This window comes from Trachypithecus francoisi, unplaced genomic scaffold (genome assembly GCF_009764315.1).
Source record: "Trachypithecus francoisi isolate TF-2019V2 unplaced genomic scaffold, Tfra_2.0 Lachesis_group0, whole genome shotgun sequence".
In the NCBI taxonomy this organism is placed as follows: domain Eukaryota; kingdom Metazoa; phylum Chordata; class Mammalia; order Primates; family Cercopithecidae; genus Trachypithecus; species Trachypithecus francoisi.
The window spans coordinates 194,536,628-195,020,430 of NW_022681453.1; the positions used below are offsets into that span (position 1 = coordinate 194,536,628).

General features: G+C 41.9%; 8 protein-coding genes, 2 long non-coding RNA genes and 1 pseudogene across 55 annotated transcripts; 7 read left to right on the top strand and 4 right to left on the bottom strand.

Annotated features, from left to right (window-relative positions):
- The first annotated feature begins 7,341 nt into the window (after positions 1 to 7,341).
- DLG1 (discs large MAGUK scaffold protein 1) lies at positions 7,342 to 285,486 on the top strand. 28 transcript variants are annotated; one of them, XM_033213126.1, is made up of 27 exons: positions 7,342 to 7,561; positions 8,744 to 8,793; positions 9,485 to 9,616; positions 19,978 to 20,144; positions 120,257 to 120,421; positions 159,373 to 159,471; positions 170,695 to 170,748; positions 182,318 to 182,368; positions 184,837 to 184,961; positions 186,630 to 186,799; positions 188,340 to 188,476; positions 194,421 to 194,565; positions 205,337 to 205,457; positions 208,878 to 209,034; positions 219,484 to 219,586; positions 237,471 to 237,585; positions 243,021 to 243,197; positions 247,991 to 248,057; positions 252,970 to 253,069; positions 261,101 to 261,142; positions 262,138 to 262,173; positions 263,913 to 263,963; positions 264,844 to 264,945; positions 265,203 to 265,375; positions 269,303 to 269,412; positions 276,036 to 276,127; positions 283,660 to 285,486. In XM_033213126.1, the coding sequence occupies exons 2-27, from the start codon at positions 8,775 to 8,777 to the stop codon at positions 283,764 to 283,766; spliced, it is 2,817 nt and encodes a 938-aa protein (XP_033069017.1). In that variant the 5' UTR covers positions 7,342 to 7,561; positions 8,744 to 8,774; the 3' UTR covers positions 283,767 to 285,486. The 28 variants fall into 28 exon arrangements, with proteins under 28 accessions (XP_033069017.1, XP_033069021.1, XP_033069032.1 ...); XM_033213124.1 differs by lacking the exon at positions 7,342 to 7,561 and adding an exon at positions 7,869 to 8,307; XM_033213127.1 differs by lacking the exon at positions 7,342 to 7,561 and adding an exon at positions 7,869 to 8,307 and having other exon boundaries at positions 252,973 to 253,069.
- LOC117084444 (nucleolar and spindle-associated protein 1-like) lies at positions 115,898 to 118,005 on the top strand. The gene is given in 3 exon segments (XM_033213153.1): positions 115,898 to 116,128; positions 116,131 to 116,559; positions 116,562 to 118,005. Coding segments are annotated over 3 exon segments (1,224 nt in total). The 5' UTR covers positions 115,898 to 115,917; the 3' UTR covers positions 117,146 to 118,005.
- A 10,281-nt stretch (positions 285,487 to 295,767) lies between the features above and the next one.
- MELTF (melanotransferrin) lies at positions 295,768 to 323,460 on the top strand. Of its 2 annotated transcripts, XM_033213154.1 has the most exons (17): positions 295,768 to 297,175; positions 298,830 to 298,984; positions 299,971 to 300,070; positions 302,262 to 302,444; positions 303,603 to 303,759; positions 305,238 to 305,305; positions 308,866 to 309,053; positions 309,803 to 309,983; positions 310,648 to 310,799; positions 315,248 to 315,367; positions 315,668 to 315,764; positions 316,957 to 317,151; positions 317,804 to 317,960; positions 318,045 to 318,112; positions 320,004 to 320,191; positions 322,587 to 322,785; positions 323,240 to 323,460. In XM_033213154.1, the coding sequence occupies exons 1-17, from the start codon at positions 297,127 to 297,129 to the stop codon at positions 323,317 to 323,319; spliced, it is 2,337 nt and encodes a 778-aa protein (XP_033069045.1). In that variant the 5' UTR covers positions 295,768 to 297,126; the 3' UTR covers positions 323,320 to 323,460. The 2 variants fall into 2 exon arrangements, with proteins under 2 accessions (XP_033069045.1, XP_033069046.1); XM_033213155.1 differs by lacking the exon at positions 315,248 to 315,367 and having other exon boundaries at positions 295,775 to 297,175.
- LOC117084446 (collagen alpha-1(I) chain-like) lies at positions 321,960 to 325,425 on the bottom strand. Of its 3 annotated transcripts, none has more exons than XR_004437459.1 (3): positions 323,538 to 325,425; positions 322,716 to 323,062; positions 321,960 to 322,589 (listed from the first exon to the last, which is right to left on the bottom strand). XR_004437459.1 is itself a non-coding variant. In XM_033213156.1 (2 exons), exons 1-2 carry the CDS (start codon positions 324,063 to 324,065, stop codon positions 322,766 to 322,768), a joined length of 825 nt encoding a protein of 274 aa, XP_033069047.1. In that variant the 5' UTR covers positions 324,066 to 325,424; the 3' UTR covers positions 321,960 to 322,765. The 3 variants fall into 3 exon arrangements, 1 of the variants encoding a protein (XP_033069047.1); XR_004437460.1 differs by having other exon boundaries at positions 321,964 to 322,204; XM_033213156.1 differs by having other exon boundaries at positions 321,960 to 323,062; positions 323,538 to 325,424.
- Positions 325,426 to 332,459: 7,034 nt separating this feature from the next.
- Positions 332,460 to 337,547, top strand: LOC117084447 (annotated as a pseudogene).
- Positions 337,548 to 347,929: 10,382 nt separating this feature from the next.
- Positions 347,930 to 348,909, bottom strand: LOC117084450. The gene is made up of 2 exons (XR_004437462.1): positions 348,668 to 348,909; positions 347,930 to 348,266 (listed from the first exon to the last, which is right to left on the bottom strand). It is a non-coding gene; the product is annotated as an uncharacterized LOC117084450 (long non-coding RNA).
- Positions 348,910 to 349,447: 538 nt separating this feature from the next.
- On the top strand, positions 349,448 to 374,076 carry PIGZ (phosphatidylinositol glycan anchor biosynthesis class Z). Its single transcript, XM_033213157.1, has 3 exons — positions 349,448 to 350,115; positions 365,877 to 366,087; positions 371,733 to 374,076. The coding sequence occupies exons 1-3, from the start codon at positions 349,654 to 349,656 to the stop codon at positions 373,259 to 373,261; spliced, it is 2,202 nt and encodes a 733-aa protein (XP_033069048.1). The 5' UTR covers positions 349,448 to 349,653; the 3' UTR covers positions 373,262 to 374,076.
- On the top strand, positions 350,125 to 356,587 carry LOC117084449. Its single transcript, XR_004437461.1, has 3 exons — positions 350,125 to 353,901; positions 354,085 to 354,089; positions 356,554 to 356,587. It is a non-coding gene; the product is annotated as an uncharacterized LOC117084449 (long non-coding RNA).
- Positions 374,077 to 375,783: 1,707 nt separating the features above from the next.
- On the bottom strand, positions 375,784 to 376,711 carry NCBP2AS2 (NCBP2 antisense 2 (head to head)). The gene has a single exon (XM_033213182.1). It carries the CDS (start codon positions 376,614 to 376,616, stop codon positions 376,317 to 376,319), a length of 300 nt encoding a protein of 99 aa, XP_033069073.1. The 5' UTR covers positions 376,617 to 376,711; the 3' UTR covers positions 375,784 to 376,316.
- A 52-nt stretch (positions 376,712 to 376,763) lies between these two features.
- Positions 376,764 to 429,333, top strand: NCBP2 (nuclear cap binding protein subunit 2). 14 transcript variants are annotated; one of them, XM_033213175.1, is made up of 5 exons: positions 376,764 to 376,988; positions 379,562 to 379,743; positions 381,667 to 381,805; positions 382,224 to 382,291; positions 429,202 to 429,310. In XM_033213175.1, exons 2-5 carry the CDS (start codon positions 379,694 to 379,696, stop codon positions 429,293 to 429,295), a joined length of 351 nt encoding a protein of 116 aa, XP_033069066.1. In that variant the 5' UTR covers positions 376,764 to 376,988; positions 379,562 to 379,693; the 3' UTR covers positions 429,296 to 429,310. The 14 variants fall into 14 exon arrangements, with proteins under 14 accessions (XP_033069066.1, XP_033069072.1, XP_033069058.1 ...); XM_033213167.1 differs by having other exon boundaries at positions 376,767 to 376,932; XM_033213172.1 differs by lacking the exon at positions 429,202 to 429,310 and adding an exon at positions 404,030 to 404,054 and having other exon boundaries at positions 376,767 to 376,932.
- On the bottom strand, positions 382,830 to 473,915 carry SENP5 (SUMO specific peptidase 5). 3 transcript variants are annotated; one of them, XM_033213159.1, is made up of 11 exons: positions 473,695 to 473,882; positions 452,723 to 454,266; positions 427,898 to 428,003; positions 427,610 to 427,748; positions 427,260 to 427,307; positions 424,520 to 424,597; positions 396,604 to 396,741; positions 391,582 to 391,665; positions 389,775 to 389,825; positions 388,517 to 388,668; positions 382,830 to 384,694 (listed from the first exon to the last, which is right to left on the bottom strand). In XM_033213159.1, exons 2-10 carry the CDS (start codon positions 454,233 to 454,235, stop codon positions 388,558 to 388,560), a joined length of 2,268 nt encoding a protein of 755 aa, XP_033069050.1. In that variant the 5' UTR covers positions 454,236 to 454,266; positions 473,695 to 473,882; the 3' UTR covers positions 382,830 to 384,694; positions 388,517 to 388,557. The 3 variants fall into 3 exon arrangements, with proteins under 3 accessions (XP_033069050.1, XP_033069049.1, XP_033069051.1); XM_033213158.1 differs by lacking the exon at positions 382,830 to 384,694 and having other exon boundaries at positions 384,764 to 388,668; XM_033213160.1 differs by lacking the exons at positions 382,830 to 384,694; positions 391,582 to 391,665 and having other exon boundaries at positions 384,764 to 388,668; positions 473,695 to 473,915.
- Positions 473,916 to 483,803: the final 9,888 nt, after the last annotated feature.

The window sequence follows — 483,803 nt, forward strand, 5'->3', positions numbered from 1 at the left end:
CACCTAGGCTGGAGTGCAGTGGTACGATCTCGGCTCACTGCAATCTTCGCCTCCTGAGTTCATATGATTCTCCTGCATCAGCCTCCTGAGTAGCTGGGATTACAGGTGGGCACCACCATGCCTGGCTAATTTTTGTATTTTTAATAGAGACGGGGTTTCACCAAGTTGGTAAGGCTGGTCTCGAACTCCTGACCTCAAGCAATCTACCCACCTCGGCCTCCCAAAGTGCTAGGATTACAGGTGTGAGCCACCGTGCCCAGCCACTCTTCTTTTTATTAAGGATGGAGGAACAAGTTTCTCTTTGTTCTAATATTTTCGGAGTGTTTTTCCAAGAGAAAAAAAGAATAGAGATACAGCTTTATTCTGCTCTTTTGAACCCAAGCTTCTCCAAATTATTGTGGTAGCATTTCTTATCAAATATTTGCTTCTCTCTTATTGTTAAATCGCTTTATTCATCTTCATTAGTAATTGGTAATACCCCCATCCCTTTTAAATTATTGACTTATTGTCTCCTACTCCCTTTGAGCTTGGCTTTGTTTATTCATGTGGTAATTTGCAAGTTGAAATGATATCCAACTTGGGAAAATTTTGCAGGATTTTTAAAAGCATATTTGGAAAAGTTTCTTTGTTTTAATCACAAATATTTAATCTCAGTTGATAAAATTGTCTTGGGAAGAAATTAATTTAATCTAAGGAAAATTTAAATAGAAAGCAAGATTTAAATGATTCATTATCATTACCATTCTTGTGAGTGTAAAATAGAAAAAAATAATAAAGGAATTTAGGGTTCTACAACATGAGGAATAGGAAAATAACAGCCCCAGTGAGGGTCACTTCTCAAAAATGAAAGACTGGCACACAAGTCTTTGTTTTGGAAGGCTGTGGCAGTTTTCCATCCTAAATGAGATTGGTCACTGGACACAATCCACATATAATTATGAAGACTCTTCTGGCTTCTCCACTTACCAGAATTCTATCCAGGTCACATCTCGGAAATGGAATACAAATGACTTCCTAACATTCCAATAGCATTTCTTCAAATTCCAATGAAGTTTCCAAGTTGATGTTCTCTCCCTACATAAGGACAATCTGACTGAGGGGTCCTGGCCAAAGCCTTCTGTGAACAGACAACGGTAATTCTCTTGGCAGGGGGTGGGGTGAAGAGGCTGTTTCAGGTAAGGAGATTTTAGTAGCATCCTGAGGATTTCCATATGGAATCCTATGGTTCTGTCAACACCACAAGTTCTTCAAAAGCAGAAAAGCAAATTTGGTTAAACTTAGAAGCATACCTCTAGAAAAGATGACTAATTTCTCCTTACCCCCAGCCCCTTCTCTCTAAAATAAAGATGGATTGTTCTGGAAATGTCAGTAGCTTTCTGCCATCAGGGAAAAGTCCTCTGATAATTGTGTGCTGATGCTGTCTGGGAGCTCTTCTGGAGCTTACTTCACACGCTTCTCAAACATGGGGATGGGAGTTGATGGGATCTAAGGGCACTTCCAGTTTGGATGTCCCGTGCATCTAGAAAACCTCTTTCATACTCAAGGACATGAAATGAAGGAGGGAAGGAAACTACAGGGTATTTTAAATATATACCTTTGCATTAAAAAAAAAAAAAAACCCTCCAAAACAAAAAATCAACTCGTTTAGTCATAACATATCACCAGGGGTGGATACGTATTTCTTCAAGGTCCTATTTCCATTAAAACTATGTGCATTGTTAAAAGCATTCAAATATATGACAAGTATACTGTATAACAGACTAGCCCATTACTTGTGCCTTATTTTATCTGAATCTTGCTCAGCCTCTTTTCTCTTTCACTTAGTCTCTTTCTATCTCTCTCTGTCTCTCTCTCTCACACATATACACCATTCTGCGCCCAGTTTTTTTGTTTTGTTTTAATTTAAAAAAGGAGCCAAGTGGAGAAAAAGCAGTATAGATTAATTGAAGAAACAGTGAACTAATGTTCAGCCCAGCTGCAGCCAGCTGTGGTGTCCTAAACTAAGTTATCTCAGTTTCTTCTTTCTCTGTGCCCTTCTTTGCAAAGTGGAAGATCATAACTAATGAGTTTATCTTATAGGTTGCTGTGGACCTACAGTGAGTTAAATCTGTCTTTGAACACTGTATGAGGGGCTATACCACTGTCAGGATAGACCAGTTTACATGGGAGGCAGTTATTAGTCCTATACTGATTTAGTAATCCATTATACCATAATCCAGGAATTTTAGGGTGGCCCTTCCATTAAAAAGCATTAGTTCAGTGCATAACTACCTGTCATGGAGATGGCCAACTGTCCACATTTTAAAGGGAATTGGTTTAAACGTGTAGTCTTTATTCTGTTAAGAATTATCTATGAGAAAGAGATCAGTCTTGGTACCACTAAAACTGGGTAGAATGAATTCTTGATGTAGACTAAAGGGTGCTAATAGCATTTCAGTATTCAGCAGGGACTGAGGTTTCAACAGCTTAGAACTGTGGTCTCAGAGGTCACCTAGTTTAACCTTGTGTCCTGGATATCCATCACCCTCTAACACAGAATCCTTGCTGACTTCATTCAGCACCTTCTTGATAAAAACAAAACAAAACAAAACAAAAACAAAAACAAAAACAAAAAAACCTTCCACTACCTTAAGGCAGCTCTTTGGAATTCTGGACAGTTTCTGACAACTCATGTTAAGAAAGAACTTCCTGTGTTTGTCCATTGGTTGAATTTTCATCCATTGACTGTACTTGCCCACTGGGCACACAGAATAAGCCTGTTTGACGACTGAAGCTCCCTGGAGACTGCTCTTTTTCCAATGAAATGTCCCTAGATTCTACAATTGTTTCCTGATTGCTGTGGTTACTCTCTCCTTTCCAGATGCTGGTTTGTTTAGATTCCTTTAAAAGTGTGCTGCTAAGCAATGCCCCCTAGGCTATCATGGAGGTCTGACCAATATGGCCACTTTTGTCATACTTGACACTGTTCCTCTTCTTGCAGCCTAAGCTGGCATAAGCTTTTTTTTTGACAGCATTAAATCCTTTCCTTTTAGTGATTGCCTTGGCACAGGCAGCATGCTGCTACTCTGCTGGAGTGAAAGCAAAAGATGCAGTAGAGTCTGGCAGGACCTGGGCACCTTTATAGATTTACAGGCTGGGGCCTGGATGGAGGAGAAGACAAAAACAGAGATGTGAAGCTGCAAAGGTGGCTTGGGCAGGATGTCTGGGAAGCGAAGGGCTGGAACTTAGAGACAGTATCTTTGACATTGACTCTCTGACATTTCATAAAAGAATAGGAAATCTAGCCTTTCCCTGTGGTCATTTGACTCCTAAGCCTTTTAAAATCTTCAAAAGGCGGCCGGGCGCGGTGGCTCAAGCCTGTAATCCCAGCACTTTGAGAGGCCGAGGCGGGCGGATCATGAGGTCAGGAGATCGAGACCATCCTGGCTAACACAGTGAAACCCCGTCTCTACTAAAAAATACCAAAAAAACTAGCCGGGCGAGGTGGCGGGCGCCTGTATGTAGTCCCAGCTACTCGGGAGGCTGAGGCAGGAGAATGGCGTAAACCCGGGAGGCGGAGTTTGCAGTGAGCTGAGGTCCGGCCACTGCACTCCAGCCTGGGCGGCAGAGCGAGACTCCGTCTCAAAAAAAAAAAAAATCTTCAAAAGGCAAGTTAACTTGGAGCTGGAAAGTGAACAGCTTTACCCGCTAGTATTTTGTTGAAGTAACTTCTTCTATTCATCTATCTATCTATCGATAGACAGACAAACAGAGAGGATAAATAGATGGATGGATGGATAGATAGATAGATAGATAGATAGATAGATAGATAGAGTGTGTGTGTGTGTATATATATATATTCAATGAGGAAGCTGGAAAATTAGATCCAATATTGTGTCCTATTCAATGGCAGCTGCTCACTGCACAAAGTAAGGAAGACTTTGAGGAAATAAAAGTTGCTTAGAAAAATCCAGACATTGAGGCCGGGTGTGGTGGCTCACGCCTGTAATCCCAGCCTTTGGGAGGCCAAGGCGGGCGGATCACGAGGTCAGGAGTTTGAGACCAGCTTGGTCAACATGGTGAAACCCCATCCCTACTAAAATACGAAACATTAGCCAGGCATGGTGGCGGCGCCTGCAATTCCAGCTACTCAGGAGGCTGAGGTAGGAGAACTGCTTGAACCTGGGAGGCAGAGGTTGCAGTGAGCCGAGATTATGGCACTGCAGTCCAGCCTGGGCAACACAGTGAGACTCCATCTAAAAAAAAAAAAAAAAAAAAAAAAAGAAAAGAAAAATCCAGATGTCATTGCTTTGTACATTGTGATGATGTGGTAGCCAGCTCAAAGAAGATGGCCTCCAGTGAGTCTTACTTTCTGGTAATCATATCCTTGAGGCTGATCTAAGTAACTGATAGGATATTATGGAAATGATGGAGTGTGCTATGGTCTGAATGTTTCTGTCCTTCTTAAATTAATATGTTTAAATATTCACCTTCAAAGTTATCATATTAAGAGATGAGGCCTTTGGGAGGTGATCAGGTCTTGAAAGTGGAGCTTTCTAAATGGGATTAGAGCCTTTATAAAAGATGCCTGATAGAGCTTGTTAGTCCCTTACACCATGGGAAGATGCAGCAAGAAAGCTCCATTCATGAGGAATGAGGCTCTTACCAGACACTGAATCTCTTGGTGTTTGTTTGTTCGGTTTTTTTTTAGACAGAGTCTTGCTCTGTCACCCAGACTGGAGTGCAGTGGCGTGATCTCAGCTCACTGCAACCTCCGCCTCCCGGGTTCGAGCAATTCTCTGCCTCATCCTCCTGAATAGCTGATTATAGGCACCTGCCACCATGCCCGGCTAATTTTTTTTTTATTTTTAGAAGAGATGGGGTTTCATGATCTTGGCCAGGCTGGTCTTGAACTCCTGACCTTGTGATCCACCCACCTCGACCTCCCAAAGTGCTGGGATTACAGGCATGAACCACCACACCTGGCCAGTTTTTTCTTTTTTTTTAACTTTTTATTCTCATTACCGTTAGATCACATCTGATGGTGTTTTGATCTTGGACTTCTTAGCCTCTAGAACTGTGAGTAATACATTTCTGTCATTTATAAATCACCCAGTCTAAGGTATTTTGTTATAGCAGCCCAAACAGACTATGACAGAGTGTCACTTTTGAGACTAAGTGATGAAAGACACTGTGACTTATTCTGTCTTGCCCTCTTGAAACACTTGGTCTGTTGGACACCAGCCCCTACGTCATGAAGACACTCAAGCAGCCCTATAGAAAGGTCTTCATGGTGAGAAACTGAAGCCTCCTCCCAATAGCCAGCATCCACTTGCTAGCTGTGTGAATGATCCAAGTTGAAAGAGCCTCCCTTAGTCCCACTGAAGCCTTCCGATGACTGCAGCCCTGGTAGGTTTCTTGACTGCAACATCATAACGCCCTGAGCCAGAACCACCCAACTATACTGCTCCTGAATTCCTGGCATGCAGAAACTGAGATAATACGTATCGCTGTTTAAGTTACTAAGCGAATACGTTTTAAACTCTTAAGGTTTGAGGAATTTTTTAATCCAGCAATAAGTAACTAATAAAGATGGGTAGAAAGGAGGAATGAAGAGTGAAGAACCTTCATTCATTGCTCATATATGTTCATTTGCTAGGCACTTGCTACCGGCACCTTAGGCTAGTGGGTAGAACAAGTGCTAGGTTCACTGCTGCTTTTGCACACTGCTGACAACCAAACAGGGCTGTCGCATGGAATGACAAGAAAAAAGGACATGTCCTCTTTCCTCCTCTTCCTCCTTTTTGCTTTTAGGGGAAGACTAGGATGACATTGAGAACTCACACAAATTTTGTTTTTGACTCCTCAGTGTCCCCTGGGAAAACATGCATTGGCCTTTGTGCACTTGCTACGAGGCTGTGTATCCTTGAGAGCAGGACTTGGATCTTATTTATTTCTATCCCCGTTTCCTAGCAAGTGAACATATATGAACAATAAATGTCGTCAAGGGAGAGGGCAAATTTCCGTCCCTCTTTCTCCTGAATTCTGAAGCGATTCCATTCTTAGAACGGTTTCTTATTGCAACCATTCCATTCACAGTCCATCAACGAAGTCCTGAGAGTATCATGCATGCCATGAGCCATTTTCACTATTAAATAACTTCCATTGCTCTGCTAAGTTCCTGGCTTTTAGGACACCCCTGCTTTCAGGACCGCTTGACCCTTCTATCCCATTTTCTCTATGCAATGTTCCTTTAACTGTTGTTCAAGATCCCAGGATGCTTGATCCGGGAAAGCACAGAGGTCTGCTGCCAACATACCAACATACCTCTCTGTCAAGTTGTCCAAAATCACAATAGAAAGAGCCCTGGACTAGAGCTAGAGACCTAGTGGGGCTGCTCTGTTACGGATTAGCTTCTATGTCCTTGGACAAGTTGCTTCCCTTTTCTGGACCTCCGTTCCTTGTCCTAGATAGGTTCTAAAGTCGGTGGGTCCTTACAATAAGTTAGTATTCTAAGGTGCAATCCAAAATTCAACCAGTGGTCAGTATACCTGTGAGTAGCTTTAAGGTTACAATACGAGGTTCCTCGGCCTTCCCTTTAGTGGCCAATGGATACGGCCTCAGAGGCCGTCAGGCTTACTGGGAAGAGCCTTCCGGTTTTGAAAGACAGGATCTCCGGGTTTCCAGTTCTGTCACTCACCCGGGTAACTTTGGGCAAATTCTCTCCGGACCTCCGAATAGGGAGGTCCTTGTCACCTAGAGGAGGTTCGAAGACCTGGGCAGTGACTTGGAGAGCTTCCCGATATTCCCCTTCTATAACCTGGGTGGCTCAGCCCGGGAGCGGGATCCCAGCCGGCCCGTGGTTCCGCTCGCAGGTGCGCTCGAAACTTAAACCTGCAGCGCTGGCCGAGGGCAGCTCAGCTTCGGAGGGCGCGACTCCAGGTGAGTTCTTAAAGGGACCGTCAGAGTTTGGGTAACACCTGCGATGCTGACCGGGCTGGGACGCAGGCTTGGGGGAATGAATGAATGAATGAATGAATGAACGAACGAACGAACGAACAAACCTCTCTCCCCACCCTTAAGTATACCATACTTGGAATTTATCACTTAGGCTTAAAAATCTTGTAGTATAACCCTCAAACTCTTGCCAAATTAACCCGTGTCTCTCTTTTACATGTCCGTCTTTAACGAACCCCCTCCCGCCAAGCCTATTACTAAGGGACGAATAGTAACTTAACAACCAGCCTGGAGCGGAAGGCAATGCAGAGTTGGCACCCCTCCCCGAACTCCTCCCTCTCCCTCTCCCTCTCCCAGGCCCCGCCCTCCCCGCCCCCTGGGAGGTGCAGTTGGCTCCTCCTTAAGGCGGCTTTTCCCCGGTGGGGATCTGCCCCTGGGGTCGCCAGGCGCTCTCTCCGCAGCGGAGTTGGAAACGGCACGTGTTGAATGAGGTTAAGGGGTGTCTCGGAATGTGCGCCTTGGATCTGGTGTAGGCGAGGTCACGCCTCTCTTCAGACAGCCCGAGCCTTCCCGGCCTGGCCCATTTAGCTCGGAACTGCGGGACACGCCGGTGGGCTAGGGCAAGGTAAAGGCGGGCTCCTCCAGGGCCACCCCGGGCCACCTGTGGAGTCCGTGTGTTAACTCCTTTGTTCTCAGAGCCACTTCAGCGGCCGCCCTTTTAAGCGAGGAGGTTCCCTTAGGATGCTCCCCGGGTCCCGCTTCCGTTCCCCAGCCCTCTGCGGACCCGCCTCCCCCTTCCAACCTGAAGGTAGCAGCGCGGGGAGCCCGGGGCTCGGCGCGAGCCGCCTCCTCACTTCCCATTGGCTGAGAGCGCCGGGAAGGCGGTCACGTGGGAGCGCGGCAGGCCAGCTCGGGGGCCGCCATCTTGGCGGAAAGTTTAGGGGGAGAGCGGTTGGGGACGCGGAAGGAGGCGAGGTTCCGGGGGTGGGGCGGGCAGGCGGCAACTGGGCGAGCGGGCCGGTGGGCCGCGGCGAGCGGGGAGGCGGCGCGACCTAGAAGGAGGAAGAGGCCGCGGGGGTGCGGCGGCCCGAGGGAGCTCCTCCCCCGTCCCTTCACCCCCTCCGCTCGGCTCCTCGGGCCCCGGGCGGGGCGGGGGTACGTGGAGCGGGGCCGGGCCGGGGAACTGCTCCGAGTCTGGCCGGAGCGCACCCCAGTTCCGAGCGCACGCCGCTCGCGGGAACTTTGTGGCGGCGCCGCAGGTGTGGGGGCCCGCGGAGGTGTGCATGCGGGGCGCGAGGGCGTCGCGGAGAGCGGCCGCTGCCCTGTCCGGCCCCCGCTGGAGCAGCCCGGAGGTAGCGAGCAAGGAGAAAGGCAAGCGAGAGGAGGGGGCCCGGGCAGGGCGGGCGGCCAGTCCCGCCGGTTCCCTCTCAGCGCTCTGCGGCCGCTGCTGGCTCTGGGGCCAAGGGTCGGAGCGCTTCACCCGCCCGTCCCCAGTAGCAGGTGGGGAGCGTGGATACTTGTGCGGGGAAGAGGCGGCCTCAGGACTAGGCTCTTTGGGGAGGGGGACGCTTTCGAGGAGAGTTTGAAAACGGACTTCTGTCTGTTCTTAATTTGGAGGGGTACCCACTCCAAGGAAAAGCTTTCCACATTGACAGACAACTGCGTTTTGAGACTCTTTCTTTGACTTGGTAAAACTTTGGAACGTGGGGTTTTCAAATAGGGCTGCGAGGGTTTTCTATTTCGATAGGGGGAAATGCTAGTTTAACATAATTCTATCCTTTTTCCTTTCTATTGTGTGTTTTTAAAGGTGTGTGCCCTCTTCCTGATTCTGGAGAAAAATGCCGGTCCGGAAGCAAGGTGAGAGTTTATTCCGTAACTCTGTTGATGTCACTTGCTTTTTCCATGTGTCAGTTTTTTGATTGCTGTTTTAGAATAGTTTGTGTAACTGATGAGACCGCATGGTCCTGGCTTTATTGGTTAGGGAATGTAAGTCTCACATCATTTCAGAAGATGGAAACACGAAAATGTTTGTTAAACTTTCTTAACATTTCTCTAGTGATTAAGAGAGGCAATTAACTCCCCCCAAAGATGTCCTTAAAAACTCTGAATTGGTGTTTTAGTATTTCACTTCATCATTCTTACTATTCTGTGAGCAACTGTGGGATACTAAGAATTTGTATTTTGAAATGTTAAAAATTTGGATTTTAATGACAAATTGTAGATTATCTGCTTTTGCATATCAGGTAATCTGAAACTGTTGCTAATACTTTGATCTTTTACTTTGGCAAACTACCAGTACATATTTATTCCAAACTGCTCACTCTCCTCCGTTTTCTAATGTGATATATGTTTAAATTTTTCTTGTCTTTAATTTTTTATTTTTTTATTTTTTGGTCATTCTAAGGAATATGTGTACATGAACACAGTGACATTAGTTGACCTGAAGGATTTGGGGAACTGTTTAGGTGTCATGCAGAATTATTTGCACTAGTGTGTGATACTTTTTTTGTAAATAGAGTTTTAATCAGGCTCTGATTTTTCTTCTCAGATACCCAGAGAGCATTGCACCTTTTGGAAGAATATCGTTCAAAACTAAGCCAAACTGAAGACAGACAGCTCAGAAGTTCCATAGAACGGGTTATTAACATATTTCAGAGCAACCTCTTTCAGGCTTTAATAGGTGGGAATTAAAACTTTGTAACTATTATGCCAGCTAGGCTTTATGCTCCTCTTGATTCAGTTATTTTAAACTTAAGAAAATGATGTACTTAATTCTCTGTGAGGCATTCGGTAACTTGAACATCTTCAGTGCGTGTGTATTTTTCATAGGCCAGTATCCTTTCCTAACATACCTAGTAACCAAAAAACTTTCAGTATTATTTCAGTGGCTTTTGAGAACATTGCTTCACATCTTCATAGCATTAACTGTTAAAAGATGTTGCAAAAATGTTTCAGGACCTAAAAGGTATGAGTGAGTTCCTGTTAGCTTGCTTCTGTATTTGACTTGTATGTCTCTGAAGTCATTGAAAGTGTGTGAAGGATTCTGCTGTGTGTGAGAACATTCAGTCCCTTAATATAGACTTCTGTTTAAACTTGGCATTCATGGAATCAGAATTTTACACCTGGAAAATGATCTTAGAGGTGATCTTGTCTAATAACCGTATTTTACAGGCAAGAAAATGGAAAGTTCTATTCTTAATTGTAACTTAATTTGAAGTGGTGCATTGTTTGAAAGGAGAATTGGACAAATAATCAAGAGTCCTGAGTGCTTTTGCCACTAATTGAGTGATATTATAAAAGTCATATCATCTTTTCTACGCCACCATATTAGCTGTAGAATGTAGCTGGTGAAATGGCAAAATGGGTTTAAAGCCTTTTTTAAGTGGATAAATCATTTTTAAAAGCATCATCTAATACTTTGTGTGTAATCTCCCATGTATAAAACAAGGTGACTTGTCTGGCTCTTTTGTCCAGGTACCTCAAAAAGCTTGCAAACTACTGAACTAGAAAGTTTGTCTCTTCCAATTCTAAGAATGAAGTTTTGTTTTGTTTTGTTTTGTTTTTAGTTATCAACTATATAGCATTTTAACGTAAGAAGACATATACTTAATTGTATTACATTTATTTTTTCAGTAACTTCCAGGCATATATGGCCTTACATCTGTCTGTTGATAGAGTAGTTGTTGGTGTGATTTGAAGACTACCTTCAAGTCAGTGTGTCCTGTCAAATATATTATTGGTAAATGGATGCTCTCTACTGTTTTAGAGTGAAAGATTTTCGTAAAGACCACTTTATGCACCTGAACAATTTTTTAAAATTTAACATTTTAGTAGACTTTTAAAAACATAAGAATACAGAGCACAGTGTAAGGAACTGCCTTTTAACTGTTACCTAGCTCCTGAAATTATTAACATTTTGCCATTTTTGTCTACATTGATGGACATTTTTTACACGTTTGAATTTCTGAGGTTCAAGGTCGAAATGGATGATCAAATTGGATTCCTCTGGAAAAACAGCAAAAAGCATTTTTTAGTTGTTTGTTTTCTAAATCAACACTGAACCTAGTAATTCGGTGCGGTTACTGTTGCGGAAAAACATACATGTTTTTATATCCAGTATATATATATATATATAGAGAGAGAGAGAGAGAGAGATATGGATAGATAGATAGACTGCAGACTTTTCTTTGTGTGAAGGCAGCAACTTAAGAAAATTAAATCGTTAGTGAAATAACAGAATCTACATTTATATTTCTGTCTAGATTGGGGATGGATTTGCTATATTCAGACATTTTTGACCTATTCTGCCTTGCCTGTTTTGAATGTGTGTATTTGATAGAGGTTTTTTTTTTTTTTTTTTTTTTTTGAGATGAGTCTTGCTCTGTCGCCCAGGCAGTAGTGCAGTGGCGCAATCTCTGTTCTCTGCAAGCTCCACCTCCTGGGTTCATGCCATTCTCCTGCCTCAGCCCCCCGAGTAGCTGGGACCATAGGCGCCCACCACCACGTCTGGCTAATTTTTTTTTTTTTTGTATTTTTAGTAGAGGTGGGGTTTCACTGTATTAGCCAGGATGGTCTCGATCTGACCTTGTGATCCACCTGCCTCGGCCTCCCAAAGTGCTGGGATTATAGGCGTGAGCCACCGCATCTAGCCTAAAATTAGCTTTCTAATTATTAAGTTTATATTTGTGAATCTTCTGCATAATTTCATTGGTTGTGAATTTACTTTGACATTAAGATTTACTCATATTTAATCTTTTATAGGATGTGGTACTATATCAGATTTTGGTGTAAGAAAAGTAATATATTTTAGGAGGTTTGAAATAGATACATTTAATAGAGGTTCTGTGTGTTTCCGTTCTATAATCATTGTTGATACTACTGAATTATAAATGCATTCTCTTGTGTTTCCTGAGTAGCTTTTAATACTTAGTCTGAAAATGTTTAGTCTGATAAGATTTTCTTTGTATTTTGCAACTCTACTATTGTTTTGAAACAGTGTCATAAATGTACTGTAAGTTTGTAAATTGCCCTAAGCTAAGCCAGTGCATTGTGTCCATAATGTTTGCAGAAAAATCCTACTCAGAAGACAGAGTGCCACTTACTGAAAGATTTTTTCTCTCAGTAAGTGGCACTCTGTCTTCTGAGTTGGTACCTGTGGACCATTGGGTTAAAGGAGAACAGGGGTCTTGACAGCCTGAGCTGTTTGAAAGTCATGTAGTGCTTAGATTTTTGACTTCCTTGGTTTGAAAGTCACTTGATTAGGCCGTAGTGAGTTATCTAGTTATCTGTTTGGGGTGCTGAGTGTCTTTGAATTTGCAATCTGCATTGATCATTTATTGATTGATTCTTTGAACTGGTAGTTTATATTGACTTTTCATTCATTTTAAAAAGTTTTTGGTGTTTCCCCCTGTAGTTCATATATAGATTAGGTTCGTGTACTTTTGGATTATTCGGAGGGACAAGCATGTACATTCTGTATTATATTTGTTCTAAAATACCAGTTTTTAAATATTTCAATATCTGGTATGTGTCATTTTTAATTGACAGTGTTTTTGTGTTCTGACACATGAAATAGTGCATTTTATAATTGATACTCGCAATTTAAATATAGAAATCATTGTTCTAGTGTTGATAGATTCTTGGTAGTATCTTTGAAGGATGGCTTAAAGATTTAAAAATTACTGAAAACAGAGAAGTTTTTATTAACTTTTGAGTTTCAGCTGATATATTGTTTCTTTAGAGCTGAATATTGAAAGTTATATCTTAAAAGTCCATGAACTGTACATTTGTTTAAAATGTACTCCCAAAACATACCTGCTGATTATTTTTGTATAAAGGAAGATAAAGTCTGCTTAATTTCATTCCATGATTTAGGTGAGAACAATTTGAAAACTTGCTTTTGTATTCCAATTTTTTGTACTTAAGTTTGAAAATTTTGTGAGTAGACAGGGTATGGTTTGATTATAATCAGAGCCCAGGTGTTCAGGTCCCTAGTGGTTTCATTCATGATTCTAAGGTGTCTGGGATCTGAGGTGACACTGGTAGTCCCTAGAGACTTCATACCAGTCTAAACCCCTGCAGTTATTTCTTATGGGATCAGAGAACTCATCTGCTTTCCATGTGCACGAGAAAAATCAGTGTCCAAGATTAGGCTGGCTTTAGAGACTTGAGTAAGTTGCGTCATGTGATATGCATATTTTATCTGCAATAAATAAGCTTATATTAACGCAGTGTTTTATTTCTGCAGATACTTCAAAATGAAAGTGGATTATGTAATAATACTGTCCATTTATGAGTTTTTTAGTTACCAGTTCATTTGTTGCTACTCTATTAAACTCTAATAGTTTCATTAGCCCTTATAAAAGGACCTTGCCCTATCTTTATTAGTGGATACTAGGTTTCAAAATATGACCCCTTTACCATCTTAACCATCTTTAAATGTACAGTTCAGGAGCATGAAATGTATTCATATTGTTGTGAAACAAGTCTTCAGAACTTTTTCGTCTTGCAAAACTGAAATCCTATACCGATTAAACAACTGCTCCCCTTTCCTCTCACTCCCTAGCCCCTTGTGGTCACCGTGCTACTTTCTGTTTCAGTGAATTTGATCATGTTAGAAACCTCATAGAAGTATTTGTCTTTTTACGACTGGCTTATTTCACTTAGTGTAGAGTCGGCAAGGTTCATTCATGTTGCAGCTGTTGACAGGATTTTCTTCCTTTTTGAGGCTGAATAATATTCTGTTGTGTGTATATACCGCATTTTATCCAGCCATCCATTGATGGACAGTTGGGTTACTTCCTCCTCCTGGCTGTTGTAAATAATGCTGTTAGGAATATGAGTGTGCAATTATTTCTTCAAGACCCTGCTTTCAGTTCTTTTGGATATTTGCCCAGAAGTAGGATTGTGGGATCAAATGGCAGTTATATTTTTAATTTTTTGAGGACCCACCATAATGTTTTCCATAGTGATTGTACCATTTTACAGTCTCACCAACAGTACACAGGTTTCCAGTTTCTCTACATCCTTGCCAATGCTTCATTTCTTTCTTTTCTTTTTTTGATAATAGCCATCCTAATAAGTGTGAGTATGTGACTCCTCTTCAAGTGTATGTAAAACATAATAACTAACATTTATTGAGCACTTTCTGTGTGCTAATAGAAGTATATCATTTAGTCATTGTAATCCTATGAGGTGTACATTCACCTGTTTGAGATATTTGTACTGTTTTATAGATTGGAAAACTGAAGCACTGAGAAATGACCAATCTTGCCCTTGAACCCTCAGATAGTAAATTGTGGAGCCAGAAATTGAACTCAACTAATCTGAATCCGTAGATACTTCTCACCGTCAGCCATTAGGATCTTCTTTATCTTTGTTTTTCAGAACCAAGCATTTTAATCTGATAAAGAATACTAAATGACAAGCATGATCTTTAGGGTTAGTAGTCTTTAAATGATTGTCACTCGGAAGGAAAATATTTATAATGGTGAAATGATGTTGATGATGATGGGGTTCACACATTTTCAAAGAAGTGTGTTTAGTAATGAGGGTTTGAAGTCTTCCAGCAATAGTGGCAAAATGTCAATATTTCTTAGATTTCTTTTGCTTTGTTTTGGTCCCACTGTTACATTTTAGTCTCTTGTTAACTGTGTGTGTGTGTGCGCGCGCGCGCACACACGCACTCGTAACTTTGCAGACTAGATTTGAGTGAGGAAAACAGGATATGGATCACATCGTTGGCTAAAACTTTATGAAATTGGAGGAGAATTTTATTAACTTTTCACTTGGTTTTATTTTAATTAGATTAAGTTATTTCTTTGCTGATAGTTTGCTTACTATTATTCTGAAGCAGTGTTTTGATTATGTTGAATCTGGTTGAATTCTCTTTAGAACCTTGGAATCAGAGTTGTAAAAGCATCTAAATACTTCTTCTAAGCCGTTTCCTCTCTGTAGGATCATATTTTTCCTCAGTACAGAATTCACACTTGGACCAGATACTATTGTTAATTGTCGTGTCTCTTTACTCTGCTTAGGGCACATTTTCACAGCTTTTCTTTGTCTTTTGTGAGACTGACTTTTTTTTTTTTTTTTGGAGACAGGGTCTTGCTCTGCCACCCAGGCTGGAGTGCAGTGGTGGCTCTCTGCAACCTCTGCTTCCCAGGCTCAAGCCGTCCTCCTGCCTCAGCCTCTTGAGTAGCTGGGACTGCAGATGTGAGCCACCACGCCTGGCTGTTTTTTTGTAGAGACGGGTGTTGCCCAGGCTGGTCTTGAACTCCTGAGCTCAAAGCAATCTGCCTGCCTCAGCCTCCCAAAGTTCTGGGATTACAGGCGTGAGCCACTGCGCCCAGCTGAGATGGATGATTTTGAAAAACGCAGTTCCTTCCACTCTTATTTTTTTAATATAATTTTCTCATTTTGGTTGGTCTGATGTTTGCTTGTGATTAGATTCGGGTTATATACCTGGCTTAGGATTCTGCACATCCAGAGGTATACAGAATCATCTGCTCTTCATTGATGATACTGATTTTGATTACCTAGTTGGGTGTTGTCTGAATTCTCTATCCTATATGATTGTTTTTTACCCCTTGTGGCTTATAGGCAATTTGCGAGGGAGACACTTTAACACCATGTGCATATCCTACTCCTTAGCGAAATTTCCACCCATATTTAGCATCCATTGATGATTCTTATGTGCACCAGTTTATAATATGGTTGTTGAAAAATAAGGTTTCTAACAGTAACACTCCTTTAGGTTTACCAGTTAACACTTTGCATTTTATTCTAATCAAGGGCCTTCCTTCTTCATGTGTATCTTTCATGAATTTGCAGATACCTGTTTTTTTCAATGGCTTATCATTTATGACCATCCTTAATGATATTTGTGCTCTGAGTGATCCAGTGGGGGCCCTTTCAAGCTTGCGTCCTTGTGGCATGCCCTCATCGTTTTTTGGAGCACTTCCTTAATTTTTGGCATAACAAGATGTTCCAGGTTTATCTTGTACCTTTCCTGCCCCAGCCCTGGAATCAGCCATTTCTCTGAGAAGCTCTGATTCCTTTTAGTACACACCTTGTTTTACGGAATATACTTGTGAGTACTGTATGATTGTTAGTCTAATAGTATCTAAAGTGTTGAAATAATTTATTTTTGCCTACTAGCTTGATATCTTTCCTTTTTTTAGTGTGTGAAACAATAACACAAACTTTTAAATTTTATAGGATATTCTTTCTTCTGAGGATCAAAAATGACTTTTTAAATGAACATTGATTTAGAAGAAAGTATTTGTGTTTGGCCGGGCGCGGTGGTTCACGCCTGTAATCCCAGCACTTTGGGAGGCCGAGACGGGTGGATCACGAGGTCAGGAGATCGAGACCATCCTGGCTAACATGGTGAAACCCCGTCTCAACTAAAAAAAAAAAACAAAAACAAAAACAAAAAAAGAAAGTATTTGTGCTTGAGTAGATTTGACGATTGTAGTATATCTTAGCATGTCATCCACCCTTCATTGATAACACTAATTTTGATTACTCAACTGGGTATTGTGTGACTGATCATACTTGCTTTTTTAGTCAATGAACTGATAGAATTTTTTTCCTCTGAAATGGTAGGGTTATATTTCAGTGTTCTTCAGCTTTCTAGTTGCCTTTCCTGCAACCCTACAAAATAAATTTATTATAACAATGATGCATGTTCTATATAAAACATTTGAGATCAGATTATTATATGTAAAATACCATAAACAAGAAAATCCTCACACCAGAGGTTACTTCCTACTTCACCCATGGGATGAATATCCTAGAGGGTTATTGTATGTATGTGTGGGTGTGTGTGTATACACACATATACCTACCTTCATTTTACAAAACAAACTTCCTAAGTAAAACAGCTCTTTCCTACGTGAGAATTTATATTTAAAATCAGCGTGTAAGGTGAAAAATCTCATCTAGTTAAAATTATCCCTGAAAATCCTTCAGAAATTTAACACTATCTCTTGTTAATTACAGCACAATTTTTTTTTCCTCTAGTGGAAAGGAGTGATGTCTTCACTTGAGCCCTAGATGAAGCCATTGGCTTGTTTGACTTCTGGTACTAAAAACACATAATTATAGAATCACACTCAGCACAGTGAGATATAGCATGATGCTCACATTTTGAGAGGCACCTGAAAACTTAGATTACCTGAAGGAAGAATCTCCTTCCTTTTCATTTCTTTATTTGTGGCTGTCACTTAACGGGTAGACAGAGTTGCCCTTTTTTGTGGGGGAGGTATACTGCAGTTGTATTTGTATAAGTGTGAATAGTATGATTTCTGTGACTGTTTTTATCCTCCAAAGTTTATCCACAAATGTCTTTCCATGTCAGTGGATTTGTACCATTATATGTATGTATGTATGTATTATATGTATGTATGTATGTATTATATGTATGTATGTATGTATTATATGTATGTATGTATGTATTATATGTATGTATGTATGTATTATATGTATGTATGTATGTATTATATGTATGTATGTATTATATGTATGTATGTATGTATTATTATTATTTTTTCAGACGGAGTTTTGCTCTTGTTGCCCAAGCTGGAGTGCAATGGTGTGATCTCGGCTCACCACAACCTCCACCTCCTAGGTTCAAGCGATTCTCCTGCCTTAGCCTCCTGAATAGCTGGGATTACAGGCATGTGTCACCACGCCCGGCTAATTTTGTATTTTTAATAGAGACAGGGTTTCTTTACGTTGGTCAGGCTGGTCTCGAACTCCTGACCTCAGGTGATCCATCCGCCTCAGCCTCTTGAGGTGCTGGGATTACATACATGAACCACTTCGCTCGGCCAGATTTGTACCATTTTAAATGACTGTTTATATAGATTTTCTTCTTTTCTCCTCTTCTTTTTCTTTTTCTTTTTGAGATGGAGTCTTGATCTGTCACCAGGCTGGAGTGCAGTGGCACAATCTCGGCTCACTGCAACCTCTGCCTCCTGGGTTCAAGTGATTCTCCTGCCTCAGCCTCCTGAGTAACTGGGATTACAGGCGTGTGCCACCATGCCCAGCTAGTTTTTACATTTTTAGTTGAGACGGAGTTTCACCATATTGGCCAGGATGGTCTCAATCTCTTGACCTCATGATCTGCCTGCCTCAGGCTCCCAAAGTGCTGGGATTACAGGTGTGAGCCACCGCACCTGGCCTATATAGAGTTTCTGTAGTTTTTTAATGATTTCCTGTCGCCCAGGCTGGAGTGCACTGGCGAGATCTCTGCTCACTGCAAGCTCCACCTCCCAGGTTCACACCATTCACCTGCCTCAGCCTCACGAGTAGCTGGGTGGGACTACAGGCGCCCGCCACCACGCCTGGCTAATTTTTTGTGTTTTTAGTAGAGATGGGGCTTCACTGTGTTAGCCAGGATGGTTTCGATCTCCTGATCGTGGATCTCGGGATCCACCCGCCACCTGCCTCAGCCTCCCAAAATGCTGGGATTATAGGCGTGAGCCGTCGCGCCCATCCCGAGGGATGTGACTTTTGAAGCATTGTTTTGCTGTAGTTGGATTTTGTTTTACATAGTGTGATGTAGGTGTGTGCATGTATGTATCGTGTGTTGTGTGTGTGTGTGCGTATGTGTGTATATAGTATCCTTAACACCCCTGTGAGGTAGGTTGATATTATCCTCACTGTACAAGCATTAGTTTTTACCAGCCCTTTACTTGGAAAGTTTTGCAGTTCCACTGGTTATTAAAACTGAAAGGGGGCTGGGTGCAGTGGCTCAGGCTTGTAATCCCAGCACTTTGGGAGCCTGAGGCAGGCAGATCACCTGAGGTCAGGAGTTCGAGAACAGCCTGGCCAACATGGTGAAACCCTGTCTCTACTAAAAATACAAAAATTAGCCAGACATGGTGGGACGTGCCTGTAGTCCCAGCTACTCGGGAGGCTGAGACAGGAGAATGGCGTGAACCCGGGAGGCGGAGCTTGCAGTGAGCCAAGATCACACCACTGCACTCCAGCCTGGGCGACAGAGCGAGACTCTGTCTCAAAAAAAAAAAAAAAAAACCAGAAACACACACACACACACACACACACAACTGAAAAGGGAGTTAAGTTTGTCTCTATTTTGTGAAGTTTGTTTTTTAAAAGGACTAAATGCTTTCAAAATAATGAGAAGAAGTATAAGTTATTCTGTCTAAATGTTGTTTACAGTTATTATGTTCCCTTCCCTTTAAAAAAAATCCAAAATTATACAAGTTGGTGAATAAGGAACTGAGTGTGGTGAATCTAAGTATTATATAACTGCTACTTACAGCTTTGGAATAGCGTGAATAATTAGTGTTAATGTATTAAGTTCTTATAATTCTAGCTGTTTGCAAAGTCATCTGATCTTTTAAAAATCCTGGGCCATTATAAATAAATTTATCATGTATTTTAGAGTTTTGTCATGACGTTTACTGTTTCTAAAGAATAAAATATTTAATTTACTGCTGTAACATATTCAGACTGGAGGATATCCGAAAGCCCTTCTGGTTCTTTGATTTTAATTTCCTCCTTTTTTGGCTTTGGCTAGAAGGGCAATTAAAACCACTTGAGGGATTTACATTCCCAGCTTAAATATTGGTGGCGAACAGTAATAACTCATATCTGTGGAATTCACAATAATGATATTAGCTGCCGTCTGTTAGGAGCCTATTTGGTGCTATAGTGGTAAGCATTTTATATATATTATACTCAATCCTTGAAACAGTTCACAGTGGTAAGAGGCAAGTTACCAGAGGTTGAGTAGTTTGCCTGAACTTGTAGCTGGTTGGTGATGGAGTTGGGATTTGAACCAAGCACTGACTTTAAAGTGTAAAAAGCCTATGAATTTTATGCTGTGCCCTGCAGGTTCTGATATGATTGTGATGTAATGAAATAATATTCACTGTTTAAGTACATTATATGATGGGAATTAATTTATCAATCGAGTAAAAATTGTGCTTTTGAGTTATGTTAAAGCATTGCGTAATTTAGTTAGAAAATATAAATACTTACGAATTTTTATTTTCCTTCTTCTAGATATTCAAGAATTTTATGAAGTGACCTTACTGGATAATCCAAAATGTATAGATCGTTCTAAGCTGTCTGAACCAATTCAGCCTGTGAATACTTGGGAAATTTCCAGCCTCCCAAGCTCTACTGTGACTTCAGAAACACTGCCCAGCAGCCTTAGCCCTAGTGTGGAGGTAAGATGAAAAATTTGTTCTGAAGCTGTTTTTTAGTGATAATTTATTTGTACTACTATGTTTCTTCATTTTATTAAAATAATATTTCATACAAGTAGATTTTTTTGTGGAAGTATTATTTATAATAAAGAGAATGAGGTTGAAATATTTTTGAAAAGCAAAGCTCAGATTCTCTGTTGCCCCTGTTTTAAAATGTTATGAATGTTTGAGGTCTGAAATACTTGATTTAGACTATTAAAAAGTTCTTTGCATGGTAGACCTCAACAAGGCTTCATCTGTGTGGTAATTAAAATGGAAATGGTACTTTGAAAAATGGTACTTTGAAGAGATGGTTTTGCTCTGGTATTTTCCTAGAAACAGGACATAGTTCTGTGGTCTGGGCTGCTAAGTTGTACCCATTTATCTCAAGGAATCTCTGTTTATTGCCTTGAAGGATGGCATTCAAACTCACTACAGACTGAAGAGTAAACCTGAGCATCAGCCTTGGTTTCTGCATTTTCTGCAGTTAAAACTATTTCTTTGAGTATTCATAGTCTTAGTAATATTTGTTTTTGTGTGTTTTACTGTTGCCCAGTTGGATATGGTATAGTGGAGGTATGAAGCATTTTGTAATGAAGATTCTGCCCAGGAAGCATCAGTCATTTGAAAGTGGTTATCTGTCTGAATTTGAATCTAGTCCTTTCTAGTTAGTGTAAGATAGTGGCAGTGCCTGGAAAATGCAGTGTTTCTGTTTGGTGAGTAATCAGTCAGCGAAAAGTGGTGGTAGGCCGCAGCCAGATAGCTAGCACTTTGGTAAAGAAGTTAGATGGTTTCTCAGTTTTAAGTAACATAGAACTATAGAATGTTAGAGCAGGAAGATCAGAGCACATCTGACCCCTTGTCTTCATTTTAAAGATGAGGAAACTGAGATCCAGAATAAAACGACTTAACCCACTTTATTTAGCTAGTTTGGGCAATTCTACCTTTGATTTCAGGCCTCTTAACACCCACCTCACAGTTCTCTTTGTTAATCCTAGACCTTGTATGTTTCTCTTTGATTAGAGAGTGTACTGTTTATTGTGTATATCCTTATTTTCTTTATACTTTTTTTCCCATCGCTTTTTCCAGGATAATTTCCATTTCCATGGGTTAATACATCACTTGCTTTTATAATAGTTCATTTCTGAGGTCTGTTGCAAATAGATTTTTAAATCAGTCTTCAATCAGTTATTGCTATGGTTTGAATGTGTCCCCTCCAAAATTCAGGTGTTGCCAGTGTGAAAATAATGAGAGGTAGGCCTGTAGGAGGTGATTAGGCAGTGAGGACTCCTCCATCCTTCATGGGATTAAGGCCCTTATAAAAGAGGCTCCACAGCCTGGGCACGGTGGCTCATGCCTATAATCCCAGCACTTTGGGAGGCCGAGGCGGGTGGATTGCTTGAGGTCAGGAGTTTGAGACCAGCCTGGCCAACATGGTGAAACCCCGTGTCATGTCTAAAATACAAAAATTAGCTGAGCATGGTGTCATGCGCCTGTAATCCCAGCTACCAGGGAGGCTGAGGCAGGAGAATTGCTTGAACCCAGGAGGTGGAGGTTGCAGTGAGCTGAGATCGTACCACTGCACACCAGCCTGGGCGACAGAGCGAGACTCCCTGTCAAAAAAAAAAAAAAAGAACCTCCACAGAAAGTTTAGCATTTTAGCTTACCTTTTTGCTTTCTGCCATGTTGAGATGCAACAAGAAGGCCCTTACCAGATCAAATGCCTGGATCTTGGACTTCCCAGCCTCCAGAATTGTGAGAAATTATTTTTTGTTTTTCATAAATTACCCAGTCTCAGGTATGCAGCTGTAGCAACACAAAATGGATTAAGACAGTTATTTCACATTTATTGTCTTAGTTCTCGGTTAGAAAATTGCTTATGTAAAAAACATGTTAAACTTTAAGAGAATTGACTTATTTAATTGTTTACTAGTGTTTTTTATTGTTTGATTTACGATACCTTTGATTATAAAGCCCAGAATTCTTATACTCGATTTACTTATTTTTATAGGAGATTGTTTAAGTGATGGTTGAATCAGTGTAACCATTGACAGTAAATATTTGACATTATTGGTGGGAATGTAAATTACTACAGCTATTATGGAAAACAGTATGCAGGTTTCTCAAAAAAACTAAAAATAGAACTGCCCACCAGCAATCCCAACAGTGGGTATCTGTCCAGAAGAAAGGATATCAGAATAGCAAAGGGATACCTGCACCCCTATGTTTATTGCAGCACTATTTACAGTGGCTGAGATATGGAATCAATCTAAATATCCATCAACAGATGAATGGATAAAGTGTGATACACACACATATGTATATGTACACACACATAAACACACACAGTGGATTACTATTCAGCCATAAAAAGAATGAAATCCTGTCATTTTCAGCAACATGGATGGAACTGGAGGTCATTATGTGAAATTAAGTAAGCCAGGCACAGAAAGATAAATATCACGTGTTCTCATGTGGGAGCTAAAAATGTTGGTCTCATGGAGGTAAAGAGTAGAATGATAGTTACCAGAGACTGGGAAGGGTGGGAGAGGGAAAAGATGAAGAGAGGATGGTTAATGAGTTCAAAAATAGTTAGAGGGAATACATTCTACTGTTCAGTAGCACAGTAGGGTGACTATAGTTAACAATTTATTGTATATTTCAGAATGGTTTAGAAGATTTGAAATGTCCCCAACACAAAGAAATGATAAATGTTTGAGACGATGAATATTCTAAATACCCTGATTTGACCGTTACACATTGTATGCATGATCAAAATATCACATGTACCCTGTAAATACATACAATTATATATCAATAATAATATTTTTAACTGTAAATATTCATTAAGATGGAATAAGTGGACAGTTTTGTAAGCTTAAAGTTTTTTTCCATATAGATTTCATTCAGGAAGATCAGTAGTGCATTGAATTTCATCAGCAGTGACATTGGTAACACTTCAATTTTTATAAAATGACGAGGCACTCATGTCTAGAATGCTATTTGCAGCTCTGGTTTCTACACCTCCTGAAAGATATGAACATGATAAAGCACCTCAAATGAATAGGAGAATAAGAACTTTCATATTGTGAGTGTCAGATCTTACTGGTTTGGAAAGTAGATGAGAAGAGAATATGGTCACAGAGTGTTGTTTAGTGCATGGCACATGGAAAATGCTGTAGTAATGTTGGAAATCTGTTCCTATTCATGAATAGACTTTAAGGGAAACATTGGGATATGTCCATCAAGTCCTAGATTTTTAAAAAGTAGCAAAAAACTATATCAAACTTGAGTGAGCAAGGTCAATTAGTAGGAAGTACCGTCTTACAGAGATGGCAGAAAATCCTGACAAATGTTTGTCTGAAAATGTAAATAGTTTTGAAACACACTGATGGATGATACTTATAATGGTTTTTTAAAAAAACCAGGAATGTTTGGGGATTTAATTCCTACTTTTTGAGGGTGCTATGATAGAAGGTAAGCATATTCCTGTTCACCCATCCATTCATGCTTCATTTGGAAAACTTGGCTAAGTGATCATTTGATCCTTTGTTTCATTTGCTACTTTAGACTCTTGAGGCATGACGTTTAGGACTAAAAAGGGACTTAGGGAATCCACTTACTCGAAACAAATAACTTAAAACTTAAAGTTTTTTGTACTGTAACTTGAAAAATTTGAAAATCATAAAACCTTTTTGTCTTAAACAGAATTTAGGTTATACTTGTGTACTGATTCTTGGATATAATAATCTTTTCCAACAAAATTGCGTGCAACATGCCTCTTTGACTTCATGTTTGCTTTTGCAGAACTAAAAGAGGGTTATTTTTGCTAAAAGTATTTAGGATTACTCAATTTCCACAAAGGCTTGACTGTTATTCTCTTTTTTTTTTTTTTTTGAGACGGAGTCTCGCTCTGTCGCCCAGGCTGGAGTGCAGTGGCCGGATCTCAGCTCACTGCAAGCTCCGCCTCCCGGGTTCACGCCATTCTCCTGCCTCAGCCTCCCGGGTAGCTGGGACTACAGGCGCCCGCCACCTCGCCCGGCTAGTTTTTTGTATTTTTTTTAGTAGAGACGGGGTTTCACCGTGTTAGCCAGGATGGTCTCGATCTCCTGACCTGGTGATCCGCCCGTCTCGGCCTCCCAAAGTGCTGGGATTACAGGCTTGAGCCACTGTGCCTGGCCTGTTATTCTCTTAAAATGCAAATCTTCATCTTTAAAGCATCTATCAAGTTTTCTTTGTCTTTCTTTTTTTTTTTTTTTTTAATAACAGTTAACTGATCTAACTCTTGCCAGGTCATTTTCAGTTACTTTGTGACCTTATAACTTTGTTTCTTCTGTATTTTCTGAAGTAGTAAATTTAAAGTGACAGGATTAGTATCCCAGTTTCTTTTAAAATTTTTTTTGTGTGTGTATATTATCTTTTACTTTGAGCATATGTCTAGTGAGATGTTTGGAATAATGTTTGTTTAATATTTAATGATTGTTTCAGAGTGATAGGGATTTTTTTCTTCTTTGCACTTTTCTATATTACTTTTTTTGTTTTTTTAGAAACTGTGTCTCACTCTGTTGCCCAGGCTGGAGTGCAGTGGTGCGATCATAGCTCACTGTATCCTCAAACTTCTGGGTTCCAGGGATCATCCTGCCTCAGCCTACTGAGTAGCTCGGCCTACATGTGTGCACCACCACACCCAGCTAAAATTATTTCCTTTTTTTTTTCTGGAGACAGAGTCTTTCTCTGCCACCCAGGCTAGAGTACAATGGGATCTTGGCTCACTGCAACTTCCACCTCCCGGGTTCAGGTGATTCTTCCACCTCAGCCTCCTGAGTAGCTGGGATTACAGGCACCCACCATCACGCCTGGCTAATTTTTGTATTTTTGTAGAGATGGGGTTTCACCATGTTGTTGGCCAGGCTGGTCTTGAACTTCCTGACCTCAGGTGATATGCCTGCCTTGGCCTCCCAAAGTGCTGAGTCATCACGCCCAACCCTAAAACCATTTCTTTAAACGGTTTTTTGAAGACTGGTCTCAATGTATTGCCTAGGCTAGTCTCAGACTCCTGGTGGTGGTCTCCAGCAGTCCTGCCACCTCAGCCTCCAGAGTAGCTGGGATTACAGGTGTAAGGCACCACACCCAGCTCTCCCTATTGATTTTTAAAAATAACATGTCATTTTTATAAGAACAATTCTATTCTAAAATAAGAGTGAATTACTTTTAGAGATTAAAATGAAGGATATATGGCTTTCGAAAAAAGCAAGATTAAAGAGTAGGAGGAATCGCCTGATTTAATGGGATGCTTCAGTAGAAAAGGGTTGATTTATAAGGAAGGATAGGTGACTCTCTTAAAAAGATGAAACCGGCCGGGCGCGGTGGCTCAAGCCTGTAATCCCAGCACTTTGGGAGGCCGAGACGGGCGGATCACTAGGTCAGGAGATCGAGACCATCCTGGCTAACACAGTGAAACCCCGTCTCTACTAAAAAATACAAAAAAAAACTAGCCAGGCGAGGTGGCGGGCGCCTGTAGTCCCAGCTACTCGGGAGGCTGAGGCAGGAGAATGGCGTAAACCCAGGAGGCGGAGCTTGCAGTGAGCTGAGATCCGGCCACTGCACTCCAGCCTGGGCGACAGAGGAGACTCCGTCTCAAAAAAAAAAAAAAAAAAAAAAAGATGAAACCAGGCGTGGTGGTTCACTTTTCTGTAATCCTAGCACTTTTGGAGGCCCTGGCAGGCGAATCACCTGAGGTCAGGAGTTCAAGACCAGCCTGGGCAACATGGCGAAACTCTGTCTTTACTAAAAATACAAAAATTAGCCAGGTGTGGTGGTTCGTGCCTGTGGTCCCAGCTACTTGGGAGGCAGAGGCATGAGAATCGCTTGAACCCAGGAAGTGGAGGTAGACAAGGAACCCGGGTAGCCAGAATCGTACCACTGTACTCCAGCTGGGTGACAGAGTGAGACTCCCTCTCAAAAAAAAAAAAGCCAGATGAAAGAGAAGGAGGAATTGCCTGATTTAATGGGACATTTCAGTAGAAAAGGATGTACCCTACGCCTAACATCACAATACATTTTAACTAGCTCAGAGATTCAAAGGTTAAAAAAAAAAAAAGAAACCATTAAAGTAAGATTTTGGGGCTGGGCCCAGTGGCTCATACCTGTAATTCCAGCACTTTGGGAGGCCAAGGTGGGCAGATCACTTAAGCTCAGAAGTTTGAAACCAACCTGGGCAACATGGCGAAACTCCATCTCTACAAAAAATACAAAAATAGTGGCTCCCTCCTGTGGTCCCAGCTACTCAGAAGGCTGAGGTGGGAAGATCGCTTGAGTCCTGGAGGTTAAGGCTGGAGTGAGCCAAGATCACACCACCCCACTCGAGCCTGGGCGACAGAGTGAGACCTTTCATGCTTTGTTATGGCTGTCTCCAAACAAAAAAAAAAGTTTAAAATTAAAAAAAAAATAAAAATTTTGAATTTTAATAGGGAAGGCTTTTCTAACCATGACCAAAAAACACCACAAAAATTAAAAGGTTAAGGATGCTGCTAACTTTATAGAATTTCTTTGTGAACTTTGACTTCAAATTTTGATTGTAGAACTTCTGTATCTTGAAAGATACAATACGAAGATAAATGATATACTAGGATGAAAATTTGCCACATATATGAAAAAGGACTAATCTTAATTTCCAGTCCTTACAACCTAAGAAACCTCTTACAGATACTGAGAAAAAGGCCTGTGTTCAATAAGAAACTGACTCAACAATGTGAGTATTGTAGTTTGGAGAAAAGGAAATATATGTGGGCCAATAATCCTATGAAGAAATACTCAACCACACTTAAAAATGCAAATTACATTGACAGCAAGGATATTTTTAACAAATTTGATTGTCAGAGATTAGATAAATAGGAGGAAACAGAAACTCCTATACAGTTAGTAAAAGGGAGAATGCAGTAGTGCAACTAATTTGAAAGACAACTTGATAGTATATATTCGTATCCTTTGATTCAGCATATGCTACAGATTTACTCACAAGTTATTGAAGGTATTTGTACAGGGATGCTCATTGCAGCCTTATATTAGTAAAAACCGACAGGGAATATGAAAGATTATCAGTAAGAAATCGGATAAACACATTATGGTAGAGCCATTTAATGCAAGATAAAGTAGCAGGCAAAATATATTCTGTATATCCACTACGTGTTATTAAATGAGTGAAAGCAGGTTACATATCAGGAGGCACACTATGACTTAGTATAAAAAGAAAAGAAAACCGTGAGGTTAGGCATGTCTGGAAGAATATACACATAGTCTGCTTTCAATAGTATTCTTTTAAAATTGATAAATAATTATACATATTTATATGGTGCATGTGATATTTTGATACATGCATACCATGTGTAATGATCAAATCAGGGTAACTGGGATATCCATCATCTCAAGCGTTTATCATTTCTTTGTGTTGAGAATATTCCACATTTTCTCTTGTAGCTATTTTGAAATATACAATAAATTGTTGTTACCTGTAGTCACCTACTGTGCTATTGAACACTTCTAATTGTGTTTGTGTTTTTGTACCTATTAACCAACCTGTCTTCATCCCCTCCTTCACTCTACCCTTCTCAGCCTCTGATAAACTACCGTTCTACTCTCCAACTCCATGAGGTCAGCTTTTAACTTCCATATGTGAGTGGCAACATGTGATATTTGCCTTTCTTTGCCTGGCTTATTTCTCATAAGATACCCTTCAGGCTCATCCATGATGCTGCAGATGACGGGACTTCATGCTTTGTTATGGCTGAATAATATTCTGTTGTCTATATACGCTACATTTTATTTATTCGTCTGTTGATGGACACTTAGGCTAATTCCATATTGTGGCAGTTGTGAGTAGTGGTGCGATAAACATGGGCATGTAGAGATCTCTTTGATATACTGGTTTCTTTTCTTTTGGGTATATACCTTGCAGTGAGAGTGCTGGATTAAATGGTGGTTGAGAAATGACCATGCTGTTTTCCATAATAGCTGTACTAATTTATATTCCCATCAACAGTGTACCAGAGCGTCCCTTTCTCTACATTTGTAGCCAGCATCTGTTATTTGTGGTCTTTTTGATAATAGCCATTTTAACTGAGGGAAGAGAATATCTTTTTTTTCTTTTTGAGGCAGAGTCTTGCTCTGTCGCCCAGGCTGGAGTGCAGTGGTGTGGTCTCAGCCCACTGCAGCCTCCACCTCTCAGGTTCAAGCGATTCTCCTGCCTCAGCCTCCTGATAGCTGGGACTACAGGTGTGCTCCGCCATGCCCGGCTAATTTTTTAAGTATTTTTAGTAGAGACAGGGTTTCACTACGCTGGCTTGTCTGGTCTCGAAGTCCTGACCTCGTGATCCGCCCGCCTCGGCCTCCCAAAGTGTTGGGATTACAGGCGTGAGCCACCGTGCCCAGCTTATTATGGTTTTGATTTCCATTTCCCTGAATATTAGTAATGTTGAACATTTTTTCATACACCATTTAACCATTTGTATGTCTTTTGAGAAATGTGTAATCAGATCATTTATACATTTCAAAATCAGATACTTGCTTTTTTGTTGCTCCTTATATATTCTGGTTATGAATCCTTGTCAGATAAATTGCAAATATTTTCTCCCATTCTGTGAGTTGTTTCATCACTCTGTTGGTTATTTCCTTTGCTGTACAGGATCTTTTTAGCTTCATGTTATCTCATTTACCTATTTTTGCTTTTGTTGCCTGTGCTTTTGAAGTCTTACCTAAAAAATCTTTGCCCTGACCAAACGTCCTGAAGCATTTCCCCATTGTTTTCCTGTCATATTGTATCGTATCCTATCGTTTCGTATCATATTGATCGTATCTTTTCAGGTCTTAGATTTAAGTCTTTAATCTATTTTGATTTGTTTCTATGTTTTCATATTGTGAGTGATGGGAGTCTATATTCATTCTACATATGGATATCCAGTTTTTCCCAGCACCATTTATCAAAGAGACTATCCTTTTCCCATTGTATATTTTTGGCTTCTTTTTCAAAAATGAGTTGGCTTTAAATGTGTGGATTTATTTCTGCATTCTCTGTTCTGTTCCACTGGTCTGCATGTGTGTGTTTAGATCAGTACCATGCTTACTGGGTAACTGTAGCTTTGTAGTAGGTCAGGTAATGTGATGCCTCCAGTTTTATTATTTCTGCTCAGGATTGTTCTGGGTATTCAGGGTGTTTTATGATTGTATATGAATTTTAGCCTTGTTTTTTCTGTTTCTATGAAGAATGTCATTGGTATTTTATTAGAGATTGTATTGAATCTGTATATTGCTTTGGGTAGTATGGATATTCTAACAATATTAGTTTTTCCAATCTGTGAACATGGGATATCTTTCCATTTTTTGGGGGTCCTCTTCAGTTTGTCTTAGCAGTGTTCTATAGTTTTCATTGCTGAGATCTTTTACTACTTTGGTTAAATGTATTCCTAGGGTTTTTTTTGTGTGTGTGTGGCTATTATAAATGTGATTGTTTTCTTGATGTCTTTTTTAGATTGATGTTGGTCTATAGAAATACTACTGATTTTTTTTGTATGTTGATTTTTGCATACAGCTTTTTAGAAGTTGTGCCTGTTATTTACAAGTCCCCCTTTTCAGTCCTTCAGTGTTTATCTTATTGGGAGGAGGGTTTGCTGACTGAATGGTGTTAAGGGATACTTTTCTCTTTCTCTGACTTTGTGTTTTAATATTTTAAAATAAGCCATCTGCTTTAATTTGAGTAGAGTTTTAGGAGGCAGTAGAGTTAAAAGTATATATTCAGCCGAATGCGGTGGCTCACGCTTGTAATCCCAGCACTTTAGGAGGCTGAGGCGGGCGGATCACTTGAGGTCAGGAGTTCAAGACCAGCCTGACCAACATGGTGAAACCCCGTCTCTACTAAAAATATAAACAATTAGCCGGTTGTTGTGGCGGGCACCTGTAATCCCAGCTACTTGGGAGGCTGAGGCAGTATGCGTGGAGGCAGAGGTTGCAGTGAGCGGAGATTGCATCACTGTCTTCCAGCCTGGGTGACAGAGTAAGACCCTGTCTCAAAAAAAATTAAATAAATAAAATAAATTAAAAATATATATACACACACATATTTATATATTCAGTGTACCAAGTTTAATCTGAAGTTCTCTAAACATTAACAAAAAATTTACTGAAATACTGTACAATATTCTTACATAAAGGTACACAAATCATAAAGGAATAGGTTGATTAATTACTGCATTGTGAATATACCAGGTCAAGAAAAAGAGCATGGAATGACTGCTAACAGGTTCTGGAATTAGGTAGTGATGATAGTTGTACAAGTCTATGAAAATATCAAAAATCACTGAATTGTACACTTCAAAATTTGGTGAATTTTATAGCATGTCCATTTTATCTCAGTTTAAAAGAAAAATACCAGCACCCCAGAAGTCTTTCTTGTACTCTCCCTATTCACTGCCTGTCCCCTCTTCCTCAGAGGACCATCCCAGAGTCCAACATCATAGATTAGTTTTGTGTTCTTTTAAATTGCACATAAACAGAATTACACAGTGTATATACCCCTTGTGTGTAGCTTTTTTTCTTTTCTTTGGCATTTCATCTGTGTAGTTAAAATTTTTTCATCCTTACTGTTGTGTGATATTCCATTGTATGATATACCAGAATATACGTACACATTCGGATATCGATGGTCACGTGGGTTGTTTCCCGTTGTGGTTAGTGTTGCATTGAACATTCTTTTACGTTCAGGTCTGCTGTAACACAACAGATACTTTCCTGAAAATCACCACACTATGAAAAACGGCACAATGAAAACCACAGGCGTTATTTGAAAAATGAGGGTGGGGCCAAACACTTAAAACTTTGTGAGTGACATATTAAAAGAGATTAAAACCTATTAAAAATGACCGCATAGTTTTACACTTTTTTTTTTTTTTCCCCTTAGAGGAGGTCTTGCTTTGTTCTTCACGTTAGTGTGAGGTGGTGTGATCATAGCTGACTGCACCCTTGAACTAATGGGCTCAAGCTACCCTGTGCCTCAGCCTCCCAAGTAGCTGAGATAGTAGGCGTGAGCCACTGTGCCCAGTTTATGCATGTTAAATGGTGAATAGATATGTGAATACTACAGTCAGTACGGCATTTTACCTTGGAAAAAAAAACTCAGCTTTGATTATAGGAGTGTGTTGCAAAGAGTTGCAGCTTGTGAGCTCCCGTGACATGCTAGCTGGGGGAGTTACCTGAAATTGGATGAAAAGTTATAGCACCAGTTGTAGATGAGTGTGGATCATAAAACTCCCATAAACTAAAGTAGCTGGTAGATGTCTGAGGTGTGTGTATTTTGTGTGTTCTTATGTGGCTCATACAGTCTGGGCGCAGTGTTTCGCCGTCACCTGGTCTTTCTCACAGACAAGATTGTACCTAAGCAAACATGAAGTTTATTTTGCGTTCATAGTGTTCCCTAATACATCAATCCTAGTAGAACAAGTGTGTGTTTTCAAAATGAGTTATAGCAGAACTGACTGTAATTTTTTAGGGGCACCTATATACTCATTTTTGTTGCATATATACCCAAGCATGGAAATTGAATGTGTATGTTTAGTTTTAGTACTTAATGCCAACATTTTTGCAAAATGATTATGCCTGTTTTCATAATTTTGACCAGCATGTGCAATATTTATTTGCTTCACATCTTTGCCAACCCTAGTTAATAATTTTAACCATTCCAGCAGGTATGTTAGATGTACTTTATATTGTTTTATTTGCATTTTCCCTGTCATTAACAAGATTAATAAGCACCTTTTCATATGTTTGTTATTCATTTTGCTTTTCTTGTGAAGTGTCTGTTCAAGTTTCTCGTTTACTTTTTTTTTTTTTTAAGACAGAGTCTTGCTCTGTCGCCCAGGCTGGAGTGCAGAGGCGCCATCTTGGCTCACTGAAAGCTCTGCCTCCTGGGTTCGTGCCATTCTCCTACCTCAGCCTCCAGAGTAGCTGGGACTACAGGCGCCAGCCACCACGCCCGGCTAATTTTTTTATATTTTAGTAGAGACGGGGTTTCACCGTGTTTAACCAGGATGGTCTCTATCTCCTGACTTTGTGATCCACTGCCTCGGCTTCCCAAAGTGTTGGGATTACAGGTGTGAGCCATCGCGCCCGGGCCTCTTGTTTACTTTTTAATCTGTCTTTTGTCTTATTGATTTGCAGGAATTCTTTATCTGCATATGATTCCTTTGTTAAATATATATATTGTAAAATATTTCCTCCCATTCTGAGAAATTATTTTCCTTGTGATATCTTTAAAAGATGAAGATTTCTGGCCGGGCGCGGTGGCTCAAGCCTGTAATCCCAGCACTTTGGGAGGCCGAGACGGGCGGATCACGAGGTCAGGAGATCGAGACCATCCTGGCTAATACGGTGAAACCCCGTCTCTACTAAAAAATACAAAAAACTAGCCGGGCGAGGTGGCGGGCGCCTGTAGTCCCAGCTACTCGGGAGGCTGAGGCAGGAGAATGGCGTAAACCCGGGAGGCGGAGCTTGCAGTGAGCTGAGATCCGGCCACTGCACTCCAGCCTGGGCGACAGAGCGAGACTCCGTCTCAAAAAAAAAAAAAAAGATGAAGATTTCTTAAAGTTAAAATAACCCAGTTTATGGTTAATATGCTTTGTGCCTACTGAAGTGTTTTCCAACTCTAAGGTCTTTAAGCTACTCTAGTATATTTGTCAGAAAGCTTGCATTTTGCTTTTTCACCCTCACCTCTGTAATCGATGCTGCAATTTGTAAAATTTCACCCAAATCAGCATTTCAGTCCATCTCCATCCTTGTCATTTAATCTAAACCACCCTCATTTTTTGACTAGGTTATTGGAATAGCCCCTTTAATTGCCCTATCTGCATTCACTCTTGCCTCTTTCAAATGTATCACTGCTTTGCCTCCATGTGACATTATCTTTTATTTATTAATTTTTTTTGAGACAGAGTCTCTGTTGCCCAGGCTGGAGTGCAGTGGTGCGATCTCTGCTCGCTGCAACCTCCGCCTACTGGGTTCAAGTGATTCTCCTGCCTCAGCCTCCTGAGTAACTGGGATTACAGGCACGCCCTACCACACCTGGCTAATTTTTCTATTTTTAGTAGAGATGAGGTTTCACCATGTTGGACAGGCTGGTCTCAAACTCCTGACCTCAAGTGATTCATCTGCCTCGGCCTCCCAAAGTGCTGGGATTATAGGCCTGAGCCACCACTCCTGGCCCATGTAATGTTATGTTCATAAAATGCAAATTATGTCATTACTCTTTAGTGGGTTTCCATTTCTCTCAGATTGAAGTAGGAAATTCCTAGTGAGATCCCCAATTCCTAAATTATTTCACCACTGCCTGTTTTTTCCACTGTCTTCTTTTATAACTTTTTTTTTTTTCTTGACTACTGTTTCCTCTTGCCTCAGGGTCTCCACATAATGTTCTTTCTGCATAGAAGTCTGTTTCTACTTCTTTTGTCAATTCCTCATTTTTAGCATCTCAGTTTAAATGTCAGTTCATCCAGCCATTCATTTTTTTCAGCAAATACATATTGAGCACCTGGTATGTACCATGCAGTGAACAAGGCACTTAAACAAAGCAAGCATTTCTGTCCTCATGGAGCTTACATTCTAATGGGGAAGCCGGCAATAAACAATAAATTAGTAGATTATCTGGTATATTAGAAGGGGAGAAGTGATGTAGGAGAGAAAAAAAACAGATAAAGGGGGCTCAGGAATGCCAGATTGTGGGGATACTTTGCAATTTTAAATAGGTTATTCACTGTAGACTTCAATGAGAGGTAACATTTGTGTGAAGCGCTGAGAGATGCTGCGGCTTTCTGAGGGATAGCCCGTGCAGAGACTCAGGAAGGAGTGAGGCTGGAATAGATGAGAAATAGCTAAATGGCCAGTATGACTGGAGCAGAGTGAGTAAGGGAAGGTGCAGTGCGAGCTGAGGTCAGTGGGTAAGACAGGTGCAGAGCAGGTGAAACTATTGCAGGATTTTGGAGCAGAAGGGGAATGTTATTTGACTTAATAAAAGGATCACTCAGGCTATTGTGTTGAAAATACAGTAGGGAAAAGGGTAGAAGTAAGGGACCTATTGGGAGGCTGTTTTAGTAATCCAGTTAAGGATGAATGTTGGCTTATCAACCAAAATGGTGACAGTGGAGGTGCTAAATGACTGAATTATGGATATTTTGAATGCAGAGCATGAGGATTTGAGGACAGATTGGAAACAGGTTATGAAAATAAGACCTGAGTCAAAAAATCACTACAAGAGAATCAAGGATCACTGCAAGGCCACTTTCTGATGGAAACCTTCCTTTACCTCTCAGATTCAGTCAGAGTATTTGTTGTAGCACTTTGTACCTCTGCTTAATTATATTCATCACTGTTGTAGTTAAATATTATGTATTATTTTGTGTGTATTTGGATCTCCACTAGACTGTAACTTCCCTAAGGCCAGGAACTATCTTATTCTTCTTTTTTTATTTTTTATTTTTTTATTTTTTGGAGACAGGGTCTTGCTCTAGCGCTCAGGCTGGAGTGCAGTGGTGCCATCTTAGCTCACTGCAGTCTCTGCCTCCTGGGCTCAAGCAATCCTCCTGCCTCAGCGTCTTGAGTAGCTGAGACTACAGGCACATGCTAGCATACCCGGATAATTTTTGTATTTTTTTATAGAGATGGGGTCTCACTATATTGCCCAGGCTGGTCTTGAACTGAGCTCAAGCAATCCACTCACCTTGGCCTCCCAAAGGGCTGGATTATAGGTGTGAGCCACCACACCTGCTCAACTGTCTTTCTTATTCACTGAAATATGTATAATACTTGCAGTAGTTCTGTAAATATTTTTTGAATGAAGTGAGAGCTGTGGTTCTTCCTGTAATTAAAGAATGGGCCAAAGGTGATTATGTTTCTTCTAAGTTTTTATTATACAGAATTTTAAAGATACAGTAAAATTGAGAGAGTAATATAACAAACATCCATATAGATTCAATAGTTGCTAACATTTTGTCATATTTGCTTTTCCTGTATGTGTGTATTCTTTGGAACTATTTGAAAATCAGTTGTAGACATCATGCACTTTATAAAGCTTCAGCACACATCTCCTAAGAGTGAGGATAGTTAGATATTCTTCTGTGTAATCTTAGTACCATTACCACATCTGAGAAAATTAGCAATAATTGTTCAATTTTCTCTCCAGTCTCTATTCAAAATTGTCCCCAATCTATTTTATGGGACTTTAAAAAAATCAGATTAATCAGTACACATACCATTTATGCATTTGATTGTTAGGTGTCTGTTTTTAACTGGGTTTTCCTAAAAGCAACACCTGAGGCAGAGGGCTTAGGTGCTACTAATTTATTTAGAGTTCATTCCTAGAGAGCAGAAGTGAGAGAAAGGGGGAAGATATTATAGGAAGGGGAAAAACTAATACAAGGGTGCTTCCTGCCACTAAGTGTGACTGATTTTTGTATCCTTGGTATCGCATCCCTGAGAAGCCATGTATACTGCATGTTAGGACTCTGCAAAGAAAGAGAAAGAATTTATCTACTGGCTTCTAGTGGGCGGCAGTTCCCCCACACTTTAGGGTTGTGGATTTGTCAGTGTAGGTGATAGTAGTGTCCAGTGTTGTGGTTATCAGGAAAGCGCCGAGGGAGGAGGGAGAGAGGGGGACATGTGGACTGGGGGCCACAGGCACAAAGTGTTGCTGAGGCTGCTGAGGATGAAAGATAAGTGTGAAGATGTGGGGGCGACTGTTGGGATGGGTTGGGAGTACACATACCACATCTGGTGCAGTGTCTCTAGTCTCCTGTCATCTAGTAGAATAGTCTTCCTTATCTTCTTTTCCCTCGCTTTAAATGACATTACCTTTTTGAAGAGACCGTGCCGGTTGTTTTACACACTGTCACACATTCTTTACTTGTCTAATTTGTTTCCTCATGTTATGTAACTCATTCCACTAAGTCTTGTATTTCTGGTAAGAGGAAGTTAGGTGTCAAGGTTGATTAGACTCGCTTTTGGTAAGCAGACTTCATAGTGATACGCAGTGTTGTGTTTCGTATTGCATCATCAGGAAGCACACAGTTTTGGGTTGTTGCACTTGTGGTGTCGAGTTGGATTGCTTAAAGGTGGGGACCTCCAGATCTTCCACAGGAAAGGTACGTTTTTCTTGTTGATACTATGAAGTGTGTATGGGGTTGTACTTTGGCACCTTGTAGTGAGTCAGTTTCCACCCATTGCTGATCATTGCCAAATCACTACATTGAAGGTTTGACAATGTGATTTTTCTCCCCAATTTTATCATTCCATTTGTATTTATTAGTTGACATTCTTCTATAACACTCTTTTTCTTCATCAACTAGGGATGAACTTCTGTTCCTTCTAAAAAGACAGGCTAAAGTTGACATTACTTTCTTTTAATGATCAGTTATTTGAGTAGTTTCTGTGATAATCCCCTCCCGAGATTGCAGAGTTCCCCCTTTTTCTTGATCTCTCTCTTGACAGAGTTATCACCGTATACTGAGAAACTTTTATTTACGAAATGTTTACATACATTTAAGTTGGGATGCTCCTACTACTTCATATTTGACCGGATGAATCACTTGAAGGGGTATCTGTGTTTTCTTTGGATATTCTCTGCTAGTCAAGCATGGCCTTGCCTTCCAACAATTTTCCCAAGTTTAGTTTGAGTTTTCACAGCCCCTGAACTGGAATCCACACAAACGATGGTTCCATTTTTCTATTCCTAGGGGTAGCTTTTTCTTTGAGGTGTTACTTTTGAGAGGTAAGAAAGTGGACAGGCAGGTGACACATTCTTCCAGCTTTAGCCTTTTGCCCCAGAACTGGTAAAATAAAATTTGAGAAATACTGCATGAGAAGAAAGCACATATTGTATTGATTTTAAAATATTAATATTGTAAAATATTAATACAATATTTTGCATTAATATTTTAAAATGAATACATTTTGTCTTCCTTTCTTAGACTCATGTGTTCCACAGGAATGGATTAAAATAATAACCATATCATTTTTCTTTTTTTTTTTTTTTTTTTTTTTTTTTTTGAGGCGGAGTCTCGCTCTGTTGCCCGGACTGGAGTGCAGTGGCCGGATCTCAGCTCACTGCAAGCTCCGCCTCCCGGGTTTACGCCATTCTCCTGCCTCAGCCTCCCGAGTAGCTGGGACTACAGGCGCCCGCCATCTCGCCCGGCTAGTTTTTGTATTTTTAGTAGAGACGGGGTTTCACCGTGTTAGCCAGGATGGTCTCGATCTCCTGACCTCGCGATCCGCCCGTCTCGGCCTCCCAAAGTGCTGGGATTACAGGCACCATATCATTTTTCAAATAGCGTAGTTTTAAAAGGCACATCACATACGTTGCAGTAATTTGGGATGTCAGAGGAGCATGAATTCGTTCTTGCTATAGCCTCCTAACATACATGCGGTGAGCCAGATTTTGGTTCTTAATACGTGGAGCTTATGCTGTGTTTACTTTAGAATTTATCAAACTGTCATTCAGGGATGTTGGTACTGCCCAACCTTGTGGTATTACCCTATAGAAAAACTGATTAGAATTCGGAACTTCAGGCTTCAAGATGGATGTTTCTGTTTTTGTTTAATAACTTTCTTGGTGGTTGTACTTACTATGTAGACAAAGGAAAATATTGCAATAAAGTTAAAATAAGGAGAGAAAGAACTAATTTTAATAGAGATAGAAATGTAATAGGCAAGTTTATTTTTTTAAAAAAGCTGTAGAAATACAGTAATATGTGGTATGATGATGTGTTGGCCAGTCACAGACCATGTGGAGTAGGATCCCTTCAGGTTATAATCCAGCTGAGAGGTGTGTGTCTCCTAGTGAGTTCATCACTGTCCTAGCATTGTCGTCCAGCGTGTGTCAGGTGTTTGTGGTGATGCTGGTGTAAAAAACCTGTTCTGCCAGTCATGTAAAAGCATAGCATGTATAATTAGGTACAGTACATAATACTTGATAAATACTAACAATTATGTTATGTACTATACTTTTAATAGTTGTTTTATAGAGTGTGCTTCTACTTATTTTAGAAAAAAGTTAACTGTAAAACGGCCTCAGGCAGGTACTTCTGGAGGTATTCCAGAAGAAGACATTTATTACTGAAGAAAGAAAAACATGTTTCTGTAAATTTAGTATAGATCAGCCTGGACAGCATAGGGAGACCCCATCCCTACCAAAAAAAAAAAAAAAAAAGGTGTGGTTGGTGGCTCATGCCTGTAGTCCCAGCTACTTGGGAGTATGAAGTGGGAGAACTGCTTGAGCCCAGGAGGTCAAGGCTGCAGTGAGCTTTGATCAGTCCACTGCTTTTCCAGCCTGGGCAACAGAGGAAGACCCTGTCTCCAAAAAAAGAAATGTTATAAGAGAAGGTGAACAACTGTCATATTATGCCAAAAAAAAAAAAAGAAAGCTGTTAATCTAGGAGAAAGCTCAGCAAAACATTACACAGTTACTGAGAAAATAAAAGTCTGTGTGAAAGCTTAAGTACGTCACATTGGTTAGATCTATGTGTTCCAAGAAGACACCCCCAATTAGTTTTGAATTACGTGTTTTGATTATGTGACACTTGCAGTAACTCATCATTTAAATAATCTTGATTGCTCTATATCTGTATCTGCGCTTATGACTATTTTTAGTGTTAGAACAGTGATATCTCATGTGCTCCTAAACCTCCTCCCCACTCCTGTTTTTTGGATTTCCAAAGTGATGTGTGTTTATTGCAAAATGTCCTAACTTTATATGTTTTCAGTTATGTGAAAGTTGTATCAGAGAACAAATACTAACAGCTTCTGTTATGCTCTTAATCCCTTTTTCTTTTAGAATCTCATTCTTTTTCATTATGGAATATCTATAACCTCTTTCTCTGTCTTGGGCCTCTGTTCCCCTCTTTATTTTATCCTGTAAATATGTTCAAAGATTCCATTAGAAAAACAGACAAAAAGAAAAAAGTACTTCTCAGTAGGACCCTAAGTAATAATAAACATGTAGGATTAGCTGAACAAATACATACAAATGGTTAAAAGAGGTTATCTCGGGAAAATAATACAAAAAAGACTTTCAACATTATTCATCTGTCTTTATAAGTGTGTTTAAGGTGTGCCTGAATTATCTGTGTAGTTAGATAATTTTTTTTAAGGTAAATAAATGGAAGAAGAGAACAGTTAATGTGGAGAAGGAGGGTCAGAAGCTAGGTTACAGAATATTGGGAATGAGAAGAAAAGAAAGAAGAAAAGGCAAACTACGTTTTCAAGAAGGTTAGCTAAGAAGAGAAGGAATGCTATAGGGTCTTACGAAGAAGTGCTTTTTTCTCCTGGTCTTTCTCCTAATGGCATCTTTGAACATATTATATTTATAAGATAAAGAAGGGAACAGAGGCCCAAGATAGAAAAAGAGATTCTAGACATTGTATGAAGGGAGAATGAGATTTCAAAAGAGAAAAGGATCAAGGGCATAACAGAAGCTGTTCGCATACGTTATCTGATTTTTTGGTGGCATTTGCTACTGTCTACTCTCTGCTTTGGAAAATTTTTTATCTTCTTGGCAACTGTTTGCCCTGTTGGTTTTCCTTCATTTTGTGGGTTTTTTTTTTTTTTTTTAAGATTTTAATCATGGAGAAACTGTAGTGAATATTATAAATATCCATGTATTTACTAGTACCTTAAGAAGATAAAATACTGTAAGTATAGTTGAAATATCTTGTGTTTTCCACTGTAATGACGTTCCCCTGCCTTGTTCCCCAGAATTAACCTTTGTCTTGAATTTGGTGCTTGTCACTCACATGTACTGTTTATCGTTACAGTTTTCTTTACCTTTCTTGTGCTTGGGATTCATTGAGTTTCTTGGATCTGTGGGTTTATAGTTTTTACCTACTTTAGACGTTTTTCACCAATTATTTCTACAAATATTTTTTCTCTTCCCTCTCCTTTGCTTTCAGGGATTCCAATTACATGTATATTGGTTTGATTGACTTTGTCTACAGTTCACTGATATGATTAATCTTTTTTCAGTCTTTTTCATTGGTATATTAAATTTTAGACAATTTCCGTTACTAAGTCTTCAAGTTCATTAATCTTCTGAAGTATCTAGTCTAGTGTTAAGTCTCAGTCAGTTTTTCATTTCAGACAGTTTATCCCTAGAAGCTTGATTTAGTTTCTCTTCTCTTCTCCTCTCCCTGTCCCTCTTTTTGGAGACAAGGTCTCACAGCATCCTCAGCCTCCTGGGTTCGAGCAGTCCTGCTGCCTCAGTCTCCCAAGTACCTGGGGCTACACATGTTTACCACCAGACTGGGTCTCAGTAGTTCATTTTTGTCTCATTAACACACTCAGGCTTTTCTCTATCTTCATAAACATAAGGGACAGAGTTAAAGTAACTTTTAAAATGTTTTTGTCTGCTGATTTGTATTATGTGTCATTTCTGGGTCAGTTTTTATTGATTGATTTTTTTCCCCCTCTTCTCTGGGTTGTGTTCCCTTGCTTCTTTACGTGCTTGGCAATTTTGATGAATTTGGCAGAAGGGTCCCAAGTGCAGGAGCTTCTATCCTGGTTAAAGTTGGAGTTCTCAGTCTTCCCGGCATGCCTTTGCCAACCCAAAAGCACATCCCGTCTTGTTAAGAGTTTTTATAGAGCTTGCTCTCCAGCCCCCCAACGCCTGCCCCTCCGGAGGCTGGTGGGTGGAGCTGAAAGTCCCACCCCTCCGATCCTGTGTTCTTTCCTTATCCTGAGGCTTTCTAGGGGTCTCACTTTAAGTGACCTCATTAGCATTAGCTGTTATCCAAAGGGCTTGTCATGAATAAAAAAAGACCTTCCCATTACTAGGAATTTCCAAGAGTTTTAGGCACTCTGACAGAAACAAAGACGGAATATATTTCATATTATACCACAATAGATATATAGCTGTAGCTGGCATTTATTGAGCACTGTTGCCCTATTTATTGCCACTATTGACTTAACATGTCAGCATTATTCTAAGTGCCCTGTGTATATTATTTAATCCTCACATAACAGCCCCATTAGATAAAGTAAGGTAAGGTCCCATTGGGCCTGTCTCAAGCATATCCTGCTAGGCTTTAAATAAAAGGCTGTGATCTGATACATACTAATAATAGTAATAACAACATTGATAATGCTTACTATTTGATAGGTTCTACCAAATGGTATATATGTTTTAACTCCTTTTCATAACCCTTACAGTGAAATGTGGTTTAGTCTGTAAGTTGTTGGTGCATTCCCTGTGTATTTGAAATGTTAGGAGGAGGAATAGGGTATAAGAGGCAAGTAGGAACAGTTCAGTTGTTTGAACTTGAGGTCATTCATAGTATCTGTAAACTATGAGGAACCTTTGTGGACAAAAATTGCAAATAATGCTCTTCCTTACTATGCATTGAAAATTTTTTAGAAAATTTTTTGGATTTTAAAGTTTTTTTACAGACAGGGGTCTCGCTCTGTTGTCCAGGCTGGAGTGCAGAGATGCAATTACAGCCTCACTGCATCCTCAAACTCCTGGGCTCAAGCCATTGTCCAGTTTCAGCCTCCCAAGTAGCTAGGACTATAAGCACAGGCCACCACATGTAGCTAACCATACTATGGCATTTGTGTAGGGGAGTGTGGCTGGAAGCTTATGATACTGAAGGCCAGTTGCATATCCCTCTGCCATGTCCCCTGTCTGTTAGCCTGTCTAGCTCCAGTCCTAATGATCTTGGAGACAGGACATGAATTCACGAAGTTAGTTGACTTAAAAATGAAGACTTCTTGAGTTTGAAAGGTTACATAGTTATAACTGTCTTTTTGTGGTGGTTTTTTTGGTGTGTGGGGGATCAGTGAAATGGATTTAGTAAGGCAATAAAGTTAAAATTTGCCTTTGTTGGTAAAATGTTATTTATTCACTTTTTTAGCAAAGAAAAAAAAGGCAAGATTTAGAGATAATATTTTAAATTACTGTGTTTTGTTTTTCCTGCTCCCCTTCTCAAAAAAACCACATGGAATATTCCATTCATTACTGCTCGAGAAAGTCATTACTTTGCAGGCTGCAGTTGCTGAAATGGTTTAGTGGAAGAAATGTTTGCTTGCATTATTTTTAGTGAGTTTTTTTTTTGGTAGTTGTCATTTGAGTATCCAAACTGTAGCTAACAAGGAGAAGCAGATTTAAATTTATATCAGGGAAACCTCTTCGTGGAGCATTTCATCAGATGACTTCCTGTCAACCTCATATCTTGAAAAGAGGGATTAATGAAACAGCCTCTGAAGAAGCAGTGGGCTCTTGTGGAATAAACCCTGACATCTTCCACAGTGTTTTTGGGATAGTTTCAAGTTCTCCAGATACAGATTACATAAAGGAGATTGTAGGGCACGTGACAGGCGCTGGTTCCTTGTGTTTTAGGTAGTAGAAAAACTGCTGTCTCTAAGAATGGATCCTGCAGAGATAGAGTTACAGTTATAACTTTTTCATTGATGATTTTATCTCACAACTTTATTTTTATTTACATTTTTTGTTCAACTAGGCAACTTAAAATAGTTTTGCTTTATGTATAAAATATTGTAATGGTAGAGTAATGGATTGCCTGTGCATTGTCACCACAAAGGTAAGATATAATATGCTTTTCTGGATTTCATTGTTAGTGACAGATGTGAGAGACCCTTTGTTCAGTATATTTTAAAAATAAGGTGTAACCATTGTCATACATTTGAAAATAGATATGTGAATCCCTGTGATGCTTAGTTTATAGCCTTTAGAAAAGACAATCTTTTGAAATGAGTTTTAGATAGCTAAAATGTGTTACACAGATATTTTTTTCCCTGAGATTTTCAGGAAGCCTTTCTCCCAACAGCAAAGGTCTGTAAAGCCTTGATTATATTTAAATCTTCTAAATATATTCTCAGAGTTATTCTCCTCCTCTTTATTTTGTGTCCCAACATGCCATGCTAGTTGAAAGTATAACTCATCTTGAGAACATTTTCTGGACTCTTCCATCTATTATAATTATAGTTAATTTTTTGTATTTTTAAGAAGAGGAAAATAGTCAGGTGCTGATTGTGTTGCCTTTAGGAAGATGTTGATTTGGGTTTAAAATGATTAGACTTGTGCAGGCACTCTTTCAGAGTACTTGTTTTGAAGTCTGTTTTGCTCATTGTCTTCAGAGTGCAGCATGCTTCACTTAATCTCTAAGTTTGGCTTCTTTTATTTTTGAGCACCAGTTTGCAGACATTGTGTGATGGTGTTATTATACATTCAGTGTGCTTACATTTAAAATGTATCCATTGGTTTTTAAAATATAGAATAATTTACCTTTTTTATTTCTATGCACTTAACAATGTCTCATAGTGATTGCTAGACACACTTGTTGAGATTTTAAAATTATGTTCAGTAATAAAAGAGAGTAGGTAAATTTGTAAATTCTAAAAGTAGGCTATTACTCTTCCTGTATAGTGAATTATTTTTCATAAGAGGAAAAACAGGAAAATTGATGGAAATTAGTTTTCTTTTCTTGTTGCTCACAGAGTTCTAGTTCGAACAGTAGTTTCTGATCGGATACAGACATGCCCATTGTCTGTTTCCATCCCGTTTATAAGGAGATGTCTTCTCTGTGCCTCTAGGTAATTGTCTTGTTGAAATATTCTTACTGAATGTTTAAAGGGCACAAAAGCCTGGAAAACAGGGTTGTTGCTGCTTTTTCCCTCTCTAAATTTTTTTCATGGTTGTCTGTGTTGGTTCTCCCCTGTGATTTACCTTTCATCATTTCATTCACTTTGGTTTTATTTCCAATATTATGGCAAGGTTATTTGAAATGATCTATCTCCTCTCTCTGCTCCATCTTCCTTGATAGACTTAGAATTTTTTTGCACTGACCCTTTTTTAGCAAAAGAGGGTCTATTTTGCTTAAAAAAATTAGATGTAATCATTATCCTAAAGTACTTATAAATTTTTATTATGTAACTGTTAAAGCAAAAATAGAGAAGGATGTAGGTTGGAAATTAGAAGCCTAAAACATTGTTTGTAGTTGCTTTTGAAAAAGCTAAATTAAAATAATTTATTCTGTTATTAGAAATAAACCCTTTGAACATATTTAACCAATGGTTCTAGCAGGAAGAGCCAAATTCTTGATTTTCTTTTCAACTAAAGGCTGCAGTATGTACCCCATCCCTTGTTCTTCTCTCCCTTTTCTGGTCTTACAGAGCTTTGTGGTTTTATATATGCTTTAAAAGTCTGACAGTGTAGTTGATGTAATTTTATCATGTTAATACTAAAACACCTTTCCAAGTGAAATTTTTTTCATCATCCGCCTCCCCTCTCTCCCACTTGTGTAGGCACGGTGAACTAGGTAGGCACGCTGCATCATTGCTACCATGGATACCCTTAAGTACAGGCATGTGGGTTGAGCTAAAGCAATGATGATTAGTTTTTTGGTTGTTCCCCCCCCCCCCGCCCTTAACTATATGTTCTTCACAATGAAGACTCTTATTTTAAAACGTTTGCAAATGACAAGGTTGTGAGATGTGATGACTAAATCATCACTGCTACTGAACTGCCAAGTCTTGGTCTCCATTTACTAATTTAAGACTGTCATAAATAGCTCTACATTCCTTTTCTGATTAATATGTTTTAAACCCAAGTGTAATGTTTGTTTTGTTTTGCCTTTTAGTGAAAATGAAAATGTACTTCTCTTTGAATTTAAAAAAAAAAATACTCTTCTAGATTTAGATATTTTGTAGGACAAAAAGATGCTAGTGAGCATTTCTACCATGGCAGCATTTCTGATTATTGTTCGTACACTTATATACGTTGTTATGTACTTTAATCAGCTTGGATACATTATTTTGTGCTTTTCCACATAGTGTCTAAGAGAGATTTATTTTTGTGTTTGTAAGTTCTTGTGTTCTTAGCTAGCTGCTTTGCAAACATGTCTGTTGAGGTGGAGTTAATATTGTTAGAGGCCAGGCAGAGAAGTGTCATTTTTGTCAGGCTTGTAATCACTGTAGGAAAATTAACTCAGAGCATAAAAGGCCCAACAAGAGTGATTTAGGATTATTGTTATATATGGTATATTTTCTTATGTTAGCAATAAAGCACTCTGCTTAAACTGCAGCTGAGGGCATTCGTGTTCTTTAGCATGGAGGATTCCCAGCTGTCAAGTAACTTCTGAGAGTTGCATAACTTTAGTACCAGAATTTCTTGTAGTAGGATCATATCTTTCTCCATCTTTTGTTATACTGCTTGCGGATCAGCTAAACAGAAAAGGGATGTTCTCTATCTCTCTTCATTTTAGGGTTGTTTAGCAGTTTAGGTAGCAGGAGAAAAACCTGAAAAGAAAAAAATTTTTCGTGTATGTCCTTAATTAAGAAAAGAGAAAATAAACATTCGTATTTCAGGAGATTCTCTTACACTCAGTGCCAGTTGTTAAATATTTTTATTATTGAACTTATTTTCCAAAATCATGGAGTCCATGTTAAGTGCCATTAGGGCAGTGTTTGAGGTATGTACAGTCTTGAGCATCTCTCCCAATTAAGGAATTGGCAATCCATATGTTTTAGAAACCGCAGACCAGGTTTTCATTATTTTTGTTAACATAACTTTTTTTAGGTCTTGTGAGGTGTTTCCTTCTGCTTTGAGTTTGAGATCTTTCCCACCCCAGACAGGGTCTTGCTCTGTCACCCAGGCTGGAGTGCAGTGGCGTGATCTTGGCTCACTGCAGCTTCCGCTTCCTGGGCTCAAGTAATCCTCCTACTTCAGCCTCCAAGATGCTTTGAGATCTTTAGGCATAATAGTTTCCTCTCTTTGGAAGCTTTTTAGGCCAAATCTTACCCTTCAGATTCCAGTTTATAGACTGCTTCCTCAGGGAAGCCCTTCTTGATTCCCCGTTAAGTTAGGGTCCTCTGCTTCTGCAAGTGTGTACTTTCTCTCTCCTTCATGCCGCACAGCGTGCCACTTATTTGTGCGATCCTTCAGTAATGTATGTGTCTCTCATTGGCCCGTAAGTGTTAGAAAAAAGTAAAGCTTTTGTTCTCCATGATATCTCTGGTGACTGACCACATGCCTGATACATAGTAGATACTTAGTAAGTTCGCTAATTGTTGAAAGAATGAAGCTTTGGAGCAGATGGTAGAAACTTACGGATTAAAAAGTATTTTAGTTTTTAATGCATTTAAAGTCCCATTTTGAATATAGTTATAGATTGACATCCTGGAATATCATCACTAAAATTTATCTATTATTCTGTATTTATAATGCATTCAAACGGATCGAGAAAGTGGCTTATCTTATTGTTTTTCCATGTATTTCCTAGTTTATGGTCGAAAGGAAGTATGTCATCATGTCTTGACACATAAATATTTGACTGATATTTGACCGATATTTAACTTAAATATTTGGTTGATTTGTTGGCTTTGTTGTATATTTGTTTCTGGCTTATATGGGAGACTCAGAATCCTTTTTCATTTTATCGGGTGTGCTTCTGTCTGTAGACTCAACTTTAGCACTGTCCAGTAGAACTTCATACAGTGATGGAAACTGATGGAAATGTCTATCTTTGCTGTCCTGTCCACTGGCACTTGAAACGGAGTGGCTAGTTTGACAGAGAAGCTGAATTTTAACTTTAATTAATTTAAATAGACTTAAGTTATTAGTCTATAACAGCCATTCCCACACACCAGCTAACTCTTCACTTATATTTTAAACAGTTTTTGAGTAGATAATAAACTCACATAATTTAAAAATCAAAACTGTCATATGAAAGTTTGTATCGATATGCCTCACTTCTGTATCTTCCCCCCAACTCCTATAGGAAACTATTCTTTGTTAGTTTCTATTTATCTTTCTAGTATTTATACAAATACAAGTAAATAAGAATGCTTTTATTTCTGTCTTTCCTTACACAATAAATAGTGTGTTTTATATAATATTTTGCCTCTTGGTGGCTTTACTTGCAGTATCCTGAAGGTCTCTCCATTTTAATACATAGAGCTTTTCCTCATCCATTTTTACAGAAATATATTTGATCATATGGATGTACCATAGTTTATTAACCATTTTAAATAAATGACCTGGCTGAGCACAGTGGCTCAGGCTTGTAATCCTAGCACTTTGGGAGGCTGAGGCAGGCAGATCACCTGAGGTTAGGAGTTTGAGACTAGCCTGGCCAACATGATGAAACCTTGTCTCCACTAAAAATAGAAAAACTAGCCGGGCGTGGTGGCGCATGCCTGTAATCCCAGCTACTCAGGAGGCTGAGGCACAAGAATCACTTGAACCCAGGAGGCAGAAGTTGCAGCCAGCCAAGATCACGCCACTGCGCTCCAGCCTGGGTGACAGTGAGACTCTGTCTCCAAATAAATAAATAACTGACTGACCTTTAACAACCAGTTCTACTGGAAAAAGATGAAAGTTAGATCCATACCTAATACTGTATATCAGGGAAAAAAAGCTCAAAATGTTGGAAAGATATATGCTGTGGTGTGAGTGATGGTGTCCTCTCCAAAGTTCATGTTGAAACTTAATCCCCAGTGCGACGGGGTTGAGATGTTGTGGCTGTGGAGAGGTGATTCAGTCACGAGTAGGATTAGTACCCTTATGAAAAGGGCTTGAGGCAGAAGGGAGGGCTCTTTTACCCTTTGCTGTGTGAGGAAATAAGTGTTCTTCTCTGGAGAGTGCAGCAACAAAGTGCCATTTTGGAAGCAGAAGCAGCCCTCGCCAGATGCTAGTCTTGCCCATGTCTTGGTCTTGGTCTTCGCTGCCTCCAGAAACCTGATAAATAAATTGTTATTGTTTATAAATTACCTAGTCTGTGGTATTTTGTTATAGTAGCACAAATAGACTAAGACAATATAAATGTATTTTTGCTGGACAGTAAATTTCTTTCTCATCTTTTACGCTTATAAGCTACTTCAGTGAACAGCTTTGTATGTATGCCATTTTATATTTTTGCAGGCATATCTATATGATATGGGATTACTGGTTCACGGAGTATCTGCAGATGTAATTTTGTTACCTGTTGTCAGATTCCCCTCCATAGGAGTTGTGCCATTTTGTATTTCCACTGGCCGTGTTTGAGAACCTTTCCCTGCAACTTTATCGACAGAATGTGTTTTCAAATTTTATGTTTTTGCCAATTTGCTTAATGAGAAATGGCATATAAGTATAGTTTTAATTTTCATTTCTTTGACATATTTAAACATGGTTTATTATATATTTTTTTCTGTTGAGATGTTGGTCTTTTTCATCTCAGTTTCTAGGAGCTCAGTATCTGTCAGGGAGATGAGCTTTTGTCTCTGATGTCAGTTGCAGTTTTTTTAATCCCACACTTTGTCATTTTTTAATTTATGGTGTTATCAGTGCTTTCTTCTCTTCTCTTCCCCTCTTCCTTCTCTCCCCTCTCATCTTCTTCTCCCCTCTTTTTTCTTTCCCCTCTTGGCTAGCTTCTGCATTTGGGTCATAGTAAGACCTTACACATTCCAGAATTAAAAAGAAGTCACCCAGGTTTTCTTTTGGTTACTTTATGTAGGATTTCACTTTTAAATCTCTGGACCATTTTCAGTTTATCCTGATGCATATTGTTAGTTGTGTAACCAGTGTAATATTTTTCCAGATAGGTACCCATTGTTCCAATGTCTTTTTTTTTTTTTCTTTTTTGAGACGGAGTTCCGCTCTGTCACCCAGGCTGGAGTGCAGTGGCGCCATCTCTGCTCACTGCAAGCTCCACCTCCCAGGTTCACGCCATTCTCCTGCCTCAGCCTCTTGAGTAGCTGGAATTACAGGTGCCACCACCACCACGCCCGGCTAATTTTTTGTACTTTTAGTAAAGATGGGGTTTCACCGTGTTAGCCAGGATGGTCTCGATCTCCTGACCCTGTGATCCACCCACCTCGGCCTCCCAAAGTGCTGAGATTACAGGCGTGAGCCACGACGCCCGGCCCCAATGTCATTTTATTAAGAAGTCTGTATTTATTTTCCTCCTCTGAATTGAGATGCTACCTTTTGACAAATAATAAGTTCTGTTGTGTATTTGGGTATATTTCTGGATATTTGATTCTGTGTTTCACTAGTCTGTCTGTTCATGAACCAGATTGACAGTTCTTTACTTACTGAAGCTTTATATAGTATACTTTAACATCTAATAGGGTTATCCTCTATCATTGCTTCTTTGTCTTAGAGCTTTTCTTAAAAAAAACAAACAAGATTATTGTTTATTTTTCTGTACACACTTTAGAATCAATTTATCTAGTCCAAGAAAAAAGCATTTGGGTTTTAGGGACACCCTCTAAATTTAAAGCAGTACACAATAAGGAATGTTTCCACCCAGTAGAGCGAGGCAGGAGAGCTGGGTAAGTTTATCTCATACACCTTCCCTGCTGCTAGTGTGAATCACCACTGGAGGCTAGGCAGTAGTCTTCTCGATTCCCTATCCTGGGAGGCAGGGTTTTAAATTATTTCCCGTGGTCCTTACCAGTGGGTTTTTGTTAATAGGAGAAGGTAAGAGAGAGGAATCAAATACTTATTTTAACTGATTTCGTTAGTTTTCCTAGCCCTTTACTCCATGACTAACCGTTGTCTGAGTCAGACCTACCTTTTACTAAATCAGATGGGTTTATTTCTGATGCCAACTCTGGTTGATGTTGGATGCCCAGAGATCTGTGTTAAGAATTCCGATAGCAGGTTACAGGAAAGGGTGTACTGTGATCCATTAGTAGTCTTTGCCATGGCTGAGATTGGAGATAGGCAGGAGACTTGACAGAAGATGGGAGCATTTGTATTTAATATATTTTGAAAATCCTTAGCATATCATTGAATGTTTTCCTATAGCTTTTATAATGACTTCTTGATTTGAATATTTAATCAGTTAACATTTGGATTATTTATATTTTTTCCTCTTAAAATGATATGCTGGATGCTTAATCTCTAGGTATAACCATGATTCTTTAGGTGAGGAATCTCTAATATTAAAGATGTAAAAATTTCTAATATTTTGATAAATACTGTGAAAATGTCCACAAGTCAATCACCTTCAGACTATTTTTCCAGTTAAAACATCTTACTTTATATTAAATATATATATATATTATATATATATATATTTTTAGATGGAGTCTTGCTCTGTCACCCAGGCTGGAGTGCAGTGGCGCGATCTCAGCTCATTGCAAGCTCTGCCTTCTGGGTTCACGCCATTCTCCTGCCTCAGCCTCCCGAGTAGCTGGGACCATAGGTGCCCACCACTGCGTCTGGCTAATTTTTTGTATTTTTAGTAGAGGCAGGGTTTCACCATGTTAGCCAGGATGGTCTCGATCTCCCGATCTCGTGATTCGCCCGCCTCAGCCTCCCAAAGTGCTGGAATTACAGGCGTGAGCCACTGTGCCCGGCCTAAATATATTTTAATTAAATTGTCTCTCTATTGCTGTTTAGAAAGGGCTTATTATAGCTCCTAGCCTTATCCACAGTGATTGGGTTTCTTTGAAATTTCCATAGTATATTGTTTTATTATTTTTTTTGTCTTGTTACTGAATCTTGCTCTGTCGCCCAGGCTGGAGTGCAATGGTGTGATCTCAGCTCAGTGCAACCTCCGCCTCCCGGGTTCAAGCGATTCTCCTGCCTCAGCCTCCTGAGTAGCTGGTATTACAGGCATCCGCCACCATGCCCGGCTCATTTTTGTATTATTGCTAGACACCAGGTTTCACTATGTTGGCCAGGCTGGTCTTGAACTCCTGACCTCAGGTGATCTGCCCGCCTTGGCCTGCCACAGTGTTGGGAATACAGGTGTGAGCCACTGCACCTGGCCTGTTGTTTGAATCCTAACTATTGTACCTTTTTCTTAATTTTTATTATCCTGTCAATGTTCATCTGGTGTTCACCTCACTGGGGACCTGCTGAGTTGAAATATTAGGGGTTGCTTTCAAGTGCTACCCTGTTTTTTGCTCACCCTTGTGCAGTCAGACAGAGGATAACTGAGGCTTTCATTTTCCATAGTTTGTCACTCACTTTTTAAATTCCCCGTATTGTGATTTCTGTGGCATTCACTCAACTGAAGTTGTTCCACTTAGAATGAGCAGAATAAAGAATAATAGGCAAAAGCTCAGGCTCTGGAGATTGTCGAGGTTCTCGTCCCAATACTTGCTTGGGACTAGTTGCTTTCTATTTCAAAACTAATAATAAAAGTAGATTATAGAGCTGTGCTAATTCCTGGTCTTCTGAGACAGTTCCCTGAAACTTGGGTTGACTAAAGTTTATGACTGTAATAGCTATGCTATTTATTTTGGTGATTAGACGGATTGCTTAATATTCCTTCTGAAGCCTTCATCTCTAACGTGGGGGAAAATAATAGTATCTATATACAGCCTTGTTAAAGATTACTTGAGCTAATAATGCCTGTCAAGTATGTGAAACGATGACCAACACATAGTAAGACTCACTAATTGTTAGCAGATCTTTTTAATAATTTTTATTAAATAGTAAAATATAGCTTCCTGGCTGTATGGCACAGTCTTTTCTGAATGTCTTACTCTTTTCTCTCTTTTAGAGTTCTTCTTCTTTGCCTCCTATGACTAGTGTTATAGTTTTCTTTATTAGAGGTGTGGGTGGTTTTACGTTCAGGTGTTTCATTAAGGCGAGCTGGAGATAGGAATAAAAGGATTATGAAAGAGGAGGAGCTTGAAAGATGCTTTTTCCCACACCTGTTTCTGCTTTATCAGCCTCTTTTTGCTGCCTTTATTTTAGATTTTAGAGTGATGCTTTGCCTTGTCTTCTGAAACAGTTCTCTGAATCTGGAGTTGCCAAAAGTTCATGATTCTTTTGGTGATTCTTTATATAGGTAAAGAAAATATGAGCCCATAAGTGGGGGTGTTTGTCATTCCAGCTGGTGCCCAGCCAATCATTGTTTTAACTCTATAACTGATAGAATCTTAGGGATTAAGTCACCAGAGAACTGTTGAATTGTTTTGGTTTATCAGTTTGGGAATTATGAATACAAAATTTGACTCCTTTGGGTAAAACAGCTATCTTTTGTTTAAATATTCATATTTATATTAGGGCGATTTTACTTGTAGGTTGTATTAAAATTGTGTGTTAGAAGCTTTGAAAGGGGTATTAAGTATTTTAAAAGAAAGTCTCAGTGCAGATATTTCAGGCTTTTTAGATTTCTTTAAGACTTCCAATTTTTTAAGTTTAATTTTAATAGTGAATAGGAATGCTGCCCTCTACTGTTGGCTGATTGTTTGACTGCCATGTAAAAATGTTCAGTAACCTGTGATAGAATTTTTTAGTGTATATCATATTACTACGTTGCAGTATAATTATGTAAACCGTTTTCCTTATAATTTAGTTATTAAGTTATAATCAGGTGTTTCCTAATAATGCTAACTACTATTAAATATATTCATTGCCATTTTGGCTTTTAGAAAAACTTGAGTTCTGGAGAAACTTTCCTTTAGTCTTAGCTCCTCATTTATATATGGTGAGGTTTTAGTACTTCCTAGATTGATCCCTTATGGTTATGTGACTCAAAAAGTTTGTATTGATAACTTGTAACCAAACTGTAGGTAAAGATACATTTTTCTAAAATAATTATTTTTAGTTTATGCTATGTAAAATGTCTGAATTTTTGAAACTTATGTTTTACATGCAAAAAAATTTGGAATTTAAGTCACTTAAAAGTCTTTGCATGTTTATTAAAGTGAGGCACTGCTTTTTTTTTTTTTTTTTGGAGACGGAGTTTTGCTCTTGTTGCCCAGGCTGGAGTGCAATGGCACGATCTCAGTTCACTGCAACCTCCACCTCCCAGGTTCAAGCAAATCTCCTGCCTCAGCCTCCCTAGTAGCTGGGATTACAGGCATGTGCCACCATGCCCAGCTAATTTTGTATTTTTAGTAGAGACACCGTTTCTCCATGTTGGTCAGGCTGGTCTCGAACTCCCGACCTCAGGTAAGCCGTCAGCCTCGGCCTCCCAGAGTGCTGGGATTATAGGCATGTGCCACCATGCCTGGCTAATTTTGTATTTTTAGTAGAGACAGGGTTTCTCCATGTTGGTCAGGCTGGTCTCAAACTCCCGACCTCAGGTGAGCCGCCCGCCTCGGCCTCCCAGAGTGCTGGGATTACAGGCATGAGCCACTATGCCTGGCGAGGCACTGCTTTAAACAGTGGTACTGTTGAGCAAATTTTAACCTCTGATTCATGTTTTTTGCTGTGAGTGGATGGATTAGAAGAGGTGGTTTTAAAGATTCCTTTTAGCTTTGCTTTGCTGAGTACCTACTGTATATGAAGTACTCTAGAAGATGAACACGGAAAACAAAGACTGTTGTAGTTCTTCCTTTAGATCAGGAGTTGTCAAACTATGGCCAGTGGGGCCAGATAGGGCCACACTCACTCATTTACTTACCTTGTATGGCTGCTTTAGTGCTACAGTGGCAGAATAGGGGAGTTGCAGCAGTGACCATGTGGCCTGCAAAGCTGAAAATACTTACTTTTTAGCCTTTTACAGACAATGTTTGCTAATCCCTACCCTAGATGAACTTTTGATCTAGTGCAGAAGATATATCTAAAAAAAATCATTTTAAACAGTGTTTATAGGACACATAAACAGAATGCCAAATAAAGCTAGCATGTAATTAAAGAAAATGTGCTTTCTTTATTAGCACCATTCTTCCTGTTCAGTAGTATCTTAACATCTAATAATTCCCAAAGATTCTTGTTTATTGGCCATTTGCAGATATTGTACCTCACAGCCGGTTATTTTAATCATCATCATCATTTTTTCTGTGTGAAGTGCACAAATCTAAGTATGCAGCTTGATGCCTTTTTATAACTGTAATCACTGTCCATATAAAGACACAAAACATTTCCAGGACTCCAGAAAGACCCCCTTTAGCTCTTTCCAAGACAGTCCACCCTCCGCAGAGATAATCTTTTTTTTTTTTTTTAAACTCACATCACTGTAGATTAGGTTTGAACTTCATATAAATGTGATCATTCAGTATATATGATTAACTGTGCCTTCTTTTACTCAGCATCTGTGTTACTGTGCCTGCTGGTAGCTTGTTCCTTTTTGTTGCTGTGTAATATTCCATTGTGGGAATTTGAATTGTTTCTACTTTTGGGTTGTTACGAAGAAAGCTGCATAAAACATTTTGTACAAGTCCTTTTGTGTACCTATCCGCTAATTTCTCTCAAATATATACCTGGGAGGTAGGATTTTTAATTCATATTGTAGAGCCCTTACCAGAAAGTTTTTGTTTAATAGGACAAAGTGGGAGGCAGGAATTAATGACACACTTTCAGTTTATAAGTTCACCTAGTCCTCCGCTTCATTACAAAATGGTGGCTTTACATTTCTTCCTAAGCACTGGGATGAAGGCAACCTACGTTTTGACCAAATCAAACAGGGTTTGTTTCCTGTGCCACCTCTTATTGATGTTGGTGTCTAGAGGTCTTTGCTAAGAATTTTGATAACAAGTTGAAAGTGCTGTGATCATCTAGTAGTCTTTGCCATGGTTGAGGGATTAGAGATGTGTGTGGGAGGCATGTGACCGAAGAATGGGATCATTTTTATTTAATATATCTTAAAAATTCTTACATATGGAATATAGTACATTTAAAATTACCTCATTGCTCAAAAAGGTCCTAGACTTTTCTTCCCCCCCGAGGCGGAGTCTCGCTCTTGTCACCCAGGCTGGAATGCAGTGGTGTGATCTTGGCTCACCGCAACCTCTACCTCCCGGGTTCAAGTGATTCTCCTGCCTCAGCCTCCCGAGTTGCTGGGATTACAAGCATGTGCCACCACGACCGGTTTATTTTTATTTTTATTTTTTTGTATTTTTAGTAGAGGTGGGGTTTCACCACATTGGCCAGGCTGTCTTGAACTCCTAACCTCAGGAGGTGATCCACCAACCTCTCAAAATGCTGGGATTACAGGCGTGAGCCACTGCGCTTAGCCTTTGAATAGGGCTTAGATTTCTTAATTTCATTCATTGTATTTTTAACTTTTAGAATGTCCGTTTGCTCTTTTTAGAGTTTCTATTTCTCTTAAATTTTATATTGCATCTAATTTGTACATCTTTTCCTATGTATTTAAAAATTGCCATTTTAAAGTTCTTTTCTGCTATAATAGTTCTAACATCTGTGGTTCTGCTGTGTGGGTTTCCTTTTGATTGTTTTCCTCTTTTTCATGTTATCCTGCTTCTTTACGTGTCTTACATTTTTTATTGTGCTCTAAATAACATATAGAAGAACCGTTGAAGGCGAACCAGTGTTCTTTCCTTTTCAGGAAGCTGCAGTGAGGCTAATAAATTAGTAGTTGAATTTGTTCTGGGTTAGGTTGCTGCTTTAGTTACTTTCACCTTGCTTCTGTTTTCAGATATCATAAGGGTGAGAGATCAGTTTTGTGTCTGTCTTAGGTTCTTCACACTAGCAGGACTTCGGGACCTATGAACTCTGAGACTGCAGACATGTTTCATTGCTTTTGTAGCCCCGTTCTCAGCCTGCTGCACTGCGGTAACCCCAGTAAATGCCACACGAAGGCAGTCTAATGTGTGGGGGACAAATAACTCTCCATTTTAGGATCCTCCAGATTCTAACTTGTCATGCCAGCCCACGTTGTTAACGGCTCCACTCCCTATACCATCAAAGTTACTCAGTCTGTGTCAGGTCCATTCCTTTGCCCACCTGAGTCTAGGCTTGTCAGATATACTATTTAGGTAAGTGTTTGCCTTCTTACGAAAGGCTTCTTTCTTTCGGGTTTAGATTCTTTAATTCGTGTGCAGAAATTTCCATTTCCTTTTTTTTTTTAATTAAACCTTTTATTTTGGGTTAATTGTAGATCCATGTGTGTTTGTGAAAACATAATAATGCAGAAATCACATGTACCTTTAACCTGGTTTCCTCTACTAGTAACTCTAGCACAGTACCACTAACCAGGATACTGATGTTAGTAGAGTCAAACTACAGAACATTTCCGTCACCACGAAGATCACTCCTGAGGCTTTTTTCTAGCCACACCCACTTTCCTCTCACCCCATCCCCTTCTTAACTCAAGCAACCACTAATCTGTTCTCTATTTCCGTTATTTTGTCATTTCAGCAATTTTATATGAATGGAATAATAAATATATAAACTTTCAGGATTAACTTTTTTACGGAGCATAATTTTCCAGAGATTGCCAGGGAGTGGAATTGATGGGCTTAACATTATGATAGTCGCATGTTTGTCTGTTTTCTTAAACTGAGAAATCACTTTCCAGAGTCGCTGTACGATTGTCCATTTCCAGCAGCATGCGTGAGTGATGAGTTTCTCCACATCCTTGCCAGCATTTGGTGCTGCCTCATTTTATTTTAGTCATTGTCCTCGATGGGTAGCCACATTTCCCTGATGACAAATGATATTGGACATCTCTTCATGTGCTTATTGCCATCTGTGTGTATCTTTTTTGGTGAAATGTCTCTTCGTGGTCTTTCGCCCGTATTTGATTTGGGTTGTTTGTTCTTTTTACTACTGAGTTTTGAGAATTCCTTTTGTGATCTATTGTAGTATACTAGTCCTTAGCCAGGTATATCATTTCCAGATATTTTCTCCCAGTATGTGTCTTGTCTTTTCATCCTTTCTTTAAGGATCTTTCATGGAACAAAACCTTTTAATTTTGATCATGCCCAATTTATCAAGTTAGGTGACAAATCTGATAACTCTTTGCCTAGCTCTAGATTTTGAAACTTTTCTCCTATTTTTTCTGATTAAGTTCATAATCCATTTTGGGTTAGTTTTTCTTTATTGTGGTAAATATACATAACATACAATTTATTATGGTAACCATTTTTACACGACTGACATGCTGCCCACTGACGATTTTTCTAACCATTTTTAAGTGTATAGTAAAATGGTATTAAATACATTTGTGAGATGCAGCCACTACCACTATCCATCTACAGACTATTCATCTTGCAAAACTGAAATTCCATAGTCATCAGACAATAACTCCTCATTCCCTCGGCCGTCATTCTACTTTGTTTCTGTGATTTTAACTGCCGTAAGTACCACATATAAGTGAAGTCAGACAGGATTTGTCTTCTTGTGACTGGCTTGGTTCACTCAGCATCATGTCCTCAAGTTTCAGCCATGTTATAGTATATGTCAGAATTTCCTACCCTTTTAAAGCTGAATAATATTCTATTGTATGTCTATACCACATTTTTCGTATTCATTATTTCATTAATGGACATGTGGTTTCCATATTTTAGCTATTGTGAATAATATTGCTATGAACACAGCATAATCTCTTTGAGACCCTGCTTTTAAAATCCAAAGTAAAAGCAGCAAAAGAAGAGCTTTATAAAGTAGAAAAAAAATGGGTAGAAGCATCTTTAAATCTCCTCCCTTTCATGTTCCTTTTATGCCTACCTCCAGCTTGTCTTGATGATAGACCTGTACTTAAACCATCCACCACCTCTAATAAGGAGAGACAACTAGCACACTAGTCATAAAAGGCAAGGAACAAGAACTATAAAAGAGGGAAAAGAGAAAGAATGATTCAGAAAAGACTGTTCTGTACAGCCAGGAAGCTACATATTTTACTGTTTCATAAAAATTATTAAAAAGATCTTCTGATAATTAGTGAATCTTACCATGTGCTAGTCATCGTTTCCCACACTTGACAGGTCTGTTGAGAAATGTCTGTTCAGATCATTTGCCCATTTTAAATTTGTCCATTTTAAAATTTGATGATTTGTTTTTTTGCTATTAAGTTGTTTAAGCTGTTAATATATCCTGGTTATTAATCCCTTGTCAGATGGGTAGTTTGCAAATATTTTCTCCCATTCTGTGGGTTTTCTCTTCATTTTATTGATTGTGATTTTTTTGCTGCACAGAAACTTTTTAGCTTGATGTAATCCCATTTGTCTATTTTAGCTTTGGTTGCCTGTGGTTTTGAGGTCTTACCTCGAAAAATCATTCATTCATTCATTCATTCATTCATTATGCATATGGGTATCCAGTGTTCCCGGCACTATTTATTTATTTATTTATTTATTGAGATGGAGTCTCGCTCTGTCACCCAGGCTGGAGTGCAGTGGCCAGATCTCAGCTCACTGCAAGCTCCGCCTCCCGGGTTCACGCCATTCTCCCGCCTCAGCCTCCCGAGTAGCTGGGACTACAGGCGCCCGCAACCACGCCCGGCTAGTTTTTTGTATTTTTTTTTTGTAGAGACGGGGTTTCACCGTGTTAGCCAGGATGGTCTCGATCTCCTGACCTCATGATCCGCCCGCCTCGGCGTCCTAAAGTGCTGGAATTACAGGCTTGAGCCACCGCGCCCGGCCCCAGCAGCGTTTATTAAAGAGACTGTCCTTTCCGCATTATATGTTCTTGGCATCTTTGTTGAAGATGAGTTGGCATAAATTTATACCTGGATTCTTTTTTTCTGTTCTATGTGTCTGTTTTTATTCCAGTACCATGCTTATTTGGTTACTGTAGCTTTGTAGTAAATTTGAAGTCAGAGTAGCATGATGCCTCCGACTTTGTTCTTTGCCTTGGCCATTTGGGGTCTTTTGTGGTTCCATAAAATTTTTAGGATTTTTTTTTTTCTATTTCTGTGAAGAATGTCATTGATAATTTAATAGGCATTGCATTGAGTCTGTATTTTATTTGTTTGTTTGTTTGTTTTTGTGGAGACTGGGTTTTGCCATATTGTCCAGGCTGTAGTCAAGCAATCGACCCACCTCGGCCTCCCAAATGCTGGGGTTATAGGCATGAGCCACCATGCCTGTCCCTGAATCTGTAGATTACTTTGTTTAGTATTGTTATTTTTATAGTATTCTTCCAGTTCATGAGCATGGAATAGCTTTCCATTTTGGCGGTCCTATTCAATTTCTTTCTTTTTGGTTGTTTTTTTGAGAGAGTCTTGCTCTGTTGCCCAGGCTGGAGTGCAGTGGTGTGATCTTGGCTCACTGCAACCTTTACCTCCCAGGTTCTCCTCCCACAGCCTCCTGAGATTACAGGCACCCACCACTGCACCTGGCTAATTCTTGTATTTTTAGTAGAGACAGGGTTTCACTATGTTGTCCAGGCTGGTCTTGGTCTCCTGACTTCAAGGGATCTGCCCACCTCGGCCTCCCAAAGTGCTGGGATTACACGCATGAGTTCGTTTTCTTTAGTTAGTGTTTTATAGTTTTCCTTGTATAGATGTTTAACTTCTTTGGTTCAGTTGATTCCCATACAGTTTATGTTCTTTGGAGCTATTATAAATGTGATTGCTTTTTAAATTTTCTTTCTTTCTTTTTTTTTGAGACGGAGTCTCGCCCTGCTGCCCAGGCTGGAGTGCTGTGGCCGGATCTCAGCTCACTGCAAGCTCCGCCTCCCGGGTTCACGCCATTCTCCTGCCTCAGCCTCCCGAGTAGCTGGGACTACAGGCGCCCGCCACCTCGCCCGGCTAATTTTTTTTTTGTATTTTTTAGTAGAGACGGGGTTTCACGTGTTAGCCAGGATGGTCTCAATCTCCTGACCTCGTGATCCGCCCGTCTCGGCCTCCCAAAGTGCTGGGATTACAGGCTTGAGCCACCGCGCCCGGCCTTGTTTTTTTTTGAGACAGAGTCTCACTCTTTTGCCAGCGCTGGAGTGCAGTGGCACAATCTCGGCTCACTGCAACGTCTGCCTCCCAGGTTCAGCCAATTCTCCTGCCTCAGCCTCCCAAGTAGCTGGGATTACAGGCGCCCGCCATCATGCCCAGTTAATTTTTTTGTATTTTTAGTAGAGCTGGGGTTTCACCATGTTGACCAGGCTGGTCTCAAGAACTCCTGACCTCGTGATTCACCTGCCTCGGCCTCCCAAAGTGCTGGAATTACAGGCATGAACCATTGTGCCTGATGCTTTTAAAAATTCTTTTTCAGATTGTTCACTGTTGTATATAATGCTATTGATTTTTCATGTTGATTTTGGATCCTGCAACTTTACTAAGCATATGTATCAGTTCTTGCTGTGTTTTTGGTGAAGTCTTTAGGTTTTTCTAGGTATGAGATCATGCGATCTGTAAACAAGGCTAATTTGACTTCTTCCTTGTCAATTTTGGTGCCCTTTCTTTCTTTTACTTCATTTTTCTGGCTAGGACTTCCAGTACTGTATGAAATCGGTGAAAGTAGGCATTTTTGTCTTGATCCAGATCTTCAAGGAAAGACCTTCAATTTTCTCCCATTCAGTATGTTAGCTGTGGGTTTCTTATATATGGCCCTTTTAATTTTGAGCTGTGTTTCATCTGTAACAGTTTGTTACGGGTTTTTATCACAAAGGTATATTGAATTTTATCAAATGCTTTTTTGGCATCTATTGAAATAGTCATGGTTTTTGTTTTCGGTTCTGTTAATGTGATGTATCATGTTTATTGGTTTGTGTATGTCACCCCATCCTTGCATTCCTGAGATGAATCCCACTTGATTATGATGAGTGATCCTTTTAATATGTTGTTGAATCTGGTTTGCTAGTATTTTGTTGAGGATTTTGCATCTGTGTTCATAATCAGTGGTATTGGCCTGTAGTTTTCTTTTTTTGTTGTGTCCGTGTCTAGTTTTGGAATCACAGTGATGCTGGCCTTGTAGAATGAGTTCCAAAACATTCAATTTTTTTTTTTTTTTTAAAGAGTTTGAGTAGAACTGGTAGAACTTAGTAGTGAAGCCATTAGGTCCTGGACTTTTCTTTGGTGGGAGACTTAATTTTTTGTTTTACGTTTAAAAATTTTAATATTTAGTGGAATGGGAGACTTTATTATGGCTTCAGTCTTGTTACTTGTTATCAGCTTATTGAGGTTTTCTTCATGGTTCATTCTTGAAAGTTATTATGTATCCAAGTATTTATCCATTTCTTCTAGTTTTTAAATTTGTTGGCATATAGTTGTTCATAATATTCTCTAATTTTTTTTTTTATTTCTGTGGTCTCAGTTATGTTTTCTTTTTCATTTCTGATTTTATTTATTTGAGACATCTTTTTTTTAGCCTAGCTAAAAGGTAGTTGATATTATCTTTTCAAAAAACCAACTTTTTGTTTTGTTGATTATCTGTATTTTGTTTTTATTCTCAATTTTATTTATTACTGTGATCTTTATTATTTCTTTTATTCTACCAATTTTAGATTTGGTTTGTTCTTTTCTGGTTCCTTCAGGTGCATTGTTATTTCTTTGAAGTCTTTCTGATTTTTTTATTTTTGGGGACAGAGTCTTGCTCTGTAGCCTAGACCAGAGTGCAGTGGAGTGATCATACCTCACTCTTGTCTTGAACTCCTGTGTACAAGTGTTAGAAACAAACAGTTTCTCTTCAAAGGGTTTCACTCTCCTTGTCCTTTGTTCTATTATGTAAGTAATCTTTCCTGCCTTTAACACGTCCAGGCATGCCTCCATCCACCAAGCTTGTAGTCGACCCATGCCGCCTTACTTTAAGTTGTTAGGTACAGACAATAAACTTCCCGGTTCTTTGTCCTATTCTAAATGCTAAATCTAGTCAATCGGGATCAGTTTAGATTGTGTGGTCTGACCCCAAATAACAAGGGGAGGAAACAGAAACAGGAATGGCATTAGGAATAAAAACCCCTGCTTTCCTTTGTTCATTGTACTCTTGTGATCATAACTGATGCAGTCAGCACCCTTCTGAAATTTGCCCTGCTGAGAAGTCTTTTGTTTGAGTGCTCATTTTCTTTGCCACTCTGAGCTTTTCTAACAAATTTGGGGGCTCGTCTGGGATCCCATTCTTCTCTGGGGAAAGGTCTCCGATCATCTCTCATGAGGAGATGTGTCCCGCTGCCTTGTTGTGGTGGCCTCGGGGGTAAGAGATCGAGACCTACCCGGCGTGACGAATAAACCCGGGAAGAAAAGTCTTACAAGTAGATACCGCGGCAACCAGGTAACTCTGTGCACAGATCAAGGTTAGAAAAGCCGTGGGGGCAGTGAAGTATTTCCTTGGTGGTCGGGATCAAAGTAAGAAAAGCCATGGGGGTGGTGAAGTATATCTTGGTCAGAACACACCAAGGTAACAAAAGCCACAGGGACAGTAAAGTATTCCTAGTGGTCAGGTTATCTTGGAGGTTGAAAGCACGTGAATGAGATTCAAGCACATTAAGTGTGGAGCGAGTGAGTCCAATCTGCGGTTCTGTGGTCACCTCATACGGCTTATGATGGCAGCCCTCCTATAAAGGAGTCCGAGTCAAAGACTTATCCTGAACCTGGCAATGCTAAGAGGGACCTAACGTCCCTCTGGAGAAGTAGCCATAGAGGACGAAGCAAAAGGAGAAGAGTGCAAGGGACCTCCAGTAGGTGGGGTTAAGCCTCTGGGGAGAGGGAAGGCAAGAAACCTCTAATATGAAGGATTGAGCCTCACACCAAACCTCCAGGATGGGGAATATCACAAGTAAGACAAGAAAAATATAAAGCGAATAACATTCCCCTTAATAGTCCCTTAGGTCTCATGTTAAAATACTGGAAAGATAATGAGAGGACTAAACATAAGAGAAAGCAACAAGTGATAAAATACTGTTGTTTCATTTGGACTGAAGAACCCATCCTTGAGCCCTCAGTTTTCTGGCCAGGTGGTCAAATGAGGATTAGATTTATCAACTTTTAGTAATGCATGTCAATGACAAGAGTCCCATCTCCCAGGAGAAAATAGATTATGCCCTGCGTTGGCAGCAGGGACCTGTCCTCCTTTACCCCCTGAAGCCTATAGGGACAAGCCAGAAACCAACTCCTCTGAAAGAAGTAAGATGTCTACCCCTGGACAGCCCACTAACATCTGGGACCCACTAGACCACCTGCCTCTGCCAAATCCCCCACCCCAAGACAGTGCACAGGAATCTCCTTACTCAGTTCCTCCCCCATATAATCCTGAATCAATGTCCTCTGCCCTCCCTAACCACACGCCTGAGTCTATGTCTCCCCCAGGAAGGCTCCAGCGTGAGATAAAACAGCGCAAAAAAGATATTCAGAACTTCCCTTTCCCTCCACCTCTAAGAAATCAGCCCCATCTCTGTTTCCCTTAAGGGAAGTGTCCCTTGGAGAAGGAGGCGTCGGCTTTGTTAACGGTCCCTTAACTAGTTCAGAAGTCCAAAGTTTGAAAGAGGAACTCAAATCATTATTTTTAAATGACCCTTATGGGGTAGCAGATCAAATTGATCAATTCTTAGGGCCACAGCTGTATACTTGGGCTGAGTGAATGTCCATCCTGGGCATCCTCTTCAGGGGAAGAAAGAAGCATGATCCATAGGGCCACTATAATAGTCTGGGAACATGAACATCCTCCTGGCCAAAACATTCCTGCGGCAGACCAAAAATTTCCAGCCCAAGACCCTCAACGGGACAGTAACAATACAGGTCACCCAAGAAAAGCCTGACCCTCTTCTGTGGGCTTCTGATGAAATCTACCAGGTTGAGGAGCTAAAACACCTACTCATCACTACTCCTGTCTTAACCTTGCCATCCCTAGAAAAATCATTTCACCTTTTCATGAACGCAAACAAGAGGGTAACTTTTGGGGTGCTTACTCAAGAACATGGGGGCCACCGACAGCCTGTGGCCTTTCTTTCAAAAGTTTTAGACCCAGTAACCTGTGGGTGGCCCAAATGTATTCAGTCTATTGCGGCTACCACCTTAACTGAAGAAAGCAGGAAGCCAACTTTCAGGGGAAACTTGATGGTGAGCACACCCTATCAGGTTAGGACAATCTTAAAAAGCAGGAAGATGGCCCACCAACTCAAGAATTTTAAAGTATGAAGCTGCCTTACTAAAGAGAGATGACTTAACTAACCACTGACAATTCACTCAACCCACCAGGTTTCCTGACCGAGAACCCAAGCCTAAAAGGGCCTAAGCGTAAGTGCTTACATTTAATTAATTATCACACAGAGGTCAGGCCTGATTTAAGGGAGACCCCTTTCAAAACAAGACAACACTTATTCATAGACGGCTCCTCCCATATAATTGAAGGAAAAAAACATAATGGGTATTCGGTGGTTGATGGGGAAGCTCTCACAGAAGTTGAGTCAGAAGGACTGCCCAATAATTGGTCTGCTCAAACGTAAATTGTTTGCATTAAATCAAGCCTTAGAACATTTACGAAATCAAGAAGGAACTATTTATACTAATTCCAAGTATGCCTTTAGGGTAGCCCATACCTTTAGAAAAATTTGGGCTAAGCGAGGTTTCATCAGTAGCAAGCGCCAAGACCTTGTTCATGAAGAATTAATCGGCCGGGCGCGGTGGCTCAAGCCTGTAATCCCAGCACTTTGGGAGGCCGAGACGGGCGGATCACGAGGTCAGGAGATCGAGACCATCCTGGCTAACATGGTGAAACCCCGTCTCTACTAAAAATACAAAAAACTAGCCGGGCGAGGTGGCGGGCGCCTGTAGTCCCAGCTACTCGGGAGGCTGAGGCAGGAGAATGGCGTGAACCCGGGAGGCGGAGCTTGCAGTGAGCCGAGATTGCGCCACTGCACTCCAGTCTGGGCGACAGAGCGAGACTCCGCCTCAAAAAAAAAAAAAAAAAAAAGAAGAATTAATCACCCAGGTATTGGATAACCTTCATTTGCCAAAAAAAAAAAAAAAAAGCTATTGTCCATGTCCCAGGACATCAAAAAAATCTCTTTTAAAAGACGAGAGAATAACCTCGCAGACCAAAGAGCAAACAAACTGCCATTTCCTCCGAAACGCCCATTTTCCACCCCTAACTCCTTGTCTTTCTCCCCCAACTGCCATTCTCATCTTCACTCCTGCTGAAACGGAGAAATTAATAAAAATAGGAGCCAAAGAAAACTCAGAAGGGAAATGGGTGTCACCAGACCAAAGAGAAATGCTAACCAAATCTCTCATGAGGGAGATTTTGTCTCAGCTACATCAAGAAACCCACTGGGGACCTCAGGCTGTGTGTGATGCAGTTCTTAAAGTCTGTGGATGTATAGGAATTTATACTGTAGCAAAACAGGTTACAGATAATTGTCTAATATGTAAGAAAACTAATAAGCAAACCCTAAGAAAACCATCCCTTGGAGGAAGAAACGAAGAGTAAGGCCATTTCTAAGTATCCAAATTGATTATACCAAAATGCCCCCAATAGGCCACCTAAAGTATCTACTGGTGATGGTACATCACCTTACTCAATGGGTAAGTGCGATTTCTTTTTCAAGTGCAACCACCAACAATGTAGTTAAGACACTCATAGAAAATGTTATACCCAAGTTTGGATTAATAGAAAACATTGATTCAGATAATGGAACCCATTTCACTGCACATAACAATATAAAGCTAGCCCAGATATTAGAAATAAAGCGGGAATACCATACCCCCTGGCACCCACCTTCATCAGGAAGAGTAGAAAGAATGAACCAAACCCTAAAAAGCCATCTAACCAAATTAGTTTTTTTTTTTTTTTTTTTTTGAGACAGAGTCTGGCTCTGTCGCCCAGGCTGGAGTGCAGTGGCCGGATCTCAGCTCACTGCAAGCTCCACCTCCCGGGTTTATGCCATTCTCCTGCCTCAGCCTCCCGAGTAGCTGGGACTACAGGCGCCTGCCACCTCGCCCGGCTAGTTTTTTGTATTTTTCAGTAGAGACGGGGTTTCACTGTGTTAGCCAGGATGGTCTCGATCTCCTGACCTCGTGATCCGCCCGTCTCGGCCTCAAATTAGTTTTAAAAAGTCGATTACCATGGACCAAGTACCTTCCTATTGCCTTCTTAAAGGTCCGAACTGACCCTCAGAAAGAAGTTGGCTTATCTCCTTGTGAAATACTGTATAGCCTGCCTTACTCACACTTCACTGTTGACGTTCCTGCATTTGAAACTAAAGGTCAGTTTCTCAAGAGCTGTATACTTGGTCTATCTTCCACTTTCTCTTCCCTCAAAGCTAAAGGCTTTTTAGTACAGATGCCATCCTTGGAGTTCCCAGCACATCAGCATCAGCTTGGGGATCATGTTCTCATCAGAAGCTGGAAAGAAGGAAAACTCAAACCAGCTTGGGAAGGACCCTGTCTTGTGCTTCTAACCACTGAGACTGCAGTCCAAACAACAACAAAAAAGGTAGACCCATCATACCCCAGGCAAACAAGCATCGTCATCTTCAAAGTCATGCGCTATTGTTCTGAGACCAATTCCTACCAAGCTAAAGATAAAAAAAAAGCTAACCCTCTTATAGTGCCTTTTTTTCTTTCCTCTCTCTACTGTCAGACAGCTATCCTTTCCTCACCCAGTAACAAAACCAAAGTGGCCATCATAAAGGTAAAAGATCTGAAACAAACCCTAGTCATTGAAACAGGGTACCGAGATGCAAATGCCTTGCTGAAATGGATTAAATATTCTGTCCGCACTCTAAACAAAAGCAATTGCTATGCATGTTCGCACAGCAGACCAAAGGCCTAGATTGTCCCCTTTCCCCTCGAATGGTCCTCCAGTCGATCAGGCATGAACTGTATGGTAGTTCTCTTCCAGTACCCCACATCCTGGGGTAATAAGCCAAGCTCTCTCTCTGCTATTCCCTCAAGTCCAGCACCCTGCGGGTCAGCCCCCAAGGGCCATCCAGCTTCCATTTCCCGATGCCAATTTTACCTCATGTCTCTCACAACACGGGGAAAACTTGGCATTTCTTGGAGACCTTAAAGGGATGCAGTGAGCTTAAGCCCTTCCAGGAGCTTACCAATTAGTCTCCTCTTATTCATCTCTAAGCAAATATATGGTGCTATTATGGTGGACTATTACTGGATACTCTGCCAAGTAACTGGAGTGGCACTTGCGCTCAAATCCAATTGGATATCCCTTTCACTTCAGCATTTCATCAACCAGAAAAGATAAAACATTGTAAAACGAGATGTCGCTCGTGGGTCCTTTGACTCTCATGTTTATATAGACATCATTGAAGTCCCACGAGGGGTACCAAACGAATTTAAAGCCCAAAATCAGATAGCTGCAGGGTTTGAGTCTCTGTTATTCTGGTGGTCAACAATAAATAAAAATGTAGATTGGATAAATTATATCTACTATAACCAACAACGATTTGTCAGTTATACTAGGAATGCCATTAAAAGAATAGCTCAACAATTAGGGCCTATTAGCCAAATGGCCTGGGAAAATAGGATGGCACTAGGTATGATACTAGCAAGAAAAAGGTGGAGTCTGTGTCATGATAGGAACCCAGTGTTGTACCTTCGTCTCTATTAGTTCAAAGACTTATTAGGACTTATTAGAAGGGGAGACTTATTAGAACAGTCCTCATTTCTTTTCCACCCTATTTTAACAAACTTTCACTTCTAGACAATGAGGAACAGCAAAGTCATGTTAGATAAGTTTGAAGAAGAAAGTGTATAAATTCAAGAGGGGAAAATTGTTAGGAGCAAACAGTTTCTCTTCAAAGGGTCTCACCCCCCTTGCCCTTTGTTCTATTATATAAGTAGTCTTTCCTGCCTTTAACACGCCCAGGCATGCCTCCATCCACCAAGCTTGTAGCCGACCCATGCCGCCTTACTTAAAGTTGTTAGGTTCAAACAATAAATTTCCTGGTTCTTTTTCCTATTCTAAGCGCTAAATCTAGTCAGTGGGGATCAGTTTAGATTGTGTGGTCCTAAAAAACTAGCCGGGCGAGGCCGGGCGCGGTGGCTCAAGCCTGTAATCCCAGCAGTTTGGGAGGCCGAGATGGGCGGATCACGAGCTCAGGAGATCGAGACCATCCTGGCTAACACGGTGAAACCCCGTCTCTACTAAAAAATACAAAAATCTAGCCGGGCGAGGTGGCGGGCGCCTGTAGTCCCAGCTACTCAGGAGGCTGAGGCAGGAGAATAGCGGGAACCCGGGAGGCGGAGCTTGCAGTGAGCTGAGATCCGGCCACTGCACTCCAGCCTGGGCGACAGAGCGAGACTCCGTCTCAAATAAATAAATAAATAAATAAATAAAAATAAAATAAAAAAATAAAAAAACTAGCTGGGCGAGGTGGCGGGCGCCTGTAGTCCCAGCTACTTGGGAGGCTGAGGCAGGAGAATGGCGTAAATCCGGGAGGCAGAGCTTGCAGTGAGCTGAGATCGTGCCACTGCACTCCAGCCTGGGCGACAGAGTGAGACTCCGCCTCAAAAAAAAAAAAAAAGATTGTGTGGTCCTACCCCAATTAACGGGGGGAGGACAAATAAACAGGAACAGCGTTAGGAATAAAAACCCCTGCTTTCCTTTGTTCAGTGTGCTCTTGCTATCGTAACTGATGCAGGCAGCACCCTTCTGAAATTTGCCTTGCTGAGAAGCCTTTTGTTTGAGTGCTCATTTTCTTTGCAACTCTGAGCTCTTATTTCTAACACAAGGCATCCTCTTGCCTAATTCTTCAAGGAGCTGGGACTACAGCCCTGTCCAGACTCCAGGATCTTGAACTCCTGGTCTCAAGCAGTCCTCCTGCTGTGACCTCCCAGAGTGCTGAGATTATAGACATGAATCATCATGCCCAGCCTGTTTCTACTTTCTTGATGCAGGTGTTTATTGCTATAAACCTCCTGCTTAATATTGCTTTTGCTGTATTCCATAGATTTGGTATGTTATGTTTCCATTTTCATTTGTTTCAAGTTTTAAAGTTTTCTTCTGAATTTCTTCTTGGACCCATTGGTTGTTCAGGAGCATGTTGTCTAATTTCCATACGTTTTTGAAGTTCTTGAGATTCTTTTTATTGATATGTATTTTCTTTTTGTGGTCAGAAAAGATATTTGATATGATTTCTGTTTTTTTAATTTGTTCAGACTCATTTTATGGCCTATGATAATGGCCCATTCTGGACCATGTTTTATGTGCTGATAAAAAGAATGTGTATTCTCTAACAGTTGGGTGGAATGTTCTATAAATGTCAGTTAGGCCTGTTAGGTCTAGTTTGTAGTTTAACTCCAGTGTTTCTTTGTTTATTTTCTGTCTGGGTTATCTGTCCATTTCTGAGAGTGAGGTGTTAAAGTCTCCTACTATTATTGTATTGCAGTCTATCCCCTTGGATGTATTAATTTTTTTATATATACTTGGGAGCTCTGATGGGTGAATAGTTATAATTGTTATATCCTCTTGCTGAATTGACTGACTCCTTTATCATCAAATAGTGACCTTCTTTGTCTTTTTTTACAGTCTTTGATTTGTAGTCCACTTTATCTGATACAAGCGTAGTCACTCCTGAGCTTTTTTGGTTTCCAGTTACATGAAATACCTTTTTCCACCCTTTACCTTCAGTGTATCTGTATCTTAATAGGTGAAGTGGGTTTCTTGTGGACAGCATGTAATTGGGTCTTGTTTCATTCTTTGCCTTTTAACTGGGGAACCGAGTTCATTTACCTTCAGTGGTATTATTGATAAGTAAAGTCTACTGCCATTTTGTTTCTTGTTTTCTGATTGCTTTGTAATTCTTCCTTTCTTGTGGTTAAGAGATTTTCTCTGGTGGTATGTTTTAATGTGTTGCTTTTTATTTTTAGTGAATATGTCACAGGTTTTTGCATTGTGGTTACCATGAGGCTTACAAAAAAATAACAAATTATTTTAAAGAGTTGACAACTTATCTTAGATCACAAAAGAAGAGAAACAAAGGAAAATTTGAAAGAACTTCCACACGTTAACTTCATCCCTCCCTCTAAGAATTCATTACAGGCTTTTAATTGTCTCAATTTATCTATTTTTATATTATCCGCCACTTAACAGGTTGTTGTAACTGTTACTGTTTTTGATAGATTTATCTTTTGGGCTTTATATAGTACTAGAGTCATGAGTGGATTGCATACCACAATTACAATAGTAAAGTATTTTGGGTATTTTCTGTATACATAATTTCACCAGTGGGTTTTATACGTTCAGATGTTCCTGTAGTTTTATTTTTCATGGTAGTGTTTTTTTTTTCTTTCAGATTGAGTGATTCCTTTTAGCTTTTTTTTGTAATATGAGTCTTTTGGTGGTGAATTCTCTCAGCTTTTGTTTGTGTGGGAGTCTTTATCTCTCCTTCATATGTGAAGGGTAATTGTGCTGGATAATGATATTCCTGGATGGTAGTTTTGGTTTTTTTCTTTGAGCACATTAAAAATGTTGTTCTTGTCCCTTCCTGGCCTGTATGGTTTCCATTGAGAAGTCTGTTGTCATACAAAGTACAGCTTCTTTATATCTTATTTGTTTCTTTTCTGTTGCTGCTTTTAGGATCCTCTCTTTGTCCTTGACTTTTCAAATTTGATTATTACATGCCTTGGGTAATCTTATTTGGGTCAAATGTGTTTTCTGACCTTCCTGTACCAGGATATTTACATTTACGTTGCATTGTGGGAAGTTTTCTATTATTTCTTTGAATAAGCTTTCTACCTCATGCTTTTGCTCAGCTTTCTTTGAACACTAGTAATTCTTACATTTGTTTTTTTGAGGTAATTTTCTGTATCTTATAGGCAATCTTTGTTGCTTTTCATTCTTTTTTCTCCTGTGTGTGTTTTCATAGCCTGTCTCTGAGCTTACTGCTTGTTTACTCTGCTTGATCCTCTCTGATGTCAAGAGCCTCTAATGAATCTTTCAGTTCAGCAAGTGTTTTTATCAGTTCCAAGATTTCTGTTTGATTTTTTTTCTTTTCTTTTTCTTTTTGTTTTAATTTTTTTTTTTTTTTTTTTGGTGTCATGACTTGGATAAAAATTACTTCAATCTCTTTTTAAAATTTATCTGATAAATTTCTGAATTGCATTTCTGTGTTATCTTGGAGATCACTGAGTTTTCTTAAAAATACTATTTTGAATATAGGTCAGAGAACTCATAGATCACTATCTCATTAGTGTCAGTTCCTTGCTTTGTCCATTTGGGGAGATCATGGGTACCTGTTCTCTGTTGTTTCTTGTGGATGTTTTATTCATCCTTCTCTGTCTGGCTTGTTTTGGTTTTTATTGGATATATTTGCTTAGAGGTTCTTTACTGTTAGGTTGCTGCCTCCTTTTTAGCTCTCTAGTTGCCTTAAGCCCAGGTTCACCTAGTTCTAATAAAGAACCAGAGCACTGTTCTTCCCGAATGAGGGAGATTCCAAAGGGGATGTCCCAGTAGTGTGGGAATGCTGGGTAGGGGTTCCTGCCCAGGGGACCTGTACAGCAAAACCTTCTACAGATGGTGTTGATGAACATCTAATGAACATCTACTCTGATTTGGTGTCTTGTTTGGCTGAGTTACAGAGTAGAATTTCCAGAGCTGGAAATGGTAGTCTTGCCTCCCTTCTTTGTTTCTGCCTATCTGCAGGAATATTTTTCCCTTCTGGCATTTGAGATGCATCCTGTGGGCTGAGATAAGGGACAGTCTCCTGCCAGAGAACATTAGTTGATGGGGAAGCATGAGCTCTACCTCATTCTCACTTTTTCCAGTGTAGAAACAGTGAGTTGTGGGAAATTTTTTTGCTCATTAGGTGCTGGCCAAAATGAGGGGGGAGGGACATCATGGATGTGGAAGTCCAATTCTTTTACCATCTGCTAGAATTTTTTTTTTTTTTTTTAACTTTTCTGTGGCCCCTGAACTGTGTCATCTTCATATTTGAGTTCTGGGATATTCCTGGCAATAACATTGGCTGTGTATATTTGTTTTTGGTTTTCTGTGAGAGGAGTGAAGCCAGCTTCCTTCTGTGCTGACATTTTGGAACTGGAAATCCTCTTAATTTTTGTATGTTGAATTGTTCTGTATTCCAGGAATAAATCCCAATCCCACTGGGTTATGGTGTGTAATCCTTTTAATATGCTGTCAAATCTGATTTGCTAGTATTTTATTGAGGATTTTTGTATCTGTTCATGAAGGATATTGGTCTGTAGTTTTCTTTTTTAGTACTATCTTTTTGTAGCCTTGGTATTTGGGTAGTGCTGGCCTAGTAAAATGAGTTTAGGAGTATTCCGTCCTCCTTAATGTTTTGGAAAAGTTTGAGAAGGATTGGCGTTAATTTTTCTTTAAATGGTTGGCAGAATTCATCAGTGAAGCCTTCAGGTCCAGGTCTTTTCTTTGTTGAAAGATTTTTGATTACTTATTCAGTCTCTCTACTAATTATAGGTCTATTTAGATTTTCTCTTTCTTCATGGTTTAGTCTTGATAGGTTTTGTGTTTCTAGGAGTTTTCCGTTTCATTTAGGTTATCTAGTTTGTTGGCATTTACTTGCTCATAGGACTATTTCTCTAGAATTGACTGAAATGTTCTTTTATTTCTGATTTTAGTAATTGGAATCTTCTTTCTCTCAATTCCACATAGCTAAAGGTTTGTGTTTTTGTTTATCTATTTAAAGAAACAACTTTTGGTTTCATTAATTTTTCCTACTGTTTCTCTGCTCTCTATTTTGTGTATCTCTGCCCTCATCTTTATTATTTTTTCCTCCCGCTAACCTTGTGTTTAGTTTGTTCTTGTTTTACTAGTTTCTTAAGTTTTAAACTAGGTTCTTGATTTGAGATCTTTCTTGTTTTGTAATGTAAGCATTTAGAGCTATACATTTACTCCTTAGCACTGCTTTCACTGTATACCTTAAATTTTGTTATGTTGTGTTTTTGTTTTCATTCATATGTATTTTCTAATTTCCTTTTTGATTTCTTCTTTGATTGATTGCTGTGTAAGCGTGTGTGGTTTAATTTCCACAAATTGGTGAATTTTCCAGTTTTCCTTCTATGACTGATTTCTGACTTCATCCAGTTGTAGTTGGAGATGATAGTTCATGTGCTGTATCGATCTTTTCAAATGGATTGACATTCTGTATGGTGTCTCACCTTAGAGACACCATAGGATCCCTTAGGCTGTATTCACTTTTCACTTAAATCTTTTTCCTCTGTTGTTCAGATTGAGTATTTAGTGTTAGTTATTGTATTTTCGGTTCTGTCATTTCCATATAGTTCTTTGTGTCTTGTATTTCTTTGCTTAGACTTTCTATTTCTTTGCTGTGAGTTTTTATTATTTCATTTGTTTCATGTGTATTTGTAATTGTTCATTACTTTTTTATGTGACGCCTACTTTCAACTCTGTTAGGTAAGTCTAACATCTGTGGTGTCTTGATGTTGGCATCTCTTGATTGTCTTTTTATATTCAGTTTGAGATATTCCTGGGTCTCAGTGATTTTCAGTGGAAACTTGGACATTTTTTTGTATTATGAGACTCTAGATCTTATTTAAACCCTGTGTTTTGGCTCATTTTCTCTGACAGTGAAAGGTGGGGCACTGCTTCCTTACTGCTTAGTGGAGGTAAAAGTCCGGGTTTCTCACACTGCTTCCTTCCACACCTAAGAGAGAATACTCCTCACGCCTGTTGGGACAGAGTGTTAGTTCTAGTTCCCCATGTGGTCTCCACTAACCCTGCATGGAGGAGAAGCTTTTGTTACCAGTGGGTTTGGATGAAAGTCCAAGCTTCCCACGTATCTGCTTTTGGAATTAAGGCAGTACTAACTTCATAAAATCAGTTGAGAACTGCTGGGTGCCGGTGGGAGTTCCAGCTCCCCATGAGTTCTCCATTAATGCTAGCTAGGAGAAGTTGGAATGCCTCATTACTGCTCCTCATGTGAGAGTATGCAGAAGTAGGGTTGTGCGCCTTGTTACTGCTGGATAACGGGGAAAATCCCGACTCCTGACTATACCTCTTCTAACATTCCCTCTACCCCCAGCCAGTGGATTCTCTTTACTACTGGATGGGGACAGAAGTCCCCAGTTCCTTACTTGGCCTTCTCTGACCCAGTCCCAGTTGGGGAAGATGGTTGGGACACCTTGTTACAGCCTCATGAGAGTGGAATTCTAGGCTACCTACTGGTCTTTGCTGGTGTTTTTTTCTGTGTGACAGTTTTTTTCTGTGGTATTTAGCTGGAGTAGAGCAGTTGTCATCTAAAAGTTGTATCTTGCTAGGCTGCCCCTTTCTGGTCCTATGGCAACAAAAGCCTGAAAGAGCAGACTTTTACTGGTGTCTCTCTGGCACAAGGTATGTCTGTACCCATTGGCATTTCTGGGTTGCTCATTTCTTCACCTGAAAGCCTGGGATAGTCTGAGGTAAAAAAGAAAACTCAGGGACTGACCACCATGTCTTCCTTAGGTTTCTACGTTCCTAGCTAGTCTGCTACCTTCTTTTCACCTTTCAGTCTTCTTTTTGTTTTATATATAATGACCAAAGATTTTAGTTGTATGTAGCATGTGGCATAGGAAAGTGTCTGCTCTCTCTTTCAAGTGGAAGCCCTCATTGTCTTTAAAAGATATGCTTATCTTTTTTTTTCTAGTCGTTATGATATACAAGCCATTGTCTAAGTGACCTTCCACATTCTCATCTGAGCGGGAGCTCCCAGATGCCAGTTATTGTGGGTTGTTTTTGTTTTTTGCAGTCTTAAATTTTAGTCAATTAAATGGCTGCCTGTTCTCCAGTATATAAATTAAATAACCTTTCCTAATTCGTAGTTCCGTAGTAACAAAATTCATTATGGAAAGCAAATGATGTTTGTTAACAGCTAAAGTATACTTAGCATTTGTTGATCTGCTTCCTGGTACGATTTTTCTCCCCTTCTGATTATAGATTGTCTACACCTCTGTTACTTAGTAAAACTGTGAAAATCAACTTTTCTTGACTTTGGTTCTGCAGCTGTAACTTTCCCCTGCCCCCCTTTAGGGACAGTCCACCTTTGAGACTAGGACTAGTGCTAGTGGAGACAGAGTTAATAGGATTGGGCATTGAGTTCCATAAACACTGAGCTGAGTAGTTTGGACTTTTATCCCATAGGCAGTGTAGGGCCAGCCACATGATCATTTTGAACAATAGTTCAAATAAAGTTTTTAATATTCACACAGTGTTTACCATTTTTGATGGTCTTTATTTTATCTTGTAGATCAGCTGATATTTTTTTTTTCAGCATGAAGAACTTCTTTAACATGTCTTGAAATGCATTTCTTCTGGTGATGAATTCTCTCAGCTGTAGTTTAACTGAAAGAAGTATTTTTATTTTGTCTTTTTTTTATTTTTGAGACAGGATCTCACTCTGTTGCCCAGGATGGAGTGCAGTGGTGCCATCTCGGCTCACTGGAACCTTTGCCTCCCAGGCTTAAGTGATCCTCCCGCTTCAGCCTCCCAAGTAGCTGGGAGTATAGGCATGCCCCACCACGCCCAGCTGATTTTTGTACTTTATGTAGAGATGGGATTTCGCCATGTTGCTCAGGCCACTCTTGAACTCTTGGTCTCAAGCGATCTGCCTACCTCGGCCTCCCAGCGTACTGGGATTACAGGCATGAACCACCATGACTAGCCTGCCTTTATTTTTGAATGATATTTTTGATGAAAAATATTCTGGGTTGACAGGTTTTTTTTCCCCAACATGTTTAAATCCTCATTCCATTTGGTCTGTTTTTATTGGTTTCATTTCTGTCATGATGTTCATGTTTTCCTTTAAGTCCTTGAGCATACTTAAGTTTTATAAGAGAGTTTTTAAGTTTCTGTCTGCTAATCCTGTCACTTTGCATTTCTAAGTGTATTCTTATGAACTGGCTTTCTTCCTGTGATGGCTCACAGTTCTCTGCTTCTTTGCATGTCTGGTAATTTTTCATTGGATCCCAGACATTGTGAATTTAATTGAGTGTTCCTAAGTACTGTTTTCTCTGGAAAATACTGTTGTTTGTTTTGGAAGCCAATTAAGTCATTTGCTGTTGGGGAAAATTCACCCCGATATTTCACATGGGTTCTTTTCTATTTCCCTAAGCGTCAGCTGGTCTGAGAAATAAAGGGAAAGAGTACAAAAGAGAGCGATTTTAAAGCTGGATGTCCGGGACGGACATCATAGGTTGGCAGGTTCGGTGATGCTCCCTGAGCCGTAAAACCAGCAAGTTTTTATTAGCAATTTTCAAAAGGGGAGGGAATGTACGAATAGGGTGTGGGTCACAGAGATCACATGCTTCACAAGGTAATAAAATATCACAAAGCAAGTGGAGGCAGGGCGAGATCACAGGACCACAGGACGGGGTGAATGAAGTTTCGGCAGGCATTGTCATTGATAACATCTTATCAGGAGACAGGATTTGAGAGCAGACAACAGTCTGACCAAAGTTTATTAGGCAGGAAAATTCCTCGTCCTAATAAGCCTGGGAGCGCTACAGGAGACCAGGGCTTATTTCATCCCTTTGTCTTTGACCGTAAAAGACAGCTGCCCCCAGAGTGGCCATTTTAGAGGCCTACCCTCGGCTCATTCTCTTTCTCAGAGATGTTCCTTGCTGAGAAAAAGAATTCAGCGATATTCCTCCTATTTGCTTTTGAAAGAAGAGAACTATGGCTCTGTTCCCCCGGCTCACTGGCAGTCAGGGTTTAAGGTTAGCTCCTTTGTTCCCTGAACATTGATGTTATCCTGTTCTTTTTTCAAGGTGCCCAGATTTCATGTTGTTCAAACACACATGCTCTACAAACAATTTGTGCCGTTAACACAGTCATCACAGGGTCCTGAGGCAACATACATCCTCAGCTTACGAGGATGACGGGATTAAGAGATTAAAGTAAAGACAGGCATAGGAAATCACAAGGGTATTGATTGGGGAAGTGATAAGTGTCCATGAAATCTTCACAATTTATGTTCAGAGATTGCAGTAAAGACAGGTGTCAGAAATTATAAAAGTATTAATATGGGGAACTAATAAATGTCCATGAAATCTTCACAATTCATGTTCTTCTGCCATGGCTTCAGCCGGTCCCTCCGTTCGGGGTCCCTGACTTCCTGCAGCAATTTGCAGGTAAGGTCAATTGGTTCAAGACTTTAAAGCTTTTTAGAAGTTGGATCTCAAGTAGCCTTTTCTTTAAGGCCAGCTTAGCCTTAATACTAAGGCTTGACTGTCTAGGAGTGTCCACTGATTGCTCCAAGTGTTTATTGAGGCCCCTCTGCTCTGTATAAGTTTGAACACCCCTCAGCTTACTGTGAGCTCTGAAGCTTGTTCATAAGTCCCTTACAGTTTTTATTTGCCTGGCCTTGTTGAATTGTATGTCTTTCATGTGTTGATTAATATTCAGACTGAAGTCTCAAGGGGACTCCCTGTTTGAATTCTGGAGCTCTTTTTCTGCTTAGCCTTCTTACCAGTATTCTGCCTTGCGCATTGCAATGCTTCAGTCTCCTTGAACACTGGTCTTGGTTTTTGTCAGCCCCATAAGATGGCTGTGTTTGCTTGAGTTTCTCCATCATGTGCCAAGTTCCAAAAAAATGGCCTCCAGTCAGGAAGCCAGGAAGCTAGTAGAGCTCACTTTGTTTTCCTTCTCTCAGGTATCATAGTCCTGTACTGCTTGTTGTCCAGTGCTGAAAACTGTTGTGGCATGTATTTTTTTCTAGTTTTCTAGTTGTTTTAAGGCAAAAGGTCAAGTTCTGTACCAGTTAACTTCTTCGTACCTGACGTAGAAGTTTTTCGTATTTTGTTTATTTAGATCCTGTGTAATTTCACAATAGATTTAAGATGGTTACTCTGGAATAGAAACTACTACTTGAGTAGTTTCCTTAAAAAATGTAACTTTTGACTTGACTTTTTGGGACGAAGGAGATATAATGTAATTTCATTGTAGAGTTTAGAAATACACAAAAATGAACCTAAGTCTCTTGTAAACTCAGACTCCGTATCTTATCTCTATGACACTTGGCTGTGTTCTAGTCGTTTTTCTGTGATCATATATAGCCCCTTTTATACATAATTGTGGGCATAAACAGACATACAACCCTTTTTCTTTGTTCCCCCAGTTTGTAATTTGTTTTTGTTTGTTTGTTTTGCTAAAAGGCAAAATTTTAGTCCAAGGTTAGTTGTTCATGTTGTTACATGTTCTTTAAAACTATGCTTGTCTATCTGTATTATAATGGCAGTTTAAGATTTCACCACAGGAATATATCATTTATTCAGAGAATGTGAGATTGATTAGACATTTTTATTCTTTCCAAAAGTAAGATCTCCAGTCAGTTAAAACTCTGCTCCCAGATTCATCCATTATACTTTTTGGGAATGTTTTGTTCTTGTTTTATCCATTTCCTCCTCCCTGAGAAAAGCATTCTGTGTTAAAATTTTACACTCAATTTGGTTTGAGAACTGTGCTTTGCTTTTCTTAATTGGATCATCTGGGGCTGTAAGCCTCTCTGTGTATTAGAACCAGATAGGGAGCTCATTAAAAATAAAGATTGTTAGGCTTAAATTAGACTAAATATCTGGGAATCTTCTTTGGATATCTCACCATTTGGGAACCACTATTCAAAACCTTATCTCTTGTATTCTGGGTTTCCTTGAAGACCTGTGTGTTGATTGGCTTAGTAGGACATAAGATGAGACTCACTGGCGCTCAGCCACAGCCTCTGTGTGTTCTTCTGTTTGGTTTTTTGGGGACTTCCACCTAAAATACTGTGTCAAAGAAGATTTATGCTAAAAGCAAATGTGTTTACCATGGATATTGTTTATCAGAGCTCTGCTTCCAATGTATAATGGATGGATTTCTTTCATTTCCTTGAGCATAAAGAAGCCTGAAGCAAACTGTGTGAGATAGGAGTCATGGCTTGTTGAAGCTTACGTAAAACCTTTAAGGCCGGGCGCGGGGGCTCACACCTGTAATCCCAGCACTCTGGGAGGCTGAGGTGGGCAGATCACTTCAGGTCAGGGGTTCAAGACCAGCCTGGCCAATATGGTGAAACCCCATCTCTACTAAAAATAGAAAAATTAGCCAGGCATAGTGGCTCACACTTGTAATCCCAGCACTTTGGAAGGCCAGAGTGGGTAGATCACCTGAGGTTGGGGGTTTGAGACCAGCCTGGCCAACGTGGTGAAACCCCGTCTCTACTAAAAATACAAAAAAGCTGGGCGTCGTGGTGGGTGCCTATAATCCCAGCTACCCAGGAGGCTGAGGCAGGAGAATCGCTTGAACCCGCGGGGCGGAGGTTGCAGTGAGCTGAGATCCTACCACTGCACACCAGCCTGGGCGGTGGAGCTAGACTGTGTCTCAAAAAAAGAATTTTAAGTTTTTAAGAAACCTTTCAATAGAAGTAGTTGAAAAATGATAGTTGCTACTTTTACTTGGTAGTTCTTCTAATCCATGAATATGGACCATCTATTTAAATCATCTTTAATTTCTATAAATAATGCGTTATAACTTACAGTGTATGAGTATTATACTTTTATTACCTTTATTACTAATTATGCTTTTAAATGTTTTTGTGCATGGAATTATTTTCTTAATTTTGTTTTCCGATTATTCATTGTATGTAATCATAATTTTTTTATTTTACTCTTGTATCCTGCAGTTTTCTGTCGATTCCTTAGGATTTTGTACATATTTTTTACTTCTTCCTTCCCAGTCAGTATGCTTTTTATTTTTCTTGCCTGGTTACACTGGTTAGAATGTCCAGTACAGTTTTGAATAGGAATAATGAGAGTGTAAATCCTTTCCTTGTTTCTGGTCTTAAGGAGAAAGCATTATCTTTCACCATTAATTATGGTGTTAAATGTAGGTTTTTTGTAGGTGCCCCTTATCATGAATAGTTGTTGGATTTTGTCATGTGCTTTTGCTACATCTATGGAGATACTTAGTAGTTCTCAAATTGATGATTCATTTGGCACAGAGAAGCTTTTCATGGTGGGTTTTTTTTTTTGTTGTTCCGCCAGATAGATGGTAATTTTAGGATCAGCTGTGCATCGCATATCATGTAGCCTTAAATGAGAACCATGGCAGATAATTTAATATCATTTGTTGAACAAATATTCATGAAGTGTCTGCAGGATGCATTTCTAACAAGTTCATTTATTTCTGATGAATGCTAAAGATTTGGAGCTAGTAGGTTAAAGGTTAGAGTTTCAGATCCATAACAAAGTTTTGTTTCCTCCATGAATTTATTTCTTTAATGGTTTTAAATATTTAAGCATAGAGCTATAAACCTAATACTGAGCCCAGTTCTAGCTTTTTCTAAAATAATAGTTTGCTTTTTGTTACCATGAGCAGTATCATTAGCATGACTCTTCTTGCACTTTTTTTTTTTTTTTAAGAGACAAGGTCTCTGTCATCCATGCTGGAGTACAGTGGTGTAATCATAGCTCACTGCAGCCAGAACTCCTGTGCTCAGCTGTCTTCCTACCTCAGCCTCCCAAAGTGCTGGGATTACAGGTGTGAGCCACCATGCTTAGTCTTCTTTCACATTTTTGTCACCCATTACTATGACAAAACAATGCTACTCAGAGTAGACTGGCAATCCAGATAGCTTTGTTTTTTGTGCTCAAATTTATGTGGTTGAGATTATACCAGGTTTCCTTTTACAACAGATTTATAAATAATTCACAAAACAAATTATTTACATTAATTTGTTGGTGTTCCTCTGATTCTTATGCTCTCCATTGTGACCATGTACATTACGGTTTCATGGTATGGTTTGTATCATACATGTTTGCCCCATTATTGAAATTGTATGTGGTCAGTTTAATTTGTTCATTTCTTAAGTTGGCTGTCTTCAGCCGTGAAGCAGCTGAAATTCTATGGTTAATTGAAATCAGTCAAGGTAGTGCAGTTTAATCAAGAGTGAATGTTGATTGCCTTTGATTTGACATTAATTTTAATTTTCATTCAACATTTTATTTGGCAGAGTAGCATTTTAGTGGTTTTTGGTTTTTTTTTTTGGTTTTTGGTTTTTTTTTGGTTTTTGGTTTTGTTTTTTTTTTTTTTGACAGGGTCTGGTTCTCTTCTCCAGGCTGGAATACAGTGGTGCAATCTTGCCTCACTGCAACCTTTACCTCCCGGACTCAAGCCAACTTTCACCTCAGCCTCCCGAGTAGCTGGGACTACGGGCACCTGCCACCATGCCTGGCTAAATTTTGTATTTTTTGTAGAGACAGGGCTTCGCTCTGTTGCCCAAGCTGGGTCTCGAACTCCTGAGCTTAAGTGATCCGCCCACTCGGCTTCCCAAAGTGTTGGGATTACAGGTGTAAGTCCACACCCGGCTGTATGTTAGTATTCTTACTCACAGCAAAATGTAATCAGTTTTATGGTATTTTTGCTAAATCAACTTCGTTAGCTGACTTATAACAGAAATGTCCACATTATTATGGGCTGTTCTTTGCCAGACAAATCGATGGCATTTCTTAGCAGATGTTACTATCGTTTTATTCTTGTTTTTTGGCAAGTGTGAAAATTAAATTCAGATATTCTTTAAGATGTATACTTCTGGTCTTGAGATGTAACATCACTTTGTGATCTTACCTAAGTCCTCTGCTCTGTGGGAATTAGAACTGTTTATATAAAGATGCTATTACCCACTTTGGTATGAAACTCAAATATTTATCAATAGATTTACCATGATGTTTTGAAAGTCAGTGGGATTTGGGACAGGGACATGTCAAAATCATCTAGGAATTAAAAAAAAAAAAAAAGCACAACACTGCTCATTTAAGGACCACTGGTCTACAAGTTTAGCTTCTTATGGACTTAAAAAATTTGTTATCTTACCCTTGTTTTATGATAATAACTTAATAACTCAACGTTTGTTTGATAATGAGTTAATATATAATCGAAAAATTTCATGACTAAATAGTTTGATGTTTTTCCTATACCATTTGATCTCTAGTTAATGTGACAGGTGACGGAGTTTTGTTGGATGTTGCTCTTGCGTTTTAACCTCTTTATAAGATTTCAGTTGACAGTGAAATCTTAAACATGGAACAGTGATACGTAATATAGGTAGTATTTATTACCATATATTTACTTATAAATTCATATGTACAACATTTGTTTATTATATAAATCTAAACAGGTAGTTTTGAGTAATGCAAACGTTTTGATATTATTAATCTTAGCATCTTTTTTTCCTCTAATTTTGTTATACAGTATTGAGAAAAACCCAATTTAAACAGATTAGTAATCGATAACTGTTAAAGCTCACGTTATAGCCTTAAATTGTCATTCTAGCAGGTAGAAAGAATAGTAAGGACTTTGGACTTGACTCACCAAATGTCTTACCTTGACTTGCATTTATTCATGGTTGAAAATGAGCTTTGTAGTCAGACGTGGTTCCCATTTCCGCCAGCTGTGACACCATGGATAAATTATGTGACTCCTCCAAGCCCTGAGTTTCTCTCATTTATCAAATGGACGTTATAATACTTGTTACCTCGAAGAGGTAAATCAGATTTGGATTAAATCAGGTAATGACATGTGTTAAAGTATATCCAAATAATCATATTTGAATTAAGTAAGGCGATCCGCTTGTTAAGGTATGATGTTCTCAGGCAGATGTAGACTGACTGAGTCACAGGTTGTATTCCACTCACTTGTTAGTGAGAGAAATAGTAAGATGTTAAACCTGCCCAGAGTGCGATTGCGTATCTCCGTATTTACAGGCAATGTTAATAGAAGATTGCTGAGTTAAATAATAAACTGATTAATATCCAACGAGGTCAGGAATTTAATCTTTGTGGTTATCTGGGCAAAAATTATTTGCTTCTCTATTGAATAAAAAGCTGCAAGTTAACAGATATAACTTCACTGTCTAGGACTTTTTTTAAGAGACAGGCTCTCACTGTCACCCGGGCTGGAGTACAGTGGCTCGATCATAGCTCAAGCAGTGGCTCAAGGGCTCACATGATCTTTCCACCTCAGCCTCCCAAGTATTTATTTCTGTGTTTTTTAGAGATGGACTCTTGCTCTGTTGACTAGGCTGGTCTCGAACTTCTGGCCTCAAGCAGTCCTCCCACTTTGACCTCCCAAAGTGCTGGGACGGGACTTTTAGTAAATAGTGTGTTACAGTGTACATTCCCCTAAATTAGAATTTCTCAACTTAGGCATCCTTGATTTTGGGGCTAGATTGTTCTTTGTTGTGGAAAGCTGTCCAGTATGTTATAAAATGTTTAGTAGCATCCCTGACTTCTGCCCACCAGATGCCCATAGACTCTGTTCCTCGACTGGGCAGCAGACATTGCCAGGTGTCCCTGGGCGCACACAGTTGTTCCATGTTGAAAACCATTGCCCTGGATAAGCTTGAACAACCTTTGTCTCTATACAACACTGAATGTACTACCAATTTTTTTGCCTCTTTTTCCAAGCTTTTGATCATTTTTCTGATACATGAAAGCACTCTGCACAATGCCTAGTAGTAGATAATTATTAAGTGACAATTGCTGCTGTTTTAATTATTTATTATTATTACTTATATATTGTTTCTTAGGTAGTTTGATAGGTATTATTTGGCTGAATATATCTGGGATGTTGATTTGTTAGATAACGTCGTTAAAAAGCAAAACAGCCTAAGACACTTTAGTGCAAATCTGTCAGATCCGCTCAGAGTTTCAAAATAGTCAAAATTAGTCATTTTTCCTGATAAGTCCCAAAATCAAATTCATGTTTTTTATACTCTCTTCTGCAGTTTTAGCTATGGTAAATTTTGACCCAATATGTATACATTGAATTCATTCATTCAGTTTACTGAAAAATCAGACAAGAAACACTGGTTAATTCCTAATAATCGTTAAAATGATCATAGCACAATATTACTGTAGTGGAATATATTACATGTTTATTGTGTAACCACCTGAATAAGGCACACTGTCTTAAGAGCAGAGGCTACGTAGACATGCTTGAACTTTGCCTGACTTTTTGTTGTGTTGGACATGTGCCAAATAATGTGCTTGCTTATATAGTTTTAGGTGAGCAGACATGTCTACGCAGAACTGAATTTTGTTAAGACTAGGCGTGTACAACCTACATGATCAATGAGACAGATCCCCCACATGCACCAAAATTGGAGAGGTTGTATTTTGAGATTTACACAAAATGAGTTTACTTGGTAGTATGGGCAAATCAGTTGTTGTAGATAAATACCAGTATTAAAACTTGTTACACATTTGTGCTTCCGGGTTTTTAAAATTAAAATTTGTAAATTTGAAAATGAAAGTTTTAAAATGAAAGAACGTTGATGACGCCCCTGAGGCACTGCAGTGAAAAAGGCTGAGAACCGCAGCTTAACAACTAACTATGGCTCTGACCTAGTAAATGTATTTTTAAATATAAATGCTTCTTAGGAGCACAGTTCACTTTTTCTTGTCCTTGTTACAGTTGACATTTGACTTTTCATTTCAGTTTCACAAGTCATGTGATTTGCAGTTTATTTACCTGTCAGGGTAATTAGATTGGAGAACCAGCTATTTCCTTTACTGTTTTAGAAATGTAACCTAGTTTTCTACTCTCTCTCCCCTTATACAGTTACATAAGTAGGAATGGAACAGAAGAGCGAATTGTGTAGGAAATTGGAATTAAAAGTGTTCTTGAGCAGGTTTGGAATTAGAGTAATAGCTGGTGATAAGGGAATTTTTGTCTTTTGGCACACACTTTCTGGTGTATAGCAAAATATAGTATACCTTTCCACAAAACAGCTTTTGCTTACTAAGCAATTAGAGACTTGAATTGATAATTTTAGTTTTGTAAAATTGTTCTGTGTGTGTGTGTGTGTGTGTGTGATGGGGTCTCACTCTGTCGCCCAGGCTGGAGTGCAGTGGTGCAATCTCGGCTCACTGCAACCTCCATCTCCCGGGTTCAAGCGATTCTCCTGCCTCAGTCTCCCAAGTAGCTGGGACTACAGGCGCGCACTACCACACCTGGCTAATTTTCTTGTGTTTTTACTAGAGATAGAGCTTCACCACATTGGCCAAGCTCGTCTGGAACTCCTGATCTCAGGTGATCCACCCGCCTCCTCCTACCAAAGTGCTGGGATTACAGGCAGTTTTGTAAAATTTGACGGTCTTCATTAGCAATTACATTTCTTAACTGCAATATAAATATAGTACTTAGAACAACCCAAATAATAGTGGAGGAAAGAAAAGATAATTACATAGATGAAGCAGTAAATATTCCTTTGAGTGTTATTTAGCATTTTGCTGGCATTTGTTAATTCAACTTTTGAGTTTCAATAAATATTGTCCATTTAAATTATAGTGAAGGTAGTGCGTAAGATACAACATTTGCAAGATTTTAAATATACTATAAGAATGACCTTTTGACAGTATTTTATTTGTTGTTTTGGATGTAATTAGGTAATGATAACTTTTCTGTCAATGGGTTGATATAAAAAGCCAAAGCACAGAAAATAATATTTGAAAGTGTGGATGAATCAGTGATATGTCAGTGAATTAAATTGCTTGACTTTCCGCTTTTAAACTTTTCATATGGTATAGATATACATCAAAATCAGTTCAGTAATGTTTTTCCAGATTTTAAGTTATTTTGATGTATTAGAAAATATTGAACTTTTTTTACTTCCAAGTTTCTTTTGTAATTATTCTACTTAACTTTGCCAGGTGATTGATTTTTGTTGTTGTTACTTGAATTGTTTGTAGAGAGGAATCAAACTACAAAATACGACAATTGATTGAGGTGCTGTTTTTACCATTAAAACTATTTTAAATCAGACTAGAATGTTTAGTGGTGTAGTAAGAAAGCATCACATGTGACAAGCTCTGGGCTCCTCTCTTCCTGAACCATGGAATGAATCCCTTGCTGCAACGTCTTGCCCCTCCCCCAAAGCAGCCGCATGTATTTGAACATAGTGGCTCTGCTCGAATTGTCTTATCCTCATGGAGGAGATGGCAGAGCTTGTACCGCAGCAGGTGCAGCTTCTGTGGTGAATCTGATGCTGGATTAAATTGCAAGGATATTAGCAAGGCCCTGACAAAGTGGTGCTAGATGAGCACTTTCATTCTGGGAATTTGACTATAATTTTATTGAAGCAGTTTTATTATGCAGGAAAAAGAAACAGCATCTTAATTCCAATCATAGTATGCCGACCTGATCTCTGCTGTGGGGGTGGAAACAATGAAGAATGCAACATTTTAATACAATTTTTTTAAAAAGAATGCTTTGGATCTAGATTAAATGTTTAAGATAGTCAGCAGACAACATGCACCAAGGCATTTTTCTGGAATTTCAGTCTTGGATCGATTTAAGTGCTCAGGGTCTGAAAAAATGTCTCCTAGCATCAAAAACTTGGATTGCTTTTCTCCGATGTTATGCCACTGTAAAGTAGCATGCTCCAGCAGCACAATATCCTTAATGTTTGGATGTAAGGTGGGTTTGAATAATACTTCCTTAAAAAGCTTGGGTTTAAAATCCAATAGTATTTCAGCAAAGAAATATAATTTAGATGGTTTGATTGACTTTAATTCATGTAATAGATTTCCTGTCCTTTGTGTGTCATGAGTAAAGAATTGGTCTGTGCACAGTTAAGGTATAGTAGAAACGGATCTGATTTTTATGAAAGCTGCATGTAAGATGTCATTCTCCATGAATGAGGATTAATTATTGACTTGGTTTTTCTGTGTTGCTACTGTGGAGAATTAAGTATGCAGGAAACACCATTGATATGCAGGACTGGAGATGGTTTCTGACATCACTTTGATGGAAGAAATTGCTTGTGGCAGGTTTAATATTTAAACTAATGCCATAGACTTTGGTTTTGAAACTAAATTGTGTTGCTGTTTCGATTGTATAGAGGAAAGAAAGCTTTTAAACAAAATAAACACCAAAAGAACCATGACTTTACTACTCATTTCCTATAAATGAGACTGGTTAATTTAGTCATGTGTTCTATGTAAATAAAATGAAAGTAAAGTTTGCCTTAAAGATAAATTTCTGGTTGTTCTTTTATAAAATATTAAATGGAACAAAGAATGGGTGCATTTTTACCTGATTTCTGCAATCAAAAACAACATATGCTGAGGTGGGCGGATCACGAGGTCAGGCGATCAAGACCATCCTGGCTAACATGGTGACACCCCGTCTCTACTAAAAAACACAAAAAAATTAGCTGGGCGTGGTGGCGGGCGCCTGTAGTTGCAGCTACTCGGGAGGCTGAGGCAGAAGAATGGCGTGAACCCGGGAGGCGGAGCTTGCAGTGAGCCCAGATCGTACCACTGTACTCCAGCCTGTCGACAGAGCCAGACTCCGTCTCAACAACAACAAAAAACAGCATATGGTTTAAAGCTATTTGTAGGAAGAGAGCCCTCTAATGTAGGATTTGGGGGAATAATTACTTACTTTGAAGTATTGTTTTGGATGAAGCTTTTTTTTCTTTTTTAGTTTTTGTAGGACTGAAACTTCTCAGTTGCTGATGTGAAGAGGTCTCAGATTGCTAGCTGATTAAATTAGGCCGAAAGGTTTTTACCCCTTTATTAAAGAATAGATTGCTTTTCTGGTCACTCAAGCATTTTTCCCTCTTCACTTTAAATTCTTTGTTGTGTCAGAGAATTCTTATTTTCCTACTGAGATTTCAGAAGTTTTCTGAAATAGGAAATGGAAATGATTGCACAAGAAAAAGTATGCTGCTGATAGAAACAGATTTTTAACAATTTTAACATCATACTGGTCGTTAAACTATGAGCCAGTGTAAAATTCATATGCATTGTTTAAATAGCTAAGGCTACATTTTTTTCCCCCGAGTGTTAATTAAGCCTACTTTTTCATGTGGCATGTACAACAGAGTGTTTTAGGAAAAGGAATTTAAAATTTTTAAGGAATATTTTTGTAAAACTAATCACTGTAAAAAAAAAAATGTTCCTCGTTATATGTAGGTAAATTAAACATCTTATTAGGTATATAAAATGTTTGAAAATGCTACTCTTATTACAAAAGGTTTTCAGAAGTAACATGCCCTTGCTCATGACTAGTCTGATAGTCTCGGTGAACTCCTCCCCTACCCTCCACTCCTTTAAACTACTTCAGAGGCTGTTAAATTCATTGCACACCACCACTTGAGGTTCTTGGTTGCCCTCTGGTGGGAAAACGAAGAAAATATTTTATTAGAAATGTCATATACTTGGTAATTAAAGATAGTTAAAAGGTCATCTAAGTTATGTTTACAATTTAGGAAATCATTAGATACTTTAATTTGGGAAATAAAAAGAAGTGGGTTATTTTGGGGCTTAACCATTTGTGGATAGAATTTTTAAAAATTGTTTTCCAAAATGTTTGAATTTTATGACAGGTAGTATTGACAAGAGACATGTAGAAATATAGTTTCTAAGACTACAGCATCCTAGTTGCATTTTTCATTAGTGTATTTTGATAGATACAAAATCTATTAAAGCTTTGTGGTGAAACTGACAGTAAATTAATTAAAATTTTTAATATGTGATTAAAGAAGAATACCCATTTGGGGGAATTGTACCAGAATTATCCCACAACTTTTAGTTAAAACGTTTCAGAAATAGCTTGAGACAATAAGGGTAAACAAATCTTTCTTATAAGCTAATAGCAATATTGCATGTGCAAAAAGTTTATTTTCTAATAGTACTTCTAATGTCAATTAATAACTGTTTACTTCCTTAATTTGTAGGCAAACAGCAAGTAATCTTACTATATAATTTCCAAATCACATTTAAAACTAAGCTGAATATATTCCTTTGTGGCTATGAGCTTTTGAAAAGGGATAAAAGCACCACCTTGTTTGTTGGAAGTTAAATATCTTTTTAAAAAGTCAGGTTTCTATGTTGTTAGAGTTTACCTCTTAACCATTCTATTCTTTATGAGATATTTATCCAAGAAGGTTACAGTAATAGATTATCATGAAGAAGCAATATGTTTGCTATAGAATCTTGGAAGTCTCCACGTGTGTCAGAGTGAGAGTGTGCACGCGTGTGTGTAATTGGAGCGTCATCACCAAAACATGAGTTAATTTCTAGCGTCAGTCTTTGTGGAAAGAAGCCTGTTTAATCTCTCATGTCTCGCGTTAGAACTCAGAGAAAGGACCTTGGGGAATGTAAGGAGAATGCAGAGGACATTCAGGTTCTTAATGTAGAGACTATGAAGCTGTTTAGGAGGCAGTTCTTTGGGGGTGGATGTGAACAGAAATCAGCAAACTCATAGTGCCTCTGAAGGTATGCCAGCTCTTTAATGTAGAATTAGCTATTTCAAAATAGTAGGCATAGTAAGACCGGAGCCTAGGGTCCCTAGGAGGAAATGAGGTGTGTGACGATCAGAAACTTATATTTTGTGAAGCTAGTTAAAGTTGTTTGTTTTCTTGTAGTATCAAGCGCTTGAAAGTTCTTGCCTTTACTAACTGCCCTAAGAGAAGCCATCAAAATGCTTTTTGTAATAAAGCATTAAAGTATGTTTGGTGACAGCAGTAATTGAAGTGAGAGAATCCCAGAACAAAGGCAAAACACCCAGTGTAAAGTCAGAGGGTTTTTTTTTTTTTTTTTTTTGGAGTCTTCTCTCTGCAGGGAAATAGTGTAAGGTGTTAAAACCTTGGCAATTCTATTTTATTAGAAAAGGTACTGTTCCCACTTAGCTGTGATGCTTGGCCAGGGATACAAGTAGCTTCAGGGACTTGTTCATGACTCCTTGCTGTGTTGCTTCATATTCTTAATGATTTGTTTTTTGCTGTTAAACGAGAATTGGGTGGAAAACGAGAAGACGAATCTTACAATTACATCATTTGCCCCACTTCCCACCCCACTTCTCCCTGGGTGAAAAAGTGTTACAGCATCGATTTGAACAGTATGGCCCATTTGCTTCACTTAGTTCACTCATGCGTCACGTTGTGTTTGCAAATAGTAAATACTCAACTAACAGTGACTTTAAACAAATGGGCCCTTATTTTTTCCTCATTATAGTCAGCTTGGAAATATGCAGCTGCTACAGCTGCGGACATCTTTTTCTCTTGGCCTTTGCTTCATTGAAAGATGTCTGTTGCAGCTCTAGTTATAAAGACAGGAAGAAGAGGTGGAAAGGGGAAAGGAGTGTGGTTTATAAAGCTAGTAGATGTCTGCATATATTTCATGGATTAAAACTGTCACACGGACTCTCCTAGTAGTAAGGGAGAGTTGGAAACCTAACTACAGTCAGCCCTTCGTATCCATGGCTTCTGCATCTGGATTCAACCAACTGTGAATCAGAATTCGGGGGAAAAAATTGTTTGTACTGAACATATACAGACATTTTTTCGTGTCATTTTTCCCTGAGCAATACATTATAACAGTGATTTACATAGCATTAACATTGTACTAGGCAATGTAAGTACTCTAGAGATGACTTAAAGTATATGGGAGGATGTACATAGGTTATGTGTGAATACTGCACACACCACTTTATGTCAGGGGACTTGAGCATCTTCAGATTTTGGTCTCTTTGGGAGGTCCTGGAACCTGTCCCCTACAGATACCAAAGGATGACTGTGCAGTATTTAGCTTTTATAGCCTCTATATTAGACAGAAGCAAGGAAAACAGATTGTAGTGTTGTGTTGGGCCAAGCAATCTCCAGTGTCTGACCTAATGCATACACACAGTATTTTTACTGAAGTCTGATTAATTTTAGAGCTTGTCAAGTAATGTGTCTGTTTAGCTGAAATAAAGCAGAAAAGTCCAATTGTGGCTCTGTCTTCACACATCTAGTTGGTAAAATGTCTACATAAAGGTTGAAACGTAGCTTTATTGAGTATTTGCTTCCTGTTATTTTTTATTTATTTATTTATTTTGAGATGGAGTCTCACTCTGTCACCCAGGCTGGAGTGCAGTGGCACGGCCTCGGCTCAGCTCGGCTCACTGCAACCTCCACCTCCCAGGTTCAAGCGATTCTCCCACGTCAGCCTCCTGAAGCTGGGATTACAGGCGCTCGCCACCACACCCAGCTCATTTTTTGTATTTTTGGTAGAGATGGGGTTTTATCACGTTGGCCAGGCTGCTCTCAAACTCCTGACCTTGGGTGATCCGCCCGCCTTGGTCTCCCAGAGTGCTGGGATTACAGGCATGAGCCACCACGCCTGGACCCTGTTAATGTTTCTTAATCCTTCTCACTTCTTTGTTCAGAAGCAAAAGTAAACATTGCAAAAAAGCTGCCATTACACTGAAGTATAAGGAGTATGTCCCCTTACCTTTAGGTATGTGGTATGTAAGGTTTCCTTGAAACAGTTCACTGAGCGCTAATAGGTAACTTAAGATATCCTTATTTAAGAATCCTGTTTTCAAAATAGCTTTCAAATTGAAAAATACTGTGTAATAAATAGTGACCAATAGCAGTTTGCTTGTTAGAATTGGATTAGAATAATTGTTAACAGTAATTAAGGTTAAATGCCTTTCGATGTTAAAAGCACAGTCCTCCTCTAGTATCTTCCTTCTTCTAAGATGAAATGTACTTTCTCATGTCTGTGCTACGAGACCTTTACATTGAGCCAATATCTTTAGGGTACTCTTCTACTTTATAGTCCCTTGTTACTGACTTCATGGTTTCTCCAAAGGAAAAACAGTATTCTTCAGTGACTGTGGGACTCTAGCTAGTTCCTCAGTCGTTCAGGATGGTGTATTAAACTCCTTTCTTTCTCTGCTGGATAGGGGGATACAGAGAAAAAGCCCAAAAACTCCTTTCTTAAAGTGAATGAATTAAATAATTTTTTCATGTATTGGTAAATTGTTTCTATTAGCATTTGCTGTTAGCAGTGGCCCCATATGTCTGTAGCTAGAAATAGTTGATTATTGTTCTCCTATATCCATTTAGAACTATACTGTGATATATATTATTAGACTTTTCTTTGGAAATCTACTAGTACATTACATTTTGGAGTGTAATTTTTCTTATCTTCCTTTAAGAATGTACTTATTTTTGAAATTTTCTTTTTCACACTTTGTATACTTATAAAATTTTCTTTTTATAAATGAAAGTCATAGTGCATTTTAAAAGAACATTTTGTTTTAAAACAAATACCACTTGGTTTAAATATATAACATTGAAGCAGTGAAATAATTTCAGGAAGTTAAAATAGGGTATGTGTCTTTCTAATTTTTACAAAGAAGATTATTTAATTTATTCATTGATTCACTCAGTAATTAAGCATCTATGCACTGGGTACATAGCAGTAAACAAAGGAAGTTTGCTCTTACGGAATTTATGTACTAATCATGTTACCAGTGTGACTTTTCTGTTACTAATTTAGAAATTCTGTCAGTGGAGATGCTGGAATAAAACTTTAGAGTACTAAATTCTACAGTGTACATAGTAATGTATTTTAAAGCTCCGTATTAGTTGGCTAGGGCTGCCATAACAAAAACTGCAGATTAGTTGGTTGACTTAAACAAGTTTAAGTTCTCAGTGTTCTGGAGGCTGAAAGTCCAAGCTCAAAGCGCTGGGGAGATTTCCCGAGGCCTTTCTTCTGTGCATGGTGAGATTTCCCCTGAGGCCTTTGCCCTTAGCTTGCAGATGGCCACCTTCTTACTGCCTCTTCACATGGCCTTTCCTCTGTGCATGCATATCCCCACTGTGTCTCTCAGTCTGTCCAAATTTCCTTCTTTTCTAAGGAAACCAGTCAGATTGGACTACCACACCCTAATGGCCACATCTTAATCACCTTTTTGAAGTCCTTGTCTTCAAATAAAGTTACATTCTGAGGTGCTGGAAGTTAGGACTTCAGTATATGAATTTTGATGGGGAGGATGGGGGACATAATTCAGCCAGGGCTTATTAATAAAGGAAGAGCCAGGGCTTCTAAGTTGACAAGCATGTGAAAGAGGTTTTGAATCTTGGCTTTGATGATATATCACATTTTTGTAAAACATTTTATTTATAAAGTTCACTGAGCATTCGTAAATTAGGTTTGAACAAATCCTATCAAGGGAGATTGCCAAGGGTGCTGTAGTTTAAGAATATTCAATTTTTAAATTACTTGAATTTTCAGATTAAGAAAGTCATTGTAGCCTCTGCTTCTCAATTTGGCCACCCTGTGTCTATTTGCTACTACCAGAGAGGAAATATCTTGAGCATGTGTTTAAGAATAGAAGTTAGGTAAGAAGACAGTGAATGTTTTGTAATCCGAGTTTTGATTTCCTTCCCTTCCCTTTCTTTCCTTCCTTCCTCCTTCCTTCCTTCCTTCCTTCTTCCTTCCTTCCTCCTTTCCTCCCTCCCTCCCTCCCTCCTTCCCTCCCTCCCTCCCTCCCTCCCTCCCTTCCCCCCCACCCCCGCCTTTTTTTTTTTTTTGAGTCCGAGTTTCACTCTTATTGCCCAGGTTGGAGTGCAGTGGCACGATCTTGGCTCACCATAACGTCTGCTTCCTGGGTTCAAGCAATTCTCCTGCCTCAGTCTTCCTGAGTAGCTGGGATTACAGGCATGCACCACCACACCTGGCTAATTTTGTATTTTTAGTAGAGACAGGTTTCTCCATGTTGGTCAGGCTGGACTCGAACTCCTGGCCTCAGGTGATCCGCCTGCCTCAGCCTCCCAAAGTGCTGGGATTACAGGTATGAGCCACTGTGCCCGGCCGAGTTTTAATTTCAAAACGCATTTGTGTGTGTTTGATGACTGCCTGTGTTTGAATTAATATAGGTCTAAGGTATGTTGTGTTAATTGGGCTTTTTATGGGTTGTCTTTAGGAACTTAGTCATAATTTACATTCTTATTTTAAATTGTTCCAAACAATCAAAGTACTAATTTTTGGAATATAGTGTATCCATCAATTGGGAATTGTCTCCATGAAAACATCTTAGACAGCAGAAGTTGTCGTTCCTGATTGCTTACTAGTCTTGCAGAAGTAGAAAATAATAACTTTTGTTTGACAGTACGTTTTAAGGAGTGAAGCAGTTGACTGTGTTTTTCTGGACTTACGGTCCAAGAGTGGGTTTGTTCTGACAGTACAGCTGTGTTTTTTAAGAAAATGAATCTCTTTTAAGCTATCTTTGACACTTGCTGGAGATAAAGTACATAAAAAAGAAATCTTCCCTTGAAGTTCATAGCCATTAAGAGATGTGATACACAAACCACTGGGAACTCCTGGCAGAAGCTTTTTTTTAGGCTTCCTCAGTTGCTTTTAGAGAAAAGAGCAATCCATATTTGACATATTTCACAAATTTGAAATGTAAATTATGATGATTATAAATTTCATCATGCTCTTTTCATCGTTTTTGTAAGTGTTGGATATTTGCTATACAGACTGCCACAAACATTTCTCTTAGCTGACAGTAACTTAATCCACAGTATCTAGAAGATTGTTCATCATTCTTTGTCACTTTTTATCTTTCATTGCTATTCTTTTTATTTTTAAATATTTGAAGTTGTTTGTAAATAACAGAGGAATAAAGGAGTAATGAAAAACCTTTGTTAGAAATTTTAATTAGAATCTAAACATAGCAAACCCAATTTTTAAAATCAGCATTACTGGGATATAATTCACATACAATAAACTGCACATATTTAAAAAGTATAGCTTCTTTAAGTGTTGACATCTGTGTACACCTGTGAAACCATCACTATAATCAAGATAGTAAATGTGTCCATTACCTGAAAAAATGTTCCCAAGCTGCTTTTCAATCCCTCCTTCCTGTCCTTCCCTGTTCTCTTCTCTCCCAGACAACCACTGGGTTGATTTTTGTCAGTATAGTTTGCATTTCTAGAGTTTTATATAAATGGAGCCATAAAATATGTTCTATGTTTAAGTCTGGCTCCTTTCAAATTATTTTGAGATTCATCTGTGTGTTTGCCTGTATCAGTATTTCATTCCTTTTAGTTGTTGAGTATTCCATTGAAAGTTTATAACACATTTGTTTGTGAAGCTGTTTGTACCCAAAATGTGCACTGTCCTTTGAATGTAAGTAACCACTCATCAGCTGACCCACATGAATGTGAAATGGATATCCATTTTCTACATACTGATTCCAAATTGTAATAGGTTTTGTTTTTTCACTTGAAATCAAAATATACTTTACAGACTTTGATGGTTCATAATCTTGAAGTAGGGAGGACATTCATTGTTCTTGATCCATAATTGGAAAGCATTTCGTTTTCTGATTAATCAGCAGCAGTTAGAATAATCAGTCCAGTGAATTTTTTATTTTCGTATCATGTTTCCTTTCATCCACCTTTGTGTACCTATCTACCTTCAACAGTTGTCAACTTACAGACAAATTATGGTGTATCACTATAAAAAATGAGAGAATGCTCTCATATATTCTTAGGATACTGGGATGGTCCAAGTTCTTGTCACAAAAAAATTGCATGATTAAGTCCTGTTTAATGACTAAGTGGATGAAAATCCTACATTTCCTTTAAACCTGAGTTGTTCACTCAGCTATTCTTGAATTTGAGAAAATTCATTTAGAATTTTGTCATGTGAAAACTTGTCTCCGATTTTACTTCTACAAATTCACCGTTGCCATTGATCTACAGTGTTGCTGTCTTTATTTTCATTCATATTTTCATCAGCTAATAGTTGTAAAATGTCTCTCCTTGTCAGTTTTCTTCTCTTTGCCATTAATGGTGGTGTGTAGGAAAAAAGTTAACCTAAACTACGATTTTGGGAGGATTCCTACTACTAGCTGATCAAGTTGCTTACTGTGCCTAAACTGTACAAAATATTATTTATGCTGAATACCTCCTTTTGGGCGTCTGGAATTTTGTCATGTGCTGGGTGCCTATGTGACCAGCCCACTAACCCTGGGTCCTGAGTCTCTAACAGTCTTTCTTGGTAGACGGCATTTCACCTGTATTGTCACAACTTGTTGCTGGATGAATTCAGGAAATCTTAGTGACTCCACTGGGAGGAGATTCTGGTAAGTGGCTCCCAGTTTCCCCCAGGCTTTGCCCCGTGTGCCTTTTTTCTTTGCCGATTTTTGCTTTGTAGCTTTTCATCGTAATAAATCATATCTGTGAATATGACTCTCTCTCCTAAGTCCTACGAGCAAATCATTGAATCTGGGAGTAATCTTGGGAATCTTTCAACACAGGCAAAAATCTAAAATTTTTGAATTCTGAACTGTGTTCAGCGAAAGCTTAAGAAAAAAAAAGGAGAAACTTACCAAGTTGGTATCTGAAGGATGATGGAATAGTGATGATTTATTTCCAGATAGAATGAACTTTATTCATATGTAAAAAAGTAAATTTTCTCTTTGTTATATGAAAGATCTTAAGAAAGAGTAACAATATTGGAAAAGCAATCGTTAAAATATTTAGAATTGCTTTTAATTGCCACCCCCCTCACCCCATACAAAATACTAGAATTGGGTTCAGTGAACCCTAGTGGTATACAAAAGTTTGACAAATTATGGTTTCTTGGTCATTTGCATGGTATTTAAAATTTGCTTTTATTAAATATTGAGTAGATACAAACTAATAGGTATAAAATATATGTAGGTATAAAGAATTGCTATGTAACATTAAAAATAATAAAAAAATAATACCTATTCCCTCAGAAGTCCCCTGTTTGCTCTCCTCAGATGCTTTGCCGTTCCTTCCCAACTCAATAATAATTCCGAATTCTGTATTTGGTATTCCTTGCCTTTTTAAAAAAATTCCTAAACAATAAATTGTTGATTTTATATATTTGTGAACCACTGGGTAATGCTGAATATAGTTGTTAGAGGGTTTTGTTTTTTGTTTTTGAGACAGGGTCTTTCTCTGTCGCCCAGGCTGGAGTGCAGTGGCGCCATCTCAGCTCACTGCAAGCTCCGCTTTCTGGGTTCACGCCATTCTCCTGCCTCAGCCTCCCCAGTAGCTGGGACTACAGGCGCCGCCGCCACGCTCGGCTAATTTTTTGTGTTTTTTAATAGAGAGGGGGTTTCACCGTGGTCTCAATCTCCTGACCTCGTGATCCGCCTGCCTCGGCCTCCCAAAGTGCTGGGATTACAGGCGTGAGCCACCGCGCCCCGCCAGTTCTTAGAGATTTTATGGCTTGTGGCTTTTTGGTTCAGCACATTAGGATATGTTCATTTTTTATTTTTCTTTTCTTTTGTCTTTCGTAACTCTGTTAACTGACCGTTATGTTATCTTCTGATGAATAGAATCAGTTGGTAATTTTAATGTCAAATTACCAGTGTTTTCTGTTTAGGTTTACACATTTCTTGTCTTGTTTTGACTGTCCTTACATAGCCAGAAGTCCTAATCTCCTGTGTAGCATTGTCTTCTAAAAGTTTTATCTTTAGATCTTTTCACACTGAGATCTCAAATCTGCCTGAAATTTTTGTTTTGGTGTGATATAGGAGTCACATTTCATTGTTTTCTAATGGATACCCAGTTGTCCCAGTCCCGTTTATTGACAAATTCTTTCCATTTTCCCCATGATACACAATGTCCTTAATCCCCACATTTGAGTCTGTTTCTGAACTCTTACTTATGTTCCACTCATCAGTGTGTCTAACCCTGTGCCAATACACATTATCTTAATTACTAAAGCTTTAGAATAATACCGGTTTTAATTGTTGGTTTATAGGTACATAATTTTATATTTTGTATACAAATAGTAATATTTGTAAATAACGTTTGCTGCTATCAAAAAAATAAAATTCCTTAGTGAAAGGTTATATGTATTTAATATTTTGATAGTGTTAAATTGCTGGCAAAAAGTTATTTTCATTTATGTTTTTACCTGTGTTAGAGTTTCTGTTTTCCCACACCTTCATCAAAACTAGGTATTGGGCATTTGTGGTTTTGTGGATCTGCCCAGATAAAAGTGATGGATCATTGTTTCAGTGTGCATTTCTTCATGAGTGGGAGGATGGACATCTTTTCATTGTTTATTGAGTATTCATAATTCTTTATACAATGAACTGCCAGTCTGTGTGTCTTGCTCATTTTTCTTTTTTCATTTTTTAAAAATGGATTGATAAGACTTTATTATAAATTTCAAAACTGGCCCTTTTGTAACGTACTTGAGCTCTCCCTCCTCCTACCCTCCCCCAAACTGATTGGCATTTTCTTTTTAAATTGGTGTTACAAATGTGTTCAAACTTTAAATTAGTCTTTTTTGTTTCTGGATATCATTTCTTTTTTTTTTTTTTTTTTTTTTTTTTGAGACGGAGTCTCACTCTGTCGCCCAGGTTGGAGTGCAGTGGTGTAATCTCAGCTCACTATAAGCTCCGCCTCCCAGGTTCTTGCCACTCTCCTGTCTCAGCCTCCCGAGTAGCTGGGACCACAGGCGCCGCCACCTCGCCCGGCTAGCTTTTGTGGTTTTAGTAGAGACGGGGTTTCACCGTGTTAGCCTGGATGGTCTCAATCTCCTGACCTCGTGATCGCCCGCCTTGGCCTCCCAAAGTGCTGGGATTACAGGCGTGAGCCACCGCACCTGGCCCTGAATATCATTTCTTACTTAGACTTCACCATTCCAGCGGTAGGAACAAGTTTACTCATGTTTTGTTTAAGTGTTAGGGTCAGTTCTTTATATTTAGGTCTGTGATCTAATAGGTAATTTTTTTTAAGTTACGCCATAAGAATCCTAATATTTTTTTCCCAAATGGCCATTTACCAAATGCTATTTATTCAATAATCCATCATTCCCCTACTGATTTAAAGTATTATTCTTACCACAGCTATTACATTTGCATATTTATTTGGTTGTATCGTAGGCTCTGTGTTCTGTTCAACGCTTTGTTTCTTTTCGTTTGTGCTGCTATCAAACTTTTAATTATTGAGAACTTCTGGTGCTTCTCTGTGAGAGAACTGGATAGAGCCAGTTGCCTCTCATGACTTAATTCAGAATTTTCTTAACTTCTCATATGCTAGTTTTTTCAGATTATAATTACTAGTACCCTGCCACATACTCTGACTGACCCAAATAAACCTGTATTGATATTTTGATTGCAAAAACATTATTATAGATTATTTTCTTGGAAAATTCAAACTTAAAATAACGAGACTTTATCCAAGAATAACTAAGTAGTGTCGCTTTATTCACTTCAGTAGCATTTTGAATTTTCTTCATAGAGATTGGCCCTTTACATTTAATTCAGGGTCTCGTTTTTGTTGTTGTTGCTCTTGGAAATGGGATCTTTTCTAACAGATTTACAGATATGTACTATTTTATTTAATCATTTTTACTGAAGTAGAATTTACATTCATTAAGCTGTGTGTGTAAAGCATACAGTGTGATTAGTTTTGACAGCTGCAAACCCCTGTGAAACCACTTCCATAGGTGAGATACAGAATATTTTCAAAAAAGATTGTTTGCGCTCCTTTGTATTCATTCAACTCTCCACTCTCCACCAGGTACCACTAATCTGCCTTTCTCACCATAAATTATTTTATATTTTTAAAAATTTTCTATAAATGGATTCATACAGTAAGACTCTGTAGTGTCTTTAAAAAAAAAAAACTCAGAATAATGCTTTTGAGATTCATTGAGGTTGTTGTTTGTGTCAGCAATTTTCTTCTTATTGAAGAGGTATATTCCAGTGTCTGAATATAAACCACTTTGTTTATTCCTGTCTGTTGATGAACATTTAGATTGTTAACAGCTTTTGGCTATTTTGAATGAAGGTGTTAGGGATCTTCATGTGCAAGTTTTTGTTTGGACATCTATTTTTATTTCTCTTTGATAATTGTCTTGAGGTTGTTTTCATATCCTAGGTATAGGAATGGTTATTTTCACATTTGGGCAGTGGATAGCCAGTCACTCCACATTTTCACCAGTGCTTGTCTTTGTCTCCTCTTTCTCCCCAAATTTAGCCATTTTAGTGGATATGCAGTGGTTTAGTGGGTATTGTGGCTTTGTTTACCTTTCTTTGATAACTTGTGATGTTGAGTATCGTTTCATGCTTTACATGAAATCTTCTTTAGTGAAGTGTTTTGGATTGAATTGTATCTCCCACAAAAAAGATATGTTGGAGTCCTAGCCTCTAATATCTCAGAATATGACCTTATTTGGAGATGAGGTCTTGACAGAGATAGATTAAAATGAGGTTATTGGGGTGGCCTATTCCAGTATAACTGGTGTGCTTATACAAAGGAGGCATTGGTCAAAATGAGGTTATTGGGGTGGCCTATTCCAGTATAACTGGTGTGCTTATACAAAGGAGGCATGTGGTCAAAATGAGGTTATTGGGGTGGCCTATTCCAGTATAACTGGTGTGCTTATACAAAGGAGGCATGTGGTCAAAATGAGGTTATTGGGGTGGCTATTCCAGTATAACTGGTGTGCTTATACAAAGGAGGCATTTGGTCAAAGAGACATGACACAGCAAGAATACCATGTGAAGATGAAGGCAGAGATCAGAGTGATGCATCTGTAAGCCAAGGAATACCGAAGACTGCCGGCTGCTAGAAGTTAGGAAGAGAGGCATGGAACAGGTTCCTCACAGCCGTTAGCAGAAACCAATTCTGCTTACACCTTGGTCTCAGACTTGGACCCCCAGGACTGAGACAATAAGCTTCTGTTGTTTAAGCCACTCAGTTTGTCATACTTTGCTGCAGCAGCTCTAGAAAGCTAATGCATTAAGCTTTGTTTAAATTTGTTCCCCATTTAAAAGAACTGGATTGTTTGTATTATTGTTGAATTGTAAAAGATCTTTCTATATTCAGATATGAGTCCTTTATCAGATACTTTTATTGCACATATGTTATTTTATTCTGTAGCTTGCGTTTTACTTCTCTTAGTGGTGACTTTCAAAGAACAGAAGTTCTAATAAAGCCCACTTTGTCAAAAACTTTCATCATTGTGCTTTTTGTGTTTTATATAGTAAATCTTTTCCTACTCTTAATTTGCAGACAGATTTTCTTGTATTTTCTTCTAGAAGTTTTATAGTTTTAGGTTTTACTTTTAAGTCTGTGTTGCATTTCATATTAAATTTTGTGTCTGTTGTGAGATAAAGGTTGATGTTAATTTTTTTCTACGTAGATATCCAGTTGCTCTAGCACTGTGTTGAAAAACTTTTTCATCCTTCCTTGAATTAGCTATGCACTTTGTCAAAAATCAGCCATTCACACCATATGTGTGTGAATTTTATTTCTGAACTCTTTATTCAGTTTCGTTGATATGCGTGTTCTCCATTTGACCGACACCAAACTGACATCGGGTAATGTAGGTTGCATGTCCTCCAACTTCGTTCTTTTTAAAATTTGGTTCAGCCCTTCTAGGTTGCTTGCATTTCAGCATTTTAGAATCACTTTATTATCTTCTTCAAAATTGTGCTGTAATTATTATTGGGATTGCATTGAATCTATAGATTATTTGAAGAAAATGAACTTCCTAATAATATTGAGTCTTCCAAACCACAAATATACGATGTCTTTAGATCTGAATTTCTTTGAGCGATGTTCTATAATTTGCAGTGAAGACATCTTGTACATCTTTTGTTAAATTAATTCTTAAGTATTTTATCTTTTTTGGAGTTGGTGCAAATGGAACTCATACAAAGTTTTGGCTTCCAATTATTCACTATTGGTGTAAAAAACATAATTTGATTGATTAACTTGTATCCTGCAATCTTACTAAAGTCAACTGTTGTTTTAGTAGTCTTGGAAACTCCTTGGGGTTTTCAGTGTGAACAGTCATGTCATTTGCAAATAGGGGCAGTTGTACTTAATCTTTACTGGCTGTTACGCTTTTGCTTTCTTTAGCCTGCCTTCCAGCCACAGTTAGGGCCTCCAGCATAGTGTTGAAAACAAGTGAGGCAAGTAAGCATCCTTTCCTCCATCTTAAAGTTCAACATATCACCATTGCATACGTTAGCGGTAGGGTTTTTGTTTGTTTTTTAAAACTTTTAGGTTCAGGCGTACATGTGAAGCTTTGTTACATAGGTGAACAGATTATTACATCACCCAAGTATTAAGCCCACTATCCAGTAATTATCTTTTCTGCTCCTCTCCCTCCTCCCACTCTCCACCATCTAGTAGACCCCAGTGTCTATCGTTCTCTTGTGTTCATCGGTTCTCATCATTTAGTTCCCATTTAAAAGTGAGAACATTCAGTATTTGGTTTTCTGTTCCTGTGTTAGTTTGCTAAGGATAATAGCCTCTAGCGCCATCCATGTTCCCGCGAAAGACATGATCTTGTTCTTTTTCATGGCTGTACGGTATCCCATGGTGTATATGTACCACGTTTTTTTTTTAGCCAGTCTGTCATTGATGTCCATGTCTTTGCTGTTGTGAGTAGTGCTGCAGTGAAAGTTTGTGCACATGTGTCTTTGTGCTAGAATGATTTATATTCCTCTAGGTGTATGACCAGTAATGGGATTGCTGGGTCAAATGGTAGTTCTGCTTTTAGCTCTTTGAGGAATCACCATACTACTTTCTACAATGGTTGAACCCATTTATACTCCCAACAACAGTATATAAGTGTTCCCTTTTCTCCATAACCTCACCAGTATCTGTTTTTTGACTTTTTAATAACCATTCTGACAGGTGTGAGATGGTATCTCATTGTGGGTTTGATTTGCATTTATTTAGTTCTATTTATGTGATGAATCACATTTATTGATTGGCATTTGTTGAACCAGCCTTGCATCCCCGAATGAAGCCTACTTGATTGTGGTGGATTAGCTTTTTAATGTGCTGCAGGATTCAGTTTTTAAGTATTTTGTTGAGGATTTTTGCATCAATGTTCATCAAGGATATTGGCCTGAAGTTTTCTTTATTTGTTGTCTCTCTGCCAGGTTTTGGTATAGGATGATGCTGGCCTCATAGTGAGTTGGAGAGGAGTTCAGCCTCTTCAGTTTTTTTGGAATAGTTTCAGTAGAAATGGTACCAGCTCCTCTTTGTACATCTGTTAGCTGTAAGGTTTTCATAAATGCCCTTTATCAGATTGAGATTGTTCCTCTGGATTTTTAGTTTGCTGAGAGTTTTATGAATTGGTATTCAATTGGATCAGATATTTTATATGTCTGTTGAAATAATCATATAATTTTTCTCCTTCGTTCTGTTAAATATAGAGAATTACATTTATTTATTTTTTGGATGTTAAATTAACCTTGCCTTCTTGAAATCATATTTGGTCATGATGTATTATCCTTTACAGCATCCTTTTCATATTCAATTTGCTATATTTTAAACAGGATTCTTGCATTTATGTTCATAAGGGATATTTGTGTCATTTTCTTTTTTTGTAATGTCTTTGTCAGGTTTTGGTATTAAGGTTATGCTGATCTCATAGTTGGGAGATGTTCACTCTATTTATTGAAAGAACTGTGTAAAATTGATATTGCTTCTTTCTTAAACACTTGGTAGAATTTAGTGTATTTGGGCCTGGAGTTTTCTCAGTGGGAAGAATTTTGGTAACAGATTGAATTTCTTTAATATATATTAAAGTATCTTTATATTTCTTATAAAGACATATATATATAAATTTGGGAGGCCACTCAGATTTACTGTTTTATATTGTGTCAGAATATGGTGTGTGGTAAGATGTGTTTTTTGGGGAATTTCTTGATTTCATCTAACCTATTGGATTAGTTTGCCTAAAGTTTTTTATAATTATTTTTTATTATCTTTATAAGATCTATAGGGGTTTTTTTTTTAGCGATAACCTCTCTTGCATTTTTTATTATTGGTAATTTTATTGGTAATTATATTCTGTATTTCCTTGATCTATCTAGAATAGGGTTTATCTATTTTTATGATTATTTGGCTTTGTTAATATACTCAATTCTTTGTTTTCTGTTTCATTGATTTCTGCCTTTTATTATTTCCTTCCTTCTCTTCCCCTCAGGTTTACTTAGTCTTTTTTTTTTTGTAGCTTCTCAAGGTGGATCCTTAGGTCAGTGATTTTAAACTTCCATTTTTAATATAAGCAGTTAAAGCTACAGATTTCCTTTTAAGTACTTGTAAAGTTTGTTAGTAGTTCAGAACCCTCAGGTTCAGTAATTTCCTAGAAGAACTCACAGAACTCACGGAAAGCTGTTATACTCACAGTTATGGTTTATCACTTGAAAGGATACGGATTAAAATCAGCCGTGGGAGAGACACAAGGGACAGAGTCCAGAAAATTTCCGAATGAGGAGTTTCCAGTTGTCCTCTCTGGAGTCATGGATGATGTTAACCCTCCTGGCAACAATGTGTGACGATAAGCACTGAGTATTCCAACCAGGGAAATTCATTTGGGACATTCCAAGGGTTTGGAAGGATTTAAAAACAAGATTAGATTCTTTACTACCGAGTCCTGTTGAGCTTCGTTATTCTTCCGTCCTGGATCGTTTCTGATTCCCTTCTGGAGTTCTTTGAATCAGGAGATTTTTAGAAGTATGTGTTTAATATTCAAATATTAGGAATTTTACTAGATATCTTGTTGTTTTTCAGTTAATTCCATTGTGGTTAGAGAATGGATTGTTTGCGATTTCAATCCTTTTAAATTTGTGACTTGTTTTGTGGCCTAGCATATGGTCTGTATTAGCAAATGTACCATATTCACAGAAGGTGATGTATTTTCTTCAGTTGTTAAGTGCTGTTTATCATAAATATTAATTAGGTCAAGACAGTTGATAGTTTGTTCAGTTTGTCTGTCTTATATTTGTATAGTCCTATCAGTTGCTAATCAAGGAGTTTAAATCTCTTACTAAAATTGTAGAATTGTCTATTTCTCCCTTTAATTTCCGTTGGTTTTGCTTGTGTATTTTAAGGCCCTGTTATTAGTACACACATTTATGGTTCTTATAACTTCCTGGTGAAATAAATTTTTAGCTTTTTGAAATCTCTCTTTTTCTTTAGATAACTCTATCTTGAAGTCTGTTTTACCATATGTTAATATAGGCACTTCAGCTTTCTTATGCTTACAGTTTATATACCTTTTTTTTGCATTCATATGCTTTCACTCTTCCTTTATTTACAAAGTATATCACTCCCTTTGCATGAAGTAAGATTCATGCCCAGATTCTCAACATCATTTAGTGGTGGCCCAAGTCATATGTTTGTCTTTTAAATATGAGAAATCTGATTCTGGACTTGTTTTTACCACTTAACATTATATGCTGGAGCTTTTTCTGTTTCCATACCTGAAGACCTTTCTCATCATTTTATGGCTTATGATATTCTCTTATTTGAATAAGAATGATTTATTTGACAAGTTCATTGTTACTAGATATAGTGATGGATGTTTTTAATTATTTGTTTTACAAACAATACTACAATAAATAACTGCCTACACACATCGATTGTAAACATGGCAATATTTCTATAGGATACATTTCTAAAAGTAGAATTATCAGGTCAGAGGTTATATGTATTCATAATTTTGATAGAAGTTGTTAAATTGTCCTTTTATAGAGGTAGTACCATTGTACACTCCACAGATTCGTATAAAAGTTCCTGTTTTTCCCATGTCCTCATCATTATATAGTATGTTATCAGACTTGGATATTTGACAATCTGATAATGTGAGAAGTAGTACATCACTGTGGCTTTAATTTACATTTATCCTCTCGGGAGTAGTAGATAAACGTATTTTTGTATATGTAAGAATTACTTGATTTTTTTTCTCTAAATTGTTTGCTTATTCTTGTTCCATGCATTACAGAGAGCGCTGGAGGGTTTTACATCTTTTTCTTAGGGACTAGTAGTCTTTAAATGTGTTTGTGAAATTAGTCCTTTGGATTTAAGTTACAAATTTTTTTTTCCTAGTTTTTAACGTTTTGACTTCTAGCCAAATTTATCAGTCTTTTTTTAATGGCTTCTCAGTATTATGTTACAGCTATATAGGTCTTTGTTATAAAAGAATTTGTTTAGAAGAATCTTGTGTTATAGTCTCATTTAAAAAAATCTTTAGGATATTTTTTCTTGTAGCTACCCATTTTCCCCCTTGCTATTTATTGAATAATCTTTTAACCAATGATATTGGTTGAAGATATAAACTTTATTAAAAAATAATACCAAAGTTCTATTAATATACCGATTTTCATCTTTGTTTCACTAATCTTTCTGTTCTTGTACCAGCAATACCTTGTATTAATCAAGGTTTTATAATAGATTTTAAAATTTGTTGAAGATTGTGCACACTTATTCCTTATCTGTAGACTTTCTCTTTTTCTTCTTGTTTTTTTGCAGTAACTTTAGTTACCTTTTCTAATTTCTGCATAAATATTTGAGTAAATGAATAAATTTTCTGTTGGCCTTTTTGTTGGGATTATGTTAAAGATAAAAGTATAGATAAACTTAGGAAGGAGATGATATCTTTGACTTGATTCTTTCTGCCAAGAACGTGGCCTGTCTTCTTTCCATTTGGTAAAGGTGGACATTTGGATACTTCAGTTTTATTCCTGGGCATTTTATCTGTTTTTGTTTCTATTTCAGATATGGCCTTCTATTTCCTTCTATCATCTGATTGATTGTTATTAGTTTAAATCAGAGACCAGCCATCTTTGCTGTAAAGGACCAGATAATAAATACTTTAGGCTCTGTGGGCCGTCTGCTTCCCAGCTCCACCACCGTATTACAGAGGCAGCTAGAAAGCAGCCACAAGTCATACATGAAGTGTGAATGAGCGTGGCTGTGTTCCACGAAAACTTCCTTTACAAAAATAGGTAGCAGGTCATATTTGAAAGTAGTCCAACAAAATTTCCAGTATACTTAGTTAAATGAAGGCAGTCGATACCTATATATTCATTTTCTGCCTGGATACCTAACTGAAATCTTTTATTTATTGTTGGTATATTGTTCTTTATTTTTACTTATTTATTTATTACATTTCCCTTGGATTTTCTAGATTTACCATCAGGTCAGTGGTAATTTTATTCTTTTCCTTCTAATTTTTTTTTATCTCATAGTTTTTTTTCTTATATCTCCTGAAAAGTGTTAGCAGTAGTTATAATGATATGCTTATTTCCGACTTTAATGCGAATGATGTGTTTCCCCATTAGTCAGATTAATCGTTGACTTTTTGGGTGAATAGAAGGAAACTATAAATCAAGGCTCATGGTTGTAATCCCACCACTTTGGGAGGCTGAGGCAGGTGGATCGCTTTGAGCTCAAGAGTTCGAGACCAGCCCGGGCAATGTGGTGAAATCCTGTCTCCAAAAAAAATACAAAAATTAGCTGGGTGTGGTGGCTCGTGCCTGTGGTCCCAGCTACTTGGGAGGCTGAGGCTGGAGGATTGCTTGAGCCTGGGAAGGGGAGGTTGCAGTGAGCCGAGATTACGCCACTGCACTCCAGCCTGGGTGACAGAGTGAGATCCTGTCTCAAAAGAAAAAGAAAATATCTTACATAATTAAGAATTATTTTTAAAATCAAGAGTATATACTGATTTTTTAAAATGCCATCTTAAAAGAATCCGTAGAAATCATTTGACCCTTTACATCATAGATTTCTCTGTTTACTTTTCAGTAGCATACTGATAGTCAGAATGATGCTCTCCCTGCCCGCCTGTCTGCCCCGCAAAGATGTCTGTGCCCTGTAGATAGCCCCTTGAGCGTGTGAATACACGGCAAAAGGAAATTAAGGCCACAAATGGAAATAAGATTTTTAATAAACTGATTTTAAGATAGGGAGATTATCCTAAATTGTTTGGGTGGACCCAAAGTTTCCTTGGAAGAAGGAATTGGAAAACAGAATCCAGGAGTTGACAGCATAAGAAGGACCTGGCCTGACATTGTTGGCTTTGAAGATGGAGGAAGCGGGCCCCCTGCCAAGCAATCTATATAGACAGTCCCCAGAAACTGGAAAAGGCAGGAAAAGAGATTCTCCTTTAGAGCCTCTGACACCCAGTGAAACACATTTTGGACTTCTCAACTACAGAACTATACAAATTTTGGTTGTTTTAAGCCACTATGTTTGGTAACTTACTATAGCAGCCATAGAAAAGTTTTGTTCTCAGTTTTAGTGCGTATATTTCACCATTAATTGTAGTGTCGGTTTCAGTTTGATTTATAGTAGGAAACTGTCCAGTTGTACTATTTTACTCCAAGAGGTGGTAGTGGTTGTTTTTAATCATAATGGCTGTTTTTGTTTGTTGATTATTTGGTATTCATTAATTTTTTTTCCTTTTGACTTGTTAATGAGGTCAGTTACATGAAATGCTTTTTTGATATTTACCTATTCTGACATGTTTGGAATATAGTCTACTTGGTTTGTAATATTTTGATGTTCTGAGCTCTTTTGTTAATGTTTTGTTTTGGAACTTTGTATTTACATTCATAAGTGAGATTGGTTTCTAGTTTTTTTGTCCTTTCTGAGGAATTATTTTTTTAGAATGTTGTCCTTTCTCATGATTATTGTTTCAAGGCTTTATTTCATTCTGTCATGGCCAGTTTTGGAAATTTATATATTCCTATAAAATTGTAACAACACAATTTTGTTTGTATTGTATTTTGCTTCCCCCCTCCTCCCCTACCCTTTCCCTAATCCAGGCTTGATTTCTGGGGGAAGGAGTAAGTCCCAATATTGGTAAGGTATACCATTTTTCACATGTATAGCTTTATCATATGAAGGTTGAACACATTTTTATTTTGTATATTTTGGCATGTTCAAGATGGTTTGGTATGTGGAAATCTTATCTTGGTATATGACATTTCCTTCCTTAAAAAGCTTGAATTAGTAATTCTGTTCTTCTTGGCCCTTAACCTTTTGGGAATTGCTGTCAGTGATTTCAGGGGTTTTTAATACTTTTTTATTCCAGGCAAGTGAAGGAATAGTCATCTCCCTGTATCCACAGGGGATTGGATCCAGGATAATACCGCCTGCTGCCCATGGATACCAAAATCAGTGGCTGCTGATGCCCAAGTCCTTGATACATAAAAGACGTAGTATTTGCATATAACCTGTGCACATCCTCCTGTATTTTAAATCATCTCTAAATTACTTATAATACCTAATTCTACGTAAATGCTACATAAATAGTTGTTACACTGTGTTCTTTATTTGTATTATTTTTGTTGTATTTTTTTTTCCCTCAAATGTTTTCCATCTGCAGTTGTTTGAATCTGTAGATATGGAACTCACAGATACGGAGAGCCGACTGTAGTTGGGAGAAATTGTTTAACCACAGGCAATAGTTTAATTGTACCTAAAATATTCATTCCAGCTCCCAGAAAACAAACCATCTAACATCAATTATTATAGGATTCTTCTGTTTCTATTCCTGCAGCTTCATATTAAACCATTGGGTCAAGAATAAAAACAATAGTGTTTCCTATGCATTTCTGTATGGTAGTTAGCTCATTTGAAATGTGTAAGTAGAAAAATGAAGTCAGTGTAATGTGGAAATCACATTGATTCACATGATTTTTCCTATACATGGGAGCAGACTGAGCCGTGGGAATAAGATTATAATCTTTAGCTGGAGAATAGAAAAGCTCTTGGCTCTTGAGCTACCTGTGAGCAAGGTGTTCTTTGTACTCTCTTTAAGTAAGTTAAAGACAAGCACGTACACCGGGGCTTTCTGCCACAGAGATTCATTCCTAACCCAGTATGACTCTTTGCAGATGATAGATGTCATTGTCTTCCTTACCCTAAAAGTATATGTATGGTTTGGGCACCCACCAGCCCTATTTTATTATAGTGTTGTCAGTTTGTGCACTTTTACTGCTTGCTGTGGCTCTTGCCTGCCTGAGCAATACAATTTAATGACTGCTCTTTTTCCCTGACAGAGGCCATTTATTTTAACCTTGAAACCAAGAGTATAGTTTTGCTCTTGAAAGGATAAATTTTTTAATTGTTAAAGATTGCAAAAGTGAAAGTAAAGTCAGTGTCTTTGATGTATTTTATTGATCCTAAAATATATTTTTCTCTACTTTTAACCTGTCTCAAATTTGGAGTTATTTGCAATTGATGTACTTCACAATTTATTTGGCAGTGTTTTTTTTTTTTCCTTTTTTATTTTTGGGGGGCTAAATATAATTACTGGGGCATCTTATAATTGATGATGTGTACTGGATTCGTGGAATACGGTATTTGCTAGTTAGATAAATTTTAGAATTTAAAGTATCCTGGTTCTGACTTTGAGAAAACCTAGTCTTCGAATGGAGATACTGTAATCTTTCGATTTGGGAACTGTTTTTGAAAGTTCATGACACAGACTATGACAAAGTTTTCTAAGTATTTTACAAGATGGAGATGTTACAAATTTTATCTTATTTTATTTTGAGACAGGGTCTTACTCTGTTGCCTAGGCTGGAGGGCAGTGGTGTGATCATGGCTCACTGCAGCCTCAACCTCCTGGGCTCAAGCAATTCTCCTACCTCGGCCTCCCCAGTAGCTGAAACTACAAGCACACGTCACTACTTCCAGCTAATTTTTAAAATTTTTTGTAGGGGCAGAGTCTCAAAAGTGGTCCTGAACTCCTGGGCTCAAGTGATCCTCTTGTGTCAGCCTTCCAAAGTGTTGGGATTACAGGTGTGAGCCACCATCCCAGGCCTAAAATTAACATTTCTATACACAAAATATACATTTTTCCTTCCGCGTCACTGTCACTTTTACGACAAATCTAGCAGTGGTTAGACTGGATCATTCTCTGACAGGGACAGCATTCCTCCCTACCCCCCAGACTTATTTAAAGTAATTTCCCCAAATCCCTTTGAGAAACTGGCTAAAGTTGTGAACATTTCTTCAGAAATAATGCTCACATCTCCTTACAATTCTTTTACAATTTTCTAGTTTGCAGTTTTAGGCAGTTACGCTTCTTGTTTTTGAGAAGTGTTGAGTAAGATGATACTGCCTTGATTGCCACTTTAAGAATGCTTCTGTTTCACCATCAAATATGATTGCTGGTAGATGCTTTAAAAGTTTATTTGTATTTCTGTATTGCTAAGAGTTTTTCTTCTCCTAAAATCAGGATTGGGTTTAAAATTTTGAGATTCTTAGGTGGTGGTTCTTAGAGCATTTATTGAGATGATCATGCGAATTTTGTTCATTGATCTTTTCATATGTTAAAATACATGAATACATGACTATCTTAAAATTGAGCCATCCTTATTGTTGGGATACATTTCACATCATAGTGTTGGATTCAGTTTGCTTTTTTTTCCTTTCAAAACATTTGAATTCATATTCAAAGTGAGAGTCTCTTGTGTTTTCAGGTTCTATAATCTGGTTGAGAAATTTGGAAGGTTTTTGTCTTCTTCAGGAAGGCAGCAATCAGTGTTTCCTTGGTAGATGTGAAGTGCAGATATAATACATTTACAATTATCGTTATCATTCGTTTTGTAATTCTGCTTATCTTACATTTATTATGGTTTTCATGCATTTGGTTTATTTGTATATAATCATGGGGTAAAAGTGCAGTTTTGCTACATTAATAAACTGCATTGTGGTGAAATCAGGGCCCCCAGAGCATCCATCACTAAAGCAGTGCACATGGTACCCACCAGACTGCCTCCTGTCATCCACCCCTCCCACCCCTCCACCCCTGCAAGTCCGCGTTGTCCATCATTCCACACTCTGCGTCCATGTGTACGCATTATTGAGCTCCCGCTTACAAGTGAGAGCATGCAGTATTTGTCTTTCTGTGTCTGAGTAATTTCACTGAAGTGTTTTGGCTGTTTGGGCTCTTTTTTGGTTCCATATGAACTTTAGGATTTTTTTTTTTTCTACTTCTGTGAAAAATGATATTGGTATTTTACTGGGGATTACATTGAACCTCTAGATTACTTTGGGCAGTGTGGTCATTTTAACTTTATTCATTCTTCTGATCCATGAGCATGGGGTGTTTTTCCATTTGTTTGTGTCATCTGCCTTGTATTTCATCATTGTTTTGTAGTTTTCCTTGTAGAGATCTTTTGCCTCCTTGGTTGAATGTATTCCTAGGTATTTTATTATTTTATTTTATTTTGTAGTTATCGTAAATGGGATTGCCTTCTTGATTGGGTCTTTGGCCAGATCATTATTGGTGGATAGGAACACTACTGATTTCTGTACCAACTCAGAGTTTTTTTGGTGGAGTCTTTAGAGTTTTTTAGATATAAGATCATATCATCAGCAAACAGGAATAATTTGACTTCTTCCTCTTTTCTAATTTGGATGCCTTTTATTTTTTCCTCTTGCCTAATTGCTGTGGCAAGTCTTCCAGTATTGCGTTGAGTAAGAGTGGTGAGAGTGGCTATTGTGGTATTGTTCCAGTTCTTAGAGGGAATGCTTTTAACTTTTCGCCACTAACTGTAATGTTGACTGTGGATGTGTTATATATGGTCTTTTTTATGTTGAGATACGTTTCTTCAAAACCTAGTTTGTTGTGGACTTTTTATTATGAAAGGAGGCTGAATTTTATTGAATGTTTTTTCTGAGTCTGTTGAGATGAGTCTATTGAGATAAGGCTTTTGACCTTATTACTGTTTCTGTAATGTATCACATTTATTGATTTGTGTATGTTGAACTATCCTTGCCTCCCCAGGATAAATCCCACCGGATCATGGGGTATTATATTTTTGATGGTGCTGTTGGATTCGATTTGCTAGTATTTTCTTTAGACTTTTCCATTAGTGGTTCATTATGTTCATATGTTCATTAGTGGTATTGGCCTGTAGTTGTATTATTTTGCTGTGTCCTTTGTGGTTTTGGTAACAAGGTAATACTGGCCTCCATTCCTCAACACATGTTAATCCTCATCTGTTTCAGGAATTCACATTAAGCCTCACTGTACCTTTATGTTAATGTGTTACTGTTTTCCTGAAACGAAGTGTGTTGGCGTGCATGGAACAATATGTAGTATCAAACATTTCTTTTAAATTTACGACTGAAATAGTAAGTGTTTGAAGGGTAGATAGGGAGATATGTGCACACTAATAATAATTGTATTTGTTCAACTGTTTGGTATTGATTGAAGAACTTTGTACTAAATATTTTATTAAATACTTAGTTTTTGGCCTTAATTTTAGTTATTTTGGGTTTTCTAATAGATCAAGAATCTGCATCATTTCCATAATCAGAAAATTGTTTCTAAAGAAAGATATCTGGAAATTATCTAACAGCAGTGAAGTAGTAATTTAGTCACATTCCTATACATACGTCATAGTAGTGAGTAAGTAAATGATATTGCTGATACTGTTAACCAAGATTAAGGGCAGCGTAAAGTTTTATGTCAAAAATAGTGGCCTGAAAATTGTAAACAAGGATGGGAAAATGTGTTTGGAATGTTCTTACTATAATCATTTAAAAATATGTTTCCTCCTTCATCCCTAACCCTCATCACCACTTTGTAATTCTTTTTAGTCTAAGTGTTAGGTAAGTTAGACTTGGACCATCCTTAGGGAGGCATTAGTTTTCTACATTCTACTTTATTGGCAAACTGGTTTTATATGAAGTTTTCAGTGTTACAAAAAATTGGAAATAGATTGAGATAAACCTTTAGATAACAAGAAATAGAGATGAATATTGCTGTGTAATGTAATGATGTCCTTGAAAGCTACTTGGAAGTGCTTTCTCAATTAATAATTGTAAGGAACCCAAGGTTTCTCTTTTTTGAATAATTACAGGTTAAGCATCCTTTATCCAAAGTGCTTGGGACCAGAAGTGTTTTGGATTGTGGAATTTTTCAGATTTGGGGATATTTGCATATACATAATGAGATATGTTGGGGATGGGACCTAGATCTAAACATGAAATTTGTTTCATGTATACATTATACACGTAGCCTGAAGGACTTCATATACACTATTTTTGTGCATGAAACAGTGTTGTGACTGCAACCCATCACATGAGGTCAGATGGGGAATTTTTCACTTGTGATATGTTGGTGCTCAAAAAGTTTTGAAAATTGGAGCATTTCGGATTTTGGATTTTTGGATTAGGGACGCTCAACCTGTAATAGAGAATAGACTTTAGATTTGGTAACTGTTTTTATAAAAGGTTTTCTTAAAGGGACAAGTATAAGGGAACTCAGAAACTTTAAGAGATTCCCATTGGCTAGAGATATGTCAATTTCAGGTTCAGAGAAGATTTTTTCAATAGATTTTATCATCAGATATGTGTAATCCATCAATTTATCGTGATAATTTTTATAATAATTCAAAGATACTCATATACTGTAAAATTTACTCTTTTAAAGTATACAGTTATGTGTGCAGGGTTGTGCACCTGCCACCACTAACTAATTTCAGAAGGTTTTCATCATCCCAGAAAGAAATTCCACATCCATTAGCAGTTGATAGCGTTTCTCCCTCTTGAGTGAAATTGCTGGGTCTTAAGATACTTCATGTAACTTTTTGAGGAACCGTCAAACTGTTTTCCAGAGGGAATGTGCCGTTTTACATTCCCATCAGTAATGTACGAGAGTTCCCATTTTTCCACATTCTTGACAACACCTGTGGGTCTTTTTTTTATTATGGTCCTCATGTTGGATGTGAAGTAGTATCTCATTATGGATTTGATTTGCATTTATGTAATGACTAATGATGTTAAACATCCTTCCATGTGCTTATTGGCTATTCGTATATCTTCTTTGGGAAAATGTTTAAATCTTTTGCCCATTTTTAAATTGACTTGTCTTGTGGTTGAGCTGTAAGTTGTCTTCTGGACACTAGACCCTTATCAAATATATTATTTGTAGTATTTTTCTCCTCATTCTTTGGGTTTTTTTTTTTTTTTTTTTTTGAGACTGAGTCTCGCTGTGTCACCCAGGCTGGAGTACAGTGGCCCGGTCTTAACTCACTGCAACCTCTGCCTGCCGGCTTCAAACGATTCTCCTGCCTCAGCCTCCTGAGTCGTTGGGACTACAGGCGCCCGCCACCACACCTGGCTGATTTTTGTATTTGAAGTAGAGATGGGGTTTGACTATATTGGCCAGGCTAGTCTCGAACTCCTGACCTCGTGATCTGCCCACCTCAGCCCCCGAAGGGCTGGGATTACAGGCGTGAGCCACCACACCTGGCAGCTGTGGGTTGTCTTTTCACTTTCTTGATAGTGGCTTTTGATGAACAAAAGTTTTTTTTTTTGATGAGTTCAATTCATGTTTTTTCTTTGGTTGCTGATGCTTTGGATGTCATATCTAAGATACCATTTCCTAATCCTGAGGTCACAAAGATTTACACTTATGGTTTTCTAACTGTAGCTCATACTTAATTTTAGTTAATTTTGTGTTAATTTTTGTATATAGTGTAAGAAAAGGGTCTAATTTCATGGTTTTGCATCCAGTTGTCCCAATATCATTTGTTAAAAAAAAAAAAAAAGATTGTTTCTCTCTTGGCACACATGTCCAAAATCAATTGACTATAAATGTAAGAATCTATTTCTGGACTCTTCAATTCCATTGATCTATATATCTATATTTATTCCAGTACCGTAGTCTTGATTAATGTAGCTTTGTAGTAAGTTTCAAAATCAGGAGGTGTGAGCCCTGTACTTTGTTGTTCATTTTCAAGATTATTTTGGCTATTCTGCATTCCTCGCAATTCCTTGTGGATATCAGGATCAGCTTGTCAGTTTCTGTGGGGGAAAAGTGCCTGATGGAATTTTGACAGAGATTGCATTGAATGCTATATAGAAACTAATTGATCACCTTAGGAGATGGCAGGGAGCCAGTTTTTCAAATATGTCTTGGAAACTAGTAAATAAGGGTATTTTTCCTGTTTCACCTGTGTGAATCATACCAACGGATAACCACATCGTAGGTGAAGTGTCTCTTTATACATGTATTCCATTGCATTGGTGAAAAATAAATAGCGAATTAGTTTGTCAAAATTTTTGCAAATCCCAGTGAATGAATTAGTTTAGGCATTGAATATCAAGAGCTGCTAACTTTACAAAAAGAGAGACAAGCATATGCTTTCTGGTAAAATAACACACCACCACCTGTAGTCTCACCAAAAGGACTGAACGTGAGACTAATCAATTCGTTGTGTCCAGCTGCTAATTTGCAGGAAATAAGGAAGCAAAAGGACTACATTGAAGAACCCCATGATTTTGCAGTCATTTTACTGGAACCTCTTTAGGTCAAATGCCTTGAGTTTTTCCGTAATTATAGGAAATAAAAAAGGATCAAGAGGGAAGTTATAGATTAAAAGCTACTTAAAAGACATAATTTTAAAATTATTTCCTTTTCAGAATGAAGCTTTTTTTAATTTTAATTCCTTTCACGTCCCTCCAAATTACATACGTACATTCATAGACGTGGATATACACATATACATATATAATGATACATACGTACACTGTTGCTTTAAAATGTTTAAACAGGGCGCCAGGGATTTGAACCTCGCTTATGAGGTTTGGTGATCCATCTTCTGAGTATCGCCGGGATTTTGAATCGCGATGATCATCCAAGAGGAGCTGGACTCCCTCAAATACAGTGACCTGCAGAACTTAGCCAAGAGTCTGGGTCTCCGGGCCAACCTGCGGGCAAACAAGTTGTTAAAAGCCTTGAAAGGCCACGTTAAACATGAGGCAAGAAAAGAAAATGAGAATCAGGATGAAAGTCAAACTTCTGCATCCTCTTGTGATGAAACTGAGATACAGATGAGCAACCGGAACAAGCTGAGAGAGAGCCAACTGGCCATGTCACCAAAACAAGGAGAAGGCGCAGGACTGTCCGTGTGGACCCTGACTCGCAGAATCATGAAAAGCAGGAAAACCAGGATCTCAGAGCTACTGCAAATGTTCCTTCTCCACCAGATGAGCACCAAGGAGCTGAGAATGCTATTTCCTCAGGTAAACGTAACAAAGATTCAAAGGTACCTTCAAAAAGAAAGAAATCTGTCTACACAGATGAGTCATCCAAACCTGGAAAAAATAAAAGAACTGCAATCACTACTCCTACTCCAAACTTTAAGAAGCTTCATGAAGCTCATTTTAAGGAAATGGAGTCCATCGATCAATATACTGAGAGAAAAAAGAAACATTTTGAAGAACACAATTCCATGAATGATCTGAAGCAGCATCCCATCAATAAGGGAGGGTCAGGACTCCAGTACCTCCAAGAGGAAGACTCTCTGTGGCTTCTACTCCCATCGGCCAACGACACTCGCAAGGCCGGTCTTGTGGCCCTGCAAGTCGGAGTACCTTGGGTCTGAAGGGGTCACTCAAGCGCTCTGCTATCTCTGCAGCTAAAACAGGTGTCAGGTTTTCAGCTGCTACTAAAGATAATGAGCATAAGCATTCACTAACCAAGACTCCAGCCAGAAAGTCTGCACATGTGACCGTGTCTGGGGGCACCCCAAAAGTTATTACCCCATTCAGGTTGACAACTGAGGCAACACAGACTCCAGTCTCCGATAAGAAACCAGTGTTTGATCTTAAAGCAAGTTTGTCTCGTCCCCTCAACTATGAACCACACAAAGGAAAGCTAAAACCATGGGGGCAATCTAAAGAAAATAATTGTCTAAATCAACATATCAACAGAATCAACTTCTACAAGAAAACTTGCAAACAACCCCTTCTCCAGACAAAGGAAGAGCAACGGAAGAAGCGCGAGCAAGAACGAAAGGAGAAGAAAGCAAAGGTTTTGGGAATGCGAAGGGGCCTCATTTTGGCTGAAGATTAATAATTTTTTAACATCTTGTAAATATTCCTGTATTCTGAACTTTTTTCCTTTTGTAAATTTTTTTTTATGTCTTCCTCACTTTAGTCACAAGATCTTTTTCTGCTAACTGTTCATATTCTATGTAGTGTCCATGTATGTCGTATCCGTGGGTTCTTCATGTGCTACAATCTCTGAAAAGACATTATCACCTTAAAGCTCACATTCTTTGGGATAGTTTTTACTTAAGTCCCTATACAATTCAGGTTTCTAATGAGACACATCCTAAAATTCTGTTCCTAGATTTTTAATGTTAAGTTTCCCCTGCTGGTTCTAATATTAATAGAACCGCAGTCTTCTGCTAGCCTATAGCATTTATCTAATGGCAGCTAGTTATACAAGCTTCAGGATAACTTAAACAATAACAAGAATAGGGTAAGCTGGGATAGAAAGGCCACCTTTTCAGTCTCTATAGAATATAGTAACCTTTATGAAATGGGGCCATATGATTTGGTTATGACATCAATATTTTACCTAGGTGAAATTGTTTAGGCTTGTGCACCTTTGTTCAAATAGCCTCATGTAATTGCCATCTGTCACTCACTGTATTTGCATAAATAAAACTCCACAACTCATTCTAACATTGCTTACTTGAAAGCTACGTAGTCCTATCGAAATGTGAGGATTAATGCTTTAATGCTTTTAGAGACAGGGTCTCACTATGTTGCCCAGGCTGGTCTCAAACTCCACCAAATGTACTTCTTATTCATTTTATGGAAAAGACGAGGCTTTGCTTAGTATCATGTCCATGTTTCCTTCACCTCAGTGGAGCTTCTGAGTTTTATACTGCTCAAGATTGTCATTAATAAAATTTTTTCTCATTGAAAAATAAAAAATTTTAAAAAATGTTTAAACAATGCATTTATATAAAATTTTAAGTATATTTATGTACATATATAGTTTTATGTAGAAAATACATATCATGTGTATGTAAGTATCTATAGCTTTGAAACATCCTTTCCTCATTCAGTTATCTATGTTTTTACTTTGTCCTTTTAGAAGATGTAGATTTTTGATCAATTTAACTTCTGTGTAGAATTTCCTACGATGGGTGTGTCTCCTTTCTTTAGACATTTTGTTAGTTGATTGAAAGGCAGTTTATTGTCAGTTTTTTAAAATTCCAAATTGTAGTGAATATCCTTATCCGTGTATCTCTTCTAAAGTATATCCTAAGTTGTTGAGTACCTGTAGAGTTTCAAAAGACGGCACCAAATTTCCTTCCTTATATCTACTCCTGAGAGTACTTAACTTGTGCTTCCACTCAACTGAGTATGTAAACTGTGTTAGGTTTTCTGTGTTTATGTTAACTTCAGCCTTGCTTGCAGGATAAAGTTAGAGAACCTTTTTTTATTGGTTTTGAAAACACCTGTGAAAACACTATTCTTGTATCATGTTGAATAAGGTAATGTTGATATAAACCAGATTGCTGTTTTCCATGTGATTGTACCATTTTACAGAAGGATGTGCATTCCAGCCTGGGCATCAGAACGAGACTCCATCTCAAAAAAAAAAAAAAAAAGTGATACTGGAGGTTGTATAGTAACTTTCAGCATTCAAGCCCATAGTTACGATTTTTTTTTTTTTTTTGGTATGCATTTACAAATGTACATTTTTCCTCCCATCTATACAACAGATAACTGGTATTCCTCCTTAATACTGCTTCATACTGTCTCTCAGCTAATGCTGGTTTTTGTTTGTTTGTTTGTTTGTTTCTTCTCACTAAAGAAGTTGAGCGTTTTTCCCTCTAAGTTTACTGACCCATTTTTTTTCTACTTTTAAGTTCAGGGGGTACATATGCAGGTTTGTTACATGGGTAAATTGTGTGTCACTGAGGCTTGGCATAGGAATGATCCTGTCACCAAGGTAGTGAGCATAGTATCCGATAGGTAGGCATCCACCCCACACCCCCTTCCACCTCCCCACTCAAGCAGTCCCCTGTGTTTATTGTTCCCATCTGTGTGCCCGTGTGTATTCAGTATTTAGCTCCCACTTACAAGTGGGAACATACTAGTATTTTGTTTTCTGTTCCTGTGTTAGTTCACTTAGGATAATGACCTCCAGTTGTATCCATGTTGCCACAGAGGACATGATTTAATTCTTTTTTATGACTGCATAGTATTCTGTGGTGTATATGTACCACATTTTCTTTATCCATTCCACCATTGGTGGACATCTTGGTTGTTGTCATTTCTTCACTATTGTGAATAGCACTGCAGTGAACACGCATGTGTCTTTTTGATAGAATGATTTATTTATTTATTCATTTATTGATTGATTGATTGGTTTTGTTCCCAGTAGTGGGATTACTGGGTACTGACCCACTTGTATGCCTTTTTAAAAAAATATCACTTTATGTTTGCTGTTTTTATTTAAATCATTGATAAGAGCAACTTAATAAACCTTGGTTTCTTGTTGAAATTCTTTTTTTATTGTGCCTTGTTTTGTGCCTTTTCTTTATGAGTAGGTTTATTTGAGGGTGATGGGAAAGAGGATATTTTATTTCAGTGTGGCTTTATTTATGCCATCGGCCTTCTCAGCTTGGTGTGAGGAAGCTTTTTTTTAATTATAGTAATTTTTTAGAAACAGGTTGCATAGAGGTGTGTGTGTGAGAGAGAGAGAGAGATTATAGTTAAAATAAAAAACGCTATTGTCTGCTGAACTAATTTTCAGGTAGAAATTAAAATGGCTGACTTTAAAAACTTTTGTATGCAAGTTAATGGAGTAAGAAAACCAGACTAAGAGGCATAACTTGGGCTTTTCATGTTGACTTTATTTAAATAATTGTATCTTAGAGATACATGATTCAGCTAACATTGGGTAAGAAGTGAGCAGTCCAGTATTCAGGCTTCTCTATCACCTAGCTTTGAGTTATTTTTAATGTTTAAATTAAATAATCTTATTAAAATATTGGCATTATTTCTAAAATAAAATCCTATTTCTCAGATCTGATGTATTAAACCATAAATATACTTTTTATATTGCTAAATATTGAGTATTTGGCTAGTTATGAAAACCGTGATTTGAATTAAACTCACTTTGCTTATCAGGGCTTTTTCATATTTATTTTCTTTACAGAAATACAGGTATCAGGATGAAGATACACCCCCTCAGGAGCACATTTCCCCGCAAATCACGAATGAAGTGGTAGGTCCCGAACTGGTTCATGTCTCGGAGAAGAACTTATCAGAGATTGAGAATGTCCATGGATTTGTTTCTCATTCTCATATTTCACCGATAAAGGTAGGATAGTATCTGTTGTTATGAATTACTGTTACTGTTGCTAGACACACAGCTCATGCTCGGAGAGAAGTTTTCCTTCATGTAGATTCTCCCCACCCCCCACCCCATTGTAGTTTCATAGTTATGGAGAATTTCAAGGTGCTCGTTAGTACTCAGGAAAATGGAAAACATTTTTAAATATATATTTTATAAATGAATGTTATTCAGTGATGCTATCTTTAAGTCTAAAAATTCCCATGAAGGAAATAACTATTAAATTTCAAATACAACACACTGAAATATTTTCAAACACTTGCTTTTAAATATTAGTTGGTATAGAAAAAGTGTGTTTCCAGCGCTTTGGAAGGCTGAGATGGGTGGATCACTTGAGGTCGAGAGTTTGAGACAAGCCTGGCCAATATAATGAAATCCTGTCTCTACTAAAAATACAAAAAAATTAACCAGGCGTGATGACGCACGCCTGTAGTCCCAGCTACTCGAGAGGCTGAGGCAGGAGAGTCGCTTGAGCCTGGGAGGCGGAGGTTGCAATGAGCCTGGATTATGCCACTGCACTCCAGCCTGGGCAACAGAGCAAGACTCCATATCAAAAAAGAAAGAGCGTTAACATAATCTTTAAATTCCAAATATGTGACCTTTCCTGATCCTGTCATCTCTCCCCTCAGAAGTAACTACAATCCTGAGTTTATTTACCCTTCTTATTAAAGTTCTACCATATATTTAGATTGCTAATCAATTGTTTTGCATATTTTGGACTTCATGTAAATGGAGTCATACTGTATCTTACCTTTAACTTGCACTTTTTACTCAGTATCACATTCCTCAGGTTGATTAACTTCACTGCTTCAGAGTTTTCTATTTCATGAATATACTACAATTTATTTTACTTTTGCTGGATATGGATTTATTTTCAAGTTATTACTAGTATAAAAGGTGCTTCTAAAAACACAGGTTATATATACATCTTTGTGAATAATGCCAGAGTGTTTCTCAGTAGCTGTGTCATTTCCATTTTCAGCAGCAACATCTAACATTTTTAGTTGATCCATGTTCTCATCAATTAGTGTTCTTATTTTTGGCATTGTTTTGGTTTTGAAATGGTATCTGATTGTGATTTTAATGGGAATTTTATTAGGGAGGTATGATATATTTATTGATCCTTTAGGTTTCCTTGTCTGTTATGGGCCCATTTAAGATTTTTGCTCGTTTTTTGTATTGGGTAGTTCTTTTTATTGATTTGTATTTCCTTATATATTCTGAATACTAATTCTTTATTGGTTGTGTGTATTTAGCTTAAGGATCATTTCTTACGAGTAAAATGTACCTGGATTTTATAATTCTCTTTGAGGAGTGATAACATACTACTGGTTAAAATTTTTAGTGATTATAGTACAATTCAAATTTTCTATCAGTTAATTTTGCTAGGCTTTTTTTTTGAGTAATTTTTTAACATTTCAGATGTGTTTTCAAATTATTATTTATGATATCCTGCTAATACCTTTTAATATCTATAGCATATGTAGGCATGGCCCCTTTTTTGTTCATAATATCGTTTATTTCAGACTCTTTGTTTTCCTTCACCATTCTTGCCAAAAGTGTCAATTTCAAAGATGGTCTTTTCAAAGAACCATCTTAAAAAAAAATTATCTTGAGTCCTTGCCCTGTGTGCCCACCCTTATCCCGCTTCTTTTACACACATACACATACATATAGACGAGTTTATGTATGTACATGCATATGTGTATATGTAAATATAAATTACACGTAGGATAGCTGAATATCAATTAAAGATTGTGTTCAGTATAAGTAATCTGATCTTCCCTTGAGGAACTAAAAGAGAGTTAGGGAGAGTAAACAGCCAAAAAATCAGTTGGCTGTTTACCAGTTAGTGGCAGAAACAGTTCTTTTATCTTTTCTTCCTTTCTCTTTTTATCATTATTATTTTTTTCTTTTTTGGTTTCTTTGAGTTTATTCTGTTTTCTTGTTTTTCTAGTTTCTCAAGTCAGTTGCTTATTGCACTGATTACCAGCCTTTTCTAGTAGTATTCATTTATAAATATTTCTTGAAACAGGATTTTTAAATGTATCCCACAAGTTTGAATATATAATGTTTTCTTATTGTATTTTTTTTAACGTCCAGTGTGATTTGTTTTTTGTTAGCCTCATGAGTTACTTACAAGTCTGTTTAATTCTTAAACATTAGGGACTATTCCTTTCATATTGTCTTTTTTGTTTTTGTTTTTCTGAGACAGGATCGTGATCTGTTGCCCAGGCTGGAGTGCATTGGCTATCATAGCTTACTGCAGCCCCAAACTCCTGGGCTCAAGTGATCCTCCCAGCTGAACCTCCCAAGTAGCTGAGTCTACGGGCACACGCCACCATGCTTGACTATTTTTTTGTTTTGGTAGAGACAGGGTCTTGCTTTGTTGCCCAGGCTGGTTTTGAACTCCTGGCCTCAAGTGATCCTCTTCCCTTGACCTCCCAAAGTCCTGAGATTACAGGTGTGAACCTCCTCACCTGGCTCATATCTTCTTTTGGAATGTATTTTCTCATCTCATTTTCCCTTACTATTAGCTTGGAAGTTAAAAATGGTTTCTCTTCTGTTAGTGGTTATTGTAGAAATTTTATTGTATGTTTAACTTTTAAAAGTCTGAAGTAAATAAATGCCTTTCCCTCCTATTCCAGACAGCGTAAGAACCTTCGCACACTAAAGCCTGAGCTCCCCTCTTGTTGTGTGCGCTGTTCCTGTCAGCCCAGGCCTGGTTTTATCTTGATTGAATTAATCTCATTTGTTTATTGTTTTTGTCCAGAAACACTCCCGGGATATGTATACTTTTTTAATTTCTGATGTTTTGAATTTCTGGTCATCCTCATTGTTACAAACCAACCAAAGCCAATTTGCACATGGCCAACTCTGGTCTTTTGGTAGGTCTTTTACTAGTTATTTTGGTATGTTTGCAGATTATGACACAAGCAGACATTTAAACAAACAGTGAGCCAGCATGCATATTTTGTGTAGCCTGTTCTTTAAATCTGATGAAACCCCAGCTTTCCGTTGTTGCCTTAAAAATGCTCATTCTAAGCAGATAAAACAATATTCCAGACACAAGATTTTATTTACCCAGAGTCTCCAGACGTCTTACGGATTAAACCTAAGGTGTTATCCCTAAGGGTTTAGGCCTCTCCAGAGTCTTCCCTTTCCTAAGCAAGGGTGAATTCTGTCTCTAAATTAATTCAACCAGTTCTCATAACTGGGATACTATGCATTTCACCAGCAAAATCCCATTTTGCTCTTTAATAAGCCACTACTTTCATCAGTGAAAACCTACTTCATTATGATAATTGGAAAGACTTTTGGTGTAAATCAAAGATTAATATGACAAAACCCCCCTTTTTTTGTTGTTGTTTTGTTTGTTTGTTTTGAGACGGAGTCTTGCTCTGTTGCCCAGGCTGGAGTACAGTGGCACGATCTCGGCTCACTGCAAGCTCTGCCTTCCGGGTCCACGCCATTCTTCTGCCTCAGCCTCCCAAGTAGCTGGGACCACAGGCGCCCGCCACCACACCCGGCTAATTTTTTGTTATTTTTAGTAGGGACGGGGTTTCACTGTGTTAGCCAGGATGGTCTCGATCTCCTGACCTCGTGATCTATCTGCCTCAGCCTCCCAAAGTGCTGGGATTACAGGCGTAAGCCACCGCGCCCAGCCGACAAAACCCTTTTAGCAGCCATCTCCATATGTGATTCTTCTAATTAAATGCTGGGTGACCAATCTTCTACGTGAATTGGAATACAGATTGGCCTTTGGGAGGTTTACAAGTTCTCCAGGTGTTTCTAATGTACGGGCGCAGTTGCGAAGCATTGTCCCGCCACTATTACTGCTACTGTAGTTGACCCTTGAACAACATGAGTTGGAACTGCACTGCTCCACTTATATGTGGATCAAACAAATGCAGATTTCAAACAAACGCAATCAAACATAAGAATATTTGTGGGATGCAAAACCTGAGTATACAGAGGACTGACTTCGTATAAGTGCATAGCTGACTTCAGGACTTCAGTATGCGAGGGTTTGGGTATACTCGGGCAGGCCTGGAACTAGTCCCCTGTGAATGCAAAGCTTGAGGTATTTTCCTGCACTACTGTGCTATCTGTGTTGAGCTATTAATATTTACAAGTAAATTTCTGACATCATTTGTCGAATCCTTCTAGAGTGAGAGACTTAAATTTATAGTATTGAGAAAGAACACATTAATACTTTAAGATTTTCACTGCGTTCTTAATCTGATTCATTCGTTCCTTAATCTCCTGACCATAAGTGATGTAAAGTCAATTTTTTGGTATCTGCTTTAAATTGCTCTTTTTCTTTACATGTACTTGCTTTTTGTTTATTATTACAATGATAAAGGATTATGTCCCTTACAGCTTCTTAAAGAAATATTTTATAGAGGCTTACATAAAGGAGTATGTTATTAAAATTAAAATGTCCTTTATCATCAGTTGTAAGACTTATCTTTTCCACATTTACCATTTCTGAACTTGGTAGAAATCTTCCAGTTGCTGGCATTTTCTCATTGCCTTACCTGAGTGGCAGTCTTCGTGTAGTCATATGTAAACCTTTGTTGACATGACACATTTTGTTAAGATCAAGAAAGTACCAGCAGGCTCTCATGAGTCTCAGGGTACCATGGTCATAATTCAGCTGGTTCCTTGAGAAGCAGCTGAAAACCTGGCCGTCTTTGTAGGCCATTCTCCTGCTCTGCCTTGTTCGTTTTGTTTTATGTTGTTGGGTATTAACAGAATCAATCTCTGAAACAATTATAAATAATCCTCTGGGTTCTGAAGTGAAACCACTAGTCCCCTTTCCCTCACTTTGGTTTGCTGGCTGTCTGATTATATTTGCAAACTGAATAGATAAGGATTTTCAATCCCAGTAGAAAAAAATTGTGTATATTCTCTATCATTTCTTTCTAAATCACGCTTTAATATGTTTATGTTTTTTCCTATTGTAAACTTGTTAAACACCATTTTCTTGTGTATTTCCTGTGTAATATCATGATGTATCAAGTACTTGATACATACTGTTACCTGATATATTTGCACCATAGTTTGATGACCATATCACCTTTCTGATATCTGTTACCTTCATTTTCATTAGATTTTGTAAGGAAAGCTACAATGAGTAATCTTTGGACATGAAAAGTATTTAGTTTCTTTCCTTTGGATGGATTACCAGAAGTCAAATTACTGGGTCAAAAGAATATGAACGTTTCTCAAGTTCTTGAAACTTTCTGACAGATTGTATTCTGATAGAATTGTAATTTAAGAATGATTAAGGCTGTTTGGGGAATTTCTGCCTGCTTCCCCTCTTTCATTCATAGGTTACTGTGGCAGGTGCCACGTGAAATAATTATTTGAGGTGTGTAATAGATTTGGAGTAGATAGGCATAGCAGAGTAGGTAGGGTTCCTTTAACTTTTTGTTAGAAAACCAAAATTGAAGGAGAACAACCCTTATTTTGACATAAGAAGGCAAGCTTTAATGTTTTTTCATCTTAACTTTTAAAAAACCAGAATAAATGTTGTAAGAAGCTCAGCAGTTTATTTAAAATACAGCGTCAAGGATTAGACTAGTAGTCTGTTTTTTAAAATAAAAGCTAATATAGAGAGCTTTTCCTCTTACATAGTATTGTGGTTTAGAGTGAAGTGAACAGCTGTTATGCTGCATGTAGAAGGCAGGATATAAATTATTATTTTTATAATTTGAAAAAGTATCTTAGAATAACAGTGGTTTGCTGAATAGATTGTAAATTAGGCACAGCTTTAGTCTTCACAATTCTAATAAAAGCTAATGTTAAAAATAAAATTTAATAGATGCCTTAAAAATCAACTGCTAGGATATTAGTTGTATCAAGCAAGTACATGCATTTAGCAAACAGTTAGTAAACATCTATGCTAGTAACTTTGTTAGACATCAGTGATTAACATTTTTTAATGGAAAGATATGATGTAACATGAAAGAGGGAGAAATTAAATTCTTGGAGTTTTCTGAAAAAAGCAAGTTGACATTTGAACAAAGTGTTGAAGGATATGTAAGATGCCAGGTCAGAGGAGGCAGTTACTGGGGTAAATAAATGCAGTGGAAGGGTGATAATCACAAGAAACTGTAGAAATGCAGGAAGGTTTATGATATTATTGCTGATACGTAGGTTGCATGTTAGGAAATGAGGGCAAGATCTGAAAGATCTGTATGATGAATGTTATTATGAAGGGTTTGCCACCATGAAATATGCCGTGATTAATCTGTTAAAGGATTATTGTGGTGGTGGCGTGGTGATGGTGTCTCTCATTACTGGAATAATGAATAAAGTAAGATAGTGATTGGGTTACTTTATTCAGGACTTGGCATAAAGATAATTATGATTTTATAATTTAAGACTCTGAAAGGGATACTTTCTTGCCAGTGTTGGAAAGAATAACAAGAAAGAAATTGGGGATGTAATAGTTTTTTAAAAATCTTAATGTAGAAGAGAAGGACACAGTGGGTAGATTTTGGGGTTATATAAGAAAGTGTCAAGATTCTAAAACTAAAAATGAACTGAGAATTAGGAAAAATCGTTAGAACACTAAATCGAACAAATAATCACCTCGCCTTTTCCCAAAAAGTTTGAAATGTACATGAAGCAACAAGGAGGACAGTAGGAGCATTATTGAGTGTATGAGAGGTTGCAGTGATCATTGAAGAAACAAAGAATATATATTTGGTTTTTGTCTTCAATGGCAAGCAAAATTATGTTCAAACTATCATATATAAAGTAAACATTGCTAAGAGGGACTTGAAATCAAACCAAAAAAACAGGAAATGAGCAGATAAGTGTGCTAAAAAATATATTTCCTAGTGTTTTATTTCATGCAGTAGTATTGAGAATACTGTGAAATGAAATCCCTAGCAAAAAAAAAAATGTAAGAAATGGGAGTGGCAGAAAAATGGACACAAGCAAATGCAGGCCTTTTGAACCAAATGCTAGAGGAATAGAAGTTTTCCTATTTCTAGTATATAATGAGCAGTTTTTGAAATCAACTTTATTTTTACATCTCTGGAACATGTTAAAATATTATTGAATTTTATCTATTTTAGATGGACCTGGTATACTAAGGTGAGCATATAGTTTGCATACATTGACCACTAGATGGTGCTCATACAGAAGGGATTTTGTGTGTGCGACATTCAGGGTTTTTCTAGATAAATAACAAATCTATATGTTATTGTCAGTCTTCTTAGTCTTGTGTTACCTCGATACAGTTCTATGTTTTGAAATTTAATAGCCCACATTAGAAAAGAGTAATAAAAATGCCTGTTATATTGCATTTACATTACATTAGCTTGGTAGTTACTTTGTATTTTTTCTTTTTTTTTTTTTTTTTTGTCCTTTAGAGTTTCAGTATTGCTTGTCCCCTTGTCCTTTACCTTTTTACATTTTTCACTAAGATTATTTAGTCAACTGGGCATGGTGGTAACCCCAGCTACGTGGGTAGCTGAGGCAGGAGAATGGCTTGAGCCAAGGAGTTCAAGACCAGCCTGGGCAACATAGTGAGACTCCGTCTCAAAAACCAACATAAAAGATTATTTAGTACTTGCCTTTGTTTCTGTAACTAAAGACTGCTGGGTTTGTGACTTTAGAAACACACACAAATAACTGAGAGCCTATCCACTATAAATTTTTAACTGTTTTTACTTTCATTTAATATTACAAAGTAAATATTCCTCATAGTCATAAATGTTTCATAATCATGTTTTGAATTACATAGTAATCCACTGGACTAATCATATTTAGTTTACTAAATTAAGCTTTCTCCTATTGTTTAGGCTAGAATTCTATAGATTATATTATCACTCTGAAAAAGAAAAAACATTACAGAAAAAAGAATATTCTTTGTATGTCATATTAAAATGTTAATAGTGATTGCTTTTGGTAGTTTAGATTGCATACCATCTTTTAATCCATTGTTGTAAATAGGTTTTCTTGGTTTTTCTTTAATGAACTTAAATTTGATTTTAATGGAGTTTTATCTTTCATCTCTGCTATGTAATGAGAGAGGATATTCTAAAGCAAAGAACAGTTGGTTGCCTTCCACCTCCCAGTCTAATCTTATGGGAAACCCCTCTTGTGATTTAGGTGTAGATTTTATGTGTGCATATACTGACTGCTGTCCAATGGATGAGGTGTTCTAGATTTTTGTAGGTCATGTAACAGGACATTTTCATAAAGAAGCCTTTCTCAAAACTTGAAGTTGTTTTCTTGATGTGAATGGATTTGGATAGGAAATTCACATTGAGAAGTATTTCTTCCCTGTACATTGGGGAAATATGGGGGGCAGTGATCTGTCAACTTTAGATTGTACCCCTAAGTTCTTTGGCTCTGTAGGCTAAATACATATACACTAAGAGCCTACTACTGTATGTCTGTTAGTACTGTTTACAGTTTGAGGTAGGAGATTCGCATTCAAGAGTTGTATTCCTGATCTTCATCCGTACTAATTCAGAATAGCAGAGCTCATGTCAGTTCTCGGGTTTTCTCCTCCCCTTTTCTTAAGGTTTTCATCAGACATGGATCAAGGCACATATTTTAGGGCCAGACCAATTACCGTAGCATTTGTATAAACCACACTAATCAGGTATTTAGTAGGTACCTGGTCCATAATAAAACTTGAATTTTTTTCCAGGAGGTTTCATTTTTTCCTTCACAAGAGTATTATTAGTTACCTGTCCGCCCTTAGTGTTTTCTTATATTCTCCTACTCCGAATTAGATAGGATCACTCTGTCTGGGGCCACAAGTTGTCAGCTACTGCCTGCACAGTCCTTGGGAAGAAGCAGCATACTTTCTAGTATAATCTGTCACAAAATATCTTACCCTCAAGAGTCCCACATGGCTCTCCACCCTTACTGAGCACAGGTTCACATCTTAGCAGAGGTATCATAGAGATAGCATTAGCATATTTTCTTGCTGAGTCAAGATTTGCAGTGGACCTCAAGGTTGTAGTTTGACAAAAGGCTGCATCTAGTTGGTGCTGGTAAGCACATAGACAAGCAAGATTTTGTCAGTCTACATTCAGTCCACATCTGAAAAAATTCCGTGGCTGAGGTTGGGACTTACGACATGCTCTTATTAACTTAAAAATTGAATTATTCAACCAATAGTAAATTATTAAGTAGTGTTTTTGTTCACATATTGTTTTAAAATGACCATTGTTGTAATATTTACTAATATAGCACAGTGTTAAGAGGGCTTACTTGGGAGTTTGTGATGCTCAAACTTGAAGTTACTTAGGAGTCACTTGGGAAGCATTTTAAACATAAAAATTCCCAGGTTCCCCCTGCCCCTAACGTTTTGGTGGGGAGAGGATACACCAATCTGCATATGTAACTAGCGCCCCAGGCAATTCTCAGGCGAACTATTATGTTAATGTAGATGTTAGATGTTAGAATATGTTCCTTTAGCAATCAAGTAATAGTATTTGGTGAACCAGAGTAGTATTTATGTAGAGTTGGATAAAACACATTTCACTGATTATAAAACAAAAAATTTACCAGCGTTCTTTTTCATTTTTAGAAATTTATGACCTTGTAATCTGAATGTTTATAAAATACTAGAGAGATGATTCTGATAATTTCTTGAAAGTTCTTTTTTATCATAAAAGTTCCAGAAGCAAAATATTTGTTTTAGTAATTAATCTACCTTGAGACTCAGTTATTAATCATTAAAAGCCAATACATTACATAAAATGATAAAGGAAAATCCATTTGTAATGAAGCGCTGTCATTAGATATTCAGAGTTTAACGTAGGCAGCACCTTTGAACAACTTAGAGCCAGTGCCAGATGATGTGTAAGATCCTGCCTGGTGTAGAAATTTGGATATGAATGACAAAGATTCTTTTAGTGAAATCATTTAAACAGTCAGAACTATTTGCAGAGAGAATCCTCTTGTGTTTTAATTCAGTTCATATTTATAATTTATATAAGCATCGAAGGTGCCATTGGGTTTTACTACAGACTGTGGTTGAAACTTGGTAATCCAGGGTTTTTCCACCCAGTGCTTTAAATCAGGCACCCCACAGGGTCTTGGTAGTCCAGTGTTTATAGCATCCTTCTTTACCTGCTAATCGACCTCACTTCCTGGATTTCAGTCCATCTAGTTATCAGCTAACAAAAGAACAGCTTTTGGTTCCTGCAGACGCTGGTGAAAAAATAATCATGAGAAAGAAATCCACCTTATGTCGTCTTTTTTGTCTGCAAAAATAAACTCAGCCATCATACAGCTAACAGGTACAGAGGGAAGATACGAGCTCTTTCATAGGAAGAAATCGCTGAGAAAATGAGCATCATTTCTCAAGGTTTTTATTTTCACTGATCTACAAGTGATGCTGCTGTAATTCTAGCTGCAGTTTTTACCGATCATTCACCACTCAGCAGCTGGTAGAGAAGTAAGCCTGCTTGGCAACCACCTGCAGGGCTGCAGAGATGAATTACATTTTCGGAAACAACACACTTCTATACTCTCGCGGCAGTCGAGGAGGCAATACTAGCTCTAGCCATGGCTCAGCAGGCCCAAAGCAGAAACACTGGGCAAAAAAGGGCTCGTCAGATGAACTGCAGGCTGAGCCAGAACCTTCACGCTGGCAGCAGATAGTTGCATTTTTCACTCGAAGACACAGCTTTATTGACTGCATCTCGGTAGCCACCAGCTCCACCCAGGTAACACCACTTGTTGAAATTATTTTCAATCTATTTCTGTTTACATTTGCTTTGTAAAAATGTCTTAATATAGAGTTTTTATTTTAAAAATAGTCTTATGGCTTGAAACCTTGGATGTGTAGAAATGTATGTTTTCTGGCCATCCGTGCAGGTCTTTAGCACAAAAGGGGGAACAAGAAATATTTTTCCTTATGTTCTTATGTAATACCAAACAAAATAGCCTCAGATTCAATTGAATGACTTTTCTAAAAATATAAACCCATTGATACATAAATTAAAATGTGAGTTAATAATGCTCATCTCCTTTTTAGACTGTGCTAAATGCTGTAGAGTATGATGTCTGACCAAAGAAAATGCTGGTTTGTTTAGTTTTTGTATGTTATTAGATAACCTTAGGGAGACTATTATAGTAAAGAAACAGAAGATACTTTGAAATATTTTCATTTTTCAGTGTTTTAATAATAGATTCAATTTAATAATTGGCTAGTATTATATATACTTACATCTTAGCTATATTATGGCTTATTCAAGGAATTTAATGAATCCTTTTTTGTAAATATTATTTATCTAGCTTAATTTGAAATTAGTGAACTTGTACAATTACACAGTCATGGAATATTTTTTCACATATTAAAATCACAATTTAAAGAGATGAACAAATACTAAAAGTCTCAAAATTTTTAAAAAATCACGTAACACCACTTTTTGAGGAAATGAGCTATTGTCTATAGGAGGAAAAATAAAGAAAAATTAATAATTGTTTGATACCTATTGTTTGGTACGGAGTGGTTTGGGGAAATACTCATATTTCTAAATATTTTCAAGCAGTCAGTTCAACTTTAGTAAAAATAAAAGGATGAGAAATTGTCTAATTTAAAAACAAGTTGAGAATGCATTTGTCCTCTGACATCAGTGATATTTAAATTAAGAAAATACATACACACACATTCCTTAGGACCTTTTAAAATAAATTCCCTTAAAGCTATCTTTTAAAGAAAATAATAGAAGCAGCACAATAAATATAAACTATAACTGTCAACAGTTCTATATTTCTTTATATATTTTTTATAAATTTCTTTACTGTTTTTGGTTACTAGAATAATTGTCTTTTAAAAGTGTGGATTTAAAATAACATCAGCTTTCTTAAGTAAGAAATTCTGCTTGTTTTTCTTAAATATTTGGGAGAAATGGAATTACCTAGGAAGGGGGAGTCATTATGTAGGCATTGAGGTTAAGTTACAATCAAAACTTATTGAATGGGCAACCACTGATTTAACTCTTAAATTGAATACTGCCCCACGAATTTTACTAACCTTATTTTGACTACAATTATATATATCACAAAAGGATGCAAAGACTAAAGGTTGACAATGTTACTCATTGTAGATAATACTACATGGTATTTTCCATTGTCAACAAGAAAGATATCTTTAAAACTTTTTATATATATATGGTTTATGTAAATATACACCCTTCTATATATGTATACACAGATAACACTAGCATTGATATATTTGTCACTCAGTTTATTAAAAGCATGCAAATGAAAAGACAGGAAAAGTAGTTCATGTATAAGCTGTTGAAACCACAGAATTACATTATAGTTACTTGGGAGTTGGAGCAAAACGTTGCTATCATTGCGCTAAAATAGTCATGACCTCTATTTGCTGATCAGTTCTACAAAGCCATTTTAAATGTTATCCCCTTACCCACTTTGGTTCAGAGTACTCCTGCATGCTAATATGTGAGTTATTAATAGTTTTTATTTCTTTCAGACCTCTTTCCTGATTCTCATCTTGTCTTTTTCATTACCTTTCTATTTTATTTCTAGAAATACAGGTATTAGGGTAGAGGTTTTAGCTTCTGTTTTTCTTGCACTGGAGTACCCACATTTTGTTTTTCATTTTATACATTTTTATAACTGATACATTGGATAGTTTATATATCTAATTTTTTTTTTATAACGAGTTCATTTTACAGGTTATAATAGGACTGGAAAATAACTTTAGATATAATTGGATCTTAGTTGATGCTAGAATATTTTTTTAAATTTCACTTACTGACTCCTGGCTGGCAGCTTTCTTTTGCAGCACCAAGGGATTTATTGTTAGAAACAATGTAGATTGAAATTTCATACTTTCATGTAGATTGAAATTTCATACTTTGAGCATATAATATATACCTTTGAATATAATAGGGTGATTTTTACTGTGATTGGTAAATAACCGAGGTCTCTTATTTCACTGGTGTCAAAAATACTCTTTTTAAGATTTGATAGAAAGATTACCTTTGAATCTAATTCCTTATGACTAAGCCACATGATACTTTTTGCAGATTGGAGAGTTGTTATAAGTCAAGTTCTATTAGTATGAAAATTATCTGGTTTAGTATCCCCCCCAAATATAGTATAAAAATTATCTGGTTTAATATCCCCGTAAATATACCACAGTACATAAAAAGAACCTGTACTTTATAGATTCATTTAAATTGCTTGTCTGCTGGAGGCATTCATGTTCATGACTAAGATTGTGTGCCATGTTCTACTAGGATACCTGGAACTCAGTAGGAAGTCATTAATGTTTTTGAATGATGAGGAAGCTGAGTGATTATAAACTTTTGCAAGACCCCTAGCTCCTCAGTTAGGGTCTGGCATGGAGTTGGTATTAAGAAATGCTTATAGAATTGATGAATGTTTATTCCATTCACCTGGAATGTTATCTCCTGGCCTTCCAAAACATGACAGCCTAATCTGATACCTCTTGAGTACCTATATTGGTTGGATCTTCTCTCTTCCCTCACAAGTGTCTGGTTTTTCCCAGCAGCGCATCTCCTTTTCCACAGCCTTTGCTTCCCCTCCATTCTTCATATTATCCTCCAGTCACACTTCCCGAATGCCCCTGATTTCCTCACCCCTTTCAGTCCCCACTCAATAGTGATAACCAAATAGCTTACAGACTGCCTCTAAGTTTTATCATTTGATTTTATCTCATTTTACCTTGTGAGTTTTTTGAGGGGCTTTTTTGTTTTTTAATGTTAAATTAAAATGAGTTTCTTATGAATTACATTGGTGAAACTTTTTCTGTTTGAGGCTTCATAGTGTTTTTGTCCTTAATTTCAAACCATTTAATATAGGAAAAGTTCTCTGTGCGTTGCGAAGCCCTCCTTGGTTCCTCACCCTCAGCATCCCTCCGAGTATTCTTGTGTTTAGGACCACTTAATAATCTGCCCCGTCCTGCTTAGCATACGCAGTCCTGTTCCAATCTGGGACCAGTTTTTATATTCAGCAGAGTTTTAAAGAACTCCAGTGCAGTACTTCTAGACTTTACTTGATTAACACCTAGGTGAAAAGTTTCATTTACTTAGTGATATCAACATTTATTAATGACAGTAGTAATCTTACGAACTTTAAATAGCTGTGAAGTGTTCGGTCATTTTGAATGTGTGTATAGCAACTATTCATACATTTTGGACTACTTGAAAATCTCGACATATAAGATCATTATACATATTCAGAAAGCTCCCCCACCCCTCAAAAAAAGCAATTAACATGCCAAATTAAGCTAAGAGCAGCAGAGCTCTATTCTTAGAAACATGGAACAGGCATAACTTGTCAGAATTGAAATAGAATAGTAAAATTTTCTTAAAGAGTAAATATTAGCTGAGTTGAATAATCTGCTTAGAGGAAAAACCCTGTCCTAAGTTAAAAATACAGGAAAACATTGTTCAAGTAACTGTGTGGAAAAATATTTAGGCTAATTTGTATACTTAAAAAATATTGTTTGTCCTAAACAGGTGCCTTCTGAGTTAAAGAGGATTTAATTTTTAGAGCTATGCATTGGATATATTGTCCGGGAGATAATAATAACAGTATCAGTGTCATTGAGTCACTTCTACCAAATCATTTAATGTATATATTAATAAAGTACTTGGAACAGCATCTGGCACATAGTAAGTGCTACATTAGAGTTAGGTGCACCTGTTATTTTTATATCATTTAACTCTAATAGTATATGAACAAATTCAGATATAGATTATTAGGAATTATAGCACCTCAGATAGTGCAGTACATTCAAACATTCAGTAAATATTGTTGACTGATGAAGTTAACTTGTAAGTACAAGCCGTCCACTTTTTTTAAGAACCAGAGATCTCAACACCTTTAGTTACAGGGTTTAAGGGAGGTGCCCCAAAGAGCCTTTCAAATTCTTGATGAGACTACCAGGTTTTTGACCTTTCCTCCCCTCCTAGCATTCCCTTCTACAAATTGGTAAAAACCAGTCACATGTAGATGACTAAATTTAAGTGATTATCCACTTCTTACCAAGCTCCCCTAAACATCCCCGAAACATATCATTAGGACTATTTTTAGATCCTACATCCCTTTTAGCCTCAGTCACCACAAAAAGTACAAACCATCCAGATTGCAGCTCTGCCTTCTCTATACCAACTCGCAGACTGCACATGAAACTTCTAATACCTAATTCCTGCTCTTATTCTCAGATAAATCATCTTGCTCTGTGTTCCAGCCTGTTAAAATAAATGAACTGTCTGTGTGCCTGAAGCTCACCCATTCACTTCTGTACTAGATCTTAGTCCCTTTGGTTGTTCAAGAACTTCCAAAATCCCCTTCTCTCTTCACTGCATCATCTATCTTGCCTCTGTACTGCCCCTAGACTTGCCTCTGTAAGTCCCATCAGGATATACCCCTGCTATAATATCTTTCATTAAAACAACCAGCCAAAAAACCCACTTTGTATGAGTGTAGATTATCAAATCCAATGGCCAGTTCTCAATGTTCGTTTTACTTGACCCTACAACAACTGTTAACACAATTGATTACTCCCTCTTCTAAATTCTTTTTTTCTCCTTTGACTTGTGGATAGTACTGCTCTTTTAATATTCTACCGGCCTCATTTTCCTTTGTAGTATCCTCCTTTTTCCTGCTGCTAACTGTTCAGATGTCTCAGGGCTCTGTCTTTGAACTCTCTTTTTATACTCACATTTCAGGTGATCTTATCTAGTCCTATGCCCTTAAATACCATCAATATTTCTATCTTTATTCCGGAGTTAATCCCTGTACATTAGACTTTGATGTCTAACTTTCTACTCGGTATTTCCACTTCGGTTAAGCATCTGAAAGGTAACATATTAAAAAAGGAATTTCTAGTTTTATTCGTCTCAATCTTCTTTATTCAGTATGCCATTCACTAATATGCTGAAGACAAAAACCCTTAACATTATCTTGTATTCCTTTTTTCTTTGCTCCATATCCAGTCTAATACCAAATCCTATTGGCTTTATATTCAAGATATATTTATGATCTGGCCACTTTTCAACACCTCTGCAACTACTGATTCAATAATTTGTTGCCTGAACTACAGCAGTAGACATCTAATTTCTCTCTTGTTAATATTCTTTGCTTCCTCTAAGGTAGAACCCCTTCACTCCAGACATTGCTCTGTCTTCTCACCTGATTCTTCATTATCATAAATTTTTTATCTGTCTTTTTACTTGGCAGACTGTTAGCTCCCTGTGGGTGGGGTTTTTCTGTTTTGTTTATTGTTGTGTCCTCAGTTTCTGTGACAGTGGCTGGCACATTGTAGATAACCAGAAAATACTTGATGAATGAGTGAAAAGACAGGGACATACGAACTTGTGCTAAGGAGGGCCAAAGCAGATGGTTTATCTTTTCCCTTAGACTTTCTGTGCAGCCTGCATCACACTTTATTTAGCATTGTAATAGTTCTCTAGCTGATGATTCTTACTTGCCCTCTGAGAAGACATACACACAAGGAAATGAGGTAGGGAGAGAAGAGAAGAGAAACCATTCAATTTCCTCAAAACTGGGATAACTATATAACTCAGACCAAACTAGGATACCTTAATGAAAAGAGGGAACCATTAATAATTAAAGTGAGACAACAGGCATAAATACAGACTTCCCAAGTAAATAGAGGAATATGGGGTCACTCTGTTACAACCATTTATTTTCTGACTATTCCCACCAGGCAACAGATCTGAATTTCACACCAAGACATCTCCATCTTGGACCATCCTAGATTAATTGACCTAACCGTTTTATCAATACATTATTACATTCATTTTGCCTCATGTGTAATGGTAATTGTGTTTTGATAAAATATTTTTTTTCTTCATCTCCAAGGAGTGGAATTGTTCGTGTTCATGAGTGTAGTGCCTTTGTACTAAACGTAGACTACATACAGGGCAGGGGAGGTAGGCAGTCTTCTTAAACTGCTTTGAAACTGCTGACTCTGACTGATAGGTTATTTTCCAGGGAAATTGGTGGAAATCGTCTCCTTTGGTATTGACTAACCAAACATTCACAGTTAGGATAGAAATGCTGTTGTACTGATTGTGAGATGCTGACTCTTGGCAGACACATTTGTTTCTTAATTTTCTACTCAAAAGGCTGCTAACTTTGTGAAATTAGTACGATAACTCAGACTTGGAAATCATTTGTTCCCCCTTTCACACAGAAAATGTTGTAGGATCTATTTTATGTTTCTATTTTTCTGGAAACCTTTACAGTGCACCTACATGTACTGACTCAAAAATTGGTTCTTAAACTGTTTAAACACATTTATCATTTGTACAATAAATAAAAATACATATAAAAAATAAAAATAAAATTTTTATCATTTGTACGATAGGACACTCTAGAAAAGCATAGAGATGAAGATTAAACAAAAAGTTGTTGATTACAATGGTTATATAAGCTTTTTTAAATGACAAAATTGACCATACGATCCAGCAGTTGTACTCCTTGGTAGTTACCCAAATGAACTGAAAGCTTACGTCCACACAGAAACCTGTACAGAGATGTTTATAACAGCTATGTTCATAATTGCCAAAACCTAGAAGCAACCAAAACGTTCCTCAGTATATGAATGGATAAAGTGTGGTATAGTCAGACAATGGAATGTGATTCAGCACTAAAAGAAATGAGCTATCAAGCCATGAAAAGACATGGAGGAACCTTAAATGAGTATTACCAGGTGAAAAAAGCCAACCTGAAAAGGATACACACCCTTTGTTTCCAACTAGATGACATCCTGGAAAAGGCAAAACTATGGAAACAATAAAAAGATCAGTGGTTGCTAGGGGTTAGGGGAGAGGGATGAATGATAGAGCACAGAGGATTTTTAGGACAGTAAAGCTATTCTGTATGATACTATAATGGTGGAAACGTCATTAAACACGTGTCAAAACCCGTAGAATATCCAGCCCCCACAGTCAACGCTAATGTAAATTATGAACTTCGTGATGTGTCATTGTGGGCTTATTGATTGTGACAAATATACCATTCCAATGCAGGGATGTTGATAATGGGTAGTTTATGTGTATGTGTGAGCAGGGGGCATATGGGAGCTAAAACTGCTCTAAAAATATATAAAGTCTATTAAAAACTATAAAATTGGTATCTTAACGTAGATTGGCTTAACTTGAAGACATTTGAAATTTATGATATAAGGTCTTTATAGTTAGGAAATGTGTTGTATTCATCTTTGTAGCTTCTGTATAGTGTCTTGATTGTTTAGATGGCCTTTCTGTCAAGGATAGATAGGCAAAAAGAAAGAAGTTTCACAGACTATAATTTATATATTCTTAATATATTCAGACACGTTTTAAAGCTAACCTTTAAAATAATGTGTTAATAACAGTGCTGAAAAGTGACTGAACATGCTCATGGGATCAGGGCAAGTCAGCCTGAGCAACATTTTTCTCCTGTATTTTCAAGTGGTGTTTGTTTGCATGAGAATTGTACTTCATACCTCTTATCACAGCTCTTATTCAGTAGTCATTTGGATAATGATTTTGTTTAATGTCAGCCACTAAACCATAAGTTTCACAAGAGCTGGTGCTACAAGGTGTGTGGTTTTTTTCCCTTGGTGTCCCCAGAGCCTAGCATGGCAAATACACTTGATAAATATTTGTTGAATGAATAAACAGATGTTATACAGGTGTTAATTTTTATTTAATCTGCTGTTGGCTAAGTGGAAGTTTGGAACTTCTAAGTAATATTGGATCACTGTAAATTTCCCAAGCCATTTTTATGTAACACTGTGGCTTAAAAACTAGCAAGTCTATGTTAACTGGATTTTGTAAAGTTGTGAATTTCAGAAGTAATTCAAATCCTTCTGTGAAAAAATTGTGAAGCATTTATACTCTTACATATCTGAAGAACTTAAATTTTTATCGTGAAAATTTTACTTAGTATCAATTTCTTTAAAGAAATTTTCTTAAATTATTCCTTGTACTTCCTGGCACTATTATTTAGATAATGTTTTCAGCCCTCCATTTTTATAGCAAAGTTTAGAATTTTGATAAAGGTAAAAATAGTTGTTCAGACTGTGTAGAGAACAGTAGCCTACAATTACCACCTTTTAAAGAAAATTTTAAACCAACTGATGTGGTCATTTTACAGGCATATGCAAATACAAACCAACTGGCAGTGACACCTGGAGCAGTGGGATTCTTGTAGAAGCCTAAACACAACGCAAGCCCCTCCAGGCATGCATTTAAAGGTTTTTCCCTCCGCACTTGGTAACAGGAGCACTTTCTGTCCATTCTTTTTCCTTTCAGCCCCAGTTTGGTTGCATTTCTGAACAGTATTTTCAGTATCTGTGAAATCAAACCTCTGACTTACGGACTCAAGCAGCTTTGAAAAGTGAAGAAGTTACAGCTGTGACAGAATGGAACCAAAATGATTGCTTTACAATTTTTGTTGTTTTGTTGTTCTGAGAAAAAGAATTGGAGATTATAACCTTTTTAAATTAAAACAGATCCCACCCTCATTTATCCATATATAAATCTGACTAATCTTGGTGGGATGATCTGATGTATCAAAGGGTTATACATTTGGAAAGAAATCAGTTGAGAAGTATTTTATAAGATAGAGGGAAAACAAAGAAGACATGTATCCATCTTAAGAGTTAATTGTTTTAGCCAAACTAAGTACCACAGCAGGATTTTGAAGGGAGAACGAAGAAAAGAGAGAACAAAAAATCATATCATTTTAATCACTTTTTTTCCAAATTGGAAGGCTATATTCAGTATAGAGGCAAAATCAAAATTTTTTCAGTTGTAAGAGCACAGCTTTATTATATAGACTTTTTAATTAAAAGTATTTTAAAGAACTATAGGTGAAACTTGAAATTTCCATATGTATATCTTGTTTACTTGTTTTTTAAATTGTCGCTTTCATGGTTTTGGAGGAGAGGGAGTTGGCTTATTTTTATTGTAGAATAATTGCTAGTTTTTAAGCCATAATATTGCTAGTTTTTAAGCCGTAGTGTTAAAGAATTGCAACAGAATTAAGCCAATTACAGTTTAAAGGTTAACATAGGTGTCTTAAAGCCATTTTCTGTTTTCTTCATTGACTTAATTAGCCTTTTCTTTCCCCTTTTTTAAAAGCAGCTAAAGCAGGAATCAGCAAGCTACAATCTGCAGGCCAAATGTAGCCTGCCACCTGTTTTTGTAAATAAAGTTTGTTTTGTTTTGTTTTGTTTTTGAGACAGAGTCTCACTGTGGCGCCCAGGCTGGAGTGCAATGGCATGATCTCAGCCCATTGCAAGCTCCACCTCCCGGGTTCAAGCGATTCTTAGGCCCCAGCCTCCCAAGTAGCTGGGATTACAGATGTGCACCACCCTACCTGACTAGTTGGGTTTTGCCATGTTGGCCAGGCTGGTTTTGAACTACTGCCCTCATGTGATCCACCTGCCTCGGCCTCCGAAGTGCTGGGATTATTACAGGCATGAACCACCACGCCCTGCCTTGCAAATAAAGTTTTCTTGGAACACAGCCATGCCTGTTTGTGCATTGTGTATGGCTCCTTTTGAACTACAATGGCGGTGTTGGATAGTTGCAACAATTACTGCATGGTCCATAAAGCTGCTTTTTTTTTTGTTGTGTACAAAAATGTTTGCTAACCCCTGATCTAAGGATTGATGGAGTATTTCTTTCTTTTTACAGGTAATATATGTTGTCTTTACAGTAAAATATCGTGATAACAGTAAAGACAAAATAAAACTCTTTTTGAACTATTTTAAAGAGATAAGTAAAGTGTACTAGGTAAGTGTACTGTCTTTAGAGGATGGTGACCTGGATTTACATTTATATTCTGCCATATCGCCTGTGCCACCTTGGGCAAATTACCTCAATACTGAGTCTGTTTCCTCATCTGCAGAAAATGGGAATGCTTAGCTACATCAAAATTTAATGAGAATTAAATGAGACAACATGTGCAAAGCACTTATAATACATTACATCAGTAAGGTCATCATCATCTTTATCACTACCCTTTTATCCACCACCACCACCACCATTTTCATTTCAACAAAATATTCTGACCTTTAAATGAGGAATCTAGAGATACGGAGAAGAAACCATGTTTTAGCTAGAGGGTTGGTAACTTTAATAGGGTGCAGCCAGGAAAACAGACACCACAGCAACTATTTTAACAGGAAAAATATAATACATGGGATTGGTTAGATTAATATTGGAGAACTGAAAAGGCAAAATGGGAATGCCAAGGTAAAATCGAGAGTAATTTACAGAAGTAGCTACCTGTAGGGGAACAAAGGACACCAGCTGAGATTAGTGGAACCTCAGAGGAAGGGCACCATGGATTTTAAATACGAGTCCTCAGTGAGAAGTTGTACTTCCTAATGCAGTTTGAATAGAAAAGAGATGAAAATATTTTAAGCAAACATGCTTGACTAAGACATGTTTATTTTCAAATGGGACGTTATTAGGCAATTAGTTACTGCTAGAGAACAACATGAAACTGGCAATTTTTTACATTTTGAAACTTCTAAGGTTATCAAACTGCAAAACATCTTGAACACCTTCTCATGGGTGGTGGCTGCCCAGAAACACAGAAAGAACCTTTTAGCAATGTCTGCTCTGTATATCGCATGAAAGTGGGTGGGGGAAGGAAGACTGTACCTATCCCATCTATTGCCCAAGTCATTTTAGAGTGCTGATTAAATTGATCTCTTTTGACAGTCACATGGTTTTATGCATTCAACGGATAGATATTAAACACTTCCTATGTGTACTTTTCTAGACACTGAGCATATAGGAGTGAACAGCACAGAAATCTGCTCTTACATTAAAGTAGAAAAAGACATAATAAATATAATTACCCAAAACACAGTCACATGTCACTTAATGGGAATACAGTGTCTATTTTTGTATATAATAAATATACAGAAGATGAAAAGTACAGTATAATATGCAAACCAGTAAAATAGTTGTTAATTATTCTGAAGTTTTATGTACCATACATAATTATATGTATTACACTTCTGTGCGACTGGCAGTGAAGTATATTGTTTACACCAGCATCACCACAAATGTAATACATTATACTGCAACATTACAATTGCTGTGACATCACTAGGCAGTAGGAATTTTTCACCTCCATTATAATTTTGTACATGGGGACCATCATTGACCAAAATGTTGATATGTGACGTGTGAGTGTATATGGTATTCTGGAGGAAAAATAAAGGAAAGAAACAATAGAAAATGTGTGTATTTGTGTGGCGGAAATAGAAGAAGACAACTCGAGAGAGTGGTAACAGGGACGTGAATCATTAGGGACTTGTAGAGGATGAATAATACAAGGCAAATCTGATTACTGGGAAGCATTAAGGGCCCGTTTTAGATTATTAGTCATGAAGTCTGGTTGTGCTTATTTCTCTAGCCACATTCTGATAAAAATCAGGTAAACATATTGCAAATGGTAATTTCATCCCCATTTGTCAATTATGTAACCATATCTTTAAGTTTTAGGTCTCTGTTTACTTTAAATTTTTAGTGTTTGGCCCATCCTTTACTAAGACAGGATTGTCATCTGAATGCTGATAGAATACTGTCTTTTCATAATAAAGGGATAAGAAACCTTAACTGAATATTATGAATCTCACAAGTAGAGATAGATTCATGGACTAGATGATCTGTCTGTACTACCCAATCTATTGCCCAAGTCATTTTAGAGTGCCGGTTAAATTGATCTCTGTCTGTACTAACATACTTGTACTCATGTTTCTGTAACAGAATTAATTGCTAGATGTGTTTTCCTATTTACCTGTTTTGTTTTAAATTTAATGATTTACATTTTAATACCCTTAGTGATTTGTTTAAAAATGCGTTTAGTTTTTTAAGTGTTTGCTTCTGAGATAGTTATGACTTGGAAGTCATATGAAGCTGGTTCAAATGACATATTGTTGGTTTTCGACTATACCGGCTTATGTGGAAGATACCTGTTTGCAGTGACAGGGCAAAAGGGCATTTGAATTAAAAAAAAAAAAAAAAAAAGCAGATTTAAACCGTAAAAATCACCTTTTTCAGAAGGTACTGGACCCCTGTTGAGTACAGTAATTCCTAAGCAGAGTTTTTATAAATCTACTGTGCTGTATTTTACCCTCCTATAAACATGCAAAAGGCTTGCAGTTTTGTTTTTTTTAGTTTCTCTCTTACTTTTAAATAACTTCTTTGACATTTAATCAGAGAAACATGCCACATTACAGCATAATACATCTTTCAACAAAGAACCAAAGAACTTAGATTAAGAATATTAATTATGCCATACAAAACCAAACTAAGATCCTGACTAACCCGTAGTGACATGACAGTTGGTACTTTTCCTTGCCATCTAAGATATTGGTACCAACAGATTTGCTAATTCATATATCTCATTTTCTCTAAAAATATGGAAGTATGTGTACAAAAATTAACTCAAGATAAAGACTTAAATGTAAAACCCAAAGCTATAAGACAACCTAAGACGACAACCCAGGCAGTACCATTCTGGATATAGGAACAGGCAAGGATTTCATGGTGAAGACACGAAAAGCAATTGCAACAAAAGCAAAAATTGACAAATGGGATTTAATTAAAGAGCTTCTGCACAGCAAAGGAAGCTGTCAACAGAGTGAACAGATAACCTACAGAATGGAAGAAAATTTTTGCAAACTATGCATCTGAAAAAGGTCTAATATCCAGCATCTATAAGGAACTTAAAGAAATTTACAAGAGAAAAACAGTCCCATTAAAAGTGAGTAAAGGACATAAACACACTTTTCAAAAGTGTGGCCAACAATCATGAAAAAAGGCTTAACGTCACTGATCATTAGAGAAATGCAAATAAAAACCACAACGAGATACCATCTCACACCATTCAGAGTGGCTACTACTAAAAAATCAAAACAACAGATGCTGGCAAGTTTGTGGAGAAAGAGGAACACTTATACTCTGTTGGTGGGAGTGTAAATTAGTTCAAACATTATGGAAAACAACATGGTGGTTCCTCAAAGACCTAAAAACAGAAATACCATTCAACCCAGCAATCCTGTTACTGGGTATCTACTCAAAGGAATATAAATTGTTCTATTATAAAGACATGAAGACATAGGTTAACTGCAGCACTATTCACAGTAGCAAAGACATGCAGTCAACCTAGATGCCCATCAGTGGTAGACTGGATAAAGAAAATGTGGCACATACACACCGTGGAATACTATGCAGCAATAAAAATGAATGAGATCATGTCCTTTGCAGAAACATGGATGGAGCTGGAGGCATTATCGTTAGCAAACTAATGCAGGAACAAAAAATGAAATACCGCATGTTCTCACTTATAAGTGGGAGCTCAGTGATGAGAACACGTGGACGCGTAGAGGGGAACAATACACACTGGGCCCTGTCTGAGGGTGGACGGTAGGAGGAGGGAGAAGATCAGGAAAAATAACTAAATGGGTACTATTCTTAATATGTGGGTGATGAAATAATGTGTACAACAAATCCCAGTGACACAGGTTTACCTATGTAACAAACTTGCACATGTACCCCTGAACTTAAAAGTTAAATTAAAAAAATACGGTAGTGAATCTTTGTGTATATTCTTAGGTCAGTTTACTCCATTCATATAACACGTTAATGTGAAATATAAGCATTATTAGTTATCAGATAGTATGTTCATTTATTGTCTTTGGAGTTGCATCTTATGCTATGAAAGTCATTTTAATAAATTATTTAGTGAGAAAATGGTTTTAAATATAATTAGATAGCCTTGCAACTCTTTTATGCCTGAGTCGAACTGTTGTATAAAAGGTGATTTTTAGTGGCTATTGTGAGTGTTAATAGGCCTTCCTCACTCCACACTTCCCATCAGTCACCAAGATGTACCAACTCTGTATTGAAAATGTATCTTGATTTGACTACTCATATGTCCATTACCACCATTCAGTTTAAGCCACCAATAACCTTTCAGCTGGATTATTACAGTAGACTCCTAATTGTCCCTTCTGTTTCTTCCTGTATTAGTCAGGATTCATATGCACGTAATAAAAACCACTTGAGCTGCCTTAAGCAGAAAGGGTTTTAATAAAAGTAGTAGGCTCGTGCAGTGTATATTTATTTTTCAATGAATCGAAGTGAGGGAGGGCGGTACACGGTCATAAATGTGGATATGCAGAGCAGATGCACATGGCTGTATGTAATGAGTGTTCTGATCACTTTATGAATCTGTGTTTTAAATGCTAGTTTTATAATTTTAAGATCTTAAATGTAAAATGTAAAGCTGTAGAGAAAATTAAGAATCTCTGAAAACCACTTTAAACGTATTTTTCAGATAGCCATCCATTTGATACTGGTTTTTAAAAGGTACTTTAAAATAAGTACAATGTATCCAATTTTATAGAAATTCACAATTTTCTGCAGTGTTCCTTGTGACAGTGTTAATATCATAGCCTCTGTTGCCATGGAAACAAGTCTCTGAAGGCAGCCGCAGAGGCTAATGATTCCATGGTGTTGCTATGGATAGAAACAACTGAGACCGTTGATAGTCACATGGCCAAGATTTTTTTTTAAAACAACAACAGAAAAACTCTAGATCTGATTTTATTGAGTGATACAGATGGAGCAGGACAAGGATGATGGCATAACAGTCTCTGTCTAATGAAATAGTTATATAAGATTTTTCAAGTTTAAAATGCTATACTGAATTATTTTCAGTAATAACTGAAATATAATGGTTACTGTATATTGCTGCCTCGTTATTTGTATTAAAATCTTAAGTTTGACATTTTCTAATTTAGAATCTTATACAGCTCCCCAGAGTTTTACCATGCTCTAAAAGCTGTGCCCAAAGCATCCTATTACCAGATCTAATATTGTAGCAGGACGAAGCGCAGAGAAAACCTCTCAGACACCACGTTGTAGAAGGAAGGGCTTTATTCAGCTGGGAGCGTCAGCAGGCTACTGCCTTAAAATCCGAGCTCCCCGAGTGCACACTTTTTGTCCCTTTTAAGGGCTCACAACACTAAAGATTTCACATGAAAGGGTCGTGATTGATTGAGCAATCTAGGGGACACGTGACAGGGGTTTCATGCACTGATAATCAGAGAGAAACAGAACAGGGCAGGGAGTTTCACAGTGTTCTACTATACAATGTCTGGAATCTATGAATAACATCGGTTTCTAAGTTATGAGTTGATTCTTAACTACTGGTTTAGGCCAGGCAGGCCCAGGCCCGGGTGGGGCTGACGCCGGGCTGCCTGTCTTTTGCTTCACTTCCTTGTTTCTTCTTAAAACAGGTACTGAGTCTAAAACAATGTCAAACAATGTGAGAGGGTCTCTCTCTTTCCTCATTTCCCCCCTTTGAGACTCTCACTTTTTATTAGTGGGAGTTCTCTTATTTTTGCTACTGATGTCTTTTTGTGCAATAGATTGATAGTGATTTACATAGTACACTTGTGCTGAAGCATTTTGGTGAGCTAAGGTAGCAATGAAGTTTTTTATCATTTGAAGAAGTACACATAGCAAACAAGGGAGCAGTAAGCAGGTTCTTATTACTATTATAACTTTTATTACAAGAGTTTTAAATCCTCCTAGTGCTAGAAACTAATTTTTAAACATGGCTTCAGGGTCGAATTCGTGCTACACTTGTATGGGCACATGTGTCAGTTTTGTCATATTTTTAACTATATCTTTACTTGCCTTTGATTATATGTAGACAGGAATTAGTAAAGTTAAATGTCTTATAGACCTCTCTTTTAGCTGCTAGCAAGTAGTCGAGAGCCAGTCTATTTTGATAGATAGCATTTCTTATCTGAGTTTCTTGCCGGGCCGGAATAGTCAAGGCTTGACCGGTTTATTAGTGATGATTTCTAAAACAGCTTGTAACCGTATGATTCGGTTGAGCATGTAAATGGAGGTCCAGTATCCCCATGAGCCATCTTGTGTCTAAGTGGCAGGCCTGTAGTACTATATAATTTTGTAGGAGATCATTCATCATCTTTTCGGTTACTTATGGCTATGCTTCGTTTTCCACGGGAAGCATTGACAGGGAAGCCCAGGAGTTCACCTGTTTTTATGGGCAGTAGGAAGAAACATGGTTTAATAGTGCCAACAACACAACTACCTGTCTGTTTGGACGAACGGAGGCAAGATGGCGCACTTCCGGGTTCTTCATCCCCCAACTTTTCCCACGCGCGCGAAAATGCAGCCAACGCCCGGGAAGGTGCAGACCAACTGGGCATGCGCCAGGTGACGTCAATCTGAAGAGACCAAGATTTACCTGGTCGCACCTGCGGAACGCCCCCGGACACGCCCGTGCCCCGCCTATCGCCCTCCCACTCCCAGAAAAGCCGCTCCGGACGAGTGCCACGCGCGGACTTCCCAGCTTCCCCACTGCGGTTGGGACTGTCGGAACTCCGTCTGAGAGCAGCACGGGGAACTCTGTGGGCCTCATTTGCCGGAGGCCGACAGACCTCTCCTTACCCACCTTCTTCCCCTGAAGCTAGGTGACCAAAATAAACTTGCAGTTTTGCTCCTACCCTTGCCTAGTCGCTGGTTCCTTTGCGCCCGATCTGGTGGTCTTAGAAAAAACAAAACACTGTCCACTGGTCAGGCAGCTTAGCGTAGGCTCTATAGCTACATATTTAGTATAACCCGGTGGGGGTTAGTGCAGTCCCAGTGGAATTGTGGGCGGACCCAGACAGTCTGCGACCTTGGAAATGTACTGAATGGATCTCTGTCTGTGTGATTGGAACTCCACCATCTAACTGTTTTTGTTGTTGTTGTTGTTTGTTTTGTTTTGTTTTGTTTTTTGCAGTACCATTATACAGTTTTTGCCCCAGACAACTAAGTCATCTTACAGAATGAGTGAATGTTTTCCTTTTTCTAGCTATGTGATATTGTCCAATAATTGAGACTCTTAGAACTTAAAGATGATCAGGGTGATTTTTTTTTTTTTTTTTTGGACCAGGAATTCATCAGGAACTGGGTCTGTAGGCACTAATTCTTGGCCTTCTTATGGCCATTGATCTCTTATTACAGTTTTTTTACAAACATAACATGAAGTGACATTTAGAGACTGGGCTACATGCTCGGCTAATTGCAAAAACAAATTTCTGATTTTTCCTGGCGTCTCTGGTACTGGCACATTTAGTTTATTATAGAAAGTCTGAAATACTGGTTGCGGAGAGAGTTTATGAACCTCCTCTTTTACTAAGATAGTTACTGTAGGACCTAGTCTTTTCCTATTGATGCCCAGAGATATGTGTTCTCCTTTTTTTCTGTCTTGGGTTTAAGGGATTTGTAATTATTAATTTCAAGGGGTTGCAGCTTCCACTGGTACAGGAGGGGCTGCCTTCTCCTTTTTGGAGCTAAGTAGGATTTTTTTCATCCTTTTTTAAAGTAGTCTAGATGACACAAGACCAGTAATTACACACATTTGCACATGAGCTTAATTCATGGCAGATACACTTAATTTCCTGCCGTGTAACCTTTTTTTTTCTTTTTTAATTTAAAGAACTGCATCTTATTTTATGCCGATTGTGATTGATAGTGGCACAAGCATTAAATTTTAGGGTTATATGCTTAGAGACCCCCCTTTCTTCTGTCCTAGCTGTTACTTTACTTGTGTCGCCTAGAAAAGGACCAGTCCTTAATTTTACTTTTCTGTGGTCATGGGAGGCTTAAAATGGGTCATAACACGCATCAGGTTGGTTATTTCCTGAGCTACATACCTTGGATAGAATAGCATTATACAAACAAGTGTGTTTTTAGAGTCCTGGTACACTTATAATAACCATAAAATAGTAGGACTGTAGCAATCTTTTGTCCTGCCTCAGTGACTTCATGTATGTACTGGGAACAGCCCTCAGTCTGAGGAAGGTCAGTCGAAGTCCTTACTGTACAAGTCCAAATTGTAAGGAAAATGAGTCCCGCAATGAGTTTCCTCATGCTTCGGCTGTGCGTGGACCAGTCAGCTTCCAGGCGTCGTCTTCAGAGTCACTTTGCAGGGGTTGGCGAAGCTGCTGCCATCCCCGTACAGCTCCCAGTCTACGATGTGTAAGGATGGTCTCGGAGGTTGGGCCCACTAGAATAAACTGAGTCCAGTGCTTTTACACAGTTACGTTTAACTGGGCTCTCTGATACCAGGAGCAAGGTGGTGGGGTTTAGGGTGTTGCAAACTTCGGTGGTTATGCGAGGATTTTCACAGAGCAAGCTTTGGTATCTAGTTAGTCTAGCATTCATTAGCTAATGGTGTCCTTTCGTATTTATTAAAATCACCACAGCATGGGGGGACTTTAGGTTTAGGTTTTGCCTAAGAGTTAGCTTATCTGCTTCTTGTGCTAACAGGGCCGTTGCTGCCAGGGCCCTTGGACATGGGGGCCAGCCTTTGGAAACCCTGTCTAGTTGTTTTGAGAGACAGGCCACTGGCCTTGGCCAGGGCCCTGCAGTCTGGGTTAAAACTCCAACTGCCATTTTTTTTATTTCTGGCACATAGAGTGTAAAGAGTTTTGTCAGGTCATGTTGCCTCAGGGCTGGAGCCAACTTGAGTTTTTCTTTTTAACTCGTGAAAAGCTTGTTGCTGTTGGTTGTAATAGATGTAGTTTAATTTACATTTTTATTGACTGTCATCTACCAAAATACTGACTTAAATCCTGTAACTCTTTGATTTTAAGCTTTAAATTGATCTGGTATTCCTTGCAGGTCTCCAGTTGCATCTAAATAGATGTGAGAGTTGAAAGACATGTAAGGGGCTTCTCTCACTTTACAATGTCTTTTTTTTTTTTTTTCTTCTCCCTTTGGTTGATGAAGTGCCGGGGTGAAAGGGATAGCCAAATGGACTAAAGCACAAGTGTCACTCTAGTTATTTGGCAGAGTGCCCAGTAAAGGTCCACCACAATACCACCACACATCTGCTCGGGGATGAACAAGGGCTGACTGATTGATAAGCTCTTGAACATTCTTAAGCTCACTGCATCCCTTCAGGTCTCCAAGGAATGCTAAGTCTCCTCCCTGCTGTGAGAGACACGAAGTGAACTTAGTGCTGGGAGATGGAAACTGGATGGCCCTCGGGGGCTGACCCGCAGGGACTTTGGGATATAGCAGAGAGAGCTTGGCATGACTTATTACTCCAGGCTGTAGAATCCTGGAAAAGAGCTACCATGCGGCCCACGCCTGGTCGACTGGAGGACCACCTTATCAGGGCCTCTGGCCTACCATGTGCACAAGCATAGCAATTGCTTTTGTTTAACGTGCAGATGGAATATTTGATCTGTTTTAACCAGGCATTTGCATATTGGTATGCTGTCTTAATTGCCAAAGTTTAAGTCTTTAACTTCTGTGATCCTCTAGTAAAATGAATGTTTCCTTTAGCACCTGTCTTTATTAGTTTTTAGACCAAAGAAAGCTAAACACCATTTGATATTTAATAATGCTTCTTGTATGATTTTTATACCAGATAAGCGAAATTTTACCTTTGTATTAGTGTGTTATTAATGTTAAACTTAATTTTAATAAAACCTTGTAGATATATCTGTCCAATTTTTCATGTTTGACCATAAGGTAAGATTTTATGGACTCTTTTTAACCTTTTATAATTTTTGTTAAACAGCAGGTTGATGCTTTAAGAAAAACCTGTTGCATTTTTACTTAATGTTCAGTTCACAGAAAAAACTGAATGATACCTGTTTAACTTTAGCTAATATGTTTACACACAGAATTTTCTTTACAATTAACGTTTTAAAACTTGCTTAAACTTTTAAAACAATAATTTTTTAACCTTTTAATGTAGGTAAAAATCCACATTCTTAGGCCTCTTTATAATCTTTTTACCAAAGGTATATTTTAAGTTTCTTATACACCTTGCACATAAACTGTTTTTTCGATAGTACTTAGGGGGCCTTACTACTTTTAAATTATACAACATTTTTTGCGTAAAATTTTTTTATAACTTTTTTGTGACGTTTGCAGACAATTTTTCAACATAACTTTCTGACTTATTACAAACTTTTTAAATATAAATTCTGCCTCTCCCGTTTTTTCTTTTCTTGAAACTTTTTAACGTAGTTCCTAGTGGGGTGGGCTTATTTGTGCCGGACCCATGCTTCTTTGAGACAAAACACCACACACACACCACAAAACAAAAAACAGGTGAAAAGGGCACACACACACTTCTGCTTTTTACACCAAACCAAAATCAGAGTATCCAGAAATCCAAGCTAGGTCAAAACCAAAACCATAGTATCAAGCAATCCAAGTCAAGTCAAAAACAAAAACCAAAGTGCTGGTACAGGCACACCGTGGGTGATCAGGCCACGCTTCCACTCAAATGGAGTAGGCAAGTGCCCAAGACCAGTCCTATCAGGCAATTTAAACCAAGTCAAAACCAAAACCAGAGTGCCGATAAAGGCACGCCATGGGTGATCAGGCTACGCTTCCACTCAGATGGGGTGGGCAAGTTCCCAAGACCGGTCCTGTCAAGCAGTTTAAACCAAGTCAAAACCAAAACCAAACCAAAGTACCGATAAAGGCATGCCGTGGGTGATCCGGCCACGCTTTCACTCAAATGGAGTGGGCAAGTTCCAAAGACTAGTCTTACCAAGTTTTAGATGTCCAGACTCCAAGTGCCAGTTCCTTCCCGGTGTTCAGCCACTGTGTTATTCCTCCGCGGGGGTCTGCTACGCACTGCTCTGGCGGGGCGTTCCACTGGGGCAATTGCCTGCCCAGGAGCGTTCTTTGGAACGCCCCACTCAGGCTGGCCGGAGTCCCCCCGCAGGGATGCTCCACAGGGCAGGCCTAAGCCGCCTAAGGGGCTGCCTCAGCTGTCCATCAGTTACCTCGCTTCCCTGTCAGGGAAAAAAGAAGTGTAGCAGGACGAGCTGCAGACAAAACCTCTCAGACACCACGTTGTAGAAGGAAGGGCTTTATTCAGCTGGGAGCATTGGCAAACTACTGCCTTAAAATCCGAGCTCCCCGAGTGCACACTTTCTGCCACTTTAAGGGCTCACAACACTAAAGATTTCACATGAAAGGGTCGTGATTGATTGAGCAATCTAGGGGACACGTGACAGGGGTTTCATGCACTGATAATCAGAGAGAAACAGAACAGGGCAGGGAGTTTCATAGTGTTCTTCTATACAATGTCTGGAATCTATGAATAACATTTGTTTCTAAGTTACGAGTTGATTTCTAACTACTAGGTTTAGGCCAGGCAGGCCCAGGCCCGGGTGGGGCTGACGCCGGGCTGCCTGTCTTTTGTTTCACTTCCTTGTTTTTTCTTAAAACAGGTACTGAGTCTAAAACAATGTCAAACAATGTGAGAGGGTCTCTCTCTTTCCTCAGTATCTTTGCTGTTCCTCATCAGTCAGCTTTCTTTTGATTATTATTTGTTTAGAGTTGTATTTTTGTTTCTAGTGAACTAAATGAATTACTTTGTTGTTCTGTAATTGTTTGTTACCAGAATTGGTTATGGGTTGTGGTTAGGGCACTGTGTGTGTTGATGCCTGGTTGACTTTCTCAGCAGTGTTGGCCTTAAGGAAGAGGCAGGGGCCTATGTTCTTTTTCAGGGAACTTGGTCAATGCCCTGTACAGAGTGGAATGGATTAAGATGCTGTAAACTGGAAATTTTTTTTAATGGTATTCACGTCCTCATCTAAAGAAGATGATTCTAGAAGAGGCCCAGAGACAAAGGGTTGCAAGTGGGATTAAAATGTAACATTAATGGATTCATGGTTTATCATAAAGGGTTTTGGAGAGCAGCTACCCAGTGGAGAAAATTGTTGTGCTTTACCTTGAAATATGACGTAAGCTTGTACTTTTATCTTATTTTATCAAAGTAGATTATTAGCCGGGCGCGGTGGCTCAAGCCTGTAATCCCAGCACTTTGGGAGGCCGAGACGGGCGGATCACGAGGTCAGGAGATCGAGACCATCCTGGCTAATACGGTGAAACCCCGTCTCTACTAAAAAATACAAAAAACGAGCCGGGCGACGAGGCGGGCGCCTGTAGTCCCAGCTACTCGGGAGGCTGAGACAGGAGAATGGCGTGAACCCGGGAGGCGGAGCTTGCAGTGAGCTGAGAGCCGGCCACTGCACTCCAGCCCGGGCGACAGAGCAAGACTCCGTCTCAAAAAAAAAAAAAAAAAAAAAAAAAAAAAAAAAAAAAACAAAGTAGATTATTAATCAGCTGTTATCCTATTGTTAGAGCTGGAGACTGTTATAAGAAAATAAATTTAACATATTACATCTGTGACATTTTCAAACATTTAAAAAATAAACTTTAGTGTTCTTAAAAGAACCAAAACAAAACAGGAAACAACACAGGCACAAGGAAGCTTTTAGAGGTGGTAGATACGTTTGTTACTTTGATTATGGCGATGGCTTCATGGCGATGGCTTCATGGGTGTATGCGTCTGTGCAACTCAATCAAATTGTATACATTAAATATGTGCAGTTTTTTATATCAGTTCTACCTGAGTAATGTCGTTTCAAAAAGAGAATAAAGTTGAATTAAAAAGTAACGTTAGACTTTCATGACTTTGACACTTTTGATGACTGCAGCCAGTTATTTTGTAATGTATCACTCCATTTGGGTTTGTCTGATGTTTAATGATTAGACTCAAGTTATGCCTCTTTGGTAGAAATATCCTGGAGGTATTGTACTCTCATTACATTTTATCACATAATACATGATTTTGATTTTTCCCATTACTGGTGATGTTAACTTTGATCACTTGATTAAAATACTATCTGCATATTTCTCCACTGTAATTAATGTTTTGAAATGAAACACTTTTGTATGAGTATATGCCATTCATCCACTGGAATGGACGTTTCACTTAGCAACAGGAAGTTTTAACATTCATTAATATTTCTTGAATGAATTCCTCTATTACTGTGATGGCTGCCAAATGATTTTATAATTCCATCATTACATTTTTAGTTAGCATTTTGTTATAAGGAAATGCTCTTATCTTCATTTGTTTATTCGTGTACTTATTTATATCAGTATGGGGTCCCAGATTCCGGTTTTATTCAGTGGATTTTATGCCGTTGTTATCATTGAGTCACAGATAGTTCCCAGTCTGGCCAGTGGCAGCCCTTCAAGCCAACTTCTTTGTCATTTGTCATCCTCTTTGAGCACTTCCCTTATTTTCTGGCACAGCAGGATGTCTACACTCATTGTACTTGCTGAGCTCTAGCACTGGAATCAGCCATTTCTTCAAAGACCCATGGTGTGGTTTTGTTTTGTTTTGTGGTTTTTGTCCCCCTCACCCCCAAAGGACTTCCACTGTTATTGCCCAGGCTGGAATGCAGTGGTGTGATCTTGGCTCACTGCAACCTCCATCTCCTGGGTTCAAAGCGATTCTCTTGGCTCAGCCTCCCAAGTAGCTGAGATTACAGTGCCTGCCACCACTCCTAGCTAATTTTTGGTATTTTTAGTAGAGACGGAGTTTCATCATGTTGGCCGGGCTGGTCTCAAACTCCTGACCTCAGGTGATCTGCCCACCTCTACCTCCCAAAGTGCTGGGATTACAGGCGTGAGCCTCCACGCCCGGCCATGTTGTGTTGTTTTAAATTGCAGAATGAGTATTTAGAAATCAAGATTTGAATGCCAGGTGTATTCGTGCTGTTGAGCTGTTAACTGCTCCCAGGTCCTCATAGTTAGCAGAGCTATGCACATATATACACACACATTTATGTCTATATTTATTTTTGTATTTATATATATATATTGAAAACTGCTTATACTAATACCTCCAATTTTAGTGTAACACTATAGGTTTCATGCTAATTTTCTGTCTTTCCATATTTATAACTCCCTTTTCTGACACGAGGAGCCTTGCTGTCAATATCCTTCATGTATTTCTTTATTGGATGAGAATGCCCTGTATATAAGCAATCTCCTGTCACTATTGCTGCCCTAGATGGATGCCCTTCTCCCTCTGCTCAGGCTCCAAAAGATCCCATTTAGTCCACTGACAGCGCAAAACCTTATGCCAGACTACAGCTACTGCCTCATAGATACTATCTGTCTCACTCCGGTTCCAGCCACACACATCAGGCTGCCACCACTGCTCTGTCCATGTGGGCACCCTCCTCGCCATGCTTAGGCTCCAACACCCTTTGCCAGGCTATTGCCTCCCCTCCACTCCCTGCGCACAGATGCTTTCCTCACCCTGCTTGGGCTTCAGCAACATGCACTTTTCTTTCAAGAGGTCATCTACACCAAGGTCATGATGATACTCTACCGTATCATCCTCTAGAAGTCTTATATTGTTTACTTCTCTCAATTATGTCAGCAAACCAGCTGAAATCAATTTTATGTATAGTTTAAGGGTAGGCATCAGTATTTGTTTAGTTTTTCCTAGTGTATATCCACTGGATCCAAGCACAGTTCTTACAAAATCACCACACTTTTCTTTTCTTTTCTTTTCTTTTCTTTTTTTTTTTTTTTTTGAGATGGAATCTCGCTTTGTCGCCCAGGCTGGAGTGCAGTGGCACCATCTCGGCTTACTGCAAGCTCCGCCTCCCGAGTTCACGCCATTCTCCTGCCTCAGCCTCCGAGTAGCTGGGACTACAGGCGCCCGCCACTGCGCCCGGCTAATTTTTTGTATTTTTAGTAGAGACGGGGTTTCACCGTGTTAGCCAGGATGGTCTCGATCTCCTGACCTCATGATCCGCCCGCCTCGGCCTCACCACACTTTTCTTATACATTCATAAATCAGAAGTCAGAACCTATGGGTTTTCAAACATTCTTGGAAGGTCATGTAAGTATTACAGTGAATATCAGTTACTATTGTTATCAATTTTGAGCTCATAATATGGAATTCAGAATTTTTTTGTAAGGTTTTGCCATGTTGGCCAGGCTGGTCTTGAACGCCTGACCTCAAGTGATCTGCCTGCCGCATCCCCCCAAAGCTCTAGGATTACAGGCATGAGCCACCATGCCTGGCTTCAATCTGACATAGTTTCCATTTTTTACTTTTTTACTTAACCATTCTGACACCTTTGGATATTTAAAATATTCCACAATTCACCAAATAGAAAATGTTCAAAAGAATATCTTAAAACCTTAAAACACCTTATGAGAATACCTTAAAACCTTGACTTTTAAAATTTTCCTTAGGATAGATTTCTAGAATTACTAAGTCAAAGAGTTTAGACTTTTTCTTTTTTTTGGCGATGGAGTCTCACTATGTTGCCCAGGCTGGAGTGCAATGCCTCAATCTAGGCTCACCGCAACCTCCATCTCCCGGGTTCACGCGATTCTCCTGTCTCAGCCTCCTGAGTAGCTGGGATTACAGGCATGGGCCACCATGCCCGGCTAATTTTGTGGTTTTTTTTTTTTTTTTTTTTTTTTTTTAAGTAGAGATGGAGTTTTACCATGTTGGCCAGGCTGGTCTTGAACCCCTGACCTCGTGATCTGCCCACCCCAGCCTCCCAAGGTGCTGGGATTACAGGCATGAGCCACTACGCCCAGCCAAGTTTAAACATTTTTAAAGCTCTAGATATTTACTGACAAATTAGTTTTCCTAAAGTTTGCGTGAATTTGTATATCCGATAGCAGTGTGAGAGGACCAGTTTTCATGCATTTTTAAAAGCTTTTTTAGAATATTTTTATTGTATTTTTTTATTGGTAAAATATGTATAACAAAACTTACTAGCCTTTTAGGTGGAATCATGCAATATTTATCCTTTTGTGTCTGGCTAATTTCACTTGATGTTTTAAAGGCTCCTCCATCTTCTAGCATGATTAAGAATTTTATTCCTAGGGCCAGGCGTGGTGGCTCATGCCTGTAATCTCAGCACTTTGGGAGGCCAAGGTGGGTGGATGACAAGGTCAGGAGTTCAAGACGAGCCTGGCTAAGATGGTAAAACCCTATGTCTACTAAAAAATACAAAAAAATTAGCAGGGCATGGTGGCAGGTGCCTGTAATCCCAGCTACTGGGGAGGCTGAGGCAGAGAATTGCTTGAACCCAGGAGGTGGGTGTTACAGTGAGCTGAGATTGCACCACTGCACTCCAGCCTGGGAAACAGAGTGAGACTCCATCTCAATTAAAAAAAAAAAAAGATTCCTTTTTAGGGCTGAATAATATCCATTATATGTGTATTATCACATTTTGTTTATCCATTCATCTCCTGATGGACACTTGGTTTCTTTCCACCTTTTGACTGTTGTGTGTGATGCTGCACTGAACATTGGCATGCAAGTGTCTGAGTCCTTGCTCTCACTTTTGGGGATATGCCTTCCCAGTGCACATTTACCTACCCAATTGCTAGATCATATGCTGATTCTATGGTTGGTTTTTAAGAAACTGCCAGAGTTTTCCACAGAAGCTGTACTGTTTTACATTTCCCACCAGCATTTTACCAGAGTTCCAGTTTCTCCACATCCTTGCCACTACTTGTTACTTTGATTTTTTTTGTTTTGTTTTAGTTAGAAACTTCCCTTGTAGTGGTGAAGTAATCTCTCATTATAGCTTTTATTTGTATTACCCTATTGACTAATGATGTTGAGCATCTTTTCATGTGCTAATTGGCCACTTGTATATCTTTGCAGAAATTATTCAAGCTCTTTGCACATTTCGTTAATTGGGTTGTTTTTTTTTTGTGTTGTTGAGTTGTAAGAGTCTTTAAATGTTCTGTATATTAAACCCTTATCAGATTATGATTTCCAAACATTTTCTCCCATTGTGCAGGCTGTCTTTTCACTTTCTTGGTAATGCCCTTTGGTGCACAAAAGGTTTTAATTCTGATAGAGTCTAATTGATTTTTTTTTTTTTTTTTTTTGTCACAGGATTTCTAAGACTCCATTACCAAATCCAAGGTCACAAAGATTAACCCTATGTTCTCTTATAAGAGTTTTATGTTTTCAAATCTCATATTTAGGTTGTTAATCTATTTTGAGTTAATTTTTATATATAATGTGAGATGGGGGTCTATAGACTTTCGTCTTTTGCATGTGGATATCCAGTTGTCTCAGCACCGTTGTTGAAGAGACGCCATACATTTTTAATAAATCTTAATTTTACTAATTTGATAGGCAAAAAAAGTTTGCCATTTTATTTTGTATTTATGAATGAAGATAAACCTTGTTTTTAGTCTGACAATTTGTTCTTCCTGTTTTAAGGCCTATGAAGGCAGGCTGTCCTCATCTACTTGATTTTAGTGTTTTCCTTAACATATAGAAGGTATTTTATTTATATAGCCAATGGGTCTTATTACAAAACAACTGTCCTGTGTTCCAGTTTCATCCTTTTAAAAATAACTTAAGCCAGATAAACGTTAAACTTCTTAGTTTAATTTATACCAGGGTTCTCTCTACATTGTATTTTCATTGTTGCCGGATATGTCTGGCATATAATAGACAATCAATGTTAGTTGAATTAATTACAGGCATGTTGAGGCAGGTTATTACGGTTCTTGATAATAGAAGTTAGTATCACGGATTTGTAAACTCGCTTTGTCTGCCTGATTGGGCTAATAAAATTACTTTTAGTTTTCTGAATGCATAGAGGAAAGCAATCAAATGTATTCTGAGTACTAGAAAAAATATTTTGCAGTCTATGAAACAAGTGTCTTATCTCCCAGAGAAGAAAGGAATATTGTAAGTGATAATGTTTATTATTATCATTTAAGCATCTAAAGAGTAGTCACTCGTTTTACAGAATCATTAAAATTGTTGGGGGTGTAACTGCTTCTAAAACAATTTCTAAAGGATATTTTCTCATTATTTATATTAGTGTAATGTATTAATATTTTACCTGTTGCATAGTTATTTCTGAAAACTATAATTTATCTTTATGGCACAACTTTTTGTTATGTGTTTCCCTTTTATTTTGGTGTTTTTCCTGATTTTTTGTCATTGATGATTTTTAGCCAACAGAAGCTGTTCTTCCCTCTTCTCCCACTGTCCCTGTGATCCCTGTCCTGCCAGTCCCTGCTGAGAATACTGTCATCTTACCCACCATACCACAGGTTTTTATTAGTTTCTTTTTTCTTTATAAAAATTTCATTTGCTTTTAATGTTTCATTTGTGTTCTTTTTTAAAACTGTTTGAGCTGTGTTTTGTAATTCGGTAATGTACTTTGGGCTTCAATTAGTAGTTTTAGGGACTTAAACATTTCGGATTTAATATAAATGGAGTCAAGATTTGCCATTTTATTAGGTTGTGTGTGAAATGGGACACATTATGAACTTCATAATATTGAACCTTAGATTTGTTTTCATGCCTTTGTACCTATGAATCTACTTAAAACAGTTTTTAAACATTTTTACTTTAGAAAACTTTATTCTTCTAAAGTTAGTAAAAATCATTGTACTCCTGATTTTGTACCGGATGTATCATTTTATTTAGCACATTGTTTCCTATTATATATTTATCTTCTTTGAGAATATTCGTTCTTATGTTATTTGATTAGATAAGACACTTCACATTTATTAGGTAAAAATAATAGCCAACATATCTGGATTATTTGGGAATGCTCTGTGCTATCTTCACAACTTTTATGTGAATCTATTGTAAAATTTTACTTGTAAAAAATTATATGTAACAGGTTAAAAAAAATAGCCAAATATGAGAGAATCTAATCATTTTTAGTTTTTCAAAGACTTACTACTTCCAAGGGATGGCTTGAGACATTAACTGCCCTTCCAACAGTTATGCAAAGTCAAAATAATGGTAATATTACTAAAAATAATAATAAAGATCTTTGGTGTGAAAGATCACGATCTCATTTAAAGTGTAAATAAATGAACCCATTTTTTTTTTTTTTTTTTTGCCAATTATTGATCTGTAGCATAAAATCTGGGTAAACATATTATGTTTGCTGTGTAAACAGTTTCAAAATAAGCTCCACGGGGGGAAAAAAGATATCAGCTGTGATTATTCACATCTCAGTGCTCTTCCCCTCTCCTAAAAAGTGAAGTCAGTAAGAACATCCACACAACCAAGGATTCTAGGGGAAATTACAATGTTACAATGACTTCAGCCTTACTGTAATAAGACTGAATTGTAATCATTGTAATAATATTACTACTATATAATTTTTGATTATGAAAATAATTAAAAATTAACTCATAAAACCAACAATGAATAGAGGAATCCAAATGGATGCTCTCTCTATATTGCAGGAAAAAATTGAATTTATAAATAAAATATAATTCTGAGCAAGCAGTTTGAGGGTTATTATAACATCGTAATAATGTAACATCTTTCCAAATATACAGAGTTGATTAGTACAGTTTTTTTGTTTGTTTGTTTAGGTAGAATTGAAAGTTTATTTTACTCTTCTCACTTCAGTCAATTTTTTGGCATTAAAATAGTTTTCTGGAATCCTTTGAGAATTTGTACCAGTCTCTTTATATTAATTTGGGAGCCTGTCTTTTCCTATTCAGAATTCTCTCATTTATTGACTCCAAGCATCCTTAACGTAACATCCCACTACATTTGAAAATTGTTGAGATCTTGCATAGTCTTACAAAAATATAGGTTTTGAAGTCAGAATGACCTGGGGTTGGAATTCCAGTCCTACCACTTAACCTATGTAGCTACACACTTTACTTAACCACAGTGAACTTCCATTTACTCATCTGTAACACTGAAGATAGACAGGAGTACTAACTTGAGGTGTTTTACAGTGATTGAGAGGATACTTAATGCATGTCAAGTACTGCCACATAATCTTGGCTGTTCATGTTTTTAGTGTTATCTCATATTTCTCTGAGAAAGGAAACTAAGGAACAAGTTTTGTTTGTTTGTTTAAATGAGGATATTTGAGGAAGATACACACAAAAAAGACCATTTATTCTGCATAGCTTTACTGTAGGTTTTAAATATGCTACAGAAGTTCATGAAAGAGAATTTTACCATTTTTGTTGTGTTATGTGAGAAGCCAATGAGTGGACCTCATTTTCCAGAATAAGTGTATTCCTAATTAGTCAAGTACATTATAAAATTAAAATAATGGACTAAAATGTCTGTCCCTAAGTAAAATTTAAAATCCATGCTAACATATAACCCAATTTCAACATATTAAGTGAATATGTATTCTTAAAAGATCTACTACTTTACATTTAGATACATTAGTATGTATTAGAAATAAAGGCAGAAGAGAAGATTTAGAGTCTAGTCCATCTTTGTCACTCAAACAAGTTACCCTGTCTGAGTTTTCTACTCCTTCATCTGTTAAAATGGGGGCAACGCCAACCTGACTCCTTTAAAATGGATTTGAGAGCCAGGCAAATTAGAAAGATACATAGATAATAACTTTTTAAAAAGCATATAGTTATTTATTATTTATAGAACACTTTTACACTTTTCAGAGTACTTGCATATTGATCATATTGTTTGTACTTTATGAAAGCCCTCTACAAATCAGAATTACGCTTATCCTACAGAGTGGCACAGAAAGATAATATTCAGTGGCTGCTTAATATTGCAGAAAGAGCATGAACTTTATAGTGTAGTCATACCTGACTCCACCACTTCCTAGCTTCACCTGTCTCTACATGTGTGATGGTGTGGAAATTACTCAACTTCTGAGAACCTCAGTTTCTCCACATAGAAACTGAGTACAGAGTAGGTAACAGTTCTTCTTACTGGGAGTGTAAACACATAATCTCTGTGATTCCAGCCTATTAAATCCAGAGGCTTATTTGCACCCTAGAGTAAATACTCTGCTTTAAAACTAGATATTTTAAACCTTTATTTCTATCAGTTCTGAAAAGTTATCATGTAATTAAAATATTGTTGAAAATGCTTTAGAGCTAATTTTTTGTGTATGGTCTTTTTTGATATTTGAATATGTGCTTTGAAGATGAATAGAACATTCTCTGTCCTCTAGGAGCCTACTAGGTGTTTGTGCAAGAGACAAGTTTAACAGATAGCTCCCACATAATGTGAGAGTAATTACATTAGAGGTATGTCCAGAACAGAGCATCATATCGCCTCTGGACCTTTTTTTGTTTTTGAAACGGAGTTTCGCTCTTGTTGCCCAGGCTGTAGTGCAATGGTGCGATCTTGGCTCACCACAACCTCCACCTCCTGGGTTCAAGTGATTCTCCTGCCTCAGCCTCCTGAGTAGCTGGGATTACAGGCATGTGCCACCATGCCCGGCTATTTTTTTTTTTTTTTTTAGTAGAGACAAGGTTTCTCCATGTTGGTCAGGCTGGTCTTGAACTCCCGACCTCAGGTAATCCGCCCGCCTCAGCCTCCCAAAGTGCTGGAGTTACAGGTGTGAGCCACTGTGCCCAGCCGGTTGTAACATTTTATATTTCCACCAAAGTGCACAAGGATTCCAGTTTCTCCACATCCTCACCAACACTTTTTATTTTGTTTTTTTAATAGTAGCCAGGCTAATGGGTGTGAGGTGACATCTCGTTGTAGTTTTGATTTGCATCTCTATAATGATTAGTGACACATCTTTTCATCTGCTTATTGTCCATTTGTATGTCTTCTTTGAGAAAATGTATGAGTTCCTTGACCATTTTTTAATTAGGGTGTTCGGTATTATTGTTGGGGTCTAGGAGTTCTTTGTGTGTTCTGGTCTCACGTCTTGTCGGAGATATGACTTACCTATTTTTTCTTTTTTTGCCTGTACCTTTGTGTCATACCCAAGAAATCACTGGCAGTTCCATTGTCTCACTTTTAGCCTGTATTTTCTTCTAACAGTTTTATAGTTTTAGGTTTTACATTTAGATCGTGATCCATTTTAGGTTGATTATTGTATATGGCATTATTTCTGGATTCTGCTTTATTCCCTTCTATCTGTCTGTCTGCACACCAGTACCAGACTGTTTCTATTACTGTAACTTTGTAGTAAGTTTTGGAATCAGGAAGTGTTAGCCTGCCACCTTTGTTTTTCTTTTTCATTATCATTTTGACTTTCAGGGTACCATGAAGTTCTATGTGACTTTTAGGATGGGTTATTCTATTTCTTTAAAAACCCTACTGGAATTTTGATAGGAATTGCATTAAGTCTGTAGATTGCTTTGGGTAATATTGACATTTTTACAACAATAAGTCTTCTAATCTGTGACCACAGATCCCTTCCCATTTATTTATGCCTTCTTAATTTCTTTCATAAATGTTTTATAGTTTTCATTTTACAAGTTTTTTACCTTCTTGATGATTTTTTTTTTTTTTTTTAGCATTTAGGAGGCTCAGTGTTCTGAAAATTTGTTCTTTTTGATGCTGTGATAAACAGAATTGTTTCCTTAATTTCCATTTTAGATTGTTCAATGTTAGAAGAAATACAACTGATTTTTGTGTATTGACTTTGTGTCCTGCTACTTTGCTTAATTGGTTTAATTATCAACAGTTTTTGTGTAAAATCTTCAGGGTGTTTTACGTATTAAATCATATCATTTGTGAACAAGTAATTTTGCTTCTTCCTTTCTAATTGGGATGTCTTTTATTTCTTTTTCTTGCCTAATTGCTTTGACTACAACTTCAACTATTCAGCTAGTGGTCATGTTGAGTACAAGTGGTGAAAGTAGACATACTTGCCTTCTTTCTTAGAGGAAAAGCTTTCAGTCTTTCAGCACTGAGTATGATGTTCACTGTGGGGTTTTGTATATGGTTTTTCTTAGGTTGACATAGTTTCCTTCTATTCCCATGTGCCCTTAAGAAGAATGTGTGTTCTGTTTAAGAGTTCTGTGTCTCTTTGGTATATTGTGTTTGTTCATCTCCTCTATTTCCTTACTTATCATATGTCTGGTTGTTCTGCCCATTACGGAGAATGTGATATTGAAGTCTCCAGCTATTATTGTAGAACCGTTTCTTTCTTCAATTCTATCTCATTTTTGCTACTTACATTTTGATGGTCTGCTATTAGATGCGTTAATTTTTGTAATTGTTACATATTCCTATATTGAACCTTTTATTAATACATAATACCTTTGTTGTCTCATAACCTTTTTTTGGACTTAAAGTCTATTTTGTCTGTTATGAGTACAGCCACTCCTTCTCTCCTTTGGTTACTATTTGCATGGAATATCCTTTTCTATACTTCACTTTCAGCATATTTGTGTCTGGATTTACACTGAGTCTCTTGTATACAGCTTATAGTTGGAACATTTTAAAAATTTTATTCTGCCAATTTCTGTCTTTTGATTGAAGAGTTTATTTACGTTTAAAGTAATTATTGGTAAGGAAGGACTTACTTTTGTCATTTTGCTGTTTGTTTTCTTTATATATATGCCTTGTAGCCTTTTTGTTCCTCATTTCCTGCATTGCTGTCTTCTTTGGTCTTTGGTTAATTTTTTGTAGTGAAACATTTAACTTTCTCATTTCCTTTGAGTCTTTTCTTTAGTTATATTTTATGTGATTACCAAGGGGATTACATTTGACATCCTAAACACTTCTAATCTCAATTTATACAAGCTTAACTGCAATAATATACGAAACCTCTGCCCCTGTAACTGCTCTGTCCCAACCCCTTTCAATTGTTGATGTCACAAAATTACATCTTCATATAGTGTATGCCCAAAGCCAGAAACTAATAATTTTTAATGCATTAGTGTCTTAAATTATGTAGGAGACAAAATATGAAGTTACAAAGTTATAATGTTAGCTTTTAAACTAATAATTGATTTTCGTTATTTACTAATATTGACTTTATTTATTAATATTAGGCTTATTTATTTCTAGGCAGGGTCTCATTCTGTAGCCCAGGCTGGAGTGCAGTGGTGCCATCACAGCTCACTGCAGCCTCAACCTCTTGGGCCCAATCAATTCTCTCGCCTCAGCCTCCTGAATAGCCGTGACTACAGACAGGTGCCCACCACACCTGGTTAGTTTTTGTTGTTGCTGCTATTTTGTTTTGTTTTTTTCGTTTGTAGAGATGGGGTTTCACCATGTTCCACAGGCTGGTCTTGAACTCCTGGGCTCAAGCCATCTCTGCCTGCCTCGGCCACCTAAATTGCTGGGATTACAGGTGTGAGCCACCATGCCTGGCTAGGCTAAGTTTTTAAAAAAAAAAATTTGGAAATGTAATATAGTCTCTTCAATCATGTGGAAAACCAAAAGTGAATTTACACAACCATTGTTACAACACTGCTAACTAGTGTTTATTATTACCTATGTATCTGCCTTTATTGAGATCTTTATTTCTTCATATGACTTTGAGTTACTGTCTAGTTTTCTTTCATTTCAACCTGAACTGCTACCTTTAGCACATCTTTCAGGGCAGTTCTAGTGATAACAAACTCCCTCAGCATTTGTTCATCAGGGAACATCTTAATTTCCCCCTTACTTTTGAGGGACTGTCTTGCTGGATACAGGATTTTTAGTTGACAGATTTGGTTTCTTTTTCCTCTTATTTTAGCATTATTTCCACCCACTGCCTTATGACCTCCAGAGTGTCTGACGTGAAGTCTGCTGATATTCTCATTGAGGATTTGTTGTATGTGACAAGTCACTTCTCTTGTTGCTTTCAAAAATCTCCCTTTGTTTTTGTCCTTTGACAGTTCTAGTATAATGTGCCTCAGTGTGAGTCTGTTTGATTTCATTACTTGTTTATTGAGCTTCTTGGATGTTTATATTCATATTTTTCATGAAATCTGAGAAGTTTTGGCTATTACTTCTTCACATATTTTTTCTACTCTTTTATCTCTCATTTCTCATGCAGCACCCACAATGCATTAGTTGGTCTGCTTGATGGTGTCTCACGGGTCCCATAGGTTCTGTTCACTTTTCTTTAGTCTTTTTCATTTCTGTTCTTCAGACTCAATACTTTCCATTGTCCTGTCTTCATGTTCACTAATTTTTTTAGCTGCCCAAATATGCTTTTGAATCCCTCCACTGAATTTTCAGTTATTGTACTTCTCAGTTCCTGAATTTTATAAATTTTATTTCTCCTTATTGGTATTTCCATTTTGTTCATACAGCATTTTCTTGCTTTCGTTCACATCTTTTAATTCTTTAAGAAAGTCTTTGTCTAGTAGATTTGCTATCAGGTTTTTGGGATTTGTTTGTTTGTTTTTTGATGGAGTCTTGCTCTGTTGCACAGGCTGGAGTACAGTGGCGTGGTCTTGGCTCACTGCAACCTCCGCCTTCTGGGTTCAAGTGATTCTCCTCCCTCAGCCTCCCCAGTAGCTGGGATTACAGGCGCGTGCCACCACACCTAGCTAATTTTTTGTATTTGTAGTAGAGACAGGGTTTCACTATATTGGCCAGGCTGGTCTCAGACTCCTGACTTCGTGATTTGCCCGCCTCAGCCTCCCAAAGTGCTGGGATTACAGGCGTAAGCCACCATACCTGGCCTGATTTTATTTTAAGGGACAGTTTCTTTTGATTTGTATTTCTTTTTTGAATAAGCCATTTATTCTTGTTTATTTGTATATTTGTATGCCTTGGGATTTCTTTTTCCCGTGAAAACAGCACGCTTGAATTTAATAATTTGGTGACTCTGGAAATCAGATTCTCCTTCTTCTCCAGCATTTTCTTTTTTTGTTGTTACTGTTTTTCTGATTGTTTGAGGCTGTCAAAGATCAGCCTCAGGTGTAAACGTAGGGTCTTCTTAGATGTTTTCTGAGCCTGTCATTCCCCTGGGCATGCACAGTGACTTTCTAATTTCCTCCATGTATGTGGTTGGTTTTTAATGTCCTCGTCTTCAGTGTCTGGCTCCCAAAAGGGGAAAAAGAAAATTGAATTGGTGTGTAGGAAGGGGAGGCTCCAGCTCTTTAAATCTCCTGGAAATCAGTTCAGCCTGAGAGGTTTGGGTGGGGTTTGCAACAGTGAGGAGGAGGTGAAACAGCAGTATCCATAGCCTGTTTGCACCTTTGTGATGAGAAGCAGCAGTTAGAGCACAGATCTCCAATATTTGGAGAACGTAATTTTCTTTGCCCACCATGACTTGTGCAAGCATCACACAGTTGACTGAGGGATAGAGTATGCTCCTGTGCTAAATCTGGAAGTGACTGAAATTAACTACAGTTTATTGTCCAAGCCTTCACCTGGAAGTTGCAAGCCTTCAGTAGACTCCAGGTTCCAAAATATTTACATCAGACAGATGCTGCCACTGAAATTGTTGTCAAGGTGGAGAAACAGATTTGTGGTGCTTCCTACTCTATCATCTTTTCAGAATCCACCCCATTTGTTTTTACAATCATTTTAACCTGCAGTGATCACCTCAGTCATAGCATTTAACTTTGAATGCAGTGTGTCTCAAATTAGGATCTAAGAGGTATTCTCTGGGGTTTGTGAGTGCTGCATTGGAAAAGCACTTGTTTATAATTGAGTAGAGGAGGAAGAAACATTAGACAAATAACATAATGAAACTTTGATCAGTGCTGAGAAGGAGAATACAATGCACATTGTAAAAGTGCATTTTCTAAACTATTTTGACCTGTTTTAAAATAATTGGATCTTAGAATTTAACACAATTTTTAAAAATGTAATATTGCCCTCTGCAACTTTGTAAGTTTGCTTCAGTCTGTTACAGCAGCAAACACTACAAGATCCTTTGTTAATGAAATAGAATAGTAAAATTTGGGTGAGCCATGTGCTCAGCCAATAAACCTGACTTTAAAAATCCTACCCTGGGCGACAGAGCAAGACTCTGTCTCAAAAAAAAAAAAAAAAAAAAAAAAAAAGACTTTGGGATCCTTAACCAAGAGAGCGGGTAGTAGAACAGGTAACGTGGAAAATCAGACAACTACAACTAAAAGACTTGGAAAGAGTGTACGTGAAATTATTTCAAGTGAAGAAAAACCCTTCATTGCACCTTGGTTCAAGTGACCCTGTCATCTCAGACCTGGTTCTAGGTCTCCCTATACCTCCCTCTACCACTCAGTGACATTTGAGTATAAATCACAATTGTTATTGAAATTCATTTTCTCCATCTGTGAAAAGATAGCAACACCAGTCTTTACCCAGGGGGACTGTGTGAGGCTCCAGAGAAGTAATATAAAAGAAAATATGTTGCACACCATAGGAAGCTATAGAAATGCCTAGTCTGTTACTAAAATTTATATACCATTGTGTATCTTTCCAACTTGGACAACAATGAAGCCCTATAATTCACTTAGAGATTGGGGGTAGAGGCAGTATAAGGGCAAGGATATTCCAGAAGGAGGAACTAAAAAGTTCCTAAATAATTTGACCCAAGCATCAGTAATAAGGCTTAAGAAACATAATTTTGCTCACCCCAAACTCCTGATTTCAAGTGATCCACCAGCCTTGGCCTCCCAAAGTGCTAGGATTATAGGCATGAGCCTCCGCGCTTGGCCTGAATGCCAGTATCTTAATAGCAACCCCAACCTAGATTATTTCACAACTACTTTAGCTATTAACTGCTTTAAAACTGAGTACTTGGCTCAAAGTGATTTTTTGGTCTACTTTTTATTATGCAAAATCTCAAAAATACTCAAATGTAGAAGTAATAGTACAATTAACTATGTATACCCATCACCAGCTACAGCAGTCAACTCGTGTACTTCTATTTGATCCATAACCCCTCCTGCTCCCAGCCTTCCAGTGTTTTATTTTGAAGTAAATAAAACATCTTATGTCATTTTGTTTATATGTATTTCAACATTAGCAATACCTTCTAAATGAATAGAATCAAAAGGTAACTTCTATGCAGTGATGATGAGTTGGGTCTGATAAGCAGCTAACATTATAATAATTAGGTATAAATCAGATTTTGATGCAAAACAACTTTCTCCTCTGCATGTTTGGTAAAAAAATCGGCAGAAGGACCAAAAGACTTTCTTGCCATAGTGTTTTTAAAATGTAATTTCTTTTGTGACTTTAAATATCCTATTCTTTCTTGCCCTCTTCTTCTGTAATTGCTTAAGCAGAATAAAGTGAAGTTGTATTATTAATTTTTTTAGCAAAGTAAAATATTATGTTTGAGCAATCTCAATATGCCATTGGGAAATAAGTAATTTGAAATATTTATAAAATCTCAAATGTCTGTAAGTTGAGTAACTTTGCTTAAATAGCAATTTTATAAGTACGATTTTTATTTGTTAAGTGGACTTTCACTGAATTATTCAAAGGTAGACTGTTATTCAATGGTAGGACTAAACATGAAGTATTATATTTAATTTTATGTTTATATGTAATGAAGTATTAGCTGCTCATTTTTAACTTACTGCTTGATATAGCCCAAATGCATACTGTATAATTTTTTAACCATGAAACTGGGTTGTGTAAGCATTTTATCATATCATTTAGCTATAGCCCTGTGCTGAAAATAATGTGTTATGTGAACTTTGAATATTCACCATTATTAAAAGCCTATATATTTGGAAGAAAGTGATTATTTTGTGTAATAATGTTCTTTTATACAGCTTTTATGTATAATTCTTTAGTTAATTAAGTAGAACTATTAATGTTTATAAGCATATCTTCTAAAGTTTGTTGAAATGATAGTCATCTTTTTTATTCTCTGAAACTGTTATTTGGCTTGATACTTTTATAACTAAATATTCAGAAGAAAGAAATTTGAGGGGAATTACATCAGTTTTTAAATATATTTTTCATTTGGTATGAATTGCATTTTATTCTTTAGTTTCGTATACATCATAATTTCTAACCTAACCAGAAAACCAAGACTTTTTTCAGTCCAAACTTAACTAGGTGTGTGTTATTCTGCTTATTTTTCTTGCCGTAGTAAATCACTGTTAATTCTGTGAGCGGTCTAGAATAACAGTGGAAAGCTATCATCGCTGCTGAAAATAATCAGGGGTTTTTACATTAAGAGTGTTTTTAGTTTTCTAAAAGTTTACAATTAATTTCTGTGATAGACTTTTTTTTCCCCCCTGTATAAAAACACTTCACTGTGGGAAGAATTTTTTCCTGAGTGATGAAATGATTGAAATCTTTATGGTATCCTTGGGAATAGAAAACAATGATTTCTGAGCAACCTAGGAAGAGTTGTTGGTTACACTAAAGAATATTCATGGATTTTATGAGAAGGCTATGGTGATCTGTGTAAAACTTAAGAAAATCATGACTGTTTTAGCAGAAATAACAATTTATTTCTTAAAAGCCAATCTATTTTAACTGCTTATACATATTTTTTTCTGTTTGGGGCTGGAAAAAGGATATATTATTTAACATATAAAAAGCTCATATAAGATTATGACTTAAGAAATAGCAAGTCTTTCATGTGCCTCTAACATTGTGACATTAACATGTAATGTTTTTATTTTCTTGTTAAGCTAACACGTTTACAACTTTTTTTTAAGGCAAATCCTCCTCCAGTCCTGGTCAACACAGAGAGCTTGGAAACACCAACTTATGTAAGTTCCATTTCCTTCCCACATTTAAGTAATTCTGCCTTTCCTGTTCCATTTTTCATACAAATACCATGGCATTTTCTCTAATACATTTCTCTTAAGATGTCCTATCACTATACTACAGCTGTAATAGCTATAGTAAATGAAATAATATGTCCTCCTTTGGTTTTTTTTTTTTCTTATGTAAAGCAGAAATTTTTAAATAGAAATCTATAATTTAATTTTGAAATTATGATGGCTAACTTTCACAAAAGGTTGTCTCTAACCATTGGTCACTTACACAGCGCCGTATATTTAAATCATTTTAGAAGTCCAACTGAATGACTGGATTTTTAGTAACCAGGTTTTTTTGTGCATTCGGATATACTAAAATAATTAGTTATAACCTTGTTATTTTAAATTGATCAGGGACAAAAGCCCACTTGTCGCGTAATTTTATTATATGAAAGGTCCAGAATAGATAAATCCATACTTACCGAAAGTAGATTAACAGTTGCCAGGTGGTGGGTGTAGGCAGAATGGGGAGTGACTGCTAATAGATACAGTTTGTTTATGTGGCAGTAAGGATGTTCTGGAATTAGAAAATGATGATGATGGCACAACTCTGTGAATAAACTAGAAACTACTGAATTGCATACTTTAAAAAGGTAGATTTTATGGTATGTGAATATCTCAACATAATTTGTTAAGGTGAAAAAGTAGAAAAAGGTGAGTAATTACATAAATGCAAATTAAAACAGTTAATACATTTTAAACATTATGTTACCAAAAGATCAAAAAGTTTATCAGTACATTCTGCTGGTGAGAGTATGGGGTAAAAATATACTGATACATTTTTGTTGAAGTATAAGTGGATAAAACTTTAGAAAATGCAATTTCACGATAATGATTGAGTCTAAAAATCAATGCTTTTTAAAATATTTTTTCTTTTGTAACTTTTTGTATTGTACCTGAGAAGCCATTGCATAATTTAACATCATAAAGACTTAAGTTTTCTTCTAAGAGTTTTATGGTTTTGATTTTACATTTTGGTCTTTGATTCATTTTGAGTTGTAATGTGAAGTAGAAGTCCAACTTCTTTCTTTTGTGTGTGGATATTATCACTGTTGAAAAGACTCTTCTTTCCACATTGAATGGCCTTGGCAACCATATAGAGAATCTGTTAACTCTAAATATATGGGTGTATTTCTGTAATTCCTTTCAATAATGTTTTACAGTTTTCTGTGTACAAGTCTTGGAGTTCTTTTGTTAAATTTATTTGTAAGTATTCTCTCGCTCCTCTCCCTTTTTTTTTTTTTTTTTTTTTTGAGACAGTGTTTCACTCTGTCACCCAGGCTGGAGTGTTGTTGGGACAATCTTAGCTCACTGCAGCCTCCACCTCCCAGGCTCAAGATGGTCCTCCCATCTCAGCCTCCCAAGTAGTTGGGAACACAGACATGTGCCACCACAATTTTTTTTGTATTTTAGGTAGAGATAGGGTTTTACCATGTTGCCCAGGTTGATTTCGAACTCCTGAGCTCAAGTCATCCAACCTGCCTCGGCCTCCCAAAGTGCTGGGATTACAGGGGTGAGCCATGCCCAGCGAGTATTTTATTCTTTTGATGCTGTTATGAATGGAATTGTTTTGTTTATTTTTGGAATTTTTATTGCTAGCATATGGAAATACAGTTGCCTTTTAGGTGTTTATCTTTGATCCCACAACCTTGCTGAACTCATTTGTTACCTCTAGTAGTTATGTAGTTTGAATTTTCTATATACAGGATCATGTCATTGGCAAATAGAGATAGTTTATCTCTGGATGCTTTTTATGTCTTTTTTCTTTTTTTAATTTTAAAGGATGGGAAACTTCAGGATTTTATTTTTTGTTTTTTGGATTTTTGTTTTTATTATTTCAGTAGGTTTTAGGGAGCAGGTGGTGTTTGGTTACATGAATAAGTTAGTGGTGATTTCTGAGATTTTGGTGCACCCATCATCCGAACAGTGTATACTATACCCAGTGTGTAGTCTTTTATCCCTCACCCTGCTCCCATGCTTTCCCCTGAGTCCCCAAATGCCAATGTATCATTCTTACGCCTTTGCATCCTCATAGCTTAGCTCCCACTTACGAGTGAGAACATACTATGTTTGGTTTTCCATTCCTGAGTTATTTCACTTAGAATAATAATTTCCAGTTCCATTCAGATTGCCGCAAATGCCATTATTTCATTCCTTTTTATGGCTGAGTAGTATTCCGTGGTGTGTGTGTGCGTGTGTACACACCATATATTTTTTTATCCACTCATTGAAAAATGGGCATTTGGGCTGGTTCCATAATTTTGCAATTGTGAATTGCACTACTGTCAACATGCACGTGCAAGTGTCTTTTTCATATAATGACTTCTTTTCCTCTGTGTAGATATCTAGTGGTAGAATTGCTGGATCAAACGATTGATCTACTTTTAGTTCTTTAAGGAATCTCTGTACTGTTTTCCATAATGGTTGTACTAGTTTACATTCCCATCAACAGTGTAAAAGTGTTCCCTGTGGATTCTGGATATTAGTCCTTTGTCAGAGGTATAGATTGTGAAGATTTTCTCCCACTCTGTAGGTTGTCTGTTAAGTCTGCTGATTATTTGTTTTGCTGTGCAGAAGCTTCTTAGTTTAATTAAGTCCCGTCTGTGTATCTTTGTTTTTGTTGGATTTGCTTTTGGGTTCTTGGTCATGAAGTCTTCGCCTAAGCCGATGTTTAGAAGGGTTTTCTGATGTTATCTTCTAAAGTTTTAACGGTTTCAAGTCTTAGATTTAAGTCTCTGATCCATTTTGAGTTGATTTTTTTATAAGGTGAGAGATGAGGATCCAGTTTCATTCTCCACATGTGGCTCGCCAATTATCCCAGCACCATTTGTCGAATAGGGTGTCCTTTCCCCACTTTTATGTTTTTGTTTGCTTTGTCAAAAATCAGTTGGCTGTAAGTATTTGACTTTCTTTCTGGGTTTTCTATTCTGCTTCATTCTATGTATCCATTTTTATACCAGTACCATGCTGTTTTGGTGACTATGGCCTCATAGTATAGTTTGGGGCCAGGTAATGTGGTGCCTCCAGATTTGTTCCTTTTGCTCAGTCTTACTTTGGCTATGGAGGGTCTTTTTTGGTTCCATATGAATTTTAAGAATGTTTTTTCTAGTTCTGTGAAGAATTATGGTGGTATTTTGGTGGGAATTGCATTGAATTTGTAGATTACTTTTGGCAGTATAGTCATTTGACAATATTGATTCTACCCGTCCATGAGCATGGGATGTGCTTCCATTTGTTTATGTCGTCTGTGATTTCTTTCAGTAGTGTTTTGTAGTTTTCTTTGTAGAGGTATTTCACCTCCTTGGTTAGGTATATTCCTAAGTATTTTATTTTCCTTTAGCTATTGTAAGAAGGGTTGAGTAATTTTTGTTTTTATTTTATGTATTTATTTTTTTGAGACAGTGTCTCACTCTGTGGCCCAGACTGGAGTACAGTAGCACAACAGCTTACTGCAACCTTCGCCTCCTGGATTCAAGTGCTTCTCCTGTCTCAGCCCCCACCCCCTGGCCCCTGCCCCAAGTAGCTGGGATTACAGGCATGCACCACCACGCCCAGCTAATTTTTGTATTTTTAGGAAAGACAGGGTTTCGCCATGTTGGTCAGGCTGGTCTCGAACTTCTGACCTCCGGTGATCCACCCGCCTCGGCCTCCCAGAGTGCTGGGATTACAGGTGTAGGCCACCATGCCCGGCCTGGGGTTGAGTTCTTGATTTGTTTCTCAGTTTGGTCACTGTTGGTATATAGCAGAGGTACTGATTTGTGCACATTAATTTTGTATCCTGAAACTTTGCTGAATTCACTTACCAGTTCTAGGAGGTTTTTGGATGAGTCTTTAGGGTTTTCTAGGTATGCGATTATATCAGCAGCAAACAGCAATCTTTTGTCTTCCTCTGTACCAATTTGGGTGCCCTTCTTTCTTTCTCTCTCTCGTCTGATTGCTCTGGCTAGGACTTCCAGTACTGTGTTGAGTAGAAGTGGTGAAAGCGGGCATCCTTGTCTTTTTCCACTTCTCAGGGGGAATGCTTTTAACTTCTCCCCATTCAATATAATGTTGGCTGTGGGTTTGTCATAGGTGGCTTTTATTATCTTAAGGTTTGTCCCTTCTGTGCTGATTTTGCTGAGGGTTTTAATTATAAAGGGATGCTGGATTTTGTCAAATACTTTTTCTGCATCTATTGAGATGATCGTGTGATTTTTGTTTTTAAATCTGTTTCTGTGGTGTATCACATTTACTGACTTATATATATTAAACCATCCCTGCATCCCTGGTATGAAACCCACTTGATCATGGTGGATTCTCTTGATATGCGGTTGAGGATTTTTGTATCTGTGTTAATTGGGGATATGTGTCTGTAGTTTTCTTTTTTTGTTAGATCATTCCCTGGTTTTGTTATTAGTGTTACACTGGCTTCATAGAATGATTTAGGGAGGATTCCCTTTTTCTCTATCTTTTTGAATATTGTCAATAGGATTGGTACCATTTCTTCTTTGAATGTCTGACAGAATTCAGCTGTGCATCTGTCTTGTGCTGGACTTTTTTGTTCATTGGCAATTTCTTAATTACCATTTCAATCTCACTGCTTGTTATTGCTCTGTTCAGAGTTTCTATTTCTTCCTGGTTTAATCTAGGAAGGTTGTATATTTCCAGGAATTTATCCATCTCAACGTTTTCTAGTTTATGCATATAAAGGTGTTCATAGTAGCTTTGAATAATCTTTCGTATTTCTGTGGCATTGGTTATATTATCTCCTATTTCATTGCTCATTCAGCTTGTTTGGATCTTTTACTTTGAGATGGAGTCTCGCTCTGTCACTCAGGCTGTGGCACAATCTCGGGTCACTGCCGCCTCTACCTCCTGGGTTCAAGCAATGCTTCTGCCTCAGTCACCCGAGTAGCTGGGATCACAGGTGCACGCCACCACACCCAGCTAATTTTTGTATTTTTAGTAGAAATGGGGTTTCACCATGTTGGCCAGACTGATCTCCAACTCCTGACCTCAAGTGATCCACCCACCTCAGCCTCCCAAAGTGCTGGGATTACAGGCGTGAGCCACCACGCCGGCCATTTGGATCATCTCTCCTTTTCGTGGTTAATCTCGCTAATAGTCTGTCAATTTTATGTACCTTTTCAAAGATCTAGCTTTTTGTTTTATTTGTCTTTTGTGTTGTTTGTTTGTTTCAATTTCATTTAGTTCTGCTCTGATCTCTGTTATTTCTTTTCTTCTGCTGGGTTCGGGTTTGGATTGTTTGTGTTTCTCCAGTTCCTTTGGTTGTAACCTTAGATTGTCTCTTTGTGCTCTTTCAGACTTTCTGATGTAGGCATTTCATGCTATGAACTTTACTCTTGGCACTACTTTTGCTGTATCCCAGAGGTTTTGATAGGTTGTGTCACTGTTATCCAGTTCAAAGAATCTTAATTTCCATCTTGATTTCATTGCTGACTGAACAGTCATTCAGTAGCAGGTTGTTTAATTTCCATGTATTTACGTAGTTTCGAGGATTCCTTTTGGAGTTGATTTTCAGTTTTGTTCCACTGTCGTCAGAGACAGTACAGTTGATATAGTTTTGATTTTTCTTAAATTTACCGAGATTTGTTTTGTGGCCTCTCGTATAGTCTGTCTTGGAGAATGTTCCATGTGCTGATGAACAGAATGTATATTCTGCAGTTGTTGGATAGAATATTCTGTAAATATCTGTTAAGTCCATTTGTTTTAGGGTATAGTTTAAGTCCATTGTTTCTTTATTGACTTTCGGTCTTAATGACCTGTCTAGTGCTGTCAGTGGAGTATTGGAATATTCAAAGTCCCACACTATTATTGTATTGCCATCTATCTCATTTCTTAGGTCTAGTAGTAATTACGAATTTGAGGGCTCCAGTGTTAGATGCATATGTATTTAGGATCTGATCGTTGGACTAATCCTTTTATCATTATATAATGTCCTTCTTTGTCTTTTTTAACTGCTGTTGCTTTAAAGTTTGTTTTGTCTGATGAAAGAATAGCTACTACTGCTCGCTTTTGGTGTCCATTTGCATGGAGTATCTTTTTTCACCCATTTACCTTAAGTTTATTTGAGTCCTCAGGAGTTAGGTGAATCTCTTGAAGATAGCAGAAATTTGGTTGGTGAATTCTTACCCATTCTGTATCTTTTTTTATGAGACGGAGTCTCGCACTGTCGCCCAGGCTGGAGTGCAGTGGCGTGATCTTGGCTCATTGCAAGCTCCACCTCCTGGGTTCATGCCATTCTCCTGCCTCGGCCTCCCATGTAGCTGGGACTACAGGTGCCTGCCACAACGCCCAGCCATTCTCTGTCTTTTAAGTGGAGCATTTAGGCCATTTACCCTCAACATTAGTGCTGAGATGTGAGGTACCATTCATTGTGCTATTTGTTGCCTGAATGCCTTTGGTTTTTTTTGTTGTTGTTGTTGTTTTGTTTTGTTTTGTTTTGTTTTGTTTTGTTTTCATTGTGTTATTGTTATATAGGTCCTGTGAGATTTATGCTTTAGAGAAGTTCTGTTTTGATGTATTTCGAGGATTTGTTTCAAGATTTAGAACTCCTTTTAGCAGTTCTTACAGTGCTGGCTTGGTAGTGGCGAATTCTCTCAGCCTTTTTTGGTCTGGAAAAGACTGTATCGTTTATAAAGCTTAGTTTTGCTGGATGCAAAATTCTTGGCTGATAATTGTTTTAAGGAAGCTAAAGATAGGACCCCAGTCCCTTCTAGCTTGTAGGGTTTCTGCTGAGAAATCTGCTGTTAATCTGGTAGATTTTCCTTTATAGGTTACCTGGTGCTTTTGCCTCACAGCTCTTAGGATTATTTCCTTTGTCTTGACTTTAAATAGACTGTGTGCCTAGGCGATGATCTTTTTGTGATGAATTTCTCAGATGTTCTTTGAGCTTCTTGTATTTGGATGTCTAGATCTCTAGCAAGGCCAGGAAAGTTTTCCTCCATTATTTTCTCAAATATGTTTTCCAAACTGTTAGGTTTCTCTTCTTCCTCGGGAACACCAATTATTCTTAGTTTTGGGTGTTTAACATAGTCCCAAACTTCTTGGAGGCTTTCTTCTTTTTTTTTGAGACGGAGTCTTACCCTGTTGCCCAGGCTGGAGTGCAGTGGTGCGATCTGGGCTCAGTGCAAGCCCCGCCTCCTGGGGTCATTCTCCTGCCTCAGCCTCCTAAGTAGCTGGGACTACAGGCGCCCGCCACCACGCCCGGCTAGTTTTTTGTGTATTTTTAGTGGAGACGGGGTTTCACCGTGTTAGCCAGGATGGTCTCAATCTCCTGACCTCGTGATCCTCCCGCCTCGGCCTCCCAAAGTGCTGGGATTACAGGCTTGAGCCACCACGCCCAGCCTCTTCATTTTTTTAATTCTTTTTCTTTGTCTTTGATGGATTGGATTAATTCAAATGCCTTGTCTTCAAGCTCTGAAGTTCTTTCTTCTGTTTGTTTCATTCTGTTGCTGAGACTTTTCAGTGCATTTTGCGTTTCTCTAAGTGTGTCCTTGATTTCCAGAAGTTGTGATTGATTTTATTTATGCTGCCTATTTCACTGAAGATTTTTCTTTTCATATCCTGTGTCATGTTTTTGATTTCTTTAAATTGGACTTCACCTTTCTCTGGTGCCTCCATGATTAACTTAATATTCGACCTTCTGAATTCTTTTTCTGGCAATTCAGAGATTTTGTCTTGGTTTGGATCCATCACTGGTGAGCTGGTGTGATCTTTTGGGGGTGTTAAAGAACCTTGTATTGTTTTATTACCAGAATTGTTTTTCTGGTTCCTTCTCATTTGAGTAGACTGTGTCAGAGGGAACTCAAGGGCTGCTGTTGACATTCTTTTGTCCACAGGTGCTCTCTTGATGTGGTGTTCTCCCCCTTCCCCTAGGAATGGGGCTTCCTGAGAGCCAAACTACAGTGACTGTGTTTACTCTTCTGAGTCTGCCACCCAGCAGATCTACTAGGCTCCAGGCTGGTACTGGGGAGTGTCTGCAAAGAGTCCTGTGATGTGTGATCCATCATCAGGTCTTTCAGTCATGGATACCAGCACTTGCTCTGGTGGAGGGAGCAGGGAAATGAAGTCTTAGCATTTTCCCTAGTTCTGGTCTCTCTGACTGCATGGTATTCCATCAGGAAAAAAAGACTGTCATCTCAAATTGGGTAGAGGGGTAAACAAAATACAATTAAAATATTAAAACTGGTCTCACCAATCATCAGGAAAATGCATATTAAAACCACAGTGAGATACCACTTCATACCCATTAGGATGGCTGTTATAAAAAAGATAAGTCTTGGCAATGGTATAGAGAACAGGGAACCTTTCTATACTGTTGGTGGGAATGTAAATTAGTACAGCCGTTGTGGAAAACAGTGTGGAGGTTCTTCAGAAATTAAAAATAGAACTACCATGTGATCAGCAATCCCACTTCTGAGTACATATCCAAAGGAAAGAAAATCAATACATAGAGAGATACCTGACTCCAGTGTTCATTGCAGCATTAGTCACAGTTGCCAAGATACGGAAACAACCTAAGTGTCTGTTGACACATGAAGTAGGTGAAGAAAATGTGGTATATATACGGAGTGGAATACTCTTCTGCCTTTAAAAAGAAGGAAATTCTGTCATTTGTGACAACATGGATGAACCTGGATGACATGTTAAATGAAATAAACCAGGCACAGAAAGGCAAATACTGCACGATCAAATGTTAAAAAGTCAAACTCAAAGCAGAGAGTAGAGTGGTGGTTACCTGGGGATGGTGGGGAGGGATTGAGAAAATGGTGGTCAAATGATACAAAATTTCTATTTACGAGAAGTAACTTCACAAGATGTGTTGTATAAAGTGGCAGCTAGAGTTAGTAACAGTGTATTGTACACTTGAAAATTCCTGAGAGTAGATTGTAAATTTTCTCATCACACACACACACACACACACAAATATGTTTTTGATAATATACTCTTGGCCCTTAGAAGCTTTAGTGTGAGTATGTTTAATGTTATAGAATTGTCTCGGTGTTTGAAATTATCAGAGTTCCAAACAATTGAGGATTAAGGAATAAAGTTACTGGTGGTCTGTATGGCTGCCTCATGTTTCACCTTTTTAAAAGTACTCAGTGCTACCTAAAAACCCTCCTTCTGTGCTGCTTAGAAACCTGCGTGATGAATTGGCATTAAATTAAGCACCAGGAACATTTACTGAACTCCTACCTTGTGAGGAGACTTAGAGGTGAAAAATCTAAGATTCCTGGAGGCAGAAAACAGAATTTTACGTCAATGCCAAAAGGGCCATATGAGCACACTCATTTGGAAATGTTTTCCAAAATAAAATTTTAGATGATTTAGAAATAAACAAATGAACAAAAATAGAGCCCAGTGCAGCTAGCAGTTATGGGATTTGGCATAATCCATATGCCAAGGAAAATTTGTAAACTTTGAGACTTTTAAAAGTAGAATAGAGTAAGCATAAATTGAGCATTCAACTCAAAAATCTTTTTTAGAAAATCAAAGGAATAAGGAATTGTTAAAAACAAAGTAATACCATGAAATGTAATAGTTTCATCAATAACGTCAAGACTACTTTTTCAATAAAGACTGATAGATTTTTAGCAAGTCTTGAGCAAGAAACAAGATGATACAAATGACCTTTAGAATAAGAAAGGAGATATTGCAGCAAATAAAAATTTTACTCGTAACAGAGGACTTCCAGTCAAGTGGATGTGGTATACACATGTGTAACCCTCCTATACTCTAGATGCACAGACATGATCAACACATCTCTTGAAGTTACTCCTCCTAAGCTGAGATAAAGAAATTTTACGTGTGTGTGTGTGTGTGTGTGTGTGTGTGTGTGTGTGTGTGACAGCACGGAAGTGAGCACCTGGGCAACATAGACCCTATCTCTACGAAAAACAGATAAAAATAAACTTAGCCAGGCATGGTGGCATGTGCCTATAGTCTCAGCTAGTCAAGAGGCTAAGGCAGGAGGATCACTTGAAGACAGGAATTTGAGGCCGCAACGAGCTATGATTATGCCAGTGCATTCCAGCCTGGGTAGCCATAACAAACGACCCTGAAGCTTAGCGGCTTAAAAGAACAACAGTTCATGTTTTCTCATAATGAACTGGATGACTGTGCTTTACACGGTGTGGGTTAGGGCACTGGACAAGGCTGGGAGGTCCAAACAGCCTTATTCACGTGGCTGATAGTTGGTGCTGACTGCTGATTAGAAGTGTAGCTGGAGTTCTGGGCCAAGGGTTTTGGTTCTCCGTTGTTTAGATCTCCCTGTAGGCTGCTTGAGTTTTCCTCATGTTATAGCTGCTGGGTTCTAAAGAAAATACATTCCAAGCAAAGGCAAATACTACCAGGCGTCAGATGACCTAGTCTCTGAAATCACACGGCATCGTTTGTGCCACATTTATTTTTAGTCAAAGCTAGTCACAGGACTTGCCTCGATCTAATGGGAGGGGAAAGAGACTCCTATTGGTGATAGGGTGATTGAGTCATATTGCAAAAGAATGTCTGGAATGGAAGATGGGAGCCATCTTCAGAAGTAGAATTTACCACAGTCCCCATTTGATTTAGCTAGAGTTTTGCCCAGCCTCATATCACGAGAAATTTTAAAGCAAGGATTCAAACCCATGTTCATCTGATTCCAGGGACGTGTTTACCAGTGGCTTTTACTGTAGAAGTTAACTTCTTTGAGCAGAGACTAGGAAATAAATTGTAGGGAGATAAATTGTGACCAAGATATCTTGAATGGTGACTCTGATTTTGACATAAAACATGTAAATGAAATTTGTGACCGAGGAAGCACAAAAGTTCCAGATGTCGAAGTGGAAAATTGTAGGATGTGTAATAGAAAGAGCAAGTCATTCAGACTGGATGGTATGTAAGGTTTATGAAGAGGTGAAGAATGAAGGTGAGTGGTACATTGGGGTCAGTTCATTCAAAGACGTGATTACCAAGCCCTAGAGTTTGGATATTTCTAGGAAGAGAGAGTTTTGAAAGTTGTAGAGGAAGTATGTTATGGGCTTTAAAAAGAACCAGCTGTTTAAAACACAGTGATTTGGGCAGCGGGGAATACTCATCTAAGCAGTCAGGCAGACTGCATAGACAGTACTGCATTCCAGAGGAGGTTTAACAAGGCCTGAAGAAAGGTGTCAGAAATGAGAGTGAAGAGGCAATGATTTTCAGAAAAATTAAAGTGTTCAAATCAGGAACAGCTGGCAACTAACTGATAGATGCGTGGAACAAGACAGAGAAGGATCAGAGGTCGAAACTATTAAAAGCTGAATGTGCCTATTCTGGATTTGAAAGTCATGATACCACGAATGTTGTCAGTTCGTTCATCACATTTGTATCCATCCATTCCTTGAAACTCTTCCCCAGAATTATTAAAATGAAGATATTGTATTTGATTACTGTTGCATTTAACAGGTTTTCATTAATAAATCATACAAAAATTTTGTCTTGCCATTTCAGATTTTACACTCTTAAGTTTCTGAGCTGCTTTTCTTTTCCCCTGTAGGTTAATGGCACAGATGCAGATTATGAATATGAAGAAATCACACTTGAAAGGGTAAAAACTATTATCTTAATCTGTTGTTTTAAAGAGCTTTGCAATATACTGCTTTCTCATATAGGATTCAAGGGAGATCTTTCACAAACAGAACTATTCTAAGTTCCCAGTTCATAAAATTGGCCAAGGTATTTTCAAAGCATGTGTCTTTTCTTTAGTAACCTTATTTTTTTAAATAAACTTTTTATTTTAAAGTAGTTTTAGATTTACAAAGAAGTTGTAAAGATAGTCCCAAGAGTTTCCATTTACCCTGGATTCGGCCACCTCTATTGTTAACATTTTATATTACTAGAGTACATTTGTTTCAACTAACACACCTATATTCATACATTATTATTAACTGAAATCTCTGTTTCCTTGCTTTTTATGTTATTGTCTTCCAGAGGCCCATCCAGGAAACCACATTACGTTTAGTTATCCTGTCTCCTTAGACCCCTCTAGATTATGATAGTTTCTCAGATTTTTCTTGCTTTTTAATTTTGTTTGTATTGTTTATATGCATATGATAATGAAATATTGTTCGTATTAAGTAAGTGGTATACTAGTAACATGGTCATTGTATCAATTTTCTTTTCTAGCAAAATAACCATACTTCTAACGGACAGAAGCTGTATTAAAAACTTATTAGGGTATACTCCCCCAGTCAGAAAATGACTTAAGGGTGTAATTCAGATGTGTAAATTTTCTTAAGATATGTTTTTTTTCCTTAAGAATGTCTGCATTCAGGCCCGGCACAGTGGCTCACGCCTGTAATCCCAGCACTTTGGGAGGCCGAGGCAGGTGAATCACTTCAGGCTAGAAGTTCAAGACCAGCCTGGCCAACATGACAAAACTCCGTCTCTACTAAAAATACTAAAATTAGCCGGGTGTGGTGGTGCAGACCTGTAATCCCAGCTACTCAAGTCAGGAGAATCGCTTGAACCCAGGAGGCAGAGGTTGCAGTGAGCCGAGATCGCGTCACTGCACTCTAGCCCGGGTGACAGAGTGAGACTCCATCTAAAAAAAAAAAAAAAAGAGTATCTGCTTTCGATTTTTATTGTAAGTTATAATAGTAATGCCACCTTATCTGGCTCGCATTTTATGAAAATTTAGTGTTTTACACAAGCGGATTTCTTAAGTAACTAAATGTGTGTATATTCTAGACTAAAATCCTAGATAATTAGATTTGTTTATATTGGAATCAAATCTGAGAAAAATAAATCTGAGTCTTACATGTATATCTTTATTGCCTTCTACTTAAATTCGTATCACCTCTTCAAGTTAGGTGGCTACTGAAGTAACATTCAAGTAAGCACAGTATTAATGTACTGTACATATTTTAATATAGTAGTTTGTGTTGTCTCCTAACTTTTTATATTATTGATTTTTATTCTTTCCCAGGGCCTTTTAAATTCCTTTTGTTTAGTCAGGACTATACATTGTATCTTTCACTGGTTGAAGAACTTGAGTACATAAGTAACTTGGTAACCTCCCATAATCCACTGGTACTGTTCTTAAGATTCAGGTAATTCATGAAGTTAGATTGAAAAAACATTTTTTTATTAAAATAGAATTTTAAGACAAATGGTGGTAGAGTGAGTGTTTACACTGTTTAATACTAACAGTTAAATAATAGGTCCACATATATTTGCTTACTTGAGTTGCCTGAAATTCAGTTAGAACATTCTTGCAGAAATAAACATTTTTTAATACCATTGCTTAAATCAATTATTTTTGAAGGCTTTTTGTGGCAGTCAAACCCTTTCTGTGAAGAAAATATTCAGAAATCTTGTTTCTCCGGTTCATAAAACAAGCAAAAAGTAGAGCTCCTTTGGCAAAATTTACTTTGCTGTCCAGAAAATGCACCAGTGTTCTCAGGTTGGACTTCAGTATGAAAAACTGGAAAAACGCCTTTTGCTTAATCCGATGTATTGGTTAAACATGTCACGGATTGATGGCAGCTGTCACTTGGCAGTTACAATTTGGTCATTTAAAAATAAGTCGATGTCAGGTTAGCAGAAGAAAAGCACCATCGCCACCCCCTTTTTTCAACGGCTAAAACAATATATGTGTTTTACCTGCTCCGAAATAACAGCAGGAAGATCACTTCAGCATTTGTCTCATAGGAGAGATGTGCCCTACCAAACATGGCCGAGGTGCAGTCTAAAAGAAACAGACTTACGGACACCTCTGCAGACGGGTGACTTAATCCAGCGACAAGTTGCACATACTTTTAAAGAAAGAACTGTGGAGTAGACTTCAGAAGTCCTTGGTATATTTTCTTGAACCTCACCTGTTCAGCAGTAATGCCTCTGAAAGGACTTTCCTTCAGAACATGTCCATTTAATTTAGAATCTTTATATTACTCACCCATATACCTTTATTTGTTGTGTTCCTTATGTTAGTACAGTTTCTGCATCCTTTAATGACAGGAACCTGTCAATAAAGATCAATCACATTCAGTCTCAATTTTTTTCTTCTATCCTCAGGGAAATTCAGGGCTTGGTTTCAGCATTGCAGGAGGTACAGACAACCCACACATTGGAGATGACTCAAGTATTTTCATTACCAAAATTATCACGGGGGGAGCAGCCGCCCAAGATGGAAGATTGCGGTATGTTTTGCGATTTTCATTGTGATGCTGAATCCACTTTGTGTATTTTTCTTGAAGCAGACTGGATAAGGAATAAATACAAATAACAAACACTATCATAAAAACTAACATAGGGTGAATGCTTTAACAACATTCAAGTCAATGAATGCGATAATTATGCTCTAAACGTTTTCCTGTTTTCATTTAGGACTCCAATTTTATCTTAGATATTACAACATTTGAATAATAAATTTGGTTGATGGTTTAAATGTTTGTGAGCATATTTATAGAAATCATGAGTTTCCCTTTGTATTTTCAAATAGCTCACAAAATATTTTCCATTTCCTCTCTGGTTGGGAAACATGTATATAAACTTATTTAAGATAAGGAGGATAGAGGATCACACATCCAAGTTGAATCCCACACCACATAGACTAAAGTATGTGCAAATTTTAAATGATATATTTTCTTAATTGACTAGATGAAAATAACATTTGTCTCTGTTTAAATGTAGTGTTCCATTTTGGAAGATATATTTTGCAAACTTTGATTTTTTGGGGGTCATAAATTACGGCATTTTCCCTATTTCCTTGTTTGTTGTTAAAATAGCCTGAAGTTTTAGGACTAAAGAGTTTATATAGTCTGTTAAAAACAGCATCTTATTTTAAGGATGTTGGTACCTTATGCAATTTTTCAATTTCTAAGCTTTAATTCTCACTGGATATGACAGATGGTATATTGATGAAATCAAATGGATATAAAAATTAATCATTTGACAATTCATGTAAATGTAGACATTTACTTCCTGATTCTGTTAGATATAGAAGCTTCTCCGGACCAGTTTTAATATTTTAATTGTATTTTGTTTACCCCTCTACCCAATTTGAGATGACCGTCTTTTTTTCCTGATGGAATACCATGCAGTCAGAGAGACCAGAACTAGGGAAAATTCTAAGACTAGGAACAAATTAAACTTTTACAAAACATAACACTATGACAAATTTTAAGTTCCTTACCTGTGGAACTTTTGAATTAAGTGACCTAATCTTATATAAATTTCAAAAAATAACTTCATTCTTTTATGTCTAATATATAGGTTGGAATAGGCACTCAGAAAATTATTTTTAGTTTATCTCAGTTTTCACACTATCTCTGTGACCTTAAACTCATGATGTGAGCCTCAGTTTTCTTTGAATCACAGCTCTGTCTCTTACTATCTGGGTGGCTTTAGGAAAGTTATTTAAATTCTTTTTGCCTCAATTTCTCCATCTGTAAAATAGGGATTAAAATACATATTTAGCTTACAGGTGTCATGAGGGTTAAAACACCAAGAAAGTGTCTAGCATGTCATTAGTGCTAAATAAATGTTTGCTACTTTTATAAAGTATATCTTAATGCTGACACAGAATAAGCATGCAGTAAGTATACAAATGGTAGCTGTAATTATTGTTTAATATTTTTGTATAATCTATTATTTTCACTATTTCTTTTGTTCCTTTTGCTGACCCTTGGGAAATGTTTGTATTTGTTTATATTCGTTTTTTATATACTTTCTTCATTCTGGATTTACTCCAGAATTATTTATAATTCTCTTTACCTTAAAAAAAAGTAACAAAAGATTGGTGAAGTGGAAAATTAATATTTAAATTATATTTAATTTTTATTTTTTATATGTAATTGTTTTCTCAGGGTCAACGACTGTATATTACGAGTAAATGAAGTAGATGTTCGTGATGTAACACATAGCAAAGCAGTTGAAGCGTTGAAAGAAGCAGGGTCTATCGTACGCTTGTATGTAAAAAGAAGGAAACCAGTATCAGAAAAAATAATGGAAATAAAGCTCATTAAAGGTCCTAAAGGTATGTGGTAAGTCAAACTAAGATAAATCTTTAAGAAATCTCTGAGTTAAATATTCCTATGAACTTTATCTGTGACATAGATTTCAAGATGAACAATATTAGTAGTACACTACAGAACTTGAGTGGATTTTAATTTCTCTGTTATTTCTAATGATTTTTGTCTTACATTGCATTTTAGAATATTTACATTTCTACCAAGATTGCAGCATTTGAAAAGTTCCTGTTTTTTGGGTGGGGGGTTGTTTTTAGAGGCAGGGTTTTGCCCTGTCACTCTGGCTGGAGTCCAGTGGTGCAGTCATAGCTTACTGTAGGTTCAGTCTCCTGAGCTCAAGCGATCCTCTCACCTCACCCTCCCAAGTAGCTTGGACGACATGCACGTGCCACCACACTGGACTGATTTTTTTATTTTTTGTGGAGATGGAGGTCTCCCTGCATTGCCTAGGCTGGTCTCAAACTCCTGGGCTCAAGCAGTTCTCCTACCTCAGCCCCCCAGAGTGCTGGTATTACAGTGTGAGCCACTGCACCTGGCCCAAAATTCTTATGTTTGTCAATGTATACATTTTATACATTTTACCGCAGTGAGCATATATATAGATTTATAAGTTTTTGTGATTTTTATATTCAATATTTGCTCAGCATGTTTTTAAGAGTTTTTAAAAGTAGGGAACAAAATACCTACTTGTTTTGTTAAGTGGATTTCTCCCTATTGGTATTAAGTATTATTATATTGAAGACTTCTAGCATTAAGAGTGAAATATTTGTGTCCTTTAACACTTGAAGTTAAGTATAGTATTGATATTAACTTGTGATAATTAATCTACAAAGTACTTTAAATGCAGATACACAGGCTAAGTTAAAAGAAGTGTTTTTAATATGTATTATGAGCAGTTACATCTGCAGTAAAGGACTGTTAAGATGTGATTTCAGAATTTTTAAAACATTGATGAATTGAGGATAAATGGAAATACTAGTTTAAATATGTGGCTTCATGGAAGAGGGAGGATTTCAACAAATGAAAAAGGAATGGAGAGCTGAGAAATTTTCTGATATTGAAGCTATAGGATTTAAGAATTACAGAAATTCCCTACTTAAAATTGTTAATTCATAGAATAATGAAAAAGAGCAAAAGTATTCACATTTTTAAAGCCTATTGGTTCTGCCCACCACCACCAATCTTATTATTTCTTCTCAATTGTTTTATTCTAGTGAAAATATTGAAAGTGTAGGTGAGCATAATTATGATAGAAACAAAAGTAAAACATAATTTTGCAATGTCACTTTGGAATAACAAGTGCATTTGCGAGAAGATACTAAGAAGGAACGTGTGGGATAAAAGGAATCTATTCATAACTCTAGGAGCAGCTATATTTATAAGTGTCGCTTGATTGCAGAACATATACTAGTAGATAACTAAATGGGTTCTTTTCTATTTTAAAAAATTAGTGTGGTGGAATTATTACCTTGTAGTTTTCAACCATTTCTTTCTGGGCTTAAGTTCATATTTATGGATGAGAATCTAAAACTAGTGTTTTCCAAACAGGTCTTGGGTTCAGCATTGCTGGAGGTGTTGGAAATCAGCATATTCCTGGGGATAATAGCATCTATGTAACCAAAATAATTGAAGGAGGTGCAGCACATAAGGATGGCAAACTCCAGATTGGAGATAAACTTCTAGCAGTAAGTATAAGAAATCTATTGTCTTTTAAATCATTTTGTTGTCTGATTTTTTCTAATAGATACTGGAATTTCTCCATACCAAAAAGGTCTAAATGATATTTAAATTAGCACATCCTAGCCTTGCTGTATCAAATCCTACAAAGTGATTCTTGGTAATATCTTTGTCATTTCTGTTTTCTCTGCCAGCTCCTCCTCCCTTTTCCCTTTATTCCTTCATTGTTGAGGGCTTGTGTGCACAGAGTGTTTCATCATAATCCCTAGATTTATAAAACAGCGTCATCATTTGTTTATGTATGACCCTTTTGTGTTTTACTTTACTTAATAATATAATGAAACCTAGTAATTACCCAGCCCAAGAATGAGAACATCAACCATTTTGTGTTTCTTATTCCTTTGCTTCTTAAAAATTGTTTAATTAGGCCAGGTATAGTGGCTCACACCTGTCTGTAATCTCGGCACTTTGGGAGGCTGAGGTAGGCAGATTGCTTGTGCCCAGGAGTTGAAGACCAGCCTGGTCTGCATGGCAAAACCCTGTCTCTACAGCAAATACAGAAACTAGCCAGGCCTGGTGATACACACCTGTAGCCCCAGCTCCTCAGGAGGCTGAGGTGGGAAGATCGCTTGAGCCCAGGAGGTGGAGGTTACAGTGAGCTGTGGTTGTCCCATTGTACTCCAGTCTGGGTGACAGAGTGAGAGCCCATCTCAAGAAAAAAAAGTTTAATTACATACATATGCCTAAATAATTTTGTTTAGTATTGTTTTGAAGCTTTTTCAGAACGCTATTGCACTGTATGAGACTTTCGTCTCTAGTATTTTTTTCACTTAATATTGTTTTACTGAGACTTACCCATATCATTGCTTAGAGCTAAAGTTCATTCATTTTATCTGTATGTAATATTCCACTGTATATCTATACTGCAATTTATTTGTCTAATCTTCATCAGTGTATTAGTTTGTTTTCACACTGCTATGCAGAATTACCCGAGACTGGGTAATTTATAAAGGAAAGAGGTCTAATTGACTCACCAGCCTCAGGAAACTTAAAATCATGGTGTTGGGGGTTGGAGAAAGCAAACACACCCTTCTTCACATACCAGCAGGGGAGATGCCAGATGCTTATAAAACAGTCTCATCTCATGAGACTCACTCACTATCAAGAGAGTATCATCGGGGAGCCACCTCCATGATCTAATCACCTTCTACAAGGTCCCTCCCTCAACACGTGGGGATTACAATTCAGAATTTGGGTGGGGACACAGCCATATCATATCAATCAGTAACTGTCTCAGCCCATGTTCCTTAGGGAAACAGAATCTGAAGAAAAGCTAATGTGCTAAGGTGTTATCTCAAGAAGGCGAGAGTGAGTGAAAATGAGAAGTGAAGCAGAGAATGAATGAGAGCCAGTAGAAGGTAGAATGTGTCTGAGCTGGCTGTAATTTTCTAAGGTACCTTGTTGCTTGTCATGTAGAACAGTCTTCCAGGCAGACACTGTAGAAACCATCCAGGCATCATAAACCTTATATCCAGCCATCCAGAGAAACAAAAGAAAGGTTTATCTGCTGGCCCCTTTTATTCTCCTGTCTCTTGTCTACCCCCTAGGGGTTATTTGTCCCAAGCTTTTGGATTGTGTTACCCAACTCCCCTGGGCACAGTTTCTAGGAAAGCCAACTCCTATATTCCGTGGCACAATGTTCACCCAAGCCCAAAACTGGTGGAGCTGCAGTGGTGTAGACAGGTCAGACGTGGGTCTGTGACGTGCTGTGGCTCTCACTTTGTGGAGCACATCAGCCATGCCCAATCCCAGCCAGAAGGGGCTGAGAAAACTGGGAAGGGCAGGAGGCAAGATGAAAGTAGTAGTAGTCAGGACTCTCCACTGAGCAAGCAGCCAAGGCCTAGCAGAATCTGAAAAGGCACAGAAACTGGTTCTGGCATGGTAGGAAGTTGGTTTTTAAAAATACACTAGCAAGTACTGGTTTTTTAAATTCTATTTTAAGTCTTTTTTATTTTTTTTGGTATTATGAATAATTTTCTTAGGAAGAGCTGCTGTGTGTTCTGATGAACATATACAAGAATTTTACTTGACTGTCATGGGATCGTTGATTATCCTGCTAGTAGCATTCTTTTTAAAAACCATCCTGTTGTTTTCCAGGCTGCTTGTAAAAATTTACATCAGCAATATATAAAAGATTCCTTTGTTCTGCATCCTGTTGAGTACTGTTTATTGTTGCAGGGAGACTGTATTTTTAGTTAATGATAGGGAAAAGAAAGAGAGCAGAACTTGAACTACGTTTCTCTAACTTATCCTTTCACAGCTAAGATCACCACTCTTCCCTCGAACTGTAACCAGCATCGTCTCACCATCACTCACACGCAAACGCAGAGTCAAGACAGCCATCTGTTGCCACTAATTTTCTCACTTTTACTTTTTAATTGATTGGCTACCATGTTTTCCTTTATCGTTTCTCTGGAACTGGTTTTGGTGGTAGGAGACAGCAACCTGTGCTGATACCATTGTGGCAAGACTCATTCTCTTTTAAATCAACTTTTAAAGAGGCTTTTCTTCTCTTAATTACACTGAAATCATTCAGTGCTCAGTCCTTGTCTTAATTGACTGATCTGGCTGGAGTTTGACACATCCTCCTTCTTGTAACACTTTTTCATTTGCCTAACAGTCACCCTTTATCTTGGTAATTCTCTTCTCAGTAGCCACTCTTCAGTCTGTCGTTGTGCCTTCTCATATCCCTAACCTCTAAACGTTGAAGTAATCCAGGACTCCCTCCTTGTACATTTTCTCCTCTTTACGATTCACTCCCAAGGTCACTATTTTTTAATGTGTAGATCAAGACTCTGGTAAATGGTCAAATAACTTTTCTCTGGTCTAAAACGTTGGGATCATCATCCTACACATTCCACATTGAATCCCTCAGCAAATTGTGTCAGCTCTTGTATCAGTTATCTAGTGATATGTGAGAAAACACAAAGATTAATGGCTAAAAAACACCACTCATGTATTTGTTTACAAGTCTTCAGATTGGCTAGGGCTTGGCAGGAACAACTTGTCTTTGCTTTACCAGGCCACATAATCCACTGCTAGGTTGGCCCACACATATGGTGGCCAGGTTGGCGCTTAGCTGGGAACTCAACTGGCACTGTTAGCCAGGTGCTTAATTCTCCAGTGGCCTCTTAGCGTAGTTAGGTTGAGTTTCACACAGGATGGTGGCTAGGTTCTAAAAGTGAGCTTTCCAAAGAAGATAAGCACCGATGTATTGTTTTTATCAATCCTCTCTTTCCTTCGCAATTACTGTACCTCATTGGCTAAAGCTAGTTATGTGGACAAGCAAAATTCAGTGTAGAAAGAGATTTTTACAAGGGTGTGGATACCAGGATGCATGGCTTATTCTAAGCCACCAAAAAAACAGTATACCACAGCTATTGAATATGTAATTCAGCAGTATACCACAGCTATTTAATATGTATTTCAACAGTATACCACAGCTGTTTAATATGCAATTCAACAGTATATCATTAGGTATTTAATATGCAATTCAACAGTATGCCACAGCTATTTAATACACAATTCAACAGTATACCACAGCTATTTAATATGTATTTCAGCAGTATACCACAGCTATTTAATATGTATTTCAGCAGTATACCACAGCTATTTAATATGTATTTCAACAGTATACCACAGCTATTTAATATGTAATTCAACAGTATACCACAGCTATTTAATATGTATTTCAACAGTATACCACAGCTATTTAATATGTATTTCAGCAGTATACCACAGCTATTTAATATGTAATTCAGCAGTATACCACAGCTATTTAATATGTAATTCAGCAGTATACCACAGCTATTTGATATGTAATTCAGCAGTATACCACAGCTATTTGATATGTAATTCAGCAGTATACCACAGCTATTTGATATGTATTTCAGCAGTATACCACAGCTATTTGATATGTAATTCAGCAGTATACCACAGCTATTTGATATGTATTTCAACAGTATACCACAGCTATTTGATATGTATTTCAACAGTATACCACAGCTATTTGATATGTAATTCAACAGTATACCACAGCTATTTGATATGTAATTCAACAGTATAGCACAGCTATTTGATATGTATTTCAACAGTATACCACAGCTATTTAATGTGTATTTCAAAATGCAGGCCATCCTTGCTTTGCATGGTAATGTGGAGCCATAAAAATGACCATGCTGCTGAAACTCTGCAAAGCAATGTTAATAATCAATGAAGGGAAATTATTCTTCTGTGACCTTTAAATTTTTTTGTGAAAATATTAAAAACTGCTGTTGTCAATTATAAAGTTACAAATTAGTAGCCGGGCGAGGTGGCGGGCGCCTGTAATCCCAGCTACTCGGGAGGCTGAGGCAGGAGAATGGCGTGAACCTGGGAGGCGGAGTTTGCAGTGAGCTAAGATCCGGCCACTGCACTCCAGCCTGGGCGACAGAGCCAGACTCCGTCTCAAAAAAAAAAAAAAAAATATATATATATATATATAAAGGTACAAATTAGGAAAATGAAAAATATATTAAAGTTAATATTGTTAATACAAGATAATTCAAAACAGAAACATTAATAATTTATTCATTTGCAAAAATAATGTATCAAAGAGAAGAACAATCTAAATCTAAAGCAAACAGAAGGGTGGAAATAATAAAGATTAGAGCAGAAATTACTGAAATAAGTAATAGAAAAGATGTAGAGAAGATAGACAAAAACTGAAAGTTGGTCCCTTGATAAAAATCAACAAAATGAAAAACTTCAGACCAGCCAAGTAAAAAGAGAGAAGGCTGAAATTTCTGAAAGCAAGAATGAAAGAGGGAAAACAAGAGACTATTGTGAGTAACTAAGTGCTAATACCTGAGGTAACTTAGATGAAATTAACAGATTGCTAGAAAGACACAAACTACCACTTCTAATCAGTCTTATCCTTGAGATTCTGTCCAGGGCAATAAGAAAAGAAAAAGAAAAAAAAATCAGATTAGAAAGGAAGAAATAAAACTATATTTGCAGATGTCATCATATTGTATATAGAATATCCTAAGGAACCTGCTAATAGACTAATAAATTAGTTTAGTACTGGTTGCAGGATACATCACTACCTAAAAATCAGTTGTATTTCTATACAGAAGATAGATGAATGGCCAACAAACAATTGAAAAACAAATTCAACTTGAGTATTACAAAAGTAGAAATTTAAAACGGATGTATAAATTAAAACATGCATCATTTTACAGATTTTTTAAATTAGTTGATAATGTTTAATGTTGGCAAAGGTCTAAGTAGGTGGGCACTCTCTTATGCTGTGGTAGTGAGTATAAATTTACTAAAACCATTTAGGAGAACAATTTAAATATCTGTGCTCACTCGTGTTCTAATAGTTTTCCTATTTAAATATGGGAATATTAACAGATATAATATTTAATAAATTATGATATAGCCACACAATGGGCTACTGTGCAGCCGTTTTTTTTTTTTTTTTTAACAGTGTAGTAATTCTATTAATTTGTGTCCCAACATGGAACAGTCTCCAAGGTACCTTACATTAAAAATTCTAACATAAGAACAAAAATTTTAATATGTTTTCATTTCTTTAAAGAAGAAAAAGTCTAAAACGCATCCACACACATTCCTAAATGCCTAAGAATGAGAGAAAATCAAGACTGGGAGAATAGGAGGGATGGAGGCTGGAATCAAGATGGGCTATTCTGTTAACATACAACAACTTCACATGTCATGATAAACAACTTACTGAGATCATAGACATCAAACATGGGTATTTTCTTTCTGCATACTTTTATTTTCCTTAAATCACTCTCTTATTTTCCCTTTCTTTTCGTGAAATTGTTTCCAAAACTCAGAAAACAAGTGAAAATGTCATAAATGTCTTTTGGGATTTTTTTTTAGGTGAATAACGTATGTTTAGAAGAAGTTACTCATGAAGAAGCAGTAACTGCCTTAAAGAACACATCTGATTTTGTTTATTTGAAAGTGGCAAAACCCACAAGTATGTATATGAATGATGGCTATGCACCACCTGATATCACCAACTGTAAGTCTGTTAGCATATATTTGCTTAAGTTTATCTTATTTCTTCAGTTGTTAGGCCATTAGTGAAATGTTCTCATTTCTCAGTATAATAAAGTTTAAATATTATGCAAATATTTTTAAAGGAACAATTAAGCATTTTAATCTACTTTTTTTTTTTAAATCTACTTTAAGTCAAAATTTTTATAATTAGAAAGGGGGATCCTTTTTACCTTTATTATTTTATAGTAGTAATTACTCTTACATTTAAAGGGTTGATTTTCAAACTTTTATGTAAATAATAGTCACTAAAGAACATTTGCAAATACTGAAAGTGTTTTGTTCTAATAGTTTTCCAATTGAGCTCAGAAAATTTGCTTTAACAAGCAGTTCATTCTTTCAACAAGCAAAGTGCAGGCATACCTCATTTTATTGTTCCTTGCTTTATTGCACTTCACAGAGACTACATTTTTTACAAATTGAAGGTTTATGGCAATCCTGCATTGAGCAAATTTACCCGCACCTTTTTTTCTTCAGTAACATGTTCTCACTTCATGTCTCTTAATGTCTCTGTGTCACATTTTGGTAAATCTCGCAATATTTCACACTTTTTCATTATGATTGTGATATCTATTACAGTAATCTGTGATCACTGGTCTTTGATGTTTAACTATTTTAATTGTTTTGAGGTGCTACACACACTCGTATAAGACAGCAGGCTTCGTAGATCAGTGTGTTCTGACTGCTCCTCTGATGACTGGTCGTTCCCCTGTTTCTCTCGCTCTCCTCGGGCCTCCCTATTCCCCAAGATACAACAATATTGAGATTAGGCCAGTTAATAACTCTACAATGACCTCTAAGTGTTCAAGTGAAAAGACAAGTTGCATATTTCTCATTTTAAGTCAAAATGATTTAACTTAGTGAGGAAGGCATGTCCAATGGCAGTAAAGGGAGAAAGCTAGACCTCTTGCTGCATTTAGCCAAGTTGTGAATGCCAAAGAAAAGTTCTTGAAGGAAATTAAAAGTACTGTTACAGTGAACACACTAATGATAAGAAAGTAAAGCAGTCTGATTGCTGATGTGGGCAAGTTTGAAGTGGTCTAGGTAGATCAAACCAGTCCTAAGATTCCTTCAAGCCGAAGCCTCACCCAGAACAATACCCTAACTGTCTGTGAGTCTGAGAGAGATGAGGAAGCTGTAGAAGAGAAATGTGAAGCTAGCAGGGGTTGGTTCATGAGGTTGAGGGAAAGAAGTCATCTCTATAACATGAAAGTGCAGGTAAAGCAGCAAGTGCTGATGTAGAAGCTGCAGCAAGTTACCCAGAAGATCTGGCTAAGATACTGAATGGAAGTGGTTACACCAAACAGCAGTTTTCCAACGTAGATGAAACAGCCTTCTACTGGAAAAAGGTACCTTCTAGGACTTCCACAGCTAGAGAGGATAAGTCAGTGCCTGACTTCAGAGATTCAAAGTACAGGCTGACTTTCATGTTAGTTGCTATTGCAGGTGGTGATTTTCAGTTGAAGTCAGTGCGCATTTACCAGTCCAGAAATCCGAGGAATCATGCTAAGCCCATCTGCCTGTTCTGCATAACTGTAACAAAACCTGTGCTCTGTAACTTAAACAACAAAGTCTGAGTGACAGCATATCTGTTTACAGCATGGTTGACCGAATATTGTAAGCCAACTATTGAAACCTACTGCTCAGAAAAAAAACAACAAAAAAAATTCTTTCAAAATATTACTGCTCTTAGACAAGGCACCTAGCTGCCCAAGAGCTATGATGGCAACGTGCAAGGAGACCCATGTCGTTTTGGTGCTTACTAACTTGTCATCCATACTGTAGCCCATGGATCAAGGAATAATTTTGACTTTCAAGTCTTACTATTTAAGAAATACATTTCATAAAGCTATAGCTGCCATAGATAGGGATTCCTCTGATGGATCTGGGCAAAGTAAGTTGAAAATCTTCTGCAAAGGATTTACCAGTCTAGATCCCATTGAGGACATTCATGATTCATGGGAGGAGGTCACAGTATCAACATTAACAGGAGTTTGAAAGATGTTGATTCCAGCTCTCTTGGATGACTTGGACCAGGTCAAAACTTCAGTGGAGGAAGTTACTGCAAATTGGTAGAAATAATAAGAGAACTAGAGTTAGAAGTGGAGCCTGAATTGCTGCAACCTCATGATAAAACTTCAGCAACTAAGGAGTCGCTTCTTATAGATAATCAAAAGAAAGTGGCTTCTTGAGATGGAATCTACTCCTGTTAGGTGAAGACGATGTGAACATTGTTGAAAGCAACAAAGGATTTTGGAATATTACATAAACTTAGTTGTTAAAGCAGTGGTAGGGTTTGAGAGAATTCACTTCAATTTTGAAAGAAGTTCTACTGTGGGTAAAATGCTATCAAACAGCATCACATGCTTCAGAGAAATCTTTTGTGAAAGGAAGAGTCAGTGGATGCGGCCAACTGCATTTTGGTCTTATTTTAAGAAATTAACACAGGCACTCTACCCTTCAGCAACTACCACCCTCAGTATCAAGACCAGCAATATCAAGGCAAAACGCTCGACCAGCAAAAACATTGCAACTTGCTGAAGGCTCAGGTGATTGTTAGCATTTTTTGAGCAGGGAAGTATTTTTAGACTGAGGCCTGTACATTGTATTTTTAGACATAATGCTATTCCTTAATATAGTGTAAACATAACTTGTACATGCACTGAGAAATCAAAAAATTCATATGACAGTCTTTATTGCAATATTTGCTTTATCGCTGTGGTATGCAACTATAATATCTGAGGTATGCCTGTAATTCTGATGTTTCTGGTGCTGCTAGTTCATGGCCTGCACTTTGAGAAACACTGACTTACAATATATCTAAAACTTAGGGTATTTTCTATGCTCTTAGGTACATGAGGACAGATACTATTTATCTTTGTACTTTTGGGTTCTAGTGCTTACATTTGTATGCAGTTCAATTGTGTTGCAGTTGATTAAATTGTTCTTAAAGTACTTATGTATTTTTAGGTTTCTTATTTTATATTCTATATATGTATTTTTGTTGTTGTTGTGTTTTGTTTTGTTTTGTTTGAGACAGAGTCTCGCTCTGTTGCCCAGGCTGGAGTGCAGTGGCTAATCTCTGATCACCACAACCTCCGTCTCCCGGGTTCAAGCCATTCTCTTGCCTCAGTAGCTGGGATTACAGGCATGCGCCACCACTCCCAGCTAATTTTGTATTTTTAGTAGAGACGGCGTTTTTCCATGTTGTTCAGGCTGGTCTCGAACTCCCAACCTCAGATGATCCGCCCACCTCGGCCTCCCAAAGTGCTGGGATTATGTAGGCATGAGCCACTGCACCCGGCCAGTTATGTTGCTTTTCCCCCTTCTGTTGTTGAACTAATAAAGCATTATGAAAAACCTGAATTTCACCTTGCAGTTTCAACTTAATGTTTTGCTTCCATTCTCTTCCCTTCTTAGACAACTATAGATGTTGGTTTTGTTGTACACTTCTGCATATGCAATTCATAAACAATTTATTTGTGTTTTTTAAAAAGCACTTGTGTTTAAAATTTTTTTACGTGAGTGATTTTTACTTATCAGTTCTTCTGAAGCCCTCACTGTCACCCTGCTGTCAGGCCATTCAACTTACTACCTGTCCCTGGCTGCGGTGATCCAGTGTTCTCCTCATCAATCTGGCTTTAGTCACTGAAGACTTCAGTGCAAAGGCCCACTGTCATTTTGCCACTATTATTCATGCTGTCATTCCTGGTTATGTCCGGAAACCACACTAATGTTTCATCCAACACCCTGACTTTCTGGTTTCTTCATCTCTTTCTGACTATCCTGCCATCCACTTCAACTCAGTTACTTGCTTCCAAGATAATACTTTAGATTTTATTATCTATAATTATTAACACTTTCATCACCTCTAAAATACCAATTTAATCATCCCATTCTGTGACTACAACCCTCAGTTCATTCACCTCTATTCTAGCAATTCAACCTCATTTTGACCTTCAGTCATTTGACGTTATTAATTTGTTGCCCCTTGTCTCAATTTTTCTGTTTGTATTAGCTTAGATTCCATGATTTATCATCACGTTCACTTCATTGCACATCTTCAAGTCCTTTGCCCCCTTCTTCGTAGCAGAATCCCCCAACACTGGTGCAGCCAAACTCTGCTATTTCATTTATGGTTCCTAAAAAGCAGAACGTGGCTGGAAAAGAGCACAAAACTATGCTTTTTACATATGGCCATAAATCATAGATGGTGCCTTATTTGGTGCCTTATTCTTGCCTGCAGTCCTACTACATTTCCCTAATTCACTCTCCCACTCTTAAGAATTTTTCCCTCCCCTCAAACCTTCACTTGCCATCTACTATTCAGTCGTAACTGATTATCTCACTTCATATTTCATATAAGCACCTAGAAGAGAATTTCCTTATTTTTCCACTTTCAGATATACCTATGTAACTATATTTTTCCCCCAAAACTCCACTTTCACTTGTGTTATAATGGGAGTCCCCGTCATTGTTCTGTTGAAAACCAGGTCTTCCATTTGTGTACTGAATGTCATTATTTATTGTCTGCAGAGGGGATTGTTTTTGCAGCTGTCCCTTCTCTCTTTTGCATAATCAAATTCTCTGTCTGCTGGATCATTACCATCAGCACACGAACATGTTTACATACTCCTTATCTTAAGGAAATAGGAGAGACCTTCCTACAATCTTAAGATACCTCTCTAACACTGCTCCTTTTCTCTACTTAATATCACCAAGAGCTGATTTTCCTACCATATTAAGACTTCTTCACATCAAAAAGGAAAAAAGCCAGGCACAATGGTGCGTGCCTGTGGCCCCAATTACTTGGGAGGCCGAGGCAGGAGGGTTTTTTGAACCCAGGAGTTTGGGGGATATAGTGCACTATTACTGCATTTGTGTCTAACCACTACACTCCAGCCTGGGCAACATAATGAGACCTATCTCTTAAAAAAGAGGCCAGGTGCGGTGGCTAACACTGGTAATCCCAGCACTTTGGGAGGCTGAGGCGGGAGGATCACGAGGTCAGGAGATTGAGACCATCCTGGCTAACATGGTGAAACCCCGTCTCTACTAAAAATACAAATAATTAGCCAGGCATCGTGGCAAGTGCCTGTAGTCCCAGCTACTCAGGAGGCTGAGGCAGGAGAATTGCTTGAACCCGGGAAGCGGAGGTTGCAGTGAGCTGAGATTGCACCACTGTACTCCAGCCTGGGCAACAAAGCAAGACTCTGTAAGAAAAAAAAAAAATACCCAGTAAAGAGATGGGGAAAGTCTATAAAAATATTCTTTTATGGCCGGGCGCGGTGGCTCAAGCCTGTAATCCCAGCACTTTGGGAGGCCGAGACGGGCGGATCACGAGGTCCGGAGATCGAGACCATCCTGGCTAATACGGTAAAACCCTGTCTCTACTTAAAAATACAAAAAACTAGCCGGGCGACGAGGCGGGCGCCTGTAGTCCCAGCTACTCGGGAGGCTGAGGCAGGAGAATGGCATAAACCCGGGAGGCAGAGCTTGCAGTGAGCTGAGATCCGGCCACTGTACTCCAGCCTGGGTGGCAGAGCAAGACTCCGTCTCAAAAAAAAAAAAAAAATTCTTTTATTTGAGACATGATCTCACTCAGTTGCTCAGGCTGCAGTGCAGTGACACAATTGTAGTTCATTGTAGCCTTGAATTCCTGAGCTCAAGTGATGCTCCCACATCAGCCTCCCAAGTGTCTAGGACATCATGCCCAGCTGATTTTTAAAATTGTTTTGTAGAGATGGGGTCTCACTCTGTTGCCTAAGCTCCTAACCTCAAGTGATCCTGCCTCAGCTCCCCCAAAGTGTTGGGATTACAGACGTGAGCCACTGCACCTGACTTCTTTATTTAATTTTTAATTGAATTAAAACATATATTCAGTAAGGGTACCAATTTTAAGAGTTTAGCTTAATGATCAGTCAGGTGGCTTCTTAAAATTGCTATGTATTATTCCATTGTATAAGTATATGACAATTTTTTTCATTTTACTGTTGAGTCACTTATAGTTTTGATCTTTTATGAGTATAGCTGCTGTGGCTATTTTTGCACATCCTTGTCAGACATAAGCACTCATTTCTTGTGGAGTGAGATTACTGTGTTATAGGGTAGGCATATGTTTAGTCTCCAGCTGATACTGCTAAAAAAAAAAAATTAGCTGGGCGAGGTGGTGGGTGCCTGTAGTCCCAGCTACTCGGGAGGCTGAGGCAGGAGAATGGCGTGAACCCGAGAAGAGGAGCTTGCAGTGAGCTGAGATCGTGCCACTGCACTCCAGCCTGGGCGACAGAGCCAGACTCCGTCTCAAAAAAAACAATTTCAACAGTATAGGAGACAATACCCCAATTTTTCTGCATCCTCACCAACCCTTGGTATTATCCATATTTTTAATTATGAATAGTATGGATATGTATAAAGTTATCTCATGATTTTATTGATGATTATTATTTATTGCTGGTTGTTCCTGATGATTAATGATTTTCAGTATTTTTTGCCTGTGCTTATTGCTTTGACTCTCTTGTTCGATGCAATGTCTGTTCAAATCTTTTTACATTTTTCTATTGATTTTATTCTTGATTTGAAGGAAGTTTTATGTATTTAAGAAATAACTCTAATCAGTTATATCTATTGCAGATGTCTTCACTGAGTTTGTTTTCCCTTTTCCCCTCAAAAAATGTGCTTTTTGATGGATAAAATTTTTTAAGTCCTTATCAGTCCTTTCGTTTAAGGTAGAGCTTTTAGTGACTCATTGAAATTTTTCCTATCCTTAGGTCATAAGGGACTTCTAGGAGCTTTATTATTTTGCCTTTCACATTTAGATCTGATCCACTTTGATCTAATTTTTGCATGTAATGAGAGATTTTTTAATATGCGGATATATAATTGATCCAGCGTCATTTATTGAAAGACCATTTCTGCCTCTGAATTGCATTGGTGCTTTTTTTTTTTTTTTTTTTTTTTTGAGATGGAGTCTCGCTCTGTCGCCCGGGCTGCGAGTGCAGTGGCCGGATCTCAGCTCACTGCAAGCTCCGCCCCCTGGGTTCACGCCATTCTCCTGCCTCAGCCTCCCCAGTAACTGGGACTACAGGCGCCGCCACCTCCCCCGGCTAGTTTTTTGTATTTTTTAGTAGAGACGGGGTTTCACCGTGTTAGCCAGGATGGTCTCGATCTCCTGACCTGGTGATCCGCCCGTCTCTGCCTCCCAAAGTGCTGGAATTACAGGCTTGAGCCACTGCACCCGGCCGCATTGGTGCTTTTAAGTGACCACATATGTACGAACCTATTTCTAGGCTCCTCTGTTTCATTGAACTATTTATCTTTGTGCCACCTGCAGTCGCTTATCATAATTTTATAATAAATGTTGATTTAAAGTAAATCTTAATTTTGTTACTGTTCAAGATTATGTTGGGTCTTTAAATTTCCTTTTTAATTTTAGGATCCAAAAATTACAGGTCGGTTTAGGAAGAATTAAATTGAGTTTCTTAATCAGTTCATTAATATGAGTATCTCTTCATTTATTGAGGTCCTTCTTACATTCTCTCTGCAGTGTTGTATAGTAGAGGTTTTGTATGTTAGATTTAGTCCTAGGTACTTGATGTTTTTCATGCTATTATAAATGTACTACTTTTTAAATGTTTCTAATTTTAACTGATACATAAGAAATACGATCTGTTTTGTATATTAATTGCCTAGTCAACAATCTTGCTAAATTTGTTAATACTAGGTTTTATAGATCTTTCAGATTGTCTATGTATATAACCATGTCATCTGTGAACAATGAATTTTACTTCCTTCTTTCCTATCTTTATACTGTTCATTTTCTTTTTTCTCGTCTGATGCATTGGTAAGACCTCCAGCTCAGTGTTGAACAGAAATGGTGATAATTAATATCACTGTCATGTTCACAAACTGGGGGAAACAGTATTTCACCGTTGTATATGGTGTTACCATCAGGTCTTCTGTAGATAACTTTTTATATTAAGAAAGTTAACCTTTATTCCTGGTTTATGGGGAGTTTTTATCTTGTGAGTATTGAATTTCATCCAATTATTTATTGAGATAATTTTTCTCTTTTATTTTGTTAATGTGATAAGTTACATTGATTGTCTAATGTTAAACCAGTCATTTGTTGGGGGGGACCCACATCATTATAATACATATTATATATCATTGATTTTGAACTGCTTGTATTTTGTTTAGGGTTGTACATCTGTGTTCACAAGCATGAACTTATGATAGTGTCCTGAAATTTTTCTGTCTTGTAATGTTTCAGAATGTTATTTCATCTCTAGATGTTTTGTTGAATTTTCCAATGAAGCTATCTATCTATCTGGCCCTGGAGTTTTTTTGGGAAGGATTTTAGTTCTGAATGCATTTTCCTTAGCAGATACAAGTGTATTCAGATTTTCTGTCTCTTATTACCTAAGAGGACTAGATAACATTTGATTTTTTTGTGTGGTGATTGTCAAGCACTGATGGAGGGATGTTTCTCACAGAGGCAACCTTGCAAGTGAGCAGGTGTCAAAATTGGAAAACAATTTATGTACTAGTTTGAAAAATATTTTTAGCAAGAATAGTAAAAGAAATAGAGAAGATTATAGAAGTTATACATGAACTATAGAAGATAAAGAGCCACAATGTTTATAACCAAAATAAGGTAATTGAAATATGATACTCAGGAATAAAAGTAGAAAAAAAAGAAGTCTGTTGAATCTAACAGAGAATACAGTTTCTCTGCTGGCATTAAAATGCTTTTGTTTTTTACATTATGTATCTTCTCACTTTTAACTTATACTCTCTTTAGCTTCATGGCCTTGCTAAACTTCTGGTTTGGCCACCAGTCTTTTCCCATTTCCACTTCAAGCTCCTCTACTTGCTTTTCTATAAAATCTTTGAGGGGTGGAATCATTAATCTTAATATATAAGAAAAATGATATAGGCATCCTTGTTTTGTGCTTCTCTGGGGGACCTTTTTACATAAGATTTGGGGTATAAGAAATAGTACTATTTTATCTGATCGTTCTTTAAGGCCGTCATTTCTTTCATAGGAACATTAATTTGTAGTCCCTGTTGTCTAAGAGTATGCGTTACATGTGAGATTAACTGCCCCAGCAAGGATGCATTGGCACATAGTCTGGATGTGTCAGGGAAAATGTGTATTTTCTGGTTTGGGCATTTGACTGAATTTCTTGTCTAGTTGTTTTTTGTTTCATCTAAATATGAAAATGCAACAAAAGAATTTAAGAGTCAAAAAGCAGTAAACTCTGGATTTTTAAAAGTAGAGGTTCACGTGGTTATCTGTTGTTTGAGGGCTACACACCAGTTCACTTGAAAATCACATATTCTTACCACCCAGGAAAGACTTTGGACTTTCGAAGTCAAGAGCCATTGGTAGAAAGTCCGTTGGCTCAAATACAAAAGAGCATCTTAGAGATGAACTGGGATAGGAAACAATTGCTGTTGGGTACTGCAAACCTGTGATATCAGTAGACAGACTGCATCTCTCAAGCACCACAGGTTCACTCATTTCCTGTTGTCTTTCATTCGGATCACTTGATTCCTTTATGTTATCTCTCTGGCCACTATAGTAATTTGAACTAATGATTCCTACATTTTTATACTCCAGTGTGTAGTATACTGCTTCTCTCCATAGAAGATACACTCTAATTTAATAAAAAAGAGATTTATGTTGGATAATTAAATAATACAGCTACTTTTGAAGTGCTTTGTAACTTTATCATAGTTAAAGCCTCTAGAAAGTTAAATATTGCTTCCTCTGTGTTTCGGTAATGATTGAAATAATTCAAGTGTCTTGTGTCGAAAGCTACAACTGCCATGTGTTACCTACCTGGGTCTTTGGAAAGCATGGTCAGGAATCACTTCATAATTTTCTGTTATTAGCTTTTGCTAGAATGGAAAAGCTGTGTGTGGTATTTCTTACTATTGAACCAACGGATAGTTTTTTCTTTCTTTCTTTTTTATTTTTTTTTCTTTTTTTCTTTCTCGAGACAGGGGCTCTCACTCTGTCACCCTGGCTGGAGTGCAGTGATGCGATCTCGGCTCACTGCAACCTCCACCTCCCAGGTTCAAGAGATTCTCCCACCTCAGCCTCCCGAGTAACTGGGACTGCAGGCCAAGCCACCATGCCTGGCTAATTTTTGTATTTTTTTGGTAGAGATGGGATTTCACCATGTTGGCCAGGCTGGTCTCGAACTCCTGACCTCAGGTAATCCACCTGCCTTGGCCTCCCAAAGTACTGGGATTACAGGCGTGAGCCACTATGCCTGGATGACGGTTTTAGCTTATTTTTCATTTTTGCTTTTTACCAGGTTTTTATTCTTCTATGGGTGAATTTAAAAGAATAGATGTAAATTAGGTTGAGAGATCTGAGATAGTATAAGGACATAGTCTTTTCGCACTTATTGGAAAGCCTCTGGTTTTATTATTCACAATCAAATTTAGACTGTATGTAATTCTTTAAAATAGTAATCTGGGTGTGGTGGCTTATGCCTGTAATCCCAGCATTTTGGGAGGCTGAGGTGGGAGGATCACTTCAGGACAGGAGTTTGAGACTAACCTGGACAACATAGCATCCAGTTTTTTAGCTGATGAATAAATTCTCTCTACCAAATTCTGATCTACAAAGGAGTGAATATAAATTACACATTAATCACTCATAAATGGAATACTGATTGGCTTGTTTCGTTTTTGAAGTATTTTTCACTTTCTTTATTTTGAAGCTTCTTCTCAGCCTGTTGATAACCATGTTAGCCCATCTTCCTTCTTGGGCCAGACACCAGCATCACCAGCCAGATACTCACCAGTTTCTAAAGCAGTGCTTGGAGATGATGAAATTACAAGGTAAGGAAGTTAACATTCATTCTTCTTACATAAAATCAACTATTAAATTGAATTTTAATCAGCCATGTAAGATAGCCACAAGTTTTAGGACTAAAAAAATTTATGGACAGTTAGTGAGCTTACAGCTTAATTTTTTCCTTTGGAGGATTCATTGAAGAGCCTGAAATATAAAAATGTTTTATTTTTCAAATAAATTACTGCTCCTTTTTTAAAATTAATACTGCTTTTCTTTAAGGCTTGGTAAATTGTCCTTGGGAGTTAGCTTAGTAAAACTAAGTTAAGAAAATTCTCGTGACTATTTTAAAGTAACATTTTATATGTTCCTTATCTAATATATACCATAAAAATATTGCAGTTACTTGAGTTTGTGTTCAGAATTCCACAAGTGGTGGTTTGGTTTGGTTTTAGCAGCAGTGTCTTACTCTGTTGCCCAGGCTGGAGTGCAGTGGTATGAACGTAAGTCACTGCATCCTCCCAACTCCTAGATTCAAGCTCTCCTCCTATATCTGCCTCCCTAGGTACTAAGATTACAGGCGTGAGCCCCTTTGTCTGGCTGGTGGGTTGGTTGGTTTGTTTGTTCGTTTGTTTGCTGTATATCCTTGATACTCTGACACACAAAATTTACTTTCATCTAAAATTACTAACTGCACTGAAATTTATAGATTAACTATCTTTTTAGTCCCAAAGAATTCTAATGAGGTAGAAAAACATTGGAGAAAAAGCATTGTAGATCTTTTTCATATTATTCAATATAGTAATAAGACACTGTACAGTTTGCTTTATAATTTGTACATGTCTTTTATATTATAGATTCAACATTAAAATATGTACCAAGTAACGTCTGTTCTTAACATTTATTGATTACATTATTGTTAGCATTATTATTATTTTTTACTTAATCAGACTCCTGATTCTAGGCAATGATCTTAAGGACAGATAAGAGTGCTGTCTCTTTTCTTTCATAAAGAATTAGCAATGTTGGAAACTCAATAGGTTGTCAGTAATTGTGTTTGGGACGACAATTAGCAGAAAGAATAGTGTTCTAATTTGATTGTAATAGCAATATCCAAGGCTGCTAGTCTTCAGGCAGTGCTTCTAGAGTGACCTTTCATTGCCATTTATTTTTATTACTTTCTAATAGTGCCTATTTAAGGCAGTAAAGAGGGAAACTATAATAGTGAATGGCTTATCTAATGTTTAATCTCTTTGTATATTTTACAAACTAAAAAATAAGTTATATTTGCACCTTAATTACTGTTCCTCATGCTTCTTCACTTGAACTCTTGTCTAGAATATTGCATTGGACTTTGAAGTATTATTGCATAACAAGACGACCTGTTTTCATACTTTTCTGTGAAAATCAGGTGGTTCATTACTGGATATATCTTCTTAAAATGGTGTATATTTTGCCACTCCCTTTTGATAATCACACTACTTTGTAATAATGAAGTTCAAAATCTTTCCAGCATTACAAGTTCTTCACAATTTGACCTTAAGCAGTCTTTCAGACGTTACCAATATCAAAAAAGTAAAAAAAAAAAAAAATCACAACACATCTACACTTTGGTTCTAAAGTTTATTTTTTAACAGCTTTATTGAGATATGATTGACATACCATAAATTTCACCTGTTTAAAGTATACAGTTCAATTTGTGGTATATTACATCAGTTTTTAAAAATTGTAGTGAAATACATATAACAAAATTTGACATTTTAACTATTTCTAAGTGTACAATTCAGTAGTGTTAATTGCATTCACAATTTTGTGCACCCATCACTATTTCCAAAACCTTTTCATTACTTCAGACAAGCTCTGTGACCATTAAGCAGTAATTAACCTTTGGTAACCTTTCGTCTACTTTTTGTCTCTATGAATCTGCCTATTCTGGATAGTTTATATAAGTGGAACCATATAGTATTTGTCCTTTTGTGACTGGCCTGTTTCACTTACAGCAATGTTTTCAAGATACGCTCATTTGTTAGCATGTATCAGAATTTCATTTTTTTTATGATAATACTGTTCCATTATACATATGTGCCACATTTTGTTTATTCATCTCATGATGGGCACTTGAGTTATTTTCACCTTTTGGTTATTGTGAGAATGCTGTAATAAGTACTGACATGCAAGTATCTGTCCAAATCACTGCTTTCAGTGGTTTGGGATATATACCTAAGGGTGGAATTGCTGGGTCATATGGTAATGCTATCTTAGCTTTTTGAGGAACCACCAAACTGTTTTTCGTAGTGCCTGCACCATTTCATATTCTCATCAGTAATGTATGAGTTGTAATTTCTTTACATCCTCATCAACACTTGTTATTTTGTTTTGTGGGTTTTTTTTATAGCCATCCTAGTAGACCTGAAGTGTCTCGTTATTTTTATATCCATTTCCATAGTGACTAATGATGTTGAGCACCTTTTCATGTGCTTATATTATTTGAAAATCGAGTGTATTTTCCCCTGGAAATACTGTTGAATTTCAGCTGAGTATTTTTTAATCAAGTATAATTTCCTAATATAAAATCCTAATTCATACACATTTTAAAGCATGATAGGAACACTAAACCCAGAATTCATCATCTAATACAGGAAATAAAACATCACCAATATGATAAAACCTACCTGTGCCCCTGCAGATAGATTTTAATTATTTCATATAAAAAGCCTGAAGATGGGCAATTCCAAGGTTGGTATAGCAACCTTAGGCCCATGGTGTCTTTGGTATACTCTTGGTTTCACCTTCCTGACTAGAATATGTCCAGACCAGTAAAGGGATTGTATTATTCAGTCGTGTGGGGGTTTGTTTGTTTTGCTTTGTTTTTTGAGGAAAGAAAGGTAGCAAAGACGCTTTGTCCTTGATAAGGTTTGTCTGTCTTTAGAAAATGACAGTAAAATTTCCCTTCATTTACCAGAGGCTAGAATGGGGTTATACTCTCACCTTAGCAAAGGGGCTAGGATTGCAATGACTCGCTTAGGTTGGTTACGGCTCATCCCTTTGAGACTGGAGAAAGGGCCTACCTTCTCTAAGACAAAAGGATAGCTGCCTTTTAAACATGTAAGTAGGGGGGAGTGATTGCTTTGAAGGTAATAAAGTGTGTGCAACATCAGCTTTTCATGAGTATGTGTATTTCCTGATAAGCTCTTATAATATTTTTAAATTTCCACTTGTTTTTCTGTTTTGGTTTCATTTCTGTTTTATATAACAAGTTTTTTTGCTTTTATATAAAATTAGATTTTTCCCTTTGATTTTTAGGCTTAGAATCTCTTTATCCCATAGTTTTAGAAAAACCATTTATATTTTATCTAGCTTTCTTTGTAGTTTGACAACATAAAAATTATCAGTAGGTAGTTCTCACTGATAGAATGTCAGGTTTTATATAAAATTTCCAAGATACTCAATATTTTTTTAAATTTTAGGGAACCTAGAAAAGTTGTTCTTCATCGTGGCTCAACGGGCCTTGGTTTCAACATTGTAGGAGGAGAAGATGGAGAAGGAATATTTATTTCCTTTATCTTAGCCGGAGGACCTGCTGATCTAAGTGGAGAGCTCAGAAAAGGAGATCGTATTATATCGGTAAGACATGTTAGTCAGGATCATGTTTTTATTATTTTCACTGGACCTATTTTTAAAGCAAGGTCTTTTTTTTAACATCCTAAAGTAACAGGGTTAGCTTGGTTATCTTCTTACCATTTTACAGCTTAATTGTAGAATTGTAGTGTCAGAGAATATATTATTGTATGATATGTTTTCTTTTGATATTTGATTTTTCTAAGAGGTCAGTTTTTTTAAATGTGCTTGAAGAAATTATGTGTTCTCTATTCGTTGACTGGAAAGTTTGCTATGTGTCTATTAACTCAAGCTTGTTACTTGTGTACTTCTTTATACTTTAATCTGTTACCTTCTTGACTATCTTCTTGATCTATTGAGGTTTTTAAAGCTATCCAAATACGATTTTTTTAAAGCTACCCAAATATGGGTTCAACAGTTGATCCTCATAGCACTAGCTTTTTTTAGTATGTCTTTTGAAATTGTGTTATTAGGTACACATAGTTTTATAGTCGTTATCATGTAATGAACATCTTGACTTAAAATAGTGGTTTTGCCCTAGAATCTGTATTGTCTGATATTAATGTGGCTGATTTTTTTTTTTTTTTTGGCTTGATATTTGTGTCATCTTTTCTCCTCTTTTTACTTTCAATTTGTGTGCTTATGTTGTTACCTCTACTATTTTTGGCTAAAACTTACCAATAGTTCTACTGTGACACACAGAGTTTGGGAAACTTTAATTCTAATCATGCCGTGTCTAGTATTTTACTTCTGTTTCATGTTTATACCCATAAATTGTAATTTTTATTTTTGTTTATTAAAAGTTAATCCACAGGTCATTCAATTTTTGTTTACCATCCCATCTTGTATCTTCCTTCTTCTGTGTTTCTCAGTGGGCCACTAACGGCATTTGGATTGGACAGTTACTTGTTTTGTAGGACTGTCTTGCTCATTATAGAAAATTTCCTTTTTCTTTATTTCTTTTTTTTTTTTTTTTTTTTTTTTTGAGATGGAGTCTCACTCTGTTGCCCAGGCTGGAGTGCAGTGGCGCAATCTCGGCTCACTGCAAGCTCCGCCTCCCGGGTTCACGCCATTCTCCTGCCTCAGCTTCCTAAGTAGCTGGGACTACAGGCACCTGCCACCACACCTGGCTAATTTTTTTGTATTTTTAGTAGAGATGGGGTTTCACTGAGTTAGCCAGGATGGTCTCGATCTCCTGACCTCATGAGCCTCCCGCCTCAGCCTCCCAAAGTGCTGGGATTACAGGCATGAGCCACCACACCCGGCCAAAAATTTCCCTTTTCTCAAAGTTTTCATATACGTGCTAGTAGATGTGCATGCTACATGCGAGTAAAACTCCCTAGTCATTGTAAAAAGCAAAAATGCCCTTCAGATATCTAAATGCACTATAGTGTGCAAGCCCTTGGTTTGTGCTTTCAGCAGTGGTTACTTAATCGTAACTATTCTAGACTTTATCTGAAAGTATCTTTATTTTATTTCACTTTAAAAGTTAGTTCAATCTAGAATTACAGGTTGATAGCTGTTATCTCTCAGTATTTTGAAGATACTATTTTACGTTGTCTGGCGTGTTTTGTTTCTATTTAACAGAAAAGCTCTACTCTCTTATTTGTAGGTGATTTGTAGGGGGGTGGTTTCTGGTTGCTTTTAAGATACTTTGTCTTTGATGTGCTGCAGTTTCACCAAAATGTGAAACTGTGTCTGTGTGTAGCATATTATTTGTTCTGTTTGGAATTCATTATGCCTACTGAATCAGAGGAGTCATGTCTTTCGTCAATTCTAAAAACTTCTTTCATCAATTCTGGAGACTTAGCCATTGTCTTTTCAAATTTTGTCTTTCCCATGTTGTATGTACTCTGTCCCTAAACTCCTATGAGTGGATGTTAATCTGTTTTTCATGTCTTTTAACCCCAATTTCATACTTACAACTCTGTCTCCTTGTAATTCAAGTTTATAAATTTTCTTTTCTTTCTTTCATTTTTTAAGAGCCAGGGCTTCAGCGCATTGCCTGGGCTGGAGTACAGTGGCCATTCACAGGCACGATCATAGAGCACTCTTGAGGTGACTCTTGCTTATAATTCCAGTGACTCAGGAGGCTGAGGCAGGAAGATCGCCTGAGGCCAGGAGTTTGAGACCAGCCTGATCAACATAGCAAGACCTATCTTTGAAAAAACAAAATTTTTTTTAGCCAGATATAGTGGTAGGCACTTGTAGTCCCAGCTATGTGGGAGGCTAAGGCAGGAGGATCACTTGAGCTTAGGTGTTTGAAGCTACAGTGAGCTTTGATCCCACCACTGCACTCCAGCCTGGGCAACAGTGCAAGACCCTATCTCAAAAAAAAAAGAAAGATAAAAAACCAAATAGGCAAGCCACACAGTGGTAAAAAAATATTCTCAGCACATACATGACATACTACTTATATCCAGAATATATAAATATCTCCTACAAATCAACAATAAAAAGATGAGTAACCCAATTAAAAATGCACAAAAGACTTGAGCAGATACATCACAAAAGATAGTGAATGGCCAGTAAGCACGTGAAAAGGTGCTTAACATTAGGCATCAGAGAAGTGCACAAACCACGATGAATGAAGAGGTTTGTAGGGATTCGAATAAGAGTGATGTAATTGTTCTATATTTTGATTGTGGGTGGCTGCACGAAATTCACATTTGCCAAAACTTAACTATACACTAAAAAAGATTGAATTTGCCTAGATAAAAATAGGTATTCTTGAAGTCATAATGAAATACGATATCCCATTTAGTTGAACCACAAAAGAAAAAAATAGCATCATTCACTGATGAGGATGTGGAGCAACTGCAACCCTCGTTGACTACTAGTGGACATGTAAAGTGGTATATACCACTACAAGAACTTTTAGGAAGGTTTTTAAGGAGTTAAACATACATCTAATCTTATCATCCCAGGTTTTACCCAGGACAAGTGAAAGCGTACATCGACAAAAACACTTCGACAAGAACGTTCTTAACAGCCTTATTCATAATCATCTAGATCTTGAAATGACCCACCTTTCCATCAACAGGAAAATTGCTCAATTGTATGTTTACACAATGTAATACTACTCAGCAATTAAGAGGAACAACTGCTGAAACACAAAACAATTATATTGAGCAAAACACGTAACAAAAATACATACCATATAATTCCAGTTACATGATCATCATGAGCAGGTAACACTAACTTGTGCTGTAAGTCAGAAAGTGGTTGCCAGTGATTGGGACTGACTGTAGAAGTGCACAGTTGAACATTGATGGAAAAGATACATGTCTTGTTGGGGGTAGTGGTTTCATGATTTATACAGTAAGCAAAATCCTTTCAGCTGAGCTGTTCAGATGCTACATTTCATTATAAAATATACTGTAATTTATTAAAGTAAGTTACAGTATGATAAGGAAAAGTTAGTGGTAAGGAATGGACTTAAAAGATAAATATTGTTGAGCATATTACCTAGTTATTTAGGGAAATAAAATTAGCTTAGAGCCTCACTTCATACTTTATGTCAAAATAAATTTTAATTTAGCCTAGAGTTCAGTAATAGACGTTTTTAAATTGTCCATTTGGAACCACTTTATATAGGTCATTGACACAGTGCTAAAGTGTGTGAGACCAGCCAGCTCAACCTCGTTCGCCCAGAACAGTCATGGTTTTAGAACTGAATGCCCCATGTCGGGAAACCTTTGGTCTCGATTCTAAAACTGGAAGTCTCAGCTAGTCCAGGGAAGTAGCCCACCCTAATGTGAGTGCAGTTAAATACAGCATGATGTTTAGCAGTATGTGTCAGTAACCTTAAGATTTCAATGCTTACGGAACTTCTCTAGGGAAATGCCCTGAAAGCACTAGGGAATAGTAGACCAATCAAAAAATGTAAAAGGAAAATGGGAGGAATGAATTCTCCATAAGGCCTTTGAAAACCTCCAGGGTATTCCTTGGAACCAGAAGGCCACACACATGTTCAGGGATGTGCGCATGCTCAGGAAAGATCAGAAAAGGCCTTAAACTGTCACCTCTACCTGATCATGAGCTTCTGCGCAAGCGATTTCAGGCAGTTGTTAACTGCTTATCAGAGTGTTAAAGTTGGCCCCCAAAATGCACATGTAGCCCTTGGAAAAGAGTGGACGATTTATAAGTTTCAGGCATTTAAGGAAATATCTGTTCAGTCATTAACTAACCACTAAGCCAACCAGACAGAGACTTCAGTGGCCAGACACGCCAAAGAATACGGACTTTGTAACATTAAGAAAACTCACTAACAGACAGCAATGACAAGTCTAGATAAGAGGACAGTTCTGCTATCCAGAGTTGCCATATTATATTTATTTTAAATGCCTGTTTTTCATCATAAAATTGTGAGGAAAGCAGAAAAAAAAAAAGTATGGCCCCTGTGCAGGAGAAAAACACAATCAATGGATATTGTTCCTAGGGGAGGTCAGACATTGAACATACTAGACAAAGGCATTAAACCAGGTATTTTAAATATGTTCAAGGAATAAAAACTATCTGATAGACTGAAATGAAAGTAAAGGAACAATATCTCACCAAGTAAAAAATATCAGTAAAGAATTTGAGGCCGGGCACAGTGGCTCAAGCCTGTAATCCCAGCACTTTGGGAGGCCGAGACGGGTGGATCACGAGGTCAGGAGATCGAGACCATCCTGGCTAACACGGTGAAACCCCGTCTCTACTAAAAAATACAAAAAGCTAGCCGGGCGAGGTGGCGGGCGCCTGTAGTCCCAGCTACTCGGGAGGCTGAGGCAGGAGAATGGCATGAACCCGAGAAGAGGAGCTTGCAGTGAGCTGAGATCCGGCCACTGCACTCCAGCCTGGGTAACAGAGCAAGACTCCGTCTCAAAAAAAAAAAAAAAAAAAAAAAGAATTTGAAATTATATGTAAGAACCAAATAGAAATTCTGGAGTTGAAAAGTACAGTAACTTAAATGAAAAATTCTCTAGACAAGGTCAGCAGCAGATTTGAGCTGGCAGAAGAAAGAATCAGCAAACTTGTAGATGGGTCAATTGAGATTTTGATGCTGAAGAACTGAACAACAGCAAAAGAAAGAAGGAATGAAGAAAAATTAACAGCTTCAGAGACCTATGGGATACTATCAAGTTTGCCAACATAATGGGAGTGTGTGAAGGATTGGAAAGAGAGAAAAAGGAAGAAAGAATATTTGAATAAATACCCAAAACTTCTAAAACTTGATTAAAACCATTAATCCAAGAACCTCAGTGAACTCCAAGTTGAATTAATTTAAAGAGATCTACAACATAGACACATTACAATCAAACCGTCTCAAGCCGAAGGCAGAAGATTGAAAGCAGAAAGAAATAACTCATCACATGCAAGGGATCCTCAACAAGATTAATAACTGATTTCTCATCAGAAACCGTGGAGGTCAGAAAGCAGTGAAATAACATATTCAAAATTCTGAAAAGAAAAAAACTTTGTTGACTAGAACTCTGTATCCAGCAAAACTGTCTTTTGGAAACAAAGAAGAAATTAGGACATTGCCAGATAAACAAAAGCTGAAGGAGTTCATCTCTCAAAAACCTGCCCTATAGGAAATAATAAAGAGAATCCTTCAGACTAAAGTGAAAGGAAACTAGAGAGTAACTCAAATCCACATGAAGAAATAAAGAGCATAAGTAAAGGCAACCACATAGGTAAATATAAAACAACATAAGGGTATTATTTTATATGCAACTCTTTTTTTCCTCCAATCTGATTTTAAAAACAACTGAATAAAGCAATAATTACAAATTGATGTGCACACATTGTATAAACATATAATTAATATGACACCACCACAAGGGGGTAAAGAAACTTGGTTCTCATAAAATGTTTGTTTGTTTGTTTACTTGTTTATTTTTAGAGGTGGCATCTCACTCTGTCACCCAGGCTGGAGTGCAGTGGCACAATCATAGCTCACTGCGGCCTCAAACTTATTCACTCGGGCAGTCCACCTGCCTCAGCCTCCCGAGTAGCTGGGCTGCAGGCGTGCACCACTACACCCAGCTAAATGTCTTTTCTTTAGTTTTGAGAGATAAATGTCTCTCTGTGTTGCCCAGCCAGGCCTCAAAGTGTTGTACTCAAGTGATGCTCCTGCTTCAGTCCTCTTGCCTGAGCCACCTGAGTCACTGGGATTGCAGTCGAGAGCCACCACCTCTGGCTTTAAATTTTTACTTTACAATCCAAGATAACCACTAAGAAATAAATGACATGGGAATTAAAATGGTACACTAGGAAATACCTAATATAAAAATAATGCAGTAATTGAGGAATAGAGAAAGAAAAGACGTAGAACAAATCACCAAATTAAGTAAATTCTACATTATCAGTAATTATATTAAATATAAATGGATTAAGCACTCCAGTTAAAAGGCCAAAGATGTTGATAGAGTAGATTAAAAAACTGAATCCACCTATACAAGGTCTACAAGAGACACTTCAGACTGAAAGACACAAGGTTGAAAGTGAACAGGTGGAAAAGATACATTACACAAAAAGTAACCAAAAGACACCTACTGTGGCTATACTAATATCAAAGTACACTTTAAGAAAAAAATTATTACTAAAGGCAAAAGACATTTATAATATATATCATTATATAGTCATAGATTATATATATTTTATAGTTATATGCTCTGTAATACATTTCTAGAAAGACAAACTATTGAAACTAACTCAAGAAGAAATAGAAAATTTTAATAGATTTAAAACAAGTAAGGAGATTGAATTAGTAATCAAAAACTTAAAAACACAAAAATCCCAGGACCAGATGGCTGCACTGGTGCATTCTGCCGAACATTTAAAGAATTAACACCAATCATTCACAAACTCTTCCCCAAAAAGGAATAAGCAATGCGGAATGCTTTCCAGCTCATTCTGTGTGGCCAGTATTATCCTTATACCAAACCAAAGACATCACGAGAAGAAAAAACTGCAAATCAATATCCCATGTGAATATAGTTGTAAAAATCAACAAAATAACAACCTGGATCCAAACAGCATGAAAAAGGATGATGTACCATAACCAAATGGAATTTATTCAAGGAATGCATGGTTAGTTCAACGTAGAAAAACCAATCAAAGTAAGACACTGTCTTAATAAAGGACATAAAGCACATGATATCTCAGTAGACACAGAAAAAGCAATTGTCGTAAACCAACAGCTTTTCATGATAAAAACACTGAATAAACTAGGAGTAAAAGGGAACTTCAACCTGATAAAGGGTATCTCTGGAAACCCTGTAGCTGACATCATACTAAATGGTGAGAGACTGAAAGCTTTCCCTCTAAAATCAGGAACAAGACAAGGGTATCTGTTGATTCAACATTGTCCTGGAGGTTGTAGAATTTAGGCAAGATTTTTTTAAAAAGGCTACCAGAATAAAAAGCAAGAAAACTATTTGCGGATGACATAATCTTGTATAGAAAAAATCTTAAGAAATACAACAGCAGAATATCAAGCTGATAAACGAGGTCAGTAAATCTGCAGGATAGAGAAAGAAAACATTCATTTATAATAGTATCAAAAAGAATAATATAAATAAATTGAAGTATAAATTTAAGGACGTGGATAAGCAAAAGTGGTAAATCCATTTTTAATGGATTTTAGTGGAGCGTTATTTAGCCGTAATAAGGAATGAAGTACTGATACATGCTCCAAGGATGAACCTTGGAAATGTGTTAGTGAAAGAAGCCAAGCACAGGTGGCTCCATATTATATCCCATTTATTTGAAATATACAGAATAGGGAAATTTGTATGGTTAGAAAGTAGAATCGTAGTTGCCAGTGATGGAGAGAAGACACAGAAGTGACTCAGTGGATACAGAGGTTCTTTTTGGGGTGATGAAAATATTTTGAAATTAGGTGATGATGTTGGTTGCACAACCTTGCAAACGTACTAAAAACCACTAAACTATATGCTTTAAAAATGAATTCTATGGTATGTGAATTATTTCTCCATTTCTTAAAATGTTGGTGTAACAGGAAAAAAGTGACTCTAAGGCTATTTATGCAAATACATCTCTCAGTACTGGAATTCTAAAATATCCTTAATAATCTTCAATTGAAATGTTCAATGATAGTCTGGAAAGTCTTTAATAAGTAGTTTTGTTCAACAAATTATGCTCTTAAAAGAGTTTGGTGGGCCGGGCGCGGTGGCTCAAGCCTGTAATCCCAGCACTTTGGGAGGCCGAGACGGCGGATCACGAGGTCAGGAGATGTAGACCATCCTGGCAAACACGGTGAAACCCCGTCTCTACTAAAAAAATACAAAAAACTAGCCGGGCGAGGTGGCAGGCGCCTGTAGTCCCAGCTACTCGGGAGGCTGAGACAGGAGAATGGTGTAAACCCCGGAGGCGGAGCTTGCAGTGAGCTGAGATCCGGCCACTGCACTCCAGCCCGGGCGACAGAGCGAGACTCCGTCTCCAAAAAAAAAAAAAAAAAAAAAGAGTTTGGTGCACAGAAATAATTCATTTAACATTTTTAATCTTTTCTACAATAATCTATGAAAATCTTTCTTTGTATTTCTTGCCTGGCTTGTTCTCCCAGGAATTAGGGGGATTTTCTTTATACACTAAGTAGAACTATTTATAAATTGTATTGAGTTTTATATGGCCGTCCTCTGCTGGAGATACTGTCTAATAACCACATTGTTACATTTGTTTATATTAGGATTTTTAGATCTTAGTTTTCGTTGAAGGAGTGGCAGGTGGTGGTTTGAGACAGAGTGTCTCTCTCTGTCACCCATGCTGGAGTGCAGTGGTGTGATCTCAGCTCACTGTTAACTTCCACCTCCCAGGTTCAAGTGATTCTCATGTCTTGGCCTCCTGAGTAGCTGAGACTACAAGCACACGCCACCATGCCCGGCTAATTTTTGTATTTTTAGTAGAGGCAGGTGTTTGCCATGTTGGCCAGGCTGGTCTGAAACTCCTGGCCTCAAATGAACTACCCACCTCAGCTTCCCAAAGTGCTGGGATAACAGGTGTGAGCCACCATGCCCAGCCTCAAGGGGTATGTATTTACATTTAGTTGCATAATGGTTTCTTTTTAGATAATATAAAACATCAGATCTTTATATGGTTAAAATATTCTTTGTGTAAATTTATGATCCCAAGAATTTCTGGGCTCATAGTCAAATTTTTTAAAAGTGATATGTGATCTCTAACAGATTTTAGATTAGTACTCGGCAAAACAAGTTTTTATGTAAAAATTGCATGATGATCGTTCCTTTCCAAAAATTTTCAGGGAAGGTCCTGAACATTGCTGTATTCTATTCATTGTTGGTTCTTAATTTTTTTTTTTTTTTTTTTTTTTTGAGACGGAGTCTTGCTCTGTCGCCCGGGCTGGAGTGCAGTGGCCGGATCTCAGCTCACTGCAAGCTCCGCCTCCCGGGTTTACACCATTCTCCTGCCTCAGCCTCCGGAGTAGCTGGGACTACAGGCGCCCGCCACCTCGCCCGGCTAGTTTTTTGTATTTTTAGTAGAGACGGGGTTTCACCGTGTTAGCCAGGATGGTCTCGATCTCCTGACCTCGTGATCCGCCCGTCTCGGCCTCTCAAAGTGCTGGGATTACAGGCTTGAGCCACCGCGCCCGGCCACGGTTCTTAATTTTTTTTAATTCAGTATTTAAAGCTTATTACATTCAAGTATAATGCTTCCATGAATGTCCTCTTAAGTTTGTCTTATTGTGGAAAAGAAACAATCTCTTAAGATAATGTACCTTGCACTATGTATATATATGCGCGCAAAGTATTGGCAACCTTTCAGAAATAAGAATTAAGTTGCCTCTTATTCTGGAGTAGGATTGCACCTACTGTTAGAATTGGATAATTATTTCACCTAAGGAAGGGCTCTTTTATTCAAAAACTGACTCCTGGTTCATTTAATTAACATTTATTCTAATTAAACCAGAACTTGAAATCTGAGCTATTTTAATATTTCTAAATAATAGTTTTCCTATTATACCAAAAGAATGGAATAAAGTTTGTACAGGAAGAAAAATAATTGGAACTGAGTTGAGCAGTAGGCATGAGAATGTGGCAGGAGGTAAATGGATGCTACAAGCAAAATGACTTTCCCTCCCATTGCTTGAGTTCCTAGTAAAATACAGTGTGCAAAATGATGCCACTTGATTTTTCAGATTTTCAAATTAAGGTGCATTTCTCAGTGGATTGATACTCAGCCTTCTGGGGGAAAATGTTTCAGTTTTACTCACTTGACAGTAAGCAAAGTGGTAAATAAAATAGCTTTGAATGATAATATTTTGTTTTAGTAAACAATATATTTTTAGTCAATCAGAACAAGAAACATTTTAGTGGTCAAGGTATTGCAACTAATTTTTTAATACATGCTTACTCAAAGAATAGACTATTGTGATTTCTAATCAAAGTGATTCTTTTCTCCCAAATTAAGATTTGGTTTGATTTACAGGTGAACAGTGTTGACCTCAGAGCTGCTAGTCATGAGCAGGCAGCAGCTGCATTGAAAAATGCTGGCCAAGCTGTTACAATTGTTGCACAGTATCGACCTGAAGGTAATAACACTCTTATTGTCTGTAGTTATTGCTTATTTTAGTTTTTAAAATTCTTCCTCTTTAATAATGTTTAACTTCTAAGCTTCCTTTTTTGTGTTTTTTTTTTTTTCTGATTTGCTAATCTAGTATTTGTTTAGTCTGAACCAGTTCTTTTTCAAAATCAAAAGTTGTTTTTTTTTTTTTGGTTTTTTGGGTTTTTTGTTTTTTGAGATGGGGTTCCACTCTTGTTGCCCAGGCTGGAGTACAATGGCGTGATCTCAGCTCATCGCAACCTCCACCTCCTAGGTTCAAGTGATTCTCCTGCCTCAGCCTCCCAAGTAGCTGGGATTACAGGCATGTACTACCACATCCAGCTAATTTTTTGTATTTTTAGTAAAGACGGGGTTTCTCCATGTTGGGCAGGCTGGTCTCAAACTCCTGACCTCAAGTGATCCGCCCGCCTCGGCCTCCCAAAGTGCTGCGATTACAGGCGTGAGCCACTGCGCCCTGCCAAAAGTATTTTTTAATGATGTGGGAACTGGCATCCGCAAGCTTAACCCACATAACCCCATCATGTGGGTTAATTTAAGTGTGTATTTTTTTAAATCTGTTCTGTAACTAAAGACCTATCTTTTAATGTTCCTTTTACTACTTTATTGATCTGAAAAAATAATAAAAACCATAAGCAAAGATACTAATAATGCCCAAAAAAATCAGGTCACCCAGATTTTTTCTAGTTTTTGAATTAGGTTATAATTATTAATATCAAGATTCAAGACATACTTCTAATAGCTGTTACTGCTATTTAAAATAAAGAGAAGAATGCCAAGTTTGGGGTATAATGTGTGTCTAGATGGTAAAGTATCATGAATGTGACCTTACTAAGTTCCCAGGGGAAGAAGGTGGTAATGGAAAATTTGAGGTCATGCCATATTACACGTATGTAAGACTCTAGTGTATATCAGCATAACCACATCCCCAGTAAAACCTCAGTGGAATTTAAAAAGCTTAAATGCCCAAAAGAATACATAGCGTATTTGTTGATGCTCGTGAACAACATGATGAAGAAGGAAAAAATGATGTGAGTAAAAGAGCTAAATGAATAATTCCATTATTATTATTTTTTGAAGCAGAATTTGTTTTTTTAATGTAGTATTTTTTTAGCTGATCAAAGTAGCATGTTGAGCATTGCTTGGTCTTTCTTAAGTATAGGAGGTTCTGTCTAAACAAGGGAAAATTTGTTCAATTGGGAGTAAATTCTGAATATTAATTCACATTGACCAAACAATAGGGACTGACATATGACGTCAGAAGGTCAATTCATTAATTTTTGTGAGAAAGAAATCTGCCAGTGGGACCCCATGTACTTTTGTCTTCTGGCCAACACTTCCCACCCCGTAGGTGCACTATATGGAAGCCAAGTCACAATCACTCGCTCCTTACTATCATAGACAGCCTCTCATTTATATAAGGAACACAGACTTTTTAGGTGTGGTATGGGTAACTTAATATCTGCTCCCTGACCTCAAAACACACAGAACACACAAAAGCAGTAAGAAAAACAAAACATATACACATGCTTCTACCCACACAACTTCATTTCATATTTACTAAAACGAAGAAGGTAGGTGTAATACCTGGACAACCAAGTAGAGGTAAAGACTGCTTAAGCAGCTGAGATCCTGCAGAAGCCACAAGGAAAGAGGGGAAGAGTTAAAATATGGAATGTTAAGAATGCTTCGTAGTGTCAAAAATTTAGGATATGGTATAAAATTGCACCTCTTAAAGGTGAGGGGCTCATTTTTGAGGTATAAAAACATGAGCCTTTTTTATTGCAGGCCTCCTGGGAAGTGGGGTGAGCAGGCTGGAGCAGAAGCCACTCATGATGTGGTTTGGTTTAGAAGAGCAGAGGACCCATATTTGGATAAAGCAGCCTGCCTCTGTAGGATCAGATAATGTGACAGTATTTGGGTTTTAAAACCTCTAAAAATGTCCTGTGCCTCCATCTTTCCTGTGCCCCTAGACTCTGGAATAGCTACTCCAGCAAAATCTAGCAAAGTAATAAGTACTTTTTTTTTTTTGAGACGGAGTTTCACTCTCTTGCCCAGGCTGGAATATAGTGGTACAATCTCAGCTCACTGTAACCTCCGCCTCCCTTGTAGGTGGGATTACAGGCACCTGCCACCACGCCCGGCTTATTTTTGTATTTTTAATAGCAACGGGGTTTTGCCATGTTGGCCACACTGGTCTCCTGAGCCTTAGGTGATCCGCCTGCCTCGGCCTCCCAAAGTGCTGGGATTGCAGGTGTAAGCCACCACCCCCAGCCCCAGTAATAAGTAATTTAAAAGTAGCCTCACATTCATAAAAAGATAATAAGAAGAGGTGGGGAAAAGCATCAAAGCTTAGTAACAGATTAGCTACACTCACATACAACACAAAAACATTAACACAAATCAGATTAAAATTTAACCTTAATGTTTTGCAATTTATGCATTCACTTTGAAAGAAGACCACAAAGTAGAAATGTAAGAACTATAGGAAAAGATGACTCAATAACCAAAAGAAATTAACTTTAAACTGGCAGAACCCAGGAGAGAAGAAAGCAACCAAGGTAGTGAAAATAGACCACAAGCACAGAGTCACTGCAGAAAACCAGGAGACACAGAAGATACAATAGAAAAAGTAGACAAAATGAAACAGAGAAAATCCGAAAAGATTAAAAGAAAATGTTAGCAATGGAAGGTAATTATTTTTACAATATATACATAATTAGACTTTCTGAAGAATAATTTTAAGGAAGAGAATAAATGTCTTAAATTATAATTCAATGCATTCAAGAAAACTTTCTTGAAATAAAAAGAAATCAATCTTTGTATTAAAAGGGTACAGTGTAATATAGGGAAAATTGACTCCGAATGGCCAAAACTCAGACATTCTTGTTAATGTTTATTAAGAAAGAATTTGTTCGGACCCAGACAAAAATACCAAGTCATGATACAGAAGGGAAAATTGGTTGATAGGAAAAACTACTCTAATGCTTAGTGAGCATAGGACAGAACAAAAATAGTTAATTCACTTGTAATCCCAGCACTTTGGGAGGCTGAGGCAGGAGAACTGCTTGAGTTTAGGACTTCAACATCAGCCTGGACAACAAAGTGAGACCCCATCTCTACAAAAAAATCAAAAATTAGCCAGGCGTGGTGGCACGAATGTGGTCGCAGCTACACAGGAAGCTGATGCAGGAGGATCACTTGAGCCCAGGAGGTTGGGGCTGCAGTAAGCTGTGTTCGTGCCACTGCAGTCCAGCCTGGGCAGCAGAGGGAGACCCTGTCCAAAAAAAAAAAAAAAATCATTAATTTTTACCATTTTTATAGTTAGTGGCTCTTAAGTTTAATTTACCCCATATGCACTAGATAACACTTTCCACTGATAGTTAGCAAGGATGGGCGCTCCTCTTATCCTAGGTTAGTTATTGAATGGACCCAAGAGTTTCCTTCTCACTGTCTTTTACTGTGCTTGTATTGTTTGGTCTTTTCTTCTTTATTCTTTCTTTTTTGCTTCTTTTTGTGATTGCTGCACTTTTCTTTTGTATGAGCCTTTCTAGATGGTGCTCTTTTTATTTAGTTGTATTCAGTACTTTCACCTATTCTAGTCTAGATGAAGCCATTTCTGTATCAAGGAGAATTTGCATTCTTTGATTATTTAAATAGCAACTATTTAGTAGATACATCTGTGTTTCAAGGGTTACTCTTATGTTGATCACTCTCACGTGTGTCTTATTTCCAGCCATCTCCTGAACACCACACTTATGTGTCCTATTTGATTTCTTTAGCTGTATTTCTCAATGTGTTTCAAATTTAACGTTTATGAAATTTAACTTTTTTTACTAGCTCAATAAATGGCACCTCCATTCGTGCTTAAACCAGAAGCTCAGGAATCATACTTGACTCCCTCCCCATTCACAACCTCTCAGTCACAGCCACTAGCCTAGCCAGAGCCACCATCATCCCTTACCTGAATTACTGTAAAATCCTCTAACATGTCTCTTCACTTCTTTCTTAATTTTCTCCAATACATTCCCTATTCCTCAGCCAAAATGATCATTTTAAATACAAAAATTGGGTTGAATTATTCCCCATTTAAAACAATATCCATTTTACTCTTAATAAAATCCAAATCCTTTAATAGGCCTGCAAGTTTCTTTGTAATTGTAGACAGCACAGCACATATAATTTTACTTCATGCCTTCCACTCTTTCCTTTGCTCCTTAAGCTCTAACCATACAGCCCTTTTTTCAGACCCTTGGCTGTACCAGATTATTTCCTCATTCTCTTCTTTCTTAGAATGTTTTTCCCCTGTTCTTTTGACGGCTAGTTTATATGTCCCATTCTCATGCTTCTATAAGGATATACCCGAGACTGGGTAATTTATAAAGGAAAGAGGTTTAATTGACTCACAGTTTCAAAGGGCTGGAGAGACCTCAAGAAACTTATAACCATGGCAGAACGGAAAGCAAACATGTCGTTCTTCACAAGGCGGCAGGGGAGAGAAGAGTAAGAGCCAAGTGAAGGGGAAGCTGCTATCAAACCATCAGATCTCATGAGAACTGACTGTCACAAGAATAGCATGGGGGGAACCACCCTCATGATTGAATTACTTCCCACTGTGACCTTCCCACCACATGTGGGGATTATGGGAACTGCAATTCAAGATGAGATTTGCGTGGGGACAGAGCCAAACAGTATCAGCTAGTTCCTTCTCATAGCACTGATATTTTTACTTTATAACAGTTACACAGTTTATATGTTTATTTAGGTGTCTATTATTTAAGGCTTGCTGTATCCTCATAAAATATGTAGCAATATCCCTATTTACAGAGGATGAAGTAGACTTAGATAACAAAGTTAACAATAGCTAAGATTCATACCCAGATCTGTTGCCTTCAAAGTCTAGATAGTTTTCAGTGAGAATATCTTGATGAGTCTGGTGAAGTGATGTATGCTGTATTCTTTTACCACGGCTATGGTACTTTTGCCTAATGAAGGCAAAGTAAGTGCCAGCAGAGCACAGAAGACAGGCATTGCCTTAGAAATTTAAAAGGAGGGAGATTATATTGCCTGGCTGATGAAAGATACCATAGAGTGGGATTGGGGCGTAATTGGGAACCTAAAGAATGGATAGGATTTAGATGGGCAGAGAGAAAAAATGACATCATAGGTGAAGAATAACAGACGACCAAAGATAGGAGAGTTAAAATTTTAAAGTATGTTTTGGGTACTTTAAAAATTTACCTGTCCTCCTTGCTGTATTGCTGCTTACCTATGTCTGCTTATTAATCCATGATACTATGGCTTCATATTTTGTTTTAATATTAATTATATATTTTTAACAGATGTATTTTTGTTGTACAGCACATTTTAAAGAAAAAAACATATTTTAGATTATCAAAGCGTAACTACTATGAGGGCCGAAGATAGAAGTTGAAGAATCAAATTTTCTTTCTCAGTGTGCTGGCTATTTTAAGAAGTATGAAAGGAGTCACCTCACAGTCTGATAATCATCATCTTGCAGTTAGTATCTTTCCTAAAGGCTTGGGATTCTCTACCTTATTGATAATCTTACATACAGACAGACAGACAAAGAGATAAAGGTAAACTTTTGGTAGAATTAAGTTTTTTTATCTTTTAGGATCTATGGCTTGCCTTATTATTCTTCCAAAAAAGTACTGTTATGGGTTTTTGAGCTTGTATACTTTGAACTTTCTTGACTTGGATTCTAATTATGAGGAAAAATAATCTCTACAAGACATATGAAGGAACATTATCTTCTTTTTTTTTTTTTTTGGAGACGGAGTCTGGCTCTGCCGCCCAGGCTGGAGTGCAGTGGCCGGATCTCAGCTCACTGCAAGCTCCGCCTCCCGGGTTCCCGCCATTCTCCTGCCTCAGCCTCCCGAATAGCTGGGACTACAGGCGCCCGCCACCTCGCCCGGCTAATTTTTTTGTATTTTTTAGTAGAGACGGGGTTTCACCGTGTTAGCCAGGATGGTCTCGATCTCCTGACCTCGTGATCCGCCCGTCTCGGCCTCCCAAAGTGCTGGGATTACAGGCTTGAGCCACCGCGCCTGGCCAGGAACATTATCTTCTAACTCCTGTCAGTTTTATTAATTCCAAAGGCAAGGAGTAATTCACTTTGGCGGGGGACCGGGGGGGGGGGGGGGGGGGCTTTACTGATAATCTTTTTGTAGAATCGTTATCAGAAATTAGCTGGGCAGGGCGCGGTGGCTCAAGCCTGTAATCCCAGCACTTTGGGAGGCCGAGACGGGCGGATCACGAGGTCAGGAGATCGAGACCATCCTGGCTAACACGGTGAAACCCGTCTCTACTAAAAATACAAAAAAATTAGCCGGGCGAGGTGGCGGGCGCCTGTAGTCCCAGCTACTCGGGAGGCTGAGGCAGGAGAATGGCGTGAACCCGGGAGGCGGAGCTTGCAGTGAGCTGAGATCCGGCCACTGCACTCCAGCCTGGGCGACAGAGCGAGACTCCGTCTCAAAAAAAAAAAAAAAAAAAAAAAAGAAATTAGCTGGACGTGGTGGCTCACACCTCTAATCCCAGCACTTTGGGAGGCCTAGGTGGGAGGATTACTTGAGCCCAGGAGTTCGAGACCAGCCTGGGCAACATAGCAAGATCTCGTCTCTACTAAAACTTTTTTTAAAGTTCTTTAATTAGCCATGCGTGGTAGTGCAAACCTGTAGTCCCAGGAGAGGCAAGAGGATTGCTGTGATCTCACCACTGCACTCTCGAGCCTGGGCGACAGAGTGAGACCCCATCTCAAAATAAAAATAAAGAAACATGGGAACTGGAAATATAATACTATACTTGTTTTGGACTCCATATCCCAAAGTTATAAAATTTTATCAAATACTTCCTAGTCTATAGTTTAAGAATCTCTTGGCCTGGCACAGTGGCTCGTGCCTGTAATCCCAGCACTTTGGGAGGCAGAGGCGGGCGGATCACGAGGTCAGGAGATTGAGACCATCCTGGCTAACACGGTGAAACCCGTCTCTACTAAAAATACAAAAGCAAAATTAGCCAGGCATACTGGCGGGCGCCTGTAGTCCCAGCTACACGGGAGGCTGAGGTGGGAGAATGGCGTGAACCCGGGAGGCCAAGCTTGCAGTGAGCCGAGATCGCGCCACTGCACTCTAGCCTAGGTGACAGAGTGAGACTCTGTCTCAAAAAAAAAAAAAAAAGAATTTCTTGTGATAGAATATAATAGCAAAACTGTATGCCATGCATGGTACGAACCATGTTATGTTTATTAACTCTTAATTCCCAAGATAATCCTCTAAGTAAGCACTGTTATCCCCATTTTACGTTACAGTTGAATAAGCTACGCCATAAAGAGACTAAGTAATTTGCTGGTTACACAGCTGTTAAATGGTTAAGATTTCTTCTAGCCCCTTTTAAGGGAAGAAAAACCTTTTCCTCCACCCTTGTATGTTCAGTAACGGGGCCTGCGAATTAAACTGACAGAAAAAACAGATTAACATGAAAAAAAAGTTTCTTGTATATGGATGCAAGAGGCAACAAAAGAAATGCTGTAGCTAGCTTGTGGATAAAGTTAAATACTTGTATACCTAATCTAGTGGGGAAAAGGAAGGAGGGAGAAACAACTTTGATTGGAAAAGCACATACATTTCTTTAGGAAAGACAAGTTTTTAGGAGAAGAGATGGGGATAAAATTTGTGGTAACCTTTGTCTGAACTGGTATGAGGGGTCTTTCCATTCTTCGGGGCCATCAGACGCCTCAGAGAGGGTATTTATGGGAACACCATTTCTCGGAAGCTGCACCTTTTGGTCAGTTTAGAGAAACTCCAGGAAGGCTTTTTTTCTGCATCTGTTGAATCTCAGGTATCTTCAGCTTAAAATAATCTTTGTGGCAACTCTGTTCTCACTCTTTCAACTACAACTAAACTCTTGGAGTCTCTAACCTCAAATATTTAATCTTATTGTTCCTCAAGAGTATTAGGCCAACTTTCAGAGCTTATATCTCAATCTTTTGTTCAGAAATCATTAATTACATTGTAATAATACCATAAAAGAAATAAAGCAGAAAGAATTAAACTCAATATATAAGTTAAACTTACTTTCTCTTTCCCCTAGGTTAGGTCTTATATTTGTGATGTAGTTTATTTTCACAAGAAAAAAACTGTTTGGTGTTATAATCCCTATTTTACAAGTGACTGAAGTCTAGAAAGGTTAGGCCATAGTCACTTAACTTTTCTGCGCTTCAAAGCTTTGATTGAAATCTTGAGTTACAGAGGTAGATTTCTAACACCCAGTGTCCTGACTTTATTTTCATTATTACTTCTTATACCAACCAAAGGGAGAAGAGGTAGAGATAATCGTGGGAGATTGCAGTGGACTAGTGGCATTTATTTGCAGGCATTTGTCATTTCTTATGATTTTCGTAGAAGATACATCCTTAAATTTTTTTTCAGTCTCCTGCTTTCCCACTTTCCTTGCTGTATTTTTCTACACACCTGTGCTACAGTTGACCCTTGAACAACACAGGTTTGAACTGTGAGTGTCTACTTATGCACATGCTGTTCAACCAAACTGGGATAGAAAAATAACATATGCCTGTTGGATTCCACAAGGCCTCCTGTTAGACTTGAATATGCATGGGTTTGGGTATACGTGGGGTTCTGGAACTAATCCTCCGAGTATACCAGAGAGCTGCTGTACTTAAAACAACTAACTGGCCTTCTTAAAAATAGTTTTCCTTTTTCTTCTCTAGGCCAATTTGTAGTATCCATCCTCTTGAAAGTTGTTTCTCTTGGGTTTAATGTCTGTGTTTAATCTATTTTATTATAGTTATAAATGAATGTTTTTCTTTATAGGGATTGCACGTTAAGAGATTGAGGAAGTCCAATTTCCCCCATACCCCTTCTTCACTTTCCTCCACCTTTTTACTTCTAGTGTGGAGGTGAAAATAAAGGTTAAAATTTGAAAGGGGAGATCAAATGAAAAAATCAGCTTTTAAATATCTCTCCTTGTGTAAGTGCACACATACTAACTTGTAGCCAGCAGTGCAGATACTTCCTAATACGTTTCATGACAAGAAATACGGTTTGATACAGGAATTTTTAAGATGTTGAATGGAGAAAATCTCTTATGTAAAATTATAGCTTTGCTGAGTTTTGATGTAATTTCTAGGAGAGGAATGTAAATGACTTAACTGAAAAAAGGGATGAAACTCTTCCGTCAAAATAAAAACTTAAGAAAATAGGTGTGGTGGTTAGGACTTTGGGAGGCTGAGACAAGAGGATCACTTGAGCTTAAGAGTTCAAGATCCCCTGGGTAACATGGACACCCTGTTGCTGCAAATAATTTTTAGAATGAGCTGGGCATAGTGATGCATGCCTATAGGCTCAGCTACTTGAGAGGCTAAGGTAGGAAGATGGCTTGAGCCCAGGAGGTCAAAGCTACTATGAACCATGATCGTGCCACTACACTCCTGCCTGGATGACAGAGCAAGACCCTGTCTCCAAAAAAACCTTAAAAAAAAAAAAAAAAAAAAGAATAAAGAAAAAATATATATTGGTGGGACTGTTTAAGAAAATATATACAGAGCGGGTAAATTGTGGAGATTGATAGGACTAAAAGTATCAATTGATTGAAACAAAAGGAAAAGGTTAGAATCGTAACTAGGTAAATGAAATAGAAGGTTTAAAGGAAAAGTAACTTTAAAATGCTGAAGTATGTTTTGAACATATAGAAAGGTGGCTGTGAGGAATTGTTAAGAGTAAAGCAAAGACCTGGCCAGGCGCAATGGGTCACGCCTGTAATCCCAGCACTTTGGGAGGCCAAAGCAGGCAGATCCCTTTTAACCAGGAGTTCAAGACCAGCCTGGCCAACTTGATGAAACTCTGTCTCTACTAACAAAAAAATTAAGCAGACATGGTGGTACACACCTGTAATTTCAGCTACTGAGGAGGCTGAGGCACAAAAATCGCTTGAATCCAAGAGGCAGAAGCTGTAGTGAGCCAAAATTGCACCACTCTACTCCAGCCTGAGCAACAGAGCAAGGTGGGGGGTGGGTGGGAAGACTAAGCAAAAACTGTAAATATGAAGATCTGAATACAGTGAAAGAAATAAGTCACAAATTTAAGAAATTATCAGGAATTGACTTAGCTCTTCAGTGTCTTAAATTTTTAATATCTGAGACTATGTTAACTGCTTTGTAGTAGCTTAGTTACTCATTAAGAAAGGATATTTTCTGCATCACTGTAAAAAGTAATGTGTTCTTTTTACAGAAAGCTTTTAAATCTCTAAAATGTAGACTATTTTAAATCACTAGGACTTCTGTTAATCAGATCAGCGAAATTGCTAAAGCTGATAGCGCTGCATGAGACGTGATATGCATCTTATTTAAAACGCATCGCAGAGCTTTTAAGGTGGTAAGGAATTAGCAAGCAAAACGTGAAGGGAAACTAGGAGCTCGGGGCTAAGGAAGCACAGAAGTCTCTCTTGTTTCAGGCGCGACAGCGTACTGGCTTGGGAGAGCCAGTTAAATTTTCAGAAATTTTCCAAACTCAAACATAGCCTTTATTAAAAATAAAATTATACAGAAGTACAAATAAGTTACATTTAAAATAGTAAAATTAAAAACAAAGGTAATAAATATTGAAAAGTCATGACTTCCTAGTTGTTTTCTAGGAAGTAAAATAATAGAAACATAAACCAGTGGGACTAATAGAAAATACAGAAAGAGGGCTGGACGGAGTGGCTCACACCTATAAATCCCAGTACTTTGGGAGGCCAAGGTGGGCGACTCAAAAGGTCAGGAGTTCGAGACCAGCCTGGTCAACATGGGGAAACCCCCGTCTCTACTAAAAACACAAAAAGTAGCCAGGCATGATGGGGCACGCCTGTAATCCCAGCTACTCAGGAGGCTGAGGCAGGAGAGTAGCTTGAACCCCAGAGGGGGAGATTGCAGTGAGCCGAGATCGTGCTACTGCACTCCAGCCTGGACAACAGACCAAGACTCCCTCTCAAAAAAAGAAAGAAAATACAAAAAGAGGTAGATTTAAAGCTGAATCGCCCAGAACTCCTCCTCTCCCTCAAAAAAATTAGGAAAGCCAAACCAAAATTTGTTAAAAATCTACAATAAAACTAGGCAAAAAGATGAAAGATATCCTGTGAACCCCAAATATAAGCTGATGTAAACAAGGTATTAACAGCTGCAAAACCATCTGATATCAGCATCTGTGTAAGGGGATGTAACAGGAGCAAGCCCAGTGTTAACCAGTACTCACGACAAAATGCAGTAGGTAAATTTGAGAACACCAAGTGAACTGTAAGAGTTTTTGTACAATCTGCATGTTGAGTGCAAAGAATCTCCAGTAAGATATGAAGGGGCCACGAGCAGTCTAGGCCCTATGACACAGTTAACCAGCTGTAGCTCCCTTTCCGTTTAAAGCCCCACACTAAGGAAGAACTGCTGGGAATAAAATCCAAATTGAACAGGATAGGAAAAATAGAGCCAAAGGAAATAGAAGGTTCAGATTAATGGGGGTGGGTAAAGTTTCAGGCAGTCTCACAGTGTCTGAGATCATGTCTTTAAACACTTGAAAGAAACAAAATGGGGAGTTCTAGAGCTGTGAAGTGAGAAAACCTGTCTTGACTCGTAACTCCTCTGTAAAAGTTGGGGAAAACTAATTTCATATAAAAATGAGCAACAATCGAATCCCATGGAAGCCTATTTGAATATGAAAATAAGGATTAGTGTAGTATCTCCACAGACAGTAAAGCTGTACCAGAAAGACAGTTTATGACGCTAGTGTCAACTAAAATTAATATTTCAAAACAAGTTAAAGAAAAATGATGGAATATGTGGAAGAGCAACATCAAGAAGTTGATAGAACTCAGAAAATTAGTAGAAATAAAGACATGATTTTAAAAACTAAATTTAACTAGAAGAGACATCTTTCCTTAAACCAAGAAGGTGAAAAAGAAGAAAAATTTTTAAAGCAAAAATAGACCTTCTCTTTCTACAATTTGATCAGTTTAGTCCTAAAGCCATTAGGTAGAGCAGAGAAAAATGGTTTAATCTATACCTCAGTCTGGAGAGGTTTAGGAGAGCTTTGGTGGCTCATTGGACTTACCCATGAGGATGGCTTCCGTGCAGGGTAGTGCCTTGGTTCAGGAGTGAGCGCCCGAGGGCTGGTGAGGAAAGCACATAGGGAATGCTCAGAGCCCAGTCAGGGAAGTGGATGGTTGTTCAAATCGAGATTGACCAAATTAATATGTTAGGTTATTGTTATTCATAATTTTCACTGTGGAGAAGAGAGTTACAAATATGGAAAGGAAGAAAACTTAAATATGAATCCTGTAATACTGCATTAGAATTGAAGAAATTGGTTTGAAGGGATGGTTTTCCATTGATACAGATGTAAACATAATTATCTGTATCAGTGAGTATGTATCTGTGTGTATGTAATTTTCCCTGGCTCTGCCCACTGAGAGGGCCGGAGCCTAGTGCCACCCCAATAGCAGTGAGCACCTGGCACCCAGATCTTGCCTTGCAAAATATTGTTCCCCACTGAAATTACTAAGGCTTTTTTGACAAATGGCAGGTTCCCCAGAAGTCAGGCAAAGGAAATGCTAGATTGTTCTGTAATATCCTTTGCCAGAAAACAAGACTGAAGGAATATTGGAGACATGTCAAATGGACACAGAATCTAACTTCAAGGGACCCTCACTGGCCACATCAGGAACAATCTCAGCATTCATTTCGTGGTCATAATGGCATATTGTAACCCACTGAATAAAGTAGGAAATAATGAGTTTTTACTCATATAAATAAATGAATTAATTGAAAGTTTGATGAGAATGGAGAATTATACACAGTTTCAGTAATTTATTTGCAAAAGGGAAAAGTAACTTTACAGTAGAGAAACCTGACAGACACAGCTTTAATCAAGTGATAAAGTTAATAACATTGGTAATGGGACAAATCAAAATGGTGTACCACCTGATACGGGTATGTCGGGTAGAACATAACATCTGTGATATTCCTGCCAAAGTTGGATAACCTCAATCTAATTGTGTGGAAACTTCAGGCAAACCCAAATTGAGAGATATTCTACAAAACAATTGACTTGTAATCTCCAACAGTGTTAAGATCACAAAGTCAAGGAAACACTGAGAAACTGCTGTGACTCAGAGTCTAAAAAGATACACCTAAATGCAACAAATGATTTTGAATTGGATCCTTTTGCTATAAAGAACATTATTGGTGGCTCTTCATAGGGTTCTGAGCATTAGATGGTAGTAATGTATTAATGTTACTTTGATTTTGATGGTTTTATAGTTATATAGGAAAATATCTGTAGGAAATACACACTGAAGTATTCATGGGTGATGAGACATCAAGAAGGCAAATTGCTATCAAATGGTTCAGGAAAAACAGTTTGTGATTGCTTTAGTCTTTAAAAAAATATTAGTAAGAAGAAATAAAGAAAAGAATTGAAAGTGACAAATATAGAAAGTAGGCAAAGAATATTCAACATGCTTGTAATGGGAGTCTCCTAGGAAGAAATCCAAAACAATGCTAGAAAATGCATAAGCAAGAAATCTTTTCTAAAATTAAAAAAGTTATTTCAAACTACTTATCAAAATGCCATAATAAAATGATTAGAATTTAAAGGAAAAAAATATCTGGAATTCCACTTCCCTCCCCCATCAAAAAAAGAAAGAAAATTCTGTTGTTCTCAGTTTATAGAAGACTAATGGAGTGAATATACTCAATAAAGAAAGAAGCTGAATCAGACTTTCACATATAAAGACTGGAATCAAATGTATCAACAAATAATTAGAGTTACAGTGTTCGTATAAACACTTCCTGGGGAGAGAGAACAACCTTCAGACATCCAAAATGATAGGAGGAGGGATACTGACATAAGGACTGGTGTTAGCATTAATGAAGGTGATTATAAGGAAGAGGGTGTATAATATGAAAAAGCTATATGCTCTGACAATTTTGATAAGGTACAGTTATTACAAAATGGGGGCAGAATTTGCAGATAATATGAAAACAGAATAAGCTTCCTAATTGCTTTAAAGTATTTAACTGGATATAAAAGTATAGTATTTGCAATCAGATCTGGGAAGATTGCTTGTAGGAGGAGACCAAAAGACAAAAGCCAAACCAAAGTTTGCCGTTAGAACAAAAGGACAAGTGAGTCTGAATTTTTACACACACACTTAAAAGAACAAACCATATAGTGAGACTGTGCTCCGGTTACTGTTGCTTCATAAGATACTACCCCAAGCTTATAGATTAAAACAGCCTTTTAATAGATTTTGTAGGTTAGGAATTCAGGCAGGTTCTGGCTGGATGGTTCTTGTTTTCCTTCTGGCATCAACTGAGGTCACTTAGTGGGACTTGGGTGGCGAATGAGCTGCTTCGGAGAGCCCAGTTTGGCTTTGCTCCCCTTGTCTTATGCATTGATGGTACTGGCTGGAAGTTTGGGCTCGGAGTACCATCATGTGACCTCTGCAGTATGGTGGTTTTAGAACAGTCTTGTTACGTGGTACCTGGCTTCCACTCAACAAGCATTACAGAAGAACCAGGCAAAAGCTTCATGGCCTCTTCTGATCTGACCTTGAAAGTCACACGGGATTACTTTCACATTTTTTGTTATACAAATGACCCAAAGCACTAGCACAGATTCCAGGAGAGGGGAATTAGATTCCGCCTCTCGATGGGGCAATGGCAAGGTCACAGTGTACAAGAGCATGGGATGCGGGCATCTTTGGAAAATACAGTCTGCTACTGGTTTATTTATGTTAAAAGCTTGAGTAAATAAGACAGGATGATAAGAATAGAACTGAGAACAAACAATTTCAGTCACATCAAAAGTTAATTCATGAAAACAGACAATTTTCAGGCTTGCTAATAAAGCAGAATTTAACCCTGTGAAGTATATAAGAGTTATACGTACAGCAAAGAAGTAAAGGTTAAAAACAAAGGACTGCATATAGCTGTAAAAAAAAAAAAAAAAGAAAAAGCATGGATGACATCTTTATATATTGTGCAGTTATCTTCTGGATATACTTACTTTTTTTTTTTTTTCCTGGGACGAAGTCTGTCTCTGTCGCCCAGGCTGGAGTGCAGTGGCCGGATCTCAGCTCACTGCAAGCTCCGCCTCCCGGGTTCACGCCATTCTCCTGCCTCAGCCTCCCGAGTAGCTGGGACTACAGGCGCCCGCCACCTCGCCCGGCTAGTTTTTTGTATTTTTTTTAGTAGAGACGGGGTTTCACCATATTAGCCAGGATGGTCTCGATCTCCTGACCTCGTGATCCACCCGTCTCGGCCTCCCAAAGTGCTGGGATTACAGGCTTGAGCCACCGCGCCCGGCCCTGGATATACTTACTATTAAGTGAAAAAAGCAAAGCAGAGAAATGTGTATTCTACCATTGAAGAAAGAAGAGAAATGTTGGCTGGGCGCAGTGGGTAATCCCAGCACTTTGGGAGGCCAAGCCAGGCAGATCATGAGGTCAGGAGTTCGAGACCATCCTGGCCAACATACTGAAACCCCGTCTCTAATAAAAATACAAAAATTCGCTGGGCTTGGTGACGTGTGTCTATAGTCCCAGCTCCTCAGGAGGCTGAGGCAGAAGAATCGCTTGAACCCGGGAGGCGGAGGTTGCAGTGAGCCGAGATCGCGCCACTGCACTGCAGCTTGGAGACAGAGCGAGACTCCCTCTGAAAAAGGAAAAAAAGAAATGTATGTTTGTGTGTATATATACACACATATATACAGATATGAAAATATGGAATAAATGTAAATGTATTTGCATGTTTGTGTGTATCTTTATATTGTTTACATGTGTACATATAAAGATCAGGACAGAATAGGATGAGAAAAAGGGATAGAAGCTGGACTTTTAAATACCTATGTTTTATAGATTTGACTGCAGAGTTATTTTACCTACTTATCAATGAAAATTTTAAAAGGCAAATTGAAGTTGAAAATAAAGTACAAATGAATCTAAATGTGTATTCACTTGGCAACAGTAATACTCAGGGAGGAACTATTCCAAGTAATTTTGAAATGGTGATTGGGCAGGTACAGAGGCTCACACCTGTGATCCCAGAGCTGTGAGAGGCCAAAGCGAGAGGATTGTTTGAGGCCAGGAATTCAAGAGCAGCCTGGACAGCATAGCAAGATGCCATCTCTACCAAGAATAATTTTTAAAAACTTAGCCAAGCATGTTGGTGCACACTACGGTCTCAACCACTCGGAAGGCTGAGGCAGGATTGCTTGAGCCCAGGAGCTCAAGGCTGCAGTGAACTGTGATTATACCACTGCAGTCCAGCCTGGGCAACAGAGCAGGACCCTGTCTCTGAAAATAAACAAAGAAAACAATAATTCAACCATACATCTCTAGCTATAGCCTAAGGATTAAAAGCTACAGGAAATAGTTAACTGTTTACGGTAATCATATCATGGTAGTAGTGTTGGTGGTGTAATTCACTGTTGTAAATGTAATATTGGATAAAACAAGTAAGTCATTATGCTGGTACTTTTGTTCTGCTATCTCCACTATCTTGAGAACCAGAATTACTCATATCCAAGAAAGCAGATACAACGCTAAAACAGATTAAGTATAAACCCAATGGTCCTAATTTTTCATTAGAGAAACCAGTATAAACTCATGATATATTTTTATTATCTCCATTCATCAATCTGTGGTTTAGCTGTGTCTACACGTACTAGAGACAACTCACCATGGATTGATAATTATTTAATTATGATGGATACATTCTATTAAGGCTATTAATGTTTTTATTTTAAGTGTTTTATTATAATTTTGAAAGGATAGTAAAATATTTTGTTAGATATTAATGTGGAACTTTAAATGTTTCTAAGCTTTTTGATGAATTATTGCTTCAATTGAGCTTGTTATCCATAAAACAAAGTTGATGATGATGGTGAAAGGAAGAATAACTCAATGATAAACATGCTTACTCTTACTCTGTCATCTTAACCTATACAAACTCCCAGAGAAGTTGTTTGCTGTAAGACAGGCTTGAAACTCACATTGGAAATGACTTAGTTGTCTGCAATTTGTTTGTTATAAATAGAGGGGAAAAAAAGATACGTGTTTATAACCATGTAACTGCAATATTTTTGAAAAAGTGCTTAAACTTTTGTTATTAATAGATTTAGTAGTTTTTAATATGTAGCTTTAAATAGTTCATTTTCAAAATCATATTTTGGTATAAAAATATTTTAAATAAAAATATTCGTGAATGTTACTTCAGATTGCTTTTGTGTCTTTTGAATTTTGACAATTTATAAATTATAAAATGAGTTAAAATAAATTATATCACTTATTTAAGGCATATTTTTCCCTTTAGTGTTGACCCTGCACAAGTTCCATATTGAAGTATGTAAAATGAACTGATCGTCTCAAGAGGAAAAAGTCAATAATCAAAGCATCTAGTGTATTAATTATTATTATAGGTTTCTTCCTTAATATAAAAATTAGAATACATCCTGATTTTTAAAATTTACACTTAAATTCAATAGTAATAAGATTACTGCTGTCTGCTGCGTGGAAATTGTTGTTTAATTGACTAAATGTGTTATAAACTTTAAAAGAGCATGTAGAAAAATTCTAACTCAGCCAGTTCTAATTTATGGTACATTTAGGTTATTAATAATTTTTTTTTGAAATTTATGTGTTGGGCAGAATCTTATACATATTACTATTTTAAGGTTCTAACCACATTTAATCAGTTATAGGACAGTTTACATATTTAACATGTTATCTTCAAATAACTTATTTTTTGAAAATATATCAATTTATTTCTCTTTTTCTTCCATCAGAATACAGTCGTTTTGAAGCTAAAATACATGATTTACGGGAGCAGATGATGAATAGTAGTATTAGTTCAGGGTCAGGTTCTCTTCGAACTAGCCAGAAGCGATCCCTCTATGTCAGGTAAATTTTTTTACTTCTAATTGTGGCAACTCTTAATTAGTTATGAATGTAAATTGTTTTGTATTTTTCACTATAACTTACTTAGTTTTACCATAAGAAAATATATTACAAATCAGTGTTGTTTTTTATTATTGATTCTCTGACAGTGTGTCTTTCAAGAATTGGAATATTGTTGAATTAATAATTTTTTTAATGAAAGTTATGTTATCCTTGAGTAATAATGATATGATAAAGGAAAAAATTCTGTGGACCAGAAATTGTTTTCAGATTGATGTGTTAGTAGTGGCTACAAGGTTGATAATATCATATCTAACACTTAGATTTAACTTATATCCTTTTCTAATATATTTTCCATTCAAGTAACATTTAATTACCTTGGCAATTTCCATAGTAGCAAAGGAAGCATATGTAAATTATAATTTAAAATGTGAATAGCCTCAGTAAATAATGCATATTCGGAAAATTTGTACGTGCATTTTTTTTTAAACACTTGGGAGAAGGCAAAGATGTTATTTTCCTATAATATAAAGGTTAAATGGCAACATAGGTCTAATAAATAGGTGATATTAGTATATAAACTGGTTTTTTTTTTTTTTTCCATTTCGTTGGCTTATAAGACTTAAAACAGAAATCCGAATTTACTTGTATTTTGTATACTTCTGGTAGAACTTTAACTGATGACTTTATTATACATTGTTGTAACATTAGCACTGTAAGTAATCTGAACCATTCTTTATAAATGATCATCTCAGTCCTCCTGATTCTGTTGGGGGACCTATTCCTAATATGTTTCATTTATCCTTCTGGTGAGAGAGAGATGTTACATATATAAACATGTATCCTATACACATGTATATCTATACACACAAACAGGTACTCTATGCTTGTTTACATATGATATGACTTACTGTCTTCACATAATCTTACTCTGATACATCATGAAAGGAAACTTTTCTCATTTTCTTCTTTCTGTTCCTTTTGTCTTTTGCTGTAAGTTCTTTGCTACTTATAACCCTGCCAATGATGTGGGAATCTTAAATCATCAGATTTTTTTCTCCCTTCGCCAATTCTAACAATACTCATTAAACTCTTGTGTTCCAAATTTATTAAAAGTGTATTATATATACAGATACATCGAAAATGGAAGAACATGGATTTTTCTACTTTTTTACATTTTCTTTTTTTTTTTTTTTGCTTATCTACATTTCCTAATTTTAGTATAATTAATAGGTGTTGCCTTTTGTTTGTACTTGATTAAATATTTACAAAGGCATAAAAATCACGACATAATAGTTATACTTATTTTCGGTACATTTAGTGAGTCATCTTCACTTTTTATTATTTTTAGAGAAGTAATGCTCTCTTTTCTTTCTTTCTTTTCTAAGACAGGGTCTCACTTTGTCACCCAGGCTGGAGTGCAGTGGCACGATCTCAGCTCACTGTAGCCTCAACCTCCGGGTTCAAGCGATCCTCCTGCCTCAGCCCCCCAAGTAGCTGGGACTGTAGGCACGTGCCACCATACCCGGCTAATTTTTGTGTTTTTAGTAGAGATGGGATTTCACCATGTTGGCCAGGCTGGTCTCGAACTCCTGACCTCAAGGGCCTCACCCACCTTGGCCTCCCAAAGTGCTGGGATTACAGGCGTGGGCCACTGTACCCAGCTTCTGTTTTTTAAAATCATATATTATCAAGAGACTTATAATGTCAAGCCTGTAATCCCAGCACTTTGGGAGGCCGAGACGGGCGGATCACAAGGTCAGGAGATCGAGACCATCCTGGCTAACGTGGTGAAACCCCGTCTCTACTAAAAAAAAAAAAATACAAAAAAAACTAGCCGGGCGAGGTAGCGAGCGCCTGTAGTCCCAGCTACTCAGGAGGCTGAGGCAGGAGAATGGCGTAAACCCGGGAGGCGGAGCTTGCAGTGAGCTGAGATCCGGCCACTGCACTCCAGTCCAGGCGACAGAGCGAGACTCCGCCTCAAAAAAAAAAAAAAAAAAAAGACTTATAATGAAAAATAACTGTCACTTGCACCAGCCCCTAGTTTCATTCTCCAGGAACAAGCATCCTCCATTTTCCTAGCAAACTTCCTTCACCTCCTTACTTCTAAATATGAAGCCTTCACCTCTGTATTTCTAAATAACATGCATATACTGCTATCTTCTATTTTACCAGTTTTGTATATTAGTCTTAAAACCATGGTAGATGAGAACTTTTCTCTGTAGTACCAAACCACTCATTCAGTCTCATCACCATCACCCAAACATAGCTATCTCTGTTAACAAAACTAATAGCATTTAGAGTCATGTGACTATGTAATAGCTGTCATGACTCAGTCAAGTGGAACCCTATGAGCTGCCTCCTTTCTTCTGCACCCCTTCGTTTTTCCTCGGCTTAATAATTGTCTTGCATTTTATTTGATCAATTTTTCATATACTTACTACTAACTATCTTTCTGTATCTTCCAGTAACCACTGTAGAGCTTTTCACATTACGAAAACATAGTCACACATACGGTCTGATAGTTCAGGTTTTTCCCATCTTTATGCTCCAGTCTAGACTAGTTACTCTGTAAACTTGCTGTATAGCTCTCAGCTGGGACTTCCCACTGCCATTATTCTGTTCCCTTTGACTGTCTACCATGTCACATGTTTCCTAGATGCCACGTTTTCTTCTTTCTCAGTTAATCTTCCTAGAGCACATCCTCCAGTAAATTCCTGCGAAAAGATGTGTGGGAGGTACCTTTTGAGTCTTAGCATGTCCGAAATGACCTTATTTTGCCTTCTCCCCAATAGAGAATTTGGAATGTTGGGGGAGGGAATGATATCCTGTTTTATTTTCCAGGACCTCATTCATCTTCCATTTCTTTCGTGGACATAATCTCATGTGTCTGAGATTTTCTTCTGCTTTTTGTATTCTTTGCTTTCTCTGTATTCCTTATTTCTAGCTATCCTATTTTCTTGGGGGTTTTTTCTTTAGTGTTTTATATAAGGCATTCTTTAAATAGCCAGTGTTCCTTTCATTGTTTTCCATTCTTATGAATAGAGAAATGAAGATAATGGATTTAACTAGAAGACAATGGGGTAAAGGGAGGAATAAATTGGCTCTTACATTTCCTCTGCTGTCCCACGTCATTCTGTTCTTTGGTATAATTAAATATCTCTAGAGAAGAATCCCTGTCTCCTGCCAATAGTATAAACCAAGTTGCTAGAATTTCATTTTCATCCATGTCAGTCCAGCCATCTTCCCCTTCTCCACCAAGTTTCAGAGTATACAGCTCCTCAAATTCAATTTCTCTGGAGACTAAACCTCTAGTCTTCTGTGGGTTTGGGGAATGGGAAAAGGAACTTTGGTGGGAGTGGTCTAAGTGCTACATACAGTGTTTCTACCTTCTGTTTTTAGTACAGTAACTTATCCCTGCCTACCTTGGTACTACTGTACACTTCTAATTTATGACCATCTCCAGGATTCTTGTGGAATAAAACTTGTTTCTATAACCCTCTCTGTTGACACTCCATTTATAGCTTCTTTCATTCTGTTAAATTTAATTAGCATCATCCAAAAATGTGTTAAAATCTCTCTTCCCCTGTTTTCGTCTCTCTTTTGTATTTTTCTTATTGTCATTTTAATGAGTCAGGATGGAGAAGAAATAGACGCAGTCTGCTATAGTTAATCAGAAGCCTTGTGGTTCTTTTTGAGATGGGGTCTTGCTCTGTTGGCCAAGCTTGTCTTGGACTCCTGGGCTTAAGGGATCCTCACACCTTAACGTCACAAGTAGCTGGGACTGCAGGCACACACCACCACACCTGAGTCTTGTGGGGTTTTTTAGTCAATGTATTTTTAATTTCAAAACCCAAAAAAAAAAAAAGGCTACAAAAAACTACCCACAGTAACCTCTTTATAAAGCTCTGAAACAAGCAAAACATACATTATGTTGTTTAGTCACTCACGTGTTATATGATCAAACCAACCAAAAAAGAGTGAGTCAAAGAAACAAACATATGAAGAATGATAGTTAAATCTAATAGTGGGGAACTCTTGCTCCAGGGGAATCAGGACAGAGGGAATATGTGCAGGTGAATGTGAATTACTGATGAAGGTTTCGTGTGTAGTCTTAGCTTGGATAGTAGGTGAACAGATGTTCATTGCACTCTTATGATTAATAACTCACATGTATTCCATGGGCTTCTTTTTTTATGAATCAAATACATTAAAAGAGAATGTTAAACTGCTAACATAAGTAGAGATTGTGGGTGATTTCTTTTCCTTTGTTGTTCAATAATACAGTTAGATTTTGTGATTCAAAAGGTGAATTTTTATAATAATGTAGGAAGTTAATATTTTCCTTTTCTGAATGTCTTGACATTTGTACTACCTCTTAAGGCACTTTATTTTCTATTTTATATTATGCTTATTTGTCCCCTTATCTTCTCTATGTTTGAAAGTATGTTTAATGAGCCTTCCTACTTACAATTCTCCCTGCTTCCCTAACACCTTTAGCCCCACGAAAAGACTCGAAAGAACTCATTTGAAAAACCATTAACTACTAGTTTATTTATTTAGCTGTCAAGTAATTCCACCCCTCTTGAGTTTTACTTGAAGAGATAGATTCTTAAATGTTGGGTAGTGTGAAAAAGATTATGATTTTCATCCTAATTTCCAGTTGCCAAATTAGAACAAAAGAATGAATAAATTATATTATAAATGTAATTGCTGTGATCCTTTCTTTCTTACACTCTTGAGAGAGCTTATTTGGACTTAAGAATTTGATTTATCTAAATATTGTACATAAGTGGTAGGACACAATGTTTTCTTTTTGTCAAATTTTAAAATATTCTTAACTTTGCAATTACCGTATTAAATTATTACTTTTTCCAAAATATTTGGCAGCTGATGAAGTCATCTGTAATTAATGTTCATCATTGTTACTGACTCTGAAAACCCTATCAACTCTAGTACTGTGAACAAATGGAAGGAGTAATTAACTGGCAGAATAATCACTATGTTGATCTAGTCTTACAGTCCACAACTAATAAATCTAATTTATCAGGGAATTTGTTTTCCTACATGTATCTAATGAAAGTAAAGAGAAGAATGTATCTTAATAATTTTTGTTTATTAATTTCAAACTCTCTGGATTGGTCTTTATTTTAGAATTCAATATAGCTTGCCATTGGATTACAAGCCAAGAGCGTTTTTAGAATTTTTCTTGTGGTATTGAAAGACACAGATAATACAATACAGTATTTTCGTAACAAGTTGATTTTGCTGTTTCTTTTTTGTCTCGTCTTATATGTAGTGCAGAACTGAACAGGGTGTCATTTGGCCTGCTATGATATATTTATTTATCCAAATTAAATATACTTTCAGAATCCCATGATATGTTGATTAATATTGTTATAGCAAGTAATTATGGACTTTTTTTCTTCTGACTCTAGAGCCCTTTTTGATTATGACAAGACTAAAGACAGTGGCCTTCCCAGTCAGGGATTGAACTTCAAATTTGGAGATATCCTCCATGTTATTAATGCTTCTGATGATGAATGGTGGCAAGCCAGGCAGGTCACACCAGATGGGGAGAGTGATGAGGTTGGAGTGATTCCCAGTAAACGCAGGTATGTCTGTTTCTTACCGCTTGAATGTGGGGCAACATAAATAATTGATGTTCTTTTAAATTTCTTTTAATTTTTGACAACATGGATAGTCCTGGAGTGCATTATGCTCATTGAAAAAAGTCAGACACAGAAAGACAAAAATTGTATGATCACATTTTTATGTGAAATCTAAAGTAGTCGAAGTCATACAGAGGAGAATGGTGGTTACCAGGGATTAGGAGGATGGGGAAATGAGGAGATACAAAGTTTCTGTGATACAAAATGAGTGAGTTCTGGACCTCTAATATGTAAGCATGGCGACTATAGGTAATAGTACTGTACTTGAAATTTGCTAAGAGGGTCGGTCCTAGGTGTTCTCACCACCCAAAAAAAAGGTAACCAGGTGAGGTAATGGATGTGTTAATTAGATTGACTGTAGTGATTATTGCACAGTGTTTGTTTGTGTGTGTGTATACACACATAAAATCATTAAGTTGTGCAACTTAAATATATACAATTAGGCCAGGTGCAGTGGCTCATGCCTGTAATCCCAGCACTTTGGGAGGCTGAGGCAGGTAGAGCACTTGAGGTCAGGAGTCAAGATGAGCCTCACCAACATGGTAAAACCCTGTCTCTACTAAAAATACAAAAATTACCTGGGCATGGAGGCGCATGCCTGTAGTCCCAGCTACTCAGGAGGCTTAGGCAGGAGAATTGCTTGAACTTGGGAGGCCAAGGTTGCAGTGACCTGAGATTGCACCACTGTACTCCAGCCTGGGAGACAGAGCGAGACTCTGTCTAAAAAGAGACAGAGCGAGATTCTGTATATATATGTACACACACACACACACAATTAAAAATAATCACCAGAACAACTGAAAAAATAAATTTCTTTTACTAAAATGATTTTATGCTGTTTTTTATATTGTTTCACAGCCATTTAATTTTATTCAAATGGATTTGTAACCATTGACATAACTAGAAAATATGGGCCAAGCACAATGGCTCACACCTGTAATCCCAACACTTTGGGAGGCCGAGGTGGGTGGATCACAAGGTCATGAGTTCAAGACGAGCTTGGCCAAGAGACCAGCCTGGCCAATATGGTGAAACCCTGTCTCTACTAAAAATACACAAATTAGCTTGGTGTGGTGGCGGGCACCTGTAGTCCCAGCTACTTGGGAGGCTGAGGCAGGAGAATTGCTTGAACCCAGGAGGCAGAGGTTGCAGTGAGCCAAAATCGCACCATTGCACTCCAGCCTGGGCAACAGAGCAAGACTCCGACTCAAAAAAAAAAGCAAGTGATGCTTGCTGCCAAGTAGAAATTTATCTAAAGCTACTAGTTGCTGAAAACAAAATAAGTATATATTAAGTCAATGTGCCATTTAGCTATACCAGTGAAGAGAAAACTGAAAGTGTCGTGGTTGATGTAGATAGCTAAGAGGACCTAAATTTTTTGTTTTTGGTGTCATGAATTTCTTCCTTCATGCCAAAATTTTTGGAAATATCTGGTAATACGCTTCACTTTTCTTTTTCCTTGCTTAAATTACATGTATTGGTGCAGTACACTGGTCTTTTCTCTTTGCTTTTAATGATTATATATAGGTAGGTAGGTAGATTGAGTGATTTTGTTAAGAGACAGGGTCTTGCTCTGTCACCCAGGCTGAGTGCAGTGATGTGATCATAGCTCACTGAACCTCAGACTCGTAGGCTCAAGCTGTCGCCCACCTCAGCTAGTAGCTGGGACTACAGGCGCAGATCACTGCACTCAGCTTAGCGTTTTGTTTTTGTTTTTTTGTGGAGATGGGTTCTAGCTATGTTGCCCAGGCAAGTGTTAAACTCCTGGCCTCAAGCGATTTTCTCACCCTAGCCTCCCACAGTTTTGGGATGACAGGTGTGAGCCACTGCACCCAGCGCAATTGATTCGTTTTAGTGATTCATGGGTGCATACTCAGCATATAGCAAAAGTAGTTAAGTACAGGCCCTCTTTGCAAAGCATGGTCCCAGCTTAGAGGACCCCTTCTAAGGCCTATGATGTGCTGTTGAATGTCTCTGCTTTTGTGGGGAGAGTATTGAAATGTCATTTCAGAACTCCTCCAAGATAGCTTATTTATGAGATCTGCTTAATCCAAATCATTGTCTAGAAGTTCTTTTTTTTTTTTTTGAGACGGAGTCTCGCTATGTCACCCAGGCTGGAGTGCAGTGGCCTGATCTCAGCTCACTGCAAGCTCCGCCTCCCGGGTTTACACCATTCTCCTGCCTCAGCCTCCCGAGTAGCTGGGACTACAGGCGCCCGCCACCTCGCCCGGCTAGTTTTTTGTAATTTTTAGTAGAGACGGGGTTTCACTATGTTAGCCAGGATGGTCTCGATCTCCTGACCTGGTGATCTGCCCGTCTCGGCCTCCCAAAGTGCTGGGATTACAGGCTTGAGCCACCGCGCCCAGCCTAGAAGTTCTTCAGGAGCTTTTTAAAGTAGTAAGATAGCCAGCAAAAATAGTTAGAGATAATAAAAAAATGTTTATTATAACTAGTTAATTCATTTTAAGTCAAGATTATGATGTAATAAAGTTATCCTTTTCTTATTAGTCAGATTTATACCTATTTTGTAACTATTTCTAGACCTTATTAAATATTAATTTACCTGTTTGTAGAAGCTTAAAAATAGTAGTATTAAATTATAATCAAGATTTATAATTATGATTTTGGGGCTTATAACTGTCGTGGCTATATCCATATATTTAGCATGATCCAACTATTTGGCTAGATCTTACAGTTGATGGCAAATCCTCTTTTAGCAGTGCAGCAGTCAGCATAACTTTTTTCCAGAAATAGAACATAGTCTGCTTTAAATTCGGAAATGCTTCCTCTATGCCTTGTTGAGTCAGTAGAAATCTTACATCTTAAATATCAAGGTCAGAGCTCCTAAAAATTGTCTTAGTTCTTGGAGTCTCATACCTTGCAAAGGCTTCCTGTGCCTACACCCAATAATAGACACTGTTGGCTTCATTGGAGAGACTTTTGTTTTCATTTTGTACAAAAATTCTGTAAGGTTATGTTTTAAAGCAAGAAATAATGTAAGAAAGATGTCTTGAGACCTCTGCCAGTTTCCAAATGCACGAGTAGCGTTGCAGAATGTAAGCTTACTCCCGTGAGACACAGTAAGAAGCCACAACTGATGATGCCGTTTGGCTCTTGAATGTATTCAAAGCTTACCTTTTCTTAAATAGAACTATGTCTTTCTTAGACCTCTTCTAAAATAACATAGGAATTGTAATTCCTACAATTCTTGGCTTTCTTTCAGGAATAATATTTACAAATATAGACAATTTAAGTTGCTGAGCTGTGTATTAAAGAAGATAATGATTAGAAAACAAAGTTGAGTTGTAAATGCTCACCCACTAAATGCTAGTTTTGTGGTGCTGTTAATAAGTACTGAGGCAAGATTATAAATTATTCAGGTCATGTAGCCTCAGAATTGTTCTTGAATAGTAAAAATCATGAGTTTTAATTTTTTTTGTTTGTGATGGGGACGGAGTCTTGCTGTGTCGCCCAAGCTAGAGTGCAGTGGCGCGCAATCTTGGCTCACTGCAACCTCCACTTCCTGGATTCAAGTGATCCTCCTGCCTCAGCCTCCCAAGTAGCTGGGATTACAGGCACCCACCACAGTGCCTGGCTAATTTTTGTATTTTTAGTAGAGACTGGGTTTCACCATGTTGTCCAGGCTGGTCTTGAACTCCTCACCTTATGATCCACCCGCCTCAGCCTCCCAAAGTGCTGCGATTACAGGCATGAGCCACCGCGCCTGGACTTAAATTTACAACTTAAATTCATGAATGCTAAGGTCCTGCTGTACCCATAGTAAAACTAAATAGAGAGATAATAAGGAAAAAATAAAATTTATTCATAGGCTTGTTTTGGTAGGCTTTTCTGTTATACACTAACATAATTGCTGTGTTGAAATTGGAAAATTTGTGAAAGCTTAATTTACATGAAATAGTACAAGGTTTACATTAGTGTTACAATCTACATAAAAATTTGTCTCATTGTAGTTTTATTTGCTTGCTTATTTTGAACAGGTAAAGTTCAGAATTTAAAAGATGTGAAAGCTTTATAGGCTCTCTCACAACACCCATTTCACCTCCATGGGGTAAAGATTTAACAGTTCTTATGTATCTTTCCAAAAGTACTTTAAAACTCTTACTTTAATAACTGTGACTGGTTATTTATATATTTACATACACACACACACACATATATCATTAGAATTAAGCTTAATTTTTAAATATCCCACCTTTTTATTATTAAAAGTTTCAGAGCTATAGAAAAGTACAAAAAACGGCAATATACAATGAACATCCACATATCCTTCTCCCACTTTCACCAATTTTTAACATTTTGCCACATTTGCTTTCTCTTTCTCAAGCTTAATTTTTAGCGTATGTGCTTCATGCTAAGCTAATACTTAAAAATAAACAAAACTTGGAAAATGGTTAAACTCAGAAATGGTGCCTCATACTTTCATATAATTTTGTAACTGAGTATACATATAAAAGTGTGCACCTCTGGGCTGTGTGTTGATACTCCTACACCTGTGGACTGCGTATTGATAGGTCATAGCATCAGGTTTTGTTCCATTGTAGAATGAGCCCTTTGTTTCCTTTTTCAGCAGTTCTGATTTGAGGATGCGAACCTAAATGGCTCCTGAAGGTCTCACAGTGTAAAATGCCCGTTATAGAGATACCAGTTCCGGTTATTTTTAGTGAGACCCCTAGATATGTTTGTTTTACTTAAAAAAACATTCTGTACTTTGACAGAGTTGAGAGGAAAGAGCGAGCCCGATTAAAAACAGTGAAATTCAATTCTAAAACGAGAGATAAAGGGGTGAGTATTTGAAATCTCTACATTTTCGTCTTTCCTGTTTGAGCTACATTGTTAAAATGAAAAGGATCTTGCTATAGGAATCAGTCATGATCAGTTCTTGCCATGGTGCTTTACAGTGGTAGATACTTAAGTAAGCATTTGTTAAATGAAAGCAGCCATTTCACAGACCCTTCCAAATTATCAAAACTATCATTCAATATATTATTAGCGACATACTTTTGGTCAAGCTTATTTTTATAAATGAAATGTATTTGACCTTCATTCAACTTCCAGTTAGAAATTTGTGTTACTAGGCCGGGCATGGTGGCTCACGCCTGTAATCCCAGCACTTTGGGAGGCCAAGTCAGGCAGATCACCTGAGGTTAGGAGTTCGAGACCAACCTGACCAACATGGCAAAACCAAAAATACAAAAATTTGCCAGGCGTGGTGGCGGGCATCTGTAATCCCAGCTACTCTGGAGGCTGAGGCACAAGAATCACTTGAACCCGGGAGGCAGAGCTTGCATTGAGCCAAGATCACACCACTGCGCTCCAGCCTAGGCAACAGAGTGAGACTCTGTCTCAAAAAAGTAAAAGAAATTTGTGTTACTCGTGTTAATCATGGCAGGTAATTTAATAATGACCCTGCTAAGAAAATAGGCATTTCAGAAATGCTAAGTCATAATCTTAAGTTTACAAGTTGTTGCAAGCAAATTTTTGGAAATTTTTTTGTTCTTTCCTCACATTATTCTTGCTTTAATTTCTTAAGAGAATCCATGTTTTAAATGTTGGAATCAATATGAAATTTTATTTGGCAGAAACAAAGTGCTAGTCATGAGGAGAAGTTTGTAGATGATCAAGAAAATATCCATTAGCCAGGCTTGGTGGCACATGCCTATAGTCCGAGCTATTTGGGAGGCTGAGGCAAGATAATTGCTTGAGCACCAGAGGTCAAAGCTGCAATGAGCCATAATTGCGCCTCTGCACTCCAGCCTGGGCAGCAGAGGGAGAGCCTGTCAAAAAAAAAAAAGAAAAAAAAATGTATCAAGGCTAGGCAAGACGGCTTACTCCTGTAACCCAGCACTTTAGGAGTCCAGGGTGGGAGGATCACTTGAGCCCAGGAGTTCAGTACCAGCCTGGGCAACATAGTGAGACCCAATCTCTGAAAGAAAAAAAAAAAAGTAAAAAATTAGCCAGGCGTGAAGGCTTGCACCTGTAGTCCCAGCTGCTCCCGTGGCCAAAGTGGAAGGATTGCTTAAGCCCAGGACGTCCAGGCTGTAGTGAGCCATGATCATGCCACTGCTCTCCAGCCTGGGTGACACAGTGAGACCCTGTCTCAAAAAAAAAAAAAAGAAAGAAAAGAAATATATCACTTCTTTCATAATATATTTTAGAAGTGTATTTATTTTTCCTTCACTTTAAGTCCTGCTTGCATCTAAATATTTGGGCTGTCAATAGATGAGAAAGATGGTACAGGCTTCCTCCCATATTATGGATGTAATTCTTTATAATCCTGAACTCACTGCAGTGGAATATTCTAACAGTAAGCCTGGAGACCAAACTGAATACATGTTATGTAAATACCATTTATAGCAATGTTTTATGTTTGGGGTTTTTTTTTTTAATACTAAACAAGATTTTTTAATAAAAATTTTGATAATATTTGAAATGAATGTGGAATGTTAACTGAGCAAATAAATTTACTCTCTGAACATCTCTGGTATCACTAAGCACTCAGACTTAAAGCTTTAAAATTTAAAAGATGAGAAATATCTTTGGTTCAAGAAGTTAAATCTGAGAAAATTGTATGTTACATTCAGTTTTTTAGAAATGGTAAATTCCTTTAAAATTTACTTGTAGCTTTCAGAAAAATACCAAATTATATAGTGTGATCTGAAGTAATATTAAAATAGAAATTTGTATTAGAGGAAAAATCCCAGGTAAATGCTCAGGATTTGAAAAATGTGAAATTTTTTGCGCTTGTTTTATGTGTATCTTTAAAAATGATTTAGTACAATATACCATCAATAAATTGAAAAAGGTTGCATGTTGTAACTTTTCTTTCATACTGTAAGAAGTTAACTGAATTAACGACGTGTTTAAATCTTAGTCTTGTTTGTTGACTGTAACCAACTTTATACAGAGTCCCTGTGTTCTAACACAGCACCAAAACTATGCATGATACTGAGTGGGGTAAAAATACGCTTGCCATTGATCAGAACTGCATTTCTTTCTATAATACCATTTCCTCTTCCTCCTCCTCCTCCTCCTCCTTTCCTTACATAGTGGTTATGGACTTTATTTTTACTACAGACTTACAGCATTTTAGTTTCTCACTAACATGTCTAACATTCATTTGGCTATTTTGAAATACTACATGTGGAAATTATGTATGTAGATATATATGTATCATGAATTTATGATATTTTTATCAATTCTTATATTACACTGTCTCTCTTACAATATAGCATTAATGACAGTAAGTATTAAATGTAGTACTTTTGATTGAAAATACAGAGAAACTGGAGGTAGCAAGTCTTCAGTTTTGTGTTTTCCCTACACATTTTTGTCTTGGTTGCTTGTGCTATTTTTTTCACCTTTAATAAGTTCTTCACCAGGAGGATATTAAATGTGATACAATTAATACATTTCTTAACTAACAAGCATTTCTCTCTGTCCTATATTATGATATCTTTATGATATCTCATTTTGGCTAACTGCAAAGATAATAAGAATCAGACATTTTAAACTTCATGTTTCTTTTGGTTGTTTGCTGTGAAACTGACTCTGACCACTATAGATGCAGTAAGAGGGATGAATACACTTTTATGAAAAACACATCAGTTGTATCAGATAAAAAAATTATTGCTAAATTCAAAACCATTGAGTCTTATGAACGAAAAGATTAAGTTTTTCCCTAAATTAGATTACCATAATTTTTTCTGCTAAAACACTTTCTCCTCTTTCTCCTTTCTAAAATTTGGATTTGAACCAAGATTTTTATTCAAATAATGCTACTTGACAGTTTATAAAATAGTTACAAGCCCAGATTTCCCCACAATACTTTTTCTGTTGATTGAATTTTTAACTTCTACTTAGAGTTCTTTTTTATCTAGTTCCTTTTATCTAAGTTCTTTTTTATCTAGTTCCTCAGAGCCTTCAAACTTTAAGATTGATTTCAAGACAGTCTGCTTGGCTAATGAACTGTGAACTTATTAATCCTGAATTAATTATATGAAAAGGTAAAAATGAAAGTTTAACCTTGTTTTTATAAAGATCTTTATCAGAATAAGTCTTCTCAAGTCATAGAATTTGAGCTAAAAGTCACTTTAATCTACTTTTTTTTTTTTTTTTTAATTTAAAGAAAAGTTCTCACTGTCACCCAGGTTGGAATGCAATGGTGTGATCATAGCTCATTGTAGCCTCAAACTCCTGGGTTCAAGCGATCCTCCTGCCTCAGTCTTCCAAGTAGCTGAGACTACAGTCGCACACCCCCACTTCCAGCTAATTTTTGTTGTTCTTGTTGAGATGGGATATCGCCATGTTGCCTAGGCTGGTTTTGAACTCCTGGCCTCAAGCAATCCTCCTGCCTTGGCCTACCAAAGTGCTGGGATTACAGATGTGAGCCACCACACCTGGCTACTTCACCCTAATCACCTGGCATCGCATGCGTAAAAGAAGGGCGTGCTAAAAACACGCTGTTCTTGTCAATACGCTTCAAAATAATGAAAAATGCAGCATCTTAAAATGTTATAAACTCATAAAGATCAGAACAAAAAATTCTATTCTTTATATTTTTCTCTTCCCCCTCCAAAAACTAATAATTCTTAGTGTCACTGGTAGGTAAACCTGTTTCCTTCAAAACATGAACGCCTATGACAGAGAAATAACAAACGAAGCCATTTCTCTTTGATAGCCTCATCATTCTTGTGCCACATACTCTTAAATATATGAATGCACAAATGGGATATTCAAGGAAAAACTTATTTCCAACATGTGTGCAATAAGAGACGTCAGATCAACTGCTCGACTCCCACATTACAATTATGTATAAACTGTTAGAATCTTAATTGCCTTGTGGCTTTGGTGGACACCAGACTTTATTCCCTATGAAGGACGTGGTGCCAGTGATTGGATGTGGTTCTATGTTATTTATGTATACTTTTTTAAATAAGTAGAGTAGAACTTAAGAATAAATAAGTCAGTACTGATAGCATTCACGTTGGTCAGGAAACTTCTGACTTTTCTTGCTTGGCTAGAGATGGCATTGATAAATCTCTTGCTGGACTCTGTGTGCTTGATGGACCTTTTAGTTTTCTTCCAATTTTCTGGCTCATCAGCATTTAGTTACCTTTTATCCTCTTCCAAAAAAAAAAAATTTGTTTGTTTTTAAATATTCAGCATTAGCAATTTTCTCATAATCATTTTGGTTTACTTTTTAAACAATGACTTTTCTGTTAGCTCATCATAGCCAAAAAAAAGAGATAAAGGAATAACTATGGTCAGGCCAAAATAAAATGAAGATTACTTCCTAATGAATAAAACGTAATTAAGCAGCAAATAGCATTAAATATCTTTTGCTGTAGAGCACATAATACTTGGAAATTTTTCTGGAAAAATGTAGATTAGTATAAACAAATGTTAGCTTCCTTTGTACTATAGTAGTAACTGATTTGCCTTTTTTTGTCAAGTAGCATTTTTATTTTTAGGTCTAAATGAACTACGCTCTTTGAAATTCTTTAGTATTTTCAGTTGCAAAATGTTAGAATTTATTCAAAAGTAGAAATTCACTTTACATGAGATTAAAGTAAAAATCATATACAAACTGCACACTGTGGTCGTAGGAGTCAGCTTCCACAGAGCTGCTAGGCTGGGCCTTTGTGCACACAGACAGTAGACATCCCTTTGTTTTGCCCCTCCTTCTCTTCTTCAGCAGTCATTCAATGACAAGCGTAAAAAGAACCTCTTTTCCCGAAAATTCCCCTTCTACAAGAACAAGGACCAGAGTGAGCAGGAAACAAGTGATGCTGACCGTAAGTATGTGGATCCAGTGGTCAACTGAAAATAAAATGGAGAGGGACCTACTGCCCTGCAGTTGGTTGTTACCATGGAGACAGTTTCAAGAGCTGCAGCAGGTTGCTAATTGTCTTCAAGGGCAACTTAACAGATATAAATTAATTTGTATGCCTATCTTAACTTTTTCTGGCACCTTAGGAATTCTTAATTTAAAGCAAACGTTATTTTCCAGTTATATGTTTATAATTTGAACATATAAATATGTATAAATCAATGCAGTTATTTGAAGGAAAGATTTTTATGAAAAACACTTCACATTCATACATTCAAAGAATATTTTAGAGGAAGAACATGAATACATGAGAAGCTACCTGTTGATTTCTAGGTTTAACATTGTGAGTCTTTGATACTGGGTTCTCTGGAATCATTCCATTTTATCCTATTTCTTCGTTATATGTAGACAATCTGGATTTTACTTTTAAAATAGCAAGAAATGGTCTAAAATTTTGCTTCTCGCCCTGAATCAGCCTTCCTGCTAGAACTTTCATTCTTTTGGTAGATTACAGTTAGCAGCTAGCTCATTTCAAAGTTCTAGAAATCTGTAAAAATGCTCTGTAAGATAGATGTACCTGTAATGGTCTTGGAACTGTCTCCTACTGTAGCACCAATTTCATGCATTACTGACAACTATTTTCTTTGATTATCTTTTTATTGCTTGCTCTCTGGGGACTACCCTCTACAGGAGATCCCTGACGACATGGGATCAAAAGGCCTGAGTAAGTGATCAAAATACTCCCAAGTTATTTTTTAACCTCCATCTACAGACCTACCTTATTCAGATACGTTTGGAGATTCATGGTAGTGCCTCTCTGGCATAAGGAGGTGTATGATTTAGATTGCTTTTAGAATTTGCATGTTTATCACATGCTTGGGACTTTTATTTCTGTAATACATAACTTTTTGTTTTTATTTTTGTTTTTCACATGTCATTTGAAAAATGCTCATAACTATATTTTCCTTTTTGTAATTTTTATGACAGTTACTTTTGCTAGGAACTTTTAAAATACAAAAACTTTTAAGATTTTGTTAAGTGTACCCTCATTATTAGAATGTAGAAATATGCTTCCTCGGAGTTTTATGTTCCCCCTTTTTTTCTGTTAAAATAATCTAAAATTATTTTGATTATGTGTTAGTAAAGCATTGCTATAATATAAAAACATAAAACACAATAGAATACTATGCAAGCAGCAGTTTATTGAGGGGATAAGTTGTGTATCTCTCTTTTTTTTTTTTTTTTTTTTTTTTTTTTGAGAAAGTTGTAAGTTACCACCGGAGTATAAGAACTATTTTGTTTTTCCTTTAGCTAAGATGTTGCCTTTGTTTTTGGTTTTTGTTGCTGCTGTTCTTGTTTAATTTTCTAGCTAGTTACTTAATCTTCATGTAAAGCTTCACACAGGTTCTAGTATGTAGAAGTCATTCAATAAATGTTGGAATGAATGAATGAAGCAAGAAGCCATTTTAGCAAATAAAATTTTTAATTTGCACATGTTTTCAAATTGCTTAACTATGAAAATTTACCAAACATTACTGAGTAACTTGAGGTTACAGTGACTCATAGAAGTAATCTTTTAATCTCTTGTTTTCTAAATGGTTCTTTCTATTTAGATTATTAAACATTTTGAAACTTCTTTGTTAATTCATTGATCATTAAGCATATAGCCAATATCTTCTAACTTTCTAAGACCTACATTAATAAGCATTAAATTTTACATGAGGCATTTTTCCGATTTATGCTAAGTTTATACTGGAATTTTAATCTAAACTGTAGGTACTTTTATTTCAGCCGTAGTGATTAAAGTTTGTATTAGATTGAGGACAGTATGTTTATGTACAACTCTTTCTGTTGGACACACTTTGTTATTTTTGCATGTGCCTTTATAGGATTTAGTAAGGGCCACAGATTTCCTATCAGTAGTGGCACGCATTGTTTAATCTCTTACATTTGGGGAAAATTATCAATGAAAACCTCTAAAACTGGAAGATAATACCACAGTTTATGTATGCTATGGAATTTATTTTGAGATTGATAACATACTTTAGAGGTGGTATGAATCAACAAATGGACCCATAGATTTTTCTTATCTGTTAAGTGAACAGAGACATAGGAAACTCTTAGAAAAAGAAACTAAATGAAGAATTTGGTTCCCATATTGATGTTACAATAGATGATAATTATACTTTGACCCTATATCTCTGGTTCTAATTGAAGATTGGGACTTTGGAAGAGAAATACTGTGAAAAATAGTAACTGATTATCAGACAACGTTATTCAGAAAAATATTTTATTTTCTGGAGAGTGACCTAAGATCCCTTGAATAATAGATTTCTGTGCTTCATCTCACAGGAATTAAAAGAATTTATTCACCTGGTAACTTGATCATCAGATCAAGATTTTATTCAGAAAATGTTGGAGAAGACAGAAAAATATCAGTAAAATTCTAAAACTGGATATGATGGAGGTTATCACATAAAATAGATGACATAAGGCAGTTGACAAGGTGCCCATGATTATATAGTAGTAAATACTGGGAAGAAGGATGTGTTCAAGGACATTACGTGAGGCCTCAGTTGCTTATATTCTAAAGTTAAGAACATAGGGCATAAACTAAGCAAAATCTTGAGAGACTTTAATATAAGAAAATAAGTGCAACTTAATATAGGTAGTCATCAGGCCTTACTGGAACAAAACTCAGCCCCAACCAGAGGTTAAGTTACTCCAGAGAACCCAACCTATTGAAGAGACATGGAATAACACTAGAATATCAAGAAAAAAATGTGTATCTGCTGTAAATTCATACAACCTATGAAAAAGGGAGTATTTAATTGAAGAGCAGAGAAACAGAAGTGATACCATAGAATGCTTTGTATAGACATGAATTCATTTGTTCTTTATTCTGAGAAGAAGAGAATCAGGTAAATTATATATTTGCCCTGTTGACAGTAGCAAAAACAGAGAAATTGTTTTATCAAACCTAATTTTGCTAAACAGAACTAATGAGAGTACAATGGAAGTTTGGGAGAATGCAACTAAATCATCATTTGTGAAAAGCTAGAAATAAAAGCCTGTGCAGCTTTTATGCTTTAAGGAGGTAATTTTGAAAAAGCTCAAGGGACTAAAACTAGGTAAGATTCCTTTAACAGAGACTGAAAGGAAACGTAACTCAATAAAAGATATATAAGGTACTCAGAAGTAAAATTATGACGTAAGATTTGAGACAAGGTTTGTTCTTATTACGTGTAGCCTTTCCATTTTTACAACTTTCCATTTTGTACAACACCTCAAAAATTTCCTCAGACACATAGGTTTCCTGCTACATGTCTTTTCTTTCTTCTCATTTTAAAGACGTGCACATAGTTGTGCAGAGCTTGTAAATGCCAAAAACAGACTTATCTTCATTTGCATTACGAACAGGATGTAAGAGTAGTATCATTGCTTCAGATTGATGATGTAGTAGTAGAGGAGAGCCAGAAGAGAAACATGATATACTCTGTCAGGAAGAAACGTTTGAGTACAGTGATAAAACTTGGTTAGAGAGATTTGAAATAGATCTGTTCATCAAACATCATAATCAGGCTGGGCGCGGTGGCTCACGCCTGTAATCCCAGCACTTTGGGAGGCTGAGGCCAGCAGATCACCTGAGGTCAGGAATTCGAGACCAGCCTGGCCAACATGGCAAAACCCCGTCTCTACTAAAAGTACAAAAATTAGCCAGGCATGGTGATGCACACCTGTAATCCAAGCTACTCAGGAGACTGAGGCAGGAGAATCACTTGAACCTGGGAGGTAAAGGTTGCAGTAAGCCGAGATCACGCCACTGCTCTCCAGCCTGGGTGACATAGCAAGACTCCGTCTTAAAAAAGAAAAAAGAAAAAAAAAAAAGCTATCAAAAACAAAAATAAAAACTTGAAGAATGTGTTTGTACCATGTATGCCACAGGGATAATATCTTTACACTATTTAACAGGTAATAAGAAACAAGCTAACTCTCCATTAGAAAGCTGGACAAGAGTGCTCAAAAGATAAGCAGATGAAATAAGCATGTAAAAAATGTTTAATTCCCTAGTAGTGATAAGCAAAATGATGTTTTACCTGTCACTTTGCACTTTTGTTTAAAAGGAAAACCCGTGACGAAGAGAGTTCTGCTAAATTCCTGCTTTTAATGTATTACAATTAGGAGTGTAAACTGGCACAGCCTTTGTGGAAAAGCACATCTTTTGACCCACTAAATACTCTTCAAATAATTTATCCTAAGGATGTAATTAGAGATAGAGATAAAGCCTTATATATTAGAATGCTTATTATAGTATTATTTAGTAATAACAGCAAAAATAAAAAATTAAAACCGTGGCAAAATGCCTTACAATTAGGAAGTGCCTGATCAAGTATGATTTATCCATACTATGTAATATTACATAACCATCAAAAATCATATTTAGAGATAATGACATGGGGAAATGCTCACTATATATGAAAAAAGTAAAATATGAAACTACATATATTGTCTCAGTCTTATAAATAAACGTATGTTTGGAGCTATTTTAAATAGTGTTACTTTGAACATTCTTACCCATGTCTTGCGGTAAGCATATATATGCCTTTCTGTTGGAGAAATAGCTAGGAAAGGAATTGCTGGGTCATATAGATACACTTTTGTCCAGCCTTAGTAGATACTGCCACATAGTTTTCCCAAGTAGTTTTCCCAGTTGGCCCGTTCCTAGTGTATGAACCCCCTTGCTGCATATCGTTGTCGATGCTTGACATGTCTGTTTTGTGTTTTCACTTTAGCCATTCTGGTGGATGGTAGAGACACCCTTTGTGGTTTTAATTTGCGTTTCCCTGACAAGTAATTAACTTGAACACTTTTCTGTATGTTTATTGGTAATTTGACTATCTTCTTCTGTAAAATGCTTTTACGAGGAACATTTTCAATTATCAGAAGAAAAACATTTTATTTTTCTAATAACATTCCAAACGATGATGATGATGCTATTCTAAGGACCATACTTTGAGTAGTGAGGTTTTATTGTAGAAGAGCTAAGTAGAATGATATTCGAAAGAACTTGCAGAGTTTGATTGTTGTATAGCTTTTGGCAATCTTAGAGGGTTTAAGGTGAGTAGAAGAAATCCCAAAAACACAGATAGTGAAGAGATTTTGGTAACTTAAACTTTTTATTATATAAATATCAGATACATTCAATAGTAGAAGAGTAGTAAAAATAAACCCTGCAAGTATTTGTTTATCCAGCTTTCATAATTGTCAACTGAAAATTTACCAATTCTGTTTCTTCTGTACTCCCACTTATACTCCCCTTTGCAATAACTAATTTTTCTTTAGTTTACAAACTAGAGATGGCAGAGGGTGATACCAATGCTAATATAAACAGAATAACTTTTTTTTAATGTGGCGTGTTTCTGGGAATGAAATTTAAGGAAATAGGACAAAAAGTTAAAAGGTATATATAAATGAAGACATTCATAATTGTTGATACTTGCGAAAAACAGTTTAAAGCAAATAAAAATACCTAAATAATAAATAGCAAGGTAAATAATTTATCAATCTAATAGAATATTATACACCAATTTTAAAGTATTGCTATCAAGCCCATGTGGTGAATGGAAAGAAATATTTTAATATAAGCTTTTAAAAAACCTACCATTTGACCAGGTGCGGTGGCTCAAGCCTGTAATCCCAGCACTTTGGGAGGCCGAGGCAGGTGGATCTCCTGAGATCAGGAGTTCAAGACCAGCCTAACCAACATGGCGAAACATGGTCTCTACTAAAAATACAAAAATTTGGGTGTGGTGGTGCACACCTGTAATCCCAGCTACTCAGGAGGCTGAGGCAGGAGAATAGCTTGAACCTGGGAGGCGGAGGTTGTAGACAGCCGAGATCTTGCCACTGCACTCCAGCCTGGGGAACAGAGCAAGACTCCAAAGAAAAACCTACCATTTTACATGTGCTTACATATATTAGTGAATTCTTCTTGCAATTTTTAAAGTCTCTGCTTTATTTAAAATGTATTGTAATCATGATTAAGAAAGTTATATCTTGTCTTTGAAAGTTAGAATAACAGACTTATTTTTCATTATGATAGCAGTTCAAAAATCTTATTTAATTTGAAATCTTAAGTTCAACCATTCACTGTATGTTTTAATAGTGATACTTGATTTTAGGAGACTGTGAGTGGTATGGTATAGCAGATACTTATCTTCAAACTTTTTTCTTTTTTGTTTTTGTTTCTTAGGGAAAGGATCTCACACTGTCACCCACGCTGGAGTGCGGTGGTATATTCATAGCTCACTGCAGCCTGGAACCCTTTGGCTTGAGCGGTCTTCCCACCTCAACCTCTTGAATAGCTAGAATTACAGACATGCACCACCAAGCCCAGCATTTTTTTTTTTTTTTTTTTTTTCAGACAGTGTCTCTCCATGTTACCCAGGCTGATCTCGAACTCCTGGTCTTAAGTGATCCTCCTGCCTCACCTTCGCAAAGTGCTGGGATTACAGGAATGTGCCACCATGCCCAGCCTCAAACTTTTTTTTTACCTTAAAAAATTTTATTTCCACCCAGGCGCGCAGTGGCTCATGCCTGTAATCTCAGCACTTTGGGAGGCCAAGGCAGGCGGATCGCTTGATCTCAGGAGTTCAGTATCAGCCTGGCGAACATGGTGAAACCAGTCTCTACTAAAAATAGAGCAATTAGCTGGGCCTGGTGCTATACACCTGTAGTGCCAGGTACTGGGGTGTCTGAGACACAAGAATTGAATTGCTTAAACCTAGGAGGCAGAGGTTGCAGTGAGCTGAGATCGTGCCACTGCACTCCAACCTGGGCAACAAAGGGAGACTGTCTCAAAAAAAGAAAAAAGAAAAAAATTTCCAGCTGGGTGTGGTGGTTCACACCTGTAATCTCAGCACTTTGGGAAGCTGAAATGGGAGGATCCCTTGAGGCCTGGAGTTTGAGACCAGTCTGGGCAACATGGTTGAGACTTGTCTCTTTTATTAAAAAAACAAAATTTTAGCAGAGCACAGTGGTACATACCTGAAGTCCCAGCCACTCTGGTCTAAGATGGGAGGATCACAGAAGCCCAGGAGAGGAGGTGGAGGCTGCAGTGAGCTATAGTGCAGTGGTATACTGCACTCCTACCTGAGCAACAGAGTGAGGCCCTGTCCCTTTAAAAAAAAAAAAAAAAAAAAAAAGTTAAAATAAAAATGTCGGTTTCCCTGTCTCGTTGAAAGTTTTATTTTTATTTTTAGAAATAAATGTATTAGTCTTTGTTTAATGCAAGGGGGATATTTATTGGGAGAATATTTGAGATTACATTTACATGGATGAGAAGCGTGCCTATTGTTTACTAAGCAATGAAGTCGTGAAACGGAGTCACTTTTAAGGAGGAGAATTAGTTGGTTTTAAAATGCAGTGCCACCATTGGTGCATTCCCTTCCAGCCGAGACATCTAAATTTATAACTTCTAAAATCCTTTATCTGTATGATCTCAGAAACATGGATTTTCATCTTCAGAAACAGGAGCGAAGCTGGACTGAAAATAAGATGATCTCTTTATTTTTAATTACAAAGACATCCCTTCATTAAAATGGGCATCTATTTGCTTAGTTTGTCCCCTTTGCCAGTTACTGCCGGTTCAGAAACTGAGATAGTGCCAACAGTATTTTCTCCATTGGGTTTTATGTCTACATTTGGACTAATTCAGGATGACTTTGCCCTTTTTGTCATATTCTAGTTGCTATTTATAATAGATTTGTTCAGAAACTGTGTTGTACAAAAATAAGGCATTGTCCTTAATTACAGGTGTTTTCCTTTGCTAATATTTATTATTTGAAAAAAATAGTATTTTTAAAGAAAATGAAAAACACTTTTAAAAAATTATTTTGTTATATATGGCTTATATCGCAACATTTTGATTATTTGCTTTTTAATTAAACTCATGACACTGTTTTCTTTACTTTTTTTCATTGTCCTGCAATTTCAGAGCATGTAACTTCTAATGCCAGCGATAGTGAAAGTAGTTACCGTAAGTGTCTTAAGTTACTTGTTCTTTTGTAATCTTGTGTAATCCATCCCCCGCAGGGGTGGAGGGTTCTTAGTGATACGTTCTAAAAACGTAAAGTTATGTGATCGTTATTTTAAAATCAGGGAGAGACAAGTAAAATTCTGTACTTGAAAAATAAAATCATACTATATATGTAGAGGTTAATTTATAAAATTTTAATAAAATACTAAAAACAGTTTAGTATTATTTGTGTACATGATACATATGTATATGTATTTTTTACAAGAAGCAAATAGTTAAAGGAGGGAAAACTTGTATTTTGACATTCTGTTTAATGATTCTGTTTTTGGCCGGGCGCGGTGGCTCAAGCCTGTAATCCCAGCACTTTGGGAGGCCCAGACGGGCGGATCACGAGGTCAGGAGATCGAGACCATCCTGGCTAACACGGTGAAACCCCGCCTCTACTAAAAAATACAAAAATCTAGCCGGGCAAGTTGGCGGGCGCCTGTAGTCCCAGCTACTCGGGAGGCTGAGGCAGGAGAATGCTGTAAACCTGGGAGGCGGAGCTTGCAGTGAGCTGAGATCCGGCCACTGCACTCCCGCCCCAGCGACAGAGCGAGACTCCGTCTCAAAAATAATAATAATAATAATTCTGTTTTTAACATGAGCACTAAAACAGTATTTTTCAGTAATGCTAAATTATCATTAGCTTTATTTCCTTTTTTATTCTTTGTCACCAATACTGATCTGGGTCAAGTTATTGTTTATCATCAGCACTTGGTGAACAGAAGAAATAAGGAAACATTTTCAGTGATCGCCCGAAAAATAATACTAATTTCTCTTTTGCTGTTTTATATTACATTCTTGGTTTTATTAAGTGAACTGCACAACCATGTGATGTTTTAAACAGACTTGGGGCATGGGAGAAGGGGAGGGTACATAATATCAGTTGTAACACCTTAAAAATTAAAATTACTTTTCTAACTTTCTTTTTTTACTGCTGTCTAATATGAAAGTAATCTTGATTACAGATGAGTATGGCTGCTCAAAAGGTCCATCCTGTTAATATCAGTCCCTAATACTTTTTCATGTTGACAGTATATACTTTTAACCGTCATTCATTTGGTTGATTATTTTTCTACATAGTAGTTACTTAATGATTTTTTTTGGTGTGGAAATGATTTCCTGTATTTCAGCATTTTATTGCTTATAACCAGAACCCACTATAGGGTAGCTGAGTGGCTTCCTAGGCTAAAAAGAGGTAATGAAAGTATATACTGTCTGTCTTACCATTTGCATGAATTATTAATGTGCGAAATATTCAAATTGCATGTGTTTGCTAGTATGTAAGCCATGTTTTACATCCAGTACTTTTAAAAAAAGCTTATAAAATATCAGTTTTATATGCTTTGATAATAAAATTGAAAACAAATAAATACACACCTTTAAAGCAGAAAAGAATGTTTATGCCAATGTATGGATTTAAAAGACCTACAGGTACATACATATAATATAAACCAATCGCAAAATTCGTGGTAAAATTGTTATAGGATCTTGATAATTAAAGAGAAAATCTTCAAATACATTATCCAATATTGGTTGCTTTCATTGAACCACTTGCGTTAACACAGTCTTTTCTAATTTTCACTGTGGGGTGAGGGGGGTGTGTGTTATTTTAAAACTAGAGTTTTTGGCCAGGCGTGGTGGTTCATGTCTATAATCCCAGCACTTTGGGAGGCGAAGGCGGGCAGATCACCTGAGGTCGGGAGTTCGAGACCAGCCTGACTAACACAGAGAAACCCCGTCTCTACTAAAAATACAAAATTAGCTGGGCATGATGGCGCACGCCTGTAATCCCAGCTACTTGGGAGGCTGAGGCAGGAGAACCGCTTGAACCCGGGAGGTGGAGGTTGCAGTGAGCTGAGATCATGCCATTGCACACCAGCCTGGCAACAAGAGCAAAACTCCATCTCAAAAAAAAAAAAAAAAAAAAAAAAACTCTTAGAGTTTTTAACTCTTTTTATTTGTTTACACTGGATTCAGATATCATTTGTAGACTCTTTCATTTAGAATATTTCTTAAGCTCTGAACCTTTAACCTTTAGAAGCTTTAACTTCTTGTGCTTTTAAGGTCAAAGCGAATATATTTATCTTCTTTACTATCACTGTGGTTTATTTTATTGGAAGGATTTAGTTTTATCTAAAGCTCTTTTTGGCTCACATTAAATTTATTATTTTTTACAAAGTTGAGTTAGTGAATTTTTTCATCAGTGAAATAGTAACAATAGTTTTACCTTTGCATTTATAATTTTTAATTTTACGATGTAATTATTTTAAAAATAAAATATACTGTATTCAATATTATAGTTGGTAGAACTAAAAAAGTAGCATGTTTTTAATAGTAACAAGTTACCTAATATGTATACAGATGATAGATAGATAGACTGCTCCTTAAAGCATTAATCTTTAACAGATTTAATATTTCTTAGATTCTAAGTAAACAGCCTCACAAATGAAGATTTGTAGATTTGATTATCTATAAAATATAATATTGATTAAATAGCCCATTTGTATTTTGTTTTACATTTAGCAAACTCACTTTTATGACTTTATAATTTGCCACTTTTTTTTTTTTTTTTTTTTTTTTAACTAAATCTTGCCATAAAGTACCTTTCCATATCTTTGCCATTTTCTCAGGAAAATTGTAGTAATGTATAACGTTGTTCATGAAGAATTAGATGAGCATCAATTATCTTGACACATTTTTCATCTGTGCCTTCACTTTCTAATAGGTGGTCAAGAAGAGTACGTCTTATCTTATGAACCAGTGAACCAACAAGAAGGTTTGTGAAGACTATTGATGTTTTATAATCTTCTAGAAGAATTATACTTTTTAATTTGGGAGAAAAAAGTCTAATACCCCCAAAAAATGTTATATTAGAATTTTTTTACTACATTTATATGCAGAAATTTACTACATGTGTTTATGAAACATAGGTTACTACACAGTATATTAGAATCTAGTCATTTCATATTGACTTTTATATTTGTGTTTTATTTCCTAAGCAACTTCGTTCCAGTGTTCTTGTTAGCATCACTATCTTCCAAATAACCCTTTTTTGAAAATCTTGGAAGCATCTTTGAGCCTTCTCCGTTCCTCCTCCTCCTCATCCAGTTAGGTTCTGGGCACTGTTTATTCTACTTCTTTCTTATTTATGACCTTCTTTTCATCCCTTCTCTCACAGTGTTAGTTCTCAGTCTCACTACCAATCTCCATTCTTCCAGCATGATCCCATATAACCCAGAGTTTATACTTCTGTTAGATCATCTTTTTAGAACACTACTACTGGGATTATATCACTTCCCACATCCAATTTCTTTTCTGCCCTTCTTTGCTCTGCTTCCATACAATTTCTACTTCAAAGCCATCTGTATAACACTATACTTTATGTTTTGATTTGCAATGTAAAGAAACATTATCTGCTAACATACCAAATTTAACTTGGTTGATTTATCAATATGACTTCTAACGAAGACTGAGTAGAGTTTAAGATCTTAGTCAAGATTATAAAAGAGCAAGTTATGGTTGATGGTTGAGTGAGATGGAGAAAGAGGAAAAAAATTATTTAAAACAGTTAAGGATATTTTTGTTCTCTAGTAAAATAAAATACATTGATATTTGTTGACTGTTTATTCCTTTTAACGTGCAGTTTATCTTTATAGTTAATTACACTCGGCCAGTGATCATACTGGGACCCATGAAAGACCGGATCAATGACGACTTGATCTCAGAGTTTCCCGACAAATTTGGATCCTGTGTCCCTCGTGAGTAAACCAGACAAAAACATTTCATTGTTACTCTTAACAATGCCTGTCACTGTGTGTGGGAAAAATAGGTAGAACCATTTTTTAACAGTTTGTACCTATTTTATCAGTTACTCTTCCATCCTCCATATTATTGTCCTTTCTCAGATTTAAATTAATCTGTTGAACTTTACAAAATAATGATGTAAGTAGAAAATGGATTTATTGTGGGGTTTTTTTTAATATTAAACACTTCCCCAAGTTTTTTTCTGTTAAAGATACAACTAGACCAAAACGAGATTATGAGGTAGACGGAAGAGATTATCATTTTGTGACTTCAAGAGAGCAGATGGAAAAAGATATCCAGGAACATAAATTCATTGAAGCTGGCCAGTATAACAATCATCTATATGGAACAAGTGTTCAGTCTGTGCGAGAAGTAGCAGAAAAGGTAAGCATCAGACTAATCCCAGAATATAGCTTCTAATCAGATATGCCTTTGACAGTATGAAAGAGTGGTAGGATAGATACAGCATTAATTAGTTTTATTAACATAATGAATTTGCTTACCTACATAATTAATTTTTGGTGGCTCAGGAAAGTGCATACAAGATAAAACAGGTAAATAAGGTAGACAAAGAAAGTGAAAATAGAAATGGTAACATGAATGTAAGAGGAGAAGTTATTTTAAGGTCATTTGCTAGAGATAGACCTTTTGTTTAACCCTAGCCCTCCAGCATATATTATAAGGAGATAAGGGCCAGGTATGACAGCACACCCTTATAGTCCTAGCTACTGAGAAGGCTGAGTTGAGAAGATCATTTAAGCCTGGGAATTTGAGGCTACAGCAAGCTATGATCGATCATGCCACTGAATTCCAGCCTGGGCAACAGAACAAGACCCTGGCTCTTAAAAAAAAAAAAAGAAAAGAAAAGAAAAAGTTCAATAAATCTAACCACTTAAAATTTTTAAAAACTTTTTTTATGGCTAAAGAACTTTTCCAAAAACTGTTAGAAAACACCATTAACAATGTCAAAAGACAACTGACAGAAAAAATTTGCAAGAAGAAAAGCGCTAATATTCCCAATATATAAAGAACTCATAAAAACAGGCAATAGAGACCAGAAACCCAATAGGAAAAAAAAAATGGACAAAAGATGAGAATACATAGTTCACACAAAAATAAGTTATAAAAATGGCCTCTGTACATAGGAAATGGTGTCCAGCCATTTCAAATGAATAACTACATTGAAGAGGGGAGAAGGGAGAAGTCTTAATCCCAGAGATTCTTTAACACAAGCTGAAGACAGATCTGTAAACAAAATAAAATTCTAATTAGTAGGTTTGTTGGGTCGAGTGCATGGTCTTACAGTTCTGAACTAATATATATTCTAGGGTTGAGCAAATATAATGACAGTACTGGGAGTGAGGTTTGGCTGTCAGAAGAAGGGAGAGGATAAAATGAACTCTGTGATAATTGGATTGGAGATATTAGATAATTAGAGCTGTGAATATGAACCCACGAATTGTAATAGAGTAGATATAGAAAGATGTGTATTTATATATACACACACGTATGCTTATTTGCTCTATCCACTAAGAAGACCTAAAAATAACCCTGAGTAAGCCATGAGAATATCTGGTGCCCAGGTCTTGGCTTCTAAATATAATTCGTTAATTGAAAGATCCAAGACTTCTTAGAGAAATGGCTGATTCTGGGGCCAGGACTGGAAAAGTGCAGGATGAGCCTGTAACATTTTTGCTGCCAGAAAAACAAGGAAGTACTCCACGAGTGATGAGGGTGTGTAAAAAGGCAAGGAACCAAGCTGTGGGGTCCCCCACTGGCCAAGTCTGAGATAATTTGAATATCAAGATAAATGATAATCACAGATTATAATATATAGAGTAAAATTAAAATCCTAGACTCCATAATGAAATAAACACAGATGGCCGCCAACTTAGAATGGTTCAACTTTACAGAGGCGCAAAAGTGATGCATATTCAGTAGCAGCCATACTTCAAGTACCCATACAGCCATTCCGTTTTTCACTTGTAGTACAGGACTCAATGAATTACATGAAAAAGTCAACACTTAATTATAAAACAGGTATGTTGGATGATTTTGTCTGACTGTAGAGTAAGTGTTCTGAGCACATTTAAGGTAATCTAGGCTAAGCTATAATGTTCAGTAGGGTAGGTATATTAAACGCATTTTCAATTTATAGTATTTTCAACTTGTGATGGGTTTATTGGGATGTAACTCCCATCATAAGTCAAGGAGCATCTGTATATGAGTAAATAAGTGGATAGAAGGGAACACTTTGGACTGTCTACTAATCAAGGTAGAAGAAATGATTAGAAAATCTTTTGAGAACTGCATGGTAATAATTGTTTCAGGCAAAAACCATCAGTGTATTCTAAAATTAGTGAACATTTGATGAAAAACGGGATATCTATATAGTCTCAAAGTGTCCTCCCCAAAATACTTATCAGTTACAAAGGCAAAAGTAATAATTTTACAGTGGAGAAACCTAGCAGATAAAACCTTAAACAAGTGATCAAAATTAGCATCACTACCAGTGGGACAAATAGATATAATATCACCTCCCAGATGGGATGGACTGAGAAGGACACACATTGTATCTGTGGTATTCCTGCCAAAAATGTGTAACCTGCCATCCGAGAGTGAGGAAACACACAAACCCAGGTTGAGGCATATTCTATGACATAAATATTTTATACTCTTCAAAAACATCAAGATCAAGAAAGACCAAGACTGAGGAACTGTGTCAGATTGACGGAGACTACGGAGACTTTACAACTAAACACAGTGTGTGATTCTATGATCCTGAATTGGATCCTGGACCAGGAATTTTTTTTTTTCTTTTCCAATAAGGAACATTAGATGGCCACTTGGAATCATATTGTGATTATATAAGAGATGCCATTGTTTTTAAGAAATACGAGGTAAAAGAGCATTATGCAGTTTATTCTCAAACTATTATGTACATATATAGAAAGAGCTAAAGCAAACATAGAATATTATATTTCAGTATCAAGTTACTAAAATGTTTAAGCGATAATGTAAAATATTTATATCTGATAAAAGTAGATAATGGATACATGGTGTCTGTTTACTTTTCTATATGTTTGGAGTATTTTACAGTATTAAATTTGTTATTTTAAGTGTGCCCACCAAATTGAAATTATCATGTATTGACTTGGACTCAAGTCCTTGGGTTAGAAGTTGCATTATGGGGCCGAGTGTGGTGGCTCACACTTGTAATCCGAGCACTTTGGGAGGCCGAGGTGGGTGGATCACTTGAGGTCAGGAATTTGAGACCAGCCTGACGAACATGGTGAAACCCCATCTGTACAAAAAACACAAAAATTAGCTGGGTGTGGTGGCGCACACCTGTTATCCCAGCTACTGGGGAGGCTGAAGCAGGAGAATTGCTCGAACCCAAGAAGCGGAAGTTGCAATAAGCTGAGATCGTGCCACTGCACTCAAGTCTGGGTGACAGAACAAGTCTTCATCTCAAAAACAAACAAACAACTGAAGTTGCGTTATGGGGGAGGGCCTGATTTCAAATGTACTAGAAGCAAATCTGTTATAAATAATAACTAGTACTCTGCTTACCACGGAAATGCCCATCTGTATTAAAAACCTAAGCATCCTTTGTCAGTGAGTTTAAGCTTGTCAGAAAAGTTGTCATTTAAATCCAGAATTGGGTCCCATATGCTAGTTTAATGAGTTTTTGTCTGTCCCTAGTAAAATGAGAAATAGAAGGATTGAGTAGTGGTAATGAGGTTTCACACATTTGTTTATTTAAAAGGTTTGCCCTTACTCTAGGATTTTTTAATCTTTTATGAAATGATAGCTATGGGGAGATGGTAGTTTGGGGTCTTTATGAATACCTTTTCTTGGCAGAATGAAAACTAGGAACCTGGGCCTGGCACAGTGGCTCATGCCTATAATCCCAGCACTTCCGGAGGCTGCGGTGAGAGGATCGCTTGAGCCCCAGGAGTTCAAGACCAGCCTAGTCAACAGAACAAGACCCTGTCTCTTAAATTTAAAAAAAAAAAGGGGGGGGAGCTCTGGCTTTCACCATTTTGAGAAATTACTGATCTGTGAAAACTAGGAACTGTATTCTCATTCCTTTTTAAATATAACATTTGTTTGAAAATGGCAAATTAATTATGCATAATCATTTCATTTCCTATGAGGTTGGCTGAGAGAAGTGACAAGTTTGCTTAAAGTGAACAAGGATCCAGACAATACCACGATTCAGACTCTGGGCCTGTGGGAAATGTACATTTGATATTATTGAGAATATTTGGTTCATGTGGTTTTTTTTCTTTGTTCCCTTTATTTTAGGGCAAACACTGTATCCTTGATGTGTCTGGAAATGCCATAAAGAGATTACAGATTGCACAGCTTTACCCTATCTCTATTTTTATTAAACCCAAATCCATGGAAAATATCATGTAAGTGTAAATGCCTGAGGCATAGCCTCTTTGTACAAATTCAGTCACTGTAGGGTAATTTATTTACTCTCCTTGCATCTCAGTTTCTATATCTATAAAACTGAGATAATAGTATGTATATTCACCTCAGATTATGTGGTGAGGATTAAATAAGCACTATAGGTTTTAAATTGTCGTTGTAATCATCATCATTAATATTACTAAAGTTAGGCCGGGCGCGGTGGCTCAAGCCTGTAATCCCAGCACTTTGGGAGGCCGAGACAGGTGGATCACGAGGTCAGGAGATCGAGACCATCCTGGTCTACACGGTGAAACCCCGTCTCTACTAAAAAATACAAAAAACTAGCCGGCGAGATGGCGGGCGCCTGTAGTCCCAGCTACTTGGGAGGCTGAGGCAGGAGAATGGCGTAAACCTGGGAGGCGGAGCTTGCAGTGAGCCGAGATCGCGCCACTGCGCTCCAGCCTGGGCGACAGAGCGAGACTCCGTCTCAAAAAAAAAAAAAAAAAAATTACTAAAGTTATAAGGTAATGTGTTAGCACTTTAAATAGCTCCGTGTGGCTAGTGGCTACTGAAGTATGCAGCACAGCTCTCAGGTAACCATTAAGAGAATAGAAGAATGTGTAACCATTACGTAATACTTTTGGGGGACAAAAAAATAGAATCTAAGTAAAAATTAAGAAAGAGCAAATAGAAACATAGAACAAGTGAGGCAAAACCATATAAATAGTAAGATGGTATAAACTAAGGCAAATATTAGACTACTGGACTAAATGTTCCAATTAAAACACAAGGATTGTCAGAATGGGTGAAGAAAAAAGTAAATTATTTGTTGCTTTCATCAGACACACCTTAAAAATTAGGCTATGGGAAAACCTACTTTCCCGTAGGTTGAAAGTAAGAGAATAGAAAAAGCTGTACATGCTAAACTAGGCCGATTTTTCTATTGCTGACGAAGTACACTTTAAGGCAAGAAGTACTACTTGCCTTAAGAGTGACATTTCATAAAAGTAAAAGATTCACTCCAGCAGGGGGATCTGTTCATACATTTGTTTGCACTTAATAGCATTCTCAAAGCATAAGAAGTACAAATTGACAGCTTCATAGAGGCAGAAAGGTAATTCCAAAATCATCGAGAGGGAACCTCACATACCTGTGAGGAAGCAATTAAATAAGAAAACAAATAGAAAAAATCAGTGAAGGCACAGAATCACACAAATTAAAAACTTTACCTCCTTGACATGTGTTAAACACTGCACTCACCATCTGCAGAACACACGTGGATCTCCAGTGTACATGAAACAATGACCAACACTCATCATTTGCTGGATTACAAGTTTCAAATGATAGAAAACAAATACCTTCTGACTATAATGCAATTTAAATGGAAACCAATACCTAAAAGATAACTAGAAAATTCTCATATATTTGGAAATTAAGCATTATACTTCTGAGTGAGTCAAAGAAGAAATCACAGAATAATGTTTTGAACTAAATAGTAATGAATTGCCAAGTATTGAGTTTGGAGGCTTTCATAGCTTTGTTGAAGGAATACACACAGCTTTAAATGTTAGGAAAGAATGTTGAAAATCAAATATTAGGAAAGTTGAAAATCTAAGATTTTGAGAAATTGAAAAAATATCAGTCAAACTCAAAATTATAGAAGGTGGGGCACAGTGGCCAGCCCCTATAATCCCAACACTTCAGGAGGCCTAGGTGGGCGGATTGCTTGAGTTCAGGAGTTCAAGACCAGCCTGGGCAACATGGTGAGACTCTGTCTCTACTAAAAATACAAAAAAATAGCCAGGCATGGTGGTGTGCGCCTATTGTCCCAGCTACTTGGGAGGCTGAGATGGGGGAATTGCTTGAGCACAGGGAGTGGAGGTTGCAGCACGCCAAGATCATGCCATCACACTCCAGCCTGGTGACAGAGCGAGACCCTGTCCCAAGTCAAAAAAAGAAGAAAACAGTATTAAAAAAATTTTAAAATAAAAAATATGGCAGAGCAGAAATTAATGAAATAGAAAACAAACATAAAAGAGGATCAACAGAGCCAAAAGTGTTCTCTTTGAAAAGACAGTAAACCATTAGGAGTGATCAAGAAAAGAAAGAAGGCATATCAATATGAATATCAGGCATGAAAAAGAGGATATGACTACACATGCAGCAGACATCAGAGAGATTGACAGAGGCGGCCCAACAGGAAAAAGGACAGAGGGCTTGGACACATCACAAAAGAGAACCTCCAAATAATAAGCATGTGAGATAGTGCCCAATTCATCATGGAAATACAAGTTAAACCCTGATGTCTTATACTACCACCCACATACCAGAATAGTTAAAATGAAAAAGACAGAAAATATTTAATGCTGGCAAGGATGTGGAGCAACTGAAACTCGTAACAGTATTAGGGGTGCAAATTGGTGCATCTTCATTGGTAAACTGTTTATAGTACCATAATGTCTCCTAAAGCTGAACATACACATTAGTTATGACCCAGAAGTCATATTCTTAGATACACACTCAACAGAAATGCTTACATGTGTTTACAAAGACATGTACAAGAGTGATGACAGTACTGTTCAAGTAGTTAGCAGCTGTCAGGTGCAGTGGCTCACACCTGTAATCCCAACACTTTGGGAGCCCAAGACAGAAGGATTCCTTGAGGTCAGGAGTTGGAGACTAGCCTGAGCAACACAGCACGACCCTGTCTCCACAAAAAACTTTTAAGAAAGCTGGATGTGGTAGTGCATTCCTGTAATCCCAGCTACTCAGGAGGCTGAAGCAGGAGGATCCCTTGAGCCCAGGAGTTCGATCGAGGCTGTAGTGAGCTATGCTTGCACCACTGCACTCCAGCCTTGGTGACAGAGTGAGACCCTGTCTTTAAAAAAAAAAAAAAAAAGAGTCAGTAACTAAAAACTAGAAACTACCCAAATACTGTCAGCAGTAGAATATGTAAATAAATTATGACATACTCACAACGAAACATTGTATGATAATGAGAGTGAGCAATCTCCCGCCACATACAAAAGTATGGAAGAATCTCACAAGTACAATTTGAGTTAAAAACAAAAACCCTGATCTAAAGATACACATACTCTATGATTCCAAATTTAATAATTGCTCATAGAAGTCAAATAGAGGTTACCCTGTGAGAAGGGGTTGGTGACTAGAGTGAGCACACCCGGATTCTGGGGTACTAGCGACGTTCTGTGTCTTGACCTAAGTACACAGGTGCGTGTAAGTTTGTGAAAATGTAACAAGCTGAATGATACGATTTTTCTGATACTGCTCATCTGTGTTTGAAACCTATACTTCAGAAAATGTTCAGGAAAAAATAGAAAGGGAAAAGAGAAATAGAAAACCTAAATAATCTAGTACTTAGTAAAGACTTGAACCCGTCATAAAAAGCCTTTCCACAAATTAAATACTAAGCCTAGAGGACTTACTAAATTGTACCAAAAGCTAAGAAGCTATGTCAATTTTATACAAACTCTTCAACTAATTTATGAGCATTAATTTGATACCCAAACCTGGAAAGGACTGTATAGGAAAGGAAAATGATAAAGCCAGTCTTAATTGTGACTATAGATGCAAGAACCCTTACCAAAATAGGAGCAAATTGAATCAAAGAATTTTTTTAATAAGGCAAAATATAACAACCAAGTTGGGTATATTCCTGGTATGCAACACTGCTTTAACATTTAAAAACTAATCAATTATGGAGCTAGAGGGAAGATGGAAGAGTAGGAAGCTCTGGGAATCTGTCTCCCCACCCAGACAACAACTGCACTGGCAGACTCTGTCTGATGTTACTATTTTGGAACTCTGTTCACCATTTTTATCGGTTTTGGAACTCTGAAGTCTATTGAAGGCTTATAACTTCCAGGGGAAGGTTTGAAAGGTTAATTTCAGCTCTTAACATGGTAGCAACTACCTATTCCTCTACCCTCAGCCCCACAGCATGTAGCCATGCACACATTTTCCAGCGGCTTTGCATAGGGTTTGTGGGAGCCAGTGTGGACAATAAGGATTCTGTCCTCCAAATAGCAGGGATCTTTGCTGTGATAGCTAATTACTGCTTCTGATCATGGAGGTGCGGCCATACAGCCATCAAGTGAGCCATTGTTGCAGACCCCACTGCCACTGTGTTCCACTGGAGGCTGAAGTGACTTTTAAAGATTTAAAGGGCCATTGCCTTCAGTGGTGATTAGTGAGTAGAAAGAAAAAAAAAAAAATGAAAACAAAGGGCTAGTGCCTCCCCCTTCCACCTGTACCACATACACACACACACACACCTTTTTGCTTCCCCCCGTTTTGGGGGCCAGACCTGGACATTCAAAAGTAACCATGTATGTGAGGGGAGATTTTCATATCCATGGAAAATCACAGGCTTAGAAAATACCTGAAAAGACTGGCTGATTCCTGGTACAGAAACACCTTGCAAGAGTAAACAATAAAATTAAATTTGAAATAAAACAGCAAACCCTAGGAAAGGAAGAGAATGTGATCTCCAGAGTTACCACATTGTAAGAGTTAAATGTGCAGTTTCCAACAAAAAGCACAAGACGTACAAAGAAACAGGAAAATATAGCCCATTCAAAGGAAAAATAAACTGTCCCTGCAGAAGACTATCCTTGAGAAAGAGTTAGACTAAGACTGTAAGACAAGATGCTAAATGAGCTAAAAGACATGGACAAAGTCTCAAGAAAATGATAGGCCCAGCACAGTGGCTCCTGCCTGTGATTCTAGCACTTAGAAGGCTGAGACGAACCACCTGAACTCAGTGGTTCGAGACTAGCCTGGGCAACATAGTGAGACCTTGCCTCTACAAAAACTCAGCAAAAATTGGCCGGGCGCAGTGCCTCATGCCTGTAACCCCAGCACTTTGGGAGGCCGAGGCAGGCAGAACACCTGAGGTCAGGAGTTCGAGACCAGCGTGGGCAACATAGTGAAACCCCATCTCTACTAAAAATACAAAAATTAGCTGGGTGTGGTGGTGGGCATCTGTAATCCCAGCTACTTGGGAGGCTGAGGCACGAGAACCGCTTGAACCCAGGAGGCAGAGGTTGCAGTGAGCGGAGACCACACCATTGCACCCCAGCCTGGGCAACAAGAGCAAAACTCCGTCTCAGAAAAATAAAAATAAACAAAAATTATCTGGCCATGGTGGCACGAGCCTCTGGTCCCAGCTACATGCGAAGCTGAGGTGGGAGGATCTCTTGAGCCTGGGAGGTCAAGGCTGCAGTGAGCCAAGATCATGCCACTGCACTCCAGCCTGAGCAACAGAGGGAGACCTTGTCTACAAAAAGATAAAGGAAAAAAAGATGAAAAAGATACATGAACAAAATGGAAATATCAACAAAGAAATAAAAAACATAAAAAGAAACCAAAAGGAAATTCTGGAGCTAAAAATAACTGAAATGGAAAATTCACTACAGGGATTCAGGGAGATTTGATCAGACAGAAGAAAGAGTCAACAAATTTAACTTAAAGATACAACAATGGAAATTATTTAGTCTTAGAAACAGAGAAATGATTGAAGAAAAGGGCCTATAGGACACCATGAAGCAGTCAACTCACACATTGTGGTGGTCCTGGAGGAGAATAGAGAGGGGAAGGGCAGAGAGATTAAAGAAATAATAGCCAAAAACATCCCACATTTGATGAAAGACACGAATATAATCCAAGAAAATCAAGGAACTCAAAGCAGGATAAACTTAGATACCCACACAGAGGCACATTATAATCAAACTGTCAGAATATGGAGAGAATCTTGAAAGCAGCAACTTATCACACACGAGGGATTTCCCAATAAGATTATCAGTCGATGTTTTTGTTTGTTTTTTGAGACAAGGTCTCTGTTTGTCACCCAGGCTGGAGTGCAGTGGCATGATCTCAGCTCACTGCAACCTCTGCCTCCCGGGTTCAAGCAATTCTCCTGCCTCAGCCTCCCGAGTAGCTGGGACTACAAGCATGCGCGACCACTCCCGCCTAATTTTTATATTTTTAGTAGAGACGAGGTTTCATCTTGTTGGCCAGGCTGGTCCTGAACTCCTGACCTCAGGTGATCCACCTCCCTCGGCCTCCCAAAGTGCTGGGATTACAGATGTGAGCCACCATGCCCAGTCTATTATTTTTATTTTTAAAAATCCCAGAAACAGGCTGGGCTCAGTGGCTCACACCTGTAATCCCAGCACTTTGGGAGGCTGAGGTAAGCAGATCACCTAAGGTCAGGAGTTTGGGACTAGTCTGCCCAACTGTGAAACCCCATCTCTACTAAAAATATAAAAATTAGCCAGGCGTGGTGGCGCATGCCTATAATCCAGCTACTTGAGAGATGGAGGCAGGAGAATCACTTAAACCCAGGAGGCAGAGGTTGCAGTGAGCCGAGATCACGCCACTGCACTCCAGCCTGGGTGACAGAGTGAGACCCTGTCTCAAAAAAAAAAAAAAAAAAAATCCCAGAAATGGCCAGAATGACTAAAGTTTTTAATGACATTCATATTTTCAACAGAGTCAACTTTTCCTGATTTTCTATTTTATGTGTCTTCTCTCCTTTGTCATCTTTTTAAAAAAAGTATTACAGTGTGGTCATTATCAATTTCTGTATTTATTTGCATAGGGAAATGAATAAGCGTCTAACAGAAGAACAAGCCAGAAAAACGTTTGAGAGAGCCATGAAACTGGAACAGGAGTTCACTGAACATTTCACAGGTTGGAACCACCTTGTAACAGTCCTCTTTAAGATAAAACTTTGCTCTGAAGCCATGTGAACTGATCCATGCAAGTGGATTTTGAACTATGCCTGCATCTACCAGTAGTAACTAGTACTGTCATTTTCAGAACAAACCCTTAAGATCAGTGGTTTTGTCCTGTGGGAAATTTCATCTAGCCTAGGCAGTGGTGCTGGGAATCTTTTTTGGAGACGGAGTTTTGCTCTGTCGCCCAAGCGGAGTGCAGTGGTGTGACTCGGCTCCCTGTAACCTCTGCCTCCCAGGCTCAAGTGATTCTCCTGCCTTAGCCTCCTGAGTAGCTGGGACTATAGGCATGCACCACCACACCTGGCTAATTTTGTATTTTTGGTAGAGATGGGGTTTCACCATGTTGGCCAGGCTCGTCTTGAACTCCTGACCTCAGGAGACCCACCTGCCTCAGCCTCCCAAAGTGCTGGGATTACAGGAGTGAGCCACCACGCCCCGCCAGGAATCTTGAGATTTAATGTTTCTTAGGTTATTGATTGGAACAGCAAAAACAGGAATAATTCATACTTGACCAGGGAAAAAGAGATTTAGATTTCATTTATTCTATGAAACTCTGATTTTCCTCTTATCCTTTATAAATTTTGATCCATTTTCTCTAGCCATGTTGAGGTATAATTGACAAAATGTGTATATATTCAAGGCATATAATGTGATGTGATAAACGTATACATTGTAAATTGATTAACACAATCAAATTAACATGTCTTTCACCACACAGTTACCATTTTGTGTGTGTAGGGAAGATGCTTAATACTCTTTATTAACAATAGTCACTATTGCTGTATATTAGATCCCCAGAATTGACTTATCTTATAACTGAAAGTTTGTACCCTTTCACCAGCATCTCCCCATGTCTTCTACTCTGCAGTCCCTGGAAACCACCTCTGTGTTTCAGTGAGTTCTACGTTTTTAGCTTCCACGTAGAAATGAAATACAGTATTTGCTTTGCTGTGTCTGGCTTATTTCATGTAGCATCAGGTCCTCCACATTCACTCATGTTGGTTGTTGCAGATGATAGGATTTTCATTTTTATGGCCTAATAAAATATTCCATTGTTGTATATATACTATATACATACATACATACATATATAGATATGTATATTTGTTGTTACTTGTTTTTATTTGTTGTTACTTAGTTTTTTCTCTCTTTTTTTGAGACGGAGTCTCACTCTGTCGCCAAGGCTGCAGTGCAGTGGCGCGATCTCAGCTCATTGCAAGCTCCGCCTCCCGGGTTCACGCCATTCTCCTGCCTCAGCCTCCCGAGTAGCTGGGACTACAGGCGCCGCCACCACGCCCTGCTAATTTTTTGTATTTGTTAGTAGAGACGGGGTTTCACCGTGTTAGCCAGGATGGTCTCGACTCCTGACCTCATGATCCACCCGCCTGAGCCTCCCCGAGTGCTGGGATTGCAGGCGTGAGCCACCACACCCAGCCTGTTTTTGGTTTTTTTGTTCATTTCTGAGACAGGGTCTTGTTCTTGCCCAGGCTGGAGTACAGTGCCATGATCATGGCTCACTGCAGCCTCAACCTCCTGGGCTCAAGCAGTTCTCCCTCTTCAGCTTCCTTAGTAGCTGGGACTACAGGCGTGCAGCACCACACCTGGCTAATGTTTTATTTTTGTAGAGACAGGGTCTCACTGTGTTGCCTACGCTGGTCTCAAAACTCTTAGGCTCAAGCAATTCTCCTTCCTCGGCCTCCCAGAGTGCTTGGATTATAGGTGCACTGCACCTGGCCTACGATACTTTCTTTATTCATTCAACTTTTTTTTTTTTTTTTTTTTTTTTGAGATGGAGTTTTGCTCTTGCTGCTCAGGCTGGAGTGCAGTGGCGTGATCTCAGCTCACCACAACCTCCCAGGTTCAAGCAATTCTCCTGCCTCAGCCTCCTGAGTAGCTGGGATTACAGGCATGTGCTACCTACCACGCCCGGCTAATTTTGTATTTTTAGTAGAGACAGGGTTTCTCCATGTTGGTCAGGCTGGTCTCAAATTCCTGACCTCAGGTGATCTGCCCGCCTCGGCTTCCCAAAGTGCTGGGATTACAGGCGTGAGCCACCGGGCCTGGCTCATTCATCTTTTGACAGACTCTTAAGTTATTTTCCTATCTTGGCTATTGTTGATTATGTTGCAGTGAACATAGGAGTGCAGATTTCTCTTCAACATACCCATTTCTTTTCCTTTGGGTTTGTTGTTGTTGGCTTTTTGTTTGTTTGTTTTTATTGTTGTGTTTTGAGACAGTCTCGCTCTGTTGCCCAGGCTGGAATGCAGTGGCATGATCTCGGCTCACTGCAACTGTCGCGTCCTGGGTTCAGTTGATTCTCCTGCCTTAGCCTCCCAAGTAGTGGGGACTAGAGGCGCATGCCACCCCACCCAGCTAATTTTTGTATTTTTAGTAGAGATAGAGTTGGCCAGGCTGGTCTCAAACTCCTGACCTCAAGTGATCCGCCTGCCTCAGCCTCCCAAAGTGCTGGAATTACAGGCGTGAGCCACCACGCCTGGCCCAATTTCCTTTCCTTTGGATATATATACCCAGTAGTGGGATTGCTAGGTCATATAATAGTTCAGTCTTTAATTTTTTGAGGTGACCGGGCACGGTGGCTCATGCCTGTAATCCCGGCATTTTGGGAGGCCAACGTGGGCGGATCACCTGAGGTTGGGAGTCCGAGACCAGCCTGACCAACATGGAGAAACCCCGTCTCTACTAAAAATACAAAATTAGCCAGGCGTGGTGGTGCATGCTTGTAATGCCAACTACTTGGAAGGCTGGGGGCAGGAGAATTGCTTGAACCTGGGAGGCGGAGGTTGCGGTGAGCCGAGATCACGCCATTGCATTCCAACCTAGGCAACAAGAGCGAAACTCCATCTCAAAAAAAAAAAAATTTTTGAGGAACGTCCACACGATTTTCTATGATGGCTTTACTCGTTTACATTCCCACCAACAGTGTACAGGGTTCCCTTTTCTTCATACCATTGCCTACTTGTTATCTCTTATCTTTCTGATAACAGCCATCCAGACAGGTCTAAGGGGATATTTCATTATGGGGTGGGTGGGTGGGTGGGGGTGTGTGTGTGTGTGTGTGTGTGTGACAGAGTCTTGCTATGTCACCCAGGCTGGAGGCAGTGGCATGATCTCAGCTCACTGCAACCTCTGCCTCCTGTGTTCAAGTGATTCTCGTGCCTCAGCCTCCTGAATAGCTGGGATTACAGGCACCCGCCACCACACCCAGCTAATTTTTGTGTTTTTAGTAGAGACAGGGTTTTGCCATGTTGGTCAGGCTGGTCTCGAACTCCTGGCCTCAAGTGATCCACCCACCTCAGCCTCCCAAAGTGTTAGGATGGCAGGCGTGAGCCACCGCGCCCGGCCTCATGATTTTGATTTCTATTCCTCTGATGACTAAAGAAGTTGAGCACTTTTACTGGTACCTGTTGGCCATCTGTATGTCTTCTTTGGATAAATGTCTATTCCAGTCCTTTGCCCATTTTTTTTTGTTTTTGTTTTTTTTGTTTTTTTTGTTTTTTTGAGACGGAGTCTTGCTGTGTCGCCCAGGCTGGAGTGCAGTGGCCGGATCTCTGCTCACTGCAAGCTCCGCCTCCCAGGTTCATGCCATTCTCCTGCCTCAGCCTCCCGAGTAGCTGGCACTACAGGCGCCCGCCACCTCGCCTGGCTAACTTTTTATATTTTTAGTAGAGACGGGGTTTCACCATGTTAGCCAGGATGGTCTCGATCTCCTGACCTCGTGATCCGCCCGTCTCGGCCTCCCAAAGCGCTGGGATTACAGGCTTGAGCCACCGCCTCTGGCCGTTTCCTGACTTTTTAATGATTGCCATTCTAACTGGTGTGAGATGGTATCTCATTGTGGTTTTGATTTGCATTTCTCTGATGGCCAGTGATGATGAGCATTTTTTCATGTGTCTGTTGGCTGTATGAATGTCTTCTTTTGAGAAATGTCTGTTCATATCCTTTGCCCACTTTTTGATGGGGTGGTTTTTTTCTTGTAAATTTGTTTGAGTTCTTTGTAGGTTCTGGATATTAGCCCTTTGTCAGATGAGTAGATTGCAAAAATTTTCTCCCATTCTGTAGGTTGCGTGTTCACTCTGATGGTAGTTTCTTTTGCTGTGCAGAAGCTCTTTAGTTTAATTAGATCCCATTTGTCAATTTTGGCTTTTGCTGCCGTTGCTTTTGGTGTTTTAGACATGAAGTCCTTGCCCATGCCTATGTCCTGAATGGTATTGCCTAGGTTTTCTTCTAGGGTTTTTATGGTATTAGGTCTAACATTTAAGTCTCTAATCCATCTTGAATTAATCTTCGTATAAGGAGTAAGGAAAGGATCCAGTTTCAGCTTTCTACTTGTGGCTAGCCAATTTTCCCAGCACCATTTATTAAATAGGGAATCCTTTCCCCATTTCTTGTTTCTCTCAGGTTTGTCAAAGATCAGATGGCTGTAGATGTGTGGTATTATTTCTGAGGACTCTGTTCTGTTCCATTGGTCTATATCTCTGTTGTGGTACCAGTACCATGCTGTTTTGGTTACCCAACACCATGTTTTTAAAACACTAGCCTTTCCCTATTGTGTGTTCTTGGCCCCTTGTCAAAGATTAGTTGCCCTTTGATCCGTTTTGAAATACTGTCTGTTTAAAAAAAAAAAAAAGAGTAGGTAGCAATTCCCCAATATTCTTTTCTTACTCAGTTTGTCCTTTAACTGACTCCTCAAGTCTTTGGACATTTTTGTTGTTTGTTACATGTTTGTTTGAAATAATATCAGCCTAAATTTGACCTTCACAGTGAGTATCAGTAAGGGTCATGGTTTTATAAGCCTTGTGCTTTCTTATTTTTTTCAAACTAATTTCAGACTTAAATAGAAGTTAGAATAGTACAGGGAGTCTCATGTACCCTTCACCCAAATTCCTCAAGTGTTAACATTTTACCACATTTATAATTTTTTTTCTGAAACACTTGAGGGTAAGTTTCAGGTCGATGCCCCTTTACTTCTAAATATTTCAGTGTGTATTTTTCCAAAAAACAGGGATATGCCCTTTTATAATCATAGTTTTATTACCAAAATCAGGAAATTTAATAATTATATGTCTCATCTAACTATAGATCTTATTATTATTTCACTATTCTTCTAATCTCTTTAGAGCAAAATGGAAAAAAATGGTTTTTCTGTTCTGGTGCAAGATGCAGTTCAGGCTCACGTGTTGCAGTGAATTATCACATCTTTAACGTTCTTTAATCTGAAATATTATCACATCTTTAACGTTCTTTAATCTGAAATAGTTGCCAAGTCTTGTCATTCATGACCTTGACTCACATTTTTTAAGAGTAAAAACTAGGGGGGTTTTTTTGTTGTTTTTTCTGTTTCGTTGGTTTTGTTTTGTTTTGTTTTTTGAGCCAGGGTCTCACTCTGTCACCCAGGCTGGAGTGCAGTGGTGCAATCTCAGTTCACTGGAGCCTCCACCTCCCAGGCTCAAGTGATCCTCCCACCACAGCCTCCCAAGGAGCTGGGACTACAGGCTGCAGCCAACATGCCCAGCTAATTTTTGTGTTTTTTGTAGAGACGGGATTTTGCCGTGTTGCCCAGGCTGGTCTGGAACCCCTCCGATCGCCCACCTTCACCTTGACCTCCCATAGTGGTGGGATTACAGGCGTGAGCCACTGCACCTGGCCAGAGACCCATTCTTTTATAAAATGTCCCTCCCTCAATTTGGATTTATCTGACGTTTTCTCATAATTAGATTTAGGTTATGCATTTGGGGCAGGAATAGCAGTGAAGTAATGATGTATCCTCTGTGTGTCATACAAGGAGGTTTACAGAGTCTGCTTGTGCCATTACTTGTGATGCTAATTTTAACCACATGGTTAAGGTGTCTGCAGCCTTATGCTTTCCCAGTTTCTTCCCAAGGAGTATCCTGGTTTACTAACCGTGCCGTTCATGAATTTACAAAGTAAGCAAAATTTGTATTTCCCAAGGCAATTCCTGGCTCTTTTCTCCTAAAATAAATCCTTGCGTGTTGTTGTCAGCCTAAACTATGAAATGCTCTGGGATTCTGTCCTGTGCTGTTGGAGTGCATCAAGATGCCAAACCCACAAACCAAGTATCTTGTCAATTGAACTGAGTCTTCAGGGACACTGAGGCATGTCTGTATTTAGCTCAAAAGGTAGAAGTCTCACAAAACTGATACTTGCGAATATTATGTTACTTAAAATTCTTGGTTACTCAGGCATTCCTAGCTACGCATAAGCCCTTCTTACCTACATATAACTTCTTTCTTCTATGCACATAATCTCCGGTACCAAATAGACAGTATTATTTAAAATCTCCCTTTGACATTTTATGCTCGGTTTTTCAGACCATGGAAATCTACACCTATGATGCTCTTCCAAGATCACTGGGGATTTTTTTATAGTTTAATAGGTGACTTATTTAATTTGCAATTCTGAATTATTTCATTTATATGTAAACTTTTTTGTGAGAAACAGGGTTTCACTTTGTCACCCAGGCAAATGGTACGATCCAATGATACGATCATAGCTCACTGCAAATGTGAACTCTGGGCTCAAGAGATCGTCCTGCTCTCTCAGTCTCCCAAGTAGCCAGGACTACAGGCACACACCACCATGCCCAGCTAAGTTTTTTTTTTTTTTTGGACACAGTGTCTCACTATGTTCCCCAGGCTGATCTCAAACTCCTAGCCTCAAGCAACCCTCCACTTCAGCCTCCCAAAGTGCTGGGATTGCAGGCATGAGCCACCATGCCCAGCCATAAACATTTTCTTTCCTCTTAAAAAGTGACTCGTGCTTATTGCTATCTAGCGATACTTTGTTTTTGTTTGTTTGCTTGCTTGCTTTATTAACTGACCCTCATCCCCCACAGACCTCAGGGGCTTCAGCTATTTCCAAAGAATTACTTATTAGTAATTGTTACTCTTTTTTTCACACATTATTTCAGGCAGCAAATAAACATTGATTGTTAAGTCTCTAAACACTAACAAGCTGGCTTAGATAATTCACCTACTCTACAGTAACTGACATGCTGGCTTAACTGAAAAAAGTAGCATCAATCTGTAGCCAGCTCTTTTCCGCTGCGATCCTACCCCAAAAAAATAAAACAAAACATTATCCTGCATCATCCTGTCTGTGGGATTGTAGCCAGTTTCCTTTTTCCTACATAGTGATGGAGAAATCAGGACAGTTAAGAAAATAATTGGTTTTAAAATAATAAAGCTAATATATGCTCAGATGGTAAAAGAACAAAAGATCACCAAATCTTACTTTTTGATCCATTTTTAAGATAAAAATGTTATACTATACCAGTAGGAAAATTAATGAAGTGAGCTGTTTTTTCTAAGTGAACAATGCGTAAATGGTGATTCTTCCTGGATGAGTAACTTTCTCAAAGATATTAGTTTCTGCTATTTCACCAATAATTGTAATGACAAAATAGACAATTAATGGAGATTTCTGATTTTGTTTCTATCATTACAGCTATTGTACAGGGAGATACGCTGGAAGACATTTACAACCAAGTGAAACAGATCATAGAAGAACAGTCTGGTTCTTACATCTGGGTTCCAGCAAAAGAAAAGTTATGAAAACTCATGTTTCTCTATTTCTCTTTTCCACAATTCCATTTTCTTTGACATCTCTTTGCCCTTTCCTCTGGAGTCTTTCTTCAATACTGATTTCATGTTGAATTATATCCCACATCATGGTCTGCAGGTGCGCTTCTTTTTTTACATGTAGTGTCTCCTTCAGGTTACATCATGTGTGTTATTTAATGTCACTATTGGTTAGTGGCCATTTTTCACAACTGAAGATGGAATGGCCTGACCAGCTATTAAGAATTTGGGGAGACGCAGAAATTGTGGTAAAATTCCTTAATGTTTAAGGGAAAGTAACTTTAAGAGATTTTTGGAAAAGCTTTATATACATTCTTTTCAAATTTCAGTACAAATGAAAAAGTGGTTTTAATCAGTGGCTTAGTAGACTTTGAGCAACTATGCACGCTTAAGTTTAATAGCATGGTTTGGCCAATGTATTACTCTCAAGTCCTGTTCTCAGTCAGCTTCTATCATCAAAGCAATTGTTTCATTATAGGTAAATAAGGAAAACATTTTTTAATTTAAAACTTCATGTCTGAGTTAACTTTCATAAGGGATTTCATTTTTCCTAAGCATTCTTAAAGTCTTTTATTATTTGAAGGTTCTTTTTTCCCAGTACATTTGCTAGGAATAACAACGTTTAAATGTTTTTAATCTACTTGAGCAACACTATCGTGTCTTACAGAAGTTGTTCATATGTAAATGATCATCACATTCTGTGAATCGAGGCCATGTTCAGGTGCTAAGGAAGTTCGCCTTTTACACAGAAGGTTGAGAAAATTTCCTAGATATAAATACAGATAAATCAGACATCACAGTGGTGATGTAGAAACCATAATGGCAATGGAAAGGAGTCCAGTTCATAGCCTAAAACTTAAACATGTATTCTTAGGAGTCAGATTTTACTGAATATTTTACCCACAATAGCTGCCTATTTTGTTATAATAAAATATATATAAATATATATATAAAACTTTCTTTAAACTCTGTAACTATGGGAATTATTTTCTTTACATAGTTGCGCACACACACAAACATATATATATATATATTTAAAATATATTTTGTTTCTTTTTCCACCTACTCCTAACTTTTTGTTTGGTTTTTAAATTAAATATTAATTGAATAGACTTATCTTCCTTAATCCTGTGAACTGAAAATGGGGGCATGGTGATCATGAGGAGAAACATTTAGGGAAATTAGATTATAAGTAAAAGTATGGGCATATTCTCCTCTTTTCTACAAAAGTTTTCAAATGGTTCCTGGGGTTTTTTGTTGTTGTTGTTCTTGTTGTTGTTATTGTTGTTCTTGTCATCAGGTTTGATTTTGGTCCTTGCCCTTTCCTTCTAGTTCTCCTTTTGTTAATAGGAAGGCAGGCAAAAGCCCCATTTATGTGTGTGTTTTCCCCTCAGACAGCCTTCATCCACTGCTCTGCACTAGAATTACACAAATCTTCATGGTGAGCAATTTTAAGAAATTTTAGTGAAAGGTAGAAATTATTTCAGAAATCAGTTTCTCTGGTCCTTTATATTAATAATAATATTTGGCTTCCCATTGCTCTTTGGAGTTGTTTATTAAATATGTGTTTTTGACAACCTCCTCATTACAGTTTCTTAAAGAAATGAGTACTGGTTTGTAAAGAATTATCAACATTATCCATTCCATTTACGAAGAAGAGGAGAACAGCTAATAAACTGTATTGTAAAATCCATATGTTAAATGTGTCTTGAATTTTGAAAGAAAAAAATATTTTGCAAGCTAACATTTTCTTGAAACAATCTGAGGCATCTGTAATTTATAACTGAATTCAAGAGCCATTAGGCAACAGAGTATGTTAACACATTGAAATACACACAATATTGCTGTTACACTAAATATTGTAGGTTGTTAACAAAATACAAACATACTAGAAGAAAACTGTTGTAAAATCTCAAGAGCTTCAGAAATTGCCTTACAAGACCCCAGCATAAGCTGTTTTGAAGTATTTACCAAATAGTCACATGTTGTAAAATATCAAGTGGGTTATAAAAGGATGCCATTTATGTATTAAAATCTACATAACATTGTTTTCTGGATGTCCTTGTTAAGTGATTTTTTTTGTAAGAATATATGATTGTGCAGCTTTCTAGATTGTACAGGATTATCAATAATGAGATTACTAATTGCTGAGTATTATGCAGTAGCCACTTTAGTATCATACCTCTTAATTGTTTTTTGGTTTTTTGTTTTTGTTTTTGTTTTTGTTTTTTGAGACAGAGTCTCGCTCTGTCGCCCAGGCTAGAGTGCAGTGGCCGGATCTTGGCTCACTGCAAGCTCCGCCTCCCAGGTTTACGCCATTCTCCTGCCTCAGCCTCCCGAGTAGCTGGGACTACAGGCGCCCACCACCTCACCCAGCTAGTTTTTTGTATTTTTTAGTAGAGACGGGGTTCCACCATGTTAGCCAGGATGGTCTCGATCTCCTGACCTTGTGATCCGCCCGTCTCGGCCTCCCAAAGTGCTGGGATTACAGGCTTGAGCCACCGTGCCGGGCCGGGGTTTCAGCATCTTGATCAGGCTGGTCTTGAACTCCTGACTGTGATCCACCCCCTCGGCCTCCCAAAGTGCTGGGATTACAGGCATGAGCCACTGCGCCTGGCCCGTACCTCTTAATTTAAAAAAAAAAAAAAAGAGAGAGAGAAGGTGGTGTTACTCGCCCCACTATGAGGTTTACATTAAATCACTTGCCCAAGATGACTTAGCTAATAAGTGGCAGTGCTTAGTATTTGGATCCAAGCCTCTCTGCCCCAAGTCTACATTCTTTCCAATACACTTGGCTGCCTCATTTTTTGCCCCCTACTGTGTAAAGAACTGTAACTTAAATTATTAGTTTAGCAAAATCCTTTATAAATAAGGAAAGACACTTAGATGAAAATCCTTGCCCAAAGTCATATAATTAGTAAGGACAGACCCATAGAACAAATCACTCCCGTCAAAGCTGAAAAGACTGTTTGTGGGAAACAAGCCAGCCTAGCCCTGCCACGGTGACATGCCAAGAAATAATCCTTTAAAACCAGCATTGAAACAATGTTTGTAAGAAAAGAGTCCGTTATTGTAATGTCCAGAGAATAATACAGTTTCAAATGTTTTAAAAGGCTATATTTTTTAATATGCCTCTTCATATCCTTAAGTTGGCAAAAAGAAAAGTGCCTCTTAGATTTGGCTGTAGCTATCTGGTTGCTTTCCTGTACTGTGACTACCTTGGGCTCTTCAATAAATAATGGAAGCAAGCAGGCTAGGTGCAGTGGCTCACGCCTGTAATCTCAGCACTTTGGGAGGCCAAGGCAGACGTGTCACCTGAGGTCGGGAGTTCGAGACCAGCCTGACCAACATGGAGAAACCCTGTCTCTACTAAAAATAAAAAATTAGCCAGGCGTGGTGACGCATGCCTGTAATCCCAGCTACTCGGGAGGCTGAGGCCGGAGAATCGCTTGAACCCGGGAGGCAGAGGTTGCAGTGAGCCAAGATCACACCATTGCATTCCAGCTGGGCAACAAGAGAAACTCCATCTCAAAAACAAATAATAATAATGGAAGCAAGCCTGCAGAGCTCATTCCAGCAAAATACACTCTGGTTAACAAATACTTGCTAAACACTATAGTATTTAAACTCCAAAGATGGCAATTAAGGAATTTTAGTAATCAGTAAAAATTGTTTTCTAACGTATTAGAGCAGTTACCTTCTAAGATTCTCTGCCTTGAATACTCTTACTTTACATGTGATAAAATAGAAGCCTAAAGATCCCTATGTCTTAACAAAGTTACACTGCAAATCAGGGACAGAGCCAGAATTAGAACTTTTAACTCCTGACTCCTAGAAAATAGTTTTCCTACCATACAAATTCCTTTTCCTCCCATTCTAAGAGCTGGATTTTGTGGTTTATTAATCCCTGAAGGTTTGAATCTCTGCTGTTAAATATTGGTACATTTATGATATTACAATGAAGAAGTTGCGTTTTAAAGATATCAAGGAAAAACATAGGTGTCATTTTCCCGACCCTACTGTAGAGCATTTGGTAGTTAAGTCTAATACTTAAGATTCCATTTGTCTCCCTCCAGAATTGCACAGTATACCTCTCGCTGACTTTGGCAGCAGTGCCCTCTGATGTGAAGAATGTGGGCTGTGGAATCAGCTTGATTTGAATGCCACTCTGCCACTTACGTAACTTTGGGCAAGTCACATAATCCCTCTTACTGTTTACTTATCTGTAAAATGGAGATCTATTGAGGATCAGTAAGATTACAGATAAAGGGAACTAGCACATAGAACAATCTAAAAGCTAATTCCCTTCTCCTTTGGAATCAGAGGCTTAGAATTCTTCCAGCTTCTCTTGTGGAGATTAACCTGACCCTTAATTTTGCCATGTCTTAAATGGGATTTGAATGACTACCTTGCAGGATTGTTGTAAGGGCTAAAGTGATGTATACAAAACCCAACTGGCTGGGCGCGGTGGCTCAGGCCTGTAATCCCAGCACTTTGGGAGGCCGAGGTGGGCGGATCACGAGGTCAGGAGATCGAGACCATCCTGGCTAACACAGTGGAACCCTGTCTCTACTAAAAAAAATACAAAAAAAAAGTAACCAGGCATGATTTTGGGCGCCTGTAGTCCATCTCAAAAAATAAAAATAAAATAAAAAAGTACTTCTTTACAGAGAAACATCACCTGTGTAACAATCACGAAGCTTGGTACATAGAGCATGACCGGCTCTCCAGGTGACCTCAGCTTCCGCCTGGTCTCCCACCGCAGGCAGGGGAAGCTGCTGTCTTCTGTCTTTATTTTTTAATTTGTCTACAGTAAAGTTCACTTTTTTGGGTGTATCATTCTAGGTTTTGATGCATGCATAGAGTCATGTAACCACCACCACAATCAAGAATATGGAACAGTTCACCGTCCCAAAGAAATTCTCGGATGCTTTTCCCTGTGTAGTCCAGACCTCTCAGCCCCCATCTGTGACAACCACCGATCTGTTTCCAGTGCCTACAGTTTTGCCTTTCCCAGAATGTCTTATGGAGTATAGTGTAGCATTTGGGGTGTGGCTTAGCAAAATGCACTGGAGAGGAATGCATGGTTTTCGTTGCCGAGCAGTATTCCGTTGTATGGACGCACCACAGACTTCATTCACTGCTGGAAGGACTTTGGGGTCATTTTCATCTTTTCCCATGATCGTTGTGTATTTCTTTGACACCCTAGACCTACAGGAACAAGAGGCAGCAAGCAGAAAAGGGTTTCTGATGCTGAACGCCATGAAGGGCCCAGCCCCACCCCCACCCCCAGTTCATCAGCACTGTGAGGAGCCACATGCTTAGCAGGTTGCATAGGAGCCTGTCATCCCAAAACAAATTTTAAAGGCAGAATGATGGATCCCGAGAGCCTGTTCACAGAGGAAATTTGTGTCTAAAGCAGGAATGACTGCAGGAATGAGCACATCAGAATTTCATGCCCTCGGGAAAAAACACTAATGATCCAATAGCTCGGTGTGCCGGTGACTGGTGCCTGACTCATTACTGATGTCCTAGGTGAAATAAGTGTAGTCTGTCTAGGACAGCAGTGAGTGAGAAGAGAACAAACTGCAGACAGGCCATTGCTGAAGATGGGATTGGCTCATGGCCTTATAATTTAGGAAACAGTCCATGGAGACAAAACCCTGATCGTTTAAGAAAATTGGGTTTGTTGGATTCCAGACAAAGGATTGTTGTTGTTCCAAATTACTGTTTTCTTTAGGTGGTAACCTCTACGCATTTTAAATATTACTTACGCAATTTATAGTAATCTAATTCTAGTGCAGTGCACTTAAGGAGTCCTTGATGAGACCTGGTTCCACCAATGGGTGTGACACTCAGCCTTTTCCTGCGTGCAGGTAGCACACATGGCCTTGACAATCCCTTCATTTTAACCACAGTATGGTTGCTCACTTGTGTGTGAAAAAAACACCGTAGTTCCCTCCTTTCATTTGGCTCCAGATTAATCCTTAGGAAATACCGGTGTTTACCGAAAGTAGAAACTACTTGTGTTGCGCATGTATTTATCCTACTTCTGCCAGTCAGCTGTTAATGACCAATTTCATTTGGACAGTTTATAACTCCAATAGAGTGATTTTTTTTTTTTAAACGAAGTTACTCTGTTTCCCAGGCTGGAGTGCAGTGCCACGATCTCTGCTCACTGCAAGCTCCGCCTCCCGGGTTCAAGCAATTCTCCTGCCTCAGCCTCCCGAGTAGCTGGGATTACAGGCATCCGCCACCACGCCCGACTAATTTTTGTATTTTTAGTAGAGACGGGGTTTCACCATATTGGCCAGGCTGGTCTCAAACTCCTGACCTTGTGATCCGCCCGCCTCGGCCTCCCAAAGTGCTGGGATTGCGGGCGTGAGCCACCGCGCCCAGCCAAATGAATTTCTTTATATACAAGTCAGTACAAAAAAAAAAAAAAATTAGCATGTGAAAGTTGCTAATGAATTAATGATACAGTGAATTCTCTGATGGTAGAAAAGATGAGGAAGAGTGATGTAATCTGTCTTCAGGATGTCTAAAATTGGGTACATTTACCTCACACAGATGGGATAGCTAAAGACAAGACGAAGTGTATGAAAGTCCCATATGTTCCACACTATTGAGTCTCCACAAAAAGGTTTTCTAAATCGCATGTCATCTGATCAAAAATATCTACTTCCCTAGTGGTATTTAAGACTAGAAAAGACATCTTTTGAAGATAGATCCCTTTCTCTGAAAGTTCAGTGCTTGGTTCAGATTTAGTTTATCTGCCATACCCTTCCTAGGAAAAAGCTTTACTAAACTTTTAATTTTCTACTCGTAGCTAATAATGGTTATACTTTATATTCTCTCGGTCACCTCCCATCAGACACCAAATGCTATTCTTCCTGAATGTGATAATTTTTCTTGCTCTCATTTCCACCGTCATCACTCGAATCCAGGTTCTCACTCACCCCACCCAGACCTGGATTATTACAGTGGCTTCTTAAATCATCTCCCAGCCGCTAATCTGCTCCCTTGCTGATCCAGCTACCCACCAGATGACTTTTCCTAAAGTGCAACTTTTATTTCCCTCTCTTCAGTGACCTTCATGTATCCTAAATCCAAATGAATTGATTCACCTGTAAAAGTATAGTTCCTGGAATATAGTATGTAATCAATAAGTCCTAACCTCCCTGGCCATACCTCTTATTTATACACCCTCTGCAGAGCTTGTCATAGCTGTTTGTCACCGCAGATGCCTCCTTTGCCAACCCACCTCCCATCTGTTGTGTCCTCCCCACCCAAGTCCCCTTATCAAAGCTCTAGTTTCTTCAAAGCCACCCTAAGTCCCCTCACCTGCAGAAACCTGGCCAGTTACAGCCCTTGGTGCCTGAATTCCTGCAGTCCTTGGGTGTCCACTTAACACTGAGAATGTGCTTCCTGTGCTGCCTTTACTGCTTTAGATGCCTCCTATTGGGTGGCATTTTTTATTGTGTTCCTTTCTCCTGTGAAGTACTAGGGCAGATTGGAGCACACAGCTCTACTGCAGAGCCTGCGGGCCACTGTGGCGTGGCCGTGTCATCACTGCGGTAGCTTTTTAAGGATCTGAAAACAGTCTTTTAAGTGTTGGCAGTGGCTTCATTTGCAAATTGGTAGAGACGTGGGGGTAGGGAGGTGGAGAAGGGGATAAAAAGGTCTGACTATAGGCTGGGTGTGGTGGCTGACGCCTGTAATCCTAGCACTTTGGGAAGCCGAGGCTGGTGGATCACCTGAGGTCAGGAGTTCAAGACCAGCCTAGCCAACATGGTGAAAAATACAAAAATTACAAAATTAGCCGAGTGAGGTGGTGTGCACCTATAATCCCAGCTATTCGGGGGGCTGAGGCAGGAACCCAGGAGGCAGAGGTTGCAGTGAACAGAGAGTGTGCCATTGCACTCCAGCCTGGGCAACAAGAGCGAAACTCAGTCTCCAAAAAAAAAAGTCTGACTATAAATCTCTAAGCCAATTTTTTTGTTCAATTATAGTCTTTCTTTTCTGGTTCCTGTATAATAATCTCCCTTCTCGAACATGGTTTGTGATTTTATCTTCCTTGTGCATATATGTTTTCTTTATAAGTCAGCTGAAGCCCTCCTTGGAAGTAGCTGGGGTATAAATAATTTCTCTGAAAGTCTTTAGTGACAAAGCCAAATATAGTATTCTTGATTTTACTTCTTCACTCTTTACCCCCTTTTATACTGGTTTCTTCCCAGATTAACTCTTATATTCAATGAAGTTGATGGAGATTTATTAATGACTTTAAAACTATATCTCCAGAGTTCATCTTTGAGTCTTTATAATCTTCTTCTACATATTAAAGTCTGAACTGCAAGTAAGTTTTTAGGAAAAGAAAGCTTTTGTGGTTTGATAATTAATAAACTGAGCTCAGCATTGAGAGACTTAAACTTGACGGCAGGCTCAGCTCAGTTGCAGCCTTTCTCATCCTCCTCACTCCCATCCCCAGGGAAGAAGCATGCTTTGTTTTCCTTTCTTGGCTGCCCACTCTGCTTGTCTTGATCTTACTCTTCACATGCTGATCAGATTTATCCTATAAAAACTTAACCTCGACGCTGAATCTCCTGAAAACAGCCCCTCTCCCTTTTTTAGCCAAATATCTTGAGATACTCTGTTCACTCTTCCTTTCATTTATTATAATATCATAATTATGTATTGAATCCAACTATATTCCAGACCTGATGCTAGACACTGGGATCGGTGGTAGACAAGACACCATCCCTGCCCTCAAGGAGTTCAGTTTCCTGGCCAAGCCTCAGCCCTGGCCATGCCATTGAGACAGCTCTTTGGGGCCACTGTAGTCCCCAAATCCTGTGGCTCCTCTCATTCTTCCCCTCAGCAGCATCAGACACCAGTAATGATAGTTAATAACATCCTAAAGCATAATAGTTCACACTTAGAAATCATCCTCTATGTTCAAGACCCTGTGATGAGCACAGAAACGATCAAACATAGACTCTGCCTTTGAAAATCCTGCACGTAGAGCTTCACACAGCCCAAATGGACAGGACTTACCCTACATCTAGCTTCATAGGAAAAAATCCTTTCCTTTGAAGAGGAAAAAAAAAAAAAAAACTTATTCCTAAAACTTGTTCAATATGTTTGCCATGGTTCTCGATATACAAATTCAGATTAAATAGTCAGCAGGTGTAACACTCTTTGATATCACACTACTGCAGGTGCTCACACCCAACCAGTCAGCAAGAGTGTAACATCCTCTGATATCATCACACTACTGCAGGTGCTCACATCTCACACCCCAACCACTCTGCAAGAGCGTAACATCCTGTGATACCACTACTGCAGGTGCTCACACCCCAACCAGTCAGCAAGAGTGTAACATCCTCTGACATCACACTACTGCAGGTGCTCACACCCAGCCAGTCAGCAAGAGCATGACATCCTCTGATATCACACTACTGCAGGTGCTCACACCCAACCAGTCAGCAAGAGCGTGACATCCTCTGACATCATCACACTACTGCAGGTGCTCACACCCAACCAGTCAGCAAGAGCATAACACCCTCTGACATCATCACACTACTGCAGGTGCTCACACCCAACCAGTCAGCAAGAGTGTAACATCCTCTGATATCACACTACTGCAGGTGCTCACATCTCACACCCCAACCACTCAGCAAGAGTGTAACATCCTCTGACACCACACTACTGCAGGTGCTCACACCCAACCAGTCAGCAAGAGCGTGACATCCTCTGATATCACACTACTGCAGGTGCTCACACCCCAACCATTCAGCAAGAGCATAACATCCTCTGATCCTCTGACATCATCACACTACTGTAGGTGCTCACACCCAACCAGTCAGCAAGAGCATAACATCCTCTGACATCACACTACTGCAGGTGCTCACACCCAACCAGTCAGCATGAGCATGACATCCTCTGATATCATCACACTACTGCAGGTGCTCACACCCCAACCATTCAGCAAGAGCATAACATCCTCTGATCCTCTGACATCATCACACTACTGTAGGTGCTCACACCCAACCAGTCAGCAAGAGCATAACATCCTCTGACATCACACTACTGCAGGTGCTCACACCAACCAGTCAGCAAGAGTGTAACATCCTCTGATATCATCACACTACTGCAGGTGCTCACACCCCAACCATTCAGCAAGAGCATAACATCCTCTGATCCTCTGACATCATCACACTACTGTAGGTGCTCACATCCAACCAGTCAGCAAGAGTGTAACATCCTCTGACATCACACTACTGCAGGTGCTCACACCCAACCAGTCAGCAAGAGTGTGACATCCTCTGACATCACACTACTGCAGGTGCTCACACCCAACCAGTCAGCAAGAGTGTGACATCCTCTGACATCACACTACTGCAGGTGCTCACACCCAACCAGTCAGCAAGAGTGTGACATCCTCTGACATCACACTACTGCAGGTGCTCACACCCAACCAGTCAGCAAGAGTGTGACATCCTCTGACATCACACTACTGCAGGTGTTCACACCCAACCAGTCAGCAAGAGTGTGACATCCTCTGACATCACACTACTGCAGGTGCTCACACCCAACCAGTCAGCAAGAGCGTGACATCCTCTGACATCACACTACTGCAGGTGCTCACACCCAACCAGTCAGCAAGAGCGTGACATCCTCTGACATCACACTACTGCAGGTGCTCACACTCCAACCATTCAGCAAGAGCATAACATCCTCTGATCCTCTGACATCACACTACTACAGGTGCTCACACCCAACCAGTCAGCAAGAGTGCAACATCCTCCGACATCATCACACTACTGCAGGTGCTCACACCCAACCAGTCAGCAAGAGCATGACATCCTCTGACATCATCACACTACTGCACGTGCTCACACCCCAGCTTTCTCAGGGCACACTAGCCTTCCAAGGGTTCTCCAGAATGAAAACTATTTGGCTTGTTCTTAAAGACATTGTGGGCCATAGAAGTAACAAATAGAAATTATGATTTGTTGAAAAATATTTTTTTTCCTAAGATTTTGGGTAAAGCAGTTCACCTTTTGCTGGCTTATTAGCCACTACCTGCTGACAGACCTCAACCTCCTGTCAAAGGCCCCCTCTTTCTGAGGCTGCCTGTAGTGTATTCCCTCCATGGGATCTACCGTTCCTCAATTCCCTGACAAGCAAGCTCAATGCTTCTGGGCACTCTGAATCCTTGGAGAGCCAGAGCTGTGTCTTTGGCAAGAGTGGAGAAGAGCTCTTTGTATTTCATATTACGGGGTAGGGCCAGGGAGTCAGGCAGAACTGCTTAGGCCCCAGAATCTTATCAAAGTGTTAGTGTAACAAGTTCCTTTAGTTTGTGTGCTCTCCCTCTAACCTCAATATGAGTCTAGAATGGAGACCAAACTAACCTCAGCTTCTGCTCCTCCAGAAGGCTGTTTGTGGCTTAAACTACTGGTTTATTACTCTCTCATTACATCACACCCATTTCTCTGGCACACCCAGGTATGTCTGGACCCCAGAAATGGCAGAATCCTGGCTCAAGCTGAGGCAGAGTTCCCCATTCCACAAAGGCGGTACACATTCACGCCAACCCTGGGCAAATGGGCCCCATGCAGAATTCCCGAGAACCCAGAGGCAACAAGTTCACTGATGAGTCACAGGTGACTGACACCCAAGAGATAAGAGAAGAGCCTCATTGTGAAAGAGCTCAGCAGACCGCTTAGGTTATGGTCCTTCTCACTCCCTATCAGTGTCACTTGGAGTTTTGCCAAAGGAAGGACTGAGTCAACAAAGATGCTGCCAGTAACCTGGTGGCTCCTGGAATGTGCCAAATGAGCCTTTCTATCCTCATGGTCAGGAGGACCAGGCTTGATAAGACACTTCTATTTATTCTACCTTCTTAGGACAACCGGTTAGCCCCTCTGGCAGGGCTGCCTGGTAGTCCATTGGGCCCCTCTGTGCGAACTGGGAAGAAGGGACCCATCTGCAGGGGATGGAGAATCGGCTTCCACAGCACCTGAGCTCTCCAGAGCAGACAGGAGAGGGGAGTATGGCATGTCAGGGCCGTCCTTTTACATATGGGGAACAAGCCCAGAGAGGGCAATGAACTTGCCCAAGGTCCGTAAGTCGTTGGTTTTTAAAAAGTAGAGCTCGAGTCTCCCGAAGCCCAGCCTATCTTCCTTCCCCGGATCCAGTGTGTGACAAGCAGTAGCTTCATGGCCCAACAGGAGGAGGGAGGGCTTCCTTCCCCAGGGCACAGAGCAAGCTCAAGGACAGACAAACTCACTGTTTTACTTACCCGTGTCAGAGAGAGAGAGACATCATTTCTGAGTACTCATGAGGGCTGATGACAAAAGGTGAGACCCAAATGGAGGCAGATGACTAACAATGTCTTCAGTTCATTCCCCACATCCCCAGCCACATGGGGAGCGAAGCTTTTGCCTGCCCAGAGCAGTGGTTCTCAACATTTGCAGTGCCCCACACTAAAAACAGATTGTGGGCCCTGCCCCCAGAACTGTCGATTCAGTGGGTCGGACGTGGGGCCTGAGCACTTGGGTTTCCAACAAGTTCCAGGGTGATGCTCACGTTGCTGGCCTAGGGACCACACTGAGAACCGCTGTCCTAGAAATATGGTCAACCCACCCTTTCCTCCCTCACCTTCTTCACTCTCTTCTTCCCCTTCTCTGCCTGTTTCTCCTTTTCTGCTTCCTCCAATTCCTCTCTGGTCCTCTTCTCACCTGCCACTGACTGCATGCCTGACTCGGGAAGTCACCTCCCGTCTCCAGGCCCGAGGAGAGGCAGTCGGCTAGGCCGAGATGCCCCCCGGGAGTTATTCCCTCGCCCGGGCAGTCGGCCTGGGCTCCTCTGTATCCCTAGATCTCTGTGCAGGTGTGTTGGGAGGGAGCTGCTGCGTGAATGAGATGACCTTCCGGCTACCTCCAGCCCCGACTCTGGGATTCTGACCTCTTCTTCCTTCCACACCTGAGCTTTTCTCTCTCCAGTTAGACGTGGTGTTTGGAGTCTTTCTAGGACAAGAGGAGGGGAGGATCCCCTGGAACGCAGGGGAAGAGGCCCGAAGAGCAGTGCCCGGGCCCGAGCGTCAGGCCGCTCTCCAGCAGGGGGCGCGCCGGGGCCGCCCAGGTGTGCGGTCCGGGCCGGCTGGGGGTGACCTGCGCCCCAGGGGCGTGGATTCCGCCCAGGAACTCCCGGCCGCACTTAAGGAGCTCGGGCCCGCGTGAGGCGGGAGCGGGGAGGAAGCCCGGCTGCTGCTGACTTCCTCGGACCTGGACCCAGTCCCAGCCCGGCCCCAGCCAGCCCCGACGGCGCCATGCCGGGCCCGAGCCGGGCCCTGTGGCTGCTCCTGGCTCTGCGCACCGGTGAGGCCCCGCTGTGAGCGCCGAAGGCGGGCGGGGGTCCTGGGCTGAGCCCGCGGCTCTGGGGGAGCGAGGCAGGGGACGCAGGGGCTCGGGGTCGAGTGAGGACGGCGGAGGGAACTGGCACCGAAGCGCAGACGGGCATGTCTGGAAGGCTTCTTGGAGGAGGCGGCCTTGAGCCGGGCCTTGAAAACGTGAGGCTTCCGGCGCTCCAGGGAAAAGCGCGGGCTGAGGCGTGGCGGGGAGGCCGTGGATGTGGCGAGGAGCTCCCAGAGGGCGGACCCTCCTGACGGGCGCAGGAACTCAGGACGACAGTGGGGGCCAGAGCGGCTCTTTCTCCCGAGCCCCGCGGGAGAAGATTCAGAGGGACTGACCCGGAGGGGCGCGGGGTCCGCCCGAGGGGGCCTTGCACATGCAGGACGGAGGTGGGGGCGGAGGCCGGGTCCCCTCGCGTCGGCGCCCCAGGGAGTCGGGCCCGGGCTGGTGGGACGGGAGGCGGGGCCTCGGGGAGCGGCTCGCGGGGATGGAGTTTACGGCACCGCTGTGGCCGCAGGCGACGCACTCATCAATGCAAACAGTGAAGCCACGACCACCCGCCGTCTGAACTGTGCCGTTTCCCGCCGGGGAGCTTGGAGCGCTGCGGAGGGGAAGGCAATGCGGCTTTCCAGGGCGCCGCCGGGACTGGGGAGGGAAGGGCTGTCGAGGAAGCTGCAGTCTCGGCCCTCGGACTGGTGGGGCTGCCACCGGAGGGTGACCTGGTTGCAAGGGGAGTCATGCGTTTCCCTCCAGCACAGGCCTCTGGCAATGCTGGCTGGGGCAGGGTGATTGGCAGAGGAGCTAAAGCCTGAAAGTCATCCACCCCAAGGGGCTCCAGCACCCCTTCCTCTGGGGCCCTGGCCTGGAGCTCTCGGGGACTCTGACCCGGTCAGATCCTGAGGCATAAGCAGAAGTGCCCTGAGGATCTGTGTGTCTTGGGCTCTCTACATGGGTTTCCTTTCAACACAGAAGGTGGGGTTTTTATCTGCTTTATCGGAAGATGAAGCAGGCTCTGTCCGAGAGGCTTGAACCCGCCCTGATGGGTCCTCAGCCTCCCCTCTGTGCCTGCCGCCTTCCCTTGGCAGGGCCTGGCACTGTGCCCACCGAGGGTGGGTTTGCAGCCAGTGTAATCGCAGACACTCCCCGAGGGTGCAGGGCTCCCGGAGGGCAGTCCACCCACAGCCCCCTCACCTCACTCTCCTGTCACAGTTCGTAAGAAAGGCCCAGGGACACTGCTGGGTGAGGGAACCCACATGAGCAGCTCTTTGGGAGGCCTGGAGAGGAAGGAGCCTCCACTTCCAGGGCCTGCCGAGACTCCCTAGCCAGTGCTCCCACCAGGTAGGGGTAGCTGAGAAGCAACCTGTAGACCTGCCCACACCTCTGTAAAGGGCCGGGTTCTGAGCCACTGCATTTGCCAGCAGCCGTGCCCCTGGTCAGAGAGGCCCTGAGCACAGGAATACCAGCCCGTCCCCTGTCTCTGTGCCTGTGGGAGGGCAGGGCTACCCTAGAGGACTGGCTTTCCAGGCGGATGGGCTCACACAGAGCTGCTGGAGCCACCCTCCATGGTGGGCCGGGACTGGGCTTGGTGGGGGAGCTGGGCCTCACAGTTCCCTGCCTGCAGTGCTCGGTGGCATGGAGGTGCGGTGGTGCGTCACCTCAGACCCAGAGCAGCAGAAGTGCAGCAACATGAGCAAGGCCTTCCGGGAAGCGGGCATCCAGCCCTCCCTCCTCTGCGTCCAGGGCACCTCGCCTGACCACTGCATCCAGCTCATCGCAGTGAGTCCTCTCCTTTCCGCCCTGCCAGAAAACAGGGCTCTGACTCAGGAGGGAGCACACAATAGCCTCATTCACCCAGAAAGGAGCCGACCCTGCCCTGCCAGGCCCAGCGGATAGGATCTCCTGAGTCTCCCCAGCAACAAGGCCAGCTCGCCTCCCCCGGGCCCAGGCCAGGAGGTGGGAGCCTCAGGAGGACCCGCTCAGAGGGGTGCCAGCAAGGAAAGGCGCCTGAGAGGCTGCCCTTCCACAAGGCCCCTGCCAAGGGGGTCCAGATGGTGGTGACACCTCAGTGGCCCCAGGCGGCTACTTGCTCATTTTGCCATGGGGCTTTCCAGAATGGGGCCTGTGTGGTTTCTGGGAAGGAGGAGCAGGGGCTGGACTCCCAGGTGGGTGAATATGGGGTAGGAAGGCAGGTCTGCTGAGACCTGCTAAAGGACACTGATATCCTCAGAGGCACCATGAGAGAGTGGCGTCCCTCCCGTGTGGGTGCAGAGAGAGCTGGCTTCTCATTCCAGCTCTGCCCCCTGTATGTCCCCAAGACCTCATCCAATCATAGGCCCACACTGAGGCCAAGGCTGTGGGTCAGGCTCCATGTAGGGCAGAAACCGCAAGCACAGACCATCTTAGAGAAAAAAAAGCTAGAACACCTAGGGTGGCAGTAGAGGCGAGGGGTGGAGGGACAGAAAGCAAGGGAGGCTCACTTTTCACTGTGTGCCATTTTCTACTATCTGATTTTTTTACTAGGATATCTGAGTCCTGCAAAACTAATGATTAGTATTTTTTAAAATATTATTAAGAAAACAAGGTGAATCCTTGGCCTGGGAAAGGGGGAGAGCCCTGAGCCCTGGTTGGGCTCCAGGGCCAGATAAGAACAGCGCAGCCCTCCGGGCCTTGGGGTGGGGCCCCAGGCCATCTGGTTGGTGTCCCAGGTTCTTTGCCGAACAGGCCGGCTGGGCCAGGCTTGGCTGAGCCACGTTTCCTTGCAGGCCCAGGAGGCCGACGCCATCACTCTGGATGGAGGAGCCATCTATGAGGCGGGAAAGGAGTATGGCCTGAAGCCCGTGGTGGGCGAAGTGTATGATCAAGGTAGGAGGGTGAGGTGGGAGGAGAGAGGACGGCCTGCGCTGGAAGTCAGCTCTCCAGGCTGCCCTTGCTGGGCCTGGCCTGAGCTGACCATCAGCCCTGTCCACAGAGCAGTCCTGGAGTCCCAGCCAGACGAACGCCCTAAGTCTCTCTGAAATTCCCCAGGGGCAGGAGCTTGGGACACAGAGAGCTGCCCCAAGTCTGCTCTTCCCCACAGGGAGCCCAGCAGCCCCCTAGCCTGTGCCCACTCAGCTCTTACTGCGGGCTGCCCCGGGCCTGGTGCGGTGCCGGGCGTGGTGCGGTGCCGCGCGTGGTACTCCCCCGGGCGCGGTGCGGTGCCGGGCGCGGTTTTCTGTGTGTGTAACTGCCTGGGGTGAGCGAGGCGCCCTTAATGCCGAGCCACCTGCACACTCAGGGCCTCCCTGTCAGAAGCTCGGCTCTGGGTAGCGAGGTGCCGCCTGGCAGCCGCCCAGCTCAACAGACCCAGCCCTTCCCTTCCCATGACCTCTGTGACCTTGGCCAACCGCCACTTCCCAGACTGTAAAATGGGGATGGTAACACCTGCACTGTCACCCAGACTAAATGAGCCAGGCCGTGTGCCCACCTGATGTGGTACATGCTGGAAAGCGTGAGTTCCTTTGCCCAGTGCCCGCATCACACACGGGACCTGCCTCCAGCTCAGCCTGCTCCTGCGTCTCCCCCGCCACCTCTGCTTGGCCGGCGCCTGGCCTCCATCACAGTCCAGCGCAACTGTCACCTCCTCCAAGGTGCTCCCTGAGCCCCGCCCTCCCTGGAGCAGGGCCTCTTGCCTGCACCCCCATGGCCTCTGCAAGCCTCTGCCTGCTCAGCCTCGTTAGTCCCCAGAGGAGGGCCCAGTCTTCCCCGTGTCTATCCTCTGGAACTCCATATAGCGTCTCGCTTGGAGAAAGCACTGGCTGGTTCCTTGTTGAATGAATGACCATCAGATGACACACAGCACAGTCCAACCCTGCACACCCATCAGCCAGAACCAGCTCTGCCTCAGAGGCCCCACGCACCTCTTCCTCTTTAATTAACTCCATACCTCTGCTAAGCACCTGCCACCCGCTGGTCTGAGCATGGAGCAGTAAACAAAGAGACCTTCCTGCCCTCACAGAGCAGAGTAAACACACACATAGCTACACAGTGACACATGTGGGGGTGCTGTGAGGAAAAGGGAAGGGCAGGACAGAGCAAACGAGGGTTGCGGAGAAACCCACTGAAATAGAGCAGGCAGGACGGTGCTCTGCGGAGGCGATGCGCAAGCTGAGCCCCGCAACGATCTGAGGCGGTCCAGGGAGTTGGCAAGAAACAAGGTGGGTGAGTCAGAGGATGGCACCAGATGAAGCGACTTAGGTTGGTGGGGGCCGACCCCGGTGGGCAAGAAGTAACTCTGACTTTATGTTCTAGAACCCAACTTCGTTCTGAAGTTGCCTCCCACCCCACCTGGCAGTTTGCGCATGCGTGTATGCCTATGTGCGCGCTCGTGCGATGGGAGACCCTCTGGCCATCAGTTCCCATAGCTGCGTCGTCTGTGTTTTGCCTGAACTGCCCCTTGAAGCCACCTTGGCGCAGGGGAGCATTTCACAAGGCTGCAGAGCCTGGCCCACCACACGCACCCTGCAGCCTTGAGGGTCGTGAGTGACTTGGGACCCCGTTGCAAGGTCTCTCTGTCTCTGCCTCCTCTCACTCTCCTCCAACCCCCTCAGCACCAGGAAATCACCTCTCCTCCCCTGTTCCCCTGCTCGTCCCAGCCACCCTTCCTCCCATAACCCTGATACCATTCCCTCAAACCCTCCAAGTTCTCCTAGAGGCCTAGGCTTTCGGAAAGCAAGGACTTGCTGGCTTCTTCTGCTTTCTGTCCAGCTAAATAACTCCCCTGATGTGAGCAAATGTGAACCAGCTAAGCACCAGCTGCTTAGGAAGAGGGGAAATCAGTGAATACATTAATATCTCAGGATCGGATCTACCTCGAGAGGCTAGAGGGCAGGGTCTCGTAGTACATGTGGATTAAGCCCACTTGCTGTCTTGGTAACGAGAATGCTATGCACACATCCATGATGTGCAGCCATGCTCCGTGCACACACCTCTCCCACAGCCGGCGCCGGCAGGGTGCTGGTGCAGCCTCCCTTGAGGCCTCTCCGTGCTGCCCTCACCCGCTCCCCTCCCCTCCTAGAGGTTGGTACCTCCTATTACGCCGTGGCTGTGGTCAAGAGGAGCTCCCAAGTGACCATCAACACCCTGAAAGGCGTGAAGTCCTGCCACACGGGCATCAATCGCACAGTGGGCTGGAACGTGCCCGTGGGCTACCTGGTGGAGAGCGGCCGCCTCTCGGTGATGGGCTGCGATGTACTCAAAGGTGAGGGCAAAGTTGAGGGCTTTGGGCTGGGCAGGAGGGTCCCCAGGCCACCCTCCTTTCCTTGGCCCATGCTTGTCCCTTCACTGGGTAGCCTCCCTCCGGCCTCACCGCCATTCTTCATCCCTGGAAGGCACAGCAGCGTCCTCCACGCCTCCCCACACCGTGCAGTCTGCCGCCAGCCCTGCGCACCGCCACTTGACTTCCTGCTTGCTTGGCCCCTGTGGGCACCATTCTTGCTCAGCCCTCATGGTGCCCCACATGACGGTCAGGCACAGGCCCAGCCCATGAGTGGGAGGCAGTGAATCTCCCAGGAGTGCTTCCCACACTGTGTCTAGAAATGTGTCCTCAGCTTTACAGGACCAGAAATGCTGTTTTTTCAGGACCCAAACAAGGTGTTGACTTGTACCCAGAAAGCCCCCAAGTGGCTCATCAGCCCAACCACCCATGTAAACCCACGAGAGCCTGGAAGCCTCACCCTCTCAGCTGTGGCCAGGCGTGGGTGGCTCGCCAGGAACTTGGCATATTTATTAAATACCTACTCCTCTGGGAGGTCACAGAAAAAAGACTAGGAAGAGGGCTTACTCTGGAAAAGTTCAGTCTGGCTGGTGATGAGTGTGGCCCGACAGGCTTGGGTGCCGGCAGCAGGGCGTTCTCGTGTGGCACAGGATAAATATTTGTGAGTTTTGGTGCCGGCCGGGCCTGAAGAACCATGCAGGGCAGCAGACCCTGACCTCGTCCCCCGAGGCCAGCTGCCAGGCGTTTGCCTCCCTCCCTGTGCTGTGAGAAGTGTCTGTCTTTATTTCCCCTCTGCCACCAGTCACACTTCGCTGAGCTGGAAATGAAACCACGATGAGAAGAGCATCTAGCTGATGCTTAGTTATCCCGCGTGGTCACTTAGGAGAAAACTTGTAGTTCCCCCGAACCCCTTTTAAATGACAATCGCTCCCCAGTGCTCACTGCTGCCTTGGGGGACCCGGTTTGGGATCACTGATGGGATCTGGCTCCCCAGTTTTGCTCAGACTGAAGCTGGAAGGTGGAACCCTTCTCAGCGGTGTCCAGATGAGACCCTGCAGGGCCCGGGCCCCCTGCTGACTCTGGGGCTTTAACTTGGCTCCGAAGAAAGTTCTGCTGAGTGACCTCTCTACCTCCTTCCCACAGCTGTCAGCGACTATTTTGGGGGCAGCTGCGTCCCGGGGGCAGGAGAGACCCGTTACTCTGAGTCCCTCTGTCACCTCTGCAGGGGTGACAGCTCTGGGGAAGGGGTGTGTGACAAGAGCCCCCTGGAGAGATACTACGACTACAGCGGGGCCTTCCGGTGAGCGGGGCGGGGCCTTCCGGTGAGCGGGGCGGGGGCGGGAGGCGCCTAAGGCCACAGACGCTGGGAAAAGCACCTTTGGCCACGGAGGCCGTGGAGGGGAAGTGGCGGTGTTGGCTGCATCTCCTCAAAGCACGCTTTATATAGTTTTGTGCCCTGGTTAGTTTAAAAACATCCAACTGGAATATGCCAAACTGGATTTGCTCATAAAATCAACATGTTTGGTATATTTAGTGAGGTGAGGGCTCGGAGAGAAGAAAATAGAAAAAACAGCCTTTTGACCACTCCCATGTCCCCATTCTCAGACCACCAGGGAGAGGGGGTCGGGGGAGTGTGTCTTGACACTTGGGGCCGGCCTGTCTCTGCTGCTGGTTGGGGCTGGCACCTTGGGTAATCCTTCCGTGCATACAAGAGAATCTCTAACAGTTCATGGTCCAATTCCATCTGCCTGCAGAAGAGGAAACATGCTCAGCAGGACTGGAAAGGAAGCTTCTGGGGCTCCTCTAGCTGCCTTACGTTTCCACCTGGAGCGGGGAAGCCTGCTGGTGTCCCGCGCTCCAGATGTGATCTGAGTGGATGCAGTTTTTGGCATAGAGAGAACAGTACTCAGCGCCTCTGAGCAGCAGAGCCTTGTCCCTCCCCTGCCCCGGGTCCTTGGCCAGGCACGCATTCTCTCTGACTCTCTGGGAGCCTCAGAGCCCTCTCCCGATGTCGCCCTCCCCGACCTGCTCTAATCCCTGCGTGTTTTCTCCCTGTGGGGACCTAAGCAGCCTCTTTGCCCAGCAGGTCTCACCTGCCTCCAACACTAGGCAGTGACATCAACAGAACATGTACAAGTCAGTGGTCCCTCACACTCAGTGGTCCCTCCCATTCATGCATGGCATGAAAAGGCCTTCTAGTCCAATCCCCTGCCTCAGGGTAGAATGCTCTTCAAAACACCCTGAAAATTAGCCCAACATGGTGGCACACACCTGTCATCCTAGCTACTTTGGAGGCAGAGGCAGGATGATCACTTGAGCCCAAGATGTCAAAGCTGCCATGAGCCATGATTGTGCCACTGCACTCCAGCCTGGGTGACACGGTGAGACCCTATCTCTGAAAACAAAATAACAAAAACCAACACCCTGAGAGTCAAGGCTGCTGGTAGTATATAGCAGCTGCCCTGGGAGTGCCTGCTCCCTACAGGCCTGAGCCAGGCTGGAGAGGGTCTGTACTGGATGATAAAGAGCCTCTCATCCTCAGAGCAGCCCGATGGGAGCTGCTTTCCCGCCGCCGCTTTACAGGTGACAGGGACTAGGAAGGGGCCACAGCTCAGCAGAGCCACACAGCCAATCAGCCAGGGAGCTGGAACCCAGACCACATGACTGGAAAGCCCATGCCGATCATGGCCACCCCTACAGCCCGAGCCAGGCCTCCAGAGGTGGAAGATGGGCAGGGGCCAGGGACTCAGCCCATCCAGACCCACAGCTTCTCCACAGGTGCCTGGCGGAAGGGGCAGGGGACGTGGCCTTTGTGAAGCACAGCACGGTACTGGAGAACACGGATGGTGAGTGGGGGCGGGGCACAGGCCCGGAAAAGCAGCGTGCCAGGCCAGGCCGGCCTGGCGCAGGGCACCTAGATGGCAGAGTTGGGATCAAACGCCCTAGTTCAGTGCTGCTCTGAGTCTCTGGGTGACCTTGGATAAGTCCCATAGTCTCTGAGCCTCAGCACTCCCAGCTGCAAAAGAGCAGAGGCAGGTGTCACCAGGGGAGTGCCCACTGCTCACAGAGCAGGAGAAGGGGGCCAGCGAGCAGCTCTGCTCTGCTCTGATCTGAATATGGCATTGGGTTCTGGTTCCACCTGAAGATGGGGGTCTGATTTGTTAAAGAATTTGCAAACCTCTCCACTGGATCTCACCTACCAGCCCTTCCTGGCATGTTTCTCCTCTTGCCTGGAGAATCTGTCCCTCATCCCTAGGTAGGTTTAAAATATAGGTTGATGTTGAGGTGGGGCATGGTGGCTCATGTCTGTAATCCCAGCACTTTGGGAGGCCGAGGTGGGCAGATCACGAGGTCAGGAGATCAAGACCATCCTGGCCAACATGGTGAAATCCTGTCTCTACTAAAATACAAAAAACTAGCCAGGCATGGTGGTGGTTGCCTGTAATCCCAGCTACTCGGGAGGCTGAGGCAGGGGAATTGCTTGAACCTGGCAGGCGGAGCTTGCAGTGTGCTGAGATCGTGCCATTGCACTCCAGCCTGGTGACAGAGCGAGACTCAGTCTAAAAGAATAAAATAAAAAAAGACTGATGTTATATATTAAGCCATCATGTCACTTAAGTTTTTTAATTTTGAAAGAACTGAGCTTTGGGAAATTTACAAGAATAACTCAAAGAGCTCCCTTCTCTTCTTCACCCAAATTCTAACTGTTTAGCATGTTTCCACTTTTGATTTGTGTGTGTGCGCATGTGTGTGTGTTCTGAGCTGTTTGAGAGTATATTTGCCTATGTCATACCCCTTGGATACTTTAGTATGTGTCTCCTAAGGCAAGGAGATGTGTACCTAGCCACAGTAATCAAAATCAGGAAATGCAACTTTGATCCAATCCTGTTATCCAATCTATAGTCAATATTGCAGATTCCCTCACCGTCCCCATTCTGTCCTGCATACCCATTTTTTTCAGACCAGGACTGAATCTTTTGCCACGTTTGGGGTTTAGCTGTTAGATCTCTTTAGTTTCCTTTATCTTGGAACAGTTTCTCAGTCTTTGTTTTTTATGACATTGGCATTTTGAAGCATCAGGCCAGTTATTTTATAGAATATCCCTCAATTTAGATTTGCCTGAAGATTGTTTCTTTTTTTAAATTGAGATATAATTTACATGCAGCAAAATTTGTTCTTTTTGAAGTATAGTTCTATGAGTTTTGCCAAATACATACAGTTGTATAACCACCACCAGAATCGAGATCTGGATGGGGCAGATGCTTCAGCCCAGGAGTTCCTCAGGCCCCTGCTGGTTATCCCCCTGCACCTGCCAGCAAGCAGCAAACACACTGTTCTGTCTGCAGTTTGGCCTCTCTCAGGACGTCTGATGATTGGGGTTTTTTTTAAGTCATTGTCATTCTTTACTGTTATCAATCATTGCCTTTTAAATCAGACAGTGCATCATGAAGCCAAACATGGAGCAGCAGATCTGAGAAGGAGGAAAACAAGTGGCCTGCACACGAGGAAGCACGTAGGATGATGCGCTCCCGTGCTGGGCAAGCCTAGAAAGGGGCTCCTGTTCACAGGCCCCAAGACAAGTCCGACAAAGGAGAATTTGGAAAATGGGCAAAGAGTAGGGATATGTTGGGTTAAAAATCAGCTTTTTCAGACTTGGGTTTTTGTTTGTCTGTTTGTTTGTTTGTTTGTTTGTTTGTTTGTTTTTTGAGATGGGGTCTCACCATGTTGCTCAGGCTGGTCTCAAACCCCCAGCCTCAATTGATCCTCGCATCCCAGCCTCCTGAGTAGCTGGGATTACAGGCATGCACCTGGCAGCTTTTTCAAAGTTTTGATGGTAATCTAAGGCAATCTAAGGCAGTAATTTTTTTAAGTGACTTGATACAAAAAGATTGGTAAGAGCAAAAGGGTAGAAGTGGCATAAATGTCTAAAGCAGGGACGTGACAGGACTTTCATTGTTCTTGGCTTTGAGAAGTGGAAGTGGCTGGTGGAAGTACCTGAATGATGCATTTGTCTGTGGGAAGGCAAAAGATGCCCCGAGCTCTAACCAAAGGTTTTGCAGCAGCCTAAAAACAGAGAAAAGTTGGGAAGTGGAGGGGAGAACTGCACTGAGTCATTAAGGGTGCTGTCAACTACCATGTGGCCATTAAAAATGACCTTTACGGAGTTTTCCAAACTGTTACTCTGGTGTGGGATTTTTTGGTTTTGTTTTAAAATAGCTTTGCAATGAACACTTTCGTGACCATGCAAATTATCTTTTCTCTTCCTATTTGCTTGTGGAGGTTTTTTCCCTCCTTGTCTTAAAGTCGTAAAAATATTGTTCTGTGGGACCATCTGTGGTTTAATTATAGTCCTTAATATTCATCTTCTCAATATCCCTAGTTGGTGTTAATAGTTACTCTTGCAAATTTTCTTTTCTATTGAGAAACAAATGAATTTATGGAAAGTTTCCAATACTGTGGAAAAATACTTTGCCAAGTAGGATGCAAAATTGCCTGTCAACTATGTCCTTAGCCAGGTTAAAAGTGGTCAAAAGGGGGCTGGGCACGGTGGCTCACACCTGTAATCCCAGCATTTTGGGAGGCCGAGGTGGGCGGATCACGAGGTCAGGAGTTCGAGACCGGCCTGGCCAACATGGTGAAACCTCATCTCTACTAAAAATACAAAAATTAGCTGGGCGTGGTGGCGCACACCTGTAATCCCAGCTACTCGGGAGACTGAGGCAGAAGAATCGCTTGAACCCGGTAGGCGGAGGTTGCAGTGAGCCGAGATCACGCCACTGCACTCCAGTCTGGGCGACAGAGCGAGACTCTGTCTCAAAAAAAAAGAAGGTGGGGGGATCAAAAGACAGGAAATAAAACAGAAAAAAGGACTTGAAAGAAACCCATCTCAGTATGAATAGTTGGAGTTCGGGGAGTTCCCCTTCCGTCTCTAGCCCCGGGGTGCGTAGATTCCATCGGGGTTTATTTCCACCTTGGTCCCCGCTCCTGGAGCCCTGCCCCCTGCCCCCTGCCCCCTGCCCCCTGCTCAGAGCCAGACGGAGTGCCTCATGGCAGCCGCAAGCTCATCCTAGACTCTTGGTACATTTATCTCTCTCACCCAAAACCTTTCTTATTTTCTTGCTCTTTTTATCTTGACTAGTTATTTATAAGTATTGTATTACTGTCAGATGCCTCCAGTCCACTTTAGCAACAGAAATTGGTGAGAGCTAGCAAATGAGAGGAACGAGATCGAGTCTGTGTAGGTACTTGGAGTTGGGTGCGGCCACCAAGCTCTGCCACCTTCTGAATGCTGGGTTCTCACCTCCATGACACCCAGCCACCCCCCAGAATCCCTCTCCTGGGCCTTCCTTGCCACCCGCCCCAACCCCTTTCGGAGCTGGGTCAGCCCAGGCTTCCTTCTTCCCAGGGAAGACGCTTCCCTCCTGGGGCCAGGCCCTGCTGTCACAGGACTTCGAGCTGCTGTGCCGGGATGGCAGCCGGGCGGACGTCACTGAGTGGAGGCAGTGCCATCTGGCCCGGGTGCCTGCTCACGCCGTGGTGGTCCGGGCCGACACAGATGGGGGCCTCATCTTCCGACTGCTCAACGAAGGCCAGGTGGGCTCAGGGTCCCCCAACCCCCCTGCACAGCTTCCTGGATGGTGCTGGGCCTTGTGGTCACTCAGCAGGGTGGGACCAAGAGGGGCAGGACCCAGAGACTGTCCTTGGGATGGACCCCAGCATCAGGCCAGGTTAGAGTGAGGAACCAGCCAGCTGTGCTGGCTGTCTAGGAGGAGGGCTGGCCAGGGGAGGGGGACCCAGAGGAGTGGGACCCAGGGACTCAGGCACCCTCAGAAGAAGCTCCTGATACTTGTGTCTCTGAGAGCTAAAATCACAACATATGAGCAAATAAACGAAGTAACAAAACCAAAGCCTTTCAAAGCACTCACCATCCACCATGAATGGCATGTGGTGAGTAAGGTTTGGCTCAAACCGCTGCTTTTGACAGCAATATACTTCTAACCGCTGGTGCCCCAGGCTCAGTTAGTTTTGCCCCATCCAGGCTGCCACTGCTAGCCCCACAGCGTGTCCTCAGGACCATCCCACCCCTGGCCACAGTCGTGTGTCCAAACAGCTGAGTGTGATGAGGCCAAATGAACTCAGAGCAGACCCAGAAGTGGCAGGGCCCAGGGGAAGGAGACAGCGGATCAGGGGAGGCACCGCAGAAGAGGGAGGCCTTGCCTGGCCCTCACAGTGGGCGCCTGGTCTGAGGTCAGGGAAGAAGGAGGTAGGGGCTGAAGTGGGAGGAAAGGCTGTGGACTGTCAGCGCCCTCACCACCCTGTACCCACCCCCTCTTGACACACAGCGTCTGTTCAGCCACGAGGGCAGCAGCTTCCAGATGTTCAGCTCTGAGGCCTATGGCCAGAAGGATCTGCTCTTCAAAGACTCCACCTTGGAGCTTGTGCCCATCGCCACGCAGACCTACGAGGCGTGGCTGGGCCAGGAGTACCTGCACGCCATGAAGGGTCTGCTCTGTGACCCCAACCGTAAGTCCACCCGTCCCGACTGCTGCCAGCTCCAGCCCAGCTCAACCTCGGGCATGGCAAGGCTCTCTGGGAAAGCGGCCGGGGGAAGACGCTCACCAGGGAGGCCTCTGTAGGAACCTGTCATTTCTGTCCTCTGCCCCTGGGGCTTTGGGGAGGAAGCCCCTCTTCAGCTGCACGGCCCGTCGTGCCTCAGAAGCCTCACCTGGCTGCAGCGGAGTAGGATCCAGGTCCTCAGAATCTGCCTTGGGAAGGGTCTCCTCGCCCCTCCATCCATGGCCATGGCATCCTGTCAGTTCTTCTACAGCCTGTCGCTTCTACTCCCTGCCTCTACCCCATGGCTACAGCCCTGGCTCAGGCGCTGTCTTTTGCCTGGACTATTGCAGTAGTCTACAAGCAAACTTCTTGTCTTTAGTCCTCCAGCCCCGTATACCTTCCACCTACAGCCAGGGAAGTGGGTACCACACACTAAGTTAGATACACGACAGCCATAGTCTTCCTCACACCTCACAGTTGCCCCTTTTCTGTATGAGGAAGTGGGATCCGATGGTTAAATAACTTATCCCAGCCACACAGGAGAAAGGCCCAGAACTTCCCTTGGGTCTGACTCCAAGCTCTTCCATGGCAGTACTGGCCTGGCAGTGACCGCTTGCTTGCCCCACCCCAGGGCTGCCCCCCTACCTGCGCTGGTGTGTGCTGTCCACTCCTGAGATCCAGAAGTGTGGAGACATGGCCGTGGCCTTCGGCCGGCAGCGGCTCAAGCCTGAGATCCAGTGCGTGTCAGCCAAGTCCCCCCAGCACTGCGTGGAGCAGATCCAGGTGGGGGTCGTGCAGATGCAGCGTGGGCTAGGTGGGCAGGTGGTGGCAGTGCCTGGGTGGTTCTTACTACCCACTCTCTCTGCTGCCTGGGGAAGAGAAGAGTGTCTACTGCAACAAGGCCACAGAGACAGGTGGGAGGAGCGACCACAGGGACCAGCACCCACCCCAGGGGACAGAGACAAGCGGGGAGGAGCGACCACAGGGACCAGCACCCACCCCAGGGGACAGAGACAAGCGGGGAGGAGCGACCACAGGGACCAGCACCCACCCCAGGGGACAGAGACAAGCGGGGAGGAGCGACCACAGGGACCAGCACCCACCCCAGGGGACAGAGACAAGCGGGGAGGAGCGACCACAGGGACCAGCACCCACCCCAGGGGACAGAGACAAGCGGGGAGGAGCGACCACAGGGACCAGCACCCACCCCAGGGGACAGAGACAAGCGGGGAGGAGCGACCGCAGGGACCAGCACCCACCCCAGGGGACAGAGACAGGTGGGGAGGAGCGACTGCAGGGACCAGCACCCACCCCAGGAGATAGGCAGATAGGGGTGAGTCTCCTGGAGAGCCTGCAAGCTCCTCACTCAGCGGGGGCACCAGCAGCAAAAGGAGCACTGGCCCAACTGGGCGCTGACGCCCTGTAGCCTGGGGCGAGCCCCTTCCCCTTTCTGAATCTCAGCCTTCCCTTGTGCAATAGAGAGTGGGCGTGAATCGTTGTTCAACCTTTTTTTTCTTTTTTCCTAATTTTTCTAAATAGACAAATAGTAATTGTGCATATTCATAAGATACATGGTGATGTTTCAATACATAGAATACATGGTGATTGGAGCAGGAGAATAATTAGCATACCATCATCTCAAACATTGCTCGTTTCTCTGTGTGGAGAACATGCAGTACCTTCCTACCTGTTTGAAACTATATATTATTGTTAACTCTAGTTATCCTACAGTCTATAGAACACTGGAGCTTATTCCTCCTATCTCTTATTTTGTATCCTTTAACAAATCTCTCCTGGGCGTGTTGGCTCACACCTGTAATCCCAGTACTTTGGGAAGCCGAGGCGGGTGGATCACTTGAGATTAGGAGTTGAAGACCATCCTGGCCAACATGGTGAAACCTCGTTTCCACTAAAAATACAAAAAATTTAGCCTGGCATGGTGGCACGCAGCTGTAATCCCAGCTACTCAGGAGGCTGAGGCAGGAGAATCGCTTGGACCTGGGAGGCGGAGTTGCAGTGAGCCGAGATCATGCCATTGCACTCCAGCCTGGGTGACAAGAATGAGACTCTGTCTCAAAAAAAAAAAAAAAACTCTCCCTATTCCTCCTTTCCCCCACCCTTCCCAGTCTCCAGTATCCTCTGTTCTACTTTTTACTTCTGTGAGATCAACTTTTTTTAGCTTCCACATATGAGTGGAACATATGGTGTTTAACTTTCTGTGCCTGGCTTATTTCACATAACACAGTGTCCTCCAGTTCCATCTGTGTTGCTGCCAGTGACAGGATTTCATTGTTTTTTATGGCTAAATAGTATTCCACGGTGCATGCCGATGACATTTTCTCTATCCATCCTCTGTTGTTGGACACCTGGTTGATTCCATATCCTGGCTATTGTGACCAGTGCTACGATAAACATGAGGTGCAGGCGTCCCTTCCACAGGCTGATTTCCTTTTTCCTGTGGACAGATTCCCTGTGCTGGGATTGCTGGACCGTACAGTAGCCAATAGTTCGATTTGTAGTTTGTGGAGGGACTTCATACTGTTTTCCATAGCAACTGTCTGGGTTTCCATCCCCACCAACAGGGTAAGAGTTTCCTTTATTCTGCATCCTCACTAGCATTTGTTATCTTTTATCTTTTTGATAACAGCCACCCTCACTGGGGTGAGCTGATACCTCACTGTGGCTTTGATGCGCATTTCCCTGATGATTAGTGCTGCCTGCTGGCATTCTGTATGTCTTCTTTTGAGAAACGTCTGTTCTGGTCATTTGCCCATTTTTAAGTAGGGTGGTTTTCTGCTGTTGAGATGTTTCCGCTGCGTGTATATTCTGGATATTAATCTCCTGTCGGATGACTAGTTTGCAAATATTTTGTCTCATTCCGTAGGCTGTCTTCCTTTCACTCTGATGATTGTTTTATTTGCTGTGCAGAAACTTTTTTGTTTGATATAATTCCATTTGCTTATTATTGCTTTTGTTGCCTGTGCTTTCAAGGTCTTTTCATAAAATCTTTTCCCAGACCAATGTCCTGAAGCGTTTTGCCTGTATTCTCTTTAGCCATTTTATCATCTTGAGCCCTGCATTTAGGCACCGATCCGTGATGAGTTGACCCCTGCGTAGGGTGAGGGGTAGTTTAGGGCCCAGTTCATTCTGCACTTGGACATTCAGCCTTCCTAGCAGCAGCCATTGAGGACGAGATCACTCGTTTCCCAATGAGTGTTTTTGGAAACTTTGTCAAAAATCATCGGGCTGTAGAACTGTGGGTTAATTTCTGGGTTCTCTATTCTGTATCATTGGTCTATATATCAGTTTCTATGCCTCTATCTTTGTTCTTTTTGCTTAGGATTGCTTTGGCTATTCAGGGTCACTTGTGGTTCCATACAAAGTTTACGATTGTTTTTTCTACTTCGGTAGAGAATGTCGTTGGTATTTTCATAGGGAAGTTCAACATTTTTGACAGCACCGTGCACTCAGAAATACATTTATATCTCAAAGAAAGAAAAAACTTTTCTTTCAGATATAAATGAAAAAAAATATGTCCTTTATATACAGAGATATGACACAAACAGTACCCGCTACTTTCTCATGTATTCTATTCTAATCCTTTCTTTCCTGACACTTGTCATGACCCATTAAATTGATTTGACCCCATGAATAGACTCACCATCCGCAGCTAGAAACACCTGCCGGCCTGATCTCTAGTGCCTGTTCGGCTCCTCCCTGGTTCGCTTCTCTGCCTGGAGACTGACGCCAGAGGCAGAGGAGACCCCAGAGGCTCTGCAGTCCGGGAGGACTGCTGTGGTCACGGGTGCCCAGCCTTGGCCTAGAGCCCCGGCTGTCAGCCCCTGGGTGTCCACACTCCCTCCCCAGATTCTGTCTTTAGAGCAAGTAAGTGGGGCCTGTTCAGGGGGTCCCCAAGCACAGCCCCTCAACAGTGCCAACCCTGCCCAGGCCAGGGAGCCATATTGACTGGAAGGCCACAAAAAGGAGGCCAGGCATGAATACAGGGTGACCAGGCCTATGACAATGACCATCGCACAAGCTGACACTCGCTGTGCGCCCCACACAGGGCCGTTGTGTGGATCACCTCATGTGACCCTCACAGTAGCCCTGGCAGGTGGTGTGACCATCAGCCCCACGTTTGGGTCTGGAACGGGGAGAGAGAGGCTGGGGAGGTCACTTGCCCAAGGTCACCAGCCGGGATGTGCTGTGTGAGCTTCCCCACACCACTTTGCCTGAGCCAGGCCACAGCGCTATCTCCACACCTGTGGATTGCAGGAGTGGAGACCACCCCAGCCTCAGGCCCAAGGCGGGGGTGTTCCGGGAGCTTCCGCAGGCACCGATGGAAGCCTGTCCTTGTGCAGAGCCGAGAGCAAGTGTGTGTGACGCTGCCAGGGGAGCCTCCGCTGGAACAGAGGGAAGGGCTTGGGGGGAAGGCCTTTATTTCTTTATTTCCCAGTGCCTGGCAGGCTGCCCTATTGTTCCAAGCGCCCCAGAGGAGGGAGATGTGCCGGGAGGAAGGTTTCAGCTCCCTCTGAGTGACAGCCTTCTCTCGATCTGGGCTCACAGAGGGCCAGGGGGCTGCCCTGTGGCCTGCGGGAAGAGGAGAGACCAGGGGCTCCTCAGAACCCCAGCAAAGGTCTCAAGACCCTCAGTTCTAGATTCTGAGGTTCTCAGAGAGGTGTCCAGTGTGGCTGTAACACCCACTCCTGCCCTGCCAGTTACAGGCAAGGGACCATCAGCCGGAAGGGCCTGGGCTGCGGTGCACGGTCTGTGTCCTGCCCACAGCACAGTGGGAAGGAGGAGGTCTGGGTGGTGGAAAAAGGGTCCTGAGAGGTGCACCCTCCTGGCCCCAGATGTCAACGCCGCTACCTGTTATTCCACCAGCATCACTTCATGCCTCTTCAGGAATGGTGTGGGACACCTTCCTGGGGCACAGGTGTCCCCACTGTCCCCCACTGTCATCCCCTTCCCTTGAGGTTAATCACACTCTACTATGGCTTTGTTGCCGGTTAGCCCCTGGGCAGGGTCCTGGGACCACCCGTCAAGAGGCTTCTGAATGGACAAGTGAGGTGGGTGCAGGTGACCTGGAGGCCCCAGGAGGGTCCTGGGAAGAAGGCGCTGGGTCCTCCTGCTGCCACGGCAGGCAGAGCTCCATCCCTCAGCCCTGGAGCCTCCTCCCTAGGCCCTGAGGCTGCCGTCGTTTCAGATCCGTCATTCTTCAATCTGTACAGGCGTTTAACAGACAGGCATTGCACCACACGGTGTGCTGGCCCTTGGCCCGGTGCTGGAGAGGTGGTGCCTGGCCGTCTGGGGGCTGGCCGTGCACAGGGAGGCCCACGCCAAGCATGAGGGTAGGGGTCGCGCTTGCTTTGCTCAGAGCAGGGACACAGGGGACCCTGGGTAGCCACACGCAGGAGTGCTGTGTGGGTGTTTCAGCCCCTTGGTCCTCCAGACACCCCTCCTGGTCAGGTGTCTTCACAAGGAGAGGAAGGGGCAGACTGCCAGGATGGGGTATTCCCCAGATTCCCCAGGGGAAGGAAGCCTGAGGCCACAAACCCCGAGAGACCAGGCCCTGCCCCCTCCGTAGGACCCCGACATCCAGAACCATCCTGGGCCCACCCTGGCCTAGTGGCTGCTTCTGTTCCCTTCAGGCTGGGCAAATTGACACTGTGACCCTGAGTGGCGAGGACGTTTACACGGCGGGGAAGACGTACGGCCTGGTTCCTGCAGCTGGGGAGCACTATGCCTGTGAGTGCAGGGCCTGCCGCCTGGTCTCAGCCAGGAGGTGGGGATATTTTTATAAATATAAAAAAGTGCCCCTCTCAGCTATTTTCACAAGCTCCATGCCTCTCTTCTGGGGATAGTGACTGTCTGTCACCAGGCCTGCCCCTCCTGCCCCAGGCCTCAGTTTTCCCAACTATTCAACATACGTCTCTAAGGGGCTGGCAAACTTTCTGTAAAGGACTGGAGGATAAATCCTTGAGACTTTGCAGATGACAGACAGTCTCTCTTTCAATAACCCTTTCAAAATATAAAAATCATTCTTAGTTTACAACCCAGGCCATCCAAGAGCAGGCGCGTGGTTTGCCATCTTGGACTACTGGGGCCTCCTCAGCCTCTTCTGGCCCTAAGCAGCCATGGAAGGTGGCCCTTCAGAGTCCCCCTGTCAGCTCATTTGCACCTTCTGAGGGGCCTGGGCTGGGGCTTTGGCCTCTGTCCTCTTACTGGTGACCTCAGAGGCCTGGGTCCCTGCCACCCGGGTGTGAGCAATCTCTGAGCTGTGGGAAATGCTTCTGCAGCCTCAGCTGTGACTCCACTTTCCTCCTGGGAAGTGAGAAAAATACCACCTGGGTTTAAGGAAAGAAAGAAATCCCGGCCGGGCGCGGTGGCTCAAGCCTGTAATCCCAGCACTTTGGGAGGCCGAGACGGGCGGATCACGAGGTCAGGAGATCGTAGACCATCCTGGCTAATACGGTGAAACCCCGTCTCTACTAAAAATACAAAAACTAGCCGGGCGAGGTGGCGGGCGCCTGTAGTCCCAGCTACTTGGGAGGCTGAGGCAGGAGAATGGCGGAAACCCAGGAGGCGGAGCTTGCAGTGAGCTGAGATCCGGCCACTGCACTCCAGCCTGGGTGACAGAGCGAGACTCCGCCTCAAAAAAAAAAAAAAAAAAAAAAGAAATCCCTGTGGGGAAGGACTGCGGGGGGCCAGAGGAAGACATGGCTGGAAAGAGGAGCCAGGGGGCTGCATCTCACAGGGGGCGCAGGCAGGGCCCCTGCTGGGCCTGCTCCCAGAATGCCCGGTCTCAGGCCTGGGCACTCTTTGGCCTGCACAGCTCAGACAAAGAGGCAGGAAGGAGTGGGTTTGAAGGAAGGACCCCACAGGCCCTTGCCCGGGCTCTCAGCTGAGGGGCCCCTCGCATGAGTCCCTCTCTCCCCAGCGGAAGACAGCAGCAACTCGTACTTCGTGGTGGCGGTGGTGAGGCGGGACAGCTCCCACGCCTTCACCTTGGATGAGCTCCGGGGCAAGCGCTCCTGCCACGCTGGCTTCGGCAGCCCTGCAGGCTGGGATATCCCTGTGGGCGCCCTCATTCGGAGAGGCTTCATCCGGCCCAAGGACTGCGACGTCCTCACAGGTACCCCTCTTTTAGGAACACAGACTAGGGAAGCCTTCTCTGGGGTTAGCTAGGGACCCACAGCCAGTTCTGGAGGGGACCCTTGTTGGAAGGTGGCCAGGCTTCTGCATAAGTGCCCAGGTATCTCCACAAGTTGGGGACAGAAGCACCTGCCATATACGGTACATGAAGCCCTTTCCGTGTGTTAGATCACACAACATTCATGGAAACGGGCAAGATCCTTGAGCTGACAGGCCACACACCGCTGTCCTGGCTGTTAACTCAGAAAACATACAAGCACTTTTTTTCTAACCACTGACACGAGCACACGGAGGGCACTAGGATTGGCAGCTCCTACTCCCAGACAGCTGGACGGCTGCTCTGATTGGAACAAAATAGTGAGGTAGTGAGTTCCCTGTCCCTGAGGGAGTTCAAGCAAAGGCTGGGTGGTGATGTTCGGTGATGGGGTTCCTGTATCTAGACAACCCCTGCATTCCCCCCACTGAGATCCTCCAGGAGACACTCCACTCAGAGCCGAGGGGAGCAGAGCAGACAGGCGGCCTTGCAGTGTAGGGTCAGGTGGGTGGGCAGACCTGTGGGGGAGCGGCCCGCCCAGCTCCCTGCCACGCTTTCCGCTGCTGGCCCCTCGTCATTGCCCTTCCCTCCACCCCAGCGGTGAGCGAGTTCTTCAATGCCAGCTGCGTGCCCGTGAATAACCCCAAGAACTACCCTTCCTCGCTGTGTGCACTCTGTGTTGGGGATGAGCAGGGCCGCAACAAGTGTGTGGGCAACAGCCAGGAGCGGTACTACGGCAACAGCGGCGCCTTCAGGTACTCGGGGGGCCTGGCGGTCTGGGGCTGTGTGCAGAGGCTGGGACCCTCCTGCCGACGCCTGCCCTGCCCTCTGTGTGGCAGATGCCTGGTGGAGAATGCGGGCGACGTTGCCTTCGTCAGGCACACGACCGTCTTTGACAACACAAATGGTAGGTGAGGGCCAGAGCAGGGCCAAAGGTAGGTCGGGGGACTGTTCCCCATCTCAGCACCATCCAGACACCATGCTGGGCTGGGGCCAAGCAGCAGCTCAGTGAGGCTGAGTCTAGAAGGCTGTGTCACCTGGGAAGCTGGGAGCCCCACGGGTCACAGGGTAAGACCAGACCTCAGACCACACATCCAGGGGTGCTGGATACATGACGGTCTTCGCTGGTCTGGAATTCAAGTCCCTAATCCACTGAAACAGTAGAAACTCAATCCTAGTCGGTTTGGAAAGACCCCCTTTCCTGGGGGTATTTATATAGTGCCAAGTGTGAGGTGGGGTGGTGTGAGCCTCTCCATGGGGTCATGAGTTCAATCAGTATCTGGTCTGTGCTCCTGAGCAGGTCACTGCCTCATGCAAGGAAATCTCCCTGCAGCCCCCAAGCCACACGGAGGCGGGGCACACCCGACACACCACAGGCAGTTTTCTTCCTGGAGTCACCTTCCTGGGCTCCACCTGGGGTAAAGAACTCAGGGACGCTCCGCTCCGGGAGCCCCGCACATGCATGGTCCTATCAGCACACGCTTCCCCAGCTTACATCACTTCCCCTCTTCCTGTTCTCCGTGAAGGAATCTGAAGCCTAGAGGCTGTTTTCCTCCGACACCAAAGGCTTGTACTTTCCGCACACCCTGACTGCACCCCAGGCTTTGAAACCCCAAATGCTGGAGGCCCAGTCTTCTCTACTCACTCCCAACATGTTTCCTCCTAGAGACTTAGCCCAGAAAGGCACAACTGTGGCCCGGTGGGGAGGGGACTGCACAATGGGAAGTAAGACATGCAGGGAAAAAAACCCCAAAAACATCAGTACTTCAAAACTTGGATCTTGCCTCCTATGGGGGTCACCAAGGCGGTAGGACCATTTGCCCCAGGAGAGCTAGGGAGGGCTCCAGGCCCTGACCCTTCCTGTTGCCACAGCCCAGCTCCCCTGCACAGCCTCCTACCAAGAACACGTGGAACCTCCCCCAGAGGGGCTGTGTGCTCCTGCCTGAGCCCGGCGGGCCTGCCTGGTCCCCCAGACCTGTGCACGGTGTGGTCTGGGATGGGGTCAGGGAGGCTGGCAGGTGCTGGAGAGGCCTTGGAAGGTTCACTTGCGGTGAGTCACCCGCCTCCCAGGCCCGCTCCTTTCCCTTTTATCTTTAGCGCTCCTGGAGGCCCACCTGGATTTCCTGGAAATGGGAGGAGGATGCATACTAAGTGAATGCAGAGACAAAAATGTGATTCCTGAGGCAGCATTTCTCAGGCAGCCCTGGGACTGCGTGCTTTAGAATCACTGGGATGCTGGTTTAACATGCAGATTCCTGAGCCCGACCTGAGACCTCCTGAATGAGATTCTTTGCAAGCAAGGGCCCTTGAAGCTGCCTTTTACATCCACAAGTGATGCTATGCCCTGTTCTATTTGAGAACTTGAGCCTTTAGGGGCAATCACCCACCATCTTCAGGGAGCCACCCCACCCTCAGACTTGAGGATGTAACACATAGATGGGGTTCTCTGCCTAGGAGTCATTAACAGCCTCAGTTTGCTCACCTGTGAAATGGGGACAACGACACCTGCCCTGCGTTACTGTTGTGGGGATCAAGCAACGCTTGTAAAGTGTTTGTCACATAGTAGGTACTCCCGGCTCCCTGCTAACGGCAGCTCCCGCTAATGGCATTAACACAGCTGGCTTCTTTCACCCCGGTTACACAGCAGAGCACTTGGAGAATGGAAAGGGTTGGGGAGCTGGCCAGATGTTGCCACCTCCCTGTAGCGAAGGCCTTGGAGGACCCAGGATAGCAGCCTGTCTTTACACTTCTCCCCACTCCCCTGAACGTCCCCACACACACTGCTTTACCCCCCTCAGGCCACAATTCCGAGCCCTGGGCTGCTGAGCTCAGGTCAGAGGACTATGAACTGCTGTGCCCCAACGGGGCCCGGGCCGAGGTGTCCCAGTTTGCAGCCTGCAACCTGGCACAGATACCACCCCATGCCGTCATGGTCAGGCCAGACACCAACATCTTCACCGTGTATGGACTGCTGGACAAGGCCCAGGTGAGCCAGGGCGGGGCTACCTCATTGAGGGGTGTGCAGCAGAGGTAAGCTGAGCCCCTGGGAGGCCTCAGTCTACCTGGAGCAGACCTCTAGAGAAATTGAGGAAGCCTGGGGGAAATTCAGTGATTTTCACTTACGCAAGGACACACCTCCAGAAACTGCCCCCTGCCTCCTGCATTGTTCATTTTCCCTTCTCAGTTGGACCGTTTTCACCAACATGAAACATGCTGTGATTTCTGCCATCCTTAAAGAACAAACTAACCTCTTGCTCTCACATCCATCCTCTTGCAGCTGTAATCCTGCTCCCTTTTTTTTTTTTTTTTTTTTTTGAGATGGGGTCTTGCTCTGTCGCCCAGGCTGCAGTGCAGTAGCACGATCTCGGCTCACTGCACGCCCCGCCTTCTGCGTTCACGCCATTCTCCTGCCTCAGCCTCCCGAGTAGCTGGGACTACAGGCACCTGCTGCTACGCCCGGCTAATTTTTTATTTTTTTTTTTAGTAGAGATGGGGTTTCACCATGTTAGCCAGGCTGGTCTCCATCTCCTGACCTCGTGATCCTCCTGCCTTGGCCTCCCAAAGTGCTGGGATTACAGGCGTGAGCCACCACACCCGGCCAATCCTGCTCCTTTTCAAAGCAAAACACTTCCAGAGAGTGGTCTGCTCTGGAGTTAACAAGTCCTCTCCTCTCTCTTGAGGATGGAGACTCCCCCAGACAGGCTCCCACCAGGGCCCTGAAGCTGTTCTTGTCAATGTCACAGTGACCCATGTTGCTAAACCCAGTGGCCATGTCTCAGTCTTCATTTCACTTGACCTCTCAGCGGCACTGGCCACAGCTCTCTCTCCTGGAAGCACCTTTCCCTGCAGGCACCCAGTTCCTCAGCCCTGGCTCTCCTCTCACCTCTCTGGCCACTCCTCAGTCTTCTTTGCTGATTCCTTCTCATCTCCCTGACCTGTTAGCCCTAGGATTCAGTTCTCAGCCCTCTTCCCTGCCTACAGCTGACCCTTGATCTCATCCAATCCCAAGTTATCAAATACCATCTATCTACAGATGGCTTCTGAATTTACATCTTCAGACCTCAGTCCCAAACTTGCATATTTAACTACATACTTGACATTTTGATTTGTGTTTCTAACAGTCATCTCAAACGGATCAAGTCCAAAGTTGGACCCCCGTCCCTCCTTCAGTCTTCCCCACTTCAATTAAGAGCAACTTTAGCTTTTCCATTTCCTCGGGAGTCATTTTTGACTCTGGTCTTCCTCTTGTGCTCTATATCCAATCCATCAGCAAATCCCATTGGTTGTGCTTTCAAAATACACCTAGAATTTAAACTCAGGTTGTCTGACAATGGAGCCACTGGTTTCTAACCACTCCCCCTCCCCCAACTTATGCTGAAATTGCCTTCTCCACACCCATCAGCACCTTCTCCACACCCACCAGCACCACAGAACTCCAGAGTTGGCTGGCTCGCCAGGCCTGTTCCTAAACTTTGACATTGTAAAAGTATGCATGTTCCTGTCATCTCCCCCACAGAACCCCTCTGTCCCAGGAGTGCTTTACTCCGGGTCCTTGGGCTTCCCTAGGGTGTTGCTAAGTTCTCTGAAGTAATGTGGGAGAAGAATCCTGGGTGGATGTGCATTTTTCTGGGGAGAAGGCTGACAGCTTTCATCAGCTCTTCAGGAGGATCTGCGAGTCCCTCCAAAAAGACTGAGAGCCACCTGACTCCTTTGTTCCTCCTTGATCAGCACTTAACACTTGACATAGACATTCATGCATGTTCTCCAGATGTCCTGTATTTATATTTGTATTCATAAGTTCTCATACGACTTCTGGTCTTTTTAGTAGCTCTTTTAGGGCTGTAGCCACAGAACAGTCATTGCAGTGATCCTGAGCAGGGTGGGTGCAGCATCCCTGGGCAGGTGGGTCAGTGAAGACACGCCCAGCTCACCTGTTATTCTGTGGCTGGTTGCAGAACACACGTCTCTCTCGAAATTGTTTCGGTTTGTGCGAAGATATCTGTAAGACAGAGTGAGAAAGCCTTATGGAAAAGGCCAAGAAATGCTGAGCAGGCCTAGCACAATGCTCAGGAATCTCACCCACACCATCCCTCATTTCTGGGTCTTTCTTTCTGGACATCTCAGGCCTTAGGCCTGCATCCAGGAGCTGGAGCACTGCAGTGCTTGTGAACACCTCTTCCAGTGGCACCTGTGGGCCTAGTGTCCCCACACCTCCTTGGGTGACAGAGGCCGATCAGTTGTCACGCTTATGACTTCCAGTCAGAGTCGTGGGGCCCTGAAATTACTTGCTCTTTGGATCACTGTTATGTAAAGCAATTTGCAGCAAGCCGCACCTGGGCCTGAGCCCAGGTGAGCAGCAGGTCTGCTTGCGGTGCTTCCAGGACCTATTTGGAGACGACCACAATAAGAATGGGTTCAAAATGTTCGACTCCTCCAACTATCATGGCCAAGACCTGCTTTTCAAGGATGCCACCGTCCGGGCGGTGCCTGTCGGGGAGAAAACCACCTACCGCGACTGGCTGGGGCTGGACTACGTGGCGGCGCTGGAAGGGATGCTGTCTCAGCAGTGCTCGGGCACAGGTAGGACAGGCCCGCCCCGCCGCCTCCCCTGGTGCCATTCAGACCCCTTTACCCCAGAACCTTGAGGGAGCGGGGCGGGGGGCAGGTGCTGCGGGTCCGGGGAGGCCGGTTCACAGCGGTCCAGGTGGGGTGTCCCAGGATTTTGGCCAGGAGACTGGGCCAGGAGGGCAGGAGCCCGGCGGGTCTCCCAGACGAAGCTGGGTAATGAGTGTAAACGCTCAAAACGCGGCGCGGGGAGGCTCTGAGGCCACGGCAGAAATATGCATGTGGTGTCTTTCTGGAAGGAATGAGTATGTAAAGGCAGCAGGGAAAGGAGCATTGCAATCGAGCAGAAACCGGGAGGCTGGGGCGAGTTCGGTCCCGAAAGATCCCCCCACGCCCACCCCAGAGTCGGTGCCCGAGGCGGCCACCGCGGCCCGGGTTTAGGGGCCTGACCTGCCGCGTTTGTCCCCAGCGGCCCCGGCGCCCGGGGCGCCCCTGCTCCCGCTGCTGCTGCCCGCCCTCGCCGCCCGCCTGCTCCCGCCCGCCCTCTGAGGCCCGGCCGCCCCGCCGGAGCCCGCGCCCTGGGAGACCCGCCGCGCCCCAGAGCTCCCGGAGCTGCGATTCCCGCCGGGGGAGTTTCCGCGGCGGCTTAGCGCTGGAATCCAGAAGGAAGTTCGGGAAGGCCGGCCCGGCGCGGGCGGGAGCAGGCGCCTCCCCGGGAGCCCCGCCGCCCACGGGCGCCACCTGGCGCTGCCACCCGGCGCTGCTACCTGAGGCGCCGCCCCCGGGCCCGCGCGGCCCTTCCCGCCAACCGCCGCCTCCCGCCACCTGGAGCCGCGCGGGCCGCGCCGGAGGAGGCCGGTTGCCCGGGAAACCGCTGAGCCCGGGCTTCCCGCCGCCCGCCCCGCAGAGACTCCCGAGGGGCCCGCCCGCCTCCTCCGCGCAGCCCTGCGCCCCCGTCCGCGAGGCCCCCTGGGGACGCGGTGGCCACCGAGGCACCTACTCCCGGAGGCTGCAGCCAGGCCCTCCAAGGAGGCCCGGCCCCGGCGCCAACGGGACCCAGCCCGTGGGACAGCGGCCTCTGCTGGCGGCGGAGGCAGGGAGACCGAACAAGGGCGACGGGGAGAAACCCGCCAGGGACCCCTAGAGGCAGGGCGTGCTGGGGAGAAGCCTTCGCCAGCGGGACCTTGTCCAGGGTGGGGGCTCCAGTTCCTCCGACCGCCCATGCGCTGGGAGGGAGGCGGCCCCGGGAACTCTGTGCCCCGCCGCGTCCCCCACTGTGGCCGCGCCAGCTCCATCCCGGGCCCGCCGTCCACGGATCCCCCTCCTGCGTCTCCTCAGGCTCTTGCCTCCCCTACCCCCATGGGATGCCCACCGCCCGCACCGAGCCGCCCTGAAGGGCTGGGCGTGGGGACCTGCCATTCTTCCGGGTTCCGAACGGGGTGGGGGGTGAGCTCCGGCTCCTGACTCGGCCCTGCAGCTACTGGGCCCGGGACCCCTCACACCCCGTTCCCGCCCCTGCGCGAGGCCGCAGAAAGAGCCTGGCCAGGGCCTCTCTCTACTCCATTTTGCCACAGTTGTCTGAGAAGCCAAAAAAAGTTTCTAGAACTGCCAGCCCTTTAAAAAAATGAAAAGGAAGAGAAGAAATGGGAGCAGGCAGCCCTCGTCAGCAGACTGGGAGCCGCGTGGGCCCGGAGCTATTTGCATTCCGGTCTGCGGGGGCTCGGGGATGCTGGTGACAGGCCTGGTTCCTGGTGGCTCGCCCCCACCTGTGGGCGTCGGGAAGGCTCCCTTCCATCTCTCAGCAGCAGAGGAGGCCCTGGCATCGTCCTGGCTGCAGCCGTGCAATCCCAAGGAGTCCTGGTCACCTTCACGCCGCCGGAAGGGGCTACAAGGACCTGGGCCTCTGCCACCAAGCTTTGTCCCCTCTTGCTGTAGGGAGCCAGTGATTCTCCTCCGACCTGACGATTGCTTGGTTTTTTTAAAGGGAGATTTGAGGGGTGAGAAGTGCGTTTCTGTGTGGCTACTCCGGGCTAGTGTGCTGTGGGTCATTGAAGGTGTGGCTTGCATGGGTGCAGTGTAAGTGACGTTGGATTGTCAGGTGGCAGTAGGGGAGCCCTGCTATGTCAGTGCTGATGAAAGGTGTTGGTTTGTTTCTGAAATAAAGCCAAACAAGCCTGCACATGCAGGGGCTTGGACCCTGATGGAAACTTCCCGCTGCCGATTTGTTTTGTTTTGTCAGGCGCTCAAAGGCCTACCTGCATCCACCCAAAATGGCAGATTCCGTTCTCCAAGAGCCAGTCAGGGACCACTCTCATCCTCTAGTCAGTGAGGCCCCCAACGCCCTTCTTCCACCTGGACTGGTTCTCTGGCCCTTGCAGGGCCTGGGCTGTCCTGGCACATTCCGGCTACCTCCAGCCCATCAGTCTCTGGGGTGTCTGCCCTTCTGGGGATGGGTGCAGATGAGGGTGCAAACTTCTCTGCTGCCCCCTGCCCCACACCTCCAAAATAAGCTGCCCACATCTTTTCTCTGGCAAGCTCGCTGCTAACTCACTGGAGGGGGAGGCGTGGGGAGCTGATCTCCAGAGACCCAAAGTGGACGCTCGCTCTCTGGTGTGTAGTGAGAGCGGGTGGGCCCGGCTGGTCTTTGTCAGTGCTCTGCTCTTCCTCTGGAAGGGGAGGTTTTCTGTTTCCCTCTCTCATGGCTTCACTTGGCCCCCACACCATCCCGCCTCACCGCTGTGGCCATCTCCCAGAGCCAGGTCTTGCCCACCACTGCACACAGGCCATTTTCCATGAAGCCGGCTCAATGATCACAAAGCCAGTCAATTCCTGGGGACCTGGATGGCCAGAGCTGACCCACCTTGTCTCTGCATCACATGGCCCAGTCTCAGCTGCACAGTCACCCCAGCTCGCCTCATGCTACCACTTCCCCACCCTGAACTTTTGGAAAAGGAAAAACACACAGAGTACGATCACCGGCGTGGCGAGGCGGTTGTGAAGATCGAATCTAAGACGCAAAACACTCAGCACAGTGCTTGGCAGACGGCGGGTGCGGGAAGGATGTTCACTGTCACTATGGCTATTACCCAGAACCTGTCTTCTTGTCTTCAATTTCAAATTCCTGGGAGAGATCATCCGATTGGCCCAGTGTGCATCAGGCTTTCAGGTGTCTGTCACTGGACCAGTCAGCACAGGCCAGAAGCAGGGTCTGTTCGCTGACACATGGCCACCGAAGCCCCAGAAAAAGGAAATGAAATCCTTGTGAGTCAGGCAGCCATTCCCCAGCACCCCCACGGCTACCAGGTCTGTGGTAGGTCTATTGGCCATTGGTCAAGCAAATACTTACTGATACCTGCTGTCAGTACCACGCCGAGACCTAGGCAAGAGGGACCCTAGTCCTCAGTTTTGTGCTTTCAAGCAGTGCTTTTCAGACTTTGACGTGCACATTAATTGCCTGGGGATCTTGTTAAAATGTAGATCCTGGTTCAGAAGGCCTGGCGTGAGGCTTGAGTCTGCAGTTCTAACCAACTCCTAGTTGGTGCCTGCGCGGGTGGTCCGGGGACCACCCTTTGAGAAGCAAGCCTTCAGAGGCCTCTGCTGGAGCCCTCCGCCAGACCACACCCCATCCACAGAGGGAGGAATCACAGGGAAAAGGGATGCGTTCACTCAAGGGTCTTTTCTTTTTTTGGAAACGGAGTCTTGCTTGGTTGCTCAGGCTGGGTGCAGTGGTACAATCTTGGCTTACTGCAGCCTCCGCCTTCCGGTTTCAAGTGATTCTCCTGCCTCAGCCTCTCAAGTAGCTGGAACTACAGGCGCCCGCCACCACGCATGGCTACTTTTTGTATTTTTAGTAGAAATGGGGTTTCAACATGTTGGCCAGGATGGTCTCGAACTCCTGACCTCATGATCCGCCCACCTTGGCCTCCCAAAGGCCTCCCAAAGGGATTACAGGCATGAGCCACCGCACCCGGCCTCAGAGCCCATTTTTCACACCATGTTCCCGATACCCAGAATCCTGGAACTCATACCCCAAACAGACCTGAGCCAGCTTCCAGGGTTTGGAGGGCCCCTTCCCTAGATCCTACCTCCCAAGGCGGCCAAAGCCTTGGAGGTTCCAGTGAGCCATGATGGTGCCGCTGCACTCCAGACCAGACCCTGTCAAAAAAAAAAAAAGATATTCCAATTTTGTGGAATAAAAACCAGCTCACTCACCTAAGATTCAGGAAACTTGAATTCTAGTTCCACTTTGGTGTTCACCCTGGGCCAGTACTTTCTCCTCTCCCCATCTCAGTTCCCAAATCTATAAACTAAGAAGTGGGTATGGTGCCTTGACGATTTCTAGCTCTAGCAGTAATTCGTAGACTCAAACACATCTGAGTCTTTACAGGGTTGTTGCCTGTGCTGAAGTGAGAGGAGCCAGGTGGACTCTTTTGGTTTCTGACTTTCTCAGCTGCCTTTGGGTTGGTGCTAATAGGCCGGACGCTGGGTTTCACAGCGGAGACTCATAGACATCAACGGCTCTCACCTTGAGCATGTGTCAGGATCACCTGAGGGCTGATTAAAACACAGACTGTGAAGCTGGGTGCCATGGTGTGTGCCTGTAGTCCCAGCTACTTGGAGCTGGGTGCCATGGTGTGTGCCTGTAGTCCCAGCTACTTGGAGCTGGGTGCCATGGTGTGTGCCTGTAGTCCCAGCTACTTGGAGCTGGGTGCCATGGTGTGTGCCTGTAGTCCCAGCTACTTGGAGGTTGAGGCAGGAGGACTGCTTAAGCCCAGGAGTTGAGGTCAGCCTGGGCAACATAGTGAGACTCCCATCTCTAAAAATATATATATTGGCCAGGCATGGTGGTTCACGCCTGTAATCCCAGAACTGTGGGAGGCTGAGGTACGAGGATTGCTTGAGCCCAGTAGTTCAAGACCAGCCTGGGCAACATAGACCCAATCTCTACCAAAAAAAAAAGGAAAAAAAAAAAGCTTTTAATTAGCCAGGTGTGGTGACGTGTGCCTGTGGTCCCAGCTACTCGGGAGGCTGACAGGGGAGGATCAGTTGGGCCCAGGAGTTGGAGGTTGTAGTGAGCTCTGCGCTGTGATTGCGTCACTGCACCCCAGCTTGGCAGGTTCCCAGGTGGTCCAGTGCTGCCCTCAGTCCACCTCACTTTGAAGAACACTGTTCAGGTCAAGGTGAGCTCACACGCCATGAGTGCATTGACAGGTGCCTGCCCCAGGGGCTCAAGGGCGTGGGTGGGAAGGGCGAGTGGTTTTCCCTAACCAGGGAACCTCATGGAGGAGTCTGGGCCCAGCCTGGAAGAAAAGCCAGGTCTGTGTCCATGGGCCCTGTGGGCTCCATGTGGAGAGGTGGAATGTGCAGGAAGGTGCCTCAGCGCCTTGCCCGGGTCTCCAAGCAAGCGGGCTGCAGGTAGAATGGCATTCTGACTTCACCCTTTCCCAGCATGTCGCTCCCCCGTCCCTCTGGCCCTGCACTTCCCACCCTCACGATTCTGAGCAGGGCCCTCAGGAAGAGGAGAGAACTCAGAGATTAGCATGTGAAGGTCGTATGTGGTCAGAATACCCCCCTTCCTCCTTCTTAGCTTCTGAGGTCCCTGGAAACCTCCAATTCCACAGAAAAACCAAATGTTATCTGCTGTGCTGTGGTCAGTCTTTGGGTTGTTGGAGGTTGAAGAGAAGGGCCTGGTGGTTTACCGGGCAGGGCATTCTTAGCCAAGATCCCCATCCAGCGACTGTGTGGCAGACTCTGCTGCTGGTCTTCTCCCCTTCTTCCTGTCTAGCAGACCCCGATTTTGTTCGGGTGGCAATGCGCCCGACTAAAAATACTCACTCATGCGTGCCCAGGCAACTCAGTTCTGGCTGAAGAAACCTAAGAAGTTCCAGGGCGTGGGTTTCAGGGAGGCTTTTTAGGAGGAACAAACAGCTGGCACAGCCCATTGCCCTGGAGCCCTTCTCCCTCTTCCTGCCCGGAGAGTGGACAGGATTGCTGGAAAATGGAGCAAGAAGCACAAGGAAAAGAACCGCGTGGTCAGGAGAGCAGAGCAAAAGGACAGCAGCATTCGGCTCAGGTGACAGCACCCAGGCCTGGAACAGTCTAGACTCCCTGACAGCTGATTCCGGTCTTCCCTTGTTTCAGCTGGCTGCATTCTGAACTGATGTAAGTGGTGACAGTGGAAAGATCCTGAGATGGGCCCTTGGGGCTCCTAGGCTCCTGTCCTGGCTTTGTGTGGCTCAGGGAAAGTCACGGCCCCTCTGTGTGCCCTGTTTCTTCATCTGCGGGCACTCCAGGGTCTCCTTAGGCCCTTCTATAGCTCAGAGTCAAGAACCAGAGCTAGTCCCAGCTGAAAGTTCCCGAGATGGGCATAAGTGGGGGTTTCAGGGATGGGGCAGGAAATGAGCGTGCGAACAGGTGACAGCTGGGGTTGGCGTGTGTCTTCTCAGTGTTCAGCCAAAAGGAAACCTTGCAGCACAGAATTCAAGGGGTCTGTCAACAACAGTCCAGTTGTTGGAAGCCTTTTAACATCCCAAAGGGGAATTGTTTCTAAGTATCTCCTTGATTGTGACCTTGGGATTCACATTTGTCCCTGGAAGAAGCCCTGGGGATCGCTGCAGACCGGTTCCCGGCCCCACACACCTTGTACGTTAGGTGGGATGGCCGGTGGGAGCCGCCTCAGAGGGAAGCCTGAGGCGCTTTTGATTGGTGGCAACCAGGTCATGAGGCAACCTCTGTGATGTGTGAGTCAGCTTAGGCCTGTGTCATGTGGCAGAGCCCTGGTTCTGGAGGCAGAGCCATCCGCTCCAGAAGTCCAAGGCCTGAGACTGGAGACGAGGAAAGAGCAGGGCACCATCAGTAAAGAATGAAAGAATGGGAAATAGATGCCGGCTGCCCCAAACCACACCATCCTCCGCCCTGGCCCAGCCACAGCCCTGTCCTGGTGTGGACTCCTGAAAGCGCCTGTCGGTTCTGTGGGCTTTCGAGGGAGGCGGGAGGGTGGGGGCCTATGTCTCAGAGGCAGAATGCACCAAAAGCACTTTTCAAAGGCCATCTGTGGGCAGAGGCACTAACTGGAGATTGCAACAGATGTTTTCATGATCGAGCTAGTGTGAGTCGGCTCAGGAACAGCCACGCTCCACACAGGCAACCCGTGAGCCTCCGTCAAAGAGGATCATTGGCCAGATTCCACCACGAAGCCTCTGGGATTCTGCCTGCTCCCTCCTTCTCTTCCTGCCCCCTTTGGAAGGCCTCCTCCAGTCTCCGAGCCCAGCCGGTGATGGAATCACTGTAGCCGCAGTAAACCCATCTGTGGCCGTGGGACACACTGCAGGGGTGGAGAGGAAAGCTTGCCTTTGAAAACAGTAAAATAGATTCACCTATTTCTCTTCCCTTGGTAAAAAAACCTCTGTGTGTGTATGTGTGTGCGCACGCGTGCATGTGTGCGTGCACGTGCATGCGTGTGCGTGTGTGTGCACGTGTCTGTATGTGCATTGTGTGTGCATGTGACTTGTGTGTCTGTGTGTGCGTGCATGTGTGTGCACGTGTCTGTATGTGCATTGTGTGTGCATGTGACGTGTGTGTGTGTGCGTGCATGTGTGTGCACGTGTCTGTGCATGTGCATTGTGTGTGCATGTGACTGCGTGTCTGTGTGTGTGCATGTGTGTGCGTGTCTGTGTGCACACGTGTGTACATGTGGCTGTGTGTGCGTGTGTGTATGCATGTGTGTGCGTATGTATGTGTGTCTGTGCATGTCTCCGTGTGTGTGTGTGCTTGTGTGTGTGTCCATGTGTGTGCCTGTGTGTCTGCATGTGTGTGTGTGTCTGCGTGTATGTCTGTGTGTGTCTGCATATATGTGTCTGTGTGCGTGTCTGCGTCTGTGTGTGTGTGCATGTGTCTGCATGTGTGTGTGTCTGTGTGCATGTGTGTGTCTGCATGTGTGTGTGCATATGTGTGTCTGCGTGTGTGTCTGTGCATGTGTGTGTCTGCATGTGTGTGTGTGTATGTACGTGTGTCTGTTGGGGGCAGGGGAGTTGCAGTTTCACTGCAAGGCATAGTTTTAAGAAAGGGAGGCTAACTACAAATGTATACACAGTGGTGGATGCATGTCGTTATAGACACATTAGTCCAAATCCACAGAGAGACAACTGTGGGCTGAGTGATAGCGCCGTGTAAGGGAAAGGCTGTGAATTGTGACACACGCACCCCTCTGAGGGAGGGTGATAGTGAGAGCTGCGCCTGTGTAGGGGCAGGAGGTAGATGGAAGATCTCTGTACCTTCTGCCCAGCTGGCCTGCTCTTTAAACTGCTCGTAAGTATAAAGAAAGTCTGTGTTTTGTTTAAAGGCCTCACCTGGCCAATATATAGACCATAGTCTAATCATGGAGAGACTACCCCATCGCCTCCCAGTCCCCGTTTTTATCATCCACCCCCCGACCAAGTGCATAAGAACTGTCACCCCTATGATCATCTGGCTGTGGGTCTCTCCTTCCCACTGTCAGCTTGACTTCTTCGATCCCACCGTCTCAGCTCCTATGCCGGAGCCTGGAGAGAGGCAGCAGCACCAGGCCAAGGCTTCCATCCCAGCCAGGATGCCCTCAGCCTGCCAGCCGCCTTCGGCCCCAGTTTCTTTAGCCCACTTGCCTCCTGGAGGAAAAGCCAAGCGCGCCGCAGAGCTGCAGGCCGTCCTCAGGGCCCCCCAGACTCCAGCAGGAAGCCGAGCAGACTGTCATGGGGACAACTAGCCACGACTTTAGATATGGACTCGGGGCAAGGGCCTCTCTGCCTCTCCCCCAGAACTTCCCGAGGAGAAGGCTGTCTCTGTGTGTGTGTGGTTCTGCTGTCCTGGCCCGTTGGGGAGGAGCCCTGGATTTCCTGAAAACGAGGATCTGCCATTGCAATGAGGCAGCGCAGTGCCCTTACTTGCTGTAGGGAGTGTTCTTTAAGACCAGCCTGCTGAAATGGACCTGAAGACAGCAGCTGACAAGACAGAGGTGTCATCGTGCCCATCCCTCGGTTTTTTTGTAATGAGAGACATACTGGAAACAGCCTCAATGCCCAGTATCAGGTTGGGTAAATGAAACATGGTCCATACTTTCCTTCCCAGTGGAATGCAGTGGATGATGGTCTGCAGCTGTTAGATGAAGGGCAGAGCTATATTTACCGATGTGGAAAGAGTTCCATGGCATATTGTTGAGTAAAAAGAGCAGGTTATGAAACAGTATATAATCCCATTATCATAAAATCTCACATACAAACTCACACGCACACTCACACACATAGAGCTGTCTGGAAATCTGTTCACCAAACTGTTAGCAGTGACTAGCTCCAGTTGGTGGAATTTAAGGGTAATTTTTACTTTCTTTAAACTTTATTTTAGTTTCTTTAACTCTTTATTTTGAATTTAAAAGCCTTTTAAATAACTATTCAATATCATTTTGGAATGAATAAATAAGCAAATAACAAGTAAAAGAGCTGGGCGCAGCGGCTCATGCCTATAATCCTAGCACTTTGGGAGGCCGAGGCACGTGGATCATCTGAGGTCAGGAGTTCAAGACCAGTCTGACCAACATGGCAAAACCCTGTCTCTACTAAGAATACAAAAATTAGCCGGGCGTGGTAGCGGGCATCTATAATCCCAGCTACTCAGGAGGCTGAGGCAGGAGAATCACTTCAACCCAGGAGGCAGAGGTTGCAGTGAGCCAAGATCGCACCACTGCACTCTAGCCTGGGCGACAGAGCAAGACTCCATCTCAAAAACAACAACAACAACAAAAAAGAAAAACTTCCGCTGTCCCAATCACAGTCCCAATGTCACCTCTCGACTCTGAACAATGCAGGTGGCCTCAATGAGGAAGATGAGGGGGCTGCAGAAGGAGCTCTGGCTTGGAGCTACTCAGTCCTGGATTTGGAAGTGGTGGATGTGGCCCTGTGACTAGCTGTGTGGCCTTCAAGCAGTCACTTAGGCCTTCAGAGCCTCCATGTCTTCCCTGAGTGCCTGCCTGAGGGCTGGCTGGCGGTGGGGGGGATGCAGGAAGGGCACCCACAGCCTAGAGGCTCCTCAAGGCTCCACAACCCAGAAACCTGTGCCTGAGCAACGTCCTCTCCAACTTCCCCAACTGCTAATGGTCCTGAGTGCACACTCCTGCCAGACTGGGACAGACGCAAGAGGAAGAAAAGGAAGTCCAGGAGGCAAGGGCATCCTGAGGAACGTAGACTAAAATCCAGGCTCAGCTGGGTCAGCGATAGGTGCCCTCGCCCCAGAACCTGGGAGGACTTGGGGGAGGAAGGGGAAGGCCTGAGCCCAGGATGAAACAGGTTGCTTTCATCGTGGGCCCCAGAAAATCTCCTCCATCCACTCCCCTTCGCTTATTCACACTCTTGGCTCCAGGGCTCTCCCATCCCGCCCGAACCCCTCTCCCTAGTTCTCCGGCTTGTGTAGGATGCTAGAGCTGGAAGGGACCACAGTGAATCAGCTTGGCCAATCAGCTCACCTCACCCCCTCATAGTTCAGGAAACCAAGGTGTTAGGAGACAGGACTTCCTGCTGATGGGGAGTTAAGTCATCACAGCTCCGAACCTGAACCCAGGGTCTGGTTCCCAGCTGCGGCGTCACAGGACACAGTGTGCGGGACCAGCCTCCATCAGCACATCCCTCCCACCCGCTCCCCGCCGGGCGAGTTGGAACAGCTGTGCCACAGCCGTGTGCCTGGTCCTCCTTGCCAGCCGGCCGGCAGGGCACCCAGCCCCAAGGTCCCATTTTAGAGTCTGTTCCTAGGATCCTTCCCGGCACCAGCTGTCACAGGTCGGGTTCCCAGGAAAACACTCGAGGACGAGATGTGTGTGCAGGCTTCTCGGGGAGCGTGTGCAGGCTTCTCGGGGAGCATGTGCAGGCTTCTCGGGGAGCGCTCTCACAAACAGTGCCTGCCGGGGGGTAAGAGGTTGACTTGGACAGCCAGCCACCCCACGTTCCTTGGGAGAGGCACCTTTCCTACCACCTGTGAGAAGCTGTCCTGAGAACCAAGATCTTTATTCCTCAAAGGCCTTGCATGCGTGAGAAAGGAGGCTGCCCTAGGGAAAGAGACCAGAGGTCCCTGGGCCGTCCTTCAGCCCAGCTTCTCGCTGTCACAATACATGAAGAGCCTGTATTTGGGAAGTGCCTGTCTCCCTTCCAGGCTGCCAGCGAGCCCTTTAAGGGCAGGGACAGAGCCTGCCCCCTGCCCAGTACATTCCCAGTGCCCAGCCTCACCTGCCACAGAGCTGTCGCCCAGACAGTGTTTGCTGAACGCATGAATTAGATGAGACATTGGTTTTGCCTCCCGGAAGCTGGACTGGTCCCGGGGGAGTTCCAGGAATACTGAGGAGCTTGGTCCTCCCTGGCAACTTGTAGAGTGCAGAGCTGATTTTAAAAAGAATCACTGTTGGCACCAGGCTGGCCAGTATCTACCCCTGGTCCGGATGCTGAGCCCTTTCCCAGGGGATGTGTGTTGGTTTGCCAGGGCTGTCGTAACAAGGTACCACAACCTGAGCAGCTTTCACGTGACAGAAGTGTATCGTCCCACGGTCCCAGAGGCCGGGCGTCTGACACTAAGATGTCAGCAGGGCTGGTTCCTTGGCCTGCAGAGGCACCACCCACACTCGGCCTCTGTCTTCACACGGCACTCTTTGTGCGTCTGTGTCCAAATTCCCCGCTTTTAGGAGGACATCAGTCATACTGGATTAAGGCCCATCCTAATGACCTCATCTTAACTAATGACATCTCAAACAACCCTGTTTTCAAATAATGTCCCATTTTGAGGCAGTGGGTGGAGTTAGAACCTCAACACAGGAATTTGGGAGGGACACCACTCAACCCATAGCAGCTTATGATTGTTCTGTTGGTCAGGGCTGGGCACAGAACACCCCATAGGCTCTCTGCTGCCCCCCTCACCCTTGTTCCCGTGTACACCCTCACCAATGCTAAAACATGAAGACGATGAAGATGATGCCCGGATGACACCAACCCAGAGAGATCAAACCGTCAGGCAGCACTATCCCAGCTCCAAGGCGTGCCCTGACCCTCTGCTTAACTTCCCTTGGTGAAGAGGTGGAGGACGGGTCTCACCTGCAGCTAGACAGGCTCAGAGTTCTCTCTGGTGCTAGTTTTGGTACAGCTGGGAGGGAGAAGAGCTAGCTTTCCCAATGCCAGGCTCTGGGCACTAGGCTTAGTGCCACTGGGGTGAGCTCATGCCCAACCCCCACTCATTCACGCCGCTTCCTCTCTCCCTTTCCTCCCTCTCCAGCTCTTGCTGGTTTCCTAGAACCCAGACCACCCATCGTGGGCTGGAAAGGGAGCAAAAGGGCCCCAGAGTTCCCAGGAATGTCTCATTTTGACAATCAATTGCCAACCTTAGGTGTGACCTCCTCTTCTCCCTCCCAGCCCCCCGCAGCGGAGCTATCTGCATTATCGCCATTCTACAGGACTGGGAGGTGAGGAACCGAGGAACTCGCTTGGATTTGAACACAGGCACAGCCAGCCCCAGAGGGTGGTCGTGGTGAGTCTCCCCCAGGCCTGGCTGGACCACCTGCCTGCAGCCTCCAGGACACTCGAACCAAAGTCCAGGTGCAATTGCGTTTATCGCGTCTGCTCCAGTTCTCCACAATCATCTCAAGGACACTGGCCAGGTGGCCCCAGGAGCAGGAGGCTGGTCAGCGTTTGTCAGAGCAGAGCTCATCACTGATAACAAAAGTGCTGGCCACGCCAGAGCTGGAGACAGGCTGAGACTGCACTTATCGTTGAGAGGACAGAATTCCACAGCAAAACTTTTCAGCCCGCACTGGCTGCTCATCTGAGCCTTGGTCAGGGCGTGAGGCCCGCCCCCTTTTGCTGGGGGTAACTAGAGCAGAGAGCCGTCCGCCTAAAGGCCTGTCCTGCCATTGGCCCTGCTGCGTGAGGGGTCTTTGGCCCTGCAGCAGAGCATGGGACTGGCTAGGAAGGAGTGACTTGAAGGGAAAAATAGGGCCACCTGCCCAGATACTAAGGCACGGAGAATGGCGTAACATATTCTAAACACACGGGCAGGTCCCCATGTGGATGTGACGGATGCGTGTACACAAGGGTAAGCACGTGCACCCGTTTCCAGGCCTGGCCCCCTGCAGAAAGACGGGGGAGCCGGATCCTGCTCAGCAGAGGTCAACAGGATCCGCCCTCGCCCAGGACGGCCTCAGGACCAAACGCGTGAGACCTCACTCTATTCCCGTTTCATTTCCGTTAGAGGCAAAGAACTTATTAAGAGCCAGGCTTCCTTTCTTTCTACTCCAGCTTCAAGTTCCTTCTGAGACTTCACCAAGGAGAGGGGTGGGGGTTGCTCTGAAATGCATCTGCTTTGCTTAGTCTCTTCTTAAGCAACTGTTTAAAAATTGTGATAAAAGACAACATTTTCAGCGTTGTAAGTGTACGGTTCTGTGGCATTGACACTGTTGTGCGGTCATTGCCCCCATCCATCTCCAGAACTCTTTTATCCCCAACTGAAACTCTGACCCATTAAACACGGACTCATTTCCCCAGCCCCTCAGCCCCTGGCAACCACCATTCTACTTCCTGCCTTTATGAACTTGGTCATTTTAGGCACTTCATATAAGTGGGGTATACATACTGTATTTGTCCTTTAGCGACTGGCTTATTCTGCTTGAAACTTAGCCTTCACGTTTCATCTCTGTTGTAGTGTGTATCAGAATTTCCTTCCTTTTGCCTTTCTGTGCTACCTGCAGAGGGGTCCATCCGGCGTTGTTCTGGATTTCCATCGTAACTTAAAGGAAATTTTCACAATGTCCGGAGCCCTTGATGTCCTTCAAATGAAGAAGGGGGATGTCCTTAAGTTCCTTGCAGCAGGAACCCACTTAGGTGGCATCAATCTTGACTTGCAGATGGAACAGTACATCTACAAAAGGAAAAAGTGACGGTATCTACATCCTAAATCTGAAGAGGACCTGGGAGAAGCTTCTGCTGGCGGCCCGTGCCATTGTTGCCATTGAAAACCCTGCTGATGTCAGTGTTATATCCTCCAGGAATACTGGTCAGAGGGCCGTGCTGACGTTGGCTGCTGCCACTGGAGCCACTCCAATTGCTGGCCGCTTCACTCCTGGGACCTTCACTAACCAGATCCAGGCAGCCTTCTGGGAGCCACGGCTTCTTGTGGTTACTGACCCCAGGGCTGACCACCAGCCCCTCAGGGAGGCATCTTATGTTAACCTACCCACCACTGCTCATAACACAGATTCTCCTCTGTGCTATGTGGACATTGCCATCCCATGCAACAAGGGAGCTCCCTCAGTGGGTCAGATGTGGTGGATACTGGCTCGGGAAGTTCTGTGCATGCGTGGTGCCATTTCCCTTGAACACCCGTGGGAGGTCATGCCTGATCTCTACTTCTACAGAGATCCTGAAGAGCTTGAACAAGAGCAGCCTGCTGCTGAAAACACTGTGACCAAGGAGGAATTTCAGGGTGAATGGATGCTCCACCTCCCGAGTTCACGGCTGCTCAGCCTGAGGTTGCAGACTGGCCTGACGGCGTGCAGGTGCCCTCTGTGCCTATTCAACAGTTCCCTACTGAAGACTGGCACGCTCAGCCTGCCACAGAAGACTGGTCTGCAGCTCCCACTGCTCAGGCCACTGAATTCAGGCCACTGAATGGGTAGCAGCAACCACTGAATGGTCCTAAGCTGTTCCTGCACAGGCTCTTCAGCAACATGGAAATAAGGTTGATGGAAAATAAACATCAGTTTCTAAAAAAAAAAAAGAATGTCCTTCCTTTTAAAGACTGTATAATATTCCTATATAATACATGTAGATATATAATATAATATATAATATAGGTAATATATAATTATATAATATATAAATAATATTATGTTTCTACATATTATATTATATGAGAATATTTTACAGCCTTAAAATATATATTATATAAACATAAATATATATAAATATATAAAAATTATATATTAAATAAACATATATAATATTCCTGTATATATAGTCTATATATTTTGGGTTTGCATTCATCCGTCAATGGGCACTTGGGCTGCTTCCATCTTTTTTTTTTTTTTTGAGACAGAGTCTCGCTCTGTTGCCCAGGCTGGAGTGCAGTGGCTGGATCTCAGCTCACTGCAAGCTCTGCCTCCCGGGTTTACGCCATTCTCCTGCCTCAGCCTCCCAAGTAGCTGGGACCACAGGCGCCCGCCACCTCGCCCGGCTAGTTTTTCTTTTGTATTTTTAGTAAGGTCGGGGTTTCACCGTGTTAGCCAGGATGGTCTCCATCTCCCGACCTCGTGATCCACCCGCCTCGGCCTGCCAAAGTGCTGGGATTACAGGCTTGAGCCACCGCGCCCGGCCAGTTGCTTCCATCTTTTCAGTGCTGCTGTGCGCATGAGTATACACATCTCTGTTTGCGTTCCTGCTTTCAAGTCCTTTGTCTATATACCCAGAAGTGGGATTGCTGCATCCTGTGGAAAGTCTGTGTTTAATCTGGGGGGAATCATCATACTGTTTTCCACAGTAGTGGTGCCATTTGGCATTCCTACCAACAGGGCACAGGCGTTCCCATTTCTTCACATCCTAACACTTACCTTCTGTTTTATAAAAGTCATCCTAATGGGTGTGAAGTGGTGCCTCGTTATGGTTTGGACTTGCATTTCCTTAATGATTAATGATGTTGAGCATCTTGTCATGTACTTACTGGCCATTTGAATATCTTCTTTGGAAAAATGTCTATCCAAGTCCTTAGGTAACTTTACATTTTAAAAAAACTCCTTGATGCTCTGAAGGTTGTCATTCGGGACCATTTCTCTCTGAGATTTCCTGTGGCCCATCCCTGGGCTTCGCTTGCTCCCAACACAGACGTTCCTCTGGGAGCAGGAGGTGAGATGGGAAAGGGAGCTGGAAAGCCAAACATCGCCCAGCCTTGGGACCAGCCTGGAGAACTTTGCTCTTGGGAATTGCAAGCTTGTGGCTTGAGAAATCCAGAAACTCAAGCTAAGTTGTGGCCAGTATGCTGTGCTTCCCCCAAGACAGAGAGGCCAACTTTGAGGGGACTTTGTCTGGGCTGGGAGGGCCGCTGACACTGCGCTCCTGGCAGGTATGTGCAGCCCCTGCCTCCAGACCTGTCTTCGAGCCCCCAGCTTGTGATTTTCTGGGGAGAACCTGCTGCCCCCTGGTCACATGACATCACGGTCACATGCACAAGCCTTTCTGCCGATAGGAAAGATTGTAATCACGCCTGTAACTGGAAGGTGTATACAGGGCTGGGCTCATCATCCACCTCAGTTCAGAGTTTATTGCCAGCATCAGCCTTGAGGCCCTTCTTCTGTTGCATTCCTCTTCCCCCCTTCATCTCTGGGCCCAGTTCCTGTCCCCACCTCCCCCTCGCCCCACCATGGCCATCCATTGCAATGTCTCTGATGTGTAGCCCTGCATCTTTGTCAAAGGCATATTTTTGTGTGTGTGTCTTTAATATACACTGTCCTGTGCTAATAAATTGCATTCCCTTTCTCACTTTATTGTTCACTTATGTTTTAAAAACCATTCATACTTCAGTATGTGTTTCTAATTCATAGAGGATTCCATCCTGGCTTCCATATCTGGGAGATAGACAAATAGGTAGCACCATTTCTTGATACACCTGCACTTTTTTTTTTCTTTTTTTTTTTTTTTTGAATCTCGCTCTGCTGCCCAGGCTGGAGTGCGGTGACGCCATCTCGGCTCACTGCAACCTCCGCCTCCTGTGCTCAAGCAATTCTCGTGCCTCAGCCTCCTGAGTAGCTGGGATTACAGGCATGCACCACCACGCCTGGCTAATTTTTGCATATTTAGTAAAGATGGGGTTTTACCACATTGGCCACATGGGTCTTGAACTCATGACCCAACCAATCCACCCACCTCGGCCTCCCAAAGTGCTGGATTACAGACATGAGCCACCGCGCCCAGCTAGATTTTATTTTTTTGGAGCGACTTTAGGTTCACAGCAAAACTAAGTGGAAAGCACAGAGATTTCCCACATGCCCCCAAACCCTCACCACACACACCACCTCCCACCGCCATCCTGCACCAGACGGGTACATTTGTTACGGCCGATGAGCCTACACTGACACATCATTGTCAACCAAAGTCCACAGTTCACGTTAGGGTTTACTCTTGGTGTTGCCCATTCCATGGGTTGAACATGTCCTGACATCTACCTCTGTAGTATCATATAGGATGGTTTCACTTCCCTGAAAATCTTGTGGGCCCTACCTATTCATCCTCTATCCCGCAACCCCTGACAAGCACTGATCTTTTTACTGTCCCCATAGTTTTGCTTTTTCCAGAATGTCATATCGTTGGAATCGCATAGTATATAACCCTTTCAGATGGGCTTTTTTCAGTTTAGTAATATGTGTTTAAGATTCCTCCATGTCTTTTTGCAGCTTGAGAGCTTATTTCTTTTTAGTGCTGAGTCATATTCCACAGTCGGAGTGCACCAGAGCTGGTGCATTCACCTACTGAAGAACAGCTTGGTTGCTACCAGGTTTTGGCGATTATGGTTAAAGTTGCTGTAAACGTTCATGTACAGGCTTTTGTGTAGATCTGAGTTTTCAGTTCATTTGGATAAATATCAAGGAGCTCAACTGCTGGATTGCGTGGTAAGAGCATGTTTAGTTTTGTAAGGAACTGCCGGCTGTCTCCCGAACTGGCTGTATACCATTTTGCATTCCCACCAACAATCAACGGCCCTTCCTATTGCGTTTCATCCTCACCAGCATTTGGTGTGTAATTTCTGAATAAAATCCTTTGTGTTTTCCAAGTATACAGCTATTTTGATCTGAAAATAATAATTCTTCCTCCATTGTGATTTCTCTATCTCTATATTCTACCTCTTGTCAAATTATATTGGCTAACACATCCAGAAAAATATTAAGCAATAGCTGTAAAAATAGATAAACCTCTTTTGTTCTTGACTTCAAGTTTGGGAGAACTTTTATTGTGTCCCCCATTAAGTATGATGCTGGCTTTTATATTGAGATAAGTATATTGTTTCGTATTAAGAAAATACACCTATTTCTCTTTTATTAAGAGTGTTTACCAAAAATAAACTGTTGAATTTTTCAGTATCTGTGGGGATGATCACATCATTTTTCTCTTTTATATGCTCAATATTAATATGATCAATCACATTGATAGATTTCATAATATTAACCCATTCTTAAATTTCTAAAAAGAAGGTAACCTTTTTAGAAAAAATTTTCCTTAGCTCTGGTGCAGTGGCTCACACCTGTAATCCCAGCACATTGGGAGGCTGAGTCAGGCAGATCACTTGAGGCCAGAAGTTTGAGACCAGCCTGGCCAACATGGTGAAATCTGTCTCTACTAAAAATACAAAAATTTGCTGGGCGTGGTGGCGCATGCCTGTAATCCCAGCTACGTGGGAGGCTGAGGCAGGAGAATCACTTAAACCCAGGAGGAAGAGGTTGCAGTGAGCCAAGACTGTGCCACTGCACTCCAGCCTGGGCGACAGAGTAAGACTCCGTCCCAAAAAGAAAAGAAAATCTCCTTAAATTCTTAAAAACAGGGACAACTTGTGTGTGCCCTTATCGCTGAAGAGAATGTTAAATAAATGCACAAATATGAAAAAGCTGCTCATGAAGTGCTCCTGTTTTTTTGGCACACCCAAGTCCCTCCACATACGGAAAACCCTGGGACCTTCCGGCTGGAAAGACACAGGCAGAGCACCCACAGGAACCTCCCTGCAAATGCACAGCTTAGCTTCAGTTCAGCCCAGGGACTGTTTGTCTGAGGAGTGGCCTCAGGCCCAGAGCTGTAGGGCTTGGGGCCCCCTCCAGCCTTCAGGTGAGTCAACACCACTATTAGACTCACCAGGCAATTCTGGGAATGATCTGAGATCTTTCCAATGTTTCTCAATTCCTTTCACAATGCTGGGGGCCCAAAGCCCGAAAGGAGACACAAGGAGCAGAAGGTCAGGGTCAGTGGGGCATGGTGAGTCTTTTGAGTTTCTTGGGAAATGCTTCCTGGGCTCAGCAAGGAAAAGTCTACTAATACAAAATGGGAGCCTTCTGCTTCTACAAATCGAGTTCCTGTGATTGCAGCCTCTGTCCTCAATTTTTTTTTTTCTTTCTTTCTTTCTTTTTTTTTTTTTGAGACAGAGCCTCGCTCTGTCGCCCAGGCTGGAGTGCAGTGGTGCAATCTGGGCTCACTGCAACCTCTGCCTCCCAGGTTCAAGTGATTTACCTGCCTCAGCCTCCTGAGTAGCTGGGACTACACGTGCATGCCGTCATGCCCGGCTAATTTTTGAATTTCTGTAGAAACGGGGTTTCACTATGTTGGCCAGGCTGGTCTTGAACTCCTAACCTCAGGTGATCCACCGCCCTCGGCCTCCCAAAGTGCTGCGATTACAGGCGTGAGGCTCCGCGCCCAGCCCCCTCAATTCTAATGCTCTCTTTCTAGCCCTCTCTTCCCAGCTCGGATGGGCCCTTGGCCCCAGGTCTCCAGTGGCAAGTCCCGGCGGACTCCTGGGCCGACTCGTGCAGGCTCAGGCCATCCGTAGACACAGCCTGGCCTCCCAGATCCTGGGGAGCCTGGGCTGCACAGAGAATCCAAAAGTCTGGCAAGGAGCCCCAGCCGTGGCATGTGTTCGGGATTCGCTGAGATGAAGCCCAGGGCGGGGCACTGCAAGTATTAGGTAGAATCCTATGAAATTGCAGGTAATTTGCTGTTGTTGACCTACGGAAAACCAGTATTATCATAGGGTTCAGCCAAACCCTAAGGCTGCCGTGGAGACCAGAACAATCACAGCACCAGTTCTGTGGTGCCACCCGGTGGCCAGAAGAAGAAAAAACAGCTTGATTCTTAAATGATGCTGCTGGCAGTAACAGAGTGCGTGACGTTTCTGGCGTGCTGGGAATAGTTTATGGCGTGCTGGGAACAGAAGTTTCACACAAGTGATTATGTAATGTTATTGTGTTTGTGACAACAATCAAGCATATTTATGTAATACAAACAGCTCTCCTGAGGTAAGCAGGTAGGTACTATTATTATTCCCATTTTAGAGGGGGAGAAAGATGAGGCTCAGGGGGATTTTTAGCAAGTGGTGCAAAATCACACAGCCGAGGGAGGCAGACCCAGGTTTGAACTCAGAGCCTGGCTCAGCATCCTGCTCTTCACATGCAGCTTCCCTTTCCACGTGAGGGAGAAGGTGAGGCTCCCAAGCCAGAGAGCTGAACTCTGGGAGGTCCCCAGGCAAGAATGACCTAGGTACACACACCTGAATTTCTCAGCACTTCCCGTCACATCAGCACAGAGAATGAGCCAGGCATGGTGGCTTACGCATGTAATCCCAGCACTTTGGGAGGCAAAGATGGGCAGATTGCTTGAGCCCAGGAGTTCCAGACCAGCCTGGGCAACATGGTGAGACCCCATCTGTACAAAAAAATACAAAAATTAGCCAAGAGTGGTGGCGCTTGCCTGTTGATGCAGCTACTTGGAAGGCTGAGGTGGAAGGATAGCTTAAGCCTAGGAGGTCGAGGCTGCAGTGACCTGAGATCGCACCACTGCACTCCAGCCTGGGTGACAGAGCAAGACCCTGTCTCAAAAAAAAAACAAAACCTAAAGAACAGAGGATGTTAGTGGAACCATTAAATTTAGCAGGATATTAAAGTAATAGTTTCAGTCCCGGTACGTTGGCTTACGCCTATAATCCCAGCACTTTGGGAGGCCGAGGCAGGTGGATCACCTAAGGTCAGGAGTTTGAGACCAGCCTGACCAATATGGTGAAACCTTGTCTCTACTAAAAATACAAGAATTAGCCAGACACCAGTTACTTGGGAGGCTGAGACAGGAGACTTGCTTGAACCTGGGAGGCAGAGGTTGCAGTGAGCCAAGATCGTGCCACTGCACTCCAGCCTGGGTGACAGAGTGAGACTCCATCTCAAATAAATAAATAAATAAATAAAGTCATAGTTTCAAAACTTGCCTTAAAGGAAGTTCATTAAAATAAAAATAAAAAAACTGTGTGCCATAAAGGACATTGATTAAGTAATTAATTGTTGGCCTTGTGAAATTCATTCTGGAAAATTATCGGTCTAAAAATTAATCAGTATTTGTATAATTTGGGTTCACTGTTTTGATTCACATCTTCTTGAAGGATAAAAATATCCTTCAAATCCTTTGAACGGCAAGGTCCAAACATTACCATTCCATGCTACCATGAGACACAGTAGGTGGGGTAGAGGCTGGGAGGAAAAAGGCTGCTTGCCAGTCAGGTTGAGGAAATGGCAAAGCAGGCAGGATGCGTCCTCCCCCAGGACTCCTAATACAGGCTCTGGGCAGAAGACTCCCCATGAACGCAGAGTTAGGAGGGAGCCACAATGGCCAGTCTTTGCAGATGTCCCATGAGCTGACACCATGGGACTCTCGGCACCATTATGGTCTGAGAGGGTCAGGGCTATATCAGATGCCTTACCCCCAAGACATTGAGCTGTGTGGCTTCCTAGAGATCACTGGTCATATGGCAGATGGGGAAGCTGAGGCACCTGGAGAGGAATCGGCTGACTCGGGGTTACACATCTAGTGGGTGGCAGAGCCAGGACTGTTACCCAGACTCTGACTTCCTGTCCAGATCCTTCTAGCTCCTCACCGAGGTCAGAAGCGCTGCTGTTCTGACTGACCTGTAACGTGGTGAGTTAGGAAAACCACAGGAAGGCCAGACCAGGACTTCAGCTGTTTCTGAGCCTGGTTCTGCCAGGGAACTTTGTCCCACTCCATGCAGGCCTGGGGCAGTTACTGGCCAGCCTACCTCCATCATCTCCCAGTTACTGGCCAGCCTACCTCCATCATCTCCCAGTTACTGGCCAGCCTGCCTCCATCATCTCCCAGTTACTGGCCAGCCTGCCTCCATCATCTCCCAGTTACTGGCCAGCCTACCTCCATCAACTCCCAGTTACTGGCCAGCCTACTCCATCATCTCCCAGTTACTGGCCAGCCTACCTCCATCATCTCCCAGTTACTGGCCAGTCTGCCTCCATTTTAACCTCCTTCAGTCCTTCCTCTGCAGCCAGAGTCAATGTTTCAAACTGCCAATCTGGCTGTGTTATTTCCCTGCCTAAGCCTTTCAGTGGCCCCTCATCACTCCCAGGATAAAGTGTGCACTCCTTAGCAAAGCATGTGAGGTCCCCGCCTAACCCCAATCTGGGTCCTGCCTACTTCTAGCCCTGCATCTTCCCCACACCCTGCTGTACCTACACAATCCACAAAAACACAACTCTAAGCTACCAACAGGCCCTCTGCCTGGATTCCTTTCTCGCCCCCCGGGAAGGCTTCCTGGACTAGACCTGGCTGGATTAATTGGGTGGCCCCTTCTCAAGGTGCCCGGAGCACCTCCTGCTTATCTCCAGCAGGAGATTAACCACAGGTGATTTTTGACAAAGGTGTCAAGGTGAAGATAGCTTTCTCGATAAATGGTGCTGGAAAAGTGGATATCTAGATCTATATCTAAAAATGAGCCTCAGCCGGGCGCAGTGGCTCACACCAGTAATCCCAGCACTTTGGGAGGCCAAGGCCGGTGGATCACTTGAGGCCAGGAGTTTGAGACCAGCCTGGCCAACATGTCGAAACCCTGTCTCTACTAAAAATACAAAAGTTAGCCAGGTGTTATGGTGGGTGCCTGTAATCCCACCTACTCAGGAGGCTGAGGCAGGAGAATCACTTGAACCCAGGAGGCAGAGGTTGCAGTGAGCCGAGATTGCACCACTGCACTCCATCTAGCCTGGGCAACAGAGCCAGACTCCATCTCAAAAAAAAAAAAAAAAAAAGCCGGGTGTGGTGGCGGGCGCCTGTAATCCCAGCTACTCAGGAGGCTGAGGCAGGAGAATCACTTGAACCCAGGAAGCAGAGGTTGCAGTGAGCTGAGATCATGCCACTGTACTCCAGCCTGGGCAACAGAGCAAGACTACATCTTAAATAAATAAATAAGACCCTTGATTCTTACCTCACACCACACATAAAATTAGTTTGAGTGTATCATAGACCTAAACGAAAAGCCAAAACTATGCAATTCTAGAAGAAAATATACGAGAAAATCTTTGCAACCTCACCTTAAGGTAGGCAATCAAGGAAAATGTTTAATAAACTGGATGCTGTTACAATTAGAAACTTTGGCTCTTTGAAAATAAATTAGGAAAATGAAAAAACAGGTGGGTGTGGTGGCTCACACCTGTATTCCCAGCATTTTGGGAAGCTGAGGCAGTAGGATCACTTGAGCTCAGGAGTTCAAGACCAGCCTGGGTAACAGAGCGAGACCTCATCTCTACTAAAAATAAAAAATGGAAATAAAAATAATTAGCCAGGCATGGTGGCATGTGCCTATCATTTCAGCTACTCAGGAGGCTGAGATGGGAGGATCACTTGAGCCCAGGAGTTCGAGGTTGCATTTAGCTACAATTATACCACCGCACTCCAGCCTGGGAGACAGCATGAGACCCTGTCTCACGGAAAAAAAGAAAATGAAAAGACAAACCATAGAATGCTATGGGCTCTCATACATTGCTGGTGGTAATGTAAAATAACATGACCACTTTGAAAAACAGTTTCTCACCATGCAGTCAGGTGCGGTGGCTCATGCCTGTAATCCCAGCACTTTGGGAGGCCGAGGCGGATGGATCACGAGGTCAGGAGTTCAAGACCAGCCTGACCAACACGGTGAAACCCCGTCTCTACTAAAAATACAGAAATTAGCTGGGGTGGTGGCATGTGCCTGTAATCCCAGCTACTCAAGAGGCTGAGGCAGGAGAATCGCTTAAACCCAGGAGGTGGAGGTTACAGTGAGCTGAGATTGTGCCACTGCACTCCAGCCTGGGCCACAGAGTGAGACTCCATCTCAAAAAAAAAAAAAAGACTCACCATGCAACCAAGCCATCCCACCTACTTCCAGGTGTTTTTACCCAAGAGGAATGAAACATGTATATCCCAAAACCTTTCTAGGAAGGCTCAAGTCAGTTTTATTTGCAATGCCTTCAAACTGGAAACCCAGATATCCAACAACAACCTCCGCATCCTCCTTTGGGACCCTGAGAGGGGGCCTCCCCACCAGCCCAGCTTGGCCAGCTTTAGTCCATCCATCAATGTCCAAATGGACAAACAGCCTGTGGCATATCCATACAATGGAATATTACTCACTAGTGATAAGGAGGGAACTTGATACACACTCTAGTAAATACTCGAAATTTTAGGTTGCTTCAGTATCCATTTTGAGTATAGGGTTAACAATTTCATACTAGAAGCATGGCTTAGTCACCTTGGATACAGTTTCCAGCTCTCTGCCTCCTCCCAGTTCCTCAACACATTCCATCCAGATATCTGGTCCTATGTAGCCACCTCCTGGGAACTGCCTCCCTATGGGACAGATACATACAACCTACTAGACTCACCCCACTGACGCCCACACCCTGCATGGATTATGCAGATATGCCCCAGTGACCACTCCTAAGTCACAAGGTGGCTCCACAGGACTCCAGTCTGCTGGCTCCCGGTGAACCAATTAGAGCACCCCTTGGAAAACTGCTTGAGTAATGCCCTGGGTTCCAATAAAAGCCTCAGCGCACAGGTCCATCTCTCTCTGGCTCCCCGCAATGATGATTGTGTACAGTGTCTCGAAGACCTTCCCGATGGCCGTCAGTGTGCCTCTTCCCCTGTGGGTCTGTAAGTAATAGACCGCTTCTGTTAGTTCCTGTGTTTCGTTGTGTTGCCTGCTGTGTGTCGTCCCTGACTGAGACGCTCAAATCTAACGTTTTCCCTGGTCAGGGCTTTTCCTAGACAGCAGCTATCTTGCTAGGAATAAAGTAGATACAGGTCAGACAAGAACCACAAGGGGATCTGCCAGGATAAATACGTCTCCTGGGAGAGGGACACCTGGTCACAGGTCAGCCAGGATACAGAGGTGCTCCATGAAAGGCCCACTGCAAACACCCACGACCAAATCCCAGGAGCCCTGTCAGGGCACAGTTGGCCTTTACAGCGGCTCTCCAGGGAGGCCTCAAGACCAAGGCAGAGGAAAATACAACACACGCATGCCACATGGGTGACTCTCAGCTGCATTGTGCTAAGCGAAGAAAGCCAGGCACAAAAGACCACACAGTGAATGGTTCTCCTTGTATGCAATTCTGACAAAGGCAAAGGGCAGTGACAGAAATCAGATGAGCATTGTCTGCAGCCAGGGTCCAAGGAAGGTGAAGGATTAGCTGCAAAGGGGCAGGAGGGTACTTTCGGGAGGAGAGGACTTCTTATGCTGGGGGGAGGCTAGCCTGGTGGTTTCATGTGTCAAAAGTCATGGAACAGAGCCGGGCATGGTGGCGGGGCCTGTGGTCCCAGCTACTCGGGAGGCTGAGGCAGGAGGATCGCCGGAGCCCAGAAGTTCAAGGCTGCAGTGAGCCCAGATCGTGCCACTGCACTCCAGCCTGGGCGACACAGGCTCTGTCTCTAAAACATAACAGAAAGGCCGGGCGCGGTGGCTCAAGCCTGTAATCCCAGCACTTTGGGAGGCCGAGACGGGTGGATCACGAGGTCAGGAGATCGAGACCATCCTGGCTAACATGGTGAAACCCCGTCTCTACTAAAAAAATACAAAAAAAAAACTAGCCGGGCGAGGTGGCGGGCGCCTGTAGTCCCAGCTACTCGGGAGGCTGAGGCGAGAGAATGGCATAAACCCGGGAGGCGGAGCTTGCAGTGAGCTGAGATCCGGCCACTGCACTCCAGCCTGGGCGACAGAGTGAGACTCCGTCTCAAAAAAAAAAAAAAAAAAACAGAAAAAAATTCATAGAACTGTATAGTTCCATGTACTGTACTTAAATGTTCTGGTATTTATCGTATGTATATCATACCTCATATCTCAATAAACTCGTCGTTTTTAATGTGAGGGTTGCTATGGGGCATAGAGGGCGATCTGGCTCCCGACCCTGGGAAGCGGCGTCGGGGTCGGAGGCCGGCGGGGAGGTCTGGCCCTGCGGCTCGGCCTCGCCAGGGCTCCTGCAGCGCTCTCCCGCCAGGGGGCAGCGTCGGGCCGGCGGGAAGCTCACGCTGCGGGGCCGCGGGGCGCGCTCTTCCCCCTGCGTGGTGAGGGGCCCCGGGGTGCGGTCTTCCCCCTGCGCAGCCCGCAGCGGCGAGGCCACCGGGTAGGACACGGGTGCCCGCGCGTCGTGGCGCCGCAGCTCCCGGGGACCTGGCGCCCCATCCCAGGAGGGAGTCTGGCTCCTGGGCCGTGGCTGTCGGTCCACGCGGCGGCCTCCCTGCAGCCCCCTACGGCCGGTCGCCTGTCCCCGCCTGCGGAACGCGGGGGGCAGTACGGCCCGCGCCCGGTCACCCGAGCCTGCTCCCCGGCGCAGCGTGGCCTGTCAAGTCCAGTCAGCCTCGCTGTGCCGCTCCCCGGGCGCCTCCACGAAGGCTCGGGGCCCACCGAGTGCCTGGATGCCCGGGTTACACGAGGCTCCCCCACGCGACCAGCCCGCCGGCCCCACAGGCACAGGCTGAGGAGCGGGAACCGCCGCGCCTGCCCCGCGCGCCGACGCCGACGCCGACCCCTCCCCGCGGACGCGGCTCTCAGGCGCAATCGGAGCGGCGCCTGCGGGCGCGGGCCCAGGTCGGCGTCCTGCAGGGGTCGCGGCTGTTCTCTCAGCCTCCTTGCGACTTCACTCTCCCGTCAGGCCTGGGAATACCCCACACCCGCCTCCCTGTGCCCCGAGTCACTTGTCATGAATGACTCCATTGTGAGGCGTTTCGGGCCACGAAGCAAGACCGTGGGCCGCACTCCCGGTCCGCGCGTGGAAGCGGGGCGGCGGCGGCGGAGCTCCCCGCCACGGAGAACCGCGAAATGGCCATTTCGAACAGGAGAAGTGCGGCCTGGGTTTTGGTTCAGGAGCCCCTGGCGCTGAAAGGCTGTTCCCAGGCGCGGCTCGCCGAGGAGCGGCTGCCAGGGAGGGAGCCCGAGCGCGGCGGGGCGAGACCCGTCCGCGCCTGGCGTTGCCCGGCCCGAGGGACAGCGGCGCCCCCAGGATCCTCCCCAGCGTGGCCCCAGCTCGCCCCGGTACCGCGGGGCCAGGCCGGGCCGGAGCGCGGGGACGTACACTGGGCCCCGCCCGCGCTGCTCCTCCCTCCCGGCCGGCCGGATGCGGGCGGCGGCGGCCCCAGTCTCCGCGCGGCTGAGGCGCGCCCGGCCGCTCCCACGGCCTCCCCTCCGCGCTCCGGTCCCGCCGCCTCCGGGGCCGCCTGGGACCCCGGCCCTCGCCCGGCAGGACGCCGCCAGCGCTGCAGGCGCAGCCCGGAGGCCGCGCGGGTGAGTCGGTGCGCAGCCCCAGCGGCCCCAGAGCAGCGGGTGCGGGGAGGGCGAGCGGACCACAGTCGGCTCCGTTCCCACCTTGCGCGCAGCCGGGAAACCAGCAGGCCCAGCCTCTAGGGAGGAGGGCAGGGGAGCTGGGGGCCGCCCCCACGTTCTCGCGGGCACCTGTCCCTAGGCCGGGGTCCGCTGGCTCCGAGCACTGACCCTCCCCGGACCGAGGGGGACGGGGGCAGCGGTGACATTTGCCCAGGAAGGGCAGCCGTGGGTAAACCCCACTCCAGAGCACGGGTCTGGGCCCAGGTTGAGGCTGGGGTTGAATCCGCTTCTGCTAGCGGCGGGTGTTCTCAGGGAGGCCCATAACCGCACTGGGTCTTAGTCCCCCCAGGCACGAAACAGGAACCACGCGACGCTGCAAAGCGCTGAGCCCGAAGCCGAGAAGAATCTCGGCTCCCGGCCTTGGGGGCTGCACTTCGGGCCAGGCCAGCACTCCCAGGATGAGAGGATGGCCTCCTGGCCCAGGGTGGCGTGGGGGCGCGGACAAGGCAAAGGCGACCCTGCCAGGGAGCACCCAGCGCTCCGGTTGGTGGTCATGGGGCCTTTGCCTGGGACTCACAGTGTGGCCGGGAAAATTCTGTAATGAGGACATTTCTCATCATTCCTTCTCAAAAGTCATTCGTCAGCCCCAGACACCTTTGCCTCGGAAAACTGGGAGCCACTTTCTAAATCCTCAACACCCCCATCTCCTGCTACAGAGCGGAGTCCCCACTTTGCAGAGGCGCACTGCAAGGTCGCGGATTGTTAAATGGTGCGCCCTCCTTGATGAAGATGCCTTGCTCTCTTTCACTGTCTTTATGTGTGTTTAATGTTGTGTGTTGCGTTCTCTGTGAAGCAAAGGAGAAACACGGGCCCTTTCAGGCAACCGGAGGAAGAAGGCGGCCAGCATCAGATCTTCCCATGCTTGAAGGTGGAGCACCCTCCAGGGCTTACTGCAGCCCTCAGGGTCAAAGTGAGGATGCAATGCAGCACCGAAAGGCAAATGTACTCTGGAGAGCCACTCTTACCCTGGAGTAGACCCCGAGGACTGGAGGACTGGAACAAGATCCTAGCCCTGAGGGTGGGAGAAGCAGCCTTTGGTGGTTGCACAGGGGCCCGGCTTTTCCCGAAGCCTGCTCCAAATGCCAGATTCAGAGAAAGGGGCCGAACCTTGGGCCCGCCGCCCTCTCCCGTAAGCCGTGACCCAGCAGCTTTGTTAGGAAGTTTATAGATGAAGGTAGGGACCTTTCTTGGAATGAGCCACACGCGATGGCTCTGCCATTCCGGACGGTGCTCCTTCACTGCTCTCCCTGGAGCAGACATGGTTCTGCACACACAACTGGGCGCCGGAGAAACATGGGGCACCAAAAGCGGGCCCAGGCCCTCGGACTCAGTGAGCTGGACATGTGTCCCCATCACCCGCGGCCGGCGGGAGCAGTGTTTCTACTCCCTTCCCTCCCTCCTCTCCTCCCGCCCCACAGATGTGCTGTCTTTCCCGGCCTCCCCCGCGCCCAGCACAGTGGTTTCTGCTTGGCTGTTCCCCTGTCTCCGAGATGGTCTCTCCCTGCTGCTTGCCCTACACATTCTCCCACACGCGCGCGGGATGCCCCTGTTGGCGTGGTTGTCAACCTTCGCTCCTCTTTCCCCACAGTCCAGGACTCGGCCCTGTCCCTTCATTCTAAAGCCTTCCACTTATGAGCCCTCCCGAGGACCGACCCCTAGGAGGCTGCTGGAGATGCAGGATTTGGACCCGCGCCGCCCGACCGGCACCCTGATAGATCCCTCTGAATGAATGAATGGATGGATGAATGAATGGATGAATGAGCAGGCTGCATCCTGATGAGGTTAAGGTGAGTCATTGCCACGCTTGGCGTTGGCTCCGCCCCCTGGGATAAAAGGCGAGAAGCAGCCACATGGAAAGCTCCTCCAGTGGGGCCTCAGACTGGAGAGCCTCCAGCGGGCGAGTGTCCTTCCCTAGAGCTTCCGCGTTTGTTAGTGTTATGGTCGATGCCCCAGTGTGCTGCCACCTTCTCCGGAAGACCTCCTGCTCTGACCTTGACAGATAGGCCATAGTGGGCCCGCCCAGGCTGGACTCGAGGGCCTGAGATGAATCTCAAAGGGATTCCATGCCTGGGAGACCTCAGCCAAGCAGGGCAGAGAAATTATCAGACAACTGTCAATGCATGGCGCCTGCAGAGTTTTGCATAGGGTCCTTCAGAAGGAGGGTTAGGGAAGAAGGCTTCTTGGGGGTTAGGGCAGTTAAGCAAAATGGATAAAGAAAGCAACCACTTATATCTGCGTATTTTCTTCATTTGATCTTCACAACAGCCCTGATATAGGTACTGGTTTACATTTGAGGTATAAATTGGGGTTCAAGGAGATTGAGTGCTTTCACCATGAACAAGTGACAGAGCAAGGACTTGAACCAGGTTACTTGATGCCACCGCCGGTCTTAACCTCCATGTTATTAGCATATTAAACAAGTGAAACCATATGAGCCAAGAAACTGGGGTGAGAAACAGCACAGAATAGAGGAGAAGGCTGCAGAAAGGTGTGATGTTTCTGGAGCACCAAATGCTACTCACAGACACATGAGTGGAGGTGGGAAGGGGACACTGGAAGCCGTGGAGGGCCTTGTCAGCCACAGTAAGGAATGTGGACCTGGTCCTGAGGGTGGTGAGGGGATGGCCCCCCACCCAGTAGTTTCTCACAAGGGAGTGATTCAACCTCTCTCTGCTGCAGTCAGGAGGAAGGATGCAGTGAGAGGGAAAGTGGAGAGGTGGGTGGCGGTGCAGTCTACTCCAGGTCACGCTTCTTAACATCTCCCTCATTATTCATACACAAAATGACTGCTGTTGTATGACACACTGGTTAACAAAGGAGGGGGCTGTTCGCAGATGGGAACAACAAACCCAGGGGCCCCAGCCATCTGAAGATTCTGCACAGCCAGCCGCCCCTAAGGCTGAGAAATGCCAGGCACATGCACACCAGTCACAGCATACCTGGACTCAGATAATGACAGTGGAGAATGAGGAACAAGAACTGGGTTCAAGGAATAATTAGCAAGCAATGTTTGCATTACATAGCAAAGGGACAGCGGAGGAGGGAGATAGTCCATGGGATTCTGGACTTAATTGGGCAAATGGTATGACTGGTTAGGCTTTGTGTCCCCGCCCCAATCTCATCTTGAATTGTAATCCTCACGTGCTGTGGGAGAGAGACCTGGTGGGAGGGGATCAGATCATGGGGCGGTTTCCCCCATGCTGTTCTCATGATAGTGAGGGAGTTCTCATGAGATCTGATGGTTACATAAGCATCCATCATTTCCTCCACTCACACTCACTCCTGCCACCTTGTGAAGAAGGTGCCTGCTTCCCCTCCACTATGACTGTCAGTTTCCTGAAACCTCCCCAGCAATGTAGAATGGGAGTCAATTAAACCTCATCCAGTCTTGGGCAGATCTTTAGAGCAATGTGAGAATGGATTAACGCAGTAAATTGGTGCCAGGGGTTTGGGACACTAATACATGGTAGTTCCCTCATTGCTGCAGGGAGCATGGGGACAGGGCTTGTTCCAGGGAAGGTGATGAGTTCTGTTGGGCTGCCCTGTGTTTAGAGTAGGTACAGAAGCCTAACAGGCAGTGGAGCAGGGCACTGGAGTCAAGCAGACTGGGTCCAACTTCCAGCTTCACCAACTTATTAGTTGCATTACCTTTTGCAAAAAGCCTGTTCATTTGTCTGTATAACAGGGGTAAGAATAGGTTTATAGAGGCTGAGGTGGGAGGATTACTAAAGCCTGGGAGGCAGAGGTTGCAGTGAGCTGAGATCACACCACTGTGCTCCAGCCTGGGTGATAGAGTGAGACCCTGTCTTAAAAAAAAAAAAAAAAAAAAAAAAGGATAGCGTTATAGACTTGTTGTGATAATTAAATAAGATAAGGTACAGAGCCTGGAAGGTAATATGTATCTAATAAATGGCAGTGCTAGGCTGGGTGCGGTGGCTCACGTCTGTAATCCCAGCACCTTGGGAGGCCGAGGCAGGCAGATCATGAGGTAGGAGTTTGAGACCAGCCGGGCCAAGATGGTGAAACCCCATCTCTACTCAAAATACAAAAATTATCCAGGCATGGTGGCACATTCCTGTAGTCCCAGCTACTCGGGAGGCTGAGGCAGAAGAATTGCTTGAACCTGGGAGACAAATGTTGCAGCGAGCCGAGATTGTGCCACTGCACCTAGCCTGGGCAATAAGCAAGACTCCATCTCAAAAAAATTAAAAAATGGTAGTGCTATTATTATTGTTATACTATTCCTTATTATTATCAGTAAATCTGAAGCTCAGAAAAGAAGCAATTTCAGAAGGCATCAAGTAGAAATGGAAACCATGAGAATAAATGAGATGATCCAAAAAGAGTATACATGGAGGACATTGAAGACCAGAAGCATTGACATTTAAGGAGTGGACAGAGGAAAAAGAGCCTAAGAACAAATGGCCAGAAGAGGAGGAAAGCTGTGAGAGCCCGTGGAAGCCACGTGTAGCAGCCACACAGCTGATCCTCTGCCTCATTCCTCCTTCCTAACAGAACCTGTTGTCAGGGTGCGCTCCCACAGTCCCAGCACCAACCCAGGAGGTGAGTCTTCATCAGTAATCTCATTTTCCTTGCCAGTGACTGGTTTGGGAACGTGTACTTGATGCAGTTCTGTTCAACAGCACTTGATAGAAAGTCTGCTGGGGAACTTCCGGAAAAGATTTCCTTGATCTTAAAAAGAAATGCAGGTGCAAATCAAAACCACAATGAGATACCACTTCACACCGACTGAGATGGCTGGAATCCAAAAGTCAGATAGCAAGTGTTGGTCAGAACCGTCATACATTTCTGGTGGGAAGGTAAAATGATACAGCCACTTTGGAAAACAACCTGGAAGTTTCCCCAAGTGATTAAACATAGAGTTACCATAGGATGCAGGGACTTTACTCCTAGATATATACCAAGAGAAATGAAGACATATGTCCATGAATAAACTTGTGCACAAAAGTTTATAGTAGCACTGTTTACAATATAGCCAAAACATGAAAAAACTCAGAGGTTCATCAATAGATGAACGGGCACACAAAATGTGGTATATCCATACAATGGGATAGCACTTGGCCATAAAAAGTAAGGATGTACTGATACCTGCTACAACACGGATGAACCATGAAAACATTCTGCTAAGTGAAAGAAGCCAGCCACAAAGGCCTACAGACTGAAGGGGGCCTGCCCCTCCACACCTGTGGGTATTTCTCACAAGGTGGAGACAAGAGACTGAGAAAAGAAAAAAGACAGAGACAAAGTATAGAGGAAGAAAAGTGGGCCCAGGGGAACGGCGCTCAGCAAGTGAGGGCCTGCACCGGCACTGGTCTCTGAGTTCCCTCATTCTTTTTTTTTTTTTTTGAGACGGAGTCTCGCTGTGTCGCTCAGGCTGGAGTGCAGTGGCCAGATCTCGGCTCCCGGCAAGCTCCACCTCCCGGGTTCCTGCCATTCTCCTGCCTCAGCCTCCCGAGTAGCTGGGACTACAGGCTCCCGCCACCACACCTGGCTAATTTTTTTTTGTATTTTTAGTAGAGACGAGGTTTCACCGTGTTAGCCAGGATGGTCTCGATCTCCTGACCTTGTGATCCGCCCGCCTTGGCCTCCCAAAGTGCTGGGATTACAGGTGTGAGCCACCGCGCCCGGCCGAGTTCCCTCATTCTTTATTGATCACTAGCTCTACTATCTCGGTGAGGGGGACGTGGCAGGTGTATAGGGTAATGGTGGGGAGAGGGTCAGCAGGAAAACATGTGAACCGAAGACTCTGTGTCATAAATAAGTTTAAGGAAAGGTGCTGTGCCCAGATGTGAACGTAGGCTAGATTGATGTTTAACTTTTTTTTTTTTTTTTTTTGAGGCGGAGTCTCGCTCTGTCGCCCGGACTGGAGTGCAGTGGCTCCGCCTCCCGGGTTTACGCCATTCTCCTGCCTCAGCCTCCTGAGTAGCTGGGACTACAGGCGCCCGCCACCTGGCCCGGCTAGTTTTTGTAATTTTTAGTAGAGACGGGGTTTCACCGTGTTCGCCAGGATGGTCTCGATCTCCTGAACTCGTGATCCGCCCGTCTCGGCCTCCCAAAGTGCTGGGATTACAGGCTTGAGCCACCGCGCCCGGCCAATGTTTAACTTTATGTAAACATCTTAGTGCAGTAAAGAGCAGTATTGCCGCCAGCATGTCTCATCTCCAGCCATAGGGCGGTTTTCTCCTAACAGTAAATAGAATGTAAGATCAGGTTTTACACCAAGACATTCCATTCCCAGGGATGTGCAGGAGACAGATGCTTTCCTCTTATCTCAACTGTAAAGAGGCCTCCCTCTTGCACTCATCCTCCTCAGCACAGACCCTTTATGGGTGTCGGACTGGGGGACTGTAAAGTCTTTCCCTTCCCACAAGGCCGTATCTCAGGCTCTCTCAGTCGGGGGACCTGGACAATACCCAGGCTTTCTTGGGCAGAGGTCCCTGTGGCCTTCCGCAGTGCACTGTGTCCCTGGTTAATTGAGAATGGAGAATGGTGATGACTTTTACCAAGCATGCTGCCTGCAGACACATTTGTAACAAAGCACGTCCTGCACGGCCCTAAATCCATTAAACCTTGAGTCAATACAGCACATGTTTCTGCGAGCACAGGGTTGGGGTTACGGTTACAGATTAACAGCATTTCAAAGCTGAATAATTTTTCTTAGTACAGATCAAAATGCAGTTTCTTATGTCTTCCTTTTTCTACGTAGACACAGTAACAGTCTGATCTCTCTTTCTTTTCCCCACACAGAGCTTATGATTTCATTCAAATGGAAGTTGAGATAGGGAACTCGATAGAGACAGAAAGTAGATTAGTGGTTTCCAGAGTCTGGGGTGGTGGACGAGGATAGGAGGTGATAAATAAAGGATAATGGGGTTCTTCTTGAGTGATGAAAATTTCTAAAATTGACTGTGGTGATGGTTGCACCTGCCTACGAATATACCAAAAACCACTGAATTGTACACTTTAAATGAGTTGTATGGTATATTAATTATATTTCAATAAACCTGTTTTAAAAAGAGACAGCCTCAAAAATACAGACACTTCTCAGTGTTGGCATGTCTGGATGGGATGGCTGGAACTCAGGATTATGTCCACACGAAGAGAAAGGCAGCATCAAGGCTGACCTGAGAAGCGGCAAGGGACCCTGGCAGTACCAAGCCTGGCTGTTTTTTTATGTGACATGATGAATTGTTTCCTGCTTTTTCTTTTAAGAGCTGGGGGTCTCACTGTGTTGCCAGGCTGACCTTCAACTCCTGGGGTCAAGCAATCCTCCTGCCTCTGCCTCCCAAGTAGCCGGGACTACAGGGGTGCACCACCATGCCTGGCAACATGATGAATTGTTGAAGCCAGCTTGCACTGTTTTTGTTGCTGTTGTTTGCAAACAACTAAATGTTTTATGCAAAAAGGAGTTAATATAGGGAATTAGCTGCTTACAAAACCTTTGGAAGTGCTGAGTGATCAAGCTGTAGGCTGAATCCCCAGGATGACTCCTAGAACACTGCAAAACTGACCAACAGAGCTACTACTTCTGTCCCCTATCAGGAAAGTGGGGACTCAGGAGACCAACACTGGAACTATTACATTCAAGAGCACAGCACTTTATTTATGACTCAGGGTTGGAAAGCCATTGCCAAACCACGACAGCCGCCTGTCAACAGTACCCAACGAAGCCGGTGAATAAACATGGAATATGGCCGAGCGCGGTGGCTCAAGCCTGTAATCCCAGCACTTTGGGAGGCCGAGACGGGCGGATCACGAGGTCAGGAGATCGAGACCATCCTGGCTAACACAGTGAAACCCCATCTCTACTAAAAAAAATACAAAAAACTAGCCGGGCGAGATGGCGGGCGCCTGTAGTCCCAGCTACTCGGGAGGCTGAGGCAGGAGAATGGCATGAACCCGGGAGGCAGAGCTTGCAGTGAGCTGAGATCCGGCCACTGCACTCCAGCCTGGGCGACAGAGCGAGACTCCGTCTCAAAAAAAAAAAAAAAACCATGGAATACTACTTCAGAAACTGTATCCATCTCCTATACCTTACTTGCTAGAAGAAAACAGTCAAAGCAGCAGGACGATGGTATTTATTTGACTTCCACCTTCCAGATGTCTCTCATTTAATGACCAACTTCTTTGCTCTTTATTCCTACTTCTGTCTCAGATCTTGTATCTGGAACCATTATTCCTTCTGCCTGATATATGTTCTTTATAATTTTCTGAAGGTCTGCTTGTGAAGACCTTTCAGTTTTGGTTTTCTTGAAAATATCTTTGTTTTGTCTTTGTTCTTGAAAGATTTTTTTCTTTCTGGGCATAAAGGATAGGTGGATAGTTTTTCTTTCTTTCTTTCTTTCTTTTTTTTTTCTTTCTTTCTTTTTTTTTTCTTTCTTTCTTTCTTTCTTCTTTTTCCTTTTTTTTTTTTGAGAGAGTCATGCTGTATCACCCAGGATGGAGTGCAGTGGCGCGATCTCAGCTCACTGCAACCTCTGTTTCCCAGGTTCAAGCAATTCTGCCTCAGCCTCCTGAGTAGCTGGGGTTACAGGCACCCGCCCCTACGCCTGGCTATTTTTTGTATTTTTAGTAGAGACAGGGTTTCACCATGTTGGCCAGGCTGGTCTCAAACTCTTGACCTCAGGTGATCCAACCCCGTCGGCCTCCCAAAATGCCGGGATTAAAAGCGTGAGCCACCACACCCAGCCGTTGTTATCTTTTAGCAAATGAATATTGTCATCCTTAAGGGCCTATTGGCCGCAGCCACTTCTGACACCAAATGGTGAAGGTTCAGTACAAGAAATAGAAGTCAGCAGAAAAGGAATTTGATACAGCAAAATAGGCAGTAAAAATTATTTAGTACACTGAAAAATGATCTCTATTTGTGCCTCTAGGAAAAACTCTCTGAACACCCAGAAGTAACTCCACAGAGGAGCGACCACTCCTGTAACAGTCAGGCTACTGAAAAGCCACCTGTAGAACTTAGCTGGGTTCCGTAACACAGCACTGTGGCCACCATAACTGTAGTTGTGTCCTCCATTCCCACAAAGCGGGGACTGGATAGTGGAAAGCTGATGCAGGAACACCCCATGTCTTCAACGATCTTGTTTCCCAGGGGAAAACAAAACAAAAAAAAAACTGCAAAAAATATGGCCTGTCTCACATCTGCTTTCTAAATTCTGAAAACCTAATTTGCATAACCCAACTTCAAGAGTATCTACAAAATGTAGCTTTTTGTTTCCTACCCTTCAAAGTACAGTAAGACACCCTAGAAGGAGCTAGGAATAGTGGAAAGGATCCCTGCTGTCAAATGGCAGGCAGTGTGGGGGCCTGAAGTGGCCAGTGGTTTTGATAATGAGGAAGCCAAGGAGGCAAGAGCCCCCTCTCTAAAAAAAATTGAAATTAAAAAGCAAGGAGTGCATTCAGTGAATGCAGATGGTTTGAGGATCCCTGTGAAGGGAGGAGGAGAGAAAGGCAGTAGAAAGAGGGGAACACAGTTTCAGGGGAGTTTTGGTTGGTTGTTTTTCTAAGAATGGTAGAGAGAGAAACCTGTTTATTGATGGAAAGGAAGGTGTCAACCAAAGAGAATAGAGGGAGGGAGTAGATGCATGATGGAAGGAGAACTTGCAGCTGGTGGGAGGGGATGCTCATGATGTGTGGAAAGATGGTCATATTTTGCTAAGTGACAAAGCACATTTTAAAGCAAACATTGTATGATCCCCTTCCATTTACAAATATATAATCGATACATTGAAAATACTCCCTGAATTGTCAGACATCCCTTATAGAGACAAAACTCAATTTCAGTGTTGCAAAGCTACACTACTGATATGGAGCAGCTCCAGGGAATGGCACAGGCTTGGGCAGGGTGTGTAGTAACTGGTGGGCAAAATAAGAGCGGGAGAGGGTGAGACAGAGGACAGCAGAGCCGTGCTATCGAAGGCCACATGCCCATGAGACTGGCTTGCTCCATAGCGGAAGTCATGAGGCCAACTTTCCCACCCTCCCATACGCTGAGGAACAGCCTGCCATCAGTTCTTCTGGAGCCCAGCTCAGAGACCTAGGCATAGCATCCTCCATCCCCACTCACCCTTGGCTGACGCCTTCAGCAGTTGTGGAGATATACAAGTTCCCCCAAAGTAGTTTTGAGACACATCCTAAAAAAGCACTGCTGTGATTGCAACACAGTCCCCTTATGTTTCCTGCCCCCTTCCCCAAATCATGACTAGAAAGATCCACTGACCGAGGCTGTCCCTTAAATATAGGACTTCCTTGAGAATAACTTGACACGGCTTAAACTAATTTAGCTTTTCTCAATCCTTGTCTTAACTCTCAACATGACTATTTCTTATGCCAACATTATGCCAAAGTGTACATCTATAAGAATAAACAAATATAATCCTAATTTTCCAAGAAAATCATATATCAAAATGTTAACGTGTTTTTTTTTGTTTGTTTTTTGTTTTTTGTTTTTCTTTTTGATGAAGTCTCACTCTTGTCCCTCAGGCTGGAGTGCACTGGCGCGATCTTGGCTCACTGCAAACTCCGCCTCCCGGGTTCAAGCGATTCTCTTGCCTCAACCTCCCGAGTAGCTGGGATTACAGGCACCCACCACCACGCCCAGCTTATTTTTGTATTTTTAGTAGAGATGGGGTTTCACCATGTTTGCCAGGCTGGTCTGGAACTCCTGACCTCAGGTGATCCACTGGCCTTGGCCTCCCACAGTGCTGGGATTACAGGCGTGAGCCACCGCGCCCGGCCTAACAGTGTTTTCTTGAGTTATAGGAACTGCATGCAATTTCTGTTTTCCCTTTTGGCTTATTGCACTTTTTACTTTTCTACAACAATCTTGTATTATGTTTATGACTAGAAAAAAAATAATAAAGGTTGTCAAACGAGACACAAGTGGAAAGTTGTCCTTGAATTATAAAAAGAATAAAGTGCTGAAAATAACTAAAATGCTGGATAAAATAGTAGGTAAGGCTAATAAAACATAAGTAATACTTGGGCATGACGACAGGGACTTAGAGAGGTGTGCAAAGCGCAGGAGCCAGATTGGGACTTGAGGACACATACAAAACTGTGAATTTGAGAGCCTCCTTGGCTTCCTCATTATGAAACCACTGGCCACTTCAGGCCCCTACATTGCTTGCCATTTGACAGCAGGGACCCCTTCCACTATTCCTATCTCCTTTTAGGGTGTCTTACTGTACTGTAAAGGCTGGGAAACAAAAAACTATTTTGGTAGATACCCTCAAACTTGGGTTATGCAAATTAGGTTTTCAGAACTTGGTCCTGCTTCTCGGGACTAGCAGGACGGAAGATAAAGCCTACTGCCCACCAAGAGGGAAGCCTAACAGGAGACTCCCCTCAAACTGTGACTCTAGAGGGCCATGTTCCAACATAAGGGTGGCCTAAGAAATAAATTTGGCCACGCACAGTGGCTCATGCCTCAGGAGTTCGAGGTGGCTCAGGAGTTCGAGACCAGCCTGGCCAACATGGTGAAACCCTGTCTCTACTAAAAATACAAAATTAGCCGGGCATGGTGGTGGGCGCCTGTAATCCCAGCTACTCGGGAGGCTGAGGCAGGAGAATTGCTTGAACCCGGGAGGCAGAGGTTGCAGTGAGCCAAGATCACGCCACTGTACTCTAGCCTGGGTGACAGAGCAAGACTCTGTCTTGGAAAAAAAAAAATGAAAGAAAAAAATTATTCCATCCCTACGGGACTGAAAGGAAAACTGCCCTTGTTGGATCCTGATGCTAATCAAATTGAGCTGGGGGTGGGGTATCTCCTTTCAGAATTTGTAATCGTGAGCCTGCCCTCATGAATTTACATGACCAGGCACTATCCCCCTTCCTAAAAGATAAGCAAACACACACACACACACACACACACACACACACACAAACCTGGAGCCAAAAATTTGATTAGAAATGGTCCTAGGCTTGTAATGCCCACAGTTACCTGAGAGAAGCAAGTGTAAATCCTTTCAAGTGGAACTCAGAAATTTGCCTTCATCCCTGACCTCAAAGAATTCTCATAGTAATATTCCAAAGAAAATGAGCAGCCCCTAAATAAAATAATTCACTAAATATACAAATAAACAGGGCACTATGAGTGAGATCCAGCAGAAACAAGACAGCAGATTCAGACCCAGACTTTAGATGCTGGAGTTATCAAACCTAGTATATCCAACAAGTATGTTTGATATCATTTAATAAATAAAAGAGTCTTGAAAATATCACAAAAGAGCAAGCAGATGTGGAAAAAAACAAACAACTTGTAGAAATGAAAAATATAACAACTGAAATTTAAAACTCAAGAGACAGGTTTCACATCTAGATACAGCTGAAATGATTAGAGACATGGAAGATAGAACAGAACTTACCCGACATATAGCCAAGAGAGCTAAAGATATGGAAAATATGAAATAGAACTTAAAGAGACATGGAAGATAGACTGAGAAGGTCTATGATATGGTTTGGCTGTGTCTTCACTCAAATCTCATCTTGAATTACAGCTCCCATAATTCCCACGTGTTGTGGGAGGGACCTGGTGGAGGTTGATTGAATTATGGTGGTGGTTTCCCTCCTACTGTTCTCATGATAGTGAATACGTCTCACAAGATCTGATGGTTTTATAAGGAGAAACCCCCTTTGCTTGCTTCTCATTCGTTTGCTTCTCATTTGCTTTTTGCCTGCTGCCATGTAAGATGTGCCTTTGCCTTCCACCATGATTGTGAGGCCTCCCCAGCCACGTGGAACTGTGAGTCCATTAAACCTCTTTTTCTTTATAAATTGCCCAGTTTCGGGTATGTCTTTATCAGCAGCATACAGTCTAATGGACTACTTTCTATAAATGACAAAGGGTCCTAATCCACAGGTTTGAGAAGCCAAAAAATTTTCGACTATAATACATAAAAAGAAATGTGCACCCAGAATCATAGTGAAGACACATAACATAGTATGCTAACTACTAAAATATTAAATAATATATGGCATTTTATAGCATATTGGAAACTGAGTATATGTAACTTCCAAACTGTTAGAGGGAAAAGAGAAGAAAAATTATTCCAAAAGAAGGCAAGAAAGGACCAAAAAAAACCATTAAAAAAACAAGAAAAGTAAACACAAAATAAGATGGTAGAAATAAATGTATCAATAATAACACTAAATTGGTCAGGTGCAGTGGTTCACATCTGCAATTCTAGCATTTTGGGAGGCCGAGGTGGGCAGATCATCTGAGGTCAGGAGTTCGAGACCAGCACGGCCAACATGGCAAAACCCTGTCTCTCCTAAAAATACAAAAATTAGGCAGCCATGGTGGCAGGCGCCTGTAGTCCCAGCTACTTGGGAGGCTGAGGCAGGAGAATTGCTTGAACCTGGGAGGCAGAGGTTGCAGTGAGCCAAGATCACACCACTGCACTCCAGCCTGGGCAACAGAGCGAGACTATCTGGAAAAAATAAAAAAAAAAAAAAAATAATAGAAACGAAAAGGGTGGAAAATTATGTACCAGGTAAATACTAAATTTCCAAAAAGTGTGTATAACAAATTAATATCAGGCAAAATACATTTTAAGACAAAACAGAACTAGAGATTAAAAGATAACTATATAATGATAAGATATTCAATTTTCCAATAAGGCATAACAATTATAAACTTCTACAAATATAATAATACAGCTTCACAAATGAACTAAAATTGACAGAATTAAAGGATATGGGGTTTTTCTTGAGTGATGAAAATTTCTAAAATTGACTGTGGTGATGGTTGCATCTGCCTACGAATATACCAAAAACCACTGAATTGTACACTTTAAATGAGTTGTATGGTATATTAATTATATTTCAATAAACCTGTTTTAAAAAGAGACAGCCTCAAAAATACAGACACTTCTCAGTGTTGGCATGTCTGGATGGGATGGCTGGAACTCAGGATTATGTCCACACGAAGAGAAAGGCAGCATTAAGGCTGACCTGAGAAGTGGCAAGGGACCCTGGCAGTACCAAGCCTGGCTGTTTTTTTATGTGACATGATGAATTGTTTCCTGCTTTTTCTTTTAAGAGCTGGGGGTCTCACTGTGTTGCCAGGCTGACCTTCAACTCCTGGGGTCAAGCAATCCTCCTGCCTCTGCCTCCCAAGTAGCCGGGACTACAGGGGTGTACCACCACGCCTGGCAACATGATGAATTGTTGAAGCCAGCTTGCACTGTTTTTGTTGCTGTTGTTTGCAAACAACTAAATGTTTTATGCAAAAAGGAGTTAATATAGGGAATTAGCTGCTTACAAAACCTTTGGAAGTGCTGAGTGATCAAGCTGTAGGCTGAATCCCCAGGAATGACTCCTAGAACACTGCAAAACTGACCAACGGAGCTACTACTTCTGTCCCCTATCAGGAAAGTGGATAGGAGCTGGTGATCAGGATGGGACGGCAAGACCCAGATTTGTTGGGTACCCTAATCCTTCTTGCAAATGTCACATTGAGCAAATGTCATAATTAGACCCTGTATAAGTCAGGGTTCTCCAGAGAAACAGAAATAATAGGGAATTGGCTGTATCATTTACTATGAAAATTGGGTCATGCAATTATGGGGGCTAGTGAAGTCCCACAATCTGACACCTGCAAGCTGGAGGACCAGGAAAGCTGGTGATTTAATTCGGTCTGGGTCGGGAGCCTTAGAAACAGAGGAGCCTGCAGTGTAACTCCCAGTCCTAGTCTGACTGCCTGAGAACCTGATTCGGGGAGGTGGGTTGTGGGGCACTGGTGTGAGACACAGAGTCTGAAGGCCCAAGAACCAGGAGGACTGCTGTCTGAGGGCAGGAGAAGACTGCCAGACTCCCAGCTGAAGAGAGTGCAGATTCACCCTTCCTCGATGTTTTTGTTTTATTCAGACCCTCAATGGGTTGGATCATGCCCACCCACGCTGGTGCAGCTGATCTTCACTTAGTCTGTCAATTCAAAGGTTAATCTCAGCCGGGCGCGGTGGCTCACGCCTGTAATCCCAGGACTTTGGGAGGCTAAAGTGGGCGGATCATGAAGTCAGGAGTTTGAGATCAGCCTGACCAACATGGTGAAACCCCATCTCTACTAAAAATACAAAAATTAGCCGGGCGTGGTGGCACGTGCCTATAATCCCAGGTCCTCAGGAGGCTGAGGCAGAGAATCACTTGAACCCAGGAGGTGGAGGTTGCAGTGAGCCACTGCACTCCAGCCTGGGTGACAGAGCAAGACTTCATCTCAAAACAAACAAACAAACCAAAAAAACAAAGGCTAATCTCTTCCTGAAATATCCTTCTAGACACTGCTAGAAATAATGTTCTAGCGGCTATCTGGGTATCTCTTAGCCCCGTCAAGTGGACACATAAAATTAAGCATCAGACTCCTTAGCAAATATGGTCAGCAAGTAACCGAGTTACTCACCAGAGGCCTCCATTCCCATCTGTAAATCAGGGATACCAAGACCCACTGCCCCAGGCTGTGGAAAGGATTCAATGAAATATGCATGTCAAGTGCCTGGCAGTCAGTGGGCATTTAGTATAAAGTAGCTATTATTATTATTGTCATTTTTATTAAATGACAGATCCATTTTGAGTTTGTTCAGACAGTTGGATATATTATAATTTACATCGTGATAACCAACAAGTGCTTTCCTCAACAGATGCAGATCTGCGGATCCAGCGTGGCATCTGTAGCAGCTGGGACATCATTCCAGGTTTTGGGCCCGGTGTGTTGGCAACAACTGGATCTGAAGATGGCAGTCAGGGTGCTTTGGGGTGGCCTCGGCCTGCTCCGAGTGCTGTGGTGTCTCCTTCCGCAGACGGGCTATGTGCACCCAGATGAGTTCTTCCAGTCACCTGAGGTGATGGCAGGTAAAACTCCACATGTGTGGCTGAGACAAGTTGCAGCAGAGTCTGGCTGAGAAGCTGACGGGAGACTTTGTGGGGAGGGAGTAGCATGTCTGTGCAGATGAGTAGTAAATCCACAAGCAGAGCAGCAGCCTGTCTCTCTAGGGTAAGAACTTGGACGTGGGGACTTCATATCTCCTTCCCGAGTGGTGACGCTGACCATCTGGGTGATGCTAAGAAACCACCAGTCTCTTTAACGTACGCCTGCTTGGACAAACCATACAGGTTACCGAGAATGAGAGAGAATGAGAGCTGTGTCGTTGGTGAGAATGAGAGCTGTGTTGTTGGTGGGAGTGAGAGCTGTGTCGTCGGTGGGAATGAGAGCTGTGTCGTTGGTAAGAATGAGAGCTGTGCCGGTGAGAATGAGAGCTGTGTCGTTGGTGAGAATGAGAGCTGTGTTGGTGAGAATGAGAGCTGTGTTGGTGGGAATGAGAGCTGTGTCATTGGTGAGAATGAGAGCTGTGTTGGTGGGAATGAGAGCTGTGTTGGTGAGAATGAGAGCTGTGTTGGTGGGAATGAGAGCTGTGTTGGTGAGAATGAGAGCTGTGTTGGTGGGAATGAGAGCTGTGTCATTGGTGAGAATGAGAGCTGTGTTGGTGACAATGAGAGCTGTGTTGGTGAGAATGAGAGCTGTATCGTTGGTGAGAATGAGAGCTGTGTTGGTGGGAATGAGAGCTGTGTTTGGTGAGAATCAGAGCTGTGTTGTTGGTGGGAATAAGAGCTGTGTTGGTGAGAATGAGAGCTGTGTCGTTGGTGAGAATGACAGCTGTGTCGTTGGTGGGAATGAGAGCTGTGTCGTTGGTAAGAATGAGAGCTGTGTCGTTGGTGGGAATGAGAGCTGTGTTGGTGAGAATGAGAGCTGTGTTGGTGGGAATGAGAGCTGTGTTTGGTGAGAAACAGAGCTGTGTTGGTGGGAATGAGAGCTGTGTTGGTGGGAATGAGAGCTGTGTTGGTGAGAATGAGAGCTGTGTCGTTGGTGGGAATGAGAGCTGTGTCGTTGGTGGGAATGAGAGCTGTGTCGTTGGTGGGAATGAGAGCTGTGTCGGTGGGAATGAGAGCTGTGTCGGTGGGAATGAGAGCTGTGTCGGTGGGAATGAGAGCTGTGTCGGTGGGAATGAGAGCTGTGTCGGTGGGAATGAGAGCTGTGTTGGTGGGAATGAGAGCTGTGTCGATGGGAATGAGAGCTGTGTCGGTGAGAATGAGAGCTGTGTTATTGGTGAGAATGAGAGCTGTGCTGGTGAGAATGAGAGCTGTGTTGGTGGGAATGAGAGCTGTGTCGTTGGTGGGAATGAGAGCTGTGTCGTTGGTGGGAATGAGAGCTGTGTCGGTGGGAATGAGAGCTGTGTCGGTGGGAATGAGAGCTGTGTCGGTGGGAATGAGAGCTGTGTCGGTGGGAATGAGAGCTGTGTCGGTGGGAATGAGAGCTGTGTTGGTGGGAATGAGAGCTGTGTCGATGGGAATGAGAGCTGTGTCGTTGGTGAGAATGAGAGCTGTGTTATTGGTGAGAATGAGAGCTGTGCTGGTGAGAATGAGAGCTGTGTTGGTGGGAATGAGAGCTGTGTCGTTGGTGGGAATGACAGTTGTGTCGCTGGTGGGAATGAGAGCTGTGTCGGTGGTGGGAATGAGAGCTGTGTCGGTGGTGGGAATGAGAGCTGTGTCGTTGGTGGGAATGAGAGCTGTGTTGTTGGTGAGAATGAGAGCTGTGCTGGTGAGAATGAGAGCTGTGTCTTGGTGAGAATGACTGCTGTGTCGTTGGTGAGAATGAGAGCTGTGTTGGTGAGAATGAGAGCTGTGTCGTTGGTGAGAATGAGAGCTGTGTCGTTGGTGAGAATGAGAGCTGTGTTGGTGAGAATGAGAGCTGTGTCGTTGGTGAGAATGAGAGCTGTGTTGGTGAGAATGAGAGCTGTGTTGTTGGTGAGAATGAGAGCTGTGTTGGTGAGAATGAGAGCTGTGTTTGTGGGAATGAGAGCTGTGTTGGTGAGAATGAGAGCTGTGTCGTTGGTGAGAATGAGAGCTGTGTTGGTGAGAATGAGAGCTGTGTCGTTGGTGGGAATGAGAGCTGTGTTTGTGGGAATGAGAGCTGTGTTTGTGGGAATGAGAGCTGTGTTGGTGAGAATGACAGCTGTGTCGTTGGTGAGAATGAGAGCTGTGTTGGTGGGAATGAGAGCTGTGTCGTTGGTGAGAATGAGAGCTGTGTCGCTGGTGAGAATGAGAGCTGTGTCGTTGGTGAGAATGAGAGCTGTGTCGTTGGTGAGAATGAGAGCTGTGTCGTTGGTGGGAATGAGAGCTGTGTCGTTGGTGAGAATGAGAGCTGTGTTGTTGGTGAGAATGAGAGCTGTGTTGGGCTTCCCAGCTGAACACTTTTACAGCTGGGCTTCCCCTGTGTTTGGCAAGAGCTTCAATAGGGCTGTGATCTGAGATGATGAAACGTCTGTAGATTGAAGTGAGAGGTGAGGGAACCCAGACCTGGGACACTCAGTTGCCTGTTAGGTGGTATAGTTGAGGATAGTTGCCTTGCCCATGCCATCTCACCCAAAGGCCTTGAGGCTTTTCAGATGTGATGGGCATGTGGCTTCATCCTCATGGTTCAAGACAGCTGCTTGAGCTCCAGCCATCAAGTCCACACGCAGTCTTTCCAGCCAACAAAGGAGAAGGCATAAATTCTTTCTTTAAGGTCATATTTTGAAGGTCGCATGCTATTTGCCCATTTCTATCACACTGGGCAGAATGTATCATGAGACCACACCTAGCTGCTAAGGAAGCTAAAATTTATAGTCTTTCTATCTGACCAAGTGCCCAGCTAAAGAGCCAAAGGGTTCAGATGTAGAGGCTCTCACCGGTAATCCCAGCACTGTGGGAGGCCGAGGCAGAGGAATCACCTGAGGTCAGGAGTTTGAGACCAGTCTGGCCAACATGATAAAATCCCATCTCTATTAAAAATACAAAAAATTAGCTGGGCGTGGTGGCAGGTGCCTGTAATCCCAGCTACTTGGGAGGCTGAGGCAGGAGAATCGCTTGAACTCAGGAGGCGGAGCTTGCAGTGAGCTGAGATTGTGCCACTGCACTCCAGCCTGGGTGACAAAGTGAGACTCTGTCTCAAAAAAAAAAAAAAAAAAAAAAAGAGTCTAAGGAAGGAGAAGGGAATAGGTATTTTGGAGGCACCAGCTTTCTTTGCCACAGGGCTCAACAAGTGAATTTGTTTTTTAGTTAAAAGGCTTATCTTCTTTCCCTCACATGTTTTTTTTTTTTTAACCAGAAAAACACCCAGATAGATTTGATCCTGGATTTTGCTTCCCTTTCACCATCTAACATAGACAGATAAAACAGCTGAAAGGCTGGAGAAATAAGTAGCAGAACCAAAGAGCCCGAATGATCCCCAGGCTGTATAATCAGCTTGAAACAGCCAGCAGGTGATCAAGCAGGAGACGCTGTGAACAATGAGGCTTGGAGTGGAGCTGCTCCCTCACCCCCACCCCTCAGAGCTCTGGTCTGGAGCTGCTCCCTCACCCCCACCCCTCAGAGCTCTGGTCTGGAGCTGCTCCCTCACCCCCACCCCTCAGAGCTCTGGTCTGGAGCTGCTCCCTCACCCCCATCCCTCAGAGCTCTGGTCTGGAGCTGCTCCCTCACCCCCATCCCTCAGAGCTCTGGTCTGGAGCTGCTCCCTCACCCCCACCCCTCAGAGCTCTGGTCTGGAGCTGCTCCCTCACCCCCACCCCTCAGAGCTCTGGTCTGGAGCTGCTCCCTCACCCCCACCCCTCAGAACTCTGGGACGGTGGGCCACAGGTTACAGACCAGGCAGCAAGTATTTCTTAAATTATGTAAGTACTACTTGGATATATTCTTCTTATAAAAAATTTAAGTATCATAGGCAGGGCACAGTGGCTCAGCCCTGTAATCCCAGCACTTTAGGAGGCTGAGGCGGGTGGATCATTTGAGGTCAGGGGTTCGAGACCAGCCTGGCCAACATGGTAAAACCCCATCTCTAATGAAAATACAAAAATCATCCAGGTGCAGTGGCAGGCGCCTGTAATTCCAGCTACTCAGGAGGCTGAGGAAGGAGAATCGCTTAAACCCAAGAGGTGGAGGTTGCAGTGAGCCGAGATAGTGCCACTGCACTCCAGCCTGGGCGACTGAGTGAGAGTCTAAAAAAAAAAAAAAAAAAATGAAGTATCATAAAACTAAACATAAATCACCTCTGACATAACCCCAATGGCTCACCCCCTCCCCCTCTTGTCTCCCCTCATCTCCTGATAACAATCATCAGAGATGAGGCTCTGACTCTGATTTTTGAGATCCTGGAACCCTGAGTACAGGTTAGGCCTCCCCCCACCTGCCCGCCTCCCACACACTCTTCCCAGGACACACAGCCGCCTCATCCCCCAGGGAGGTACCTCCTGCCCTCTGCCCTCTGAGCTCCCCTGCACTTGTTTCTGCTGCTGCGTGACAAATCATCAAAATCCCAGCAGCTTAAAACTGCACCCATTCGTGAGTTCACGATCATAAGTGCGGCCTGGGCTCTCTGCTCACAAGGTGGACATCAGCGTGTGGACTGGGCTGAGTTCCTGTCTGGAAGCTCTCTAATTCTAGCAGAATCTAGTTCATTTCTGCTGTGGAACCTATGGTGCGGTTTCCTTGCTCTTAGCTTCCAGAGGCTACCCACATTCCTAGCCAATGGCCTCTTCCATCTTTTTTTTTTTTTTGAGATGGAGTCTCGCTGTGTCGCCCAGGCTGGAGTGCAGTGGCCGGACCTCAGCTCACTGCAAGCTCCGCCTCCCGGGTTTACGCCATTCTCCTGCCTCAGCCTCCCGAGTAGCTGGGACTACAGGCGCCCGCCACCATGCCCGGCTAGTTTTTTGTATTTTTTAGTAGAGATGGGGTTTCACTGTGTTAGCCAGGATGGTCTCGATCTCCTGACCTCGTGATCCGCCCGTCTCGGCCTCCCAAAGTGCTGGGATTACAGGCTTGAGCCACCGCGCCCAGCCAGGCCTCTTCCATCTTTAAGCCAGCAGTGGCATGTCAAATCCTTCTCATGCTTTGAATCTGACTGCTCCCTCTGCATCCAGCTGGTGAAAACTCTGTTATTAAAAGATTGTCGTGATTAGGTCCGGCCTACCGCATAGTCTCCCTGTTTTACAGTCAGTGCTCCTGTATGACGTAACCTAATCACAGGAGTCCATTCCACCCTGGGGGTCAGGTGCAGCGGCTCAAACCTGTAATCCCAGCACGTTAAGAGGCTGAGGTGGAAGAATGGCTTGAAGTCAGGAGTCTGAGATCAGCCTCAGTAACATAGCAAGAGCAATGATCTCGCCACTGCACTCCAGCCTGGGTGACAGAGACCCAGCAAGGAAGGGAGGAAGGGAAGGAAGGGAAGAAAGGGAAAGGAAGGAACGGGAAGGGGAGGAAGGGAAGGGAAGGAAAGAAAGGGAAGGGAAGGAAGGAGGGAGAGAGGGAAGGAAGGCAGGGAGGGAGGGAAAAATCCATCCTGGGCATAGTCCCAGGGATTATGCACACACACACCAAGGGGTGGAAATGTGGGTGCCATCCTAGAATTTTGTCCACTACATCCCTGAGCTTGGTACTGGCTCAGCTCTGCCTCTCCTTCTCTGCAGAGGACATCCTGGGCGTGCAGGCCACCCGGCCCTGGGAGTTTTACTCCAGCAGCCCCTGCCGCACAGTGGTCTTCCCCCTGCTGACGTCCGGCTCTACCTTCTGGCTGCTCAGGCTCTGGGGAGAGCTGGGGCCGTGGCCTGGCCTGGTGAGTAGCTATGCACTGCTGGTGGGGCCGCGGCTCCTCCTTGCTGCCCTTTCCTTTGCTCTGGACGGGGTGGTGTACCACCTGGCCCCGCTGTTGGGGGCGGATCGCTGGAACGCCCTGGCCCTGCTCTCTGGTTCCTATGTCACCCTGGTCTTCTACACAAGGACCTTCTCCAACACCATTGAGGGACTCCTCTTCGCATGGCTGCTGGTGCTGGTATCCCCCCATGTAATGTGGGGCCCTACACGCAAGGAGCCTGTGCCAGGTCCATGGTGGCACAGCTGGCTTCTTGGAGGCATTGTGACTGCTGGCTTCTTCAACCGGCCCACCTTTCTGGCCTTTGCTGTGGTCCCTCTCTACCTCTGGGGCACTCGTGGAGCCACCAACCCTGGCTTGAAGTCCCTGACCCGGGAGGCCCTAGTGCTGCTCCCTGGGGCGGCTCTCACAGCAGCGGTGTTTGTGGCCATGGACAGCTGGTATTTCTCCAGCCCCGCTACATCCAGGACCCTTGTCCTTACACCTGTCAACTTCTTGCACTACAACCTGAATCCCCAAAACCTGGCGAGGCATGGCACGCATGTGCGGCTCACTCACCTAGCAGTCAACGGCTTCCTGCTCTTTGGGGTGCTGCATGCCCAGGCCCTGCAGGCCGCATGGCAACAGCTGCAAGCTGGCCTCCAGGCCTCTTTACAAATGGGCCTCCTGAGGGCACTGGGTGCCCGGAGCCTGCTGTCCAGCCCCAGGTCCTATCTCCTTCTCCTCTACTTCATGCCCCTGGTCCTGCTGTCTGCCTTTAGCCACCAGGAGGCTCGGTTCCTCATTCCCCTCCTGGTGCCCCTAGTCCTGCTTTGTAGTCCACAGACCCAACCTGTGCCTTGGAAGGGCACCGTGGTCCTCTTCAATGCCCTCGGTGCCTTCTTCTTTGGCTGCCTGCATCAGGGGGGCCTGGTGCCTGGCCTGGAGTACCTGGAGCAGGTGGTCCATGCCCCTGTGCTCCCAACTGCACCCACCCACTACACACTCCTCTTCACTCACACCTACATGCCCCCCCGGCACCTCCTCCACCTCCCAGGCCTGGGGGCGCCAGTGGAGGTGGTGGACATGGGTGGGACTGAGGACTGGGTCCTGTGCCAAGCCCTGAAAAGCTTTACCAGACAACCAGCCTGCCAAGTGGCTGGTGGGCCATGGCTCTGCCGCCTCTTTGTGGTGACCCCTGGCACCACCAGGCCTGCGGTGGAGAAGTGCAGCTTCCCCTTCAAGAATGAAACACTTGTATTTCCCCATCTAACCCTGGAGGATCCACCAGCCCTGTCCTCCTTGCTGAGTGGGGCTTGGAGGGACCACCTCAGTCTTCACATCGTGGAATTGGGGGAAGAAACCTGACAATGTGACAGAGCGCCCACTGCCCACGACTCAGCCACAGAAGTTGCTGCCCCACCTTCTACTTGGGTAGCTGGGCTGGGGCGCCGGGACAGGACGCAGGTTCTCCTTCACGACTCCCACTGCTGCCTCTCCTGGGCACGGCTGTTAGCTGTTCTGCCTTCTGGGTGAGCTGGCACTCCTCTCCCTGAGACCAAAGATCTGACCTGTCAGTCTTGATGTCAAGGTCCCCAAAGAACCAGGTGTAAGTGATGACACCTGTCGGCTCCTGCCCTACTGCTTCCAGCCACTGTGATGTTTGAAATATGTAATAGTACCTGGTTGGGAGAAAAGAATGAACTGCTAGTGACATTCCCCAGTGACCACTCCCAAACTTCCCATGATGCCTTGCCCTTGCTGTCACGACCACCTCTGGCTTCCTGAGACCGATCTGCCTATCCAAAGAATGTGGAAGTCAGTGTGATGAAGTATAGAGAACAGGTGGCCCAGATCCAGGGGACCCAACTTCTAGCCCCTTGGTCTGTCACCCCCTCGCTGTGTGATCTTGAGAAAGCCCCTTCCACTCACCCACCCCACTTCCCAGTCTGTTGGGATCAGAGGATCCTTGAGGTGTCTGCCAGCTAACATCGTGTCATTCCTGGACTCCACAGTATACGTCCCCTGCCTCGACAGGCACAGCTCTCACAAAGCTCTGTAAGCATGGAAGTGGGAGTTGTGTTGTACTTCATGGTGCTCTGATGCCTGCTGTCTCAGTGTTTGGTTATTGTGCAGACAAGTAATGTTGGAAATATATAATAGCACCTGGAGATTTTCTCCCTGCTTTCTTTTACTCCTGTTCCTGAGAGGTGGTGGGAAACTCTCCAGCCATTTCTGCACCTTGTCCTTAAGAGTCATTCTCCTGACTGGGCGTGGTGGCTCACACCTGTAATCCCAGTACTTTGAGAGGCCAAGGCGGGCAGATCTCAAGGTCAGGAGTTGAGACCAGCCTGGCCAACATGGTGAAACCCCGTCTCTACTAAAAATACAAAAATTAGCTGGGTGTGGTGGTAGGGCACCTGTAATCCCAGCTACTCAGGAGGCTGAGGCAGGAGAATTGCTTGAACCCAGGAGGCGGAGGTTGCAGTGAGCCGAGATCGCGCCATTGCACTCCAGCCTGGGAGACACAGCAAGACGGTCTTGGGGAAAAAAAAAAAAAAAAAAGTCATTCTCCCAGATTAGGGAGCCAGATGTTCTCCCTCCTTAGAAGAACTGTGGGTCTCAAGCCCTCCCATCCTGCCCCAGAGAGCAGGGAACACACCATGCTCAGCTAGTGTCTGGTTACCAGCTTCAATTTTTCCGATGGCTTCAAGCTTCTAGATTGCATGATTATCTGTGTTGCCTAATTAGAAATGATCAGATCCGGGTGTGGTGGCTCACACCAGTAATCCCAGCACTTTGGGAGGCGGAAGCAGGAGAACTGCTTGAGACCAGGAGTTCAGGACCAGCCTGGGCAACAAAGTGCAATGCCATTTCAACCAAAAATGCCATTTCAACCTAGCCAGGCATGGTGGCACACATCTGTAGTCCCAGCTGCTCAGGAAGATGAGGCAGGGGAATCACTTGAACCCCGGGAGGTGGAGGTTGCAGTGAGCCGAGATCACGCCACTGCACTCCAGCCTGGTGACAGAGTAAGACTCCGTCTCAAAAACAAAAATAAAAAAACCTGTTTTTAATTAGCTGCGCATAGTGTCATGGGCCTGTAATCCCAGCTACTTGGGAAACCCAGGGAGGAAGCTCTATCACTTGGCCCAATAGGTCGAGGTTGCAGTGACAGCTAGTATCATGCCACTGCACTCCAGCCTGGGCAAGAGTGAGGCCCTGTCTCAAAATAAATAAATAAATAAGAAATTTAGCAAGGAGCTTCAAATGACAGGACATTTCTATATACAATGGATTTCTTAATCATGGGTCCACTAACTAGCTGGACCATAGTCTTAGTTTCTTATGCCTGACCCTCTAAAATGAGGGATGAGTCCAGGTAGCTCGTTCCATGGCAGGCAGCAGTCTTTTTTTTTTTTGAGACAGGTTCTCGCTATGCTGCCCAGGCTGGTCTCATCTCAGGCTCATGCGATCCTCCTTCCTCTGCAGTGGCTGGGATTAGACACAACTGCCACCACGCCTGCTCCTGGGCAGTAGTCTTAATGCCTGATGACGGGGGGTTGGGGAAGGAAGGAAAGTATCAGGGTAAATGTTGCAGAGCTGCGTTAAGGACTTAGGCCCTGGAATCAAATGCCTGTGCTCACATCCCACTCTGCAAGACTTTGGGCAACTGAAGCAGCAGCCTGTTTCCATCGGAGTGGCTCTTGCCTATAATCCCAGCATTTTGGGAGGCTGAGGCAGGACAATCACTCGGACCCAAGAGTTCGAGACCACCCCATCTCTACAAAAAAATCCAAAAAGTAATCTGCTTCCTCGTGCGGATGTGGTTGTAAGGAGTGAGTGAGATAACATGCAGAGTGCAATGAGCAAGTCCCAGCACAGAATACTCATTTCATAAAATACGTGTTTATTATTGCCATAGGCCTACAGTCCCCGGTATTCTTAATATATCTTGCCTGAGAAGTACCACACACATGCCTATTAACCAGCTCATACATGTTTTAATCAAAGGAATTTGGCAGCTGTAGGGTTGTCTTTTCATCCATATCGTCCCTGGAATTAAGTGCCCTGCTATACCAGTGCAGATTCAGCAGCACCTGTCAAGAGTTTCAGTTCCATGTGCAGACGAAAGGCTCCCTGGCTTCGGTCCGTGGCTCTCCGCGGGTGCGGTGTCTGGACCCAGCCTATCTTCATCTCTGTTAGGCTTCGGGGTCTTTCTCCACACTGTGCCTTGTCCAATCACAAGACTTCAACGGAGCCTGCGGTCTGGCCTAGGCTCTTCTGCGTGGGATGTCTGCAGGCCAACAATCCGAGTCGGGATTCGAAGCCGCGCGCAGTGCCCGGAACGACCCCTCCACGTCGAGGCCAGTGTAGAGCCCGGAAGGAAAAGTAAACGGCCTCGGCCCCGCAAAGCCCAGGCTTAAATGTTTGCGCCAGGGCCCCTCTGGCTACCCGGTGGTGGCCCCGAACGGCCACGGAGGCCGCGGCGTAGCTCCTGGGTGAAGGCGTCTCTGAATCGCCCAGCGCGGCGGCACAGGGAGCCTGCGGGGCCAGCCGCGAGGTCCTGCAGGCGGCGGGCCGCGTCCTGGCCCCGCAGCTGGGCCTGCAGGAGAGCGAAGGCCGTGAGCTGCGCCGCACGTCGGATAGGCCGCGACTCGGACAGACGTTCCACCAGCTGCGGGCTGTGCAGCAGGGCGGCCAGCAGCCGCCGCAGAACCATCTTCTCCAAGCGCCCGGGAATCCGACCTCGCTGCCCTAGTCTTCCGCCCCGCGGCACCCGACCCGGACGTCATCTGCGCCCGACCCGGACGTCATCTGCGCCCGCGCAGCTTGATGACAGCACTGCCGCCCTCGGATTGGGTCCAATGAGATGCGCGCTTCCGCGCGTTTCCGCTTCCGCCACCGCAGACGCCACCTCGTGCCGGGAGTCGCCGCATCCTCGTCCGCTTCTCTGCGCCATGTCGGGGGGCCTCCTGAAGGCGCTGCGCAGCGACTCCTACGTGGAGCTGAGCCAGTACCGGGACCAGCACTTCCGGGTGAGGGAGGCCGGGCCGCGAGAGGGGAAGGCCCTGGGCCAGAACGCTGAGAAACGGTTTGCTCTTGTCTCATTGTGTCGCCTCCCGTTCTGCTGCAATCCCCGAACGCCAAGTGGGGCCCCGGTGCCTGCTGGGGAGGCAGGGAACGGGTGCTGGGAGGGTGCTTGGACATCACTGAAGCCACTTTCTCTGGAAGACAGGGCATTTGAGGCTCGCTTTCCTATTCCCTCGCAGCCGCTCCCTGTACCCGAGCCGGTGCCGGGAGGCTTGAGCGCTGATGGTAGTGGTGGCTCCGGTTTCCAGGTTGTACCTCGCAGATGGCTGCGTAACAAGGGGCGGGGTTCCCTTCTGTCTCCCAGAGTATGTAGAGGCGCCTTCTTGATGCAGATACGGGGCTTTTTACTTTGTTTTTTAAATCGGCGAAGCAGTGCCCTTCGGCGATTCGGGCCCCTTCTCTGGGAGGATGGTCTTACGGAAGCTGTACGCGGTGCGTGGGGGAGACAAGGAAGTCCTCACTCCGCCCTCGGGGAAGCTCGGAGTGGGGAGGTGGACCCGCCAAGCTAGGCGCTTTGAGGGTGTTTGGATGTAAAGATCGGAGAATTGCTGGATTTCAGAAGAGAGAAATTTTTAGTCCGGATTATATCACAGTATATTTTGTGGAAAAGGGGGAGGCCGCAGATATACAAAGTAGGCTTTTCAGTATCAGCAAAGGTGGGGTGGAATACGGTTGGGGGGTGGCGGGGCGGGACTCATTAACCCAGTTATTTAGTAAACATTTATTGAGTGCTGTCGCCAAAGCCTTGTGCTAAACCCTAGGGGGAGAGGGAAGACAGTTTCTGCGCTCTGCGAGCTCGTAATCCCCTGTAGTGTGGATTATCAAAGAATCTAAGATAGAAGCGAGTTAAAAGAGAGGCTGTGAGAATTCAGAAAAGGGGGGGAAAATCCCCTTGTGACTGGGAAATGAAGGAGCGCATATAGCAGAGGGTCAGTGTGGAGAACGTGTGAAATCTGTTACTAGAGTAGGGAAAAGGAAATTTTGACGCCAAATTAGGGAAGCTCTTAAATTTATTCAGTCAAGGCCGGGCACAGTGGCTCATGCCTGTAATCCCAGCACTTTGGGAGGCTGAGGCGGGTGGATCACGAGGTTAGGAGATCGAGACCAGCCTTGCCAAGATGGTGAAACCCCATCTCTACTAAAAATACAAAAATTAGCCGGGCGTGGTGGCGGCGCCTGTAGTCCCAGCTACTCGGAAGACTGAGGCAGGAGACTCGCTTGACAGGTGGAGGTTGCAGTGAGCCGAAATAGCGCCACCGCACTCCAGCCTGGGCAACAGAGCGAGATTCCTACTAAAAAAAAAAAAATTATTCGGTCAATTTATTTTACTTTTTGAGACAGAATCTCGCTCTGTTGCCTAGGCTGAAGTGCAGTGGCGCGATCACGGCTCATGCAGCCTCAGCCTCCTGAGCCCAAGTGAACCTCCCCACCTCAGCCTCCTGAGAAGCTGGGACCACAGGCTCGCGCACCACATCCCGCTAGTTTTTTGGTAGAGACAGGGTCTCCCTGTGTGGCTCAGGCCGGTCTCGAACTCTGAGACTCAAGCGATCCACCAGCCTGGGCTTCCCAAAGTGCTGGGATTACAGACGTGAACCACTGACCCCGGCCAGTCAAGTTTTTAGATGCTTAAGTGCCAGGCATGATTTGCACTTTTTTTGAGACGAGTCTGGCTCTGTCACCCAGGCTGGAGTGCAGTAACACGATCTCGGCTCACTGCAAGCTCCGCCTCTCGGGTTCACGCCATTCTCCTGGCCAGCTGGGGCTACAGGCGCCCATCACCTCGCCCGGCTAATTTTTTTGTATTTTTTTTTTTTTTTTAGTAGAGACGGGGTTTCACCGTGTTAGCCAGGATGGTCTCGATCTCTTGACCTCGTGATCCGCTCGCCTCGGCCTCCCAAGTGCTGGGATTACAGACATGAGCCGCTGTGCGCGACCCTGATGAGCCATTTTGGATCCAGGGATTTGTCAGGTGTGTTGGATGAAGCCCAGTTATATTCTTATCTCTGGCTTCATCCTGTCATCCCAGTTTGGAAGCCCATTAGGAAAGTGAGCTCTGTTTTGTTTTTAGTGATCACTACATTTTTCTCCTAAATTCAGAAAAAATATATGAGCATGTAAAGCATCAGAGTTGTTGCTTTGAACAATCTCCATGGGGTTATTAAAAGGGGACTCTCTCTGAAAATCCACTTATTTCTCACTACGGAGGATAAAAGGGCCCTTTGTCATACATCGGGTCAAGGTCCAGAGTTTAACCTTGGTTTAAAGGATGCACTGCTGAGAATATGGTGTGTGCAGGGAAAAGGCAAGCCGCTTGTGTGGCAGTCTGGCGTAGAGGTGACTTTGCTGTATGCGGTATAACTTTTGAGCCTTGTCTCTACTAAGAGTCTGGACTTTGCATAAGTGCTTCACAGAATGTGAACATCTCCCTTTTTTTGAGCAAGGGATTTGTGGTAGGCTGGGATGAGAGAATTTGATTTCCAAATCAGAATTAATGATTGTTTCTACCATACTTAGAAATACTATTTAAGCAGGGCTCTGAAGTTGCTTAACTTTTGTCTGTATTTGAAATTCTAGGGTGACAATGAAGAACAAGAAAAATTACTGAAGAAAAGCTGTACGTTATATGTTGGAAATCTTTCTTTTTACACAACCGAAGAACAAATCTATGAACTCTTCAGCAAAAGTGGTGACATAAAGAAAATCATCATGGGTCTGGATAAAATGAAGAAAACAGCATGTGGATTCTGTTTTGTGGAGTATCCTTCCTGTGGCAGGAATGTGGCTGCTGAACTGGAGTAGAGCTGAGTAGTAGCTCATAAGTCTCCCTGCACTTGCCCCTGCGTTTTCCTTCATCTCCAGTGTCACTGCTTTTATACTGTAAAGCTGACACCATTTACATTCTCTCCTGAAATCCATGCTTTATGGTTCTTTTTTTTTTTCTTTTTCTTTTTTTTTTTTGAGACGGAGTCTCGCTCTGTCGCCGGGGCTGGAGTGCAGTGGCCGGATCTCAGCTCACTGCAAGTTCCACCTCCTGGGTTCACGCCATTCTCCTGCCTCAGCCTCCCAGTAGCTGGGACTACAGGCGCCCGCCACCTCGCCCGGCTAGTTTTTTTGTATTTTTAGTAGAGACGGGGTTTCACCGTGTTAGCCAGGATGGTCTCAATCTCCTGACCTCGTGATCCCCCCGTCTCGGCCTCCCAAAGTGCTGGGATTACAGGCTTGAGCCACTGCGCCTGGCCGCTTTATGGTTCTTTAAGAAAAAGTTTTTCAAGAATGTTTGCCCTTCATGTAAAAAAAAAAAAAAATTCCAAAGAGCACAGTGAAAATATAAAAACCTTGTACTGTTCTAAACCCCCAACTCCCTTTGTCAGAGGCCGTCAGTTACCAGTTTCTTGGGCATCTTTCAAGAAGTCACCTGCGGGCGTGCAGTAGTGTACTGCATGTGCTGTTTTTAAAGTCATTCATTTATTTATTTATTGTTCCATTTCAGCACACGTAGGTCTGTTTTTAAAATAGCCGTATAGCCGGGCATGGTGGCTCATATTTGTAGTGCCAGCTACTCAGGAGGCTGAGGCCGGAGGATCAGTTGAGCCCAGTGGTCCAAGGCTACACTGAGTTGTGACTGTGCTCCTGCTGGGGTGATGGGGCAAGACCCCATGTTTAAAGAAAAAGTTTTAATAGCTATATCATATTTCATTACATAGATGTATATAAGCTGATTATATAGGTACAGACCAAAACTGTATTTACTTGTGATCATTTTCTTAGACTCTTCTAAGCATTTTACCTCCTGGATTTATCGTATGTTATTTTTACTGTTATGTTTTGGTCATTCAACTTAGTATTCTGAGAAATTTTGCAGACCCAATCTAATGTATCTTTTGAGGATTTTCCTGTGCCCTGAATTACATTTGTTTCAGATGAAATTCTTCCTTAAGTGTCTGGTGATCCCTGGATTTCTGCTCATAATTAAGGAAAAGAATGCTGGCTCACTGGACCCAGGCAGGGCATCTCTCCCAGACTGCTGGCTGGCCTTGAGGATACGTGGGCTTCCCAAATGCTAGAATGAAAAGAGAGTTTATTTTGGCCTGCTAATATCAAAGACACTAGTTCCTCCAGATGGTTTATTCAGAACACTATTATCTTATTTTTATTTGTCTGGGATTAAATGTCTTCCCCTTTAATTAAAGGGAGCTCTCTCTGATGAAGTAGGTTTGGGAACTGCTACCTTGGTGATAACCTTGAGTCTTTCCTTTAGTGAAATGCAGTGCAATTCCACATGCACTGTGACCTGCTCTTTATTAAGGTGCCCTGGTATATATGGCACCTAACTTGAATATACAGCACTTGTTTCTTGGATAAGAAGTGTACAGTGGTCCAAACCTGCACTGAATTATTTTATATTTTGCAAATCAAAATATGGAGATGATGGAACCAAAAATTATCAACAGGAATGTCCAACAAATATGATCAGTGCAGCCATGGAGTCGTGTCATGTTTGACTCTCTCTGCTTCCAAACCATGGCAAACAGGCCTGTGCAAGCTGAACTGCTGTCTCTGACCTGCATCTGATTAGATTAGCTCTTGTACTTTTTAACAACTCAGCTTCATTTACATGTCATTCGTTCCCCTATTTCTAGAAATGTTTGGAAAAATGCTGGTGTTCCTTAATACTTAAGATATTACTCACGCGCAGATGCTGAAAATGCCATGCGGTACATAAATGGAACACGTCTGGATGACCGGATCATTCGCACGGACTGGGACGCAGGCTTTAAGGAGGGCAGGCAGTACGGCCGTGGGCGATCTGGGGGCCAGGTATGTGAGAAGTGTCTCTGGGCTCAGCCCATCGCCTGGGATTCCAGTCACAATGACAGGTGTTTTGGCAATTTGTATTTACTCTTTTGTAAATAACTTTGTGTCTATAACCTTCGCTTGAAGTGGATCTGAAAACCACCCAACGGTTTGGGTGAGTTTTTTAAACCCTGAAATAGTATGTCCTGTACGTTTCTAATAAGCAACCATTCTTGAACTTCTGCTAGGGGCTAGATTCCACCTGTAGGAACATCTAGAATGAAAGCAGAATGCACTGAAATGAGTTGAAGTGCATATGTCCTGCTGAAATGTTCACATTATGGCATCTGAACAGGTTTCACTGTTTGTCTAACGTATTTGTGGGAGGCATATGTTACACCATTCTTTTCCATACTGTAACTCTGGATTCTTTCCATTAAAGGTTCGGGATGAGTATCGGCAGGACTATGACGCTGGAAGAGGCGGCTATGGAAAACTGGCCCAGAACCAGTGAGTGATGAGAGCTGTCACTGACCAGCACTCATTTAGCTTGTTGAATTGATTGAAGAACATCACTGAAAGTCTGCAAACGAGCCCATTTTTACCAAGCTTTGATCAGTGTCTTTACTGAACTAGAAGCCTCTGAAAGTTATTAAAGGACAGAATCCAAAAGAATGCCTTTAATTATTTTCTGAGAATCTTGGCCATGTGTCAGATGATCAGATTTATTTTGTTACCCGGTCAGAAATTGTGTTCTTTTTTTTTTTTGAGACGGAGTCTCGCTCTGTCCACCAGGCAGGAGTGCAGTGGCGCGATCTCGGCTCACTGCAAGCTCCGCCTCCTGGGTTCAAGCCATTCTCCTGCCTCAGCCTCCCGGGTAGCTGGGACTACAGGCGCCCGCCACCGCGCCCGGCTAATCTTTTGTATTTTTAGTAGAGACGGGGTTTCACCGTGTTAGCCAGGATGGTCTCGATCTCCTGACCTCGTGATCCGCCCGTCTCGGCCTCCCAAAGTGCTGGGATTACAGGCTTGAGCCACTGCGCCCGGCCCATATTGAGTCTTAAGGTAGGTTCATGATCTACATTGGGGCCTGGGATTTTTTTTTTTAAAGTTTACATGAGATAGCCTAATAAATGGAGGTGGGGCCAGGCATGGTGGCTCACACCTGTAATCCCAACACTTTGGGAGGCTGAGGAGGAAGGACAGCTTGAGGCCAGGAGTTTGAGACTAGACTGGGCAACATAGCAAGACCCCTTCTCCACAAAGCAAAACGAAAAATAACAAATGGAGTTGTGCTATGTTGTATTGCTTTGCACAAAATTAGGAACAGGTGTTTGACAGCTGAATTTGTTTTCCATGAATTCCAACCTCTAAAGGCAAGCTTAGAGGCCAAGGACCTTCCTATATAGTTGGTGCAAAAGCAGTCTCCACAGGACAGCACTGCTTCCATGCTTTACACATCAGGAAATGAGGCCCAAGCTTGAGTATTTACTAACACGTTTTTCAAAAGATGTGTTATACCTAAAGCTAAAAAAAGGGCAAGAGTTTGTCATAGAGGGAATATGTAAATAATTTCAGGGGTAGGGGAGATGTTGCCAGTAAGAAATGGGATAAAATATCAAGAGAGAGACAGTGAAAAAACTGCCTTGACATGAGGATCACCGAGTTTATTCTTTTCATTTTCAGTGATGTTGGGAATGGACTGGGTTTAAAAAGGGGAGCTTGAAGATGGAATGTTTAACAGTCACAGAAGGTTCCTGCAGGAGATTCCTGTTTTAGCCGTTTCTCATTTTTTTCCTCAAATTGTACTTACTGAGGCTCAAGCCTTCACAGTGAGCTCATGGTTCTACAGAGAAGGGGAGTCTAGGGAATTTCTTTGGTATTTGTAAGGCAAGGGGTGATTTCTCTCTAATAGATGTGAGTTATTGCTCATTTAAAACTGTTAAGTCTAGTATAATTTTCCCTGATAGGAAAAATGAATTTTTTTCACTTAGCAACAAAGTACCTTCTAACTTCCAACAGTCCTTGAAAGTTGGGGCTGAAGTACCTTAGTGCGAATGTCTTTCATGTTAAACTAAGTGTAGAAATCTGAATTTTTAAAAGAGCTATATAACTAGTTGTAAGTGCTTAGGAAGAAATTTTGCAAACATTTAATGAGGATACACTGTTCATTTTTAAAATTCCTTCACACTGTAATTTAATGTATTTGATATTCTTTTGTAGTAAAACATAACTCAGATTTCTACAGGAGACAGTGGTTTTATTTGGAGTGTCTTCTGTAATAGGTTTCGGTAAAGCTGGATGAACGTATTGCCTGTTTCCTGCCCTATAAAGAGGGCTGTGTTCTGGAACTCCTGTGCTCTGGATACACATGAATGAGTTCTAGGGGGATTCTAGGAATAATGTGGAAAATCTGCATGTCCATTTTGATTGACAGCTGGAAATAACTATGGCTGCATGTGAAGAGAACACAGATGTTCTTGTGAAAGTGATAAAATAGGCACCAAGCAACCTCTGGTGATGGAAAAATAGGTTAGTTTTCCAGAAAACATGCGCTGGATGATTGCAGGGGAAGGGAAAGTGGGGGTGAATTAAGAGGATCTTGTGTTTCTTGGGCTTGAGAACACTAAATGTGAGTCTCTCTACTGCATTCTTTCCTGTTTCTCATGGAGAACATCTGACTTGTTTCTCACTTTCACCAGAGAAAGTGAAAATTCAATTGCACACTCACATGAATCACTATTAATACATGGGAGTGAAGTATGAGAATTAAACATGCAATTTCTCAGTCAAGCTAAGATGCAAATACAGAACATCTCCATTGTAGAAACTTCGGGTGATGGTGCTGCTGCTCGGAGGGTAAGCTGGTTAGGGCCTGCACTGCTCACTGTTCTTAGATGACTTCTGTCATGACTGGAATGTCACAAGAAAAAAATACTTCTCACCAAACAGTACATGTTACTCAACACAAGAGAACACAAGTTTATAAAGGCATTTTGTTTATTTTTCAAAAAAATACTTTGCTAGAAGGGTTGAGTACTGTAATTTTACATGATCATAATCTCTAAATAAATTCTTTTTCTGACCCAACAGGTACCAGTTAAGTGAACAGCTTGTCTAGGTCTGCTTTTGTAACACCCAAATACAATTAGCACTTATCTGATGGTATTCCCCGGGCCGTCTTAATTATCTATAGGCCAGGCCTAGCACATAACAAAGTATATGCTTTATAACTGCTGATTAATTCAGTTTCTTAACTAGGCAGAGCAGGTAATCAGTATATCAAATTCATACTACTAATACACTGTCTTGCCTGAAGAGTCTGACCTGCCCAAAACCCCCAGTTACGTCTAGCCCAGGGAAGCAGTAAACTGCAATGCAGAGAAAAGGGGCAGCTAAGATGAGGCTAGTGCTGGCTGAGTCCCAGTTAGGTCTGTTACTGTTCTGTTCCAGCTATAAATCCAGAATGACTGTGTTACTCAGATTCAGTGCTATGTAGAAAATAGAATGCAAAGCCAAAAACAATTTGGGGATGATTGGCAGCACCTTCTTTTCCCTTTCTTAAGAGGCTACCTGAAAGTTGATTAGGATTGAGAGAACGTAACCAAAAGCTGAATCAAATCTATATTCATTGCTATAGATTCAATAAAAGGAAAGACCACTGTAAAGAAGCAACTACAACCTGATAAGTTTGCTGAGGAGAGGACTGGGCCGCTTGTTGAAGGCTCATCAAAAGTAACACTTAACTTAGCACAAGGCCTGCACTCAACCTCAAAAGCATAAGGTCTAGGCCGGGCATGGTGGCTTATGCCTGTAATCCCAGCACTTTGTGAGGCAGAGGCTGGTGGATCACCTGAGGTCAGGAGTTCGAGACCAGCCTGACCAACATGGCGAAACTCCAGCTCTGCTAAAAATACAAAAATTAGCCGGGTCGCTAATAAAACTACAGAAATTACAGGACACCTGTAGTCCCAGCTATTGGGGAGGCTGAGGCAGGAGAATCGCTTGAGCCTCAGAGGCAGAGGTTGCAGTGAGCCGAGATTGCGTCACTGCACTCCAGCCTGGGCAACAGAGCACGACTCCATCTCAAAAATTTTTAAAAAAGCATAAGGTCTGCCTACCTCATGGGCACCCAAACAAACAGTTCAGTGCCAAACTAGTACCACTAAAGCCATGCCTGCCTCTTTTCACCAACAGTCCAGAGTATATTTCAAAAATGTCTTTATTAACCAAGGAAGCAATTACTGCAAACATCAGGACAAAGGACATTCTAATCTAGGACTTGAGTTATAGAGGTTTACACCTAATCACAGGAAGAGAGGGAAAGCAACTATGTGTGCTGAAACCAAGTTTCATCGATGACAAATATTTTTAAATGACTTTTAAAATACTCAACATTGGCCAGGCGCAGTGGCTCATGCCTGTAATCCCAGCACTTTGGGAGGCCCAGGTGGCAGATCACTTGAGGTCAGGAATTCAAGACCAGCCTGACCAACATGGCGAAACCCTGTCTCTACTAAAAATATAAAAATTGGTAGGGTGTGGTGGCACGCGCCTGTAATCCCAGCTACTTGGGAGGCTGAGGCAGGAGAATCGCTTGAACCTGGGAGGTGGAGGTTGCAGTGAGCCGAGATCGTGCCATTGTACTCCAGCCTGAGGGACAGTGAGACCCTGACTCAAACACAAACAACGTTTAGTCTAAGCCACGCCGGGCAGCACGCCGCAAGGTGCCCTATGAAGCATCAGACTGGAAGTGAAGGAGTCACTGGGCTTGGGCAGCTCACACTCTGAGCACTGATTTTCTCATAGGAACAATTCTGTCTCTTCTGCATGCCAGGTTCTATCAATGAGGAACTGAAATACTTCCTCACTCTGAAGTACAAGACATTTTGAATTGACAGCCCAGTGACTGGCTGGCTGGCTACTTTGGTATACTGCACCCCCACCAAAAAAAAAAAAAAAAAAATTAGAGGCAAATGTCTGGTATATGTTTTGAAAAATCTCATGTTTGCATAATTATGTTTGAAAAACTCATGAAGAGCTCTTCCTTACCCTAAACTGTCATTTTTCCTAACGCTGACAGAACCACACCTATAGCAGCATAAAGTGCCTCTACTCAGTCTTTTTAACGACTTGAAACACAGTAAGAAACACTGACCTGGTTTGACATTAAGGATTTTGAGTCTGGAGGACTCAGGAGAGGAAAGTGCTGGGGCTGCTTCCCAGTGTCGCCACTGGTGTCTGGGAGCCCTGCATGTAAACATGGCCGGACTCAGTCCTCACCTGCTGGCAGTCAGCCTTCTCTCCGCCATATCTTAGGGCCAAGTGAAACTCAACATTTTAGCTTTTTCAACACTCCAAACCTACTCAGGCATACATTCGAGAATCTTCTGCCATTTATTTGGTGTTTTTCTATTCAAACTTCTGAGTTTGAAAAAACAACACTGGTTGTTATTCCTCCCGATTCTGAAAGGATCATTGGGTAGGTTTAACATACATCTTTCCAATATGTCATGAAAGGCTGGATTAAAGATGTAAGATGCGTGACATTAATCCTAACGCAGCTAAGTGTAGGGACAAGAGCCTCTTGGGCCTTTCTTCAGAAGAGGAGGTTCAATGGAAGGAGAAAAACAACCGTGCTAGTGTCATCAACACTGGCCACGCAGAAGCCTCATGTGCCCTGCATGCTACTGAGGTCACTAAAGGGACCGGAGAAAGAACCTGACACGGTTGCTGTGCTCCCATGGGGCTAAGTTGTCTCTATTACCCTCCCTCTTCTCTCCAGTCACCTGCAAAACATCTAAAGTCAGTCGGCCTTCAGTTTTGAATGTTTAAATTTCAGATACCCTTGAAATAGAAATGCATTTGGTAAACCTTAACTTCTTCCAACTGGGAGGCAACACAGGGAAATGACAACTTAAAAATTACTGTGAGAACAGCTGCATTCTCATTTGACCACTATGATGGATGTTAAGATTTTTTTTAACAGGTCGAAAGCAGAAAAATTCAGGGAATTAAATATCCCAGCAAAAGCCTTTATGAGATGTATGCCATGTATTATAATTCTTGAAACCACGAGTGAAATCTGTCATTGTTACTGGCCTCCAAGGTTGCTGTCTTTTTCTCACACCTTACTCTTCCCAAAGCAGCCACTGTGCTTACAAGTGTGCCTCCAGAACCAGAAGACACCAGTCAGTTTAAAACCACTTTCCTCTCACCCTTCTAAAGGAATGGACCGCACTCTCTAAGACTCACTTGGAGAGGGAAGTTGGTGAAAGGTGCCGCTGGTAAAGTAAAACAGGACTGGATTTGTCAAAACCACCCCCAGCTACCCTTAATGCCCCAGGGAACACTTAACTATTCTCAGCATATGTTGTATCAAAAACATCTTGCATTTTTAGGTTCTGGGAGTAAATCTGAAACCTGTATTCAGTTCACATCTAACTAAGTTTCAAAAGCTGCACCAAATCTACTAAGCTTTTTTTTTTAATACTCTTCACTGCATGCTCTGTCTATATGCATGCGTTTGAATAATAAATATTAAATATGGGGGACGCACAGAACCATAAAATTAAAAATGAAACCAAACTGAACATTAAACAATAGTACATGGTAGCTGGAGAAATGAATAAGGGCAAAAAATAAATTTGAGGTAACAATAGTGGCCCAACACCACTGATCTGAAATATCTGTAAAAATTCAACTAAGTGTTTGGAGATTCAAGTAACAAACCACCTGCTCCAACTTGGTCAGACTTCCCGGGTCCCTGCGGAGTTTCAGTCCATGAGCCGGCACTCACACAGCTCCTTGTAAATCCTCTTCCGCACTCGGGGCATGTCTTCTTGTGAGAACTGGAAAGGCTGCTCTAAGGCGAGGCACTTGCAGTACTGCAAAGGTCCAGAAACACTTCAGTGGCACTTGGAGTTGTGTACCAGCCCGTTCTATTTTATTAAATGCAGACCTAATAGTGTCTAAGGCAGAAGTCCCCAACCTTTTTGGCACCAGGGACTGGTTTCGTGTAAGGCAATTTTCCCACAGACTTGGGGGAGAGGGGGTTGGTTTCAGGATGAATTATCAGGCATTAGTTAGATTCTCATAAGGGGCGAACAACCTAGATCCCTCACGTCTGCAGTTCACAATGGCTCACGCTCCTATGAGCACCTACTGTGGACGGTATCTGTCCGTGGCCCAGGGGTTGGGGACCCCGATCTAAGGCAGCATTTTCATGTCTGTTTAAACTGTTGTAAAAACACACTGTTTTAAGCATTTACCCAAATTATAGTCAACTGACCAAGCTACTGTATGGCTTGGGATCTCCTCTCCCTCCTGACCCAGTATTGTGAAAAGCAGCAACTGATGAAAAGGCCTAAATTCCTCCCAAAGTGCAACCTGCTGTGAGTGCAGCTAGACCTACTGTGGCCCTTAAGTGGGAACTAGAATTTGTTTACAAAACCCCAAACATGCATGAGGTACACAAATGAACCTGTTTTCCAAGATCTTTGCAAATCTGTAAATCCATGCACATATTCTGTAATTTCCTTCACAAATATAATGTATAACTGAATTTTTTCCATAGCGCTTTTTGACCTCTTAGGAGATGACGGCAGTTTTTCAATGTGGCCCTTATTTAAAATCTAATCGCTCTGTGTCAGACCTGCAGATTGCTTGCCAATGTTTTTTTTTTTTTAATTCTGCAAATGCCAAAGGTTATGATACGGACAAATTCAAGTCAATCTCCAATGTGGCTTACTAATAACCTCCAATGAGACATAGATGATACCCACAGTTCACTCTTGATCCCTGGAAGGTGGTTCTTCCTAATGATAACATCTGAGAATGCAGAAACTACTGCTCCTCAGCAACAAAGGGGAGGGAAGTACTCTGTGGCTTGTACCTAGCATCATATACACACACAGGAACGGCCCTCTCTCCCCTCGCAACCCCACAAACTCAATTCACACAGTGTAAACTCTGAAGAGCAGTCTTTCTTTACCTGGAGCACAAAGACTCCACAGTCACTGTCATTTTTCTGTTGTGGAATACACTGAGGGGAAAAACAAGACAGTCATTAAAAGAAGATCAATTACTCCTCTTTAGATAAGAAAAACTCCTTTATGGAAAAATGTGCAAAGGATAGGAAACTTTTCTCTCTCCAGGACAGCTGGTATATCCTCTGATATCTCAAGCATCTAATTTTATGGAGGCACCTGGCCACATAAAAAGAGCTATCAGGTGACAACCACAACTTACAGAACAATGTTTTACCTAAATATGAGAAATGGGAAATCAAATGTAAAAACCTATTTTAAAAACATGCATTTGGATACTGGGTTCTGCTATCAATTCACTGATAATGGAGTCAAAATGGAATTGTGGCTGGGAACACAGGCCCGGCCCCTGGACGCCAGCATGGTGAGAACGCCACTGAGCAGTCTTCGCTTTCGATCTCACATCACACGGCCCTGTCCTATTCTTTGACAGAAATTGTGAAGGTAAACAGTATGGTTTTTGTGATGGGTTTTTGAGACAGGGTCTCACTGTGTTGCCCAGGCTGGAGTGCAGTGGCACAGTCTCAGTCTCTTGAGTTCAAGCAATCCTCCCACCTCAGCTTCCCAAGTAGCTGGGACTACGCCTGGTTAGTTTTATTATTTGTAGAGATGAGGTCTCACCATGTTGCCCAGGCTGGGCTTGAACTCCTAGACTTAAGCAATCCGCCCACCTTTGCCTCCCAAAAGTGCTGGGAACACAGACATGAGCCACTGTGCCAGGCCAACAGTATGTTTTTAAAAGAACTGGTTACTGTATTCTGCCCAAAGCGGGGATACACAAGATCCTAACTAAATTTAGAATACCTGGATTTTTTAGTTGGGTCATTTCAGGAAATTTACTAGTTCTGGTTTGAACTGGTATACTAGGTTATTCAAAATACAAAACTTAAGCTTAATTTTAAAATTTAGCATTTGGTTCGGTTCAAGGATGAACTAATAAATCTTGTCTCTTTGGGTTTGGGTTAAAGGTTTGTTTCAAGATCCTGCCTATAACATTGTGTCAATGATCCAGACAGACCTGCATTCAAGGACCTGACTCTATAGCAATAGTTTTGATGTCCTTTGGGGAAAATCACACCTGGGCTTCAGTTTTCTCATTTACAAAATAAAGATGATGCTTACCCCTAGATGTCCTGCCTACCACAGGTTATAAGGATCAAATGAGATCTAATACACAAAAACACTGGAAACAATACAGCCCACCATCAATGGAAGACACCGGTATTTACGACAGGAAAGAGCGGCTGTGCCTGGGCACTCTGCCTCACAGTTGGAATGTCATGGGCCAACCATGGTGCTGCATCCAGACGGTGGTGGGACTGAAGTGCCTGGGCTATCTTCCCCACATGCCTGGCAAGTAGCCCAGTGCACCTTCTCCCCCTCAGTGGATCCAAATAGTCATTTCAGCATTCTTCTGGGTCTACATGGGTCATCTGGAAATAAGAGCCATGATGCAAGAGGCAAGTGCCACACAAAAAAGTTTTTTTTTTTTTTTTCCCCCGGAAGAGCAAGCACATCATTAGCAACTGCCTCAGGGAGGAAGTGACTGAAGTGATTTGCTCCTGGAAGCACTGGGCAACTGAGCAGCGAAGATGAATACTAAACTGAAGTTTGTTCTCCGCTGCCTCCCTGGAGCCTCCAGGCTCTCCTTGGTATCTCTGTCACCAGTCTTCAAATACTCTTAAAGGCACCCACCCTTACATAATTCCATCCCCTGGACATGCCTGGGTTTCACTGTTATCCCATACTTACCTTCGTAACAGCAGTCTGCCAACCCTGAAGAAATTCAGGTCTATTTTTTTCTCTGGCTTCAGTCAGCAAATACTTTCTTATATTCTGGTTAAAAAGAAACCACAACACAGATGCTGTGTTCCATCAGTTGGTGAAAAATGGAACATGCCCATAGCAGACAGAAGGAAAGGAGGAGGCTGTGGCCCCATAACTGGGCAGAGTATGCATTAAGAAGCTGGAACAAATTTTTTTTTTTAAGAGAGAGGATCTTGCTCCGTCACCCAGGCTGGAGTGCAATGGCATGATCAGAGCTCACTGCAGACTTGAACTCCTAGGCTCCAGAGATCCTCCTACCTCAGCCTTCCAAGTAGCTGGGACTACAGGTGTACACCACTGCTCCTGGCTAAAGCTGGAACTTTATTTCAGACTCTTCATTTCATATTGTTAAGGGGGAGTCAGACCTCCTGTATTCAAGTTTGCACCCAGACTGTGGATGCTGGCTTTGTCTAATCAAAACATTTTATGGGATGGTTACAGCCAGCCCTTCCCAACAGTAAGTCAGCTTGCTGCATTTGAAACTTACATACTGGCAAGTCCAAAAGAAAGTCTTGATCACTGCCAGTGCTCCACAGAGGAAAGGAACCCATGGCAGACATCATTAACAACTAAAACGAAATGAAAAGCATTCCAGCCTTAGATATTCTGATACACTCCTTATTTTTGAGGGCTGCAGAAAAGGTTAACATTCAGTTTCTGGAAAGCTATACTAAAATTCATTCTGAATACTGAATATGGTCAAGTCCACTGTTGAAATACCTACCAAGACGCAGCCTGCTGGAGTTTCAAAATGTCCCCAGTGCCCTCAACCTCTGCGCCTCTCTCCACATCAAGAGTAAAGTCAGAGGTCATGTGAATAACGACCCCCACCCACCCCCTAACAAAAGTGGACCGTGGCCAGACGCGGTGGCTCACATCTATAATCCCAGCACTTTGGGAGGCTGAGGCGGGTGGATCACATGACGTGAGGTCAGGAGTTCAAGACCAGCCTGGCCAACAAGGCGAAACTCCGTTTCTACTAAAAATACAAAAAGTAGCCAGGCATGGTGGTGCACACCTGTAATCCCAGCTACTCCGGAGGCTGCAACACAAGAATCGCTTGAACCCAGGAGGCAGAGGTTGCCATGAGCCAAGACTGGGCCACTGCACTCCAGCCGGGGGCACAGAGTGAGACTCTGACTCAAAAAAAAAACAAAAAACAAAAGGTGGACTGGAAGCCACCTCTTCAAAAGAAAACACAGGATAAAAGCAAATACTTAATATTTAACCAAGTCTGACCACATGTTGCTCTTCTCCCTCTAAACAAGTAACTTCAGGTTCTCAGAATAAGCAGTACATGTAAATTCTTTTTTTTTTTTTTTTTTTTTTTTTTGAGACGGAGTCTTGCTGTGTCCCCCAGGCTGGAGTGCAGTGGTGCGATCTCAGCTCCCTGCAACCTCCATCTCCCAGGTTCAAGCGATTCTCCTGCCTCAGCCTCCAGAGTAGCTGGGACTACAGGCGCCCGCCACCATGCCCGGCTAATTTTTGTGTTTTTAATAGAGACAGGGTTTCACCATGTTAGCCAGGATGGTCTCTATCTCTTGACCTTGTGATCTGCCCGCCTTGGCCTCCCAAAATGCTGGGATTACAGGCGTGAGCCACCCTGCCCGGCCAGTATATGTAAATTCTTAAGTAAAATACAGGCAAAAAAAATTTGTCCTTAAAAATGGTCACCTACACTCAAAATGTACTGAGCATCTATAATGGTTCAAGTGCCAGGGACACTAGTGAATAAAGCTCTTGTAGTCGCTGCTGCCATGGAATCTACACATTTATGTAGTGACTGTTTCAAACACTTTTCGCCAGTTCTTTGGAAATATCGGCCCCTAACTGAGTTAAGCACCACTTCTACAACCCCTACATCCTCTTAAAACAAAAAACAGCTTGACCCCACCTGCCCAGATGACTTGGCTCCAAATTACTTCTAGTTATCACCTAAAAGGAGTCTGTTCTTAGCGTCTTTTTGCAAATATGCAAAATTATTAGGCCAATTGTAATTTTGCTGAAAAGGTAGGAACTCTGCAGGAGGGCTTGGGCACAAATTCAGAAGATGAATTTTTATTACTGTGCAGAACCAGGCCCTAATGATTCAGAATCGAGTTGAACCCAACTGCGTGTTTTACAAACAAAATCCTGTTTAACCATCATTCACTCCATGAAGGCGAACATCTGTCTGGCCCTACCTGACTCCTAGCATCAGTACCTGGCACAAAGCAAGAGGCACAGTAAATAGTTCCTACAGGAAACAATTTTCCCAACACCTCTGCTCTCCTCTGCCTGTCAGAATCTGATTCTTAAAGGCACTGATACGGCTGCACTTTTGGTTATATCTTTGCAGGTCTGTCTAGGAAAGAGACAATATAGACAGGCTCTGGCCGGTACAGGAATATGATGGCTGAGAGAAAGGCAAGGAATTAGGGGAAGGTAACTGGAAAAGATGCTCACACCTGGTATTGTGAGAACTCTGGGCCCAGGAGGCTTCTCCCTTTGGGGGTATTTTTTTCCTGGATTTCTTGGAAATGAAAATGTGAATTTTGAAAACTTGATTTTCCTCATAGTTTGCATTAAACTTAATTTTAAAATTAAATGTTAATTAAACAAATAATACAAGAAAATATTCTCCTTGTAAAAAAAAAAAAAATCCCAAAATAAGGCCAAAATATTCTCCTTATAATTAAAAATATCCTAAATAAGGCCAAATCACCTTTAACTATTAGTCTTGCTTTTCTACACTTACCACAAAGGTAATAATCATTGATATCAAAAATGGTAAGATCCTATCTTTTTACTTACAAATATATATGTATGTATGTGCCTACACATACACCTGCATGTTTGTATATATGCACATATACATGTATTTTTTTCTATAAATGTACTATACCGTATCATTCCACAAGTGGCTTTTTAAAGCTCTGTGCCTTGGACATCTTTCCATTTGAGGACTTGAAGGTCTAGTATATTCTAGTTAACTGCTATGGTCAGTTTAATACTATGGGTATACTGTACCATAGTGTATTTAGCTATATTCTCTTGCTAGAGCTAAATTTGGGTTGTTTTATTTAGCACTATTATAAACAATGCTGCCATGAACATCCTAGCACATGCCCCATCCTTGTCTGCAGATACAAGCATTTTTACGGAGTAGATACCAAGAAATGGAGCTGATATGCCACAGAATGTGCATCTTCTTAATTACAAGGCACTTGGAACTGATGAGAACTGCAGCTGTCCCCAAGCGGCTGTATCAATTTACACACTCCACCAGAAAATATGCGAATGCCTATTTCCTTACATAGACACTTGAACAGCATCACTTTTTTTTTTTTTTGAGGCAGAGTCTCGCTCTGTCGCCCAGACTGGAGTGGCCGATCTCAGCTCACTGCAAGCTCCGCCCCCTGGGTTCACACCATTCTCCTGCCTCAGCCTCCCGAGTAGCTGGGACTACAGGCGCCTGCCACCTCGCCCGGCTAGTTTTTGTATTTTTAGTAGAGACGGGGTTTCACTGTGTTAGCCAGGATGGTCTCGATCTCCTGACCTCATGATCCGCCCGTCTCAGCCTCCCAAAGTGCTGGGATTACAGGCTTGAGCCACCGCGCCCGGCCAGCACCACTTTTTCTAACACAATGGGTAAAAAATGTAACTGGTGTAGTTTTCATTTGCATTTCCTTTATTTCTGGTAAGGCTGAACACCTCTCCATGTGTTTTTAAATAGTTATTTGCATTTTTCCTAAAATTTACTAAATTAGCCTTTATCCATTTCTATTAGGTCCTTTTATCCTCCCCTTATTCATTTGTAGGAGTTTCCCATGTATTCTGGATAATTATTTTCTGTTATTTACATCATACATATTTTCTCCAAGTCTGTTGCTTGTCTTTTACCTTTATGATACACAGAAGTTTTAAATTAGGAGGTGGTTAAATTTATCCAATTGTTCCTTATGTCTTTTCTTTGGTCCCATGTAAGAAGTCCTTCCCCACTCTGTGAACATAATATTCTCCATATTTCATTCAAATACTTTTACAGTTTTGTACAGATTTCTTTTAAGTACCTAAAGCTTTAGGAGTTTTCATCATAAAGAATTTCCACATTTCTTCCTAGGGCATATTCCTGGGTTATTTATGTTTTGTTTCTTTTTTTTTTTTTTTGTTTGAGACGGAGTCTCGCTCTGTCGCCCGGGCTGGAGTGCAGTGGCCGGATCTCAGCTCACTGCAAGCTCCGCCTTTTGGGTTCACGCCGTTCTCCTGCCTCAGCCTCCCGAGTAGCTGGGACTACAGGCGCCCGCCACCTCGCCCGGCTAGTTTTTTGGATTTTTTTAGTACAGACGGGGTTTCACCGTGTTAGCCAGGATGGTCTCGATCTCCTGACCTCGTGATCCGCCCGTCTCGGCCTCCCAAAGTGCTGGGATTACAGGCTTGAGCCACCGCGCCCGGCATGTTTTGTTTCTTTTATAAATGGAATCTTATTCCCAGTTACATTTTCTTACTGGTTCTTGATAGTGCAGGAAAATCCGGAAACCTACGCATTTTTCTTGATTTTGTATCCCACCATCTTGTTGAACTGTTTATTAGCTGAACACTAATACTTTGTTAATTGATTCCATTGGGTTATAGTTTATTCTACAGGAGTTATTTTGCAGATACAAGCCAATTTTAGCTTTAAGATGATCAAAGAAAAACAATTTCTAACCACATTCAAGATGTAGTTTTAAGGGAAAAACAGAGAAAATCCAAGTGGAGTACCTCAGAGAGGGATCTGGATCCTAGACAGATCCTCTCCTCAGCCAGAGATTCCTCTTCTAGTCCTTTTCTCAGCTAACATTTTAGAGGATTTTCATGACATAAACTGTTCCTGTATGGTTTTGACTGCTGCTGTTCTATCTAGAGCTAAGATGCTATTTGGCCAATTACAAAATAAATGAAAAAATAGGCAGTATATTAACTTACCTCTACACAAAACTTAAAATGAATGCCTTGGGAATCATAAAATGAAATAATTCGATTAGAGAGTGTCACAGTAATGAGAGACCAGTGGACTTCCAGGTGAATAGGAATCAACAGAAGGCTCTTTTTAAACAAATCCACCTGATCAAGAAAAGAGAAAGAAATGCAGCCATCACCACAGGCTATCCAAACCACCAAAAAACAGCAGCTTCCATTTGCTGACCCATGACCTACACAAGGGCAAAAAAGTAGTAAGCAATGAACCAGAATTTGAACCCAGGTCTTACTCTAAGCCCATGCTTATAACTATTAAGCTATAATACACAACAATAATGCAAAAATAAAGCTATACGAAGTACAGTTTTCCAGTTCATCTACTAAACCTGTGTGTCAACTGCCTGATATGACTTGGCTCCTTGTTTTTATGCTTACCTCATTTTCTCATGTACACATTTAACCTGGATTCAACTCTTATTTAGAAAGGAATCACAGTATTAGAAAACGGTATAAGGGGCCAGGCACGGTGGCTCACACCTGTAATCCCAGTACACTGGGAGGCTGAGGCGAAGGACTGCTTGAGCCCAGGAGTTTCAGACCAGCCTGGGCAACATAACGAGACTCTGTCTACAAAAAATAAAAAATCAGGCCGGGCTCAGTGGCTCACGCCTGTACGCCCAGCACTTTGAGAGGCCAACGTGGGCAGATCGTTTAAGCTCAAGAGTTTGAGACCAGCCTGGGTGACACGGTGAAACCCTGTCAAAAATACAAAATCTAGCTGGGTGTGGTGGTGTGCACTGGCAGTCGCAGCTACTTGGGAGGCTGAGGTTGAAAGGATGGCTTGAGCCTGGGAGGTGGAGGTTGCATTGAGCAGAGATTGCGCCACTGCACTCCAGCCTGGGTGACAGAGCCAGACCTTGTCTCAAGAAAAATGAATAAATAAAAATAAAAAATCAGCCAGGTGTGGTGGTGCATGCCGGCAGTCCCAGCTACTTGGGAGGCTGAAGCAGCAGGATCACTTGAGCCCAGGAGGTGGAGGCTGTAGTGAGCCATGATCACACCTCTGCATTCCAGCCTGGGTGACACAGTGACACCCTGAAACTGCATCTACAGACTCTTTTTTTTTTTTTTTTTGAGATGGAGTCTCGCTCTGTCGCCCAGGCTGGAGTGCAGTGGCCGGATCTCAGCTCACTGCAAGCTCCGCCTCCCGGGTTTACGCCATTCTCCTGCCTCAGCCTCCCGAGTAGCTGGGACTACAGGCGCCCGCCACCTCGCCCGGCTAGTTTTTTGGAATTTTTTTAGTAGAGACGGGGTTTCACCGTATTAGCCAGGATGGTCTTGATCTCCTGACCTCGTGATCCGCCCGTCTAGGCCTCCCAAAGTGCTGGGATTACAGGCTTGAGCCACCGCGCCCAGCCTCTACAGACTCTTTCTACAGACGTGGTGTAAGCAGCAGTTAAGATCATGGTCTCTCTGGCCGGGCGCGGTGGCTCAAGCCTGTAATCCCAGCACTTTGGGAGGCCAAGACGGGCGGATCACGAGGTCAGGAGATCAAGACCATCCTGGCTAATACGGTGAAACCCCGTCTCTACTAAAAAAAATACAAAAAACTAGCCGGGCGAGGTGGCGGGCGCCTGTAGTCCCAGCTACTCGGGAGGCTGAGGCAGGAGAATGGCGTAAACCCGGGAGGCGGAGCTTGCAGTGAGCTGAGATCTGGCCACTCTGCACTCCAGCCCGGGCGACAGAGCGAGACTCTGTCTCAAAAAAAAAAAAAAAAAGAACGGGCTCTGAAGCAAGTCTGCTCAAGTTCAAATTGTAGCTCTTCCACTTATTGGTCAGATGACTTTGGCAATTTCCTTAGCTTCTTTGCACCTTAATTTCCTCAACTAATAAAATGCATAGAAAATAGTACCTACCTTATGAAGTTTTTAAAAGTAATAAAATATGTGTAAGATGCATAAAACTCTGTTTAGCCCATTATAAGTAACCAAATATCTTAGTTATGATGATTACTTGCTTGGGTCTCTCAAACCTCAAAATTGAGAAAAACATCCTTGATAATACTTTATGCATCCTTTACAATCCTCACACACCTTTATATCGTAATAGATATCCCTTTACAGTCTAGAAATGCTTGCTTGCTATTCCACTCGAAATTCCAGTGTAGAGTGGGTGATAAAGTAGTAGGTGCTCCACACACATTTGTAAAAGGGTGAATCAATTTGCCTTCTCAGGTATTTAAGAGTAATTTGGTGATTACTTGGGTTAAAACATTTTAAACTACCTCAAATTCTCTGAAACTAATTTCCCAAGATTTCCTTCTCGCTTTCTGATATTCAAATAGTGTCCTGCTCTAAATGAATCTTCTGTAAGTCTTCATGACCCTGGAGAAAAATCACTTTAGCTTTTCGGTTTCTGCATCAACCTGGGGGAGTGAGGTGGGCAGAAGGAACGAGTGAAAATAATAAACAATGGTCCTTTCCAGATTATAAATTTGGAGTATTTTTTTTAATTCCGAGTATCTGAAACAAGGAATCATTTAGAATACAGCAGTAAATAAAAACAGATTTATATTCTTCTCAAAAAGTAATGTTTCCTACATTGTAAAATAGATTTTTGTATAAAAATTACAAAATACAGAAAAAGATACACTTCACCTATCTTTCCAAATCATTTTCTTCTTCTAACACATTAACATAGACATACATAGAGCTTTATACAGGCTGAGTATCCCTAACCCGAAAACCTGAAATCCTCCAAAATCTGGAACTTTCTGAGAGCTGACATGATGCCACAGATTGTCCACAGGGGTGGTTGAGATAGTGACACGTTTGCTTTCTGATGGGTTAATGTACATAAACTGTTGCATATACAAAATTACTAAGAATATTGTAAATTACCTTCAGGCCATGCATCTAAGGTGTATATGAAACATAAGTGAATTTTGTGTTTAGACTTTGGTTCTACCCCCAAAATACCTCATTATATATATACAAATATTACAAAATCTGAAAGAGTCCAAAATCCAAAACACTTCTAGTCCCAAGCATTTTGGATAAGGGATATTTAACCTGTACACATAATTAAGAACAATGTGCATGACAGATTGTGTCACTGACCCCAATTATTTGTTGCCCTCCCTGTAAAAAGATTATACAGGCCTGCCCATGCCATGTGACTTCTCTGCCCTCCCAAAGAGAGAAGTGTAGTCCTGTCATGTGATTTGCTTTAATCAAAAGGATGTAATAACCAGAAGTAAAGTTATGTCATGATCAAATTGAAACTTTAAGAGCTACTATGTGAGCCTGCCATGTCTCAAGAAAGGTGTTGCTCCTTCAGTTTGGGTTCCATTCGCAGAATAAAGAAGAAAAACCAAAGGTTCATCTGCTTAGATGCAGGAAAAGCATTTGATGAAATTCAGTATTTACTTATAATTAAAAACTCTCAGGAAAATAGGAATAATACGAAAGCCTACAGCTGACATCATATACAATAGTGAAAACCTGAACGTTTTCCAAGATTGAGAACTAGGGAAAGACGTCTATCTCATTACTTCTATTCAACATTGTACCAAGTCTTAGCCAGTACAGTAAGGCAAGGAAAAAAATGGCATACAGATTGCAAAGAATGAAATAAAACTGTCACTACTTACAGATGTTAAGTGTCTATGAAAATTTCACAGAATATACAAAAAAGCTCCTATAAGCAGTAAATGACTTTGGTAAGGTCAGAAGTTACAAAGTCAAAATATAGAAATCAATTGTATTTTTATATACAAACAACTAGAAGATAATATTTTTAAAATTCTGTTCATAGCCATTTCAGAAACATGAATACTTAAGGATACATTTAACAAGAATGTATATATAAGATGTATACACTAAAAATTACAAAAAATGCTGAGAAAAATTAAAGACCTAAATAAATGCAAAGATATACCATGTTCATAGACTGAAAGGCTTAATATTATTAGATGTCCATTCTCCCCAAACTAATGTATAAACACTATCTCAATCACTCCAGCATGCTTACTAAACAGAGTTTGATAAACTAATTTTAAAGTTTATATGAAAATGCAAAGGACTCAGAATTGCCAAAACAATCTGGAAAAAGGATAAAGCTGGCAGACTCACAGAGATTTTCAGACACACTATGAAGATACAGTAATATCGTGTAGTGTTAACATAAAAAATAGGCATCAGTGTAACAGAACAGAAAATCCAGAAGTAGACCTACACATATATGATCAGTTGACTTTCTATAATGGTGCCAAAGCAATTAAATTGGAAAAGAAAAGTACACTAAGGAAAAAAAAAAATCTTGATCCTCCCTACCTCATTTTTTTTTTTTTGAGACAAAGTTTTGCTCTTGTTGCCCAGGCTGGAGTGGAATGGCACTGTCTTGGCTCACTGCAACCTCCGTCTCCTGGGTTCAAGTGATTCTCCTGCCTCAGCCTCCCAAGTAGCTGGTATTACAGGCATGCTCCACACACCTGGCTAATTTTATATTTTTAGTAGACACAGGGTTTCTCCATGTTGGTCAAGTTGGTCTCGAACTCCCGACCTCAGGTGATCCGCCTGCCTCGGCCTCCCAAAGTGCTGGGATTACAGGTGTGAACCACCATGGCCGACCTACCTCACTTCTCACATACAAAATTCATTGAGATGCATCAGAGATGTAAATGTAAAACTGGAAACTACAACGCTATTGTAAGAAAACACACGAGGCAAATATATTTTAGACTGGACATAGAGAGCAGCAACTATAATGGAAAAGTATAGTAAATTAGATTTCATCAAAAGACAGTTAGGAAAACAAATAGAGAAGCTGCAGAAGGAGAGAAAACAATAACAAAGCATAGACCTGACAAATAACTTATATTCAGAACATAAAAACATCTCCTACAACTCAATAATAAAAAGATAATCCAATAAAGGGCAAACAGTATTAACAGAGACTTCACAAAATATGATATACAAGTTTCAGTTTTGCAAGATGAAAAAGTTTTGCAGACTGGTTGCCTAATATTGTAAATAATACTACTGAACTGTACACTTAAAAATGAGTAAGATAGTAAATTTTATGTGTATTTTATATAATTTAAAAAGTACTCAGCTGGCTGCAGTGGCTCATGCCTGTAATCCTAGCACTTCAGGAGGCCAAGGTGGATGGATCACTTGAGGTCAGGAGTTTGAGACCAGCCTGGACAACATGGTGAAACCTCGTCTCTACTAAAAATACAAAAATGAGCCAGGCATGGTGGCGGGCACCTGTAGTCCCAGCTACTCAGGATGCTAAGGCATGAGAATTGCTTGAACCCGGGAGGCGGAGGCTGCAGTGAGCCAACATTGCACCAGTGCATGCTAGCCTAAGCGACAGAGACTCCGTCTCAAAAAAAAAAAAAAAAAAAAGTACTCAGTACAGTCTTTTGTAGGAAGCACTTACAATAATATACGTAACAATATAATTTTTAAAAATATACAAAAAGGCCAAACATATAAACAGCACATGAAAAGGTGCTCAATGTCATTAGTCACCAAGGAAATAAAAATTAAAACCACAATGAGACAATATTATATATACCCATTAAAATGGTAAAATTAAGAAGAGGCTAGCCATGGTAGCTCACATCTGTAATCCCAACACTTCGAGAGGCTGAGGTGGGAGGATACAATGTTAGCATAAGAACACAGACAAACTGAAAGTTATATATCATCTTTTTTTTTTTTTTTTTTTTTTTGAGACGGAGTCTCGCTATGTCACCCAGGCGGGAGTGCAGTGGCCGGATCTCAGCTCACTGCAAGCTCTGCCTCCCAGGTTCACACCATTCTCCCGCCTCAGCCTCCCGAGTAGCTGGGACTACAGGCGCCTGCCACCTCGCCTGGCTAGGTTTTTGTATTTTTTAGTAGAGACGGGGTTTCACTGTGTTAGCCAGGATGGTCTCGATCTCTTGACCTCGTGATCCGCCCGTCTCGGCCTCCCAAAGTGCTGGGATTACAGGCTTGAGCCACCGCGCCCGGCCATATATCATCTTTTGTGAGGTCTCGTTGAGGCCAAGAGTTTGAGACCAGCCTAGTCAACAAAGCAAGACTCTGACTCTATTAAAAAATAACAACAGGGCCAGGCGCAGTGGCTCACGCCTGTAATCCCAGCACTTTGGGAGGCAGAGGCAGACGGATCACAAGGTCAGGAGATCGAGACCATCCTGGCTAACACAGTGAAACCCCGTCTCTACTAAAAATACAAAAAAAAGTAGCCGGGTGTGATGGTCGGCGCCTGTAGTCCCAGCTTCTAGGGAGGCTGAGGCAGGAGAATGGCGTGAACCCCAGAGGCGGCAGAGGTTGCAGTGAGCGGAGATCGCACCACTGCACTCCCGCCTGGGCGACAGAGCGAGACTCCGTCTCAAAAAAAAAAAAAAAAATTAACAAGAATGACAATACCAAATCTGAGGATATAGAACAAAGGAACTCTCTTAAGTAAAATGCTGTATGGATTGTAAAACAGATTATCACTGTGGAAAATGGTTTAAGTTTCTTCAAAAGTTAAATGTGCACTCACCATATGATCTAGCAATTCCACTTCTAAGTATTTAACCAGGAAATTGATGTGTATCTACGCACAGACTTATACACAAATGTTATATAGCAGTTTTATTTGTAAGAGCGAAAAATGGGACACAATGCAAATATCCATCAGCCAGCGGATGGATGACAAATGTGATCTATCTATACAATAGACTACTACTCAGCAACTAAAAGAAATACACTATTGACACACGCGGTCACATGGATGAATCTCAAAACCTTTATGCTGAATAAAAGAAACCAAACAAAATTGTATGGGGCATGATTCTACTTATACACTTCTAGAAAATGCAAAGTTGTCTAAAGTGACAAAAAGCAGATTAGTGGTTGCTGGGTTGGGGGCTGGGCAAAGAAAGGCTGCACAAAGGATTATAAGAATTCTTTAGGAGATGATGAAATTGTCCTGTATCTTGATTGTGGTGACAGTTTCACAAGCGTGTGCAATTGTTAAAACTCAACTTATACTTTGAATGGATGCAGTTTATTGCATATACATTATACCTCAAAAAAGTTCACCAAAAATAATCACAGAGTGAAGAGGGGAGTGGGTAGAGATAAACATAAAACTAGAATGGCAAAATGTTAATTCTTGAGGTTGGATGACAGATTCATGGGGATTCATGATGCTATTCTAATTATTATTATGTCTAAAATTATCCATAATAAAATTAATGGTATCATTGGGTAGAAGTTTAAAATGCTGGTAGAATTTCTTCTTTTTCATTATGAAAAAACTTAAACCTTTAAAAAATACTTGACAGTGTCATTAATACCCATCTATCATGTACTTGGATTAATCAATTCCTTTTTTATATTTTTATGGGTACTGACAGGTGTTTTATTTACAGGTACGCGTGATGATTTGACACAGGCATACAATGTGTAATAATCACCTCAGAGGCCCCGGGGTCTCTATCACCTCAAGTATTTATCACTGATTTGTACTGGAAACATTCCAATTCCACTCTTTTATTTTTAAATACACAATAAATTATTGTTGATTATAGTCATCGTATGTGCTATCAAACACTAGATCTTATTCATTCTGACTATATTTTTGTACCCACTAACCATCCCCAAATTTTCCCCCGCTCCCCATTACCCTTCCCAGACTCTGCTAACCATCATTCTACTATCTCCATGACTTCAATTGTTTCGTTAGCTCCCACATGAATAAGAACATGTGACATCTTTCTGTGCCTGACTTATTTCACTTAACATAATCTCTTCCAGTTCCATCTATGCTGTAGTAAATGACAGGATTTCATTCTTTTTTAATGGCTGAGTAATATTCTATTACGTATATGGCCCACATTCTCTTCATCCATTAATCTGTTTATGGACAGGTTGATATAGAATCTTGGCTATTGTGAATACTGGCTATTGTGAATAGTGCTACAATAAACACGGGAGTGCAGGCATCTCTTCGATATACTGACTTCCTTTCTTTTGGATCTATACCTAGCAGTGGGATTGCTAGATCATATGGTAGTAGTTCTATTTTTAGTTTTTTGTGGAACCTCTGTACTGTTCTCCATAGTGGCTGTACTAGTTTACATTCCCACCAACAGGGTACAAGGGCTCCCTTTTCTCTACATCCTCACCAGCATTTGTTTATTGCCTGTCTTCTGATAAAAGCTTTTTTTTTAAAAAAAAAAAACAACGAAATCTCGCTCTGTCATCCAGGCTGGAGTGCAATGGCGCGATCTTGGCTCACTGCAACCTCTGCCTCCTGGGTTCAAGAGATTCTCCAGTCTCAGCCTCCAGAGTAGCTGGGATAACAGGCACATGCCACCACACCCAGCTAATTTTTGTATTTTTAGTAGAAATGGGGTTTCACCACGTCGGCCAGGATGCTCTCAATCTCTTGACCATGATCTGCTTGCTTTGGCCTCCCAGAATGCTGGGATTGCAGGCGTGAGCCATCGCACCCAGCCAGTTTTAATAGTTTTCCAGTAGAGTTTAGGTTATTTTCTTCTTTTTTTTTGAGACGGAGTCTCGCTCTGTCACCAGGGTGGAGTGCAGTGGAGAGATCTCAGCTCACTGCAACCTCCGCCTCCCAGGTTCAAGCGATTCTCCTGCCTCAGCCCTGCAAGTAGCTGGGACTACCGGTGCGCGCCACCACGCCCAGCTAATTTTTGTATTTTTAGTAGAGATGGGGTTTCCCCATGTTGGCCAGGATAGTCTCGATCTCCTGACCTTGCAATCCGCCCACCTCAGCCTCCCAAAGTGCTGGGATTACAAGAGTAAGACACCACGCCTGGCATCTCTTTTTTTTTTAGAAACAAGGTCTCACTCTGTCAGTCAATTTGGAGTGGAATGGTGCAATCACAGCTCACTGCATCCTCAACCTCACAAGTGAACCTCCTGCCTCAGTCCCTTGGTGGTTGGCACTACAGGCACATGGTACCATGTTCAGCTAATCTTTTCATTTTGTGTGTGTGTACAGAAAGGGTCTCACTATGCTGCTCAGGCTGGCCTCAAACAATCCTCCTGCCTTGGCTTCCCAAATCACTAGGATTATGGGCGTGAGTTATAATTATGGGTATAAACTAATCCAAGGGCTTTGCGTCTAGGTTTTTCTAAGTGTAAGACTATAAGGTCCGCAAACAAGGATAATTTGAGTTCTTCCATTCCAGTTTAGATGCCCTTTCTCTTGTCTAATTGCCCTAGCTAGGACTTCCAGTATTGAATAACAGTGGTGAAAGTGGGCATCCTTGTCTTGTTCCAGATGTTTGAGGTAAGGCTATCAGGTTTTCCCCATTCACTATGTATGATATCACCTGTAGGTTTGTCATACATGCTTTTATTGTGTTGAAATATGTTCCTTCTATACAGTTGTTTTGTTGTTGAGGTTTTTATCTTGTGTTAAATTGTGAATGTTTTTTCAGCATCAATGGAAATGATCATATGATTTTGTCCTTCATTCTGCTAATATGAGCATCACGCTGATTTATGTATGTTGAACCATCCCTGCATCTCTGGAATGGATCCCACTTGATCATGATGATCTTTTTAATATGTTGTTGAATTTGATTTGCCAGTATTTGGTTGAGAATGTTTACATCTGTGTTCATCAAAGATACTGGCCTGTAGTTTTCCTTTTTCAATGTGTACTTGTCTGGTTTTGGTATCGGGGTAATACTGGTCTCACAGAATGAGTCTGAATGTATTCCCTCATCCCTGATTTTCTGGAATAGTTTGAGCAGGATTGGTATAAGTTCTTTTTTAACTTTAAAAATATTATTATTATTTAGAGAGTTACAGACAGGGTCTCACTATCTTGCCCAGGCTGTTCTCAAACTATCTTCTCACCTTGGCCTCCCAAAGTGCTGGGATTAAAGGTGTGAGCCACGATGCAAAGACTATGAGTTCCTTCAATGTTTGGAAGAATTCAGAAGTAAAGCTACTGGGTCCTGGGCTTGCTTTGAAGGGAAACTTTTTATTATGGCTTTGATCTTGTAACTTTTTATTGGTCTATTCAGGATTTGGATTTCTTCATGATTCAATCTTGGTAAGTTGTATGTGTCTACGAATGTATCCATTTCTTTTCTTGTAGGTTTTCCAATATATTGGTATATCATTGTTTACAGTAGTCGCTAATGGTGCTTTGAATTTCTGTGACATCAGTTGCAATATCTCCTTCTTCTCTCTGATTTTATTTCGGTCTCTCTTTTTTTCTTAGTCTGGCTAAAGGTTTGTCAATTTTATCATTTCAAAAAACCAACTGTTGTTTAATTTATCTTTTGTATTGGTTTATTTTAATTTCAATTATTTCTAGGCCTATCTTTATTATTCCTTTTCTTCTAATTTTGGGTTTGGTTTGCTCTTGCTTTTCTAGTTAAGATGCATCATTAGGTTGTTTATTGAAGTTTTTCTACTTTTCTGAATGTAGGCACTTACTGCTACAAACTTTTCTCTTAGTACTGCTTTTGCTGTATCCCATAGGCTTTCACATGTTATATCTCCATTTTCATTTGTTTGAATAAAGTTTTCAATTTTCTTTTTTTGAGAAGGAGTTTCCTTTGGTTGCCCAGGCTGGAGTGCAATGGCGATCTTGGCTCCCTGCAACCTCTGCCTCCCAGGTTCAAGCAATTCTCCTGCCTCAGCCTCCCAAGTAGCTGGGATTACAGGCATGTGCCACCATGCCTGGCCAATTTTTTATTTTTACTAGAGATGGGGTTTCACCATGTTGGCCAGGCTGGGTCTCGAACTCCTGCCCTCAGGTGATCTGCCTGCCTTGGTCTCCCAAAGTGCTGGGATTACAGGCGTGAGCCACCGCCCCTGGCTAGTCCAGTATTTCTTTGTTGATTTTTTTTTTGTTTTGAGATGGAGTCTCACTCTGTTGCCCAGGCTGGAGTGCAGTGGCGCAATCTTGGCTCACCGAAACCTCCGCTGCTAGGGTTAAGCGATTCTTCTACCTCAGCCTCCCAAATAGCTAGGACTACAGGTGCCTGCCACCACACCTGGCTAATTTTTGTATTTTTAGTGGAGACAGCGCTTCACCAAGTTGGCCAGGCCAGTCTTGAACTCCTGACCTCAAGTAATCCACCCACCTCAGTCTCCCAAACTGATAGGATTACAGGCATAAGCCACTGCACCTGGTCCTTTGTTGATTTTGAGTCCAATGTTGAAAGTGGGGTATTGAGGTCTCTAGCTCTTATGGCATTGGAGTCTGTCTCTCTTTGCCTCTTTTCTTTTTTTTTTCTTTGTCGTTGTTGTTTGTTTGTTTGTTTTCTTGCCTTCTTTGTGATGGTATCTCTCTTTAGCTTGGATAATATTTGCTTTATATATCTGGGTGCCCCAGTGTTAGGTATGTGTGGAGATACACATACACAATTTTTATATTGTCTTACTGACCTTTTTATCATTATATAATGACCTTATCTCTTTTTAATAATTTTTATCTTAATACCTATTTTACCTGACATTAAGTATAGCTACACTGCTCTCTCTTTTTGACTTCTATTTGTATGGAAAAAGAGGAGGTCTGGTTTTTCCAGCCCTTTCAGTCTGTGTATCTTTATAGGTGAAGTGAGTTTCTTGTAGGCAGCATATAGTTGGGTCTTGTTTTTCTTTCCATTCAGCTAATCTATGTCTTTTGATTAGAGACTTTAGTCCATTTACATTCAATGTTATTATTGATACGTAAGGACTTCCTATGTCATTTTGTTATCTGCTTTCTACTTGTTTTATATTCTTCCCTTCCTCCCTTTCTTCGTGTTGAAATGATTTTCTCTGGTAGTGTATTTTTATTTCTTGCTTTTAATTTTTTGTATACCTGTTGTAGATTTTTTGTTTTGGTGTTACATGGTTACCTCAAAATAAAAGCCTCATGAGGCTTGCAAACATCACCTTATAACCAACTATCCAACTATTTTAAACTGATAACTCCAGTAACAATAACAACAACAACAAAAAGCCAAGAGAAAACTAAAACAGAACTCTACACTTTAACTCCATCTCCCTCTTTGACTTTTTGTTGTTTTGATTTATCTTTCTTTTTTTGAGACGGAGTCTCGCTCTGTCGCCCAGGCTGGAGTGCAGTGGAGCGATCTCAGCTCACTGCAAGCTCTGCCTCCCAGGTTCACGCCATGCTCCTGCCTCAGCCTCCCAAGTAGCTGGGACAACAGGTGCCCGCCACCACGCCCAGCTAATTTTTTGTATTTTTAGTAGAGACGGGGTTTCGCCATGTTAACCAGGATGGTCTTGATCTCTTGACCTCATGATCCACCTGCCTAAGCCTCCCAAAGTGCTGGGATTACAGGTATCAGCCACTGTGCCTGGCCACTGTTTCTATTTATCTTTTTATACTATCTCTTAACAAATTGTAGTTATAATTTTGATAGGCTTTGTAGTCTTCCTACTCAAAATATGGCTTACATATGGCAATTAATGTGTCAAGCCATTCTGTTCTTGTGCCCTTACTGATACCAGTGAGTTTTGTACCTCTGGATGATTTCTTATTGCTCATTAATGTCCTTTCCTTTCAGATTAAAGAACTCCCCTTACCATCTCTTACAGGTCAGGTCTGATATTGACAAAATCGCTCAGAGCTTTTGTTTGTCCGGGAAAATATTTCTCCTTCATGTCTGAAGTATATTTTTGCTGAGTTTGATATTCTAGGATAAACGTTTTTTTCCTTCAGCACTTGACATGCCACTCTCTCCTGGCCTGTAAGGTTTCCACTGAAAAGTCTGCTGCCAGATTACTGGAGCTCCTTTATATGTTATTTGTTCTTTTCTCTCACTGCTTTTAGGATTTTTTCTTTATCCTCAACCTTTGGGAGTTTGATTATTAAATGCCTTAAGGTAATCTTATTTGTGTTAAATCTTCTGGGTGTTCTAGGACCTTCTTGTACCTGAATATTGATAACTTTCTCTGGCTTTGGAAAGCTCTGTTACTATTTGAGTGAAGTTTCTACCCTCTCTCTCTCTCTCTCTCTCTACCTCCTCTTTGAGACCAGTAACTCTCAGAGCTGCCCTGTGATTTCTAGATCTTGTAGGTTTGCTTCATTCTTTTGTCTCCTCTGTGTATTTTCTTTCATATAGTCTGTCCGTAAGTTTACTAATTCTTTCTTTTTTTTTTTTTTTTTTTTTTTGAGACAGAGTCTCGCTCTGTCGCCCAGGCTGGAGTGCAGTGGCCGGATCTCAGCTCACTGCAAGCTCCGCCTCCAGGGTTCCCGCCATTCTCCTGCCTCAGCCTCCCAAGTAGCTGGGACTACAGGCGCCCGCCAACGCGCCCGGCTAGTTTTTTGTATTTTTTTAGTAGAGACGGGGTTTCACCGTATTAGCCAGGATGGTCTCGATCTCCTGACCTCGTGATCCGCCCGTCTCGGCCTCCCAAAGTGCTGGGATTACAGGCTTGAGCCACTGCGCCCAGCCACTAATTCTTTCTTCTACTTGATCAATTCTGCTGTTGAGAGATTCTGAAGTATTTTTTAGTTTGTCAACTGAATTTTTCAGTTCCAGAATTTGTTTTTTTGTGTTTTGTTGGGGTGTTTTTGTTTGTTCTGAGACAGAGTTCACTCTGTTGCCCAGGCTGGAGTGCAGTGGCATGATATTGGCTCACTGTAATTTCTGTCTCCCAGGTTCAAGCGATTCTCGTGCTTCAGCCTCCCGAATAGCTGGGATTACAGGCCTGCATCACCACGCCCGGCTAATTTTTGTATTTTTAGTAGAGATGGAGTCTTGCCATGTTGGCAAGGTTTGTCTCAAACTCCTGCCTCAAGTGATCCACCCACCTTGGCCTCCCAAAATGCTGGGATTATAGGTGTGAGCCACTGTGCCCAGCCTCTGCTTTTTTAATCTCTGTCGGGTGCGGTCGCTCACACCTGTAACCCTGGAACTTTGGGAGGCTGAGGTGGGCAGATCACAAGGTCAGGAGTTTGAGACTAGCCCAACCATCATGGTGAAACCCCATCTCTACTAAAAATACAAAATTAGCTGGGCATACCAGCACATGCCTCTAATCCCAGTTACTCAGGAGGCTAAGGCAGAAGAATTGCTTGAACCTGGGAGACAGAGGTTGTCAAGATTGCACCACTGCATTCCAGCCTGGGCAACAAGAAGGAAATTCTGTCTCAAAAAAAAAAAAAAAAGTCAATCTCTTTGTTAAAATTCTCTCACAGGATTCTAATTCCTTCTCTGTGTTATTTTGAAATTCTCTGGGCTTCCTCAAAATAGCTATTTTCAATTGTCTGAGAGGTCACATATCTCTGTCACTCTGAGACTGGTCATTGGTGCCTTTCGTTTGTTTGGTGAGGCTATGTTTTCCTGGATGTTCTTTTTTTTTTTTTTTTTTTTGAGACAAAGTTTCACTCTTGGCGCCCAGGCTCGAGTGCAATGGTGTGATCTCGGCTCACTGCAACCTCCACCTCTCAACTTTAAGTGATTCTCCTGCCTTAGCCTCCTGAGTAGCTGGGATTACAGGTGCCTGCCACCACACCCAGCTATTTTTTTGGTATTTTTAGTAGAGATGGGGTTTTACCATGTTGGCCAGGCTGGTCACGAACTCCTGACCTCAGGTGATCCACCCACCTCAGCCTCCCAAAGTGCTGGGATTACAGGCGTGACCCACCATGCCCAGCCTTCCTGGATGTTCTTGATGCCTGCAGGTCTTCATCGACGTCTGGGCATTCAAGAGTTAGGTATTTATTCTAATCTTCACAGTTTGGACTTGTTTTTATCTGTCCTTCTTGAGAAGGCTTTCCAGGTATTCAAAGGAAATTGAGTGTTGTAATCTAAGTCTATGGTCACTGCAGCCATATCTACACTACGGGAAGCCCCAAGCCCCGTAAGAATGTGACTCTTGCAGGCTCCTAGAGGTCTCACCTTGGTGTGCTTGTGTAAGATGGAGTAGAATTTCCTAGATTATTAGGCAATCTCTCATTCTCTTCCTTCAGTTTACCCCAAACAATAGTCTCTCTCTCCATGCTGGGCTGTGTGGAGTTGAGGGAGGGGTGGTGCAAGCACTCCCATGGCTACCACAGCTGGCACTGGACTGGGTCACAACTGAACACATGTGGCAACTCCTGCCTGGTGACTGCTGATATTGATTCAAGGTCCAAGGGCTCTCTACTCAGTAGGTGGTAAATTCTTCCAAGACTGGGCCCTTCCCTTCAGGGTCAGTAGATTCCCTTCTGGCCCAGAGCGGGGCTAGAAATACCATCCAGGAGCTAGGGCCTAGAACTGGAGGCTTCAGGAATGATTGGTGCTTTATTTTACTGTGGCTCAGCTAGTGTTCGAGTTGCAAGACACAATATTCTGTATTCTTTCCTCTCCTTTCCCCAAGTGGAAAGAGTGTCTCCCCAAACTCCACTGCTTCAAGATGGGGGGGTGGCAATCCCTTCACCACCAGAGTTGGTGTCTGAGTTGCGTGCACCCCAAATCCACAGGCTCTGAGCCCAGCGCAGTGCCAGAACTTGCCAAAGGAATGCAGTCCTGTGGCCTGACTGCCTTTCATATTTATTCAGGACCCAAGTCTACTTTACTCAACTGGTGGTGGAACGAGCTGCAACTCAGGTTCCTACCGCTGGGGCAGAAGATGCTCCTCTGGCTGGGGTTAGTCTGAATGCTCCCTCCATGGGTGCTGGCAGAATTCTGCCCTGTGTTGTATTCCATTGTGATAGGACAGCACTGGAGTTTCAATGCAAAGTCCCACAATCATTTTGCTCTTCCTCCTCCAGGCACACAGATTCTATCTCCGCCCATTGCCAGGGGATAGGGAAGGGGTGGTGTAGGCAATGCAAGAGTGTCTTTCCTACCCTCTTCAGTGCCTCTTTCCTTGAGATGATGTTAAAACCAGGTACTAGGATCACTCACCTGATTTCTGGTTCTTATGAAGGTGCTTTGTTGCATGGATAGTTGTTCAATTTGGTGTTCCTGCAGGAGGACGATGGTTGAACGGTACTATTCTGCCATCTTGCTCCTCCTCCTCTCAGCTAACCTCATATGTATGTGTGTGTAGATATAGATATATATATTTTTAAAAACAAACCCCTGGGCTCAAGCAATGCTCCTGCCTCAGCCTCCTGAGTAGCTGGAACTATAAGTACCTATCGTTTTGCCTGGCTTTTTATTTTTTTGCATATACTTGTACACTTTGTTTGGAGGCAGACATCAATTACAATATTTTACCCCTAACTACTTCAGATGTTTTCTCCTATATAACCACAATCTCACTATCGCTGAACAAACAAGATATTTAACACCAGTTTACTAATATCATCTAATGCATGAATGGCCAAATATGGCCCACTGCCAGTTTTTATTAAGTTTAACTGAAACACAGCCACACTCATTATTTGGGCATTATCTATATCTGCTTCTGTGCTGTAACAGGCGAGTAGATAAATCAGAGACCACAAGGTCTGCAAAACCCGAAGTATTTACTATCTGGCTATTTCAGAAAAAGATTGCTGACCCCTGAATATATTATAGTCTATATTAAAATCTCCCCTAATGTCCCCAAAATATTGCATCTCTTCCAATCCAGGATCCAATCAAGATTAACTCATTGCATTTATCTGTCATTCAGTGTGGTTTTCATTTGCTTTTCTTTTACTGGGAAGGTAAGCAACTTTTTATATGTTTAAGAGCCTTTCTTGGCCAGGCACAGTGGCTCATGCCTGTAATCCCAGCACTTTGGGAGGCTGAGGCAAGGCAGATCACTTGAGGTCAGGAGTTCAAGACCAGTCTGGCCAACATGGCAAAACCCTGTCTCTACTAAAAATACAAAAATTAGCCAGGCATGATGGTGGTGTGCACCTGTAATCCAAGTTACTTGGGAGGCTAAGGCAGGAGAATCGTTCGAACCCAGGAGGCAGAGGTTGCAGTGAGCCAAGATCGTGCCACTGCACTCCAGCCTGGGCAAAAAAGTGAGACTCCATCTAAACAACAACAACAAAAGCCTTTCTTATAAACCTTTTCATCACTGAGTCTTCTACTCGGTTCAGGGTCTTATTATTATTATTACTACTATTATTTTTTGAGACGGAGTCTCACTCTGTCTCCCAGGCTGAAGTGCAGTGGCATGATCTCAGCTCACTGCAACCTCTGCCTCCTGGGTTTAAGAAATTCTCTGCCTCAGGCCCCTTGGCCGGGCGCGGTGGCTCAAGCCTGTAATCCCAGCACTTTGGGAGGCCGAGACGGGCGGATCACGAGGTCAGGAGATCGAGACCATCCTGGCTAACACAGTGAAACCCCGTCTCTACTAAAAATACAAAAAAACTAGCCGGGCAAGGTGGCGGGCGCCTGTAGTCCCAGCTACTCGGGAGGCTGAGGCAGGAGAATGGAGAATGGCGTAAACCCGGGAGGCGGAGCTTGCAGTGAGCTGAGATCGGGCCACTGCACTCTAGTCCGGGCGACAGAGCGAGACTCCGCCTCAAAAAAAAAAAAAAAAAAAGAAATTCTCTGCCTCAGGCTCCCAAATAGCTGGGATTACAGGTGCGCGCCACCACATCCAGCTAAGTTTTTTTGAATTTTTAGTAGAGAAGAGGTTTCACTATCTTGGCCAGGCTGGTCTTGAATTCCTGACCTTGTGATTCATCTGCCTCGGGCTCCCAAATGCCACCTTGCCCGGCTAATAAAAATAATAATTTTGTTTGTGGCTACATACATGTTCAATTTTTACAAATATTCCTGAACCATAGCAATAAATGTATATTCTTTTTAAGGAGTATAAACATCTATTAAATCAATTACATTGACTTTATTTCATTTTTGTGTATAACTTTATTATCTACTAGATTTATCCACTTATGAGAACAGTCTGCCACTATCACTATATTTTACCAAGGCCTTCTTGCTTCTGTTATAATTGTATTTCACATATTTAGCAACTGTGTGCTTTGGTATATAAAGATTGGTCATTATATCTCCTTTATATTGAAATTTGATAATTATATAATTTGCTTCTCACCTTAAATTCTACTTCAACTGCTATTAGTATTATTTTTTTTTTTTTTTTTTTTTGAGACGGAGTCTCGCTCTGTCACCCAGGCTGGAGTGCAGTGGCCGGATCTCAGCTCACTGCAAGCTCCGCATCCCGGGTTCCTGCCATTCTCCTGCCTCAGCCTCCTGAGTAGCTGGGACTACAGGCGCCCGCCACCTCGCCCGGCTAGTTTTTTGTATTTTTTAGTAGAGACGGGGTTTCACCGTGTTAGCCAGGATGGTCTCGATCTCCTGACCTCGTGATCCGCCCGTCTCGGCCTCCCAAAGTGCTAGGATTACAGGCTTGAGCCACCGCGCCCGGCCGCTATTAGTATTATTAATATTCCTTCTTTCGTTCTTTTTGTTTTTGTCTAGTACCTTTTAATTTCTGTAATTTTTAAACAAATTATTATTTTTAGAGGCAAGGTCTGTCACCCAGGCTGAGGTACAGTGGTATGACCACTGCTCACCACAGTCTCAAACTCCTGGGCTGAAGAAATCCTCCCACCTCAGCCTACTGAGTAGCAGAGACTACAGGCACACACCACCATGCCCAGCTGCCTAGTACCTTTTCATTTTTTTTTCTTGTAATGAAAACTTGAATTTTTTTAAAATTTTACTTTAAGTTCTGGGATACATGTGCAGAACAGGCAGCTTTGTTACATAGGTATACACGTGCCATGGTGGTTTGCTGCATCTATCAATCCGTCACCTAGTTTTGTTTTGTTTTTTTTTAATTGAGACAGGGTCTTGCTCTGTCACCCAGGCTGGATTACAGGCATGAACCACTGCACCCGGCTGTCATCTAGGTTTTAAGCCCTGCATGCATTAGGTATTTGTCCTAATGGTCTCCCTCTCTTTGTCCCCAACCCCCAACAGGCCTTGGTGTATGCTGTTCCCCTCCCTGTGTCCATGTGTTCTTATTGTACAGCTCCCACTTATGAGTGAGAACATGCAGTGTTTGGGTTTCTGTTCCTGTGTTAGTTTGTTCAGGATGATAGCTTCTAGCTCCATCCATGTCCCTGCAAAGGACATCTCATTCTTTTAATGGCTGCATAGTACTCCATGGTGTATATGTACCACATTCTCTTTATGTCGTCTATCACTGATGGACATTTGGGTTGGTTCCATGTCTTTGCTGTGAGTGCTGCAATAAATATACACATGCATGTGTCTCTATAGAGAATGATTTATATTCCTTTGGGTATATACCCAGTAACAGGATTGCTGGATCAAATGATATTTCTGGTTCTAGATCCTTGAGGAATTGCCACTCTGTCTTCCACAGTGGTTGAACTAACTTACATTCCCACCAACAATGTAAAAGCATTCCTATTTCTCCACAGCCTTGCCAGCTTCTATTGTTTCTTGACTTTTTAATAATTGTCATTTCTGGCCAGGCGCGGTGGCGCAAGCCTGTAATCCCAGCACTTTGGGAGGCCAAGGCGGGCGGATCACCTGAGGTCAGAAGTTCAAGACCAGCTTCAACATGGAGAAACCCCATCTCTACTAAAAATACAAAATTAGCCAGGCGTAGTGGTGCATGCCTGTAATCCCAGCTACTCGGGAGGCTGAGGCAGAAGAATTGCTTGAACCTGGGAGGCGGAGGTTGCGGTGAGCCGAGATTGCGTCATTGTACTCCAGCCTGGGCAATGAGAGCGAAACTCCGTCTCAAAAAAAAAAAACAAAAAAAACCCCATTTGTCAATTTTGGCTTTTGTTGCAATTGCTTTTGATGTTTTTGTCATGAAGTCTTTGCCCATGCCTATGTTCTGAATTGAACTGCTTAGGTTTTCTTCTAGGGTTTTTATGATTTTGTTTTACAGTTAAGTCTTTAATTCATCTTGAGTTAATTTCTGTATAAGGTGTAAGGGGCCGGGCGTGGTGGCTCAAGCCTGTAATCCCAGCACTTTGGGAGGCCGAGACGGGCGGATCACTAGGTCAGGAGATGGAGACCATCTGGCTAACACTGTGAAACCCCGTCTCTACTGAAAAATACAAAAAAAAAAAACTAGCTGGGCGAGGTGGCGGGCGCCTGTAGTCACAGCTACTCAGGAGGCTGAGGCAGGAGAATGGCGTAAATCCAGGAGGCAGAGCTTGCAGTGAGCTGAGATCTGGCCACTGCACTCCAGCCTGGGCGACAGAGCCAGACTCCGTCTCAAAAAAAAAAAAAAAAAAAGGTGTAAGGAAGAGGTCCAGTTTCAGTTTTCTGCACATGGCTAGCCAGTTTTCCCAGCACCATTTATTAAATACGGAATCCTTTCCCCATTGCTTGTTTTTGTCAGGTTTGTCAAAGATCAGATGGTTGTGTATGTGCGGTGTTATTTCTGAGGTCTCTGTTCTGTTCCATTGGTCTATATGTCTGTTTTGGCACCAATACCATGTTGTTTTGGCTACTGTAGTCTTGAAGTATAGTTTGAAGTTAGGTAGTGTGATGCCTCCAGCTTTGTTCTTTTTGCTTAGGATTGTCTTGGCTATACAGGCTCTTTTTTGGTTCCATATGAATTTTAGTTTTTTCTAATTCTGTGAAGAATGCCAATGGTAGTTTGATGGGAATAGCATTGAATCTATAAATTACTTTGGGCAGCCGGGTGTGGTGGCTCATACCTATAATCCCAGCACTTTGGTAGGCGGACGCAGGCAGATCACGAGGTCAGGAGATCGAGACCATCCTGGCTAGCATGGTGAAACCGAGTCTACTAAAAATACAGAAAATTAGCAGGGCTGGGCATGGTGGCACACACCTGTAGTCCCAGCTACTTGGGAGGCTGAGGCAGGAGAATAGCTTGAACTCGGGAGGTGGAGGCTGCAGTGAGCCGTGATCACATCACTGCACTCCAGCCTGGGCAACAGAGGCTCCATGTCAAAAAAAAAAAAGATTACTTTGGGCAGTATGGGCATTTTCAGGATACTGATTCTTCCAATCCACAAGGATGGAATATTTTTCCATTTGTTTGTGTCCTCTCTTATTTCCTTGAGCAGTGGTTTGTGGTTCTCCTTGAAGATGTCCTTCACATCCCTTGTAAACTGTATTCCTAGGTATTTTATTATCTTTGTAGCAATTGTGAATAGGGGTTCATTCATGATTTGGCTCTCTACTTGTCCACTGTTGGTGTATAGGAATGCTTGTGATATTTGCACACTGACTTTGTATCCTGAGACTCTGCTAAAGTTTCTTATCAACTTAAGGGGTTTTGGGGTTCAGATGATGGGATTTTCTAAATACAGAATCATGCCATCTGCAAGAGAGACAATTTGACTTCCTCTCTTTCTATCTGAATACCCTTTATTTCTTTCTCTTGCCTGATTGCCCTGGCCAGAACTTCCAATACTATGTTGAATAGAAGTGGTGGGAGAGGGCATCCTTGTCTTGTGCCAGTTTTCAAAGGGAATGTTTCCAGCTTTTGCCCATTGATATTGGCTATGGTTTGTCATAAATAGCTCTTATTATTTTGATATATGTTCAATCAATAACTAGTTTACTGAGTTTTTAAATGAACCGATGCTGAATTTTACCGAAGGCCTTTTCTGCATCTATTGAGATAATCATGTGGTTTTTATCATTGGTTGCTTATACGATGGATTATGTTAACTGATTTGCGTATGTTGAATCAGCCCGGCATCCTAGGCACGAAGCCGACCTGATCACGGTTGATAAGCTTTTTGATGTGCTGCTGGATTTGGTTTGCCAGTATTTTATTGAGAATTTTCGCACCAATGTTCATCAGGGACTTTGGCCTGAAGTTTTCTTTTTTTGTTGTGTCTCTGCCAGGTTTTGGTATCAGGATGATGCTGGCATCATAAAATGAGTTAGGAGGGAGTTCCTCCTTTTCAATTGTTTGGAATAGTTTCAGAAGGAATGGCATCAGCTCCTCTTTGTACCTCGGTCAGAATTTGGCTATGAATCTGTCTGGTCCAGGGTTGTTTGTGGTTGGTAGGCTATTAATTACTGCCTCAATTTCAGAAATTGTTATTGGTCTATTCAGATACTTGACTTCTTCCTGGTTTAGTCTTGGGAGGGTGTCTGTGTCCAGGAATTTATCCATTTCTTCTAGCTTTTCTACTTTATTTGCGTAGAGGTGTTTATAGTATTCTCTGATGGTAGTTTGTATATTTCGGTGGTGTCAGTGGTGATATCCCCTTTATCATTTTTTATTGTGTCTATTTGATTCTTCTCTCTTTTCTTTAGTTTAGCTAGAGGTCTATTTTGTTAATTTTTTCAAAAACTCCAGCTCCTGGATTCATTGATTTTTTTGAAGGGGTTTTTTCTGTGTTTCTATCTCCAGTTCTGCTCTGATCTTAGTTATTTCTTGTCTTCTGCTAGCTTTTGGATTTGTTTGCTCTTGTTTCTCTATTTCCTTGCTGCCGTTGTTACTGTTTTTGTTTGTTTGTTTTGAGACGGAGTTTCACTCTTGTTGCCTAGGCTGGAGTGCAATGGCGCGATCTCACCTCACTGCAACCTCCACCTCCCAGGTTCAAGTGATTCTCCTGCCTCAGCCCAAGTAGCTGGGATTACAGGCATGCACCACCACACCCAGCTAATTTTGTATTTTTAGTAGAGATGGGGTTTCTCCATGTTGGTCAGGCTCATCTCAAATTCCCGACCTCAGGTGATCTGCCCGCCTCCGCCTCCCAAAGTGCTGGGATTAAAGGCATGAGCCACCACTCCCAGCTGCTTCTCTAGTTCTTTTAATTGTGATTTTAGGGTGTTGATCTGAGATCTTTCCAGCTTTTTGATGTGGGCATTTAAGTGCTATAAACTTCCCTCTTAACACTGCTTTAGCTGTGTCCCAGAGATTCTGGTACATTGTCTCTCTCTTCTCATTGGTTTCAAAGAATTTCTTGATAACTGCCTTAATTTCTTTATTTACCCAGGAGTTATTCAGGAACAGGTTAATTTTCATGTAGTTGCCTTTTTTGTTTTTTTAAATTGAGACAAGGTGTCAGTCTGTCACCCAGGCAGGAGTGCAGTGGTGTGATCAGAGCTCACTGCAGCCTCAACCTCCCAGGCTCAAGCGATCTTCCCACCTCAGTCATCTGGATAACTGGGACCACAGTCTGCCACCATGGCCAGCTAAGTTTTTAAAATTTTTTATAGAAATGGGGTCTCGCCTGGTTGCCTAGGCTGGTTTCAAACTCTTGGGCTCAAGCAATCCTCCCATCTACAATAATTTTAGGTCTCCCAAAGTGTTGGGATTGCAGATGTGAGACACAGCACCCAGTCTCATTAAATGTCACTTCATTTTCAACTTTTCTTTTTCATATTATTTTATGTTTATTTCTTATATTCAGCATATGGCTGGGTTTTTTTTACTTAACCCAATCTGAGAGGATCTAGAGCAAGCCTGTCCAATCCACAGCCCACAGGCAGCCCAGGACGGCTTTGAATGCAGCCGAACACAAATTCGTAGACTTTCTTAAAATATTATGAGATCTTTTTTGCAATTTTTTTTTTTTTTTTTTTTTTTTTTTTTTGAGACGGAGTCTTGCTCTGCCGCCCAGGCTGGAGTGCAGTGGCCGGGTCTCAGCTCACTGCAAGCTCCGCCTCCTGGGTTTACGCCATTCTCCTGCCTCAGCCTCCCAAGCAGCTGGGACTACAGGCGCCTGCCATGTCGCCCGGCTAGTTTTTTTTGTATTTTTTAGTAGAGACGGGGTTTCACCATGTTAGCCAGGATGGTCTCGATCTCCTGACCTCGTGATCCGCCCGTCTCGGCCTCCCAAAGTGCTGGGATTACAGGCTTGAGCCACCGCGCCCGGCCTGCAATTTTTTTAAAACCTTATCAGCTATTGTTAGCATCCATGTATTTTATGTGTGCCCCAAGACAACTCTTCTTCCAGTGAGGCTCAGGGAAGCCAAAAGATTGGACACCCCTATCTAGAGGAAGGAATAATTTAGTTTATTATTTAATGAAATAACTCACATATTTGACTTTATTCTTTCACTCTCACGTTTATCATTCAGATACTTTTCCATGAATGTATACTTTTTGCCCACACTGCTTGTAATTTTCCCCCACTCCAAATGGAATATAAGCATCATTCATTATCTTTTCTTCTTTTCTTTTTTTTTTTCCTTTCCTTGAGATGGAGTCTCGCTCTGTCGCCCAGGCTGGAGTGCAGTGGCACGATCTTAGCTCACTGCAAGCTCCGCCTCCTGGGTTCAGCCTCCCGAGTAGCTGGGACTACAGGCACCCGCCACCACGACCAGCTAGTTTTTTTTTTTTTTTGTATTTTTAGTAGAGACGGGGTTTCACCGTGTGAGCCAGGATGGTCTCGATCTCCTGACTTCGTGATCCACCTGCCTTTGCCTCCCAAAGTGCTGGGATTATAGGCGTGCGCCACTGCGCCCAGCCCATCGTTCATTATCTACATAGCTTTTCCTGCTTAAGTAGCATCCAATTATATGGCTGTACATTTTTAATTTGAACAATTCTCTACTAGTTGTCCTACATTTTCTAATGTAAATTACAACCACTGGCCATCCAGTCATACAAGTCACATACTTGGAAGTCATCTTTCACACTTCTTGTCCTTCATCTCCATAACCAACTTATCACCAAGTCCTGTTAATTTTACTGCCTACATCACACTCATCTTCCATCTCTCCTGCTATTATTCTAGTTCAAAGTACCATGAATCTGAAATGGTCTCCTGTTCTACCCACATCAACTTTGCTCCCACACCCATCAGTCTTCTTCAGTACTGTTAGAACAAAGACTACAAAGTGGATAATGTCACCTAAAACCCTTCAATGGTTTCCTATTACATTCAGGATACAATCCAAAACACAAACCTCAAGGCCCTGACCTGCGGATCAGGTGCACTTCATGCCACTCTCTTCTTTACTCTCTGCATTTCAGTTACACTAGTCTTTTCCCATTCTTCTACCAGATACTTACTCCTTCTGTCTATGTTTCCCATTACCTTATTCTCCATTTACCTAGTTAACTTGTATTCATCTTTGATATTTCTGCTTAAATATTACTTCCTATGAAAAACATTCCCTTACCCTCAGGCTAGGTTAACCAAATCCCCATTCCAATACACTCCCGTAGTATTCAGTACTTTTCTTTTGTACCCACTAAACAAATAATTACACCACCAAAAATATAAATACAAACTGTGATAGGTGCTGTCTCCACCACTAGACTGCAAACTTCATGAAAGCAAAAACTGTCTCTAATTATGTTTTACTTACCACTTTCTCGATTTACTATAATGTCTGGCACTATGATACTGTAAAATAATAAATTTGGTCTTTGACCTCATTTCCTGGCATACAACTCCTAAAGTCCTTGGAATTTTTTTTTTAAAGTCTTGCTCTGTCACCCAGGCTGGAGTGCTGTGGCACAATCTCAGCTCACGGCAACCTCCGCCTCCTGGGTTGAAGTGATTCTCCTGTCTCAGCCTCCCAAGTAGCTGGGATTATAGGCACGTGCCACCATATCCAGCTAATTTTTGTATTTTCAGTAGGGACAGGGTTCCACCATGTTGGCCAGGCTGGTCTTGAACTCCTGACCTCAAATGATCTGCCTGCCTCAGCCTTCCAAAGTGCTGGGATTAAAGGGACGTGAATCCAGGCCCAAAGTGATGTCTTTTTGTATGTTAATGATTGACTGATGGCTGGCAGCTACTAGGTAGCTTTAGGATAAGAGCAAGGCAGAATTAGAGGATTGTGACTTTCAGTCCCACCGAATCCCCCAGCCACCAGGAAGAGAAGAGGAGCTAAAGGTTAACCAATGGCCACTGGTTTAGGCATTCACCTATGCAATGAAGCCTCCATAAAAACTGAAAAGGACTGTACTGGGAGAGCTTCTGGATACTAAATATGTGGAAGTTCCTAGAGGGTGGTGTGCCTGTGGAGGTCCCAGAGAATCCTGTGCCCACTCCCCTCCATCTCTTCCCATGTACCTCTTCAGCCGAATCCTTTGTAATATCCTTTATAATAAACTGCTGAATGTAGGTAAGAACTCCCAGGAATTCTGTGAACTGTTCCAGCAAATTAATCAAACTCAAGGAGGGCAGCATGGAAACCCTCACTGAAGTCTGTTGGTCAGAAGTTTCAGAAGCCTGGACTTGCAACTGGTGTCTGAAGTGGGTGGGGGGCACTCGTGAGGCATGAGCCCTCAGCCTGTGGGATGTGGCGCTGTCACCAGGTAGACAGGGTTGGGACTGAATTAGAGGCATCCAGCCAGTGTTTGCTGCTTGCTTTGGTCACAGAAGTCTTCTGTGCTGACTACTGCTGTGGTGTGACAGCAGAGGAAAAAACAGGTTTTCCACATAGGCACATAACAGGTACTCAATAAATAACTGTTTAATGCCAGACATGGGGGCTCACACCTGTAATCCCAACACTTTGGGAGGCTGAGGCGGGCAGATCACCTGAGGTCAGGAGTTCGAGACCAGCCTGGCCAACATAGTGAAACCCCGTCTCTATTAAAAATACAAGAATTAGCCAGGTGTAGTGGCAGGGGACTGTAATCCCAGCTACACAGGAGGCTGAAGCAGGAGGATCGCTTGAACCTGGGAGGCAGAGGTTGCAGTGAGTGGAGATAGTGCCATTGCACTCCAGCCTGGGCAACAGAGCAAGATTCCATCTCAAAAAATAAATAAATAAATACATATAAATAAATGTAGAATGAATGAATGCTGCTAAGGACAATCCTATCCATCGTTCACACACGCACTCATACACACCCCCACCTGCTGCTTAAACTCTCTAATGTCTTCATTTTTATTTTTTATTTAGTTTTCTTTTGACATGCAGTCTCGCTCTGTCACACAGGCTAGAGTGCAATAGTGCAATCTCGGCTCACTGCAACTTCCACCTCCCATGTTCAAGCGATTCTCCCACCTCAGCCTCCCAAGTAGCTAGCTAGGGTTACAGGCGCCCATCACCACAACCCAGATAACTTTTGTATTTTCAGTAAAGACAGGGTTTTGCCACATTGACCAGACTGGTCTCGAACTCCTGACCTCTGGTGATCCGCCCACCTCGGCCTCCCAAAGGGCTGGGATTACAGGCGTGAGCTACCATGCCCAGCCTAAACTCTCTAATGTCTTCAAATTGCCCTCCTGATCCAAACTCTTTACCAGAGCCTATATGGCCCCGCATGACTTGATCCCTGACTCCTTGTCTGATCTCGTGTGTGTGATACTCCAACATATCAAATTCACTTCTGCTTCAGGGCCTTTAATATTCACTCTTCCATCCACTGCGAATGCTCCTCTGATCTTCACAGTTTTCAGTGAAATGTGGTCTCTTCAGAGGCCTTTGCTGATGAGCCTGTCTACAAGAACTAGCGCATCTCCCCTCCCTCCTGCGACCTACCCCAGTTAGCTTGTATTCTCACACTGTGTTCCCATGCTTTCACAGCAAATAGCACCTCACACCTCTGATTAGAGGACATCATACATAGTAAATCAGGTACATGGTTTTTAGAAATTATTTCAATTACATGTATGTACATGATACAAAAGATATTTCTCCTGATGGATCAGTTAACATTTTAAGAGACAGGATCTGGCTATGTTGCCCAAGCTGGCCTCAAATGATCCTCTGGTCTCAGCATCCCAAGTAGCTGGGACTGCAGGCGCGAGGCACCATGCCCAGCACTGGCAAAACATTGTTGAAAGCTTCTGCTGTCTGCTGACAAGACTACCAGATAATACCAAATGACGCCAGCTCTTTCTTTATCATCGCACTGTTCTACCACTAGAATTGGGACCAGGAGGCAATTAAGGTCTTTGAAACAATACGATTTACAAGAAACAGCTTTAAAATTTGTCACATTAAAAAGTCTGTTTCTACTTAATATCAAATTGGCATTAAAGTTCTTATCCTTCCACACAAAGTGGCTTATCATCTCCTTTCAAATGTGGAATAAAAAAGAAACAAAGAGGATACCTTTTTAGTCCATCTTTTTACTCCATTATATCCTTTGGTTACCAGCTGTCTATGAAAAAAGCTGTTGAAGAAGTGAACCTAGAACAGACAACAAATACAAGCAACCAGATTATATTAGGCTTTGCCCAGATTTAACTTCAAAAGAAAGAGGAAATTTTAAAATGTTTGAATATAAAGCAGACAAAAAGAAAGGAAAAATTTATTCTTAAAAACAATGATTGAGGAGGCAAGTGGATCATCTGAAGTCAGGAGTTTGAGACCAGCCTGGCCAACACAGTGAGACACTGTCTCTACTAAAAATACAAAGACTAGCCGGGCGTGGTGGCAGGCATCTGTAATCCCAGCTACTCAGAAGGCTGAAGTAGGAGAATCTCTTGAACGTGGGAGGCAGAGGTTGCAGTGAGCTGAGATCACATCACTGCACTCCAGCCTGGGCACTAGAGCAAAACTCCATCTCAAAAAAAAAATAATAATGATAATAATGATCAAAATATAGAAAATACATTACATGGTTTACAGACAATGCTGTTCCAAATTTTTATTGGAATGACCTTACAGCTGTGGTCTATAGTCAGATTTGGAATGCAGCAGTAAATAGATTACCTGAATCCAATCAAGCAGAGAAGCAACCTGACAAATCTCTCCAAATCAGGTGAAAAAGTTGAAAGAGGCTATGAAAAAATGAGGTAACAATTACCTTGAACTCAAGGGAGACATTACATAACTAACTCCATGTGAAGGATGTGGATTTAAAGACTCCTGTTGTTACAGTAACTTTAAAAAGGCCTTCGCATGATTATTTCTAGTACCCCAGAATTACCCTGGCTGTGTAGAGTATCAGGTCCTGCATCCTTGGCTTTGAATTTCTGACTTGTAAGTGGTACATCAGCTCATCTGAGATGGTAAACATATTGTGGCCTTAAAGTGCTCACACAGTAACATGAGGTGATAAAACTGTTGCCTTAGCACTGTGGTTCTCCAAGTGTAGTCACCAGACCAGTAGCATCAGCTTCATCTAGGAACTTGTTAGAAATCCAAATTATCAGGCCTCATCCCAGACCTATTAAAGAAGAAACTCCGAAGGTAGGGCCCAGTAATCTGGTTTTATAAGCCTTTCAGATGGTTCTGATGCACATTCTTTTGATAACCATGCAGCTTAACATACAGATTAAAAGAGCTGCCAGACATAGTGCTCACACCTGTAATCCCAGCCCTTTTGAGAGTCAGAGGTGAGAGGATTACTTCTGCTAAGCCCAGAGTTCAAGCTAGCCTGGGCAACACAGCAAGACTCCCGGCCCTACTAAAAATAAAAATAAACTAGCTGGGTATAGCGGCACGTGCCTCTCTAGTCCCAGCTACTTGGGAGGCTGAGGCGAGGTGACTGCTTGAGCCCAGGAGTTCAAGGCTATAGTGAGCTATGATTGGGCCACTGCACTCCAGCCTGGAGTGTCTTTTTAGTGTCTCTAAAAAAAAGGGTATTTTTTATAATTTTAATAAAAATAAATAAATAAAAAAGAGCTTATAGTAGTCTCTAAAGCAGTGATTCTTAAACTTGGTGTCCATCAGAATCATCTGGAGAGCTTGTCAAAACACAGATTGGTGGTCCCCACCTCTAGTTTCCGATTCAGTAGATTTGGGTTGGAGTCTGAGAATGTGCATTTCTAGTTAAGTTCTCAGGGGATACTGATGCTGCTAGTATGGGGACCATGCTTTGAGAACCGCTGCCTTAGTTAAGTGTCCTTTTGACTCCATGAATGTTTAGAATTAAATGTATACTGGTGGTAAATGAAACCCTTGAAATTAATACTTTTATGTTAAAGATAATCTGTATGTGTTTAAACTTTCTGATGATTAAGAGAATTTGACAATAGAGAATCTAGCAGATTAGCCTCATGATTCCAATTTATAAATGTATAACAGATTTATAATTTAAGTGGAAATTTAAGTCATAAAACATTTTCTATATTCATAAACGGTATCAGAATCTGACTTTTTAGTATTTATCTATTACTTTATTAGATTGATAAGTTTTATAAAGTACTTGGAAATTTTTGCACCCATCAGGTATCTGTGTACTCAGAAAAATACATTAGGTAAAAAAATAGTTTTGATATGTAACAAAACTCTTAAGAGAATTTAGAGTTTATGAGGGTTCAATCTGTATTTGAACTGAGTATCAAAAATTTATCCAAGAAAAAGTGAAACATGAATTTTTTTTTTACATTTTTAAAGAGAGCAAGATTTTAAGTTAAATGTAAAAAGCTGGCTGGGCATGGTGGCTCACATCTTTAATCCCAGCACTTTGGGAGGGGGAGGGGGACGGATCACCAGAGGTCAGGAGTTCGAGACCAGCCTGGCCAAAATGGTAAAACCCCATCTCTCCTAAAAATACAAAAATTAGCCAGGCGTGGTGGCACACACCTGTAATCCCAGCTATTCGGGAGGCTGAGGCAGAAGAACTGCTTGAACCCACGAGGTGGAGGTTGCAGTGAGCCGAGATCACGCCATTGCACTCCAGCCTGGGCAATAAGAGCGAAACTCCATCTCAAAAAGAAAAACAAAAGAAGTGATTTCATGGAACTTACTACAGTCAAGCCCAGTGCATGATCAAGACAAAATTGAACTCTCCTTTTTAAAAATTTAAGGAATGTCAGATAATTTAAACACACACACACAAAAAAACTACTCCTTTTAATACACAAAGACACTCTCTCCTGCAGAAGAGGAAGTTTTCACTTACTTTGTCTGGGACCGCATCCATTATCAGCTCACCGTACATATTAATGACCTACAAAAAGTCAACATAAAACCAGCTTACTGTCTCCGCCAATAAGTTGGAGAAAGAGAAACAAAATAAATAAATAAAACCAGGTTACCAACCCTATACAATTCAGAACATCCCAATCAGAATGAAGAATATATTATTACCGACAGCAGTAATCAAACCGTTTGGATCCTGAGGCAAATAACCAGTAAAGAATAAAGAATCCTTGATTCCAAAAGACAACTGAGAAGCCAAACCAGAGATTATATTTTACTGACTAACATCCTCTGCAACTTCTCCACATTGACAAACTACAATATACTGACCTGGTCATTCAGCCAGTTCTGACCATCCAGAGTCGCCAGGTCGTCCATATCCAGCATGTGTTTATTATAGAAGATACGGAAGTTACATTTTTGATGTCTGGCCCGATAGTTTGTTATTTCTCTATTGATAAATGGTTTTCTGAAAGAGAAAGATTTTGAAAGAAAACATAAAAAAAAAGAACTTCTCAATTTACTGCTAAGCATCTTTTTTTCCTGTAAATCAAGAGAAAAGTCATATATGCCAACAATTTTATTTTCAAGGGCTTAACTTTAGCATCGTTTATATACCTATTAGAAAAGTCTTCATTAAACACATCTTTTAATCTTCCAAGGACTTCTTTTTCACTGAGTGGAACCAAACTGCCATACTTCTTCATAACCTCATCTAGGAATCCTTAAATAAAGGAAGAAAGAAAAGTTAAAATGGAAAAACAAGCCATTTTCAGGAGAGTCATTCGCCAAACACTTAACCTATACATAGCACTTAACACACAGAGTGGTTAACCTATATTACTATATAATATTGATACTATAAAGAAATATTTTTAAAGTTATATCTTTTGTAAAAAATAAAATATATTAGGCTCTAACCAATGCAATCTAGAGAGACATACTGTGAGGCATCATTTCACATTAGATTTTTAAGTTACTGATGCATTGTTAGAGAAGGAATGGATAGCTAGAAGGAAGTATTAACAGCTTCCCATAGCTTAACCTTCTCTTAAAGCATGATATCTAAAGGGCTTAATCACATAGTCAAATGTGCGTATCCTTTTGGTAACTGAAATAATTACTGTTTTAGAATCACAATTAGAATTAACTAATGAGATCATTGTGACTCTATTATAATTTGGTAAAGGTGTGTACTTTAGTATCAGCAAGGGACAATATCATACAACTTGATAATTATCATACTCATTACACCAATAACCCTGTGGGGTGAGTTCAACTGGATAACAGCTAGTGAGGCACTTTTTTTTTTTTTTTTTTTTGAGAGTGCAGGGGTGCGATCTCAGCTCACTGCAAGCTCCGCCTCCTAGGTTCCCGCCATTTTCCTGCCTCAGCCTCCTGAATAGTTGGGACTACAGGCGCCTGCCACCACACCCGGCTAGTTTTTGTATTTTTAGTAGAGACAGGGTTTCACCGTGTTAGCCAGGATGGTTTCGCTCTCCTGACCTCGTGATCCGCCCACCTCGGCCTCCCAAAGTGCTGAGGCTACAGGCGCCCGCCACCATACCCGGCTAATTTTTTGTATTTTTAGTAGAGACAGGGTTTCACCATTAGCCAGGGTGGTCTCGCTCTCCTGACCTTGTGATCCGCCCACCTCAGCCTCCCAAAGTGTTGGGATTACAGTCGTGAACCACCACACCCCGTTAGTGAGGCACATTTTAAGACAGCAAATAGAATTTTTTGGAGATGGGGTCTCTTTCTATCATCCAGGCTGGGGCATAGTAACATAATAATAGCTCACTACAGCCTCAAACTCCCGAGCTCAAGCCATCCTCCTGCTTGGATAGTTAGCTGGGACTATAGGCACATGAAACCACATCCAGCTAATTTTTAAAGTTTTGTTTTTTTTTTCTTTTTTTTAGATGGGGTCTTGCTGTGTTGCTCAGGCTAGTCTTGAACTTTAGGCCTCAAGTGATCCTCTCGCTCCAGCCTCCCAAGATGAGAAATAAAATTTAAAGGTGGCTTTTGGCCACACCACAGGACAGTCTTCAGGTAAACGTAAGTAACATGTATATGTGCTTATATATATCACTGAATGATCCACTGAACCTAAAAAAGCCCCAGGAAACAAACCCAGGACATCCTTTTTTTTTTAAAGACAAAGTCTTGCTCTTTTCACCCAGGCTGGAGTGCAATGGTGCGATTTTGGCTCACTGCAACCTCCCCTCCTGGATTCAAGTGATTCTCCTACCTTAGCCTCCCAAGTAGCTGGAATTACAGGCGCCCGCCACTACACCCAGCTGATTTTTGTATTCTTTTTAGTAGAGACAGAGTTTCACCATGTTGGCCAGGCTGGTCTTGAACTCCTGACCTCAGGTGATCCACCTGCCTTGGCCTCCCCAAGTGCTGGGATTACAGGCATGAGCCACTGTGCCTGGCCACCCAGGACATTATTTCTAAGTAAATACAAAAAGGCTGAGGCAAGGCTTAGATGCTCACAAAAGTACAGACACGACCTAGGCTGTTCACCAATGCGGAACGGGCAGAGCAACACCCAGCTAACCGCCAGTCTGACAGTTAAGTCTACTGAGTCAAGACAGGAAAAACGAGGACTGTTAGCCACATATCTTAACCAGCTCCCTTTGTAACTCCAAGAATGGCCTCAGCCATGCACTGATATGAACAGGATAGAAAAGATCATAAGAGTGTCTTGGGAATAAAGTGTTTCATCTTTTATGAGGGGACAGACAGGCAGAGAAGTGAAAAATTTATTTTTCCTCCTGTTAATCTCCCACCAGAGTACCTCTCAATTTTAAAGTCTTAACACAGGAGCAAAGGTCAGGGTGCAGTAAACAGAAAAGAGGTCCTTTCTCCTGTCCATTCTGCTCTAGGCTTTGGGCAAATACAGTAGACAGGAAGACAGTCCCATGCTCCAACTTCATCAGAGTGGGGGATAAAGATTTGGGGTTTCTAAACTAGGAACAGACCATATACTTGCCTCTAGTGTTTACTATTTCACATCTTACAGTTACCTAATCATAACCTTGTGTCTACATGGGGAACGGGCCCAATGGAAGATAAGGAATCTCACCATTTGAGAAACTGTATTGAGAATTATTTTTTGTAGAAAAACAATACCCCTAACAACAACAATAAAAATTAAACTTTAGGCCCCACAACCTTGATTGAGGCTCCTCAAATAAGAAGGCAGTGTCCCCCACAATGGGATATGGACCTAAATTTCAAACTAGTATCATGGTGCTCTTGCTAACAATGTTATTTCTGGTGGTAGTATGATGGAGATTCTAAATTGTTACACATTTTTCTGTTATCTGTATCTTTATTTTCATTTTCAGATGATAAACATGGATTTCTTATTCAGTAGAAATGCCCTTCAAGGTACAATCTTCAAGGAGAACCCTAGATGACAGTGTCACACTTATACACACCATTATCTCACTGGGACCAGAAGTATAACAACAGTTAAAAAATACTTATCATGGCCGGGCGCAGTGGCTCAAGCCTGTAATCCCAGCACTTTGGGAGGCCGAGACAGGTGGATCACGAGGTCAGGAGATCGAGACCATCCTGGCTAACATGGTGAAACCCCGTCTCTACTAAAAAATACAAAAAAAAACTAGCCGGGGGAGGTGGCGGCGCCTGTAGTCCCAGCTACTCGGGAGGCTGAGGCAGGAGAATGGTGTGAACCCAGGAGGCGGGGCTTGCAGTGAGCTGAGATCCGGCCACTGCACTCCAGCCTGGGCAACAGAGCGAGACTCCGTCTCAAAAACAAAAACAAACAAAAAAAATACTTATCATAAGAAAAGCGCTAGCATATCTCATTTAGTCCTTATAGGCCCCCTGTGTATTAAGATAGCATCTCTACTTTACAAACAGAGACACTGGGCCAGGGGCTCACGCCTATAATCCCAGAACTTTGGAAGGTGGGTGGATCACCTGAGGTCAAGAATTCAAGACCAGCCTGGCCAACATGGTGAAACCCTGTGTATGCTAAACATACAAAAATTAGCCAGGCATGGTAGCATGCCTGTAATCCCAGCTACTTGGGAGACTGAGGCAGGAAAACTGCTTGAACCTGGGAGGCAGAGGCTGCAGTGCGCTGAGATTGTGCCACTGCACTCCAGTCTGGACAACAGAGTGAGACTTTGTCTCAATCAATCAATCAATCAATCAACCAACCAGTCAATCAAATGGAGACATCAGAAGCTTTGAGAGGTTAAGTTACCTCCCCAAGGGCACTTAACTAGCATCTGGTAGAACTAAGATCCTGATTGTAGGTCCCATGACTACAGAAACTGGACTGTTAACGCTATGCCACTTGCAAAGCAAGAAATATCTGTTATCTTTTCTCTACAAAAACAACTTGGTTCTTCACCTTTCCTTTTTGATATCTGGGGCCAAGAACTTCCCAGAAACAGATTTTTTTTTTTTTTTTTTTTTTTTGAGACAGAGTCTCGCTCTGTCGCCCAGACTGGAGTGCAGTGGCTGGATCTCAGCTCACTGCAAGCTCTGCCTCCCGGGTTTATGCCATTCTCCTGCCTCAGCCTCCCGAGTAGCTGGGACTACAGGCGCCCGCCACCTCGCCTGGCTAGTTTTTTGTATTTTTAGTAGAGACGGGGTTTCACCGTGTTAGCCAGGATGGTCTCAATCCAGAAACAGATTTTATAAAATGACAGTTAAATCAACCATTCTTTACCCACTTGCTTTCACTAAACTAATCAACTAAAAAAGGAAAAACACACTTGGTATACATAATTTATTTTACTCCCAGAGTACTAAAATTTCAAAGTGACCCAAGAAACAAAGGATAAAACGTTAGGAAAAAATAACAAACAAAAACTGGAGTTCAAATTATAGCACACTCTGCAAGTACAAACGGTAGTAATATAAAAAACAAAATCTGAGGTGTTATTTTAGAATCTAAAGTACCCGGCCAGGCACGGTGGCTCACACCTGTAATCCCAGCACTTTGGGAGGCTGAGGCAGAAGGATTGCTTAAGCCCAGGAGTTCAAGACCAGTCTGGGCAACAAAGTGAGACCACTTCTCTACAAAAAATAAAAAATTGGCCAAGCATGTTGGCACATGGCTGTAGTCCCAGCTACTTGGGAGGGTGAGGTGGGAGGATGGGTTGAGCCTGGGAGGCAAAGACTGCAGTAGGCCAAGATCCCACCATGGCACGCCAGCTTGGGCAACAGAGCCAGATCCTGTCTCAAAAATAATTAATTAATTAAAAAAATAAAAAACAAAGAACTTTCTTTTAAAAAAAAAAAAAAGTTAAAAGTAAGGCCAGGCGTAGTGGCTCACACCTGTAATCCCACCACTTTAGGAGGCCAAGGCGGGTGGATCACAAGGTCAGGAGATGAGACCATCCTGGCTAACATGGTGGAACCCCGTCTCTACTAAAAACTACAAAAAATTAGCCAGGCGTGGTGGCGGGCGCCTGTAGTCCCAGCTACTTAGGAGGCAGGAGAATGGCGTGAATCCAAGAGGCGGAGCTTGCAGTGAGCCAAGATTGTGCCACTGCACTCCAGCCTGGGTGACAGAGTAAGACTCCGTCTCAAAAAAAAAAAGAAGTTAAAAGTACCCATCATGTTAAACTAATGGCACTGGACAGTTTTCCTTTGATACAACTGACCTGGGTCACATTCCACCCAGAATGTGGAATGAGGTTCACTGTATTGTGCACATAAGAAATGCAACGACATGGTTCTCCAACAAAATGCAATACATACCTCAGAAAGGGCCCATCAACAATAAGGAAGGTATCAAGCATCTAAGAACAAACATACGGAATGTGCAAAACTTAAGTGAACAGCTGCAAAATACTACTAAGGGACAGGAAATCTTTTGCAATGAAAGCAATTTTCCCTAAATTAATCTATACATACAATGCAACATTAAGTAAAAACCATACTTTTTTTTTTTTTTTTTGAGACGGAGTCTTGCTCTGTCCCCGGGGCTGGAGTGCAGCGGCCGGATCTCAGCTCACTGCAAGCTCCGCCTCCCGGGTTCACACCATTCTCCTGCCTCAGCCTCCCGAGTAGCTGGGACTACAGACGCCCGCCACCTCGCCCGGCTAGTTTTTTGTATTTTTTAGTAGAGACGGGGTTTCACAGTGTTCGCCAGGATGGTCTCGATCTCCTGACCTCGTGATCCACCCGTCTCGGCCTCCCAAAGTGCTGGGATTACAGGCTTGAGCCACCGCGCCCGGCCAAAAACCATACTTTTTAAAAAGATTAGAAAACAAATCCAAAATTTACCTTGGGACAAAAATGTGAGAAACTCTTAGAAATTTTTGAAAAGAATTAAAGGAGACAGGTGAATAAGGAGTGCCAGCTCCTGTCAAATGATAAAACTAACTACGCTAATTAAGGCAAATAGAGCCAGCATGGAACAGAGATCAAATCCAAAGAGACCCAATGGTAGGCTGTGTTTCGACAAACGGAGGCAAGATGGCGCAGTTCCGGGTTCTTCACTGTCAACTTTCCCGCGCCCGGGAAAGACAGGGGTCCACTGCGCAGGCGCAACTCGACCTCCGACGGAGAGAAACCGGAACCCGCCTAGCCAAGCCTATTGACCCGCCCCCAACCCGCCTATGCCCCGCCCACTGCCCTCCCACTCCCAGGCCCAGGACATAAAACCCCGCTCCCGGCAGGCGCGCGGAGCAAACTTCCTCGGCCCCTCCTCCTGCACGGGACCCAGGAACCTCCTCCAAGAACGCCGGAGCGAGCTTCCTCAGCCCCTCCTCCTGCAGGGGACCCAGGAACCTCGCCGGAGAGCGCCAGAGCGCGCTTCCTTGGCCTCTGCTCCTGTGCGGACCTAGGAACCTTGCCCGAGAACGCCGGAGTGACTTTGTCGGCCTCCAGGAGGCCGATGAACCTCGCCCCTCCCTCACATTTGGTTTGTAAATAAAGGTTTTTTTTGCCTTGCCTACTTGCCTTTTCTCTGGCATTTGCTCTGGGGGTCGCATTAAAGCCAATCAGCTGGTGCCGAAACCCGGAGGAGACCCCTCCTCAGGGCCCCCCAAGGTCCGAGGACCTCCTCCTTCCACGCCCCAGATGGACCAGGACCTGGACATCGCTTTCCCCACCTCCAGTCTCCTAGGGGTGAGTACCTTCTGCCTCCCTCTCATATCCCTTGGCCAGAAGTCCTGCGCAGGCCCAAGGCTTTTTTTTCCGGTCACCAGGTGACCCAGGGGAGTTCCCAAAGGCAGAGACGTCTGCCCAAAGGAACTCCATTCCGTTCCATGGGAGACCCGTCCAGGACGGAGACGTCCGCCTGGAGGTAATCTCCATTCTGGCTCCAGGAGCCTCTCACGGGTCTCTGGTGGCTACAAAGGACGCTTTGTAGCCACGTAGAGTTCGGTTTCCGTTTCCGCCTATTGGCGAGAGGAAGGCAATGGGAAACCCCCAATCCAAAATACCTAGAGACTCCCCTTTAGGGTGTCTTCTAAAAACCCTCAAAACTTTGCAATTAGAACAAGATCTCGGGCGAAAGCGACTGGTGTTCCTCTCCACTGTGGCGTGGCCACAATATAAATTAGACAATCAGTCTCAATGGCCGCCTGAGGGCACTCTAGACCGTAACATTTTAACCGACCTCAGTAGTTTTTGTCAGCGCTTAGGCAAGTGGTCCGAAATTAATTATATACAAGGATTTTGGGCCTTGCGTTCTCGTCCGGACCTGTGTGGCTGGTGTTCCTTGGCTCAAGTCATGTTGGCTAAGGACGCAGGCCTAACAAAGTCCGAAAAAGAGGAGTCAGCTTTCCTGTCTGAGTTGCCCGAAGACCTTACTTCCCCTCCCTCCCTTCCACTCCCGCCGTATACCCCACCTCACCCTCCCGCTTCAGCCCCACCTCCTCTTTTGGCTCCACCTCCCCCTCCCGCTCTGGCGGTTATTCCACCTCCCTCCTCAGCCCCTCCCACTATTGTTGAGGCTACACTTCCCTCCGACCCCTCGGCACTTCCGCCTGGTCATCTTAGCTCGCCTATCTCTGCCCATACCCGCTCTAAAGATTGCCTAACTGCCCCCGCTCCTACTCCCACCCTATCCAACCCCCCCCCGCCCCCGCGGTCTTAGCACCCTTGCGTGAGGTGGCCGGAGCAGAGGGCGTAGAGTTCATGTTCCCTTCTCACTAGCAGATCTTTCAAAGATTGAAAAACGCTTAGGAGATTTTTCTGCCAACCCCACAATTTATACCAAAGAATTTAGATACCTTTGCCAGGCCTACGATTTAACCTGGCATGATCTCCAGGTTATTCTTACCTCTACTCTAAACCTTGAGGAGCAGGAGCGCATCCTAGTGGCCGCCAGGCAGCATGCCAACCAATTACACTTAACAGACCCTGAGTTCCCACTAGGGGAACAAGCAGTCCCCTCTATAGACCCAGACTGGAACTATCAAGTAGGCCAGCCAGGCCGCCGAAGATGAGATATGATGACTCAATGTCTTCTGGCTGGTATGCAGGCGGCCTCAAATAAGGTAGTAAATTTCAATAAACTAAAAGAAATTATTCAAGGTCCAGATGAGAACCCAGCCACATTTTTAAACAGGCTAACTGAGGCTTTAATTCAATACACTTGGTTAGACCCAGCTTCCCTAGCCAGGGCCACTATTCTAGCATCATATTTTATTTCACAATCGGCCTTGGATATTCAGAAAAAACTCCAAAAGGCAGAGGATGGACCTCAAACTCCTATTCAAGACCTAGTCAAGTCGGCCTTCAAGGTCTATAATTCAAGGGAGGAAACGTCTGAGGCCCAACGACAGGCCCGCCTAAGGCAGAAGGTACAGCTCCAGACTCAAGCCTTAGTTGCTGCTTTGCAGCCTAGCTGTAACCCAAAACTGGAGAGCAAAACCCCCAGAGGCTCAAAGACAATGAAAGGGGCTTGCTATAAATGCGGTAACCCAGGGCATTGGGCTAATAGATGTCCCCAGAGTACCCAACCGTCTGAGCCACTGCGGCCGTGCTACAAGTGCGGAGTAGCTGGACACTGGGCTAAAAAGTGTCCTAACCCTCGTCTGCCAACAACTCCTTGTCCAGCATGCCATGAAGAAGGGCACTGGAAGTCTGACTGCCCCACCCTGAGAACGGGCATGGCGCCTCAACGTGATGTCCCTTCTCAGGACCCTGGGAGCTCCTTCCAGCTCTTACATCTGGATGATGACTGAAAGTGCTGGGACTCAGGGACCCCCATCACCCTCGCCGAGCCGCGGGTAACTCTCCTGGTAGCGGGTAAGAAAATTAATTTTTTAATCGCCAGCAGGGCTACCTACTCTGTTTTGCCGTCTTTCGAAAGGCCTAGCCTTCCCTCCAATATTTCTGTTGTAGGAGTCAATGGCTCCCCGTCCAGCCCTCGGAAAACCCCACCCCTTAATTGCTGCCTGGCCAACAACTATTTTGCACACTCGTTCCTCATTATCCCCTCATGCCCCACTCCCCTACTGGGCCGAGATGTTTTAAGTCAACTGAAAGTCTGTATCTCCATTCCTACTAGCGCCCCTCACCCTACCCGCCATCTGCTTCTAGTATTGACTAACTCAAATGACTCCAACAATCCTACTAACCCTTTCCCCGATTGCCCCATTCCTATCGACCCCCAAGTGTGGGACATCTCCACTCCTGTCATGGCGGACCATCATCCACCAATACTTATAAAACTTAAGAAACCATCTCAGTTTCCAACCCGCCCACAGGTCTCTCTCTCTCCACAGCACTTACAAGGACTAAAACTAATCATTACTAGGTTACTCAGCCAACACATCCTCATCCCCATTCATTCTCCCTGTAACACCCCAATCCTACCTGTAAAGAAGGCAGATGGAACTTTTCGGTTAGTGCAGGATCTTCGTCTTATCAACGAAGCTGTTTGTCCCACCCATCCGGTAGTTCCCAACCCTATACCCTTCTTTCTCTCATTCCACCTAATACAACACACTTTACTGTACTGGATCTAAAAGATGCATTTTTCACTATTCCCCTGCACCCAGATTGTCAGTTTCTTTTTGCTTTTACATGGGAAGACCCAGACACCCATACCTCCACCCAACTGACATGGACAGTGCTTCCCCAAGGGTTCCGAGACAGCCCCCATTTCTTTGGCAGGCCCTAGCAAAAGACTTAGCCTCCTGTCCTCTTACCAATAGTAAAATTCTCCATATGTAGATGACCTTTTACTCTGTAGTCCCACGGGACAGGACTCTCTTTTAGACACTGCGATCCTCCTTAGTCATCTAGGATCCAAAGGTTACCGAATATCCAAACACAAAGCTCAACTCGCACAACAATGTGTCATATATTTAGGTATTGAGATCACTCCTACGACGCGCTCACTTACTACAGACCGCTTAACTCTAATACAAAATCTTTCTCCTCCTCAAGACGCTAAGGAAATTCAATCCTTCCTAGGCCTAGTAGGATTTTTCAGACACTGGATTCCTAATTTCGGAATCTTGGCTAAGCCTCTATATGCAGCTGTCAAGGAGACTCCCCAAGGACCTTTGTCTAACCCAAAGTTAATCTATAAACATTTCACTCACCTGAAAACTGCCTTCTCTCACATCCTACTCTCTCACTCCCAGACTTCCAACGCCCCTTCCAGCTTTTCACAGATGAAAGACAAAAAGTTGCAGTGGGTCTTTTAGCCCAATCTATAGGCGCCACCTACCGCCCTGTGGCATATCTATCTAAACATTAGACCCCACCGTACAAGGTGGCAGCCCTGTCTTCAGCCCTGGCAGCAGCAGCCTGTCTAACCCAAGAAGCAAAGAAACTCATTAGGGGTGGTAACCTAACAGTCTTCCTACTCACCGCCTTCAAGACCTTATTGCCCACAGAAGTATTAGCCATCTAACCCCATCCAGACTCCAACTCTTTCCCTCCTATTCATAGAGGACTCCACCATTGCCCTAGGAGTCTGTTCCTCTCTGAATCCAGCAACCCTACTTCCTGACCCTCTCAAGCAACCTAGTACTGAACACTCCTGTCCAGAACTTTTAGAGGCCAACCACCTAGTCACTTACATTTACATGACCACCATTGGAAGGCTCACAGTTAACCCTATTTGTAGATGGCAGTTCTTTTATAATTCTCTAGGAACAGACAGGCAGGATACGCGGTAGTTACATCTTCTGCTGTCCTAGAAGCCAGCCTTTACCACAAGGAACAACATCACAGCAGGCAGAACTTATCGCACTAACCAGGGCTCTCCTCCTATCCAGAGGAAAAACGGTAAACATATACACAGACTCCAAGTATGCCTTCTTGATTGCACACACCCACTCTGTCATCTGGAAAGAGAGAGGGTTCCTAACCACCAGTGGTACCCCTATAGTCACAAAAAAACAGATACTCAAACTGCTAGACGCTTTATCAGCACCTTCCAGAGCAGCCATCATACACTGTAAAGGTCATCAGACTCCATCTAACTCGGTGGCGGCTGGCAATAACTTTGCCGACACCACTGCCAAGTCGGTAGCCGGATTCTCCACTTCCACGCTTCCCTCTATTTGTTTTCTCTCTCCTCAATATACCCCTACTTATACCCAAGAGGAAAAGACCAAACTATTACGAGATCCAACAGCCAAACTAGCCGCAGACAATTGGATTTACCTCAATAATAAATTAGTTATTCCTGAAACTCAACTCCACACCATTCTAAAAGACATACATAATTCCCTACACATAGGACCCAAAGCTTTATATAACCTCCTAAGCCCCCTCATTCACTGCCCCACACTCATGAAACACCTAATTATAATCAACCGACAGTGTTCCACATGTCTCAAGTCAAACCCTCAAGGCGCACTGCGCAACCCCCATCCGAGCCATCAACTCAGAGGGCACCAACCAGGCGAAGATTGGCAAATTGGCTTTACCCACATGCCACGGCATAAAAAATTCAAATATCTCTTAATCCTCGTTGATACTTTTTCAGGATGGATAGAAGCCTGTCCTACTACAGGAGAAACCGCCAATATAGTTGCCTCCATACTCACTGAACACATTATTCCTAGGTTTGGCCTCCCGCTCACTCTTCAGTCTGACAACGGCCCAGCATTCATCGCCAAGGTAGTCCAACAGGTGGCAGCCCTCCTACACATCACCTGGAAACTCCACATCCCTTATAGACCTCAGTCTTCTGGTAAAGTAGAGAAGGCCAACGGGCTCATTAAGCAGCAACTCACCAAACTCTCCCTTGAGACTCGACAATCGTGGGTAACTCTCCTTCCCCTGGCCCTAACCCGGCTGCGAGCAGCCCCACGGAGTCCAACAGGCCTCAGTCCATTTGAATTAGTTTATGGCCGGCCCCTCACCCTCCAGCAGTTACCCACCCTTTCTTGCCCGCTGGCAACTTATCTCCCATACCTCACCCTCTTGAGACAACTCCTGAGACAACATGCAGAACTAGCACACCCCTCTCCAACAGACACCTATAGCCCACATCTCTCTCTCAGCCCAGGAGACCAAGTATACTTAAAAGATATCCAAGCCAAAGATCTTCAGCCTAGGTGGAAAGGTCCCTACACTGTCCTCCTATCCACATACACAGCAGCCAAACTTCTAGGACACACGCACTGGGTCCATATATCACAATTAAAAAAGGCCCCCACAGAAAACAATCAGTGGACATCTACTAGACTTACCCCTACCCGTCTCAAATTCACCAAACTCTCCCAACCACCGCATGTTCCTGACCCCTTGCGCTTATCCCAATTTCTCGCCATACTCTATATAAACATAACAGAATTCCAATATCTTACCCCAGATCCCTACTTGCCTCCAGATAATGGCCCATCACAGTGGTTCTCCCGCTTACCTTTATAGAACATCTTCAGTGACAAGGTGTCCCCTGTGATTACACTGAAGATGAAGTACTATTTCATACTTATATTACTATCTTTTTCTTGCATTTCAATCTCTATTACTAACCCAACTTTCATATGGAGATTCTCTATAGTTGAAACTTGGTCACACAAAAATAAACAGCACTCACAGCTACAAGGCACTGCTGACTGCCCCCCTTCAGGCTGCCAACCCCATCTTACTATAAATTTCACCCTATCGTGCTGCAGTGCGGCCGGAGCTAAGGCTCTCTGCTTCCTGCACGATCAGACACATTACAATTGTAAGACTTACTGGAAACAAAAGAACCTAGGATGCCCTTATATTTATTGTAAGATCCATTAGGCAACCTTGAGACAGAAGAAACCCACTGCTCTCTTCACCATTGCGAATCAACGAACCCCCCTTCAATATCAATTAAATATCAAAGACCCATGGGACTCCCGATGGGCAGACGGAGTCAAAGGTGGACTCTACACAGGCTACACAATCCTTAGTTCATATCCCATGGCTACTCTCCTGATAAAAAGAACACTTGTCCAGCAAAAATCCCTTCCTCAAAACATACAAGCCCTACAGAATTTAACCTTAGCCATACAAGCACAAGAACAGGCCTTACAAGATCAATTACACTCCTCCAATAAGGACCCCTTCTCATGGTTAAAACTAGTCCGTCAAGGGTTAAACCTAACACGGGCAGCCAACCTAACAAATCTCTCCCACTGTTTCCTCTGTGTGGCCCTTGAAAGAGCCCCTTTAGAGGCAGTCCCTTTACCTACTGCTTTCAAGGCTACAACTAACTCCATAGGCACCTCCCAAAAACCGTTCTTACTCCAAGTCCCACTATACCAAAGCCCAGAAAGTCCAATCCTTCCTTTCTGCTACTCTACCCCAAACACCTCCTGGTGTAACTATACCCAGCCACCCACTAAGACCCACACGGCTCCCATCGGAGGTTATTTCTGGTGCAACAAAACTCTCTTCAAGGTCCTTAATCACACATCCATTGGTCAATCCCTTTGTGTCCCAGTGTCCCTAGTACCTAGTTTAACCTTATATAGTAAAGCAGAAGTAGCTGAACTCGTCGTACAATTTAACCCTCCTCCTAATGATCTCCAAAAACGGGCTGTCTTCCTTCCCCTAGTCATCGGAGTCTCCCTGGCCGCCTCCTTAGTGGCATCAGGGCTTGGAACTGGGGCACTTGCCCACTTGGTACAGTCTACCCAATCTCTAGCAGCTCAAATCCGAGAGGCCATAGAGGCTTCAGCTGAAAGCCTGGCCTCTCTGCAGCATCAAATTACCTCAGTGGCCCAGGTAGCAGCACAAAATAGGCGAGCATTAGATTTACTTACTGCCGAAAAAGGAGGAACATGTCTCTTCTTAGGAGAAGAATGCTGCTATTACGTAAACGAGTCAGGCCTAGTGGACACTAACATCCAAACCCTAAACAGGATTAAAGCAGAACTAAAAACCTACAATACCCCCTTCACCCCCGGACCACCGGTATGGCTGCTGCTCGTAATACAGCAGATGCTCCCGTTCCTAATTCCCATACTAATCCTCTGTTTTGTCTTATGTCTCGCTCCTGTTTTAATCAAATTTCTCCGAGCCAAAGTTCAAGAGATCACGCGCGTCACCTTCAACCAGATGCTTCTTCATCCATATGTCCAAATACCAACCATAGACCCCAACCTTAACGATGTCCCTTAACAGCAGGAAGTAGCCAGACAGACCACGCGGCCCCTTATCACTATTATCAATAAAAGGTTGGACTGTTCGGACAAACGGAGGCAAGATGGCGCAGTTCCAGGTTCTTCACTGTCAACTTTCCCGCACCCGGGAAAGACACGGGTGGACTGCGCAGGCACAACCCGACCTCCAACGGAGAGAAACCGGAACCCGCCTAGCCGCGCCTATCGACCCGCCCCCGACCCGCCTATGTCCCGCCCACTGCCCTCCCACTCCCAGGCCCAGGACATAAAACCCGCTCCCGGCGGGCGCGCGGAGCAAACTTCCTCGGCCCCTCCTCCTGCGTGGGACCCAGGAACCTCGCCCGAGAGCGCCAGAGCGACTTCGTCGGCCTCCACAGCTGGAGGCCGGTGAACCTCGCCCCTCCCTCACATTTGGTTTGTAAATAAAGGTTTTTTTTGCCTTGCCTACTTGCCTTTTCTCTGGCATTTGCTCTGGGGGTCGCATTAAAGCCAATCAGGCTGCATTTCTGAACCACAGGGAAAAGAACAAATTACTCAATAAACAGTATTAGAACTACGAACTAATTTCATTGGTTCCCAGACCCATGGAAATAAATTAAAAAAAAAAAAGAACTGGCAACCAAATATTTTATTAACAGTTGGAATTCATTTTGGTGTAAAGAACGAGGTAAAGATCTACCTTAACTTTTTTCCAAAGCACTAAATTAAAAATAACATATTAGGCCGGGCACAGTGGCTCACATTTGTACTCCCAGCACTTTGGGAGGCTAAGGCAGGCAGATCACCTGAGTTGGGGAGTTTGAGACAAGCCTGACCAACACGGAGAAACCCTGTCTCTACTAAAAATACAAAATTAGCCGGGCATGGTGACAGGTGCTATAATCCCAGCTACTCGGGAGGCTGAGGCAGGAGAATCACTTGAACCCAGGAGGCGGAGGTTGCAGTGAGCTGAGATCACATCACTGCACTCCAGCCTGGGCAACAAGATCAAAACCCCGTCTCCAAAACAAACAAACAAAAAAAACCACATTAATAGTCTAGAAAAAAAGAGTTGGACATTTTTATAAACATTTACTTTATATGTGGAAACAAGCTTTTAAGTAGTTGTTTTTTTCTAATACACGACCATAATTATTTTTAAATGAATGGCAGTGAGCCCATAATTGCTTTTGGACTTTCAAGCCTTTGAACATGTATTTCTTTTTTTTTTTTTTTTTTGAGGTGGAGTCTCGCTCTGTCGCCCGGGCTGGAGTGCAGTGGCCGGATCTCAGCTCACTGCAAGCTCTGCCTCCCGGGTTTACGCCATTCTCCTGCCTCAGCCTCCCGAGTAGCTGGGACTACAGGTGTCCGCCACTTCGCCCGGCTAGTTTTTCGTATTTTTTAGTAGAGACGGGGTTTTACCGTGTTAGCCAGGATGGTCTCAATCTCCTGACCTCGTGATCCGCCCGTCTTGGCCTCCCAAAGTGCTGGGATTACAGGCTTGAGCCACTGCGCCCGTCCTGAACATGTGTTTCTTAAACACACTAAACTTTTTTTTTTTTTTTGAGACGGAGTCTCGCTCTGTCGCCCGGGCTGGAGCGCAGTGGCCGGTTCTCAGCTCACTGCAAGCTCCGCCTCCTGGGTTTATGCCATTCTCCTGCCTCAGCCTCCCGAGTAGCTGGGACTACAGGCACCCGCCACCTCGCCCGGCTAGTTTTTTGTACTTTTTAGTAGAGACAGGGTTTCACCGTGTTAGCCAGGATGGTCTCGATCTCCTGACCTCGTGATCCGCCTGTCTCGGCCTCCCAAAGTGCTGGGATTACAGGCTTGAGCCACCGCGCCCGGCCAACTTTTTTTTTTTTTTAAGAGACGGAGCTCTGTCACGCAGGCTGGAGTGCAGTGGTGCGATCTCAACTCACCTCAACCTCCGCCTCACAAGAACAAGCATTTCTCCTGTCTCAGCCTCCCGAGTAGCTGGGACTACAGGCGCATGCCACCACACCTGACTAATTTTTGTATTTTTAGTAGAGATGGGGTTTCACCATACTGGTCAGACTAGTCTCAAACTCCTAACCTCAGGTGATCCACATGCCTCAGCCTCCTAAAGTGCTGGGATTACAGGCGTGAGCCACCACGCCCAGCCTAAACTTACTCTTCTGGAAGCTGCTTTTTTCCATCCACTATATCATGGACAGTTCTCTTTTCCCTGAAAAAATGCACACTGTATTTTAACCAATTCCCTACTGATGGCCATTTATTTTTACCTCTAAATAATGTAACAATTAAAACTCTTGATCTATCCTAGTTCTACTGCTTCCCTTGGACACACCTGCTACAAGTCAAATTTCTGGATAAAAGGGCATGTGCATATCTAAATTTTTAAATTGTCATCTGACTTTTGCTATAGACACATACATGCACACAAGATTTAAATGTTTGTAGAGTCAATTTGGTATATTTTCATTGCTTCTGAGCTTCCTATCATGGGCAAAAAATGTCTTATCAATATAAGATTATAAAAATGGTCTCCTGCTCAAACAACTGAATAGCAAGAACATAACCCAATTTAAAAAGCAGGTAAAGGACTTGAATGTGGAGACAAGGGAAGCCTGTACACTATTGGTGGGAATGTGAATTAGCACAGCCATGAAGGAAAACAGTATACAGGTTCCTCAAAAAATTAAAAATAGAACTACCATATGATCCAGCGATTCCACTTCCGAGTATATTTCAAAGATAATGAAATCAATGTGTTGAAGAGGTACTTGCACCCCATACTCACTTCTGCACTACCCACAATAGCCAAGACATGGCATCAACCTCAATGCCCGTAAGTGGATGAATGGAGAAAGAAAATGTAGTATATATACACAATGGAATACAATTCAGCCTTAAAAAATCCTGTCATTTGCAACATGGATGAATCTGGAGCACAATATGTGAAATATGCCAGACACAAATATACTGCGTGATCTCACTTATATGTGGAATCTAAAGTCAAACTCATAGACGTAGAGAATAAACAGTGGTTACCAGGGGCTGGGCATGGGGCAAGAATTGGAAGATGTTGGTCAAAGGTTATAAAGCTTCAGTGAGACAAGAGGAAGCACTCCTAGAGATCTATTGTACAGTCTGGTGACTGTAGTTAATAATAATGTACTGTGTCTTAAAAATAGATGAGATTTTAAATGTTCTCACAACAAAGTGTGTGAGTGATGGATATGTTGATTATCTTGATTTATTTCACAAAGTAAACATATATCAAAACATCACACTGTACCCCTTAAATAGATATAATTTTGTGAATTAAAAATAATCCTTAGGTCAGGCACAGTGGCTCATGCCTGTAATCCCAGCATTTTGGGAGGCTAAGCCGGCTGGATCCCTTGAGGTCAGGAGTTCAAGACCAGCCTGGCCAATATGGTGAAACCCCCATCTCTACTAAAAATACAAAAAATTAGCTGGGCATGGTGGTGCACCTCTGTGGTCCCAGCTGCTCCGGAGGCTGAGGCATGAGAATCGCTTGAACCTGGGAGGCGGAGTTTGCAGTGAGCTGAGATCACGCCCCTGCACTCTAGCCTGGGAGACAGAGTGAGACTCTGTCACAAACAAAGAAACCAAAAACTTAAAAAGAATGATTTCCTGTATTTTTTTTTCTTTCTTTTTTTGAGACAAGGTCTGCCGGGAGCAGTGGCTCACACCTGTAATCCCAGCACTTTGGGAGGCCGAGGCAGGTGGATCACGAGGTCAAGAGATCGAGACCATCCTGGCTGACACAGTCAAACCCCATCTCTACCAAAAATACAAAAAATTACCCAGGCGTAGTGGCACATGCCCGTAGTCCCAGCTACTCGGGAGGCTGAGGCAGGAGAATCACTTGAACCCAGGAGGCAGAGGTTGCAGTGAGCCAAGATCGCACCACTGCACTCCAGCCTGGGAGAGACAGGGAGACTCCGTCTCAAAAAAAAAGAGACAAGGTCTTTCTGAGACTACAGGCTGGAGTGCAGTCGAGCTACCACAGCTCACTTCAACCTCAAACTCCTGGCTTCAAGCAGTCCTCCCACCTCATCCTTCTGAGTAGCTGGGACTATAGATGTGTACCACCACAAGCAGATAATTTTATTTTTTGTAGCAACAGAGTCTCACTAACTCTATATATATCCCTCGATGTATTTATATTGCTGTGTTGCCCAGGCTGGTCTCAAACTCCTGCCCTCAAGCGATCCTTCTGCCTCAGCCTCCCAAAGTGGTGGGATTACAGATGTGAGTCACCATGGCCGGCCTATATTTGTTTTTTTTAACAGCTTTATTGAGATGTGATTCACATACCACAAATTTGCCCCATTAAGGAACACAATTCATTTTTCATATATTCAGATTGTGTAACTATCACTACTACCTAATTCCAGAACACCTCCATTACCCCACAAAGAAACTCTATACCCATTAACAGTCACCTCTCATTCCCCTTCTTCCCAGCTCCTGGCAACCATTAATCTACTTTACATCTCTATGTATTTGCCTATTCTGGACATTTCAAATGAATGAAATCATACGTTATAAGGCCTTTTGTGTCTGGCTTTTCACTTAGCATGTTTCCAAGGTGCATCCACATTTAAGGATATATCAGTACTTATTCCTTTTATAGAATAATATTCCATTGTATAGATATACCAAATTTTATCCATTCGTCAGTTGTTGAACATTTAGGTTGTTTTCACTTTTTGACTATTATGAACAATGCTGTTATAAGTATTTGTGTACACATTTCTGTGTATTTGGTTTTAATTAGCCAAACTCTTCATCCATATGGAATGTTTTGTGGCACAGAAATCTATCCCTTTTCCCTCCAAAAGAAGTAACCATCCAAGTTATTTCTCTTGGATATGCTATAATTTTACTACACAAAATTTAGTGTGAGTTTGGGTATGTATTTGTGTTTTAATCCTGATTGGCACTTAGAAAGCCTTTCTAGACTCAGACCTTTCTTTTCAGTTCTAGAAAACATCCCTAATTTCTTCAGTTTCCCTTCCATTACCTTCTGGCATACTCATGACATAGAGGTAAGAACCTTAAAGTGAAGCAAGAACTTAAAGAACTTGCAAAGTAATCTCAGTACAGAGTTCTAGACTTTCATACACTCCCTCAAATCTTTTACAGCTGTCTTGCATAGGCATAACTCAGTACTAATTTTTTTTGCAGCAACCCGCTACTGTGATTACAAAGCATTCAACTTGGTTTTCAAGGGAGGAGCTTTCTTCTTTTTTTTTTTTTTTTTTTTTGAGGCGGAGTCTCGCTCTGCCGCCCAGGCTGGAGTGCAGTGGCGCGATCTCGGCTCACTGCAAACTCCGCCTCCCGGGTTCACGCCATTCTCCTGCCTCAGCCTCCTGAGTAGCTGGGACTACAGGCGCCCGCAACCGCGCCCGGCTAATTTTTTTGTATTTTTAGTAGAGACGGGGTTTCACCATGGTCTCGATCTCCTGACCTTGTGATCCGCCCGCCTCAGCCTCCCAAAGTGCTGGGATTACAGGCGTGAGCCACCGCGCCCGGCCAAGCTTTCTTCTTACACTCATATTTCATCAGTTTATGTAACACTGAATAAAATTATGAAACTGCAACAAGTAAATTTCCCCGAAGTATAACTGACTCTTAAACATGTAGATCAACTGAAAGGAGCATAGTGTGCAGTCATATTAGAGACAAGCCAGTATTCAGCACACCACAGAACTCAATAGTGGCTAATGTTGTAGAACTCAGTTAAAGGAGTATCACTGCCCCATTAATCACTACTAAGGTTTGGTTCTGTTATTTGTTGAATTTGTCTATTTCATTGTGTTGGCTTTTCTCAGATGATGGTGATAGACTGTGAGTTCATCTCTACTTAGGTAACTTGCTAAATATTGAGGGCAAAGGGCTATCATGGGCAGTAGCTGCTGCTCTGCCTTGAACTATTTTCAGTGGGAATAAGGACACTAAGAACCCCAGCAGCTGTTCTGAAAATGGATGTTCCTCACTCTTGCCAAGTGTTACAAGGTGTACATGTGTGGGTGAGTATCCAGTCTCCTGTTCTTAGAATTTTGGCTTGATAACAGGTTTATTCTTTGCTGATATACGGCACAGGCAGGGAGAGATTCCCCAACTACTCAGTCTTTACCATGGGTGTCCCCTTTCCTCTCCACTTCCACCATCTCCAGAAATATGAGCACTCAGTATCACACCACTTCTCTGTACTAATCTTCCTTCTGCCCACCTGGACCTTCCCTCTACTATTTGCCCAGTGGAAGCTGATTCTCAGTTTCTGATCCACCAGAAAGCTCTCCTCCTTGTTAGTAGGAAGACACATGTGTTTTTAATATATTTTTCCTATTTTCTATGGATTTGGTAGGAGGAAGAAGAGATTCCATGAGCTTACTTCATTCTCTTAAACCGGGAACTGCTATTGGCTTCTGATTGATATTCATTAGTAACTGAAGGAAGCTTCCTTTATTACTAATTTTCTAAGAGATTAAACACAAAGGGAAACAATTTTACTAACAGGCTTTTCAGCACTTGCTGAGATACCATTATTTTTTTCCTTTAGCCTATTAAAATAGCGAATTATATTGTCACTAAATGTGAATTCTGTAAGAATTCCTACTTCCTCAGGTCGTGCTACAGGTTTTACCATGTGCATATTCAATTTATCAATTGTATTTGAAAGTGTTACATCTTTTTTTTTTTTTTTTTTTTTTGAGACGGAGTCTCGCTGTGTTGCCCAGGCTGGAGTGCAGTGGCGGGATCTCAGCTCACGGCAAGCTCCGCCTCCCGGGTTCACGCCATTCTCCTGCCTCAGCCTCCCGAGTAGCTGGGACTACAGGCGCCCGCCACCTCACCTGGCTAGTTTTTTGTATTTTTTAGTAGAGACGGGGTTTCACCTGTTAGGCAGGATGGTCTCGATCTTCTGACCTCGTGATCCGCCCGTCTTGGCCTCCCAAAGTGCTGGGATTACAGGCTTGAGCCACCGCGCCCGGCCATATGAAAGTGTTACATCTATAAAGGTTAATTGGCATTTGTGGATAAATGCTAATTTTTTTCACGTTTATGTATCATGGGTCAGCTAACCTCAGTAGGGAAATCTGACTTTATTCTAGGACGGTATAGACAAGAGTTTTGTTTGTTTTTTAGTTTGCTAGGACTCTGTACTTTGTGTCTTTTTGTGAGGAAGAATTTATGTATTTATTTATTTATTTATTTGAGACGGAGTCTCGCTCTGTCGCCCATCTCTATTAAAAATACAAAATTAGCCGGGTGTGGTGGTGGGCGCCTGGAATCCCAGCTACTCAGGGGGCTGGAGTGCACTGGTGCAATCATGGCTTAAAGTGAGCTCCGCCTTGAGAATGGTTCACGCCATTCTCCTGCCTCAGCCTCCCCAGTAGCTGGGACTACAGGCGCCCGCCACCACCCCCAGCTAATTTTTTGTATTTTTTAGTAGAGACGGGGTTTCACCGTGTTAGCCAGGATGGTCTCGATCTCCTGACCTCGTGATTCACCCGTCTCGGCATCCCAAAGTGCTGGGATTACAGGCGTGAGCCACTGTGCCCAGCCGGAAGAATTTATTATATTTAATGGTTGGAAAGAGAAAGTGCTCAGAACTGTTTAAACCACCAAGAAATAAACCTCCTAACTAGCTCCCCAAAGCCAACTGTAATAATGTCCAGGTGTCCTATACAAATGCATATGCACACATACATACACATACTCATCCTACATGTCACCCTTTTTTTTTTTTTTTTTTTTTTTTGAGACGGAGTCTTGCTCTGTCGCCCGGGCTGGAGTGCAGTGGCCGGATGTCAGCTCACCGCAAGCTCTGCCTCCAGGGTTCATGCCATTCTCCTGCCTCAGCCTCCAGAGTAGCTGGGACTACAGGCACCCGCCACCTCGCCCGGCTAGTTTTTTTGTATTTTTTAGTAGAGACGGGGTTTCACCGTGTTAGCCAGGATGGTCTCGATCTCCTGACCTTGTGATCCGCCCGTCTCGGCCTCCCAAAGTGCTGGGATTACAGGCTTGAGCCACCGCGCCCGGCCGTCACATATATCTTTTAACAAAATGGTTTCATACCATTTTGCAACTTACTGTTTGCACTTTTTTTTTTTTTTGAGACGGAGTCTCGCTCTGTCGCCCAGGCTGGAGCGCAGTGGCGTGCTCTCAGCTCACTGCAAGCTCTGCCTCCCGGGTTCAAGCGGTTCTCCTGCCTCAGCCTCCCAAGTAGCTGGGATCACAGACACGCACCGCCACACCTGGCAAATTTTTGTATTTTTAGTAGAGATAGGGTTTCACCATGTTGACCAGCCTGGTCTCGATCTCCTGACCTCGTGATCCACCCACCTCAGCCTCCCAAAGTGCTGGGATCACAGGCATGAGCCACTGCGCCTGGCCTGTTTTCACTTTATATAGACATCTTTCAGTATTAAAATATAGATCTATATTCTTAAACAGCTGCATAGCAAAATATTGCCTGAATAGGCCATAATTTATACTATCATATTGTCTTCCAAAACAGTGTTTATAACAATTTACCTTATGGGACAGATTTTTGACAAGAGAAGGCTTCTTAAAGCATGACATAAAAACTAGAAGGCTCAAAGTCAAAAACAGATAAGTTTTAGACCAGGCGCAGTGGCTCACGCCTGTAATGCTAGCACTTTGGGCAGACTGGATGAGGCAGACAGATTGTCTGAGCTCAGGAGTTTGAGACCAGCCTGGGAAACATGGTGAAACTCTGTCTCTACTAAAATACAAAAAATTAGCCCGGCATGGCAGCATGTGCCTGTAGTCCCAGCTACTTGGGAGGCTGAGGCAGAAGAATTGCTTGAACCAGGAGGCAGAGGTTGCAGTGAGCCGAGATCGCGTCACTGCACTCCAGCCTGGGTGATAGAGCAAGACTCCATCTCCAAAAAATAAAATATAAAAAAAGAGAGATAAATTTTACTATGTACGAACTGAAAACTTCTATTAAGCAAAAATATCAAACAATTTTGGGGTACTGAAGGCTTTTACCTTTCGTGAGGAACCATTCTTACGACATTTATAACCAGCAATTAATTTAACATTTTTATGACTAGAATGACAGCAAGGTCCCTGAAGGTCATATATTCTGTTCACTGCTGCATTCTGAGGAACCAGCACAGTGCCTGGTACACACAGCGTCTCCTATACTAAAAAAAAAACAAAACAGAAACAATCCAATTGAAAAATAGGCAAAGGGGCAGGGCCCAGTTTCTCACCCCTGTAATCCCAGCACTTTGGGAGGCCAGGGTGGGTGGATCACCTGAGATCAGGAGTTCGAGACCAGCCTGGCCAACATGGTGAAACCCCATCTCTACTAAAAATACAAAAATTAGCAAGGCATGGTGGTGGGCACCTGTAATCCCAGCTACTCGGGGGGCTGAGACAGGAGAATCACTCGAACCTGGGAGGCAGAGGTTGTGGTGAGCCGAGGTCGCACCACTGCATTCCAGCCTGGGCGACAGAGTAAGACTCCATCTCAAAAAAAGGAAAATAGGCAAAGGAAAACCATGCACACACAAAAAAGTGGCCAATAAACACAGAAAAAGATGTTCAAACTTAAAACTCAAAAATGCAAATCAGCCAGGCGCGGTGGCTCAAGCCTGTAATCCCAGCACTTTGGGAGGCCGAGACGGGTGGATCACGAGGTCAGGAGATCGAGACCATCCTGGCTAACACGGTGAAACCCCGTCTCTACTAAAAAATACAAAAAACTAGCCGGGCGTGGTGGCGGGCGCCTGTAGTCCCAGCTACTCGGGAGGCTGACGCAGGAGAATGGCGTAAACCCGGGAGGCAGAGCTTGCAGTGAGCTGAGATCCAGCCACTGCACTCCAGCCTGGGCGACAGAGCGAGACTCCGTCTCAAAAAAAAAAAAAAAAAATGCAAATCAAAACAAAACTCTGTGATCTGTAAGACTGGCAAAGCTTAACAAGTGTAAACCGGTTCAACTTTTTGGAGGTTAACTCAATTCTCTTAAAATTTTTTTTTTTTTTTTTGAGACGGAGTCTTGCTCTGTCGCCCAGGCTGGAGTGCAGTGGCCAGATCTCAGCTCACTGAAAGCTCCGCCTCCCAGGTTCACGCCATTCTCCTGCCTCAGCCTCCCGAGTAGCTGGGACTACAGGCGCCCGCCACCTCGCCCGGCTAGTTTTTTGTATTTTTTAGTAGAGACGGGGTTTCACCGTGTTAGCCAGGATGGTCTCGATCTCCTGACCTCGTGATCCGCCCGTCTCGGCCTCCCAAAGTGCTGGGATTACAGGCTTGAGCCACCGCGCCTGGCCTTCTCTTAAAATTTTAAGTGTGGGCCGGGCGCGGTGGCTCAAGCCTGTAATCCCAGCACTTTGGGAGGCCGAGACGGGTGGATCACGAGGTCAGGAGATCGAGACCATCCTGGCTAATATGGTGAAACCCCGTCTCCACTTAAAAATACAAAAAACTAGCCGGGCGACGAGGCGGGCGCCTGTAGTCCCAGCTACTCGGGAGGCTGAGGCAGGAGAATGGCATAAACCCGGGAGGCGGAGCTTGCAGTGAGCTGAGAAGATCCGGCCACTGCACTCCAGCCTGGGTGGCAGAGCAAGACTCCGTCTCAAAAAAAAAAAAATAAAAAAAAAAATAATTTCATCGCACTATAAGATTATGAAAAACATGGAATCAATGCAAGTGTCCATGAGGATTAAATTATGGAACATCTACACAATGCAGCAATATAAAAGGCTTCAAGAAGACTAACTGGTTTAAAGAAAAATCCATGTGTGGGAGAAAAAAGTAGGACTCTTATTAGCAAGGATAATGGACAGCAAGTGTGAGCTTGGAGTTTGGGGACGAATCAAGGAAAAGTGCATACCAGACAGACAGACTGACAGCTGTTCGTCATCCACTGGAGAGGCTTTCTGACTGTCCTTTCCACCTCCTACTCGATTTTCTAGTTTGAGTCCACTGCACACCAGGGGAGCCTCCAGAGGACTTTTACAGTAAGGGTGGTCCAGCAACTCAGAACTAAGAATGTTCTGCTTGGGAGATCCATCCTCTTCCATCTGGTATGAGTTCTCATTGTGAACAGCCTTTTGGGACACAGGCCCATGTACACTACTCACAGATGTCTCTGCTCCAGACACTGACAGTTTTACTCCGTCATCACTAACAGAACTTGTCCGATTTTCCTGACTCAGAGTCATAATTTCTTTTTCAGTTTCTGAAATGAACATGGTATTAGAATGATGTTCTGGTAAGGGGATGTCATGAATCAGCTCTGTACACTCCCACTTAGGAGAAGCACAGGATGACTGGTCCCAAGCGTGTGTGGCACTGCCATTCTGTTGGTCAGGGAATGCTTCGTCTAAACTAAGCTCTTTGCCCAAGAAAGGGCTTCCTTTAGTGTGGCTATCAGGCACATGAGAGTTCGTCCCCTTCACCACAGCATTGCTGTCCATATCTGGAAAGTACGGCTGATGCCGACAAGAAGGGTCTTTAGGTTCTGGGGAAGGAAATGGGCTGCCACTGCCACCCTCACCGTTCTCCCTAAGGGTCTCTTGATGGTCCCCAGTGACCTTCTGTACCCAGCTGCGCTGGGCTTTTCTTAGCTTGCAAACTTTGCTTTTGGTTCTGAAGTGCTGGGATCTGAGAATCCTGTACCGAAATCTAATCATGGATAATTTCTCATACATCATAAGAGGAGATAATTTGATTCTTCTATGTTGGTTAAGTTGGAACTGCTTTGGAGTCAAGGGTCCCCCATTCCTGTGGTGCTCCGGCCCTTTGCAGCAGCGGTAACAAAAGCCCTTTCTCTTGTGGTTGCTCAAGGTGACCACAATTGCGCCACTCTCCCCTGGACTTTGGCTCTCCCCATTGAACTTCATGGGAAAGTCAGAAGCCTGTGGGTCTGTCCTAGGTCTGTGACCATTGGCCTGACCTAAAGCACTATTGGATGGAAAGTCAGTAACTGTCTTCAAGAGATTTTTCTCTCTGCAGTATTCATGGTCAGAATTCTTTGCTGATGACAACAACTTCTCTGCTTGGAGTCTCAGGAGAGTCCTTGAGGAGGAAATGAAGTGTTTAGTGTCCTTTCTTTTCACTGGAGAGGACAGAGTGCTAGCATGTGGAGCAGCCACACTGAACTTGGTCTTAGCACAAGGGGGTTCATCCTTGTCCCACGTTTTCTGGATCTGAAGGGCTTTCTTTCCACCCTGGAAATGTCTCAACTGTCTATTCCTAGTAATTGGCCTTCCCAGCTTAGCTTTCAGAATGCACAAGTGTTGGTGAAAATAAAACTTCTTAAAGCCTCCAAACCCAGGATTCCATTTCTCAGAAAAGGCCAAGTGGATTCCTTTCCTCCATAGAATTTTCCTCTGTTTTTTCATTTTCCTGATGCATAATGAGATCTGGATGCAGCTGTAAAGAAGAAAAGGAAGTTATATTTCTATCTAAACATAAGGTCATGAAGACATATTCACAGTAATTAAGGTAGAAAATTGAAAAAAAAAAAAAAAGAGTACATATACTTCAATTTAGACTATGAGACACAATGAAATCTTACCTGACCAAGGTTTTCATCACAATGAAAACTGAGAGGAGGGAGGACATGAGTACTTTAACAAGAAGCCATTTGCTGTACACCTGCCTCTAAGAAAAATAAACTTAAGAATCATTTTAGACCAGGCACAGTGGTTCACACCTGCAATCCCAGCACTCTGGGAAGCCGAGGTGGGAGGATTGCTTGAGCCCTGTAATCCTCACTCCTATAATCCCAGCTACTGGGTAGGCTGAGGCAGGAGAACTGCTTGAACCCGGGAGGCGGAGGTTGCACTGAGCTGAGATCGTGCCACTGCACTCCAGCCTGGGCGACAAGAGGGAAACTCGGTATCAAAAAAAAAAATTTTTTTAATGTGATTTCTGTAACCTCAGTGTGATCTGGAGAGGGAACTGAGGTAAACATGTGTTCAGTCCTCCATTTTTTTTCCCCAGAGAAAACTTATACACAGAAAGATAATACAGCACTTCTGAGTAAACTGTTAGCAAGTTGAAATTAGAATATTGGCTTCTGATTCAGTCTAGTGTTTCTTCTACTCTACCTGCAGTGGCTGGTGCCTTTCTTTCTAGACTAAAGAGCCTTCACTAATATTAGATCTTATTAAATCCTGAGGGGAAGTTATCATTTGGTTTTAACTGTCATTCACTTCCATCTACTGTCTCTAGTGTGTTTCTGCAGTATATGTGTGTATGCTTGTGTTGGTTCTTTTTTCTTATACTCACTTGAGATCCAGAATCATCACTGGGTGAGAGCATTTGATAAAGTCCTGTCCTTGCATGGCTACCCAGAGAGTCTTTGACTGGTAACAAAGGAGCTTGGCCTCCCTCTTGAGATGCTGACATCACATGTATTTACTAAATATCTACTGGCACATGACTATACAGAGCAAAAGTACCTGCTCTTTCTTTTAAAAATTTGCTGTACGAAACAAATTATTCTGCTATGAGCAAATTATAATTAAGTTAATATGGAATCAGTCTTAAGTGGCATTTGGTCTCCTCTCCCTTCCCTGTCCTTCATTTCACAAATGAGAACACAGGACCAGGCATGGTGGCCCATGCCTGTAATCCCAGCACTCTGGGAGGCCGAGGCAGATGGATTACCTGAGGTCAGGAGTTTGAGACCAGCCTGGCCAACATGGTGAAACCCTGTCTCTACTAAAAATACAAAAATAATTAGCCAGGCATGATGATGGGGGTCTGTAATCTCAGCTACTTGGGAGGCTGAGGTAGGAGAATTGCTTGAACCTGGGAGGTGGAGGTTGCAGTGAGCTAAGATTGCGCCACTGCACTTGAGTCTGGGAGACAAGAGTGAAACTCTGTCTGAAAAAAAAAAAGAAGCTACAGGACCTCAGAAAGCAGAAAGGCTCAGAAGCGGATGCAACATATACCTATGAAAGTCAGGAGTATGGGTGGCGCTGAAAAGGGCTGGCTCAAAGTCTGAATAAGAAGCAGTGAAACTCCGAGATACCATCTCATACCCTGGCAGATAAGGAAAGTTTCACTTTTTGTGGAGGATGACCCAGGATAGTCCGGTATGTCATGTACAGCTGAGCACAGAGCCAGGAGGATTAATGAATTTACACCGTGAATTCGCCTCCAGGCCCTTCCCTACTCAGCTTCCATAAGACTGGCAAGAAGCTCTATACCCACAAGAAGGCGACCAGTCCCTGGGGGAAAACAGATCATTCAGGGAGAAAAAACCTACAGATGGTGATATCTGGGGCTGTCTCAACAAAACAAGTCTGAACAATTACTCTACAGGGTGGCCTCAAGTTTAAGAAGCAATTAGACTTCAGATCCCTACTTAACTCCACATGGCAGTCAAGTGACCCTCCCCTACCCAAGACTAGAAGTTTATCCTTTAGAAAGAGTAAAATGGAAGGCCAGGCACGGTGGCTCACGCCTGTAATCCCAGCACTTTGGGAGGCCGAGGTGGGCAGATCATGAGGTCAGGAGATCGAGACCATCCTGCCTAACACGGTGAAACTCCCGTCTCTACTAAAAATACAAAAAAAAAAAAAAAAAAAAAATTAGCCGGGCGTGGTGGCGAGTGCCCGTAGTCCAAGCTGCTCTGGAGGCTGAAGCAGGAGAATGGCCTGAACCCGGGAGGCAGAGGTTGCAGTGAGCCGAGATTGCACCACTGCACTCCAGCCTGGGCAACAGAGCAAGACTGTCTCAAAAGAAAAAAAAAGAAAGAAAGAAAGAGTAAAATGGGGCCGGGCGCGGTGGCTCAAGCCTGTAATCCCAGCACTTTGGGAGGCCGAGGCGGGCGGATCACGAGGTCAGGAGATCGAGACCATCCTGGCTAACACGGTGAAACCCCGTCTCTACTAAAAAATACAAAAAACTAGCCGGGCGAGGTGGCGGCGCCTGTAGTCCCAGCTACTCTGGAGGCTGAGGCAGGAGAATGGTGTAAACCCGGGAGGCGGAGCTTGCAGTGAGCTGAGATCTGGCCACTGCACTCCAGCCTGGGTGGCAGAGTGAGACTCCGTCTCAAAAAAAAAAAAAGAAAGAGTAAAATGGAAAGTCTGCAGACAGAGGGACTCCAGGAATAGTTTGAAGATGGAATTATATACTGTATATGAGACTCCAAACACACTTTGCCACTCATCTCCCAGAAAGCTAGCAGTCTGTCTTATCCATACAAGCAGACTGAAGATTCTTTTCTGGAGACTGTAACTAGTCCACAAACACACACACAAATCCATAAAGATAAAGACATTACCCCCACAAAATGGCTCAGCATAGCCCACAGTGTACCCCAAAGTTGACATGTCCCACCATGTGTTAAGAGTTCTCAAGCAGTTTCTTAGTGGTCATTCTTAAAAACAATTAGATGGGCTGGGCGAGGTGGCTCCCGCCTGTAATCCCAACACTTTGGGAGGCCAAGGTAGGCAGATCACTTGAGGTCAGGAGTTCGAGACCAGCCTGGCCAACATGGCAAAACCCCATCTCTATTAAAAATACAAAAATTAGCTGGGCATGGTGGTACATGCCTATAATCCCAGCTACTTGGGAGGCTGAGGCACAGGAATCGCTTGAACCTGGGAGGCAGAGGTTGTGGTGAGCTGAGATTGTACCACTGCACTCTAGCCTGGGCAACAGAGCGAGACTCCATCTCAAAAAAATAAAAAATAAAAAAAAAAGGATGACCAAGAATCACCAGACTTCTAGGGATAAAAACAGACCAAAACAAACAGATAAAAGTAAAACCTATATATAGATTAGTTAACTTTTATAAACTAACAGGGAGGGGAGAAAAGGGAGCTATTGCTTAATGGGCACAGAATCTCAGTTTGGGAAGATAAAAAGGTTCTGGAGATGGATGGTGGTGATGGTTGCATAGCAATGCAAATGTACTTTAATGCCAATGAACTGTACACCTAAAAATGGTTAAAACAGTAAATTTTATGTTACGTATATTTTACCACAACTAAAAAAAAAGAGGGGGCCGAGTGTGGTGGCTCACACCTAAAATCCCAGCACTTTGGGAGGCCAAGACAGGCGGATCGCTTGAGGTCAGGAGTTTAAGACCAACCTGGCCAACAGGGTGAAACCCCGACCCTACTAAAACTACAAAAATAATTAGCCAGGTGTGGTGGCACGTGCTTGTAATCCCAGCAACTCGGGAGGCTGAGACACAAGAATTGCTTGAACCTGGGAGGTGAAGGCTGCAGTGAACTGAGATTGAGCCACTGTACTCCAGCCTGCAGCCTGGGTGACAGAGCAAGACTCCGTCTCAAAACAAAACAAAACAAAACAAAAAAAACACCGAATACTATCTTCAAAGAAGCAAAAGCAAACATTATAGCCATTGAAAAAAAAAGAACAGGGTATTATTCTTTTTCAAAAGGAATGGCCAAAAACAAGAAAGGGGTCTTGAAAATTAAAAATAATAGCAGAAATTAAAAACTCAACAGAAAGCTTGGAAGTCAAAAAATAATAATAAATGAACAAAATGAAAAGACAACTGGTAAACTAGAAAAAAAATTTGCAACATGTATCATAAAGGCCTAATATTCCTAACATAGATAGAACTCTTAAATTAAGGGATAACTGGAAAAAAAACCTAATGGAAAATAGGAAAAATACATAAGGAGACAATTTACAAATAAAGCTTTTTAAATGTTCCTTAAGCTTAAGAAAGATGTCCAACTTCATTTATAAGGCAATTGGCAAAAATTACAACACATTCTCTTGGTGGGGAAGAGGGGCCTTTCCACACTTTGTTAGGAGGACTACAAATTGATCCAATCTTTTTGGAGGGTAACCTGGTAACATTTAATAACTACAAAAGCATTTACCTTTTAATCCAGCAACTCCACTTTAAGGAATTTACCCTGAAGACATGCCTACAATAATACAAATATATACATGTACAAGGCTATTCATTGCAACACTGTTTATAATAGAAAAAATATTAAAAACAACTGGCAGGGAACCGTAGCTCAGCCTGTAATCCCGCACTTTGGGAGGCTGAGGTGGGTGGATTGCTTGAGCCCAGGAGTTTGAGACCACTCTGGGCAACATGATGAAACTCCATCTCTACAAAAAATATAAAAATTAGCCAGGTGTGGTGGCGTGTGCTTGTGGTCCCAGCTATTCAGGAGGCTGAGGTGGAAGGATCACCTGAACCCAGGAGTTTGTGGTTGCAGTGAGCTGAGATTGTGCCACAGCACTCTAGCCTGGGCAACAGAGTGATGGCCTGTCTCAAAAAAAAAAAAAAAAAAAGGAAAAGGGCTAGGTGTGGTGGCTCATGACTGTAATCCCAACACTTTGGGAGGCCGAGGCGGGCAGATCACTTGAGGTTGGGAGTTCGAGACCTGTCTGGCCAACATGGTGAAACCCTGTCTCTACTAAAAATACAAAAATTAGCCAGGCGTGGTGGCGCGTGCCTGTAATCCAGCTACTTGGGAGGCTGAGGCAGAAGAATTGCTTGAACCCGGGAGGCAGAGGTTGCAGTGAGCCGAGATCTCCCCATTGAACTCCAGCCTGGGGGACAAGAGCAAAACTCTGCCTCCAAAAAAACAAAGAATAACTGGCTAATACTGTTCAATCACGTCAATCAAAGTCCTGAAAGACAAGGACAGACCGAACTGTCCTAGAATGAAACACTGAGATTAAGGAGACGACAATTAAGAAAAAGGTGTAACCGGCCGGGTGCGGCGGCTCACGCCTGGAATCCCAGCACTCTGGGAGGCCGAGACGGGCGGATCACGCGGTCAGGAGATCGAGACCATCCTGGCTAATACGGTGAAACCCCGTCTCTACTAAAAATACAAAAAAAACTAGCCGGGCGAGGTGGCGGCGCCTGTAGTCCCAGCTACTCGGGAGGCTGAGGCAGGAGAATGGCGGAACCCGGGAGGCGGAGCTTGCAGTGAGCTGAGATCCGGCCACAGCACTCCAGCCCGGGCGACAGAGCGAGACTCCGCCTCAAAAAAAAAAAAAAAAAAAAAAAAAAGAAAGGTGTAATCCTGGCTTGAGTCTCAGTTCAGAAAAAGAAATGTGACAATTGACAAAACTGGAATAAGGTGTGTAGATCAGTTAGCAGTATTCTCTCAATGTTAACTGCCTGGCCTTGACAATGTGCTGTAGTTCTGTAACACTGGAGAGGCCAGATACAGTGGTGAACACGTATAGACCCACCTACTTGGGAAGTGGAGGCAGAAGGATTATTTGAACCCAAGAGTTCAAGATCAGCCTGGGCAACATAGCAAGACTCTGTCTCCTTAAAAACTGAAGCAAGGCCGGGCGCAGTGGCTCATGCCTGTGATCCCAGCACTTTGGGAAGCAGGGGTGGGTGGATCAACTAAGGTCAGGAGTTCGAGACCAGCCTGGCCAACATAGAGAAACCCCATCTCTACCAAAAACACAAAAATTAGCCGGGCGTGGTGACATGAACCTGTAATCCCAGCTACTCAGGAGGCTGAGGCAGGAGAATCACTTGAACCCAGGAGGCAAAAGTTGCAGTGAGCCGAGATCGCACCACTGCACTCCAGCCTGGGCAACAGAGCAAGGCCATGTCTTCAAACAAACAAACAAAAAACTGAAACAAAACATCGGAACAAAGCTAGGTGAAACATACAGAAAAACTGTAATATTTTGCAATTTTTTTTGGTAAATTTGAAGTGATTTCGAAGTTAAAAGTGAAACACTGAAACATTTAAAATTTTGAGCAATCTCCCAGAAAGTACCACGAAATGACAGACTGAAACTAACATAACAACTAACAAAAAAGGTTTACAGAGATGTCAGTTATCAAAATATTTACCTCCCATGCACCCTTCTTAGAGAGTCACAGGAGGAGGTATTCTGGCAAATAAGGGAGTAAGTCAAGACACAGGATGCAGGAAATGAGATCCAAAACAAGGGTCAGGCAAAGAGAATACTAAAGATAACAGTAAAAATAGATGCAGAATGACAATGTGCCTCAAGTCTGGAGGGCCACCAATCCATAAGGGAGCGGTCAAATGTCGGTCAAAAGGCTCCAAGAATGTGATACCGATAGAATTTCTAAAATGTACGAGTGCAAATAAAGGAGATATAGACAACCAGAAGAGAGTCTGCAGTTAGCAGTAGGTACAGAGAACACTAAACAAAAGATAAAGACAATTAACTTCAGGGACAGCAGAAATATGTACAAGAAAGGGAAAACAGTGGTTGTAAACCTTGGTGTACTACACGGTTTAACTATGACTACCATTTACATAACAGTAATAAGCTAAACACAGATCTAACCCAACGATTCTCAACCAGATACTCCATACCACTCCAACCCAACATTTGGAAACGTGTAGGAAATTCTTGGTTGCTGTAATACATTCAGGTTGGTATTGACATTTACTGCTGGGGTCCAAGGACGCTAAATATACGCAATAAACACAGCAGTGAAGAATTATCTCACCTGGAATGGTAACACTGCCCCCATTCAAGAAAATTAGTTCTAGAAAAAATTATGGTATCCCTACAGTGGGAAGATACAGTGGTATCTTGGAGGGAAGATAAGAAGTATGCAGGTACACAGACGTGGGGAACAGAGGTGAAAAAGAAAATCTTCATCTTCAAGTTGATAAAGCATAAACTAAGTAACCAAAAGTTACATTATAAAAAGGTAATTTAGGCCGGGCACGGTGGCTCATGCCTGCACTCCCAGCATTTTGGGAGGCTGAGGTGGGCAGATTGTTTGAGGTCAGGAGTTCGAGACCAGCCTGGCCAACACGGTGAAACCTTGTCTCTACTACAAATACAAAAATTAGCCGGACATGATGGCAGGTGCCTGTAATCTCAGCTACTCGGGAGGCTGAGGGGAGAATCACTTGAACCTGGGAGACGAAGGTTGCAGTGACTGGAGATCATGCCACTGTACTCTGGCCTGGGTGACAGGAAGACTCCATCTCAAAAATAAATTTAAAAAAATGTAAAAGGTAATTTAAAGACATGTTGTTTACACCAAAGCAATACCTCAAAGACTTGAAAGAGGCTGCTTTTGGTGAATGGGAAACAGCAGAAAGGGGCAAGATTCTGAGAACTAAGTCAGGAAAAAAGGCTAAATGTTTCTGCCTTCAGTATACAGATTTCCACTATAAGGCATAGTACCTTATCCTTAACTATGCATGGTATCCCTCAGTCCAGATAACAATCATTTTCTACTCCAGATAGTCTCTAGTTACCCTGTTTATGTCTATGCGGAGAAGAGAGGGAGGTCAGGTGTGGAAATATTTTTCTGAAACAGACTTTCAAACAACTCCTCGTATTTTTTGTCCCACCTTCACCTCCACAGTACATGACACAGCTAATCTTGAGACTTTTAAAGGGTTTGGTAACATAACATGACTATTTGAAGGCTCTCTCCACTGTTGGTTTGGGATACAGCTTTCTCAGGTTGGCGAATTAGTTGCCATTAGTCTTGTCTGCTTTCCAGCTTTCACAATATTGTTGTCCTTCTTATTGTTCCTGTTCTTTGTTATCTAGAGAGTTTCTAAGTCCTCTACTGTTTTAATGAAATTTTCAGGCTGGCATAAAATTAAATGTGTATGTTCAACCCACCACCTTTACCATGATACACTGTTGAATGAAAAAAATCAAGCTGCTGCCCAATATGTACCAGCCCATTTTTGTTAAAAGGAAAAATACATGCATATGCTTGAATCTTTGAAGAAAAATGTCTAAAAGCATACACACCAAACTATCAACAGTTTAGGATTACAGTTCCTAAACTGTGCCCAAGGTAACCTGAGATTCTGCAGAGAACTCACACGAGCACCACAGGAAATTCTAAATTACAGGGAAAAAGTGATATTCTATACTCGTCAAACACCCTGTAAACTACTAGTTCAAGACAGTTCAGTTTCAAAATGGATCACACTATATTCCTTTTGATGATATCATAATCTTTGCAAAGCTGAGTATCTGTTGGTTGCTGTGATTTTAAAAAAAATACTGTGCAAATACCAATTTAGAGCAAAAAATGAATGGAGAAAACAAAGATGTAAACAAATGTTACTTATTTTTTAAAATAGCGAGATGGTGGCTGGGCATGGCGGCACACACCTGTAAGCACAGCACTTTTGAAAGTCGAGCAGGGCAGATCACCTGAGGTCAGGAGTTCGAGACCAGCCTGGTCAACATGGTGAAACCCTCTTACTAAAAATACAAAAATTAGCCAGGTGTGGTGGTGGGCATCAATAATGGCCAGCTTCTTGGGAGCCTGAGGCAGGAGAATCGCTTCAACCAGGGAGGTGGATGTTGCAATGAGCCAAGATCATGCCACTGTACTCCAGCCTGGGTCACACAGTGAGACTCCGTCTCTAAATAAATATTTAAAATTAAAAATTAAAAGCATAAAATAAGGTAGCGAGATGGGTTCTTGTTATGTTCCCCAGACTGCTCTTGAACTCCTGGTCTCAAATGATCTTCCCACCTCAACCTCCCAAAGTGCTGGGATTATAGGCATGAGCCTCCATGCCCAGCCAAAAAAAAAAAAAAATTTTTTTGTAATTAAAAAGGTAAAAGGTAATGTAGGTGGCCATGTCCAGTACGATTCCAGGGTTTGGGTTTTGTAGTGCCCAACAAGTATATGCAGTAAATAACTGCAGTTATTTAAGAATGAAATCAAAATGTCATTTTATCTTTCTCTTTCTTGTTTTTTTTTTTGAGTGTCTCACTCTGTCACCCAGGCTGGAGTGCAGTGGTGCAACCAGAGCTCACCTCAACTTTCAGGCGCCAGCAATCCTCCCTCAGCCTCCCGAGTAGCTGGGACTACAGCAGACGCACACCACCAGGCCTGGCAATTCATTCATATATTCATTCATTCATTCATTCATTCATTCGTTTGTTTGTTTGTTTTTTGTAGAAATAAGGTCTGTGTTGCCCAGATTGGTCTTAAGCTCCTGGACTCAAGTGATCCGCCCACCAAAACAGCTGAGATTACAGACATGAGCCACCATATCTATCTGATTTTGTCTTTCAATTTGTGGATTTCTTAGATGTCGATTAAGTTGTAAGAACATAAATCCTTCATTTTTTTTTTTTCGAGACAGAGTCTCACTCTGTTGCCCAGGCTGGAGTGCAGTGGCATGATCTCAGCTCACTGCAAGCTCCACCTCCCGGGTTCACACCATTCTCCTGCCTCAGCCTCCTGAGTAGCTGGACTACAGGCACCTGCCACCACGTCCGGCTAATTTTTTTGTATTTTTAGTAGAAACGGGGTTTTACCGTGTTAGCCAGGAAGGTCTCGATCTCCTGACCTCGTGATCTGCCTGCTGGAATTACAGGCGTGAGCCACCGCACCCGGCCCATAAATACTTCTCAAGCTGTTTGAACCTAACTACTTAATAAATTAAACTATTAAGCTTAGGGGCATGTAAAAAACATATTAAGGAGGGTGTAAACAGAGAAAATTTAGGAACCTCTAGTTTAGAGTACTGTGTTTTACCTTGTCAGTGGAAAAAATCACTTATATATAAACAAACTTCTTAATATGAAATAACATAATTCAAATAAACTCTTACTATGGTATACTGCCAATATCAGCCAGGCATGGTGGCTTATGCCTGTAATCCCAGCACTTTGGGAGGCAGAGGTGGAGTATCGCTTGAGTCCAGGAGTTCAAGATCACCTGCCTGGGCAACACAGGGAGATCCTGTCTCCAAAAAAAAAAACTTAGTCAAAAGTGGTGGTACATGCCTGTGTTCCCATCTACTCAGGAGGGTGAGGTGGAAGGATCGCTTGAGCATGGGAGGTCAAAGTTTCACTGAGCTATGATCACACCACTGCACTCTAGCTTGGGTGACTCTGTCTCAAAAAAAAAAAAAAGTCAAATTCAGGGTACAATGGAAATATCTGGCAAAAGGGTCAGGAAACACCTCTCTGAAGAAATTATTTTTTCTCTGAAGAAATTATTTTTCAGCTGAGACAAATGATGAGCAAGAGTTACCAGGCAAGAGAGAGAATTCAGTATTCCAAGGAACGGAAATAACTTCAGTAACACTTAGAGGCACCAAAGGGGTAGGTAAGGAACAGAAGAGCTAAATTATTGATACTTAACATAAGGTTGGTATGAAGCCACTGAAAGACAAAGATCTGATTCACATTCTTGAAAAAAAATCTTTCTACCTGCAATGTGCAGAATGCCTAGGAGAAGGTCACAGCAGAAGAAACCCATTAGGAGTCTGTTACAGGTAAATCAATGCAGATACAGTGTGACAGCTTCTTAGACTGAAAAACTGGGAGGATGTAGCAAAGTGAATCAATCTTCAGGACACAGAAAGGACCTGTCATTTGTCAAAAGCCTATCTGTAGGGGGCAAAAGTTCCGGTATCAGTTACTAGGTAGATAATGGTATCACTGATATGAAACACAGATGGAGATAGATTAGGGGAAGGTTATACTGACTATGCCTTTAGTCTTTCACATGTTTAATCTCAGATGACCATTAGAAATCCGAGTGGAGGCCGAGACGGGCGGATCACGAGGTCAGGAGATCGAGACCATCCTGGCTAACATGGTGAAACCCCGTCTCTACTAAAAAATACAAAAACTAGCCGGGCGACATGGCGGGCGCCTGTAGTCCAGCTGCTTGGGAGGCTGGGCAGGAGAATGGCGTAAACCCAGGAGGCGGAGCTTGCAGTGAGCTGAGACCCGGCCACTGCACTCCAGCCTGGGCGGCAGAGCGAGACTCCGTCTCAAAAAAAAAAAAAAAAAAAAAAAAAAAAAAAAAAAAAGAAATCCGAGTGATATATACCGTGGATACACAGTTCAAGAATTCTGAAAAGAGGACATCATGTGAATTCCAGTTTTCAGCTTAAGAGTAACCAAAGCTATAGAAAATGATAAGATCACTTAGAAAGAATTTGCAAAAGGCAGAAGAGAATGTACCCTAGGGCAATATCCCAAGGAACTCCAGGATTTTTTTTTTCTTTTTTTGAGAAGGAGTTTCACTCTTGTTGCCCAGGCTGGAGCACAATGGCATGATCTCCGCTCACTGCAACCTCCGCCTCCTGGGTTCAAGCAATTCTCCTGCCTCAGCCTCCCAGGTAGCTGGGATTACCCAGATAATTTTGTATTTTTAGTAGAGACGGGGTTTCTCCATTTTGCTAAGGCTGATCTCAACCTGCCGACCTGAGGTGATCCGCCCAACTCAGCCTCCCAAAGTGCTGGGAATACAAGTGTGCCCGGTGGAACTCCAGGATTTAAGAGTGAGATAAAGAAAGAAGACTAAGCAAAGGAAAGTGAAAAGGAATGACCAGGGAGATAAGGTGGAAAATCAGGTAAAGGTGGTATCAGCAAAGCTAGAACAAGTTTCTAAAAAGAGGGAAATGGTCAAAAGTTGTTGAGAAGTCAAGCTAGATAAGGATTAAAAGTGTTCACTGAATTCTCTTGACATTTGCAGGAGAAATTTTAGTACAAGGGAAAGGACAAAAACCAAGGTAGAATAAAGAAGGCGATACATAAAAATTGCTCAAAAAGCCTGGGTAAAGCTGAAACATTTTTTTAATGGAGATTCTTATACGTGTTTAAATTCTGATGAAGTACTTTACTTGTGGATAAAGACTGCGGATTAAGCAGACACATTTTACCATCATTCCCTCCTAAAACTTCATTAAGAGTAAAAAAATTTCCCTTAATCTTTTTTCTTTTCTTTTTTTTAAAAAGAAGGTCTCATTCTGTCAGCCATGGCCCACTGCAGCCCCAAACTCCCAGGCTCAAGTGATCCTCCTGACTTAGCCTTCTGAGTACCTAAGATTACAGATGTGAGCCAATAAATTAATTTTTTAAAAGAAAAAACCAGCCAGGCACCATGGTACATGTCTGTAATCCCAGCTACTCAAGAGGCTGAGGCAGAAGGATCCTTTGAGGCCAAGAGTTTGAGACCAACCTGGACAACATAGCAAGACCCATCCCTAAATAACTAATTAAAATTAATTTTTTTTTTTGAGACGGAGTCTCACTACGTCACCCAGGCTGGAGTGCAGTGGCATATCTCAGCTCACTGCAACCTCTGCCTCCCAGGTTCAAGGATTCTCCAGCCTCAGACCCCCAAGTAGCTGGGACAATAGGTGTGTACCACCATGACTGACTAATTTTTGTATTTTTAGTAGAAAGGGGGTTTCACCATGTTGGCCAGGTTGTAATTTACATATTTTTAATTGACAAATAATTGTGTATATTTATGGAATACAATGTCATGGTTTGATCTATGTATACACTATAGAAAGACTCAATAAAGCTAATTAACATATTCATCACTTCACCAACTTTATGTTTTGTCATGAGAACACTAAAAATCTGTTTTTTTTTAACAATTTTGAAATATACACTTTTTTTCTTTTTTTTTTTGTTTTTGAGACGGAGTTTCGCTTTTGTTGCCCAGGCTGGAATGCAATGGATGATCTCGGCTCACTACTACCTCCACCTCCAGGGTTTAAGCGATTCTCCTGCCTCAGCCTCCCAAGTAGCTGTGATTACAGGAATGCGCCACCATGCCCAGCTAATTTTGTATTTTCAGTAGAGACGGGGTTTCACCATGTTGGTCAGGCTGGTCTCGAACTCCTGACTTCAGGTGATCTGCCCGCCTCAGCTTCCCAAAGTGCTGCAATACAGGCGTTAAGCCACCGTGTCTGGCCTTCATTCTTAATAACTGTGGTTCCCATGCAATGGGATAGATCACTAAAAGTTATTCCTCCAATCTGAGACTTTTCCATCCTTTGATCAACATTTTAAGAATTTTTTAACTTAATTTTTTAAAGATACAATTCACTTGCAGTGAAATACAGAAAACTGAAGGGCTTTTGTTTTTTGTTTTTGTTTTTGTTTTTGTTTTTGAGACGGAGTCTTGCTCTGTTGCCCGGGCTGGAGTGCAGTGGCCGGATCTCAGCTCACTGCAAGCTCCGCCTCCCGGGTTCACGCCATTCTCCTGCCTCAGCCTCCCGAGTAGCTGGGACTACAGGCGCCCGCCACCTCGCCCGGCTAGTTTTTTGTATTTTTTAGTAGAGACGGGGTTTCACCGTGTTAGCCAGGATGGTCTCGATCTCCTGACCTCGTGATCCGCCCGTCTCGGCCTCCCAAAGTGCTGGGATTACAGGCTTGAGCCACGGCGCCCGGCCAGGGCTTTTGTTTTTTAAAGCATACATACACAAAATAGAAAACCAAACAACAGCAAAAACATTTTGAAAGTTGGAATGTGGATTGACTTAAAGATCTAAAGAAGTTAAATCTTGGTTGGAGCTAGGCGCGGTGGCTCACGCCTGTAATCCTAGCACTTTGGGAGGCCAAGGCACGCAGATCACCTGAGTTTGGGAGTTCAAGACCAGCCTGACCAACATGGAGAAACCCCATCTCTACTAAGAATACAAAAATTAGCCGGGCATGATGGGTGCATGCTTTTAATCCTAGTTACTCAGGAGGCTAAGGCAGGAGAATCGCTTGAACCCAGGAGGTGGAGGTTGTGGTGAGCCAAGATCACACCATTGCACTTCAGCCTGGGCAACAAGAGCGAAACTCTGTCTTAAGAAAAAGTAAATAAATAAATAAATAAAAATATCAGTCAGATGCCGTGGCTCACGCCTGTAATCCCAACACTTTGGGAGGCTGAGGCGGGCGGATCACCTGAGGTCAGATGTTTGAGACCAGCCTGGCCAACTTGGCAAACCCCATCTCTACTAAAATACAAAAATTAGCAGGGCATGGTGGTGTGCGCCTGTAATCTCAGCTACTTGGGAGGCTGAGGCAGGAGAACTGCTTGAACCTGGGAGGTGGAGGTTGCAGTGAGCCAAGTTCATGCCACTATACTCCAGCCTGGGCAGCAGAGCGAGACTCTGTCTCAAAAAAAAAAAAAAAAGTTAAATCTCAAGCTTGCAGGGAGGAAAGCAATCTAAAGAACAGTACCTCAAAACAGGTCAGGAATTGTTCTACAGAGGGATGTGAATGTGAATATGATGCTAAAAATAAAAGGATTGGTCAAATGATTTAAATATCCTCCCACACGCCACAAAACCAGCCAACTATCCCCTACCCATCCTTGAAGAAACCTGGAGTCTTCTTCTCTAAACTACAACAGCACAGCCCAATAAAATCTCTTACCCAGTATGGTAGCCTCTGGGCAAATGTGGCCATTGAGCACTTGAAATGTGTCTAGTGCAAGTGAGGAACTAAACCTTTAATTTTAATTATTTAGATTTAGGCTGCTACATGTGACTAGTGGCTACCATATTAGATAGTGCAGCTCCGCTATCCAATATGGTAGCCACTAACCACGTGTAGCAGCTTAAAACAATCCTGTGTAAAAACAAAGAATTCCTGGACTGGAACACTTTTCAACTGGTCCACCTGAGAATGAGGTCATCTTACTGAAAATAGCTGAGTTAAATGAACATGAATGAGTGTTTATAAAATGAATGCTAAGACCTTCAGCCTTTCCCTCAGTTTAGCAACCAGACTGCTGGAAGCCCAATTTGTATTCTCCAAGTAGGAGGTCCCTTCTTTAGGGAATCTGACGCTGGAGCAAAGACAAGACACTGCCATTGAAGGTTCTCAAATAAAACGGCCCAGGAATTAAAAGCAAACTTCACCTTTACATTTCTGCCCCTGTATTCCCAGCCATGCTGCTGTATGTTCATATTCACCAAATACCAACATTCCTTCAAAGATAAAACACAACACACAAGGGAAACAGAAGTGAGGTTTACACTCTTGTTAGATAGATACTCACTGACCCTAGGACAGCCCCAAGCCTAAACTAAGCCCCTTAACGAGCCCAATATTTGGGTGAAAGTTCACAGCGCAGCCACTGTACAGGTTAACTGAAGCTTCACTATGAAAAAGTTATATCGGCCGAGTGTGGTGGCTCAAGCCTGTAATCCCAGCACTTGGGGAGGCCAAGGCGGGCGGATTACTTAAATCAATCTGCATTCCAACTTCCAAAATGTTTTTGCTGTTTTTCTGTCTTCCATTTTGTGTACATATGCTTTAAAAAACAAAAACCCTTAAAGTCTATGTATTTCACTGTATCTTTTTTTTTTTTTTTTTTTTGAGACGGAGTCTCACTGTGTCGCCCAGGCTGAAGTGCAGTGACCTGATCTCGGCTCACTGCAAGCTCCACCTCCCAGGTTCAAGAGATTCTCCCACCTCAGCCTCCTGAGTAGCTGGGAGTACAAGTGTGTGCCACTACGCCCAGCTAATTTTTGTATTTTTAGTAGAGACGGGGTCTCACTATGTTGGCCAGGCTGGTCTCAAACTCCTGACCCCATGTGATCCATCGGCCTCGGCCTCCCTAAGTGCTGGGATTACAGGTGACAGCCACTGCGCCAAGCCGTAAATTATATCTTTAAAAAATTAAGTTAAAAAATTCTTGAAAATTTTAGACTCAAGTAGTTTGAGAGTCAGAAGACTGCCTCAAGAGCCAGTCAGTGACTTCTAACCTTCACTTTTTGCTAGGTTGTTACAACTCCCTAGAGCTGCTTTGTTTCAATGTTAAATCCGCAGTATCAGTTTAGATTGAAACTGTAACCCTGGGTTCATACTAACTCTTCACATATACCTCTATTTGTCTCCTGTCAGAATCTGAACTTCAACATCAATTAAAACTTCAGAATTAAGGTATTTCAGACACAAAAATAAAATTTTAGAGATTCAGCTATTTGGTTTCTCAGATACATACCAGGTCTCTCTAGACTCTGAATGTATTAGACAACCTATGTGTTAACATGACTTGTTTTTGTTTTTGTTTTGAGACAGAGTCTCACCCTGTTGCCCAGGCTGAAGTGCAATGGTGCAATCTCGGCTCACTGCAATCTCCGCCTCATGGGTTTGAATGATTCTCCTGCCTCAGCCTCCTGAGTAGCTGGGATTATAGGTGCCCACCACCATGCCCAGCTAATTTTTTTTTGTATTTTCAGTAGACACAGGGTTTCACCGTTTTGGCCAGGCTGTTCTCAAACTCCTGACTCGTGATCTACCCAACTTGGCCTCCCAAAGTGCTGGGATTACAGGCATGAGCCACCGCGCCAGGCCAACATGACTTTTTAAATCAGTGACTTCAGGATGTCCTTTGTCATCTGGTTGTAGAAAATCAACATGCTGCTGACCAGGTACGGTGACTCACACCTGTAAACCCAGTGCTTTGGGAGGCCAAGACAGGTAGATCACTTGAGGTCACGAGTTCAACACCAGCCTGGCCAACATGGTAAAACCTCGTCTCCACTAAAAATACAGAAATTAGCTAGGCGTGGTGGTGGGTGCTCTAATCCCAGCTACTTGGGAGGCCGAGACAGGAGAATCACTTGAACCCAGGAGGCAGAAGTTGCAGCGAGCTGAGATCAAGCCGTTGCCTCCAGCCTGCACAACAAGAGTGAAACTCTATCTCAAAAAAAAGAAAAAAGAAAATCAACATGCTATAAACACGACCATTTTAGAGAAAACATAATTTAGTATATTTGGAGAATGTGTAATGTAGGGACCATTTCCGGTTCTACTAATAATAGAGTAGGAACTGCTAACGCAATGAGAAGGCTACCAAAGAATACTTTGAGAATGAATGTATTTCCCTAAAAGAGAATGCGCAACTCAGCCTGATGGCCTGTTTACCCTAATTTTGAAAATGCTACCCACACCCAAAAAAAAGTCACTATAATGGGTAAGAAAAATACATGTGAAACACTGTGACCACCTTATCAGTTAGTTGACCCCACCTAAGCGTCTACCAAATTCTTTAAATAAGTGACAGAGCACAATCTAACCAAGGAAAGAAAAAGGAACTAAAAACTCACAAAGACATGCTTAATATCACGAATGCCAAGGTGATCTACTTCAATCAGATGTTTGGCAACTAGAGAAGCACAGAACCCCCTGTTCCCAAACTGAGCTCCATAGGAAGCTGGTTAATAACACGAAGTAAATGGCCATGCATGCCAGGATGGAGGAGGCAGAAAGGCAGGCCTGTGTATAGAGCACTGGGTTTATGACAAGCTAGAATAAAAGCAAAATACTGTTAAATTTCAATTTTTCTATGATTTTTGAAGGATTCACATAATAGTCTACCCAAAAAAAAGGCTAATTTACAAAGTGATATAGGCCAGGCGCAGTGACTCATGCCTGTAACCCCAGCACCTTTTTTTTTTTTTTTTTTGGAGATGGAGTTTTGTTCTTGTTGCCCAAGCTGGAGTGTAATGCTGTGATCTCCTCTCACCGCAACCTCTCCTCCCGGGTTCAAGCTATTCTCCTGCCTCAGCCTTCCGAGTAGCTGGGATTACAGGCATGTGCCACCACGCCTGGCTAATTTTGTATTTTTAATAGACACGGGGTTTCACCATATTGGTCAGGCTGATCTCGAACTCCCAACCTCAGGTGATCCGCCCGTCTCGGCCTCCCAAAGTGCTGGTATTACAGGCGTCAGCCACCGCGACTGGCCGATCCCAGCACTTTTGAGAGGCCGAGGCAGGTAGATCACTTGAACTCAGGAGTTCGAGACCAGCCTGGCCAATATGGTGAAACCCCGTGTCTATTAAAAATACAAAAATTAGCCGGGCGTGATGGCGGGAACCTGTAATCCCAGCTACTCTGGAGGTTGAGGCACGAGAATCTCTTGAACCCGGAAGGCGGAGGTTGCAGTGAGCCGAAAAGATCGCGCCATTGCACTCCAGCCTGTTACAGTGAGACTCGGTCCCCCGCCAAAAAAAAATTGTGAGCCAAGGTGTATATGAAGCCCCCCTCACCACCACCCTCCCCTACAAACCAATCTTTTCTCCTAGAAAAGATGCACTGGAAAAAAGCTACCTTGAGTAAAGATCAAAACTGATATAAGCCATCCCTTATACCAATAATGTGCTATCAACAAGCGTGAGACTTGTGGCTGGCTAGGAGAGAGTCTGGTTTCTTCCTGCTGCCCACCCAAAACAGAGACTGCAGTTAGGCTCTGACCACACAAGCGCCTGGCATCTCCGGGCACCCTTCTCCATACTAAGCTTAGTTATTCCGGGCAAAACGCAAAACAACAGAATTAGGAACCTATCATGAAGTGTCCTGGATATTCTTAAATTTAACCAGATTCTCAAAACATTTCATAACGTCTGCTTTCTTCATTTAATTCTCCAAACATTATAATTTATATTGGTAGAAGAAAGTCCCACTTTACCTGGGGTGAAAAAGGTCGAAATGTCTAGCATGAGATGAAAAAACACTACCAGACAGCAGGGTAGGATTTCACCTCGGCTATTCTGGCTCTAAGTCCAAAACTCCCACATCCTCTCCGCATCCCTCCTCCCGCGACAGAGTGGCCACAGGGCGTAGAGCGGGGGATGATACCACTCAGCGCAGACCGAAGGGAAAAGACATCTCCCGCCGCGCTCATGCCCAACCGGGCTCTCTGGAAAAGGGTCCCGGGAGGGCGAGGGAAAGAACCAAGGCCGGAAGGAGGCAGAGTGGTCTGAGCAAGTAAGAACCCCGGACTTCCAAGGCGGCCGGAGCCGGAGGCCTGTGACAGTCGCTCCTCCTCCCAGAGCTTTCCCGGCTTCGGGAGGAGCTGGGGGGCGCCAGCTTCCCGGTGCCTGCGCCGCACAGCCCGGCTGGAGTGAGAGCGCAGGGCAGCGGCCCCACGGGACGAGCTCGCGCGCCTCCCCCGGAACGGCAGGCTGTGGCCGAGACGGACCGCGGCCTCCGGCTCGGGCGGGGGAGGGCGGCTCGAGGCCTCCGGACCGGGCGCTGAGCTGGCGCGCACCGGCGCGGGAATGGCCCCAGCCAGCCCCGCCAGGCGATCGCTGAATCCGTCACTTGGCTGTCCACGTCCCAGCTTACCTGCGACCCTCGTTCCTGGCAGCTGCCCCGCCACCGGCCCCGAGGCGGCAGCAGCCTGGACCGCGGGCCCCGCCTTCGTCAGCTCCAGGGGAAGCCCCGCCAGCGAAGAGGCGTCCGGCCTGCTCGCCGCGGCCACAGGCGCCGAGCTTCCTCTGAAGCGGCTGCCGCGACGCCGACGCCGGCGCCGGCCTATCACGTCACCTCCTCCGCGCCCTTCCGCCTGCCGGGCTGGGCCTGGCACCGCTCCGCTTCCGGCGCTCCCGCCCCGCCTCCCGGCCCGGAGCCGCCCCGCCCTCGACCGTCACCGCGTCCTTAGCTCCAGCCTCCCTCAGAACGGGCTGGGTTGGGAGCTGCGTTCAGGAGCTGCGAAGCGCGTTTGAGACTTCAGCCCATTCTCCAGCTTTTAACCTAAAAGGGCTAAATCAGACCGCAGCTAATGTACACCCCGACCCTCCTCTGATCCCGTCACCCCTGCGCCGAAAGCAAAAGACCCATCCCAGCTCTGGACGTCGTGAGGCCTGGCCCAGGTGTCCCCGCTCTGGTTTTCCCACTGATCTTACCCCGTTATTGCGATTGGCCTCTTTATCTGTGTCCTACCCGCCCCAACTGTGAATGCTTTCCAAAATTACAAGCCAGTGTCCTGACGGTAAAAACATAATAATAGCAGATTTATGGCGGAAGATGAGTTCAGTTTTGAACATACTCGATTTGGAAGAATAAAGTGGAGGTGACTGCAATGGAATACCAAGGCTGTGTTGCTGAGAGCCTGTGTAGACAATAAGGATATGCATTGATGGTGGAGAAGATAAAAACAATAAGGAAGCCAACTGCAGGATAGTTTGCTTTTAATTATCACCGTGTCAGAAAATTCTAAACAATGTTAACGATAATGTACTCCTCTCCAAACGAAAGCTTTGTTTAGTCTTATTTCTGAACAATGGCAGCAATTTACTGTTGATTTTTCTTTTCTTTTCTTTTTTTTTTTTTTTTCAAACAGGGTCTTGCTCTCTCGCCCAAGCTGGAGTGCAGTGGCACAACCTAGGCTCGCTGTAACCTCTGCCCCCCGGCCTCAAGCGATCCTCCCACTTATCCTCCAGAATAGTTGGGCCCACAGGCTCCTGCACTACTCCCGGCTAATTTTTTTATTACTATTATTATTACTATCATTATTTTTGTAGCGATGACTTCTTCCTATGTTGCCCAGGCTGGTCTTGAACCCCTGAGCTCAAGTGATCCTCCCACCTGGGCCTCCCACAGTGCTCGAATTAGAGGCATGAACCACCACGCCAGGCCCTCTCTTTTGTTTTTAATAGTTTCTCTTTGTCAGTGATCTTTCTTTCTCTTTTTTTTTTTTGAGACGGAATCTCACTCTGTCGCTCAGGCTGGAGTGCAGTGGCCGGATCTCAGCTCACTGCAAGCTCCGCCTCCCGGGTTCACACCATTCTCCTGCCTCAGCCTCCAGAGTAGCTGGGACTACAGGCGTCTGCCACCACGCCTGACTAACTTTTTTGGGTTTTTTTTTTTAGTAGAGACGGGGTTTCACCATGTTAGCCAGGATGGTCTCCATCTCCTAACCTCATGATCCACCGCCTTGGCTTCCCAAAGTGTTGGGAATACCGGCGTGAGCCCCCGCACCTGGCCTGTCAGTGATTTTTAGTCATTTATTTTGTGCCCTATCTTTGTTTTCTTTGTATTTATCTGTCTTGGATATCATTGAGTTTTTCTGATTTGTGGGTTGATGTCTTTCATCAGTTTTGGGGAATTCTCAATCATTACCTCTTCAGATATGGTTTTTGCTGCATTCTCTATGCCTGTTCTCTGAGACACCAATTACATATGTAAGATGATGATGATGATTATTATTTTTTTTTGTTTTTGAGACGGAGTCTCGCTCTATAGCCCAGGCTGGAGCGCAGTGGCGGGATCTCAGCTCACTGCAAGCTCCGCCTCCCGAGTTTACGCCATTCTCCTGCCTCAGCCTCCCAAGTAGCTGGGACTACAGGCGCCCGCCACCTCGCCTGGCTAGTTTTTTTGTATTTTTAGTAGAGACGGGGTTTCACCGTGTTAGCCAGGATGGTCTCGATCTCCTGACCTCGTGATCCACCCGTCTCCGCTTCCCAAAGTGCTGGGATTACAGGCTTGAGCCACCGCGCCCGGCCGATTATTATTTTTATTGAGACACAGTTTCACTCTTTTTGCTCAAGCTGGAGTGCAATGGCATGATCTTAGCTCACTGCAACCTCCGCCTCCCAGGTTCAAGCAATTCTCCTCCTTCAGCCTCCCAAGTAGCTAGAATTACAGGTGCCCGCCACCACACCCAGCTAGTTTTTGTATTTTTAGAAGAGACGGAGTGTCACCATGTTGACCAGGCTGGTCTTGAACTCCTGATCTCGTGATCCACCTGCCTTGGCCTTCCAAAGTGCTGGGATTACAGGCATGAGCCACTGCACCTGGCCTATTGTTGCCATCCTTATATTCACAAGTACTCATTACTTAGCTTCTACTTATAAGTGAGAGCATTACTTATAAATGAGAGCAACTCACTGGATTTTCATTCCTGCGTTATTTCCCTTAGGATAACAGCTTCCAGCTACATTCCTATTGCAGCAAAAGACATGACTTCATACTTTTTATGGCTGCGTGGTATTTCATAGCATGTATGTACATTTTCTTTATCCAATCCACTACTGATGGGCACCTAGGTTGACTCTATGTCATTGGTATTGTGAATAGTGCTGCAATGAACATACAAATGCCTGTGTTTTTTTGGTAGGATAATTTATTTTCTTTTGGATGTATACCCAGTAATGGGATTGCTGGGTCAAATGGTAGTTCTGTTTTAAGTTATTTAAGAAATCTCCAGGCTGGGCACAGTGGCTCATGCCTGTAATCCCAGCACTTTGGGAGGCCAAGTTGGGCAAATCACCTTAGGTAAGGAGTTTGAGACCAGCTTGGCCAACATGGTGAAACCCTGTCTCTACTGAAAACACAAAAATTAGCTGGGTGTGGTGGTGGGTGCCTGTACTACCAGCTACTGTGGAGGCTGAGGCAGAAGAATTGCCTGAACCTGGGAGGCGGAAGTTGCAGTGAGCTGAGATCGTGTCACTGCACTCCAGCATGGGTGACAGAGCAAGACTCTGTCTCAAAAAAAAAAAAAAAAAAACTCTTCAACGGCTTTCCACAGTAACTGAACTAATTTACATGTTCACCAACAGAGTATAAGTGTTCCCGTTTTTCTGCAGCCTCACCAGCATGTTATTTTTTTACTTTTTAGTAATAGCTATTCTGACTGGTGTGAGGTGGTATCTCATTGTGATTTTCATTTGCTTTTCTCTGATGATAGTGATGTTGAGAATTTTTAAAATATGTTTGTGAGCCACTTGCATGTTTTCTTTTGAGAAGTTCCTATTTATGTGTTTTGCCCATTTTATTTTTATGTATTTGTTTTTTGAGATGGAGTCTTGCTCTATTGCCCGGCTGGAGATTGCCCAGGCACAATCTCGGCTCACTGCATCCTCCGTCTCCTGGGTTCAAGCGATTCTCCTGCCTAAGCCTCCCAAGTAGCTGGGATTACAGGCACACACCACCATGCCTGGCTAATTTTTGTATTTTTAGTAGAGTTGGGGTTTCACCATGTTGGACAGGTTGGTCTTGAACTCCTGGCCTCATATCTGCCCACCTTGGGCTCCAAAAGTGCTGGGATTACAGGTGTGAGCCACCTCACCCAGCCGTTTACCCATTTTTAATGGGGATATTTGTTTCTTACTTGTTCAATTGTTTAAGTTCCTTATAGATTCTGATATTGGACCTTTGTTGGATGCATAAATTATGAATATTTTCTCCCATTGTAAGTTGTCTGTTTACTCTGTTGATAGGTTCTTTTGCTGTGCAGAAGTTCTTTGCTTTAATTAGGTCCCATTTATCAATTTTTGGTTTTGCTGCAATTGCTTTTGAGGATTTAGTAATTCTTTCCCGAAGCCAATATCCAGAATGGTGTTTCCTAGGATTTCTTCCAGGATTCTTATAGCTTGAAGTGTTACATTTAAATTCTTAATTCATTTTGAGTTAATTTTAGTATACGGTGAAAAGTGGGGGTCCAGTTTTATTCTTTTGCATATAACTAGCCAATTGTCTTAGCACAATTTATTGAATACAGTATTCTTTCCCCTTTGCTTGTTATTATCAACCTTGCCAAAGATCATATGACCATAGGTGTTTTTTTGTTTTTTGTTTTTTTTTTAACCAATACCATGCTGTTTTGGTTACTGTAGCCTTGTAGTACAGCTTGAAGTCCAGTAATGTGATGCCTCTGGCTTTATTCTTTTCACTTGGGATTGCTTTGGCTATTCAGGGTCTTTTTGATTCCATATAGATTTTAGAATAATTTTTTCTAGTTCTGTGAAAAATGACGTTGGAAGTGAGAGGTGAAGCCAGCTGGACTTCCTGGGTTGAGTGGGGACTTGAAGAACTTTTCTGTCTTTCAAGAGAATTGTAAAATGCACCAATCAGCACTCTGTAAAACACACCAATCAGCACTCTGTAAAATGCACCAATCAGCAGGATCCTAAAAATAGCCAATCACAGGGAGGATTGAAAAAAGGGCACTCTGGGCTGGGCGGGGTGGCTCACCCTATAATCCCAGCACTTTGGGAGGCTGAGGTGGGTGGATCAAAAGGTCAGGAGATCGGAACCATCCTGGCTAACATGGTGAAACCCCATCTCTACTAAAAATACAAAAAATTAGCCAGTCATGGTGGTGGGCGCCTATAGTCCCAGCTACTGGAGGCTGAGGCAGGAGAATGGTGTGAACGCGGGGGTGGAGCTTGCGGTGAGCTGAGATCCGGCCACTGCAGCCTGGGGGACTGAGTGAGACTCCGTCTCAAAAAAAAAAAAGAAAAGGCACTCTGATAGGACGGAAATGGAACATGGGAGGGCCAATAAGGGAATAAAAGCTGGCCACCCACGGCCAGCTGCGGCAACCTGCTCGGGTCCCTGCCACGACGTGGAAGCTTTGTTCTTTCGCTCTTCACAATAAATCTTGCTGCTGCTCACTCTTTGGGTCCGTGCCACCTTTAAGAGCTGTAACACCGCGAAGGTCCACGACTTCCTTAGAGTCAGCAAGACCATGAACCCACCAGAAGGAACCAACTCTGGACACAGTACCATAATGTTTAGGCCAGGTGTGGTGGCTCACACCTGTAATACTAGCACTCTGGGAGGCTGAAGGGGGCGGATCACCTGAGCTCAGGAGTTTGAGACCAGCCTGGGCAAAATGGTAAAGCCCTGTCTCTACTAAAACACAAAAATTAACCAGGCATAGTGGCACGTATCTGTAATCCCAGCTACTCAGGAGACTGAGGCAGGAGAATGGCTTGAACCTGAGAGGCGGAGGTTGCAGTGAGCCAAAATTGTACCATTGCACTCCAGCCTGGGTGACAGAGCGAGACTCTGTCTTCAATAAATAAATAAATAAATAAATAAATAAAGGAATAATGTTGAATCTGTAGATTGCTTTTGGCAGTATATCATTTTAATGATATTGATTTTTCCAATACATGAGCATCGAATGTTTTTCCATTTGTTTATGTCATCTAGATTTGGGTGCAGACACAGAGCCAAACCATATCATGTGGTGAGTCACATTTATCGATTCACATATGTTGAACCAACTTTCCATTCCAGGAATAAAGCCTAGTTGATTGAATTAACTCTTTTTTTTTTTTTTTTGACACGGACTCTTGCTCTGTCACCCAGGCTGAAGTGCAGTGGTGTGATCTTGGCTCACTGCAAACTCCAACTCCTGGGTTTAAGTGATTCTCCTACCTCAGCCTCCTGAGCAGCTGGGACTACAGGTGTGGGCTGGCTAATTTCTGTATTTTTAGTAGAGACGGGGTTTCATTATATTGGCCAGGCTGGTCTCAAACTCATGACCTCAGGTGATCTGCCCACCTCAGCCTCCCAAAGTACTGGGACTACAGGCGTGAGCCACTGTACCTGTTTTTTTTTGTTTGTTTTTTTGTTTTTTTGTTTGTTTTTTGAGATAGAGAATATCACGCTGTCACCCAGCCTGGAGTGCAATGGCATGATCTCAGCTCACTGCAAACTCCGCCTTCCACATTCAAGCAATTCTCATGCCTCAGCCTCCCGAATAGTTGGGATTACAGGCACATGCCAACACACCCAGCTAATTTTTGTATTTTTAGTAAAGATGGGTTTCACCATGTTGGCAAGGGTGGTCTTGAACTTCTGGCCTCAAGTGATCCACCCGCCTCGGCCTCATGAATCAACTTTTTGATGTGATGCTGGATTCAGTTTGCTACCTGCCTTGGCCTCTCAAAGCGCTGGGATTACAGGTGTGAGCCACTGCACCCGGCCTCCTATATTTTTTTGTCTTTTTTCCCTTTCCTCTCCCCCATTGGGGGTGTGACTGTAGAGAACGCTGGGCAAGCCAGTGTGGTGGCTCATGCCTGTAATCCTAGCACTTTGGGAGGCCGAAGTGGCAAGATCACTTGAGGTCAGGAGTTCGAGACCAACCTGGCCAACGTAGTTGAAAGCCCATCTCTACCAAAAATACAAAAATTAGCTGAGCGTGGTGGCGAGCGCCTGTTTTCCCAGCTACTCAGGAGACTAAGGTGGGAGAATCACTTGAACCCATGAGGCAGAGGTTACAGTGAGCAGAGATGGCACCGCTGCACTCCCACCTGGGCGACAGAGCAAGACTCCGTCTCAAAAAAAAAAAAGAAGTGCTATTTTGGGCTCTGGGCACAGTGGCTCATGCCTGCAATCCCAGCATTTTATGAGGCCTAGGCAGGAGGATTGCTTGAGGCCAGGAGTTGGAGACCAGCCCAGGAAACACACAGAGATCCTCCCAATCCCCCAAATCTAAAATATATTTTAAAATTAGGCCAGGTGCGATGGCTCACACCTGTAATCCCAGCACTTTGGGAGGCTAAGGCGGGCGAATCATGAGGTCAGGAGTTGGAGACCAGCCTGGCCAACATGGTGAAACCCAGTCTCTACTAAAAATACAATAAAATAAGCTAGGTGTAGTGGCGGGCACCTATAATCCCAGCTACTCAGGAGGCTGAGGCAGGAGAATCGCTTGAACCCGGGAGGAAGAGGTTGCAGTGAGTCGTGATCACGCCATTACACTCCAGCCTGGGTGACAGAGCGAGACTCCGTCTGAGTGTGGTGGGGTGTACCTGTAGTCATAGCCATTTGGGAAGCTGATGCAGGAGAATCACTTGTGACTAGGAGTTGGAGACTAAAGTGAGCTAGGACTGTGCCACTACACTCCAGCCTGGGTGACAAAACAAAACCCTGTCTCAAATTAAAAAAAAAAGAAAGAGAGAAAGGAACTATTTTGCCTTCTCTTCAGTGTGAAATACTCTACACTATAAAAAAGATACCCATGCGCAGCTATTTAAACTTAAAAAGAAGGTGGTGGCTCACACCTGTAATCCCAGCACTTTGGAAGGTGGGGGTGGGCGGATGGCTTGAGTCCAGGAGTTCGAGACCACTGTGGGCAACATGATGAAACTTTGTCTCTACAAAACATACAGAAATTAGCCAGGCATGGTGGTACACACCTGTAAGTCCCAGCTACTAGGGAGGCTGAAGTGGAAGGCTTGCTTGAGCCTGGGAAGTTGAGGCCATGGCACTCCAGCATGGGTGACAGAGCGAGACCCTGTCTCAAATAAAATAAAATAAAAATAAACTTAATAAAATTAATTTAACTAGTTGATTAACAAGTTAATAAAATTAATAAAACTCAGTTCTCCAGTTGCACTAGTGACATTTTAGATGCTTAATAATTAACTACTTGGGGTTGAAGGCTACCATAACGGAGGGTGAAGATGTAGGTATTTAATAAAATTATCAATTAACAAGTTGATAACATTAATAAAACTCAGTTCTCCAGTTGCACTAGTGACATTTTAGATGCTTAATAACTAACTACGTGGGGTTGAAGGTTTTACCATAATGGAGGGTGAAGATACAGATATTTCTATCATTGCAGAAAGTTCTATTGGAAAATGCTACCCTTTGAAAACTTTTAGAGAAAGTATCATGAGAACAACATTCTCTCAATTCTTACATATTTTGAAAATATTTATGGCTTGCCTGCCTTTGTATTTGAACAACGATTTTCCTGGGTATAGAATTCTAGGGTGACACTTCATTTTATTAATTTAAAGGCATTAACATAATAATTTTGTATTCAACATTGTTATAAACAATTCTGAAGCCAACTTTTTTTTTTTTTTTTTTTTGAGACGGAGTCTCGCTTTGTCTCCCGGGCTGGAGTGCAGTGGCCGGATCTCAGCTCACTGCAAGCTCCGCCTCCCGGGTTTACGCCATTCTCCTGCCTCAGCCTCCCGAGTAGCTGGGACTACAGGCGCCCGCCACCTCGCCCGGCTAGTTTTTTGTATTTTTTTTAGTAGAGACGGGGTTTCACCATGTTAGCCAGGATGGTCTCGATCTCCTGACCTCGTGATCCGCCCGTCTCGGCCTCCCAAAGTGCTGGGATTACAGGCTTGAGCCACTGCGCCCGGCCTGAAGCCAACTTTTAAAAAAATAACTGATATATATTCTAGATGTATATTGGTCAATATTGGTATATATCGATACATCAACTTATATTGACATATATTCTGGACACAAAGACTTTATCATATGTATGAGTTGCAAATATTTTTTCCCTTTCTGTTTTGTTTTTGTTTTTTGCTTTTTTTTTTTGAGATGGAGTCTCACTCTACCACCCAGGCTGGAGTGAGTAGCGCGATCTCGGCTCACTGCGACCTCCACCTCCCAGGTTCAAGCAATTCTCGTGCTTCAGCCTCCCAAGTAGCTGTGATTACAGGTGCGCACCACCATGCCTGGCTAATTGTTGTATTTTAGTAGAGATGGTGTTTCACCATGTTGGCCAGGCTCGAATTCCTGACCTCAAGTGATCCGCCCACCTCAGCCTCCCGAAGTGCTGGGATTACAGGCGTGAGCCACCGTGCCCGGCACCTCACTTTCTTAATGATATCATCTGCAGCATAAGACTTTTAGATTTTGACCAATCCAATTTATCTATTGTTTTCTTTTGTCCCTTGTGCTTTTGGTCTCATGTCTAAGTAATGATTGCTTCACTGGAGGTCACGAAGGTTTACTCCTGTGATTTATTCTAAGTGTTTTCTAATTTTGTCTCTTACGAGTACATCTGTGATGCACTTGGAATGTTTGTGGATGGTATAAGGAAGGGTCCAAGTTCATTCTTTTGCATATGAATATTCGGTTGTCCCAGCACCATTTGTTGAAAACACTTTTGTTTCTTTCTTTTTCTTTTCTTTTTTTTTTTTTTGAGACAGAGTCTCGCTCTGTCGCCCAGGCTGGAGTGCAGTGGTGCGATCTTCACTCACTGCAACCTCTGCCTCCCAGGTTCACGCCATTCTCCTGCTTCAGCCTCCCGAGTAGCTGGGATCACAGGCACCTGCCACCACTCCCGGCTAATTTTTGTATTTTTTTTTTTTTTTTTTTGAGACGGAGTCTCGCTCTGTCGCCCAGGCTGGAGTGCAGTGGCCAGATCTCAGCTCACTGCAAGCTCTGCCTCCCGGGTTTACGCCATTCTCCTGCCTCAGCCTCCCGAGTAGCTGGGACTACAGGCGCCAGCCACCTCGCCCGGCTAGCTTTTTGTATTTTTTTTAGTAGAGACGGGGTTTCATCGTGTTAGCCAGGATGGTCTCGAACTCCTGACCGTGTGATCCACCCGTCTCGGCCTCCCAAAGTGCTGGGATTACAGGCTTGAGCCACCGCGCCCGGCCAATTTTTGTATTTTTAGTACAGATGGAGTTTCACCATGTTGGCCAGGCTGGTCTCAAAGTCCTGACCTTAGGTGATCTGCCCACCTCGGACTCCCAAAGTGCTGGGATTACAGGCGTGAGCCACCACACGTGGCCTATATGTCTATTTTTATGTTAGTACCACACTCTTGATCATTGTGGCTTTTCGATTATTGATCTTGTGTCCTCAAACCTTGCTGAAATCATTTATTAGTTGTAATATTTTTGTATGTGTGTGGATTCCTTAGGATATTCTTTACTTATATTTTATTTTTTTTAGGT

Excerpts from the sequence above, each read along its gene's own strand:
- DLG1 (XM_033213126.1), top strand. Across the intron at positions 9,617-19,977 it reads CCTCTTTCAGGCTTTAATAG|ATATTCAAGAATTTTATGAA; the intron begins GTGGGAATTAAA and ends TCCTTCTTCTAG. Across the intron at positions 20,145-120,256 it reads GCCTTAGCCCTAGTGTGGAG|AAATACAGGTATCAGGATGA; the intron begins GTAAGATGAAAA and ends TTTTCTTTACAG.
- MELTF (XM_033213154.1), top strand. The coding sequence starts at position 297,127 with ATGCCGGGCCCGAGCCGGGCCCTGTGGCTGCTCCTGGCTCTGCGCACC. Across the intron at positions 315,368-315,667 it reads GGCCCACGCCAAGCATGAGG|GCTGGGCAAATTGACACTGT; the intron begins GTAGGGGTCGCG and ends TGTTCCCTTCAG. Across the intron at positions 320,192-322,586 it reads GACTGCTGGACAAGGCCCAG|GACCTATTTGGAGACGACCA; the intron begins GTGAGCCAGGGC and ends CGGTGCTTCCAG.
- LOC117084446 (XM_033213156.1), bottom strand. The coding sequence starts at position 324,065 with ATGGAGCTGGCGCGGCCACAGTGGGGGACGCGGCGGGGCACAGAGTTC. Across the intron at positions 323,063-323,537 it reads GCCCGGGGGCGGCGCCTCAG|AAAGACACCACATGCATATT; the intron begins GTAGCAGCGCCG and ends CATTCCTTCCAG.
- PIGZ (XM_033213157.1), top strand. The coding sequence starts at position 349,654 with ATGGCCATTTCGAACAGGAGAAGTGCGGCCTGGGTTTTGGTTCAGGAG. Across the intron at positions 350,116-365,876 it reads GCAGCCCGGAGGCCGCGCGG|ATGCAGATCTGCGGATCCAG; the intron begins GTGAGTCGGTGC and ends TTTCCTCAACAG. Across the intron at positions 366,088-371,732 it reads GTCACCTGAGGTGATGGCAG|AGGACATCCTGGGCGTGCAG; the intron begins GTAAAACTCCAC and ends CCTTCTCTGCAG.
- NCBP2AS2 (XM_033213182.1), bottom strand. The coding sequence starts at position 376,616 with ATGGTTCTGCGGCGGCTGCTGGCCGCCCTGCTGCACAGCCCGCAGCTG.
- NCBP2 (XM_033213167.1), top strand. The coding sequence starts at position 376,855 with ATGTCGGGGGGCCTCCTGAAGGCGCTGCGCAGCGACTCCTACGTGGAG. Across the intron at positions 379,744-381,666 it reads TGTGGATTCTGTTTTGTGGA|ATATTACTCACGCGCAGATG; the intron begins GTATCCTTCCTG and ends TTAATACTTAAG. Across the intron at positions 381,806-382,223 it reads GTGGGCGATCTGGGGGCCAG|GTTCGGGATGAGTATCGGCA; the intron begins GTATGTGAGAAG and ends TTTCCATTAAAG.
- SENP5 (XM_033213159.1), bottom strand. The coding sequence starts at position 454,235 with ATGAAAAAACAGAGGAAAATTCTATGGAGGAAAGGAATCCACTTGGCC. Across the intron at positions 427,749-427,897 it reads AATGAAGACTTTTCTAATAG|AAAACCATTTATCAATAGAG; the intron begins GTATATAAACGA and ends TTTCTCTTTCAG. Across the intron at positions 427,308-427,609 it reads AGAACTGGCTGAATGACCAG|GTCATTAATATGTACGGTGA; the intron begins GTCAGTATATTG and ends GACTTTTTGTAG.